The sequence below is a fragment of the Canis aureus genome, chromosome 24, assembly GCF_053574225.1.
Source record: "Canis aureus isolate CA01 chromosome 24, VMU_Caureus_v.1.0, whole genome shotgun sequence".
In the NCBI taxonomy this organism is placed as follows: domain Eukaryota; kingdom Metazoa; phylum Chordata; class Mammalia; order Carnivora; family Canidae; genus Canis; species Canis aureus.
The window spans coordinates 21272032-21848747 of NC_135634.1; the positions used below are offsets into that span (position 1 = coordinate 21272032).

At 36.7% G+C, this 576716-nt stretch overlaps 3 protein-coding genes, 4 long non-coding RNA genes and 1 other non-coding gene across 36 annotated transcripts; 3 read left to right on the forward strand and 5 right to left on the reverse strand.

Moving 5' to 3' along the window:
• Positions 1-41530: 41530 nt before the first annotated feature.
• NEK1 (NIMA related kinase 1) lies at positions 41531-272355 on the reverse strand. Of its 17 annotated transcripts, none has more exons than XM_077868525.1 (35): positions 271812-272355; positions 261562-261685; positions 252730-252878; positions 252223-252319; positions 243441-243538; positions 233083-233166; positions 230785-230852; positions 230582-230668; positions 222381-222435; positions 218837-219037; positions 210590-210650; positions 207994-208145; positions 189451-189510; positions 189153-189212; positions 189011-189058; positions 188769-188843; positions 182740-182903; positions 173357-173459; positions 148481-148564; positions 147973-148056; positions 147066-147143; positions 146404-146499; positions 129551-129682; positions 127142-127207; positions 126826-127054; positions 113394-113546; positions 92260-92436; positions 88583-88703; positions 74160-74248; positions 73279-73526; positions 65601-65752; positions 62975-63183; positions 61942-62072; positions 61537-61669; positions 41531-42803 (listed from the first exon to the last, which is right to left on the reverse strand). In XM_077868525.1, the coding sequence occupies exons 3-35, from the start codon at positions 252844-252846 to the stop codon at positions 42790-42792; spliced, it is 3726 nt and encodes a 1241-aa protein (XP_077724651.1). In that variant the 5' UTR covers positions 252847-252878; positions 261562-261685; positions 271812-272355; the 3' UTR covers positions 41531-42789. The 17 variants fall into 17 exon arrangements, 16 of the variants coding, with proteins under 16 accessions (XP_077724651.1, XP_077724652.1, XP_077724650.1 ...); XM_077868526.1 differs by lacking the exon at positions 271812-272355 and adding an exon at positions 262811-262829; XM_077868524.1 differs by lacking the exon at positions 271812-272355 and adding an exon at positions 261994-262149.
• Positions 272356-272517: 162 nt separating this feature from the next.
• Positions 272518-360403, forward strand: CLCN3 (chloride voltage-gated channel 3). Of its 6 annotated transcripts, none has more exons than XM_077868540.1 (14): positions 272518-273038; positions 284873-285048; positions 324412-324569; positions 331146-331245; positions 332103-332290; positions 333257-333379; positions 334480-334686; positions 338071-338151; positions 339050-339595; positions 342348-342534; positions 345113-345511; positions 350996-351212; positions 355676-355751; positions 357476-360403. In XM_077868540.1, the coding sequence occupies exons 2-14, from the start codon at positions 284889-284891 to the stop codon at positions 357629-357631; spliced, it is 2598 nt and encodes an 865-aa protein (XP_077724666.1). In that variant the 5' UTR covers positions 272518-273038; positions 284873-284888; the 3' UTR covers positions 357632-360403. The 6 variants fall into 6 exon arrangements, with proteins under 6 accessions (XP_077724666.1, XP_077724668.1, XP_077724671.1 ...); XM_077868544.1 differs by lacking the exon at positions 272518-273038 and adding an exon at positions 323517-323571 and having other exon boundaries at positions 284936-285048; XM_077868542.1 differs by lacking the exon at positions 355676-355751.
• Positions 299432-307695, reverse strand: LOC144295897 (uncharacterized). Its single transcript, XR_013363015.1, has 2 exons — positions 307550-307695; positions 299432-299742 (listed from the first exon to the last, which is right to left on the reverse strand). It is a non-coding gene; the product is annotated as an uncharacterized LOC144295897 (long non-coding RNA).
• Positions 360404-366514: 6111 nt separating the features above from the next.
• Positions 366515-388404, reverse strand: HPF1 (histone PARylation factor 1). Of its 4 annotated transcripts, none has more exons than XM_077868547.1 (10): positions 388273-388339; positions 387341-387433; positions 384563-384722; positions 382409-382595; positions 382042-382140; positions 374471-374621; positions 370736-370823; positions 369427-369599; positions 366645-366803; positions 366515-366613 (listed from the first exon to the last, which is right to left on the reverse strand). In XM_077868547.1, the coding sequence occupies exons 2-9, from the start codon at positions 387404-387406 to the stop codon at positions 366672-366674; spliced, it is 1056 nt and encodes a 351-aa protein (XP_077724673.1). In that variant the 5' UTR covers positions 387407-387433; positions 388273-388339; the 3' UTR covers positions 366515-366613; positions 366645-366671. The 4 variants fall into 4 exon arrangements, with proteins under 4 accessions (XP_077724673.1, XP_077724674.1, XP_077724675.1 ...); XM_077868548.1 differs by having other exon boundaries at positions 366515-366609; positions 366640-366803; XM_077868549.1 differs by lacking the exon at positions 387341-387433 and having other exon boundaries at positions 388273-388404.
• A 33002-nt stretch (positions 388405-421406) lies between these two features.
• On the reverse strand, positions 421407-429004 carry LOC144295900 (uncharacterized). Of its 3 annotated transcripts, none has more exons than XR_013363020.1 (3): positions 428609-429004; positions 427987-428183; positions 421407-424776 (listed from the first exon to the last, which is right to left on the reverse strand). It is a non-coding gene; the product is annotated as an uncharacterized LOC144295900 (long non-coding RNA). The 3 variants fall into 3 exon arrangements; XR_013363019.1 differs by having other exon boundaries at positions 428593-429004; XR_013363021.1 differs by lacking the exon at positions 428609-429004 and adding an exon at positions 428287-428586.
• Positions 429005-429039: 35 nt separating this feature from the next.
• On the forward strand, positions 429040-478336 carry LOC144295899 (uncharacterized). Of its 3 annotated transcripts, none has more exons than XR_013363017.1 (7): positions 429040-429270; positions 430722-430894; positions 433689-433784; positions 451465-451526; positions 453915-453994; positions 454447-454479; positions 478301-478336. It is a non-coding gene; the product is annotated as an uncharacterized LOC144295899 (long non-coding RNA). The 3 variants fall into 3 exon arrangements; XR_013363016.1 differs by having other exon boundaries at positions 429042-429227; XR_013363018.1 differs by lacking the exons at positions 453915-453994; positions 454447-454479; positions 478301-478336 and adding an exon at positions 451618-451844 and having other exon boundaries at positions 429044-429227.
• A 24795-nt stretch (positions 478337-503131) lies between these two features.
• On the forward strand, positions 503132-566320 carry LOC144295902 (uncharacterized). Its single transcript, XR_013363022.1, has 3 exons — positions 503132-503409; positions 525843-525940; positions 562800-566320. It is a non-coding gene; the product is annotated as an uncharacterized LOC144295902 (long non-coding RNA).
• A 5526-nt stretch (positions 566321-571846) lies between these two features.
• Positions 571847-571954, reverse strand: LOC144296652 (U6 spliceosomal RNA). Its single transcript, XR_013363667.1, has one exon. It is a non-coding gene; the product is annotated as a U6 spliceosomal RNA (small nuclear RNA).
• Between the last annotated feature and the right edge of the window lie 4762 nt (positions 571955-576716).

Consider the following 576716-nt stretch of genomic DNA (forward strand, 5'->3'; position numbering starts at 1 on the left):
ACCAATGTCCACAATAGCCAAACTGTGGAAGGAGCCACAATGTCCTTTGACAGATGAATGGATAAAGAAGATGTGACATACACCATGGAATATTACTCATCCATCAGAAAGGATCCACCATTTACATTGACATGGTTGGAATTGGAGGGTATTATGCTAAGTGAAATAAGTCAGTCAGGGAAAGATAATTATATGGTCTCACTCATACAGGGAATATAAGAAATAGTGAAAAGGACCATAAGGGAAGTGGGGGAACTGAGTAGGGAAAAATCAGAGAGGAAGACAAACCATGAGAGACTCCTAACTCTGGGGAATAAACAAAAGGTTGCAGAAGGGGATGGGGTAACTGGCTGACAGATTAAAGGGGGGCACATGATGAGATGAGCACTGAGTGTTATAGTATATGTTGGCAAATTGAATTTAAATAAAAAAAAAAGAGTTGGTAAAACAAGAAATTAGTTGAAAAGGAAAATAAAGAAATTAAAATCGAAAGACTAAAGAATGCTGAGAAAAAAAACCCATGAATTCTATATGCCATATTCCCCTAGCACTGGAGATTAGTGGTTCTTAAGCATCGGTAAAGTTGGTCTTGACTGAACATTCTTGCTGATATTCTGGGGCTGTGGCCCATTGCAGTGATCCTCAGGTGTCTTTGCCTGGGGTGGAATTGCACTGCCCTGGCCAGGGGGTCAGCTAAGTAATCTGCCCTGGATTGCTCCATGTGGCTTTTGTTCCTGAAGGCTTTCTATGCAGCCTTAGAGGATGGGAATAAAAATGGCAGCATAGGGCAGCCCCGGTGGCGCAGCGGTTTGGCGCTGCCTGCAGCCCAGGGTGTGATCCTGGAGACCCAGGATCGAGTCCCATATCAGGCTCCCTACATGGAGCCTGCTTCTCCCTCTGCCTGTGTCTCTGCACCGCCCCCTCCCCCCCACAGCCTCTCTCTCTATCGCTCATAAATAAATAAAATCTTAAAAAAAAAAAATGGCAGCATGTCGATTTCTAGCCCCAGAGAGATCCAAAAGCTCAGGCCCCACAGTGCACCCTCAGGAAAAATCAATCCCTCATTCTATCTCTGGTCTCCATCTGCACTCTGGGCTCACCCAGCCTGTGACTGAGCATTTCTATCTCAGGCATGAGACCCCAATTCTAATCTCCAAACCCTGCAGACTCCCGCAGTGTGCTCCTAAATTGTTCTCCCATGTTCTCCCAGGGCGGGTGGGGCGGGGGGGGGGCGGTGAGGGAGGGGAATGGGAGGTCTCAGGGGTTCTGCCATTTGTTGGGCTCCTGCTTAGACTGGTCACCCAGCTGTGTCGCGGTTCAAGGTTTATGGCAATCCCGAGCTGAGAGTCCACTCCTCACCTTGCTGATTGCAGCTGGTTTCCCTCTCTGATGCCTGGGAACTCTGCACACTCAGGTACCCCCACTTCCTGTGCCCCCAGGATCCTGAGACCACACTGTCCCACCTAGGATCCCACCCCCACTTTGCCACTTGAGTGAGCACTTTCAGGCATGGATGTCCCTCACAGGAGGAGACTTCTACAAGTTCTGATTTTGTGCTCTGCTGCTATATCACTTTCCGGTAGGTAGCTGATGGACTGCCTCGCCTGAGGTTCATCTTCCCATATATTGCCTTGGATTCACTTCTCCATACCAACTACCTTGCAGAAAGTGGAAGCTTTTCTATTTGTTGAGGTGCAACAATTCTTTTCATAGATCTCTGGTTGAGTTTGCAGGTGTTCAGAATGATTTAATAGCTATCTAGCTGAATTTTGAGACCAGAGGAAACTCTTGTCCCTTACTCCTCCACCATCTTCCCTCTCTTCTATTTCAATACATTTCTGCAAACATTTTTCTAATGCCTGATCCATGTTAGGCTCTGTTGAACGAACTAAAAATTACCCCTTCCCCCACTATTTCTGTTGGACTTTATGGTAGAGTTAAAGGGAATAGAGTTCAAATGCTGGTCAGAGTTGTCTGGCATGGGATAGACCCAGCAGCCAGTTAAAAGGCAGGCACTTGGTGTGTTAGCACAGTTTCTTTTGTGGGGACGCTTCTGGGTTATTTTGAAAGATAAAGATAATTATTGTCCTTCCTTCTGTCATATTTTTACTTGCCAAGGTCTGGAGTATTTCCTTTCCAGACTCTACCACCACAAAAAAATAAGTGTGTCCATTCCAGTAGTTATACCTTTTTTCCTAATCCTCTCCTACATGCACCAGACCTTTTGCCTAGAAAGACTAGATACAAGTGCATTTGTATAAAACATACAGAGACCCACTATATCCTCCACTATCCCATGTGAGCTGCTATAGGGAGATTCAGTGAGTAGTGTACTCAATCAACTGGTCATTATCCTAATGTACTAGGACATGCTCATCCAAAAAGAGAATGCAGGTACCTGAACAAGAATTGGGTTTGAATTCCTGAGGCCCCATATTGGACAGGGTGTCACCCAGTAGCATACAGGCCATGCCAACATAGGGTTTCTCTTAGGGCAAAGAAAGATGTGGCATTTCCAAGAATTGTCAGGGTAGAATCCTAAATTTCCAAAAAAGATCTCCCTGCCACTTTTAGCGTGATATTACCTACCAAGCAACCAATGGGAGAGGATCACTTTCTGAGGACAGCTGATTCAGTTAGCAAACTGCCTTAGACAAGTTTAGGAACCTGGATGATGTGAGATAAGTTGAGGCAGAAATCTTTTTTTGAGTTGAGTGTTGAAGAAGCCATTCCACTGGTTAACAACATCAGATGCCTGTAGGTTGTAGGGAGCATGGAAGGTCCACTGAATATCTTAACTACCGGCACTCTGTTGAACAGTTTTTATGATAGGAGATGCACTGTCATCAAGACTTTAAACATCCAGAAATCCAAAAAGTTGCCACAGATAAATTCCAAGAGCCACAGTAGTGTGGGCAGACTCAACTATTCAGACTACAAGAGCAATACTATTACCTGAACAAGTGTCAATAATGCTGAGGCATCACCAATTGCCCTTAGATCAAAGTTTCAGCTTATTCAATCTGCCAGGAGTTTACAGAAGTAATGTAATGTGACCTTCCTCCCGACAAGGTAAATGGATCAACTTATGCCAGAAATCCCAGGCCTAGCATGTATTAGATTCTGTATTAGAAACAGAATCCTCTGCTTTGTACCACATGGTGGATGTGCTGCCATGTCTAATATGACGATAGATCCAGACAGCAATGGTGGTGATCTGAGAGCTGCAGTGTCAACTAGCAGCTTGACCTCAGCTAATTTCTTCAGAGAACGGCCCTTAGTGTTGGCATCTGTATGAATCACCCAGACGGTTCAATCAATAGCTATAATTTGTTTCCACAGGTCACAGCCCCAAAGACAGGTGTCTTTAATCCAATACTCTGTAGTATTTAAAGTGGCATCTAGTTATTGACAACAGAGTCAGTAAAAATATAACTAGTTTCCTTAAGAAGCTTACCAGCCCAAGTTATGAAAATGCCCTTGATTTCTGCCCACAGAGTAGAAAAACCACATCTGCTTCTGTTCCTGTATAGCTGGTGTTAAAGTCGAACAAACACAGCAACCCAGTGGACACCATCAGATATTGGCTCAGCTAAACCATCAGTGAGCCAAGCCTAGGCACCTAAGGGAAGCACTGTGAGTTGAGGACCTCACTGAGCCAGTAACTTGCTTCAGGTGGTAGCATTAGGATGAAGTTGCCCCCAAAGAAATAGCTGCCACTTTTTCATGTAAAGCCAACATGCCATGTGAGCTAAGCCAACTGTGTCCTTGTATGTATCATTTCCACGTGACAAGTGAGGCTCATTGGGCCCTTCCCAGCTTGTTAGACATTGAGTCAAAGTTGATCCAACCTGAAATAGGAACATAGGATGGACAGTCACGAGGCCTCCATGGGCTACTCATTCAGTTTCGTCAAGAGCCCAGTAGCAAGCTAAGAGCTATTTTTCAAAATGGGTATACATGGTCGCCAAGTCATGCAGATGACAAGTCCAAAAGCCTAACAACTGACTGGATAGAGGCTGCCTCCTATTGCTAGAGGCTGTGACCAGCAAAATAACCAGTCATAGGGATATAAAACTCAAAAGATTTATACCCCCAAAGGTGGAGAGTGTGTCACAGCTTGCTGGACAGCTTTTTTGTTTGTTTGTTTGTTTGTTTGTTTTTTAGATTTTATTTATTTATTCATGAGAGTCAGAGAGAGAGAGGCAGAGACATAGGCAGAGGGAGAAGCAGGCTCCCCAGGGGAGTCTGATGCGGGCCTTGGTCCCAGGACCCGGGGATAACGACCTGATCTAAAGGCACACACTCAACCACTGAGCCACCAGGTGGCCCATTGGACACTTCTAATGCAGTCTGTTTGTTGGAGCCTCAAAATATCCTGATATAAAGGAAAAGTTGAATACCCAGTGAGGCACACACTTTCTTCAATACTCACAGAGTCCATGAAGGATCTGGGCATCTTTTGATGGTAGTTGTGGTAGGGCTGTAGACACAGCAGTTTTTCCCTAACTATTGCGGTGGCTGAGCATTGTAAATCTGCCCACATAGTCTTAAGACACTTTACCTGGTGAGCTAGTTCCTGAACTTTTTCAGGGTTTATCAGCTTCATCTGTTGCCAGAAATATAATAATATCATAGTCAAAGCCATTGAGGCTGATGCTTCTTACTTGCCAACCAAAAAGACATCATCCCTGTAATGAAAGCTTTGGACACACAGGTGGAGCCATTTGCACTAAATTCTGAAACACCCATTATTGGCAAGTGGCAGAAATTTAGGTACTCCTGCAGGAATACTGCAAATGCATATTGGAAGCCTTGCAATATGAATGGGAACTATTCTTGATTCTTAGGTACCAGTGGAATGGCAATGAGGGCATTAGTATGCCAAGTGCCACTGGTCTGTGCCATGGATCCAGTTACAGTCACAATGTCTGGAACAGCTGGGGCTATGGGATCAACAACTGAATTCAGTTGGCAATAATCTACTATAGGTCTCCAGCTCCTGTTAGCTTTTTTTACTGGCAGGACTATTATATTGAGATATTGCATCTCTTATAATCACTGCTGCCTTTAAATTCTTTAATCAAGACTGTTCTCTCCTAGAGTTTTATACTGTTTCTGTCAGACCACCCAGGTGGGTCAGAGAGGTGGATTAAGAAGCAATGTAGATGTTCCACTATCACTTCTCTAAATGTGACTCTTTTCTATTAGGAGAATCCCCTCTGGACTTTATGGACATTTAAAATACAAGTATGTTAATAACAGTGATACATTGGTCAGTGCATCCACAATAACAGTACACCGAATTGGCCTAAAGGACCCTGGCTCAAGGTCCTATAGTTTCTCTTCCCCACTGCCCAAATTCCATAAGTTGACTTGTGAGGTTCCTCCTTCCTCAGGACCAGATAGAAGATTAACTTAGACACTTATATCTAACAAAGCCATAGCATTTCAAGTTATTCTGTTTCCCTAAATCCCTAGTATACTTGGGCTGGGGTGTATGGCCTCTTCTCTTTATTTTATTAAAATATAGTTGACACATATGTTACATTAGTTTCAGGTAAAAGTCATGGTGATTCCACAATTCTATACATTACTCAACGCTCATCGCTATAAGTGTAACTACCATCTGTCACCATACAATGGTATTATAATACTATTGACTATATTCTCTATGCTGTACTTATCATGTCTGTGACTTTTTTCTTTTACAACTGGAAGTTTGTACCTCTTAATCCCCTTCCTCTATTTTCCCTATCTCCCATAAGCCCTTCTGACAACCACAAGTTTGTTCTCTGTATTTATGAATTTGTTTCTGTATTTTTGTTTGCTCATTTGTTTTGTTTTTCAGATTCCACATATAAGTACAGTCATATGGTATCTGTCTTTCTCTGTCTGACTTATTTTAACCTAATACCTTGTAGGTCCATCCATGTTATTGTGAATGGCAAGATCTCATTCTTTTTTTGTGGCTGAGTAATATTCCATTATATGTATGTAGAGGCACCACCTCTAGTTGTTTCTCTTCTTAAAGTGATTGAAGAGGAGGTAGAGGAAGAGGAAGAGATCAGGGGACATGAAGGTAGAGCGTGGCCAGTATAAACTTAATGTTTGTGTCTCCCCCAAATTCACATGTTAAAGCCCTAATTCCCAGTGTGAAGATATTTGGAGATGGGGCCTTTGGGAAGTATTTAGATTTAGATAAGATCATGAGGGAGGAGACCCCATGATGGGATTAGTGTCCTGATAAAATGAAGAAGAGAGACTTAGAGCTGTCTTTCTTTCTCAGCCAGCCATGTAAAGACAATGAAAAAGTAGTCATCTGCAAGCAAAGAAAAAAGTTTTTAATCAGTCTTCACCTTGATCTTGGACTTCCCAGCCTCCAGGATTGTGAGAAATAAACTGCTGTTGTTGAATCTACCCAGCCTATGGCATTTTGTTATGCCAGCTTGAACAGACTAATACAGTGGCTCTGTCCACTAAACAAGGCTTTTCCTTTCCTTGCAGTTTCAAACAATGCAGCAGTGTTTCATTGCTCAACCCAATGAACTTCATTGCTTTTGGCCCTCACAGTGCTCTATATCAGGTAGTGATACCTTTGTGGCTAGTACCATGTGTCACAGCCTTGGGAACCCTTGACTTTGCAGCCACAACCGCAGCCACATTGTTTTCTGGGATCATGGGGTTTGTATCCTCTTTTGACTTAAGCATGGCTCACATAGTTATGACCTTCTTTGAAGCTATCAATTTAATATGAGACAACCATTGCCCCATTACTAAGACCACATCTCACATTCTCCTCTTGTACAATGAGGTAGACTTGAGGCTCACTGCCAGATGGGCAAGGAAATCTTACATTGGGAGGATGGTTAGCAATAAACAGGCAGCTATCTCTTGTCTGTACCCCCTCCCAATTTTCCCTCATTATCAGGAAATAAAACAGAAGACCATTTATTACCTTGTTGCTTAAAATTGCATCAGCATGCTTCCTGCCAATTCCCATAGGTTTTCTTCAGATCTCATTAACTAGCTTTCAAGGCCTGCATCCAGAAAGCTACTTCTCTCAGTATCCCATCCTCATCACCAAAACTGTTAAGAACTCTTAAGGGTCTGAGATTTTACCCTACTTGCAATCTAACACGTTAAACTGGTACAATTTCATGGATTCTGGATGAAGACACAAAACTCTTGAGTCAGAGGCAAAAGACAACTTATAACTCAGAACAACGGAAGCAGCCGGAGTTATCAGCATTTTTTGCAGTAGTTCCCTGAGCCCCAAGTCCAACAGAGTGACACCAAGGGGTCCAGATGACATCTGCTCACACAGTGGGTTGTATACTGGAAGGAACTCTGAGCTTAAGGAACCTACATATTTTTAAACAGGCAATAAATAGTCTTGTCCTTTGCTCTGAAAGGAGACACTCTATCTTCCAAGGTTATTTACTAAACAAACTTCCTTGAAGAGATCCTCCAGAATAAGAGCAGTCAGTGTCTTGTTAACAAGACATGCAGAAATGCAAAACACCCATGGAGAACTAGCTCTCAACAACACATTTTCTCATTTGACAGAATACTTTTCTAGTCATTCACTGGAAATTATTTTGAAAATGTATTTCTGTGTCCTAAAGTATTAAAAGACAAACAAAAAATTTTATCATGAAAATCATGAGGAGAGAATATTAAATATTTACTCCAGAATGACTCTGAGATGGGTAAAATGATGAAGGCCTCTCTGCTTTTAATGCATCTAAGAAATAGCAGAGCAATGCCTTTCAGTGACTTTTAAAAATTAAACTTTTTGTTTTGAGATAACTGTAGATTCACATGCAGTTGTAGAATGTTAATATGTATAGATGCTATATATCCTTTACTCAATTTTTCCCAATGATACAATCTAGCAAAACTATAGTTCAATATCTCAACTGGGAAATTGACATTGATACAGTCAAGACAGAACATTTCCATCATCACCAGGATCCCTGTCTGGTTGTTGTCTCTTTATAACCAGAAATATTTTACTACCCTTTTCAGTTTTCTCAAAATATGCTTTCTTTGCTAACTCATTTCTTCATTTTATCTGTAAAGAAATAGGGTTTTAAGTAACCCATTTTCTTGGTTTTAAGGTAAATTAGTGCTTGAGCTAACTAGATTTTTTGCCACAGACCAAAGGGAGAAGATGGTTTATACGTAACAGGAAAATATTTTATATTTTATTTTTGTAAATATAAATAAAATGGCTTGTCACAGGACATTTAGAAAGCAGAGTAACAAAGAAGTGGGAAAAAATCATTTGCCGCCCAAAGACAAAAAAGTGCTTACCAATTTAGCATATTTACTTTCAATCTTTTTTCTTTGCTGAGAGAGAGAGGGATATACACACAGATTGAGAGAGAGAGAATTTACTATTGTATAGCTATCTACAGATCTATATATCTACGTATAAATACATTTTGTTATATTCTGGAAGCCAATCATATCAGTGAAAGAGACAATTCTTATGCCCCTTTACTCTCACCTTTATTATAGAAGGACAATGGATGAGGGTAGCAGGTTTTATGGATAGTTTGCCAAATCTCCAAGACTGTGACCCACTGCACTCACCCAACACAGCGGGCACAAGGACTGTCCACCAGCCAGGGGCTTCTGAAGAGGCTAAAAGAGGAACAAGCCTACTAGCTTTGGGATTTGACCAGCAGTTGGAAGGAGATTGGAAAGCTGAGAAAGTGGTTGCCTGCCCCAAGTGGCACATTTTCAATAATCATTAGGCTTATGATTTTAAAAGATGTTCAAAGCAACAGTGTGAAATATGTGACTGTCCTCCAAGGTCAGAATGTGAGTCACTATGAGTTACACAGTCAAGGGTGGTGCTTTTTTATGTACTCACTGCCTCCAATCAACCAAAGGCATTGTTCCTTTCTACCCTTCCCTGCTTCAGGGAGGGGCCCTGGCCACAGATCTAGTGGTGAGAGAGGCATTCTGCCAACAGGATTCCAAATGCCAATGGGCTGATAGGTCAATGCTGACTCAGACAAGCCTTCTCAGTGAAACCATAATTACCTCCCACTCTCAAAACAGGATTTACAAATGCAGTTATTTGGGTATGATCCTTTTACACATGATCTTGTGCATTTTACTCATGCTAATCCAATATTTCCCACTAGATTTTATATTTCCTATAAGATTTTACTTTAAGAAAAATTCTCTTATATGGATGTCATACAAATAAACTATTGACTTTAAAAAAACACAACCTTGTTAACCATCCACGATCATGAGGGTAAAAAGTGTTTATCCCTTCATATGATAGTACATTTATCTTTTTATTTTAAGAATCTTTTTCATTTAATTCATGAGTGAGGCTGGGAATCAATAAATTTTAAGTACTGAGACAAGGATATGATATCCAATAATAAAACAAAATAATATGAATGTACTTTAGAGGTAATTATAATATAATTTTATTCAAAAGCTCTCACAGAACCTAATATAACTATGTGAGTTTATGAATATTTATCTGAGCACCAATCGCATCTTCTATAAAATGAAGGTAATTCATGCCAAACTCATAGAGATGTTTTGATCCAATAATGGAGGCTTGTCTTGTGTGTCATTTCAGGAGCCCCAAAGACAAGTTGTTTCCCAGTGTCCTGGCAGCCTTGAGAAGTGCTGTTGGTGGAAATCTCACCTTCTCTCATGTATGTGCTTCTTAGGAACACAGGGCTAAACTGAAGCTGTAAACTAACCATCATAACCAGCTGGTGAGGGATCCCTGGGTGGCGCAGCGGTTTGGCGCCTGCCTTTGGCCCAGGGCGCGATCCTGGAGACCCAGGATGGAATCCCATGTCAGGCTCCCGGTGCATGGAGCCTGCTTCTCCCTCTGCCTGTGTCTCTGCCTCTCTCTCTCTTTCTCTCTCTCTCTCTCTCTGTGTGACTATCATAAATAAATAAAAATTAAAAAAAAAATAATAACCAGCTGGTGATGAGCAAGTCTCCGACTCTTTGTACAAAATGAGCTCGGAGGAGAACTGGAGAGTAGTCAGACTACATCAGAAGTTTTTGCCCTCCTGGTACATTGGGATCCTCTGGGATATTTTTTAAAATCCTAATGCTCAGACCACACATGGGACCTATCAGACCAGAATCTATAAGGACAGAGGCAGCATCAGTGATTTCTAGGTTCCTCAGGTGATTCCACTATGTAGCCAAGATTGAGAACCAGTAGACTAGCTGTCTAAGTCACCATTCAACTCAAAAACTTCAGTGATTCGGGCAGCCCCGGTGGCTCAGCGGTTTAGCGCCACCTTCAGCCCGGGGTGGGATCTTGGAGACCCGGGATCGAGTCCCATGTCGGGCATCCTGTGTGGAGCCTGCTTCTCTCTCTGCTTGTGTCTCTTCCTCCCTCTCTCTAGTCTCTCATGCATGAATAAATAAAATTTCTTAAAAAAAAAAAAACTTCAGTGATTCTAAATGAAATATTTGATAGCATTCTGAAAAATAAGATACTATTGTTATTCTTGTTGTAGGTCCATAACATTTCAATCCGAGGTCCACCGTATTCTCCATGGAGTGAAGATGTCAGAAACGGGGGCTAGAGGGCCTATAATAGGATAACATTTTTCATAGAGATTATGCCTCACACAGTCCTCAAACCATTATCATCTCTGACCAAGATTTCAACAGGAATCTCTCTCATAAAATCTGTGAGTAATGATACTGATGCTACAGTGTGGCCTTGGGAAATTAATCTCATCTTATTGGCCCTCATTCTCCTCTGTTTTAGGAGGGTATTCAGATTGTGTATCTCATGGTTCACTCCACATTTCTTTAAGGGTTCCAGTGCACTGTTTTATTCACAGAAGTGAATTTAATGTGTGATAATACTTCTCTAGAAGAAGACATAGAAATGTGTCTGGCAATCCAGTATTTTAAAACAAAGGCAGAACCCTGTGCTATTCAATTCTGGAGAAAATTTTTAAGAAGAAATTTTACTTTGCACATTTAGAAAGGAATGTTGACTATTTTATTCCAAGTAGGCAGACACTCTGGAGATAGGTATCATATATGTGGCTTTTGTACTTCAAGAAGTTATTATTTATGTAATTTAACCACAGCTTTTAAGTTTCACTTTGAACCCATGTGATGCTGGAAGTCTTGCTTATTGAAATCTTGTATGTGAAACAGGCAATACTATATAATTAAATCATCTGCAAGAATAATGAATTCATAAATCTTAATAAAACATAACATTCTATCAAGAGCAAACTGCAGCTCAGAATTCTGTTTCTGTTGATAAGTTATAACCATGTTTGAGTTATTACTCAAATATTAATGAGGAAATGAACACTTTTTTTTTGGAAATGAACACTAATGAAGTCTATTTTTACGTGTGTAAATTTTCACAAAATACAAAGATTCTATATTGATTAAAATTTAGCTTCCTTGATAGCTTTTCTGTACAATACGTACAGTGAATACTACCTATATTCTTTTTTTAACTAAATGAATATATGTTTATATTTTTCAGTTGTTGAAAGTTTCTTTCTCCCTTTCCTACATTATTTTATGTAATGTGTGCTATTAATAGTGCAACTTAAATAGGTTGTAGACTATTGGGACAAGGATGTGCCCAAACTAGAGGAGAATGAAGCTATTTGTAGCAACTGATAACGTTTTGGAGATATATCTATAAATATATATGTATATAAATATATATATGTATATATATATATTTTTTGTGTCTCCTATTCTCTTTCCAGGATTTAAGACAGCTTATGAAGAAATATATAATATACCAAGGTCACACTAATTAAATGTAGGTAAAAATATGTTGCAAGAGAAAAAAACTGATAGAGATATGATAGGAATGATGTTAATGCAAGAATATATACCATTAATTTCTACATACTAATACTATATGCTAAACTTAAAGCAACAAATTTGATTCTAAGCTTTCTACTAGCCCACAGAGAGAAATATGACCAATTTCACAATTCATAGGTCATGAAAAACACAAACTAGTTGCTTGTGAGAAATGTATCTATTTCAAATACTAAGATGGGACCATAAATTTTTCCAAAGGTCTTTCACTAATAAGGTATAGTTAATGAAATGAGCATAAATCTCAACAAAAAGGGGTTGTAGGGTACTTTTAGTACAGTAAGTAGCTTTATTTAGAGTGCCTGAATTAGGTAATATCTTTCACTTATCCTGTTTTGTTGATGTGTCTGCAACCATGTCACATGTGCATTGGGACTATTCAAGATACAATATGAAAGAAGAAAAAAAAAAACAAAAAAAACAAAAAAAAAAACAATATGAAAGAAGATAAAAGGAAATATATATATTGGGTGCTCATTCTGGGCTGGACACATTTTATATGTTATCTCATTTAACCTCAACAAAGCATTTTACATGTTTATTTCATTTAACTTCAACAACACTTCAAGGCAGTCCTATTTTACAGATGTGAAAACTGAGAGGTAACTTGAACCATGTCACCAAGCTAGTTGGTAGAAATCACTTCTTTGAGGAGCAAATTTCATCAAGTCTGAGTTACTTCCCCAGAGTATATTACTATTTTGTGCAAAAGTCTTTGAGCTGAAGAGGCCTCTTAATTATATTAACTGCCTCAAGAATATTAATAAAATCCATTTCAACAAATTTCTGAAGGACCAGGCTGGATACCCAAGGGAAACCAGAGGGAACTTAATATAGTCCCTTTTATTTTAAAGATTTTATTTATTTATTCATGATAGTCACAGAGAGAGAGAGAGAGAGAGACAGAGAGAGAGAAAGAGACAGAGATACAGGCAGAAGGAGAAGCAGGCTCCATGATGCAGGGAACCCGATGTGGGATTCGATCCGGGGTCTCCAGGATCGCACCCTGGGCCAAGGGCAGGCGCTAAACTGCTGCGCCACCCAGGGATCCCAATATAGTCCCTTTTTCAAATATGGAGCTCAACTATAGTGAGTTATTCCTTGTGACATTTTGATTAGGTGAGTACATATTTCAAATAAATATGAGAATTCTGTTATGAAGTTTGTGTCCATTATTCAAGTCTTTATTCTGTGTTTTATTCCTTACTTTAAAGACTATATTGTATTTTGTAACAGCCTTTGTCTAAAATCATGGATTAGTTGACCTTTTTAAAATTTTAAATCTTCAGGGTACCTAAGTGGCTCAATTGGTTAAGCATCTGCCTTTGGCTCAGGTCATGATCTCAGGATCCTGGGATACAGTCTTCTGTGGGGCTCTCTGCTCAGCGGGGAGTCTGCTTTTACCTCTCCCTGTGCCCCTCACCCCGCTCATGCACTCACTCTCTTTTTCAAATAGATAAATCCTTTAAAAAAATGTTTTTTAATTTTTAAAATTAAAAGCTCTATATTACAAATTCAGTGCAAGGAAATAGGATCTAAAATACTTATGCTCTTGTCTCATATTTTAAATAATTTATCAACACAGTATAAATTAAAAAATAAATAAATAAAATAAAATACTTATGCTCTTATTCAGGGACCCCTTCAGAACTAATCTCCCCTCTTCTATGATGCTTCCCTGTCTAGTCTGTAATAGAGCATAAAATCCATACAGAACTGTTTTTTTATTCTTTAAGAGACAGAGGGTGGGGAGGGGCTGAAGGAGAGGACAGAGAATCTCAAGCAGTCTCTCCACTGGGCCCCCCATGAGGTGCTCGATCTCACAAGCCTGAGATCATGATCTGAACTGAAATCAAGAGTCAGAGGTTTAACCGACTGAGCCACCCAGGTGCCTCCAGAATTGCTTCTTTGAGCAATTTCAATCTGAGAAGATTAAAAGTTTGATGATTCAGAGATTTACATAAATATGAATGACAGATTTCAAACTAAGTATTTCCTTGGAAAACAAAGGCATGGTCTCCACAAGTAGTAAACAGGAAATGCAAATCTCCTAAAGGTGGAGGTAGGGGCTCGAGCAAGCAAGGAGCAGAGTGAACATGCTGACTCTTCAGAGAAAAATGGTAAAGAGATGGGAGTACAGAAGCCCAGAAGACATATGAAGTCTGTGAGAAAAAGCAGTGGGTAGTATATGGAAGAAGAGCAGATACACAGTTGGCCCTTAACACAGGCTTGAACTGTTTGAGTCCACTTAAATATGGGTTTTTAAAAATAAATACAATAGAGTACCTACCATAAGTGTATTTGCTACACGTGATTTTTGTAATAATGTTCTTTTTTCTCTAGCTTACTTTATTATACGAATATAGTATATAATACATATAACATACAAAATATGTGTTAATCGACTGCTTATGTTATTGGTAAGGCTCCCAGTCAACAGTAGGCTATTAGTAGTTAAGTTTTTGGGTAGTGAAAAGTTATACACAGATCTTTGACCATGCAGGGATTGGTGTCCTTAACCCTTACGTTGTTTAAGGGTCAACTATGTTGTTAGGGGATGGGAATTAAAGAGGGAGAGGCTAAAATCTGAAAAACAGATATTTTTTCCATGTCTGATTTGGAGAAAAAGCTGAGTATTCATCCTATCTAAGCAAATTTTTCTGCTCTCCTGAGTATCTATAGGTCACCTTTAATCAGATACATTCCATTATAATTGTCCTAAGTTTCAATATTCTAAGAAGCATTTTTGTGCTATCAAGAAAAAAAATCAACTCTTTTTTTAAAAGTCATTGTGATTCCATCAGACTACACCATTTGGAGTTTGGAAGCAATCATGGTGACCAGCTTATGCAGCTAATTAGCTGATGACCTCTTCCAGAGTGACGTCAAGGAAGGGCACAACCAGCCACAAATACTGCATTTGGCAATGCAAGAAGCCATGACTGCCAAAAGGTGCTATTTGTTGAAGCGTGAAACCAAATCAGGGTAAGATAAAAGGAGCTTAGTCATTATAAAAATAGTATTGTTTTTCGTTAATGAGCTCTTTTTACTCAAGTGCTCTTAATCAAGAATGCTTTTCTCAACTAAAGTTTTAAGTTTCCATTTTCAGGTAAGAACTTTTCTGTGCCAAATGTAAAAGTTATCTGATGAAGCTCAATAACCTATTGGCGCACTAGAGGTGGTTTATAATTTTAATTGCTTTTGTCTAATTAATACTAGATACAAACTTTATACTGAAGATAAAATTTATTTTCTAGAGTTTCCACAGGCTATAAAAGATTTATTAATCCATTCAGCAAACATGTACTGAATACCTACTGTAAGCTAAGCATGGAGCCAGACATTAGAAATGCAAAGATGAGTACGACACAGTCACTCCCCTAAGAACCTCACAAAGTCTTTAGGGAAGGAATATCAAATCGATAATTTTTATGCAATATAGGAAGTGCAAAGTTTTGCAATATGCATAGTGTTGAGGCATTTACAGAGGTGAGGGAATTAGCCCTGTTTTGGAATCGTAGGGGGGCATGGAAAAAGAAGATTGAAGTGGCCACCACTAAATGGAAACTCAACACCTGAATGTACCCCAAAATGAAAACAGATAACCAAGCAGGATATGCCAAACTGCAGTCATCTTTATGCCAATCTAATAATTGTTAACTTATATCATTTATACCTCTATTTACTTGACATTATTCTTTCAAATGGCTTACTTTAAAAAATTAAATTCAGAGATACCTGGGTGGCTCACTCACTTAGGCATCCGACTCTTGATCTCAGCTCAAGTCTTTGTGTGTGTGTGTGTGTGTGTGTGTGTGTGTGTGTGTGTGTCCCAGGCTTCTTTATTTAAGAAAGTGATGAGTGATGTTGGAATTAAAAACAAGATCATCCTTGAACTTCACCTTTCCTGTAACCAGTCCCCCTCACCCCAAACTCCCTGCCTCCACACCCTTTGTGTCCCCAGATCCTTTCTTAGTGAATGAAGAACTTAATCCAAAAGCCCTGGTAGGAATCCCAGGTTCTTCTTCCCTAGCACTCCCTCTTCCTCTGGCCCCCATTCCTGGGAAGGGCCAGCACCTCAATTTGAATGCATGGGAGCACCCAGAGTGGTGACAGACACTGAGGGAAAGCCTCAGAGAGAGGGACTGGGGAGTAGAGCGTAGTGAAGTGAGGGCCCCCATGGCCTGGGGTACCAAAATGGGGCCCCGGCGCCAGAGGAAAGGATACTGGTGCCTCTGAGAAAGGGGACCCAGCAGCCTCAAAATCCTCTCATTGCGATAGTCACTGCTTGATCGTTTGCCCTTCTGCCTACGAGTGCAGAACCACACTCGGACCACATCCTTCTCAAGGCCCAGCTGTTGGGCAATGTGGCTGATCTGCTGCAGGGTGGGCTTCGGGCACTGCAGTCACATGTTCTCCAGGCTGCCTCTCACTCGGTTTTCTCTTTCCGGCCTGCACAAGGGTCTCTGCTTTGCATATCTCCTGTAGATAGTCACTATACTTGGTTTCTATTAAAATGGCTAAGAGACAATGCTCTTAATCTTCCTAGAGGTGCTCTGGTTCACTGAGAAAACCTGTGAAGTACATCTTTAATCTCTTGTGTTCTGATCCTTAATAATTCTAGGGTCTCAGCAAAGGATTGTAAAGCCAAACTTCCAAAATTTTGTTTTCTATGCCATGCTTTCAGCAGCCATCTCTGGATTTTACCATCCTTTGCCATCTAGATAGGACAAGAACTTCCTAAACCAAGTCCTATTTCCTTTTTGCTTTATGATTCTTACCTAATTCTGTCTCATTCTTCTGACATTTTACTATAAACAGAAAGAAGAAACCAGAAAACACCATCAACACTTGGCTTGGAAATCTCCTCAGCTAAATATCCAAGTCCATTACTTATGGGTTCTGCTTTTCACATCACTGTAAGGCACAATTGTACTCAATTCCACCACTACATTATAAGGACCTCTCTTCATCCAGTTTCCAATAATGTTTTTCATCGTTGTTCTGAACTTACACCAGCAACATTCTTAATGTCCACATTTCTTTTGTTCATGGTGATTTAGACTTCTAAGGCAATTTAGAATTTCTCTGTAATGCTCCTCATTTCCTTCTGAATTCTCAACAGTAGTATCTTTAACATTAATATTTCTTTTTTTTTCTGCCTAGGTAGAGGTTTCTCAATTGCATTGATCTTCTCAAAACAACAAAACAACGCTTTCGATTTCATTGATTTTATTTGTTATTTTCTGTTTTAACCTATTTTTAAGATTACTTTTTAAAAGTTTTGTATTTAATTTCAATTAATTAACATATAGTGTATTATTAGTTTCAGAGGTAGAAGTCAGTGATTCACCAGTCTTATATAACACCCAGTGCTCATTAAATCTTATGCCCTCCTTAATGCCCACCACCCAGTTACCCCATTTCCCTACCTCCTCCCCTCCAGCAACCCTGTTTGTTTCCTATGATTAAGAGCCTCTTATGGTTTGTCTCCCTCTCTGATTTCATCTGGTTTTATTTTTTCCTCTCTTCCCTTATGATCCTCTGTTTTGTTTCTTAAATTCCACATATGAGTGAGATCATATGATAATTGTCTTTCTCTGACTTATTTCCTTAGCATAATACCCTCTAATTCCATCCATCTCATTGTAAATGGCAAACTTTCATTCTTTTGACAGTATATATATATATATATATATATATAACCTGTTGAGGAACCTCCGTACTGTATTCCAGAGCGGCTGCACCAGCTTGCATTCCTACCAACAGTGTGAGGGCTCCCCTTTCTCCACATCCTCACCAACACCTGTTGTTTCCTGACCTGTCACTTTTAGCCATTCTGACTGGTGTGAGGTGGTATTTCATTGTGGTTTTGATTTGTATTTCTCTGATGCCAAGTGATGTGAAGCACTTTTTCATGTGTCTGTTGGCCATTTGTATGTCTTCTTTGGAGAAATGTCTGTTCGTGCCTTCTGACCATTTCTTGACTGGATTGTTTGTTGTTTGAATGTTGAGTTTGATAAGTTCTTTATAGATTTTGGATACTAGCTCTTAATCACATATGTCATTTGCAAATATCTTCTCCCATTCTGTCAGTTGTCTTTTGGTTTTGTTGACTGTTTTCTTTGCTGTAAAAAAGCTTTTTATCCTGATGAAGTCCCAATAGTTCAATTTTGGTTTTGTTTCTCTTGCCTTTGGAGATGTGTCTTGCAAGAAGTTGCTGTGGCCAAGTCAAAGAGGTTGCTGCCTGTGTTCTCCTTTAGGATTTTGATGGATTCTTGTCTTACATTTAGGTCTTTCGTCCGTTTTGAGTCTTTTTGTGTGTGTGGTGTAAGAAAGTGCACCAGTTTCATTCTTCTGCATGTGGCTGTCCAATTTCCCCAACACCTTTTGTTGAAGAGACTGTTTTCCATTGGATATTCTTTTCAGCTTTGTTGAAGATTAGTTGACCATAGAGTTGAGGGTCCATTTCTGGGTTCTCTATTCTGTTCCATCAATCCCTATTAATCTATTTCTGATTTCACTTTAAAGACATGGTAACAATGAAAAGAGTAGAAACTTATCCTCTTGGAATACGTTGCCACTTCACAAATAGATAAAACTACCATTCTATGTAAAACCATTGTGGATAGTACAGATTGCTAAAGCAGCAAATAAGAGAATTAACATCTTTGAAGTCTATATGTAACCTTAGGGAACAGGCTATCTGTCTCAGTGCTCTTGTGCTGGACATAACAGGTGGTTTTATATTTACAGGTCACATTTCTTAATTTCTTGCAGTTCTGCAAGTCTAAATCATTTGAAATTGGTTATAACCATATTATCTGGAGCCGCAGATATCAGATAATCCACATTAGTAAGAAAGTTAAATTATTTACCTTAAAGTAAGATTGGTAATGGCTGTGAAATTTGAATGTTTAAAGCCTTTTGGGAAATGTAAGATGATCTGCCTCCTAAGTGAAATAAACTATACACATGAGAGTACTGCTTTCCTTTCAAATGAGAAAAAAAAGTTCCAGTGCTAATGGTGAAGCTTTGATAAATGAAAGACTGTGTTGCTTACTCTATCCCTGGACATATTCAAGGTTTAGAATTTCGACAACAAAGGAACTAAGTGCAAAAGCAAATTTACATTGAAAGCTAAGATATTCTGTAATCTTGCCTAGAATCATGATTCAACACACAGAATCAACATTTTATTGTTAATTCTCTAAAATTATTTCTTTTGAATAATTTATAAAATTACTTTAATTATCATAAATAACAACTCCATTATGCCTGATTTCCTTTCTAATTATTGGGGACCATGATTTAAGTATAGTTAAATAATTATAACTGTTTTATTTATTTTTTTATTTTTTAAATTATAACTGTTTTAAAGCCATTAAACATACATTTCAAAATCTTGATATAGAGTACCAGATAAATTTTAAGAAACTGTATTTTGTATTAAACTTATTTTTACCAGGTAAATATAATCTACAATTTTTCCCTCTGGAGATAGAATTATATATTTTTAAAAGCTCACCACTCAGAAGAGCAGTTAATGTGTCTGCCTTAATATGTGATGCCAATTTTTAAGAGAATATTTTAATTTTATTTTTCAAAGATTTACTTATTTATTGGGGGGGAGAGGCAGAAGGGAAGGGAGAGAATCCTTAAGCAGACTCCCCTCCTGAGCACAGAGACCCATGTAGGGCTTGACCCCAGGACCCAAAGATCATGACCTGAGCCAAAATCAAGAGTCAAGACACTTAAGTGATTGAACCACCTAGGTGCCCCAGGATAATGTTTTTAAGAAAGATAGCATTCCTCATTGCTCCTGGCTAAAGGTAATGTTTCTCTAATTCCTCAGAATCTCAGTCTTTTATCTAGAAACAAACGTTCAAATGAGGAAAAAAAGCAAAGGTCTTTAGTGCATTTAAATCAATTTTTAAAAGAGAGATAAATTTGCTAACATTTTCACTGAGCTACAGTTTACCAAACATTCCCACAGATATTTTCTCTTTTGATAAAATTATCCTGGAACTAACTTGGCAGTTGAGACGTCTGAATCCTAACTACTAGACCACCAGGGAGCATCTCAATTGGCAGATGGTTAACAGGTCAACTGAGTTCATCAAGTGGCTGAAACAAGCCTGGGATTCAGAGTTTCTCACTATTTGTCCAGCAAGAAAATTTAATTAGCATATACAACCACTTATTTTGCATTTTGGTACATTATAATCACAAGCATAAGTATGTATACCCAAATCTTGTTGCCTGAACATGATTAATATTGTTGATTAGAGTAAGATGTTCTTAATTCTGTAATTTGTTTCTCTAGAGTCAGTATATGTGATCATACACTCACATGTGACTGTCCTTGTGATCCTTTGAACAAATCCAAGACCTTGGCTCACATTCAAAGCAGACTCCTATACATCTAACTACCAACAGGACAATTTCACCTGGCTCCTCTCAAATTCAATAAGCCAAAAAATTAACTTACTGTCTTTCTTGAAAACCTGCTTATACTCAAAATATATTTTATCTGTTCCTTGCTTACCCCCATCCCCCCACCCTGTACTCCAACTGCCTCTGCCCATTGCTTCTACACATTATGAATGGCCATGTTATATTGATATAGCATTTCCTCATCATAGTCGATTGGACAGGGATGGATGTTTTACCTGAGGCCACAGGAAATACTCGATGTTTTATTTATATTTCTAGATTCAAAGCCAATCAGATTCTCCCTCCCTCTTTGAGACACAGACTAAAGTAGCAGTTGTTTGTAGGAAATGAAGCTAAAGATCATGTAGAATTAAAGTCTAAGGCAGCCTTTTAAGGGCCTATGAATTACATTTGAAGCCAGGGTTTCAGAAGTACCCAGATCCATCTAGGAAAGTTCTTTTTTTTTTTTTTTTTTTTAATTTTTATTTATTTATGATAGTCACAGAGAGAGAGAGAGAGAGGCAGAGACACAGGCAGAGGGAGAAGCAGGCTCCATGCACCGGGAGCCTGACGTGGGATTCGATCCCGGGTCTCCAGGATCGCGCCCTGGGCCAAAGGCAGGCGCTAAACCACTGCGCCACCCAGGGATCCCCATCTAGGAAAGTTCTTAATGACCTTGGAGGTGAGGTGCTGCATGTCAGAAGATGCCAAGAGACCACAAGAGAATAGCGAGATAAGACTCCTGATGCCAGATAGTTCTCAATTGGTGGTTTACTCCTCTTGTCTTTCTGACACAAGAGTATGGCTTTATTGTTTTTCAAGGGAAATGGGTTGGTTCAACAATAGTTAGATCTATAGGCAGGGAGTATGTGGGATTTGAATGAAATGGGATTATAAAAATTCTGTGAAGTAAGGTATTTTTAAACCAGTATAAAAAGGAGTCAAAAGTACTTTTCAGAGTAGGGCTTAGGACGTTGCATTGCTTGCAGGAAGCCCATCAAGTATCCTTACCATTCTGCAAACCAAACTTCTCTACAGGACTCTAGCAGCCCCATAGAGATGTGTCTGTCAAGGACTATATCCTGGAAGGGATAAGCATTTAAGTGTATAAAACTACACTAATGTGGATAGGTACTGACTTTTGTTAACACTCATTTAAACAATAGAATATTTATTTCAAGTACTCTTGAATTCTTTAGAAATCTATGTATTTATGTATACTAACTATCTAGGATAATCTTTACTGGTTTACCCTATCAGGTTTATGGTAAATAGTTGAATGCAAAACATTTTCTAAAGGTCTTATTATGACCCCCTACTGTGAATTAGTAATGCTATAATATAAAATTGAGTAGAATTCTTTTTATAAAAGCAGTTCTTGCAAAAAGTGTACAAAACTTACCTGTATAGTTTATCTAATGGTTGCAAAGGAAATATCTGTCATCACCTCCTAGGCCACTTGCCTAGAACTCCTTGCCCAGAACATTTGAGGCAACCAGGAGCTACCACTCCACCACTGGCCCTTGTATCTCCTAATTACAACATTTCCTCCCTTTTAAGATAATTTATGGGTTTATTTCCTTATTTTTCTCAATGATTTTACCCTTTATGATTGCATCCCTAAATCTGTTTAAAACTTTAAATATGTGGAATTCTATCGGATACATTCTTTTTAACCTTGCCTAATTCATTCAGAACTCCTGACATAAGATTCATTCACATTTTTTAATGTTGTGTAATATTGCTTCATATGAACATAGTATAATTAAACCATTTTAATGTTGATGGACATTTGGTTTGCTTTCAGTTTGGGGCTCCTAAGAACAATCCTGCAATGAACATTCTTGTGCATGAATCCTAGTGAACATGTGCACACATTTCTGTGGTTATATACCTAGGACTGGAATACTTGTCATAAGATATTCAACATTCTACAAGATAATGTCAAATTGTTTTCCAAAATGATTGTACCAGTTTATACTTCTGTCACAAGTAAGAGAACTGATTTTCCCCTGCAAGATTGCCAAGAATTGGATTTACCTAATTTTTGCTAATCTTATGGGTAAATGGCTTTGCATTGTGGTTAATTTACATTTCCTTGTTTACCAATGAGATTGACCATCTTTTCTTATCTTCATTGGCCATAAAGGAGCTCTTTATGTATTCTAAATGCTAGTCAAAAAAAATCTTTATGGCTTGTCTTTCCACTTCCATTATGGTATCTTCTGAAAAATAAAAACTCTTAACTTTGATATACCTGAACTTATCTATCTTTTTTTTATAGTTAAGGTTTTTTTTTTTTAAGATTTTATTTATTTGTAAGAGACACAGAGAGAGAGAGAGAGAGGCAGAGAGAGGAGCAGGCTCCATGCAGGGAGCCTGACGTGGGACTTGATCCCAGGTCCCCAGGATCATGCCCTGGGCTGAAGGCGGCACTAAACCACTGAGCCACCCGGGCTGCCCCTATAGTTAATGGTTTTAAGAAATTCTTCCATACCCTGAAGTCCACAAGATAGTCACTTATAAGAGCTTTAGTTTTGTGGGTTTTTTTGGTTTTGTTTTGTTTTGTTTTTTAGATTTGATTTGACAGAGAAAGCTCACAACCAGGGAGAACAGCAGGCAGAGGGAGAGGGAGAAGCAGTCCCCCTCTGAGCAGGGAGCCAGATGCAGGGCTCAATCCCAGGACCCTGGGATCATGACCTAAGCCAAAGCCAGATACTCAAATGACTGAGCCACCCAGGCACCTCTAAAAGCTTTAGTATTAGTCACTAAATTCTACACCTGAAAGTTAAAATTTAAAAAAATTAAGAAGAAAAGCTTTAGTTTTACTTTTCAAATGAATATTTTACCTGGAACTGATCTTTACAAGGAGTGAGCATCTAGTGTTGTTTCCTTTAAAGCTTCTCTCTCACTTTTGCTCTTTTTTTTTCTTTCTTTTGTCTTTATAGATACTCCATTGTCCCAGCACCATTTAAAAGATTGTACTTCTCCACAGTCCACAAGTACTACTTCTAAGACATTTTGAGTATCCATATATGGATGAATCCGTTTCTGGGCTCTCTGTTCTGTTCTATTGGTCTACTCACTTTCCTCTGCACTATTAATTCATATCTTTATCACTATGGTTTTATAATAATTCTTGATATCTGATTCAGCAAGCCCATCTATCCTTTTACTTCCAAAAGTGTATTTGCTATATCTGGCCTTTTCTATTTTCTTATAAATTGAAGGATGAACTTAAGATTTAGATTGTGATCACATTGAATCAATCTATCAATTGGTAGGAACTGACATTTTTATAATTTGAATCTTCTAATTCATGAATATGGTACTCCATTAATTTATGCTTTCTTTAATGATTCAATAATGTTTTAGAGTTTTCCCTTTGGAGGTTTGAGCATATTTTGTTGCTTGATATTTTTGATGCTATTATAAATGGGAGCATTCATTTTCTAAATGTTTCTTGCTGATTTATAAAAATATAATTTATGCACTTGTGATGAGCACCAGGTATTGTATGGAAGTGTTGAATGACTATATTGTATACCTGAAACTAATATTACACTGTATGCTAAGTAACTATAATTTGAATGAAAGTTTCTTTATTTAAAAAAAAGAAAAAGTTTATTTATTGACTTTGTATTTAGGAAACTGACTACTTTATTAATTCTAAATATACTGAGATGTTTTGGGTTTTCTATGCATCTAATGATTTTATCTGTGAATAATGATTTTCTTTTCAAAACTTTTAATTTTCTTACATTATTGCACTGACACCTCCAGTACAATGTTGAATAGGAATGAGAATAGTTTGATTCACAATTTATCTACTTATTTAGGTCTTTTAAAATTTCTCTGAGCAACATTTTGTACTTTTCAGTGTATATAGTTGTTTCACATATCTTGTCAGATGTATCCTTAAGTATTTCAACTAAGGTATGCAATTTAAATGGAAGTTTTAAAAAGTTAACTTCTGATTGTTGCTATAATAAAGGAATGGAGTTGATTTTTCTATATTACCTTCAATCCTGCAAACTTTCTAAATTCATTTATTAATTCTAGGAACTATTATGTAGATGCTATCATATTTTTACATGGATAATCACACTGTCTGAAATAAAAACAGTTTTACTTCTTCCTTCCAATTGGGATGACTTCTATTTTCTTTTCTTACTAATTGTACTAAGTACAATCTCCAGTACAATGTCAAATGGAAAGATACATTAAAATTTTCATTAAGTATGATGTTAGCTATAGGGTTTTTCATAGATGTCCTCTATCAAGTTGAGAAAATTCCCTTGTATTTCTAGTTGCTTAGTTTTTATTAGGAATTGATGATACATTTTCTCAAATACTTTTTCAGATAATCATTTGATACTTCTTTTTAGTTTTCTGTCTTTATATATGAAGAGCTTTCTTCTGGGAAGCATATAGTTGTTATTACCTTTCTATCCAACCTGATAATCTCTGTTTTTAAATGGGATATTTATGTAACTTACATTTAGTTTATTATTAGTGTGCTTAGATTTTAAAATATCTTGTGGGGTACCTGGATGTCTCAGTTTATTGTGTCTGACTCTTGGTTTTAGCTCCGGTCATGATCTCAGGGTCCTGGGATTGAGCCCTGTGTCAGGCTCTGTGCTCAGCACAAAGTCTTCTTCAAATTCTCTCTCTCTCTCTCACCTGCTACCCCTGCCTGACCTCGCTCTAAAATAAATAAATCAATCTTTAAAAATATATAATCTCATTATTGATTTCTATTTGCTTTATGTGTTCTTTGGTCCATTTATTCCTTTTTAAAAATTTTTTCTAACTTCTTGTGGATTGAGTGATTTCACAATTCCATTTGCTGGCTGATCAGCTAGAAATTACTTTTGTTATTTTAGTGGCTTCTTTAGAATTTATATTATACACCTTTAATTTATCATGGTCTACTTCAAGTCATATTCTCTCCACTTCACATAGAAGACTCTTATAATAGTTTACTTTCATTTCTCCCTCCCAAACCTTTGTGTTATTGTTTGTTGTTATTTGTTTCAGGTTTTATTTAAATTCCAGTTAGTTAACATACAGTATAATATTAGTTTCAGGTTCATCATTTACATACAATACCCAGTGCTCATCACAATTGTGTTCCTAGTACCCATCACACATTTAACTCATCCCCCCATCCACCTACCTTTCAGTAACCTTCAGTTTGTTCTCTATAGTTAATATAGTCTGTTTATGGTTTGCCTCTCTCTTTTTCCCCCTATGTTCATCAGTTACATTTCTTAAATTCCACATATGAGTGAAATCATATAGTATTTGTCTCTGACTGACTTATTTCACTTAGCACAATATTCTCTAGCTCCAACCATCTCATTGCAAATGGCAGGATTTCATTCTTTCTGATGGCTGAGTAATATTCCATTGTGTGTGTGTGTGTGTATATATATATATATATACCACTTCTTTATCCATTCATCTGTTGATGGACACTTGAGCTGTTCCCATAATTTGGCTATTGTTGATAATGTTGCTACAAACATTGGGGTGCATGTGCCCCATTGAATTAGTATTTTTGTATCCTTTTGGTAAATATCCAGTAGTCCAATTGCTGGATCAAAGGTAGTTCTATATTTAACTTTCTGAGGAACCTCCATATTATTTTCCAGAGTGGCTACCTCAGTTTGCATTCCCATCAGCAATGTGAGAGGTTTAACCTTTTTCTGCATCCTGGCCAATATCTGTTGTTTCCTGACTTGTGAATTTTAGACATTTTGACAGGTATAAGGTGATATCTCATTATAATTTTGATTTGTATTTCCCTAATGATCAGTGATGTTGAGCATTTTTTCATGTGTCTGTTGGCCATCTATATGTCTTCTTTGGAGAAATGTCTGTTCATGTCTTCTGCCCATTTTTTAAACTGGATTGATTACTTTTTGGGTGTTGAGTTGTATGAGTTTTTAAATAGATTTTGCATATTAACCCTTTATCAGATATGTCATTTGCAAGTATCTTCTCCCATTCTGTAGCCTTTTAGTTTTGTTGATTGTTTCCTTTGCTGTGCAGAAGCTTTTTATCCTGATGAAGTCCCAATAGTTCATTTTTGCTTTTGTTTCCCTTGCCTTCATAGATGTGTCTAATAGGAAGTTGCTATGGTTGATGTCAAAAAGGTTACTTTGGAGCAGCCCTGGTGGCCCAGCAGTTTAGTGCCGCCTTCAACCCGAGGGGTCATCCTGGAGACCCAGGATCGAGTCCCATGTCAGGCTCCCTGCATGGAGCCTGCTTCTCCCTCTGCCTGTGTCTCTGCCTCTCTCTGTGTGTCTGTCATGAATATATAAATAAAATCTTTAATAAAAAAAAAGGTTACTTTGTTCTTCTCTAGGATTTTGATGGTTTCCTGTCTCATCTTAAGGTCTTTAATTTTGAATTTATTTTTCTGTACAGTCTAAGAGAATGGTCCATTCATTCTTCTGCATATAGCTGTCCCATTTTCCGAACACCATTTGTTGAAGAGACTATTTTTTTTCTCCAGTGGATATTCTTTCCTGCTTTGTCAAATATTAGTTGATCATAGAATTGAGGGCCCATTTCTGGATTCTTTATTCTGTTCCATTGATCTATATGTCTGTTTTTGTGCCAGTACCATACTGTTCTGATGATCACAGCTTTATAATACAGCTTGAAATCCGGCATTGTGATGCCCCTGGCATTGGTTTTCTTTTTCAATATTCCTCTGGCTATTCGGGGTCTTTTTCTTGTCCCATACAAATTTTAGGATTATTTGTTCCAGCTCTGTGAAAAATGCCAGTGGTATTTTGATAGGGATTGAATATGTACATTGCCCGGGTAGCATAGACATTTTAACAATATTTGTTCTTCTAATCCATGAGCATGGAACATTTTTCCATTTTTTTGTGTGTCATTTTTTTTGTGTACTTTTCAATTTCTTTCCTAAAGGTTCTATAGTTTTCAGAGTACAGATCCTTTACCTCTTTGGTTAGGTTTATTCCTAGGTATCTTATGGTTTTGGGTGCAATTGTAAATGGGATTGATTTCTTGATTTCTCTTTCTGCTGCTTAATTATTGGTGTGTAGAAATGCAACAGATTTCTGTACCTTGATTTTGGACCCTGTGACTTTACTGAATTTCTGTATCAGTTCTAGCAATTTTTTGGTGGAGTCTTTTGGGTTTTCTACATAGAGTATCATTTCATCTGCAAATAGTGAAAATTTGACTTCTTCCTTGCAGATTTAGATGCCACTTATTTCTTTTTGTTGTCTGAGGCTAGGACATCCAGTACTTTGTTAGGTAACCGTGGTGAGAGTGGATATTTCTGTCTTATCCTGACCATAGAGAAAAACCTCTCAGTTTTCCCCTTTTGTATCTAGCATTTATGATGTTGAGGTATATTCCCTGTATCCCTACTTTGTTGAGGGTTTTTATCAAGAATGGATGCTGTGCATTGTCAAATGCTTTTTCTGCATCTATTGAACAGATCAGATGGTTTTTATCCTTTCTGTTATTATTGTGGCTTATCAAGCTGATTGATTTGCAAGTATTGAACCACCCTGACAACCCAGGAATAAATTCCGCTTGATCATGATGAATGATTCTTTTAATATACTATTAGATTTGATTTGCTAGTATTTCATTGAGAATTTTTACATCCATGTTCATCCAGGATATTGTCCTGTAGTTCTCTTTTTTAGTGAAGTCTTCTGGTTTTGGAATCAAGGTAATGCTGGTCTTGTAGAATGAGTTTGGAAGTTTTCCTTCTATTTTTATTTTTTGGAACATTTTATTTTTTGGAAGAATAGGTATTAACTCTTCTTTAGATGTTTGTTAGAATTCCCCTGTGAAGCCATCTGGCCCAGGAGTTGTTTGTTGGGAGATTTTGGACTAACAATTCAGTTTTCTTGCTGGTTATCAATCTGTTCAGGTTTTCTATTTCTTCCTGTTTCAGTTTTGGTAGTTTATATGTTTTTAGGAATTTATCTATTTCTTCTGGATTGCCCAATTTCTCAGTATATAGTTTTTCATAATAGTCTCTTACAACTGTATTTCTGTGGTGTTGGTTCTGATTTCTTCTCTGTCATTCATGATTTTATTTATTTGGGTCCTTTCTCTTTTCTATTTGATATGTCTGATGAGGGGTTTATCAATTTCATTAATTTTTTCAAAGCACAAACTCCTGGTTTCATTGATCTGTTCTATTGTTTGCTTTGTTTTTATATCATTTATTTCTGCTCTATTCTTTAGTATTTCCCTTCTGCTGGCATTAGGTTTCATTTGTTGGGTTTGTTTGTTTGGGTTTTTTTTTTGGGGGGGGGGGCTCCTTTAGGTGTAAGGTTAGGTTGAGTATTTGAGATTTTTCTTGTTTCTTGAGGTAGGCTTGTACTGCTATATACTTCCCTCTTATGTGACTGCTTTCACTGCATCCCAAAGGTTTTGGACCATCAAATTTCCAGTTTCATTTGTTTCCATGTACTTTTTAATGTCTTCTCTAATTTCTTGGTTGACCCATTCATTCTTTAGTAGGATATTCTTTAACCTCCCTGTATTTGTGGTTTTACCAAATTTTTTCTTGTGGTTGACTTCAAGTTTCATAATGTTATGGGTGAAAATATGCATGGTATGATCTCAATCTTTTTGTACTTGTTGAGGCCTGATTTGTGACCTAGTGTGCTATCTACCCTGAAGAATGTCCCATGTGCAATCAAAAAGAATGTGTATTCTGTTGCTTTAGGACTAAAGTTCTGAATATATCTGTTAAGTCCATCTGGTACAGTGTGTCACTGAAAACCAATTTCCTTATTGATTTTCTGGTTGAATAATCTGACCATTAATGTAAGTGGGGTGTTTAGGCCCCCTACTATTATTGTATTATTATCATTGAGTTCCTTTATGATTGTTATTAATTGATTTAAATATTTGGGTGCTCCCCAGTTGGGGGAATAAATATTTACAATTATTAGATATTCTTGTTGGATAGACCCCTTTATTATGATATAGTGCCTTTCTTCATTTCTTGTTAGTCTTTGGTTTAAAATCTAGTTTGCCTGGTATAAGTATTACAACTCCAGCTTTCTTTTGACATCCGGTGGCATGATAAATGGTTCTCCATCCCCTCCCTTTCAATCTGTAGGTGTCTTTAGGTATAAAATGAGTCTCTTGTAGGCAGCATATAGATGGGTCTTGTGTTTTTATAAATCCATTAAGACACTCTGTGTCTTTTGATTAGACTAAATGCTCCAATCAATCAATGTCTTTTGATTGGAACATTTAGTCCATTTACATTCAAACTAATTATTGACAAATATGAATTTAGTGCTATTGTATTACTTGTTTTATCATTTCTGAGATTTTCTCTATTCCTTTCTAGTCTTTGTCACTTTTGGTCTTTCTTTCCCACTCAGTTTCCTTTAATTCCTACAGGGCTGGTTTAGTGGTCACCAACTCCTTTAGTTTTTGTTTGTCTGGGAAACCCTTGATTTGTCCTTGATTCTGGATGATAGCCTTGCTGGATAGAGTATTCTTAGATGCAGATTTTCCCTATTCAGCATGTTGAATATAACATGCTACTCTCTTCTGGTCTGTCAAGTTTCTGTGGAGAGACCTGCTGCCAGCCTTATTGGTCTTCCCTTGAAATTTATGGGCTTCTTTTGCCTTGCTGCTTTTAGGATTTTTCTTTATCTTCATATTTTACAAATTTAACTACCATGTGTCTTAGCATTGTCTTACTTTTGTTGGTTTTGATGGGATTTCTCTGTTCCTCCTGGATTTGGATATCTGTTTCCTCCCCCAAAAAGAAGCTTTCAGCTATAGTGTGGTCAAATAAACCTTCTGTCCCCTTTTCCCTCTTCTCTTCTGGATCTCCTATGATACTAATATTATTATGCTTTGCGGAATCATTGAGTTCCGAAGTCTACTTTCATAATAAGATTTTTCTTTCTCTTTTTTTGTTCAGTTTCATTATTTTCCATAACTTTATCACTTATTCATTTCTCTGATTCTTCCTCCTTATTGTCATGATATCCAGTTGGCTTCAAATCTCGGTTATTGCATTTTTCATTTCAGCCTAATTAGTTTTTTAGCTTTTAAAAAAATCTCTGTGATAAGGGATTCCCTGGTATCTTCTCTGGTTTTCTCAAGGCCAGCTAGTATTCTTATATTGTTGCTTTAAATTCTGGATAAGGCCTACCTATTACATATATCAATTATAATTAGATCCCTGGCCAGGACCTTTTCTTGTTGTTTCTTTTGGGATGAATTTCTCTGTCTTGACATTTTGTCTAGGTCTTGGTCTTCTTCTCTGTGTTAGGAAAGCTTGTTACGTTTTCTGCTTCTGAGAGTAAGGGCTTTATGAAGAGGTCATATAATGTCCAGAGCCTGGTGCTTCAAGAAGTGTCTCTAGTGTATGCTGCATGCACTCTGCTATGGTATTATGACTGCTCTATCTCTCAGGTCAGCCCTCTACAGAGTTTCTCCTTGCTTGCAGTGGGGAGTGGTCTGGATTTTGGCCAGAGTGTGGTGAGTTAACTAGGTATGTTCTGGTCTGCTTGTTAAAAAAGACTTGATGCTATTTCTACTAAAGCTGAAGCTTTGTATGCTCAGCAGGTATGGTGTGTGTATGTGTATATGTGTGTGTGTGTGTGTGTGGGGGGGTGCTTGTCTTCTGGGAGAGGGGCCTGATGCAGTGGTTCTCAGGCACACTTACTGGAAAAAAGCAGTACCAGCAGCACAGGGAGGCAGGGTTTGTTATAGCATCTTAAGCAGCCAGTGTTGGTGCTGTGCTGTTTACTAAAATTAGATTATGCTGAAGGGCAGGGGAGGGAAATGGTGCCAACCAGTTCCTTTGTCCCTGGAAAGGAGAGTTTCTATTTGCTGCTGTCAGGTAAGCCCTCCCAGAAAAATGAATAACTTCCCCTTGTGGGAGGCCTACATGTGTTTCAGATTGCTTCTTTGCCTGGAGCTGTGCAGTGCACGTTGGGCTCTATCCTAGCCAGGTCAGCTGGGTTCTAAAACTCCAAACTTTAGAGAACTGGTCCCAGGACCAGGGGAGGGTCTTGTGCTGGTTTTGATGCAGGCTTGACACAGAAAGGCAGTTGAACCAGAGTGCAGGAGTATGGGATTTGGAGCAAAGCACACCAAACAGCCAATGTCCAGGTTAGCAACCATCAAAGATGTCTCTGCCTATGCTGAGGGGCAAGGTAGGGAAATGGCACTCACTGGGTCCTTTGTCCCTACAGAGGCAATGCCATCTTTCTCAGATGGGCAATGCCACCTTTCTCAGATGGGCTCCAAGAAGGGCAATTGTGTCTCCCAGTGTGTCTCAGGAAATCCACAGATCGCACTGTCTTGTCTTGGGGTTACCTGCCTGCCTTTTCTACTGCAGTCCCCTCAGGGCTCCACACCAGCCATGTTGCAGACCTCAATCTTCAATCTTCAAGTCCCACTGGTTGCAAAAATCCATGAAAATTAGCCCCTCATGTTTTCTTAAGTCAAAGGCTTTGGGAAAGTGTTTTCATTATGTGATCCCTGTGTGCTCCTCTCTCTCACCTCTCTCTATGAACAGGGCTCCCTCCTCTTCATAGCACTGATGATCCAGTTCTCCCATACCATGTCTGTACCTCCTACCTTCCATGGGCCTCTTCTCTCCATAGATCTAGTTGTGCAATTTGTTCTGTCAGTCCTCAGATTGATTTCTTGGGTATTCAGAATGATTTGATATTTATCTGTGTTTGCAGGAGAGGCAAGCCTCGGGTCCTCCTACTACTCTGCCATCTTAGCTCCTCCTCCTTGTGTTATTTTTTTGTTTTGTTTTGTTTTAAATATTTTATTTATTTATTCATGAGAGACACACAGAGAGAGGCAGAGACATAGACAGAGGGAGATGCAGGCTCCATGCAGGGAGCCCAATGTGGGACCCAATCCTGGGACCGGGATCACATCCTGAGCCAAAGGCAGACGCTCAACCACTGAGCCACCCAGGTGTCTCTTGTGTTATTGTTTTAATGCATTTTCCTTTTACATGTGTTACAAACAAAACACAACAGTACATTGCTAGTCTTTTAAAGAGATTTAAACAAGAAACGAATGTATATGTATATATATATTTATGTGTTTACTATATATGGTGCTTTTTATTATTTTGTGCTAATATTTCAATCTAGTATTATTTTCCTTCTTCCTAATGGAATTCATTTAACATTTCTTGTATATGGGTCTTCTGGTGATGAATTCACTTAGCTTTTGTGTATCTCAACTGTTTTCATTTTATTTTTGCTTTGAAATTAGGTATTTTGGTTGACTGTTTTTTCAGTACTTCAAAAATGTTATTTATTATACTATCTTCTTGCTGAATTATTTCCAACAAAACTTCTCAGTTACCCTTATCTTTGTTCCTTTTAATGTAACATGTCTTTTTGTCCCTTTGCTTTTAAGATTCTCTCTTTGTCACTGGATTTAAGAAATTTGATCGGGTTATTCCTTTGTGTTCCTTCATGTTTCTTGTGCATGAGTTTTATTGAGTTTCTTGAATCTTTGCATTTACAGTTTCTATCAAATTTGGAAATTTTCAGCCATTAGGTTTTTTCTTTTTTTTTAAATTTTTATTTATTTATGATAGGCACACAGTGAGAGAGAGAGAGGCAGAGACATAGGCAGAGGGAGAAGCAGGCTCCATGAACCGGGAGCCCGACCTGGGATTCGATCCCGGGTCTCCAGGATCGCGCCCTGGGCCAAAGGCAGGCGCAAAACCGCTGCGCCACCCAGGGATCCCCCCCTTTTTAAAATATTTTATTTATTTATTTATGAGGGACACAGAGAGCAGGAGACATGGGAGACATGGGAGGAGGGAGAAGCAGGCTCCATGCAGGGAGCCTGATATGGGACTCAATCCTGGCACTCCAGGATCACTCCTTGAGCTGAAGGCAGATGCTCAACCATTAAGCCACCCAGGTGTCCCTCAGCCATTCGTTTTTCAAATATTTTTTATGCCTCTTCCTTTTCCCCTTCCTCTTCTTCAGAGATTCTAATTATACACATATTAAATGGCCATGTGAATTTGTTCCAAAGCTTACTGATCCTCTGTTCTATTATTCTATTAATATTCTTTTTTTTTTTTTTTTTTTTTTTTACTACTAGAAAGTTTCTATTGTTATGCTTTCAGTTCCATAATCCTTTCTTTTGTAATGTCTCAACTGCCATTAATCCTATCTGGTGTATTTTTCATTTCACTTATTGTGGGTTGCATCTCTGTAAGTTTCATCTGGTGCTTCACTATTTCTTCCATGTCTATACTCATCTTTCAAAATATATCTAATATAGTTACAATAACTAATTTCTACTTTAAATATTGAGAAAACTATAGATTCATAAAAGGTTGAAAGAAATAGTAGAGATTCTACATACACTTTATCCAGTTTCAACAAAGGTTAGCTTTTTGCAAAACTATGATATAGTATCACAACCAGGATTTTGGCAGTGATACAATCCATCTATCAAATTCAGAGTTCTCCAGTTTTTCTTGTACTCATCTGTATGTGTAATTAGTTTTATACAATTTCATCACATGTGTATTTTGTTCTATATTTTATTTCATGCAAGTTTGTGTATCCATCACCAGAGTATAAAGAATTGGTTCTGTCACCATAATGATGTCTCACATGCTCATTCCCTCTTCCTGGCCCATCTCTAACTCCTGACAACCATTGATGATCTATTCTCTCATTCTAAAATTTCGTTGTTTTGAAATATTATGTAAATGGAGTCATAACAGTATCTAACTTTTTGGGATTCGTGTTTTAAATAATTTATCATAATTCTCTAGAGATTCATATGTTATTTCTAACAGTAGTATGCTCCTTTTTATTATGAGTAGTATTTTATGGTGTAAATATACCACATTTGTTTAACCACTTGTCTGCTATAGAATCTTTAGGCTATTTATAGCTTTTCGCTATTACAAATAAAACTACTATGAACATTTCTGTACAGGTTTTTGCAAAAATGTAAGTTTAAGCTACTAAGGCCTCTTTGATAAATATCTGAGATATTTGGGTCATGTGGTAGCTGCATGCTTAGTTTTATAAGAAACTGCTAAACTGTTTTCCAAAGTGTAACCATTCTACACTTGCATCAATGGTTTACGAGCAAAAGTTTCTCTGCACCCTCATTAGTATTTGGTGTTATTTTTTGTTTTAGCTATTTTTTTAGGTGTGTAGTGATATCTCATTATGGGTTTAATTTGCATTTCCTTGATGGATAAAGATTTTAAACACCTTTTCATGTGCCTATTTGCTATCTGTACATTCTTTCTGGTGAAGTATCTGTTCCTGTCTTTAAACTATTTCTAGTTAGATTGACTTTTATGTTGAGTTCTGAGAGTTCTTCATATAGTATAGATATTCTTTGTTGGATATAATGATTTGTAAATATTTTCCTCAGTCTGTATCTTTTCATCCACTTCATATACTTGCAGAGCAAGATCAGTTTCAAGTAATTAAAATTTTCTCTTATGGATTATTCTTTTGGAGTCAAGGCAAAGGACTATTTGCTTACACCTAAATTCTGAAGATTTTCTTCTGTTTTGTTCTAATTGTTCTATAGTTTTGTGTTTTACATTTAAGTCCATCGTCCATCTTAAGTTAATTTCTTTTTAAGTTGTCAAGTTTAGGTTGTTTCGTTTTTTCTCCTATGGGTTTCCATTTTCTCCAGCATTTGTTGAAAGGCTATCTTTCCCCCACTGAATTGCTGTTGCATTTTTAAAAAGCTTTAATTTGAGAGAGGAGAGAGAGAGAGAGAGAGAGAGAGAGCAGGAGGAGGGGCAGAGGGAGAGGGAGAGGATTCCAAGTAGATTCCGTGCTCAGGTCTGAGCCTGATGCAGGACTCTATCTCATAACCCTGAGATCATGATCTGAGCTCGAAATCAAGAGTTGGATGTTTAATCAACTGAGCCACCCAAGTGCCCCTGCCATTGCATATTTGTCAAAAATCAGTTGGACATTTACATGCATGTGTATTTCTGGCTTCTCTATTCTGCTTCATTGATCTATGTGTCTATCTCTGCCAATACTACATTATTTTAATTACTGTAGCTACATAGTAATCCTTAGCTTAAGCAGGGTTAGTCATCTCACCTTATTCTTTGTCAAGATTATATTAACTATTCTAGGGCTGTGCCTTTCCATTTAAACTTTATAATAAGCTTGTCTGTCTCCAAAAATAACCTTAAGGAGATTTTTTAAAAAAGATTTTATTTATTTATTCATGAGAGAGACACACACACACAGAGAAGCAGAGATACAGGTAGAGGGAGAAGCAGGCTCCATGCAGGGAGCCTGATGCGGGACTCGATCCCGGGACTCGATCCTGGGACTCCAGGATCACGCCCTGGGCCAAAGGCAGGTGCTAAATCGCTGAGCCACCCAGGGATCCCCCTTAAGGAGATTTTTATAAAAATCTCATTAAACCTATATAGATCAATTTAAGGAAAATTGATATAATTACTATTAAATCTTTATATCCACAAGCTCAGTATGAATCTCCTTATTCAAGTTTTGACTTCTATCATCTACATTTTATAATTTGCATCATAGGGATGTCAATTCTATATATGGTTTGGGAAGTATTTCATTCACTTTGGAGTGATTATGAATGGTATTGCTTTTACTTCAGTTTCTGCATATTCATTAATACAGAGATAAGATTAATTTTTGTGTATGGATGTATACTGCATGTTTGCTGAACTCATTTATTACAGGAGTTACAGGAGTTTTGTGTATTTCTTCCTTTCCAGTATACATGCCTTTTATTCTTTTTTATTGTCTTTATTCTAGTGGCTAGAATTTTAAGTACTATGTTAAATAAGTTTAGTGAGAGCCTCATTCTTGATCTTAAAATAGAACCTGTAGTGGCTCACCATTAAGCATGTTAGTTGTAGGATTTTTGTAGATGCTGTTTATCCAAGATGAGTTAGTTCCTTTCTACCTTGCTAAGTTTTACCATGAATTGGTAGTTTTCTTAGCCAACTGACATAGATTATATTGTTTGACTTTTGAATTGTTGGAACCAGCTTTGCATACCTGGAATTAAGTCTCATTGGTAGTGGTGTATAATTTCTTATATATTGTTGGATCTGATTTGCTAAAATTTTAAGGATTTTTGCGTCTAAGTTCATGAGGGACATTGGTCTATAGTTTGTCCCCCCCACCCCTTCTGTCTCCCTTCCTTTCAGTCTTTTTCTCTTTTTATTCCTTTCCTCCCTCTCTTTCTTACTCCACTGTTTGTCTGGTTTTGGTGTCAGGGTAATACAGAGTCATAAAATAAGTTGGAAACATTAATATGTAAAAATTCTATGACTGTTCATTAATCCCAATGGTATTTTCCTTCAAACACTTGAATGTACTTAGAGTAACTACTTTAGAGTCCTTGTTTCCTAATTGTATTATCTAAAAAACTTGGTTGTTTACTCTGGCCTTTTAAGCATGAGTTGCATTTTATTTATTTATTTTTTTAATAATTTTTTAAAAATTTATTTATGATAGTCACAGAGAGAGAGAGAGAGAGAGAGGCAGAGACATAGGCAGAGGGAGAAGCAGGCTCCATGCACCGGGAGCCCGATGTGGGATTCAATCCTGGGTCTCCAGGATCGCGCCCTGAGCCAAAGGCAGGCGCCAAACCGCTGCGCCACCCAGGGATCCCATGAGTTGCATTTTAATGTTTCTTAGTATGTCTATTTTCCAAAATCAACTTGAGCTTTATTTACATAGAAGGGAATGAACCCATTTGAGTGTATAGTATAATAAATTTTGACAAATGTAAATTTTTGGTAACCAAATTCACAAAGATATAGAACACTCCCACTACTCAAAAAAGTTCTTTTTTGTCACTTCTCAGTTATTCCTTCCCCTATTTAGTACCAGGCAACATTGGTCTGCTTTCTATCATTGTAAATCAGTCTTTTCTAGTTTTAGGTGAATGGAATCATACAGTATGTTGTTTTTATTCTTTCAACAGCCCATTGTTGTGATTCGAATATGCTGTATTCATAGCTCATTCACATTTATTGCTTAGAATTCCATTTCGTACATATGCCACAGTTTATCCATTTATCTGTGGTTGACGGCTATCTAGCTTTTATTATTTTTTTTAGTTAGTGGCTATTATGAATACATTTCATATGAACATTCATATGCTTTGTTTTTCCAGTGATATTTTATATATCCACCAGTAGTGTATGAGTTCTGCTGCACTATATTGTTAACACTCTTTGTCATTTTAGAATACAGCGCTATCTCATTGTGGTTTTCATTTGTACTTCCCTAATGAATAATGGTAACACCTCTTCATGAACTTTCATCTATTTATTTAATGGTGTATGCAATCATTTTGCCCATTGTTAAATTGGATTGTCTTAACTGTTGAGTTACATGTGTGCTTTATATACTATAGATAACATTTTCAACAGACGTGTTTGGCAACATCTCTAAGACTAGTCTTCATTTTAACATTGTCCTTTGAAAAGTAAATTTTATAATTTTAATGAAATATATATATATATATTTTAAAGACTTTATTCATGAGAGACACAGAGAGAGAGAGGCAGAGACACAGGCAGAGGGAGAAGCTGGCTCCATGCGGGTCTCCAGGATCATGTCCTGGGGCTGAAGGCAGTGCTAAACTGCTGAGCTACCCGTGCTTCAAATTTATTTTTTATTTTATAGTTAATACTTTAAGGAATTTTGCCAAACCCAAGGTAACTAAGATTTGTCCTATGTTTTCTTCTACTTAACAATGTTGCATCTTTTGATCCATGAACATGTATATTTGCCTATTTAGGGTTTTTCTCAGCAATGTTTTGTAGTTTTAGTGCACAGATCTTCCACATCTTTTTAGTCAAATTTATCTGTATTTCATAATTTTTAATATTATAAATGGTATCTTAAAATTTTGTTTCTCATTGTTCCTTGTTAGTATATAGAATTGATTTTTAATGTTGACCTTTGTATCTTGCAATCTTGCTTGAATTTTAATTCGTATAGCATTTGTGTAGCTTTCTTAGGATTTGAGATAATTACATAATTTGTGAATAAAGGCAATTTTTCCTTCTTTCTTTTCAATCTGTAGACATTTGTTTTTACTGCATTACTGCAATGGCTAGAACCTCCAGCATAAAATAGAAGGTAAGTGATGTGAGCAGAAATACTTGCTCTTTTTCCATTTAGGAAAAAAAATTGGTTTTCACAAGTATGTTAGTTGTTTTTGTTTAAGATGACCTTTATCAGATTAAGGCATTTCCGTTTTATTTCTAGTTTGCTGAAAACTTTTATGAGAAATGGATGTTGGATTTTCTAAAATATTTTTTCTGGATCTAATGAAATGATTGTATGATTTTTCTTTTTCAGTCTGAAAATAAGATGAATAACATTGAATTTTAAATGTTAAAGCAGTTTTGCATTTCTGGCACTACACTCGGTTATGATGCATTGTCCTTTTTGGACATTGTTTGGTTTGACTTGAGAAAATTTTTGTAATTTTTTCATCAGCATTCACAAGGTTTATGAGCATATAGTTTTCTATAATTCCTTTCTTGTTTTGAGAACAAGGTAATTCTGTGCTTTTAGAAAAAGTAGGAAGTTGTTCCCGCCACTCCCATAATTTGGAACAGCTTGTGTAGAACTAGTATGATTTCTTTCAGAAATGTTAGAATCATCAGTGAAGCCACCTAGGCCCAAAGCTTTCTTTGTGGGAAAATTTCAAACTAAAATTAAATTTCATCATTAGATATAGGCTATTTGGATGTTTACCTTTGCTTTCACCTCTCTGAATTTATTTCCTCAACTTAGAGAGAATCCTGGCTTTTGTATGGGTTCCCTGGCTCCCATGTTATTTCTATGGAATAGATTTGGGCAATTACATGGCTTACCTCATTCATTTCCCTTCTTTCATGGAACACTGACCTTTGTTGTCTGTTGCTCACACTCCAAAAAACACCAGTTCATGTATGTTGTCCAGTGTTTGAGTTGTTAATGGTTGGAAAGCAAATCTCCCTTTACTTCATCATGGCCAGTTGTGGGAGTCAGAATTCATTTTTATTTATCCATGAAACATATTTTTTGCTACAAATATAATTTAAATGATGATTGTTTTCTTTGGCCCACGGAAGAAGACATCCCACTGTTCCATTACTACTGCTGAAAAGCCACTGTTACCTTTTAACATTCCTTTGAAAGTAGTATGCTTTTTAACTTCAACTTCTTTTAAGATTTTTCTCTTTGATTTCCACTTTGATTCTGAAGACACTAAAAGAATTTCTTTTACTTTTTTCCTATTTGAAATTCACTGGGATTCTTCAATCTATGCATAAGAAAAATTCTTAGCCTTTATCCCTTCAGTTAACTTTACCTCTTTCTTCCTTTTTCTCTAGAACGCCAAACATATATTAGACATTCTTACTGAATCTATCTCTTACTTCTGTATTTTCCATATTTTTCTCTCTGTGCTGTACATGGATAATTTCTTTCATTTCTTTCTCTTTTCTGCCATGCATAGTTTATTGCCAAGCATGTCCACTGAGTATTAGAACTTTGGCTATTGCTATTTTCCACGTAAATGAATTCTATTTGGCTCTTCAAATATGTATAAAAAACTCTTTAGTTTTTTTCCCTGTAATTATTTTCAAGTTTGTTGATCATTTTTTAAACCCAGTAAGTATAGTTATTTTAAAACACATCTCTGATAACTTCAAATCTAAAGTCTGAGAAGATCCTGTCCCAATCTTCGAGTCATTGCTTTGATTTATTGTGTACTTTTTCTCTTTGACTCCATGCCCATTGTTGTCTTCAAAATTTACTTTTGGTGCTTTTCAAGATTAAAATAAATGTCTTCTTCAGAAGGTATTGGAATGGCTTCTGCCTGGTTCATGGCGGGGGCACTACCAGTTGGGAACAATTTTAAATTATGTTTGAGTATAAAGTTAAGTGGCCCACTCAGAATTTGGTGCTCAAAATACAAAACCACTTAAAGACTGGTTTGTGCCATGACTTCTTAGACATTTTTTTTGTCCTTTTATTTTCCTGCAGTCCCTGAATTTGGGGTTGGGTTTAGTGCTAGTTCTCCCATATTGTGAAGATGTAAACTTCTAGAGTCCTACCTTAATGTAGGGTTTCCTACAGGATTCTCCCTTAGATGGGCAGTTGGCCTCATCTTTTACCTCCTTTGTTCCATGAGCCACTATATCAAAGTGTAAAGTGTTGGATACTTTCCGGTCAAAACTCTCCTTTTCTAACTCGGTAATCCCTGGGTTGAGCCTTGGGCCTTGCAATTCATCTTCTGACACTTTTTGTATTTTTGGATGTATATTAAAGGCACACACATACACATAATCTTTCAAGATGCATCATTAAGAAGTGATAAGAGGTAGGGTACTTTTTAATTTATGAGGGAAAAGCCCTTTATTTAGCATTTAAAAATTTTCAACAAGGAGTTTAATTACAATAGTGTGTTATTCCTAGGAACAGAAAATCTTTGCTGAATTCTTAATACATTAATGTTAATTATACTTTTTCCTATTGAATCTATTCTTTTTCACTCTCCAGAGGAAATAAATTTAAAAAAACCAATGTGCTGTTAAAAGCACAGTGTTAGACCTGGAACTAGTCTGACTCTGATCTTTTATAAGTGACTTCATTCATGTTACAATTCAAATGTCTTTGTCTATTAAATGGAAGTAATACTAAATTATTCTCATAGCCCTTACTAGCTCTAACATTTTCATCAATCTATAGGTGCTTCCCCATTTCACCTCCAACACCTATAACAAACCTTATTAAAGAATAATAGTCCTCTTTCCACTGGCACAATCTTTCCATAATAACAATCCAGAGTCACTACCAATTGACTGGAGATGGCACAAATCCTATTTGTCATCCCTATTCTTGTATATATAAATGACATCTTTTGAAATATGGTTAAACAATTTTTCTACTGTATTATATCCTTTGTTGCTTTTCTAATACTTGTAATAGGCTAAAATAATAATTCCCTAAAAAAATCATTCCTATTTTTCAGGATTGTAGAGGATTTAAGTATGGAATTCAAATTCTTCCTTGGAAAAAAAAGTAACGGAAATCATCAGATCAAACAAGCAAAAGTATTCTCAGCTCATTGTAAAAGCATTCTATTAAGAAAAGTGCAAATAAATAAAAGACAACTAATAGTGTACTTCAGGTAGAGAATAAAAATTTAATAGTAATATCATAAAATAAACATATAAAAATCAAGTATTTACTTTTGGATGTTAGAAGTAATATACATAATAAATTCAGCATAGTACTGATAGTGCTGCAAGATAAGATTTTGCTGTTCAAATTATAGATTATGTCAATCAGCCTGCTATGTACCTCTGGGCTTCAAAAATTATGCTGTTATTACTAGAAGCACCTGGACTTTAGATATCTGCAGTGAAACCAGGTAATACCTGGCCTATTCCAACTGAAGCTGTGTGACCATCATTTTACTGATCATAATGGAAATAAAAGAGGCAAACATTTTCCCCCTTGGAATACTAGTTATCCAAACTGTCACAATGTCAAAATTAAAAAAAATTCCTTTTTCCATATTGCCCTGGAAGAATATACATGAGAGGCAGTTAAAAACAAAAAGGGGCAACTCTGTGATATATGCTATGTCAATGTTATAATTTATAGACTGATTTTTCCATATAATATTCCTGATTCTGGTCCTTAAAAAGAAACAAGAAAAAAAAATAAAAAAATAAAAAGAAACAAGTAATTAATGAACTTTTTAAATACCAGGAAATACAATTTTGCTATTTTTCTATAATCACATTTTTTAATGATTTCTAAGACTGATTTCTACAGCCTGTTCCACTGAGCTAGTTCAGGAGACACACTCGTTGAGAAAGGACAGAGAATATAAACCTTAAGCTAAAAATTCCATCTTCAAAATGTTAGGATTTAAATAGAGCCCTTGACAAGATTATTTAATACCAAATTGCTGGCTACGAAAACATGTACACAGGAAGAAAAGGTCATGCTTAAATACTTAAATGAAAAATTTAATACTTAGTTGAAAATAGGCAAGTGTTTCGTAACTTAAGTAATTTTCTTAACCTAAAGACATTTGCTCAAAGTAAAAGTTACCTTCTTGCATTGGTAAATCTTTTTTAGAACCATTAAGTCCAGTTCTGGATCAATGTCTCTTATGCTTTGGTTGGATAATTTAATAAAGTATATATTCTGTGGGAGTTTACTATAGAAAATGAACAAAATAAAATAGATAAAATACTAGAATCTTAATTGAAAAATGGCATGTTTCTCCATCTTTTTCATGCAATCAGCATGCCCATCTTAAATCTGATAATTTGTAGAAAATTGCTATATTTCCCACTGCAGCTTGTTTTTCTGATGAGCCAAACATAAATGCTTTCATATAGTTGAGAATTAAAGAATATTCTGACGATTATTCATCATTATCTGTGGAAAAGAAAAGGAAATTAGTTCACTTCATCGCAAATCAAACTGTATGTATCTACTTAGTAAAAAATTCATTCTTTTACACACTATAGGAAAACAGCTTTAACGTAGCTTTAAGTATAGTTATTTAATATTATTTAATATCACACACTCAGTATAAAATATTTAAACAGTACAATGAAGAATAAAGTGCAAAACAAAAATCACCTATAAGCCAAAGATGACCAATGTTAATAATTCTATGCAAATCTTCTTAAATTGCGTATTTCCTCATTCAAGCACATAATGTATGGAAGAATAAACAAGTGATAAAGCAAGATTATAAAATGTTAATGGCAGAATCTAGCTGCTGGGTATGTGGGTGATAATTGTAAAGTTCTTTCAACTTTTATGATGAAAATTTCACAATATGTTGAAAAAGAAGAAATCATGGATATACTCCATGTCAGTTTCAGTGGCTGCACAGGATAAGGTATAAATAAATTAACCATCCAAATGTCAAGTCATGTCCCTGCACTGCTTACAACTCTCCACTACACGTCCCCACTACCTGAGAATAGAATCTATGTTCCTTATGTGGATTGCAAGTCCTTTCATGATCTTACCTTTAAAATATTTCTAGTCTTAGCTACTTTCATTACTTATCTTTTCCAACTGTCCCTAGGATATATGCTTTAGTAACACTGACTTGGTTATAGTTCCCCTAATACATTTTGCATGCTTCTATGTTAAAGTATACATACTGATTTTGTGATAAATTCCTATTGATTTTTCAAAATCTAACTCTGATGTCCTCTCCTCTAGGAAGAATTACCCTGTCACCCCTTTTATTTCTTCCAATATTGGGGATCAGTACATTATGCAACACTTATTTTTTTAATATTTTATTTATTTATTCATGCTAGACATAGGGGGAGAGAGAGGCAGAGACACAGGCAGAGGGAGAAGCAGGCTCCATGCAGGGAGCCCGAAGTGGGACTCGATCCCGGGACTCCAGGATTGCGCCCTGGGCCAAAGGCAGGCGCCAAACCGCCAAGCCACCCAGGGATCCCCATGCAACACTTATTTTATTGCTTCCAATGTTATACTTATCACTCTGTACTATAATTATTTTTAACAATTTCAAAATGTTGCAAATAGAAAAGTACAGAGAGAAAATTAATGAAGACACATGTACCAATACCTAGAATTAATAAAAGTTGATTCTTGGCTATACCGATTTGGGTTATTTATTAAGAAAAACACATTACAGAGAGAAAGTACACTTTCCCAATTTTATTGTCCTTTCTTTTTGCCCAAGGACATTATCAGTATCCTAAACTGATGTGTATCTTTTCCTCTCATGGTTTTTAACTTTTATTGCATATATGCACACCTAAATAAAATTGCTTTTAAACATTATATTAATGGTAATCTGTTCTACTTATTCCAGTCATCACATTTGTGGGGCTTATCCATATTGATAGATGAAAATTTAGTTCACTTAACCGCTATAGGGAACTTCATTACATAAGCAGAGCACAACATTCTATCTAAAATAAATGTGGAAGGAAGGTCTGCAAGTGTGGACTGCCAAGATTAATATTCTTCTATATGAGGACTTGGTGGCCTTTGCCATTCTACTATTGACCACAGTTATAATCCTTTTCTTGTGGAGGAATTTTTTTAGGAATAATATAAACTAATTTACAGATTTTATTAGTTCTATTTGACTTCTGACTCTGGATAGTACTTAGCTATGGACTAAATGGCATTAATTTACCAATAGCTGCCATTGTAGATGCTTACCAAACCTATACTCTAACAGTATTGGGCAGCTGAAGAAAGGAAGCCATCTTTTGAGGACTCAGATCATTTTCCATAAAATAAAACAGAAATGTATTTAGGACAATCTTCTTTTTAACTGATTTCTTAATGAACCGATATCACTTTTGGGTGAACTAGATATAATTTATCTGTCCTCTCCCTTCATTAATCTTCCCCTCCCCTAAAACAGAAAATAAAAGTCTGTAAGTAACATATGCAGATGACATGGTTTAATTATTATCTCCTAATGTGGCCTAAGAGAACAATCTATAAGACAACTAGATCTAAGGTCTAAGTATTTCCAATAAGAATGATTTTGGAACAGTTATTCTAAATCCAATCACTGTCTAATATTTAACTGTTTTAGGATTAACAATACAAAACATATTTATTCATATAGTTCCATATACATTTTACAACCAGTTTAGTGAGTTTATATATTAATATATGTAATATTTACATATTAATAAGTTGTAATGTTTTAGGGGTTTCAGTAAGATATTTTTTAAAAGGTTTCCAGGGTAAGCATTTGACTTTAACTGCTTTACACTCTTTCTAGGCTAAAGGAATTACTGATAGGCTTTATGATACATAACATTAGGGTCCTCATTCTCTTTTTTATTTGTGTGATACAAAATTTGTATGAAATTCTGATACTGCTTTTTCTTTTTTTAGATTGAATACTAACAGATACATAATCCTGTATTAGTATCAAGTGTACAACATACTGATTTTATATTTATACACACTACAAAATGGTCACCACCATGTCTAGTTACCTTCTGTCACTGTATAAAGCTGTTACAATACACTATATTCCCTATGCTGTACATTATATCCCTTGTCACCTTTGTAACTGGAAGATTGTACCTCTTAATCCCTTCCCTTATTCCATCCATCCCCCCACCTTCCCTGCCCTCTGGCAACCCACCAGTTTGTTCTCTGTATCTGTGTGTCTGTTTTTTTTTTTGTTGTTGTTAATGTTCTGTTTCTTTTATTTTTCTTTTATTTCTTCAGGTTCCACGTATAAGTAAAGACATATAGCATTCATCTTTCTCTGATTTATTTCATAATACCCTCTAGGTCCATGCATGTTGTTGCAAATAGCAAGAATTCACTCTTTCTGATGGCTGAGTAGTATTCCACTGTGTATACTTGCCACATCATCTTTATCCATTTATCTATTTATGGACATTTAGGTTGCTTCCATATTTTGGCTACTATATATATTACTGCAATGAACATATGAGTGTGGATGTCTTTTTGAATTAGTATTTTATTTTTTATTTTTAAGTAGTCTCTACACCCATAATGGGGCTTGAATCTATAACCCTGAGATCAAGAGTAGCATACTTTACTGACTGAGCCAGTCATATGTCTTACTGAAAATTAGTATTTTCGTTTTCTTTGGATAAATACCTAGAGATGGAATTGCTGGATTATATGGCAGTTCAATTTTTAATATTTTGAGGAACCTCCATACTGTTTTCCATTATGGATGCATCAATTTACATTCCCACCAACAGTGCACAAGAGTTCCCTTTTCTCTACCTCCTTGCCAACAATTGCTATTTCCTGGTGTTTTTGAGAACAGCCTTTATGACAAGTGTAGGATATCTCATCGTGGTTTTGACTTGTATTTTCCTGATGATTAGTGATGTGGAGCATCTTTACATATTCCTTTGGGTATCTTTATGTCTTTGGAAAAGTGGCTATTCAGGTCCTCAGACTTTTTTAAATCGATTTTTTAAATTGAGTTTTATGAGTTCTTTATGTATTTCAAATGTTAATCCCTTAATGAATATGTCTTTTTTAAATATCTTCTCTCATTCAGTAGTTGCATTTTATTTGGTTGATGATTTCCTTTGCTGTGAAAAGCTTTTTAGTTTGATGTGGTACCCTTTGTATATTTTTTGCTTTTGTTGTCCTAGCCAAAGGAGACAGATCCAAAAAAGTATTGCTAAGACCAATATCAAAGAGCTTATTGTCTATGTTTTATTCTCAGAGTTTTATGGCTTCAGGTCTTATTTAAGTCTTTAATCCATCTTAAGTATATTTTTATATATGGTGTAAGAAAGTGGTCCAGTCTCATTCTTTTACATGTAACTGTCCAGTTTTCCCAACATTATTTAGAGAAGAGACTGTTTTTTCCTTGTAATTTCTTGCCTCCTTTGTTGTAGATTAATTGAACATATAAGCATGGGTTTATTTCTGGACTCTCTGTTCTGTTCCATTGGTAATATGTGCCTGTTTTTATGCTAGTTTTGATTACTGTAGCTCTGTAGGATAGTTTAACATCAAGGAGTGTGATACCTCTTTGTTCTTCATTCTTTAGACTTCTTTGGGTATTCAAGGTCTTTTGTGATTCCATATAAATTTTAGGATTATTTTGATAGGGATTGCACTGAATCTGTAGATTGCTTTGGATAATACAGATTTTTTCTTAACATACTAATTCTTCCAACTGATTTTGAACAGTGTATCTTTCCATTTATGTCAATTTTTTTCCATCAATTTTTTTCATAAATGTCTTATTTTTTTTCCCAAAGTATGATCTTTCACCTCATTGGTTAAATTTATTCCTAGGTATTTTACTCTTTTTTGATGCAATTATAAATGGGATTGTTTTCTTAATTTCTCTGCTAGTTTGGGTATTAGTACATAGAAACACAACATCTTCAATTTCTTTCATAAGTGTTTTATAGTTTTCAGTGTACAGATCTTTTACCATTTGATTAGCTTTATTTTTAGGTATCTCATGTTTTTTGGTGCAATTGTAAATGGGATTGATTCCTTGATTTCTCTTTCTGCTGCTTCACGATTGGTGTAGAGATATGCAACAGATTTCTGTATGTTGACTTTGTATTCCGTGATTTTACTGAATTCATGTATCAGTTCTAGCAATTTTTTGGTGGAATCTTTCAGATTTTCTATATAGAGTATCATGTCATCTGCAAACAGTGAAAGTCTGACCTCATTCCCAGCTTGGATGCCTTTTATTCCTTTTTGTTGTCTGACTGCTGAAGCTAGGACTTCCAGTAATATTACTCAGCCATAAAAAAATAAAAAAAATAAAAGATAGGGATGCCTGGATGGCTCAGTGGTTGAGTGTCTGCCTTTAGCTCGGGTAGTGATCCCTGGAGTCCCAGGATCAAGTCCTCTGTTGCGCTCCCTGCATGGAGCCTGCTTCTCCTCCCTCTGCCTATGTCTCTGCCTGCTCCCCCCCCCACCCCCATGTCTCTTGTGAATAAATAAAATCTTTAAAAAAAAAAAAAAGATGAAATCTTGCCATTTGCAATGATGTAGAGGAGTTAGGTGTATTATGCTAAATGAAATAAGTCACCAAAATACAAATTCCATATGATTTTACTCATATGTGGAATTTAAGAAATGATACAGATGAACAAAGGGGGAAAAGAAAGAGAGGCAAACCATAAAACTCTTAACTATAGAGAACTGATGGTTGCTGGAGGGGATGTGGGGGGGGGATGGGTTAAATGGGTGATGATATTAAGGAGAGAACTTGTGATGAGCAATGGGTGTTATAAGTAAGTGTTCAATCACTAAATTCTACTCTTGAAACATTACACTATATGTTAACTAACGAGAATTTAAATAAAAACTTGAAACTAAGGGGGAGAGAGAGAGAGAAACACATTAGATTTCTGTATATTGATTTTTGTATTGTGCAACTTTCCTGAATTCATTTATTAGTTCTAATAGTTTTTGGGTGGAGGCTTGAAAGTTCTCCCTAAATAGGATCCTTTCGTCTGGGAAAAATTAGTTTTACTTCTTTCTTTCTAGTTTGGATGCCTTTTATTTTCTTTCCTTGTCCAACTGCTGTGGTTAGGACTTCCAATACTAACTATATTGAATAAAAATGGTGAGAGTGGCCATCCTTGTTTTGTTCCTCATCTTACAGGAAAAAGCTTTCGACTTTTCACCACTAAATATGATGTTTACTGTGGGTTTATTATACATGGCCTTTATTATATTGGAGTATCTACCCTCTATACCCATTTTGTTGAGTTTATATTATAAATGGATATTGAATTTTATCAAGTGCTTTCAATGCATCTGAGATAAGCATGATTTTTATACTTTATACTCTGTTTTGTTAATGTGGTATATAATGTTGACTGATTTGTGAATACTATACCATTCTTGCATCCTCAGAAAAAAGCCCACTTAATCATGGTCTATGATCCTTTTAATGTATTGTTGAATTAATTTCCTAATGTTTTGTTAAGGATTTGCATCTATGTTCACCAGGGATACTGGCCTATAATTTTCTTTCATTTTTTTGTAGTGTCTTTCTCTGATTTAGGTCTCAGGGTAATGCTGGCCTCATAGAAAGAGCTTGGACTCATTCTTCCCTCTTCAATAATCTGGAATAGTTTAAGAATGATAGATACTAACTTCTAAAAAAAAAACGTTTGGTAGAATTACCTGTGAATTTGCCTGGTTTACCTGTGAATCTGCCTAGCTGTTTGTAATAGTCTTTTATGATCCTTTGTATTTCTGTGGTATTGATTGTAACTTCTCTTTCATTTCTGATTTTGAGTCCTCTTTTTTTCTTGATGAGTCTTGCTAAAAGATTTATCAACTTTATCTCTTCAAATAACCAACTCTTAGTTTCATTAATCTTTTCTATTGTTTAGTCTCTATTTTATTTCCTCTGTGTGATGTTTATTATTTCTTTCCTCTACTAACACTGGGCTTTATTTGTTCTTCTTTTTCTAGTTCCTTTAGGTATAAGGTTAGATTGTTTATTTAAACTTTTTCTTGTTTCTTGAAATGGGCATGTATTGCTATAACCCTCCTTTTTTAATTGCTTTTGCTACCTCCTATAGATTTTAGAGCATTATGGTTTTTTTTTTTTTCATTTGTCTCAAGGTATTTTCTGATTTCCTCTATCACTTCTTCATTGATCCATTGGTTTAGTAACATGTTGGCGTCTCCACAAGTATGTTTTTTTCCAGTTTCCTTCTTGTAATTGGTTTCCAGTTTCATACCACTATGATTAGAAAAAGTTGTTTGATATGATTTCAATATTCTTAAATTTACTGAGACTTTCTGTGTTCTAACATATGATCTATTCTGGAGAATGTTCATGTGGACTTGAGAAAAATGTTCTGTTTTTGGATAGAATGTTCTGTACGTATCTATGAAATCCATCTGGTCTAGTATGTTGTTCAAGAGTCAGTATTTCATTATTAATTTTCTGTCTGGATTATCTAACCATTGACATAAGTGGGATCTTAAAAGTACCTACTATTATTGTACTAGTGCCAATTTTTCCTTTTGCATGCTAATATTTGCTTTATGTATTTCAGTGCTCTTATGCTAGGTGCATACATATTTACAAGTGTTGTTACCTTCTTGTTTGATGGATCCCTTTATCATTATGTAGGGCCCTTCTTTGTCTCTTCTTATAGTCTTTGTTTTAAAATCTATTTAATTTGAAAAGTACTACTACCTCAACTTTCTTTTCATTTCTATTTATAGTATCTTTTTCTATCCCTTCACCTTCAGTCTGTGTGTGTCTTAAGATCTGAAGTGAGTCTCTGGTAGACAGCATACAGATGGGATTTTTTTTTTTTTTTTAATATACATTTAGCCACGCTATGTCTTTTGAGTGGAGAATTTAGTCTACTTACATTTAAAGCAATTATATATAGGTAAATGTTTATTATCATTTTGTTCTTTTCTTGTTTCTGTAGTTCTTTGTTCCTTTCTTCTCCTGCTCTCTTCTCTTTGATTTGATAATTTTCCTTAGAGTTAAGTTTGGTGACTTCTCTATTTTTTGGTGTATGTATTACAGGTTTTTGGTTTGTGGTTACTGTGAGGTTCATATATAATAACTTATGTATATGTCAGTCTATTTTAAATTGGTGGGTATTTAATTTTGAATGTATTATAAAAGCACTACATTTTTATTTCCCCTACATCATGTTTAAGCTTTTTATGTCATATTTTATTTTACACCTTTTTCTTTAGTGTATCCCATAAGTAATTACAAATTTAGCTGATTTTATTAATTTTGTCTTAATTCTCAAACTAGCTAAGTCACTGATTAGCTACCTTTTCTATATGTTTGCCTCTATCCATGTGATATTTTTCTTTTATATAATTTCTTATTTTTTTTTAATTTTTTATTTATTTATGATAGTCACACACAGAGAGAGAGAGAGAGAGAGAGAGAGAGGCAGAGACACAGGCAGAGGGAGAAGCAGGCTCCATGCACTGGGAGCCCGATGTGGGATTCGATCCCGAGTCTCCAGGATCACGCCCTGGGCCAAAGGCAGGCGCTAAACCGCTGCACCACCCAGGGATCCCTATATAATTTCTTATTCCTAGTTATGGCCTACCTTTTCTTTTCTGCTTAAAAAAGACCCTTTAATATTTCTTTGGGGGGCACCTGGGTGGCTCATGGTTAAGCATCTGCATTTGGCTCAGGTTGTGATCCCAGGGTCCTGGGATGGAGTCCCGCATCAGGCTTCTATAGGGAGCCTGTTTCTCCCTCTGCCTATGTCTCTCATGAATAAATAAAATCTTTAAAAAATATATTTCTTTGTAAAGCTGATTTAGTAGTGTCTGATTTAGTTTGTCTGGGAAACTTTATATCTCCCCTTCAATTCTGAATACTAATTTCTCTGTTACAGTATTTCTGGTTGTTAATTTTTTTCCTTTTAGCACTTTGAATATGTCCTGCAACTCTCTACTGGCCTATAGAGTTTCTGCTGAAAAATCACCTGATAGTCTATGAGGTTCCCCTAATGGTAACTTCTTTCTCTTGCTTCTTTAAATATTTTCTCCTTATTTTTCATTTTTGACATTTTAATTATTATGTATCTTGGTGTGGATCTCTTTGTGATCTTGTTTGGGACTCTCTGTGTTTCCTGGATCTAGATGTGTTTCCCCAGGCTAGGGCTGTTTTTGGCTATTATTCCTTCCAATAAATTTTCTGACCCTCTCTCTCTCCTTCTGAGTCCCCTGTAATGCAATATTACAGTGCTTGATGTTGTTGTAGAGGTTCCTTAAACTATTTTCCTTTTCTTCTTGCTGTTCAGTTTGGGTGATTTCTAATACCCTGTCTTATAGTTCATTGATCTGTTCTGAGTATCATCTACTCTGCTATTTATTCTCTCTAGCATGTTTTTCATTTTTGTTAATGTATTCTTTCTCTCTGATTGGTACTTTTAGTTTCTGTCTCTTTCTTGAAATTCTCATTGTGTTCATCCATTCTTCCCTCAAGTTCAGTCAGCATTTTTATGACTATTATGCTGTACTCTTTATCAGATAGATTGTTTATGTTCATTTTTTTCAGTTCTTTTTCTGAGGTTTTTGTCTTATTCTTTTGTTGGGACATAGTCCCCCAACTCCTCATTTTGCCTATCTGATTCTATGTATTAGGTGTTTAGGTATACTTCTTAGTCTGAAGGAAAGCTTTATGTAGGAGATATTCTGTGCAGCCCAGAAGCACAATCCCCCATCCCCACCCAAGCCTCCACCCACCCCTGCTTCCAAGGAGGCCCTGTGTGGGCTGCATGTATCCTCCTGTTGTGGTGAGACCTTACTGCTGTGGATACACTGGTGGGAGGGGTTTGTCTCTGGCCCACATAGCAGTGAGGCCCAGCTGAGATGCACGGCTGCACAGAGCTCTGAATGGTGCATGAAACCCTGGCGTTAGCTGTCTATAGGAAGGGTTCCATAATGGCTCCTGCCAGTCCTAGGATCAGCATGGCAGAACAAGGTAGTAAAAATGGATGCTGTCAGTGTCTCTGTCCCTGGGAAGATCCAGCAGTTGCTTCAAGATCAGTAAGCGTTCTTCATTTATGGTTTATGTGCTTTTTATCTCATGTTTTGTGCTAATTTCTGGGTTGAATCAGTCTGCATTCAAGGTCTTTCAAGCATAGGTTTTCCTTTTCTATAGCTCTATGCTGACTTCCAAAGGCAGGTGTTTGGGGAACTTGTATCTCCTATGCAGGATCTAAGGGCTGGGGTGCCTGATGTGGAGCTCAAATCAATCATTACTCGGGGAAAAGTTCTGTACCTTTGAGATCCCTCCTGACCATGAAGTGCTGTGCCTGGGGTGTGGGTTTTTTTCTGTAGTGAGATCATATTTCTTCCTCTTCTATCTATCTCAGTGCTGTCCTTTGTTATGGCAGCTTCATTCATCCACTTTCTAGGTACCCTTCAGAAGGAATTATTCTATATGCAGTTGTGCATTTGTTGTGACTGCAGGAGGAGGTAAGCTTAGGATCTTCCTATGCTGCAATGTTAAAGCCTCTCCTCATTATCACTTCTTGAGGACTATATAAGCCTAGCCTGATTTTTGTAGGAGAGGTAGCCTTCTTGTAGGCATGTATTCTTTTGAAGCCAAAAACATGTGGCTTTTTCCTCGTGGCTCAGTTAACTCTTACAGTTCCCTACTTAAAGAGCAATACCAACTAAAGGTTTTCCAAGTATTTGTCAAGCAAATATTGTTAATTCCAAGCACATTGTTAATTACTTACAAAAAGCAGGATTGAAATAATACTTATGGAGAACTGCCCAAAGGATAAACAGTCTGAATATGAATATAACTAGTTTGGTATTCTTCATAGGTTTACTTAAGTGGAGTCATTCTCTGGCTTCATGCCATTAAATTACACCACATCATATTATAAGAAAGACGCCTGTGAAATCCAAATATTGTAAAATTTACTGAAGATAATTTTTAGTCCATAATAGCACTGTTTTATAAAACAGTTTAAGATCTCAATAAAGTAAAAAATACTCAAGTACCAATGTTTATATTTTATATATTAATTTTGAAAACAAATATAGTATTTCAAAATTTAGAGGAAAAACATCTGTTTTATAGTCATAATTTACAACTGACATATTTTGAAAGACTAAGACTTGAGTTTTTTACTGAAGCCTATGGACTTAGATTCTTCAAGTCTAAAAACAATTTTCCCCTTTAAAGGGATCCATATGTTATTAAAATTTGAGGGACACTATATGATTGTGTCCTCCTTTTAAGAATCATGGGAAAATTGTTCCTCTGTTTTAATACCAAAAATAGCTGTCTTCTGAGTGACATGTTTTGTCTCAAGAGCAGTGACTCATGTAATTAATTAGGTTTCCTGTTTTGCTAGAAAGATAAGCACCAAATTTATGACCTATTCTCCCAAAATGTAGAGACCTTTTGAATATTAACTTTGTATTCTCACCTCATTCTTGGCTTATAATCATTACTTATGCTCATTTGCCTGATATGCTGACTTTCCCAAGCATTTTTTTAAACTTAATTTTACCTTGTACTGTATATATTTTTAAGTGAAATGTTAAACTTTTGACAAGATAGAATATAAATAAAACTTACGGAAATTTATATTGCTAAAATTAAGCAACATTTTAAATATTTCAAATCCTCAAATCACTTTAGCATACAAATCATACCTTTAAAGTAATCAGATTAATTTCGGCAGATATTCTAGAACAGAATTCTTGATTCAGTTTACAAATTCACTTTAAAAATTAGGCTCATTAATTCATTGTAAGATACCTTAAAACTAAAAGACCACAAATTATTTATCTTGATTCCCATTCATTCACTAAACTTGACTTCAAGAAACTTTAAACTTGTCCAAAAAAATGAAATGTACCCAGAATAAAGACTCATACAAAGACAGACCATCAAAAGAACCTGTATATAAGCTGTGAGAGAAATTCCAAAAGTTCCAAGATATTTTGTGTAGTGGAGCATCTTCATTAGAATAAATTCATAACCTTACTTTGAAGAAACTATTATTTATTTTGATATATAGGTTCTGACATTTTCCCCTCAAAGTGATGTTATAGTCCTTTAATACTTCTTTAAAGGAAAACAGATCGCTTAAGAATCAACAGATTAGTTGATGCAGAAGAACATACCAGTAATCAGTAAGACAGGGTAATGGCAAGCACCCAAGCTGAACAGCAAAGAGAGAAAAAAAAATTTTTTTAAAAATGAGGATAGATTTAGGCATCTCTTAGATAACATCAAGCAAACAGTCATTTGATAGGGGTCCCAGAAGAAAGAAGAAAGAAGAAAAAAGAAAGAAGAGGAGAAGGAGAAGAAGAAAAAGAAAAAGAAAGATAGAGAGGTAGAAAACTTATGTGAAGAAATAATAGCTAAAAACTTCCCTAACCTGGGAAACGAAATAGACATTCAGGTCCAAGAAGCACAGGGAGTTCAAGGAGGTCCACACCAGAACACATAATACTTGAATTGTCAAAGGTCAAGGATGAAAAAAAGAATTTTAATGGCAGCAAGAGAGAAACAAAAAAGTTACCTACACGGGAAAACCAGTAAGGTTCCCAGTTGATTTATCAGCAGAAACTTTGCAAGCCAGAGAGAATGTAGCATAATATATTCAAAGTGCTGAAAGGAAACAACCTACAACAAAGAAAACTCTACCTGGCAAGATTATGCTTCATATTTGAGGGAAAGAGAGAGTTTCCTAGACAAAAAAAAAAAAAAAAAAAAAAAAAAAAAAAGATAAAGGAATTTATTACTACTAAACCAGCTTTATAAGAAATGTTAAAGGCAATTCTTCAAGTTAAAAAGAAATAGCTATAATTAGACATAAGAAAATAATGAAAAAGACATACAATATGACAGCATGTACATAAAATGTGGAGAAGTGGGGAAAAAGTTTTTTAAGAATGTGTTTGAAATTAAATTACCATCAAATTAATATAGACTGCTATATACTGAGGATGTTATATATGATCCTTATGGTAACCACAAACCCAAAACCTGTAATGGATACACAAAAAATAAAGAGAAAAAAAGGCGAAACATAGAAATTCATCAATCACAAAAAAAGAGAGCCAGAGAAGGGAACAGAGAACTACAAAAATAATCAGAAAACAACAGAATGGCAATAAGTACATCAATATCAATTAATTACTTTAAATGCAAGTAACTTAAATGGTCTAATCAAAAGATACAGGATGATGGAATGGACCAAAAAACCCCACAACTCATCTATATGCTGCCTACATGAGATTTACCTCAGATCTAAAGACACATATAGACTGAAAGTAAAAGGATGGAAAAACATTTATCAAGCAAATGGAAGCAGGGGGGAAAAAGGCTTTGGTAGCAATACTTCATATTAGACAAAATGGACTTCAAAACAAAGACTGCAAAAAATAAAAATAAAAAAAAAATAAAGACTGCAACAAGAGACAAAAAGGGCATTTACATAATGGGGATCAATTACATAAGGGATCAATCCAACAAGAGGATATAACAATAGTAAACATCTAGGTACCCAATACTGGAGCACCTTAAATACATAATGCAAATATCAGTGAACACAGAGAAGCTGTTGGTAATATAGTAGTAGGGGACGTTAACTCTCCACTTACATCAATGGCTAGATCATCCAGGCAGGAAATCCAAAGTAAAGAGTATCTTTGAATGACACATTAAATCAGGTGGCCATAACAGATATACAGAACATTCCATCTCAAAACAACAGAATACACATTCTTTTCAAGTGCACAAGGAACATTCCCCAGAATAGATCATATCTGACCACAAAACAACCCTTAGTAAATTTATAAAAACTGAAATCATAGCAAGCATTTTTTCTGACCCACAAGAGTATGAAACTAGAAATAAATCACAAGATAAAAACTGGAAAAAAACCAAACACATGGAGACTAAACACCATGATACTAAACAAACAATGGGTTAATGAAACAAAGAAGAAACCAAAAAATACAAAGAGACAAATGAAAATGAAAACACAATGGTCCAAAATCTCTGGGACACAGCAAAAGCAGTTCTAAAGAGGAAAATAAAGCGACAGAAGCCTATGTCAAGAAACAAGAAAAAGCTTAAGTTAAACAATTTAACCTTACACCTAAAAGTACCAGAAAAAGAACAAAGCCCAAGGTGAGTAGAAGGAAGATAATAAATTCTTTTTTTTTTATTTTTTTATTTTTTTATTTTTTTTTTTAATAAATTCTTTTTTAAGAGACTTAAAATACAACAGGGAAAAAAATCCATGAAACCAAGAGCTGGTTCTTTGTAAAGATCAACAAAATTGATAAACTCTTAGTGAGACTCCCTAAGAAAAACGAGAAAGGACCCAAATTAATAAAACCAGAAAAGAATGAGAAGCAACAACTGACAACACAGAAATACAAAGGATTATAGGAGAATGGTTTGAAAAATTATATGCCAACAAATTAGACAACTAGACGAAATGGATAATCCCTAGAAACATATAATTTTCTGAAACTGAATAAGGAATAAATAGAAAGTCTGAACAGATTACTAATAAATAAATTGAATTGATAAAAAAAAAAAAAAGTCCAGAACCAGATGGATTCACAGGTGAATTCTACCAAACATTTAACGAATACCTATTCTCTTCAAACTATTTCAAAAATAGAAGAAAAAGGAAAGCTTCCAAATACATTCTACAAGGCTAGCATTACCCTTACACCAAAACTAGACAAAGATATCACAAAAAGAAAAAAAACCACAGGCCAATATCCCTGATGAACACAGATGTAAAAATTCTCAACAAAATATTAGCTAACTGCATTCAACAGTACATTCAAAGGATCATTTACCATGATCAAGTGTGATTTATTCCAGAGATGCAAGGATAGCTCAATATTCACAAATCAATCAATGTGATATGCTACATTACCAAAACAAAGGATAAAAATCATATGATCATCAATAGATGCAGAAAAACTATTTTATAAAATTCAACATTCATTCATGATAAAAAATTCTCAAAATAGGTTTAGAGGGAACATACCTCAACATAATACAGACCATATATGAAAAACCCATAGCTAACATCATATTCAATTGTGAAAAACTGGGAGCTTTTCTTCCAAAATCAGAAAAGTTATGTTCACTCTTGCCATTATTATTCAAAATAATACTCAAAGTTCTAGCCACAATAATCAGATAAGAAAAATAAATAAGAGGTATAACAGGCATTCAAATTGGTAAAGAAGTTAAACTGTCACTATTTGCAAATGACATGAGAGTATACAAAGAAAACCCTGAAGGCTCCACCAAAAACCTACTATACAAAATAAATAATTCAATAAAGTCTTGATACAAAATTAATACCCTGAAATCAGTAGCATTTGTATACATGAATAATGATGTAGCAGAAAGAGAATTTAAGAAAACAACTCCATTTACAATTGTACCAAAAAGAATAAAATACATAGGAATAAACCTAGAGGTGTCAGACTTGTATTCTGAAAACTGTAAAACACCGATGAAAGAAATTGAAGCTGACACAAACAAATGGAAAGCTACTCCATGCTCATGGATTAGAAGAATTAATATTGTCAAAATGTCTGTATTACTCAAAGCAATCTACAAATTCAATGCAATCCCTATCAAAATACCAAGAGCATTTTTCATAAAACTAGAATACTCAAATTTGTATGCAACCACAAAAGAACCCAAATAACCATAGGAATCTTAAGAAAAACAAAGCTGGGTATCATAATCCCAGATTTCAAGATATACTACAAAGTTGTAGTAATCAAAACCATATGATACTGGCACAAAAATAGACATATAAATCAATGGAAGAAAACTGAGAGCCCAGAAATAAACTTTTAATTATATGGTAAATTAATCTTTGAAAATGGAGGCAAGAATATACAATGGGGAAAAAGTCTCTTCAATAAATGCTGGTGGGAAAATTGGCCGGCTACACTTTATAAAAGAATGAAACTGGACCATGTCCTAACACCTAACAGCAAAAATTAAAGACCCTAATTTGAGACTGGAAACCATAAAAATCTAGAAGAAAACCGACTGGGCAGCCCCAGTGGCACAGCGGTTTAGTGCCGCCTGCAGCCCAGGGCGTGATCCTGGAGACCCTGGATCGAGTCCCGTATTGGGCTCTCTGCATGGGGCCTGCTTCTCCCTCTGCCTGTGTCTCTGCCTTTCTGTCTCTATAAATAAATAAACTCTTAAAAAAAAAAAAAAAAGAAAACCTACTAATTTCTCTGGTATCAGCCATAGTACCATCTTGCCAGAATTGTCTCTTCAGACAAGGGAAACAAAAGCAAAAATGAACCGTTGGGACTCCATTAAAATAAAAAGCTTTTGCACAATAAAGGGCACCATCAACAAAATAAAAAGGCAACCTACTGAATGGGAGAAGATATTTTCAAGTTATATACCTGGTAAAGGGTTAATACCCAAAATATATAAACAACTTACACAATCCCACACCAAAAAAACCCAAACAATCTAATTTAAAAAATGGGCAGAGAACCCAAATAGACCTTTTTACACAAAGACATATAGATGGCTGACAGGCATATGAAAAGATGCTCAATGTCACTAATCCTCAGAGAAATGCAAATAAAAACCATAATGGGATATAACCTTACATAAGTCAGAATGGTTAGTATCAAAAAGATAAGAATTAACAAGTGTTGGTGAGGATGTGGAGTAAAAGGACCTCATACACTCTTCTTAGAAAATAAACTGTGGAAAACAGTAATGGAAGCTCCTTAAAAACTTACAAATAGAAATACCATAATGATCTAACAATTCCACTATCGGGTGTTTACCCAAAGAAAATGAAAGCACTAATTCTAAAAGATATATGCCCCTCTATGTTTATTGCAGCATTATTAATAATAGCCAAGAAGCAACTTAAGTGTTCATCCATATATGAATGGATATGATGTGGTTGGTATGTGTGCGTGCGCGCGCACACACACACACACACGCTGGAATATCACACAGCCATAAAAAAGGATGAGAGTGTGTCCTTTGTGACAGCATAGATGGATGTAGAGGTATTTTGCTAGGTAAAATAAGTCAGACTGAGAAAAACAATTTCACTCATATGTAGAAACAAAAAGCAGAATCAGACTTATAAATACAGAGAACAAACTGATGGTTGTCAGAGGAGAAGGAGTTGAGAGGACAGGCAAAATGGGTGAATAGGAGTGGGGGATACAGGCTTCTAGTTCAATGAACAAATCATGGAAAGAAAAGGCATAGTGTAAGGAATATAATTAACAATATTGTAAAGCACTGTATGGTAACAGTAGCTATATTTGTGGTGAGCATAGCATAAAGTATAAATTTGTCAAGTCCCTATTTTGTACAACTGAAACTAATGTAACATTGTGTGTCAACTATGGTTAAACAAAAAATTAGAAAGGAGCTCCTTTAAGTTTTTTTTAATAGGTTTCACAGCACCACCATAAATATGAAACATTATTCTGTTTTTGCCTGTTTGTGATAATCTTAATTATTAGGTGAACCAAAGAAAACCATAATTAAGAACATATTAATATAATTACTAGCTTATATTCAATCCATTATTTGTTGCTAATGACCCTAATATTTTGACAGTTATATTGTTAAGAAGACTAATGAAGATACAGTAGTTTTTGAATCTATAAGGTAAGAGCACTCACTGTACATGAAGATTTTCTAGTTTTGATTTAATGATAACTACTAGAGTTGTTAGAAGATTTTTACTTACATTTAACCAATTCAAAAACACTATTTTTTTTTTTTTTTTGGCTGAGCTTTATGGTCAACATAAATGAGTCTGTAACTTAAAAAATAAGTTGCTCCCAAAATAAAAGACATTCTTGAATTTGAGTTTAGGAAATTTGATTTTTCATGAGTCAAAATATCAAATATTTTTATTAAAAGCCTGGCTCTGAATTATCTGAACTGAATATTTTTTTTAAAGATTTATTTATTTATTTATGAGAGACACAGATTGAGAGAGGCAGAGACGTAGGCAGAGGGAGAAGCAGGCTCCTCGCAGGGAGCCTGACGTGGGACTCGATCCTGGATCCGGGGATCATGACCTGAGCCAAAGGCAGGCGCCCACCCACTGAGCCACCCAGGCATCCCGGAATATATTTTTTGAACTGAATATTAACACTACATTCCTATGAACACTAAATTCAGGTATACACCATCTTGTGCCCAAATGCACCTACAGTTTCAAAACAGATCTTATTTGCAATCTTAGTACTCTCTCAGTTACCCAGAATACTATAACCAGACTGAACTTTATACAAAATCTTCAATCTGTCAGTTCTTTCACAGTTTGCAAACCTTCAATGATTTCCTCTATGTATTTTAAACACTTCACAGTATCTAATCACAAGGACTAATTTTTTTTTTTAATTTATTTATTTATTTTTATTTTTATTTTTTTATTTTTTATTTTTTTTAATTTAAATTCCAGTTAGTTAACACAGTGTAATGTTAGTTTCAGGTACACAATAGAGTAATTCAACACTTCTATACAATAAAGACTATTTTCAATAAGAAGCTTCTAATATTGGGATGCCTGGATGGCTCAGTGGTTGAGCATCTGCCTTTGGCTCAGGGCGTGATCCTGGAGTCCTGGGATTGAGTCCCACATTGGGGCTTCCTGCATGGATCCTGCTTCTCCTCTGCCTATGTCTCTGCTTCTCTCTCTCTCTCTCTCTCTCTGTCTCTATTCTATAGATAAATATTTTCCAAATATAAAAATGGTTTACATTCAGATCACTATAAATGAACTCCATTTACTATGAATGAAAGAGATTACATTTGATATTACTTAGGAGGAACTGTACATATTGCTAGAGCATGTACGTCTAAAAGTTTACTTCTACATCCTTGATATGAAAGTATTCTAATTTCTAGGGCTATCTGATAAGTCTTTTTAAAAAATCTCATTCAAATGTTACTTATGAATTAAGTAGAGACGTGGACGACATGGTTAATTTTATAATTGCTCATAAGTACTGGGATGATTTCAATATAGATTTCACCATGTGACCAAAAGCTCAGCAATTTACATTTGTCATTCTGTTTTTTGCACATTTACTTTAAATATAAAGACTGAGGAAATCTTACCTTCTTGATAGGCTCCATCTGCCATGACTAAATGAAGAATCTTGGCATAAAGATGTTCATGTTCATTTCCTAAAATATCCTGAACTATTGTTGAACAAATTTCAATATTTTCATCTTCATCTTCATGAATAGCCTATATCAAATTTCCAAATATAAATTAATTTGAATATTAGCTTTATCTAGAGACTTTATTTTTCATAATAAATCTACTGACCTCTAAAAATCACTGATATTTTACTAGTAATTCAAAAAGAGCATATTTCAAAGTTAATTTTTTTTTTAAGGTAAGCTCCACATCCAAGGTGGGGCTTGAACTCATGACCCTGGTATTAAGAATCGGAGGCTCTACCTACTTGGCCAGGGAGATGCCCCTGAGTTAAATGTTTTCATTGACACTTTACTTACTTTTATTTTCTCGTAAACCTCAAAGAATTTTTCAAAGCCTATTTCCTGTTCCAGGTGAAGTCTCAGTTCCTCTAAATGGTTAAAGACACTATCATATTCACATTCACTAGTAATATCACCATCACTGTTATCTAAGAAACAGAAACAAGAAGATACTTTATGACTAAAAAGAATGAATAAAATAATTCTTACTTTAATGGACTAATATTCATTTTGATGAGTGATATCACTGAAACAGAGCACTTATACTTCTAATGTAAAGTTTTGTCATTATAATTATTGCCATTTATGTAGGAAATGAATATATATATAATATATATATATTATAATATATATAAATGTCTTAACAAGAATGTTACTTTGGGAGTCTTTTATAGACATAAACATTAAACCAGATTAGAATAAAAAATTCGAATTGAGTAAAACATGAAAAAAGCATGCAGGAGATATATGACTTATACTACATATCATAAAACTTTAGTAAAGCATTTAGAAAGTATTATAAATGCTATATATGTTTCATGTCATGTACATGTCCAAGACACTTGGAAACATTCTAGTAAAAGACGAAGTTACTGAAGAATTGTTCCTTTTCACATTAGCTCTTCTTACAAAATAAACATAATATAGTTCTCAAAATACACAAATTTTATATGCATCTTAGGGGTAATGCTATGAACAAGGAACAGTTCTCAAAAAACAAAAAAAGTCAAGGTTTAATCCTACTGTTTACCACTGTATGTGGAAGCTCTCTGTAAAATATAAAGTGCTAAGAAAACTAGGCTATTATCCTTAGTAAAACTATAAAAGTGCTTCAAAAGCATTTCCAAAATTAAATGGGAAAGAAATGGAACAAATGTATGTGGGTATCAGTGGAAAAAGAAAAAGAATGAATGAAAGTCAGAGATACAGAAGCATACTTCAGTTTTATTTAAATTTGGAAATAGTTCATATCAGGTATCAGAAAATATACTCTACTTGAAATATTTGTATAAACTGAAAAAAAAGAAGTCCCATGATCATGACCATGTACCTGAGTGCCATTCTTCATTTAGGGCACTTTCACTGCTGGGATTGTCATCCTCATCTGCCAGATCTGTCCCATTTGCAGTCTGCTCTATGTCACTGTTCTTTAAGACTGATTCTTCCTCCTCACTGTATTCTTCTCCAGGTTGTTCCCTAAGTAACTGTTCCATAGAGGCCTGAAGCTCTTGTAAATCTGTGTCAGTTTCTTCAAAAACACTGAAATTAAAAAAAAAAATTACCAAAGTGTCGTCTCATTTTGAAATTTTACTTTAATTTAATATACATGCACTCCTTTATGCTTAAAAGTACTAATAGAGGATAAAAAGATATCTGAAAGATCTTTTTTTTATAAATTTATTTTTTATTGGTGTTCAATTTGGATATCTGAAAGATCTTAACTAAAATTTCCATTAATGAAAAAATAATCTTTTAAAGTAGAAATATCTTTATTTTGCATTTATGTGTACAAATCTCTACACTTTGTAGCAGGTATAGATAAGCAAAGCATCTAATTAGAATGAGAAAGAGTATGTTTAATCTTTTGGACCATCCTATTAGTAACATTTAGCTTTATATTTAATTATAAGACTAACATAACATGCACATCTGCTATGTACCATTACAGCAATGATAAAACATTGGCTTATTGACAAAATCTTCTTATGGCCAACCCTGAGGAATTAGTGACCACCATTGTTGATATTAAAGTAAATGGGCTGCTGAGCCTGCATTATAAGAAAAAGTAAAAGATTAACATCTTTTTTGGAAGATAGAGAGGTACTCCAAGAACAGTCTGGCCCTGCATTCACTTTGTAGTAGATTTTCTTATTATATGACCTTGAGTGAAGTTTGGAACCCCCTACCTTTCCCTCCCCCTCAAAAAAAAAAAAAATCCCAGGGAAAACATCAAGTGAAATTTCCTGGTATGGACTATCACTTAAACAAACAAACAAACAAACAAACAAAAACAACAAAAAAAACATTTTCAAAATTTTAAATTAATATTAAAAGCTTCTAACTTAAATTTTAAAATAAAATTCTCTCATCTACTAGTAACTAAAAGAACACAAGCCACAAACAAGCTACTGTGCAGTCAGATAAAACTGATGACTTTATAAAAACTTTGAGGAAAAACTGTTACCTAGCACTGTCAACCATAAAGGTACTCTTATGTTGTCATGTTCTCCAGGAGACTCAATAAAAACACAAAGCTAAAGCACTTATGACTACAGCCAAACAGAAGAAAACAAGGATAAAAGGGTAACTTCCTGTAAAATCTGAGAGCACTAGCAAAAATATACAGAACTCTATGAAAGATAAAAAAAAAAGGGGGGTGGTGGTGGTGGTGCTGGCAATCTTTAAAAGATAGTTTGGTGGGCAGCCCTGGTGGCCCAGCGGTTTAGCACCGCCTTCAGCCCAGGGTGTGATCCTGCAGACCCAGAATTGAGTCCTGTGTCGGGCTCCCTGCGTGGAGCCTGCTTCTCCTTCTGCCTGTGTCTCTGTCTCTCTCTGTGTCTGTCATAAATAAATAAATAAAATCTTAAAAAAAAAAAAAGATAGTTTGGTTAAAAATTTAAGAAACAAGAGGCAAGGCTTAAGAAAAAGAAAGAAATAAAAAAACAAAATGTGCCAGATATAGAGGCTCTGGCTCAAATATTATAGGGGAAAAAAACTACCAGATAGATTATTATTTTAATTGGATATCAATCATATCCAAACACAGTTCCTTCTATTAGAAGAGGTAAAATGTAGAAACTTTAAGTTTAAAAATATCAGAAAATAAATAATAAAAATCCCAGTATTTTAAACCATGTTTTCCTGGTGATTTGAATACACTCTACCTTTTCAAACACTTTATCCTCCCCTCACATATTGGTAACATTTGTCTGAGGAGGTGAGAGGGCTTACTTGTATCAAAGAAGGTAAAGAAAGGTTCCTAGCTAAGGGGCTATCACTTCCTACAGTTCCCAGAAATGTTGGTTAAATTTGCCTCTTGGATTCTAGATTCCCCATGAATCACAAAGAAAGGAATTTTGTGAAAGCAATTAATTTACACCCAGAACACACAGGTACTCATACATATGCAAACAAGACAACTAGCCTACGTAACTTCTCACTGCCATGGTTTTGTTTTTGTTGTTTTTGTTTTTTGTTTTTTATTTTATTTTATTTTTTTACTGCCATGGTTTTGAAATCCTACATGGCAGGAGATATAGAGGCTTTCTGCTCTTTTCCCTGAGGAACGTGGAATAGTTTATATTTCATAATTTTCCACTGCAATCCCTGTATCATGTGGTGTTAGTCATTATCCTGCTAATATTCCTTCATTTAAGCAAAATTTATTAAGCATATACCATGGACAAGTCAATGTGCTCAGTGGTGAGTATGACAGCACACAGAAAAACCATTTTCTTACATTTCTCAAGTGAGAGTAAGTCATTAGGTTACTTAGAAGCAAATATACCTATCAAAACTTGCATGACTATATTTTAAATATGTTGTAAAAAGGTAAAGGAGTGGTGAAAATCAGTTACAGATAATTTTTTAAAACTGTTTAGGTGAGTTACAGCTCTAGAGTTCATATAAACTCAAATTCTGTTAGTGCTTATATTTATTAATGACATCATGCTCACATGTCTTCAGAATCAGAAGGTCCTTCTTTAATATGCTCATCTTCAATATCATCTATTTCAAGATTGTCTTGACATACATCTCCTACAGTAGGAACATCCATCAGTGTTCTGAACAATTTTGAGAGATCTGGAAGTGAACATGTCCTTAGCATCTAAAAAAGTAAGATTTTTTTTAGTAGGAGTAAGATCACTAGAAAATAAAAATGAGATAAAAAATTAGAAAGTTAGAGCTAATACTAATTTTTAAGAGCTAGTAGCTAGCTCCAGAGATGACTTGTCTAAAATTAGAACCAAATTTTCTTGAATTTCAGTTCTGTATTTTTTCGGGGAGGAAACTAAACTTGTGAGTTATGTGTGGGTTTCAAAATACAGGGATTCACTTAAGTCACCATTAAAAGGCAGGGAGAAATGTTTAATTGGGGTATGCACCTAGGGAATGGAATTAGAAATCTGTCAGAAATTAGGCAGTGCCAGAAACTGCTAATTTGCTCCTTCTCAGTCAGGGCCCATACTGTCTCTCCCTTATTTTATCTCCTCTTACACTTTACTATGGCCAATCTTCCTATATGTTTCCCAAAGTCTGGACTGAGTTAGTCTGAAGGTTGGCAAAGAACTATCACACATAATTGGTGGTTCTTTGTATCATTTATCCTAGGAGCTGCTGGGTAGCCAATATTGATTAAATAAGGAACTTCACATTAGTGCAAAAAAAAAAAAATAAAAGCCTAACATTACTTCCGTGAACAATGGACTGTAAGTGGAGCCTTTCTCACAAGAAGGGAAGGCTGGAAAGACAGGTACTTTGATGTTTATACTGAGAATCATTTATAGCAACAAGTGAGAAGGAACTGACTGAGGAAAAAAACTATGGTTGAGGTGTTTAAAATCTTAATTTGTTTGGATAAGACCAGGAATAACAGAAATAGCCCCTGTCTACCAACCTATCAGCAATTAGAATGTGATCGATACACAGGACAATGAAACAAATGTCTGTATACATAAGTCTCAGAATTGGGTTAATAATCCTAAAGGAATCTGTGAGATTTGAAAACTAATTCCTAAGGCCTTGGTAAGAATCCTACACCAGATAGGAGAGGAGACTGAAGAAAACACAATGTTTAGCATATTAATGAAACTTTATATACTTTGCCAATTTTATCAGTACGATCTGTTTTTGAGAACAAAAGAGGATAGATTTTCCACTATTTGAACATAATTTACATATTACAGCACAAGAAAAAGTGCTTATGAACTACAAGATGGTGAAGACACATTGCTTGTTAAAACAGTTAATGATGGTACTGAAAGTATTTCTTTTGCTGAATCTCCCACTGTCAGCAGAATTTATGCTTGATTTGCTTATTATTTTAATGGTATGAACCAATATATTATAAACCAGCAGTATGCAAAATATGCATATGGTAACAGTTTCTCCAGATAGATGCTAATCAATAAAAATATACAACATATATGCATTATATACTTAAATTCAAGAGGACTCTACATAAAGATGCAATACTTTTTAGGCCAAGATAAATTTTAACCCTAGTAAAAAAATCTCAATTTTACTTTATTCCTTTCACTATTAAAAATAGCTTTCTTGGGGCAGCCCCAGTGCCCAGCGGTTTAGCACAGCCTACAGCCCTGGGGTGTGATCCTGGAGACCCGAGATCGAGTCCCGTCGGGCTCCCTGCATGGAGCCTGCTTCTCCCTCTGCCTGTGTCTCTGCCTCTCTCTGTGTCTGTCATGAATAAATAAATAAAAAATCTTAAAAAAAAAAAAAAAAAAAGCTTTCCTGGGACAGTCCGGGTGGCTCAGCAGTTTAACGCTGCCTTCAGCCCAGGGCCTGATCCTGGAGACCCAGGATCCAGTCCCATGTCGGGCTCCCTGCATGGAGTCTGCTTCTCCCTCTGCCTGTGTCTCTGCCTCTCTCTCCAGGTCTCTCAGGAATAAATAAATAAAATCTTAAATAAAATCTAAAATAAAATAAAATAAAATAAAATAAAATAAAATAAAATAAAATAAAATAAAATAACTTTCCTAACCTAACAAAATAATACAGTAGAAAGAAACCTCAAGAAGTATTTGGCAATTTTCCTCTTGGAATGAGCCTATGCACCCATCAATCCTATATTAAAAATGCTTTATGTTCTAGTCTTCTCTGACAGATTTTTTTTTAGATGTTTTTGTTGTTGGTTAAATTATTTTTCTCGAAAATGAAGAGAACCACAGATAGTGAAAAATTAAGTACTAATGGTACTAATAGAATGCCACACAAAATTCTACTGAAAAGAATTCTGTCAACTCACTGTTTCATCCATCGGTAGTACTTTTCAAATAAAATAATGAATTAGCAATATTCTGGTTATACTACAAAATGGGTTACAATGAACATTTTTATTTAGCTTCTGCTTAGTGCAATTAAACTATAACAATGCTTTCTCAAAATAGCTTCTACAAATATGCCTTTACTTCAAAATCGGTGAAAAGTATATCTAAAATATTAATTGAATTATGAATATTTAAAAGGCAAAAGTTATAGATATTAAATAAGAATTGGTATTAAAAGAAGACATTTAAAACACATATGCTACTGATGAATTGTATATTCATATTCCCCCCACACACACACATACTCTACATTTGCTATAACAAGAAAATAAATTCTCAAGTTTCCATAGAGATCAGTTTTCCCCTCCACTAGCCAGATGAGGAAACTATCAGTAGAACACATCTGGTCTCTCTCCACTCTTTATTCACTATCCTGTGAAGTGAGGGAGGTCTAAAGGGAAGGAGAAATAGCTATTTCATTTGGTAATCTAGATTCTATTCTCACATAAGTCAGATCATGAGAAGATCACATCTTGAGACTATTTCATTTTGACCTATTACAAATTTACCTTCTGTGATCTTCGTTTAAGTGTTATACTCTCAATTTTATTAAGTCACTCTATTACAACACTGTTATGAAAGCTGCTACTGTATTTATAGTGTTTGCTGTCAGAAACAATACAACCCAAAAGACGTTATAATTCTGGACCTAGAAGAAATACCCTTTCAAAATGAAAGTGAAATAAAAATGTTTTTAAATAAACAAAAGCTGAAAAAGAAATTCATCACCAACACAGCTGCACAAGAATGTCAAGAAAGTTTTTAGAAGTGGAAGAAATGATACCAGATAGAAACTTAAATTCTACACAAAGTAATGCAGAATGTCCAAAGAATATACATAGACTCTGTTTTTACTTTGTGTAAAAGATAACTGAATGTTTTAAGCAAAAACAATAAAAATTTATTGTGGTGTTTGTATCATGTAGATGTCAGGTGTATGATAACAATGCCAAAAGAACAGATACGTAGGTAGAAATGGAAATACACTGAAAAGGTTCTTTTTTTTTTTTTTCCAATGAAAAGGTTCTTATGTCATATGTAAAGTGCTATAATATTATTTGAAGGAAGACTGTAAAAACTAAAACTGTATCTTGAAAGCTGAAAATTACAACTAAAGCTTATGAAAAAGTCTATATTAGCAAATAGTACAGATAATATCAAATGCTAAAAATATTCAATCCAAAGAAGAATAAAAGTAAAACAGAAAAAGTGATGAGACAAATAGAAAACAGATAGCAAAATGGTAGGTTTAAACTCAATCATATCGGGATCCCTGGGTGGCGCAGCGGTTTAGTGCCTGCCTTTGGCCCAGGGCACGATCCTGGAGACCCGGGATCGAATCCCATGTCAGGCTCCCTGCATGGAGCTGCTTCTCCCTCTGCCTATGTCTCTGCCTCTCTCTCTCTGTCTCTCTCTGTGACTATCATAAATAAATAAAATTAAAAAAAAAAAAACCACAATCTTTTAAAAAAATAAATAAAATAAACTCAATCATATCAATAATATATTAAAAAAATTACATGAAATGTAAATGGTCCAATCACTTTAAATAAAAGAGATTGCCACATTGGTTAAAAAGCAAGACTTGACAAAGTGATAGCTACAAAAAATCTACATATAAAATCAATGTGATTACAAGTTAAAGATGTAAGAAATATATATATATTTAATGTATAAACACTAATCATCAGAAAGCTGGAATGGCTATATTAGAACCAGACAGGGACACCTGGGTGGCTCAGCGGTGAAGCATCTGACTTCAGCTCAGGGCGTGATCCTGGAGGGCTCCCTGCACAGAGCCTGCTTCTCCCTCTGCCTATGTCTCTGTCTTTCTTTCCCTCTCTGTGTCTCTCATGAATAAATAAAAAAAAACTTAAAAAAAAAAAAAGAACCAGACAAAACAGACTTCAGAACAAGGTGATATGACCAAGAATACAGTCATTTCATAATGATAAAGAGTGTAATTTATCAAGAAGATATAAAGATTATTAATTTGCATTCAACTGACTGGAACTTTTTTCTTTCTCAGTAACTGATAAACAAGTAGAAAGAAAATCAGTAAGGACACACGATGAACAACACTCTCAAGCAAAAAGGGATGCTTTAAAATAATAAACCTATCAATTCATCCAGAAGGTATAGCAATACTAAATTTTTATTCACTCAATAACAGTTTCAAAATACATGGAACAAAAATTGACACAAATGAAAAAAGACAGTTTTTGCATTTTTTTCTCAACAAATGATATGTAACTGACACAAGACAAAAAAATTGGTAAAGATAAAGAAGACTTGAACAACACAATTAACCAATTTGACATATTCTTGACATTTGCAGAATATTTTACATGATGATAGAAGAAAACACATTCTTTTACGGTGATCTATTAAGAGTAGTAGCCACCAGTAACAGACACTAAAGGGTGACTTATGAGTGCAGAGGAAAATATGATATAAAAGAAGCCAAGAGATAAAATGATTTTAAAAATAAAATGTATATGACTCTTTTGGAAGAAGAAAATCAAGAAAGGTGAGAGAGAAAAAAGGCACAGAGAATTTGGCAATACACTAGTAATTGATTTGACAAGAGCAGTTTTAATGGAGGAGTAGGCTAAAAGTCATATTGGAATATATTTAAAAGTGAACGGAAGTGGAGACTGTAAAGATACAACATACTCAAGATGTTTGGTTGTAAAAGGGAGCAGAGAAAGGGGTGGTAGCTAGAGAAGGACATGTTCTTAAGAGAAGTTTGCTAATTATGATGGGACTCATTAGAATACGTATGTTGAGGAAATGATCCATTAAGAAGAAAAAGTTGATGATATAAGCTAGTGTGACCCCAAAGTAATGGAATAAATCCTTGAGAAGGTGAGAGAGGTTAGGACTCAAAGTATAAGGAGGATTTCTGGGCAGCACTGGTGGCTTAGCAGTTTAGTGTCGCCTTTGGCCCGGGGCATGATCCTGGGGACCTGGGATCGAGTCCCACATCAGGCTCCCTTCATGGAGCCTGCTTCTCTCTCTGCCTGTGTCTCTGCCTCTCTCTGTGTTTCTCATGAATAAATAAAATCTTTTTTTTTTTAAAAGGAGGATTTTTTTAAATAAAAAAAGACTAGCATAACAACATTTTTAAGAAGAATTTTAAGCTTAACAAAAATCTTTGTAAGACTTCAAATTATTCCATTTAGTAAACAGATTATATAAATGCTTATACATAATGTTTAGGTTTTTTTCATATTTCAAGGTCACCATTTTGGCCTGGTGATGAACTCTCATGACCTCAAAGATTTAAGGAATAGGCACATATGGCCTTCTACCCTTGCCTTGAATGGCTACAAACTGCTTTGATTTTCTAGGTTTTTTTCCTTGCCCCTCCCTTCAAAGTCAGTCACCTACGTGAAATCTGCTTTGCTGTGCTTACTTCCCAAGTACATACTTGTATAGAACTACTAAGTTTGAAGTAAAGTCATGAAAGAAAATCAAATAATAAAATATATTATGCAAGGAATGTTAACTTTATACATGGAAACGTTATTAAAAAGCTCTGGGCTATGGGGTGTCTGGGTGGCTTAGAGGTTGGGTGCCTACCTTCGGCCCAGGGTGTGATCCTGGAGTCCCAGGATCGAGTCCTACATCGGGCTCCCTGCATGAAGCCTGCCTGCGTATCTGCCTCTCTCTCTCTGTGTCTCTCATGAATAAATACATAAAATTAAGAAAAAAAAAAAGCTTTGGGCTAAAGACAGCTAGTTTTACACCTTTACTATAAAAGAAGATACATGAGTTATATGATAAGCCTTGTTTGTCCCATATACAGGACTTATTGTCTAACTCTGAAGATCATAAATTTGTTTTCAGTTTATTATCTTTTTAAAGTTTGACTGCTATTAAACAAGTGAGAGAATTTAGCAATCTCTACCTTTAAAATAAACTTAAGAAAACACTCTAAAATAAAAACATACCCAATTTGAAAATTAAATTGAAAACCAAAATGACATATTTAAAAAACAGCCAGGGATAAAAGAATTCAGGTAATTCATTTCCATGTAGACTTAATATATATGAAAAATGTCCAACCCCACTGGTAAACACAGAAAACACAAATATTTAAAAATATCATTACTCCCTAAGTACACAATTTTTAGGTGAATGATAACAGTTGGTGCTTTTTAATTTAATTTTATTTTTTTAAAAAGATTTTATTTATTCACAAGAGACACAGGCAGAGGGAGGAGAAGTAGGCTCCATTTAGGGAGCCTGATGTGGGACTCGATTCTCCAGGATCATGCCCTGAGTGGAAGGCAGATGCCTAACCGCTGATCCACCCAGGCATCCCTGGTTGGTGCTTTAGAGTACAGACTCTCACATACTATTGAAGTATTATTAGCTATTTCTTAAAGGGAAATCAGGTGATTTACAATATAACTTTGGAACTCCACTTACCGAAATTTATTTTATGAAATAATTGTGGCTATTGTCAAAGATATAGGTGTAGGTGGTTACTATAATTAAAATTGAAACCTGATGGCCCAACAATAAAAATAGATTAAATAAATTATATATAGCATAGCACAATGGGATTTGTGGTCATTACAGATGATATGAGAGATTGACAACATGACAAAATGCTATTTTTATAATAATATAATTTGTAACAGTAACATTTATAATAATTTTATAATACATATCAGAAAAGTAGATTATAAAAATATATGCATAATATTCTATTTTGGCAAAAAGTATTACATATGTAAAAGTTACATACATAAAAGTAACATAACAACATGTGATTTCTTTGTATCTTTAAATTTTCTATAGTGATAATATTGTAATTTTCTAAAGAGAAAAAATTGGTTACGTATTTTAAAAAATACCAAGTGAGAAAAGATAAGAAGTTTGAAAATTTTTGCCAGGAAGTGGCATATGAATATCTTCTACTCTTTCTATATACAAATTAGGCAAATAGCACTTCTGTCCACTTAAAACATATTAAGTTTAGTCTCATGAAAAATGGAAGTTGCATTGAGTTGTGAGAAAGGGAGATGGTATAGAGGGACTGATTCCTTAAATAAAAGAGATCCTATAAAAAGGTACTCTCAATGGCAATTTCTTTTCAGAATCCCAGAAAAGATGATGAAGGTTTTTTTGTTTTTGTTTATTTGGAGGTGTGTGTGTGTGTGTGTGTGTACGTGTGTTTAAGAGATTAAAATTCAATATTATGATTTATCAAAGAAAAACAATAAATAAGAAATGTTATTAAAATAGATATTTTCCATTTGAGGTGCATACTTGCCTTTGGGTTGTTTGCATCAAATAGACCAGTTGAAAGTCCAATCAGCAAGGAATTCTTGTTTTTATTTTTCGGTGGTGAATCAGAGCGAGATCGAAGTGGAAAGGATTCTTCTGGTGAACATAGAATTGACTGAATTTGAGAAACTGCATTCAAGTGTTTTGAAAGAACCACTCTATGGAAAAATGGCTCTGGTTGCACAGATTTATCTATACCACATTTAGAATGCTGAGAATCATCTATTTCAGGTCCTGTGGTATAAAGGAAAGATTTTGTAATGTCTATACAGTACTTAAGCTCAATGTGATATTGAAAAAGCACACTATTTAGCATGAATTCTAGCCAAAAACTCTATCAGAATAACAAAATTAAAAAATATATATATTATTATATTAGCATATAATTTTTGATAGGATATAAGGTTTTATTTTCAGAAAGCAGATTAATTTGCTATATACCTCCATTAAATGCAAGTTCTAAAATATAGGCACAAATGTAAAGAATTGTGAAAATATATTTTTTAGACACTCATATTTAGCTCCAGTTTATCTTTGTTCCTAAAGGTTAGATAGGAAAAATTAGAGTTCTCATATTTTAATTAATATTATTAAAAACAAGAAGACAACTTAATGTCCTTAGTACACTGGCTTAGTTTTGGTAAGCAATTCTGTTTTGAATGTTCGATAAAACAACTGACAAAAGTTTTATTGCCCATATTGCCAAACAATCTAGGCTTATTAATGAGAATCTAGTGCTCTATGCTTATTTATTCTTTAAACAATTGAGGTGACTGATAAGAAATGCTATTAATATGTTGTCCAAATAAAACAGATTCATGTTAATAACCTTCCAGAAAGTAACTAGTCTACTCCAACGAGGCTTACTTTTATCGACTTCACTAAGGTGGTCCACATTCATTGGGATTTCATCTTCAGAAACTTCATTTTGCTGAACAGTGATCCTATCTTCAAACCTGTCCAGATGGATAAATCAGTAAAAATACAATTTACTAGAAATAGAAGCACTCTTCAATTAAAAAAAAAAAAAAAAAAAAAAAAAAGGAACACAAGTTCACTAGCATCCTGTGATCCCTCTTCCAAATATTTTCCTTAGTTATGGGTGTGGATATATATATATATTTTTTTTTCTCTCATAAGGACATTGTATTTTTTACCCTTTTAAACCTTCACCAATCATAATCAGTCACAAAAACCTGCCTAACCACTTCCTGTAACTATGGTTCCCAAAATATGGCCCTTAGACATTAGGAACACATAGAAACTTGTTCAGAACTTGTTCAGAATTCAAATGATCAGGGCATACCCAAGGCCCAGCAATTTATTTAATTTTTTAAAAAAGATTTTATTTATTTATTCATGAGAGAGACAGAGAGAGAGAGGCAGAGACATAGGCAGAGGGAGAGGCAGGCTTCATGCAGGGAGCCTGATGTGGGACTCGATCCCAGGTCTCCAGGATCACACCCTGGGCTGAAGGCAGTGCTAAACTGCTGTACCACCTGGGATGCCCAATTTGTTTCATTTTATTTATTTTTTAAAGATTTTATTTATTTATTCATGAGAGATACAGAGAGAGAGGGTCAGAGACACAGGCAGAGGGAGAAACAGACTCCCTGTGGGGAGCCTGATATAGGACTTGAACCCAGAACCCCAGGATCACACCCTGAGCCAAAAGCAGATGCTCAAACACTGAGCCAGATGCCCCCCATCAATTTATTTTAATAAATACCAAATTAATCCTAATACTTGCTAATATCTGGGAAATATTACTTTAAGCAATCAAAATGCCCCTTAAAAGCACAGAATATAAAACAACCATAATATACTAATACTATAAAATACCATGCAGGTATTAAAAAAGATGAAACAGATATCTATGTGAAATCCTGTGGAATGACAGTCTATATAGACTATAATATAAAATAAATAACATATTTTGTTAAGTAAGCAAAGTAATCTACAATTTGTATTAAATGCTGTTAGGTTTCAAAAAAATGGCATATAGCACAGTACAAAAAAAATAGAATGATATGCACAAAAAAGTCTTAATCCGCAAAGGGAGTGAATTAATTGAACAAAGGTAAAGAACTGACAGTTTTTATTTCAATACAACTGAGAATTAAACTCATGTTATCATATGTTTTTTAAGAAAAATTGAAGACTGGAAGAATACAAGTCAAAGGTCTCAAATAAACACAGAAAAAGATGCTTTACATCACTAATCATCAGGGAAATGCAAACCAAAACTAAGTAAGACATCATCTCATATCTGATAGAAAGCCTATTATCAAAAAGACAAGAGTTATGTGTTGGTGAGAATGCAGAAAAAAGGAATCCTTGTGCACTTCTAGTGAGGATGTAAAAGGTGCAGACACTATGAAAAACAGTACAGAGTTTCCTTGAGAAATTAAAAATAGAAATAACATACAATTCAGTAATTCTACCACTGGGTATTTATCCAAAGAAAACAAAAACACTAATTTGAAAAGATTTTTGGACTGCTATGTTTATTACAATATTATTAACAATATCCAAGATTTGGACACAACCCAAGTGTTCAGTGACAGATGAATACAGACACACACACTGGAATATTACTCAGCCATAACAAGGAATGAGATGGGGCCATCTGCAACAACACAGATGGAGACAGAGGGTATTATGTTCAGTGAAATAAAACAGAGAAAAACAAGTATGATTTGACTTATATGTGGAATCTAAGCAAGAAATGAACAAACAAACAGCAGAAACAGACCCATAAGTAACAGAGAACTGGCAGTTACCAGAGGGAATGGGAGTGAGATGATGGGTAATAGGGTGGTGGAGTAGTGAGAGGTCCAGGTTCCAGTTATAGAATGAGTAAGTCATGGGGCTAAAGGGAACACACAGGAAACACAGTCAATGGTATTATAACAGTGTTGTATGGTGACAGATGGTAGCTACACTTGTGATAACATAATTTAAAATACAGAGTTGTCAGAAACTTATGTAACATTGTGTCAACTATATTTCAATAAAAACAACAAAAAACAAAGGCACCAGCAGCTTATTTCTAGAAGTTTGGCTTACAGGCAGTTTTTTTTTTTCTTAATTCTTTTTAATTGATCTCAAATTAAAATAATCTTTTACTTTTTCAGCTTTAAATTTTGAAAAATTTTCTATGTTTGGTTTTCTGAGTTTTTATTTATTTCCAATCATACAAATAACATTTTTCTTCATTCAAAATGTAATGTTCTAAAAGAAAGGAGAGTCAAAGTTAGTGGAGAAGTAGGAGACCTTAGTTTCATCTGGTCCCAGGAATTCATCAATTATAACACCTGTAAACTCAACCCAAGGTCTAAGAAAAGAATTGTTGCAACTCTGCAAATAAAAAAATGACCACTTTCTGCAAGGTAAGAGGTGCAGAGAAGTGAATCCCAGGCCATAGGTGGGAAGATAACTCGCAGGAGGGTGGGAAAGAGTGTCAGCTGGCTACCAGAAAGTGATATAGCAGCAGGGTTCAAAAGCAGAACTTTTAGTGGACTGCTCTGTTGAGGGATGTCCCTGCCAGAAAGGTGCTCAAGTGGCAAAGTGGGGGTGGGATCCTAGGTGGGACAGTGTGGTCTCAGGATCCTCGGGGGCACAAGGAAGAGGGGATGCCTGAGTGTGCAGAGTTCCCAGACATCAGAGAGTGAAACCAGCTGCAATCAGCAAGGCCAGTAGTGGGCTCTCTGCTTGGGGTTGCCATAAACCACAAACTGCACCATGATGGGACAACTGCTCTCTTGCTCTCCAAGCATGGGCACAGCAAATGGCAGAATCTGGAAGGAGCAGCACAGGAACATGCTGCAGGAGTCTGCAGTGTTTGGAGACTCAAAACACGGTTGTGCACCTGAGACAGAAACCCTGAGTCACACGCGGGGGTGAGCACAGAGTGTAGACGGAGAGCAAGGAGACAGAGGGACTGGCTGCTTTTCCCTGAGGGTGCACTGAGGAGTGGGGCTGCAAATTTTTGGTGCTGGAGATTGGGGTGCCGCTACTTTCATTCCTATCCTCTAAACCAGTGCAGAAAGACTTTAGGAACAAAAGGCACATGGAGCAATCCAGGGCAGATTACTAAACCTGGCCCCCTGGCAAGGGCAGTGCAATTCTGCCCTGGGGCAAAGACACCTGAGGATCAGCACAACAGGCCCCTCCCCCAGAAGATCAGCGAGAACACCCAGCCAAGACCAACTTTACCCATCACGGACAACTGTGGAACTCTGACGATAGGGTCATATAGCATATATAATAATCCAGGGTTTTCTCCCCCTATGATTCTTTAGTCTTTCAATGTTAATGTTCTTCTCTTTCGTTTTTCAACTAATTTCTTATTTTATCAACTTTTAAAAAAATCTTTTTTAAATTTCATTTTTACAGTTACACTCTATCCTTTCATTGTATTTAATTTTGTTTTCATATATATGAATCTCATATATATATGATTGAGATATATATATATATATTTTTTTTCTTTCTTTACATTTTTGGGATGCAATTTCTTCTAAAAAACTGACCAGGGAATCCCTGGATGGCTCAGCAGTCTAGCACCACCTGCCTTCAGACTAGGGTGTGATCCTGGTCTCCAGGGATCAAGTCCTGCATCAGGCTCCCTGCATGGAGCCTGCTTCTTTCTCTCTCTGCCTGTGTCCCTGCCTCTCTCTCTCTCTCTGTGTCTCTCATGAATAAATAAAATCTTAAAAAAAAAACAAACAAATAAATAAATGACCAAAATACACCCAAAGAATCTAGTGTATTGTTTTGTTCACCTGTTTATATCCCTTTTTTTGTCTTTTAATTTCCATTTTTACAGTTACTTTATTATCCTTTCATTATATTCTTTATATTTAATTTTGTTTGTACATATCTAAGTTTTTCTTTCATTACAATTTGGGATCTACCTTTCTAACAAAAGATCAAAATACACACAGGATCCAGTGTATTGCTCTGTTCAACTGTCTGATTATATTCTTTTTTCTTTTAACTTTCTTTTTTGGTTTCAGGTCTCTTCTGATTTGTTTGGTATAATTTCTGTGGGGTCGTTGTTGCGTTTTAGTATTTTGTTCTCTCATTCATCTATTCTTCTCTGGACAGTGACAAGACTGGAAAATTCACCTTAAAAAAGAGAACAAGATGAAATACTGAATGCCAGGAACTAGTCAGTATAGAAGTAAGTAAGATATTAGAACTAGAGTTCAGAATAACGATTATAAAGACACTAGCTGGGCTTGAAAAAAAGCATAGAAGACACTAGAGAATCCTTTTCTAAAGAAATAAAGGAACAAAATTGGAAGAGGTAAAATGGTGGAAGAGTAGGGGTCCTTGTTTCATCTGGTCCCTAAGTTTAGTTAGGTAACTATCAAATCATCCTGAACACCTATAAATTCAACCTGAGATAGAAGAAAAGAATCCTACAAATAGAAAAGTGACCACTTTTTGCAAGGTAGGAGTGCAGAGAAGAAAAACAGGGGATATAACAGAAGATAAACAGCGGGGGGAGGGAGCCCGCATAAGCCAGCTACCAGAAAGTGATATAGCCGTGGAGCACAAAATGGGAACCTTTAGAAATCTACTCCAGTGAAAAATTTCTCTTAGTGGTGAAGTGGGACAGAATCGCAGGTGGGGCAGTGGGGTCTCAAGATTCCCAGACTCACAGCAAGAACACAGGTGCCTGAGCCAGCAGAGTTCCCAAGCACTGGAGTAGGAAACTGGTTTCAGTCAGAGAACCTGGGAAGGGGTTCTCAGCTCAGTTGGCCATGAACTGTGAACTCCTGCCCAATTGGGTAACTGATCTCTGTGTAGGGTCCCTGCAAAGGACTGAAATGCAGCAATACTCTGCCTTCCCCCAGGAGAGGTGGAGTGGGTGTGTGCAAAATTGGGTGAACACTCTCCCTGCCAGGGCCCTACAAAGTGCACAAATCAATGTTGTACCACCTTCTCCTTGGAGGATTGGAGTGGCATGCACCACAGGAGTCTGCAAAATTTGGCACACACTATGATCTATTTTCCCCCTCTACAGAGGTGCAGAAAGCCTTTAGGGAACAAAAAACACACAGAGCAAACAGCCTACACTGACCTCAGCCCCCTGGCAAAAAGTGGTGCAACTTCACTCAGGCACAGACACCAGAGAATCAGTGCAGCAGGTACCCTCCGCCCCTGGTGGGAAGACCAGCTGGAAGAACAGGGGACTAAACAAGACTGCAAATCTCCAGTGCTAGGGGAAAACAGTATATAGAACTCAATGATTTTTTTCTTATGATTTATTTTTCAATATAAAATTTTCCAATTTCCCCCCATTTCAACTAGTTTCTTACTTTATCAACTTTGTTTTTAAGTCTTTTTTTAACTTTCATTTTTTTTACATTTACATTTTCTAGATTTATTCTTCATTTTTGGCTTCCATTCACTAAATCCAATTTTATTTTTGTATACATATAAATTTGGCTTTCATTATAATTTTGGAGTTTAGTGTTTTCTAACACACAGATTAAAATACACTAAGGACTAAATGGATCACCCTGTTTTATCCACTCTGTGAAATTATATTCTCCCCATCCTTGTTTTTTCTATTTTTCTTTGTCTTTGACTTTTTCTTTTTCTTTTTTGGTTTCTGAGCTCTTCAGATTTGTCTAGTGTGTATTTTGCTTAAGTCATTGTTGATATTTTTGATAATGCTCACTTGTTCATCCATTCTTCCCTGGGCAAAATGATGAGAAGGAGGAATTCACAACAAAAGAAAGAACTAGAAGTAATACTCTCTGCTATAGATCTAAGCAGTATGGATACAAGTAAAATGTCTGAGATGGAATTCAGAGTAAGAATTATAAAGTTACTAGCTGGGCTTGAAAAAAGCATAAATGACACTAGAGAATCTCTTACTGCAAAAATGAGATCTAATCAGGACGAAACAAAAAATGCTCTGAGAAGCAGTCTAAATCGGATGCTCTAACAGCTAGGGTAAATGAGGCAGAAGAGAGAGTAAGTGACATAAAAGACAAGTTTTTGGAAAGAATGGAAACTGAGGAAATGAGAGAAAAACAACTAATGGACTATGAGGGGAGGCTTCAAGAAATCAGCGATGCATTAAATGAAGCAATTATCTGAATTATTGGGGTGCCTGAAGGCGAAGAAAGAGAAAGAGGGCCAGATGGTATATTGGAGCAAGTCACGCTGAGAACTTCCCTAGTCTGGGGAACAGCATTCACATGTTGAAGAGGTAGAGAGAACCCCTACCAAAATCAGGAAAAATAGATCAACATCCCAACAAATTATAGTGAAGTGTGCAAATTTTAGAGACAGAAAATCCTGAAAGCAGCTTGAGACAAGAGGTTCCTTACCTAGAGAGGTAGGAACATAAAACTGACAGCAGGCCTATCCACAGAGACCTGGCAACCAGAAACGACTAGCATGAATGTTCAGGGTACTAAATGAGAAAAACATGCAGCCAAGAATACTTTACAGCAAGGCTGTCATACAGAATAGAAGGAGAGATAAAGAGGTTCCAGGACAGACAGAAACTTAAAGAATATATGACCACCAAACCAACCCTGCAAGAACTATTAAGGGGGATCTTAGAAGCAAACAGAGTGCCCAAGAGTAACATAAACCAGAAAAAGGAGAAAATTGTACAGAAGCAGGGACTTTACTGTTAATAAAATGACAATAAATTCATACCTTTCAGTTGTTACATTGAATATAAATAGGCTATATGCCCCGATCAAAAGACACAGTATCAGATTGGATAAAAAAGGAAGACCCATCCATATGGTGTCTACAAGAGACTCGGTTTTAGACCAAAAGACACCCTCCAGACTGAAAATGAGGGGGCAGAAAACCATTTATCATGCCCATAGACCTCAAAGAAGGCTGGAATAGCAATCTTCAGATTAAACAAATTATATTTTAAACTAAAGACTGCAGTAAGGGATGAAGAGGGACATTATATCATACTTAAAGGATGTACCCAAAAAGAAGATCTAATAATTATAAAAAGTTATGCTCTTAATTTGGGAGCAGCCAATTATATAAGGCGGTTAACAACAAAATTAAAGAAATAGAGCAATAATACAATAATAGTAGGGGACTTAAACACCCCACTCACAGCAATGGACAGATATCTAAGCAGGAGATCAACAAGGAAAAAGGGTTTTCAGCGATACACTGAACCAGGTGGACTTCACAGATATCTTCAAAACATTTCATCCTAAAGCAACAGAATAGACATTCTTCTCCAGTGCACATGGACATAAAGCAGAACAGATCACATCTCAATCCATACCAAAAGAATAGGATTATTCTGCATATTTTCAGACCACAATGCTTTGAAACTTGCATTCAATCGCAGGAGGAAATTTGGAAAGAACTCAAATACATGGAGGTTAAAGAGCATCTTATCAAAGAATGAAGGGGTCAACCGGGAAATTAAAGAGGAATTTTTAAAATTCATGGAAATTAATGAAAATGAACAACTGTTCAAAACCTTTGGAATGCAGCAAGGGCAGTCCAAAGAGGGAAATATATAGCAATATTAGCTTTTCTCAAGAAACAAGAAAGGTCTCAAATACACAACCTAGCCTTATTCCTAAAGGAGCTGGATAAAGAACAGCAAATAAAGCCTAAACACAGCAGAAGGGAATTAATAAAGATTAGAGAAGAAATCAATGAGGTAGAAACCAAAAGATCAAAAAAAAAAAAAAAAAAAAGGAAACCAAAAGATCAGTAGAACAGACCAACAAAACTAGGGAGTTGGTTCTTTGAAAGAATTAAAAACATCAATAAACCCCTGGCCAGACTTATCAAAAAGAAAAGAGAAAGGACTCAAGTAAATAAAACGATGAATAAAAGAGGAGAGATCAAACCAACACCAAAGAAATAGAAACAATTATAAGAACATATTATGATCAAGTATATGCCAACAACTTATGTAAGCTGGAAGAAATGGATGCATTCCTAGAAATGTATGAACTACCAAAAATGAAATAGGAAGAAATAGAAAACCTGAACACACCCATAAGCAGCAAGGAAATTGAAGTGGTAATCAAAAACCTCCCAATAAACAAGAGTCCAGGGCTGGATAGCTTTCCAGGGGAATTCTACCAAACATTTTAAGAGGAATTTATACCTATTCTTCTGAAGTTGTTTAAAAAAAATAGAAATGGAAGGAAAACTTCCAAACTCTTTGTATGAAACCAGTATTACCTTGATCCCAAAACCAAAGACCCCACCAAAAAAAAATTAAAGTCCAATATCCCTGATGAACATGGATGCCAAAATTCTCATCAAGATACTAGGCAATAGGATCCAACAGTACATTAAGAGGATTATTTACCACGACCATGTAGGATTTATTACTGGGCTGCAAGGGTTGTTCAACATCTGCAAATCAACCTATGTGATACACTACACATTAGTCAAAGAAAGGACAAGAGCCATATGATCCTCTCAAAAGATGCAGAAAAAGCATTTGACAAACTACACCATCTTTCTTGATTAAAATTCTTCATAGCATAGGGATAGAGAGAACATACCTCCATATCAGAAAAGCCATATACAAAAAATCCCATAGCGAATATCATTCTCAATGGGGGAAATGGAGAGCTCTTCTCCAAAGGTCAGAAACATGGCAGGGATGTGCACTCTCACCACTGTTGTTCAACACAGTACTAGAAGTCCTAGCTTCATCAATCAGACAATGAAAAAAAGAAATAAAAGGCATCCAAATTGGTAAAGAAGAAGTCAAACTCTTACTCTTTGCAGGTGACATGATGCTCAATTGGGAAACTGAAAAGACCTGACCCCAAAATTGCTAGACCCCATGCAGGAATTCAGCAAAGTGGCAGGATATAAAATCAATGCATAGAAATCAGTTGCATTTCTACACTCTAACAATGAGACAGAAGAAAGAGAAATTAAGGAGTCAATCCCATTTACAATTACACCTCGAACCATGATTCCTAGAAATAGACATAGCCAAAGAGGTAAAGGAGCTGTACTATGAAAAGTATAGAACACTCATGAAAGAAACTGAGGAAGACATAAAAGAAATGGAAAAACATTCCATGCTCACAGATTGGAAGAACAAAAATTGTTAACATGTCTATGGTACCTAGAGCAATCTATACATTCAATGCGAACCCTATCAAAATACCAACATTTTTCACAGAGCTGGAACCAACAATTCTAAAATTTGTATGGAACCAGAAAAGACCTCAAATAGCCAAAAGAATGTTGAAAAAGAAAAGCAAAGCTGGTACATCATAATTCCAGACTTCAAGCTACTTTACAAAGCTGTGATCATTAAGACAGTATGGTACTGGCACAAAAACAGACACAAAGATCAAGGGAACAGAATAGAGAACCCAGGAATGGAGCCTCAACTCTATGGTCAACTAACCTTCGACAAAGCAGGAGAGAATATCCAATGGAAAAAGGACAGTCTCTTTAATAAATGATGTTGGGAAAATTGTATAGCAACATACAGAAAAATGAAACTGGACCATTCTCTTACAGCATACACAAAAATAGACAAAATGGATGAAAGACCTAAATGTGAGACAAGAATCCAGCAAAATCTAGAGAAGAACACAGGCAGAAACCTTTTTGACCTCAGCTACATCAAATTCTTACTAGATGCATCTCTAGAGGGAAGAAAAAGGCAAAAATGAACTATTAGGATTTCATCAGGATAAAAAGCTGTTGCACAGCAAAGGAAACAGTCAACAAAACCAAAAGACAACCTACAGAATGGCAGAAGATATTTGCAGATGACATATTGCTAAAGGGCTAGTATAAGGTCTATAAAGAACTTAATCAAACTTAACACTCAAACAACAAAGAATCCAGTCAAGAAATGGGCACAAGACATGAACAGACATTTCTCCAAAGAACACATACAAATGGCCAACAGACACATGAAAAAATGGTCAACATCACTGGGCATCAGGGAAACACAAATAAAGACCACAATGAGATAAATAATGTCTTCACACAAATCAGGATGGTTAAAATTCACAACACAAGCAACAAGCATTGGTGAGAATGCAGAGGAAGGGGAGCCCTCCTACACTGTTGTTGGGAATGCAAGCTAGAATAGCCACTCTGGCTAAGAGTATAAAGGTTCCTCAAAGAGTTGAAAGTAGAGCTACCCTACGACGCGGCAATTTCACTACTGGGTTGTTTACCCCAACGATACAAATGTAGTGATCAAAAGGAGCACCTGCACCAATGGATGAATGGATAAAGAAGATGTGGTGTGTATGTACGTGTGTGTGTGTATGTATGTGTGTGTGTGTGTGTATAATGGAATATTACTCAGCCATTCAAAAAATGAAAACTTGCCATTTGTAATGACATGGAAAGAACTAGAGGATATTACGCTAAGTGAAATAAGTAAATCAGAGAAAGAAAAATTATATGATCTCTCTCATGTGGAATTTAAGAAATACAACAGAGGATCATAAGAGAAGAGAGGAAAAAATAAAACAAGATGAAATCAGAAAGGAAGACAAATCATAAGAGACTCTTAATCATAGCAAACAAACTGAAGGTTGCTGGAGGGGAGTGAGGTGGAGGGTAGGGGGTAACTGGGTGATAGACTTTAAGAAGGGTTCACAATGTAATGAGTACTGGGTGTTATATAAGACTGATGAATCACTGAGCTCTACCTTTGAAACCAATAATACATTACAGGTTAATTATTTGCATTTAAATAAAAAAATAAAGTAAAAAAAATAAAATTAAAAGAATAAAACAAAACATAATGTAACATTTTTTGGTTCCTCAGAAAGTTAAGCATAGAATTACTATATGCTGCAGCAATTCTACTCCTAGTTATACACTCAAATGAATATGGGTGTGCAAACAAAAGCTGGTACACAATAATTCACAGAAGCACTATTTACAACAGCTATAAGGTATAAGCCATCCTAGAAATGACCCATCATCATCTGCTGAATGCCCATCAATTGTTAACAGTTTGGTGTACATCTTACCATATTTCTCCTTGAATTTTACATAAAAATAAATAGTGTTATTTTAATATTGGAAATGCTTTTTTATTCAATATCATTTTATTTATCATTTGATATTTAGGTTATATTTCCATATTAATACATGAAACTACCTTTCATTCTTTTTTTTTACAAAGATTTTATTTATTCATGAGAAACACAGAGAGAGAGATTGAGAGAGAGAGAGAGAGAGAGGAAGAGAGAGAGAGAGAGGGGCAGAGACACAGGAGGAGGGAGAAGCAGGGTCCATGCAAGGAGCCTGAAGTGGGACTCAATCCCGGGACCCCAGGATTATGTCCTGGGCTGAAGGCAGGCACTAAACCACTGAGCCACCCAGGAATCCCCTACCTTTTATTCTTTAAAGTACTATATACTATCCACAATGTAGTATACAGAAACTTCATTTTTAATAATGTTCTAATAATGTCCTGATTTACTCTTTCAAATTATTTTTTATGATGCTCCTACAATAAACATTCTTACATATGCATTCTCTTTGTGCCCATGTGTGAGTATTCTTCGAGTACATACCAAAATATAAAAGATGCATTATTATAGGATTTGCACATTTTAATCTAACAAAGTTGGCAAACAGATCTCCAAATTGATCTCCCAATTCCTATGTGTGCTGGCAATGTATCAACACATCTAATTCCTAATCTCTCACCAAGAAGTGCAGATGACTCTTGCAAGTATTAATACAAAAATCCTAAAATACATAAGTACCTTAAAATAATACGTCATGACCAAGAAGAGTTTACTTAAGGTTTGCAGGATGGTCTATTAATATAATTAATTATACAGTTGACCCTTGAACAATGTGGGGGGATAGGGTGCTGGCTGAGTTCTCCATGCAGTCACAAATGTGCCTGTAAATTTTGACTACCCCAAAACTTAACTAATAATAGATTACTGTTGACTAGAGCTTTACTGGTAACAGTTGATATACACATAATTTGCATATTATATGTATTATATGCTCTATTCTTAAAATACCTAAATTTGTTTTTTCAGTATTCCAAGCTACACAGTTTACTTGCAAGTTTGTTCAGGTTGCCATAATCTCCAAAAAAATTTTCCAATATATTCATTTAAAAAAAAAATCCATGTATAAGAAGACCCATGTAGCTCAAAACTGTGTTGTTCAAAGGTTAACTGTACCAGGTAAATAAAGGAAAACATTCATATGAACAACAGTTCCATAGAGGCTGAAAGTCACTTGACAAAATTCATTCCTGACTTTTTAAAAAATTGGTAAAATATTAATACCTATATCGGTTAAAAAGTACAGATAGTCATGCCTAATGAGGGTTAACAACAATCATTTTCACTAAAGTCAAGAACAACACAAAGATACACCCTATTTCCAATATTTGACATTATATAAAAGATACTAACCAAGGCAATTATAGACAAAAAAACTGTTAAAAAAACTGGAAAGACATAAAATCATCACTGTTTTCATAAGATATGACTGTTTATCTGAAAAAAGCAAAAGATTCAACTGAAAATTTATCATGAACAATAGCATATATCCATAAGATAGTGGGGGTACAAATTCAATATAAAGAAATCTACAGCTTTCATATATATAACCTACTAGTTACAGGATCTCACAGAAGAGCAGGGACCAAACACCAAACCACCAAACTGTATCTAGGAATAAGCTTACCAATAAAAGTGTAAAACCTAAATGACGGAAACTATAAAAATACTCAAAATTTATTCGAATGAAAGGCCCACCATATTCCTCCTTGGATAGAAAAAACACAACATATTGATTTTCTGTATGTTAATTTATGAATTTACCACCCCCAAAAAATACCAATTGATATTTTTCCTGGGGGGAAGGTAAATTTAGTAAATTCTAAATTCAAAGGAAATATTACACAAGCAGAATAGCCAAGATAACTAAAAAAGAACAATGAAATAAAGAAAATTTAGTACATATTAAAAGTGGCATTTTTAATCTGTGCAGGAAAGATAAACCTTTTAATAAATGCAACTGGACAACTGGGTAGCCATCTGAAGAAAAACAAAATCTATACCCCAGGATAAATTCCAAATAGATCAAAGTTTTAAATGTAAAAAGTGCCCATGTTGAAAGTACTAGAAAAAAAGATTGAAAAATTCTTTGAGAATCTTGGAAAAAACAAAGTATCTCTGAATGATGATTAAAATCCAGGTAAACATGACAATTAAAAAAAAAAAAAAAAAAAAAACAACCAAAAACGTCTGCATGGCAAAAAAGTAAAACATAAATGGCCTTGCAACCCACATAATAACCATAGCAAATGTCTCTAATATTTAAAAAGTTGTTACTAATTTATAAAGGCCAACAACTAAATTTTTAAAATGAGTCAAAGATATATACTGAGAACTCACTGAAAAGGAAATACAATGAAACAAACATTTGAAAGATATGCTCACTTTACCAATAACGAAATGGATAATCTAAGAATTCAAACCAAGATACTATTTTTTAACCTATGAGATTGGCAAAAATAAAAAAAACTTTAGTATTATAATAAGTTTGGCAAGGCTGGGGGAAATGGGAAGTTTCCTATATTCTTCCTGAGAATGTAAATTAATATAAACCCTGGGAAGAAAAATAACTGAATTATAAACGCAATTGACCCAGGAATTGTACTTCAATGTATCTATCCTACAGATATACATATATACATGCAAAATGACCTTATATAAAAGATTAATAATTGCCACTTCATTTGAAATATTGATTGATGTACAATATAAGTTACTGTAAGAGACTTACTGACTTGTATTATCCATACAATGGAATACTAAGTAGCTTAGTGCTCGCTTAGGCAGCACATATACTAAAATTGGAATACTAAGAGCCATAAAATAAGAAAAAAAGATGAAGTTCTCTATGGATTAATATGAAAAAATTCCTAGGTTACTGACTAAAAATAAAAAAGGTAAAAATACTGTATATGTTATACTAATAACTTTATTTAAAGGGGAGGGAGACTATACATTGTTGCTTTGTATAAATTAAAAATATCTGGAAGGGGGAGACCATGGGAATCTGCTGGATGGGGACAGAATTGGGAAAGAGACTTTCTACTCTATATCTTTATATACTTGATTTCTGAACCACATGAAAGTTATATCTCTCCAAAAATTAAATTGTTTTATAAGTTGTTATAATGCAGTATTAGGTTATTAAAGTATTTTTTTAAAAAAGTATTACAAAAAGGGATCCAGGTTTTGAAATTTAAGAAAAACAAAGTAACATACTCAGTTTCCTTTGTTTCTTTTGTCTCACTAATCCACACATCAATTATCGTGCATGGCAAGCTACCATCTTTGTTTGCTCCACCTGGCTCTTGCAGAACTTCTGTTTCTAAGTCATCAGCTTCTGAAAAGCAAAAACAATAAACATGTCTCAAAGCAAAATCCACGTATAGATATTTGAATAAATGTTCTATAAATTATCATTATCTAGTTTTAGGCTAACATAACAAAAAATTAAATATTTTATCTGTAGATCTTTAATCTTGTTAACAATCTGGTTGATATTTTCTGAAAAATACTAACGAGAAGAGTTTGTTTTCATATGCTGATTTCTCTTTTTTCTCTCCAATTTAGATTGGAGAGTTCTTTATTTTTTTATTTATTTGAGAGAGAGAGTGCCTTTAAGTATGGGGGGGGGGGTCTTAAGACTCCCCACTGAGCAGGGACTTGATCTCAAGTTTGCCAGATTATGACCTGAGCCACAACCGAAAGTCAGTTGCTTAACCAATTGTATCACCCAGGCGACCCTTAATGCTCTTGTTTAAGCCACCACCACCACCACTTTTTTTTTTTTTTTTTTGGTATCCATATAATCTTTCATTCTCTGTTCTTAAAGTTTCCAATTAGCCCGTCCTATTTAGATAGATAGTTGATATTTACCAGTCCTTAAAGTTTTTATCCTTTATTCAAATGATTTTTTTTTGTTTACTTGTATGATGTAAGCATTTGGGGAAAAAAAAACTTTTAGTTATTTTTTAGTAACTGTTCATTAGCACCTTAAGCTATACCAATATGACTTATTTTACAAACTAGATTTGTGAGTAAATTACCCTCAAAGTCTAAAATATCCATTGTCTGGCTCTTTGTAAGAAATGTTTGCTGACTTGTACTAGGCTGTATAGCCTCTACTATATGTCTAACAGAGTTCTTTTTTTTTTTTTTTAAGATTTTATTTATTTATTCTTGATAGACACAGGGAGAGAGAGAGAGATTGGCAGAGACAGAGGCAGAGCAAGAAGCAGGCTCCATGTAGGAAGCCTGATGTGGGTCTCAATCCTCGGATCACACCCTGAGCCAAAGGCAGATGCTCAACCGCTGAGCCTCCCAGGTGTCCCAGAGTTCTTTTTCTTTCTTCTTTTTTTTTTTTTTTTTTTTAAGGCATAAGGTACCTAATAACTATAATTCTAATACATAAGACTAAGTTACCATGGTGACTTAAAGATGGTCATACATATAGCAAGGTCTCTGACATTCCTCTCATCTAGAGATGGCCTCTACTTCTCCCTTCCCCTGAATTCGGGCTGGCATTGTGATTGTCCTAATTAACTGAGCACAATACTTATGCCAAGTCCAGCCCTCATCCTCATGAAATTTGGCAGCTTCTACACTGGACTCTGGAAGCCTAAGCCACTTTGAAAGTTTATTCTGGAAATATCACATACCAAGTTCCTAAGACTAAAACAAGGAAAGGGAATCAGCTCAACAGGCCCTGCTGAAACTCCAGCATGGGAATGACATCATCTCACCCCTTCCAGCATAACCCAGCTGACAGGTGAATACCAGAGTGGTACTGATGACACATGGAAGAGACTTTCCCAATTCCTAACCCACTAAAACGTGACATAACATAAGTTATTTTAAGTCACTGGGTTTTGGGAATATTTGTTTTGAAGCAACAGAAAGCTTAAACAGAATTTCCTATCTGAAAATAGGGTGCTAACATAACCAAAGTTTAAAACATGTGTACTGGTTTTGGGACTTGGCAGCAGGCAGAAGTTACAAGTGCTTCAAGGAGACTGTTGATGAGAGACTGGTCAGTGAAAAAAAGTTTCTGGAGGCTAGAGAAAAGGAGATTCTTGTTTATGTAGTGGCAGAAAATACAGTGCCTGGAATAACAAGAATGACAGAAAACATACCTAAGAGAGTCAATGATCTAGCTACGGTGCTATCTAAGCAGAATGTTAAAAGTTCCAGCTAACTTCTAAAGAAGCCTCTGAAAAAGTTCAAGAAGAGACAGATTAGTTGAAGAAAGAACTGTTTAGTTTATGAGGACAATTTATAAGAGAAAGTCCAAGTTAATTCCTTCCAGGCAACAAGAACTTCTTAAGGGAAAACATGGCCTTAGGGCAGACTTTACTGGTCAAAAATGAAGTCAAGTGTATGGACATAAGACTTTCTGTTATGGCACAGAAAGATTTAAACACGTGCCTCCCAGACTCTCTTTGTCTCCCAGATTCTCCTCTTGTCTAAAAGGATTTCTAAGAATCTCAAGAGGACTGGCAACTGAAGGAAGAGATGGACCAAAGGAGAAGGAAGGAGAATGGTTAAATGTAGTGAATGTTAATAACATTCATACAAAAACACAACTAAGAAACTTGCAGAAACACCACCAGCTTGGATTGAAAAGGAAAGAAAGATACAGTTTAGAGAAGCCCTTGAGGGTACCAACTTTTGGTGCAAAGGAAGCAAGCTGACATTGCTATGCCTGGCTGGCTTTCAGAATTTCTATGGACCTATGATCATATGTATCCCCCATTTTCCTTGTCTTTGAAAAGGAGTCTTCATTTCTCTTTCACTGTTGTTTGTTAGATATATAGAAGGCAAGTAACTTATCTTTTTCATTTTCAGGTCTTGAGATTGAGAGTAACTGTACTCAAAGAACTGTACCCAAGAAAATTCATCTCTACATAGGCCTGACTTGGATAACAACTTTAGGCTCTCAGCCCTTATATTAAATAATAAGATGAGACTTTGGGGTGCCTGGGTGGCTCAGCCAGTTAAGCATCTGATTCTTTACTTTGACTCAGATCATGGTCTCAAGGTTGCAAGATCAATCCCTAGGTCTGGCTCTATGCTGAGTGTGGAGCCTGCTTAGGATTCTCTTTCCCTCTTCCTCTGCCCTACCCTTGCCCATGTGAGGCACTCTCTCTCTCTAAAACAAAATGAGGTTTTAAGATGGGGTGAGCGTATTTACATGTGGGAGAAAAATGTAAATAATTTTTGGTCAATGCCAAACCATGGCAGATTACCAACGGCTGCAAATCCTTTAACACTCTTAACTTGGGAGAGGTAGGCTCTGTTTTATCTCCTTTGAACCTGTAACTGCTTTGACCAATGAAGTATGGCAGAAGTGATACAATGTCAGTTGAGACTAGTTTTTAAAAGTATAAGTAGCTTTTGCCTAGGATCTGTGAGCCCTGGGCCACCATATAAGACATCAAATTACCTTGCTAGAAAGAGTGTATGGAAAGGTGTGGAGACTACATGAAGAGGAAGAGGGGCCCAGGTGAACACAGCCTATCTGCAAAGACACCACTGAAGCCATTTTGAATCCATCAGACAAGGCTTCCAGCTGAATACCACCAAGTGATTCCAGAGACAAAAAGGACATGAATTATAAAAATACATTAGTCAAGCCTTGACTTAATTCCTGACACATAGAATCATGAGATAGAATAAAAATAGTGTTGTTTTAACACTAAGTTTTAGGGCGATTTATTATGGGGCATTAAAAAAATCCAGACCAGTTATTGAACAGAGAAAAACAATGAACCTAATTTGAGATGAATTACACAAACATATACACATATTTTGGTAATCTGTTTATAAAGGCCTGTTTATACAGAAGAAATTAAAGTATTATCAAATTAAATAGAGCTCATTTTGAGCTATTAAAATACCATCCACATTTCCTTCTGGTTTCAATGATATCTGAGGAGATGACTCTCTAAACTCTGGACTGTTCGTTTCAACAGAAGAATCAACAGCAGCTGATGAATCCATTTCAGGTGAGATATATTTTACTTTTTCTTCTCCAGTAATTAAAGATTTATACTTCTCCTTTTCAGGAGAAATCTCTGAAATAACAAAAAAGGGAAAGATCATGCTACATTCTCAAAATAACTTCAATTTTACCTGTAACAGCATTTATAGCAAAATTCAAAAATTGCATTTTTACAACAGGTAATTACTGAATAAGTTCTGTTATGTATTAAAAATTGATTAATGATTAAGGTATATGATACCTAAATTTCAATTTAATCATACATAATGATTTTTAGGATGATTAGCATATGGTTTACTTTCTTTTCCCTTTTGTTAAAACTAACACTTATGTGTCACAATGTTGTATTTTAAGTCATTAATTATTTTTATTCATTTCTCGTAATTGCTCATTAACTTCTAATTGCTCAGAAACCCCCATACTTTTTTGGGTAAGATTGTATTATTTATTCATGAGAGACACACAGAGAGAGGCAGAGACATGTAGAAGGAGAAGCAGGCTCCTCAGGGAGCCTGATGTGGGTCTTGATCCCTGAACCCAGGGATTACACCCTGAGCTGCAGGAGACGCTCAACTGCTGAGCCACCAAGGCATCCCTTCATACTTTATTTAAAAAAAGATTTATGTATTTATTGTAGAGTCAGGGGAGGGGCAGAGGGAGAGGGAGGAAGAGAATTTCAAGCAGACTCCCCACCGAGGAGCCTGATCCCACAGCCCTGAGATCATGACCTGAGCTGGAATCAAGAGGTGGACACTCAACTACCTGAGCCACCCAGGCACCCCTTAATTTCCCATGCTTTTAACTGATGCCAGGAGAGAATGCATTTACCTCAGAATAACTTATTGCAGTTATCTGTAAAATATCCAGATTATTCATTCCCTAAATATGTTACTTTCTAACTCACAGTCGGAATATCTCCCCAACATTAATTCTATCTTAACTAATTTAATCACCAGATCTCCATTAATAATTCTTCCAAATCTCTGGGCTTCTCATTTCCTCTCCAATGATTTTTATCTTCACCCTACCTCATTACTCCACTGATCATATCTTAGAGAGCTTGTCATTAACTACAGCTCCTTAAAATTTCTTTATTTTTTTTTAAGATTTTGTTTATTTATTTGAGAGAAAGCATGAGCAGGGGGAGGGGCAGAGGGAAGGGATGAAGGGAGGGAGAAGCAGGCTCCTCACAGAGCAGGGAGCCCCACATGGGGCTCAATCCCAGGATTCTTGGATCATGACCTGAGCAGAAGACAGATGTTTACCTGACTGAGCTACCTAGGCACCCCATCCTCAACATTTTCAATGTTCAATATTCTACCTTTTAATGTCTAACATCTTATTTTCTACTTATCTCCCTCTACTATCCTAACTTTAAAAAATGTTACCCAACCATTACCTATAATGCCCTGATCCTATCATGTTTTCTCTCTACCATCATCCTCATTAAAATCCATCTAAAGTCCATCATTAAAAGTCACTTTCTCACATACATTTTTAACTTATCTACCCACATGAAGAAATCTCAACTGCTTATGAATCCAATTTTCTGTGTATTATGTCTGCACACACATGGCTGAAATGGTTGGGGAAAAACAGGTTGCTTATTGGTCTCAATTTCCAATTGTTATTACTAAAGCTAAGTGAGTGCTTTGTATTGCTTGCAGTCCTATCATAACATTCAGGAACTGCATCTAGTTAACTTCCTTAGGGAAGCAAGTTATGTACAGGTATTTTTTAGCTATATTACCTCTTCTTAGTCAAATCAAGAACAAAACTACAGTGTTGCTCATGTGTTGCATATCTTCCCTACACCAACCCTCATCAACAAATTATGGCAGAGGTCACATCTGTGTTTTCGCTCATTCAGCCTACCATTCTGCTCTAAAGTCATGTCTATTAAAAATCAGGAACAAGGATGGCACTTAATACCATATTAAAGATTGCTTTAAATTGTCTAATGAATGCAGTAAGAAGAAAAAGAAAAAATCAGAATAATATTGGACAAAAAACACCAGTTCTTACCTCTGATGATATAACCTGCACATTTGGAAGATCTAAGATCTTAAGGGAAGAAACTTTTTCTTTTTTAAGATTTTATTTATTTATTCATGAGAGACAGAGAGAGAGAGAGAGAGAGAGAGAGAGCGAGAGAGAGGCAGAGAACAGGCAGAGGGAGAAGTAGGCTCCATGCAGTGAGTCCAATGCAGGACTTGATCCTAGGACCCCAGGATCACAACCTGAGCCAAAGGCAGATGCTCAACCACTGAGCCATCCAGGCATCCCAGAATAAACTTAATACATTAAAAAAAAAAAAAACTTTGGTGAGGTGTCTGCATATAAAATTTTACACAGATACACAGAAATAAAGAATAGCTTATTTTAACTAGAAATAACAGCTGAAAGGGAAATAGGAAAAATGTCATCAAATAAAGCCAAAAATACACACATTGTGTAAGAATCAATTTACCAGTTTTCCAAGATGATCCAAGTTTTGTCTGGTCCCAGGAATTCAGCTAGTTATAAATCATTATGAACACCTGTGAACTCAACCAGAGATCCAACAAGAGAATTACTACAACTCAACAAATAGAAGTGACCACTTACTGCAAGGTAGGAGGTATGGAGAAGTGAATCTGAGGGGATGTATCGGAAGATAAACCATAGGGGGAAGGAGCCTCTGTCAGTCGGCTACAGAAGAGGGATATAGCAGCTGAGCAGAAAATCAGAACTTGTAGACTGTTCCTATGAGGGATGTCCCTGCCTGAAAGGTGCTTGCTCAGGTGGAGAGGATGGGCAGACTCCTAGAAGGGACACTGTGGTCTCAGGGTCACAGAAAGAAAAGGGGTGCCTGAACATGGCAGAGTTCTCAGGCATCAGGGAAATTGGCTGCAATCAGCAAGTCTAGGAGTGAGTTTTCAGATGGGGGTTGCCATAAACCACGAACTGTGGCACCACTGGATCACCGCTCTCCAAATAGGAGCCCAGCAAGCTGCAGAAGTACAGCAAGAGCCTCCTCCCTCCCCTGGGAGGAGCAGTGTGGCTGTGTGCTGCAGGAGTCTGCAAGGTTTGGAGACTCAAAGCAGGGTTGTGTGCCTGAGACAGAAATGCTCAGTCACAGGCTAGGTGAGCAGACTGGAACCAGGGAGACAGGAGTGAGTGTTTTTCTGAGGGCGCACTGAGTAGTTGGGTGGGGCAGCTTTTGGCCCTAGGGCTGGAGATTGGGAGGCCATCATTTTCATTCTCACTGTTTTAAGAGGCCTGGAAAGCCTTCAGGAACAAAAACCACATAGAGTAATCCAGAGTGGATTACTTAGCCTGGCTCCCTGGCAAGGGCAGTACAATTTCACCCAGGGCAAAAACACCTGAGAATCAGCGCATCAGGCTCCTCCCCCAGAAGATCAGCAAGAATATCCAGCTACGACCAAGTTTATCAATCACACAGACTGCAAAACTCTAGCGGTAGGGGAAAATAATATACAGAATTCATAGTTTTCTCATGATTCCTTAGTTTTTCAATTTTAATTTTTTCCCCTTTCAACCAATTTCTTATTTTATCAACTCTTTTTTGTAAAGTCTTTTATAGGGCAGCCCAGGTGGCTCAGAGGGTTAGCGCCGCCTTCAGCCCAGGGCTTGATCCTGGAGACCTGGGATGGAGTCCCACATCAGGCTCCCTGCAGGGAGCCTACTTCTCCCTCTGCCTCTGCCTCTGTCTCTGCCTCTCTCTCTCATGAATAAATGAATAAAATCTTTAAAAAAAAAGTATTTTTAAAATTTTTTTTAAGGATTTTAGTTATTTATGGCAGACACAGAGAGAGGCAGAGACAGAGGCAGAGGGAGAAGCAGGCTCCATGCAGGAAGCCCGATGTAGAACTCAATCCTGGGACCACAGGATTGTACCCAGAGCCAAAGGCAGATGCCCAACCACTGAGATACCCAGGTGTCCCAAGTCTTTTTTAATTTTCATTTTTACAGATACAGTCTATCTTTTCAATGTATTTAATTTCATTTTTGTACATATATGTTTTTCTTTCTTTACAGTTTTGGGATTCAGTTTCAGAATTCTAACAAACAGACCAAAATACACAGGATCCAGTGTACTGCTGTGTTTTATTCACCTGATTGTATTCTCTCTCTCTCTCTTTTTTTTTTTTTTCGTTTTTGAAACTCTGATTCGTTTGGTGTATATTTCTTTTTATCTTTTTATTTTATTTTTATTTATTTTTATTATTTTTATTTTTATTTTTTAATAATAAATTTATTTTTTATTGGTGTTCAATTTGCCAACATACAGAATAACACCCAGTGCTCATCCCGTCAAGTGCCCCCCCCAGTGCCTGCCACCCAGTCACCCCCACCCTCCACCCTGTTTGGTGTATATTTCTCTGGAGTTGTTGCCATTTTAGTATTTTGTTCCCTCATTCATCTATTTTTCTTTGCACAAAATGACAAGATGGAAAAAACTCACCTCAAAAAAGAGAACGAGAGGCAATACTGACTGCGAGGGACCTAATCGTTATGGCTATACAATACTGGAACTAGAGTTCAGAATAATGATTATAAAGATATTAGCTGGGCTTGAAAAAAGCACAGAAGACACTAGAGAATTCCTTTTTGGAGAAATAAAAGAACTAAAATCTAATCAGATTGAAATAAAAAAGGCTGTTAATGAAAGGCAGGAAAAAATGGAGGCTCAAAATGCTAGGATAAATGATGTGAAGAGAGAATTAGTGATAGAGAAAACAAAATGATGGAGAATAAAGAAGCTGAGAAAAACAGATAAACAACTACTGGATCATGAGGGGAGAATTACAGAGATAAGTGATACCATAAAGTGAAGCAACGTTAGAAAAATTTGGAGCCCAGAAAAAGAGGAAAAAGAGAGAGAAGCAGAAGGCATATTGGAGCAAATTATAGTATACAATTTACCTAATCTCGGGAAGGAAACAGGCATTTAAGTCCAGGAGGCACAGAGAACCTCCCTCAATAATCAATAAAAATAGGTCAACATTTTAACATATAACAGTGAAATCTGCAAATCTCAGAGACAAAGAGAAAAATCCTAAAAGCATCTGGGGACAAGAGGTCTGTAACCCACAAGAGTAGAAACCTTAGATTGGCATCAGACCTATCCAAAGAGACCTGAAAGGCCAGAAGGGGCTAGCATGATATACATAGGGTGCTAAATGATAAAAATATACAGCCAAGAATACTTCATCCATTAAGGCTGTCATTCAAAGTAGAAGGAGAGATAAAAAGCTTCTAGGACAAACAAATGAAAAGAATTTGAAATCATTAAACTAGCCATGCAAGAAATACTAAATGGGATCCTTTAAGTGAAGAGACACCCCAAAAGTAACATAGACCAAAAAAGAACATAGACAATATACAGAAATGGTGACTGTACAGGTAATATAAAGACATTATATTCTTTCAATACTTACTCTGAATGTAAATGGTCTAAATGTCCCAATCAAAAGACACAGTATCAGATTAGATTAAAAAAAAAAAAAAAAAAAAGCAAGACCCATCCATATGGTGTCTACAAGAGACTCAGTTTTAGACCCAAAGACACCCTCCAGAATGAAAATGAGGGGGTAGAGAACCATTTATCATGCCTATGGACCTCAAAAGAAAAAAAAAGAAAGCTGGAATAGTAATTATCAGATCAGACAAATTATATTTTAAACTATAAAGAAAAGGACTAGGATCCCTGGGTGGCGCAGCGGTTTAGCGCCTGCCTTTGGCCCAGGGCGCGATCCTGGAGACCCAGGATCGAATCTCACGTCGGGCCCCTGGTGCATGGAGCCTGCTTCTCCCTCTGCCTATGTCTCTGCCTCTCTCTCTCTCTCTCTTTGTGACTATCATAAATAAATAAAAATTAAAAAAAAAAGAAAAGAAAAGGACTAAATAAATTGGACTATAATAAAACTAACAACTTCTGTTCTTCAAAAAAACACGTGTATGTGTGTGTGCATGCGCCATTCAGTGAAAGGACAAGCCACTAAAAGACAAGATAAATTTACAACACACAGAATTAACAAAGGGCTTGCAGCTAGAATATACAAAGAACTTCTAGAAACTAAAGGAAAACAGTAACAATGAAAGAATGGGCAAGACACTTGAATGTGCACCTCTAAAAAGAGCATATACATCATGGCAAGGAATTTTTGAATAAGACACCAAAAGCACAAGAAACAAAAATCAAAACTAAAAATGTGGAACTGTAACAAACCAAACTGTTTCTGCACAGCAAAGGAAACAATCAGCAACATGAAAAGGCAATTTATGTAATGAGAGAAAACATTTGCAAACCATATACCTGGTAAGGGGCTAGTATTCAAAATATATAAAGAACTTTCTATTCCTAAAACTTGATAGCAAAAAAGGGAAACTAATTTTCTACAATTAAGGATACCAATTAAAAATGGACAAAGAGACTGAAAAGACATTTCTCAAAATAAGACATACAAATGGTCAACAGGTATTTGAAAAGGTGCTCAATATCACTAATCATCAGTGAAATGCAAATCAAAACCACAATGAGATATAATTTACTCCTGTTAATACAAGTGTTCTAAAAAAGTTAAGAGATAACAAATTCTGATAAAAACATGTGGAAAAAAGGAACCCTTGTATATCGTTAAGTGGAACTGGAAATTGGTCCTGCCATTATGGAAAACAGTATAGAGGTTCCTCAAAAAATTAAAAATAGAACTACCATAGAAGCAACTCTTCTTCTGGGTTTATATCCAAAGGAAACAAAATTAGTATCTTAAAGAGATACCTGCACTCTCATGTTCATTACAGCATTATTCATAGTAGCCAAGACATGAAAACAACCTGTCAGTATATGAATAAGTAAAGACAATGTGGCACATACACTGGAATACTATCCAGCCTTAAGATATATGGAAATCCTACCATTTGCGATGGTGTCGATGAACCTGGAGGACATTATCCCCTGGCTAAGTAAAATAAGCCAGACACAAAAAGACAAACATTGTATCATGTTTATGTGGAATCTAAAAAAGTTGAACTCACAGAAACAGAGTAGAATGGTGGTTGCCAGGGACTGGGTGTAGGAGAAATAAGATATTGGTAAAGAGCATAAACAAACCTTCAGTTATAACACAAGTAAGTTCTCAGATCTACAGAATGGTTAACTACACTTAATAATGTATGGTTTGTATAAATTTGCTAAAAGAGCGTATCTTAAGTGTTCTCACCACACATACACACAAACACACAATGTTAACTATCTGAGCTGATGGGATAGGTTAACTGGCTTGATTGTGGTAATCATCACACAAGGTATACTTACATAAAACCACCATGTTGTATACCTTAAATATATATAATTTTTTATTTGTCAATCATACTGTAATTTAGCTGGAAAAAAAGTAAAAGCTATCTGAATATTTACTTTTGAATACAACCTCTTCAGTTCACATGGCTACATCCAGCTGCAAAAGGAAGCTGGGAAATGTAGTTTCTGCATAAACAGTCATGTGCCCACCCAAACCCATGGTGGGCATGGGGAGAGTCTACTACTAAAAAGGAGGAAGAGAAAATTAGATACTGCAGAAGAGTAGCAATTTTCACCACATATGGTTTCTATCTCTTTCTCTTAAACATGTACGCCACACACACACACAAAATGTGGAATTACATCAAGAAAAACAAAGCAGTAAGAAATCTAACAATGGACAAGTTAAGGGAACGGCCAGGATGACTTCTTTATAGCAGTCCAAAGGAAAAACTTGTCTGATTTGGAGTCAGAGGGATTCCAAAGAAATGCTTCCAAGATTATACCGATACAATACCTAATGTATTTGGATGCCCTGAGAAGAACTAAACGTATCTAGGGGAAAGTATGGCAACAAACTAGAAATAAGTATGTGAAAAACAAAGCAAAAAATAATTGTTCACTAAAGGGATAATGAAATACTGTGCAAAAAAAAGTAGTCATGGTACAACATATCTGACTTTGATAAGAACATTCATGGTAAAAACAATATCAATACTGTATGTTGATTTAACCAAAATTCTAACCATATTTCGAGGGTGTAAGAATGGTATGTGTACCCCCAAAAAAAAAAAAAAAAAAGATTGGTATGTGTAGATGCATATGTTGAGATCAAGAGGGAAAAAATGGGTAAGAGACAGCTAAATCCTTATCTTCTAAAATAAGAAGTCCAATGTAATTGCCTAAAACTGGGGGGGGGGGGTTAATAAATCAAGAAGTAATAGTAAAAGTATCTGCTTATAATTATGTGGAGAAATAAAAAAAAGAGTTAAAAGAGCTGAAAGTGAGTGACTCTGGGAAGCAGAATATAAGACAAGGAGTAAGTTCTAGGGACTGCTTTTTTTGGTAGAAACAAAAACAAAAAAACTTCTGAGCTACTTGGCCTTTTAAATTATGTACACAGATAACTTTTATAATAACTAAAATTTAAAATTAAAAAACAAATTTATGTTATTAATTAAAACATAACTTCTGGGTAGTAGTGTTATGGGTAATTTCAATTTCCTAAAGTATGGTTTTTGGTATTTTGACAATACACAACAGTGAAAATATAATATTATAGTCAAGAAAAAAAAAAAACAGTTAAAGAAAATGTAGCAGAGCAACTTTTGTTCCTGGCCATGATAATGTAACTCATATTGGATTAATCTCCCACTAAAAATAAGTAGAAATTATGGACAAAAAGTACAACAAAAAAACCTATATGAAAATCATTGGTAGGTTAACTGATGCAGGCAAAGACTAATGGACCACAACTGAGAGAAGGTAAATAAGTGAGATGAACTCAACTTCATCCCAGCTTTTCGCTGAAGGCATTTTCTAAATATCAGCACAGGCTACAAGCAGAAAGTAACAGTTTTACCAGGCTCAGAAGTCAGAGGCTACTAAAGTGACTCAGACTTGAATGACAAAATCATGGAAATGAGCCACCAATAAGCAACTTTTAAATCCATGCAAAAGTCCTCTAACAAAGATAAAACAACAATTAAAAAAATCCCCTCTATTTTTGGCTAACTCCCAAACTATGCATGCATACAGCAACACTCCAAGAAAAATCAGCAGGTAATAGCAGCTAGGAGAACAATGCTGAGGAAAGATTTGAGTAGTTGGGTGGTATCTGTGAGACAGATTAGAGATCAAGCCCCACAGATGTAAAGGAAACTTGGTAAACATCATAACTTTTAGTTGAGATCTCAGAAAGATCAAGGTGTAGAAATAAGGATTACCTGTTGAAATAAGTTAAAAAATACCACAACAATCAAACAGACCATTTACAAAAATCTAATATAAACCTCAACAGTGTCAAGGTAATCTGCTGGCATTATTTATTTTTAAGAAGAAAATCTAATCTTTGAAGAAAGGTAACATTATCTAGAGGCTATTAAGTTTTTCAACCACAATGTCTGGCATCCAATCAAATACTGTTAAATACAAGTACAAAAATTATAACCTATATATATCCTGGTTTTGCACAGCCTACAAGCTAAAAATGGATTTAACATTTTTAAAGTGCTATAGAAAAAACATTTTTTAAAGATTTTATTCATTGATTTTAGAGAGAGCGAGCACACATGTGCATGAGTGAGCAGGGGAAGGAGCAGAGGCGGAGGGAATGAGAAGCTAAAGCAGACTCCACACTGAGTATGGAATGCAAAGCAGGGCTTGATCCCATGACCACAAAATCATGACCAGAGCTGAAACCAGGAGTCAGACACTTAACTGACTGAGCTACCCAGGCACCCCTGCAGAAAAATTTTAAAAGAAGAATAAGGTTCATATGGGCTCATCAAGCCTAGAATAGCTATAATCTCACAATTTATAGAAATTTATTAACTTCTGTCATAAAGCATATTTTATAAAAAAACAAAAAAATGACTGAAAACCAAGAAAAATAGAGACAACAGCAACAGAACGAAGAATAAAAGAAACATATATAGATAACTCAGATATTAAATTTATCAAGTTTAAAATAACTTTTAAAATAACTTTGCAATATATTCAAGAAAAAAAAAAAAAGAGATGGGCCAAAGGGATAAGCCTATGGGCATTTTCAAGAGAGAAATGAAATCTATAAAATAATATTAAATGGACATTCTAGCACTGAAAAAAATGTGTTATCAAGGCACTGGCTAAGCGTCTGCCTTCAGCTCAGGTCATAATCTCCGGGTTCTGGGATCAAGCCCTGCACTAGGCTCCCTGCTCCACGGGGTCTGCTTCTCTTTCCCTCTGTCTGCCTGCTACTCCAACTGCTTGTGCTCTATCAAATAATTTGAAAAGAAAAATCTTAAAAAAAAGAAAAAGGCAGTATCTGATATTATGAACTCACTGGATTCATTTAGAGACAGCAGAAGGTTAGAGACTATAGAAGACAGAGTGAAATGACAGATCATCAGAAATGTTAGCATACCTTGTTTTACTACATTTTGCAAATAATTGCATGTTTTACAAATGGAAGGTCGATGGCAACCCTGCATCAAGCAGATCTACTGTTGCCACTTTTCCAATAGCATTTGCTCACTTTGTGTCTCTGTTGCATTTGGTAATAGCAATATTTCAAACTTTTTCATTATTATTGTATTTGCTATGGTGCATTGTGATCAGTGATGATGACTCGTGAAAGCTCAGATGATAGTATTTTTTAGCAATAAAGTATTTTTAAATTAGGTACATACATTGCTTTTTTTTAGACAGATGCTATTACATACTTAACAGACTACAGTATAGTGAAAACATAACTTCTATATGCACCAGGAAACCGAAACATTCATTTGGCTTGCTTTACTGTGACATTTGCTTTACTATACTGGTCTGGAACTGAACCCACAATATCTCAGAGGTATGCCTGTATTCATACTGAAGAAAATATGAATAAAACAGAATAGAGCATAACAAAAATGACAAATTCAAAAGGTCTAAGTGTAACCAGAGTCCAAAAAGAAAAACAGAAATAACTGGGCAGAAATAATATAGAAAGATCTAATGGATGTAATCTTCCCCAAATTGAAAAAAACCATTATCAACATCTAGGTTTAAGAAGCTGAAAAAAAAACCCAAAGCAGGTTAAAGACAAAGAAAACTATAGCTATGAATATCATGGTAAAAATGTTGAAAATCAAAGAAATACTACTAAAAAAGCTTGAAGAAAAACATATTGCTTTCAAAGGAACAAAATTAAGATACATAAATGACATATAATTATGGATGTCAGGAGAAAAATGTAAGGACACCTTTAAGTACAAAGAACAAAAATAAATAAAGTAAAAACAACACCACCCTTTAAAAAACTTTATCTACTTAGTGTTTGGTATACACTAAAAATATTCCTTAAAGCTAGAGGTGAAATAAAGATTTTTTCAGACAAACAAAAGCTGAGAGAATTAATACAGGGCAGATCTGCAATACAGGAAATACTAAAGGCAATTTAAAGGAAAAAGATATCAAATGGAAGTATGTAATCTCAGGAAGGAATAAACAATATTATAAAGAGTAAAATGTGGATAAGTGTAAAGTGAATATTGATTGTTTAGCATAATAATGCCTTATGAATTAAATAAAATATATGATAGTTAAGTATTTAATGACAGTAAGCAAAAGGGTTAAAAGATATAGCATAATATTGTTAAAAGGCTCATACATGCTTCGAGAAGCATTATAAATATTAAATTAAGGTAGATCTAAATGAGCATTATGGTAGAATTAAGGATACAATTTGTAATCTCTAGAATCACAACAAAAGAGTTAATAAAAAAATGTTTAATTAAAACCAAATGGAAGAACAAAATGAAACACCTGATTAGTCCAAAGAGAGGAATAAAAAAATGAAATACGAGAATAGAGAAACAAAGTACAGATGGGACAGATAAAAAAAAACATAGCAACGCTGTACACAGATGAAAGAGCAAACCATTCATGATAATGAAATCATTCATTATGCATGAATAAATTAAACACTTAGATGAAAAGACAAAGATGGTCAGGTTGGATTTGAGATAAGAGTCACATTTAAATATATATAAAGAGTCAGAGAAATTAAAAGAAGATAAAGGATATAACAAGCAAATATTAACCAAAACTTGCTGTAGTTATATAACATGGGATAAAGTAGACTTTGAAAGAAGTAATGTTGCTAAAAATAAAATTATTTATTATGTCATAATAATAAAAATGGTCAATAGGGAGATGTATAAAAAGGTCAATGTAACCACCTAAGCAATATAACGCAACAATCTAAACAATCACCACAACAATTTAAATTGTTATGCACTAAACAACTTAGCTCAAGTAGCAAAATTCTACAGACTTAAATGGGGAAAATGACACATATACACTTGGAGATTTTAACACTCTTCTCTCAGTAACTAATACAACAACCAGATGGAAAACAATCAGTAAAATTATAATATATTGATTAAACAATTTGACAAGAACATACATACATACATACAACTACACCCAACAACTTTTCAAGTACATATGAAACATTGAATAAAACAGACCATAAGTTGGGCAATAAAACAAGTCTCAAAACTTTCAAGATGAAAATCACGCACAGTATGACGTTCTGTGACCACAATTAAATGAAACTAGAAAGCAATAACAAAAAGACAACTAGAAAGACTCCAAAATATTAACAAATTAAATGCAAAGTATTTGCAAATAATCTAAACATCCAAAAGATATTACAACATAAATGGAATCCATAACTGAAATCTTCTTACAGAGATAACTCCAGGTCCCTAAAACTTCATAGCTGAATTCTTCCAAATACTTAAGGAAAAAACTGATACTAACTTTTTTACAAAGTTTTCCAGAAAATAGAAAAAAGGGAATATTCCCCAAATTGTTTTATAAGGTCAGCAAAACCTTGATACCCAAATACCACAAGCACCTTACAAAAAAGGAAAAATCATAAGTGAGCATCTCTCATCAATTATTTTCTCTGGCAGTGGTTTGTAGGTGTTACATATTTAGAAGGAAAGAAGAGTCAAATGTGAGAAAAAGTTTTAAAGCAACATACATGGATCAAATATTTATAGACAAATGGAGAAATTCTGGGAAGAATGCTGTTTTGTTCTTTTTTTTAATTTTTTTTATTTTTTCTGAATCCTTGCACAAAACAGAAAAAAGTCAGGAAAGCAGAACTCTATACCCATGAATAGCTTATAAACCAAATTTAGGTGATGAGGTATCCTCACAAACCCCCAATTACACGTGAAAGGGACCAAAGCCCTAACAGCCTTCAAAAACTCATGTAGTAAAACCATCTGTACAAAAGAGGGAAACAGAAGGGTACCTGATAGACCCTAGATCAAAAGAATCCTCAAAATAGCCAGTGATTATTCATAAACAAGCATGATGGGTCAATTTAATAAAAGCAGCTGAAATGCGAATAGTTTTTATACATTTAATTTGCAAGTAAATTGAAGGAGTCAATGGAGAAGGAAAGGGTTGAGGAAGTCTGGGTCCTGAAAATTCTCAAAACCAACCAATTGAAGCTCCCTTTTAGAACAAAGTCTCACACTCAGGAGAAATTGCTGGTAGGAGGATCCAAATTGATCTGTGCAGGGATAATAGAAACAAAAGAAAGAGAAAAGTATAGGACAGAAGCAGAGACAGAAGAGCTCAGAAACTACAAGGCTATAATTTTTAAAAACTTCATGAAAATAACAGAAAAGGAAGCTCTAAGCTATGAACTTTAGAAAAGCTATTTTGACACGCTCTACCCTCCTTAAATCTTAGGAAAACTAATTTCATGTAAAAATAAGTAACAGAGGGTCACTGTTGAATTCTGTCCAAGTTTTAAGAACAAAACAGAGTAAAGAAGTAGAGTAATGTCCCCAAAGGCTGCTGTTTCCTAACTTTGGCACTACTGGGTCAGATAAGTGTTTGGAGAGCACTTATTATAGTATGCATGGTGGAGGATTTACCAGCTTCTTTGGCCTCTACCTACTAGATACCTATAATACCCTGTGCCCAGTAGATAACCAAAAATGTTTCCCAAAAATACCAACTGTCCTGTGTGAGCAGAATCAGCCTCAGTTATGAATCACTGCCATAGATAATTAAAACCTACAAAAAACCTAAAATTATAAACTATTTAAACATTTATTAGTAAAATTAAGAACATGGTAGAGGACATTAGAGAATATAAAATACAATGAGAAAATAATCATAAATGATGCAGTTGAGTAAAGACTAGAAAAGAAAAAATCTTATAAATATTCTAGAATAAACACAAGAGCATCTACACAAAACACACAATGTCTTTTTTTTTTTTTTTAATTTATTTATTCATGAGAGACACAGAGAGAGAGAGGCAGAGGGAGAAGCAGGCTCCATGCAGGGAGCCCGACGTGGGACTTGACCCTGGGTTTCCAGGATCACGCCCTGGGCCAAAGGCGGCGCTAAAACGCTGAGCCACCCAGGGATCCCCACACAATGTCTTAAGATCTATAAAAGGTAAACAGAGAAAAGAATTTTAATTTTAAAAAGTGAAAAAAAGGATTTAAAATAAAGTGACAGATACTAAAGAAAGATGAAAAATATCAAAAATACAAATAGAAGTTCCTAAAATAGACTTAAGTAACAGAAAACCAGAAAAACTGTAATTCAACAATACTTTCCTAAAATTGGGGGGGGGGGGGGAAGACTTTACCGCAATCCATGCTGTCACACAAAATGATATTAAAAAAACTGTAGCCTTCTCTACTTCAAGTCATTGGAAACCACATATTAAAAAGACACACCATGATAAAAAGTATAAAACTCCAATGAAAAAAAATCAAAGAAAAATTAAGTAGAGAGATATTTCATGTTCATGGATAGGAATCAATATTGTCAAGATATCTCAGTCCTTTCCAATTTGATCTATGGATTCAATGCAATCCCAGTCAAAATCCCAGAAAATTATTTTGCAGATAACAACAAACTCATTCTAAAAGTTTATGTGGAGAGACAAAAGACCCAGAGAAGCCAACACAATACTGAAGGAGAATATAGTTCAGGGAATGATACTACCCAAATCTAAGACTTAGTATAAAGCTACAGTAATCAAAACAGTATGGTAATGGTTAAAGAACAAATAGATCAATTAAAAAAACATAGCTCAGAAATAGACCAATACAAATATAGTCAACTGATCTTTAATAAAAAAGCAAAGGCAATTCAATGGAGAAAAGACAATCTCTACAATAAATGGTACTGAACACGCCAGGCCCCCTTCCCCAAAAAAGTGTCTAGAAACAGACCTTACACCATTCACATAAGTGAACTCAAAATCGAACACAAATGTAAATGTAAACGTAAATGTAAAATGCAAAATTATAACACAAAAGAAAGTCTAGATGACCTTGAGTTTGGTAATGACTTTTTAGATACACTACCAAAGGCACAATCCAAAGAAAGAATAAGCCACACTTCACTAAAATTTAAAACTTCTGCTCTATGAAACACTGTCAAGAAAATGAAAAGACAAACCACAGACTGAAAGAAAATAGCTACAAAAGACATAAAGACTTAAAGCATTGTTAACCAAAATATACAAAGAACTCTTAAAATTCAACAATTATAAAACCCGAAAAACTCAATTTTAAAAATGGACTAAAGATCTGAACACATGCCTCATCAAAGACAAATACAGATGGCAAATGGGCATATGAAAAGATGCTTCACATCATACGCCATTTGGGAATTGCAAATTAAAAAAAAAACATTTTTTTTAAGGGGAATTGCAAATTCAAACAACAATGTGATACCGATGCACAACTAATACAATGGCTAAAATAAAACCACTGACAACACCAAATGCTGCTGAGGATGTGAAGCAACGGAAACTCTCATCCATTTCTGATGGGAATGCAAAATGGCACAGCTGTCTTTGGAAGACAGCTTGGCAGTTTATTATAAACTAAACATATGGGTTGCCTAGGTGGCTCAGCAGTTTTGTGCCTGCCTTTGGCCTAGGGTGTGATCCTGGAGACCTGGGATCGAGTCCCACATCAGGCTCCCTGCATGGAGCCTGCTTCTCCCTCTGCCTGTGTCTCTGCCTCTCTGTCTCTGTGTCTCTCATGAATAAATAAATAAAATCTTAAAAAAAAACAAAAACTAAACATACTACCACATGATCCAGCATCCACATTACTTGGTATCTACTCAAATGAAGTGAAATATTATGTCTAAACAAAAGCCTACACACAGATGCTTACAGCAGCTTTATTCATAATTGCCAAAACGTGGAATCAATCAAGATGTCTTTCAGTAGGTGAATAACCTATTGAATAACCCATATAAACAAACTGTGGTATATCCCCCTACTGTGTATTATTCATCACTAAAATGAAATGAGGTATTATACGATGAAAACACATAGAGGAAACTTAAATGTATATTGCTGACTAAAGAAACCAGTCTGAAGAGTCTACATATTGTATGATTTCAACCATGACATTCTAGAAGAGGCAAAACTAATGAGAGAATATAAAGATCAGTGGTTGCTACGAGTTTGAGAGGAGGGAGGAATAAATAGGTTGAACACAGGAATTTTTTTAGGGCAGTAAACTGTTTTGTATGATATCATAATGGTGGCATTTGTCAAAATCTATGAAAAGTATAATATCAAGAGTGTACTTCAATGTATGCTATGGATTTGGGATGATCATAATGTGTCAGTTTTGGTTCATCAATTTAACAAATGCACCTCTCTGGAAAGGGGATTATTGATGGCTGGGAAGGCTGTGCATATGTTGGAGGAGGGGGATATACTGAAACTGTACTTTGTGTTCAATATTGCTATGAGCCCCAAATTACTCTAAAACAAAAGTAACTATTAGAAGAAAAAAAAAAAAAAAAAACAGGCACCTACTAGAAAAAAACATTTTAAAAAACTTTAAGGAAGGGACACCTGGGTAGCTCAGTGGGAGCCTGCTTCTCCCTCTGCCTATTTCTCTGACTCTCTCTGTGTCTCTCATGAATACATAAATAAAATCTTAAAAAAAAAAAAAAAAGGCCTTTAAGGAAAAAGAAAGATACCCTTTGAATACCCAAGCAAAAAGACCAAATCATTTATAGGAAAAAGAAAGTAAGACTGTCATCAGATTTCTGATAGCTATACTTTATGCCAGAATATAACGGGGTTTTTACATAGTAAGACATTCAAGTAATGGAAATGCAAGCCAAAGATTTATAGGTCAGCCAAACTGACCTTCAAGAATAAAGTCTTAATGGGTACCTGTGTGGCTCAGTTAGTTAAGCGTCCAACTCTTGATTTTGGCTCAGGTCATGATCTCAGGGTGGTGAGAATGAGCCCTGTGTGTGTGTTGGGGTGTGTGTGTGTGTGTGTGGTATCTAGGCTCAGTGGGGAGGCTGCTTGAGATTCTCTCTCTCTCCCCCTGCCCCTCTCCACCATGTACTCCCTCTTGAATAATAAATAAATCATTAAAAAAAAAGAAGAAAGTCTTAAGACAAATTGCTATGAACATGCAAAATCTTTGGTTGTATTGTTCACGTGAGCCCTTCTATTAACAAAAAGAACTTAAGACAATCAAATTGATGAGAAAGTGACATAAAGATTGGAAGACTAAAGAACATTGCAGGTCCTTTATGTTCCTCATTAAATCCACAAAACAATCCTTAATAAGTGTTTCCATTCTACACATGGAGAACACTGAATGTGAAAGTCAGAGGAAGGGATCCCTGGGAGGCTCAGTGGTTTAGCGCCTGCCTTTGGCCCTGGGCGTGATCCTGGAGTTCCAGGATCGAGTCCCATGTCAGGCTCCCTGCATGGAGCCTGCTTCTCCTTCTGCCTGTGTCTCTGCGCCTCTCTCTCTCTGAGTCTCTCATAAATAAATAAATTAAATCTTAAAAAAAAAAGAAAAAAAAGAGGAACTTGCCCATGGTTGCTGGGGATCTGGGATCTGGGATCAAACCAGAACTGAACCAAAGCCCATTCTCTTCCACAGTATGAAGCTGCTCCTACACACATATTAATTAAACCCTTTTGTCTTTGCATATACTGGAATTGTGTATTGTCTTATTTTTCATTCTGTCCCTTATTTATCCACTGAGCTCTTTTTTAATTTTTGGTCTTGCTCAACATCACTTGCTCTCTCTGTGGCTTTCTCTGGCCCAAAGGGCCTTATCAACCTTAGTGAAACTGTACAGTATTGACAACATAAAGCTTCCTAATCTGTGGCTCTATATCATTACACACACAATACTTCCAACACAGATTTTACCACATGTAATTTCCTAATGGTAAGAAACTGTGACTTCTTTGTGTTAAAATTCCAGCATGGTGCATATTCTAAGTAAATGTAGTTAGGGAAAAATTAAAGAGGGAAGATGACAAACTCTGAGAAGTCTTTGTTAACTATCCAAGATAAAGTTACTTAAACATCTCTCTATTACCTCTTAACTTTGTGCATATTTTTATTCTTGCCCTTTTCATGCAATATTATCATTTATCTGTTTTCATTTATGTTTGTCCTCTGAGAGCAAGGATGATCTTTCTGCTTTTTGTAGCTTTATTGCTTAATACATAGTAGTAGGAATAGCTAATTAGTATTCCACAGTTAGCAATTAAAGTTAAAAAAATTAAGAATAATCAAAAATTGCTTTTTTTAAATAATAAATTTATTTTTTATTGGTGTTCAATTTGCCAACATACAGAATAACACCCAGTGCTCATCCCCCCTCAGGGCCCGTCACCCATTCACCCCCACCCCCCGCCCTCCTCCCCTTCCACCACCCCTAGTTCATTTCCCAGAGTTAGGAGTCTCCATGTTCTGTCTCCCTTTCTGATATTTCCTACCCATTTCTTCTCCCTTCCCTTCTATTCCCTTTCACTATTATTTATATTCCCCAAATGAATGAGAACATACACTGTTTGTCCTTCTCCGATTGACTCATTTCACTCAGCATAATACCCTCCAGTTCCATCCACGTCGAAGCAAATGGTGGGTATTTGTCATTTCTAATGGCTAATATTCCATTGTATACATAAACCACATCTTCTTTATCCATTCATTTTTCGATGGACACCGAGACTCCTTCCACAGTTTGGCTATTGTGGACATTGCTGCTAGAAACGCAGGTGTCCCGGCGTTTCATTGCATCTGTATCTTTGGGGTAAATCCCCAGCAGTGCAATTGCTGGGTCGTAGGGCAGGTCTATTTTTAACTCTTTGAGGAACCTCCACACAGTTTTCCAGAGTGGCTGAACCAGTTCACATTCCCACCAACAGTGCAAGAGGGTTCCCTTTTCTCTGCATCCTCTCCATCATTTGTGGTTTCCTGCCTTGTTAATTTTCCCCATTCTCACTGGTGTGAGGTGGTATCTCATTGTGGTTTTGATTTGTATTTCCCTGATGGCAAGTGATGCAGAGCATGTTCTTATGTGCGTGTTATAAATTGCTTCTCAGTTCCAGTTCTCTGAAGATGGATTATGTGAATATGGAGAAAACGACTTGCTTTCACATTGCCTAAGTATTATTATACAGCAAATTACATACATTTAAGCAATAATGATTTTACATAAAAGGAATCCAGAATCTGATGCTTATAAAGTAATAGTTCTTTTGAGGATAAACACATAAAGGACTTTTAGATTACAAAATATTCTTAATTTTTAACCATTATTTTTGAAAATGTTTTAGCCCCGAGGCATTTTTTTCTGACTAAAGCCTGATGCATTTTGATAACCAGATCAGACTAAGATATAAGAATTAATAAGTTACGAGTATTTTTGTTTTTGAATATTTGTCTGGCATATAACTGCACAATTTCCAGACACAAGAGTGTGAATGAGTTAATTACAAATACACACATTTTGTGTACTTCCTTTTTTTTCAAACAAGTATATCTCTCTTCAAATTGCTTTCTCCTCTAATATTAAAGAAAATCCTAGAATGATTAACAGCTAGTATACTAACCCTTAGTAAAAAAAAATAGCAAGCTGCTTTTGACACTTTAATAACATGTGTATAGGTTCATCTCACTGGCATATTATCATCTGGTTAATTTCTTTATATATACTGTGAATGAATAACCTTACCTCCTATGTTATTTTCTGTCAGTTTCAAATGTGAGCATCACTCTAATTCTATAGTCAATATCAGTATTCTCCATATTCAAATAATCCATCTTCAGAGAACTAGAACTGAGAAATAATTTATGACTTGTCTTACTTTTATTAAACTTCAATTTGCCAACTATTTATGGAGCGCTTATTAGCTGTCTGTCCTTTCTAATGCGTTAGGCAGTAAAGCTATAAAAAGTAAAAAGATCATCCTTGCTCTCAAAGGACAGACAAAAGTGAAAACAAGTAAGTGATAATACTGCATGAAAAAGGCAAAAATAAAAGTATGCACAAAGTTCACAAAGACAGTTAAGGAGGGAGAGGGGAAAAAGATAGACTGAGAGAAAGAACACAGGAGTGACATATATTCACGTCTAGACACAAAATCTGAAGAGAAAAACCATATTCAACCTCTGATTTGAATAAACTTTAAAATATGAAAACACCTGTTTTAAATATGGACATTCTTCATATGCGTAGCTGTAATACTAAGATCCACAAATACTCATGGAAAATAAATGTTTTCTTCCTGCCTCACAATTCATCCTCCCCAGTCCTTGGATAATGTCTGTCATACTTATTATAGATATCTTTATTCAACCTAATTCCAGAAACCACATGCATTGCTCCTATACCTTTCTTCATGTAAAATGTTTTGACTGTTCTACTTTTCTAGCTCACCCTATACACATTTCCTTTTCCTTTTCTTTTAAGATCTCATCCAGGTTACACCAAGTCAAAATTCAAGACCGTAATTTTGAGACAACTCCTCAGAAAATACAACTATTCTCCATCCAACTAGGAAATTATTATGATTAAAAGATAGTCTATTATAAATGATTCACTTAAAGTAGAGAGATCTTGAAAAATACAATTCGATTTTTAATAACATTACTTCTAGTATAAAAAAACAACTTGTTTCTGCTTACCACTTCTAATGGCTGTGTTTTCCAATAGTTCTGTCTGAAGTTGCAGTTCAGCTTCCCCAAGTATCTTTAGAACTGAATCTGTAGGACTTCTCCCCCAGACTTTTCTTGGAGATCCACCAGGATCTAATTTAATAACCTCTCCCATTGTATGTTCTATAAGAAAAAGACACGAAAAACAAAGTTCATGGATAGAACATAATACTATTACTGTATTATAAAGCAGATTTAAGATCTATCCAATTGAACACATCACACGAAAGAAAGGTCCTATATACTGATGATGCTTTAAAAACTTTCAAGGTGGCTGAGTCAGTTAAGTGTCCAACTCTTGATTCTGGCTCAGGTCATGATCTCAGAGTCAAGAGATTGAGCCTGTGTCAGGCTCCACACTCAGTGGGGAATCTCTTCTCTCTCTCTCTGCCCCTCTCCGTACTCTCTCTCTCAAATAAATAAATCTTTTAAAAACTATTTTAAAAAATAAAAGACTTTCAGAGAATGATGAACAGAATGAATGATGAATGGCATTAGTAATATTAGCAATAAAAATATAGAGTTATAAATCCCTTTTAAAATACTTAGGGGGACACCTGGGTGGCTCAGTGATTGAGCATCTGTCTTTGGTTCAGGTCATGATCCTGGGATGGAATCCCACATCAGGTTCCCTGTAAGGAGCCTGCTTCTCCTTCTGCCTATGTCTCTGCCTCTTTTCTCTGTGTCTCTCATGAATAAATAAATACAATCTTTAAAAAGAATAAATAAAATAAAACAGAATACTTATGGAGGGGCACCTGGGTGGCTCAGTTGGTTACACATCTGTCTCTGGATTTTGGCCCCATGTTGGCTCTGCACTTAGTGCCAAGTCTGCTTGGGTTTCTCTCTTTCTCCCTCTGCCCCTCTCCCACTAAAATAAATAAATAAAATCTTAAAAATATATTATAGGGGGCAGGATCAAGATGGCAGAATAGGAAGATCAAGAACCTGGGCAGCCCCAGTGGCACAGCAGTTTAGCACCGCCTGAAGCCCGGGGTGTGATCCTGGAGTCCTGGGATCAAGTCCCATGTCAGGCTTCCTGCATGGAGCCTGCTTCTCCCTCTGCCTGTGTGTCTGCCTCTCTCTCACTCTCTCTGAATAAATAAGTAAATAAATCTTTAAAAAAAAAAAAAAAAAAAAGGAAGATCAAGAACCCAAGTCTTCTTATGGACACACCAAAACCTACAACTGTATGTAGAACAATTATCTCTGAGAACAAATGGAAGACTAGCAAAAGATCAGGTAGAACTAAAAATATAAAGAAAAAACCACATTGAGATGGGTAGAGGGGTGGAGATGCAATTTAGTCAGGGCTCACATTCCTGGCATGGTGACTCACAAGTGAGTGATATCACAACTGTAGAGACCCTCCTTGAGGACTGAGGGGTCTGGGACTCCATGAGGTTCCACAGCCCAGGAGACCTGCACCAGAAAGACAAGAATCCATAACGTATAGCTTCAATGACCAAGGGGCCTTGCTTATGTTTGGGAGAGCAAGAGACTAGTCGGAAACTGCAACTCCACTCTTAGAGAGCATTTGCACAATATCATTGACTCTAAGTTCCAACACAACGTAGCAGTTTGAAAACTGCCTGGATTACAAGTGAAGGAAATCTACTAACTTTAGTATGTGTCAGAAGGGCAGGGATCTGTTGGAAAGTTCTCCAGAGATGGAAGTGGTGTGTACAATTTTTCTTATCCTCCTTCTACCTAGCTGACCCAGCACTATTGGGTGCACGCTCACCCTCCCTCCTTTTTTATTTTTTTTAAAAGCTAGATATATATATATATATATATATTTAATTTACTCATTTATCCATTTTCATTCATTCACTCTTTTATTTAGAGTGCAGCAAGGAGAAGGGCAGAGCCTGATGTGGGACTTGATTCTACAACCCTAAGATCATGACCAGAGCTGAACTCAAGAGTCGGATGCTCAACCGAGCCACCCAGGTGCCCCTGGTGGGTGCCTTTTCTGACACTGTCCACCTATTGTGCTAGCACCACTAGCTCTACTGTGGCATTCCCTTGTGGATTTGCCCTACCCAACCTGTCTACCCTAGCTCAGAGTCCCTTCTCTAGCATACTCTGTAAGCAGCCTAGGCTGGTAAGGAGCCCTTCCCAAGCAATTCCCTGTTCTACCACTTGTGGAGAGTACCCTCAGTTGGCCCCAAGAGACCCTCCTAAGTGAACTCAATTTGCGGGATCAGTCCTGTATTAGAACACCTGCAACAGTTACAACCAGACCTCACAAAAAGCCACACAGAGGGCCAGCCCCACTCACTAGTATGCATGCAGTAGTCAAAGTCTGACCTCACAGAAAGCTGTGTACACCAGTGGGTCTGCAATAATCTTGACCTAGCCACAACAGAAGGGTGCAGGTAGCTCACATAAGAAACACTCACAGGGAACCTGGCTCAGGTGACCATGGAGGTTTGTGCTACAAGGCCCCTTCTGCATAAAGCCACTCCTTTAAAACCTACAGACATAACTGATCAACCTAATACACAGGAACAAAGTGAGGCAAAATGTGGAGACAGAGAAATATGTTCCAAATAAAAGCAAGACAAAATCTTAGAAAAAGAACTAAACAAAATGGAGATAAACAATCTACCAGATAAAGAGTTTAAAGTAATGGTCATAAAGACACTGAACTCTGAAGAAGAGAAAAGAGTGAGAACTTCAACAAAGAGATAGAAACTATAAAAAAGAACCAATCAGAGCTAAAGAATACAATAACTGAAATAACAAATACACTAGAGGGAATTAACAGATTAGATGATGCAGAAGAAAGGATCAATAATCTGGAAAGCAGTGATGCCTGGGTGGCTTAGTGGTTGAGCATCTGCTTTCAGCTCAGGGTGTGGTCCCATGGTCCCATGACTGAGTCCCACATCAGGCTCCCTGCATGAAGCCTGCTTCTCCCTCTGCCTCTCATGAATAAATAAATAAAATCTTAAAAAAAAAAAATCTAGAGAGCAGGGTAGAGGAAATTACCCAATCAGAACAGCAATAAGAATTTTTATTTTTATTTTATTATTTCTTAAAGATTTTGTTTATTCATGAGAGACACAGAGAAAGAGGCAGACACATAGGCAGACATCCACAGGGAGCCTGTTGTGGAATTTGATCCGAGGATCACGACCTGAGTCAAAAGCAGATGCTCAGCCACTGAGCCACGTAGGTGTCCCAAAAAAAATAATTTTTAAAAGTGAGAATAGTTAAAGGCCCTTTGGGACAGCATCAAGGGTATTAACATTAGCATTATAGGGTCCCAGAAGGAAACGAGAGAAAGGGACAAAAAATCTATATGAAGAAATAATGGCTGAAAATTTCCCTAACCTGGCCAAGGTAATATACATCTAATTCTAGTAAGCACAGAGTCCCAAATAAGATGAACCCAAAAAGACCCACACCAAAACATATTACAATTAAAGTATCAGCAATTAAAGATAAAGAGAGAATCTTAAAAGCAGCAAGAGAAAAACAACTAGTTAATTACAAGGGAACCCCATAAAACTATCAGCTATTTTTTCAGCAGAAACTTAACAGACCGGAAGGGAGTGGCATGATATACTCAAAGTACTGAAAGGAAAAGACTTATAAACAAGAATACTCTACCTGGCAAAGTTATATCACTCAGAGCTGAAGGGAGATCAGTTTCCCAGACAAAGAAAAGCTGAAGGAGTTCATCAATACCAAACTGGTTTTCCATGAAATGTTGAAAGAATTTCATTAAACAAAAAGAAAAGACTATAACTAGAAATGAGAAAATTTAAGAAAAAATCTTACTGGTAAAGGTAAACAATACAAAGGTCATGGATCAACCACCCTCATATCTAATATGAAGTTTAAAAGACAAGAATATTAAAATCATCTAGACCTACAATCATTAATCAAGAGCTACACAAAATAATAAGATGTAAAACATGACATCAAAAACAAAATGCTGCGGAGGTAAAAGTAATGCTTTTAGAATGTGTTTGAACCTTCAACTTAAAACAGACTGTTAGATATACAGGATGTTATATATGAATCTCATTGTAATATAAACCAAATACCTATTGATAGGTAAAGAAAAAATAAACAGAAAGAAATACAAATATAACACCAATCACAAGGGAAGAGCGCAAGAGAAGAGAATAGTAACACAGAAGAACTGCCAATTACAGAAAACAATCAAGTAAATGGCAATAAGTACATATCGATCAATAACTATTTTTAATGTAAATCAACTACATGCTTTAAACAAAAGACAAAGGGTGGTTGAATGGATAAAAAAAAAAAATCAATGCCCATATACACACTACCTACAAGAGACTCACTTCAGATCTACGACACATACAGATAAGTGAACTGAAGGGATGGAGAAAGGTATTCCAAGCAAATGAAAAACAAAGAAAGCTGAAGTAGCAATATTTAATGCAGAAAAAAATAGATTTTAAAAGAAAGACTGTAACAAGTGACTATGAAGGGCATTACATAATGATTGCATACATCAAACAAGAGGATAGAAATATCAATGCATCCAACATAGGGGCACCTAAATCCATAAAGCAAGTATTAACAAACATAAAGAGAGAGACTGATGATTAATACAATAACAGTAGGGGACTTTAATATTCCACTTTCATCAATGAATAGATCATCTAGATAGAAAAATCAATAAGGAAACATTGGTCCTAAATAACACATCAGACCAGATGGACTTAACACATATATACAAAACACTCTACCCCAAAACAGCAGAGTACACACACTTTTCAAATGCACATTCTCCAGGATGGAGCATATGAAAGCCACAAAACAAATCTCAATTAAGAAAACTGAAATCATACCAAGCACCTTTTCCAAACACAACAGTATAAAACTAAAAATGAAAAATTGTTTTGTTTTAAGAAGAAAACTGTAAAACACAAATATGTGAAGTCTAAACAAATCAATGAGTCAATGAAGAAATCAAAAAATACCTTGAGACAAATGAAAATGAAAATACAATGTTCCAAAATCTATGGGAGCAAAAGCAATTCTAAGAGATAAGTTTATAGTGGTATGCAGGCCCATCTCAAGAAACAAGAAAAATCTCAAATTAACCATACATAATTCTACATATAAAGGAACTACAAAGAACAAACAACGCCCAAAGTCAGTAATACACATCCTTATGTTCACTGCAGCATTATTTACAATAGCCAATATATTGAGGCAATCTAAGTGTTCATCGATAGATGACTAGGGAAAGATGATGTGGTATATAACTGTACCCTGAACAACACAGGTTTGAACAGCCTTGGGTCCACTTGTATGTGGACTTTCTTCAATAAATGCAATATAGCACTTTAAGAATATTTTCTATTCTTATGATTTTCTTAGTAACATTTTCTTTTCTCTAGCTTATTTTACTGTAAGAATACATTATAATACATATAAATACAAAATATGTGTTAATCAACTATTTATGCTATTAGTAAGGTTTCAAATCAATAGTAGGCTAATAGTAGTAATTAAATGTTTGGGGAGTCAAAAGTAATATGCAGATTTCTGACTGCACAGATTTGGATTCCTAACCCCTGTATTGTTCAGGGTCAATTACGTGTGTGTATGTGTGTGTGTGTGTGTGTGTGTACATACATACACACACAGGAAATTACGTAGCCATAAAAAAAAGGAAATTTTTCCATTTGCAACATGGATGGACACTGAGGGTCCATATGCTAAATGAAATAAGTCAGAGAGAGAAAAACAAATAATGTATGGTTTTACTTATATGTGGAATCCAAAAAACTAAATAAATGACTAAATACAGAAACATATATACAGAGAATAATCTGGTGGTCACCAGAGGGGAAGGCATAGGGAGGATAGAGGAAGTAGGGATGGGGGTTAAAAGGTACAAACTTTTGGTTAAAAAATAAATAGAACAAGGGGATACAATGTACTGCATAGAAAATATGGTCAATTATATAAATCAACCTTGTACAGTGGTAGATGATAGCTAGATGTATCTTGATTACTTTGTAATTTATATAAATGTTGAATCACTATGTTGTACATATGAAAGTAACAAAATATCGCATGTTAACTAGGCTTCAATAAAAAAGTAAACTATGAATTAAATTCTAGTTTCAAGGAATATAAAAATAGAAAAAATAAATTGTGCTTCTTCAAAATTTTGATTTGAGAATATTTTTGAAAATTAAGACTATTAAACAATAATTTGGGGTGTACAAAAGAGAAGAAATAGAAATTAATATTTTGTTTCTACAAATTTAATGAAAGAAAATAGAAAATGAATCCTAAATGTCCATATGGTTTAAACGTAGATAAGAGTATTTCTAAGAAAATTTATTTTAGTTTAGCTTACATATCTTTTTTAAAAAGATTTTATTTATATATTTATTGACAGAGAGAGAGAGAGAGAGAGTGTGTGCGCCACAAGCAGGCATATGGGGAGAGGGAGAGGGAGAGGGAGAAGCAGGATCCTCACTGAGCAGAGTCTGATGTGGGGCTTGATCCCAGGACCCCAGGATCACAACCTGAGCAGAAAGCAGATGCTTAACTGACTAAGCCACCTAGGTGCCCTGAGTTTAGCTTACATATCTTCAGTAGGCAACTGACATTGTCTTTTTGGCAATAATTCTGGAGTAACATTAAAAATAAAATTTAGCAGAGCAAAAAATGGGAAATTATCTATTGAGATTTGATTCTTCAGCGCCTTCTGTAATAATACACAAAGCATCTAAGTACCTAGCAATAGCAGTCATAGACAAGGTGCAATCTCACATATTACAGCATATAAAAGTCATATAAAATTTTAATGGTATTCAAATACAAAATGTTGATACAAATCTGTATGTACTAGTTCCTTGAAAGTAAGAATCTGCAAATTAGCAGGTGAAATTCAGTTTTATAAAGCAAAAATAATTCCCAGTAGGGAATCAATTTTTTTAACTTCCTGTATTTGACAGAGAGAGAAAGTACAAGCAGGGGGAACAGGAGTGGGAACAGTAGAGGGAGAAACAGACTCCCCACTGAGAAGGGAGCCCGATCTGGGACTCAATCCTAGGACCCTGGGATCATGGCCCAAGCTGAAGGCAGACACTTCACCAATCAAGCCACCCAGGTCCCTAGGAATCAATTTTTAAAAGGATAGTTAAAAAGTAGAAAACTCAGAAATAGACCTATAACTTAGAGGCATGTGGTATTTAACACAGACGTCAAAGCAATATAGTAGGGAATGGAAAGTCTCTTTAACAAAACTGGAAAAACTAAAGTCCATATGAAACGATATGAACTTAGTTCCCTTTGACGTAGGGAGGGAAAACCAGGTAGAGTTGACGGTCTCTTTGAGCTGAGGTAATGAATCGGAAGTCCAGAAGGCAAAAGTGGCTAATGTTGGCAGGACAGAGTACTGAAGAGTAGAAAGCTACACAAAGAGAACTTGGAAGAACCATAGAGCTTCTTGGATTCTTAAGCTGCATACCGATCAGCACACACATGGGAAATTACTATATCTAGGGAAAAGATGTCCCAAAAGGAGTTAAACTTGGAGTTAAAAAAGGTCAGAAATAGTCCCTCTTCCCACCAGCCAGAAAAAAAAGTCTTATAATTCACAAGTCATTAGGCAGGTTACTCAGAGAGGTTTTAGACTTCGTCAAAGAGGAGAGATTAGCCATAGACATTGCTCCACCTAGCAAAGCTTAAAAGCAAGACCTAAAAGGGTCAAGTTATTTACAAGTAACTGAACTGTGTCTCGGAACAAAAATCAAGGATATTTATAGGAATACAAAAATATACAATCACTCATCTAGGTAAAATTCATGGTTTGGCTTCCAAACAAAAAATTGACCATGCACGCAAAAAAGCAAAAGAATCCAACCTTTAATAAAGAGAAAAAAATCAATCGAGTAATACCAACCTAAAAATGACAGATGACCTTGTCAGTATAATTGAATTCTGTATGTTCAATAAGCTAGAGAAAGAAGTAATGATAATTACAGAAAAGGAAAACACTGAGAAGATCTAAATTTCTAGAAAAAAACAAAATAAGCTGGAAAAACATGGCAAAAATTATCCAAATTTAATGAAAGCTACTCACAATTGCAAGCAGCTGAACAAAACCCAAGCAAAAGAAACAAGAAAATGACACCAAAGCACATGATAATGAAATTTACTAAAACCAAGTCTTAGGGGAAAGATTTAAAAACATCTAAGGAGACGGGACACCTGGGTGGCTCAGCAGTTTAGCGCCTGCCTTTGGCCCAGGGCATGATCCTGGAGTCCCAGGATCGAGTCCTGCATCAGGATCCCGGCATGGAGCCTGCTTCTCCCTTTGCCTGTGTCTCTGCCTCTCTCTCTCCTTCTCTCTCTCTCTCTCTCTCTCTGTCTCTCATGAATAAATAAATAAAATCTTAAAAAAAATCTAGAAGAAATAAGACATATTACATACAGATGAATAACTGTAAGAATGATAGAAGGTTCTTACCACAATAAATAAGAAACTAGAAGACATTGGTACAGTATCATTAAAGTACTAAAAGAAAAAAAATATCAAAGTTAGAATTCCATACCCAAAAAAAGTATCTTTGCTAAAGGAAGGCAAAATAAACACTTTTATAGATCTACAAAAGCTGAAATGAGTCCTCACCAGCAGGTCTACATTATAAGAAATGTTCAAGAAAGTCCTTCAAGGCAGAAAAAAATGATAACCACATGGAAATCTGATTTACACAAATATTCAAATATTATGAAGACCACTGGAAACAATAACTATATGAGTAGATACAGAAGCTTTTCCTATTATTATTTAAAACTCCTTAAAGAATAAATGATCATAATGTATTATGGGGTTTATAGCATAAGTTAAAAACAAAAACAATAGCACAATGACTGGGAGGAAATAAATCGATACTGTTGTAAGGCTCTTAAACTATATGTGAAATATAATCAATTGCTAGAAGATAAACTGTGATAAGTTAAAGATGTATGCTACAAACTCTAGAGTAAACACTAAAATAAAAGAATAAACTGCAGTTACTAAGCCAATAACGGAGATAAAATGTAATCATAAAAATACTCAATCCAAAAGAAAGAAAAACGGGACGCCTGGGTGGCTCAGCTGTTGAGCATTTGCCTTTGGCTCAGGGCGTGATCCCAAAGTCCCGGGATCGAGTCCTACATTGGGCTCCCAGCATGGAGCCTGCTTTTCTCTCTGCCTGTGTCTCTGCCTCTCTCTGTGTCTCTGATGAATAAATAAATGAAATCTTAAAAAAAGAAAAACAAAAGGGCAAAGGAAACAAAGAATGGATAAGGTAAACAAAAAACAAATAGCAAAATGGCATTTTTAGATGGAACCATATTAAGAATCACATTAAGTATAAATGGTCTCAATAACCAAGTTAAAGTTGATAAGAGTGGATTAAAAAAGCACACCCAAAAATATACTTCTTATAGGCAGAAACCTATTTTAAATACATAGACACCAAAAGACTAAAAAGAGAGGGGGGAATGGAGAAAGATATACCAGCTAACATTAAGCAAAAAAAGTAGAAGTGACTTTATCAATAACAAAAATTTTAAATAGAGATTTTTTTTAATGAAGCAAGCTATTGATAATCACAATGCAGATAAATCACAAAAAGCATTATGTGGGATGCTTGGGTACCTCAGTGGTTGAGTGTCTGCCTTTGGCTCAGGTCTTGATCCTGGGGTCCTGGGATCAAGTCCCACATCAGGCTCCCCTGCAGGGAGCCTACTTCTTCCTCTGCCTATCTCTCTGTGTCTCTTATGAATAAATAAATAAAGTCTTAAAAAAAATGCATTATGCTGAGTTAGACAAGCTAAACAAAAAAGAATACAAACTGTTAGTCTGTTTAAATGAAATTCTAGAACAAAGAAAGTTAATCTAAGATAGAAAAATTCAGAAAAAAGTCCCCTCTGGGAGGCTAGATGCAGAAACTGGGAAGAGGCATGAAATTTTTTGTTTGGGAAGAGAGGGTTTTCTGTATATTGATAGGGGTTTGGGTTACATAGGGTTATATGTGCTAAAACTCAGCAGATGGTTGTCGACTCTTGATTTTGGCTTAGGTCATGATCTCAGGGTCATGAGATCAAGCTCTCTGTCAGGCTCTGTGCTGGGCATGCAGCCTGCATAAGATTCTCTCTCTCTCTCCCTCTATAACCTCCCCATTGCTCATACATGTGCTATCTCTAAAAAAATTTTTAAACCCCCAGCAAATGTACTTTTGAAATATCTGCATTTCATTGTATGTAAATTTAACATTAAAGAAAAACTCTAAAATATATTGAACTCCATTTAATGATATGTATACTATGAAGTACTTAGGACAAAGTGTACCAATATCTGCAATGACTTTTAAACTGCATCAAAAAATAAGATACACTAATTGTTAGATAGAAGGATGGACAGATATGTGATCAAGCAAACACAGTAAAATATTAATGGTATACTCTCAATGGAGAGTGTATGGTGTTCACTGTGAAATTATTTCAATTTTGCTATGTTTGAAATTGTTCATAATAAAATCTTAAGAAAAGTAAATCATGTACGATCATACAATGGACTATTATTACACAGCTATAAAAAAGATGAAGGGAATTTTTAATGTAGTGAAATGATTTAAAATACACTTATTTAGAAAATAAATATAATAAATGATATATAACATATAACATAAAGGTATAAAATATGTGTCTATAGAGAGATGGAAATGGAGTATATGCTGAGGTAGGGAGAAATTTTATACACTGTTTATATTATGTAAAAACTTATCACATAAATATATTGCCTGCTTATGTTAAACATGATTTTTGAACTTATGAGACAAAGTGTTATTCATAACATTATTCTCAGTCTCATGCTAGCTTTTCATATAAAAGTGCTTTTAATAAGGTATCTCATATATCCTGATATATTTGTCTTTGAAAAGTCTACATAAATCATTCAAAATTACCCTATTTTTAATTTTTTTAATGTTTTAAGCTTTTATTTATTTATTCATGAGAGAGAGAGAGAGAGAGAGAGACTGAAAGAGAAGAGAGAGAGAGAGAGACTGAAAGAGAAAGGGGGGGGGGGGCAGAGACACAGGCAGAGGGAGAAGCAGGCTCCATGCAGGGAGCCCGATGTGGGACTTGATCCCTCGACTCCGGAATCACGCCTTGAGCGAAAGGCAGCCGCTCAACCACTGAGCCACCTAGGAATTCCAAAATTACCCAATTCTTCTGTTTTTATTCTGCATATGTTCTTTCTTCCTACTTTTAAAGAAAATGTGGCAGGATTTTTTCATCTTATATAAAACTTACTTGAACCTCTCTACTTTTGCTTTCATTTCACCATCAGACTGGTGATAAGTTTTTTGCCTCAGAGGTGTTCTAAATCATTACAGCTCCATCACTCAAGAGATCTCACAACATAAGTTGTGTTCATCATATTTATGTAATTAATGACCAATTTTCATGTATAAGATCTATGCTACATGATAGGGAACATAAAACATACAGTACAACTCTCATGAGAGAAGATAGATGATTATCTCATGGGAGATGTCTATTGATTAATAACCAACACAAATATCACACAGATACTTGAATTATCTAACAAGGGTTTTAAAAGTTATTATAAAATATTTCTAGGAAACAATCATGAACATTCTTTACAACAATGAAAAACAGAAGGTCTGAGAAAAGAAATTGATGATGTTAAAGAAAATGTTAAGAAATTTAAATTTCAATACCCGTAAATAAAATTTTACTGGAAACACAGCCATGTTAAAACATTTGCATATTGTCTAATTGCTGCTTTTACACTCTAGTGACAGAGTACAGAAGATGCAACAGAGTCCTTATGGCCTGCAAAGCCTAAAATAATTACTATCTGGCCATTCACAGAAAACATTTGCTAACTCTTGTTTCAAAGACTGCTCTCTGCACTCAGAGTAAGTTTATACTGTTTGAAAGAGCCAATGTACAGTACCCTTCATGATCATCCCTCCTTACCTCTTCCAAGGCTTCTTACTTGCCATTCTTTGACTTGACTTCTGAACTTTGCCAGCCATGCTGAATTATACCAAGTTCCCTGAATTTTACACGCTCTTTCATCTGGGTACTAGTTCATCTATGCCTAAAACACGGCTTAGCTTTTGGTTAACTACTTATCCCTCGACTCATCCTTTTTTCCAGAAATCATTTCCTTGGGTTCCTCAACTCCAATTTATGTCTTGATACATATTCTTACAGTAGCCTAAAATTATTTCTAGTATATTCCTTATCAATTACAATTGCCTTGTCTCCCTCTCCCCTAGGCCCTAAGCTCATTAAGGAGGACTATGTCTTAACCATTATTATATCTTCATTGCTGAGGAATATGTGGCATTTAATGAGATTCAATAAAGAACTGCTGAGTAACCAAAATAAAAGACACCATAGTTTGGAGTCTTTGAGCTTTTCTCCAATGCAAGAAAGAATTCTACAAAAATAGTCCATTAAAAAAATTACTTAAAACTAAATTTAGTTGGTTGACAATCAGACCTGCCCTTTCAGAATGTAAGCACCACAAGAGCACATGTTTTCATTTATTGTTGTATCTTCCTCAGTAACTTAGACAATGCAAGAAAATAGTTGCTCAGGGACGCCTGGGTGGCTCAGTTGTTGAGTGTCTGCCTTTGGCTCAGGGCATGATCTTAGGTTGGGGGATCAAGTCCTACATCGGGCTCCCTGAGCAGAGCCTGCTTCTGTCTGTGTCTCTGTGTCTCTCATGAATAAATAAATAAAATCTTAAAAAAATAAAAGAAAATAGTTGCTCAATAATTATTGCTGAACAAAGAAATCTTTAAGTGAGATCATTTCGATACCTCTGACTACATACCTAAGGGATCTTTCTGAAATACTGTCAAAGTTTGCTACTTTGGTTCTCATCAAGAATTGTTCCTAGTAACAGATTAAAGTAATACAACTGGTAGAAAGAGTTAACAATCTAAATATGTATCATTAGTCCTCTCTCTCATACCACATAATTTTGTAATAAAAATCCTTGTGTTTTTTTTTTTAAGGTTTAATTTATTTTTTCATGAGAGACATATAAGGAGAGGTAGAGACATAGGCAGAGGAAGAAGCAGGCTCCCTGTGGGGAGCCCGATGCAGGACTCAATCCCTGGACCCCGGGATCATGACCTGAGCCGAAGGCAGACACTCAACCACTGAGCCACCCGTGTTCCTCGAAATCCTTGTGTTTCTTAAGGATGAATAGTTTTCTCTATTTTTCACATACAAATAAATCTTTGCAGCCTTTCCTCAATCCCTCTACCTGTTCTTTCTTTCCAAGTATCCAGTCTACAAGTTTACAAGTGTGCTAGGCCAACACAGAATATTAACATTTTATACATACTTTCAGTTGCAGAAAAGGATGTGTCCAATGTCAACTCATCCAGAGGAATCACAAGTTGACCTCCTGCCTCCCATTTCTTGCGATCAGATGAAACTGATTTTTCTTTTTCATGCTCTTTGGCACCTTCATTAACAACTATCTCACATGTATCAGAGTGACATTGCTTTTCTTCCTCATCTTCTTGAGCTTTAAGATTTTGATTTAACCTACGTAGTATTTCCCGCTTACTCTGAAACAGTTAATATGTTACATAAACTTTAATAAGTATACAATTAAGTAAAATGACTGACAGAAAGAGTTTGAAAATTGTACTTACTGAAATAGCACTGTTAGCCTTCTGCATGTCTTCTGAGGTTTCCTGGGTATCACTTAAACTTCTATCCTATAAATACAGATAGTCACAGAGTAAGAAAAATGCTATTTTAAATGTCTACCTTAAAAATTTTGGTTTTGTTACTTTTTGTTTTCCATTAAATTGCTCCTTGTGAATATTTTTATCCCTGTAAAATGTTAATATAACTTCCTTCATTATCAGAAATGAGAAATAGTTAAAAATAATCAAGTAATAGACTTAAAAACAGAACGGCCAATTCTCAATTATTTGTCTTATTTTTAGATTACTGATCACATATTTAACTACATTATACTCTTCCTTTTTGGCATCTGATTTTTGGTAATTTTAGGTCAGTGGTACAAATAAAAAGAAAATTAACTCATATACTCCTCCTGCCCTTTTTTAAGAGAGAGAGAGTATGTACACTCATGCAAGGAAAGGAGAGAGGGAGAGAGAGAATCCACACCCAGCACAGAGCCCAAACATAGGGCTGAATCTTATCACCCTGGATCATGACCTCAGTCAAAATCAAAAGTCAGATGCTTAACCAACTGAGCTATCCAGGCGTCTCAACTTATATACACTCTTAATTAAACCTAGGGAGTTTTGGTGGATAAAATAATTCTAGCTAGGCTGTGTTATTTTGATGCTGTCTTTATGTTTCATGTATATATATTCCTATTAAGCCATACTACTAAACATAATTGAGAATTGGTTTCTCTCCATAAGCAAAGAAATAATAAGTTCTGAGCCCTTTAGACCAACAATAATAAAAATTCTGTCTTTTGATTAGTACAATCATAGTGATGTAGGCCAACAAGAATTTTTAAACACACAAAAAGAAGAAATTAGTAGTTATGAAAGCTATGAAAGCAAAAAAAAAAAAAAAAAGTACCTGAAAGATGCAGAGTAAGAAAGAGTAATTTTCAAGGTTTTAAGTAAACAATATTTACCAAGACAATACATAAAGAAAAGCACTTCATGACACAGATTACCTCAAATTTTGTAATATTTGATTAAAATACAAAGACGTATACTGGTCAGTTTTAAAGTAAATACATGTAAATGAGACAAAGAGGATTTTACCCAATAAAGTAGTCAGGAATTAGCAGTCGCTACAACCAGAGAGATGAACAGCTAGTTGAGATGTGAGACTGGGTACAGGAAGGAAACCACACAGTGGTATCTAAAGTTGAAGTGAACAACGCAGCACACACAAAATCATTATCAGAAAGAAAAAGAGACTAAACCTTCTTGAAAAAAAAATAGCTTCTTACATGAAATTCTTGAGAGTGACCAAGAAACTTGTATTTTCCTACTCAGTCTTATTTTCAAAATAAACACAAAGGCTATAAAAAATTGGTGTATTAATATCAGTGTCGACTGTAAAAACTTAATGAAACTCAGCAATTAAAAGGCAGAGACATTAATTAAAAAGATAAGAGAAAATCAGATTAATATGTTAAATGATTCAATAGACTTTTTCCCTCCTGTGTGTTGAATTCTAGGCTGAAATTCCACATCATGAGCCCATTTCCTTTAATCCTAGAATAGTGTTTTCATGTCTTAGAGGAACACCTGACATATACTTCTAAGTTTAAACTTTTTACTTGCCCACAGTTCTTTGTTTCATTATCCATATAGCATGACAGAGATTCATAAGCAGGAGGTAAAAGAAGTAATTGGTGGGTTAAGTATAATTATATTAAATCCTCTAACATTTGTTACATCAAAGATTTATTTATTTATTTTATGTTTTCTTTGAGTAACTCATTTTTTAATAATAAATTTATTTTTTATTGGTGTTCAATTTACATCAAAGATTTAAAAATAAATGTAAACATGTCTTGGACTTTATTCCTAGAGTTAATTAATTAAAGTACCAAAGAGACATTATTTTAGAGAAAAATGAACCTTTTTTTAAAAAAATCTCTGTTAATTGTGAGAGCTGGGGTACAAAAATGTTGCATTATTTTCTGTACATTTCTGTATATGTTTTATTTATTCAATATTCTTTTATTTTTATTTTTTGTGTTCACATTTTTGAAATTTTTTAAATTATTTTTTTATTGGAGTTTAATTTGCCAATGTATACCATATCACCCACTGCTCATCCCGTCAAGTGTTCAATATTCTTTTAGAGTAAAAATGAAAGACAATCAGTTAAATCTATTTTTATGTATTTTATGTATAAACCTCTGTATTGATGTATAAACCCATGAGTAATGAGGCTCCAATACTCACAGTAAACCATACACAAAAATCTTAAGAAGTTTTTTTTTCCCTAGAAAAACTTAATGAAACATTAGGAATTAATGTAATCTCATTAAATTTAATCCTTCTGATAATCTTTAGCTTTGAGGAGTTCTAAATTTTAGAAAACTTACTTACCATACCCACTTCTTTCAAAGCTGAAGTCACAGAAATAACAGATCTCATCTGTTGCTTTGATGGAGAGCCACCTGCTTCATGTTGTCCCAAAGGTGGAGACATATCAGAATTCTTTACTCCTTTAGCCACCAACTATAATGAAGAATTTAAATACATTTGCAAATTGATATTTGTATGAAGAGATAAAACGGTATATATAGGATCACTATTTATCCACTCTATCTAAAGGTACAGTGTTTTCATTTCTCAATTTTTATTGTGCAAGACAATGTGCTAGGTCTGAGGAAAGATCAGAAAAGAGAGAAACATCTCTGGCCTCAGATGTAAACATAATTATGTCTCCTGTAGTACTAACTCTTTTCCATTTCATTAACAATGTTTCATTAAGTAATCTTTTAAAAAAATCCTGACTTGTAAAAAATTAAGACATCAGTCCCTTCACTTTAATTACAACATTTGATGGGAAGAAAAAAATATTTTACTTCTTAATCTTACAATTCAAAAAGAGATGCTTGTGCAAATTCTGAAAGTTTGGCACAATCTTCTTAAAGTTTGAACATCAATCACCTACCATGAACCCTCATTACAAAAATGTCAACATAATGGAAGAATGGAAGAAATGGAAGCATGGAAGAAATGATAAGTGCAGGTAACAAGAATTTAACTTCACTAAAAAATATCATGTTATATTCATATATGTGTTCATCTTTATCTTATCATTTATACTCTGTGAAATAAGATATGGAATCATTACTAAATATAAGGAAATGGCATTTACAGGTATATTCATAGCAAGTCTGCTCCCTACTTATTTCTCTCCTTCAAACAATTAAACAAAAATTTCTGGGGGGGTATACATTTCGACTGCAACATTTATTGAGGTAGCAATACAATTATAACATCTTGTTGTCTGGACTCTCATTTTATACTAATATCTATGTTGTTCAAAAGAAGGTGGCAATAATGAACACAGTATTGAAGAACAAAAGTTCAAGGAATGATTCTACCCAGCTTCTTCAAGTCTTACTACAAAGACAGTGTGGCACTGGTAAAAGAATAGACAAACAGAACAATGGAACAGAATATAGCTCAGTAATGGACTCACATAAACACAGTCAAATGATCTTTAACAAAGGAGCAAAGACAAGTTAATGGAAAAAGGAGTCTTTACAACAAATAGTGCTGCGATATCTAGACATCGTAGGCCAAAATAAAAGGGATCTAAACAAAGACTTTAAACCAAAAATTAACTCAAAATTCATTATAGATTTAAATGCAAAATGCAAAACTATAAAAACTCCCAGAAGGTAACATAGGAGAAAACCCAGATGATTTTGGGGTTGGCAATACTTTTTAGATATAACACTAGAGGTACAATCATGAACGATGAATAAATAAGCTGGACTTCACTAAAATTCAAAACTTTCGCTTTTTGAAAGATAACTATCAAGAGAAGAAGACAAGCCACAGACTTGGAGAAAATATTTGCCAAAGACAGAAAGACTTAAAGTGAAGTTAACCAAAATATAAAAAGAGCTCTTAAAACTCAATAAAAAAGCAAACCACCTAATTAAAAAAATGAACTAAAAATCTGAATAGATACCTCACCAAAGACAAATACAAACAGCAAGTAGGCATATGAAAAGTTGCTACACATATGTCATTTGGGAACTGCAAATTAAAACAATAATGTGATACTACAACTTATCTACTACAATGACTAAAATTCAAACCACTGAAGCACCAGCTGAGGATGTGGAGCAACCAGAACTCTCATTGATTTCTGATGGTAATTCAAATGGTTTGGAAGACAATTTGGCAGTTTCTTACAAAACTAAACAGACTTTCACCATGTGACCCAACAATCACACTCCTTGGTATTTACCCAAAGGATTTAAGAACTTATACTCACACAAAAATCTGTACATAGATGTTTATGGCAGTTTTATTCATAATTGCCAAAACTTGGAAGTAACCAAGATGTCCTTCAGTAACTAGATTAACAAAAACAACAACAACAACAAAAAAAACTGGTACAAACAGGAATATTATTCAGTGCTAAAAAGAAATGAATTATCAAGCCATGCAAAGTTATAGAAGAACTTTAAATGCATATTACTAAACGAAACAAGTCAATCTGAAAAGGCTACTGGTATGATTCCAATCATATGACATTCTGGAATAGGTAAAACTATAGAAACAATAAAAAGATCAGTGGTTGCCAGAGGTTGGGAGAGGAGTGGTAGGAGGAATGAATAAACAGAACACAGAATTTTTAGGTCAGTGAAAATACTCTGTATGATATTATAATGCTGAATACCTGTCATTATACATTAGTCGAAACCTACAAAATGGACAGTACCAAGAATGAACTATAATATAAACTATAGACTTTGAGTCATGATATGTAAATATAGGTTCATCAACTGCAACAATGTACAATTCTGGTGGAAGATGCTGATTAATGGGAGAGGCTATGGGGCAAGGATATATGGGAAATCTCTGTATCTTCCTCAGTTTTGCTGTGAACCTAAAACTACTCTAAAAAATTAAATCTTTATATATAAAAAAAGACAGAAACACTGTTCTAATCCAGAGTTGAGCACCACTGAAAAAGTATACTGATATTTGAGAATATTGTTATAAATAACTCAAAAAACCTAAAGCTAACACAACTGAGTATTATCTCCTTGAAAGACTACATAGAAATATTTTGAAGCTTTATGATGGTCTTATTTCATACAGGATATTCAAAAAAGGTACCATAAATTCTGAGAAAATAAAAACAAGTTCCAATTGGTTCTGAAAAAATAGCAGCATTTTTAGAAAAGTATGGTATTTCTTTAGATAATTATTTTGAAGGAAACAATTTGGATGTACAAATTCTATCATTTTATTTAAATCAGTAAATATTTGTCTAACCATGTATTGTTTTTATCCACTGTATAATCAATGTTTAAATTCACTTGAATGATTTCTGCTTTTTCTTTTAAAGAGAAAGACAGCTTGCATGTGCACGAGTGGGAAGGGAGGAGGAGAAAGAGAAAGGATCTCAAGCAGGCTCCATGTCTAGCACAGAGCCTGACACAGGGCTCCATCTCACAACCCTGAGATCATGACCTGACCTGAAAATAAGAGTCAGACGCTTAACTGACTGAGCCACCCAGGTGCCCTGTTTTCTTTTTTTTTTTTTTAAAGATTTTTTTTATTTATTCATGAGAGACACACAGAGAGAGGCAGAGACATTGTCAGAGGGAGAAGCAGGCTCCCTGCAAGGAGCCTGATGTGGGACTCGATCACCAATCCTGAGATCACGCCAAGAGCCAAGGGCAAACGCTCAACCGCTGAGCCACCCAGGCATCCCAGGTGCCCTGTTTTCTATTTTAATAAGTAAATCTGATGTGATTTTTGTGAGAAAACAAATATGCAATATTTGATACAAATTAATCAATACAAAGATGTATTAAGTGCCAAGCACAGTGCTAAATAACGGATATTCAAATTGAATGATACACGTTAACTATGTGAAGTGATAGATGTATTAACTAGACTTAATGTGGTAATCATTTCACAATATATACATATATCAAATTATCATGTTGTACATCTTATACCTACACAATGTTATTTGCAAATATATCTCAGTAAAGTTGCAAAAAAAAAAAAAAACCTAATATATTGTAGACCAGAACTAATTGCAATAATTTTCAAACAAACACAAGACAAAAACAAAACAAAATGGCTCATACAATGCTTTCTCTCACAGGATTATAAACCGTATGAGAAAGGGAAACATAAATCAATCAGTATGTTACAGAGAAATAAAAGTAGATAGATGTGTGCTAAATGGTCTGGGGAAAAACAAACAAAATAAAACCAGAGAAAGCACTAACTGTGTAAAGCCAGGAGGGAAGATGGTGAGAGTGGCCTTTGTAGGGTAGCCAGTTTGAACAGCCATTCATTGTTTAAGGAGGTCATAAAATATAGTTCAAACAGGACAGTTCTACACTTAAATCCCCAAACTCTCACTTACTAGTCCTGTGATTTTTCATTGCTTCTTATCCTCTCTGAACTTCAAACTTTTTCTTTCTAAAATGGGAATGCTGTACTCATTGTCCCCTTACTGTAGGGATTAAATGTGATAATTTATGTAAAGTGCACAGTTGTGTTCCTAATAAATGGTAGTAATTTCAGTTCAGAAAACATTTATTTAGTTTCTATTAAATAAGGTTATTTGGCTTTAACACTAAAAGTATGATTTTAGACCCTGACAAAATGAAGAAACTGGCTTTGCCCCAAAACAAGTTTCTAATCTCTTGAATGCCAAATAAAAACAAAAACCTCCTATCTGTGCATAATCAGAACAAAGTTTTTGCATTGCATAAGGTTTTATAATACAAAAGTTGAGAAGAAGCAGACATCTGAAAGACAAATACTTGGCATTATAAATTCAAAAAAACGTAAGATTTTAAAAGAATGATCAAGAGTGATTTAATTGTATAAACAAGAGAGATAACATGAATTTAACCAATTTTGCTAAAGAATAACACCAACTGCCTTTCTCAGCCTAGGATGTAATTTTCATTTATGCTTATGAAGATGATCTTAAACTCATTTCCAAAATTACTGCACAGATGCTTATAATAGGAATCTTAAAAAAGTCACCTATACCCTAATGTGCCAACTTATTATATCTCATTTTCTATATTTCTTTTTAATGTTTATACACATGCACACATAATTCATACACAATTTAAATAAACACTGGCATTAACACTCTGAAACTGAAGACATATTGGCCTAAGAAAAACTTAAAAACTTCTAGGGAATATTTAACCAATTTATCTTTAGTTGGAGAATAGCAAAAGTCACATAAAGGAATTGAAAATCCTTTATCTTGACCTTATGTTATTAAATTGTTAAGTATATGAAAGAAATATTTCTGTATTAATTTCAACCTTAAGATAAACCTAAAGTAACAGAGACAAAAATCTGTTTACTGATAAAGTGCCATAAAAAAAAAAAATAGTGCCATGAGTCAAACTGGGTATGAGACCAAAGATAATCAAATTCAGTACAGTAGGGATTATGCTAAAACATAGAAAATCTCTACTAAAATCTCTTCATACTATTCATCTTTGAATCTATAGAAATCTATAGAAAAATTTCTTTTAATCAAGAGAAGTTTTTAATGTAGAAAATATCACTTATTACTATTAAAAATTTGCTTTGTATTGTTTCAAAATCTATCTGGCTGCCATGTATATAGCTAATGACTGGCACACAGTCTAAGATAATCTGATTCAATGTGTAAGACAAAGTTATTGGCACCTTCATAGTAATAATCTTCAGCAGCCTTCAGTAAATACTCATATTCCATAATCAAACATATACTAGTCTCTCCCCTGGGTCAACTAAACTAAACAGATCATCATAATAATAAAATATAATAATAATAAAACATACAGAGAAAGTCAGACATAACAAAATCTAAACCAAAGAACAAAGACAAGCAGACTGCCCTATTAAGTCTTCCAATTACTTAATAACAAAAATGTAAAGGTAATTCAGAGTAACTACTGAGATGTTGGAACATCATTATAAATTCAGGTAACACACACCACTGATTACTCAATAGGAGCTGGACCTTCTACATAAACATCATGGATATACTATTCATAACCTGAATATTAAGGCTAGTCAATGTTAACTAGATCTTGAGATAGAAAATAACAACTTAGAGAAAACACTAGACTAAGTTCTTAATTCAGAAAGTTCATCCAATATGACAAAAAACACAAAAATGAAAAAAACACAGTTTCACAGAAGATAAAAACATTAAAGCCTCAAAAAAAGGATACATAAACAATTTTGTTAAAATTGACCACCTAGTTACATCTTTTTGAGTACTTCTTTTAAAATACAAAGTTTAAAAAAAAAATTGTAGCAGAAATAAAGCACTGACCTAAGTTTCATTAGTTAAGTTTAAAAAATAAACTGCTTCAGGAGTTATTTGTCCCGGCCATCTTCTAAGTTCATAAATCCAAGCCTTTCCTATATTGCTTATATCACATAAAAGGTTTTTAATTATCACTGTAAAATTGCTTCTATTTTATCTGTCAAATGTATGTTTAATTTTTCTGAAAAATTAAACAGCAGTGCCACCAAATGACAAATGACAAAATTTCACAAAATAGTGAGGCCAGGTTTATAAACACATGAAACTGTTTACCTATTCTTGAAGCACAGATAAACAGTATTTCATTTCTATATCCTGAATGATTTAAAGATTTTATGTATGTCAGGAAAATATTAAATGGCCTGATTTCATATTTTGAATATAGAGCAATTTCACACATGATTTTATATAGCTTAAAGATACAACATGGTTAAATTTTATCAAATTCACATCTCACCTTTCAAAACCTTGTCTTTGAAGAACCAAAAATATAAAAGTATTTTTTCTGAATCATTTTTATGAACTAGTATTGCTAGTTCATAATATATTTATAAGGATGTCTAACATTAAGAACACTGCAAGGTGGCCAGAAGGGGGAAGTATTTCTCCACTCCAAAGGAAGATTTCTAGAACTTTATGGCAGATCCAAAATATAGGACAAAGATAGAAACAAAAATGAAATAGACATTGAAGAGATAAACACAATGAAAAAGGAAGACCTCATACTCAAAAATAGTTTCTCAGCAAATCAAGACGTAATTTCCCTAACTCTGTTTTTTATTTTTTAATTGTTAAATACATTGCTACTCCTAAAAAACTCAATCTATCTTCCTTATGTTTCACTACAATATGAGTATATATGCCAACCAACCAAGAAAGGCAATACTGTATTAATTGGAGTAAACTCTATCACCACACATGAAAATTATTCTTCGTATTAAAGTTCTATGTTGTATTATAATTTTTACACTGAAATATGTCAAAGAGAAAATTTTATAAAATGGGTCTTACATGCCAAAGAATCAGAATAATTAAGGCAGTGATTTTTACCATTTGTTAGATCAAAGATACATTTGACAATCCAATGAAAGATGTGTGGTCTTACTGAATGAAAATGCATCAATATACATAACAACCAAACTAAATTAACATTTCAGGAAGTTCATAATGCTAACCTCTAACTCTGAATAATATGTTAACCACTCTTGAGTTATGGTAATGGTCAGTAAGTAAATATAGACATATGGAGTCCCCATACTACTATACATATATTATGTTAAATTAGACCTTCTTTTGAAAAAATTACTTGATAAAATAACTTTAAACCATTCTCTATAGATTAAACTAGATTTAAGTACTTAAATCATGAAGACTATTTTTCTTTTTTTTTCCCTGCCCCCCCCCAAAGACTATTTTTCTAAGCAACTTATACAGAACAGTATTAGAGACCAAGCCTTCCATTTAGGAGATGAGCAAATGTAGGACGACATTCAGTCAGTTTTCCAAACAAGCAAATTAACTGGCAGAGCTGAGACTAAAAGTCAAGTATTCTGATTCTTAGACTCATTTTTTTTTCTCACTACATAAGAATGCATTTGGTAAACCAAACCATTTCTTAACTTTGAAATGCCATGAGCCACAGAATTCCCAATGACTGTATTTGTGTTACTATTCACCAGATACCATGCTAAGCATTTTACAAGGTAAATCAGGGTTCTTCAGTTGAAAGCAATACAAACCAATTCTGGAGGAATAGAGGAGGGAAGGAAGGGAAAAGAAGAGAGAAAAGAACTGTAAGGAAAGGGAAGCCCTCCAAAAAGGACAGGAACCAGAGTAGCTGCATGGACGAATCTAGGTAACATAAATTAATTCACTGTTTGATCATGTTCTCTTACTGGATTAAATAAACTTCAAATCCTATGGTAGTCTTATTATTTTTGAAGCTCAAGCTTCAAGCCCTGGGAGACAATTCAACTGATCTACTTTAGAGGACCTGCCTATTCTTCAGCTAGAAGGATAGGCAGGTTCTTGTTTCACAGTCTTACCAAAAGAACACAATTAATTCCCCCAAATGGAACTGGGTTACTTGCCTGTTGCGCCTGAAAAGTCAGGCCCACTAGCACAGTTTGACGCTGTCACCACAAAAATATTTCTGAAAAGGAGGGGAAATGAGTGGGGAGGATGGGGTAACTGGGTGATAGACATTAAGGAGGGCTCATGAGATGAGCACTGAGTGTTATTCTATATGTTGGCAAGTTGAATTTAAATATTTGAGAAATAATTAAATATAAAGTTTTTTTTTTTTTTTATTGGTGTTCAATTTACTAACATACAGAATAACACCCAGTGCCCGTCACCCATTCACTCCCACCCCCCGCCCTCCTCCCCTTCTACCACCCCTAGTTCGTTTCCCAGAGTTAGCAGTCTTTACGTTCTGTCTCCCTTTCTGATATTTCCCACACATTTCTTCTCCCTTCCCTTATTTTCCCTTTCACTATTATTTATATTCCCCAAATGAATGAGAACATATAATGTTTGTCCTTCTCCGACTGACTTACTTCACTCAGCATAATACCCTCGAGTTCCATCCACGTTGAAGCAAATGGTGGGTATTTGTCATTTCTAATAGCTGAGTAATATTCCATTGTATACATAAACCACATCTTCTTTATCCATTCATCTTTCGTTGGACACCGAGGCTCCTTCCACAGTTTGGCTATCGTGGCCATTGCTGCTAGAAACATCGGGGTGCAGGTGTCCCGGCGTTTCATTGCATTTGTATCTTTGGGGTAAATCCCCAACAGTGCAATTGCTGGGTCGTAGGGCAGGTATATTTTTAACTGTTTGAGGAACCTCCACACAGTTTTCCAGAGTGGCTGCACCAGGTTGTACTACAAAGCTGTGGTCATCAAGACAGTGTGGTACTGGCACAAAAACAGACACATAGATCAGTGGCACAGAATAGAGAATCCAGAAGTGGACCCTGAACTTTATGGGCAACTAATATTCGATAAAGGAGGAAAGACTATCCATTGGAAGAAAGACAGTCTCTTCAATAAATGGTGCTGGGAAAATTGGACATCCACATGCAGAAGAATGAAACTAGACCACTCTCTTTCACCATACACAAAGATAAACTCAAAATGGATGAAAGATCTAAATGTGAGACAAGATTCCATCAAAATCCTAGAGAAGAACACAGGCAACACCCTTTTTGAACTCGGCCATAGTAACTTCTTGCAAGATACATCCACGAAGGCAAAAGAAACAAAAGCAAAAATGAACTATTGGGACTTCATCAAGATAAGAAGCTTTTGCACAGCAAAGGATACAGTCAACAAAACTCAAAGACAACCTACAGAATGGGAGAAGATATTTGCAAATGACATATCAGATAAAGGGCTAGTTTCCAAGATCTATAAAGAACTTATTAAACTCAACACCAAAGAAACAAACAATCCAATCATGAAATGGGCAAAAGACATGAACAGAAATCTCACAGAGGAAGACATAGACATGGCCAACATGCATATGAGAAAATGCTCTGCATCACTTGCCATCAGGGAAATACAAATCAAAACTACAATGAGATACCACCTCACACCAGTGAGAATGGGGAAAATTAACAAGGCAGGAAACAACAAATGTTGGAGAGGATGCGGAGAAAAGGGAACCCTCTTACACTGTTGGTGGGAATGTGAACTGGTGCAGCCACTCTGGAAATATAAAGTTTTTAAGTGTAAAAAAAATTTCTGAAAGAACTTGATGAAATACAAAGTTGTACTATACTAGAAACGAGTATTCTCTATAATACAGTCATAAAAGCTATCATTTGTGCACTTTAGAACTATATAAAACAGATCCACCATTAACAGAGAAAATACATATAGAGGAAAAAAAGCCTTTGTACTGGTTTAAATGGCTTAGAAAGCAAAGACTTTTAAGGAGGGGCGGGGGTTCTTGGACTGCATTTTAATAATATGGATGTTTCTGAAAGTGTACTGGATGGGTGTACAAGCTTCCAGAGGTGATCCCCTGCTCCTCTACCATTACCACCACCACCTGTGAAACTTCTGCTTCTATTGCTTAGGGGAAGTTAGCTTAACTCTAGGAAGATCTCAGAGTAGTAGCCTTGAAATTAGGGTCCCTCAGCATAAGTGGAATCCTGATTCTCCTTGATATTCTTAAAATTTTCATGTTAAATAAACATATCTTACAGACCCCTCTGAAACACTGTTTATGTCTAGTGACACTTGGAATGGGGAGCCTGATTCCAAATTGATCTCATGCTATGTCTATTTAAATGGATGAGATTATATGGCAAGACTAAGGATAGGAACATTCTGAGGTAGTCAGAGATGGGGAGTGTGTCCACCAGAAGCCTTACAGGCCCATATGACAGGCCCAAAGAATGACACAATGATAGAAATGAAATACACAGGATGGGTAACTGGGTGATGGACATTAAGGAGAGCATGTGATATAATGAGCACTGGGTGTTATATAAGACCAATGAATCACTGAACTCTACCTCTGAAATCAGTAATATATTTATACATCAATTAACTGAATTTAAATAAAACAAAACAAAAAAACAAAACCAACCAGGAACAAAATACTATCCCAATTATTGTTTAATGTTGTTCTAGAAGTTCTGGCCAGTGTAAAAAAAATTAAAATAACAATAAAAGGTATAGCTTAAAGAAAGCTTAAAGAAATTAAGGTGAGTGCATAAAAATAAAGACACAAAGCAGCCCCAGGTTCAAATCCCTGTTTGACACTTACTAGAATTGTAACTTCATCTAATTGTTTTACCCTATCTGCTTTGTAAAGTTATAAAGATGAAACAAAGCAAAATATGTGCAGTAGTTATGTGTGTAGCATACAATAAACTATAGGCATTATTGTTATGATATACATCTTGATTATAAGCAAAAATCAATGATTTCCTGAAATATCAGCAATATTCTTTTTTTTTTAAAAAAAAAAACCCTTTTAAAACAGAAATAGAGATAGGAGGCAAGATGGCAGAAGTGTAGAGGTCCTTGTTTCATCTGGTCCCCCAAATTTAGCTAGATAACTTTCAATCTATCCTGAACACCTATGAATTTGACCCAAGATGAGAAAGAGACCAGAAAGTAAGTATGAACAAATCATAGTGGAGAACTTCCCTAATCTGGGGAAGGAAACAGGCATTCATATCCAAGAGATAGAGAAGACCCTCCCAAAATAATAAAAGACCAATCAACACCCCAACATATAACAGTGAAGCTTGCAAATTTCAGAGATAAAGAGAAAATCATAAAAGCAACTCAAGACAAGAGATTCCTAACTTATATGGGGAGAAATATCAGATTAACAGCATACCTATCCACAGAGACCCGGCAGGCCAGAAAGGGCTGGCATGTTATACTCAGGATAGTAATCAAGAAAAATATGCACCCAAAAATAATACCTTATCCACCAAGGCTGTCATTTAGAATAGAAAGAGAGATAAAGATCTTCCAGGATAGACAGAAACTGAAAAAATATGTGACCACCAAATTGGCTCTGCAAGAAATATTAATGGGGACCCTGTAAGCGAAAGGGGAACCCAAAGAAATAATCTGCAGAACAGGCACTATATAGGTAATACTATCACACTAAATTCATATCTTTTAATAGTTACTCTGAACACGAATGGACTAAATGATCCAGTCAAAAGACACAGGGTATCACACTGGATAAAAAAGCAAGACCCATCTATATGCTGTCTACAAGAGACTCATTTTAGACCTAAGGACACCAGACTAAAAATGAGGGGGTAGAGAACCATGCAAATGGACCTCAAAAGAAAGCTGGGGTAACAATCCTCATATTGGATAAATTAGCTTTTTAAACCAAAGATTGTAATAAGAGATAAAGAAAGATACTATATCAAACGTAAAGGGTCTATCAAGCAAGAAGACCTAGCAATTATGAATATTTATGCCCCTAATGTGGGAGCAGCCAATTATATCAATAAATAAGCAAAGTAGAGATATATAGATAATAATACATTAATAATAAGAGACTTCAACATGGCAGTCTCAGCAAAAGACAGATATTCTAAGCAGAACATCACCAAAGAAACAAGAGCCTTGAAAGATACACTGCACCAAATCAATTTCACAGATATATACAAACATTGTATATATCAACTAAGTATACATTCTTAGTATATAATGCAACAAAGGATACATTCTTCTCAAGTATACATGGAATTTTCTCCAGAACAGACCACACTGGGTCACAAATCAGGTCTCAACTGATGCCAAAAGACTGGGATTGTCCCCTGCATATTTTCAGATCACGATGCTTTGAAACTAGAACTCAGTCTCAAGAAGAAATTTGGAAGGAACTCAAACACTTGGAGGTTTTCAAGAACAACCTATTAAAGATGAATGGGTCAACCAGAAAATTAGAGAAGAATTAAAAAGATTCAAGGAAACTAAGGAAAATGAAAGCACAACTGTTTAAAATCTTTGGGATATGGCAAAGGTGGTGTTAAGAGGGAAATATATCTTAGTACAGCCCTCCCCCCGCCAAAATTGGGAAAATCTCAGATACATAAGCCAATCTTAAACCTAAAGGAACTGGAGAAAGAACAGTAAATAAAGCCTAAACCAGGCAGAAGAGAAATAATAAAGATTAGAGCACAACTCAAAGAAATAGAGACCAGAAGAACCATAGAACAAATCAATGAAACGAGGAGATGTTCTTTGAAAGAATTAATAAGATAAACCCCTAGAGCCAGACTTATTAAAAAGAAAAAAGACTCAAATTAATAAAATCACGAATGAAAGAAGAGAGATCACAACCAATACCAAAGAAATACGAAAGATTTTAAAAACATACTATGAGAAACTATATGCCAACAATCAGGTAATCTGGAAGAAATGGATGCATTCCTGGAACCTGCAAATTACCAAAACTGAAACATGAAGAAATAAAAAACCTGAACAGGCCAATTAACCAGGAAGGATATTGAAGCAGTCATCAAAAACCTCCCAAACACAGAAGTCCAGGGTTAGATGGCTTCCCAGGGGAATTCTACCCAATATTTAAAGAAGAAATAATATCTATTTTACTAAAGCTGTTTCAAAGGATAGAAATGGAAAAATGCTTCCAAACTCATTCTATTAGGCCACATTACTTTGATCCCAAAACCAGACAAAAATTTCATCAAAAAAGAGAATTACAGACCAATATCCCTGATGAACACAGATGCAAAACTTCTCACCAAGATACCAGCCAATAGGATCCAACAATACATTAAGAGGATTATTCACCAGACCAAGTGTGATTTATCCCTGGGATACAAGGGTGGTTCAACATTCATAAAATAACCAATGTGATAGATCACATCAATTAAAAAAAGACAAGAACCATACTGATCCTCTCAATAGATGCAGAAAAAGATTTGACAAAATACAGCATCCACTCCTGATTAAAACTCTTCAAAGTATAGGGATAGAGGGGATATATCCAAATATAAAAGCCATCTATGAAAAACCCACAGTGAATATCATTCTCAAAGGGGGAAAACTGAGAGCCTTTCCCCTAAGGTCAGGAACTTGGCAGGGATGTCCTCTCAGCACTATTATTCAATGTAGTATTAAGAGTCCGAGCCTCAGCAATCAGACAACATAAAGAAATAAAAGGCATCCAAAATGGAAGAAGTCAAACTCTCCCTGTTCACAGATGACATGATACTGTATATAGAAAACCCAAAAGATTACATCCCAAAATTGTTAGAACTCATACAGCAATTCAACAATGGAGAAGATACAAAATCAATGCACAGAAATCAGTGGCATTTCTATATATTAACAATGAGACAGAAGAAAGAGAAATTAAAGAGTTGATCCCATTTACAATTGCACCCAAAACCATTAGATACCTAGGAATAAACCTAACCAAAGAGGTAAAGGATCCATACTCTTAAAAACTACAGAATACTGGGCACCTGGGTGGCTCAATGCTTGAGCGTCTCATTAGCTCAGGGCATGATCCCGGGATCCAGGGATCAAGTCCCACATCAGGCACATTGAAGGGGGCCTGCTTTTCCCTCTACCTATGTTTTTGCCTCTCTCTCTGTCTCTCTAAAAGCAAGTAAATAATAATTTAAAATTAAAACAAAACACTACAGAATACTCATGAAAGAAATCGAGGAAGATGCAGAGATGGAAAAACACCCCATGGTTATGGATTGGAAGAAAGAATAAACACTGTTAAAATGTCTATGCTAAACATGTAAAATTTACATGTTCAATGCAATCCCTATCAAAACACCATGGATTTTCTTCAGAGAGTTGGAACAAATAATCCTAAGATTTGTATGGAACCAGAGAAGACCCCAAATAGCTAGGGGAATGTTGAAAAAGAAAACCAAAGCTGGGGCATCACAATGCTTGACTTAAAGCTGTATTACAAAGCTGTGATCATCAAGACAGTATGGTACTGGCACAAAAACAGACACATGGATCAATGTAACAGAATAGAAAACTCAGAAATGGACCTTCAACTCTATGGACAACTAATCTTTGACAAAGCAGGAAAGATTATCCACTGGGAAAAGAGACAGTCTCCTCAATAAATGGTGATGGGAAAACTTGACAGCCACACGCAGAATAAACTGACCATTCTCTTAACACCATACACAAAGATAAACTCAAAATGGTTGCAAGATCTAAATGTGAGATAAGAATTCATCAAATTCCTAGAGGAGAACACAGGCAACAACCCTCTTGAAGTTGGCCACAGCAACTTCTTGCAAGACACATCTATGAAGGCAAGGGAAACAAAAGCAAAAATGAACTACTGGGACTTCATCAAGGTAAAAAGCTTTTGCACAGCAATGGAAACAGTAGAACCAAAAAACAACCTACAAAATGGGAGAAGATATTTGCAAATGACTTATCAGATAAAGGGCTAGTATCCAAGATCTTAAAAGAACTTATCAAACTAAACACCAAAGAAACAAACAATCCAGTCACAAAATAGTCAGAAGACATGGAAAGACATTACACCGAAGAAGACCTACACATGGCCAATAAACACATGATAAAATGCTTCACATTACTTGTCATCACGGAAATACAAATCAAAACCACAATGAGAAACCACCTCACACTGGTGAGAATGGTTAAAATTAACAAGACAAGACATAACAAATGTTGGCGAGGATGTGAGAATGGTGAACCCTCCAGGACTGTTGGTAGGAATGTAAACTAGTGCAACCACTCTGGAAAAGTGTGGAGGTTCCTCAAGAAGTTAAAAATAGAGCTACCCTATGACCCAGCAATTGCACTATTAGGTATTTACCCCAAAGATACAGACGTAGTGAAATGACAAGACACCTGCACCCCAATGTTCACAGCAGCAATGTCCACAATAGCCAAACTGTGGAAGAAGCCATGATGTCCTTCAACAGATGAATGGATAAAGGAGATGTGGTATATATACACAATGGAATATTACTCAGCCATAGAAAGGATGAATATCTACCATTTATTTCGATGTGGATGGAACTGGAGGGTATTATGCTGAGTGAAATAAATCAATTGGAGAAGAACAATTATCATATGGTTTTACTCATATGTATAGTATAAGAAATAGTGAAAGGGGCCATAAGGGAAAGGAGGGAAACTGAGTGGGGAAAAATTAGAGAGGAAAAAAAACCATGAGAAACTCTTAACTCTGGGAAACAAACAAAGGGCTGCAGAAGGGGAAGTGGGTGGGGTAACTGGGTGACAGGCATTAAGGAGGGCATGTGATAGGATGAGCACTGGGTGTTATATGTTAGCAAACTGAATTTAAATAAAATATTAATAAAAACAAACAAATAGAATTAGGTAGCATCAAGAAGTAACCTTTACAAGAGATATAACAAGTATGAGCTTAAAATATCAAAACAATATCAAATATCTCTTGTGTAAGAGATATAAAAGACCCAATAAGTAAATGTAAATACTTAATATGCTCCTGGATAAATTAATTTGTTTATTAATTTGGTTTAAGGTAATACCAAAAAAATTCCAACAGAATTTTTTTTTAAAGATTTACTTATTTATTTGAGAAAGAGAGAAAGAACAAAGGGAAAGAGAGAGAGAAGCAGACTCTGTGCTAAGTGAGGAGCCCAATACAGGGCTTCATCTCCAAACCCTGAGACCATGATCTGAGCTGAAATCCAGACTGAAATGCTTAGCTGACTGAGCCACCCAGGCACACCTCAACAGAATTTAAAAAGGAAAAGGAAAAAAAAAAAAAAAAAAAAGACAAAAATTACCCAGGAATGTATCTGGTAAAGAAAAAGGATTTTAACTAAGGAAAACACTGTAAAAAGAAGAGTAAAAAGGAAATGAGTAAAGAACTCTATCAGAATTTAAATATATTTTAAAATTCATAAGTACTAATACAATGAGGCAATGGTTGAACAGACGGAATAATGGAGTATAAGAGAGCTTGATGCATGTATATTATAGACTCATTCTCTAGTTTGTAAAATAATTTAATATGTGTAGGTATTTATATTAATATATAAAGGTAGCTTTATAAATCAGTGGCAGAAGGAAAGCACAGGCATTGAGTGATGCTGGGACTTTGATTAGGTACTTGGCAATAGAAAAACTAAAATAAATAATTAGGTTCTCACTCCCAATCAAACTGGAGAATAACTTCCATATTGATCATTTTTAAATACGAAAGACAGGGTGATAGAGAGGGAGAGGAGGGGCAGGGGATAGGAGAGGGAGAAAGAATGAGGATAAAAAATGGGAAAGAAAAGAATTACATAATTATAATGGTGACATACTAGCCAGTAGGAGACATAGGGATATTATTAACATGACCAGGATCAAGAGCTAAATCTTACATGCTCTTCCCATACTTTCTTTTCTCTCTCATATGCTTCCTTTCGCTTTCGTTCTAATTGTTCTTTTAGTACAGAAGCTCGTGCACTTGCTTGGGCCTGAAAATAAAAACAATCAACAAAATTAGTTACCAGAAAGAAGGGTATACATTTTTTTTTAATGTCTATAAAGAGATTTACTTAGTAGCCCAAAAAGAGGACTTGGGGGCATGGGGGGAAAATTTCTAGAGTAAAAATAGAAGCTCACTCTATATTCATAGCACCAAAACCAAGGCTCAACAGCAGCTGCTCAATAAGTATTTGTTGAATAAAAAGAAATACAGGCACATTTTAATGGAAATACAAATGTAAACATTTTAAAACTATGGTTATTATATACAGACTTAATTTGTCTTCACTGAAATGGACAATTATATTTTTCATTTTTAAGGTTACCATTTTTTTCTTTTTAGGTTACTTGTGTAATAGTTTTACAAACTGTCATGATTTCAACAAATTGCTCTCCATAAATACAAGATACGAAAAGAGGAAGACACTATTTTTCAGAAACCAGTGAGGAAGAAAGGGGAATGAAAAATTAGGCAAGAGAATAATTATGCAAGACACAATTTTCTACCCTAGGTTGTCATTTTCTCAAAGAAAACCTGTATCTTTCTAGTCTATACCTTAAATGTTTCAACTTTTTTACGCCGCACGTCAGCCTCCTCACTTCCTTCTTGTCCCTCAGAATAATCAGCTTCTTTCTACAAAGTAAGGAGACAAACCACTTAGGACAGAGCTGTGAATCAGGGCAGAGCTCTGTGGAAGATAATATGAATAAACTTTACACTTAAAAATATAAAATGGTAAATTGTTCAACACTGCTAATTTTCTCTCACAGTGAGAAGTGAACTATCCACAACTACCAATTCTTATGGACAATAAATGGGAAAAAAAAACCAAAAATAAAAGGATACAAAATGGCTATGTGTACTACTTATAGTTTTCTCTCAGAATTCCTCTGGAAAAATGCTCTTATCAATTTAAAATCCCATGTATAAAATTTATTTTATTTCTAAGTATAGTTTTCTGATTTTTGACTTTGACTCCATCAGATTCTGTTAGTGGCATAGTATTATTTTATTTTTTTAAAAAAAGGTTTTATTTATTTGAGGGAGAGAGAGTGTGTGAGTGTACAAGTGAGGGGAGGGGCAGAAGGAGAGGGAGAAACAAACTCCTTACTGAGCGGGGAGTCTGATGTGGGGCTCTATCCCAGGACCACCAGATCATGACCTGTGCTAAAGGCAGATGCTTTTGAAGCCACTCAGGTGCCCCAGTAGCACAGCAATTTTAATCTTAATCTATTATAATGTCATTCAATTACTTTTTTAAAAATTATTTTCCGGGATGCCTGGGTGGCTCAGCAATTGAGTGTCTGCCCTCAGCTCAGGATGTGATCCAAGGATCTGGAATCGAGTCCCACATTGGGCTCCCCATGGGGAGCCTGCTTCTCCCTCTGCCTATGTCTCTGCCTCTCTCTGTCTCTCATCAATCAATAAATAAATATTTTTAAAAAATTACTTTTCAACCTGCCTTTTCACCACGAAGTTTGGCTTTAATCTGTTGGCGTTCATTGAAATTCTGCAGTCTTATTTGCCTCAGTCTTGCCAGATAAACCTACAAGGAGAGAAAAAAACACACATTTTAATTTAAAGAAAAAAATTATCAGCATTTTTACTGCTTAATTTTTAAATTAAAGAAAAGTGTTAATCTGAATACAAGAAATAAAAGTTTCAAAATCTGGTTAATGGAAAGTGTGATATTAGCTTTCAAGTGTTTAATTTAGAACAACTTATTTCTGAAAAGAAATACATTATAAATTTTTAATTTTATCAAAAGAAAAGAAATTGAACTCAGAATACTGAATATCAGTTATGGGGCAAAATTATGACACAGCATGTCAGTCAAATTATATTAACAGGTCCCTCTAGACCTACAAAATCCTTAAATAATTGTTAAGAATTTAAACCATGCAAGAAAGGAAGGCAATAAACTCAAAAATGGCTATGTGACGGAGGTAGCGAACATGCGGGAAGCATACCTCTTCCTCTTTGTTTCTTGGCTTCCCTCCTCTTGAAGAGCTGGACCTGCCTCCATACATAGCTGCCAGGTTTTGCAGGATTCCCTGTTCATCATTTAATGTACTAAGTTTAAAGAATGACTAAGGCTACATTAGCATCTTACCTAGGAATATCCAGGTGCCACTTTATTTTGTTTGGCAAATACTGATCATTTCTAGCTGATAAACTTAGATAGACCCTAGAATTTTCCTATATCGATATAACCAATACATTGAGAACAGAAGGAAGCAATTAAACCCCATACATAATTATTCAAAACAGAGACCAGCTATGTTTTTATTAGTCATCTAAAACTGCTTTGAGGTTAGCTAAATTCCAAATCAAAAGCTTTGTTCTGTAAAGGGCCAATCATTTCTACACATTCGTTTACATATGCAATACACAGACAACAATATTAAATATTTGAGCTCAAACTCTACATTCAAGCATGTCCTATTACTATACTGCAAGTGATAATTTCAATACAAGTGTATCATTTTTAACCATAGTTGATTATAAACATGGAATTCTGTCATTAGAAATTATTTTTTTGATTTTTTTTTTTTTTTTTTCTGTGAGAGACACAGAGAGAGAGAAAGAGAAACACAGGCAGAGGGAGAAGCAAGCTCCATGCAGGAAGCCTGATGTGGGACTTGATCCCGGGTCTCCAGGATCACATCCTGGGCTGCAGGCAGCGCTAAACCGCTGCGCACCGGGGCTACCCTGTCATTAGAAATTATTAATATGCTTTAAAAAAGTATCATATTGTCAAACTACCCATCTCCTCTTCCTTCAGCACACAACTATGCTGTAAGATTCTTTTCTTTAAAAAATCCTGTGTCTAATTCTCTAGCTAATGCTTTTTAAGATTTTTTAAAAAAATTATTTGAGAGAGGAAGAGAGAACATGAGAAAGAGATCACAAGCAGGTGGGAAGGGCAGAGGGAAAAGCAGATTCCCTGCTGAGCAGGGAGCCCAATGAAGGACTCCACCCCAGGCCTGGGACTCTGACCTGAGCCACCCAGGCACCTTAATGTCTTTTTATCAGTGTGTTGAAAGCATACTTTTTATATTCATGACCTCTTCCTATTTGTTTTTTTTTTTCCTATTTACTTTCTAACCACAATCTGGTTTCTGATCCCACTAAGACTGAAAATGTTTAAGGTTACCACTGACTTCTTAGTTCACAATTCAAATGGACCCTTTTGAATAAACCTTGCAATTAACATTTCCACTGGAAATTATCTTGACTGAATCCATGTAAATATTTTTTCTTTCATAAAAACATATGTTCACTGTAGAAAACTTTTAAATGATTTACAACTGAACCACCTGACACCCCAAAAAGTCGAAGGTTATTCTCTTCCACCTATATGTATAAATACATACAGATTTTATCTTTATAAAACTGGAATTTTACTATAGTTATTCTGGTTTTACTTTAACCAGCATATTAATTAATTTTAATATTCTGAGTTTCTTCTCACATTTAATATCCTTAAAAACGTTTTTTTCTTAAAAACATTATTCTTAATTGACCATATAGTATTCATAATATTCCACCAAATATGTTCTATAATTCACACATTAAAAAAACCTCTCTTCTCTTTCATATTTATAACAGCACTCTCTCCTGGGTTCTTCCAATCAAGCTTCACTATTTTTCACATGCTTTTCTTTTCCTTGGCTCATCACTAATGTCAATATTTTGTAAAGATTCATTCTTTGGTCCTCCTTCTCTTCTCATTCCAGGCTTTAACATATGCTGCCAATTCCCAAATCTCAATCAACCTTGTAGCCCTTTCTTTTTGAACATCTACGTGTATTCAACTGACATCTGGACAACTCCATTTTTTATGTAGCAAAGCTACTTCAATTTATAAACCTGACTTCATCATTCTTTTTACTACATGATCTTATTCCTACGTCAGTTACTGATCACAATCAGCCACCCAAGTCAGCAAGCTGGGAGTTATCTTTGCCTCTTTCTCTATTCTGCCAAATGACTGTCATTTACCAATCCACCTCCCGCTAACTCTCTAACTATCCCTTTAGTTTCTGCCTTAGCTCACATTCTCTTGACTTCTGGATTTCCAAGAGTTTCCTAATTTATCATTATATCTTTCAGTCTATTCTATACTCCAGTCTATTCTCTGTAATACAGAGTAAAATTTTTAACAGCCTCTTTCACATCAAAGACCACATAAATCTTTCAATGTTCCCATTAGCTTCATAATATAATCCACATTCTAGTCTGTTGCATAGCCATACCTATTCTCATCTCTGCCAGTGGCTATCATTTTAGCCATGATAACTACTTGTGGTTTATAAACTATCCAATGATTCACTCATTTTCTTAACTCTACTCATCTTCCAAAATGCAACAAACATTTCACCAATGGAGGATCATACCTCCTCGTCAATGACATGTGACATGCCATACCATTTCTAATACATATCATCTATAGCAGTGCTCATCGGTATATAATGGTGGGCATTCAGTATATTATGATGGTTAAAAACATGAACTATGATAGACTCAAATTCGGTCAGTTCAAACATTTGTCAATGTCATCTAACCACTGCTGACCTACAGCAAAATTACTTAAAATTGCTGTAAGCTTGGGCATAATAATACAACCTACTTCATGCATATGTCAGAGCAAAAAGTATTATTATATAAATGTGCTCTGTCTTTTCTTTGAGCCTGACAAAAGGCTACTGCCCACTCAGTTTCTTCCCTTCTTCAAAAGATCTTGGCATAAGCTTATCAGTTACCTGAGCTTTTGAGATAGGAGTCAGAGAGTGGGAAGGTGAAGGAAAACAAGAAATAGGCAGGGTTGGACAAAGATATGAGTGAACTCTGAGAAGATGAATGGAAATATCTGCAATTGCAGAAGAGTGGGTGGGTGGAAGATCACTACAGATTGTATCTTTCATGATATTTGAGAACTTTAAGTAAAAAAATCTGAGCTACTTTGAAGCAATTTTTTTTAACATTTTACTTTGAAATATTATAGATTCCCAGATAGGTAAAATATGTAGGGAGTTTTCATGGCCCCTTCATCCAGCCTCTCCCAATTTTTATCATCTTGCATAATTACAGTACACTATCAAAGCCGGAAACTGATTCCGGCACTTATACATGCACATACTGTGTATTCATGCAATGTTGTCACACATATAACTTTATGTAACCAAAACCATAATCAAGATACTCAATTGTACCATTACTATATACTTCACAGCCATATTCACTATTCCCATACCTAACACACACCTATCAACTACTAATATGTTCTCCATCAATATATTCACAAAATTTACATATTGGAATCATACAGTACCATTTGAGATGGACTGTTTTTACTTGGTATTATTCCTTGCAGTCCATTCAAGGTATTGGATGCATAAATTAATGGTTTGTTCCATTTTACTGCTAATTAGTATTCCATGTTATGGATATAACATAATTTGTTCATTCATTCACTCACTGAAGGACATTTGGATAGTTCCAACTTTTTGGCTATTAAGAATTAAAGTTGCTAAGAACATTCATGTACAAACTTCTGAATGAAAATATATTTTCTTTACTCTTGGACATATGTCCAAAAGTAGAATTACCTGTTCTTAGTATAGTAAGTCTATTTTTAGTTTTAAAGGGGATTTTCAAACTATTTTGCAGAATAGCTGTATCACTTTACATTCTTACCAGGATTGGATGACCCAGTTTCTCCATATCATATAACCAGCATTTGGTTTTTATCACTTATTAATTTTAGTCACTCTGATAGGTGTGTAGTGATACACTGTGGTTTTAATCTGGAATTCTTCCCACATAGCTAATGATGTTGAAAAATCTTTCCATGAGTTTATCTGCCATCTGCGTATCTTTTCAATGAAATGTTTAGCATGGCTTTTGCCCATTATCTAACTAGATTCTCAGTGTTTTTAATATTGAGTTTTGATGATTCTTTATATGTTCTAGATACAAGTCCTTTGCGGAATAAGGGGTTTACAAATATTTTCTTCCTCTTAACAGGGTCTTTTGTAGAACAAAAGTTTAAATTCTGATGAAGTCAGAATTATAATGTTTTCCTTTTACAAACTGCTTTTGATGCCAAGTCTAAGAACTCTTTGTCTAGTCTGAAGTCTGAAATTTTCCCTTCTAATAGTTTTAGTTTTATGTTTTCCCCTAGAGTGCATGATCTTTTAATTATTTTGTAAGGTGTGAGGTTTAGGTCAAGGTTCCTATTTTTCGCCTGTGGCTTGAAATCTAATTTCTCCAGCACTGAAAAGGCAATCCCTGTTCCATGAATTGCTTCTTTTTCAAGAATCAGTGGGGTATATATGTACAGATCTATTTGTAGTTTTTCCATACTGTTCTATTAATGTATCTGTCTATCCCTCTGCTAGTACTATACTGTTTTGATTACTATAGCTGTAAGTAAGTCTTAATATAATGAAGAGTCATTCTTCCCACCTAATTCTTTAAAACTGTTTTGGCTATTTTAAGACACTTCTCTTTCATATGTATTTTAGGATAAGTTTGTTTATATCTATAAAAAATGTTCCTAAGACTTTATTCAGAATTGCATTACACATAGATCAGTTTAGGATAACTTGCTATTTTTACTACATTGAGTCTTCCAATTCATGAACATGGTATATTCTTCAAGTATTTAGGTCTTCTTTGATTTCATCAACATTTTGTCATTTTAATTGCATAAATGCTTCATGTATTCTTTAAAGATTTTACTTATTTATTTGACAGAGAGAAAGAGTGCACAAGCAGGGGGAATGGCAGGCAGAGGGAGAGGGAGAAGCAGACTCCCCACTGAGCAAAGAGCCCAATGACGTGGTACTTGATCACAGGACCCTGGGATCATGACCTGAGCTGAAGACAGATTCTTAATCAACTGAGGCACTCAGGAGTCCCCATCATGCATGTTTTATTAAATTTTTTCATTTTTGGGAAGCAATTGTAAATGGTATATTTTTATACACTTGTTCATTGTCAATATATAAAAATTCAGTTGATTTTTATGTATTGAATCTTGTATCCTGTTAACTAAAGAACTCATCTTAGTTCTAGGAGAGTTTTTGTAGAGTCCTTGGGATTTTCTAAGCAAATAATCATATCAACTGGAAATAGAAATCATTTTCTTCCTTCCTTCTTTTCAACTCTGTATGCCTTTTATTTCTCTTTCTTGCCTTATTGCAGTAACTAAAACTTCCAGCAAACAATGTTGTATGTAATTCAAGTGGGGAGAGCAAATGTCCTTTTGTTTTTCCCAGTTGTAGAGGAAGACCATTTAGTCTTCTATCTATATGAAGTTAGATTTAAGGTTTTTATGCCTATTATGAAGTTGAGGATGTTCCCCTCTATTTCTAGTTTACTGACAGTTTTTGTCACGCACTTTGTCAAAAGATTTCTCAATTGATATATGATTTTCTTCTTTTAACATACTGATATAGATTACAATGATTTTCTAATATTGAAACAGGATTTACATTTCCAGACTATATCCCACTTGGTCATGTTTGGATTAGATTATTTCTCAATAGTCCCCATTTTCAATTTCATTGATTTCTGCTTTTATTGATTTCCTTCATTCTGTTTGCTTTCAGTCCATTTTGTTTTGTTTCTTTCCAGTATTTTGATGTAGGAACTTAGAGTGCCAATTTGTTGTGTGTCTATTTTCATTGGGTTCTATGAATTTTTAAGTTTCCTTTTAGATTTCCTATTTGACCTCATATTAGTTTTAATGTTTTAAATTTCAATTATACATTTTGTCATCTTACTATTATAGATTTCTAGTTTGGTTCTATGATGTTCAAAGATTACACTGTAGAACTCTAATTTTTTAAATTCCTTAAGGTTTATGATCCAACATATAGTCTATCTTAGTGAATGCCTCATTGCATGTAGATTCATTTCCATTGGGAAAAAAAAGTATATTGTGCTATTGTTTGGTAGAATGCTCTACAAGTGTAAATTAAAACTTGATAGCTTGTGATGATGCTTAGCCATTCTATATCATAGCTAATTTCTGTCTAGCAGTTCTATCAATCACTGAGAAGTGGGGTGTTGAAGTCCCCAACTATACTTGTGGTTTTTATTTATGCTTTCAGCTGTTAGTTTCTGCTTTATATATTTTGAAACTTCATTATTCGGTTTATACCCATTTAGGATTGCAATAACTTCTTATTGGACTGATCCTTTTGTTATCATATAATGTCTCTGCCTCTAGCAATTTTATTTGCTCTGTTAGGAACAGATTTTTAAAAATTCACTTTGTTTGAGAAATGTCTTTATTTCCTCTTTATTCTTGTAGGACAATTTTATCAAATAAAGGACTCAGAATGGACAGTTCTTTTCCTTTAGCACTTGAAAAACACTATAATTTCCTTCTGTACTTCATGGTTTCATATGAGGGATCTGATATCATTCAAATTGGTGCTGCTTTATAGGTAATATGTCATTTCTCTCTCAATATTTAAAATTTGACTTTTACTTTCAGAAATTTAATAATATTGTTTGTTGAAGATATTTTTTATCTGAGTAGGGGGTTTGCTCAGCTTCTTACATTTGTAGGTTTAGGTCCCTTGCCAAATGTAGAACATTTTCAGCAATAATTTCTTCAAATAGTTTTCTCAGTCCCTCACTCTTTCTTGGTCCTTTGGGCTCCAATGATAGAAATGTTAAATTTCTTCTTGTTGTTCCACAGATTAAGACTGAAAAATCTTTTTTCAGTCTTTTTTCTCTCTGTTGCTCAGACGGAGTAAATTAAGCTGATTTTCTTCAAATTCAATAATTCTTTCTTCTGTCGTCTCCACTCTACCTATCCAGTGAATTTTAAATTTTGGTTATTATAGGGGCACCTGGATGGCTCAGTGGTTGAGCATCTGCCTGTGGCTCAGGTCATGATCCTGGGGTCCTGGGATTGAGTCCTGCATCAGGCTCCTTGTAGGGAGCCTGCTTTTCCCTCTGCCTATGTCCCTGTCTTTGTCTCTCATGAATAATAAAAGTCTTTAAAAAGTTTTTTAGTTATATTTTCCAATTATATAATTTCCATTTGGTTAATTTTTATAACTTCTATTTCTTGATATTTTTCTTTTATTCACTCAAAAGAGTTTTAATTGCTTGCTGAAGTATTTGTTTGAAGCAACTCTAAAATCTTCAGACAATTCCAGTATGTAATTCACCTTGATAACAGTGGCAGCTCAGCGGCCTTACTCAATCAGGTTGTGGTTTTCCTGGTTCTTGGTATGACAAGAGATATTTTATTATATACTGAATATTTTAGTTATTATATTAGAAAACTCTTAATACCTTCAATTTTATTTTTTAAAAGATTTTATTCATTCATTCATTCATTCATTCATTCATTCAAGACACAGAGAAAGAGACAAAGGGGAAAAGCAAGCTCCCTATGGGGAGACTCATGTGAGACTTGATCCCAAGACCCCAGGATCACGCCCTGAGCCAGAAGCAGATACTCAACCACTGAGCCCCCCAGGCACCCTTACTTTCAATTTTAGCAGGCAGTAGCTCCATTTAGGATTAGCAGTTAGGTTCTGGCCTACTTTTGTGGGCTTCAGTTCTGATAACAGTTTGCTTTCTGAACCCTTGTAATACTCTATTCTAATCTGCTTCACTGTTCTGCTGATGGTTCTCTTGCTCAGCCCCTCCGGGTCTATCTTATGAGGATGAATGTGCCTCCTGAGCCACTTGCTGTTACTAGAAGATCTCCAGAGAGAGGGAGGCATATGACACTTGGCCTGGGTCTTCTTATTTTGCTTGGTGGAGGGATACAAGGGCCTTGTGACTGGCACTACTGCTATGGATAGATGGCATCACCTGCCCTAGTTGTTAAATGGAACTGAGATTGTTCAAGGCTTTGCTGTCACTGATGGGTCAAACTGCCCTCCAAGTTATCTGCCCATGTTTTAGTTGTGGAATGAGGTGGGGAGCCTGAGGCTTCTGCTCTAGCAGATCCTGAGATTCCACTTTCCTAGTAATTTGACAAGTGAGAGCAGGTGTTTGGTTTTTGTTTTTGCTTTTTGTCTATGGTGTATCTACGCTGTAGGCATGGTCAACACCCAGCCCACGTATATGAGAGATAAAAAGAAACTCCACATTGTTATTCCTTAAGTCCTAAGGTCTCTTGTTAGTTCATCTTCCTTCCAGCTTATAGAATCCTACTATAGTTGTATGTTAACTAGCTTCCAAAGTATTTAATCATATTCAAAAGGGAGGAGCACAGAAGAGGGTTTATGCCATCTTGTTCTGGAACTGTGCTTAAGTCACTTTTTAGTAGCTATGGTTTTTGTAATGCAGTATTACTCTATGAGAGAGAGCACCAGTATCATTAAGGTTCGACAGAGTTACATGGGACTACTGTAAAGTCTATAAGAGATTGTTGATGGGTTAAACTGTATTCTTTCAACACCCATATGTTGAAGTCCTAATCCCTAATACCCACGAATTTGAACTTATTTGGAAATAGAATCTTTATCAAGTTAAAACGATATTATTAGAGTGGATTCTAATAGAGTACAACTGATATCCTTATAAAAAAGGGAAATTTGGAGCAGACTCACATACAGGGAGAACACCATGTGAAATGAAGGCAGACATCAGAGTGATGATTCTAATGTTAAGGATTGCTGGTGATTGCAAGCCAACCACCAGGAGATAGGGAAGAGGCATGGATGATTCTACCTCACAGCCCTCAGAAGGAACCCACCCGTGCTGATCTGGGACTTTCACTCTCTAGAAGTGTGAGATAATAAATTTTTTATTGTTTAAACTACTGGTTTGTGGTATTTTGTTACAGCATCCCTAGAAGACTAATACAGAAATAACATATATAAAATACCTAACATAATGCCTGGCATAGTAAGTTTTCAGTAAACAGCTGCTGTTATTATTTGTTGGTTTAACTATTTACTTCATTGCTCATCTTACATTCTCTTGCTGGCACAAAACCTAAAATACCATAGTCAATAAACGTTTGTGTAATATTAAGTAAATGAATGAAAGAATGAATGAAATGTTTAACATTTAAATGCACAATTTAAGGCATTTTTCCATTAGTATAAGTAAATATATAATGGTATAAGATGAGTTAATAAAAAGTAACATTTCTCAAGGGAAATAATTCACAAGTTACTCAACAGAAAAAAATTGATAACCAAGAAAAATTCTTGCACATGTGTACCCAGAAACATGTACAAGACTGTTCAAAGCAGAACTCAAACCAAACCAAAAAAATACCTAATGTCAGGAGAATTAATAATTGTGGTATATGCATACAATAGAATATTATACAACTATACTCAACTACATGAATTAATTTTAGAAAAATGTGGAATGAAAAAAAACGACTCCCAGTCTATATAGAGTGTAACTTTTAAAATTAAAACAGAATACTACATTGTGTAGGTACATATATATAAGGGGAAAAAAGTATTTTAAAAAACCCACAGTAATGATAAATCCAAAATTTGGGGTAAGGATCACCTCTGGGAGAAGGCAGAAAAAAAGGTTAGGACAGGGGTTTGCAAACTATGGTTCACAGGCTAAATCCAGCTCACCACCTATTTTTGTATGGCCCATAAGCTAAGAATGGTTTTTCACATTTTAAGAAAATATTTTATTTATTCATTTGACAGAGAGAGACAGAGCAAGCACAAGCAGGGGGAGCAGCAGGCAAAGAGAGAGGGAGAAGCAAGCTCCCCGCTGAGCAGGGAGCCCGATGTGGGGCCTGATCCAAGGACCCTAAGATCATGACCTGAGCCAAACACACTTAACTGGCTGAGCCACCTAGGTGCCCCAACTTTTCAAATTTTTAAATGGTAGAGAAAAAAAATGAAGAGAATATTTCATGACCACAAGAAATTCAAATTTCAGTGTTCATAAATAAAGTTTTATTGGAACTTAGCAATATTCATTCATTTACAAAGTGTCTATGGCTACGTTTGTGCTATAATGCAGTCTGTAGTTATGACAGAGAACTTATAGCTAATAAAGATTAAAATATTTATTATCTGGCCCTTTATAGAAAAACATTTACAATATACAGTTTGAACTTATTAGTGCTCTACCTCCTGAGTATATTATTTTGCTTCATAATTCACACATATATTCTTCTCTTTGTATCAAACCTTAAATTTGAGAAAGATTATTTTTTTTTTAAAAGAAATGAGAAAATTTGGGATGCCTGGGTGGCTCAGCGTCTGCCTTCAGCCCGGGGCATGATCCTGGAGTCCCGGGATCGAGTCCCGCATTGGGCTTCCTGCATGGAGCCTGCTTCTCCCTCTGCCTGTGTCTCTACTCCTCTCTCTCTCTCTCTCTCATGAATAAATAAATTAAAAAAAAAAAAAAGAAATGAGGACATTTAAAAAATATACTTAGTACTGAAAAACTAACTTGCTATTATGATACTTTTTAACAAGAATCAGCAAACTATAATACTGAGGTCACATCTAACTTGCTCCCAGTTTTTGTAAATACAGTTTTTCTAGAACACAGCCACACCCATTTGTTTTGTAGGACACAATATGGACTGCAAAGCCTGAAATATTTACTACTTGCCCTTTTACAGAAGTGTGCCTACCCCTGCTCTACAGAATTATCATGCTACAAGTTTTACCTAAATTAAATACTAATATGAGATTTAAAAAGGAACAAAGAGCATAGTAAAATAGCTAAAAGCACAGTCTCCAAAGTGAAACACACTGGGCTTACATCCTGACTCTGCATACAGACTACTAAAGACTCTGAGCTGGTTTCAAAATCTGTAACTTTGGAATAATAATTCCCATCCCAAAGAATTATTGTAAGGATGAGACTCTCAGTTACCTTACTTTTTACTCACATGGTTTAGAGGAAAGTAAACCATCTGGCTGAAGTCTTCCTTGTTAGTTTCCCTAACCCTTGAAAATTTCAATGACCCAAACAAGAAATATTTTGAATTCATATACACGAATGTAAAATTATTTTGAAATCCAGTTTCCTTAAATTTCAATTCAACCTTAAAATTATTTATGTTCCAAGTGCTTACTCGTAAATAGGGACTTCAATTTCATTTTGCCACAGAAATGATGTTATAATTCAATATGATTTTCCAAAGCACTTAATAAAACATACTGAGCAAATAACTTCTAGCAGTTTCCCAATTCCAAAGGATTAATTTTTAAGACTCAGAACTTAATCTTAACTGTTCAGATTTGTTTATTTATAATGTGATTTCTAAAACTACTGGAAAACACATATTAGGTTTGAGACCTGCATCTGTTACAATCTCTTTAAAACTGCTTCTCTTCATAAGCAAAATGGAGATTTTATGAATGATAAGGATAAACCACAAGGTAAATGTATATGTTTTCAAACTATACAAATGATGACTATTAATATTTATCAGTAAAGCTGCCTTACATCACTGATGTTAATGTTTTTCTTGAAGATTCAGAGTTATAAATATTCATTATTGTACTATGCTTTAGGTACAGTTATACAAAAATTTCAGTAGTTATAACATTGAATTGAGAAGCAAAAAGAGTCACAGCCCCAATATATGCATAAATGACCACTATAAAATTGGATCCCATATATTACTCCATCCCCACTTAACACCAGGTTCTGTTTGCATTCATCACATAAAGGTCTCTTGACCAAGCTTTCCCTGATTGCTGGATGTTACACAAGATGAATGACAAAGGAAATTACAAATCTTGCCAAAGATGAAGGATTTCATAAAGATGATGACAGTGATATTATAAAATTGTTCAAATCAGATGAAAATCATCTATAAATATGACAGGATTAGATTTAATTTTTAAGTGAATAAAAGAAAACTGCAAAGAATTATAATATTGATTCCTCAAAATATTTGGTTACTAAAGACTTAAGAAATGATATTTAGAAAACTGCCATTTATGAATAAATGGTTCTCTTTTATGTTATAATTATAAAAGTTAAAACATGAAAAATCATGAAGTGAAGTGTGTATCATCTTTCATCAATTCTAATATGAATATTTTTTAACATTTTAACATCTCTGAAATGGGGTACATTTTATAGTCAAAGGCATCTTATACTCTGTAATAATCTCATCAAGTGTTGGCTAGAAATCAGTTATAACATAAATGTTACAGCTGACTGTGATGTCTAAATTTTGTTAGTTTTTCTTTCTTGTGATAACTGGACAACTGTATCCCCTTAAAGTTTTGATGTAAAAGATCACTTACAGGCTTGCTCAAAAGGAAACATGACCCTCACTAGTTTGTTGAAAACCTTCCATTGAAAACTTTCAGCTAGGAAAACCTCCATTTAATAAGAGCAAGAAAATGCTAGCAATAAAACTTGCAGACTGGTGTTGACTCCTTGAGAGAAAATCTAAGAGGCAAAACTGGATTACCCTTTAAGAAATGTTGAAATCTCAACATACTTGGTGTCACATAAGATAGTATTATTTGAGAGAACATGAACATCAATGACCCTAATTTAAAAAAGAAATGTCAAAAAAGGAAAAGTTAAAAAAAGGAAGTCAGATTATAAATATAAAATAGATTTAAGAATGAATACCTTTTCAATTTATTTCATTCATATTTTCCTTTTTATGGATTTACAAGAATGATAGAATTAAATATAAAAGTTATTTCAAAAAATATAAAAGTTATTTCAGCAAGTATAAAATTTAAAAGTTAAGTAATAAGTGTTATATCAGTTAAATTGGCAACACTTTTCTCTTTCAGTTATATGTAAATAATAATATGTCTTACAATTTTATCTTGGATTTGATAAAGTACATACTATATTCATTATATAATTCTATCAGAAAAATTACAATCCTCCCTAAATTAATTACTTTCAAATTAATATAGACTTGTAAATAAACCAAAATTTTGATAAAAATATAAGACAAAATTTTTATTTTTTACAGAAAAATACATTATTATATGTCAAGATGGAATAAATAAAACAGCAAAAGCCATGTGATTAAACATCACACAGATGTGGGAGTAGATGCCCACATGCCTCTTGGATTTATTTCCAGGCACATATGTGTGCATGTTATTTTATTGCTTTGTTTTGTTTCAAGTTTTTATTTAAATTCCAGTTACTTAACATAGTGTAATATTGGTTTCAGGAGAATTTAGCGATTCATACGTTATATTACATATAACACCCAGTGCTCATATGACAAAAATTTTAAAGAAACTCTAAGAGTGCTTGAAAAGTATCATGAACAGTGGTGAAAAAAGGTTAAATAGGAAGTACTAGCAAATGGAAAAAAAGATATAAAGAAAACCACATGGAAACATAGGAAATGAAACATACAACTGCCAAAATAAAAGATACTTACTTGATGGGTCAAACAAGCAGAATGACAATGAAAGGGGCAAGAGTAAGAAAACCTGAAATCAGAATAGAAATCATCCAATCTGAGCAACAGAAAAGAAACTAAAAAAATTGAACAGAGCTCCACAAACCCATGGAACGAAAACAAAGATCTAACATTCATGTCATCAGATGCCTGGAGAAGAAGAGAAAGGATGCAGTGCTAAAAAATATCTGAAGACATAATGGTTCAAAATGGCATTAGGCATAAGTCTACAAGTTCAAGACATTGAGCAAACTACCCACAGAATAAACCTAAAGAAATCCATGCCAGAGACAACTCACACTGCTTAAACTAAAGACAAGCAAAAAGAAAATCTTAAAGCTTCCAGAGAAAAGTAAGACATTACTTATAGGAGAATAATTTGAGTCGGTGAGGATTTCCCATTAAAAACTATGGAGGACAGAAAGAAGTGAACATGTTTTCACTGTTAAAAGAAAGGAACTGTCCACACAAAATGCTACATCAGAAATAAGAGGATTTATAGCTAGCAGGAATGATCTAAATAGAACTGCTAAACGAATTTCTACAGATAAAAATGATTTAAGAAAACCTGAAACATTAGGAATGAAAGAACAGCAAGAGAAACAGTAAATGTTTGTGTAAATGTAACAAAGTATTCCTGTCCTCCTGAGTTCTGAAAGACATTTAAAGTTGCAAGTAATTATTACAACATTGGTTGGTAGGGATTTAAATAAATGTACATAAATGTAATATATAAGACAATTGTAGCATAATAAGAGGGGAGAAGATAAAGGGACCTACATGGTAAAAAGATTTCTACATTCCAATTGAAGTAGTAAAATGATGTTTATTGTTAAAAGTAAAGTATATTTTTAAACCCCTAAAAAAAAAAAAAAACCCTAGCAACCACTAAAAAGATATATGAAAGATATAGTCAGAGCAGAAGAGATTAGTTGAAACTGAGTAATTAATAAAAAGTGTTCAAAATAACCGAAAGCAAGAAATTCAAAAAAACCAAAAATAGAGGGTACAAACATAAAAATAATAAAATGCTATGCAAAAATCTAAACATATCAATAATTACATTAAATCCACTAGAGGTAATAATATAGTTCAATTACATTAAACACACAATTAAGAACAGGAATTGTCAGAATGGATTCTGAAAACTCCCACAAACCAACTATAGTCAGTACAAAAAATTCACCACCTCTATCATTACAGGCAAATTAAAAGAATGGAACTAGACACACCATGCAAACATACAAAAGGATCTCAACCTCAGGAGGCAAGGCTTATGGAAGCTACTTAGAATGTGTGTGCGACATTCTTGTTAATTATTTTTGCTATAACATCTATTTTCTTTGATATTAATATCATTCTAGTTTCTTTTGACATCCTTATGTAATCCCCTCCCTCTGAGGGAGGAAATCTGTGATTTGCTTCCAATCAATAAAATATGGCAAAGGTCGGGATCCCTGGGTGGCGCAGCGGTTTGGCGCCTGCCTTTGGCCCGGGGCGTGATCCTGGAGACCGGAGATCAAATCACACGTCGGGCTCCCGGTGCATGGAGCCTGCTTCTCCCTCTGCCTATGTCTCTGCTTCTCTCTCTCTCTCTGTGTGACTATCATAAATAAATAAAAAATATTAAAAAAAAATATGGCAAAGGTAATAGGATGTCACTCCTGTAACTGTTACATTATAGATCATTCCATAGACTGTACTTGCTCAATGAAGTAAGTAGATATGCTAGAGAAGTCCATATGGCAAAGAATTTTGGAAGGTCTCTAAGAACTGAGGGAGAACTCCAGCCAACAGCCAGCAAATAGCTGGGGCCCTCATTCACTGAGCCAGAAGGAAATGAACTGTCTTACCAACATGAATGATCTTGGAAGCGAATCCTTCCTCAACTGAGCCTCCAAATAAGAATGTAGCCCAGTCGACTTTGATTGCAATCAAATGAGACCCTTAAGTGGAAGACCTAGCTAAGCTGTGCCCAGACTTTTAACCCACAGAAACTCTGAGATAATAAATGCTAAAGCTACTAAGTAATGGTAATTTGCTATTCTACAATAGAAAATACAAGGAATAAAAACAGGTAACATTTTGACAAAAATCGTTTAGACAGTAAATTTTACATTATGTGTATCTTACCCTAATAAAAACATTTTTTTCATAGATCACAGACTTAAAGGTAAAAAGTAAAACTATAAAACTTTAAAAAAAAAAATAAAAGAACATTTTTGTTACTGTCAGATAGGCAAAGAGTTCTCAGACAGGACACCAAAATATCCATAAACAAACAAAAAAATGACAACTTAAGACTTCATCAAAGCTAGTACCTCTGCTCTGCAAAAGTATTCAGAGAATGATAAACTAACCTACAAACTAGGAGAAAATAATGGCAAATCACTTTTCCAATAAAAGGCTTGTACCCAGAAAATAAAGAACTCTCAAAGCTACATAAGAAAACAACACAAAATGGACTTCTTCCCTAAAGAGGTTTTAAAGATGACAAATAAGCTCATGAAAAGTTATTCAATGTCACACTCATTTAAAGAAATTAAACCACAATAAGATACCCCTATACATGAACTAGATGTCTCAAATAAAAAATACTGACATGGGATCCCTGGGTGGCGCAGCGGTTTGGTGCCTGCCTTTGGCCCAGGGCGCAATCCTGGAGACCCGGGATTGAATCCCACATCAGGCTCCCGGTGCATGGAGCCTGCTTCTCCCTCTGCCTATGTTTCTGCCTCTCTCTCTCTCTCTGTGACTATCATAAATAAATAAAAATTAAAAAAAAAATACTGACAATACCAAATGCTGATGAGGATGCAGAACAAGTGGAACTTTTATATACTGCTGATAAGAATGCAGGATTGTACAAGTATTTTATTTTTATTTACTTATTTTTAAAGATTTTATTTATTTATTCATGAGAAACACAGAGACGTGTGAGAGAGAGGCAGAGACACAGGCAGAGGGAGAAGCAGGCTCCATGCAGGGAGCCCAACATGGGACTTGATCCTGGGACTCCAGGATCACGCCCTGGGCCAAAGGCAGGGGCTAAACCGCTAAGCCACCCAGGGATCCCCTTTACAAGTATTTTAGAAAATGGTTTGACGTATTTTAAAATCAAGTCAAATATACATTTACCATATGATTCAGCAAACCCACTCCTGGATATTTACTCTAGAGAAATAAAAACTTATACAAAAACTTGTAAATGACTGATCAAAGCAGCACTACTCATAATTACAAAAGCCTGGAAAAAACCCAAATGACCCTCAATAGGCGAATGGACAAACTGTAGCACATCCATATAATAGAATACTACTCACCAATTAAAAAAAAAGGTAAAGCTACTAATTAATATATGCAACAACTTGGTTGAACATAATTAAAATAAATGAAGGAAGCCAACTGCAAAAGTTAGATACTATTATATGTACGTATACACATACATTAAAGATAAGACATTCTTAAAAAGACAAACTGAAGTAACAGAGAATAGTCAGTGGTTGCCAGGGTAGTAGGGAAAGTGTGACTATATTAAGAGATAACACAAGAAAATTTGGGGGGGAGGCGGTGACAAAATTATTCTGTAACCTGATGGTGGTGGTGATTACATGAATTTATACATGTGTTAAAATTCAAAGAACTGGAAAAGAAAAATATAGTTAATCTAACTGTATGATAATTTTAAAAACAAAAGAAATTTTTAAAAATGAGGTGCCAATGCAACACCTAGGAAATGATGACCAGAGGGCAGCTAGACAGAAGTTAGGAGAAAAGTCTGAATAACTGATACAGATAATTGAAGTCATTGGTCCCTGACTGAAAAACATGTGCACACTCCCAGGATATTATTTATAGTGAGAAAATAACCAAGGAGAGAACCCCAGAGAATAAAGACTCACTTAAAGACTGAGAAGAAAAAAAAAAAAAAGACTGAGAAGAAGAATCCTGTAGAAGATATTTAGAAATAGTAATCAGAAGTAAAGGATAAACAAAAAGAATATGGTGCCATAGAAGGCAAGGACGAAATGCTAAAGTACTCAAGAAACCAAACATCAAAGAATGGTCAAGTTTCAATATGATTATGTCATAATAAGCTGTGCACGTGAATGGAAAATTGAATAGTAGCAATAAGAGACAGCAGGTCTCTTCATTTATTTGAAGTGCCTGGCTATGAAGAGGAGGAAGACAAGATGATGCCTACATAGGAATGTCAGGAACACAAATATATCTGAAGGCTAGGGAGGGTACCAGTAAAGAAGTTCAGAAAAAGACAGTCTGAAATAACTAATGGAATAAGGAAGGCCCTTAAGTAAACAGATGAAAGTGTGGGCTCTAAAGTCAGACTATCGAAATTCATTGTTTTTAAAGATTTTATTCATTTATTTGAGAGAGAGAGAGAAAGAGAGCGAGCGAGCATGCACACAAGTAGGGGTGGGGCAGAGGGAGAAGCAGACTCCCAACGGAGCAGGGAGCCCAATGCAGAGCTCAATCCCAGGACCCCAAGTTCACAACCTGAGACAAAGGCAGACACCCGTCTGACTGAGCTACCCAGGCACCCCCAGATTAGAAACTTAAATACTTGTTCTATCATTTAGTAGCTGTAAAGCATGAGCTAATTTCTTTACACCTCAGTAGGCTATAAAATGGGAATGTAACAGAATCTACCAAACTGTTATGAGATTAGAAATAAGAACTTAAATGACACCTAACATATAGTAAGTACCCAATATATGAGATGTTAACAATTAGTAATATTTTAATTATCAAATATGATGGAATGGGAGAGATTACTTGAACAGAGGAAGTTCTATCCTTCTCTAAGACTCTAGAGAAAACAAATATTTGGTACAATTATAAATATATAATTTTAGGGGCAGAAAATGCGAGGCAATGTGGAGTCATAAGCCCAATTTTCTCTGCGAAATAATGAGAGATAATGGACAAAATTATGGAAGAAAATTTCCACTGTGGACAATGGGAGCGGCTACTGAAGACAGGACTGACAGCTTGGCTGAAACCAGAGACCAAAAATTGAGCTGACATTAATCATCAAAACTTTAATTTCCTTCAGCAATATTCAGAAGCTCAAATGTAAAAATAGTCACTAGCTAAGTTAACACATAGTAAGGAGGAATATGCCAATTCAGAAAGAAGGGCTCCCTAGGAAGGACAGGCTAACCAATTATACATGTATATAAACAATATACAGGTATGCATATAAGTTTATGAACTTAAAAGTTTGGAAACTCCATATATGTAAACAAATTATGGTGCATCTACACAATGGAATATGATTCAATATGGCATAAAAAAGAACTACTAATATACATCAATCTCAAAAAACCATTACTAAGTATTTAATAAAGTTATATAAAATCCTTACTTTTAAAAAATTTTTATTTATGTAAGTAATCTCTACATACAACATGGGACTCAAATTCACGATCCTGAGATTAAGAGTCACATGCTCTTCCCACTGAGCCACCTAGGTTTCCCCTACATAGGATTTTTTAAAAGACAAAACCATACTGAAACCATACTGACAGGGAGCACACATCAGTGGTTGCCTATAGTTGGTGGCAGTGTGGTTACAAAAAGACACAAAAACCCCTCCCACCAATTTTATTGAGATATAATTATTACATAACATTGTACTAATTTAAGGTGTACAACATAATGACTTGATATATGTATATATGGAAAAATAATTCTTGCAATAAATTTAGTTAACACGAACCATCTCATACAGTAACAAATTTTGTTTTTCTTATTGTGAGATGAAAAAACTTAAATGATGATGGGATAATGCTATATCATGATTGTGGCAGTGGTTGTTACATGACTACTTTGTCCATATTCATCACGATACACACTTATCAGTCATGAATTTCATTGTATTTAAACTTCATCTTAATAAAAACCAGTTTTTTAAAAAGTTCTTCTTTGAAGACCTGAGTAGAATGTTGTACCATCAAGCATGTTGATAAAGACAGTACTTAAAAGGAGCTCATTCACAACTGGCCTAGTCTACTGTCTCCAGACATAGTTTCTAAAATTACAGACAAAGGGAGTGTGGTAGACAGAAATTTTAAAAGTTCTAAGGTTTCTTGTTACCCTTACTGCTCCAACAGGCTGACAAATGCTACATAATCCTTAGCATTTTTATATGATGATTTTTATCCCCACAGTTAGGTGATGTTAAATGGGAAGACTGACATTATAGAGACATTATCCATTGGGTCTGACCAAATCACATGAGCCATTTATTTATTTGTTTACATATTTATTTACTGAGAGGAGATATTTGTGAGCTACTTCTGTTTTTTTAAAGTACAGTTGACATACAATATTATATTAGTTTCAGATGTACAACAGAGTGATTCAGTATCTATTTACATTACAAAATGATCCTATAGTAAGTCTAGTTACTGTCACTATATATTCTACAACATAACTGACTATATTCCCTATGCTATACTCCACATCCCCATCACTTATTTATAACTAGAAGTTTGTACCACTTTATCCCCTTCACCTATTTTTTCCATCTTCTCACACTATGCCCCTCTGGTAATCACCAATTTGTTCTCTTTATTTATGAGTCTATTTCTATCTTGTTTTTTAGACTTCACATATAAGTAAAGTCACATAGTTTACTGTCTTTCCCTACTTATTTAACTCAGCATAACATCTTCTAGGTCTATCCATGTTGTTGCATATGTTAAGATTTCATTCTTTTTCATGGCTGAGCAGTATTACTGTGTGTGTGTGTGTCTGTCTGTCTCTGTGTACATACTTTATCTTCTGTATCCATTCATCTATCTTGGGTTGATTCCATATCTTAGCTATTGTAAACATAGGGGAGCATGCATCTTTTCCAATTAGTATTTTTGTTTATTTTGGACAAATAACCAGATACGGAATTGCTGAGTCAAGTGGTATTTCTATTTTTAATTTTATGCAGAACTTCCATGCTATTTTTGATAGCCACACTAATTTCCATTTCCACTCAGCACAAGATGTCTCTTTCCCTCCACAGCCTTACCAACACTTGCTATTTCTTATTTTGATACCAGCCATTTTGACAGGTATAAAGTGTTATCACATGAGCTCTTTAAAATCAGAGTTTTCTCCAGCTGGGTGTCGAAGTGGCAGTCAGAAATTTAAAGCATGGGAGGAGTCTGATGAATAAGAAGTTATCTGTTGCTGAGATGAAGAGGGCCACATGGCAAAGACCTGACAGTGGTCTCTTAGAATTGAGATTGATTCCTGGTCAAAAGCTAGTCAGACAGTGAGGACCTCAATCCTATAACAGCAAGAAAAAGAATCCTACCAACACAGTAAAGAGTGAAGAAGATCTTGCCCTAACTGAGCCTCAGATAAGGACACAGTTGGCTGACACCATGGTTTTAGCCTTATGAGACCATGAGCAGAAGATCCATTTAAAACATGTCAGATTTTGATGCACAGAAACTGTAATAAATTTGTGTTGCTTTAAGCCTCTAAGTTTATGGTACTTTGTTATACAATAGAAAACTAATACAGAAAGGCAAATTTTATATAGTATCTCTATTTATTCACAAAAAATTTCTAATTTCAAACTTAAAATCTGTGAGGCCTTCTCACAGTTAACTTTAGCTCACATTCCTATTCACTGCCTCACATTACTAGTGTATATATTACTATTCAATATTAAGATTATAAATTACTGTAGAGACAAACTATATCTGATTAAGCTTTAATTAAATCACGTTAAATTAAGCTACTATGCCCAAAATGTTTAACTGCCTTGTTTTTAAATTAGTAGATAGAAAAAACTTAATATATGATGCACATACCCAAATATAAAATAGAAAAATAGAAATTATTCACTCTTGCCCATATCTTTTTAAAGAAAAGTGTTATATAAACATTAGTCATCTAGGGAATGAAGAAATTCTATATTGTTTTACAAAATACATCTTGGAAGATCATATAAAAATCATTGTTAAGATGCACTCCTGATCTCTAAGCGTTTTTTAAAGTTTTTTGAAAATGACAACAAAATAAAAATACTAAAACCTGTTTGCAACATGTCAACATGACACTATAGCTTCCCTTCTTGCAAAATCCTAGAATAAAGTTGTTTTAAGTGAATATATATCAGCACTCAAAAACCAGCAAAACTCTTGCTAGTCTCAAGTACAGAAGGAATCAGGAGATAAGGAAAAGTACACAAAGTCAGTTTTTTTTTTTAAGATTTTATTTATTTATTCATGAGAGACAGAGAGAGAGAGAGAGGCAGGCAGAGACATAGGCAGAGGGAGAAGCAGGTTCCATGCAGGGAGCCTGATGTGGGACTCGATCCGGAGACCATGGGATCACGCCCTGAGCCGAAGGCAGATGCCCAACCGCTGAGCCACCCAGGTGTCCCACAAAGTCAGTTTTAAGTGAGAAGCTTCACTAGCAGCAAAAGCATGTCAGAAAGAATACTATCACAGAAGGTGTGAGCAATAGGAGGCATGCTCTCAGACTTATGGAAGCTGAGAACATGAGAAGGTCTAGAAGCAGACAACAGTAGTTACAAGAAGAGGGTTACCTCTATTGCATTACTCATCTCCACAAGCCAAAAAGCAGAGTCAGTTACCTTCATATATGGGTGATCAGAGAGGGCTTAGAGGTAAAAGGCCAATCCTCTGAGTGACTGGTTATAATGAAAATGAATGAGAGTCTCCTAAGCCCAGGAAATAAACTGCTGAGGTGTTTGCCTGACAGAATATCAATACATGTGCCATCTATTTTCTACTTTCACTGAAAACTGCAGAGGACAGGTCAGTAGCACTCTCCCATCTCACCAGGAAACCACTCAAACAAAGGTAATAAGCAATAAAATAGCCACTCTCAAATATGAACTCTGTCAAGAACACCAAACATTTGACAAATGCCAACCATATGAAATAGAGAACTCAAAAATGGAAGAAACCAAAGTATGGCCAATAGCACACTAAAAACAAGATTTTGCAAAAACTAGTATTATCAGAGAATATGATTAAGGAAATCTAAGGGAAAACTAATTAGAATTCATGGACACAAAAAATACAAGTTCCTAAGTGAAAAAAGAAATTCATTAGATGAGCTGAACCATAGAGTAGACAAAACTAAATAAGATATTAGAGATGAAATCCAGGCCTAAAAATATTCCTAAAACATAGCAGTAAGAGAGAAAGGGATAAAAAGGATGAAACTGAAGTACAAAAAGGACATCTATCCATCTAATAGGAGTTATCTTAAGGAGAAAAAGGAGAAGAAGCAGTATTTGAAGATATGGGGCCAAATTAGTTCTAGCCTTAAGGCTGTTCTGGATCTGCCTAGCAGATCTTAAAAGCAAGCCGTGAAAGATTCAAACTATTTCCTAGTAACTTAACGGAATCCCAGAATAAAGCCCCAACATATTTAAATAGAAAAAAATCCAAAATAAAATACACAATGCCTGGCATCCAATCACAAATTACCAGGCATGTGAAGCAGGAAAAGATAAACCCAACGAGAAGAAAAGTCATTAAGAAATGACAAAGATAATTGAATTAGAGAAGGTAATTAATACAGCTATTATATTCAAATTCAAGAATGTAGAGAAAAGCACAAACGTTATAAAGAGAGATAGGGAAGTATAAAAATGACCCAAATAAACTTTTAGAAATAAAAAATACAAGATGAAAAATTTCCTGAGATGAATATAATACAATGTCTGCATGGGATTAACAGATCAGACAAGGCAGAAGACAAGATTAACGAACCTGAAGATGCAGAAATAAAAGCTATCCAAAATAGAAAATAGAAGAAAGAGTGAAAAAAATGAACAGACCCTAAGCAAGCTGTTTATAGAGAGCATCACATGGTCTAGTACATGGGCACTGAGAGTCTCAGAATCAAAAAGAACAGAAAACATTTTTTGAATAAATAACAGATGAAATTTTTCCAAATTTGATGAAAATTATAAATCCACAGATCCAAGAAGCTCATTGAATTCCAACAAAATAAAAATGAAGAAAACTACACCAAGCTACACTGTAATCAAATTGCTTCCAGTGATAAGTTAAAAGTTAGTAGAGAAAAAAGACATATTACATGTAGAGGTAAAAGATATGAATGACAGCTAACCTCTAATCAGAAATAGATATGCCAAAAGATAATTGGAGAAACATCTTTAAAGTACTGAAAGAAAAAAATCTCAACCTGTAATAATATACTCACTAGAAATATTTTTCAAAAAAGAAGGCAAAATATTTTTTCAGGCCTACAAATGCTAAGCATATTCACCAACTGACCATCATACAAATTATCATTAAACATGAGGACCAAATAAATACATTTCCAATTTATCTTGGTAAGTTTCTGTCCAAAAGAATTGCCAGAGTATTCTCCATCATAAAGAAAAACAAAGTGAGGACAGAATAGCAGTATGTAATGATGAGGAAAGAAATATGTAAATCTTGACAAGCCTAATAATTTTTCTAAAATATTTTAAATTAAAATCTGTAACTAAAAAAAAAAAATCTGTAACTAAAATTCTGGATGCTATTATCTTTGGAGATATGGGGTCAGAGAAAAATCAGAAGGTTCTCTTCTACTATCTACAGGAAGGATACAGATACAGATTAATTCCAAAGTTCAAAAACAAACCTGTGTTAAAAATATGAAAGGTAACCATTAAAAAATCTAAATATCTTTCACTGATATTATTGCAAAGAAAAAATATCTTAAATTGAAATAATTACACAAATAAACTCACAAAGATACCACTTATATAGTTATAAACCTAATCAAAATACATGATCATATAATTGACCTATTTTCTATTTAGCAGGGCGCTTCATGGTGTGGTAAGCTGATAGAATCATCAGCTGTCCTGTGGACAAAAGGTCAAAGGCATTTGTGCATCTCTACAAGTCAAAACCATTAAGTAGACTACCTAAAAACTGTTACTATTTTCTTGGATACATGACTTAATTTAGTTAGCTGGCATAACTGGAGATTTTAATACACTTTTGCTTCTAATGTGCTTTTGAGAAGATACATAAACTTATATTTATTGAAATGTTTCCCATTTTTCCTTTAAAAATCTTTGCTACTTAAAAGTATTTAAAACCAAAAGCATGTATGAAAAAAAACAATCCTAGCAATGTAACAATTCATTTGTTTTAATATAAATATCTAGGTTGCTTTTAATATAAATATCTACTTCTCTTTTTAAAAGGAAGAATACAACTATGAACTTACTCCTAATTAACCATCAAGAGAATTTCACCTTGGTATAAAAGATATAGCAGAAGTTAAGGTGTATCATAACTTTATACTCTATAAATCTTTAGAGTAAATGTTTGTAAAGATTTAGAATTCATTTATACCTACCTTGTTCCAGACCTTCACTTTGAATATTAATATGCTCAAAAATCTCAAAAAAAAAAAAAAATCATACCATATGTCCTTCGGCTCGAGCTTTATTTTGCCGTGCTTCCCGTTTTCGCTGTAGGAACTCTTCCACTTGTTTAGCTCTTTCCACAGCTAGTTGCCCCTTTTGCCTGAATATTTTGGACAAATAGCAGAGTCAGAAACTTTGAACATTAAATATCTCAAAAAATTAAAAATTAGCCTTATTCCAAATGTTGTCTTTGTTGCAGAAAATGAAATAAAACCTTCCCCTGTAATGAAATCGCTATATTTCTATCTACTACCTAAATCATTTTTCTTTACTATTATAAATAGAAGTAAAATTACTAATACTACTCCAAATCTTATCAAGGTTTCTTTTACATTTATTTAATCTGTTCTACTTACAGACACATAAAATTATTTTAGACTATAATTATAGAATATTCTCAATAGTTTCCGATAGTGCAGCTTATTTCAGAACTCTGTACCTATCTAAGAACCTTCTTTAAACAGCATTGAAGGGATCCCAGAGTGGCGCAGCGGTTTAGCGCCTGTCTTTGGCCCAGGGCGTGATCCTGGAGACCCGGGATCGAATCCCACGTCGGGCTCCTTGCATGGAGCCTGCTTCTCCCTCTGCCTGTGTCTCTCTGCCTCTCTCTCTCTGTGTGACTATCATGAATAAATAAATAAAATCTTAAAAAAAACAGCATTGAAGTAAAATTAAAGCAGCATAATAGCAATTTCAAAAATGAAATATAAATTCAACAATGAATAAAAAGTTTGAGTTTTCAAAAATACACTAAAAAGCAATGTCTAAATTCCTTGAATATCACAACTATTAAAAGTAAAATGGACAGGTTGTATTTCTGTATCTTTCTCTGACAATTATAAAAGAAAGTAAACATGTTGAGCTTAGACAACAAATAAAAAATACAAGGGTGCCTGGGTGGTTCAATTGGTTAAGTGTCCACCTCTTGATTTTGGCTCAGGTCATGATCTCAATCAGGGTCATGAGATTAATCTCTGCCGAAGTCAGGCTCTGTGCTAAATTTAAGAACCTGTTTAAGATTTTCTCTCCCTCTCCAACTCTGCCCCTCTCACCTGCTTGTGTGCACTTCCTATTTAAACAAAAATTTTATTTTAAAAACTCAAATTAAAAAAATATATAAAAATAATATTTATTGAACATTTAAATATACTGTGCCTGTTCTATTGTATCTAACATACATTATGCCTTTTACATATTATGCCTGTTACATATTTTGAAAGATACAAAAATAAATTTAAAAAATCCAGTCCCAATAATCAGATAACTCATTGCATAGTATCAACTGCAGTTAATTTTGGAGGTGAGTTAGAAAGACAAGCAAGTGATTAGTTGTGCTTCCACTCAGATTTTGGCTACAAAGGCACACAAAATTCCTACAGCCTTTCTTTAAGACCATAAGTAAGTTATGCCCTGAATGATACATGAAATACTGTCTATTCTGTCCTCCAATAGGTTTAAACACTTCCTGATTTCCATCATTGGAATTTTCTAGGATTAGATCATTTCTATAGGTGGTTAAGAATCTTTTATTATGACTGTCAGGTATATGTAGGTAGCTAACCCTTAATCTAGTTCCATATCACCAAATTCAGAAACGTACTTCACATTACCCATGGTAGTTTGAGTAGATTAAGAATAATGAATGAGAAATTTGTTTATGCCTCTGTAGTGCACATGCACTATCCTCTAGCAGTCATATTATGTGATGTATAATTATAAGATCAATATTTAGTCTGGATGCAAGATATTTCCCTGCATATATCCAAGCAAGGCTGTGACCTAGTCAGCTGTAGTCCCTTTCTATAAGGCTGGGCCTGAAGAAGGCCCATAAACTTTAAGAGGATATGACACTCAGACTGAAACTGTATGTCTACTGGTAAGGCACTTTTGGAGGGTCCTAGAAACTTACATCACCACTTGCAATTACATATAGTTGCTGTTCCCTGTGCTGTGTATCCTGACTGCACCTCTAACTTTTCTAGAAGTAAAACATGTTTGATTTCCCCATCTTAAGGTACTATGTCCAATGTCTGCCAGTCGAAACCCCCAACTGGTGTATATTAATACAACACGTGCACAGAATTATTTTACTAAAACCTGGTTGTATATATAATGGTTTTGGTTTATAGATTTTCAACCATTTAAATATATAAAGTACTCCTGTTCTATTTATTTAGATAATTTATAGATTTAGCTTCACTGAGTAGTCTTTTCCTAAGCCTGTTTAAATAAGCAAATTTATATAACTCACTGCTTTCAATCACAAACTTAAAATCTGTAATGATTTTTGCTTAACATTATTATTTCTCTTTCCTCTCCCATCCAAGTACTAACCAGGACCAACCCTGCTTAGCTTCCCAGGACAGACAAGATCAGGCTTCATACCAGGAAGTATGGTCGTAGACTCTTTTTCCCTCTCATTTGTTTAAAAAATACTTTAGAGTGTCAACTATTTGCCAATATTATATCTGTCTTTGAAGACATAAATATGTATAAAAAAGAGTTCCAAAATGCAAGAGTGATTCAATATACAAAAATGAGAGCAATAAACCTTATTAAAAGAATAATGGATAAAATCAGTTTGATTCTATGACCTCTCATAACATCTAAAAACTTATAAACTGTCTTTATTTTTCACATGCATTTGTTTACTACTTCATGTACACCAAAAAGAAAAACCCATACTCATATTCTTATTCCTATCTAAGATAGTAAAACTGCTAAACTATTGACACAAACTATTTGTGCCAGATTCATGGAAATAAACCGTATATAGTCGATTTATTTAATAGTCATTTCCTTTATTAAACATTATTAAGAATTCACAGGCACATACTATTTTAGATAAATTAAACACACTATCTTCTCCATCTCCTGAGTTCTAAAATTATTTCACTTAAAATCAGTAAAGCAGTAATCTAGATTAATAATAAAGTAATGATAACATAAACACTATATAAACCACAATTATATAGTAAGAAATTAGGAATTTGCAAAGTAAAATACAGAGGCATTAAAACGTGTTAAAAAGTAATTATTCTAACACAAATTCCTTTTTTCATCTGGAAAACAGAGGGAAAAAGGAGTATCTTTTCTCTCTCCTTTTCTTATTATAAAGGCATCTGGGCAGATTACTTAACATCCACAGCTCAAATGCTTTATAGGTAAAGGATATTTTTAAAGTTTGAAACATGATTGTAAGTGATTTAGAGTTAAAAACATCACAAAAATTATCTAGCAATCTAGGTAGAAGAAATAATCTGAGAAATAAAAAGTGAATCAATATGGTTTAAGGTAGAAGTGCTGGGGTAGTACAGAGTTAATGAGAAAAGAATGTAGGGCGTTTATTCTTTAAGCTTCCTCCTCTGTTTAAGTGGCATAATGTCTATCTGATGGAATGGAACTGCTGTCAGCTTTACCCAAATTAAATGATGCAATAGAGAGAAAAAGACGTGAAAAGTAAAAGCACCTATAAAGCACAAAGGTTAAGAGGCACTCAGTAGTTTTATAAGATAGTCTTATATGGCTAGAGATTCTAATATTAAAAAGCTAACTGAATGTAAGCTCATCAGCTTCAACAGCGTACCACTCTGGTGGGAGATGTTCATGAGGGGGAAGACTTCGTAAATGGGAAGACAAGGATAATATATGGAAAATCTCTGTACCTTCTCCTTTAGTTTTGCTGTGGACCTAAAACTGCTCTAAAAAAAAGCCTTTAAAAAAAGCTAATTGAAGAAATGTGTTAAGACATATATAAGCACAGTCAGACTAGCCAGAATTACTGATAAGAGAAGAGGAGAAGTAAAGCCATAAGAAGGGGAGCAGGCAAATAGTGAGGATCCAATATATAGGGAAAAGAGAATTAGAAAAAGTTGACCAAAAAGAAAAAGTTGACCATAAGTTTCAATTTGCCAATTCAGTTTGAATCAGGGAAAAGAAGTCACCAGGACAGACAATAACATACAAATTACAATAAAACTAGATGTTATGACAGTATGGAGAAAATGTTCCTTAAAGCCAATACCCACTAAAAAGTACAAGACAAAAAAATCATATTTAAATTGGAGATCTTAAGTATTGATTAGTCTAACTTCTTGCTGAATAAAGTATTCCTCTATTGCTATCTGGATATACCTGACACATGGTCATTTAAACCTCTAGTTTAATAGTTTCAGTTTGAGCACAGGCATTAAATCCCACAATGGCCCACCCATTGGACAACCCTCGTATTGAGCTAAAATCTGTTCCTCTACTTCTCCTAGTCATGGTAATTCTACATGGTGGAAATATAAGTAAGTCTAATTTCTCAATATTTCTGAAACTAACCTGTATCACTTTGGCAAGTAGGAAAACAAGACAAAAAACCTACTTGTGATTTTCCTTTGGGTTTCCTTTTTCCATGAACAATGGGAGAGAAGAGAGGTATGAATGTTTGGGTAAGAATTCTACGCATGGGGCACTTGGGTGGCTCCACTGGTCAAGCATCTGCCTTCTGCTCAGTCATGATCCCAGAGTCCTGGGATGGAGCCCCATGTTATCCTCCCTGCTCAAAAAGGCTCAAAAGGGAGCCTGCTTCTTCCCTGTCCCTCTGTCGCCCCCCCACCCCCGCCACTAGTGTTCTCTTTCTCTTAAATAAAATCTTAAAAAAAAAAAAAAAAAAAAAGAATCCTATGTGAAAGGGAGATGACAAGGTAGTTAGCATCCAGCATTTTTAAAATAGGAAATATGTGAACAGTCTTGAACTTAGCAAAGGAAGCAATATTAAAAGGGAACTTAAGGATGAGAAGGGGGAAAAGAATAAATCCTTCTGAGGAAAGCAAAACACTGAGGGGCAAAGAGAATAGCTTAAGTTTGAGGGAATTGTAAACGTTGAACCCTGACAGTGGAAAAGGATTATAGCATATACATAAATATGAGACCATCAGTATCATGAAGCATGGAATTAGGAGAATATCATACACACAGCAGTTAGTCTTTTCCTTACACCAATGATTACTAGTTATAAAAGATAAGGGCACTTATATTCTTATAGCAGAATATAATTATACTAGCTTCAAGGCTTTTCTATTATTTTTCTCATTTACAAGGAGTTTGCAGGAGAGAAGCAAATCTTGATACACATTTAAACTTGTTTCTTGGGATCCCTGGGTGGCGCAGCGGTTTGGCGCCTGCCTTTGGCCCAGGGCGCGATCCTGGAGACCCGGGATCGAATCCCACGTCGGGCTCCCGGTGCATGGAGCCTGCTTCTCCCTCTGCCTGTGTCTCTGCCTCTCTCTCTCTCTCTCTCTCTGTGACTATCATGAATAAATAAATAAAATCTTTAAAAAAAAAAATAAACGTTTCTTTTTCCCTAATTTAACCTATTGTGAATATATACTCTACCAGGAACTGAAATTAAGAGAAATAAATTTTACTCAGTATTAAACTGTAAAATCAACATATTAAAAAAGAAAGAAAAAAAAAAGCAGTTGTAAAGGTACCCTAATGAGACAGAATGGCTTGCTCATAAAGTCAAGGTTTTGTTGAGACCTGATCACATTAACATGTACAAATTTAAAAAATAAACTTACGATGATAGTAGTGGATCAAAGGTAATGGTAAGAGAGATGAAGGGTGCCCAAAAAGCTCCCTCTGCAGCTATCCAAGCAATGACCAAGGGAGGGAAGGCTCAAATCAGCCTTGAGGCCTCTTCACATAGGCTCATTTCTACTACAGAGACATGTGTCCAGGTGTGAGAGCATCTCCAAGGCCTAACTGAGGGTTAGAACAACATAGTGACTAGCCAGATTCATTCTCTGACCAGTGGTATTCTCTCAAAAAGTTTTCAATAGGTGTCAGTAATATAAAGAAATGAGTACCTAATTTCTACAAATCCAAATTTATTAAATCCACAGGATAATCTGTATTCTAAGACTATGTCATCCTACTTTTTTCACATTAAAATGTCCATTCTTTTGGGGCACATACATAGCTCACTCAGTTAAGTGTCTTTTTCTTTTAAGATTTATTTGAGACAAAGTGCATGTAGTGGGAAGTGGGAGAGGGAGAATCTAGAGAGGACTTTGGAGTGCTGATCCCAATGCAGGGCTTGATCTCACAACCCTGAGATCATGACCTGAGTCAAAATCAAGAGTTGGACTTAACCAACTGAGCCACCCAGGTGCCCCCCACACCCCTGGATTCCTGATCTCAGCTCAGGTCTTGATCTCAGGGGTCATGAGTTCAAGTCCCATGTTAGGCTCCACGCTGCGGAAAAAGGGGGGGGGGGGCACCTGGGTGGGTGGCTCAGTGGTTGAGCATCTGCCTTTGGCTCAGGGGGTGATTGATCCTGGGGTCCTGGGATCAAGTCCCATATTAGGCTCCCTGTGGGGGAGCTTCTCTCTCTGCCTGTAGCTCTTGCCAGAGGGCGAGGAAGGGTTGTTAGTTCAATTTTTTAAAAAATTTATCCTATTAATAAACCTTTTTCAAGTATTTATTTATTTGGTCAGATAATTCTTTAGATTCAAAATACATTAAATTTATTCCTGTTAAATTTTATTCAATTCAAGTTTGTTGTAGCTATGGTCTACTTAAGATTATCTTGTTTCCTGATCAATCATACCACATATTTACAATTTCCACTTTATATCTTCTGGAAATATGATGACTGTATCCTTTAAATGTTTTTTCTAGTGCCCCCCTTAAAAATAAAGGTTTGAGGACAAGCCTCTAAAATTTTATTTGGGTGACATAAGAACAATAATCAGCACCCTGTAAATATAAACAATATATTGCTGAAGTCTATCTACTCTACCAAGTATCTAATTAATTTTTTTTACAATGCCTCTACGCCAAGAGAAATACCTAGAAGTTCCATTTATTAGTTAGGTCCAAACTGTTTAAGAGTAGTGGTCTGCAGTTTGCCAAAAGATATAGCTGTTTCCTTCAAAATTATAAAATATTCAAGGCACCATGATGCTCCAGGTTGCCTCACCACACAGTTTGAGAACTAAAGTTCTACCCTATAACCCTAACAACAAAAAAAAAATATAAAGGTATATTTGACATAATCTATTCCGTATGAATTTATACTTTGTCAGAGTGATGAGTGCTTCCTCCTAAGATGTTTGCAGACATTTTTTCAATCTTGCCAAGGCCTGACATGAAGAAAACTGGTGTAATTTACAGAATATGCTTTTTGAAATTATATGATACTTGATAATCTTTAATTTTCTGCCAACTTTTCTATTTTCCATGTCCTCAAATAAAAATAAATTCACTCAGTACATATCAAAGTTCATGCAGCTACTGATACCATATTGTTTAAAGTACCCAATATTTCCAAATTTTATAACCAACTAAAGCAGTAATTTTTTAGCTTGTTCACTAGAAGTATCTCAAGAAGCTGATAAATCTTCTAAGAGAGGGTTTAAAGAGAAGTCTACATTCAGATATACTTAGTTTAAATCTGAGCTCTACCATTTACTAGATGCCTAACCATGCACAAGTTTTAATTCTCTGTAAATCCTAATTTCTTCATCTTTATTAAAAGAATAATATCTAATTCAAAGGATTACTGTGACAAATAAATACATCTTGGTATATAATAAGCATTCAATAATACCTACCATCATTAATAAGAACAACAATAATTTCATACAACATAAGAAAATGTATATGTCTGAGTACTGCTAAGCTCACTGAGTTGATATAAATGAAATAAAAATGATCTTACAACCACAAATAATTTAAAAACTGAAAATTAAAACAGTGAAACTATAACTAATGCAAAACAAAGATTGGAAGATGTGGTATAGAGGAAGAAGTAGCCATTTAAGACAATTTGAAACTCAAATATATGCAAATATTTCAAGGTTATAATAAGAGTTTGATTCAAATGGCCCAATGTAGTCCATTATTTGTCATTCCAATTGCAAAGAACCAAGAAACATTCTGGAAGTTGAACAGTGTGAAGAAGCATAACATAGTTTTCCCTATTTTCTTTATACTATATTTATTTACTTTAGATTTAATATAAAATAAAACAAAATTAAATATTAGATCCATAACACCACAGGATAAAAGCCACATAGAAAATCTACTTTCCCATTTCATCAAAAAAAAAAAAAAATGCATATCAAGAGTTGGTAGCCTTCCTTTCTCAAGAACAGACTCTAATGTGTTGGCCTACTGTGTATAATTCATAATGTTAATTTATATTCACCTCATTCATTTACCTCTGCTTACTTACATTTTATTTCTTAAAGATTTTATTTATTTATTCGAGAGAGAGAGAGAGAGAGGCAGAGACAGACAGAGGGAGAAGCAGGCTCCGTGCAGGGAGCCTGATGTGGGACTCATGTGGGAATGAATCCCAGGACTCCGGGATCACACCCTGAGCCAAAGGCAGACACTCAACCGCCGAGCCATCCAGGTGTCTCTGTTTACTTACATTTTAAACATCTTTTATAATTGAGGGGGATCATAAAGATTTTTATTATAATCAAAAGTATTCCCCTTAAAATGACAAGAAAAAGGAAATGTGATTAAATTTTCATAAAATGATCTCTGCTTTTTTAACCACATGTTTTATAGAAGGAATGGGAATACTAAGAAAACATGTATGCATACTTAAGAAAAAAGGAACCATGCAAATTAAAACCGCTGACTGCTATATATTAAATTAATTCAATGGAAGAAAAGGAAAATCTGATGAATAAGATGTAGCGAGCCATCAATCAGAGACAAATATAAGAAACAAGTTAAAACAACAAAGAGAAAAGTGGGATTCTAAGTGATGAAGAAAAAAAAAAGACAAAAAAGCATGCTTTGGAATTCTGCATAAAGTATGATTCCATTTAAATATATGCTGATTCATTTGAGGCAAGTGGGTGAGATTATTACAACCATCTGTTGGCTCAAACTGATACTATCACATGTTATTTTAAATAAGTATATTCAGCCTATAACATATAAGTTACAAAAAGTAGGCTGAATTCAAGAGCTACATGTTTGTCAAATGTAATCAAAGACCAAATTTTCCACCTGATAAAATTATGCATCCAGAAGGCAAAAAAATATTCTGTGTAATCAATACAGAAGACACCCACAAAGTAAAGCAACTAAGTTATACAAGACATAAGACAAAATTACGCAAAAGAATGAATTTATGGATCACCACAGTTTAACCTGCTTATACTGGCTTGTTTAGACATAATCTTCAGTCTATTCAAAGATTTTCTAAAAGCATCAGCATTTGGGAAATAGTGATGACCTCTAGCCCCATTACGAAATCCTGAATGTATTTCAGATGAAATTCCTCTGTAGTTAAACATGCAAAATGACTTTCATTATTTTCTCTGAAGCAAAACATAAGCAACTTTTGCAGAACAAAGCCATACCTTTCTGGATGTCTTCGGCCATATATTTCTCCTTTCCATTTCGCTTCATTATTTTCTACTCTTTGTTGCTGCATTTGATCAAAAATAGCATGGTAATGTTCATATTGTCCTCGAGAAGAAAAAGATGATGGAGCCACTGCCCCTCCACTGCCAAAAAAGGGAGCCTAGGAATTAAACAAAGAGCTCTCACATGTTTATCTCATAAGGCCCAAAAGGCCTGTACTACCCTCAGAAAAAGTTTTTTTTCAACACTTGACTTTTAAAAAGCAATTAGCTAATTTGAACATATTAATAAACAACCTATAGCAAAATGTTTTCCTACTACAACATAGCATTCAAAAAGTAGTATACTTTGTTACCAATAATAAAGCATAATTTAACGAAAACATAAAAAGACATTAAAGTCTTAAATATTGTAAAGTCCAGTCTTAAGTTTTGAAACAAGTTTCTAGGACACATTTTATGATGCCATTCTATTACATTTAAATATATATATAGCTTACAAGTAAAGCTGAGCCTACTTTAGTAACACTCAAAATTATATTTAACAAAAACATTTACAGCTGGCATTTAATATACCTCAAATCCTTCAATTCAACAAATGGTAAAGACTTAAATACCACTGAAACATGCTAGATTTAAGTTTAAAAAAAGCAAAACATCATATCTATCCTTAATCAGTTTATAAACAAGTTAAGAAACAAAACACAAAACTAGAAATGCCTATGGTAAATGAATGGCAACAGTCACACTCTAAAGTAGTAAGTACTGAGACTGAGCAACTCTCACAAAATAGAAAAAAAAAACTTATCAGAAGTAAAAATTCTTTTTAAAGGAAAAAAAAGGCACTGGAAAAAGATACTGTTCAACCCAACCTTGAAAGCAATGTAACAAAGAGAGATTGAATGATTAAATATGAGCCAGGGTATTAAAGTAAAAATAAGCAATGTACGTATAATATTTGGGTGTTGACAGCAGGAGGAGGAAGTGAGTATGCAAACAAACACAAATAGAAGGCAGGTATTGGTCATAAAAGGCTGGTATATCTAACTACTATATCAACCCTTTGAGTTCATATAATGAAAGACAACAGAAAGTATATATAAACTTTCTGACAGGAGTAGCGTAACAAAACAGTTTTTAGAAGGTGAGTCAAATTACGCACGATGAGCAGGAAAAGGGAGAGAATAAGGTAGAGGAACCAATTGAAAGGCTTACTGCACTGACACTAAGCCACAAACCTAGACATAATGAAAGGCAATCAATGAAAAAGGGAAGGGAGTCGTGGATTCTCTCCAAAAATGACACTGGATAAAGGCAGACATAAGGTCACAATTACTGAGACATAAGAACTCATGTGTGTGGAAAACTCATGGTTAGAAAACAGAGATGTCAGACAAGGAAAAGACTAAAAGTAACTGTGTAATGCTGCACAAGTCATGGTGAAAGAATTTCACTATCAAGAAGAAATCAGAAACCTCAAATGCAGAGGTCAACAACACTGAAAATAAAACAAACTGTTATGACTCAAGTTGAGTGGTAGCATTTCAAAACCGATTTTGGGGGAGAAGTTGATGAAAACAGAAACTAGAATACTGACAAGTAAAAGAACAAGAGCTTCCAAGTGATAGGAAGAAATCTAAGAAAAGATGCAAAGAACAATACCAGAATCAAACAAATGTCAGTGTACCTACCTATGAGATAAAATCTTGACTCAGTAAGTTGCAGATAATGAGAAGCATGAGTTAAAAAAAAAAAAAAAAAAAAAAACTTGAGGCGAATACAGATAACTGATTAAAGATGTTTGAGTAGCAAGAGATCAAAGTTGTCAAAAATAGGGAAGATAACTAATTAGGCAGGAAACCCCATTAAAGGAATCCTCACACATCTTCAAAACGTGTCTCTCAAGGCAAGAATCACAATTCTAATAAAAGGCAGTTGCATCTCCTATGAGATTGGTTATTCTCCGAGTTTAATCTGGTGTTAATACCACCTTGATTTGAATTTGAGTTTTCTAATGTTTCTCTTTAGCAAAAACGAAAGTATGCTAACATCTCTGAAGATGGCTATGCTGAAAATATTGTACTAGAACACTGAAGCAATATGATCTTTCAAAAATCACCTTAACTAATTGTAAGCACAGGTGGATGAGTTTTGACAAATACATATACTTGCATAACCATTACCACAATCAAAAGCATATCCATTACCCCCCAAAAGTTCCTTCAGGTTATTTCGTAGCCTATGTCCATCAACCATTGATCTGCTCTGTCATAGATTGGACTGCCTCTTAGGTCTGGCTTCTTTAACCCAGTATGTTTTCGATCGATCCATGTTGCTGAATGTATTAACAGGCTATTCCTTTTTATTGCTGAGTAGTATTCCAATATATTTTCAACAGATACACTTCTTACATATTATGTTCACCATATGATCAAACTATGTATGTGGAACATTTCATAATCTTTTTAAACACACGTTTATAAGAGATACATCAGAAACAGATAAACCAGTCCCAAATTTTGTAGACAGTAAATAATCAGATAGTTGGTTATTCGTACTGTGAATAATGCCTTATTAGAAGCATACAATAGTAGTATTAATTTTGAAATCTTTCCCTTGGGCACCTGGGTGGCTCAGTGGTTGAGCATCTGCCTTTAGCTCAGGTTGTAATCCCAGAGTCCTGGGATAGAGTCCTGCTTTGAGTTCCCCACAGGTAGCCTACTTCTCCCTCTGCCTATGTGTCTGCTTCTCCCCCCCTTGTCTCTCATGAAAAAATAAAATCTAAAAAAAAAAACACATTTCCCTTAATGTTTATTTTATCTTTATTTAGGGGATCTCTTTAATTTGATTGACGCTATACTGAACCTCCAGGTCCCTATCAACTATACAGAAAACAACCTAAGAAGTTAAATACTTCAAACCCCATGGGAAATAAGTACAGAAACAAAGAATCTGCATTAAGTCACAGGAAATAGTTTTATTAATCCTCAATGCAAGCATTATAGAAATTTATAAAATGATGCAGAAATCTATTAAGCACATACTATGTAATTCTGTTGAAGAACTGTCATAATCAGTTATCAAACAACATTGATTAAATTGGATTTCAGGATTAAATATAGCTTTAGATATCACAGGAAAAAAAGACATTTTATTGCATAGAAGATACATGCAAAAGGAGAAGAAAAAATAATTGACTTCTGAACACTAACCCTGTACTTGATATAAAATGCTTAACAAGGGGCACCTGGGTGGTTAAGCTCCCCCTGCTTGTGCGCTTGCTCACACGCTCGCTCACTCTCTCTCTCTGTCAAATAAATAAAATATTAAAAAAAAAGTGCTTGACAAGATGTGAAGACCTACACTTTAATTGGTTTCCAATCAGGTAAGATATGGAGTTAGTTATTTTAGAATGGGTCAAATTCTGAGTCATTTCTTGTCATTCAGGAGGTAGTAAATGATGTAGGAAAGATGTTAGGGTTGGAAGCCAACAGCCAAGAAAGATTTTTTGAAATACCTTTGGTGCAAAAAGGTGGTTTTATTAAAGCACAGGGACAAGACCCATGGGCAGAAAGAGCTGCAGTGGAGTCATGAGGCGTGGCCCATGATATACTTGCAAGTCAGGAGGGAGTTAGGGATACTATAAGTCTCCAGGGTATTATGGAAACAAGGTTTCCAGGATCCTGAGGGGGCTAGCTATTGTTGGGAAAGGTCATTTATTATTGTTTAGTAAAAACTCAGTCATGAGACCTTTCTGATGTATATCAGTGGGTCATATGCTTGGGGGTGACTGCCAACAAAAATCGAAATGGTTAGGGTATAGATAAAGGAAGTTTCCAAAGGAATTTTTATATGTTGAAGTAGACTTACAGGGTCCTGGGGATTGGGCTAAGATTATCGGTTGCCCTTAGCAAAGTATTAACATCGAGGCAGTTGAATCCCTAGCGGAATGTCACTCTGCCTGTTTCAATTTGATGGGCCTGGACAAAAAGTAAAACTACAAATTAGATAAGGATTTTGAGGTACTTATTTGAGAAATTCAAATTTATGGAAATTTAAAATAAGAAAAAGGTAAAACCAAATACTGCCATGACTCTGTTTCAAAATATCCCTACATTATTAATACAATAGTAGTAGGGAACTTTTAACATCTATTTAACATCAATGAATAGATCATCCAGACAGAAAATCAACAAGGAAACAGTAGCTTTGGAAATCACATTAGACCAGATGTACCTAACAGATACATACAGAACACTCCATCTTTGGAGTGTAGGTAGTAAGGAAATTTAATAATTTTTCTTCTGCCTTTATCTCCCACATCAGTAAATTCTACTTCTGAGGAAAGAAGATAATACAGTACAAAATGGTAAAGTATAATATTAAAGATTAAATTATATTACTAAAAATAGTGTAATATATTAATACAAATTTAGAAAAATTGACTTTTACTAAATTAATAATACGTAATATGAAAAATCAAGAAAGCCAGGACAGAACACACATATCTAAATAAAACAAACTTTTATTCAAATCATAACTTTTGGGGAAAAGAAATAAAAATGGTAATCAAGTCAATTTGACAATATTGCATCCCTAAATACCAAGTATAATGAGCTTGATCGGAGCAGTTTAAAGAGATGTTGACTAAAAGTTGACTGGATGACATACATTAAAATTATAATACAGAGGAATAAAAGTATATTCATTTTTTATTGCTGTGTAACAAATCACCACAAATTTAGCAGCTTAAGACAATATCCATTTATTATCTCACTGTTTCCCCGGCTCAGGAATCTGGATATGGTTAGCTGGGTCTCTTGCTCAGGATCTCACCAGGGAGCAATCAAGGTGTCAGCCAGAACTGCAATTATCATTTGAGGCTCAGGATCCTCTTCTATGTCCACTGGATCCTTCATTTCCTTGTGGCCATAATGCTAAGGTCACTACTTTCTTGCTAGTTGTTGGCACTATCAATTCATAAAAGCCACCTATACTTCCCTGCAAATTGAATGCTTCTCTCCAGGCCAGCAGTAGCATGTCTCTCAGACTTTCTACTCCCCTTCCAATCTGCTATGAGGAAATCTCATCAAACGTCAACTGTAATCCTAGGAGTGACTATCCCATCACTATTAACCATGTAACATAACCTAATCAAGGGAGCTACACTACTACCCTCTTCATAGAGTTCCACCCACACTCAAGGGAATTACAAGTTATCCCTTATATTTGGGGGACCATCTTAGAATTCAGCCTAACAGATACATAATGGACACTATAAGAGCAAAAAGGGAATATAAGATTCAGATAAGCAAAACAAAGAAAGAAATTGTTCTTGAAATTTTTTTTTTAAAGAAAGAAGCTGAGGCTCAGAAAAGTTAAGTAACTTGCCCAAGGTTATAGAGTCTGGATCTACTCAAAAGCAATGTTTGAATTAACATATCTAGGTAAGGGGTTAGCTAGGTAATCTGTTATCTAGGTAAATGGTTGGATGTGGGATTGAGAGTAGAGGGAGGAAGTGGTGCTATCAAGAGAAACACAGAGCAGAGATTTGCCAGGCTACACACAATAAGAAAACTACAATACAAGTATGGTCTTTAGTTCCGCCTCGCTTGAGCACACAGCCTGTGGTAGGGAATGGATGGAAATGAGCTTAGAGAGATTGGCAGGGACAATAAGGATCTTATGAAAACTTAATCTTTAAGGCTAGATGAAGCAACAGAAGGATTTCAGGCAGAAGTGTGATAAATTTTGTTTAATTTAAAAAAAGATTCTTCTGGAAGGAATGGTATATCATAGCCTTTACAAACTTTTTAAACAATTTAACAGTGTCAGATATTAGTCATCAATACAAATTATATATCAAATACATGCAGGAAAACTAAGAAGTCATGATAGATGAAGAATTCTAGGTAAAAAGTTAATCCCTCCCCCATCAAAAAAGCCAGTTATACACATTTCAAAGAGCAAGATGAAACTGGAGGAAAAACTACAGTAGTGTAACCATACTGGTATCAAATGCCTACCTTTACTTCACCACATCCACCAGCACTTAGCACGTTTCTCCATCCTTGTTCCCTGGCCCTATTTATTCTCTCCAACTTTTAGGGAAAAGAAACAAACAAAACACAATTTCAAGTATTTAACATAAAATACATGAAATACATTTACTAACATAATGGAAATCAGTGTATTCCTTTAGGGAAAAAAAAGTATGTGTGTGGGGAGGGGGTGGAATGTACCATGAAAAAATGGATTATCCTCTTACCCTTTCCTTTTCCTGTCTTTTCATCTGCTCCGCCTTCATTAAACTAATCTGTAACAATTTTAAAGACAAACTTCTTAGAACTCTTGAAACTATTATTGTCTACAGCTTGGCAAGGGAAGAAAAATAAAAGCAAAAAAACTACCTGATCCTTTTGTTTCTTTTCTTTTTCAATAAATTCCAACCTTCTCTTTCTTGCTGCTTCCTTAAATGAAAAAAAGAACATTTTTATCAATAATAATTCCTACTTTTTCTAGTTTCATAAGGAAAATTAGTATACCAATAATACAGGTATGCCCAGAGAGATTAGGAGAAAAAAAATTAAGTTAAAGGTTTATTTGTTTGAAAGAAATAAGGAGGAAAGGTTTGAAGGTTTTATAAGATTTTGTTCCTTAGAATTGTTTTGGCAAAGCTTTAAAATAAGCAGACAGATGTCTTTATACCTCAAACATTTTCCTCCTTTCTTCTCCAGGATTCACTTTCTTCACTGGAATTTGATGGGCCTGGATAAAAAGTAAAACTATAAATTAGACAAAGATTTTGAGGTACCTATCTGAGAAATTCAAATTTATGGAAATTTAAAATAAAAAGGTAAAGCCAAATACTGCCATGACTATTTCAAAATATATTATCCCTACATTAATACAATAGTAGTAGGGAACTTTTAATACCTACTTACATCAATGGATAGATCATCCAGACAGAAAATCAACAAGGAAACAGTAGCTTTAGAAATCACATTAGACCAGATGTACCTAACAGATACATACAAAACACTCTGTCCAAAAACCTCAGAATACACATTCTTTTCAGTGCACATGCAACATTCTCCAGAATGTTAGAGTACAAGTTTCAATAAATTTAAAAAGATTAAAACCATATCATGCATCCTTTCCAACTGCAATAGTATGAAATTAGAAATCAATCACAAGAAAAACTCTGGAAAAAACATAAATACATGGAAGCTAAATAAGAAGCTATTAAACAATGAATGAGTCAACCAAGAATTCAAAGAGAAATAAAAAAAAATATATGGAAACAAATGAAAATGAAAACAGTCCAAAATCTTTCGGATAAAGCAAAAGCTATTCTAAAAGGGATGTTTATAGCAATATAGGTCTACCCCAAGAAATAAGAAAAATCTCAAAAACAGAACCTAACCTTATATCTAAATGAGCTAGAAAAAGAACATGGTCCAAAGCCAGGAGATAATAAAGATTAGGGCAGGAAAAAACAAAACAAAATCTCTCTCTCTCTCTCTCTCTCTCTACATATATATATATATATATAAACTCTAAAAATTATATATATATATATATAAACTCTAAAAATTATATATATATATATATATATATATATATATATATATATATATATATATATGTAATCCCTAAAAATAAAAGAATGACTGTTGTGTTTGACATGGTGTTTGTTAAACAAAAAGAAACCTTAAGTTCAAAGAAACTAGGAAAAGGGCTCACCCCCAATCATGAAATAAAGTTCTGTCCTCAGATACAGATGTTAATTTTCAGTTTCAGTTTTTCTAATATGAAAGTAGAATGTCATTTAGAAAGTCGAATATTGGGCAGCCCCAGTGGCTCAGCAGTTTAGCGCCACCTTCAGCCCAGGGTGTGATCCTGGAGACCCGGGATCGAGTCCCCGTCAGGCTCCCTGCATGGAGCCTGCTTCTCTTTCTGCCTGTGTCTCTGCCTTTCTCTCTTTCTCTCTCTCTCTCTCTGTCTCTCATGAATAAATAAATAAAAATCTTAAAAAAAAAAAAAGATTTAAAAAAAGAGTCCAATATTGAAGAGATAAATTTTTTAAAAAGTAGTTATATATGTTCACTTTATAAAATTCAAACAAGAGTAAAAAGTTAATCTACTTCACTCTCTACTTCTAGAGGTAACCACTATCAATATTTTCATGAATATCCTTCCAAGACACACTTTAATATATACACTTACATATATACATAATTATGTCCATACACAGAATTTTAGCTTTTTATGCTTACATAAATGTAATAACAATGTGTTATTAGATAGAAAAATGCTTTTTACTATGAACAGTGCTCCTTGACATTTCCACATTGTAGTAATCAAGTTAACAATGGCAATATTCCATACAATGGATATAATTAATTTTAGCATTCCTCTAGGGATAGATAACTGGGTTGGTTCCACTTTTAGACCTCGATATTACATTTTGTTTCTGCTGCTTAGTTTTCTTTTTATATTTAGATCTTTAACTTAGATTTTTAAATGTTTGTAGTTAGATTTTTGTTTTTAGATCCATCTAAAATAAATTTTTATTCATAGAATGAGCTGGGAATCTAAGTTTTTCTCTAGGAAATTCAATTACCTCCTAACAATTTATTGGCTGATACATTCTTTTTCCCCACTGCTTTAAAATGCCTCATATATCATATAACAAATTCACACACACATAAGGGTCAGTTTCTGGAATTCTCTATTCTAGTCCACATAACCATCCCTCTTTTCTTTTCTTTCTTTTTTTTTTTTTTTAACTGGGATATAAAGTCACCAATAGGAAAGTAGAAAAAAGATTCACAAAGATGTTAGCAAAAACAAATACCCCAGTGGCTAAAATCCAAGTCAAACCAACACCCAGAAGCTCTCCATGTGTCTCCACAAGTCCTACCTCTATCACAGAGGTAACCACCACCCTGACTTTTTTAACTACCATCTTGCTTTTCTTTATTGTTTTGTTCCTTACATGTATCTTCCTAAACAATAGTTTAGTACTTTTTCTGATTCTGAGTTTTATATGAATAGAATTCATATGAACAATACATATTCTTTTGTATCTTGCTTCTGTTGATTAATATTGTTTTGGGGATTTATCTATATTATTGTTTCCATCTACATTAGTTTTTTTACTCATATACAGTATTCCATTGACCTTGATTCCTTTTGTTCACAGTTATGTTGTATCTTTCTCATTAGGTCTATTTTAAAGAATTTCAGGGAATTTGTCTACTTCTTTCCATTTCATTTTGTAACTGATTATACATTTTTGCACGTGACATTTGTGTCAGACTACTTACTGAATTCATTAAATGTTTTCTGCTGCTTCACAACAACTTTCTAAATAAGTAATTATATCATCAGTAAATAACACCTATGTTTTCTCTCTTCTACCAATATTTATGTTTCATATTTCTGTTTTTTAATTGCACTGGCTAGGGCTTCTGGCATTTAAAAAAAAAAAAACAATCAGGCAATCATAGCAAATATCTTTCTCTTGTTCCTGACTTCAATAGTAATGTTTCCAATTGTTCATTATTAAATACAATTCTTGACATAGTTTCATATATGTACACGTGCGCGTGCACATACACACATATACACACATATAGATAACTGTATCAGGTCAAGAACTTTCCCTTTTATTTCTTGAATCAGTTCTTAGGTTTTTCTTTTTAAAACTACTTTGAGGTATGATCGACATATATAAAGTTATACTATTTAATGTATACAACCCAAGAACTTTTTAAAACAAGAATCAGTGATGGCGCCTGGCTGGCTCAGTCGACAAAGCATGCAACTCTTGATCTTGAAGTTATAAGTAAATTCCAGCCCCACACTAGATGTAGAAATTACTTTAAAAATTATTTAAAAATCTCGTTAAACAAATGAAATAAAAATTAGTGTTGAATTTTACTGAATTTTTCGTATCTACTGAGATAACTTGTACATGGTTTCTTCTTCTAACCTAATAGAGCGAAATTATAGTAATAATTTTCCTACTGTTGAACCATCCCCCATATTCCTGAAATGAATCCTATTTGATAATTATTATTCTTTTGAGAAATTGCTTGTCTTTTTAAAAATACTTTTTAAGGATTTCTACATGTGTGTTCATAAGAATAACTGACACATGGTCTTTTCATTTTTATCTTGTGCTAAATACTCAAATTTTGTAAACAAGGTAAAGCCAGACGTATGATCAAATTTTCAAACAATTCGATATATAATTCTAGATACCAAAAAAGGTAAGAAGTATTTACAGGAAATTCTAAGTTATGGATCATGACCAGTTTTTACATTTTTCAACTACTGTAGGAAAAAATGAATATAAAGAATATGACACTGTACAAAATTATTTACCTTTGTTGAATTTCAATACAAAGGAAAACAGATGTTACTTTAAAAAATTACTTCAGTGATTGTTTACAATTATCAAAGTAATTCAGCATTTTAAAAAGGTCTTTGGCAACAATTCCATTTCAACAGCAGCTATTTTTTTTAGCAAAAGCCAATGCTTCAGTTTTCTAAATTTTATAAAATGATACGAAGAAATATTTGCTAAAATTCTAAATGGCAAATCAGAATAAATAAAATGACCCTCAAATAGTATGAAGTTACTAAAATAAAAAAGAATTAGAAAGACACATACAAGTTTATTTATACTAAAAGAATTCCAAAGATATTTGAAGTTTCTTTTTCAGAAAGCAACATGATATATAATTTAAATATAACTTCCTCCTTGTGAAATGCAACTTATTTCAATGAATACATTACTTAATATGAACACAATAAAATAATGCCTAGATTATGTAACACTATCCAGTGTGTTGATAAACTGATAAAATGAAAATGATTCTTTTTATAATGTACTTTGCCAATTTAATTCATGACTTTCATAAACTAAATCCATTTTAATTTTTTTTTAAGTAAGCTCTATGCACAATGTGGGATGTGAACTTACAACCCTGAGATCAAGAGTCACATGTTCGCATACCAACCGAGCCAGTCAGGTGTCCCTAAACCAAATTCATTTTATTTATACAGTAAAAGTTAGCCTAAAGCTGCATAACCAATGTGGTAAATGGTACTAAATCTCACACCATAATAACTAGTGAGTTTACTACCCAAGAAGATCCAAGTAATAGGTTCCCAGAACCATCCCACCCCTTCACTACATTATTAGTTCCTAACTCCTAATCTCTAAAATAAAATCTCTGTTCTTGACCGACTAAAAAGATTTTCCATCACTAATAGACAGTGATTCCAATTTTTAAAATAGTCAAGGGAGAGCACTGGGGTCACTGTTACTGACATGTAAGAAAAAAAAATACAATTAGACATTATGCTCCTCACAGTATTACAAACGCAAAGTTAATATTTCAAAATATGTTATATACATAAAATTCAAATGCCTGGGTAGCTCAGTGGCTGAGTGTCTGCCTTCAGCTCAGGTCATGATCCTGGGGTCCTGGGATCGAGTCCCGCATCAGGCTCCCCACAGGGAGCCTGCTTCTCCCTCTGCCTGTGTCTCTGCCTCTCTGTCTCTCATGAATAAATAAATAAAATCTTTTTAAAAAATAATTTAAATCAGTGGGTAGTGTTACACAGAAGCTTTGTAAAAATACACATTCCTTCTATAAAAAGGAGTATTATTTGGCAATAAGGAGGAATTAAGTATTGATACATTCTACAACATGGTACATGTTATAACCTTGAAAACACTGTGCTAAGTAAAAAAAGCCAGTCACAAAAGACCATATGTTATATGATTCTATTTACATGAAATGTCCAGAATAAGCAAATCTACATGGAGACAAGTAGATTAGTTGTTGCCTAGGGCAGTAGGGGCAGGGGAAAGATGGGGAGTGAAAGCTAATGGGCAAAGAATTTTTTTGGAGGGGATGAAAATATTCTTAAAATAATTGTGGTGATAGCTACACAACTCTGTGAACTCACTAAAAGCCATTTAATTCCAAAATTTAAATGGATGCATGATATAGTATATGAAATAAATCTCAGGAAAGCTATTTTTAAAATATACATATCCCCAAGAGTTGCAGAATCATAATTTCTGGACATAGAGCCCTTCATTCTATATTTTGAAAGGTTCCATAGCTTAACTCTTATCAAGTCTAGCATTGGTCTCAATATCTGTGAACTGCAACATCAAACAATTTAAAAATATTAACACAAGTGACACAGATCTCACTATAAACAAACAGCTTTTAAACAGGGGATCCCTGGGTGGCGCAGCGGTTTGGCGCTTGCCTTTGGCCCAGGGCGTGATCCTGGAGACCCGGGATCGAATCCCACGTCGGGCTCCCGGTGCATGGAGCCTGCTTCTCCCTCTGCCTGTGTCTCTGCCTCTCTCTCTCTCTCTGTAACTATCATAAATAAATAAAAATTAAAAAAAAAAAAAAAACAGATTACACAGGAGCACCTGGGTGGCTCAGTAGCTGAGCATCTGCCTTCAGCTCAGGTCGTGATCCAGGAGTTCTGGGATCCTGTCCCACATCGGGCTCTCTGCTCAGCAAAGAGCCTTCTCCCTCTGCCTAGGTCTCTGTCCTCTCTCTGTGTCTCTCATGAATGAATGAATGAATGAATGAATGAATGAATCTTAAAAAAAAAAACAAAAACAGATTATCCTATAGTGAGCAGTAAGAAGAGTATGTTTAACTAAGGCACCTACATACTCTAAGTTAAATGAAGACATCAGGGCAGTCCAGGTAGCTCAGCGGTTTAGTGCCGCCTTTAGCCCAGGGTATGGTCCTGGAGACCCGGGGTCGAGTCCCATATCAGGCTCCCTGCATGGAATGGAGCCTGCTTCTCCCTCTGCCTGTGTCTCTGCCTTTCTCCCTCTCTGTGTCTCTCATGAATAAATAAAATCTTTAAAAAGAAAAACAAATGAAGACATCAATTATATTCATCTCCACTGCCATATAAAAAAGATACTCAAATGTTTGTGAAATAAAAATATCAAGTTGTTTCTTTGAAATCACACAGGTATTTTCATATTTACACAGAAGAGAAAAAACAGTAACACAAAACATCTGTATTAAGAAAAATGTTTTGTTTGCATTTCTTTTTAAAAATCAGAAGCAAAGGAAAAAAAAAATCAGAACCAAAATACTAAAACATATTCATAGAGCTCCCTCTGGTGGCGTAAGAACAGAATCCTTTAAAAAAATAACATTACAGGAACCCGAACAGTTTCTATGACATGCAAATATTTTTATGATATGCCAAGCAGTAATAATATTAGGTTAAATTTTTGCAATTAAACAGTGCCAAGATAATAGCATTAAGTGGTTATGCTCTGTTTTATAAACTTCGCATTTTCAAGCTTTTACCTCCTCAATGAACACACCAAATTTACACCTATTTATGGGAGCAATTTCTCCTGAAGAACTAAGGGCTGACTGGACAGCTTCTACACAACAAAAGATAGAAAGAACAGTGAGAGAGACAAAGAATGGTAGAAAAAGGGAACCTTCAGCCCCAATGCTGAGAACTGTAGTGGGGAGGGATAGTACTGAGGGATTGGGAGCAAACTTGTCTGCCCCAGGCACAGAAAAAAAAAAAAGATAAGCTCTATAACTCTGTCAGGCAGCAGAGGAGCAACTAGAAATCTGTCTAGGTCCAAGTGGCTGGGGAGTGCCATGGTTTACACTCCCCCTCCACTATGAAAGCACAGACCAGATTAAGGTATAGACACCAAAGATGGCCTACCCACCTCATTATGCCCTGCGTCACTACCCCACAGCAGCCCCAGAGGCTCTGGAGCTTTAAAAGAGCAACCAGCATATAAAAGAGCCAGCCCTAAAACCCTACTAAGCCAGCAAGGAGAGCTGCTAATACTCTTTCTGGGCCAAATCAGAGGGGCTAGTGACCAACACAGTTTACGGTCCCCCTCCACCTTAGCAGCAGGAGCAGGGTACTGGTGCCCTAACTGGCCTCCCTTCAGTGGGCCCTGGGCCTCTAACCGACACCATATCTAGACATCAAGGTAGCCACAGGGCAGTACACACAACACTAGTGGTCAGCACTCACTACAGCTCTAGCTTTTGCACCAAAGTGACACAGGTGTACGAAGCACCCCAGAACACACAGGCCTAGACCACTTTGGGCTCAGATAACTTACTAAGGCACCAGTGTTGCACGGTGCTACAGGACCTCCAAGCTGATGCCTGCTTCAGCTCCAGCTGCCACACCAGGGTGCTCCCTGAACAAAATGCCCCAAAACACCCTGCCTGTACTGCCCTCAGTTTCAGTCACCTTGTCTGGACATCCTCTATGCAGAGAGTACTAGAACACCCCAACCTATATCTAGTTCAAGGTACTCTCTGCATGTAGAAACATGGGACCCCCCCAAGTTACACCCTGTGCTGTTTGCTTCAGCGTCCTGACAAAGTATCCTCTGCATTTAGAGTCCCCAGAAATTCCCTCCCAAGCCTACACCCAGTTCAGTTTTACCTGTCCTGCCAGGGTTCTCACTGCATTGAGAGTTGCAGGATCCCTTGCTTGGACCTGTTTCAGCTTCAGCTGTCCTGCCAGGGCACCCTCTGCACACATAGCAACAGGTCCACTCTTGCCCACACCATCCCAACAAGGCAGCCCTAGTACAGAATGCCCTTTAACCTTCAGGCCACATCAGCCAGAGCTCCAGACAGTCACCACAAGTAATCAAACACACATAGTCTATATCAGGGACAATCATATACAAGATCATTCTTTCAAGTTTAGGAAAATTAGCTGCTCCATATACTCCACAGACACAAATACAGAAAGGTAAGCAACATAGGGAGACAGAAGAATACACTCCAAAACAAGGCCACTCCTTCAAGACTGGGAGAGGTACTCTTTCACTCAATACATAGAAACAAAAAAGAGAAAGCAAAATGAGGAAATAAATATGAAAGAAAAGCACAAGACAAAAATCTCAGAAAAAAAATCTAAATAGGGCAGCCCGGGTGGCTCAGTGGTTTAGCGCCGCCTTCAGCCTAGGGCCTGATCCTGGAGACCTGGGATCGAGTCCATGCAGGGAGCCTACTTCTCCCTCTGCCTGCGTCTCTGCCTCTCTCTATGTCTCTCATGAATAAATAAATAAAATCTGTTAAAAAATTAAAAAAAGAAAAGAAAAAGACCTAAATAATATGGAGATAAATAATCAACCTAATAAAGAATTCAAAGATGCCACTGAACTCAGGAGAAGAATAGGTGAACACAGTGAGAACCTTGACAAAGAAAACATAAGAAAGGGACGCCTGGGTGGCTCAGCGGTTGAGCGTCTGCCTTTGGCTCAGGACATGATCCTGGGGTTCAGGGATCAAGTCCTGCATCGGGCTGCCTGCATGGAGCCTGCTTCTCTTCCCTCTGCCTATGTCTCTGCCTCTCTCTGTGTCTCTCGTGAATAAGTAAATAAGATCTTAAAAAAAAAAAAAAAAGAAAAGAAAACATAAGAAAGTACCAAACAAAACTCAGAGCTGAAGAATACAAAAACTGAACTGAAAAACACAATAGAGAGGTTCAACAGCAGACAAGTTGAAGTACAAGTACAGATGAGTGAGTTGGAAGATAAAAAGTCATGAAACCTACCCAGACAGAGAATCAAAAAAGAAAAAAGAATTAAAAATATGAAAATAACTTAAGGGACCTCTGAAACAACATTAAGTGGAATAATGTTTGCATTATATGGGTACCAGAAGGAAAAGAAAGAGAAAGGGGCATAAAACTTAACTGAGGAAATAATGGCTGAAAACTTCCCAATTCTAGGGAAGAAAGTGAACATCTGGGTTCAGGGAGCCCAGAGAGTTCCAAATAAAATGGACCCAAAGAAAGTCACACCAACACACATTATAATTAAAATGTCAAAAGTAAAGAGAGAATCTTAAAAACAGCAAGAGAAAAGCAAATTGTTACATACAAGAGACACCCCAGAAGACTTTCGTTCAATTTTTCAGTAGGAAGTCTGCAAGCCAGAATGGAGTGGCACAACACATTCAAAGTGCTAAAAGGAAAAAGCTTACAACCTACGATTACCTGGCAAGATTATCACTCAGATTTGAAGGAAAGATAAAGAGTTTTCTGGACAAACAAAATAAGGGAGTTTACCACCATGAAATCAGCCTTAGAAAAAATATTAAAGGGTCTTCTTTAACTTGAAATAGCAATAATTAATAACAAGAAAACATACAAAAGTCTCACTGGAAATGGTAAAAATTAGATTAATCACTTATAAAGATACTAACAAGTTTAAAAAAAGAAAAAAGTAGTAAAACTAACTAAAACCATAATAATTAGTTAAGGGATACATAAAGCAAAACAATATATACAGTGACATCAAAAATATAACATGTGGAAGGGGGAAAACATAGAGTTTTAGAATGTGTTCAAATTTAAGTTGCTGTCAACTTAAGCTCTCATACACATAGGATGATGTATATGTGAACCTCACAATATCACAATGCAAAAGCTTACAGTAAATGCAAAAATAAAATGAGAAAAAAATCTAAAGATGACATTAAAGAAAGTCATCAAAACATAGAGGAAGAGAGAAAGAAGTTGAAAGAAGAGAGAAGAACTATACAACCAGCCAGAAAACAATGAACAAAATGGCAATAACTACATATGTATCAATAATTAAGTGTAAACAGACTACATTCTCCAGTCAAAAGACACAGAGTGGCTGAATGGATGTTTTAGAAAGACACACCTACATACTGCCTATAAGAGATTCACTTCTGAAGAGAAGACACACACAGACTGAAAGTGAATGAATGAAAAAGATACTCTATGCAAAAGAAAAGAAAGCTGGTGTAGCTATACTCAGACAAAACAGACCCCCGCCAAAAAAATTTTTTTAAAAACTATAATGAAGGACAAAGAGGGGCACTACATAATAAGTTAGTCCACCATGAAGATATAACATTTATAAATATATATGCAGGGCAGCCCAGGTGGCTCAGAGGTTTAGTGCTGCCTTCAGCCCAGGGCATGGTCCTGGATTCCCGGGATCAAGTCTGACGTTGGGCTCCCACATGGAGCCTGCTTCTCCCTCTGCCTATATCTCTGCCTCTCTCTCTTTTTGTGTCTCTCATGAATAATAGATAAAAAAATCTTTAAAAAAGAAAAAATATATGCACCCAGTATAAAGCACCAAAATATATAAAGCAAGTATTAACAGACATAAAGAGAAAGATTGACAGCAACATGATAACGGGATGTTAACACCTCACTACATCACTGGATAGATCATACAGATAGAAAATCAATAAGAAAACACTGGACTTAAAACACTAGACCAGATGGACTTAATAGATACACACAGGACATTCATCCAAAAGCAGTGAAATACACACTGTCAACTGCAAATGGAACATTCTCCAGGACACATAATGTGTTAGGCCACAAAGTAAGACTCAAAAATTCAAGAAGAGTGGAATCATATCGAGCATTTTTTCTGACCAGAATGTTACAAAACTAGAAATCAGTGCTATAAGAACACTGGAAAAAACACACAAATATGTGAAGATTAAACAACACATTTCTGAACACTACTGAGTCACAGAAGAAATCAAAGGAGAAATCATAAAATACTTAAAGACAAATGAAAACAGAAATATGGCACACCAAAATCTATGGGATGCAGCAAAAGCAGTTCTAAGAGGAAAATTCATAGCAATACAGGCCTACTTCAAGAAATAAGAAAATATCAAACAACTAGCAACAATTTAACAATAGTTTCTCACTTTTAAACTTAACAATTTAAAGAAACTAGACAAAGAAGAGTAAGTGAAGCCCAAAGGTTAGAAGGAAGAAAATAATAAAGATCAGTGAAATATAAATGAAATAAACCTTCAGGTAGACTCACCAAGAAAAAAAGGAGACAGAAAGAGCTCAGATCAGAAATAAAAGAGGAAAACTTACAACTGATACCACAGAAATACAAAGAATCCTGAGACTACTATAAACAATCATATGCCAGATATAAGTGGATAAATTCCTAAATTTATAATCTTCCAAGACAGAATCATAAAGAAACAGAAATCTGAAAAAGAACAATTATTAGTAGAGGGGTTGAATCAATATTCAAAAATCTCCCAACAACAAAAAAAGTCCAGGACCAGATGACTTCACTGGTGAATTCTACTAAACATCCAAAGAAGATTTCATACCTATCTTCCTCAAACTCTTACAAAAAGTTAAACAAGGAGAACCTCCAAACACATTTTACCAGACTAGCATTACCCTGATATCAAAACCAGACAAGGACACTACCAAAAATATATATATTACAGCTAGTAACCCTGAAGAACACAGATGTAAATATACTCAACAAAATATTACCAAACCAAAATAACAATACATACAAAGGACTATACACCATGATCAAGAAGTATTTATTCCAGGGATGCAAAGATGGTTCAACATCCATAATCTATCAATATAATAAATCACATTAACAAAATAAATGATAAAAACCACATATGATCATCTCAACAGATGCCAAAAAATAATTTGACAAAATTTAACATCATTTATAGTAAAAACTCTCACAAAGTAGATATAGATGGAATTTACCTCAACATAATAAAGCCATCTATGGTGGACCCACAGCTCACATTATACTCAATGGTAAAAAGACAAGTTTTTCCTCTATGATCAGAAACCAAACAAGGACGCTCATTATTTTTATTCAACATAGTACTGGAAGTCCCAGGCAAGTAAAAGAAATAAAAGGTATCTAAATTGGAAAGGAAAAATAAAACTGTCAGTATTTGCAGGTGACACGATACTATATATAAAAAAAACCCTAAAGATTACACCAAAAAACTAGTATAAGTAATAAAAGAATTTAGTGAAGTTGCAGGATAAAAAATTAATATACAAAAACCTGTTGTGAAAAAAAAATCTGTTGTGTTTCTATACACTAATAACAAATTCTCAGAAAAAGAAATTAAGAAATCTATTCAATTTGTTCAAAATGATATAACACACAGGAATAAATTTAACCAATAAGATAAAAAACTATACCTCTATAAAAACTATAGAATAAAAGATAAAAGAAACTGAAGACCACACAAACAAATGGAAAAATATTCCATGCTCATGGGTTGGAACAATTAATATTATTAAAATGCCCATAATACCCAAAGCAATCGCGGATCCATTGCTATCCCTATCAAAATTCCAATGAAATGTTTCACAGAAATAGAAATAATTCTAATAATTTTAGGATAATTCTATTCTAATTTTGTGTAGAACCACAAAAGACCCCAATAGTCAAAACAATCTTGAGAAAGAAGAACCAACAAAACTAGAGGTATCACACTCCCTGACTTCAAACTACACTTGACCTATGAACAACATGAATATAAACCACATGGATCCACTTATACATAGATTTTTTACAGTACTGAAAACGTATGTTTCTTAAAATGTTTTTCTTTAAAACATTTTTTCTCTAGCTTACTTTATTGTAAAAATATGATATATAGTACTTATAGCATAGAAAATACATGTTAACTGAATGTTTATGTTATCAGTAAGGCCTCCAGTCAACAACAGGCTATTAGTTAAGTTTTGGGAAAGTAAAAGTTATACACATATTTTCCACTGCATGGGAAATTCGTGCCCTTAAACCCCTGCCTTGTTCAAACATCAACTACATACTCCAAGCTACAATAATCAAAACATATGGTATTGGCATAAAAATAGACACAAAGATAAACAGAACAGGGTCGAGGAATAAACTCATATGTACATACACACACACACACATATATATGTACATGGACAATTAATTGACAACAAAGGAGGCAAAACTATACAACTCTTTAAAAGAGTACAGTCTCTAAAAAATGGTGTTGGGAAAACTGTACAGTTAAACACAAAAGAATAAAACTGGACAATTTCCTTACACCATATTTAAAAAATCAACTCGAAATGGATTAAAGATTTGAATGAAAACCTTAAACTATAAAATTCCTAGAAGCAGGCAGTAGGTTCCTTGACATCTGTCTTAGCAATGTTTTTTGGAACTGACTCCAGAGGTAAAGAAACAAAAGCTTCTGCACAATGAAGGAGCCATCACCAAAATGGAAAATAGCCTAATGAATGGGAGAAAAAATATTTGCAAATCAAAAAAAAAAAAAAATTTGCAAAAAATATTTGCAAATCATATATCTGATGAGAGGTTAATATACAAAATATATAAAGAGTACATACAACTCAATAACAACAAAGAAGTAATCTGATTAAAAAACAGGCAGCGTAATGCATAGACATTTTTCAAAAGAGACACACAGATGGCATAACAGGCCTAGTCAGAATGGACAGTATCAAAAAAGCCAAGAAAAACAAACAAACAAACAAACAAGCCAAGAAATAACAAGCATTGACAAGGATGTAGAGAAAAGGGAACCAACCCTTAGAGCACTACTGGTTGTTATGTAAATTTGTGCAGCCACTACAGAAAACACTATGGAGGTTCCTCAAAAACTACAAATAAAGCTACCAAAGGATCCAGCAATTCTACTAGTAGGTATCCATACAAAGGGAAGAAAATGCTAGTTTGAAACGATGTATATACCCCTATGTTCATTGTCTTTAACACTACTAAATACTATTAAACTATTAAAGAATATTGCTTTCCTGATTCAAATTTTTCCCCCTTTTCAGTTCAAACTCATTTCCCTTTTAGTAAAGTCCAAGTTACCATTATATGGTTTGGTACTCGATAACGGAAAACTTGTTTGAATAAGGTAATTTGATATCATCAGCATTTCCAGGTGACTGTCTAAAATTAAGTAGCATTATGAGGGATTGAATCCCACATCGCGCTCCCGGTGCATGGAGCCTGCTTCTCCCTCTGCCTGTGTCTCTGCCTCTGTGTGTGTGTGTGTGTGTGTGTGACTATCATAAATAAATAAAAATTAAAAAAAAAAAAGTAGCATTATGAATAAACCTTGAGAAGCCCATCCGTGGGGTTTATACTCTGTCAAGGCCCAGTTCCTCTGGAGTGGAGATTTCCAGTTCAGCTAAAATGAGTCTAAGTTCCTAGATGACACAGGGGTAGAGCTCCTCATGAGGTCTTACTTTGTCTTTAACAACCTTGACAATGTGAACTACATTAGCAAAATCATTAGGTGTCTACATGCCTGCAAAGTAGCATCCATGATATTGGGTTCCAGAACCAGATCACAGCCAACAAGCGTCTTCATCCCTTTATTCAATTTGTAGGCATCAATATCTGGCTTGTTGAAATATGTCACCCAGTGGACAGCAAACTCCTCAGTAGCAACAAAATGACTAGACAGTGGGTAGTGGAAGTACAGTGGTGCCTGGGTGGGGTACAAGAAGCCTCAAGGGCTGGCACAAGAGACTGTCTGCTGCTACAAAGTAGCACTGAACACGATGACCATGGCAGTATGCAGTCTAAGCAGAAATTTAATCATTTATTCACTAATTTAAAAAAAATCTTATTAAACACCCACTTTGTGCAAAACGTGGTCCCTAACTTCAGAGAAGAGTCTAATAAAACAGCATTAGAAGATACATATGAGGTGCTAAAGGAGTTATAAAAGTCTTCAGAAAACAATTTATCTGAGTGTTTCCTACCTCCCTTAGATCAGTGGAGAACTATAAACATCAATACCACACTACCTATGCAGCAGCGCTCCTGGACATAATGCCAATATTATACTCTTTACCCTACAAGCTAACAATATGAACAGTCCTCACACAAATTGCTCCTTTTGCTTTTTATCAAGCCTATCTCCCTTTAGTTAAACTGTAATGCTTGAGGGCAGAAGAAACAGTGTCTTTACTTTGTATTAAGGGCTCACAAAATACAGTATCAATATCACAAGCACCTACATAGGAAAGAGTCAAAGAAAAGAACATTTTAAAAAGGAGGAAGGGGTATGTAATGAACAAAGGAACAAAAAAGTACATACAAGGTCTAGTTATTAAGTTACTAAGTTCAGTTTAGTTCAGATTCACAATTCTGTAGCATTATAGAGACTGGTGGATGCAGGTTCTAAAAAGTGCTCAATATACAAACATAAATACAGTATTTATTTGGTAGGGTATTACCTTTGTCACTGAATATTTTCTATATGAGCATATTTTATGTTTTTTTATGTCAATAAGCTGGTGTTAGATATGAATTCTTAGGAACAACAGGTAAAGGAATTATATTAATTTGTAATATCTTTAGTGCTACTACTGATAATCTTAGCGGATTACTTCTCTAAAGAAAATAGTTATTAAAACTCTTTTTTTTCCTACTGTTTACCCTCATGGAATAAAGACACATCCCAGTGGCGGTTTTTGGTTTGTCTGTTTTTTAAGATTTTATTTATTTATTCATGAGAGTCACACAGAGAGGCAGAGACACAAGTAGAGGAGAAGCAGGCTCCTCACAGGGATCTCGATGTGGGACTCAATCCCAGAACCCCGGGATCACACCCCAAGTCGAAGGCAGGTCCTCAACTGCTGAGCTACCCAGGTACCCCCATCCCAGTGTTCTCAAGAGTTAACCATTATTGTTTCTCTGCAGTTTTTGGTTTTTTAATATTTATTAATTTGCTAAACACAGTAACAAAATGGGTCTTCTGGATAGTTCTTTAAAAGAATAAATAACAACCAAAAATTTTAGCTCAGGGCGTGATCCTGGGGCTCCTGGGATCAAGTCCCGCATCAGGCTCCCTGCAGGGAATCTGCTTCTCCCTCTGCCTGTGACTGCCTCTCTCTGTGTCTCTCATGAATAAATACAATCTTTAAAAAGGAAAAAGGAAAAAAAAAAAAAAAAGAGAGACAGAGAGGAGAGGGACATTGAAAATAACTAGTAAAAATCTTGGGATCCACATAGGACAAAGATGTTGTGGAGGCAGAGTCCTCCAGGAATAACCTGGAAACACAGAAAGTAGTGGTAAGTCATAGGATGCTTATAACTGAAACTATGGAAGAGTTGCTATAACTGATAACGATAAATGTCATGGTATGATTACAGGTGAGGGTGGTAGACAAAATCATTGAAAGAGAACAATCAAGAAAATAAAAGACTGTGTAATATTGGAAGGATCTTTTTTTTTGGATACTGAATTCACCAAGATACTGAATCCCAAGTGTGGAAGGGTGACCAGGAGTCAAGTGTTAAAATCTAAAAATGACAGTCTGTAGATGACCCTAACACAGAGGGTTAACAGGTGATAGAGTCTGGTAGCAAAAGCCTCAAAAGTTTGGGGGAGGGGATGGTTAGGGTGCAGGGAAGAATGCTGCAATGAGAAGCAAGGAAAACACCTTCCTCATCCTACTTTAGACGCAGTGGTATTAAGGGATTAGAGAAAGCAGTCACCGTGTAAGAGAGCTGTACAACAGTATGTTCAGGGACAAGAAAGGTTTTAGAGCAAAAAGATGAAGAAAATGTCTACAAGTTTAGAATACAGGGGATTTTGCTGGTAATGTGCTATAGAGGGCTTTCTGGAAGAGTTCAGGGAGATATGCAAGAGGGTGGGGGTCAGATTAGGGTACAACCAGAACCATATGGAGGGACCAGCTAATGAAGGAAAAGTCAGGAGGTCCAGGGCTTCTGGTGATTAAAGAAGAGGGATAAAACATATGCTGGAATTGGTCTATTACATCTAGACAAGTGTTATATGGAAGGATGGAAGGAAAGGAGGGAGGGAGGGAAAACTTGTGTGCCAGTTATATTGCCTCTCAAATGCAAATTCACCCTTCATAGTCCTCCTTGTGAGAAGCTAGATAATATAAACACTTCCTTGCTTGCTAACATGATGTTAAGCTTTGTCAGCAGCTGATTTTGAGAGGTGCAGAGGACATGGCTTCTGTTTCTGATTAGCAGGCTTTCTTTCTTCTTGTTCCCGTGGCATGTGGGGCACACTGACATTCACCCCTGTGTGGGCAGCTTTCAGGAGAGTTATGCTGCTGCCCTGCTAGCTTCCCTGTGATTTTTAGCAAGCCTCAAAGCCAACTTCCCACCACCAAATTCTGCTGGTGACCCAACTGGCATCCCAGCCTACTACCAAAGAGTTCAGCAACACTGGCAACTTCCACCTGCAGCACTCCAGCAGGCTTCCTACCTAGTAGATTCAGTGATTCCCAAGCAGCTTCCCAGTACATTTCACTGGCACTCTAGGCAGGTTCCCAGGAGCTTCAGCAGCTCTACAGTGGAAAGTTTTATGAATGCCAGCCTCAGCCTATGACACCTCAGTGAACGCCACCATCCAGTGGGTTATAGCCATACCATACCCAATCAGGTTTGAATCTCAGCCGTTAAGGGTGGGGTTGGGGAGATCTTCCAAAATCTATTCCTTCTTTGGGTATTGTGTCTCACTGCTAGGAGTAGTGGCTGCTTCCCATATCTGCTGTTCCTATATTCTCTAGAGTTCTTTATCCCTTAAAGTTAATTCTCTAAACATAGTTACTAATTATTTATGTTAAACTCTCCTCAAATTATTATGTGTTTTTTTTTCTCCTGACTGGATGCTGACTTATACAACTTATTTGAAGACTAATTTACACTAATCATTTGAACTGCCTTATGATAGATTTTAATTCAGATTTCTCTTACAGCAGTGTTCACTATTCATATATATCTAAACACATGTGTTGGTACATATGCATGCATGGACTACATGCATATGCATATGTAGTCCAAAACAAAACAGGTTTCATATGCCAAAGTATGCAGCTACTGACATGAAAAAAACGTCAAATTCCTGCAACCAAACTGTGTTCTTGGGAATTTCACCTAAATGCTACAGGCCTTACTTTTTTCATCTGAAATATTATAGACTGTATAATAACATTCCTTCCAGCTCTATGATTCTGATTTATTTGGTTGTGAATTCTCAAATACAAAATTTTCCCACATTTTATAAAGTATATTATATTTACTTGATTTATGCACAAAAATAAATGGCTCTGCTTAGGTTGTTCAAAAGTGATTTCACTGATGATGTCACTTTCTTTTTATTGCACCAACTACTTAATATATCTACTAATAATTCTTTGTGACTTCTGTTAGTCTTCTTAGTTTTAGAAGACTGGTGAAGCAGAGAATAGCAATGTTCTTTAGTAACTTAATAAAAACAATCTTATAGGAGTATCAAGATAACTGAATTGATGAGCTGCAATAAAAAAAGATCAAGTTAATTTGTTACTAATATACAGTTTGTAATATGATCATACCTGTTTATGTTTTTGAAGTGGTTTCTTTTCATGCAATTTTTTATCTCCAAATTTCTTATATGTTAAAGGTACTCCATATTTAGCAGCAGGCTTTGTAATTTTCTGAGCAGACACAACAGAAGCCAAGCTTTGTCCTGAAGCTGGTCTTTTAGCTACATGAAAAGATACAGAGTTTTTCCTAGAGTTGTTGATATTAAGTCTTTAATTTCAAAATTCTTCAAGATAACTTTTTCATTTTTATAATCATTGACAGCATTTGAGACTTTAAAAATCCTGTTCACTCCTTAACACATGCCTTCATTATAACTATTTGATATTAAAGCCATTTTGGATTTTAAAAAAGCAAAAAGCCATGCATCTTTAAGATGTTGAAATTTCTCGTATTAAAAAAAAGCACATCCCTAAAACTGACTATGGGTGATGACTGTATGTATCTGTGAATATACTAAAAAACAATGAATTGTAGACTTTAAGTGGGTGAACTGAATGGTATAGAATTATAATTCAATAAAGCTGTTAAAAATATTTTTAAAAACATTTACTGTTTTAGAAATTACTCTCAAAACTAGCACATAAATTTCAAGAGCAACTGTTAAACACTAATACAATTAATCTGAACAACTTTAATACTTTCTTCATCTACAGTCTGAATGATGTCTATACCTACAGACCTACAGAAAAACAAACACTTTAAAACAATCATTATAGCACAGGGTCCCCTAAAATGGGTACCTTTATACACTATCAGTGGGAATATAAAATGGTCAAACTTTCTAGAGAGCAATCTATATCCAGAACAATGTTTATGGATTGCTTTCAAAGAAATAATCAGAGATACATAAAAATTTATATACAAGGATAGGCCCTAGAGCAATTATTTATCCAATTCTTTTTTTAAATATATTTTATTTATTTGAGAGAGAGTGAGCAGGAAAAGGGTACGGAGTGGGGGGGGGGGGCGGGACAGAGGGAGTGGGAGAAGCAGACTCCCTGCTAAGCAGGAAGCCTGACATGGGGCTTGATCCTTGGACTCCAGGATCAAAATCCGAGCCAAAGACAGACACCCAACTGACTGAGCCACCAAGGTGCCCCTTATGTATCCAATTCTTAATGAAGCCTAGATAAAGTTCAGTCCAAGAACAATAATAAATTCAAGAAAAACACTTAAACTGAAGAAATTTAAAGGAAAGTCTACTATTTATATCTCTCAAAGATATTAACTAGGAACTAGGAAAAGTGGAAGAAAAAAATTTCCCTCTGAGAGTTCAACTGTGAGATGAAATCAGAATACATATATACAACATCATAACACTGTAACTTGGCTAAATGTATTAAAACAATCAAAGAAATACATATACTGGTACACATACTGAAGAAGGAACTAAAGTCACAAAAGTATAAAAATGATTCCCAAGAGAAAAATATTGAATAGCTCCCAATTACTTCCAGAAAAGATGGGAATCTGATTTGGGGGTATTTCTCAGTGAAAAGGCTACCAGTAGGATAAAGCTTAATATGGGGAGATGGAGCCCATAAAGTATCTATTAGCCCATCAGCAATAAAATTTCTATTTTAGCCTCATGCTATTCCACATTTCATTCATCCAACTCCTGTTACAATAAAATAACTTTCTAATTCCTATGTAGGCTTATCTAACTGGAAAGAATCTGCTGACAAGGAGTAATTCTGGTCTCTCTGACAATGAGGCTTTGATTAAGATTTGACTTCTCATGAGGGCTGGCTGCCAGGAGAGACATTGCTGATTCTGCTGTGTGTCTCTCTTGTGAATTTTGTTTAGAGTAAATTGATTTCCCAGGGACTGACAATCTCCACACACTGAGAGGATGGGTCTAAGGGTCTTTAGGAAGAGCTAAATATGGCTGGCCTTACCACTGCCATATCACTTCCAGCTACATGGACTCACTGTCATAATATGGTATTTATTTTTATTAATTTACTCAAACTCAAAATGGAGAATATGCAAAGCATTATGTTTGAAAAACAATATACTCTTCAAATCTTACATAACTTCTGATTTTAAAAATCCATCGTGAAATCAGCCTATGAAGAAAAAATATAATTTCCTTCACACACACACACACACACACACACAGAGTATATAACCATACTGACAATCCTACAAATGGTCTCCTGCTACAGGCCACAGTAAAAGAAAATTAACCTTGGTAAGGTACCTGACTTCATAATAATTCGCTTTTTAAAAATTTTAGAATATGAAGTATTTTTCAAAGATAGATATATAAAGATTTACACTTGACTAAGACATTTTATGAAAATCTGCTCAGAATATCAGCTAAGCAACTGATAAAGACGAAAGACTTCAAGATAGATTTCATTTAAATAAGGCAGACAAGAAATGGAAATTTTATTATTAATTCATCAGAAAGTGTTGTATACTGTCATATATCAAAAATAATTTAAAGATTCATTTCCCTCTGGGCTAAATTTATCTACAATTAACCCCAACTTATTATATCTACATATATCTCTAGTATAATTAGAAAGTATTACTAATTAGTATTAGTATATTGTTTATTGCATACAGGTTAAAGGACTCATATTAAATTTCATTTACCTGGTATAGGCTGCGCTCCACACTTGGAAAATGTTTTTAGACAAAATTCTTCTGCAATAAGCTTAGATTGAAAGAGGACAAAGTTAGAAAAGATGTTAAATTTCCAAAATAAAAAACCTACCCATTAATCAGATTACATTTTTCCCCCCTTTTCAGTCATACATATGGTATCAGATAAACTGTATTTATTCAACCTTAGTAATCCATTCACCAAAGCCCTCTCATCCTAATTCCCTTCGACTCATAAATTTTATTACTTTTCCAGACATGTTCTCTTCTCAAATTAACCTAATGAACAACAAAGGCCCACACGAACTCAGCAATTTAACACAATTATGTCTTATCTGGAAAAGCCTCTATGTTCTATATACAGCCAAATCCCTCGTTTACCTCAAAACTAATAATCTCTTAATTACCCCCTTCTCAGATTAACCTATCAGTTATTTCAACTTTACTCTGAATCTTCTCCGTATCTCCAATGAGTTTTCACTCCTATTAATATGTAATTGTAAAGATACTCATGGAAAAATATTCAATTATTCTTACATAATTCAACAAGTATCTTTTTACTATTACTAAAATACTCCAGGTCCTATTCCCTAGCATTCATGAACATCTTTGAGAACCAAAAATCATTAGTATTTCCCGCAAGTCATTTTTCCTCCCTACTGTTTTTTTTTTCTTTTTAAGTGCGAAACTATGACACCAACAAAGATTTAACTCAGTTTAAACCTGCTTTTTCTTATGAGGTGGGGAAAGGAAAGCAAATTAATTTTTCTTTTTTCAAGAGAAATGAGGCCTGCTGGAGAGAATATTCACACAGTAGCAGTGGAACAGAAGCTCCAACAGGCAAAAAACCATGACTGAGATGGTCATCTGTCCCTTTAAGGGTCCCCCAAAAAGCAGTTTTCAAGTCTCCTAGTGGCAGAATCAGCATCACCAGGGACATATTAAATGTGGAAATTGTCGGGCTCCCACCTCAGAATCACTAAAATAGAAATTGTAGTGATAGGACCCAGCAATGCCTTCCAAGTGATTTTTTTTTTTTTAATGTATGCTAAAGCTTGAAAACTACTGCACCAAAAAATAAATTAAGTGAAGGTGTGGTTCACAGGCAATTCTGAGCAGAGTATATTTTCTCTTCTAAACACTTGCATGTTTCCCCTTTCTTTGGCATGGAAGAAAATGGGTGCTTTATGAACTCCAACGTGCCCCAAACTGGATAGTTTCTGTCATTGTTTGAATGTGAGTCTTTCTTTTTTGTGTGAATGCAAATATGAACTAAGAGATGGGGCATAAAGAATCCAAAAAGATTCTGAAATCTCTATGCTGTGTTGTCCAATATAGTTGCCATCCATATGTAGTTATTTTGATGAAAATTTTAAGTAAATTTAACTTAGAATTCAGCCCTTTGGTCACACTAGGCACATTTTAAGTATTCAATAACCACAAGTGGCTAGTGGCTACAATGCTGGGCAATGCAGATATAAAACACTTCACATCATAGAAAGCACTACTATTGGACAGCACCTATATTCCTAAGAAATCAGAGCTTATCCATGATTTGTCAAGCTTCCTTCAAGGTGTGTAAGATTGCAAATTAAGCTCTATTAAGCCCTGGCTGACAGAATTTAGGAAGAAGAGATTTTTCAAAAACCTACAGAACATTATAGTAGTTCATATGTTATACAGTAAAGCTCACAAATTGTTTCAAAGTTAAAGCCTTTAAAAATGTATTACAAACTTTCTCACTAGAATACTGAATAAGTGATATATAGCAGAAAATAAAACTTAGGAACCAAAGAAGAGATTTTCATAAAAAATGAAATCTAGGTGATGTCTAAATAGCAACAAAGAGCTATTCATATACTAAAACATACTATCAAATATTCCACTTGTTAATAATTTGTCCTTTTTTCTTTGCATATAATAAATTTTGATACATGAGGCTTGAACATTTTCTTTCATTGCTGGCTAGCTGAATTTCAGTGCTTCAACCTTGAAACTGTATGTCCTAACTACGGTTTTTTGGGGGAGGGGGCCTCAGCAAGATTCAGTGAAGTTATTCTTTCTTCGCCAGTGGTTGCCAAAAAACAATAGTATATTGCATCATAAATCTGTCCTTGAAAATGTTACTTCTAACAAAGGAGTCTTATAAGACACCTATGTTTCAGAGATTCTTGCTATGTCCTATATAATTAACCTTCAATCTATACATTTTACTTGGCTTTTTGCGAACTAATTTTGTGTTCTCCTGGTAGTAACAGTTAAATTCACATCTCTGTTTTCTGAAAATTGTTTGCAGATATTAAGTCAGAGAATACATGACATGTCCCTCTTAGCCCATGAGCATATAAAAGTAATAAAACTATGACTTTGTTAGATGCATGATTTACAGAGGAGTTTAACAGTGATCATTTAAATTAACAAAGGCCATACAGAATATGTAATAAATAATTCCAGTTTCAAGTGAGCATACTTGTATCAAAAACTTGTAGAAATGATTCGATATAATTTTTTAGTAAATCTGGTCAAAGTAAAATTCAGTTCAACTCAACAAATACTTATTATACATGTGAGTACCAGAGGAAAAATTTTAAATCAACAATCTGTTATACATATAAATGCCCACAAAACTTCCAATAATTGCCAAATAGAATATAATTATAATACCTTAAGATACTAACATATACATATTAGTATAATAAAATGACACATTGATAATATCTAATATATACTGAATATATTGAGCACTCATTACATGCTAGACATTAAGCACTTTATGTACATTATCACTTTCTATTTAATTCTTATAATCACCTGATGATATATTTATAATGCCATTGTTTACCTGTCAGTGAGGCACAGAAATGTTTAATAATTTTTCAACTCGAGATGGTTACCAGAGGGGAGGTGAATAGGGGGATGGGTGGAATAGGTAAAGGGAATTAAAAGTACACTTACCTTGATAAGCACGACTGTACAGAATCATTGAATCACTATATTGTACACATGAAACTAACATAACCCTGTGTGTGTTAACTATATTGAATTTAATTATATTTTAAATAATAATTTTACAGTTAGAAACCCAAGACAGAAAGTAGAGAGGTGAATGCCAGGAGTTGTGACAGAAGGAATGGGCAGTAACTGGTTAAGGGGACTGAGTTTCAACTGAATTCACATTCTTCTCAAGTTCACATGGAACTTTCTCCAGAATAGACCACATACTGGGTCACAAATTGGGTCTGAACCGATACCAAAAGATTGGGATCGTCCCCTGCAGATTCTCAGACCATAATGCCTTGAAATTAGAACTAAATCACAACAAGAAATTTGAAAGGACCTCAAACACGTGGAGGTTAAGGACCATCCTGCTAAAAGATGAAAGGGTCAACCAGGAAATTAAGGAAGAATTAAAAAGATTCATGGAAACTAATGAGAATGAAGATACAACCGTTCAAAATATTTGGGATACAGCAAAAGCAGTCCTAAGGGGGAAATACATCGCAACAAGCATCCATTCAAAAACTGGAAAGAACTCAAATACAAAAGCTAACCTTACACATAAAGGAGCTAGAGAGGGATCCCTGGGTGGCGCAGCGGTTTAGCGCCTGCCTTTGGCCCAGGGCACGATCCTGGAGACCCGAGATCGAATCCCACGTCGGGCTCCCGGTGCATGGAGCCTGCTTCAACCTCTGCCTATGTCTCTGCCTCTCTCTCTCTCTCTGTGTGACTATCATAAATAAATAAAAATTTTTAAAAAAAGTTTAAAAAAAAAAAAAGGAGCTAGAGAAAAAACAGCAGATAGATCCTACACCCCGGAGAAGACGAGAGTTAATAAAGATTCGAGCAGAACTCAACGAAATCGAGACCAGAAAAACTGTGAAACAGATCAACAGAACCAGGAGTTGGTTCTTTGAAAGAATTAATAAGATAGATAAACCATTAGCCAGCCTTACTAAAAAGAAGAGACAGAAGACTCAAATTAATAAAATCATGAATGAGAAAGGAGAGATCACTACCAACACCAAGGAAATACAAATGATTTTAAAAACATATTATGAACAGCTATACGCCAATAAATTAGGCAATCTAGAAGAAATGGACATATTCCTGGAAAGCCACAAACTACCAAAACTGGAACAGGAAGAAATAGAAAACCTGAACAGGCCAATAACCCGGGAGGAAATTGAAGCAGTCATCAAAAACCTCCCAAGACACAAGAGTCCAGGGCCAGATGGCTTCCCAGGGAAATTCTATCAAACATTTAAAGAAGAAACCAGGGATCCCTGGGTGGCGCAGCGGTTTGGTGCCTGCCTTTGGCCCAGGGCGTGATCCGGGAGACCCTGGATCGAGTCCCACGTCGGGCTCCCGGTGCATGGAGCCTGCTTCTCCCTCTGCCTGTGTCTCTGCCTCTCTCTCTCTCTCTCTCTCTGTGACTATCATAAATAAATAAATAAATAAGTAAATAAGTAAGTAAATAAATAAATAAATAAAATTAAAATTAAAATTAAAATTAAAATTAAAAAAAAAAAAAAGAAGAAAACATACCTATTCTCCTAAAGCTGTTTGGAAAGATAGAAAGAGATGGAGTACTTCCAAATTCGTTCTATGAGGTCAGCATCACCTTAATTCCAAAACCAGACAAAGACCCAACCAAAAAGGAGAATTACAGACCAATATCCCTGATGAACATGGATGCAAAAATTCTCAACAAGATACTGGCCAATAGGATCCAACAGTACATTAAGAAAATTATTCACCATTACCAAGTAGGATTTATCCCTGGGACACAAGGCTGGTTCAACACCGGTAAAACAATCAATGTGATTAATCATATCAGCAAGAGAAAAACCAAGAACCATATGATCCTCTCATTAGATGCAGAGAACGCATTTGACAAAATACAGCATCCATTTCTGATCAAAACTCTTCAGAGTGTAGGGATAGAGGGAACATTCCTCAACATCTTAAAAGCCATCTATGAAAAGCCCACAGCAAATATCATTCTCAATGGGGAAGCACTGGGAGCCTTTCCCCTAAGATCAGGAACAAGACAGGGATGTCCACTCTCACCACTGCTATTCAACATAGTACTGGAAGTCCTAGTCTCAACAATCAGACAACAAAAAGACATTAAAGGCATTCAAATTGGCAAAGAAGAAGTCAAACTCTCCCTCTTCGCTGATGACATGATACTCTACATAGAAAACCCAAAAGTCTCCACCCCAAGATTGCTAGAACTCATACAGCAATTTGGTAGCGTGGCAGGATACAAAATCAATGCCCAGAAGTCAGTGGCATTTCTATACACTAACAATGAGACTGAAGAAAGAGAAATTAAGGAGTCAATCCCATTTACAATTGCACCCAAAAGCATAAGATACCTAGGAATAAACTTAACCAAAGATGTAAAGGATCTATACCCTAAAAACTATAGAATACTTCTGAAAGAAATTGAGGAAGACACAAAGAGATGGAAAAATATTCCATGCTCATGGATTGGCAGAATTAATATTGTGAAAATGTCAATGTTACCCAGGGCAATATACACGTTTAATGCAATCCCTATCAAAATACCATGGACTTTCTTCAGAGAGTTAGAACAAATTATTTTAAGATTTGTGTGGAATCAGAAAAGACCCCAAATAGCCAGGGGAATTTTAAAAAAGAAAACCAGAGCCAGGGGCATCACAATGCCAGATTTCAGGTTGTACTACAAAGCTGTGGTCAAGACAATGTGGTACTGGCACAAAAACAGACACATAGATCAATGGAACAGAATAGAGAACCCAGAAGTGGACCCTGAACTTTATGGGCAACTAATATTCGATAAAGGAGGAAAGACTATCCATTGGAAGAAAGACAGTCTCTTCAATAAATGGTGCTGGGAAAATTGGACATCCACATGCAGAAGAATGAAACTAGACCACTCTCTTGCACCATACACAAAGATAAACTCAAAATGGATGAAAGATCTAAATGTGAGACAAGATTCCATCAAAATCCTAGAGGAGAATACAGGCAACAACCTTTTTGAACTCGGCCACAGTAACTTCTTGCAAGATACATCCACGAAGGCAAAAGAAACAAAAGCAAAAATGAACTATTGGGACTTCATCAAGATAAGAAGCTTTTGCACAGCAAAGGATACAGTCAACAAAACTCAAAGACAACCTACAGAATGGGAGAAGATATTTGCAAATGACATATCAGATAAAGGGCTAGTTTCCAAGATCTATAAAGAACTTATTAAACTCAACACCAAAGAAACAAACAATCCAATCATGAAATGGGCAAAAGACATGAACAGAAATCTCACAGAGGAAGACATAGACATGGCCAACATGCACATGAGAAAATGCTCTGCATCACTTGCCATCAGGGAAATACAAATCAAAACCACAATGAGATACCACCTCACACCAGTGAGAATGGGGAAAATTAACAAGGCAGGAAACAACAAATGTTGGAGAGGATGCGGAGAAAAGGGAACCCTCTTACACTGTTGGTGGGAATGTGAACTGGTGCAGCCACTCTGGAAAGCTGTGTGGAGGTTCCTCAAAGAGTTAAAAATAGACCTGCCCTACGACCCAGCAATTGCACTGTTGGGGATTTACCCCAAAGATACAGATGCAATGAAACGCCGGGACACCTGCACCCCGATGTTTATAGCAGCAATGGCCACAATAGCCAAGCTGTGGAAGGAGCCTTGGTGTCCATCGAAAGATGAGTGGATAAAGAAGATGTGGTCTATGTATACAATGGAATATTACTCAGCTATTAGAAATGACAAATACCCACCATTTGCTTCAACGCGGATGGAACTGGAGGGTATTATGCTGAGTGAAATAAGTCAATCGGAGAAGGACAAACATTATATGTTCTCATTCATTTGGGGAATATAAATAATAGTGAAAGGGAATATAAGGGAAGGGAGAAGAAATGTGTGGGAAATATCAGAAAGGGAGACAGAACGTAAAGACTGCTAACTCTGGGAAACGAACTAGGGGTGGAGAAGGGGAGGAGGGCGGGGGGTGGGAGTGAATGGGTGACGGGCACTGGGGGTTATTCTGTATGTTGGTAAATTGAACACCAATAAAAAATTAAAAAAAATAAAATAAAATAAAAAAAAGAAATCTAAAAAAAAAGATATTTTCTTACAAAATAAAGCATTAAGTCACTTTCAAAAAAAAAAAGGGGGGGACTGAGTTTGTTTTACAAGATGAAGAGTTGTAAAGATGAATGCTGGTATTAACTGCACAGCAGTGAAAATCTATTTAATATCACTGAATTGCACACTCAAAAATGGCTAAGACGAATATTTTATGTTGTGTATATTTTACCATGATAAAAAAAATTGGAAAGCAAAACAAAAAAAACCAAAGACAAAGGAATGATTTTCTGATATTGTGATTTAGAATAAGAAATACACATTTGATGCCAGTTCCTGGCAAACACAGCTCCTAAAACCCTTAAAGTAACTAAATGGTAAGAGAATAAAGGTGTCTTTCTTATTCCTGAATCTCTTTCAACTACCCCTGAATTTATGTTAATAAAGTGATATCTAGAAAGCCCCTATGGATGGAAGCTGATTGCCAAGGAAATCTACCACACGATTAGAGGGCTGGAACTTTCAGCTTCACTACTCCCCTTGAGAGGAAAGGGACTAGTGATTGAGTCAAACACTAAGAGCCAATAATTTAATCAATCGTGTCTATGTAAGAAAGCTTCCATAAAATATTGAAGAACAGGACTGGACTGTGTTGGTAAACATGCCAGCAGGCTAACACATCCCAGTTTCACTGGAACAGAAGCTCCTGTACCCAAGACCCTTTCAGACCTTGCCGTATGCACTCCTTCATCTGATTTTGGGATCTGATGATCTATATTTCCAGGTAGTGCCAGAACTGAACTAAACTGTAGGACACCCAGCTGTGTTGCAGAAGTCCTTGGTGTGGGAAAAACTACCACACATTTAGTGATCAGAAGGATAAGAAGTTCAGTAAGTGTTAAGAGAAAACACAGGAGGAATGTTTTCCCTCCTACAGATTCACAACCAGAACACAAATCCAAAGAGGAAAAATATGAGAATGGAAAGAAAGGTGACTCCAGTGTCATCTGAAAAAAAGCATCTAATTCTCCCAGAATTGTGATGTGCTCTCCTCAAAACATAGGTTATGTCCTAGTTAAGCATCATAACCGTACTGTTCTAAAGTTAAACAAACAAACAAACAAACATACCTGAGGTGAGAGAAACTTTTCAATGCGTTTGGCTATAAAACCTTTCTCCAATATGGAGTTGACTGATGGTCTATCCCTAGGATTTCTTTTAAATAACTGAGAGAGTAAATTGCGGAGATCATAAGAATAATGTAAAGATACAGGTGGAAAAGATCCAGATATTATCTTCAGTACCAGGTTTTTCATATTGCCAGCTTCGAACTAAAATCCAGAAAATAAATTAACATATATGAAACACACATAAATTGAAAATAGGAATAAACAATGAGAAATAGTCCTTTTCCTATAGAACAGAAATACAATCCTCTTACAAATATTTTAATCAGCATATGTTCCTTTTTTAGCATATTTCTTCAGAACAAAGTTCACTTGGTTATTAATAAACATATTTAAGAGAATATCAGTCCTCATAAAACATTATAGCTTACTCTAAGATTTTTATTTATTCAAAACACTGCAAGATAGAATAAAGATATTAAGGATTTTATAAGAACATAATAATAATAAAGATGAAAACAAACCTTGTAGTCTTCACTTAAGACCTGCCTACCTATGCCCCTGTTGCAGTAAATGGAACAAGACTACAAAACAAAAAGTACCTGGGAAAAATATAATGAATCAAAGTATTAGAGCACTTGGGTGGCTCAGAAGGTTACGTGTCTGACTCTTGATTTTGGCTCAGGTCATGATCTCATGGGTTGTGAGATAAAGTCCTGCATCAGGCTCCAAGCTCAGTAGGGAGTCTGCCTGAGATTCTCTCCCTCTGTCCCCTCACCCAACTTGTGCACATGGGCCCTATCCCTCTCAAATAAATAAATCTTAGGGGGAAAAAAAGAAGGTATTAATTTCTTTTCTTCACTGCTCATTATTATTTTTAAGTGTGTGATGTTCCCAAAAGCCACACATGAAGCAATGTGGCAAATATTCCAAAGGGGAATGTAAGTCATATCAATGGAAATAGTATATTTTAGGAGTAACACAATATAAACTCTAACTGAAGTTAAAAAAGAGAAGACCGGAGATCCCTGGGTGTCTCAGCGGTTTAGTGCCTGCCTTCGGGCTGGGGGGCGTGATTCTGGAGTCCCGGGATCGAGGCCCATGTTGGGCTCCAGCATGGAGCCTGCTTCTCCCTCTGCCTGTGTCTCTGCCTCTCTCTCTGTCCTTCTCATGAATAAATAAATAAATAAAATATTAGAAAGAAAGAAAGAAAGAAAGAAAGAAAGAAAGAAAGAAAGAAAGAAAGAAAGAAAGAAAGAAGAAAGAAAGAAAGAAGAAAGAAAGAAAGAAAAGGAAGACCAACGGCCATAGGGCAGTTTAAAATCTAAAGATTTCATTTTGAAAGTAAATAAAATTAAGCTTTTGACATCTCTGCTAAAATTGTATAGAACGGGTTCTACATTGTCAACATGTTCTTAATATACACATTAACAAAACATGCTGTAAATTAGGTATTGGCGATTGTACCAAGCATAAAAAAGTTCTGCTAAGCCTTGAACTTCCCTAGACATTTAAAATATGATTATTCAGCATATTAAAGTCTGACTACAATTCAGTAGTCTAAAAATATCCAAGTACCCAGATGGAATTCTAAATGCATAATTATAGATTACCTTCACTACAACGATTTTTCACGGTCTCTCAGCTGACAAACTTTTCATAAAGGTTAGTGAATTACTTATTTTCATGTGTCTACTTATGAGTAAATAATTCCAAAATCCAGAAGCAATGATAACAGAACATAGATGAAAAAAATGAAAGAAAATACACTGACTTAGTCCTAAAATAACTATGTCAAAAAACTGACCAATTTCTTCAAATAATCTGAAAATCTAATAATCCATTGCACATAACTTTGGCAATCTACACTCTTGTAAGGCAATACAGAAAACGAGTACGCAGCCAAGAAAAAAACACAACAAAGAAAAAATATCCCCCAAATAATATGAAGCAATAAAAAAAGTCTGCAGAACTTATACAATATAAACTGCAGAGAGGAAAAAACACTCATTTCTTTTTTTTTTTTTTTTTAAGATTTTATTTATTTATTCATGAGAGACAGAGAGAGAGAGAGAGAGAGGCAGAGACACAGGCAGAGGGAGAAGCAGACTCCATGCAGGGAGCCTGATGTGGGACTCGATCCTGGGTCTCCAGGATCACGCCCGGGCTGAAGGTGGCACTAAACCACTAAGCCACCAGGGCTGCCCCCAAAACCCTCATTTCACAAATCAATCTAGAAGAAAGCCTGGAAGGACACAAAATATTACAGGTACTCATCAGCAATTGGAAGAAACGCTTTTGGTACTCATTCACTTCTTTATATTTTTATCTATTTTCTTAAGTTTTCTGTAATGAAAATACATTATTGTTTAATAGGGCATTTTTTGTTGTTGTTAAAGAGAGCAATCCAACATATGGGCACATGGCAGGAGTCTGTGCAAAGGGAGATGGAGAGAGAATCTCAAGCAGGCTCATGCCATGCCCATCAAGGAGCCCTTCATTGAAGGGCTCTATCTTACCATCCCGAGATCATGACCTGAGCTGAAATCAAGAGTCAGATGCTTAACTGACTGGGCCACTCAGGCACCCTCAAGGGAGGATTTTTAAAAAGTAAAATTTTGAAATGGAAAGGGATTAAAATCCAACTTTAAGACAAAACTTTTGGATGTATTATGTGCCAGCTCAACAAAGTCTCAAATAAAAAAAATAATTTCTTTAAAGATTTATTTGAGAGAGAGAGAGTGCACACATACTTAAAGCATGCTCATGTGGGGGAAGAAGACTCCCTGCTGAGCATGGAGCCCAACACGGGGCTGGATCATACCTCAATCACCATGCTAAGATCATGACCTGAGTTGAAATCAAGAGTTGGACATCTAACCAATTCAGCTATCCATTTGCCCCAAAATTAAAGTTTTAATTAAAGAGTATTTGAACTGATAAAATCCCTAGATAAATATGTTGAAAAATATTCTTTAATTTCAATTCCAAACTCAAATAGAATTCAATCCAAATACTCTGGGTGTTTTGAGAAAAATTGCTAAGATGAAACAAAAATTGTTAAGTTAAAATATCAAATTCACATGTAAATGTAACATTAAAAAGATAGCAAGTTTATTTTTGTCACTAGAAAATTTTCTGGGGGGATGCCTTGCTGGCTCAGTTGGTTAACTGTCCAATTCTTGATTTCGGCTTAGGTCATGACTCAGATCATGGTACCAAGTCCCCATTCCAGCTCTTCAATGAGCAGGGAGTCTGCTGGAGATTCTGTCTCCTCAAAATAAATAAATCTTAAAAAATTCCTGGAAAAAAATATGACATATGTATTATAATAACAAGTATATAATGTATGTATGTAATATATGCATATATGTTATGGGAAAATCAATTTAAATTTATACTTGAGAAAAGATGAGAACTTTAAAAACTGACAATTTCTAATACAAGAGAATACAATCTGAAAGATACCATGTGATTTTTAAATAACAGAAATATTACACGTACTTCAGGACATAATTTTTAAAATATTTCTGAAACTTCTACTTACTGCATGTTTAAGTGTGCACATCTCATATAGGACACACCCCAGAGCCCAAATATCACTAGAAAGGGAAAAAAGAGAAATTTTCTCTAAGTATCAGAGTTTACTTAAAAATTTTTTTCAGTTAAAGGAAACAAAAGGAGCATGAAAATGCTTTTCAAAAATATATGTTCCATAAAATATATCCTTTAAAACTCAAAATTTCAACTATAATCAAATTATAACCCGACAAAAAATAATAATAATAAAAGTAGCTATCCCAGATTAGAAAAACAGCAGTTGCCCAAGCAATTAAAGTTTTATTAAAGAAATGTAATCTTTAAAACAACAAAATCAGCAAATTCCATGAATACTCATTGTTATTTTATTCAATTACAAAATACTATGACTTTAAAGAGTATTATAGAGGGGACAGGGCAAGATAGCGGAGGAGTAGGATCCCCAAGTCACCTGGCCCCACCAACTTATCTAGGTAACTTTCAAATCATCCTGAAAAACCTGTGAATTCGACCTGAGATTTAAAGAGAGAACAGCTGGAACACTAGCTACAAAGAGAAGAGTTTGCGCTTCTAACAAGTACAACTTGTTTTTAGACACTCTACACTGAGCAAAATGACTAGAAAGAAGAGCTCACCACAAAAGAATCCGAAACAGTACTCTCTGCCACAGAGTTACAGAATTTGGATTACAATTCGCTGTCAGAAAGCCAATTCAGGAGCACAATTATAAAGCTACTGGTGGCTCTGGAAAAAAGCATAAAGGATTCAAGAGGCTTCATGACTGTAGAATTTAGACCGAATCAGGCCGAAATTAAAAAATCAATTAATGAGATGCAATCCAAACTAGAGGTCCTAATGACGAGGGTTAATGAGGTAGAAGAACAAGTGAGTGACATAGAAGACAAGTTGATGGCAAGGAAGGAAGCTGAGGAAGAAGAAAAAAACAATTAAAAGATCATGAGGAAAGGTTAAGGGAAATAAATGACAGCCTCAGAAGGAAAAATCTACGTTTAATTGGAGTTCTGGAGGGTGCCAAAAGGGACAGAGGACCAGAAAGCATATTTGAACAAATCATAGCTAAGAACTTCCCTAATTTGGGGAGAGAAACAGGCATTCAGATCCAGGAGACAGAGAGATCCTCTCCTAAAATCAATAAAAACCGTTCAACACCCTGACATTTAATAGTGAAACTTGCGAATTCCAAAGATAGAAAATCTTTAAAGCAGCAAGAGACAAGATATCCCTAACTTATATGAGGAGAAATATTAGATTAACAGCAGACCTCTCCACAGAGACCTGGCAGGCCAGAACGGGCTGGCAGGATATATTCAGGTCCTAAATGAGAAGAACATGCAGTCAAGAATACTTTATCTAGCAAGGCTCTCATTCAGAATAGGAGGAGAGATAGAGAGCTTCCAAGATAGGCAGAAACTGAAAGACTACGTGACCACCAAATCAGCTCTGCAAGAAATATTAAGGGGGGCTCTGTAAACAAAGAGGATGCCCAAAGAAATAATCCACAAAAACAGGGACTGAATAGGTATTATGATGACACTAAATTCATATCTTTCAAGAGTAAATCTGAACGTGAGTGGGCTAAACGAGCCCATCAAAAGACGCAAGGTTTCAGACTGGATAAAAAAGCAAGACCCATCTATTTGCTGTCTACAAGAGCCTCATTTTAGACCTAAGGATACCTCCAGCCTGAAAATGAAAGGTTGGAGAGCCGTTTACCATTCAAATGGTCCTCAAAAGAAAGCAGGGGTAGCCATCCTCATATCAGATAAAGTTTATCCCAAAGACTGTAAGTAAGAGATGAAGAGGGACACTATATCATACTTCAAGGATCTATCCAATAAGAGGACCTAACAATCATGAATATTTATGCCCCTAATGTGGGAGCTGCCAAGTATATCAATTAATAACCAAAGTTAAGACATACTTAGTTAATAATACACTAATACTGGGAGATTTCAACATGGAGCTTTCTGCAAATGACAGATGTTCTAAGCACAACACCTCCAAAGAATCAAGAGCTTTAAATGAAACGCTGGACCATATGGATTTCACAGATATTTATAGAACTTTACATCCAAACACTACTGAATACACATTCTTCTCAAGTGCACATGGAACTTTCTCCAGAATAGACCACATACTGGGTCACAAATCAGGTCTCCACCAATACCAAAAGACTGGAATTGTCCCCTGCATATTTTCAGACCATAATGCTTTGAAACTTGAACTCAATCACAAGAAGAAATTTGGAAGAAACTCAGGAGGTTAAAGAGCATCCTGGTAAAAGATGAAAAGGTCAACCAAGAAATTAGAGAAGAATTAAAAAGATCCATGGAGGGATCCCTGGGTGGCGCAGCGGTTTGGCGCCTGCCTTTGGCCCAGGGCGCGATCCTGGAGACCCGGGATCGAATCCCACATCGGGCTCCCGGTGCATGGAGCCTGCTTCTCCCTCTGCCTGTGTCTCTGCCTCTCTCTCTCTCTCTGTGACTATCATGAATAAATAAATAAAATCTTAAAAAAAAAAAAAAAAAAGAATAACCTTTAAAAAAAAAAAAATTAAAAAAAAAAAAAAAAAAAAGATCCATGGAAACTAATGAGAATGAAGATACAACCGTTCAAAATCTTTGGGATACAGCAAAAGCAGTCCTGAGAGGCAAACACATCGCAATACAAGCATCCCTCAAAAAATTGGAAAAAACTCAAATACACAAGCTAACCTTGTACCTAAAGGAACTGGAGAAAGAACAGCAAATAAAACCTACACCAAACAGAAGAGAGTTAATAAAGATTTGAGCAGAACCCAATGAAATAGAAACCAGGAGTCGGTTCTTTGAAAGAATTCATAAGATAGATAAACCATTAGCCAGCTTTATTAAAAACAAAAGAGAAAAGACTCTAATTAATTAAATCATGAATGAAAAAGGAGAGATCACAATCAATACCAAGGAAATACAAACAATTTTAAAAACATATTCTGAACAGCTATACGCCAATAAATTAGGCAATCTAGAAGAAATGGACACATTTCTGGAAAACCACAAACTACCAAAACTGGAACAGGAAGAAACAGAAAACCTGAACAGGCCAATAACCAAGGAGGAAATTGAAGCAGTCATCAAAAAACTCCCAAGACACAAAAATCCAGGGCCAGATGGCTTCCCAGGGGAATTCTCTCAAACTTTTAAAGAAGAAACAATATCTATTCTACTAAACCAGTTCTGAAAGATAGAAAGGGATGGAGTACTTCCAAACTCATTCTATGAGGCCAGCATCACCTTAATTCCAAAACCAGACAAAGACCCCACCAAAAAGGAGAATTACAGACCAATATCCCTGATGAACATGGATGCAAAAATTCTCAACAAGATACTAGCCAATAGGGATCCCTGGGTGGCGCAGCGGTTTGGCGCCTGCCTTTGGCCCAGGGCGCGATCCTGGAGACCCGGGATCGAATCCCACATCAGGCTCCCGGTGCATGGAGCCTGCTTCTCCCTCTGCCTGTGTCTCTGCCTCTCTCTCTCTCTCTCTCTGTGACTATCATAAATAAATTAAAAAAAAAAAAAAAAAAAAAAAAGATACTAGCCAATAGGATCCAACAGTACATTAAGAAGATTATTCACCATGACCAAGTGTGATTTATCCCAGGGATACAAGGCTGGTTCAACAGCAGCAGTCAATGTGATAGATATCAACAACGAAAAAAACAAGAACCATATGATCCTCTCAATAGATGCAGAGAAAGCATTTGACAAAATACAGCATACATTCCTGATCAAAACTCTTCTGTGTAGGGACAGAAGGAACATTCCTCAGCATCTTAAAAGCCATCTACAAAAAGCCCACAGCAAATATCATTCTCAATGGGGTAACATTGAGAGCATTTCCCCTAAAATCAGGAACATGACAGGGATGTCCACTCTCACCACTGCTATTCAATACAATACTAGAAGTCCTAGCCTCAGCAATCAGACAACAAAAAGAAATAAAAGGCATTCAAAAAAAATGGCAAAAAAGAAGTCAAACTCTCGCTCTTGCAGATGACATGATACTGTATATAGAAAACCCAAAAGACTACACCCCAAGATTGCTAGAACTCATACAGCAATTCGGCAGTGTGGCAGGATACTAAGCCCAGAAGTCAGTGGCATTTCTATACACTAACAATGAGACTGAAGAAAGAGAAACTAAGGAGTCAATCCCATTTATAATTGCACCAAAAGTAAGATACCTAAGAATAAACCTAACCAAAGAGGTAAAGGATCTATACCCTAAAAACTACAGAACACTTCTGAAAGAAACTGAGGAAGACACAAAGAGATGCAAAAATATTCCATGCTCATGGATTGGAGAAATAATATTGTGAAAATGTCAATGCTACCCAGGGCAATTTACACATTTAATGCAATCCCTATCAAAATACCATGGACTTTCTTTACAGAGTTGAAACAAATCATCTTAAGATTTGTGTGGCATCAGAAAAGACCCCAAATAGCCAGGGGAATATTGAAAAAGAAAACCAGAGCCGGGAGCATCACAATGCCAGATTTCAAGTTGTACTACAAAACTGTGATCAAGAGAGTACGGTACTGGCACAAAAACAGACACATAGATCAATGGAACAGAATAGAGAATCCAGAAGTGGACCTTCAACTCTATGGCCAACTAATATTCGACAAAGCAGGAAAGACTATCCACTGGAAGAAAGACAGTCTCTTCAATAAATTGTGCTGGGAAAATTGGACAGCCACATGCAGAAGAATGAAACTAGACCATTCTCTTATACCATACACAAAGTTAAACTCAAAATGGATGAAAGATCTAAATGTGGGACAAGAATCCATCAAAATCCTAGAGGGGAACACAGACAACACCCTTTTTGAACTTGGCCACAGTAACTTCTTGCAAGATACATGTATGAAGGGAAGGGAAACAAAAGCAAAAATGAATTATTGGGACTTAGTTAAGATAAAAAGCTTCTGCACAGCAAAAGAAACAGTCAACAAAACTAAAAGACAATCTAAAGAATGAGAGAAGATATTTGCAAATGAAATACAAGAAAAAGGGCTAGTATCCAAGATGTATAAAGAACTTATCAGACTCAACACCCAAGAAACAAACAATCCAATCATGAAATGGACAAAAGAACAGACATTTCACCAAAGAAGACATACACATGGCCAACAAGCACATGAGAAAATGCTCTGCATCACTTGCCATCAGGGAAATGCAAATCAAAACCACAATGAGATACCACCTCACCCCATTGAGAATGGGGAAAATTTACAAGACAAGAAACAACAAATGTTGGAGAGGATGTGGAGAAAGGGGAACCCTCTTGCAATGTTGGTGGGAATGTGAACTGGTACAGCCACTCTGGAAAGCTGTGTGGAGGTTCCTCAAAGAGTTAAAAATAGATCTGCCCTACGACCCAGCAATTGCACTGCTGGGGATTTACCCCAAAGATACAGATGCAGTGAAACAGCAGGGCACCTTCCCCCCAAATTTTATAGCAGCAATGTCCACAATAGCCAAACTGTGGAAGGAGCCTTGGTGTCCATCGAAAGATGAATGGATAAAAAGATGTGTATATGTATACAATGGAATATTACTCAGCCATTAGAAACGACAAATACCCACCATTTGTTTTAACGTGGATGTAACTGGAGAGTATTATGCTGAGTGAAATAAGTCAATCAGAGAAGGACAAACATTATATGGTCTCATTCATTTGGGGAATATAAAAAATAGTGAAAGGGAACAAAGAGGAAAGGAGAGAACGAGTGGGAAATATGAGTGAGGGTGACAGAACATGAGAGATACCTAACTCTGGGAAACAAACAAGGGGTAGGGGAAAGGGAGGTGGGCAGGGGATTGGGGTGACTCGGTGACAGGCACTGACGGGGGCACTTGACAGGACGAGCACTGGGTGTTATGCTATATGTTGGCAAATCGAACTCCAATAAAAAAATATACAAAAAAAATAAAGAGTATTATAAAAACTAAACACTGGTTTAATGACAAACAAGAAAACATTAATTTAGTAAAATTAAATCTGAAATAAGCTGATGACAGCCTACTAAAATATTACGTAAGGTAAATATATTAATTATTCGATCTTACTTTAAGGACTTATACTATCTTCTTTACAGTTCCTCTCTTTTATCTTAAACATATTTATATAATTAAAAAATACTATTTCCATTTTTAAAAGAAAAAAATAAAAGACATAGTTCAGAGATACAGTGGTAGTAATCAACAAAAACCACCGATCGCCAAAGTTGAACTTCTTGGAAAAGAATAAAATCCAATATTGAAATCTCAAGGTTATCTTCAACCAAACTCATGAAAAACTACAAATATAAACCCTTTAACCCCCAAAATCTAGTTTCAAGATTCAACTTGTAAGAAAAGTAAATGCAATTAAGTTTAATACTTATTTAGTATTGACAATGACCTTTTTAAACCATGTTCCCCACAAAATTAATTTTATATAAAATTCTCCAAAGAGTGATTAAATCCATTCCTAAAGACTGATTTTTTTCATAGTTGACTTATCCATTAGAAACAAAAATAGCATTAAAATGTAAAATTAGTTTAGCTCAAAAAAATGCTACTCCTCCTAAGAATATCTACTAAGAATACATTCCATGAACTAGACTGATCACTGTAATTTATTTATTTATTTTAAGATTTTATTTATTCATGAGCGACAGAGAGCGAGAGAGGCAGAAACACAGGCAAAGGGAAAAACAGGCTCTAGGCGGGGAGCTTGATGCAGAACTCAATCCCAGGACCCCGGGATCAAGACCAGAGTCAAAGGCAGATACTCAACCACTGAACCATTCAGGTGTCCATGATCATTGTAATTTAAAATCATTTAAAAAGTACATTGGAGGGGGCAGGGGTGTGCCTCCGTGACTCAGCAGGTTGAGCATCCAACTCTTGGTTTTAGCTCAGGTCATGACCTCTGCTTCCTGGGATGGAGGCCTGAGTTGGGCCCATGCTCAGCAGGCAGCCTGCTTGGGATTCTCATTATCCCTCTCCCGCTGCCCCTCCCCCTGCTTACAGGCGCAGACACGTGCTTGCGCGCGCGCGTGCTCTCTCTCTCTCTCTCTCTCAAATAAATAAACCTAAAAAAATAACACTGCTAGGATGATATTCTCTGCCTCAACTGCTCAGGTTTTAAATACAACTTCCTTCCCACTCTCAAAAAAAGCTATGACTTTCTTCCTTTTAGCTCCAGTGGGTGCTTTCAAATTTAAGATCAACATTTCGGGATCCCTGGATGGTGCAGCGGTTTGGCACCTGCCTTTAGCCCAGGGCGCGATCCTGGAGACCCGGGATCGAATCCCACGTCAGTCTCCCGGTGCATGGAGCCTGCTTCTCCCTCTGCCTGTGTCTCTGCCTCGCTCTCTCTCTCTCTGTGTGACTATCATAAATAAATAAAAATAAAAAAAAAATAAAAATAAAAAAAAAGATCAACATTTCTCGGCTAGGATATTTTAATTAGAAAGAGAGAAAATAAAGGGTAAATGGAATTCAGTGGCAGAATTCCTCATCCCACTCACCTGACACAATCTGTTAGCTACAGTACAATTATTAGGGATTTGGGCTTGGGATCCAGACACCTGGGACTTACTTTCAAGTTGCTTTACCCCTCTCTATTTGGCTTTCTTACAAGGGAAAGAAACAATAATGAATACCTACAATTCACAGGTTATTATAAAGATTAAAGGAGTCAACACATAGGAAGCATTCAAACAGTGCCTGGCATATAGTAAGTGTTCAATAAATATTAACTATTATAATACGATAGGAAGTGATTATTACAAAGACCAAAAGTACTCTAATAATTTAAATAATAAAGTCAAACTTTTCTAGTGCCTGGCTGGCTCAGTCAGAAAAGTATGCAACTTTTGATCTTGAGGTCATGAGTTCAAGTCCCACATGGGGAAGAGAGATTACTTAAATAAATCAATAAACAAATAAATAAATAATAAAGTGAAATTTTCTAAAGTTCCTTTAGTAAGATAGTAAAATAACTTTTTTGTAATCCTCATTATATGGGTGTATGGTATATATTTACATATACGTATGTGTATTAATGACTTTAGATTAATATTCTGAAGGTTAGTAAATTTAACAGGAAGATTTAAAGGAAATATATGTAATGAATATCATTTTAAATACCTTTTATTGTTGTAAGGTTTGTTTTCACAAATTTCAGGTGACAAGTAGTATGGGGTCCCTATGCAAGTTCTAGCCAGCTCCACAGTACTAGAACAAAAAGGGAATTATTAGACAAGCTTAATATACTAAAAGATATTCAAAATTATCACACATGTACCATCATGGACATTATGTCAAAACAAAGTTTAAAACTGATATGTTACCTATTAAGTACTCTAGCGATTCCAAAATCTCCCAGTTGTATTGTCCCATCTTTCGTTAAAAATATATTCTGTTAAAGAGATGAAAAAAATAGAAGTACTGTTACAGTCCAGTTCTGAGTTGACAACTCTTTCCATTAAAGTGAATCTAGTTTACAAAAGCGCTGCAATAACTGGATATACACATACAAAAGAATGTAGATCCCTATCACATACCATACACAAAAATTAATTCAAAATGGGTTAAGTATAGAAACTAGAACTATAGGACTCCTGAAGGAATATATAGGAATATATCTTCATGTCATTGGACTGGGCAGTGGTTTCTTAAATGTGACACCAAAAGCACAAGCAAAAAAAAAAAAAAAAAAAAGAAAAAGAAAACAGATAAAGTGGACTTCACCAAAAATAAAAACTTTTATTCAAAGAAGACCATCAAAATTAACAGAGAACCCACAAGACTGGAGAAAATACCTGCAAATTATTTATCTGACAAAGAATTTGTATCAGAATAACGAACTATTACAATTCATCAGCAACAGAAGACAATCTATTTAAAATACACAAAGTCACATGTGATTATATTTACATAAATGTCCAGAATAGCCAAATCCATTGAGAAAGAAAGTAGATTAGTGGTTTCCAGAGTGTAGGTACAGAGGGAATAGAAAGTGATTGCTAATAGTACAGAGTTTCTTTTTGGAGTGATAAAATGTTCTAGAATTAGAGAATGGTGATGGTTTCACAACTCTGTGAAATACTAAAGATCACTGACTGTACATTTTCAGTGGGTGAATGTTACCATATTTGAAATATATCTCAACAGTACGTTAAAAAAATGAACCCAGACCTTCCTCTCCATTACAAAAACAAAACAAAAAAACTCTGCCAAAAATTCTAATTAGCCCAAATTAAATTAAAATCGTTACAGTTTTGTAACAAAATGACCTTAAAATTTTCCTGTAATTTGGCCAAATAATTTGCATTCATAAATACATAACTCCAGTCCTCTACCAAACAGTAAAAGCAAGAGTTTGTGGAACATGAATTAAACTCTGTATCATTCAGGATACTTGAACCAGACACATTTTACAGCCTTTCTAGTAAATAAAATCTTAAAAAAAAAAAAAAAAAAAAAAAAACAATCAGAGTAAGAACAGTTGTATACGGAAAACCATTTAGAAATTTTAAGAAAAAACAGTCACTATTTTAATAAAAGTAAATAGGTAAGTATCAGTTTATACAAAATTAGAAGGGGATTTAGTTAACTGGAAAGTTGGCTGAGAAATTCACCTAGAGTGCAACTAAGAGACAAATAAAACGTCAAAGAACAAGTAAGGTACTTAGGGGGTTAGATTAAGAAGCTCCAATATATGTCTAGAAACAAAATTCAGAAGACCATGAAGGTAGTGATAGAGAAATAATTTTTGAAAAAAATATCGCTCGGGGATCCCTGGGTGGCTTAGTGGTTTAGTGCCTGCCTTCGGCCCAGGGCGTGATCCTGGAGTCTTGAGATGGAGTCCCAGGCTGGGCTCCTTGCATGGAGCATGCTTCTCCCTCTGCCTGTGTCTCTGCCTCTTTCTCTCTCTCTCTCTCTCTCCTTGCATGGAGCGTGTTCTCCCTCTGCCTGTGTCTCTGTCTCTCTCTCTCTCTCTGTCTCTCATGAATAAATAAAATCTTTAAAAAAATAAAGCTGAATCATATTCTATATTAAAAAAAAAGAGGAAAAGAAACAAATATTGCTCAACATTTCCAGAACATTTCTAGGGGATATATACATTCTCAGATAAAAACTGGACCTCACCAAAGCACAACCCTGAGAAATCTCAGAACAATGAGGAAAGAAAGTCATCCAAAGAAAAAAACAAGGATAAGAAATCAATGGCTTTAAATTCCTAAATAGTAACACCAGAAGACAAAAGACAAATATGACCAATATCTTCAAAATTCTGTAGGAAAACAAACTTTCAACCTAGAAGTTTACATTCAAATTATCATCAAAGTAAGAGAGAGGAATAAGGTCATCTTCAGACATACAATATCCCCCCAAAATAGACTTTTCATGTATCTATTTTTCGAGTTTTTCCCATCATTTTGAGAGAAAGGAGAATATTGGAAATAGGCAGGAGATCTAACACATGATGCATATAAAAAAAGATTTCTAGCATTACAGTGAAGGGTGAACAGTGAAGAAAGCAGATAATCTATGCAGACTGGTTTGGGTTCAAAAATTTTAGCAAAGACAATGCTGGCTCAATATTCATATTCATTTAGAAGTTACTAGTGACAGAATAAACATACCTGTGACTTTATGTCTCGATGAAGAATTTTTCGATCATGTACATGTTTCAAGGCCAAACATATCTGTACAAACCAGTCCAAAATCTAGGGGGAAATAAAATTTATCATTTATTTTAAAATTTACATTTCATAGTAGTCTTTTCTTAACCAATAAAAGCATTCAGGAACATCTGGGGTTGAGGGGAACCAAGTTCTTAAACAAATTTAGGCTATAATTTTTAAATTTCACTATAATTAACGACTGTAACTTTAAGGAAACAGTCAAGCCAACTGACACATTATGTGCAGGGTACACACTAACATTAAAATGTAAGAGACTGGGGACGCCTGGGTGGCTCAGTGGTTGAGCATCTGCCTTTGGCTCAGGGTGTGATCCCAGGTCTGGGGATAGAATCCCGGAAAGGGCTTCCCTGCAGGGAGCCTGCTTCTCCCTCTGTCTGACTCTATGTCTCTCATGATTAAATAAATAAATCTTTAAAAAAATAATAAATAAAATGTAAGAGACTGATACTGAAGCATCTCCTATAAATCAGAATTAATAACAGAAATTTCCAAAGAAGAGTGAAAAATGGAAATACTTTATATTTTATGATACTGTGATGGTGAATCACTTTATTTTTAAATACATCTTTTTTTCCTACAAAAATAAAAATCACAAAAGGAAAAAAATCAGGCTGAAAATTTGGAAGTCATCACGGACTTTCATCTCTTTCCACATTCACCATATACAAACACATTCTCTGAAGCTGGCTACTTGAAAGTAAAAGAATTTAATTTCTACCCCTTTCCTAACATCAAAAGAATTCCAAGTCAATGGTATTTTTAAACAGGAAAAAGTTAAATTATAAAATGATCAAAGAAAGCAGAGGTTAATTTTCTATAATCTTTGATTGAAGGACTTTCAAAACATGACACAAAACCCCTAAGTGACAAAGGAAAAAACACTGACAATGTTGACTATATAAAATTTAAAACATTTGGCAAAATACGTAATCAAGGGTAATAATTATTTAAGAAAATAGCTGCAACATAATTGACAGATTGCTAATTCTGAAATATGCAAAAGCTCTTCCAAATCATTAAGAAAAATACTGGCAGCCAAAATAAGAAGTGGAGAAAAGACTGAAAAAGCAAATGACGGAGAAAAGATAAGCCAATAAACATATATACAAAATATTAATAAAAAACTTTAAAAATAATAACAGTAATTAAAACTCTTTGTAACTTGAGAAAATCAAAAAAATACAAAAGATGGCCAGAATCTAAGGAAATAAGTCTTTGCATACCTTGTTTTATAGTCTTTTGACAAAGTATGTAAAAATTTTAAATTCATATACCACTTAAAAGAGCAACTGGAATTTCAAATTTATCCTACAGATACAGTATCAGATACAAAAAGGAGGTAAAAGATGTTCATCCCAGCATGTTCATCACAGCAAAAAAAATATAAACACCTAAATACATCAAGAGGCCTAGTTAAATATACTGTCATATTGCTATACTAGAAATACTATGCAGCCACTGAAAAGAATTAAGTACTTCCATGTATACTGTTAAGTTTTAAAAAAAAGAGTTACAGAATGGTATGCATAGCATAAGGTATGCATTAGGTATGTATATCTAAATTCTATATAATTGTATATGAGTGTATGGAGTGCGTAGGAATGAAAGAAATAAAGGAAGCATAAGAGGATACCAGTTAACAGTGTTTACACCTCAGAGAAGAGGATTTTCATTAGATAAAATGAAGTAAGCAAATACTTTTTACTCTTTGCAGTACTTTTTAAAAAGAACATTACATTAAAATAACCAAAAAATAATTTTTAATCAATTTTCTTTAAAAACAAACCTCTTAGTTCAGTTGCAATATATATTTACTGAGGGCTATACAATTAAGTTCCTTTCCATATTTACAGTAGGAATTATAAGCAGAAAACTGAAAAACTGTTCTCTGACTTTGAGTTCACATGGTGGTTGAAATGTATTTATAAATAAATATGCCTATAATAAAATGCACAAGTTTTATAATCGTGATATATACATTAAGAGAGCAATTAATTCAATTAGGGAGGGGTTAGGAAAAAGTACCAAAAGATGAAAAATAAGTTGTTTGGTCTTATTTTTATGCATTCTATCTGTAAGCTAGAACACATCTTAGAAACCATGCATGCCTCGTTTTACAGATAGGGTTTTTCATTACCATATTTACCATATCTATATTACTTTATAATTTGACAAAAATATATCCAACACCAATAATATACCTGATAGGTGCAGGAATTGGCAAAAGGTAATAACAGAGCTCACAGACCAAGAGTCAGCAAGTTTATTCTGTAAAGGGCCAGAAAGTAAATCTGTTAGGCTTTGCAGGCCATATTGTCTCTCTCTCAACTCAACTATGCCACTGAGGATAAAAGCAGCCACAGATTACTATATACAAATAAACATAACTGTGTTTCAATGAAACTTTACTTACAAATACAGACAGTGGTATGAGATTGTCCCACAGGCCATTGTTTCCTGACTCCTAGCAAAGACTATTGATTCCTACCCAAGTAGGAATGAAGAAGCACAAGAGAAGGATAGCCAACTAAGCCTAGAGTTGATAAAACTAGACAGAAGAGGTGATTCCATGGCAAAATTCTGATGGAAAGTACAAAGTTGAGGAGAATACATATAGGCATATTGGCTCTGTCTATCCAGTGAAGAGTCTTAGAGTTTGCTTAAGGTGAGGTTGGGTGAGAGGAAAGGCCCTTAAATTATAACCCTGCTTCTAATCTCCCCTTTTCACTTCTTTGTACATATTAATTCATATTAATAAAATATTATAAAATACTGCAGGGATAATGGCATTTTTTTTGTTCAAAGGCTTTCAAATACATTTTACAAAATGTGAGCCTGCTCACTTTATAATAACTATAAGCTTGTCTGAATTAGTTTTATGTATACAACGTTATTTTGATTACTACAGATTGCTTTTAGATCACTAAAACAATACCATAGTCCACCTTCTCTAATCCAAAACTCAAGTCTCTTTGTGCAATGAGACATTTAAAATTTTACTAAAGTATGCTAAGTTTGAGAAACTTTTATTGCTAAATATATTAAAAGAAAAATAAAACTTGGCTTTCTCTTTTTTAGAATGGTAGACTGATTTTAGAAATAATAAGAGGTAATAAGAACTATTTACCTTCTATGTAATGTGTCCAGCAAGCAGATAGTCTATGCCACCAGAATAATTTTCTCTGATTTGTGCTTACTTTATCATTCGATTATTTTTTTTTGAACAAAGGTTTCTCACCTAGGAGAGAGCTAGGGATCCTTATAATTGTACTGCCTTTATGTATTTTGTTTTCAATTTTTAGAATTATAGTAAAACAGGGATCCCTGGGTGGCACAGTGGTTTGGCGCCTGCCTTTGGCCCAGGGCGCGATCCTGGAGACCCGGGATCGAATCCCACGTCGGGCTCCCTGCATGGAGCCTGCTTCTCCCTCTACCTGTGTCTCTGCCTCTCTCTCCCTCTCTCTGTGTGACTATCATAAATAAATAAAAATTAAAAAAAAAGAATTATAGTAAAACACACAATACAAAATCCATCATTTTAACCATTTTTGCATGTATACTTCAGTGATATTAGGTACATTCATGTTGTTCTGCAACCATCACCACCCATTCAACTCCAGAGCTCTTTTTCATCTTGCACAACTTAAACTTTATACCCATTAAATAACTACCTATTGCATCTACCCCTAGTCCCTGGAAATCACTATTCTACTTTCTGGGTCTACAATTTTAAGTACCTCATATAAGTGGAATCATTTGATATTCATCTTTTTGTAGGTAGTTTATTTGACCTAGCATAATGTTCTCAGGTTGATCCATATTGTATTTGTATTGTACATTGTAGTATATTTCTGAATTTCCTTCTTTTCTAAGGCCAACTGATATGGAGGGATTTCTGTCATTTTGTTACTGGTTTTCAATATGCCTCATAGCTCTTTTACCCCTCATTTTCTACATTATTATTTTCTTTTGTGTTTAGTTTTTTATAGTGAAACATTTAAGTTCATCTCATTTCCTTTTGTATATATTCTGTATCTATTTTCTTTGCAGCCACCATTGGGGATTACATTTAACATCCTAAAATGTTAAGAAAGTGTCAGCCCAGTGTTTTCTGGCCTCCAAAGTGAGAAATCTCCTGAAAATCTTGGTGAGGCTCCTCTCTTACATGTGATGACTCACTTTAATATGTTGCTTTCCAGATTGTTTGTCTTTGACTTTCAACAGTTTGATTCTAATCTGTCTAGGTATGGATCTTGTTCAGTTCATCCTACTTGGGAGTTTGTGGAGTTTCTTGAATGTTTACATTCAAGTCTTTTACCAAATTCAGGGAGTTCTCAGCTATTAATTCTTCAAATATTTGCTCTGCCCCTTTCTATCTATTCCTTCTGGGACTTCCACAAAGCAAAAATTAGCTTGATAATGCCCCAAAGGTCCTTTATGCTCTGTTCTTATTTCTTCAGTCTTTCTTTTCTGTTCTTCATACTCAATAATTTCCATTGTCTAAAATTCAAGTTCACCGACTCTTTCTCCTTCCTGTTCAAATCTGATTCTAAATCGCTCTAATAAATTTTTCATTTCAGTTACTGTATTTTTCAGCTCTAGAATATTTTTTTTGGTTTAAGTTTTTTTATCTTTATTGATATTTTCATTTTTTCCATACTTTTTTTTTTTTTAACTTATTCTATGTGTTACTTTAGCTCTTTGAGCAGCTGAAAGACAACATTTTAAAGTCTTTGTCTAGTAGATCCACCATCAGGTCTTTTTCAGTTTCTGTTAGCTGATTTTTTTCCCTTTGAATGGGCCATACTGTCCTACTTTATATGCCTTGTGACTTTGAAAAATAGTCAGTTGACTAGACTCTAATAACATGGTGATTCTGAAAATCAGACTCTTCTTGAACTTGTCTATTTTTGCTAATTGTTGTATGGTGTCTCTGAGCCAAGAATCAGCCTGAGGTGCAAACTTAAAATCTTCTCAGGTCTTTTCTGAGCCTTCATCTTTCTCTGGGTATACACTGTGACTTTCTAATTTCCCTTTCTAATATATGTGGCTGCTTTCGAATACCTTAGTTTTTAAAGTCTGTCTCCAAAAATGGAAAAAGGAGAAATGGAGAAGGGAAAAAAAAGGCAGTGGCCCTTTAAATCTCCAGGAAGTCACCTCAGCAAGAAGGGGTGGGGCTTGCAACAATGGGGGAGGTACAACAACACTGGCTGCCCACCTCCTTGTCTGCACCTCCACAATCAGAAATTGCAATTAACATTCAGAGCACAGATCCCTGACATTTGGAGGACATGGATCTCCTTGCCAACCTTGGTTTCCAAAGGTCCATTCAGACTGTTTCTGGAAAGCATGCAAGTTGACTGCCTGGATGCTGGAAGGTGGGAATTGGGTAGCAACCATTGCTGCCTAGCTAAGAGCTAAAATTGAAAATAACTACAATTTATTATTCAAACTTTCACCTAGAAATTATATGCCTACAAAATATACTCCAGAGATCCAAAATAGTTTGATCTGATAGATTCTGCCACTGTAATTGTGTAGGTGCAAAGACAGATTTCTCCTGCTTCCTACTCTACCGTCTTCCCAGAATCCTTTTGATCCATATTTATTTTTAGATATTTTGTCACTTTGATTAAACAGATAACCTAGTATTATTTTTCAAGGACGTAATAGTATTAGAAAATATACTATTAATAGATTAACTAGCTCAATATTGTTGTAAGAGCCACACGGTAAGACGTGCCAAATCAACAAAGAAGCTCAGCCTTTTCCGGGTTAAGTTTACATAAGAATTATTAATATAAATATTTCAGAAAATGTATGCTTTATGAGAAGGTTCTAGATACATGCCAGTGACTTTGCTACCTATATTTATCCTTAAGGAAAATATTCATCAAGCTCTTATCAAATATCCCTATAGAAAATTTTACATTTCTATAGAAGAGAATATAGAAATTCTATTATTGGTTACTATAATAAATTAACCACAGACTTTCAGTCTCATTTTTTCCTTACCAGAGACTCCTGGAAAGGATAGTACTAGGAACAATGAACTACTGACAATTCAAAAAATAGACTCTTGGCTACAAGCTTCAGAGCTGACACTGCTTAAATTGGACAATGGACTAAGTCAAGATTTCTAAGATTTTTTTTGGTCCAAAAGCTGACATATATGATGAAAGCATAGTGCCCCAAGACCCGGCCAGATAAGAATTACTAGGACTGAATGAACTGAATAAAATGAAATTAAATTGTGGGTACTTGTTTGGAATGTGACTGGTATTATTCTTTTTTTGTTCTTTCAAGATTTTATTTATGGGGGCATTTATTTACTGCGGGGACTCTGCTTCTCCCTCTGCCTATGTCTTTGCTTCTCTATGTTTCTCATGAATAAATATTTTTTTAAAAAAGTAAAAAAAAAAGTATACTCCTTTTTACCAATATAAATGATCAGCTGTGCAATCAAGGCCATACCTGGAATGTCTGAACTGAAAACGACTTTCATTCAGTTATGACAAGCCCACACTAAGAAATATATGTGAGCCAATTCCTATATCGTACTGCCAGGAAACTGCCCTAGTACCTAATTTAGAAGGTCTCAGCATCACAGGTGGCAAGGTCATTTGCCAGTAGCCAAAAACGACAGCAGATTTGGAAACCTTCAGGAATAAAGAAAATCACCCAAATTTATAGGTACTACAGGTGAAATCTACCGGAGAATGTACTAGGTTTGGTTTACTGGCCTCAGGATAAAAGAGAAAATAAATTAAAAAAAAAATCTAATCCAAGATCTTTATGAAAACTTCTGGACAGAAATCAATTTTGCAGCCTTAGTAGTTGCCCAATATTGTAGGGCTCTAGATTTTCAGAGCAAACTCAAGGTACCTACATGCTTAATTAACACTTTCACTGAACATAATATTAAAGCAAACCCTTGTGAGATGACTCTTGCCTTTGAAAAAAATATATATATGAAAACTATGATCAAAAGAGAGTAGACTATCAGGAAATGTATCTAAACTTGGAAATAAGGCAAATGTAGTGGGAAATCTTTTACATATTTATGTGGGCAAAGGCCATCCATAGATTGTTTAGTTCACTTCATTGCTTACTACTGATTAAAAGTCATAGACTTTCAGATTGCTTCCTAACTCTGAATTTTTGTCCAGTAAAGATGCAAACAAGGAAGTATCACACCGAAGAGAATGGCTTGAGTAATTGGAGAATTACCTTGTTTCAGAGGTCTTTCTCTCCTCATTTCTATTCTAGAAATGCACAAAATCATCTCAGATTCATGCTAGCCTGCATTCTAAAACAAAAAAATAGCCTCTGGCCTCTACGTTTTTCTGCTTCAATGTCCAGATAGTAGAATATAGTAGTAATAGGATGTTTCTCTTTAAATAATTCCCATTTCGAATAAGCTAAAATAAATAATGTTCTTCTTTATGTTAACAAAACACCATTCTGAAGAGCAGAAAAAATGCTATTAACTTAAAAGAAAGACTTGCCAAATTCTTATTGTTTATAATGGAATAATCTGAGATGGATAAAAAAACATATAGAGTAGATCTCCATAATAATTTCTGGGATAACACAATACATAATATAGACACATACATATATATCATTATGTGCCAAGAACATTTATCCAACTACAGAACCAGACCCACAAAAAAAAAAAGGACCAGACCCACAGAGTATCAATGTACTTTATAGGAGAACGTTATGAAATCTAATAGTAAGCATTTTAAAGTTCAATAAAGAAATGAATAAACAGAAGCTCAAGCAACGGAAGGTAGTAGATAAATTCTAATAAAATATAGCACTCTGTACACTAACATACATTACTATTTGACTTCACCACAACAGTGAAGTTGGCTATGTGGTATGAACATCCCTATTAGCAAATGAATTAATAGTCTCAAAACAGTTCAGTCATTTGTGAACATAACAATTACCAAGCTGATAAGTAGGAACAATGATTCAAACCCAAGTTTTACCAGAAGTTCTGTACTCTATCTAGTAGGCTTGATTGTGGAAACAAGAAATACATAAAGTGAGAAATATGACATTACCCAATTCAATACTACTAAACTAAAATATAACTCAAGATCCAGAACTTTACCATATTATCAAATTATTGCCAACAAGCTAAAAGTCCCCATCTACACAGTGTTATCAATCGATTAGTTATGCCTATTTATAGACATAGTTTTCCTAAGTATCCTGAGAGGACATTAGTGAAAACTGTGATCTCTGTTGTAAATTATAACCTTGTTGGGGAAAAAATTCTGATGTGAAATTATTCAGCACACATTACTGCACAATGCAGTGAAAGTGTAGACTTGAGTGAATACCAATGGAGCATTATATAGCAGAAGCAACAAATGCACAGAAAGTAAAACAGATGGATCACAAACAGTACCAGGAGAAAAGCAGAACTAAATGAGATATAACACAACAGGTATGCGTTCAAAAATACAAGACAACGATAGCCATTTTGTAAAAATACAGAGATATTATTAAAGACATTAGAATAGCTGCCTATGGAGGAAAATGAAAAGGAAATGGAATATGAAGGTAAAAGCGAAAACAAAAAAGCATAGGCTTTGCTAGAGTAAGATATAATGAAGCTATTAAAACTAATATAACTGATCTATGCGGACAGACGTGACAATAATCAAGATAATTTTTTAAGTGAAAGCTGCATTTTTCTCTTATAAATAACATTTTTCTTACTTTCTAAATTTTTTGAGTATAGTTGACATAGAGTGTTACAACATTAGTTTCAGATGTACAACAGTGATTTGGATTGTACATTATTCTATGTTCACAAGTATAGCTATCATTTGTCCCCATACACTGCTATTACAGTATCACGGACTATTCTGTGCCTTTTATTCCAATGACTTACTCATTCCACAAATGGAAGCCTGTATCTCTCTCTTACTGCTTGCTCTTCACTCATTTTGGCCTACTCTCTCTCCACCCTTCCCCATATAACCATCAGTTTGTTCTATTTATAGGTTTGATTATTCAAACCTATAAAGTAGACTATATATACTACTCTACCTATAGAGTAGGCTATATATATTATATCCCATTTCGGAATATGTGTGTCTTGATGTATATAAATAAGTACATGTACAAGTATTAAAAAGGAAGTCTAGAAGAATGCACCGAACTGAAAAACAATAATAATCTTCAGGGATAGAAGAGTGGGCAGAGAATTATTTCCATTTCTGAACCTTTCAAAAATTTTACAATTTAAGTTTGTAAACAAATATTTAAATTTTAGAGTTAGACAGAAGTAGGTTCAAATGCAGACTATGTGATTTGGGGCAAGCTACTTAACCTCTATTAATTTCTTATCTATTAAATAAAGAAAATTATACTAATTCATGGAGATTATAAACTTTAAGAGAGACAACAAACACAACACTCCTAACACAGTGCTTCCCCATTCCCTTATGTAAAATTAGGAATGGGTGATAATGAGAAATCCAATAGAAATTTAGAGAAGGAAAAGATCCTGGAAGATTAGAGTGGTTATGGAAAATCAAAGGGAAGGCTGGGACTTTAGCTGAGCTGTAAAAAAAACAAAGTTGGTGGAAAATTAGTAAGAGAGTTGGCAGGAAAATGTTACCAAATAAGAGAAATAATAGAATAAATACATAGGAAGAAGAATGAGATGTATAAATATGTATCCCTAACACAAACAGCACCTAACACAAAATGAATGCTCAATGACTATCTGTTAAATAAACGGAAACAGGTGCACATGAGGTAATACTAGAAAAAAATGAGACTGCTTAGGTAGGATATGGTCATATATTAGAGATCCTTGAGGTCAAAACAGAGATTTGATTTAATGCAGTTACCAGTGCAAAGCTTCCAGAGCTGGAATTACCTAGGAAAGCCATATTTTAGGAAAATATGGTCTGACAGCAGAAAGCCAGATAGAATATAGGATAGTTAACTAGTTATAATGGATAATTAAGTTATATACATATATGTGTATTTATACACACAAAGGATATAACATATATTACAAATAAAATAATATCATTACAGACAAGAAATGAGATGGGGAAATCACTAAGGTAGAAGCTAATTAGAACAGAAATGTGAAAAAAAATAAAAAACAAAACAAAACAGAAATGTGACTGATAGGATACCAAAGGGTCCTAGTAATTACAATTAAGAATTTGTAGTTACAAATAAATACATATATAAACCTTGAATTGCTTCTGAATAACACAGAATAAGACTCAATCTCCTACATGCTAACTCACCTGATCCTCTTGAAACAAAATGCCTTTCTGAGCATTAATTCGTTTAAACAGATCACCTCCTTCACAGTAATCCATCACGATGTAGAGAGAGCCATTTTCTACAAAATATAAATATTACATTTTTTAAAACATATGTCAAAAGCATAAAGTAAAAGTACTTAAGGAATCAGAGTGCAAAATCAAGGTATGCTGTTCATATAGATTATACAATAACCTGCATTAACAGGTAGCTCTATTGTTGATTTTCTACTAAGAATACAGCAGCTTATAGAATAGCAGTATCCACATTGATCTAGGTATCTCTGAATATAGACAAAATGGAGACAAACTTGGTTTCATTTAAAGATATATTTCCTTAAACATCATCTATAAAAACGTTTTCCAATTTGTCAAAGATGGGTTATAACTTAGTTTTCAATTAACCATTACTTTTCAGCTTTGTTTCATTCTCTTAATTACTTATTAAACGAATAATAGATGTTGCAGTGACCTCTGAGGATTCAACAGTGACTAAGATTGTACACTCCTGGAGCTTTCTTTTACTTCTATTTTTAAAAATTGTAATAATCTGTGAATAACATAAATAGGGCAACACTTTATTCCCCTTTTTGTCTCAGTCCACAGAGGGAGTCTTCTGTGACTCTTCCCATGGGTAGACAGGACTAGAAAAGAACTTTTCATATTTCCCTCCACCTTTATTCTTATATAAGACTAATACTACGCTTATTCTGCATAAATTAGGAAGAGGTATCACTTCTAACATTTACTAAACCACTACTTACTACTTACCACTTAATTACTAGTGAGACAACTGCAATTCAAAGAACAGTCTTCACTTCCCTTACTACTCTGAGCTACTTGTTTCTTGCACCTTGTGGTAGTGTTTTTGTTACCTATAGGCTTATATCTGCTTTTTGATAAACAGCTTCTAATGTGTCATGGATTGGAAATCCATATGACTGAGCTAACAGATTCTGTATAACTCGTGGGCATGTCTAAAGAAGATGGTAGAGTAGGAGGATCCTCGCCTCATCTCCTCCCACGGATACAATTAGATAACAGTGTAAATGACCCGGAAAACGACTGGAAGACTCCACAGCTAAATGTAGGGAACAGGGCACATGGAAGAGGGTAGGAAGGGTGGAGATGCGTCAGGAGCTAAATGGACCCATGGGATTATCTGCAGGAGGGACACCCATGCTGTGGAGGGGAAAGAAACAGACCCTAACCCCAAGCCCTGGGAACCTACACAGGGAAGATGAATGCCTATAACATTTGGCTTTAAAAACAAGAGGGACATAATTTCATGAGTTCTTATAATCAGCAGGGCTTAACATTAAAAATCAGCATCCTGGGTTTTGGGGGAAACTGGGAGAGCAATAGCAAACTGTCCCCACCCTTAAAGAGACAACAAAACAAAAAGCTCAGCAGAAATGCAGCACAGAAGCAGCACTTTGAAAAATCCTGAGGCATAAGGGAGGGGGAGTAGTTTACCAATCTCAGAGTGTGCTTGCAGGGGGGGCAGGGAGGTTGGGAGACCTCTCAGAGCAGAACTGGTAGGCTGCATCTTCAAGAACCAGTGCAGTCAACATTCTCCACCTAGCTTGCTAACAACACATCCTGCCCACGTTGTGGTGGCACATCCCCTCAAGCCAGGCCTTCTTCCAGGTCTCCTCCAACAGCAGAGCCACACAAATCTTGCTAACACCCTGCACCCTGTACCCACATTCTCCTGCAGACCTACCCCTTCCTATATGTCCCTGGCTAGAGCCCATTCAAAGCAAAGCTGTAAGCCTGGCAGGTTGAAAGCAGTCCCAAGAGGGGCTAGCAACCCTTCAAAGAGATTCACGCCCAAGAGACAGGGAAGGATAACTACACACATCAGATTGATTGTGCCCCAAGAGTCGGCTGGAGAGACACCTGATCTGACTACAAGCTGCGCTCACCAAGGAAAGCTTCTCAGGAGAAAACAAGGGACAGCTCACTGCATTCTGATGTTCCTGCATCGCTAGTAAATGCAAGGTCTGACTCAACTCAAACCCAAGGTGGCCCCAGACCGGCCTACCAACAACACAGGGACCAAACCCTGCCAACAGTAGGCAAAGAGAAGCATTGCAGAAATTGAATTAAAGACAAACGCAGCTCAGCCACAACAGTATGGTATATATATCACTTATGAGACACCCTGAAATGTCAGGTTCTGGTGAACAGGGGACATTGCACTGCATGGCACTACAAGAACTATTCTTCATAAGTATATTCTTCATACTTTCAAGAGCCAAAAAAGTAGCTGACTTCCCTAACATAACAGAAACAGACATAGAGAGAAAATATGAGGAGTCACAGGAATACGTCCTCAGTGAACACACAGAACAAAAATCACTGCAAGAGACCTAACCAAACACAGATAAGTAATTTGCCTGACAGAGAATTTAAAATAATAATCATAGAGATGTTCACTGGACTTGAGAAGAGTGGAGGATCTCAGTGAGACTCAATATATAAATAGAAAACAAAAAAGAATCAATCAGAGATGAAAAACTCAGTAACTTAAATTAAAAAATACCCTAGGGCAGCCTGGGTGGCCCAGCGGTTTGGCGCCGCCTTCAGCCCAGGGCGTGATCCTCGAGACAGAGGATCGAGTCCCACGTCGGGCTCCCTGCATGGGGCCTGCTTCTCCCTCTGCCTGTGTCTCTGCCTCTCTCTCTCTCTGTGTGTCTCTCGTGTATAAATAAATAAAATCTTAAAAAAAAAAAATACCCTAGATGTTGTGGGTCTGGGTGGCTCAGTTGGTTGATTGTCTAATGCTTGGTTTCAGCTCAGGTCATGATCTCATGGGTCATGAGACTGAGCCCCGCATCAGCTCTCCACTCAGCAGGTAGTCTGCTTTAAGATTCTCTCCCTCTGCCCCTCCCCACACTAGTGCACACAAATGCTCTAAAATAAAGAAATCTTTGAAAAAAAATACACTAGATGTAATAAATAGTAGACTAGAGGAAGCTGAAGAATGGATCAGTGACTAGGAGTAATGGAAAGCAATCAAACAGGAGAGAGGAAAAATAATAAAAGATGGACACATCTTTTGTGTCAGTGACACAATCAAGGATAATTAATAATTCACATTATAAGGATCCTAGATGGAGAAGAGAGAGACACAGTAGCAGAAAATGTATGTGAAGGGATCCCTGGGTGGCGCAGCGGTTGGGTGCCTGCCTTTGGCCCAGGGCGCGATCCTGGAGACCCGGGGTCGAATCCCACGTCAGGCTCGCTGCATGGAGCCTGCTTCTCCCTCTGCCTATGTCTCTGCCTCTCTCTCTCTCTCTCTGGGTGACTATCATAAATAAATAAAAATTAAAAAAAAAAAGAAAGAAAATGTATGTGAAGATAAAATATCTGCAAATTTCCCTCAACTGGCAAAGGAAACAGAAATCCAGATCCAGGGAGTACAAAGAGCCCCCAACAAAAATCAACATAAGAAGGTCTACCCCACAACACATAATTAAAATGGCAAAAAGTAGTGATAAGGAGAAACGTTACAAAACAGCAAGATAAGGGGCGCCTGATGGTTGAGTGTCTGACTCTTGGTTTCAGCTCAGGTTGTGATGTCATAGATGGTGGGAGATCCAACGCAATATCAAGCAGCAAGGAGTCTGCTTGAGGATTCTCTCCCCTGCCCCTACCCTACTACCATGCATGTATGCTCACTCCAAAATAAATAGACCTTTAAACAAACAAACAAACAAACATGGGGCACTGGGTGGTGCAGTGGTTGAGCATCTGCTTTTGGTTCAAGTCATGGTCCTGGGATTGAGTCCTACATCAGGCTCCCTGCAGGGAGCCTGCTTCTCCACTGCCGATGTCCCTAACTCACTCTGTGTCTCTCATGAATAAATAAGTTAAATTAAAACTAAACAAAACAAAAACAGCAAGAGAAGACAATTACATAAAAAGGGAAACCCCGTAAGACTATCAAGGCATTTTTCAGCAGGAACTTTGCAGGCTGGAGGGTATGACATAATATATTCAAACTGCTGAAAGAAATCTGCAGCCAAGAATACTCCACCTAGGAAGCTATCATCAGAATAGAAGGACAGGGGCAGCCCGGGTGGCTCTGGTTTAGTGCTGCCTTCAGCCCAGGGCCTAATCCTGGAGAACTGGGATCGAGTCACACGTCAGTCTCCCTGCATGAAGCCTGCTTCTCCCTCTGCCTGTGTCTCTGCGTGCCTCTCTCTCTCTCTCTCTCTCTCTCTCTGTCTCACATGAATAAATGAATAAAGTCTTTAAAAAAAAAAAAAAAGAAAGAAAGAAAGAAGGACAGATGGAGAGTTTCCCAAACAAAAGTTAAAGGAATTCTTGACCACTAAACCAGCCCTACAAAACACATTAAAGGGTACTGAATGGAAAGACCTTAAGTAGGAGTAAGAAAAATAGGGAAGCACAAAAATAAGTATATGTGTAAAAATCAGTCAAGGGATTCAGAAAATTTTTTTAAAAATGTAAAATGTGACACCATATATCTAAAATATGGGAGGGGGGGAGAAGAGTAAAGAATGGGTTCAAAACTAAGTAACCATCAAGTTAATACAGACTGCTAAATTGCATAGGATTTTATATATAAACCTAACTGTAACCACAAATCAAAAAACAGCAATGGATATGCAAATAAATAAAATGAAAGGAATCCAAGTTTATCACTAAAGAAAGTCAAGAAATTATGAAAGAAGAGAACAAACAAGAAAGGAAGACAGAAGAACCACAAAAACGACCACAAAATAAGCAACAAAACGGCCGTAAGTACATACCTACAAATACTCTGACTGTAAATAGACTAAACAATCGAAAGACACAGGGTCATGGAATGGATAAAAATGGAACCATCTATATGCTGCCTACAAGAGACTCACTTAAGATAAGACTCACTTAGGACTCACTAAAGGCACATGCTGATTGAAAGCAAAAGGAGAGAAAAGCATTTATCATAGAGAGGGAAGTGAAAAGAAAGCTGGGGTAGCAATATTTACATCAGACAAACTAGATTTTTAAAACAAAGACTGTAACGAGATAAGATCACTATAAAATCATATAAGGAACAATCCAACAAGAAAATATAACAATTGTAAATATTTATGCACCCAACATGGAAGCTATCAAAGACAAAAGGAAAAGAAGCTAAAAACATGAAGTAGTCAAGAGTAATACAATAACAGTAGGGGACTATAACACTGCACTTACATCAATGGATAGATCATCCAAACAGAAAATAAACATGGAAACAGTGGCTTTGAATGGTACATTGGACCAAATGGATCTAACAGAACAATTCATTCTAAAACAACAGAATACACATTCTTTTCAAGTGCACATGGAACACTCTCCAGAAAAGATCATATATTAAGGCACAAAGCAAGTTTCAACAAATTCATCTTTTCTGACTATAATGATATGAAACTAGAAATCAATCACAAGAAAAAATCTGGAAAGAACAGATTTAACAGATACATGCAGGTTAAATACTAAGCAATGGATGAGTCAACCAAGAAATCAAAGAGAAAATCAAAACATACATGAAGACAAATGAAATTTAAAACACAATGGTCTAAAATCTTTGGGATGCAGCAAAAACTCCTCTAAAAGGGATTTATAGAAATAGAGGCCCACCTCCAGAAGTAAAAACAATCGCAAATAATCAACCTAATCTTTCATCTCAAGGAGCTAGGAAAAAAAGAACAAAACCCCAAACCAGAAGGATAGAAGTAATAAAGATTAGAGCAGAAATAAAAAAATATAGAAACTAAAAAAAGAAAAAAAAAACACAACGGATCAGTGAAACCAGGTGTTGGTGCTCTGAAAAGATCAACAAAATTGATAAAACTTTAGCCAGACTCATCAAGAAAAGAGACAAATAAAAAAAATCAGAAATGAAAGAAGAGAAATAACAAAAAAAATTATCTGCCAACAAATTGGACAATCTAGAAAAAATGGACAAATTCCCAGAAACACATAAACTCCCAAAACTGAATAAGGAAGAAAAAGAAAATCCGAACAGACCAAGTGCCAGCAATGAAACTGAATCAGTGATCAGAAAACTCCCAGCAAACAAAAGTCCAGGATGAGACAGCTTCACAGATGAATTCTACCAAACATTTAAAGAGTTAAAAATCTATTTTTCTCAAGCTATTCCAAAAAACAGGAAAGGAAGGAAAGCTTCCAAATTCATTCTATGAGGTCAGCATTACCATGATACTAAAACCAGATAAAGATACGACAAAAAACGAAAACTACAAGCTAATATCTCTGATGAACATAGATATAAAAATCCTCAAGTATTAGCAAACAGAAACCAACACTACATTAAGAAAACCATTCACTACAACCAAGTGGGATTTATTTCTGGGACACAAGGATGGCTCAATATTTGCAAATCAATTAACATGATACATCATGTCAACAAGAGGACGTATAAAAATTATATGATCATTTCAATAGGTGCAGAAAAAGCATTTCACAAAGTACAACATCCATTCATGATAAAAGCCCTCAACAAAGCAGGTCTAGGGAGAACATAACACACATAATAAAGGCCATATATGAAAAAACCATAGCTATCATCATATTCAATGGTGAAAAACAGAGAGCTTTTCTCCTTAAGGTCAAGAGCAAAACAAGGATGTCCACTCTCACCACTTTTATTCAACATAGTACTGGAAGTCCTAGCCACAGCAATCACACAAGATAAAGGAATATAAGGCATCCAAACTGGAAAAGAAAAACATTCACTATCTGCAGATGACATGATCCTATAAAAAGAAAACCCAAAAGACTCCACCAAAAAACTAGAACTGATAAATGAATTCAGTAAGGACTCACAGGATACAAAATCAAAATACATAAATCCATTGCATTTCTATACACTAATAATGAAGTAGCAGAAAGAGAAATTAAGAAAACAATCCCATTTACAATTGTACCACAAACAATAAAGTATCTAGGAATAAACTTAACCAAGAAGGTAAAAGATCTGTACTCTGAAAACTATAAAACACTAATTGGGCACCTGAGTGGCACAGCTGGTTGAGTGCTGGACTATTGGTTTCAGCTCAGATTGTGATCTCAGGACTGTAAGATTGAGTCCCATGTCACACTTCATGATCAGCGGGAAGTCTACTTGAGATTCTCTCTCTCCCTCTTCCCCTGCTCACTCTCTCTCTCAAAATAAAGAAATCTTTTTTTTTTAGAAAAAGACAGTTATAAAACACTGATGAAAAAAAATTGAAGATAGCACCAAAAAAATGGATATTCCATTAGAAGAACAAATTAGATTAGAAGAATATTAAGACATCCATAACACCCAAATTAGAAGAACAAATATTGCTAAAATGTCCATACCACCAAAGCAATCTACAGATTTAATGCAATCTCTATCAAAATACTAACAGTATTTTTCATAAAACTAGAACAAGCAATCCTAAAATTTGTATGAAACCACAAAAGACTTCAAATAGCCAAAGCAATCTTAAAAAAGAACAGGGCTGCCTGGATGGCTCAGGAGGTTAAGATCTGACTCTTGTTTCAGCTCAGGTCATGATTTCAAAGTTGTTGGATCAAGCCCCACATCTGGCTCCATGCTCAACAGGGATTCTGCTTGTCCCTCTCTCTCTGCTCCTTCCCTGCACTCGCAGCCTCTCTTTTAAAAAAGGAAAAGAACAAAACTGGAGGTATCACAATCCCAGATTTCAAGATATACTACAAAGCTATAGTAATCAAAACAGTATGGTACTGGCACAAAAACAGACATACATTATGGAACATAATTAAACATAATACATTAATGGAACAGAATAGAGAGGCTTATTAATGCTTCAAATATTTCTGAAATACAAATACTGGTAACATGGTTAACTCTGGAGACACAAAACAGGTGGCTCAAAGATAGAAATAGAGAACAAACTTTTTCTTGATATATAACATTTGAATTTCGTACCAGATGCACATATCAAAACTAAATAAAACTATCAAAAGAAAAAAAAAAAGGTTGAGTGTGTGTGTATGTGTGTGAGAGACATGGATGGTTAAATAGGATCTGAGAAAGGGATGAAGAAACAATTCGAAGATAAAATGTTTAAGCTTTAGTACATAAACTGTAATGTTTTTTGCTCCTTATATATCTACTATTAATTTTGAGATAAATACTACTTAAAATCTAAGGTTAACAAAAAAGTTTTTCGCCACAAAGCAAGTACTAATCTGTTTTGTATTCCTTCAAACATTCAAACATCCAAGTGCCCACTATGTGCCAGGCACTTTGCACAAGATACCAAGGATACAGAAATATAAGACTCTACCATTATCACCAACGGGCTTACACAATAATGGAAAAACAGCTTCGAAACCCACAAATAAAACCCACCACATAAAAAAATCCTTGAAATTGGGGCAAAAAGACTCTAAGTGGGAAAGCCTCCTTGCATGTTAAAAAATGACTATGAAAAAAAAAAAAGAAAATGACTATGAGTTTAACAAAAACACAATAATGAAGATGTGAACCACTAAGCAAAGCATGCATTTAGCTGGAATCCAAGAACTGACACTTCATTTACACAATGCAGACTCTCCCATCAGTAACATTAGTATTACCCTAGAATCATGCTGATATACATTTGAATATGTATTGAGTGGAAAATGATATACTTTCCTTCCTGAAAATACATTATAAATAAGTAAAATACCCAAATGTTGTCACATGGCTTAGTTCTTTTGAACTCTATTGCAAAATTTATCTGACCTTCAAATGATTCTCTATACTGAACAATATTTGGATGCTTCATGTTTGCCAACACTGCAACTTCTCTTCTTGATTCCTCCCTTTCTTTATTGGACATCTTAAACGAGACAGAAAAAAATATTAAATTAAACCATCAATAAACAATCTAAAAGACCATCAATGAGAGTGGTTAAAAACAGTACCAATAAAGCACAGCTCAAATAACAAAATAAAGACTGAGTTGAATCCACAAGTAAAAACATTTTAAAATGTTCAAACTAGATTAAGTTACAGAACAGTAGGTGTGTTGTATTTTTTTAAAACAAACACATAAACACAAGCAGATATCATAGGGAAAAATCTGAAAAGATATACAGACTATTCTAAAATTAGTGGTCTCTTGGGGATTATGGCAGTCTTTCACTTTAGGTTACGTGTTGCTGGGTTGTTGTTGTTTTTATTCTCTAATGATGAGCACTATTGAAAGCAGGCTATGTGTTGAATAACCAAATGAAAAAATATACTTACTCTTGAGATGTTAATTTCTTTGATAACATATTGTCTGTCATCTTCTGTAGATTTAACAAGAATGGCTTTTCCAAATGAACCTTCTCCAATCTTCTGTAGTCTAACATACTTCTCCATGATTCTTTTTCTAAGGCATCTTAACAGATATACTAGAAATTAAAAAAAAATAAGTTAGCAGAGATGAAACATGTCTTCCTTAACAATTACATGTTTAATTCAATTCTAATTCTTTAGTAATTTGCTTACTTAAAAAAAAAAGATATTTAAAATCTTTACTGGGGGCAGCCCCGGTGGCTCAGCGGTTAAGTGCCGCCTACAGCCTAGGGTGTGATCCTGGAGACCCTGGATCGAGTCCCACCTCAGGCTCTCTGTATGATGCCTGCTTCTCCCTCTGCCTGTGTCTCTGCCTCATTCTCTCTCTCCTCTCTGTGTATTCTCATGAATAAATAAATAAAATCTTTAAAAAAAAAAAAGAAATCTCATTTAAAAAAAATAAAAAATAAAAATAAATAAAATCTTTACTCAAAGTTAAATGAACTTTATCTTATTTTTACTCATGTGACATATAACCATGAGCTAAAAAGAGAAAAATAGTGACATTTCAATTTTATAAGAACGTTTCAGAAAGTCAAATACTGTCTATACTTAATGTATATGGAACAAGAGATTAACGTTTTCCTATGTGAATTAATTAGCAGCATTACTCTATTATCCTCAATAAGAATCCATTTCCCAAAATTATCCAACTAATTGTCTTATTAGACATTTAAATTGTTTACATTGTTTGCTATTACAGAAGAACTTTAGATAAAATTTTTATGTACTTATTATCAGGATTAACTTTAGATAAAATTTTTATGTAGTTATTATCAGGATTTCCTTAGGATAAATTATTTGTTCAAAGAATATGCACACGTTAAAATTCTGGAACACAGAGCTTAACTGTCTTACAGAAATGTCTACTTATATTCTAACCAGCAGTGTATAAAAGTGCCTATTCTAGATATCCTTTTAACACTGGTTATTGTTATTTGTTAAAGATTTTATTTATTTATTCATGAGAGACACAGAGAGAGAGGGAGAGAGAGAGGCAGAGACATAGGCAGAGGGAGAAGCAGGCTCCATGCAGGGGGCCCCTTGCAGAACTCGGTCCCAAGACTCCAGGATCACAACCTGAGCTGAAAACGCAGACGCTCAACCACTGAGCTACCTAAGAATCCCTAGTTATTATTTATTAAAATTTCAGAGAAGCCATATAGGATAGTAGCTAACAAGCACTAAAACTTTTCAGTCAGGAAGCCTGGATTTAAATCTTGACTTTAGGGATCCCTGGGTGGCGCAGCGGTTTGGCGCCTGCCTTTGGCCCAGGGCGCGATCCTGGAGACCCGGGATCGAATCCCACATCGGGCTCCCGGTGCATGGAGCCTGCTTCTCCCTCTGCCTGTGTCTCTGCCTCTCTCTCTCTCTGTAACTATCATAAATAAATAAAAATTTAAAAAAAAAAAATCTTGACTTTATCACTTTTTTGTTATGTGACATTGGACAAGTTACTCAGCTTTATGTACCTCAGTTTGTTCATCTGTAAAATGTGGATAACAGTACACACTCATAGCACTGTTGGGAGGATTAATTTTAGTATTATACTGTAGAACAGCGCACAGCACAGAGTAAGCACTGTGTCACTATTTGTTGCTGTTGTTACTACATTTGACAGAGAAATGGTGTCTTGTTTTTATTTTCTTTTGCTTATCAGTTAATTAGAAAAATTCTTCCAGACTTATTGAACACTTGTATTTTTTTCTTTTTTGAACTACTCATTCATGTTCTTTGTTCATTTTCTCATGGAATAGTCTTTTTATTAATTTGTAAAAGCCCTCTCTTTATGAGATGTTAGCCCTCCTCTGTCATAATACTTTTTCCTTATATGCTATCTGCCTTTCCTTATATGCTTTCCTTATATGCTATCTGCCTTCCATTTTAAATATACAAATTTATTGATATTATTTTGATATTAATTACTAAACACGTTATTAGTCTTCATATTTCTGCTTTTTGTATCATAATTAGATCCTTACCATACCAAGGTATTTGATTAGGGTCATTAGTAACTTCAGCAATAGTTAATTTCAGGAGAGTGATAGGTGGGAACAGAAGCCAGAGTCCAAAAGCTAGTTAGTGAAAGCTTAAAAAAGTCAAAGGAGGAGGGAAAGAGAGAGTGATATGGTCACAAAACAATCTTTAGCACTACTTATTGGCAAGATTACCCCTTATCATGGAGATACATGAATTCACTATATTAATTTAAAACCAATAAATATTTAATTTACCTAACTTTCTCTTTTCTAGTTCCATTCATATCAAGCAGGCTTTCTACATATGATTCTCTTCTAGGAGAAAATGGGCTTGTCATGAAGGCCATATAAAATTTCTGTGACAGTTTACCATATCTTATTGTAATTTAACAAATCCATGTTCTCATTTCATCCATCAGTACTAGATTTAATTTTATTTTGCCTCTACAATGATCCGATCTCCTTAAATGACAAAATTTATTTTCAGGGCCTGTAAGACCAAGTCCAGAACCCAATCTCTGGTAAAATCAATGGGATAATTATTATAATTATGCCTTAGGAAATTTTATGGGAAACAGCCTTCTTCTACCTTAAAAAACAATATAACCATATTACATTTCAAAATTTTTGTAAGATAGGACAAGGCTTTTAGCAACTTAAAGAGAAATAAGAAATTAATGATTACAATAGCAATACAGCATCATCAGTAAGTTAAAGAAGTCATCCCAAACATACTCTCCTCTGAAATCCAAGTTTGGTCAACTGGCATAATGGCTATCTGGGCACCAGCCAGAATTTAATGATTTCTTCGGGACAGGAGTATATTACATTACCATGCTATTCAGAAAAAAAATATTGAGATGAACTCATCTTAGAAAACTAAGTTTCGTGAATCAAATTACATTAAATAATAACCATATAATGAGATTATTTCACAACCATCATTATTCTGTGACTGCTGCCAAGAAAAATAAACAAAATTAGTCAATCTGGCTCTGCCTCAAAATTTAGTTGCCAATTCCTTTCCAGGGACCACACTAACAAAACGGAAGCTCCAAGAGTCCCTAGTATTGCACTCTAGTGCCTACTACATTACAGATCACTGTGGCTCTGACAACATAGTATAGGAGATGTACTACTCCTGGCAGTGAAGAACGATGACTCTAATTGCCATCAAATGATGTCAAGGGCAGAAAGCTTTCTGAACAAAAAGACTTGTGGTAGGGATGCCTGGGTGGCTCAGTAGTTGAGTGTAGTTGAGTGTGTCTGCCTTTGGCTCGGGGCATGATCTCGGGCCTGGGGTTCAAGTCCCACATGGGGCTCCCTGCCTGTCTCTCTGTGTGTCTCTCATGAATAAATAAAATCTTAAAAAAAAAAAAAAAAGACTTGTGGTAAATGAATTTCAGAGCAACTCACAACTCTCCCTTTCTGCAAAGTCTACACTAGACCACTGCAGTACACTGGAAGAAGCAAAGGGGAAAATATAGTGTCTTACACATATCAGTCTTACACATTTCAGTGTCTTACACATATTTGACCAAGCTAGTTACTTCCTAGTCATGAGACTTCTCAGCTGAATTGCAATCCTTTTTTAAAAAAAAATTTTAAAGATGTTATTTATTTATTCATGAGAGACAGAGAGAGAGAGAGGCAGAGACACAGGCAGAGGGAGAAGCAGGCTCCACGCAGAGAACTGGACGTGGGAATTGATACCAGAACTCTGGGATCACGCCCCAAGCCAAAGGCAAACACTCAACTAACTGCTGAGCCATCCAGGCGTCCCTGAATTACAATCCTAAAAGATTTTTCAAACCAATTAAAAATAGTGACAAAATGGACTATAGGTTTACACATACAAAATCATCCTAACATATAACTGAAGAAACATAATAATCTTTTTCTAATTTTGCATTTCTAATAAACTGAAAATACAAATGTTTGTCCTTTCTATACTTTGGTTTCCAATATCAAATGAAAATCACATACCAACTTGACAGTATTAAGCTCTCTAGGAATTATATCAATTTAATATCTATAATGTTAAAGACACTCAAAGCATAAAATCAAAGACATTTTTGGTATTTGACCTTTCAAAAGAGTTACATCATGTAAGATATAAAGAAATGGATTTGAAGAGAAAAGCTACACTACCAAAAAGCAAACCACCTCACTTCTCTGCACCTTGGTTCCCTCTTCTGAAAACACTAACAATTTAAACAGAATGCTACTTAAGGGTTCTACCAACTCTAATAGTCTATGATGCAAGAAAAAAAATAAGAGTAGATAAAAAAAATAGAAAACTTCAACATTGTATAGAATTGTACCATTACCCAGAAAGAGTAGGAATGATAAAGAGATAATGGCCAAAGCCTTTCCTTCAGGGAAATCAAAAGAAGATACAAAAGTAATTTCCTCAGCCTGTATCTTTAAAAAGTTAAAAAATAAACTGCAATTTAGAGTTAAATATATATCAAGCTGGACATACATATTTACCTCAACTTCTTCCCTAAACCTAACACAACTTTAAAGGGATCAAACAGGTAGAACAGGAGAGTAAGCAACAGCAATAAATTTCTGGAAGCTGACAAAAGAACAAGCAGTAACTGACGTAGGAGACTAGGGAAAGCTGTACCGTAATTCAGCAGTGGCAAATAAGTCCCACTAAAGAAGAACTCAATAATTAGAAGAATCAGGTGCCTCTGAGAGTGAGGGTAATATCAGAACAAAAACAGACTTGGTTGAAAGACTGTAATAAGCAGTTAGACACAGTTGCCTCCTCCACCTCTCTCATTTAGGGGACCACCCTTCTCTCATGTTGGCAAAAAACTGAAGATGTCTCTAGGTTGGTGATACCAATACATATACATGACCTGGGAGAATACCATATATATGACCTGGGAGATTAAGTGAAGGTCAACATAAAAAAATGCTCCAGTCATGATGCTGTAGCTCATTACCATACCACCCCACCTCCCAAAACAATCAAAAATACCGAGTAAATATTTTTAACTTGGTGATAACCACGGTGATATTTCAAATTGGTTGGGGGAAGTTAAATTTTAAAATAGTACTTACACAACTAGGTAGTAATGTGGAAAAGAAAAACTTAAACCCATTTTCTTCTCTTTACATCAATACAAATTCTAGATAAACTACTTAAATGTAAAAAACAAAAACAGGGCAGCCCCGGTGGTGCAGCGGTTTAGTGCTGCCTGCAACCCAGGGTGTGATCCTGGAGACCCGGGATCAAGTCCCATGTCGGGGTCTCTGCATGGAGCCTGCTTCTCCCTCTGCCTGTGTCTCTGCCCCTCTCTTTCTCTCTCTGTGTCTCTATGAATGAATGAATGAATGAATAAATAAATAAACAAACAAACAAAACCCCCAAAACCATTATAGCAATAGACCATTAGAATGACTTTTATAATCTTAGAGTACAGTAGCTTAGTATGACACAAACCCCAAAAGCTTTAAGGTATTAATACAACTACATAGAAATCATGTAAAAACGAGATGCCTGGGTGGCTTAGTCAGTTGTGTCCAACTCTTGATCTCGGCTCAGGTCTCAATATGTTAAGCCCTGCACTGGGCTTAACTCACAACCCTTAGTTTAAACCCCACATTGGGCCCAGTGTTGAGCCTATTTAAAAAAAAAAAAAGTGTAGCAAAAGCTAGTATAAGTCAAAATTCAAACGACAAAAAGAATATACATATATTTGTATATATATTAGTTCATATCACCAAGGGCTTGTTTTTCTAATAAAACATTCCCACATATTCACAAGACAAAGAAACCAATCTAACGGGAAAAGAGACAAAGGATATGAAGTTACAAGTTAACAAAAAGGAATATAATTAACGTTAAAATGAGCAAAAGTACCAAATGTCTTGTAAAGAGAAATACAATTTAAAGGTACGGGATAAATTTTATGTATATTTTACCTCAATAAAAAAAAAAAGTACGAGATAGCATTTTCCACCCAACAGAATAGCAAAATTCATAAAGTTTGTTACTGTATTATGTTGGAAGGGAAGATAAGGAAACATAATATGAGAATACAAATTGATACAAATACTATGGAAAATAAAAGTTCATAGTATTGGGCAGCCCCGGTGGTGCAGTGGTTTAGTGCCGCCTGCAGCCTGGGGTGTGATCCTGGAGACCGGGGATCGAGTCCCACATCGGGCTTCCTGCATGGAGCCTGCTTCTCCCTCTGCCTGTGTCTCTGCCTCTCTCTTCGCTCTCTCTGAATGAATGAATAAATAAATCTTTAAAAAAAAAAAAAAAAAAGACTTGCTTAAAAAAAAAAAAGTTCATAGTATCTACCAAAATTATTAGTGCTCATTTTGATCTAGCAATTCTATTTTTAGGAATCTACCCTATAAATACTTCCAAATATATGAAAATGAAACATATACAAAGTTTTCCTCTGCAGCACTGTTTGAAATGGTAAAATGTAAATATCCATAAAAATAAAAAAGCAACATTTCTATTGATATGGATTAATTTCTAAGTATCAGAATTATAAATATGGCATACTATCATTTTTGTGTTAAAAGGAAATATACAGGGATCCCTGGGTGGCGCAGCGGTTTGGCGCCTGCCTTTGGCCCAGGGCGCGATCCTGGAGACCCGGGATCGAATCCCACATCGGGCTTCCGGTGCATGGAGCCTGCTTCTCCCTCTGCCTATGTCCCTGCCTCTCTCTCTTTCTCTCTCTGTGACTATCATAAATAAATAAAAATTTAAAAAAAAAAAGGAAATATACATGTATATGCTTATATTTATTTACTTATATATGACTGTGCATACAAATATATAAAACCCCTACATGTGTACACACACATATAATTGCTTGTATATGTAATACCTCTGAAGGGATACACTATAAACTGGTACACTATTGGCTGCCTTCAGGGAAGAGAACCGAATGATTAAGAGGAAGATTTTTTTTTAATCTTTTGTTCCTTCTGAATTTTAAGCTATATAAATATATTATTCATTCAAAACAAAACTTAAAAGCAATAAATGCTGACAGAAGAATGCTAGCTAAACCAATTTCTCCAGTTAAAACCCTTCAATAGCTTCCCATTTCCAAAGTTCTAACCCTGACCAAAGTTTTCCTATACAGTGCACTTTTCAACTATGTCAACTATGCTCCACAAAAATATCTTAGCCTCTAGTGTAAACAGACATCTTTCCCCACAGTTAACTAAAAAATGTTTAAGCTACAATAAGCAATGCTTAACACAATAAAATTTGTGTACCAACTATAGAAAGTGCCAGGGTATATGAATGAAAACTGTATCCCCTCCAATCTGAAACCTTAAATCTCCAGTTGTTTCAGCCATTTGATGGACAAATTCTCCTGAAGGGAAACACTGGTAGAGGAATGTCAACAGATTTCAGAAGTGCTTATGGTACTGTCTGCAGCTACAATCCATATACATAGTTTTCCAAATATTAAGTAACATTTTAGATAGTGGGAGATGGACAATTTACCATCTTGGTGAGTCAAGACCCTGACTTCTTTCTTCTTATTCAAAGAAGCAGAAAGCAAAAATGGAATTCCTATTAGACTTTATTCAAAACATTTGTCTTTCTTCTACGTCTGTACAATTAACGGCTTCTGGAAACTACCAACGTGTAAATAACTTATAATCATGAAATGATGTCATATCCACAATTTAGATTAGAAGGGAGAGATTAGGGACGCCTGGGTGGCTCAGTGGTTGAGCGTCTGCCTTCAGCACAGGATGGAATCCCACACCGGGCTCCCTGCATGGAGCCTGCTTCTCCCTCTGCCTGTGTCTGCCTCTCTCTCTCTCTCTCTCTCTCTGTCTCCCATGAATAAATTAATAAAAATCTTACAAAAAAAGAAATAGAGGTAGAAAACCATTTTTTTTAAAAAAGGAGAGATTAGAGTAAAATGTACTTGGAATACAATGTCATTGTATTAAAATGACCTCAAAAAGAACTGTGGCCAAGTTCCATAACCCTTACTAAACTCCTAATGCTGACTTTTACTGTATAAAAACCTGTTTTCCCACAAGAGACTCCTTACCTTTCACCTAGAACAAAGAGCAATCTTACATGAAATAGATCTGTGGATTCTCTAATACCAAACAAATCTGAAGTAGAAACAAAGGACTGCTTCTCTGTGTATTTGGCTCCCCTCCATCATCTCTACAATACTGCTGCATCATAAGAAAAAGCTATTAGCATACATTGGATATTACTTTTAATCCTTCAGAAATACTTCTGATGTTACCATGGCAATAAAAAAATGTCTGCTTCTTGGAGCTGGCGCTTAGAGAATAAAAATTAGACCTGCATAAAAAAGTTATGAACTCTGAAAGTAGTAAAACTTTGTACGCCTCCCATACAAATTATGTAAAACTGAAATACATGATTATAAGGTAACCAGTTAATTGCTACCCATTTTTTATTAAACTGTATATGTAATTTAAAATCTAGGACAACATATATGCAAAGTAAGTGACTGCTTATCCATATCAAGATTTTTGTTATTATTTTAATTCCTTTATCACTGTAGCGCATTAACTAATGTCTAAGGACTGCTTCGTAATACATATTGTTCTTCACAGGATTAACATTTTAATGAGACGGAAGCTATTATTTTCTGTGCATTTAAAGCGAGTAACCTGCAGGCTTTACATAAGCAGATCTCAGTCAGGTCTCCTCATTTCCAGTATGATTTCACTATTTTGCATATCACTGCTCCCCACAAGTTTAACTCACCTCAACGACACCGGGCGTTAGTGGGAGTAACGGTAAGGACCAGTAAGCATCAGTCTAGGTGAAGCAGTCTTCCTGAAGCGGTTAGCGAGGCAGAGGCGGCACCCCGGATTCCGAGAATGACATCCTGGAAGAGAAATAGTCTATCTAACCCGCCACAGGCCAGCCGAAGGAGGGCAACGAGACTCCAGACTTTGGCTGACCCCTCAGACTTGACTCCTTCCCGCCTCCGGCAACGCCCCGTGACACAGGTCCACACGCTCGGAGCCAAGAAACTGGTTTCCGAGCCGCTTGGAAACGGCGGGCGGCGGCAGGGGCGGTAGAGGGGGCGGGGGGAGCGCCCGGGTTACCGCCCCTGCAACTTCACAGAGATGGTTGCCAGTGGCCTCAGGGGTGGGGGTGGGGAGATGGCACTGGGACTGGGAGGCTACCTGCCTGCCACGTCCTTTGGCCCCGCCACGCCGGCTCTGGACTCGGGGCTACGCGGGGAACCTCTCAGGACTCCCAGCTGAGGACCCGCACCCTCACGCCCTAAAACCCTAGAGTGAATGCAGTGGAAGGGGGAGCGGCCGGCGCGTCACTGGCGCGGGCGTGTGACGTAAGCGCGCGGAAGCCGGCGCGCATTGGGCGTGGCGTGAAGGCGTGGCACGGAGGGGCAGGACCGAGGGGCGGAGGGGCGGAGCCAATGGGCGGAGGGGCGGAGCCAATGGGCGGAGGGGCGGGGCCAAGGCGCAACAGGTGGAACAGGATGCGGGAGACTTAGGAGTTGAAAAGAAGGGAGTAAAGCCGAGAGGAGGGCTGGAGGTCACTAACGGGCTGATTTTGAATAAAGTATTTTATAAATTGGTCCCACATGTACTACAGAGAGAACAGGATTTTTTTTTTTAACGTGATGTCTGTTACTTAGGGATACCGCATTTTTAAAAGTAATTTAGTCTTTTTCCAGTACATTTTTGGATGATTAGCAAGAAGGTATTTTTAAGTCTTGAAATTTTTTTAAGACTGTAATGTGGTTTTCTACACATTTACATCCAATGTGTATGTAAATTACTTACCGGTATATTGAAAGATGGCAGGACTTTCAAAGATAGGGACAGGTTTTCTAGTAACAAGGGATTAAGTCTATTGTCCTGAATAGGCCTATGGCTAAGTTGCCTTACCTGGAGTACACCTGAAATACTGGAGAAGCCAAATTTGAAGCTGAAGGAGAATGGTAGCTTGTCTACTGCATAAGTTACACTCTAGGTTGTACCTGTTGTACATGTGATGTATGTAGCCCGGTGGAGAGTCCACAGATTTTGCCAGAGACCTCAAAGGTCAGATTCCGATCATTGCTTCAAAGAAATCTGCTTCCTTCTCTCTCATCCTGTCTCCAAAACGCCAACACCCAAGATCTCTCTGATTTTTCCCAGTTTTTGGGTTAGCCATGCTTTTAATAAATTAAACAAAGAAAGGAAAGGAAAGGAAAAGAAAAGAAAAGAAAAGGAAAGAAAAGAAAGAAAAGAAAAGAAAAGAAAAGAAAAGAAAAGAAAAGAAAAGAAAAGAAAAGAAAAGAAAAAACTTTATTACCAGCATAGAAATTGAAAGTTTTTGGCTTCTTTGCCAGAAGATGGCGCTGCAAGTCATCTAACCTGGCAAACTGGAGAAAATCTGCTTTGGTTTATTTCCACTTCAGTCCCCACCCATGCAAAAGACTTGTTTCCCTCATTTTCCCAATTTCTCATCTAGCCTCTTGTGACCCCGCCCACCCCCAGTTAGTAGGAATTTTGGTGTCTGAATGCACAATAACTCTATTTCTACCCACATCCCTTTGTACAGCAAGCAACACAAGAACGTTGCCAACTGTCAATCTAAGTAAATTCTCTTTTGCTGCTTTCATGAAGTATGGCTAGTCAGAGACCTCCTTAGATAATTTTTTAAGCTCCTATCATAAACTGTTGGTGGGGATATGAACTGCTACAGTATTTGTAGAAGGTATGCTAGGAATATGCATATCCTTCTGACTTCTTTTGCCAATTCTGTAAAATAGCACCATCCAACATGGCACTCCTGGGGTGGTAGAATTGCTGGGAGAAGGGAATGGCTTATACAACCTCCACTCACGGGTAATCTCTACCATTTGTTTCTGTGTATCTGCCAGGGTAGGAGCAAGACTAGTGAACGAGCACTTCTAGACCTGGTTGGATGGATAAGCTCTTACTACTGCTAGTTATTCTTTTTTTCCTTTCCCTGAGGGCTTAAAGATTTTGTTGGCTGGTTAGTGGGGAAAGAATAAAGCTAATTTGAGAATTGGTAGAGCTTTTGTTATTAATGTTTCAGCTCAATTCTAATCAAAAGAAAATGATTTCCAGTACAAGAACCTGATTTTATTCACATAACTTTTTTTGCAATCCCTCCATATATTTCCTATATACTGAGGGCTTACTAATTTTTGTGCTGCAAAAGGCACAGAAATGTATTCTGCTCTAAAGCCTCTAGAAGGAGGCTGACCCCTTGATTTGGCCAATGAGATTTGAGTTGGACTTCTAACCTACAAAGTTCTAAGTTAATAAACTGGTGTTGTTTCAAGGCACTAAGCTTGTGGGAATTTGTTGCAATTGTATATTAATACAAACTCCTATTCGCTTAAGGTTCCAGGAGCAGAGTAGATCAGGCTGACTGGTAAATTCTTTTTATTGTGTAGGAAAAGCCCACACCTGAATCTGTAAAAACACCTTATTGGGAATTACCTCAGCTCAAGGAAGCTCCTTCTTAATCATCTTCCCTAAAGTACAGGATCTAGTAAGAACCCTAATCAAACAGGATCCCTTCTGTAACACTTGCTGAGAAGAAATGAGATCAAGCTAGAAATATTCACATTAGAACAAATAAAGAAAATGTTCAAGGAAACTGGTTGTAGTCCTTACCATGTAAAATACCCAAGTCTGTTGAAGAGGAGATTTAACACCACTAGATTCTTCTAACAAAAATAGCAGAAAAATTACAGAGAAGGTTCTTCCCCAGATGGAATCTATTGTTATATCACCAAAATATATAGCACATTGTCTAGATAGATTGCCCATGTCTAATGTACTGGTTCTGACTGAATGCTGCTTATTAACTGGGTATGATTTAAGATATGGATGTTTAGGCCCAAACTTGGGAAAATTATAATAATTTCTGAGAGTGGAGTCCAAGCAAGAATATTTTTTTGAGGCTCCCTAGATGGTTCTGATGCAAAGTGAAGGTTGAGAACTGCTGGCAAGATGTCAGAAATCATGCATTTTAAACACATTCTTCTAAAGAAATAAGGTAGTGCACAGTATAAACAATATTACAAAAAAAAAACTAATGTGCAAGTGGACTCATTCTTGTCTATTTACAAAGGATCTTTGGGATAATCCCCCATGTAAGAACTATTACACTACCATAAAAGGATTTAGGATTTATTTTAAAAGGATCATAGAAAGCATATATTATTAATAGCCTGTGACTATTAGTCTACTAATCTCAGAATCTACCAGGCTCAGAATTTCTGTGCTGCTTCCAAAAATTAGGCTACCTATCTGCAGTGAGAAGAAAACATCTAATGTCTGTAAATGTCTTGTAAAACAGTGTCCCAAATAAAATAATATTGTGCTTAGATATTACCATGGTTCTGTGAATTCTACCTTGATAAAAGTAAGGAGTTATAAGAAGTTTGTCTGCATTGCGAGCACCCCCATCACCATGGTACAATAGCAACCCCATGGCCCAGAACTGTATTGTTTGAGAATATTCAGTTCTGCCCTGGAAAAAAAGAAATAGGATGGACAAAACTCATGTGTTAACAGATAGGGCAGCCTCAGTGGCTTAGCTGTTTAGCGCCACCTTCAGCCAATACTGAGTCCCATGTCAGGCTCCCTGCATGGAGCCTGCTTCTCCCTCTCCCTGTGTCTCTGCCTCTCTCTTTCTCTCTCTCTGTCTCTAATAAATAAATCTTTTAAAAAATAATAAAGTTACTACCCTGTGATATATGGTGGATAGATAAAGTCAGCAGGGCATATACTTGTGAACATAGGTAGAAAAGGCTGGAAAAACCAAGAGATACCCAATATTAATGAAGTACTAAACATACAAGAGGTATCTAACATTCATTAAGCAATATATATTCAGCAATATAAGCAATAACACTCAATATACATGAGACACTCAACATTCGTAGGTCTTTTTTTTTCATTCATAGGTCTTTTTTAAAAATTTAAATTTAAATTTAATTTGCCAACATATAGTACAACACCCAGTGCTTAGCCCATCAATGCCCTCCTCAGTGCCCATCACCCAGTCACTCCATTCCCTACTCTCCTCTCCTTCTGCAACTCTTTGTTTGTTTCCCAGAGTTAGGAGTCTCTCATGGTTTGTTTCCCTCTCTAATTTTTCCCAGTTTATCTTCTTTCCCTTATAATCCCTTTCACTATTTCTTATATTCCACGTATGAGTGAAACCATATGATGATTGTCCTTCTCCAATTGACTTATTTCACTCAGTATAATACCCTCCAGTTGTATCTACATCAAAGCAAATGGTGGGTATTTGTCTCTTCTGATGGCTGAGTAATATTCCATTGTGTGTGTGTGTACATATGTATGTGTGTAAATATATATATATATATATATACACACACATATATCTCACATCTTCTTTATCCATTTATCTGTTGAAGGATATCGTGGCTCCTTCCATAGTTTGGCTATTGTGAACATTGCTTCTATGAACATTGGGGTGCAGGTGTCCCAGCAGTTCACTACATCAGTATCTTGGTGGTAAATACACAGTAGTGCAATTGCTGGGTCACAGAGTAGCTCTATTTTTAACTTCTTGAGGAACCTCCACACTGTTTTCCAGAGTGGCTGCACCAGTTTGCTTTCCCACCAACAGTGGAAGAGTGTTCCCCTTTCTCCACATCATCGCCAATATTTGTTGTTTCCTGTCTTGTTAATTTTAGCCATTCTCACTGGTGTGAAGTGGTATCTCACTGTGGTTTTGATTTGTATTTCCCTGATGGCAAGTGATGCGGAGCACTTTTTCATGTGCTTGTTGGCCATATGTAGGTCTTCTTTGGAGAAATATCTGTTCATGTCTTCTGACCATTTCTTGACTGGATTACTTGCTGTTTCAGTGTTGAGTTTGATAAGTTCTTTTAGATCTTGGATACTAGCCTTTTAGCTGATAAGTCATTAACATTCACGGGTCTTGGGATGCCTGGGTGGCTCAGTGGTTGAAGTATCCAACCTTCGGCTCAGGGCGTGAGTGATCCTGGAGTCCTAGGATTGAGTCCCACATAGGGCTCCCTGTATGGAGCCTCCTTCTCCCTCTGCCTGTGTCTCTGCCTCTCTCTCTTTCTCTGTGTCTCTCATGAATAAATAAATAAAATCTTAAAAAAGAAAAAGAAGGGGATCCCTGGGTGGTGCAGCGGTTTGGTGCCCGCCTTTGGCCCAGGGCGCGATTCTGGAGACCCGGGATCGAATCCCACGTCGGGCTCCCAGTGCATGGAGCCTGCTTCTCCCTCTGCCTATGTCTCTGCCTCTCTCTCTCTCTCTGTGACTATCATAAATAAATAATAAAAAAAAAATTAAAAAAAGAAAAAGAAAAAGAAAAAGAAACAGAATATTTACTGGTCTTAATTCTGCCACCCAGTGGTGACATTCATACTGCATCCCACATGATCTGTTCCAAGAGTGTAAAAGCTGTACCTGCCCACTAGGTTAATTAGCAAACTAAAGATGTGCCCAGGCACTCTTGTTCCTACTTCTCTTTGATAGTCAGTGTTATTAGCTTACGCATCTTCCGTCTCTGAACCTTTGTTCAAACATCAACTCTAGTCCTAATTACCTCACCATCAACAGGAAGGCTAATATGCCAAAAAGAGAGGACACACGAGCATTGCACAATCAGGTTTCATTTTTTTAAAAAAAGACTTTATTTATTCATGAGAGACACACACAGAGAGAGGCAGAGACACAAGCAGAGGGAGAAGCAGGCTCCAAGAAGGGAGCCCAAAGTGGGACTCGATCCCAGGTCTCCAGGATCAAGCCCTGGGTTGAAGGTGGCACTAAACCGCTGAGCCACCCAGGCTGCCCCACAACCATGTTTCAAATCATTGGTCTTTCTTCTCCATTTGTACCCTATCTTAAGGATGTTAATTTTCTTTTTCCCCCTGCTTTTCATGGTATGTTAGCCTTTCTGTGATCTCTGGGATAGCTTGTCTGGAGTATATTTGGGGGTTATCATTGTATAAAGGTAATTTCCCACAGAACACCAAGCAGGTAATATCTGGATATTAGTGGGAATGTATGTTATAAAGAACTTTAAAACAGTGAATGTATTTTGCCTGATGTCCTATAGTTTTTAACTCTGCACTAAAGAAATACCAGTGTAGACTTTCCTGGCAACAATCCCTAATTTCGGCAGGTCTTAAAATATGTCCTTAGAAGAATTTTTAATTTTTAAGTTTTCCAAATAAACTCAATTAACAATTTGTGGAGTATTCATTATAATAGAGTGCAGTTCATTTTAATTGTAACAAGCTAAATTTCTTGATCCTACGAAGGTCACCTGAGTGACCCACTGATTACTGTGTATGCTGGGTGACTAGACTCATTGTTCCAGGATTAGATAACAAGAACTTTCGGAGTATTTTGCCTGTTTAAGTGGCATAGCCTGAGATTCAGACTTATGGAAATATGTGTGAAATCCTAGCTACAATTTTATACAAGACCTAGTGATAGGGAAGAGCAAAGGGTGTTTTGATATAAAGTTACACTGAGAGAAACGTGATTTGTGGGTTGGTGCCAGCACTGAATCAGGAAGTGAATATAGTGATTTGAATCTGTGAGATTGTCAGCAGTGGGAACAGATAACTGAGCCAAAAAAGCTGGTGATTATGCCTATTAAAGCATAAAACCCTTTCAGGTGAGGGTAATACAAAGAGGCTTTCCTCTTCTCAAAACAACAAAAAACAAACACAAAACAAATAAAAAAAAAAAACCCAAACCAACTACTGTATCAGGGAAGAGAGGAGCACTCTTTCATCACTTTTGGCAAGTGGCTGTGCATTTGAGGACAATGACTATCTTCCTTTATTCTTTTTTGAACTGGAATGCCTGCAACTCTAATATCTGTCTCACCATTCTATTTTGGGAGTGTTGGAACCAGATAACTTGGCCCTTTAGTTTCACAGATCCACTGATGAAGAATTAATAGATTAAGAAGCCTCATCTTCATCTGATTTGGAAGAGATTTTGGACTTTGAGTTGATGATATTTAGATTAGGATGAGGCCAATCAGAACTTTGGAAAAGGGTGAATATTTTACTTGTAAATCACCAGGGGCTAGAGGGTAGATTGTGGCAGGCAGAAATCTGGGATGGTGTCAAGCTTCCCATGTGCTGATGTATAATTACCTCTCCTTCAGTGTGGGCCGGACTATGAATATAGGGATTTCACTTCCATTAAAAGGTTATTAATCAATTGGCTTTCAACTAATAAAAAACTAGATGATGGGCAGGCTTGACCTAATTAGGTGACTCCTAAAAAGAAGTCAGAGAGACTCAAGAGAAATTCTGCTGGCTTTGAAGGCAGGTAAGCTGCTATTTTGTGAGAGGGCCATGAAGTTAGGAATTGAGGATAGTCTGTAGGAACTAAGAGCAATCTTGGTTGATAGCTAGTAAGAAAGCAGGGATCTCAGTCCTGTAGCCACAAATATATTCTCCCAGGACCCTGATTATGCAGCTATCAAAAAAGAGTTGAATCTAGAATGTTGATGATATTAATGCTTATAGAATGCTATGTGCTTTGAAGATACAAGATAAATATGTAAGTCAGATATTCATTACTCTCTTGTACTAGAGGGCCCAAGAAGTGTACATAGTCAAAAGCACTGGTGTGTAATACACAGTTTAATAAAAACTTAGTAGGGAGTCAAAGAAGACAGTTTTGTTGCACATCCCATTGTAAAACACTTGATGGCAAATTATTTTCTAACACTTTATTTACTCCATTCCTTCTCTGGGGCAACCTGGCTCATTTCCTTCCCTTTCCCTTCTCAAAAGGAAAACAAAGTCTTCTTACTTCATACCAAGCAGCTTCACGCTCTTCCCTGAATTCTAGGAACCAGGTGATTCAGATCTAGGGTCTTCTACCCTAAATAGTTATCAAAATGTTTGGCCAAGGGGCACCTGGGTGGCTTAGCTGGGTAATGTCTGCCTTCAGCTTAGGTCATGATCTCAGGGTCCTGGGATGGAGCCCCCTGTCAGGTCTCTGCTCAGCGGGGAGCCACTGCTTCCCCCTGCTTGTGCTGTCAAGTAAATAAATAAAATCTTAAAAAAGTGTATTTGGTCAAGCCAAGGCAGATATCTCTCAACAGGGCTTCTGGTGAATAAATCTTCCTGTATTTTAATATGTATATCTTTGTATGTGCCTAGAAAGTTCCCCAAGATATACTTTAGTATTCTTTTGTGGGCAGTGACACTAAGGTTGGTCAGGTTGTGGAGGACATCAACTTTCAGTTTGTATTTCCTATGTTGTTTCAAAATGTTTAAAGTCATTACTTTAGCTTCTTAACCTTACTGTAACAAAGTAACACAAACTGAGGAGATCAAAACAGCAGAAGCTTATTTTCTCAGTGCTGGAGTCTGGAAGTCTGAAGATTAAGGTGTCCATAAGGTTACACTCTCTCTTCAAGGGCTCCAGGGAAGAATTCTGAATTCTGAAGCTGTTTCTTCCAGCTTTGGTAGCCCCAACTGTTCTTTAGCTTTTGACAGCCTAACTCCAATCTCTGTCTCCATCTTCACATAGCCATACTCCTGTCTGTGTCTCTTCTTATAAAGGCACTAATTACATTGAATTAGCCCATCCTAATTACCTTACCAGATCACATGTAAAGAATATATTTCCAAATGAAGTCATATTTATGGGGTGGGGGAGAATCTTTTGAGGGAACATAGCCTATAATAGCCATTGCTTACTCTTAATTTGAAAAACTAAAAAAAATACTAATGTGCAACATTCTACAAGACAACATTCTTGCTCTCTTTAAAACATCAGTATCATGAAAAATTGGGGTAGGAGCTGAAGATTAAAAGATTTAAGAAACATAAATGCAATGCTTGAAACCTGATTGGATTCTGGTTTGAAAAAAAAGCTGCAAATATGTTTTTAACAACTGGCAAAATTTAAATATGATTAGTTATTAGATATCAGGGACTTACTGCTAATTGTCCTAGTGGTGTTGGGGAAGATGTTACTTTTAGGAGATGCATGTTTAAGTATCTAAGGATAATGTGTAATGTCTGCATCCTACTCTACATGCTTCAGGGGGGAAAATCCTAATGTAGATGAAGCAAAATATTGCAGAATTTTTTAATGTCGGTGACTGATCCTGTCATGTCCATATCAATGTCATTTTCAGCTATTTTAAGTGGAATTTAGACATCACAAACATAAGTTTTTAGTATTTATCATATACTTTAAAGAAATGAAAACCCGCTGAATATGGGCATGCAATGTCCATGATTCAGGTTTTCTGGCTGTTTGGATATTTTTTATTTTTAAATTTTATTTTATTTTTTAAAGATTTATTTATTTAGTTATTCATGATAGAGAGAGAGAGGCAGAGACACAGGCGAGGGAGAAGCAGGCTCCATGCCAGGAGCCCGACGCGGTACTCGATCCCGGGACTCCAGGATCACGCCCTGGGCCAAAGGCAGGCGCTAAACCGCTGAGCCACCCAGGGATCCCCTTATTATTATTATTTTTTAAAGATTTTATTTGACACAGAGAGAGAGAGCCAACGCACAAGCAGGGAGAGCAGCAGGCAGAGGGAGGAGAGAGGCAGGCTCCCTGCTAAGCAGAGAGCCCCAACACCTGGGGCGCAAGGTGGGACTATCCCAGGACCCTGAGATCATGACCTCAGTCCAATGCAGAGGCTTAATCCACTGAGCCACCCAGGTGCCCCACGGATATTTTCAAAACAACCTTGGGGGAAAAACTACTTACAAAGCTCTCCAACCATCCAGTTACCTACGGTAAAACACAAACTCTTCGGCATAACCGCTGACTTCTGCATCAGCATCTCGACTCACTATCCCCAGGCTACATCGTGCATATTATATCCAAGTAACGCCAGGATAACATAGAACTAACTTTCCATTTCCTCCTCCCTTGCCTGCCGTTCCTACCAGGTTGTTTGCTCCTCCCTCTGCCCCAACTTTTCCCAAATTGCAGATCAGACGTCACCTCCTCCGGGAAGGCTTCTTCTCACACTGCTGTCCCAGGGGAGGGCTCAGGACTGCACCGCAACGTAAACCCCTATGAGCTCGGGGGTCGGGTTCACGAATGCTGGCCGGCACACATTAATTTAATGAAGGTGAATACATTCAAGTCCACCGTGTAAAATCCTCGAATGGCACATTTTCCCCAATAGCTGATTTCCAAGCATCATTTTTGAGCTGGGTTAAACTACAGGTGTGTCGGGCTCAGGACCCTCAACCACACGGAGAGCGCGTTGAGCCCGCTGCACCCCCGCCGGCCGCCCGCACGCAGGCGAAACCCGGCGCCCGAGGCCACTTCTCTCCGTCTGTTTCGGGACCACAGCTGGCGGTGATTTTCCGCGCGGCTCCGGTCTCTCCCGCCGGCGTGGAGCGGGGAGCTCCGGGAGATGCCGGGAACTGCCTTCCGAGAACGTTCCCCGAGGCGGCCGCCTCCCGCCCCTCCGAGAGGTCACCGGCGGGGCCACCCGCGAAGCGTGAGCGACGAGAGCGGGCTGCGGGAGAAGGTCTCGCGCCCCGGGCCGCCCCGCAGGGCGCACACCCCGCCCGGCCCCTCCCCTCCCCCCGCCGCCGCAGCCCCGCCCACCGCCTCACTCCACCCAATCGGCGCGGCCGGCGGAGGACGGCCTCGGCGGCCCGACGCCGAGCGGCCGTTCACGTCGGCGCGCTGACGTTACGCGCAGACGCACCTGTCGGGCTCCCCTTACGCGGCTCGGCGCCGGGCTGGTCCGGAGCCCACAGCCCCTTTTCCCAGTCCCAGTCCGTCCGCGGCCGGGAATTGGGTTGCGTAATGAGGCCGGAGGGTGTGCTGGGCTGAAAGGCATAGTCTTTTTCGTTTCCGAGTCGGAGCACGGGTTCAGTTTGAGTCTCTTAAGAGGGAAGTGAGGTTGGAGATTTTTATTTTTTAATGTGGGGTGGAAGCAGTTGACTCTAGGGCCCTCCGAAGGAAGCGGATTGAACTTAATGCTGCTCCCGTGTTGGGAGGAGGACAAAAAAGGTCCCGCCTGGCAAAATTTCCGTAACTTCATCAGTAGAAAATCCAAGGTACCGTTTAAACTGCAGTAGTGTCCGTGGAGTCCAGCCGTCTCCAGGTGGAGCTCCCAGGGTAGCTAGGTTTTTAGGTTTGGAACAGATGCAGAATCCAAAGGCAGCGCAAAAAACAGCCACGGATTTTGCTATGCCTCTGAGCTGCAAGGTGAGTGACCTGGCACGTTCACGGGTTTGGGTCAGCTGTGATGCCAGGGCTCTCGTCTTGGTTCATCTTAGAACAGGCAGCCTAAATGATCAGGCGTATACGTATCCTCGACATCCTGGAGATTTCTCCTGTTTCCTTTAGGAACTGCAGAAGGGCCTTTGAATACCGTGGAAGTAGGTTCCAGGAAAGATTAATATTGAACTCAAGATAGTGGGTTTTAACTTGCGGTAAAATTGCCCAAAATTTAAAGTTATTATTCAGTTTTTCTATCTTTAGCCTGAATTTATGTGTATATCAAGACCTAGTTCGTGTAGATATAAAACATTTGTTTTGATCATAAACCTGGATCAGAAACTACCTTAGAATCTCAAGTTTTAGTTTTGCATATAATAGGCTTTATTTGTATATTATTTAAAACTGGAGCACAGGAAGATTATACCTTATATGTGTATAAGATTTCTGAGATTTCTTCTTTCTTTTGGAGGAAAAAAAAAAAAAACCTTGTTTTTAAGAATTGAATCTTTTTTTTCTTGTAATTTGAAAGTTCAGTTCTGCAAACCGTAAACTTTTTTGAGCCATACAATTTACTTCAGCATCATTGTGGCTTTGTCATTGATTATTGAATCTTTCCAGAAATGCTTTACCTTTAATTTCTGAACAGTTTAATTTATAAGATTCTTTTTTTTTTAAATAAGATTCTTTTCTTGATGAGGTTAGTATGGAAATAATTTAACTGATGTTAAAATTAGTGAATTTTATGTGCCTTTGTGAATCACTAGAGAATATGATCTGTGTAGCTCAAGAGTACATATAAGAATGTGAATGTATAGTTGATTTTCATCATAAAAGTTAATTTTCATCTTTCACCAATCCTGCTGATTGTCGTTACATAGTGTGGCTTAAAAATCGGAAGTGTGACCTACAGATGTTTTCTCAAATTGAGTGTTTTTATGACCTCTGGTTGATAGGAACAGCCACTATTGGCACAATCCAAGGCATCTCCCTCCCACACCCTGACTCCCACACTTTTCAAAGACTGATTCTTTGCTTGGAAAATGGGTGACATTATTTTAAGTCAATTTAAATGTATAGTACTTATAGCTTGGAAATTGTGTTTTAAGCATGTGTTTTCAGTCATACATAGCTCATTAAGAATGTAAAATCCAACTTGGGAAGGGGTATATACAGTTCAGGGGAACAGATTTGCTGAGGTTGTAGTTTTATATTAATAAATTGGTTATTTTCCAGGTTGTGTCGATGATAGGCTTTCCATTTCCTGTCCTGTGACATGTTGGTAATAATTTTCAGACCACTCAGGAAGTCAGATTTGATCTCTGTGGTGGGTCACATACCAAAGCAGTATCCTGTGGCATTTGGCCACTCTCACTGCTTTGTAGAACTTTCATCTGAGTTTCTAGTCAAACTTGTCAGCAGTGATCTAAACCATATGATAAGTGTTAATATTTATTGAGCAATTTTTTTAATTGAGCGAATTCTGTGTTTTAGGATCATTCCTAAGTGTGTTTTGTGGATTGTCTCAACTACCACACCAACCCCAGGAAATATTTTGTTTTCCTGTCATACAGTGGAAATGTGGAAACTGAGGCATAGAGGATTTAGTTAACTTGCCCAAGGTCTCAGTAAGTGTCACAACTGGTAGTGTGATTTTAGAGCTCTTGCTCTCAATGGCTGCATTGTATTTCACATAAGGCTAGGCAAAATGCTAGAAGAAAACTTAGGATGAGAGATACGGCACCATCAGTTCGTTTATTTTTCAGTTATGAAAGTTATATAAAGTTACAGAAACTCTGGAAAATAATTTTTGAAACCTTCGTTCTAAAATAATACTCTTTTTGTGTGTGTTTTCTGATGCGCACATTCACATGTATATATAACGTGGCTATGGCTCATTTTGATTTTTAAAGATGACTGTTTTTCAGTTAGGTATAAAATGTAGGATCAAACCTGTGCAGGGAAACTGCCCATTTTGCACAGCTGGAAATACAGAGAGATTTTATCTGCAACTTTGGAACCAGTTAACTAAATATATTTCTTGCTCTTTTGAGAAGTAGTTAAACCGCTGAGCCACCCAGGGATCTTTTGAGAAGTAAACAGTCTTGTAAAGTCAAGAAGATTATTTTGTTTTCAAAGTGTAAGTCTTCCACATCATCTTTTTTTGTGGGATTATTGTTTACCTTTCTTTTGTCTTATAGTCTAAGCCTTATATTTATGTTTTTACTTTTAAAATTATCTACTATTTAACTTATGGGTGGCTCTAAAATTTTTTTTGAATCTAAGAAACTTTCTTCAGAGAAGATATTTCCTTCTTTTAGAGGGTTATTCATTTAATACTTTAAAAAAAAAGATTTTATTTATTCATGACAGACACAGAGAGAGGCAGAGACACAGGCAGAGGGAGAAGAAGCCCCCCTGCGGGGAGCCCGACACAAGACTCATCCCGGTCCCCAGGATCACACTCCTGGCCGAGGGCGGCGCTAAACCACTGGGCCACCAGGGCTGCCCATTTAATACTTTTTTTTTTTTTTTTTTTTTTTTATTCATGATAGACACAGAGAGAGAGAGGCAGAGACACAGGCAGAGGGAGAAGCAGGCTCCATGCACCAGGAGCCTGACGTGGGATTCGATCCTGAGTCTCCAGGATCGTGCCCTGGGCCAAAGGCAGGCGCCAAACCGCTGCGCCACCCAGGGATCCCTAATACTTTTTTTTGAAGAAAAATGTCAGCACAGCAATTTGTACATGCAGCTAACTTAATAATAGAGATAAAATATCAAGTAATACTGCTTTTGGGAGAAATCAGTTTCATTATGGTCATATCTTGTATGTGGTGACAATTTGTACAGAATAAATTCTTTCTTGCTACTGTGATATTCTGACCTCAGTCTCATGATGTTGTAGGGGGCAGAGGGCTCATTCTTTGGTAAAATACATTTGAAAAGCTTTTCATAACTTTAATTCATGAAATTAGTGTTTACTACAGGTTTTCTCGAGAGCTTTTCCAATGCTGTAGCCTTTACAATTCTAGAATGGGGTATGCTCTATTACCCAAGCATATTTGACCATGAAACTTTTTACTGGACTTGTATTTTGTGCACATACTCATCTTCAAATATTTTTGTTGCCTTCTTGGCTCCAAAACTTGTTTCATGTCGGTAGTCTTGCTTCAGTTAACTTCTCTGATCTCTGCCCCATAAAATCCCACTTACCTTTTAAGGTCAAACTCTGGTGTGTCTCTCTTCCAGAGAAGGCTTCTCACCATCAGTCACCCTGGGATGAGAACTCTTTTTTTCTGAGCTCTTAGAGAACACTACTGGTGTGTTCTGTGACATTTCTGACGTATTGCTTTTTAGTGTGGCTGTACATTACCCTATAGGAAAGTATTACATCTCTTTTGAGGACAGTAATGAAGTTTATGCTGAACTTTACTGAAAGCTATAAGGCCTATGCAAATATGATGCCATTAATTGGTAAAACTTGTGTGTAGGGGCATCTGGCTGGCTCAGTCAGTAGAGCATGCAATGACTCCTGCACTCAGGGTTGTGAGTTTGAGCCCTGCATTGGGTGTAAAGATTACTTGAAAAAATAAAGCTTTAAAAAATAAAAATTGTGTTTATATTTTTTACAGTTTCTAATACATTAGTAGCTATTCTGTAAACATAAGTTAATGAATGAGTGGTTATATTGAAATTCAGTGTCATGTTTTGATTGTTAATCAGTACTTAGCAATACTGTTAGAATATTTATGTGAGATGCTAAAAGTATTAATATGAAAAATGCTCCTTACAAAAGGCTAGCTTGGTCATCATTTTACTTTTCTGCCATCACTGCTCATGAAACTTTTGTCCATCTTTCTAGTTGCTAATATTTGGGATTTTTCTGTTTTCACTGAGATTATGCCTTTTTTTCTATTTAGCTTACTAGCCAGCCAGATAGCTGACTGATACACCTTTGAAACTTAGCCATGGTCCTTAGCCTTACCTCTTTTTTTAAAAAAATTATTCATTCATGAGAGACACAGAGAGAGGCAGAGACATAGAAAGAGGGAGAAGCAGGCTCCATGAAGAGAGCCCGATGCAGGACTCGATCCCGGGACTCCAGGATCACGCCCTGAGTCGAAGGCAGATGCTCAATTGCTGAGCCACCCAGGTGTCCTCCTACCTACTCTTCTTTATGAAAGAGGCAAAACTTTGTTGGGAGCTATGGAAAATTGGTGTACCTACAGGCTATGTGAGTCGCTTAGCCACAGATTCACAAGGTGTTCCTCTTTCTGCTTCCTACCTCCCAGTTCTGGTGTTTGGGTGCTGGATTGGTGTACTGAATGAAGGTAACCATTCCTTTCATCGTAGTCTGGCCCAATAGGAAAAAATCCTGGATGTGTAATTCTGTAGTTGGAAAGAACACTCTGATCTTAAGTCCCATAAGATGTAGGAGACTGAAATTTGTTTCTTCCAACTGTTTTGAATCAATTTAGTCAAGTCAGAAACCTAGCAGATATTTTAGATTTCTTCTTCATTGTTCCTCACAGTTTATTAGTTACCATGTCTTCTTAAATACTTCTCAAAATTCATTTTACTCCATATTTTGATCTCTTAGGTTAATTATGCCTTCGGTATCTCATATTTAGGATTGTTCAAGGTTCTGCTGGAATTACGATCACCTAACTCCCCTTTCAGTCTCTTGCTCTTCTATGTTCCATACTGCTGCTACTGTTGGCCTGTTAAAATTCATATTTGGCCATGTGGTTGGTCTTAAAAACTCTTAATGATTTCTTCAATGTATAAATGAGTGAATAAGTTCCTTAGCATAATGGATCAGCTCCTAACTTTCTGATCTGGCCTGTGCCCACCTCTCCAGATACTCTCCAGTTCCTTATCTCTTAATTAAGCTGCCCAAGCAGGTTTTGTTATTATGTTGCTATGTTTTTGCATGTACTTTTTTTGGTCTATATTGACTTTTCACCTCAGAGTTAGCCCAGTTCACTCATCCTAATCCTTCAATACTCAGCTTAAACATTCCCTTTATTAAATGTTCACAGACTTTTCTAGCTGGCATGCTTATTCCTTTTCATTGTTATCAAATACCTGTGTATACCTCTCCTGTGATAAACTTCTATCATACTGTGGTTATTTGTATGTCTTTTACCTTCACTGCTTTGATAATAGGGACCGTATTTTACTTATTATCACAGTACCTGGCTTTATGCCTGGTACATGATGGGGACTGAGGAAATGGTTGTCAAATAAATTAATAAGGGATTCCAAAAACTCATTTTGGCTATGAGATTATGATACTGTAAGCTGAGATAGGGAGTGTAGGAGGACAAGCAAATTTGGGGCAAATATTGATTCAGCTTCTGTCTTGTTGAATTCGAGCTTGCATATAGCATGTGAGTAGTGATGGGCCATTCGTTTGTAATGCATTTGTTATTTATTCATAGTAGAAATAAAAATTGACCCTGCAAGATTTTGTAGATGTAGATAAGATTATAAAATTTATATGGCAAGGCAAAGACACTAGAATAGGTAAAGCAATTTTGAAAAATGAGAGTAAAGTGTGACAATTTTTTTTTTAAAGATTTTATATATTTGTTCATGAGAGACACAGAGAGAGGCAGAGATATAGGTAGAGGGAGAAGCAGGTTTCATGCAGGGAGCCCGATGTGGGACTTGATCCCGGGAGTCCGGGATCACGCCCTGAGCCAAAGGCAGGTGTTCAACCACTGAGCCACCCAGGCATCCCTAAAGTGTGACAAATTTATCCAATTTCAAGGCTTATTTCATAGCTAGAGTAATCAAGACTGCATGGTATTACTGTAGGTATAGACAAATAGATCAGTGGAACAGAATATAGAACTCTCAACTATACACACACAAATATGCCCAATTAATTTTTGACAAAGGCCAAAAAAAAAAAAAAGTACAAAAACAAGCAAATCAGTGAGAGAAAGATACCCTTTTTCTGCTATGGTGCTAGAACAATTGGGCATCCACACATTAAAAAAAAAAAAAAAAAAAGACTTCAACCTGTATCTTTTTTTTAAGATTTTATTTATTTATTTATTTATTTATTTATTTATTTATTTATTTATTTATTTATTTATTCAAGAGAGACACAGAGAGAGGCAGAGACCTAGGCAGAGGGAGAAACAGGCTCCATGCAAGAAGCTTGATTTGGGATTCGATCCCGGGACTCAGGATCATGCCCTGAGCCAAAGGCAGACACTCAACTGCTGAGCCAACCAGGCGTCCCTGGGAAGTAGATTTTTTAGATGACAAAGCATAATCCATAAAGGAAAAGTTGATAAATTGAACTTCATCAAAATTAAATATTTTTGTTCCATGATGGACCCTATCAAAAAGAGGAAAGTCAGGGGTATCTGGCTGGTTCAGTTGGGGGAGCATGAAACTCTTGATCACGAGATTGTGAGTTTGAGCCCCATGTTGGGTATAAAGATTACTTTAAAAAAAAAAAACTACAGAGTGGGAAAAAATATTTGCAAACAACATATCTGACAAAGGACTAGCATCTAGAATATGTATTCTAAAGTATAAAACTTAGCAGTAAAAAAGCTATCCAGTTAGAAAATGGGCAAAATATATGAATAGTCATTTCACTGAAGAGGATAGGCAGATAGCAATAAGCACATAAAAAGATGTTCAACATGATTAGCCATTAGGGAAATGCAAATGAAAACTACAATGAGCTATCACTACACACCTATCAGAATGACTAAAATAAAAAATGTTGATGAGGTGACTGGATGGGTCAGTCAGATAAGCGTCTTTCTTGGGGTCAGGTCATGATCCCAGGATACTAGGATCAAGCCCTGAGTTGAACTCCCTGTTCAGTGGGGAGTCTTTCTCTTTCTCCCTTTGCTCTCTCCACCCCACCTCATGCTGCCTCTTGCACATTCTCTCTCTCTCTTTCTCAAATATTTTTTAAATATTTAAATATTAACAGGAAGTACTGGTATGTGAAGAGACTGGATCACTAATATATTTATTGTTAGTAGGAATGTAAAACTGGCAGTTCCTTAAAAAACTAAACATACCATATGACCCAGTTATTGCACTCTTCGACCTTTTTTTTTTTTTTTTTTTAAGATTTTATTTATTAGAGATAGAGAGAGAGAGAGGCAGAGACACAGGCAGAGGGAGAAGCAGGCTCCATGCAGGGAGCCCGACGTGGGACTCGATCCTGGGTCTCCAGGATCCCGCCCTGGACCAAAGGCGGTGCCAAACCGCTAAGCCACCTGGGCTGCCCAGCACTCTTCGACTTCTGTCTCAGAGAAATGAAGACTTAAGTTCACACAAAAGCCTGTGGGCATGCAGCGTGATTCATAATACCCAAAACCTAGAAAAGAGCCATATATTCTTCATTGGGTGAATGGTTAAACCATGGTACATCCAGACCGTGAACTATTACTCGACAATATAAAGGGAAGAACTATTGATACATACAATAACATGAGCAAACATCCAGAGAATTATGCAGAGTGCAAAGAGCTCATCCCAAAAAGTAACATACTGTATGATTCCATTTATATAACATACTCGAAATGGCAAAATTCTAAGAATAGAAAATAGATTATGAGTTGCCAGGGGTTAAAGAGAGGGTGGTGGTGGGGCTGGAAGAAATAGGTGTGGCTATAAAAGGGTAACATGAGGGATTATTGTGGTGATAGACATGTTCTGTATATTGACTGTACTATCTGTGTCAGTATTTGGATTATGATATTGTTCTGTAGTTTTGCAGAATATCACCATTGGTGGAAACTGAGTAAAGGGTACACAGGATATCTGTATGATGTACTACAACTGCGTGTGAAATCCTAATTACTTCTAAAAGTTGAATAAAAATATTGAACACCTAATATGTGCCAGGTAATGTGCTAATGACCATCAAATATGCAATATTGAACAAAAATTGACACTGTGCCAGATCTTGTGATACACATCATAGTTGGGAAGACGTTAAGTAAATGCATAAATAAGTGTAGTGTTACAACTGTAGTGAGTGATACAAGGAAAGATCTAAGAACTAACAATGAAAATTTGACCTAGTCAGGAGAGATTTGCCCAGGTAATGAGTAGGTCAGAGAGGCTTTCTTTACTAGTTCCATGACTTTGGGCAAGTTATTTAAACTCTGCGCCTCAGTTTCCTCATCTGTTAAATGCATATGGTAGTAGTATGTAAGCTTTAGGATTGTGATTGTATTTAATCCATCTATAAACGAGTTAATTTGTGTCAAAGTTGATGATATCAAACATATAGTAAACTCTGTTAAAGCATTTGTTAAATAAATAGACAATTCATGTGAGAGCTGAAGAATATGAAGGAAGTTAGTTGGATGGAGAGGAGAGGGTATGTTCCACGCTGAGAAACTATGAGACAGGAAACAGCCTTATAGGACTGAGAGGAAGACCAGTGAGTCTAGAGTACTGCAAGTACACACTTCAAAGCTAAGCAGAGGGCTAGGCTGCAGAGGGTCTTGCCTGTTAAGGTAAGTGAGACGTGATTAGGACCTTAATCCATGGAGTGGGGAGAGATTGCTGATGAGGCTTTCTTTTAAAAGACGGTGCTGGCTGCAGTATGAAGATCAGATTAGATAGAGGGTGTCAAGTTGATTGTATATAGATCATTTAGGAATTTATTGCAGTAGCCTAGGCTTTATCCCTGGAGATTTTCATAGGTTATTTCTAATAAATAACCTTTGCAGGCTACTGTGTGTTTAATGTTTTGAAATGATTTCAAATATATTTTTGACAATTGAAAAGATGACTAGTATTTTCATTTTTTTAATATGCAAAATATCAGCTGCCATATTATGGTTTAAATAGCCTTTTGTGAACAAGCCTGGGAATAGAATTTAGAATTTAAAAAGATTTATCACTGGCATCTAGAGTTCTTCTGTGCATTTCCTTTATGCTCCCATAGAATTTTGAATATTGTGTAGCAGTGCTGTTCAGTGCAATGTTTTTGCTGCACCTGTGAGCCACATGTAATTTAAAATTTTGTAGCCATATTAAAAAGATAAAAAGAAAACATTAATTTACTTAATATATCTAAAATATTATTTCAACATAGAATCAACATAAAATTATTAGAATATTTGACTTTTTTTTTTTTTTTTTTTTTTTTTGTATTGAGCCTTAGGAAATCTGATAGGTATTTTACCTTTGAGCACATCTAAATTTGGACTGGCCATGTTCCAAGGCTAGTGAGAGTGATCGGTGTACAGCCCTATAGGTTCCTAGGTTAATAAGAAAAATATAGTTTTTAAATTATCAAATTTATAGAAATAATAACCCATGCAGGCCTGAGTTTAATAAACTTTTGAAACAGAATTGGTTGCTCTTGTTATAAAGATGTCAAGTCTAGATGTCTCAGAGGTATTGGTGAAATTAATTTTTTTTTAAGAGAGGAGAGGGAGGGAGGCGGGCAGATGTGGGGGAGGAACAGAGAGACTCTTAAGCAGGCTCCACACCCATCTCTATCCCTGAGATCATGACCTGAGCCAAAAATCAGGAGTTGGATGCTTAATTGGCTGAGCTATCCGAGTGCCCCCAAAATAAGTTTTCAAAACATTTTGAAAGAGTTAAGTTGTCAGTTATCATTGTTTTTGAGAAACTTTGAGGGATACATGGAGAAGATATCTGGAACTTGCTGATTGAGGTCCCAGTAGACGGACATTTGTAATTATTTTAATTTCTTAGTGATACATAGCTTCCAACTAATGTTCATTGATGTATATTATCACGTGTCTTAAGCCCTTCTAGTCTGATCATGAGGTAAAGAAGTGAAGAATAGAATGTTTGTGTTCTCTCCAAGATCTTAGCATACATGCTTTGATACAGCAAAATTAAAATGATTCTTGGAATTTTTCACGCTTATTTTTTTAAAAGGATTTTGGCTATTTACTCAATGGCCACAGTATTTTATTTGATTGCCTCTATAGACACTGCAAAGTTCTTAGCATGAATGGTTATTTTCGTACTATTCTAACATTTACCTTAAATATAAAACACTTGCTTTATTAGTATATTCTAACAAATCTCTAGTAAGTTATACTAGGCTGTCTTTGGTAGAGGTAACCATAAAACTAATGAAGTTGTAAAGCAGTGAATATATGTTTTTCTTTGTAATCCATGACTGAATAACAATTTGATGTTTTGACATTTACTATTATGTTATGTACTAGTCACTATACCAGATGCTGAGAATAGACATGTTTTCAAGGAGTACACAAACCTTCACCTTCTGTAAAGAAGTCTGTAAGTTAGGAAATTTGTATAATCTGGTAAAAAGAGTTTTTGGCAATATTTTATTTTTTCTAAAAGTGTAAAATCTTTACAAATAATTTTGATTGTTATAGCTCTTTGAGGTTATTTTTCCCTGTGCAAAAGGACAGTTTACTGAGGACAGGAGATTGTCTTAAAACACTTAAAGTCTTCAGTGTAAGAATTCACCACTAGAATTGGAGTATGCTTATTGCTATTATCTTTTATTTTTATATGTACTTATTACATATTATTCTCGTCTTACAAGGCTTACTCGTTTGACTGCTTTTATGACTGTATCTTTCAAGTCCCACACGTGAACCTTTCAAGTCTATTGCTAATATCTTGAACTCTCATTTATTTAATTTATTATTTTTTTAAGATTTTATTTATTTATTCATGAGAGGCACAGAGAGAGAGAGAGGCAGAGACACAGGCAGAGTGAGAAGCAGGCTCCATGCAGGGAGCCCGACATGGGACTTGATCCCGGGACCCCAGGATCAGGCCCTGGGCCAAACCAAGGCAGGCACTAAACCATTGAGCCACCCAGGGATCCCCTCTCATTTAGTTTAGATATTGAGCAAGTAGGTAGATGTATTTAAAAAAAAAAAAAAAAACTAGGAGTATTATTGTTTTTAAAGCATAGAGAGTAAGAACAATGAAAACAAGCATTTTTGGTATTATCTGCTTTGAAAAAATGAAAATTGTTACTTATATTTTCAGTGTCTGATATTTGACTATGAACTCTGAAAATTTTAATTTTAAAATAAAAAGAATGAAATTAATATTAAAAAAATTTTTAATTATAGCATTTTAAAAATTAGTACTTGCATCTGATAAAATACACAAAAGAGACAAAAAGTCTCCCTTTTGGACTTGGTACTTCAGCCATTTTGTTCCTTTCTCCTGTAGGCAACTTGAGAATCCCTCCAGATACAGTCTGTATGTACACAAGCAATTAATTATACATTGTATTTTTTCCTCTCCCCACAACTCCTCTGTTTTTTTCCTGGTAAAAACCCCCCACATATATTGTAGAATATCTTAAACACATCTTTGTACTTCTTTTTAAGATTGATTGATCGATTTGAGAGAGTACAAATGTGTGCAAGTTGGGGGAAGGGCATAGGGAGGAGGAGAGGGAGGGAGAATCCCAAGCCGACTGCTGCTGTGCATGGAGCCCAATGCCCACTTGATCTCACAATTCATGAGATCATGGCCTGAGCCAAAATCATTAACTGACTGAGCCACCCAGGCGCCCTACTTCTTTGTACTTTAACTTAACCATTGATCTTGCAGATTGTTTTATACTACTACCTGAAGAAATTCTTCATTCTTATTTGTAGCTGCATAGTAAGAATAGAATGATTAAGTCATCCTCAAAGACATAGAGTTAGCTTTTGTTACAGTGTATGACCTTAGTATTTTTGTATATTGAAATCAGAAGTTTCTTTTTGTCATGTTAAACGAGGTGATTTTTATTAGATGTTGGGAAAATGTTAAAACCATTTTTCCTTTTTTTTTTTTTTTTCCAGATAATCAGACAGCTAAATGGAGTCTGAGCAGCTGTTCCATAGAGGGTACTATAGAAACAGCTACAATAGTATAACAAGTGCAAGTAGTGATGAGGAGCTTTTAGATGGAGCAGGTGTTATTATGGACTTTCAAACTTCTGAAGATGACAATTTGTTAGATGGTGACACAGCAGTTGGTAAGTTTGGCATTACAGCTTTTAATATTTGTAGTAATTAATGACTACTAATTATATATTATTGAGGTTTTTGGGTAACTACTTATTTTTGAATTGAGTTGATTCATATAACATAAATAGCCATTTTAAGATACTCAGTTCAGTGGCATTTAGCACATTCACAATGCAGCTACCACTTTTCTCTAGTTCCAAAACATTTTCATTACCCCAAAAGAAAATCTTAAATATGGATTTAAGATGGGATATGGGATCTTATTTCAATATGGGAAATCTTAAAATTTTAAATATAACATAATATGGAGATGTATGACGGTAATTGGGATCCTCAGAGAAATAGAACCTAATATCCATACATAAATATCCAGAAAGAGATTTATTATGAAACATTGCCTCACATGTTTGTGGAGGCTGAGTCCCCCAATCTGTCATCTGCAAATTAGAAGCTCAGGAAAGCTGGTGTTGTAGTTCTAGTCCAAACACAGAGGCTGAGAACCAGGATAGCCAGTGGTGTGAGTCTCAAGGCCCTGGATCCAGAAGTGCTGATGTCTGAAGGCAGAAGAGGATAGATGTCCCATGTCCAACAAAAAGCGATTTCACTCTTCCTCTCTGCCTTTGGGACTGTTCAGATCCTGAACTAACTGGATGATACCCACTTGCCATTGTTTAGGGTACCGTTTTTAAGTCTACTGAATCAAATGCTAATCTCTTCTGGAATCTGGAATCTTCTGGAATCTCACAGACACACATAAATAATATTTGACCAGCTATCTGGGCATTCCTTAGGTCCAGTGAAAATAACATATAAAATTAACCATCCTAACAATCATCAGATTATATGTGCGGAAATTCTACAAAGTGAAGACATCTGTATAATTATCCTTAATTGAAAAATGAAACATTACATGATCCTTCAGAATTCTTTTTTGTTCCCTCTTCCAGTTTCAAAGGTAACTATTATTATTTCGACTTCTATTGATTAGTTTACAGGTATTTATATAATGGAATTACACTATGTATACTCTTTTGTGTCTGGTGCCATTTACATTTTAAGATTCATCTGTGTTGCTTTCTATTTAATTTATTTTCATTGCTAAATAGTATCTCATTGCGTCAATATGTTGCAGTTTCTCTGTTCTATTCATCATATATTGTTGGTTGACATTTAGGTTTCTATTCTTTCAAATTTTGGCTACCAGTAATAATGCTGTTATGAATTTTCATGCACCTGTATTTTAGTGCATATTATATATACAATTCTGTGAGGTTTATACCTTGGAATGGAATTCTTAGGTGATAGGGTATGTGGATCTCAGTAGTACTAGCTCTTATTAAAGATAGTTCCAAAATAGTTATAGCATGTTCATTCTACTAGCAGCGTGTGAAATTTCTAGTTCTGTCACATCTTCACCAATATTGGTTTTTCAGTTTTAAAAATTTTGGCTATTCTAGTATGGGTGCAGTCTTCTTACATTTTTTTTTTTTTGTCTTCTTACATTTTGATTTTATTTTACATTTGTCTGAAGGCTTATGAATTTAAATGCTTTCTTGCCTGTTTATTAACTTTTTAGATTGATTTTTTAGAATTGCCTTTTCAGTCTTTTTACCTATTTTATGAGTTATTTATGCATTCTGATTAAGAGTCCTTTGTCAGGGATCCCTGGGTGGCGCAGCGGTTTGGTGCCTGCCTTTGGCCCAGGGCGCGATCCTGGAGACCCGGGATCAAATCCCACATCGGGCTCCAGGTGCATGGAGCCTGCTTCTCCCTCTGCCTGTGTCTCTGCCTCTCTCTCTCTCTCTCTCTCTGTGACTATCATAAATAAATAAAAATTAAAAAAAAAAAAGTCCTTTGTCAGATACCTGTATTACAGATGTCTTCTCTCACTCTGGTATGCCTTTTCACATTCTTAATGGAATCTTTTGATGAAGATGCCATCAATTCTAATGAAATCCAGTTAATTTTTTCCTTTATTTTTGTCTTTTTTGTGTTCTGTTTAAGATCTCCTGCCATACCTCAGGACCATGAAGAAATTTGCTGATTTTTTTTCTAGAAGTTTTGTGTGTGTGTGTGTCTTTCACATTTAGATTTATAATCTACCTTGCAAATAATTTTTATATGTGATGTAAGTTAAAGATTTAGACTCCGTTTCTTTCCCCATATGGATAACTAGTTGATTCAGCACCATTTATTAAAAAACCTTCCATTCTCCGGTGTACTGCAGTGGTACCTTTATCATCTATCAAATGGATATATTTCTTTAGGCCTGTTTTTGGACTTTCTGCTCTGTTGTACTGAAATATTTCTTTCTCCATTTGCCAAAACCTAGCATATATATGAGTTTTGTTTTTCACATTGGTCTTTTATTGACTTGTAAACCATGTAGTCCATTTATATTTAATGTAATCACTGATATATTTGAGTTCGGATCTGTTTTTGTATTTGCTTTCCGTTTATCATAGCTGTTCTTTTTCTCTATTTCTTTTTCTTTCTTTTTTTTTTTTTTTAAGATTTATTCATGAGTGACAGAGAGAGAGAGAAAGAGAGGGAGAGATAAAGAGAGGCAGAGACACAGGCAGAGGGAGAAGCAGGCTCCATGCAGGGAGCCTGACGTGGGACTTGATCCCGGGGCTCCAGGATCACACCCTGGGCTGCAGGCAGTGCTAAACCACTGCACCACCAGGGCTGCCCTTTTTCTCTATTTCTATTCTTTGCAGTACTTTGTTAGACACGGTCTTATATTTTGTTTGCTGCATTACTCTAGAGATTGTAGCATACACTGTTGACTTTTAGTTCTATAAATTAGTACTTTAACCACTTCATGGAAAATGTAAGGACCTCAGGATATTTTCCCTCATTTGATCCCCCTCCAACTTTTGGTGCTGCTGTTGTCTGTTTTAATTCTGTGTATATTTTAAATTTCACAAGATATTATTGTTTTATGTCAGTGTCTATTTAGATTTTATTTTAGAGAGAGAGTATATGCACAAAAGCAGCAGGAGGGACTGAGAGAGAGGGAGAAGCAGATTCCCCACTGAGCAGGGAGGCCAACATGTCCCCATCCTAGGATCCTGGGATCAAGACTTGAGCCAAAGGCAGACACCCTACTGACTGACCCAGCCAGGCGCCCCTGTCAGTATCTATTTTGATTTAGTTGTATCTTTACATTTTGTATTGCTCTTCATCCTTTACTGCATTTTCATGTTTTTGCCTGGGTTAATTATCTTTCTGCCTGAACAACTCTCATTAATTTTCATTTTGTTACTGACTGCTAGCAATAAGTTCATTCAGTGTTTGTAAAAACTTTTGTTTCCTCCTTACTTTTATAGGGATATATTTGCAGATATATGTGTCCAGATCTATGGTCATTTCCTTTGAACACTTTAAAGATATAATTCTGGTGTCATTTGCTTTCTGTTATTTCTTTTGAGAAGTCAGCTATCAGTTGTATCTTTTTCCCTTTTGGCTGCTTTTAAGAATTTTTTCTTTGTTTTTGATTTTCAGAAAATCAGGGTTGCTAAGTGTAGTTTTCTTTGTATTTATCCTGGTTAGGGTTATTAGAGCCTCTGAATTGTGACTTGATTTTTCTTTTTCTTTTTTTTTTTTTTTTTAAATCTTTGGATAATTTTGACCAGTGTATCCTCACATATTGTTTCTGCCATTCCCTCTCCCCTCTCCTTTTAGGACTCCAATTACATGCATAAAATCTTTTCCCTGAGATTCTTGTGTTTCTTATGCTTTTCTCTGTATTATCTTTTTTCTTCTCATTTGGATGTTTCAGTTCATTTGGGTAAATATCAAGGAATGTAATAGCTGGATCATATATGGTAAGAGTATGTTTAGTTTTGTAAAAAAACTGCCAAATTATTTCTTAAAGTGGTTGTACCATTTCCCTTCCCACCAACAGTGAATGAGAGAGATCCTGTTGCTCCACGTACATGTCACACTTGGTGTTGTCAATAGTTTGGATTTTAGCTGTTGCAACAGGTGTGTAATGGTATCTCATTGTTTTCATCAAGTTTTGAATTTCAGATATTTCTCAGCCATTGAATTTCCATTTGATTAATTTCCTATAAATTTCTGTACTCTGGGAGAAATTCTGTTTTTTTTTTTTTTAACATATTAATCACTTGTTTAAAGTCCATACCTGAATATTATTCTACACAAATATTGGGTCTGTATCTGTTGCATATTTTTTCTCTTGTTTTCCAGCCTTTCGGCTCTGACATCAGGTATGCTTTGTAATTTTTGATTAATACTGGGCATTGTATACAAAAAATTATAGATGCTATGGATGATGGTATCTTCATTCACCATGGTGTATTTAATTTTTTTCTTGGTGGACGGGTAGTGGATGAGCAAATTGCATTAAATATCCTATTAACAACGATCAAGAGAATCTGAAGCATAGTTTCAGACTTTCTAAGCATTAGTCTATATTTTGACTTACTTTATTCTTAGGGCATAGCCCTTCAGGATTTTAGTAGAAAGCTGTGTGTTTACTAAGACTCCTCTTTGGGACGCCTGGGTGGCTCTGTGGTTTGGCGCCTGCCTTCGGCCCAGGGTGTAATCCTGAAGACCCGGGATCGAGTCCCACATCTGGCTCCCTGCATGGAGCCTGCTTCTCCCTCTACCTGTGTCTCTGCCTCTCTCTCTCTCTCTCTCTCTCTCTCTGTCTCTCATGAATAAATAAAATCTAAAAAAAAATAAAAAAGAAAATCAGGTGAAATTTGATAGTACACCCATTTTTCTGTGTTTTAAGTAGCTTCTTGGCCCTTTATGTGGGATATAGGATTAACTCAAGGAAGTAAAAACACCTTATTTGCATCTTTGCACACTGACATCAAGGTTTGATGATGTCTTTATTTGTGGTTTTCAATAGGAAAGAGTACCAATTAGGAAGGAAGGGGCAAGGGTACAAAAAAGGATATTTTTGTTGATCTTTTTCTTATCAAAGAAGATACTTTTCCTCGTACCCTATCAGTAAACTTCTTATATCATTGGCTAGAATTGGGTCACATGCCCATACCTAGACCGATCACCGATGTAGAGGAATGGGATTACTTACTGGTTAGAACAATCATAATTTGTTCCTTGGAATTGGGCACATTACCAACCAAACAAAATTAAAATTCTGTTAGCAAGGAAGAAATTGGAATACTGTAAAGTAAGCAACTATTGGTGTTTTCCATATAGATTCTGTCCTCAAAGTTAGTCTAGTTGAAGGTGTAAGATGTGGATCCACAGTTGACAGTAACTATATAAGTGTGAAATTGGGTGGTACAGATTTTAGATGTTACACTTCGATGAAAAAGGATATTATTTTAATATCTCTTCAGAACTGCAAAGAGTGGTCTGGAAGGGAAGATAATATATGAAGTCCCAGCCATAGGAAAACGTAATTATGTTGTGAGACAGTGAATGTTTTTTTGTAAGGTATTGGTACCCTTTTTTTTTTTTTTTTTTTGGCATAGCTCATGTAGTCCTGTTAACAGTGATTGGAAGCAGAACATCCTAGAAGAAATGGGCGCCTTAGATTAGATCTACTCTCATGGATAGGACAGATGTCAGAGGGGAAGAGCTTGTTTCTGTCTCTGCTCAATATCTGGGGAGCATGGAAGTAGACAGTAGGATAAGCAGTTGGGTATTAGATATTCTTTCATGAATCAGTATCTTTTTAGTATACAAAAAAATGAGTTAATCACTGGGAAGTACTGAGAGTGTTTTGGCACATGTGTTGGTTGAAAATCTGTTAGGTTTAGTGGCTTTTAAGGTGTAGACTTGAATTTACATCTTGGCCCTGCCAATTACTCCCTCTGCAAGTCATTTAGCCCCTCTATGCCTTTGTTTTTTCCTCATTAAAGGGAAGTAGTAGTCTCTAAATGATTGCTCTGAGAATTAAGGATGTGTAGAGACCTTAATACGTAAATAATGTATGTGGAATCTTTAGCATAGTGATTAACTCCTGGTAAGGACTCAGTGTATCATAGCTGTTTCTTTTTCTTCTGTGTTCCTTTCCTTTTGGATATGTTGTACTCTATCTTCTGGCTGTGATACAAAATATTTTCCCTAGACACCTAACCTCCACTTTTCATTAAGAGGCCTTCTGGTGGCTTCTATTCAGTCTTAGGCTTTGTTAGGTTCTTCAATTTCCTAAAGAAAACTGGCTGAATATAAATAAATAGTTCTATTATAATTCCAAAAGATAATTCTAAAACCACCGCTGATGAGAGTCTAATATATAACAGACCTTGGCAAAAATAAAAAATAAAAATAACTTAAAAATAAATACACATACTAATGACTTCTGAATCCTTCTATATAATCTGTCTATCCAAGATACTCTAATGGAGTATCTTGCCAGAATATCATAAATAATTGGCTCTAGTATATACTAATGATGCCCCCAGAAGCAATGGGGCCCAGCACATACCTTGATTTTTAGACTTCTGACTTCTAGAACTGTAAGAGAATAAATTTGTATTGTTACCACAAAGTTTGTGGTAATTTGTTACATTACTGTTAGGAAACTGATACAAATACACCATTCAAATAATAATAGTGTCTTATGAAAAGTTTCAACCTTATAAATCCCCTGAAAAAGACCTTGGGGATTTCCAGGGGTCTATAGAACACACTTGACTAATAAGCCAGTTACAAAATGCATATTTGGTAACTGAATAAGGAGACTTGTATTATAAGCTACAAGAGTAGAAGGGCTTATATTAAAAGGGCAAAATCTTTATATGTAATGTGATATAATTTTCTTAAAATATATATGTGTCCACATAACTTTAGATAAATAATGATTTTTCTCTTGGTGATGGAATTTGAGTGCTTTTAATTTTCTTCACGCTTTGTAGTGTTTTCCAAATTGTCACCAGTTTGGCTGCAGATCTATAAAACTGAGCTGAAAGTTACAAGTCATTATAACGTATATTTGTCAATGTAGAAGGATATAATATATTTCTTTAATAGCTTTCTGGCTTGCTTTATAACTTTTAAATATTTAATCACATGGCAAATGGGTCTTCCTTTTTATTCTTACTCTGGGCAAGAATGTAAATGTTAGGGTTGGGCTTGTGCCCAGCTGCCATATCTCCAGGTCTTTGTACATGTTTCCTTTGCCCATATGCCAATTATTACCTGTACTTTACTTCTCAAGTTAGACCTCACTCCCTCTAGAAGGCCTTACCAGGCTTTTTGGAGTAGGGTCCCCTCCTATGTAGTAAATTGTATTGCTTTTACTGTGTTTGTTTTCTGACTTTATTTGTCTTTTTCTTTATAGCTTGCCCTCCTAGATTAAATTGCACTTTCTTTCCGTATAATTATACCAGTAAATCTTCTTGGCTTGTATGTCATTTATTTTTGATGTCTTCTTAGTTTTGTTTAGAGCTGATCCATTATGATTATGATTATGTATCTTAACCTTTGATGAGCAATCTTATTTCCCTTATTTGTGCCCTTTGGGGAGGACAGAATATTAGTATATCATGGACAGCCATATATGTTTATTTTATTTATTTATTTATTTTTAAGATTTTATTTATGCATGATAGACAGAGAGAGAGAGAGGCAGAGACACAGGCAGAGGGAGAAGCAGGCTCCATGCCGGGATCCCGACGTGGGACTCGATCCCAGGACTCCAGGATTGCACCCTGGGCCGAAGGCAGGCACTAAACCGCCAAGCCACCCAGGGATCCCCCCCTATGCTGTTTATTTTATCCCTCTTCTCACAATGCCTAATATATTGGCATGCATATAACAGAAGCTCGTTAAAAGGTTGCTGTTTTGTAAAAAAAAAAACTAACATTTGCCAATCATCTGGAATTATTCTTAGGAGTATTTTTTCCTTTTTATTTATTGAACCAATAATGGCTATTTAGAGAAAAATTGTGGTTTAACTGGATACCCAGGAAGCCTGCAGTGGGACGTTCAGTGAAGTAGCAGGAACTATGCATATACTCATATTGTTATAGCTGTATTGCACAGGGACCCAGCACACTGGTGGTGTTGTCTGAGAAAAAGAAAGCACAGGATGGCTGTAACAGTATCTGGCTCCTTGATGTTACTGATTGTCATCAGTTCTTTTTTTTTTTTTTTTTTAATTTATTTGTTTATTTGAGAGAAAGAGAGGGAGAGCAAGCAGGGGGCAGTAGCGGAGGGAGAAAGAGAAGGAGAAGCCACCTCCATGCTGAGCAGTGAGCCTGATGTGGGACTCAGTCCCAGGACGTTGGGATCATGACCTGAGCTGAAGGCAGACACTGAACCAACTGAGCCACCCAAGTGCCCCTGCCATCACTTCTGTTTCTGTTTTCTCATCTGAAAAATGGATGCAAAATATCTATTCTATGCACCCTACTCAGTTCAGTTTTGGAAATTAAAAAGTATAGTAAAAGGAATGGTGGAAGTGTTGCTGTTATGTATCAGAGTCCTTTGTGGCAAGTTTGGCTTGGGTACTTAAAGTTTAAACTTAATTACACTTTGTACACCTTTCAGATTACATCATGACATTCAGATAGATTACCCTGGATTCATAAAAATCTTAAACGGTTAACTCCAGGACTTAATAATGGATTGACTTGGAGAGATGCTGATTCTAAAATTGGACAGGGAATATATAAGAAGAGCCCAGATTATGTGTAGTACCAGAAGTAAGGAGGTGTCAAAAAACAGAAGGATGAGGGATTGTGCAAGGAACACAGGAACTAACCTGAAAGTGCTCCAAACGGCTCAAACTGGAATGATTTGAGCAACAAAATAAATAGTGCACAATTATTGTATTGTGACCAAAGTGTAAAATAAATATAAATGAGCATGTATATGTGATGTAAATGATATAAATTGATATAAATGGAGGAAAAGAGACAAGTTTCCCTTTTAGAAGAATTCTAAATGATTTATGTAAATATTCTCCCCTCATGGAGGAGGAGCTTATTTCCTACTTCCTTCTCCCTTAAGGGTGGGCTAGACAATAGTGACTTACCTCCAAAGAATAGAGTAAGAAAAGAAGGGGAAAATAGTTACTTTGCATGGTGAAACCTGGCAAACACTGTTAGAACCAAGTAATGAAGGTTAATGTCATCAGTGATGTCATATGGATATTACATACACCTAAAATGTGACAGGAAGGGCCCTTTACCTTTGTGTTCTTTTCGAAGACCCATAATTCCACTCTAACCACGAGAGAAACAATAGACAAACCTGGACTAGGACCAGGGGCAGGCGGGGGGGCTTGTTTTGCAGGATACTTAACCAGTCAAGATCATGAAAAATAAGGAAAGACTGAGAAATTGTCGTAGGCCAGAGGAGTTTAGGGAGACATGTTAAGTAAGTACATTGTGGTATCCTGGATTGAAACCTGGAATAGGGGATCCCTGGGTGGCGCAGCGGTTTAGCGCCTGCCTTTGGTCCAGGGCGCGATCCTGGAGACCCGGGATCGAGTCCCACGTCGGGCTCCCGGTGCATGGAGCCTGCTTCTCCCTCTGCCTGTGTCTCTGCCTCTCTTCCCCCTCACTGTGTGCCAATCATAAATAAATAAAAATTAAAAAAAATAAAAAAGAAACCTGGAATAGAAAGAGAAAACTGGTAAAATTTAGATGAGGTCTGGAGTTTACTTAATAGTAATGTACCACTGTCAGTTTCTTAGTTTAGACAAATGTACCATGGAAATACAAGATGTTAATAGTTGAGGAAATGGAGTGGGAGATATATAGGACCTCTTTCTACTGTCTCTGCAACTTTTTGTAAATCTAAAATTAGTCCAAAATAAAGTTTAAAAAAAAAATGAGATGGGAAGAGTTAACTTTTAAATAATAAAAGCAAAGTCTGTTTATTGTAGGAAATGTGAATGATAAAAATATAAGGTAGTAAATGAAAATCTTTCTTAATCCTACTACCTATAGATTACTGGTAATTTTGGTATTTTTTTTCAAGACTCAATTCTATGCATATTCCATTCAGCAAATAACTATTAGGCTCCTTTTGGGCTAGACACCATGTTCAGTGGTTGGTGATTGAATTGTTGGTAAGGTAAAAAGTCTGAATGCTGCTGAGATAGTTGGAGTTGGTTGCTTTCTGTGAATAAGAATAACAGAGTTTTTTGATAACAACTGCAGGTAGAGAACATTAATAAAGTAAACCAGGAGTAGGTTTTAAGTAAATATAGTATCCTTGTATGTAGATTTATAGGCAAAAAGAAATTACTTAGTGTAAAGTTGTGGTAGGATTTAGAAATCCAAGAAATGTATTCTGAGTTAGGATGATCTGACTTTGCTACAGTGTTTTAAAGGTTATATTTGTGTATGTTGTCTTACTGTTTTATCTGGCATGTAGAGATAACATTGATGGCGTTGTTCTAGTAATGAGGCACTTGCTCTAAATTTGAATTTGGGGCAGCCCCGGTGGCCCTGCGGTTTAGCGCCGTCTTCGGCCCAGGGTGTGATCCTGGAGACCCAGGATCGAGTCCCATGTCGGGCTCCCTGCATGAAGCCTGCTTCTCCCTCTGCCTGTGTCTCTGCCTCTTTCTCTGTGTGTCTGTCATAAACAAACAAACAAACAAACAAACAAATAAATAAATCTATCTTTAAAAAAATAAATTTGAATTTGACAGGGCACATGGGTGGCTCAGTAGCTTGCCTTTCTCTTGATTTTGGCTCAGGTCATGTTCTCAGGATCATGGGTGGCTCAGTCAGTTAAGTGTCCAACTGTTGGTTTTGGGTCAGGTCATTATCCCAGGGTTTTTGGGCTGTGCGCTCAGTGGGGATTCTATCTCTTTCTCTGCCCCCCAGCACATACACACGTTTATGCTCTCTTTCTCTCTAAAATAATAAATAATCTTTTTAAAAAGTCATTAGAAAGAAATGAGCTTAGTTTTGATTGTAATATATAGAACCTTGATTGTAATATATAGAACCTGATTATTTATACCTCAAATATCACCTATAGTTATTGTCATTAATTTATAAAAAAATTATTTTTTTAAAAGTCCACAGAAAGTGAACTGAAATTAAGTTAAGGAGTAATTGCTATATGTATGTATTCTACATCTCTCACCATAATGTCTTGAAGTAATAAATTAACATTTCTCCTATGCATGCAGAACATAACCTATGAACTGTTCTTGGGAGAATTGAGAAAATATGGTTAAATCATCTTTTGTGTTGTGGTTCCCATTAAGAATTCTACTTGAGGGCAGCCCCGGTGGCACAGTGGTTTTGCGCCACCTGCAGCCCAGGGTGTGATCCTGGAGACCCGGGATCGAGTCCCACATCAGGCTCCTTGCATGGAGCCTGCTTCTCCCTCTGCCTGTGTCTCTGCCCCCCTCTCTCTCTCTGTGTTTCTCATGAATAAATAAATAAATAAATAAATAAATAAATAAATAAATCTTAAAAAAAAAGAATTCTACTTGAAAAAACTTTCAGGAGTTATGTGCTAAGCCTATAAAATCCTACACTGATGTAAATACATAAAATCATGGGGAGTCTATGGATCTGTTTAAACATTTCCAAAATACTGTCATTTAGAGGAAATTCCTTGGAAGAAACTGTGCTTAGGACAAAGAAGAGTTAACGTAGAAATTTACAAACTCGTTTTCTGTTAACTGATTGATACTGTAAATAAGATTAAACTAGAGTGGTTTAGGGTAGGGAAGCAAAAAATAATAAATCCACATTAGATGTTAATAGAATTAAAGATAGAATAAATTTCTAACTCAAAGACTTGAATTGCGAAATTCAATTTCACATATCAGAAAAATGCATAAAGCATAATTATACCGCTTAATGAGTTATCACAGAGCAGGCACTTTTGCAGCACAACCAGGTTAAGAAAATAAAGCATTGGGACGCCTGGGTGGCTCAGTCAGTTGAGCATCTGACTCTTGGTTTCAGCTCAGGTTATGATCTCTTGGATCATGAGATTGAGGCTGCCTGGACCTCAGGGAGGGGGAGGCTGCTTGAAAGATTCTTTCCCTCTGCCCCTCATCACCTTCATGTACATGCACATGCTCTCTCTCTCTTTAAAATAAGTAAGTCTATTAAAAAAAAAAAAAAAAGAAATCATTACCATACTTCAGAAGCCTCCTCCATGTACCTTAACAATCACAATTCTTTTCCTTTCCCTAGAGGTAAATACAATTTTCTCTTTGTCTAGTTTTTTGTTGTTGTTTTTGCTTTACTTTATGACTCAATGAGCTAAGTATATATCCTTAAAATTATAATTTAGCACTTTTGGAATGTTTTGGCAGTTTTGGAAAATTACAGATTATTACATAAATGGAATTATATGGTATGTATTTCTTGCTTGCATTTATGCAATGTAGTTTTCAAGAATCTTTTGTATTGCAGGCAGTAGGTATTTGTTGCCATGTTGCTCTAGATTGTATTATTCTTTTTTATGAATATACCACAGTTTACCTGTTTATTTTAATACTGATGGATCTTTGAATTATCAGCAGTTTTTGGCAATTATGGGCAGAATTTAATATTTTGCATTTGCTCTGGTGGATACATGCATAAATTTCATCTGGCGTGAACTGTTGGAGCATAAGTTATGTTTTCTGTAGTGGTGTTCCAGTTCACACTTGGGTGAGCTATGTACAAGAACTTCCTTTGCCCCACATTCACCAACCTCTTGATATTGTTACACTTTTATTTTTTATTTATTTATTATTTTTTTAAAGATTTTATTTGTTTATTCATGAGAGACACAGGGACGAGGGGGAGCAGAGACATATGCAGAGGGAGAAGCAGGCTCCATGCAGGGAGCCTGATGTGGGATTCGATCCGGGGAAGGCAGGCACTAAATCGTCCACCTGGGCGTCCCTGTTGTCACACTTTTAATTTTGTCCATCTGTTGTCTATGTAATGGATTCAGATTGTGGTTTTAATTTGCATTTCCTTGGTCGCCAAGGAGGTTGAACATTTTTTCATGCTAATTGGCCATTTAAAAACTTTTTTGAAGTAGCTATTTAAGTCATTTTCTTGTTTTTCTATTGATGCACCTGAGAAATTTGTAAAGATTCTTTATTTTCCTTTTTTTTTTTAAAGATTTTATTTATTTATTCATGATAGTCACAGAGAGAGAGAGAGGCAGAGACACAAGCAGAGGGAGAAGCAGGCTCCATGCACCGGGAGCTCGATGTGGGATTCGATCCTGGGTCTCCAGGATCGCGCCCTGGGCCAAAGGCAGGCGCCAAACCGCTGCGCCACCCAGGGATCCCAAGATTCTTTATTTTCTATATACAAGCTTTTTGTTGGTCATGTTATAAATATTTTCTGTTCTGTCGGTGCTGTTTCATTTTCTGCTATAGTCTATTTGAGCTGCTATAACAAAAATACTATAGACTGGATGGTGGCTTAAACAACAAACACAGTTTTCAGTTTTATATATTGCTCATAGATTATTTCTTACAGTTTTGGAGGCTGGGAAGTCTAATAACAAGACACTTTCAGACTCAGTGTCTGGTGAGGAGGAGTTGCTTCCAATTTGCAGTCTGCCATCTTTTTGGTGTGTCCTTGAGGGAACTTTATAAGGGCACCAATTCCATTCCTGACCATGACCTAATCATCTCCCAAAGGTCCCACATCAAAATACCATCACATCGGGGATTAACTTTCAACATAAAAATTTGGTGGGATACAAGCAAACATTCAGTCTGTAGCATTCTCCTAATGGACAAATTATGAACAAATATTCTTACTTGTAATGTGGTCCTCTGTGTTAATCTTGCTTTATGGCTAATGCTTTTTGCGTCTTAAGAAAAGTTTCCCTACCCTGAGATCATGGGTGTATTTTCCTGTATTATTTTGTATGAGTTTTATTTGCATTTCACATTTAGGTCTATAATTACCTAAGTGGTGTATGTGTATGTGAATGGATTAGGGTGTATTTAATTTTTTTTTTTTTTTTTCATTTACACAGCCGGTTCTAATGCCAGTTACTAACAAAATCTTTTTTTTTTTTTTTGGAGCAAAATCATTTTTTACTCATTCTTCTCCAGTGCAACATCTGCTATATATCAAGGCTCATATATAGGAGGGTCTATTTCTTGACTATTCTGTGTGATTGGTTTGTTTGTTTACGTAGCTGTATGCCAAAAGCATTCATTCTGTTTATAATGTTACTGTGATTAAAACAGTCTTAGTATCTGGTAAAGTAAGTTCTTTCACTTTATCTTTAAGATTATCTTGATTTAAAAAAAAAGATTATCTTGATTATTCATGGGCCCTTTTATTTCTTTGTAAATGTTAGTGTAATTTGTCATAAAAATGCCTGTTGGGTTTGTAACTAGGGCCCAAGCTATACAGGAGCACCTGGCTTCAGGGGTTCCAGACCAGATTTGGCCACCCACTCATCACTGACAAAATTCAAAGACAGTGAGACAAATGATGGTAAAACAAGAAGGGATTTTATTTCAATTAAGCCAACACCAGGAAGATAATGGACTGCTGTTTCAAAGAGTATCTCCAAAGTGCAGAAAATTCTTATAGGTTTATATAAGAAAAATATGAGACAGAGGTTGATGGGTACATACATGCATGTGGGCCTTAAAGGTCGGTCAGGTCCATCATTTTCTTGGTGTAAAAAATGTGGGGTCTTGCTGGTGTCAGGGCAGTTGTTATTGCCTGAGGGGTACTTTCAGTTCCCATTATAAGATGCTTTCCCCATTGGGTCTTTTGCCTGAGTTGAATGGTAAGCTGGAAAGAAGAAATTAATCACTTAGAAAGTACAGACTAATGTCAAAACAGAGGTAAAGTCTACTTTCAGGGTTTTTTTACTTTCAGGTTTTTGATTGGCATTTAATTGAGTCTGTAGATCAGTCTAATTCATGAACATGGTATACTTCTGTATATACTTGAATCTTTTTAAATGTCTTCCAATTAAGTTTTAGTCATTCCTAGTGACTTTGTCTTCATTATCTGTTACACTCATTCCAGGGTGATTTTTATAATGCTACTAGTATTTAGTGCTAGTTTTATTTTTAAATTTAATATTGTGTCTGCTGGCATATTTTGAAATACAGCTTTTGAATATTGATTTTTAAAAATTCATAAACCTTGCATAACTCTAATTATACTGACCTGTTGTGATGTCTTTTAAGAATAGTCATATCATTGGCAAATAGTGACCATTTTGTTTCTTCCTGTTCTTTATAGTTTTCCTTACCCCTTCTCCTCTTGCTTGACTGTACTGCTTAGGACTCTGGTAAACAGTTGAATGGAAATGGCAATTGCCCAGTGTCTTTTATCTTGTTCTGATCCTGAAATTTTACCTCCAAATTTAAGTATGATGTTAATCTGGATGTTTTTGTTATCTTTTATCAGAGTAAACAGGTTTATATCCATTCCTAGTTGACTTAATATACAATTTAAAATTGTGAATTGTTGTTGAATTTATCATTTTCCTTCCATTTTTTGAGATGATCATTTGATTTGTGTCTCCTTTTTTTTATATTAATAAATAGTTGATTTTCAGATGCTTAAACCCAATTGTATTCCTTGTATAAACTTAATTTGATCATTGATGTATTAACGTTTTGGGTTTTTCTTTTATATATAAATTGCTGGATTTGGTTCAGTTTTGTTTAGGATTATTGCATCTGTTCATAACAGATCACAGGTAGCTTTCCTTTGTCATACTGTTCTCATTTTGGTATCAAGGTTATATTCCCCTCATAAAGTGAGTTGTAGATGATGCCTTCATTTTCTAGTCTCTGGCATGGTTTATGAAAGACTGGCATTATTATTTCTTCCTAAATTTTGATAGAATATGCCAATGAAACTCTAGGCTTAGAATTTTCTTTGTAGGAAGGTTTTAAAGTATGTTTCAAATTCTTTAATAGTTATAGCACTATTCTGATTTTCTACTTCCTTCTAGGTCAGTTTGATAAATTGTAGTTTTTCAAAATTTGCCTTTTTATTTTTCAATTTTATTGCTATAAAGTCATTTGAGGGATCCCTGGGTGGCGCAGCAGTTTGGCGCCTGCCTTTGGCCCAGGGCGCGATCCTGGAGACCCGGGATCGAATCCCATGTCGGGCTCCTGGTGCATGGAGCCTGCTTCTCCCTCTGCCTGTGTCTCTGCCTCTCTCTCTCTCTCTCTCTGTGTGTGACTATCATAAATAAATAAAAATCAAAAAAAAAAAAAGTCATTTGAATGCCTATAGGTTCCATAGTCTTTTTCTTCCTGATAATGGTTATTTGTATTCTGTCTTCTTCTCCCCTCCTTTTCCCCTTCCTTATCTTATTATCAGTGTCACTCTAGATTTATCACTCAGTCTTTCCAATAGACTAGCATTGCCTTTGTTTGGGGAGTTGTTTTTTTTTTTTTTTTTGTATTTGTTTTCTGCCTCATTAATTTCTGATCATATTTTGTTCTTTCTTTGGGTTTATTTTGCTGTTTTTTTTTTTTTTCTAACAAATGAAACGTTAGCTTCTTAATTTTAAGCTTCTTTTTAGGTGAATACATTTAAAACTATCAGTGTTCCTCCCAATATTTTTATTTCCATGTCATATGCCTTTATTATCATTATTACAAATTAAAAACAATTTGTAACTTCCATAATGATATCTATTTTGACTTAGAATTTATTTAAAAATAATTTCCAAACATGATGAATTCCTTGTTATTTCAAGTTGATCTTGAACATTATTGCATTATTGTCAAAGAATATATATAGTGTAATATTGATGTTTTGAAATTTTTTGAGACTTGCATTGTGGCCTGGGAGAAAGTCTTTTTATGTCAGTGTTTCACCTATGCTATGGAGAGTATGTAATGTGAAGCTTTTGGTTAATGTTTTTCATTATGTGTCCATCATGTAAAGTTTGTTACTTTACTGTTGAAATCTCTAGTTTCCCTACTGATTTTTCTTTGTTTCTTTATTTTTTTTTTTTAAAGATTTAAAAAAAAAAATATTCATGAGAGACACAGAGAGAGAGGCAGAGACATAGGCAGAGGGAGAAGCAGACTCCTTGCAGGGAGCCTGATGTGGGACTCGATCCCAGGACCCTGGGATCACAACCCAAGCCAAAGGTAGATGCTCAACCACTGAGCCACCCAGGTGCCCCTCTCCTTGTTTGTTTCCATCAGGTATTCAATAGCAATGCATTAAAATTTTTCTCTGTATTTGTAGACTTATCTACTACAGCTTCTTGTCATTCTGTAAAATTTTGCTTTTACTTAGAGTTCAAGTTATTAGGTCATATCTTCTGGTGAATTGAACCCCCCTACTTTTCCTTTGAAGTCATTTTCTTTCCAATTATACTATTTTCTATAAAATGCCCTTTGATATCATAGCTACCCAGTTTTCTTTGGATTAGGGATTGCATACTCTTATTTTTTTTAATCCTTTTACTCTCAGCCTTTCTACATTGGTATGTTTTAGCTGATACTCTTATAATTACATAGTTGGCTTTTAAAAATCCAATGCAGTAGTATTTATCCTTTAGTTACAATATTTTAGTGTATTTACACTTAATGTACATATTGTTATGTTTGCATTTCAGTATTTCTAAAACTTAGAAATCTTAATATAGTCTTTTATTCAGTCTTTATACCAGTTTGTATACATGCATAAGGATATCTGACAAAATTTTAAGATTTATTTATTTATTTTAGAGAAAGAGTTGGGGGAGGGGCAGAGGGAGACAGAGAGAGACTCTCAAGCAGACCGTGCTGACCTTGGAGCCCAACATAGGACTAGATCTAACAACCCTGAGGTCATGACCTGAGCCTATATCATGAGTCAGGCACTTAATCAACTGTGCTACTCAAATAGCCCTTGACAAATTTCTAGAAAAGGATTTTGCTTAGACATTAAAAATATTGGCCATTTTGGTTCTTTTTTTTTTTTTTTTTTAATTTTTTTGGATCTGACTTTGAGAAAGTGATTCATTGTATGATGTTTATGACAGATACTTTTCTTCATGTTTTTCATCTTAAGATACATTATTTGGGTAACCAGATAGCCATGTTGAGAACGAAATGCTTTATGTTTGTGAGGTATGAATATTGCAAAAACATTCTGTGTTTTTTCAGTTTATTTTTTGGCTTGTCATGTCTGAAGAATTTGCACGTTCTCTTTTTTTTGTGCTGCAGTAGCTTTGCAGCTGTGTAGCTTGACTTTATTATCTTTCGTGAAAGCTTTACTACCTCTTTTTTTTTCCTCTGATGCTTTTGCTCTGGGAGGAGAATTGACAACACAAGTTAAAGTTTAATGCCATTTGGTGTGTCAAATGTAAATGTAAAGCAACTATACTTAATGGAATGTAAACTAAAGTTCATTTGACATTTCTAGTAGCAATATATTAAGTTTGAGAGGAAAGGATGTAATTATTTGTTAATGTTTATATCATACAAGTGATTTTACTTATAAAAAAAGTATTTTATTATAGAAAATTTAGAACATAGACAAAGGTATAGGGAAGAGATGTTTTTGTTCTCAACACTTAATAATTATCAATTCATGGATAATTTTGCTTCATCTCTACTACTTTCTATTAATTTGAGATACATCTGAAACATCATATCATTTTAGATAGATATACTGAGGAGCAGCCCCAGTGGCCCAGTGGTTTAGCGCTGCCTTCAGCCCAGGGCGTGATCCTGGAGACCAGGGCATGGAGCCTGTGTCTCTGCCTCTCTCTGTGTCTCTCATGAATAAATACATAAAATCTTTTTTAAAAAAACATACACACTGATACTCACCTTGATCAAACTTTAGTCATGCTCATCTGGATTCTCTTCCGAATGGGTTCTCAACTTTGGTCTTATGTGTCTGTTTTTTTGTATTGCTCAGTTTTGGTGATAAGCTTGGTTTAGCTAAAATTCTGTACCTTCAACACCCCTGGGTTCCTTAGCCCCCACCATCTTCCAGGTGATATCCTATCACCCTGGGCTGCCTTCAGCAAGAATCTTGTTAGATCTGTTTAGCCAGAATCCTTCTTACCCCAGATGTTTCCTCTTAGTAATTTTTCATCTACTGAACACCCCCCCATCCCTTCTCCTTGGCTGTTAATTCCCACTGTTTTCTTGTATTGTGAATTAAGCCACTTTCTATATGGAGATCTCTTTTTCCCCTTTTGCAGTAGTCCTGAATAAAATGTTTTTTTCCTTTTTAACTATTGTACAGTTGTATATTTCATTACATACCTCTAAAAGATAAGAATTCTTTTGTAGGCTATTATCACATCTAAAATATCACATCTAAAATATAACTGTATAAAATCACATATCCTGTAATTTTACATTTCTTCAATTATTTCATAAAAAATATACTTTGAAATTGGCATATCTTTTAAGTCTTTTGTTTTAATTCTATAGGTTCCCCCCCCCCCTTCCTTTTTTACCCTTACTATATATTTGTTGAAGAAATCAGGTCATTTGTTTCCCAGTTTGGGTGTTCCTGATTATGTTCTGAGCTGTCATTTAACATGTTACTGTTTCCTGTTACTTTCTGTAAATTTGGTAGTTAGATCTAAAGGCAAAAAAAAAATGTCTTTTCTTTCTTTAAATATTTTATTTATATTTGAGAGAGCACAAGAGAAGGAGACCGAGCACACAGGGAGAGGCGAGGGAAAGGGAGAAGCAGACTCCCCACTGAGCAGGGATCACAATGTGGGACTTGATCCCAGGACTCTTGAGACCCTGACCTAAGCCAGAGGCAGACACTTAACAGACTGAGCCACCCAGACACCCCCATTTTTTAAGTACTTCTAATGTTGTAGATTTCTTGGATCATGTGTGTTAGAAGGGACTTGAAGATTGAACATTGTAATACTGTGGTTATATATGCATAGTTAGAATACCGTAGTCATCTATTCTACATCCCTGATTTAGGGATGGTTTAGGAGAAGTTGTGGTTTATCTGAAATTCCACATCAGTTGAGGATGCATTTGGAAGTAGAAATATCTTCCCCTTCTGAATCTTCTTTAAAGATTTATTTATTCATTTGAGAGAGACATAGAGCATGAGCAGAAAAGAGGGACGACACAGTTTCTCCACTGAGTAGGAAGCCTGATTCTGGGCTTAATCCCAGGACCCAGGGACCATAACCTGAGCCTTAGGCAGACCCCAACGACTGAGCTACTACCCTGATGCCCTCCCCTCTTCTGAATGTTCAAGTCCTTTGTTGTGTTGCCACTTAGTGTTTTTGTTTTTCAGACCTTGCATTCAGAGTATCATCCCCTGTGGAACCTCCCAGCTGTGACTGTGAATTCTTAAATTTGTCTTTTGTTCTCTTTCCACTTGAGCCCCATGCTGACTGTAATTCAGTTTATTAATCTGATAATACCTAAACTGTGTCAAAGTCCTCTTTTGCCACACCTTCCAATCTATGTGCCCTTCCCTAAAGTTTAATTGGAGAGCACTTTAGCCTGAGTAATAATTCCTTTACCATAAGCAGAAGCATAGCCATGGCCCCCTTAAGCATGAGAGATGTGTTTACTTTTGAAATTTTTTTTGACTTTTAGATTTTTTTATTACAAAAGTAGAATAATTATTAAAAATTCCAATAGGAAGTAATACATTTGTTTAAAATTTAAAACATAAATACCAAATGTACAATGATCCTCTCTTCTATCTCTTTCCTTCCTCAGTGATAACAATCATTAGGAGTTTGGTGTGTCTCATTCTAGACTTAACTATACAAATACAGTTTATATATTATATATTCTCTTACATGAAGTTTTGTTTATTTTTTTAAAGATGTTATTTACTTATTCATGAGAGACACAGAGAGAGGCAGAGACACAGGCAAAGGGAGAAGCAGGCTCCATGCAGGGAGCCTGATGTGTGACTCGATCCCAGGACCCCGGGATCACACCCTGGGCCAAAGGCGGATGCTCAACCACTGAGCCACCCAGGCGTCCCCAAAGTTTTGTTCTTTAAAGACAATTCAAAATTTTGGACTTACATCACACAACTTACTTATGCAACATGGTCAGTATATTTTATAGGGAAGGTATTCTTCTTCTAGTTAGTGCTAGGTAGCTATAATTTTCATTTTTCCTTTAAGACTTAGTTGTAAATCAGGAAAAACAAGTTAAGAGAGTGCCTATAAATACCAGGAAAATTTACAGATAAATTTTTTTGTATAAAGGTATGGAACAATAGTATCATAAAAACTAAGTTATTCATGAATGCTATATAGCATGTATTTTTTAAAAGTCTTAAAACAGTAGAATTTATATACCAAAGGACCTCAAAGGAAGAAATTTACATTTAGTTAATTTGGTAAAATTAGCTCACTGTCAAAACTTGTTTAAAAAAAAAAAAAACCTAAGAAAATTTGAAAAATACAGAAAACGGAAAAAAAAACCACGCACAGTCTTTTTTTTTTCATACATAGTCTTATAGTAAATGTTAATAGCCAAAATCAGAATTAAATAAAATATTCCTATTGTAGTCTTTTATCTAGCCTGTATTTCTTTCTTAAAATCCTTTTTTCCCAAATCAGGTCAGATTTTATAAGAAGGGCTAGTTTTCTCTGAGGTTCAAACTTTTTGAAATATAAAACTTTATTTAAACTAATTTAAAAAAGGATCCCAAATAACTATAATGTACCAGACAAATAGAATTACTCTCTTCTTTTTACTGCCACTTGAGTCCTTTCCTTCTCTTACTCTAGTTCTTATACAAATGCCTTGACTTGGAGTGGACCTTAAAGATTGGCTCATTCAATACTTAGGAAAACAGATTTTACAGAAACCCTTAGTCCTATGGTATTGCTACTAGCCAATAGAACATTTTTAGTTAGTGGCACTGCAGCAACATAACTTATTTCAGAAGAATCTCCTAGTCCAGAGGAATCACCTCAGAGAAGCTGTAAAAATGTGAACTCAAATGAGCGTCAGCTTTTTTTTTTTTAATTTAGGAATAATAGATTGAAACAAAAAGAGTTACTTTATTTCTGAATTTCATAAAAATTTTTAGTGAAGAGACTGTTGGAGAACACTTTGAGACACATTTTACTAAAAGCCTTTTTTTTTTCCTGAGAGCACAAAATCTTCGTGAGGTAGGAAAAGTAGGATAGGAGAGAGAGAGAGAGAGAGAAATCTCCTATGTAGTAAACCTTTTGGCATAATTTCACAAGTAATAGCTAAGTTATTTGGTATGTTAAGTTTTCTTCTCAAAAGCTAGAATGTCTTACTAGCTAGCTCCTTGAAGGAAGGAAACAAGAGGCTGTTGGAGGGGATTAGGGCGATAAAACACTAATCAGCTGTTCAGTTACTAAATTTTTTAATCTACAGAAGTCTGTAGTACATTTCTGATAATTAAGAATAGACTTTTAAACCCAATTTTAAATTAAAATTTTAATGAGAATTTTTATAATAAAACCATACACTCTTACTAGTATGTTCCTCCCATTTTTCTACATCAGAAATAAAAAGGGGCATTGTCCACATCCAGTATTTCCTTTTCACATTGCCGTATTACATACTTTGTTTCCCTTACATTTATCTTAAAATGGAAAAGAATGTTTCTTTTGTTTTACTGTACTTGCCACTGATGTTATAGAAGCTGTATTGTGAGTGCTTTAAAATTCTCAAACCAGTTTTGTCTGTTGTACTTGGAGCTTAGTCATCATCATACGTAGCAGGACCTGATTAAGAAGGCTGTTCCGCCTCTAAGCCTTGCTAGATTGTAGCCACTAGCAACCGGGCTGCAATAATTTCCCTTTGATGACATCATTCACTGTGGAAGAACCCAGTTGCTTCAGTGAGTCGAACTACATACAGTTCTAACCCTCATCAAATATGGCATCTCCCTCGCTTGCTGCAGCAGGGGTGGAAGAAATGCCAGTTTTTTTTTAAGCTAGTGAGCTTTTCTTTTTCTTTTTCTTCGTCTTTTTAAAAATTCTAATCATGGATGCTGCTTCTGATCCCTATTTGCCTTATGACGGGGGAGGAGACTGTATTCCCTTGAGAGAATTACATAAAAGAGGTAATACCATCCCCTTGCTATGAATCCTCTGTTGGTATGTTTTGCATGTGGCTGGGCGGTTCTGTAGTTTAAAACAGGTTCTGGATTGTCCTTTAAATATTGCAGTATGTTGTTTAGTTGCCCTATAATGTTTTAAGGGGCAAATGCCGCCTTCTGAATGGCTCTGTAGTCGTCCCTGATTGTTTTCTCTGTGCAGATTAGTACTGCTTCAGATCACATCGGACTTGGACTCGTACTCTGACTCCATCTTCTATGTGAAAATCCTCTTGCTATTTAACTGCGAAAATGAATTAATCCGCTTTTACAGCTAACTAGTGTCATGTTAGCACCTAAAAAGTAATGTTTTTTAAAAACTTACGTGTTTCCTTTCATTTACACAGAGAAATCAAGTATGTGTCTGTGCACCTGTGTGTTTCAACTGCTGCCAGTTCCTATGTAGCTTTTGCCACCACGAAGTAAATTTATAGTAAAAGCTCTCTGTCTACATTTTAGAACACTTGAAGATGGCAATAAAGATGAACAAATTCTTAAATTATTTTTTTCACTTAATATCTATTTCAGCTGATTAACATTAACTACATTGTCTCCTACAGGTATTTTATGAAAACTGATGCGAGTAAAACATTTAGGGTAATTTTTACATGCCAGAAAAAATAATACCCTGTAGTTTGTAAAAACTGGAAAAGCACCCGGCATTCATGTAAATCTTTTGGAAGGCACTGCCTGGGTCTTCATAAAACTGATTACTTGTTAATAGAACTGTCCTTTTAAAATTTTTCTTAAAATAATCTAAAAATAGACTAGTTGGTAGTTCTAGAAAAACAATTGAACGTTAAGAAAAATCTCAACTAGATGATTTCATTTATGAGCCACATTAATTTGAATTACAGCATGATATTATAAACTCATTTTATGGTTCAACCCAAACTTTGGTTTATGAAACAAATAAGGAAGTCATGAGCATATTTAGCTGATTTATTTAAAATATAGTTTGTATTCTGATAACTTTTTTTTAGTACTAAGTTCTGTTAGGATTAGAAAATGTTAAGGTATTCAGCAGATATTTACTGGTTGCATTATGTCTGTTGGACACAATTTAGGCTCTGAGCAGTTGTAACATTGGTTATCCTGTAGTATTCTGTTGTTTGTAAAAGCTTTTCAGATCTTGAGAAAAACTATACGAAGATCATGTTAAAATATAGTGTACTTTTCCTTACAGAGTTTTTCTCAATAAAAATTTTCTATATAAGTATGTATACATATTGTTTTAAACATTTGGGGAAATATTTAAAAGCATAAAGAAGAAAATAAAAATTTCTCATTATCTTACCACTCGGGTTTTTTTGGTTTGTCTTTTAATTTTCCAATTTTTAATGTGTTCATAAACTCTCCTTTTTCCTATGTTTTCATCACTTCTTTTCTGGTAAGGATTTCTTTAAATAGGAAGCAGTGTGAATGCATGGTGACTGTTCAAATGTCACAGTATTTGCTAATCAGTAATTAAACTGTAAAACAAGACAAACTGTGTTTTCTCTGAGCTATTACAACATCTGTTTCTTGATGGTGATAAACCAGAAAACCTGGGCTTGGGAAATTTAAATTCTCAGTGTTGGGCTTGACAGTCTTTGAACTTAATATGGACTCGATCTCTGTGAGATATGCTAATAATAAGAAGCCAAAGCTTATGTGAGAGTAAGGCATGGTTATTACTAAAACGTAAGCTTTTTGTTTCCCTTATATTTTCATGAATAGTCTTTTAGGAATCTTGCTTAAGGTCTAAATCAGGCACATTCTTAGCAGCCCAGATAGGTTCCTTATCCCTTGATGAGACTTACTGTAATATAAGCCAACTATTTGAAAGTAACATTGTGTCTTTGTAGTACAGATCAGTCAGTTATTAGGCCCACTTGAGTGTACTGTGGTATCCTGATATCTATGGATAAGAGGTTATTTGTTTTCCGTAATTTATGACCTATTGTAGCCATGGGTCCACACAAAGGAACTGGAGATGTAGAAACAAGCAGCTAGCATAAATCAAGAAAACTGAATCAGCTTTCTTATGAGGATGAAATTACCATGACTAGAAAGATTTCTTTAGGCTGATGAAGAATGAAGAGGCAGGTATTCAAAATGTAAAATTGTAAAGGGTATCAACAAAATAGACATGAATCTGTTACTGAGTCTCTGAATGCTAGAGTTAGGGATTACCTTTGTGGAGTAAATAAAATTCAGTTCTATTTTTCAAAGTGAGATGGTAAATGATGAAGCTTTCTACTTAAGTTGATAATATAGAGAAGACTGGAAATGTAAGTAGAGGGATCCCTGGGTGGCGCAGCGGTTTGGCGCCTGCCTTTGGCCCAGGGCGCGATCCTGGAGACCCGGGATCGAATCCCACGTCGGGCTCCCGGTGCATGGAGCCTGCTTCTTCCTCTGCCTGTGTCTCTGCCTCATTCTCTCTCTCTCTCTCTCTCTCTGTGACTATCACAAATAAAAAAAAAACAAAAACAAAAAGAAATGTAAGTAGATTAAACATCGAATTAGTTAATATGTCGATAGATTAGAAATTAAGAAATGCCTTAAAATGCCTTTTAGAAATAGCTATGTCTGATGTAAATTTCCTATACAGAAACTATCAAGCTTTTTCATAAAATGTGTGTTCCATTTTTATAAGGAAAAGAATAAAAAACTTGGTTAATTTGGATGTTAGCTTTAATACTTTGACTTTTTCTTAATTTGTTCATGAAGTTCAAGCAGTTTGGGGAGTTGAATTCTTTTCTTCTTTCAGGCCTTTCTTTTACTCCATGAGGGCCCTTTAAAAATTATTGAAGATTAAATATTTCATTCAAGTATTTACTGAGTTCTTGTATGGAAAAGGTCCTATTAGGTGCTGTTGTGGAGAATGATGGTGGTAGTAATAGTAATATTAATAATAGCTAATATTTAGTATAGAATTTACTGTTTGCCAGATACTTTTGTAAGTGCTTTGGTATATTCATTCATGTGTAACAAATCATTTAATCCTCCTCACAGACTTGTGACTTAGGTCCTGTTAGAATCCCCATTTTCCTATTGACAGAACTGAGGTAAAGAAATCATGAAGGGAAGTTAGGATTCAATCCAAATGATTTGGCTCATGCTCCAGTTATGGTGAAATAGTCCCTCTCACTCTGTATATCCATGCTAATTCGTGGCATTTGGAGCCTGGCAGGGGCATTAGAAAGCTTCCCAAGTTTAGAAACAAAGAAACAAAGCCCAAGGAAGTTAATAAGTTTCTATTGAGTGGTATAGAGTCCCTGGTCTGTGGGATTTTAGGGGAGGAAGAGATCAGTCTCCTTTTGATGAGTGCTGTCGAAGTAGGCCAAGGTTTCAAGTACACAAGGGAATTTGATAGGACATTCCTAGTAGAGAGAGGATAGAATGAGTAAATGCTCTGATGGGAGTAAATGCCTAATATGTGGTTTCCTGATTAGTTTTGCTTATCCATGGGGCTATTCAGGGGCAGAATAGCCAGGCAGAAGAGTGCCAGATCCTAGAGGAGTTTGAATGCCAGACCAATTATGGTCTTAAAGAACAAAAAGTGGGGGCTTCCTAATGAGATAAACTTTTGGGGTCTTAAGGTTCTCCCTGAAGTCGTTCTTGATATACATTAGCTCAGAAATGTATTTGGATAAAGTATATATTTTTAAATTTTATTTATTTATTCATGAAAGACAGAGAGAGAGAGAGAGAGGCAGAGGAAGAAGCAGGCTCCATGCAGGGAGCCCGACACCGGACTTGATCCCAGGTTTCCAGGATCAGGCCCTGGGCTGAAGGCAGTGATAAACTGCTGAGCCACCCAGGCTGCCGCTTTTGTTACTAGTATAATAGATGAACTTGTTCATTTTTTATCTCCTCAAAAAAAGTATCATTAGCATTTTTTGCACATTATTTGGAAATCCAGGTGTTAGATGATATTTTTACTGCCAAAGAGATGTTCTGTAGGCTCTTTGTAAAATGATGTTAGGATGCAGGTCCTTACTGTACTTCCATTACCTCTTTTTGCCAATTAGAAAAATTTTATGTCTCTTCTTACAAATTTATTCATATAAGTGTAAACTAAAAAAACAAATATTCTTTATTCGATGTCAGGAACTCTTTGTATTCTAAAACAATAGTATAAAAACAAAGCCTGTGTTTAAATTTATTTTGCTCACAGTATCGGAACTTAAAACCTTCACAAAAATCTGGTTCATATTACTATCTCTAGCTCTATTTTCTAAAAATAACGGGCATTTTATTATTTTTGATTTTTTTTTATCTTATGGCTTGTCGTTAAGTCAGAAATGCTTTGTGTATCAAGATTTCAAAATGTGAGCAAATTTCCTGCCATATAGAGTAGGTTTGTAATTTTGGCCATTTGCCTGCCATTGAGATCTCTGCTTTGTGACTACACAAAGCCACAGGAGACTGGTGGCTTAAATTATATTTGAAAGTTTTGTTTTTTTTTTTAAATAAGCATATGTTTAATTTGTACTGTTGGGAGTCCATTAAAACCTTAATTAAATCAAAAAGATTTCTTTCAGTTTATTCCTCTTGCCACTCAAGAAAGCAAATTTCATAAGTCTTTTATTCATATAATACACACATTATCTTACATTTCAGAGATAACAAATGAACATGGAATTTGTTTCCAGTTATACAGGTGTCTTTATATCCACTTTATTATCTCTACCTAAGGATGTGGCTTTTTATTTTGGGATGGCAATGGAACAGAGAAGAAAACAGTGAATTGGGTAATGGACTCAGCATTGCTATTGACTGCCTGTATATCTCTGGTCAACTTCTTTGGAATTTGGTTTTAATTTCCCAGTCTTTATAGTTTAAATCTTAAATATGACTGTGGATGGCAGAACAAATTTCAAGAGCATATAGTTTCTTCATTTATCCAGTGGACATTTAATTGACCACCTACTAAGAACTTTGCACTGTGCTTGCCATTAACCTTTTTAATCTTTCATTTGGGAGCCTGTTAACATTCTGGAACTTCCACTATCAACTTACATTTACTTTCCCCTCCCTCACCAGGATGATCATTTCTTATCAGTAAGGTCACAGAGGGAAGGAAAAAAAAAAGCACAATGGAGACTAGACTTCCTGTAATATACAGAAGAAACTGAGTAGTCAGAATATGTAGAATTTTGGGTTAGTGGCTGCCTTTTTTTTTTCATAATTAAAAAAAATGTGTGGTGTGTCTGTGATAGGATAGTAGTCTGCATTATGATTTTAAGTGCCAAGGATCACAGCTCTTGTATCTTTTGAAATGGACTCTAGAAGTAGTTAAGAACTAATCTTAATAAATAAATGCATACCTACTTAACATCCCAGCCTAGTATTTGGCTATTCCCCTTGGAGAAAAGACTTAGGCTGCTGAACATGTGTGACTGTGAAATTTACTAATAAGTTCAGTTCAAGGTGTAACAGTAGTTTTTTTTCCCCCAGTGTTTTTTTGTTTTTGTTTTTGTTTTTTAGTTCAGTTTGGCAAGTATATATTGTGGGCCAAGTGGGTGGGAATATAAAGGTTTTTTTGTGGAAAAGCAGATAATTTTATTAATGTCTGTATTTTAGTTCAGTGTTTGTCAAATTGCATATTTTAATGTGTTGGTCATGAAATCAACTGGGTTGTGACTAGTATCAAAAAAAAAAAAAAAGAGAGAGAAAGAAAATAGTAAAGTATGACTGTATTTGCCAGAAAGTAAGTATACTAAACTTTGGTTTTATTTAGGTATATGTCTGTATACCTTTCTCACTATGTTAGTGAGAAATGTTTCTTGCTATGGGCCACAGTCACATAAGTTTGAAAACCAGTTTCTAAGTATACACATGGAGGGGCAGTTAGCTCTCCCTGGGGTAAAGTAGGATTCTTATGGCCCAAAATGAATCTGTAACAACCTGATGCTGAAAATGGAATAGATTTATTGTCACAGGCCCCTGCTACAGCATAGGAACATGAGTGCTGGTAGCAAAGCAGTGCCCATGAGTAGTATTGCCATAATTTTTCGTTACAGCATTTTAAATAATATAGGACAAGTTTGGAACCGAAGGCAAAGAGGGATGGTAACGGTGAAGGGTAGGATTGTATTAATTGTCTGAAAAATGCCTGTGCACAGGTGTTTTGGGAGAAGGCACTACCTAAGAGTTCTTAGACCCACTAGGAGAGAGGAGTGTCCACATATCTTACAGTATACGTATGCAGGCAGACTAACCATGAAATTATTTTTTAGTCAGTATTCCATAGTGGTAAGATATGCCTTTAGAATCATACTGCTTGAATTTGAATCTCTGTTAACTCCTTAGTAGATGTGTGACCTTAACTCTTTGGGTTTTGTTTTTCTAATTTATGAAATGGAGTAATACCTATTTCATGGGGTTGTTGTGAGGATTAAATGAGCTAATATATATAAAGTGCCAAAAACAATGTAGATAATGTTTTATTGTTGTTAGATACCAGATAGATAGCAGTATCTGGCTTCTATAGAGGTAGGAAAGAATTTTTAAAATTCTGATCTAGTCTAGTTTATTCGTTATTTCTTTTGTCACTTGTGCTTTGGTGTTTTATTTGCAAAACCATTGCCTAACCCAAGGTCATAAACATTTAGTCTTCTGTTTCCTTTTAAGAGTTTTCTAGTTTTAGTTAGCCCTTGCATTTAGATCTGTGATCCATTTTGAGTTATTTTTTATGTATAGTGTGAGGTACAAGTCCAGCTTTATTTTGCATGTGGATAGCCAGTTGTCCCAGCATCATTTGTTGAAAAGACAAACTCTTTTATTGTTTAGATTATAGATATTGGTAAATGAGTTTCTGTTTACATAGGTATGTATGAATTCGTACATACTTTTGTACTTAACTGCTTATAGAAGCATTTTTCATAATAGCTAAAAGGAGAAAACAATCTAAATGTCCATCAGTGGTTTAATGGAATATTATGGAATATCCATTATTGCGATATTCACTCAAGAAATGAAGTACTCATACATGTTGTGACATGGATGAACTTTGAATACATACTAAATAAAAGAATCCAAATACAAAAAATTATGTATTTCTGATTCCGTTTATATAAAATGGCAAATAGGCAAATCCATGTAGGCAGAAAGTAGATTAGTAGTTGCTGAGGACTGGGAAGTTGAAGAGATACAAAATTCTACATCTGGAGAAAAAAATAAAGTTCTTTATCAATAAAATTGTTTTTGCAAGAAAACTACAACCCAGTTAACAGCTCGTTGATTAGATAATTTTTCCTGCTTACTGAGGTGTTTTAGTGTTGATGATACTTGAACTATGAAATAATGTTAGTGTTTTCTTTTTTTTAATGTTAGTGTTTTCTAATTACAAAATGTCCGCTTCATGGAAAGATTGGTTATTGACCATAGATTTTAGAAATCTGTTTGTGTCCATGCCAGTTGGGCATAATGAATTAAATGATATTTTTTTAAAACTACAGGATTTTTAATATACAATTGTAGAAGAGCTCATCATTCAAATTTGTAAGGTATTTTTCCCCTTTCTGTGTCTTTTTGTGAATCTTTGGGTTAAGAGTAATGCCATATGAATAATGCAGCCTGGTGCAGTTTTAAATACCAGATTATTTGAGCAGAAACACTAGGTCATGCTTATTGAATTCCTGTTTGTCAGATTATCATCAGTTTACACATCGTACTCTAAAAGTGGGTGAAAAAAACCCAGGTACCTCTAAGAGGTTTGTAAGTAAGTTGTGAAGGATATAGTTAAATAGCTAATAAATGGCAGAGCTGGAGAATGACTTTAGGCCTGATCTCCAAGCTCATTAAGGTCATGGAATTTCTCTACTAGGTTACTCTGAAAAGAAGGCAGCCTTTTTTTATTCTCCCAGCCATTGTGTAGTAGAAGGGTAATCTCTGGCATCTGATAGGACTCCAGAAAAGTTTTTCATTTTTTTCTTAAATTTGGGAACTACTTTCAGATTATACTTTCTTACAGTCCAAGTAGTAGGAACTATCCTATATCCTTTTGAAGTTAAGTCATTGACATTAACAGACTCCAGTGTCTTTGTATCACAGTGTTCAAGATTTACATTTCTAGGAGAGGATTTGATCAGTCTAGCTTGGATCATGTGCCTTTGTCTTAGCTGGGGAGGGGAGGATACCTTGATCAGTGTTCTCCACAAGATTACATGCAATGAAGGAAAGAAGCTTCCTAAAAATAATTGGGTTCTATCACAGAAAGAAAGGGAAGGGGTTTCTAGGTGGGTAGAAACAATAAGGGAGTATTATACAAAGAAAAATCCTAATCTGAGGACAGCTGCTGGTTAATGTGGTCATTTTAAATTTGGAGATACACCTGGTTATTGATATTTACTATCTGGGTACCTGTTTGAGGAAAAATGTTAAGAACAAGAAAAAAGTTAAAAATTTAAAAACTAATTGGGAAAGAGGATGACTAATTAGGCTCACATATGTTTATTGCATGTACTGTTTGTAATGCAAACTAACCTGGAAGTTTAAATTACAGTAGGTCACAGCAGTTAAAGTAATCTGAAGTATATTGAAAATGATGTGCATATGCACTCAATGATATAAGATAGTTTTTAGAAAGTATGCTTAGTAATAAAGGGCTTGTAAATAAGTGTGGCTAGAATGATCTCATCTGTATTTTTTTCATTATAGGAGAATGTTAAAGGCTGAAGCCACTTGCCAGTTTAATTATCATAACTCTTGTTTACTCAGTTCCCCTCCTTGCTTCCCAGCAAACTTTGTGTAGTTATGAAGGATTGGTTCTTCATCTAGTCTTTTTTCAGTCCATGTCTTATTGCAGAAAGTCGAAGCCATTGTATTTAAAGCCTTTTGAAACCTAGAAACCTATCTCTTATAACTCCAAGGTACTGGCTTTTAAAATTTTGCCTTTTCTAATGGATTTTAAAAACCTAACTATGAAACTCGGAAGCCATATTAATGGCTCTTGTTTTCTATGTTCTGTTGCGTATTTCTTTTCCTGTGGCAATTGATGCCTCACCGAATTAATAGGAGAAAAATGTGGAGAGGACAAGGAAATAATATTGGGTAAGGAACCTTGATTAGTATTTTCAGAAGGTATTCTGGTGCACCTCTACTACTGTCTTCACAGATAAGTAAATGCAAGCTGTATGTGCCTTGAGAAATGGGAAGGCCAGGGTAGGTAAATCATGTCATTTTGTGTTAACGAAGTGCAACTATAAGAAGAGCATTTTCTAAGGACAAAGGCATGATCAGGGAAGGATTGCCTGACCACCTTTATTTCATTGTCATTTTCATTCTTTGTCTTATAGATTCCCTTCCAGATATCAGTTTTAGAAAAGCTAAATTATAATTTTCAAATTAACCAACCATTGAAGTATTATTTTAGGCAAGAGAGAGATCTACTTTATATACATATTCATGAATGTATATACTTTAATCTGTGCTTGTGGTATTAAAAGATACATGCTTCATTCATACATAAGATGAAGTTGAGAGGTGAAGCTAGATAACTTGTACGATTCATAAAAATTTTATTAACACAATTATTTGTACTTATCTCATTTTAATATATGTAAGTTAAACTTTATAAAAGCTAGGTTGCAGTGAACTATACACAGAGATGATACATAAGGTGTTCCTGAGGATGTGGAACCCTCTTGCACTGTTGGTGGTAATGTAAGATGGTGCACCCACTCTGGAAAACAGTATGGAGATTCCTCAGAAGGTTGAAAATAGAGCTACCCTGTGCTCCAGCAATTGCACTACTGGGTATTTACCCCAAAGATGCAAGTGTAGTGATCCAAAGGGGCACCTGCACCACAATGTGTATAGCAGCAGTGTCCACAATAGCCAAACTGTGGAGAGAGCCCGGATGTCCATTGACAGATGAATGGATGAAGATGTGGTTCATATATATATATATATATATATATATATATATATATATATATATGAACTGGAATATTACTCTGCCATCAAAAAATGAAATCTTGCCAATTGCAATGATGTGGATGGAACTAGAGGATATTATGCAAAGCGAAATAAGTAAATCAGAGAAAGACAATGATCATATGCTCTTACTCGTGAAATTTAAGAAACAAAACAGAGGATCATAGGGAAGAGAAGAAAAAATAAAACAAGATGAAATCAGAGAGGGAGACAAACCATGAGACTCTTAATCATAAGAAACAAACTGCTGGAGGGGAGGTGGGGTGGGATGTGGTAACTGGGTGATGGACATTAAGGAGGGCACGTGATGTAGTGAGCACTGAGTGTTATATAAGACTGATGAGTCACTGACCTCTACCTCTGAAACTAATAATAAAAAATGATACATTAGGAATATTTAAAAACCATCGTTATTATTAGGATGCATTATATCTTTAAAATTATTCCTAATGTGGGATATATAGGCACTTCTATTATACTGTTAGAAATGAATGTTCCCTACCCAGTTTAGAGTAGGATAGGAAGTCTGTCTCCTTCTTCATACTACTCAGATTTCCATGTTTAGCAGAACAAACTATAAAAGAAATATATGAAATGTCACACATATTCAAGTAAAAGTTGGAATCTTTTTTTTAAATAGCCAGCTGAATCAGAAATCTGTTGCATTCTATAGACTAATAAAAAAATCAGAAAAAAATTAAGAAAAAGCAGATTTCTGTGTATTGATTTTTTTATCCTGCAGATTTGCTGAATTCATTTATTACTTCTGATAGTTTCTTGGTAGAGTCTTTAGGGTTTTCTGTATATAGTATTATGTCACCTGTAAATAATGACAGTTTTATATCTTCCTTGTCTGATTGCTGTTGTTAGATCTTCCAGTAATGTGTTGAATAAAAATGATAAGCACAGTCTTGTTCCTGATCTTAGTGGGAAAGCTTTTAGCTTTTCACCATGAAGTATGATGTGGTTTTGTCCCATATTGAGTATATTCCCCCTGTCCCCACTTTGTTGAGTTTTTATTATAAACAAATGTTGAATATTGTCAAATGCTTTTTCTGCATCTATTGAGATGATCATATGATTTTTCTCCATTTTGTTAATGTGGTGCATCACATTGGTTTGTGGATATTGATCCATCTTTGCATCCCTGGAATAAAGTCTACTTGATCATGGTGAATCATGCTTATAATGCATTTTTGAATTTGGTGTCCTAATATTTTGTTGGGTTTTTTTTTGCATCTATGGTTACCAGAGATATTAGTCTGCAATTTTCTTGTTTTGTAGTGTTTTTGTCTGGCTTTGATATCAGGATAATTTAGGCCTCCTAGAATGGAAGCACTGAAAGCTTTCCTTTCTTTTCTATTTTTCAGGATAGATTGAGAAACTCTTTCTCATTATCTTTAAATAAAAATGATTTACATTTCTAAATATGAAATTGCTCTGGCATTAGAACTTAACTGCCTTCTGAACTATAGGGTTTAGGTGTCTCTGCACTATTGACTCCCCAGTACTCTTGATGCATGTGTTAGGCATGTCCTCCTCTGTTGGAAGTCCTTGTGACAACTTCAGGGGCTTGATTCTTATCAAATGTTTAACCACTTTCAGAAAGTTTTTTCATTCACTGAAAGGATATTTTTGTGAATTTGAGGAGTATGTTCTTTTTTTAACTCAAGCATCTTTATTATATCTTTTTCCCAATATGGACATCTTTTTTTAATTTTAATTTTTTAAGATTTTATTTATTCATGAGAGACACACAGAAAGAGGCAGAGACACATACAGAGGGAGAAGCAAGCTCCCTTGCAGGGAGCCCGATGTGGGGCTCCCTGGGACCTCGGAATCACGACCTGAGCCAAAGGCAGACTCAACCACTGAGCCACCCAGGCGCCCCATCTTTTTTTTTTTTTTTTTTTTTTTAAGATTTTTATTCATTCTGTTGAGAGAATGGGAGCATGTACAAGCAAGGGGAGAGAGATTTGGAGATTCCCTGCTGAGCAGAGAGCCTGATGCCAGGCCTGATCCTAGGACTCTGATCTATGATCTGAGCTCAAGTGAGCTACCCAGGTGCCCCAGCAATTTGGACATCTCTTTGTACTTTTTTATTCTGGTAACAACCTGCAACCTATGGGGAGGGTACTGTGGATCCCCCACCATATTTTTCATGATCCAGATGAAGGCTGAAACACTTTATCTGGAATTCTGGGAAAATTTGTGATGAATCCAGTCTGTACAACTCACACCTTTTGTCACAATTTGTAATCTGTCTGGGGGCCTCTGAACTATTGAGTGCAAAATCCCTGCCAAGAGTGTGGTGACTTCAGAGGCTATGAGAAATAGAAAATAGATCCGTGAGTCAAATGTCTCTTGTAAATGGACGGGTTCCCACTTCTGTATTATTAAAAAATGAGAGAAAGCAGAGCAGAGGACAGACCACTAAATGTGACACTCTGCAAGCACAAATTTTAAATTAAAAAAAATGTTAATTGATTTCACATTCAGTATGATATCTTTCAGTTTTTGGTAATAGCCCTGTACAATGAGTAAGGAACATGGTAAAAGGAGAGAAATTAAAGCCAAATTGAAATGTCTCCCTTTCTCTTCCTGGGGATTCCATTTAATTATATATATCAGAGCCAAAGAAATACTCTAATCATTTGTCTCAGCAAAAAGTTTTTACTTTCATACCAAAATCTTCCCTGGTTACTGTCCAAGCCAGTTGGGTAACAGGAGTTGCAAGAATGCCCCAGATTTCCTTTAGAAATAATTTGGAGGGGAAACTGTGACTGTTTCCGTGGGCTCCCCTAAAACCAAAAACACCAGTTAGTATTTCTCCCTATAATACTGGGGAGAATACTTTTCAAACACTATTGCTCTGTGTGTAGAAGCAAATAGGGATAAAGGGATACACTGACCTACAAACAGTCTGTTGAAGACACAAACTGCTCTGGCTAATTCTCATGCTAACATGTTCTGTAGCAGCCACAGAAGTTTAAGGGACACAACCTGAAAGCCCCAAAGCACAAAACATTGGTTCACAGGGTCCTCTGGTTTAAAAAATTTGAATCCTTTATTTCTGGTTTTCAGGTATTTTGAATTGCTGCATAGTTTTGTAAATTAGATGTGAAAGTAGTTTCTGCAGAGTATTTGAAAATCATTAAAGACAAGACCCATAGTTAATGTAAATATTGTTTATTTTGTTGCTATACTTTTTGCTACCTCATAAAAATAAGTGTCTACTTTTCTATTTCCTGGCTTATGTCTGTTAGAGTAATACATGCTCCATTTGCTTATCATCTTTGTGGTGCAAACAACTTGACAATTCTTATCATGAGGCTGGTGACATATTGTGTGGATATATGTTAAGTAGTATAGAAATTTTGCTTTTTATTTATGTTTGAAAAGATTTTATTTATTCATGAGAAGCAGAGAGAGAAAAGCACAGACATAGGCAGAGGGAGAAGCAGGCTCACTGCAGGGAGCTGATGCGGGACTTGATCCCAGGGAGCCCCTGGGACCATGACCCGAGCCAAAGGCAGACGCTCAACCACTGACCCACTCAGGCACCCTGCTTTTTATTTTTTGAATAGAAGAGTAATAATTAAGATCAACAGCCCATGTTTCTTTAACTCTACCCAAGTAAAACCAACAAGAGGTGGAGGGAGTTGGAGGTTCTCAAAATATATCATAGTAGACTTTTAAAAACATTTTCTTTTAATTTCAGGCTTAGAGATGTTGAAAATAGTGAAAAGAGTCCTATATACACTTCACTCAGGTTTCTGAAATGTTAACATTTTACCACATTTGTTTTTTCTTATTCTTTCTTTCACTGTTATATGTGCTATTCTCTGACATAAATTATTTTGTATATGTATATATAATACACAAAATAAATGTGCATGTATATATAAATACTTTAGTGTGTATTCCCTTGTAAATGGACATTCCCTTATATGAAATCAAAAAACTGATATTGATTGACATTCCCAAATCAGAAAACTGTTGATATGTATTATTATCTGATCTACAGACTGCTTACAAATTTTTCAGTTATTTTACTCTGTCTTTTAAGGTAAACCCCCAAAAAACCACAACCCATTTTTTTTCCTGTTCCACATTCTAATAATCCAGGAGCATGATTATATTTATTTGTCGTATCTTTTGAGTCTCCTATAGCTTTAGAACAGTTCCTCAGTTATTTGTCTTTCATGACTTTGACATTTTTTGAAGAATGTAAGCCATTTATTTTGTAGAATTTCCCTCAATTTGTGTTTATCTTGTTTTTCCTTTTAAGATTCAGTTTATGCATTTTTGGCCAGAAGTGATGTTATCATATCAGAAGGCTATAGAGGCTTTTGATATGTCCTGCAAAAAGATTTTTTTAAATTGCCAATTTTAATATTATCACGTGGAAAGCAGAGTCAGAGATTCTCAAATTTATCAAGACATAAGTACTCACTGTGTTTATTCTCTGTAGTTTTTTTCTTAAGAAAATTTCTGGCCTTTCAGGCAGCTTTTACCAAGTGGAAATTGATGAGTAAAATCAGGGCAGAGAGAGGAAGAAAGAGCTAGTGTAAAAAGTATAAAGTTGTTTTATGTAAATCAACATGGGCTATTGCAGGGATTGGCCTTTTAAACCCTCGGCCAAGAATGATAAATTATTCATTCCTGGAGTACATCTGCCAAAACGCTGAGATCAATATACTCTTCTTTTAGAAGTTTTATACTTTCCAAGGCAAATATTCAACTGTATTAAATAGGAAAGGAAGAGAGAACCCTGTTTGATCTGGTGGAAGTAAATAGACATTGTTTATTAATACAATATTCAATATTACATTGAGTCAGGGATGTTTTTGTTACCTTTGCACATCTCTCTCTTTTTTTTTAAAGACTATTTATTCATGAGAGACACAGATAAGCAGAGGGAGAAGCAGGCTCCCTGCAGGGAGCCCAATATGGTACTTGATCCCAGGAACCTGTAATCATGACCTGAGCCAAAGGCAGACGCTCAACCACTGAGCCACCCAGGTACTCTACCTTTGTATCTCTTATACATCTAGCAGAGTGCCATTAAGTAGAAAATTCCTAGTAAATATATTCAGTTGAGTTTGGTTCGTGCTCTAGAGACTTTAGATCAGGGTTTGAGGGACGCCTGGTGGCGCAGTGGTTGAGTGTCTGCCTTCAGCTCAGGACGTGATCCTGGAGTCCCAGAATCAAGTCCCACATCGGGCTTCCTGTATGGAGCCTGCTTCTTCCTCTGCCTAAGTCTCTGCCTCTCTCTCTCTCTATGTCTCTCATGAATAAATGAATAAAATTTTTAAAAAGGAAAAGATCAGGGGTTGAGCTAAATGCTGCTATTCACCTGTTTTGTAAATAAAGTATTATTAAAACATAGCCATACCTATTCATTATATATTATCTGTGATTTTCTTTGTGTTACTATGGCAGAGTTGTGTTATTGTGACTGTGTGGCCTCCAGAGCCTAATGTATTTGCTCTCTGGCTCTTTTGCTGACTCTTCTTTTGGATTATGATCACTTTGACATTAATTTGTTTTTGTTTTCCTTCTAGAGCACACAGTAAGATGTTTCACCACACTGTGTATAACTTACGGATTTATGCAGTTGTAAGTGCGAGAAAAATGGAAGTGGACTTTGCTAGGTTAGGGAGTGTCTGTGTATTTAAATTTTGGTAGCTTTGACTTCCCAAAGGAGTTATACCAGTTTATACTTAAAACTAATTTTGTGGTAAGCTTTCCTTCCCCATAACTTTGCCAAGTCAGCGCATTAACTGTTTAATCTTTATCCATCTGATAGAGGGAAATGATACGTAGGTTTGATAGGCATTTCTCTTTTTTGTATTGTATTGAACTTTTTAAGAGCCATTTATGTTAGATTGAACTTTTAAAATTTAATTCTTTTTTGTGAATTGTCTTTCAACATCCTTTCTGATACCTTAAATTCTCTTAAAAGTATATAGTGGGCACATGTCAAGAGGATGTGTGATATGAAATATCAGTGAAAAAAATTTTCCTACAGGGCAAAAATAAAAAACCCCAATACTACAACTCTCAGTATATCCTTTCTATAGATGAAATTGAATTGTTTTTTGCCAGATGAAAGCATTCATTTTCAACTTATCAATCTTCTATAAGTCATTACCTAACTTTATAGAGTTTATGTCCTAATCAATAGAAAATAATAAATCAAAGCCCTCTTCCTCAGAGCAAAAGATGACTACGAGGCAGGCTTATTTTTGATACTCTAGTCTGAGTTTGAAAGGACATGCCACGGTCTTTTGCCTTATTTCCAAGTTTTAGATAATTTTTCTTGATAATTTTTCTTCCCCTATTTTATTACATTTCAAGTGATACTGTTTCTTTATGAATTACCAGTGAACTTCTAAGGTTACCTAGTTCACCATTGTCTCTCATAAAATGTACTTACTGTTCTTTTTTGCTTTATAGGAACTCACTATACAATGACAAATGGAGGCAGCATTAACAGTTCTACCCACTTACTGGATCTTTTGGATGAACCAATTCCGGGTGTTGGTACATATGATGATTTCCATACTATTGATTGGGTGCGAGAGAAATGTAAAGACCGAGAGAGGCATAGACGGGTAAGTATTTTCAGTAATTTTTTAGTGTAGTGTATAACTAGATCAGCTAGATCACTTAATAACATATCTTTGCCATTGACCTCTGGCAGCCAAAATACTTACTATACATTAAAGTACATTGAGGTAAATTTCTACATTTTACAAGTAATACATGTTTTTTCTCTGTATATGTAATTTTTTAAAAGATTTTATTTATTTATTCATGAGAGACACGGGGGGGCGGGGTGTGTGTGGCAGAGACACAGGTATAGGGAGAAGCAGGCTCCCTGCAGGGAGCCTGACGCAGGACTCAATCAATCCCGGGACTCCGACGCAGGACTCAATCCTGGACTCCAGAATCATACCCTGGGCCAAAGGCAGGCGCTAAACCGCTGAGCCAGTCAGGATCCCCTTTATGTGTAATTTTTTTAAAAGTTTACTTATACCCCTGGAAAGGACTTTGAGGTAGCTTAAAATCAAGGAAGAATATAATAAGACAAGAAGGAAAGACTGAGAAAACACAGCATAAAATCAAGGTGTAGAAGTCAGCATGATTTTTGGCTTTGAACAGCATAGGAGCTCCAGCAAAAGAAGAAACTTGTTATATGATTCTTATGGCGAAAGAAGAAACACGGAAGGATAGTTTCGTGGGGTCTTATTGTTTTCTTTTAGCTCCTTTCTCAATTTTAAATGCTGATATTTCTCAAATTGAGTTCTGTAAAGGGCATGTTAAGTGTTGTAATGAATTACTAATAAAAAAAGTATTACTTATATTGCAATAATATTTCTAGTGGCTTTTATAGCAAATGTATATTTCAGCTATGTCTTGGGCTAAGGAGTTGGGCTAAAATTTCTTTCGAAATAAATTGTTCTGGGATGCCTGGGTGGCTCAGCAGTTGAACATCTGCCTTTGGCTCAGGGCGTGATCCCAGAGTCCCGGGATTGAGTCCCACATTGGGCTCCCTGCATGGAGCCTGCTTCTCCCTCTGCCTAGCTCTCTGCCTCTCTCTGTGTGTCTCTCATGAATAAATAAATAAAATCTTCAAAAAGAAAAAAAAAAAAAAAACTTGTTCCATTTGTAACAAAAAATAAATTCCTGCTAAATTAAAATAAATAAAAATTTTAAAATTAAATCAATATTTTATCCATTAAATAAAAAACATTTAAAATAAGAATGGCTTCTAAACAGTACAACTTGTGGGTTGTGACTTAGTGATACAATGTAGTCCAAAAATAAATTTTAAAAAATAGAAAAAGAATCTCTTTGAAAAATAAAATTCCAAATTCTAAAAGGCTTGTTATAACTTTGAGGTCTGAAATTTACTTATAAATGAAAATAACTGCATACAGATTAGTTACAACCTTTCATATTAACATATACATGTATAATTGAAAATAGAATTAGATTATTTTTTGACAAGTATAACCCCTGAGATTCATCATTTGGTATTTACCTTTTTGGGAAGACACTATACAACCAGTGGGGATTTTCAAAGTTTTTGAAAAAATACATATTTATTTTATTTTGTTTTATCATCTGAGAACACTTTTGAACTCTAAACTCTGAATAGTTGCTGAGAATGCCTAGGGAACTTAGTTTACCATATTAGATACAAAAACTGAGAAATTTTTAATGCGTTGACTTATTTAAAAGTAATAAAATCCCATTACACATTAACATCAAGATACAGTTTTATGAAAACAAAACCTTTTTATGAAAAATAAACATTTTCTAAAATAAAAAATATTTAGTGAGAGAGTGACATGTTACATTTTTATAAATCTCATTGTTGGTTTTATAAAAGATTGCTGGATTCTTTTTTTTTTTTTTTTAAGATTTTATTTATTTATTCATAGAGACAGAGAGAGAGAGAAAGGGGCAGAGGCACAGGCAGAGGGAGAAGCAGGCTCCATGCAGGGAGCCCGACATGGGACTCGATCCAGGGTCTCCAGGATCACACCCCAGGCTGCAGGCGGTGCTAAACTGCTGCACCACCAGGGCTGCCCAAGACTGCTGGATTCTAATATCTGCTTCTGCATTCAGTCTGTTGTGATATGTTATTTGGGTTGAAACATATGAAGAAAATCTAGCCTTATACAGATAGGTAATTGGATAAGCTAGGAATATTTTGATAACCTTTTTATATCATTGTGGATATTCTTTGATACCAAAGTGACAGGTGGTAGTTTCTTAAAGATTAGTTGCCAATGTGTAATCCGAAACTATATCAATGAACTTTTTGCCTTTTGTTACATTAAAATCTGTTAGTTCACTTTGAACTCTAATGAATAATTTTATAACATCATGTAATGATCATTTGGAAAATACTCACTGATTTATTATGCAGTTCTTTCAAGTGTTGACACTTTTCATTAAAAAAAAAAAATCACAATTGTTAATATTAGCCCTGATCTCTAGAAAAGTCTTTAAGTATTGGGAATCTGTCATCTTTAACAGTGATAGATACAAGTTTTCCAAAATTCTTGTTTTTACTTGAAAGCTCAAATTCTGTCATTAAAAACAAATATACATTTATTTCACTTGAAATGACAGACTTGGTTTGTCTTTGGGAAGATGCCTGTCAGATTCCTAAGTCTGAAAAACCATAGTTTGATGTCTTTGTTTCAAGTAAAAATGGTCTTCCGGGTGTAGGTGTAAAGTTTATTTTGCAACTCAAGTAAATCACATGCTTCTCCTCAAGACATACCTCATACTTCAGTATGTATCAGAAGGCTTTATGTATACCTAAATCATCACACGTAATATAAAGAAGACTCTGATTGAGGCATAGTAATTTTTACTACTTCATTAAAGACATTCTTAATTGAAACTGGTATTTACTTACTTTTTTTTTTTTACTGGGATATGTGACAGTGAAGAATGTAATAATGACTGCCAGTACATTTGGATGCTACTGCCATATGTGCTGAGGAGCAGCCGTTTTGCATTTCCTTTTGTGTTATCAGTGAAAATGTCAACACAGTGTAAAAGGCACATCACATTTTAATATTCTGATAAAAATAGTTTTGACCTTGAAGGTCCCCTTAAGAAGGTCTCCGAGATCCTCAAGGTGTATGTGGCCACACTATAAGAACCAGTGTTTTAATCCCATTATGCCTAGTGTAGGCACACTCTTGCATCTTGTATGATTATTAAGTAAATCAGTTGTAGTTAGAAGTATATACATTTACAAAGTCATTAATTACTCAGATTGGAGTTTAAATGTGTTTCAAAGTGAAGGTAGTATGAAGTATCCATACGATATCATGTTCATAAAATTTTAAAGAGAATCAAAACTAAGAGAAACCACAGTATATTTTTTGCCTTTTGGTTTTAAAGATAGTCCCTAGTCCTTGAAAATATGTAAAATAATATAACATTTAAAATAATATGAAAAAATAATAATAATATGAAGTGGTCACTGTCCTAGCTATTCTTGTCAATCATCTCTTTCTAGATAGGCCAAATACCATTTTTCCATACTTTGATCTATGCTTACATAAACATAAAAATTTTTTAAACCTGGGAAACTGTACATGGATGTTATTTTTATTTATTTTTTGTGCTTTTTTAAAAATTTTTACCAACATATAACACCCAGTGCTCATTTCATCATGAGTGCGCTCCTTAATGCTTGTCACCCAGTTACCCCATCCTCCTACCCACCTCCCCTTCTGCAGCCCTTTGTTGTTTCCCAGATTTAGGGGTCTCTCATGGTTTGTCTTCCTCTCATAAGTTTTCTCCACTCAGTTTCCCTCCTTCCCTTATGGCCCCATTCACTATTTCTTATATTCCACGTATGAATAAAACCATATGACAATTGTCTTTCTCCGATTGACTTATCTCACTCAGCATAATACCCTCCAATTCATCCACGTCAATATAAATTTGGTAAGTATTCATCCTTTCTGATGGCTGAGTAATAGTCCATTGTGTGTGTGTGTGAGTACACACACCACATATTCTTTATCCATTCATCTACTGCTAATGTGAAGGACATTGTAGCTCCTTCCACAGTTTGGCTAATGTGGATATTGCTGCTATGAACATTGGGGTGCAAGTGTCTTACTATTGTTTTTAAAAGAAAAACTTTTATATATCAGTGCATATACCTACTCTTTTCCCCCCAAACTTTTTCTTATACTTGTTAGCCCTTCTACCTCTTAATTTAAAGTAAATCTACATTATATCATTTCAAAAATTACTATTTCAGTATTTTGCAAAATGTCAGTAATCTAATTGTCATTCCTCTTTTATTTATTAGCATGAAAATTTCTACAAAGAGAACCTTCTTTGTACCAAGTATCTGGATTCCCTGAAGTTTAGATTGTACAGAAAAAGGATAATTTAAAATTAAATTGTTCCCTAGTATCCTCAGAAGTTGGCCAGTGAGAGTTTGGTTTGCTTGTTTGGCTTCTGTTTCTTTATCTTCATGCACTCATAGATTTCAATATATTTGATGTGTTTTAATCATCCCTATTATTATCCTTGTTGATGCCTATGTTATTCCATTTTTGACTAGCAGGGACTTATTTGGGTTGGTGCTTGTGTCCTTTGACACATCTGTAGTAAGTAGATTGGTGTATTCTAGGAAAACAAGATGATACTAGCTCATCTTACACATTTCCTGCACCATACCTGGAGTCAGCCACTGAGGAACCCTGGTTCCTTTGAAGGGAGAAGGTTTATAGGTGATGTGGGCGCTAGAGGTACTTGTGACTGGGTTAGCCATTGTTTTTTAGCCTCTTAAGTCTATAGGAACCTTCTAACTTAAATTCAGTAATGAAAGACTTTTATTTATCTTTTGGGTCTTAAATCTGTACCATCCTTCAGCCATACCAAAAATCTCAACATCACATATATGACTTACTTTACAACACACAGCAGTTTCAAAATATTACCAATACTATCATTAGTGATGTGCTTGTTGAAAAGTTGTAGTGTTTTCTTTTTTCTATAATCGTTTTTATTCTTAGTGTTTATCCCACTAAGGTCACACATACAAATTACTTTGTTTTAAAGTCCCCATCTCTTCTAACCTTTTTTGCCTCCCTCCTCTTAAAATAATGATTTACTTTTAAAACTGTATGGTTTAATTTCTTTATGTTTAAAAAATACAAGTATGTATATTTATATACTTATTTTTTCTTAGATAAATTGCAGCATACTGTACACACTTCTGTCCACTTTGCTTCTTTTCCCTGTATAACACATATCTATCTCATTCTTTTAGTGAGTGCAGAATTTTTCATTACAAATGATACACTTCAAAAAAAAAAAAAAAACAAATGATACACTTCAGTTTACTTAACCAGTACTGTATTGATGAATATTTAGATGATTTCCAAATTTTTACCTCATATTATGTGAAACATTATAGTTATTCTCATTAAGAAGCAGCATGGGGTTTAATGATTATTTTTTAAAGAAATGAACCTACCTTCAGTCTTTAAAGAATACTTAGTATCTGAGATTGGTTGTTTATAGTATAGAAGATATAAAATTGCGTTATTCAACTCAGAACTTAACGGAGTCTTTTTAGTGAGATCTTGTGGCTTAAAATAGACCAGATGTTTGAATTCCAGCTGTAACCATACTGTGGGACGGTTTGAGCATTGAAGTCTTAGACTGAGAATATGGCTTTTTAAAGCAACAATCCTTAATAGAATGGAAGAGGTTTGGGCTAGTTAGGGATAAGTTTAAAACTGCATTCTTACTAACAGAGGGAAGAGTTGCTTTCTTGTGTCTTAGTCGAGTGAGATCTGGAAATCAAATGTATTCCTATCCTGCTAATTTCACTTCCTCCACTGTATTCAGTAGAGGACACTTCTGCCCTACACAGTGATAGAAGAGAGCCTCTAGATGTTCCAAGTGCAATTAGAACTCTCCATACCTGCATATTTATAGACCTACAAGTTTTGGCAGGCCCTTTATTCACATGACTTTTCTATATTGTATTTATGGGCATAGTACTATTATTAACTGGCCTTACCTTTTAAAGAATATCATTCGGGATGCCTGAGTGGCTCAGTGGTTAAGCGCCTGCCTTTCAGTTCAGGGCGTGATCCTGGAGTCCCGGTATTGAGACCCACATCAGGCTTCCTGCATGGAGCCTGTTTCTCCCTCTGCCTCTGTCTCTCTGTGTGTCTCTCATGAATAAATAAATCTTTAAAAAATGTTTAAAAAATGAAGAATATCATAATCCACGTAATTGCTAGGACCAGAAAATGGCCAGGGAATGACAGACATTTCAAGCAATAATATCTTATTTTTGTTAATATAAAAGATGTGTATCAGCTACATTTGATTCAATTTAAAACAACATAGGCCAGACTCTAGGTGGTTTGTGAACCCCTTGCTCTCAAATCCTGAGGTTTTTGTTAAAAATGCAGATCTCTGGGTAAATGTTTATCATCTGTTTTACATGTATAACAATTGTCTAACATAGTGGTTCTGCCCCAAACTCACCTTTCCCATTATTTAGCTTATACATTACTGTCTTGTGTATAGTAACTGAAAAAAAAAAATTGTTAGATTCTAAGTTGTGGCTTCTGTTCATAGTTTGAAAAATGAGGTATAAACATTTCTAATTTCAGATCAACAGCAAAAAGAAAGAATCAGCATGGGAAATGACAAAAAGTTTATATGACGCATGGTCAGGATGGCTAGTAGTAACACTAACAGGATTGGCATCAGGTAAAGAAAAATCTTAATGTAATCCTTTTTTGGTTAACAGAAAAATAAATAGTTCTCTCCTTCACCCTACAATTTATTTTCAGGTCCTGTTGGGTTTTTAAAAGCATTTGTTTTATTTCTTTCAAGAAATCTTAAATATAAGACTAGGAGGCAGGTAGCTTCAATGTCTAGTCTTGGTTCTGTTACTTTAAGTGTCAATCTGGTTTGGTTGATCTTTCTCAGTTCATTATCTTATCTGTAAAATACATGATTTGGGCCAGATAAACAATAAAGTATCTTTTAATATTATCATAATAAGTAGCTAATATTTATTGTTTCCTATATATCATGCACTGCCTTAAAATTTTGATGAGTATAAACTGCATGGCAGTCCTATGGTATAAGTGCTACCACCATTTTACATACACCATAAGTGCTATCACCATTTTACAGATGAGGTGCCTGAAGCACAGAGAGGTGTTAAGTAATTTGACTGACATCGTTTGCAAATGTATTAAAGTTTTAACTCTAATAACCTGATTCCTGAACCTCCTGCCAGATATCTGCTTTTAAAGATATTTTAGTATCTTTTAACCACCTTTATTACAAATCACAATTAATTTAAATGATGTAACTAGTTGTAATTTCAAACAAAGAATAGCCATTTTAAAGAGTTGCTATTTATACTTTTAAAAGAGTAATATAAACTTCTTTATACCTAAGACTTAAAAATCTTAAATTTATGTGATATTCCCTATGTGCCCCTTTATGTATAGGGAGTCCCCCCGCTTTCTTTGACCCTTTTAACTTGATAGTCTCAACACTCCAAAAGTGGACTTAATTTTTTTTTTAACACTACCTTCAACATGTTTTTACAGGGGCATTGGCTGGATTAATAGACATTGCTGCTGATTGGATGACTGACCTAAAGGAGGGCATTTGCCTCAGTGCATTGTGGTACAACCATGAACAGTGTTGTTGGGGATCTAATGAAACAACATTTGAAGAGAGGGATAAATGTCCACAGTGGAAAACATGGGCAGAATTAATCATAGGTCAAGCAGAAGTAAGTCTTGCTGGGTCTGAAGATGAATTAATAATCAATACAGTGAGATGAGTCTCCGTTTAATTACAGAATCATGTACTACTAGATGATTGCAACTGCATTAAAAGAAAAAAAATGTAAAAAAAATGTAATCGGTTAGAGTGGAAAAGAAGAATACATTGCAGCAAGTAAAATGTAAAGTTACAAGAATCTCTTATGTTAGTTAACAATATAGTCACGTTCAGGTCTATTCAATTATGACATTAAATATATTTCTTATTGTAGAAGTGCAATAGGATCTGTATAATCATGGAAAATTAATATGAAGTCAAATTATTAAAGCTGCTTAACATATCACAATTGTCAGGAAGTATAAATTATCAGTAAATTTAGTAAATCAGTAAATTTAAAATAAGCCTCGTACCTGGAGCTATCTTGAAGAAATCCACAGATTTTCTTTGTGGCATTATAGTATCTAAGTGATTATGTTATTGCTCTTGATGTTCAGTAATGAACATTGTAGAAATTAGAATGTTATATAATATATATAGTTACATGGTCATATAAGGATGTGTTTTTAAAATTTTGTTATAGCTGAAATTTTGAGCTAAAAAGAATATTTGCACGGGCAGTATGCTGTTTCTCCCTTGATCTTCAGGAGAATTGCAGCAGAATGAGATCTAAGTGCAAATGCAATCTTGCCTTCAGCTGTTTTCAAACTGTGGTTTGTGGGTAGGCAGAGGTTAAAGTATAGCAGATTTTTGGCAACAAGGCTTTAGGTATCAGGAAACAGATTAAGCCTCTGTGTATATATGAATATGTTTCTTGATTCTACTCAAGTATTTTGTTCATATAAAGCTTTTACTATTGTGGAAGTAAGCCAAGAAACTCTTATGAGTTTCACCCAAGCTTCTTACGTGGCAAGCACTTACATTCGGGTTGCATTGTACATTAAATTCCTACACTCTTAAACAATTTGCCTTTTAGGGTCCTGGCTCGTACATCATGAATTACATAATGTACATCTTCTGGGCCTTGGGTTTTGCCTTTCTTGCTGTTTCCCTGGTAAAAGTATTTGCTCCATATGCCTGTGGCTCTGGAATTCCAGAGGTAAGCTGTGCAATATTTAGTATCATTGAACATTTAGTAATTGTTATGATGTTTATCTTTTTGCCTTTAGGGGGAGAAGTAGTTGTTTCTCTGGGGAAATTGTAATCTGAAAAAGAAAATTTAAAAAATGTAAGCTGATTGTAGACATCACAACAAATTCTTCCCCGTGGTCATTTCATCATTAACGGTGGAGGTTGATTTTTTTTTTTTCCACCACTAATTTAGCACACGGCTAAACAAATATCAGAAGACTCGGTTATAAAGCTGGAAAAGTGCTATGTGGCCTAAAATTCTTCAATGGATTAGTTGATGTTTTGCTGCTATGAACCTGATTTGAATATATTTACTCTTTTTTATGACTATCTTTTAATTATAAGTTAATTCTTGAATTTGGCAGATAATAATTATAACCACTTTATGCTTGAAATAGACATATGACCATAGTGAGTCAATAGTACAAACTTTTGGGTTTAATTTTTTATCAACAGTAATTTAAAGAATATACTTAGGATTGAATGGTGTGATGGAAATTCATTTCTTTCCCCTTTTAATTTTTCTGTTTTAGGTAGGTTATCAGCTTTTTGTAATGCATTTCCTTTTGAAAGTTAATTTTAGTGATTTTAAAAGTTCTGTTAATTAAGAATGTTTTTAATAAGGGGTAATATGCAGCATTTTAGCTGTTGTCACTTATACTTAATATATAGGAAAATATTACACATAATAATAGCTGTCTGAGAAGACAAAGTATCCTAATTTCTGACACAGAATGTCTGGAATATATCTAACTGTATTTCTACCACAGAAATATTCAAATATACCTTTTCCTGGTTATGTAATTACAACCCTTGTATTAAGGCCTGTATTCCTTTTAGCATGGCCTTATAGTCTAGTTTTATTTATAAGATAGGGTTGCCTTCAATCCTTGCTTGAGAAGAGAATTAGAATAATAGTTAAAGCTTTTGAAAAATTGTAAGTTGTTCCATGGTCCACCAAAAAAATTTGCAAGGTGGTTTTGTGAGTAAAACAAGAGAGTAACTTAAATTAGTTAAGTGTTCCTGTTTCCTGAATGAAATTAAGCTGTCTTAATCTTTCCTTTGTAGATTAAAACTATTTTAAGTGGATTCATCATCAGAGGTTACTTGGGAAAATGGACTTTAATGATTAAAACCATCACATTAGTACTGGCTGTAGCATCAGGTTTGAGTTTAGGAAAAGAAGGTCCTCTGGTACATGTTGCCTGTTGCTGTGGAAATATTTTTTCCTACCTCTTTCCAAAGTATAGCACAAATGAAGCTAAAAAAAGGGAGGTAAGTGTCTTTTGTAGTTTATTTGGCAGATAAATATCTATTACATAGACTTATGTCTGTGAGAACTTTCTAGTGTAAAGATCATGTTTTAACTCTTCACTTTTTGGATAAATTTTGTATTCAGATTCAAATGTAAGAAGGAATCCTTTTCGAGTATCTTTAATGTCTTTCTAGACTACATCCCCAGTACTGCTCAGTCACCCCTATATTTTAGAGAAGTTTTGATAGACTACTTGGTGTACATTGGTTTCAGTTGAATTTCACAAAGTTCTTTTCATTTGTTTTTGCTTTGCCTTACACGTTTATTCATCTGAAGTTTTTCCCAAATGCAACGTTATTTTTCCTCTGATTTCTCAGCATCAGTATTTTTCCAGGGTTGGGAAGTCTTAACAGCTATGTTTTTCCTCTGGAGGAAGTGTCTAATGCCCCTGAAAGAGGTGTGCCATCTACAGAGAGCTACTTGGCACCATGAAGATGTTCTGAGGGCCTTAGGACCTCCTGAGGTTTAAATCAGAGATAAACATTAAAGGGAATATAGGAATTCCTCTTCATTCAGCTGTTTGGGAGCATTTATTTCCTTTATTTTTATTATTATTTTTTTTAAGCCAGCTGAGATCTTTTTTAATTTTTTTTTTTAATTTTTTTTATTTATGATAGTCACAGAGAGAGAGAGAGAGAGAGAGAGAGAGAGAGAGAGGCAGAGACACAGGCAGAGGGAGAAGCAGGCTCCATGCACCGGGAGCCCAACGTGGGACTCGATCCCGGGTCTCCAGGATCGCGCCCTGGGCCAAAGGCAGGCGCCAAACCGCTGCGCCACCCAGGGATCCCCGCCAGCTGAGATCTTATAGGCAGCCTTTAAATTTAAGAGAATTCCCTAATGTTTCTAGATCGCTGTAGATATTTTGTAGAAGAAAAATAGGCTCCTGAGACCTTTTGTATTTACTTTGTGGCCCAGTCCCTTCCTGTTATTCCAATCTAGTCTTAGGTCAAAACCACTTTGCGTTTTTAAGGTATTATATTTTTATATCATTAAATATGGAGAACTCAGAGGTCTTTGGCCCTACCACGGGAACTTCCATCCTGTTGTTTTTAATAATATAACAAAAAAGTAGAATACTTTTATCAAACTATTTAATTCTTCAAATGAAATGATTCCTCGTTCATTTTAGTGTTACTACTAAAGCATCATTCATGCATTGGCAGTAGTCTAAAAGTGGAACACCTCAGAGCATCATAGTTCCATCTCCAAATGATAATTGTGATTCTAGCACTATGGTCCAACAAAAATAGCTAATATTATTGATTACTTACTGTCTTATCTGGTTCTGTGACAAGGTTTTTACTTGCATTTTAAAATTTAGATGCACAATAATCCTATTAACATGGCACTATTATCCCCATTTATAGATAGGAAATAGAGCATAGAGCTGCTAACCTGTCCAAGATTACATAGCAGAGTGTCAGAATATGGATTGAAATTTATTTTTCTCTGACTCCAAAGTCTGTACTCCTTACTGCTACTACTATTTCTACTGGGACTGTGGATATGTGTATGTTAAAAACAAAACAAAACCTAACCTAAAACTGTACTGTTGTAGCATTGCAGATTAGTGGGTAAAATGAAACTATAGCATTTGTCTCTTCAGTGCAGTTCTTTTACTTGCTACTTTGGCATTTTAGGGGTTAGATTTTTATTTTTTTATTCATTTTAACTGCAAGATGGAATTTATTAGAAACTGTCATAGAATCCACTTAAATTTTGAGTATATACTATGATGATTAGTGACATCTTTGACATTAACTTTGTTCACCTTAGTATATAAATGGCTAGAGTTTAATTGTTAGTTAAAAACAGTAAGGCCTTGTGTTTCAGGTTTCTTCCTATGTTCACTTCATTGACATTTTTAAATTAAATGATTCTTTTATATTTATAAAACATTAAAATGTGTATGAGTTTTGGGTACTAGGGTGTTAGCTTGATTGTAAAATTCTTTTAAATGTAGAATCAGAGAACTCAGTTAATTGTGTTGTCTACAGTCCTGTTAGTGGTAAAAAACAAAATTGTTAAATTTGCTGTCATCTCCCAAATAAGCAGAGTATGCATTCTTAAAACCGGGTACAATTTATTCATTCTTTAAAAAATGTTTTATTTATTTGAGAGAGAGAGAAAGAGAGAGAGCAGGGGGAGAGGTAGAGAGAGAGAAACCCAGGCCGACTCCAAGCTGAGAGTGGAGAGCCCAACTCAGGGCTCCATCTCACAACTCTGATATCAGACTTGAGGTGAAACCAAGAGTCATATATTTAACCAACTGTGCCACCCAGGTGCCCCTAGCCAAGTACAATTTAATTAAAATAAATATTTGCTTATCTTTAATTTGTCAAGCAGCAGCCTGACAGTGGAGATCATGTTCTTAACTATATATAATTTAATTTTGATTATTTCCAGTTTGTTTTCCTTAAGTGTAAAACTTGGCCATTTGAGAAAATGTATTTGGTACCCTCAGATATGTACTGGAATGAAATAGTGAAAGGAATAAAGACTTTTAGAAAAGTTATTACAGAATTAAGGTCCAATAAATTTATATGTATAGTTGGCTTTATGCTGGTGAGAAGTGGGCAATGTCCCAGTGACAGATTGGGGAGTTGGAGAGAGGATATATAAGAGCTGTTTGTGGATATTTTTGTCTTCTTTAACTTTATCGTAGGGTTCCAGTTTGGAAAGAGGTAGCCATCGTTTGTGCTTTAGATTAAGGCTTTCCATATTGGCAGTAGCTATATTTTAGAGGACTTAGAGTAGTGAAAATAAGAAAATTCAAAAGGTTTTTAGTCCTGTAGATATTTTACTAGGATTTAGAAAATAGTCATTATTAGGGGTGCCTGGCTGGCTCAGTCAGTATAGAACTCTTGATCCTCGGGGTCATGAGTTCAAATCCCACGTTGGGGATAGAGCTTACCTAGAAAACATTAATTGTTTATGATGAAACAATTAGCTCTAAAATCTGAAGAAATTATATCCTGTTTAAGAATAAACTACTTCCCCCCCCTCCCCAAACTCCAGTAACTACTCTCTCTACTGGTCTTCTCAAACATCTTGAGAATTGTCTGTATTCATTGCCTTTTCTTCTTTGCATCCTATTTGCATTAGTGTATCTTGCACAAATATTTTTTGACTGAATATTGAATATGTGAATGACCTTTCAATTAAAGCAGAAGAGAAAAATATCTTTATAGAGGAAGTAAATATTTGCCTCTGCTTGGGGAGGAGGGGTAGACGGGAGTTAAATTCAGAAGAGACATTTCAAAAATTCAAGGAACATGAAGAATTTTTATTTGGTATATTTGAATTTTTAAGAATATATGAAATAAAACAAATCCTCTTTTTAGGTGCTATCAGCTGCCTCAGCTGCAGGGGTTTCTGTAGCTTTTGGTGCACCAATTGGAGGAGTTCTTTTTAGCCTGGAAGAGGTAGGTTTAAAAAAGAAAAAAGCACTTACAACATTATGTATAATTATTATTACAAATATATTTTAGCATGCTTTTCAGTTTTATAGCTAGTGTAATAGACTTTGTTTTTAAGTTTTCTGGATTTTATTTTTTGGTGATTCTTACAGAGTAATACATTACATATGTTCTTTACCTTGAGAAAAGCCTTAAAAATATTATTCTTGTATAAATATTAGTGATTGTAAAAGTAAGCAGAAGTGGATTTGGCTTAGTAGAAAATATTTAACCACTGTCTGTTAAATTATCACCCATTTTTTTATTTAAAAATTTTTAATCAATTCCTAAATTATGAGTTTGTCTTGTATGCATATTTCTGGGACAGTTATTGATGTTTAAAGAAAATGATTTTAATTGCATCAGTGGCATATTTTGTTTTTGTTTTCTCATTAGTGCTTAAGACTTTTTACATGTTTACATAAAAATGTGACTAGGAATGTTTTAAAATTTACTTTTCCAGTTTGTATTCTTCTTTTCTTTTTAACATAGAAGAGGCAAATTAAATACTTTTTAATGACCTCATAGGAGTTAGTGATGGTGCATTTATTCTTTACTACATGATTGAATTAGAGGTGAAACTCATTTTGAAAAAACAAAAAACGAAACTCATTTCGAAAATAAAGCAATGCTGGGTATCTCAAGTGATTATTAGACATTTTTGATCAATTGATATTGGAAATTTGTAATGATGTGATAGCCAAGGTTAATAAAACATCCATTTTTTTTCTTACTACAGTAAAATCTTTTATATGTAAACTCTAGCTGCAGCAAAAATTAGACCATGATGTTCACCATTCAAGTTATAACATACCAGAAACATCTTATAAAATTATAGCATTAATTTTTCTTTTCCCTTTTTTAGGTTAGCTATTATTTTCCTCTTAAAACTTTATGGAGATCATTTTTTGCTGCTTTAGTGGCTGCATTTGTTTTGAGATCCATCAATCCATTTGGTAACAGCCGTCTGGTTCTTTTTTATGTGGAGTATCACACACCATGGTACCTTTTTGAACTATTTCCTTTTATTCTCCTCGGGGTATTCGGAGGGCTTTGGGGAGCCTTTTTCATTAGAGCGAATATTGCCTGGTGTCGTCGACGCAAATCCACCAGATTCGGAAAGTATCCTGTTCTTGAAGTCATTGTTGTTGCTGCCATTACTGCGGTGATCGCCTTCCCTAATCCATATACCAGGCTCAACACCAGTGAGCTGATCAAAGAGCTTTTTACAGACTGTGGTCCTCTGGAATCCTCTTCTCTCTGTGACTACAGAAATGACATGAATGCTAGCAAAATTGTTGACGATATTCCTGATCGTCCAGCAGGCCTTGGAGTATATTCAGCTATATGGCAGTTATGCTTAGCACTCATATTTAAAATTATCATGACAGTATTCACTTTTGGTATCAAGGTAAGTGCTAATGTGAGGTGGTTTTAGTAATCTCAGCATGTTCAAAACTTGTATGTGAAATAAACAGTGAAATGTTTATCTAAAGGTGGTTATAAATGTAGGTTGAAAAAGTTCTTATCTTTTGGGTTCCATTTTAAGTATTGAAAAAATAATTCCTTTGGATATATTGTTAAGCATGGTTATCTGTTACTATGTAATAGATTATCCCAAAACCTAGCAATTTAAGAAAACTTTATTTTTCTCTTGATAATGAGTCAATAATTTGGGAAGGACTCAGCTGAGCACGTTTTGTTTGTGGTCTGTCATATGTGCCATCAGAAATGACTAAGGCTAGTCATCTACCACCTGGGCTGGGAAGATTCAGACAACTGTGTCAGAATGTCTGGCTTCTGGAACATATCTTTGTCTCTCTCTCTCTCCCCCCCACCCACCCCTGGTTTTCTGACACAGTGCCTTCAGAGCATTTAGAGTCCTTAATGGTATCTCGGGGTTCCAAAAGCAAATGTCCCAAGAGGATCATTTTTAACCAAGGAAGTTATGCACATGCTTTCTGTTGCGTTCTATTCGTCTGGGCACAAAGCCTGCCGCTTAATGGGAGCAGTGTCAGGGAATTCATGATCATGTTTTAAAAGCACTTACATTAGGGGTTTTTTTTTTTTTCTGCTATAATAAACTATTGCAAACTTCAAATCACACAAATTTATTATCGTTTTGGAGATTAGAAGTCCAAAATGGATCTCACTGGGCTGAAATCAAGGTGTTCATAGGGATTTGTGGAGGTTCTAGGGGAGAGTCCATTTTTTGCCTTTTCCAGCCTTCTGGAGGCCGCCCACATTCCTTGGCTCATGGCCGCCTCCTCCCAACTTCAAAGCCAGCAATGGGTAGTTAAGTCTTTTATCTCATTATTCTGACACTAACTCTTCTAAATCCTTTGCCCACATTTAAAAGAAATCTTTGTGATTATTTTGAGCCCACCCAGGTAATTCTGGATAATCTCCTGTTTTAAAGTCGGCTGATTCACAACCTTAATTTTACTTGCAACATTTTATTCCTCCTTACCTTATTGTGTAACATAAGGAATTAGGATATAGATACCTTTGGGGAGCCAATACTCCACCTATTATATAACCACAGGTATTAGCTTGAAAGGACACTGCAGACTCATTGTTAAATGCCTAGCCTGTGAATACCATGCCTTTTTCAATAAGGATTTAAGGGAGTTTGGCCTAATGCCCTGGGACACTTGAATTTACAACAGTGAAAATGACATTCATTAGTGATTTGCCAGTAAATGTAATTCTCTTATATGACTGTCAATGCTGTATATGAGGATCAAATGTCAGCTAATCCTTGTTCTTTAATATTCACTAGTGATAATATGCTTTTACAGGTGTGAATTATGTGGAATGATTCCTTAATTTCAACAAAATCTTAATGATAGTTTTTTGAAATATGGTCTTTTCTGTTCTCTGTTTAGTCCACTGGGTATATAAGAGTTAAATGATAGAAATACCTTGTAGTTCACTTTTTTTTTCATAGTGAATCAAGTTAGAGCAGCTGTTAAAACCCGTTTCTACAGTAAATTGATTTTTCTGTAAATCCCAACTTTCTCATCTTTAGTTGAGCTGTAGGATGCTAGAGAGAGCTGGCAGGGGTTTGTTAAGTTCCACGTTGCCCTGTGCTCTGGCTGAAGAATCCCAACTGGCAGTAGAGTAAAACATATTTTGAACTCATCTATTTGGATAACCTTTCAGTCATCCTGATGCAGTGTTCAACTGCCATCATTTTATGCTCAGCTTATTTCATATCCAGAACATTTTAGAGCTCTTAGTATATCAATCCTTAAATGATCTTGCTTAAGGTATTTACTATTCTTGTTTTCTTCATTAAATTTAATTGATGAATAAATATTTTTTTCCTTTGATGTATTGCTAAAAAATATTGAAAGTCCCGATATGGACCTTCAGTATTTTTGTCTGCTTCACACTGTACCACTTAAGAGGAATAGCATAAAAAAAAAGAGAGAGAGAGAGAGAGAGAGAGAGAGAGGAATAGCACCTAGGGACGCCTGGGTGGCTCAGTGGTTGAGCGTCTGCCTTTGGCTCAGGGCGTGATCCCGCAGTTCCGGGATCAAGTCCCACATCGGGGTTTCTGCATGGAGTCTCCTTCCCCCTCTGCCTGTGTCTCTTCCTCTCTCTCTTTCTGTGGGTCTCTCATGAATACATGAATAAAATCATTAAAAAAAAAAATAAGAGGAATAGCATCTAATATTTTTATCATTTGATAAAACAAATATATAGGAAGGATATAATTGTGAAGTAGAGGACAGTGCTTCACACCAAATTGATTTTGTTTTATGAAAAAATGCTTCATATTGTCCTTTTCTTCTTTCCCCATTGCAGCATAGACTAGTGAAAATTTTGTTAGGGACTGGCATTAAGGAACCCTTGAACTAAAGGATAAATAATCCTTGAGTTATTTTTTCTTTGGCCTAGAGAATGTCATTTGTTACTTTGTAACTGAATTTATGAAATTATTTTTTCTTTTATTTATTTATTTTTATGAATTTATGAAATTATTAAGGCACCACTAGAACAGTACTTTGCTGTAGTTTTATTTGTACTAGGATTTTGCTCTATAAATAAAAATGTTGAAAAGACTCAAAAGCATTAAAGAGAAGTTCATAGGATGTAGGTCCCAAACGTATAAGTAGAGGATCTCTGCCCAGTTTCTGCTTTTGTTTATGTTACAGGTTCCATCAGGCTTGTTCATTCCCAGCATGGCCATTGGAGCGATTGCTGGAAGGATTGTGGGGATTGCAGTGGAACAACTCGCCTATTATCACCATGACTGGTTTATCTTTAAGGAGTGGTGTGAAGTTGGAGCTGATTGCATTACACCTGGCCTTTATGCCATGGTTGGTGCTGCTGCATGCTTAGGTAATGTAACGGTTTGTGAATGGACATTGTGAATCTGAGAGAAGAAAGAGCAAGTGTGAGAGCATGTTTAGTTGGTGAGGTGGTGAGGGTGGGACAGGACAGAGGGAAGAGACTCTTCACAGAAATGAAACAGTACTGCTATTGCATGGTATTTATGTAGCACTAGTTTTCATTTTGCCTATCTAAACATTTGTTAATGCCAAAAATTTAATGGTAGTTAGCATCTTTTAAATAGAGTGTAATGCTTTGTGACAGAAAACATCTCAGTACAACATAGGCTTAATTTGAATCTTGTCCAGGAAGATTTTTGTTCTTTTCATCGTCAAGGATCTTGGCTTACCTATGATGACTGTAGCACAGTTCCCGAGATTAGGATTCTAGCAAAATATCAGAGTAGCTTTACTCTGCAGTGATTTATACTTGGCTGTAGTGAAAGATTTCTTTACCAGCCCTCCTCCACTTAAGGCTCATTTATAGCAAAATGATAAAAGATAACTACTGTTTTAATGAAAGAAAATCTGCATTAAATAATTAAGAGTCTATGTATTGTCCTCTTGGATATGAAAAATAATTATTTTTATATTTCAAATGTCAGCTGAATTTTGGTTATGATATTTAATAATTGGTATTTTGACTTATTTTTGTTCAAAAAATAAAAGTTATATAATTATTGAACTTTGAAAGTATAATATCAAGTGAAAGTGAAGGACAGAATCATTTTCACCAAAGTAGCAATTATTTGATAGTGATCCCCCTTTGTCTTTAGCACTGTGCTAGGAGGTGTGCAGTGAGTGATACAGAAAGAGGTATATGCAACATGAGCCCAACCTCAAGTACGATCAAGTTGGGGAGACAAGACCAAAACTGAGAAAACAATAGTGAGAAATATATAATGATTATATATAGTATGGAATCTCTGAAGATTGTAGGAATCTAGAGGGAAAAAAAGCTGAAGTAGTTCATGTAGAATAGAACATGAGCTTTACTTTGGAAAGTTAGAATTTAAAGAGCACTTTTTGAGGAATATAATCATGTGAAGGCATAGGAATCCAGATGAGAATAAATTGGGTATTTGTGGGGCTTTGAAGATACAATATTGAAGTAGTGAGTGCATTTTGGATACTTTTTTTTTTTTTTTCATTTTGGATACTTTTGAAAGAGGAAAGTTGGATTAGTGAGGAGGAGTCAGTTTATGAAAAGGCAGTGATTTGTGTCAGGATCAGTTTGTATTTGTAATTAGTCAGATCTGCGGCAGAGTTGTTGTGGCTTTGGCATTTGTAGCTTGATGACTTTGGGAATGTTCCTTTACTTTGATTTTTTATTTTATTATCTTTAAAATGGAAATAATTACTAATCTATTGTTGTTTTCAGGATTATATGAGATCAAATGCATGTAAAGCTGTAAGCACAGTGCCAGGTAAAATTAGTGGCTTAGTTAAAAAAAAAAAAAAAAAAAACCTTTTTGAACTGACACATGTCTGGCATAGTGTAGATATGTAATATGTAATACATAGTAGGTTCTTTCTTCCCTCTATTTTTAGGTTAAAAAACAAAAAGGAAGAGTTTAAGTTTAATACAGTATGAACTGGCGAGCCCTGGTAGGTTTTTGAGCAAAGGAGCAACATGGTGAAAGTAGTACTTAGGAAAGATTAACCTGGGAACATGACTTTATAAAGTGGATTGAAGGTAATGGGGCCTGGAGTCAAGGAGGTAAGATAAAATAGTATTAAAATTAAGGAGCAAAGTCTTAAGAGTCTGGACTAGTTCGGTAATCATGACAATATTGAGAAAAGGACCCATAGATAACTGTTTTGCAAAGCAAATCAAATGGGATTGAGTGAGGGTCAAGTGAGGTAAAGTAAAGGGATGATCCTGGAATGACTGTCTAGGTGGCCAGGGAGAGTCTAGTGCCAGTGCCAGAGTCTTGAGAAGTTGGAACTGGTAGCTCTTTGGGGGATGAAGAGGACTTTGGTTTTAAGTGTGTGGTGTTTTTTTGTGACAGTGGATCATCCAGTCTTTTTACAGTTGGGAAGTGAGACAAACAGTAAGAGAAGGTATGCATAGACATGGGACAAATGCAACAGTAGGTGGAGAGGTGTGGATTACAAGGCATCATACAGGTGCTAGTTCAGAATGATGATTTGGGTAAATTGAATAGAGTTTTCTGAGGGAGGAGATATGATTAGCTTCTTAACATAAATCACAAAGTATCAAAATATTTTACTTATTTTGAAAATAATACAGAGAAGAGAAGTGGATTAAGTTAATATTCTACCTACATATGAGCTTAATTTGTAAATTGGTAGCTGTGATGTAAAAGGTAGCAATGATGTGCTTCACCAAATTCTTTACTTAATAATCAGCTTTTATAAGACAGAAATTATATCTTTGCTATAGCAATAAAGAAAATCAGTATTTCTCTAAATCTTATTAAAATAGTGATAATTGTCCTGAGAGAAGTTTTTTATGATAATCCTTTTCAGTTCTTTTTACAACTCATGTTCAACTGCCTAGTACAAGAATTCTACTAACATGTCCTGTCCTCCTTGACCAATGGGGCTTATTTTTTTTTTTTCAGGTGGTGTGACAAGGATGACTGTCTCCCTGGTGGTTATTGTGTTTGAGCTTACTGGGGGCTTGGAATACATTGTTCCCCTTATGGCTGCAGTTATGACCAGTAAATGGGTTGGTGATGCCTTTGGTAGGGAAGGCATTTATGAAGCACACATCCGGTTAAATGGATACCCTTTCTTGGATGCAAAAGAAGAATTCACTCATACCACTCTGGCTGCTGATGTCATGAGACCTCGAAGGAACGATCCTCCCTTAGCCGTCCTAACACAGGACAATATGACAGTGGATGATATAGAAAACATGATTAATGAAACCAGCTACAATGGCTTTCCTGTCATAATGTCAAAGGAATCTCAAAGATTAGTGGGATTTGCCCTCAGAAGAGACCTGACGATTGCAATAGGTACCCTTTTTAAAAATACAGACACACACATAAATCTATTTATCTGTCAGAATCTATATCTAGATAACTATAGACATAATAGATTTCTCGAGGAAAAGAAAGCAAAAATATTTAATTAGTTGGGTTTCTGGGGGGTGAAAGGTGTATTTTATTTATGTCCCTCAAAGTCTTACTTTTTTTTTTTTTTTTTTTTAAGATTTTATTTAGGGATGCCTGGGTGGCTCAGCAGTTGAGCGTTTGCCTTTGGCTCAGGGCATGATCCCGGATTCCTGGGATCGAGTTGCACATCGGGCTCCTTGCATGGAGCCTGCTTCTCCTCCCTCTGCCTGAGTCTCTGCCTCTTTCTGTGTCTCTCACGAATGAATAAATAAAATCTTGGGGAAGAAAAAAAGATTTTATTTATTCACGAGAGACACAGAGAGAGGCAGAGACCTAGGAAGAGGGAGGAGAAGCAGGCTCCATGCTGGGAGCCTGTTTGTTGTGGGACTCAATCCTGGGACTCTGGGATCATGCCTTGAGCTAAAGGCAGATACTTAACTGCTGAGCCACCAAGGCATCCCCTTACATTCTTTAGGAAAGGAATTATGCATCTGTGAATTGTTTCTGCACTAAATGCAGTTTTATCTTTTTGATTTGGCATTGTTATCAGAGATTGAAGTCAGGTTCTTTCTTTTCCCACTCAGGCCTTGTTAAGTTGATATTGTTCCTAACAGCATGTGAGATGAGGCCTTATTAGCATGTGCCGGGTTATCCTACTAAATACATTATTATATTTAACATAGGCTTATTTGAATGCAAGTTATTAAAAATCTCATTTGTTTTTCTGTTTCATGTCACATTCACAAGGTTTTCCTTTTTTCAGTTTTTGGATATAGGTTTACAGTGTTAACATAATACTCTCTAAAGCGAAAAAAAAATTGCTGCTTTATTTTGGTCAAATGCTAAGTTGAAAAGTATATAGTATGTATAGTATATATATAGTATATATATATATATATAAAAAAGTTGAACTGATATTACTACAAATAGAATTTATGAAGCCATTAGCATATTATATTATTTCTTGGAGATAAACTCTTTATGAGGAGGAAACAATTGTGTTCTTCCAAAATTTATTTTTCTCCATATCTTATAGTCCTGCAGTATTGTTGAGGAGGCTGGTAAGACCTTTTCTATACAGTCTGATTCCTTTCCTGCTTCCCTGCAACTCCCAAAGGTGATAAAGGATATTTTAATCAGACTGTTGCTTTCATACTCCCGAGTATTTAGTGGAGGACCATGAGCTGAAAATGTTAAGCATTTGGTCCCATGAGCCCATCCTCTACAACTGGTCTCTCTGGCCATTGCAAAAGGATTGTAAAATATATTAATTCTTGTCCCATTTGAAGAGGGAAGACTTAGAGGAGTATTTCTCAAATCAGAGTGGAAATGCTCAGTTTATAAGAGCTATCAAAACAAAACAAAAGCGCCTACAGAGAATATCCTGTTTAGTTAAGTAAAAGGCTACAGCTTTGGAAGAGTCTTTTAAAGACTAGCCATTCTATCATTGTAAGTGTTGCTGTAGGTAATAGAACAGTTGCCAAGAATGGGCAAAGTATGTGGTCAGACTTAGCTCTTGTGTTTAAGTGTTTCAGTTTCTAAACTATTAACCATGGCCAAACCTACAGTCAGAGAATTTTCATTGTTTACATTCCTGTTCATTAGGTTTTAATGGTAGCCAGCCAAAGAAAAGGAAAGGTTGGAATTTTAGAATTTACATAAAAATTTAAGGGGAAAAAGCAGGGTGTTTAAAAGATGAAGAAAGTGGTAAAAGTTAATAATTATTCATAACCCAACTAATTCTGTGGATATGTTTTTCAAGGTTTTATTACTGTCTTGAAAGAGAATATTGTGATAGCAGATAATGTCAGTTTAAGGAATGGGTATAGGAATGCCTGGGTGGCTCAGCGGTTGAGCACCTGCCTTTGGCCCAGGGCGTGATCCTGGAGTCTCGGGATCAAGTCCCACATCGGGCTCCCTGCACGGAGCATGCTTCTCTCTCTGTCTGTCTCTCTCTCTCTCTCTGTCTCATGAATAAATAAACAAAATCTTAAAAAGAAAGGAATGGGTATACTTTGGATATATGAAATGTCAAGTCATGTCATCGTGAATATTTCACATGATTTTTAGAATACACCTTAAATATTTACCTACATATATTTTTATGAAGTTTACATTTTTGAATGAGAAAAATAGATCTGTACGTGAGATTTTGTTTATATGTATGATAATATAAAATAGGTAATTTATATGTATTTATATAAAATACTTTATGAAAGACAAAAAAAGAATGCTTGAGCAACTGGTAAACTGTATACCATATCCAGGAATGGGAAAACTCAAGATTTTAAAAGCACAGTTTTCTTAATTTATAAGGTCTACATTTTTATGTCATTACATGATTTAAAAATTTTAGTTTATTTATGGATGGTACATTCACATAGTTCAAATTCAAGAAGATTAAAAGTATACAGTGAAAAATGTCCCTCACCCATGACTTCATAGTTATCAGTTTAGCTGTCTGTAGGTAGATATCTCTGGTTTCTTATGTATTCTGTAGATATTATTCTATATAAGTAAGTACATATGTTTTTTTCTCTTTTTAAACATTGTATCAGGCTATCCAATACATGTTGTTTTATGGTTTTTTTTTCACTAAACAGTGTTTTGTTAGACATTTTCCCAATGAATTTCTTTATTCTATTCTTTTAAAGCTACATAGTATTCTATTAAGCAGATATACCATGGGATATGTCATGGTTTCTAAAATCAGTTCCTCATTGATGGACATTTAAGATGTTTCTATTTTTCCGCTGTTACAGAAATTGCTCCCTCATATATTTGATAGTCTCACATATTTAACATTCTGCCTACATGCAAATGTACAAAAATTACTGGAAGGGGAGTTATTGGATCATAGGGTAGCTGCATTTATAATGTTGTAAGATATTTTTCACATCACACCAGGTAGTGATTACACCATGTACTCCCACCAACAGTTAATGACAGTTTACTATATTAAAGTTTAGTCCAAATGGAGAGACATTTCTTCCTGCATTTGTTTTTCTTCCTGCATTTTTATGTCAAGATTAAAAGTGAGGCTGAATGTTTTATAGATTTGTTTAAAATGAAGCATTTTTAACATTTATAGTGTGAGTTGAATTGTCTTTCCTATTTTCCATTTTAAGGTATAAAAGTATACTTGTTCACTTCTATTTATATAATAGGAGCTGTAAGTTTTACAGGGAGACTCTTAGTGTATGAAAACCTAAATATCATTGACATATTGAACATAATAGTAAGGTACGTGACACAGTGACAGGCTACTCTAACTGTACTTAATCTCCTATTCCCTCAAGATCTTTTGTTCAGAATAAAGCTTTAGTTTGCATACCTAGGAGAGCTAATTTGTTATAGTTTTTTCTTTCCATATCAATATTTCAAAACCCTAAAATAGAATGTACTCAATATGCATTTCAAGTAAGTGCACTAGCCTTTTGTTTATCTTTGTAGTAAACTTTATAGCTGGTTTGTTAGATGAAATACCATTTTATGGATTTAGAGACTTTTTAGCTTTCTAAGATTAATACAAGTGATGAGAGTTCTGGAGCCCTGGAGAATATTTTTGCCATCTGTCACTACCAGGTTTCACATAGTCAAAAATGGAGGGGACAGCCTGTGCAACCTTTCTTTTTTGATAAGTTTTGAGAAGTCAAGCTCTTAAGAGTATATTAACATGAGCAGGAAAAGTAAAGCATAAACTTTAGGGGAAGAAAGGTCATTATTTACATTCGGATTTTATGTGAGAAAAGAACCATTTCCATTCTCCTGGAAGTGTAACTCTATTGCTACATGTATACTTTAAAAAAAAAGAAAAAGCCTGAATCCTATCAGAAAATGAAAACTATGATGATATATTCTGTTTTAAAAGCCTCTGAATGAATGGCATTCAAAGAAATTGTTTTTCAAATAAAACAAAACAAACCGAGAAGATGTCTCAGCACTTTATAAGTACTCAATAAATGATGCTTGTTAGAATAGTTACTGTATTCATATAAATGACAAATTTAAGTCCGGCTGGGTGTTCACTAGCCTTGTGCCTTGTATATCAAAGGAGCATTATAATAAATAGTAACTTTTTCTAAAATTTTCTGAAACTTAAAGCATTAAATGTTGACTTAAACAGTCTCAGCATATTTTCATCAAAAAATATTTGTTATCTTAAGGTATTTAAGTTTGATGTGTGGGGTTAGTTTTAACTCAGAATATCTGTCATGCTAACAGTATTTACACTCCACCATTCATAGATCATTAGCCAGATGCTTCTATGGGTTCAGAACACCTTAAGGAGCATCTTTCAAAACCATATATATCACTTGCTAATGGGCTTTCTTCTTTTCTATGCTTTTATCATGCTTTTAAAGTGGCCTAATTAATGCTAGTCATTAGAACTTCAGTTAGTGCTTTCTTACCTGAATGGTCCAGAACAGTTAAATAAGGCTTTAGAGATCAGAAGGAGCAAAAAGAATTGTGGTGTTTGTTTATAAGCTGTATATATTTATCTGCTGCTCACCTTAGGACTAATGCTTATTATTTTAGCTTAAATATTTTATAGCAAATTTTATATTTAAAATATGTTCAGTATAGAAAAATCATATTTGTGAGCACAGTTTTGAATACATATTAACTCAAAATACAAACATAAAGCTACTTATTTTTTTATTTTCTCCATTTCATGGGTTTCCTTTCTCCTGTGGTCTGTGTTCTGCAGTTTTTTTTGCATCTTTAACCACTTGTCTAGCACTTTGAAAGGTAGGTGAGGTAGTTGGCAGCAAACAGAAGCACTTGAAGCAGACTACACCAGAGAGGGGAAATTAACAGAGCCTTTATAAATAAAACCTGAAAAATAAGTCTGTGTCTGTTTTGGCATAATCATAGTTATGCCCACCTGTTAATGCTCATGACTCACCTAGCATTAAAAAGAGAACTAGCTAATTCACAGGGGGAGTGTATACAACAGAGTCAAAACAAGAATGAAGCTCTCTTTAACTCTGCCTCTGTAGGATAAGTGACGTTTAGCATGGGCAGGTGCCATTCAATGATGGATTCCTATAATAAACCATGCTCCAATTTGTGCAGGTTTTAAAAAGCCATATTTAAACATACTTCCTTGTCCCCCAAAGTTAGAAAACAGCTTCAGCCCCACTAAAGAAAATTTATAAACTAAAAATATTTTATTTACATGATGGTTTGTTGTTGGTGTATTCTGATTCTGTGAATTATAAGAAATGACTAAATCAGCTTTTAGTTGATTCCTTTCTTGGTTAAGAAGGTAGGAAAAAGTGAAGGGACCAAATTCATGGGATACATTTGTTTATTTTTTTTTTAAAGTCTCTGAATAAATGGATTGCCCTTAAATCAACTTTTGGTCTTCTCTCTTTTCAGAAAGTGCCAGAAAAAAACAAGAAGGTATTGTGGGCAGTTCTCGTGTGTGTTTTGCACAGCACACCCCGTCTCTTCCAGCAGAAAGTCCACGGCCACTGAAGCTTCGGAGCATTCTTGACATGAGCCCTTTTACAGTGACAGATCACACACCGATGGAGATCGTGGTGGATATTTTCCGAAAGCTGGGTCTGAGGCAGTGCCTTGTAACTCACAATGGGTAAGTTTGGTGAAAGAAATCAGTTTACTTAGCAGAATTTATGATACTTTTTTAGTGGAATTTATATTCAGTTATTAGGGGAAAGTGTAAGCTTTCAAGTGGGAAAGTGTCTTTTAGTATAAAATCAGGATCAGTATTGATCAGATTGACACTTAAGAATAAAAAAATATAAACTACCACATCTTTGCCAAAACATAAAGTAACACTGGTCAGGGACACTTCAGAGTTGGGAAAGAGGTGTAATGGACCTAACCTGTATGGAGTAGAGAGAAAAACCTGTTTTCTTTTTGTGAGTATTTCATATTTTGAATATAACATTCTAGTTCAGTAATAAGTCTCTGGAGTTTTTGCTGATTACTATTTCAGCGATTTTTAACTTATGTATCAAGGGAAATAATATAATTAAATGAAATTTGTAAATTAGCTAAAATCCTCCTTTAGCAAACGCTTTTTCTTTCCTCTTTTCAACCTTTTCCATCCATAAATCTTTCATATAAACTGCTAATGACAAACACTCATGTATTTAAAATGTGTAAATTGATTATTTTTCTGCCCTTTGCACATGAGTTACCAGTGTTTCTCCAGGATAGGAATATAGAAAAGTTTTGTTTGGCAGATGTCCAAGGGACAGAATGGGGTTGTGATGCACAGTATGCCTCTGCAAACATCCCCTGCTTCATTACCATTGCTCCCCTGTGTCCCTTCACTTGGGATCTGTTTCCCTGCCCGTTCTCTCTCTAGTCAGTCCCCTCTATTTCCATTTTATGACTGTTCCTCATTGAAATACTTAAGGACATTGTTTTCTCTGAAGGCTGAGGACAGAAAGGCTGGGAATAAGAAGCAAAGGGTATTCTGGATTGTGCATAAATGAGATGGTTTAACCCTGCCCAGTGCGAAGCTGGTTGAAATGCTAAACGCTTAGAGTGACTTTTGAGTGACAAAACACATGACCCCTGTCTAAGGAAAGGAGGAAAAAAGAAGAAAAGGGAAGGAGGTTTGTTTTCTTGAGCACCTTCTTCAGGTTTCTCACTTAACTTTGTAGTACCTCTGCAAAATAGGTGGTAGCATCTTTACTTCACAGATATAACAAGTGAAACTTGGAAGAGTTTAATACTATGCCCAGTCACTCAGTAACTCAGATCAGGGGATTAAATACCTTTCTAATTTTAGAACCCAATCTCTTGCTACTGTTTTTACACTGTGATTGACTAATAGAACATATCTTCTTTCTTTGTGATTTCTTATTTTCTTGAACAATATATTATGCCATGTTGGGTTAGGAATAGAAATACAGAGAATTGGATCCATGTTTAATGTTTTCACTGTGCTAACCTAACCAGTTAAAACAACTCTAAATAATGTGAAATAAATTATCAAAGACAAAAATTCTTGATGAAAGGCAGGTAGTTTGGAATTATTAAACATCATAAATACTGATTGGAGAAGGGATGTATCTAATAAAATAGATATTTTCTTTTAATATTGTTTAATTAAAAAATAATAGTTACCAAACGTTATTGTTTAAAATGTTGGTAAGTACATGTTAAATAGAGTAACTTTTTATGAAGTGATACAGGTTTTAGGGCCCTTTAAATTATAAGTGGCTCAATTAGAAGCTGAGTTGTTACAATTTTTATTTGTTTTGAGTTATTCTCTGTGCCTCTCATAGTTTGGTCATTCTCTAGTTATGATTACCTGTGATCACAAAGCTGTATGGGTCAATTACTGTATTTCACTTTGCTGATTAATTCCCAGTTTTTTGGCAGCACAGGTGTTAAAAAGGAAAATATTTAAAAGAGTGTAGAAATAACAAAATGTAGGGGAGGAGGAGGATAGATAACTAAAATCTTACCTCATACTGCCCATTTATAAGATAGCTTGTAGTGGGGGGTAGCTTTTTCTAAAGGAATATGTTTCATTTTCTTGGTTATATTTTCCTTATTTTTGTCCTTCAAGGAAAATAAACTGATATATATATATATATATAGAGAGAGAGAGAGAGAGAGAAAGAAAAGAGATCGTTTGGGACGGTAGCTCTTGGGTCTTTATTTTCTTTTTTTTTTTTATTTATTTATTTATTTTTTTTTTTTTATTTTCTTGGAAGTATATAAGGAAGTAGAGTGTTTTATTCTCACTTTAAGTTAAATGATTTAAACTTAGAAAAGAAGCCATATTTACTAGCTTTTAGTGGAGAGTGTGAAGTTTTGGATTACTGTGAGCATCTTCTGGTCATAGTGGGTCCTTAGACTTGGAAAAGAACTATTTGGGGGGAGAGATACAAGGCCAGACTGTTAGCTGCAAGGAGCAAATGAGAATAGGGACGTGAGGAGAAGTGTGTCTAAATTTTAAGTATGTCAGTTACAGATTTCCTATGTTTTATATTTTAATGAGCAGAATTTCTCAAAATCTTTATAATCTTGATGGAACTAACAGGATGTTAATAGGCATTTGCTCACAAAGAGTTTTATGACCACATACGTTTGGGAAGTATTGGATTGTGTATACAGTTGAGGTTTCTCTATTGTGAAATGTCTCAAAACTTATAAAATGTTGATACTGTTTGAGTCTCGAGGACAATAGGAAGCATTCCAAGTTTTGTTCGAACATGAAGCCTTTTTTTTTTTTTTTGGATGGAGGAAAGAGGGCAGAAGAACTCCTGGGATTGGTGTTTTTTGGAACATATTTTGGGAAAACGTTGGGCCATAGTCTGTTAACTTCTTATATCATTGCTTATTAGCCCCACAAAGAAACAGCAAATTACTCTTTACATAAGTTATATTTTGCATTGATTTCCTTTGTACTTCCTGAAATTAATAAAGTAGCACTGAATCTGGCTTTATTCTCAAATAACATTTCTCCATTAGAGAGGAAATTTATGTATTTCCTCCTTTTAGGGCCATTATTTTGTAATATAGAGATTACTTTATAAATCTCCAAATTTGCCATTTGGTGCTTAATCAATTTGTAACTTTCCTCATTTTGTACCTTGTGATTTGGCAGAGATTACTAATATACTAACTGAAATTAATCATTGTATATAACTAGAAAGAAAAGAATGAATAAGAATTAAAGTGGTATTATTTGTCAAGATTTTTCACATTTCCTGATTCCCAACTATAGAGTGAATTGATGGTCTTTTTGTTTGTTTTCCCTCACACACTTAGAGAAGAACATCCATTGAGTGATTCTGTGCTTATTTTAGGTACACATTTTTTTTTTTATTTCATGAGGGCATTTTCTGAGCCTTTTTGGAGGGAGAACTTGTTCACATCCTCTGACAACTTTTCAATTTATCTTCATTCTTAAGGATCGGTGTGTTATTTTAAATAATGAGAAAACATTAGCAGAGAACCTTTCTGCCTTTCCTGCTGCTTGCCCTCCTGCTGCTTGCCCTCTGTGCTCTCCCACCCCACACCCAGTTGTCAGCCTTAATTTTTTTATAGCCGATGTATCTGTAGGCCTGGACTACTTTAAGTGAAGCATCCTAGTGATGTTCATTAAGAAGTCAGGATGTTCAAAGGCAGTTGAGTAGTAAAGTTGACTTAACTAGGTCACCAGGGAGATGTCCAGTTACCCTGAAGGGCATTCAGGACAGGCTTCTAGAGTTTGAAGATTAAGGCTTTTTAAGGTTTTAATCATTCATTATACATATTGCCGTATATTGTAGTTGAATTCATTGACTTCCCTTATAAACCAGTACCCAGGATTTTGTTCTAATAAATCTAATTATTTTCAAGTATCCTTGTGAGAATTTATGCCCCTCATTTTGCCTATAATAGTGATAGGTTAACTGAGAAATAATCATTTAGGAAAAAGCATGCATAACGTAAAAGTCATTTTGATCCCCAGTCATAAATATCTTACTAGTTTATTTTAAGAAGTAGTGTTCAGAAGGTCTGGAAAATCCGGGGGGGGAGGGCGGGGGGCATGTGTATTGAGTTGGCATTATTTATTGAAGTGCATGTTGCCTTTCGTTTTAATCCCAAGTAATAGTAAAGTAAATGTCTTAAGTCTCCTCATTAATGCCATTAAGGCTATTCGACCTTTGCTCTTCCGAAGTAGATCCAAATAATAGCTTTTTAGAGATGAGAAAAATACTTTCTCCTAACAAAGGAACGCTGATATGAAACTAAATCTTAGAGGTTTATAGCTGTGTATTAATATTGTTCCTTTTGTACCTTTCTTTATAGTCACCTTCATTGCGATCTTTTATAATTTTGATGTTTAATTAAAAAACTTCACAGATATTTAAAGATAGTATCATGTCTCTTATGAAAGTCACTAGAATTGATGCAAATGGGACCTGGGATTTCGAACCATTTTTGTTTCTGTTTTTCTAAAGTTCATTAAAAGCATTCTTATGGTTCATGTTTTTATTTTTGTCTCTCATTCTTTATCATTATGATTGGAACCTCTTTTAATTTAATTTCTCACAGTTATTAGCATAACATGATCTGTTTCAGGATTGTCTTGGGGATCATCACAAAGAAGAACATATTAGAGCATCTCGAGCAAGTAAAGCAGCACGTCGAACCCTTGGTGATTAGATATATCAGATCTCCTCAGTAGACCCCGTACAAGTCAGGAAGCATGAAACTTGTGAACTGTTCAGTTCTGTCAGGCCCAGATGCCTGCTGAATAAAAAACCCACATGCTGCCAATTCCATTTTATCTCATAAACTCTGGAAGATAAATTTAGATATTTGTAAAATCGCATTCACAGGAAGTTAGCAAAAGTTAACGTCTCTCATCAGAATCACCGGTTGCTATTTAAGAACTGTAAACAGTTTGGTAGTTAAATGAGTAAATACTGTCGGACGTTCTTAAAGTAAACACAAGTCTGTCTACCTTAGTGGATACACCAGTCTCAGAAGATGCCTGACTGGTTAGAGATGTCTGCCCCCAACCCCCACCCCAAACCCTTTTTCTTTTTATGTTTTCTAATCTTGCGGTACTCTTGTAGTAAATCTAAGCTCATAAATGATTTTAACCGAGCTTAGCAATGTTATAATTGCCAAATGTTGAATATTTTTTATGGGCACACTTAACTAGAGTGTAATGTTGGATATATTTGTGATCATAGCATTAGTTCTTTTTCTGCTACACCTTGCATACCTTCATAGTCAAGAATGTGTGTCCTGCCATTTCATTAGTGAACTGTACCTAGACTAAGTGAACTGTACCTAGACTATGTGTGTGCCCCTTTTGTATGTCCAGAATGCTGTGAGCAGCTTTTTGGGGTCAAATGCATTTGTTTTAACTGGCTTTATGTCCTAGTGGTTTCATGACTAAAGATAGATTTTGAATTATCTCACTGTACCTTACAACCTAAAAATTGTCTGGCTTTAGCAATTCCTGAAATTATTTTGCCCTGCAATTATCATACTTCTTTAAAAAAACCTGTCCCAGTTTGCTTAAGCACACAACTGATTATGTATTCCTGTTGTAAGCTAATATTTCACAAGTGTTTCATGCATCCTTTTTTAAAAAACTACTAACCAGAATAATAAGTAGCTACTCATTCATTCTGCTTTCTGCTTCATCTATAATAATCTGTTAGGACTGCTTCTTGATTTTTCACTTCTCTTTTAATGTAAGCATTAACAACTAAGACTTTCATAAAAGCACTGTATCTTAACTTTTTTGGCCAAAATCAAAAGAGGAAAATATTGATGAGTGCACTAGAAACTTGGATTGTTTTATCAATTTATTCTTAGGGCTCTGAAGCTTGGGATTGGAGTTCTTTGTTGACTATTTTATCTCAATTGTATGTGCTTTCATGAAGATTCTGCATACAACTGGGCAATCCTTAAGTTATTTTTTAAAGTTGGTTAAGTTTGGTTTAAAAAAATGGAATATTGAGGAGATTTGGTCATCAGACATTTTACTGCTTTCTCGATATCATGGGAATGAATTTTCCTTCTACATTGGATCAGTATCATTTCTTGTTCACACATCCTCCCATTTTTTGTTACTTTTTTGTTGGCATACACGAATCAAAGTACCTCTACTTCAATGTGGCATGTGGTCCTCAGAGTCTTGGTGGAAAGGACATCGTACTATTAGTGACCATGATACTTTCATATCAAAGGATGGTTGCTGGATAATTTAATTATCTTTACCAATAAAATACTTTTTGAAAATACACAATCACGGTGCTTGCTTTGCTCTATTCCTGTCAACAAAAAGGATTCAGTTATAGATTGAGCTTTCCTTTTCTTTTCCTTTTATTTTAATAGCAATCTTATGTTTATTCCTTTCAGGCGCCTCCTTGGCATTATAACAAAAAAAGATATCCTCCGTCATATGGCCCAGACGGCAAACCAAGACCCCGCTTCAATAATGTTCAACTGAATCCTATAGATGAGAGAGAGGAAACAGAAGAGGAAGTTCATTTGTTGAATAGCACAACTCTTTAACTTGAGGGAGTCGTCTACTTTTTTTTCTCCTTAAAAAATCTAAAAGCCGGGCTTTTTGCAACATAGTTTGCAAATACTGCTGGTGGAATGAAGGAGTTGTTTGGGGAGGGAAAGGAGCGAGAAGGAAATGAGTGAGGTATTTCCCCATCTAACTGAGAGCAGCAAATCATCTCCTGTTCTGCACTGGATGCATTCAGCTGAGGATGTGCCACAGTTGCGCAGGCTGGAGCGTCAGCAGAAGGGGTGCCACAGCCCCAGCCCTGGAGCACCCAGAGCACCTGGCCTGTTACTCCGACATCACAAAGACACATTAGCAGTCCCTATTTCTGGAGGGATTACTTTGAATTGAGCCATCTATAAGACTGCAAGGTCTTGCCCTTTTGTATCAAAACTGTTCTGTTTAATTCATGAATTATTATAGTTAAGCATTGTCTTTCTACATTCCAGAAGAGCTTTTCTTTCTCTCTCTCCCTCCCTCTCTTTTTCTTTCTCTCTTGAGCTGTAACAAAGCCTCTGTAAATTGGTGTGCCCTTTTGAAACAGTCCTTTCTCATATTGAGATGTACTGTGATTTTACTGATGTTTCATCACAAGAAGGGAGTGTTTCTTGTGCCATTAACCTTGTAGTTGGCACCGCCACTAAATGCTTGGAGCAGTCACATGCACCGCAACAGGTAAAATCTCGAGTGAAGCGTGAACAAAATCTCTCCGCTTGTGCGCATTGTGGTTCAGAATCAGCAACAATGAAACTCGACTTGTAAGGATAAACAGTTTTCTTTTTGTTTTTTTTCCTCTCAGACTTTATGGATAATGTGACCTGGTCTTATGCAAATTTTCTATTCTAAAACTATAATCTACACGTACTGTTCAGCGTAAGGAAACAAAATGCTGCTGCTTTGACAGTAAAGAGAAGGAAGTATTCTGTTTAGCTGTATCTGGTATTAATTGCATGTTTAAACACTGGAATTTTTTTTCTTGAAATTAGATCATTTTTTGTTTCTTTCCTCAAGATATTTTATTGCTGACACTGAAGAAGAAATGTAATTCATAACTTGCACTAAATGTATATTTCTTTTCTTAAAAATTTACCATTCTTATTTATATTTTTATGGATTAAAATTTATAAAATACAGATCAGTTAATATCGCGCTTAAATAATTTTACCTTTTTAATGTGATTTTTATAGACTAATTCAGACTTAAAATTATGGAGATATGAACAAAGTTTACACTGGGAACAAGGGTTTAAAAAGAGGTTGTGGTTATTTGTCTATGATCCAATGTGTACATAAATCTTTTTCTGATCTTTCACTGCCATCCTCTGGATTATGTCTTCTGACCTGTACATTTTGACTCATTAATTAGAAAGTTAAAACACAACAAATCACTTTGCAGATTAAAACCAAAAGTTGAATATCGTTAACCTTTTAAAAAAAAAATCAAATGAAAACAATTGCAAAGGTAGCAGTTAAAATTTTAATTTGAACATAACCTTTGAATCTTTGGGTATGTCACATCCATAAGTGTTCAGTTAATGTTTTGAATATCCACAGTGCACATTTTTGCAGAATGAGTTGAAAATGTACTGGGGTGAGTTTGGGATTTTTGTTTTTGGAAATGTCTGTCTTAATCATGGTCTTAATTCACTATCAGCAAAGACAGTTTACTTGAAGGACTGGCCTAAATATTCTGTGCTTATGCATTTTTGGTAGGAAATGAATTTAGCAGACAGACATTTCCTGAAACATATCCAGCAATGAGCCATTTTTACATTTTGGAAGTGATTCTTCACTTTCTAGTTCTTAAAAATAATATACCTATAAGATCTTGAAGCTTTATTAGATCATGAAGCCATATTAGAATGACAGTTCAAAGTTGAGCAACATTTTAGGAATTTCATGAAACATTTCTTCATTTTGCTATCTGCCCTTTCTAAAATAAGTATTTTGTCCTATTTTATTTCCTCCCTCTGGCAGACTTTGGGCTTTCTTAATGACCCCTTTAAAGTTATCTGGCCATCCAGAGTGAAATCTTTTCTAATGATGCTTCTATATATCCTGTCTTCATCTAGTCCTAAGTGAATTTGCAGTGTGAACTCCACCATGAGTTCTTGAATAGCTTGTTTGTCTTGAGTTACAAGTCTTCAGAGAAGAAACCAGCTTCTTTGCAGATAGCTTCATAACATTAAACATCACCTGGATTTTAGTTCCCATGCTTCCTTTTTGATTTCACGTCCTCTCATTGCCCATCCTGTTTCACAGACTGATAATGCAGGGTGGATATTCACAGCGGATGTTAATTTTTTTCTTGGTATATTTCTATCCCTGGTTAGGTTTTACTGCTAAAATACAGGAAAAGTGTATTTCTAATTGCATTCAGTGGTTTTCTTCAGTAATACTACCTGTTCCACTTTTCTTTTTGATATGTTGAGGTGTGTCAGCTTTTCAACCAAATGATGAAATAGTGGAGACCATGAAATATATGTGCCTGGCTAATTGGCAAATTAATTGACCAATACAATAAGTGGAGCGCCTTATTGGAGTACCCTTTTTGAGAAGGTATGATGAGAATGGGCAAGGGTGTCAGCATCTCTTATTAATAATTGTTTTCAGTTTTGCTTCATGAAGAATGCTTAGTTTGTTAATCTGTGATGTTGCCTAGAGCTGTATTTATCTGTTTTTATTTATACTAGTGTAGTAAAGCTGCATATCATTACAGTAAAAATGATTACTGTGATGAGTTAATCAGAAAATCTATTAAAATCTATATGACAATGTGTGGTTTGGCCTTTAATTATATCTGTAATAGTCCTCCCACTTCTGCTGCTCTATGCAGTGTAGGCCAACATGCCTGGCACATGCAGCCTCAAAGGGGTGATAAATACAATGTTTCTCTAAGGTTACAAAGCCATTTCTATACTTTGCAGGCAAGGGGCAACAAAAGAATAGATACCGGGTTGAACAGCAGGATGTAAATACTACCAGCAATAGTAAAGTCTCTGTTTGTTGGTAAAAGCTGCAGGTTTACCGGAAGATTTCACTTTAGTTTACTTTCAAAAAATTTTAAAAAGATTTATCTATTTATTTTGGAAAGTGAGGGAGGGAGAGGGAGAGAGAATCGCAAGCAGACCCTGAGCTGAGTGTGGAGTCTAATGTGGGGCTCAATCTCAGGACCCTGCGATCACAACTTGAGCCGAAACCAAGAGTCAGACAATTGACTGGACCACCTAGATGCCCCTACATGTTTTTTTTTTTTTTTAATACTACTTTGTACATTTGATATCCACAGTGCACATTTTTGTAATGGCTAATAGGACTGCCTAAAAGGAGGTGGTAACATTTGAATTTTAAACAATTTCAATAGTCTAATATTAAACTTAGTATAAAAGTAAAGCACTTGACTTAAAAGTCCAGAATAGATTTTTTTTTTATCATCCATTTCATTTGACCATTCACTGAGTTTTTATTGAATATCTGTGTGAGAGACACTGTTGTGTTCCTGAAACTTACACTCCAGTAGGGACAGAGACATATATCATATGTCAGATGGTGGTACGCATCACAAACTAGTTCCTTTTTTTTTTTTTTTTTTTTTTTAATTCCCGTGTGCCTTGCGCTGTTCAAGGCATGCATAAATTAGGCAAAAATTCCCATTCTGATGGAGAAAAACCAGTAATGGGGAGGCTGCTATTTTTATAGAGGATGATGATAAAGGGCCTCAGGGATAAAGTCACATTTGAGCAGAATCCTGAAAAATGTCAGGGAATGATTCAGTTACCTGTGAGAAGAATGTTACAAGAAGAGGAAACAGTATATGCAAATATCCTGAGGTAGGATACACCTGACAGGTACAAGGAATATCAAATAGGTCACTGGCTAGAGTAGGGTGTAAGAGGAGGAAAGAGGTTGGGGATAGAGTTATTTGACTTATGGATAAAATGGGAAATCAGACAAAAGTGACATGATCTGACTTAATGTGATTTCTGGCTGCTTTTTTGGGGATAGACTATAATAGTGAAGGGGTGGGAGCTGGAAGACCAATTAGAAGGCTCTTGGAATAATCAAGGTGTAAGATAAGATGGGCCTGAACCTGACTGGAGCAGGTGGAGGTCATTCAAGTGTCTGGATTCCTAGACATTTTGGAGGTGGCATAGGCATGACTTGCTAATGGATCAGATATAGAGTGATAGGAGTAAAGGATGTTTCCAATGAATGACTCCAGGAAGACTAAATTTGAGGTTGTGTACAGAGAAATCTTGGTTTTAAACATGAAATTTTAAATTACTTTCTGACTCCCAAGTGGGGATGTCAATTGGGCAGTTGTATTTACAAGACTCAAGTTCAGGAGAAAGGTCCAGCCTAAGAGACCTAAGAAATATGGGAGGTCCCATCCTGAGTCAGGATGAGATCCCTATGGGATTGAGTGGACAGAGACCTGAGCATTGACATACGTCTATGTTTAGATTTGAGGAGATGAGGGGCCAGAAGAGGGAGCAGACCGTGAGGTAGGGTGAAGATTGGTGCCGTTAAGAGAAAGGTGGGTCCCCTGAGGCAAGTGAGTAGGTTTCAAAGAGGATCAACTTTTCAGGTATTGCTGATCAGTGAAGCCAATGTGGATTGAAAATTGTCCAGTGTAGAGATAATGGGTAACTTTGACTAAAGCAGGTTCAGTGAGATCAGGCAAAAATCTGATTGGAGTGGGTTTGACAGAGACTGATGAAAGGAATTGAAGGCAGGTTTTTTTTGTTTTTTGTTTTAAGATTTTATTTGAGAGACAGAACATGGGAAGGGGCAGAGAGAGAAGCAGACTTCCTGCCGAGCGGGGAGCTTGACCCCAGGACCCTGGGATCATGATCCAAGTCACCCAGGTGCCCCTGAAGGCAGTTATTTCAACTCTTGCTGTGTTTTTCAGAAATGGGATGTGTGATAAAGGGTGTTTTGTCTTTGGATGCAGGATATTATAGCTTTTGTTGTGGATAGGAATACTTTAGAGGGAAAATTGAAGAGAGGAGAGAGAGGTCTTTGAGCAGGCAGGAGGGAATGGCATCTCAGGCGCACACTGGGACATTAAGCAACATTCCTAGCAATGTGGGAAAGGCGGAGCATATTGAGTAGTAGGTAGTGTGAGGTGAGATTTTGTGGAAGTTACTTTGTTTTTCTTAGTGAAATGAACAGAGGGCTGGGAGGTATTGTTGCATGTTTGAGGAAAGATGTGAAAGTAGCAGGATTAATGGGCAGTAGTATGACCAACTTGAGGTTAAGAGGAGACCAGTTGTCATGGTTTTATTTTTTTCCCCAGCCACCTGATACTGAGAAGTAGGAGTAGGCAGCTTTTTATCAGGCTTCAGGTTCTAACATAAGTACAACTAATGGAAAGAGGGCTAGTGGAGTAGATGTGGGAGTGATTATAATGATGGAGAGTGGAATATAAGGGCTGGGTAAAGAAGCAAGAATATGAAGTGAGGGAAGAAGAGTGAAAAAGGCTGTTTAGGTCACTGAATTGGTGCAGGGTTTGGTGGGGTTGAGAACCAGTTGGAGCGGGGGCTAGAGGAAGAGAGGTGAAAAGATGGGTGGTATTTTGGATAGTAGTTTTTTTTTTTTTTTTTAAAGATTTTATTTATTTATTCATGAGAGACAGAGAGAGAGAGAGAGAGAGGCAGAGACACAGGCAGAGGGAGGAACAGGCTGAATGCAGGGAGCCTGATGTGGGACTTGAACCCCGGGACTCCAGGATCACGCCCTGGGCCGAAGGCAGGCACTAAACCGCTGAACCACCCAGGGATCCCCTGGATAGTAGTTTGTTCACAAAAATAGCCCTAGTTTGTTGACCCCTGGTCTGGATCACTGAATAAACTGTGAGGTTTAGGGTATCAGAAGGATCATCTGCATAGACAGTGGGTATCTGTCATTGTGGCGATGTGTTTGTAGCACTATCTTAGATTAAGTTTTAGAACTTTCATTTTTTCCCTTGGGTATATCTTTCTACATACATGTCTGAGAAGTCCTACAGAAACTCCGTTATTAAGCTCCAGGAATGAGCTTAGCTAAATTTGAGGAGGGTAGTGGTATTGTTCAATTCTTACCGGGTTAAGGTACACTTCACTTGTGAGTCTAGGCCCTTAGAATGTGTTCTCATAAGTATAGAAGTGGTGTTTGGAAGCTACTCTAGCCATCGGATGGCCACATCCTAGGTAGATAGAAGATATTCAGCAAACTAGGTTTCAGCAGCCTGTTTGTGGGTGAAGGAAAAAGAAAGGTTTGGTATTGTATGTATGGACCATGCTCTAATGAAAAACGTTCAGTAGTTGGAAGTTCAGTACCTTCTGACACCTGCTTCCAGCCCTCTGATGCATCTTGGAGTTTGAGACTGTAAATCCACAGTATCCAGATTATAATGGCCATATACTTGGCATTGGTCTCCAATTAGGTCTTGGCTACTATATGCCTAGCTTTCTGAAAATACACATTCGTGTTAGGTTTGTGTAAGGAATGGGTGAAAAGCTGATCTTTTTTTGTTCCTCCTTCATTTTAATTTGTTGCTTGATAAGAAATCCTGTTAGAATCCATTTTATTGATCACAAGGAGGTAGATTTTTAAAAAGTTACGAATTATATTTGAAACTGTTGGATCAAGAAATGGCAGTATTAAATGGCTAGTATTTCTAGCTAAGCAGATTGGTTTAATATAAGATAGGTGGATTTATTCAAATCATCAGTATTTAAAAGATGTTAACTATTTCTAAATACTGACCCCAATGTTAAGTACCTTAGAAACTAAGGAAATCTGAGGAAAAAAGCTCAGCTTCAAAAATTTAAGATCAAATGTGATTTGGTCACCATTTCTAATCAAAGAATTGTGTGATGCAGCCAATATCACTGTCACTGTAAGCTTACAGCTTAGTTCAGATGCGGCCAGAACCTGCTGATGCTTACAGCCTGAAATGGGGCAATTCCTGAAAATCTCCTGAGACCTCCCTATCACTATGCAAGTTCCAGTTCAGTAATGAAAGGGAAGGCAAAAGGATGGTTTGGTTTAGTTTGGCTAAGCTGTTACATAGTGTCTCTCTTGAAGAAAGCCATCTTTAGGGTGTATCTTTCTACATACGTGTCTGAGAAGTCCTACAGAAACTCCGTTATTAAGCTCCAGGAATGAGCTTAGCTAAATTTGAGGAGGGTAGTGGTATTGTTCAATTCTTACCGGGTTAAGGTACACTTCACTTGTGAGTCTAGGCCCTTAGAATGTGTTCTCATAAGTATAGAAGTGGTGTTTGGAAGCTACTCTAGCCATCGGATGGCCACATCCTGGGTAGATAGAAGATATTCAGCAGACTGTGTGTGGACTGAAGAAAGCCATCTTTAGGCTTTCTTCAAGAGAAAGGCCAGCATGGGCCGTGGGACGAACACATTCTAGGTATAGCCTGGGGGATATTAGACCCCAGAAGACATTCTATTGTTTGAGAATTCTTACCTTAAGGACATCTCAAAAGTTTCCCAAATCGCTGGTGTGATTTTCTATGGCAGTTAGTGAGCAGCATGTAATAGGGTCATTTTGTTCGACAAATAGTAAAAGGTGTTACTGGGGGGGATATGTATACTGAAAAAATTCATCATCTTAAAAAGCTTGCAGCTTAACTAGGGAGATGAGACAAGCTGCTCAAATTAAAGATCCTGGCTGGAAGTGTTTGCCGATAGTCTACTCATACTTTATATCAAAAAGAGTATCTCAGGACCCCTGGGTGGCTCAGCGATTTAGCACCTGCCTTCAGCCCAGGGAGTGATCCTGGAGTCCCGGGATTGAGTCCCACATGGGGCTCCCTGAATGGAGCCTGCTCCTCCCTCTGCCTGTGTCTCTGCCTTTCTCTCTCTGGTTCTCTCATGAATAAATAAAACTAAAAAAAAAAAAAAAAATCTCATACTATTTTAAGGAGACAGCTGACAGGATAAGTGACTCTGGAGACTGACAATTCAACAGAAGTTCTTTGGGTAACTCAGGTCAATCTGCAAAATGTGGGGTTTACGAGATGACCTAGGGCTTTTTTTTTTTTTTGTCTTGAACTTCATACAAAGGAAAATAACTTTATATGCTCTTCAGCCCAATCCACAGAGTTGGCTATTTTACATTTGGGTTTTTTTTTGTTTTGTTTTTGCTATTTTTAAGATGAAGGACGTTTTGTCAGGCTTGAGGAGGATGTGAATCTGGTAAAACACAGCTGTAATCATGGACTTGTGCTAGAAATCCAATGATATAATTTGCAGAAAACTTTAATATCTAAACTAATGGTATAGTAGTACACTATACTATCAATAGTCTCATCTATATTGATTAGTAAATGTAGTGAGTCAAGGAACTGTTTTAAAGAATATACCTAATGGATACCTGAACTACATATGTATCACCTGGAGATGCTGTTAAAATGCAGCTTTGGCACCTCTGGGGTCAGGCACCTCCCATTTACTTCCCGTATGCCTTCCCCACTGCCTATAAATCCAGTCTCTAAAGCTATAGCTTTTTTTTTTTTTTAAAGGTTTTTATTTATTCATGACACACACAGGCAGAGGGAGAAGCAGGCTCCTTGCGGTGGGGAGCCTGATGTGGGACTCAATGCCAAATGGAGGCAGACGTTCAAACTCTGAGCCACCCAGGTGTCCCAAGCTATAGCTATTATTAACTCAAGTCTGAGAAATAAATATTTAGTTGCCCATATGTTAAATACTGAAACAGGATTCCCTGATGAGAGAACAGTCTAGTTATCCACGGGCAGGAGACCATGACTTCCTGTGACATGTCGGAGGAGACTTTGGTTGTCTTTCAGATGGGATTAGAACATCTCCATTCAGAGGACTGACTGCCATTTATCTGCACATGAAAGAAATGGGCTAGAAGAGCTTTATAAAAGTTTTTGGTATAGGTTTCCATCAATTTATTTTCTGTATTCCTTAAAAACAAAACAAAAAAAAATCACAAGTTTAATACTAATGCTTTAAAGTACTGTACACAAAAAAAAAAAATAATAAAGTACTGTACACTGAAAGGAAGCCGACTCTCAGGCTGCGAGTTGGTCTATGTTCTCTTTACTTCTGTTTGCCAAATGTTCTTCAATAATTTCTGCAAAGAGATTCCTCTTCAAAAGATTATATGCAAGAGGTAAAAGCTGGCCAGCAACTTTATGAAAATACTGAAAAATAAAAGAATGTAACATTAAGCAGAGAACATAGCAGATGCCCTAGTAAGTAGCAAAAAATACACAGAAAAAGCTGTTAACAAAGCACTGTCCAAATCATTTTAGCTACTTTCTCAATTGGTTAGGAAGTGAATTGACACATTCTGTTCAAGAGGCCAAACTTGTAGTTTTAAAAGACTTAATGGTACATCTTGAAGAAAATTCTGAAGAAAACGAAGTTATAAGTTAAAATTTTAAGCTTCCTTAATTCTCTTGGATAAGGATCATCATTTTTACCTTAAGGGCATCTTAAGGTAAACTATATGCTCAAATGCTTTTTTTCTTCTCTAGTGTTATCCCCAGTTAAGATTTTAATCATCATTTTCCTTAGTTGATACTATATGAAGAGGTATGCGGAATTTGAGTTATCAAGTCACATTTATTCCCTTTTATCTTCAAATTTTCTGCTCCCCAACCCACCATGTAACCCAGCTCCATCCCTTGTCACTGCCTTGGTTTTATCAAGTGACTTAGACTACTGCTATTTTTATATATACTTAAAGAGAACCTGGGAACGCTTCTGTTGATGACATTTAGCACTTACTAGATGCTCAGTACTGTGCTAAGTCTTTTCATATGTTGTTTAGTACTCAGGCCAATTATTTTCAATTAAACTGATTCAGTTTTTGGCAGGCCCAGCATTATTCTGATTGGTCAATGACTTATTCTAGCTGTTAAACATTTTGACTATTTTTTCTAATAGCCATATATAAGGCAGGCAGAAAAATATTGTAATATGGTCTACAGCAGAGTTCTCAAAATAGCCTGCTCTAATTAGCCTGACCTGGTAACAGGTCAGAAATCCAAATTCCTAAGAGTCCCCCAAGAACTCAAACCTTGGTGGGGGGGCAGTAGGGGTAAGTACACCAATCTGTTTGAATAGCCATCCACATGATTGTGATACATGCTGAAGTTAGCACCTGCTTTAGTCTTGCTGCTCACACTAGTCTACAGGCAGTAGCATTACCAGTACCCAGGAGTACAACAAATGCAGTCTCAAGCCTCACCCCAGATGCACTGAAGCAGTCTGCATTTTAACATTATCTTCAGATCTTTATATAGTTTACAGTTTGGGAATTACTGATTTAGACACTAACTCTGGAACTGTCTGCCTGTGAACCTGAGCAAGATGGTTTACCTCTTGTGCCTCGTAGGTGACCCATAGGTTAAATGAGAAACTGTGTGTGTGCGTGCGTACGCATGTCCACACACACACGCAGACATCTCAGCTAAAGGACCCAGGTACAATGGTGTTGGAAAAACGGCCCAATCTTACACAGCTACTAAGTGGGAAAGATGTGATTTAAAACCAAACAATGTAGCCCTAGGAACATGTTATAGACTCTACACCTTGAGGCAACCACAGTGAATAAGCACTGATTCAACTGTTAGGTAGGTTTTTCCTATTTAATAAGCAAAGGTCATGATGATTAAAAACAAAAACTATATTTTATTTTATTTTTTAAAAAATTTTATTTATTCATGAGAGAGAGAGAGAGAGAGAGAGGCAGAGGCACAGGCAGAGGGAGAAGCAGGCTCCATGCAAGGAGCCCAATGTGGGACTTGATCCCAGGACTCCAGGATCATGCCCTGAATCGAAGGCAGACGCTCAACTGCTGAGCCACCCAGACATCCTGAAAAACTATATTTTAAATAATTTCAATTAAAGCCTATTTTAAGATATAGTAGCTCCCACCTATTCACAAGGGATAGGCTTCAAAACCCCGAGTGGATTCCTAAAACCATGGACAGTACCCTATTTATGCTGTTTTCCTATACATATGTATGATAAAGTTTAATTTATAAATTAAGCAAAATAAGAGATTAGTGAGAACATAAGATAACTTCTATTACAGTATATTGTTGTAAGTGTTCTACATGAATGTAGTGGCTTTCAAAATATTGTACTAACCCTTCATATAACAGTGTGACATGATAAAATGCCTACATAGTATGATGGAGGTGAATGACATAGGCATTGTGATACAACGTTAGGTCACTATACTGCTCTTCTGACAGTATCTCAGAAGGAGGATCATCTATTTCTGGTCCACAGTTGACCACAGTTAACTGAAACCACAGGAAGTGAAACCATGGATAAGGCGGGGTAGGGGGCTGAAGGAGGTGGGGACTACTAGGTAGTATTTATTTTTCATCTAGGAATTCAAACAATAGAACAAATACCCCCCACCACCACAGCGGAAAGCCAAATGGAGCCCTATGAAAGTTTTATGTGCATACCCATACACACATCCAACTAAAGGGGCATATATATTCCTATAATACATCTAATAAGAAATCCACTTTAATGTAAACCTGAAGGCAGGCAAATAATCTTGGTTATTTACCTTTGGCAGAATACAAAGTTAATTTCAAATATTTTCAGACATCTGCTTATCAAAAAGTTCATTTCGGGAAAAAAAATTCATTGAACACACAAGCTGAATTTATATCCTACCCCTGCTATTGAGGGCATAAATATTCATATTCTGGTATGCCTGTATGTGGGGTGAAGTAGGGAAGAGAAGGTCTGGTGATGGCTGGGAAGTTGTTTGTTTTTTGTTTTTTTCTTACTCACGTGTGAGCCGTAACAAAAGAGATCCATTCCTAGCTCAAGCCCCATACCATAGTCACATTCATCATTAGCGAACTGCACAAAAGTCATCATTTCCTGGATGGGAGCAAAAGCTTTTAGTCTGTCCTCATCACTAGGTGCCTCAACGATGGTCTTGCAAATTCTCTTGAGGTTGGCTGTAAGAAACCAAGGATATAAAAAGATGATCTACACCCATCATCAAAGATAAAAAGATTCTAAGTTGGGTTTTTCCTCATCAATTTCTGTAACTATTGCAACAAATGCCACCTTGGGTGGTACTAGAATTTAAAATGGCAATTTATAATTTAAGAAAAATGGCTTAACAAAAAAGATTTGTGTATTAGCAAACGGTGACTATTTTACTATAGATATAGTTGCAATCACGATTATACGTAAGCTTTTTAAAGGTTTTTAGTAGGCTAGTCCATAGATCAACAAACTGTGGCCAAATCTGACCCACCCTGTTTTTAACTGAACTCACAGAATGTTTTTCCATTTTAACTGGTTGGAAAAGAACAAAAAATACGGCAACAGAGATCATTTGTAGTCCATCTCTGGGCTAGTCCATATTAGGAGTTGGATTAAAACAAACAAACCCTCCAAAACAGGCCATAAAGTTTTCTCTTTATTGCCCTGTCCTACCTGTTGTACTAAAAACACAGAGAAAAAGACAATATAAGAAATAAGAGATCATTGCCAAATTAAATCTTAAATTTTTTTTTTAAATTTTTTATTTATTTATGATAGTCAGAGAGAGAGAGAGAGGCAGACACAGGCAGAGGGAGAGGCAGGCTCCATGCACCGGGAGCCCGATGTGGGATTCGATCCCGGGTCTCCAGGATCGCGCCCTGGGCCAAAGGCAGGCGCCAAACCCCTGCACCACCCAGGGATCCCGCCAAATTAAATCTTTACCAAAATGTGGTCACAGTAAAAGTACAATTGAGGTAAGAACAAATAGAAAACTTTCAGCATTTATCTAGATTTAAAAAGCCAGTGGCTTAATATTTTTGTTTTGGCTTTTGGTATTTTTTCCCCCACTACTTTCTGGATGCCAGTGTACATCAGATCTCAGGATGCATATAAAGATATTGAACAGTATCTCTAGACTTCTTTTTTGACAAGCTATTTCCATGAGAATAATCCAATAGTAAAAGTACGGCCTGACTGACCCTAAAACTTGAGCTTGCTCTTTATCCCTAAAGTCTAGTGACTATCCCACAAAAGGCATACTTATTTTCTCAATACATACAAAGAAGACCTTCCACACATGTTCACATAAGAAATACATTACCATCTGTTTCAGGGAGTTCTCTGTACCCAACATCATTTTTATCTACTGGAACAACCAAGCCTGCACCATGAAAGGTCTTTGTCACGACCTAAATTAAAAAAAAATAAATATATATATATAACTATTGGTAAACAAAATAGACATGGTAGATAAAAACAACAAACTCTCCAAAATATATGCACACAAACTTGCAATACTTCTGTCAAAATGTAACATTTAATGACTTTTCATTTAATCTGGAACCCACAAAGTTTAATACTATTTCTTCAAAGTTAGCTAAAAGCCCAAAATCAGCTCTTTGTTTTAAAGTCTTCTCACTTAAATCTCTAGATCTTAAAATCTATTTCACTCACATGACCCCACTCTCTGGCTTCTTTCACTCTTTCTTAAGTAATAAAGGACAAATTATTCAAAAGAAGTTCTCAGACAATAGCCCACCATTTGGAGGAAAAAAGTCAAATCTTACTCTTTATACAAAAATAATTTGCAGCTGGATACCAGGATTAAATGTAAAAATAAAACCAATGAAACTACTAGAAGACAAATATTTTTAATAATTTTAGATTGGACAAAGAAAAGACTTCTAGACTTGACTACAAAAAATTTTAAAAATCAAGTAAAAATCAAGAACAAAAGATACTGATAAAAAATACCTGCAATATATATCACAATAAAAACAGGATAAATGTCTTTAAACTAAAAGGAGTCTTATAAGGAAAAGGCTAACATCCAACTTAAAACCCAAGTAACAAAGGTGAGTTCTAACCCTGACAGAAAAATGTTCAAACTTCAGGCAGTTCACCGAAGAAATACAACTAAATGAAAAATACTTAATGTCCTTTATAATCAAAGAAATACTAATTAAAATAATGACACATCATTTTATATTTATGCAAATGGAAAAGACTAAATACCTAGTAGTGGCAAGGGTATGGGGAGAACCGGCACTCATACATGCTGGTAGGAATATAAACTAGCTTAACTCGTACATGGTAGTTCTGCAAACAAAGAAAACAAAAAACTCCACAAAACGAAATACCAGCAAAGAAAAACAACACACAAAATCACTCTAAATCACTCTGGACCTGGCAATACTACATCTAATAATTTCTTCTAAGGAAATAAGTGTGCAAAGAAAGGTACAGAAGGTTATATATGGCAGGATTTGTATTTGTGAAAAAAAAATTTTTTTAATTAAGATTTATTTATTTATTCATGAAACATGGGGGAGGGGGGCAGGCAGGCAGAGACACAGGCAGAGGGAGCAGCAGCAGGCTCCATGCAGGAAACCTGATGTGGGACTGGATCCTGGGTCTCCAGGATCACGCCCTGGGCTGAAGGCGGCGCTAAACTGCTGAGCCACCCGGGCTGCCCTATTTGTGACAAGTTTTAAGCAACCTAAGCTATGAACATAAGCACAGTGCCCTGTAGCCATTCTAAAATGAAATGATAATAATTGGAAGCCTAAAAAAGGCAGGTCACAGAACAGTACTGATCATGACAGAAGAAAAAACCAGTGATATAGTTACTGGCCTAGCTTCTCTTCCACTCAAGCTGACACAACAAAACCACGGGCTGTACATAGTTTCGTATTTTTCAGATGTTTAACTGTCCTAATTTTCCATAAAGAGATATTAGCAAAGTGCCAGAATCCTAATTTTATTATGAAAAATAGGATTACAAATTTAGAAAAACCTGTGCAAAGGTGGGGGATTTTGATGATGCCTTAGATTAAGGCATCAAAATTAGAGGACAGAATGATGGAATGATGTATCCTCATTTTATAGCAACATTAAATCAGTGTTCATTTTTAAAAATGAAATCTAGGTATAAAAAAAGGTAAAGTGCATATAGGCAATCAGTAAGATGGTGTGGAAAGAAAGCTAAATATCAAAGATGTGAATGTTGGTCTCAGGGAGGTCACTTACAAGTTTAAACAAGAAACAAAGCCTCTATAAACCTTGATTTACTGATCTATGACACAGGATGATAATTCTTCCTCTGCGATTTGTTGGAGAGGTCACATGAGATAACTCATGAGGGCTTTGCATTCCAAAGCATGATAAGGTATCATCAGAATACTACATAAGAACAAAGTCACTGGGCAGCCTCGGTGGCCCAGCAGTTTAGTGCTGCCTTCGGTCTGGGGTGTGATCCTGGAGTCCTGGGATTGAGTCCCACATAGGGCTCCCGGTGTGGAGCCTGCTTCTCCCTCCGCCTGTGTCTGTGCCTCTCTCTTTCTCTGTGTCTGCCATGAATAAATAAATAAAATCTTAAAAAAAATAAAGAATTGAAAAAAAAAAAGAACAAAGTCACTAATGCACATATACAAGTGGAATTGAATTTTTCAGAACTAGAAAGATATGAATTAAATGAATATCCAACAAAAAAGAACAAACTTTTTAATAGAAAAAGAACAAAAAGCAAAATTATCAACCTGTTGTCTCTGGGAGAATAAAATCATGGTTGTCTTCTTAAGTTCTTTTTTTTCCCTTTATGTTTTTACCAGTTAGTTTTGTGGACAAAAAAAAATATTCTTTTCTAAAAAGAAACCTCATGGGGAAGGGAGCCAGGCCAAACATACGTATGAAATTTAAACTCCAATGTCATCTTATAGTTACGGGGAAGAACTGAGGAAATCTCATCTGAAATAAATTATAATTGATGGTAGAAAAATAAGGCTCTGATGAAAGAATTTGCTATCAGTTATTTTGTCCACAGAAGTGTAGTACTTAGTTAAGATAAATTAGGAATAACATAAATATGAGGCAAGAAATGCTACCATTCTTTCTACTCATTAGGTGGGAGAGGCTCCTTTTGGAAACTAGGAAGGTAAATGGCAACATAACACCTTGAAGTAATTTTAAAATGCCCCCCGGCCCCCGCAGTGACTTTCAATAACCAAATACACTAACTACTTAGTTACCAGTGCTAGTTTATCTAGGAATAACTAGTACTTAATTTGGCCTAGAACTTTCAGATGAACCAGCCGCTGCCCTCATTCCACAGTGACAGATATCCTTCTTTACCAGATGTAAAATCCTATAGAATTCTTATTCACCCCAAAGCAGAATTCTTCTATATTGTCTGTTAACTTATTCTGAAATTTTTAGGTGAAAAACCAAAAGGAACCAAGATCCAGAAGTCTTTGCTGTTTACAAAACACTCCATTCATACTAGGTTTTAGAAGAGATGCAAAAGGAAATGCTAATAGGATCAACAAGGGAAGAGACAGGACTGCTTATACACACATTTGCTGCAGAAAATGAGCAAATCTTAATGCACACCGTCCTCCAAAAGAGTGAGGCACACCTTCATAAAACTACTCCCCCACAACACCTTGTGCTAAAACAACCATTCTTAGCCATAAAAAAAGAAATTTAAGTAAATACTATGCACAAAGCTTCTTTCACTCAATTTTATGAGATGAATAACTGTAAAACAAGATTAAAAGAGTAGGAAGTCCTGGCATAAGCTAGCAACCAGAGCAGCACTGTCTCTTCAAGTGACTCAGCCTGCTAACCACCTCTGAGAGCCACCCAAGCCCTGCTTCGGTGCATCCTTCTAGCAATCCCAGTACTGGGCAGTCCTGGAGGGAGCCCTTGAGGGGTCACATCTAGCTTTTCTTAGGATGGAGCAGAAGAGAGGGATAAAGTGTAGGAGGGAAGGACTCAAGAGAGGAAAAAACCCTATTAAATAGCAAAACAGTCTGAGACTAACAGATTTAAACCATACTTTCTTATCTCTCTGTTTCATCTTCATGGTTCTCTGTTCCAGTGAGTACCCCAGTTCTCTGGCTGCTTCTGTGAGTTTTTCATCTATGTTTTTCAAGAGACTAATTTTCTTTTTATCTGTTACTTCCTTAAGTTTTTTCATCAGAAATAATCTGAAAAAGAAGTAAAAGCCCTCATTATTATGCAGGCCACTATACTAAGTACACAGATCTCGGGAAGTTAAGGGAATGTGTTATAGACATCAAATTCCATGCAAGAAAAAGACTGCAGAATAATTATCAACAGTTCTCTCAAAATCCCGAATAGGTTTCTTCAAACAAGAGAAAAGCAATATAATAAAATATAAAAGATGTTTAAAAAGCTGACATTCAAATAAATTTTAAGCCGTATCACTTGACATTCACATTTCATACTGCTTTGGGGAAGTATAGCATAACAGAGGAAAATAGTATGTACATACCAAAAAGGATTTTTAAAAAAGAACCAGAGGATACTTACAATACTTAAGATCAGATTTTTTTCAAATGTTATCTAACAGGTTTGTTGTAAGACAAATTTAGAAACTAAAAAGAAATCAAAGCTAATTTATAAGCACAATCTAAATTTTTTTTTTTTTTTTTTTTTTGAGAGAGAGAACACACAGGGAGCAGAGGAAGCCAGAATCCCAAGCAGGCTCCATGCCCAGCACAGAGCCTAATGTGGGGCTCATCTCACAACCCTGAGATCATGACCCAAGCTGAAAACAAGAGTTGGATGCTTAACCACCTGAAGCCACCCAGGCACCCCCAAAATTAAACATGTGAAAAGTACAATACGTTAATGCCACTTATAGAAATAACTTCATGTTTTATCATAACCAAGTTAAGACTTTGCCAGCAGAGAAGGTCAAGTGTAAGACAGAGAGCTTGCAACAGCATTCAGTTGGGACACACAACTCAATCCCATTCCTCTCTAGCCACCTCCAGACTCTGAGGAAACTTGCTTCTCTTCACTATTAATATTTGACAGTTTGCTACAGGCTTGGCACTGTAAAAGAGCTTAGAATAGAGTGGGTGCTATTCTTATCCCTATTTTACAAATAAGGAAACTGAAGACACATAGGATAATCAAATTACCCAAAACTATAGAATTAGTATTAAGTAGATTAAAGTGCACAGAAGCCAAAGACCACCAAAATCGCTGTCTTCAGATCACAGTACATATATTACACTTAATATTACCTTCAATCTTAACCAGCTGGATTTCAAGAGAATGTATTTACATTAACCATAAAAAGCAGATTGATCGTATCAAGCCTACATAAATCAATCTTTATGTCTTCCTCACCCTGTCTGGCATATAGGGATACAGAGCTTCAAGTACTCTATGCCATTTGTTTTCATACTTCCATTCATATTCTATACCCTTGCCCTGAACACCCTTCTTCCCAGTCTTTGTAGTAAGTTCTTATACATTCATCTAGGTAAAATATCCTGTCTATGAAGGCTTCCACCACGAAAGGTACTTAGTAGCTGTCTGCCCATACTTTTTTTTTTTAAAGATTTATTCATGAGAGATACCCAAAATATATAAAGAACTGATACAACACCCCAAACACAAATAAATAATCCAATTAAAATATAGTATCTCTTTTCTCAAAAGACAGAGATGGCCGACAGACACATGAGAAGATGCTCAACATCACTCAAGGAAATGCAAATCCAAACTACAATGAGGGGCAGCTGGCTGGCTCAGTCAGAAGGGCATGTGACTCTTTTGTGGGGTTTTGAGTTTGAGTCCCACGCTGGGTGTAGAGATTTACTTACATACATACATATATACATACATAAATACTACAATGAGAGACTATCTCACAACACTCAAAATGGCTAAAATCAGTAACACAAGAAGCAACAAGTATTAGTGAGGACGTGGATAAACAGAAAACCTCATGCACTGTTGGTGGGAATGAAAACTGGTACAACCATGGTGGAAAAAAGTATGGAGGATCTTTAAAAAATTAAAAATAGACCCACTATCTAATCCAATAATCACACTATTGGGTATTTACCCAAAGAACACTAATTCAAAAGGATATATGCACCCCTATGTTGATTGCAGCATTAATTACAATAGTCAAATTATGGAAGTAGTTCAGGTGTTCATCAACAGAAGAATGGATAAAGAAGATGTGGTATAGGATACCATGGAATGTTATTTGGCTCTCAAAAACAAATGAAATCCCTGCAACAACATGGATGGATCTAGAGAGTATACTGCTTAGTGAAATAAGCCACTCAGAGAAAGACAAATACCATGATTTCATTCATATTCAGAATTTAAGAAGCAAATGAAAAGGGGGAAAAAAGGACAAACCAAAAAAATCCAGATCCTTAATTATAGAGAATAAATGGATGGTCACTAGAAGGGAGGTGGTGGGGATTAAGAGCACACTTATTTTTTTTTTTTTTTTTTAAGATTTTATTCAGTCGAGAGAGAGAGAGAGAGAGAGAGAGAGAAGGAGGGAGGGAGGGGCAGAGACACAGGCAGGAGAAGCAGGTTCCATGCAGGGCGCCCAATGTGGGACTCGATCCTGGGTCACCAGAATCAGGCCCTGGGTTGAAGGCGGCGCTAAACCGTTGAGCCACCTGGTCTGCCCCAAGAGCACACTTATCTTGATGAGCACTGAGTAATATATGGAACTGCTGAATGACCTGTACACTTGAAACTAATATAACACTATATGTTAACTATAAAGGAATAAAATAAAATAAAATAAAATAAAATAAAATAAAATAAAATAAAATAAAATAAAATAATAAAATAAATAAAATAAAATAAAATATTCTCTCCATTATATCACAATGTGAAAAAAATCATATTCATCAGTGTTACCATCAATCTCACTTAAAAAGTCTGTAGGTAGTGTAAAGTGATCAAGCTCACAATGGTGGTTACAAGTTTCCTTGACTCTAATGTTTGCTTTTGAAATCTTAAATTTTATTACTGACAACAAATAAAGTCACAATTGTTTTCTTTGGGTCATCTGAGAACATGTCTGCCTGATACTCATTTCAAAATATCCAGAGTTTGTATGTAAGTAAACTAGTGAAGTTAAGATACCAACTTAAACACACAAAACCATTTTCCTTGAGACAAACCTTAACATCTGAGTATGCAGACATCCTCTTCACATCCTTCCCATTTCACCACAGGGAATGTTAAAGAGATGTATGTACTTGATGGCAGAGATTTAATAATCTCTACTGCTTCATGACTGACATTCTTAAATGACATTTGCATTATATTACTTCTGTGAATAATACAATAACAACTGCAAGTCTGGTGCCACTGCCTTGATTTCTGTCAAGTGTCATCAAATTTACCCATCATTACCTTTGTGCCACTGGTGCAAAATGATAGATCACAAGTCGTTTGAACTCACAGGCTGCTAAAAGTGTTAGGCACGCCTGAGAATCCACACATCAGAGTTTGATAACTGCTAGTTAGGCTTCTGAATACATACAAGAACCTCCTGGGTTACTGGTTAAAAAAGTACTCTGAGCTTATGTTTGAAAAATCACTTCTCCAGTAATAATCCACATTACCCAGTATAGTGAGGTAGGGTTGCAAAGAATATGGACACAGCAGGGAAGGAGGGAAAAAGATTATCTGACAAGTTTTCTCATGATCTGATCTATTGGCCACATTCTTTTACTAAGTAACAACTGTTTTACATAGTATTTGCATACAAAGTAAGCATTTATTAAATTAATGTTCATTTCAAATGTTCATTTTTTTTTTTTTTAATTTTATTTATTTATGATAGGCACACAGTGAGAGAGAGAGAGGCAGAGACACAGGCAGAGGGAGAAACAGGCTCCATGCACCGGGAGCCCGACGTGGGATTCGATCCCGGGTCTCCAGGATCGCGCCCTGGGACAAAGGCAGGCGCTAAACCGCTGCACCACCCAGGGATCCCCTCAAATGTTCATTTAAATTTAACTAAAATTATAGAAGTACAATTTTGGACTACATTTAGATATAGTTGTAACATGTATTTTAAAAAGACATTCCCTGAGTCTTATTGTAGATGTACTGAAGAGGCATCTCTAGAGGTAAGACCTACATACAGAGCTCAAGGTACAGTACTTTTAACCAGTAACTCATGAGGTTCTGATACACAGGTTTGAAACCATTAACTAAATAGTAGTTATCAAAGAGTAGTCTGGGGACCCTGTGGGGTCAAAACTATTGCTACAATTGTTTTAAGAAAGGAATAAAAAGTGAAGAGAAAAAAAAATTCTTAGTTTTATGGTCCAAAGATAAATATTTTATATTTTATAGACAATAGGAAAATGGAATCATCCCACACTACTCTTATTTGATCTCTTCACATAATGTATTAAACATCTTTCCAAATAGATAAATCAATAACCTGGCATTAAAGTGTACTGACATTCTATATTAATTTACCTAATTTTCTCTATTGCTGGATGTTTTCTCCAATTTTTTGTTTTAAAATAATTTCTAATATATACACATATTTGTGTACCTGTCCAAAATTTCTTTAGAAAAATAGCTAGGAGTGCCTGGGTGTCTCAGTGGTTAAGCCACTAACTCCTGATTTTAGCTTAGGTCATGAACTCGAGGTCCTGGGATCAAGCCTCATGTTAGGCTACATTCTCAGCATGGAGTCTGCATGTCCCTTCTCCCTCTGTTCCTCCCCTTTGCGCTTTCTCAAATAAGTAAATAGAATCTTAAAAAAAATAAAATAAACAGCTAGAAATGAAATTGCTGATTTAAGAGTATAACGGTTCATGTAGTTCAATACCTGGCCATGTTAATTATTTGTCAAGAAATCTGTGAAAAATATTTATTTTTTTAAAATATTTTTATTTATTCATGAGAGACACTGAGAGAGAGAGACAGAGAGACAAAGAGACAGAGAAGCAGAGAGAAAAGCAGGCTCCATGCAGGGAGCCTGATGTGGGACTCGATCCTGGGACTCCAGGATCACGCTCTGGGCAGAAGGCAGGCGCTAAACCACTGAGCCACCCACAGATCCCTGTGAAAAATATTTAAATAACCTATTCCAACTGCTCTCTATAAAGGTTTTACCAATTAACAGTTCTATCAGTAAGATTTCTTACATCCTAACCATCACTGAGTATTACCATTATTTAATCTACTAATTTTTGCTGGCTGAATTTGCATTTCTTTGGCTATTATTTTTAAAGATTTTATTTACTTATTTGAGAGAGAACATGGGGGGGGGGGCGTTGGGGGAGACAGAGAAAAGCAGACTCCCCGCTGAGCAGGGAGCCTGATGCAAGGCTCAATCCCAGGACCCTGAGATCCTGACCTGAGCATAACTGATGCTTAACTGAGCCACCCTGGCATCCCTTTCTTTAGCTATCGTTAAATCCTGCGCAAACAAACTAGTTTCTCTGGGCATAAAAATAATTTGTTTATTACAAATGGTCCTCCTTATAAAGACCTTCTTCAGGTTGATATAGAAATAAACTGGGCAGCCCGGGTGGCTCAGCAGTTTAGCGCCGCCTTCAGCCCAGGGCCTGATCCTGAAGACCAGGGATCGAGTCCTGTGTCGGGATCCATGCATGGAGCCTGCTTCTCCCTCTGCCTGTGTCTCTGCCTCTCTCTTGCTCGCTCTCTCTCTCTCATGAATAAATAAATACAATCTTAATAAAAAAAAAAAAACTGAGTGTGCTGATTAAGTAAAAGAAGGAAATAAAATTAGGTACTCAAATACTTTCTGGTTTTCACCTAAATTATAAATTTATTACCAATGTTTTTGTGTGTGTGTTCTCCCAGAAGTTTAAATTTTTTTTTTTTAATTATCAGAACAGTCTTGGACTATCTCAGACAACCATTTTATCTTTCTTTTTTAAAGAGATTTTTAGTAAGACTAATAAGACTAATGAAAAATTAGGCATTTTTGCATGCCCAAAGTATTTGCGGAAAAAATAAACGATTTATGGAGTATCTATTACAGAGCAAGTATTGTGCACAAGGAAAAGCATCTCTGCTCTCATGGAACTTATGTTAATGCAAGAGAGAGACAATAAACAAGTAAACAACTACAGTTTCTAATAAAAATACCACCAATTAAATGGAATAAATCTCAACAGCTTAAAAGAATATATAGATTATAAATAACAAACATTTTATAAAAAACTCAGAGGTATCAGAAGACAAAGAGTTTTGGACATCTACCACATAGTTGCTCTTTTAGATACATCAGTACGTATGCAGCAGTCTAGAAGGGGCACTGGTTGATGTGGTTTAAATTATCTACTGTAAATTTACACTATTAAGCTGCACAGAATATCTGGGTATTTTTTTTTTCGATTTTATTTATTTATTCATGAGACACAGAGAGAGAGGCAGAGACATAGGCAGAGGAAGAAGGTGGCTCCCTGTGGGAAGCCTGATGCAGGACTTGATCCCAGGACCCTGGAATCACAACCTGAGCCAAAGGCAGATGCTCAACCACTAAGCCGCCCAGGCATCCCAAAATACATCTTTAAAAAATAAGGTTATTAAAAGAGGTCACAGAAAACATGATCTACTTATATATAAGGTGACAAAGAGTGCTTTCTTCATTTTATTAGAACGTGAACTGCATAGCTGCTGCCAGATGGCTTCAGGTCACAGTCTGTGGCTGGTATAGTGTGGACGGGCTCACTCAACTCCATTCCAAGCGCCTTTTACATAAGAGCTTGCTACATTTCCCACACTACTCCTCAGCTCAGGCTCTATGTGGGGCCTAGCTTCAGATACAATCCCTTGAAAACCAAAAGGCAGAAGAGATACTAGGTGGACACTGTGTATCTGTTTCTACTAGTGAGTACAGTTAGGGGTACCTGATGGTTCTATAGCACTGCAGTGCAGATTTCAGTGCCTGGTCCTTAAATTCCATCACAGTTGAGGCAGAGGCAGGGCATCCCTTTTACTACCACAGGTTAAATCAAAGACAATGAGATCCCAAAGCCACTCATGTCAGAAGATCTTGATTCCCCATAGTGGCAGAGTGAGCCAGTTCTGCCACACAACTGGCATTCCTGGAGGCTTGGTCTGCTCCATTGGTCCTTCCAAGAATTTTATGAGCACCTGACTTTTTTTTTTTTTTAATTCTAGTATAGTTAACCTATAGTGTTATATTAGTTTCAGATGTACAATATAGTGATTCAACAATTTATGAGCACCTGCTTTTACCGCATTAAATCTTTGTTAGAACTGTACCCAATGGGTTCTTATAATAAACTCTTAATGATGGTTTTTAAAATGTATAAAAATCTTTTGATTTTGCTATGGGACTAATGAAATCAAGTCAAGATTAATATTTTCCTTAAAGTAATTAGTTACATAAGAGTATTTTTGTTGTTGTTGTTGTTGTTTGTTTTGTTTTGGTAAAAAGTAGAACAGTAATATGGATAAGAGTATCTGCAAAAGTCCTGGAAATGATTTTTAGAAATCTAAAGTTTTGGAGTTACCTCAAAGGTGGACTGATATAATAGTACAAAAATTGTAACCAAATATTATAGATGAGAGATTAAAATATTTTCTTACTTGATTGCAGCAAACACATTATCTCCATTTTGAACAATTATGCAGTTTTTCTTTGCTTCATTTGTACCAACATATACAGGAAGTTCATCAGGAGAATCCCTGTTCAAGCAAAAGATATTAAAAATTTAGCTTAATTTAAAAGGAAAAAGCATAATTTAAAAGGAAAGGAAAAAAACCAGTGAGGTTCAACCTAAATAATCCACTCATCTTATGGTAGGTGAGAATGACAATATCAAGAACATCAGATACTATGTATCCATCAATCAAAGGAAAATATGTCCTTCATCTTGGGTGAGTCCAGTTAATGCCTATTTATACTCATTAGAAAGCTTGGTAGCTGCATTTTAGAGAAGAAAAGATCCTTTACCTGAAATATCCCATGTGGAATTGAGTTTTATTATCTCCAATAATAATGGTCTGGAACTCCGGAGGATCATAGTAAAATCTCCAGTGAAGGTTAAAATTCAGGCTTGCTGATTTTTTCATTTTATGTTTTCCGGCAAGGATATCATAAGGACCCACTAACTGAAGTCCAAGGCTTGTGGAAAGTGAATCTATAAGTTAAGTAAGTTTATTTAGATAATAACTTTCTGAAGGCAGATAGGAAATAAGGTCTTTTATTTGTAAACTATTTCTAAGCAACTTTCCTAAAAAAAAAAAAAAAAAGAGAGAGCTTCCAAAGTAAAAGAGCTTCAGTTATATTTGAAGACATCAGTCATACTCAATGAAAAATCAGAGCAATGAAAATGTGGCACTTACATTTAAGATTTTCTCCTAAATTTACCACTGATTACATTTCAAACATACTGCTGTTTCTTATTTTGTATTCTCATGGGCAGTATTAGAGCTTTGAACACTTACCTTGTCTCATTACTATGTTGTTGTTAGCCTCAAGTATTTGTAGCACACCCATATTAAGGGAGAGACAAGACAGTAAGTGAATATACATTAAGGAGGGTAAACAGTTTACTTAATATAAAATGTGCCTAATGAAAACATTTCCTTTCCCCTCCCCCTACCTCAGCTATCACTCTCAATCCCCTTGCCTCTGGACAACCCTAATCCTAGATGATTCTATCTTCTTTCTCCTTCCACAGATCACAAAGGGAGATTGGTTAAATGAAACCAGTCATGGAATGTAAACTTCAAACGTACGTGTTCAAAATACGCTTTTACAACATCAGATGGTTCTTGTTGCTTCTTTTAAGAGAGAATAAGCACTCCAGGCGGGACCTGGATATGTATGAAAGTGGGAATGGAGAGAGGAAGAAAATTCTTCCAAGAGGTAACAACATGAATAAAGGCCTAGAAACCGTTTATTTAGAAGGGGTAAGTGCTTAGGATAGCATACTCTAATTTTTAAAGCAACAACAACAAAAAACTAGAGTCACCCATCTCATTAGCCAGAGATACCAAGGTTAATAGTCTGGTACACAATAACAATGTTTTCTTCCCGTCTATGATATTTTAAAGGAAATCATGCTGTAATTTTTTTTTGTTTTCTGTTCTGTCTTCAAATTTACTGAGTATTTTTCCATGCTATTAAGTATTTTTTCATAATTTTTAATAGCTGTATGATATGATATTCTATTGATAGACATTTATTGCTTTAATTCTTTTACTCTTCTAAACAATGCTTCAGTGAATGTCTTTACTAATACATGGTTTTTCTGTTTGTTTTTAAGTAGTCTCCACACCCAGTGTGGGGGGCCAATGTGGAACTTGAGTTCACAACCCTGAGATCAAGACCTGAACTAAAATCAAGAGTTGGATGCTTAACCAACTGAGACACCCAGGGGCCCCTTTGCTAATATGTTTGTGCAGTCATAAATATTTTTAGACAAATTGCTGCATAGTTTAAGTGTTTTGCTATACGCCAAAATTCACTTATCTACTAATCCACATTTCCATCAATAGTGTATGGGAGTATTTCTCTCCCACTTGTGAAAACATGTGAAAAGCAACTCTGTCACAACTACTACCAGTTCTTTGTGTATCCTTCCAGAGATAGTACAAACACACAGAAAGGACATAGGAATATGCGTGTCCTTGACTTTTTTCAAAACTACAAATGGTAGCATACTCTATACACATTTTTCACTTGAAATATTATCTAAAATCTACCTTGTTCTTTTAAAACCATGAGTATCCATTGATAGATGTGTTACTGATGGGCTTTAAGCCATCTCCCATTTTTGTTTCAATAAATATCACTGAACATAATTTTTGGTTTACCTAATCCCTGAGTTCCTAGAAGTAGAACTGCTCATTTATACTAAAACTCCTGCAACCTATCAAAGTACTTGTTTTCTCTCAAACCCTCATCAAAGCATGTTGTGAAATTATTTACCTTTGCAAGTATAACAGGTGATAGTCACATATTATTATAGCATTATTTTATATTTCTCTTAGACAGATCTTTGAAAAAGTTCCTTTTCTGTGAACTGCTTAGATCCTCGGTCCGGTTTCCTACTGTCTTTTCCACTGGTAGAAGCAGGAGAATGATTCTGGAGCAACTCACCAGCTGGCTTTTCAGGATCAAGCTCTTCACAGAACTTCCAGAAGTGATAGAAATCTTCAGGCAGAGAAAGCTTATAATGATTTTCTACTTCTTTTCGAAGGTCACTGGAGACATCAGCTTCACAGGGTTTACTCTTCTTCACATCAACTGTTTTTTCACACTGAAAATCAACATACAAAACTTTGTTTTCCCAAAAGTAACAATATTGCTCATTTTTGTTCACTCAGCTCTGATACATGTTTTCTTTAAAACTACAAATGGTATTTCTGAATAAAATCCAGGGATTCTTTTGGGCAAAGAGAAAAGGAAAACAGTGTGTATAATACATAGCAGTCAAGAGGGATGCACACATCAAGTCCTTAAATATATTTCTCTAAGATTATGGAAACAAAATAAAAAACAAGTAGAAAAGGTAAAGATCAGGAAGAACAAGCAATAGGCAGGTTTTGCTTTGAGTAAACAGGTCATCATGCCTTTTGTTTAAATAGACTCAGTGATCACACCAGAAACCAATTATCAGAAATAACTAGATAAAAGGGGATTTGTCAGTTAAAACAGTTATTTCAGAAAAGGCATTTTAATGCCAGCATTAGGCTTAAAACTCAGTCTCTAGTATCTCTGCAGTATGTTCATTGTGTAAGTGTGCTAGGTTTTATGTGTATTTGATAAATTTCTATAAAGAAAATGCTCAGTTGGAGGTTAGGTATCTTTTGTAAATAGCAATCAGTTTTTCTCTTTCTAGGAGCCTAACTCCTTTCTTTTTAGATTAAGTTCCTTCCTTTTTATTTTCCTCTCCACCTGTATTAGTGCTTCTCAACCAGAAGGGATTTTGCCTCCCAGGGGACACACTTAATAATGTCAGAACTTTTTAGCTGTCATAAATTTAGAAGAGAATGCTGACATTTTGTGGAGGAGATGCCAGGGATGCTGTTAAGCACTATACAATGCACAGGGATAGCTCCCTTAGAACACTTATCAGGTACAAAATGTCCTTAGTGTGAGGTTGAGAAACCTAGATGTTTCTCATAGTCATATTCTTCCATTTTCCCAGCAGGCTCGGGTTTGATATTACTTTATGCATTAAGGTATACAAAATGTATTTATGAATTAGATTATATGTAAGAATGTTGATAGCTGTTTCTAAGAACAGAAAACAGAACAAATGAAAAGGCCTACTGGTAAGAGGATACAAAATTACAGGATTTCAAACAATGGAATATTCTGCCCAGGGAAAAGGAAAATAGAGCCACACACAACAATATAGACCAGTCTTAATAATATGTTGAATGAAGGAAAAAAAAAGTCCTCAAAGTTTACATGCAGCACGACAGCCTTAGGTTTAAAAACAACAAATAAGGCAGCCAGGGTGGCTCGGCGGTTTAGCGCCGCCTTCAGCCCAGGGTGTGATCCTGGAGACCCGGGATGGAGTCCCACGTCAGGCTCCCTGCATGGATCCTGCTTCTCCCTCTGCCTGTGTCTCTGCCTCTATGTGTCTCTCATGAATAAATAAATAAAATCTTTAAAAAAAATAAAAACGAACAAATAAATATTGTTTGTGATAAAGTTATAAAAAGGTGGCAGGAGAAAACAAAATTGAGGATGGTAGCTACATAAATAGAGTGTCAGAAAGGCTGAAAAGATAGGCGAGGAATGAATACACGCAGAGCTATCGTTAAGTGTTTCAGTTCTTGGGTAGGGCAATGGATAACAGGTGTTTTTTTATACTATTAAATAAGGTAAAAGAGGACCATGCATTGACCAATAACAGTTTATTTTACCAAGGATTATAATGTGTCTGAGATCATAAAAAATAATTGAACAAAAAGGCTGTTGAAATATGGACCCAAAAATGGATACTGATAATACTAAAAATACATAAATAATATTAAATACTTATTATGCACTTACCATGTGCCAGATCACTGTTCTAAGCACTTTCTATGAATTAACTCATTCGATTCTCACAACTACCTTCCAAGCTAGATACTATTCTTCACGTTTTACAGATGAGAAAACTGAAGTTAACCTCCCTTGGGTCCTTAATTAGAAAGTGGAGGCACAGTTATACCCAGGTGGGCTGGCTCCAGAGCACAGATTCATCCACATTATGCTGCTTCTCCATTTACATGCAGAACAGTGGGAACATATCAAGTGCTGACCTATCCTCCCTTTTGTTTTTATAATGGTCTTTGGTTAGGCTTTCAAAGACTGGTTCAAACTTAAATGTTAGAAAGAAAAACCTTAATCTACTTTGCCGAAAGGCAGTTTTGCCTAATGGTTAGGTTGCCTGGGTTGACTCTTGGAGCTTCTGCTTTCCAGCTGTCACCTTGGGGAAGTTCCTTAACCTGTGCCTTATTTTCTCATCTACAAATAGGGCATATGATAGGTGTATCACAGGGTTGTTAGAAGTAAACTGTTTCGGGATCCCTGGGTGGCGCAGCGGTTTGGCGCCTGCCTTTGGCCCAGGGCGCGATCCTGGAGACCCGGGATCGAATCCCACGTTAGGCTTCCGGTGCATGGAGCCTGCTTCTCCCTCTGCCTGTGTCTCTGCCTCTCTCTCTCTGTGTGTGACTATCATAAATAAATAAAAAAAAATTTAAAAAGAAGTAAACTGTTTCTAAAAATACACTGAAGAGTCGTACCACATAATAATATAAATGCCAGCTCTTACTGTTAGCTGCGGTCTCCACAGACTCCTTTTGATATTTTATTTCTATCACTCAAAGCAGTTTATAGCACTTTCTACAGGAAATAAGTATTTTTTTAGCTTTGTCTTGCCTCACACATTATTTCAGCATCCTCAAATCCCCAAAAACTAGAATTTAGGGCAGCTGTCCCCTTCATAAGCTACACTCATCCTTGACTCTTCACCTAGAAAGCATGAGCCAATATAAGTGATGCCCAGAACAGGGCCCTCCAACAGTTAACCTAACGCTGCCCTGCTCTATCCCGCTTATAATACAGTGAAGTGATTTTTCTGAAAACTGTCCTTATCACAGTGATACTTCTTTCCTGCCTGACTCGCCTAATTGCTACAGAACTTCTGAAATCGTCTGAGAACACGCACATACTCGATGCGCAACCCCTCGCTGGCGCCTTTATGACCAGGTACCATTTCCCATCTCCGAGTCCAGCCAGGCCGAGCTCCGCGGGACCCAAACATCCTCTACACTTATTTTTCATCCCCTGTTTCACTTTTCTGCCCCCAAGAGCAGCATCCACGTTGAACTGCCCTAAAAGATTTCCTGAGCCACCCCCTGGGCCTCAGACCCTCCTTCAGGGTTTCCGCAGCACCCGACACAACAGCATTACAATGCCAACAAAGTATTCACAGTAAGGTAGAGATGCGCGGTGCGCAGCCTCCGCAGGTGGGCCGACGCGGCCGTGACTGCACGACGCCTCTGGACACCGCGGCGCCCGCACTGCCGGCGTATCATAGGTTTCCAGTCACTCTGTTGCTGGTTGAACAAATGAACCACTGGTGGTCTTAATCAGCTTCCCAGGGAACCGCACCGGGAGGAGGGCGGAAAATGCAAGGGCGCTCCCTGCTCCAAACCCCAGCAGAGCGGGAAAGCGCGGCCCCGGAGCAGACCGCCGTTCCGGGAATACAGCAGCCGCTCAGTGATTGCCGGATAAATGCAAGGTGCTGCCCCTTGGTGCCCTCTCACCCAAAGCGCCCTGCGGATTCCACACACCCTCCATGGCAGTACCTGCTGCCCCTCCCCGCCGGGCTTGCGTTTCCCGCCGCCGCCAGCCATTCTGCAGCTGCGGCGCCCGCAGAATCCCGCGTCCCGCCGACCGCTTCCGGGCGCCGCCGACTACTGCCGGGTCAAGAGACACCAATCCGGATCCTCGCGCCGCCGGAGCCGCACCAATGAAAGGGAAAGGCTCCGCCTAGGCTCCGCCCCACAAGGCCCGAGGAGGCGGCCGAGGCTCCGCCCACCCGAGCGCGGCCGGAGGGCGCTGCAGCTGCGGGCGCATCTCCGCGCAGGCTCCTCCCCGCGCACGCCCCTCCCGCTCCCGCCGGGGACGCCCCGGAGAGCCGAGGCCGGACGTCGGGTCCGCGAAGGTGGCCCTGCCTTCCTCCTCAGGTGCTGACCCGCGGCAGGGCTGGATGTCCCGCCCTGCCCTCACCCAAACCGTCGTTCTACCTTCATTTTTATTTATTTAAGAGATTAAATCGCTGTCTTCCTCCCTTCATCTCTCCCTCCTCCACGATACTATTCTTACCTAACGCGAATTCATCGTTAATTACCTCTCGCAAGCAAATCGGTTTCCCTCACGGTTTCTCTGTCAGCCGTGTTACGGTCTGGATCGCGCTTACTAGCCCGTGCCATATGCAAAGTGTAGTCGCAGAACCATCAACGTCAGCATTCTGGGGAGAGTGTTAGATATTCGGAACCTCAGGCCCCCCGCGGGCTCACAGAATCAGAACCCGCGTCTTGGCGGGACCCCCCTAGATGCCTATGCCCAGCAGGGTTCCAGCAGCGGCCCCGCAGGGTCCCGGAGGTCGGGGGTCGGAGGTCGGGGGTCGGCCCCCTCCTGACCCCTCTGGAAGGTGCTCGGGGTCATCCCTCGCAACATCCTCTATTTCCTGGATCTGTATCTTCTTCCCTTTCCTTGATTTTTAAAAATAGATTTTATTTATTTATTCATGAGAGACACAGAGAGGCAGAGGGAGAAGCAGGTTCCCTGAGGGGAGCCCGATAGGGAACTAGTTCCGGGACCCAGGCGTCCCCCTTTTCTTGACCATCATTTTTGTGGGACATACGCTCCAAGAGTTTCTTGAGGAATGTTGCAGGCAGGTGCCTTTATTTTTTTCCCTTCTTCATTGGACCTTTCATGTCTGTAACTCTCTTTAAGTATAGAATTCTCCGTTGAAAATAATATTTAGAGTGTTAGAGGGCTTGCTTCTCTAAGTCTTAGCTTCCTGGGTTGCCACTGAGAAATTTTACTGCATAATTCCTGCTCTTCATTGGTGACTTCTTCCCTTCCTTCCTCCTTTCCTCCCTCCCTTCCTTCCTTTTGTCTTTTAAACCATACAGATATATTATCTTATGATTCTGGAGGTCAGGGCGGAATCAGCCCCATTGGGCTAATGTCAAGGAGTAGGGAGACATTTACCTACCTCATTCTCAGGTCACTAATTTATGTGTTACCTGTTTCTGTTCTGTTTCGTCTCAAGAAGTTATTTTATTTTATTTTATTTTTTAAAATATTTTATTTATTCATGAGAGACACAGAGAGAGCCAGAGGCACAGGCAGAGGGAGAAGCAGGCTCCCGGCCAGAGAGCCGGGTGTGGGACTGGATGCCAGGGGATCACCCCTGAGGCCGACTCAACCACAGAGCCACCCAGGTGCCCCTCAAAAAGGTTTAGGTTTTTCTTTGTTCCCAGTGTTCTCAGACACAATCATGTATCTTGGTTACAGGTCTTTTCTCATCTTTATTGAGCTGGTTGTATTTGGTTAGCTGTTTTTGACCTTGAAATACATGTCTCTCAGTTCTGGAAATTTTTCTGGAATTATTTATTTAATAATTTTCTTCTATTTTATGTTTTTCAGTTCTGGAGTTTTTTTCTGGTATTATTTATTTATTTATTTATTTTTTTTTTTTTTTTAAAGATTTTATTTATTTATTCATGATAGTCACACACAGAGAGAGAGAGGCAGAGACACAGGCAGAGGGAGAAGCAGGCTCCGTGCACCGGGAGCCCGATGTGGGATTCGATCCCGGGTCTCCAGGATCGCGCCCTGGGCCAAAGGCAGGCGCTAAACCACTGCGCCACCCAGGGATCCCTTTTTCTGGTATTATTTAGTTGATAATTTTCTCTATCTTTTCCCTCCCTCACTGTATCCTCTTCTTTTTTAGAAATTTGTTATTCAGATATCTGAACATAATAATATCTTGAATGATATTTCATCTTACTTGTCTGTTCTATTTTCTATCTCTTTTGTCTTCTTGTTCTGCTTTTCTGGATGATTTTCTCAATTTAATTAAACAAATATTATATCAAATTATTATTATTATTTATTATATAGGCTTGCTTTGAAGATACTTTGGGTTTGGTTCCAGACCATGGCAATAAAGCAAGTATCACAAAAAAGTCGGTCAAATGAGTTTTTCGATTTTCCAATACATATAAGGTTATGTTTACACTATACTAGTTTATTAAATATGCAATAATATTATGTCAAAAAATGTGCATCCCTTAATGTAAAGATACTTTATTACTAAAAAATTGCTAATTATCATCTGAACTTTGAGTGGAATCTTTTTGCTGGTAGAGGGTCTTGCCTTGATGTTGATGGCTGCTGACTGATCAGGGTGGTGGTTACTGAAGGTTGGGGTGGCTGTAGCAATTTCTTAAAATAAGACAGCAATGAAGTTTGCCACCTCAGTATGCTGCTAGGTGAACTGAGGAGACCTCTTGGCCCTGAAGCCTCTGCCCAGCCCGTGCCCAGGATATTGCTGGAGGCTCCTGGTCCCATTGTAAGAAAAGAATTCAAGGTTAGACCAGGCACACTGGTTGAGTGATGCCTATGAAGAGCTTATAAAAAAGAAAGAGTACACTTCCAAGATGTGAGGTCAGGCAAGCTCAAGTCTGCTCCCCCCACCCCTGGGGTTTGGTGCCCATCCTTCATTGATAGTTGTTAATTAAGGAGTGGAATATTTATTATTTGGGGAGGGGATTTTTGGGGGGAGCAGAGTTTCATATCTTTTCTCCCTTCCTTGGTCAGGGTCTCTGGCTTTCTTAACTTAGGCCTGTCTGGTTTGATCTGGCTCCTGTGGCTTTGTTTGTGGAATGCTGCCAGGACAGGTTGCTAACTTTTCTGTTAATGGACCTTGACTTCCCCTTCACTGGCATCCAGGCATCCTGGTAAAGCCTAACTGACTGCCTACTCTAACATTCCCTTCTCAAGAACTCTGGGCCCTTAAAATCTTTTTTTTTTTTTCACCCTTAAAATCTTTTAAGGGAAAATGGATGACAGTCCTTCTGTAACTACTTCATGCTGGTGTGGGACATTGACCCTGCCTTAGGGCTCCAGAAGTCCTTGCTATCTAAGTTTTAGAAAACCAGAATGGACAGGTGGGAGTAGAAGGAAGCTGTAGGTTGTTGTTCCAGGAAGTATTGGTGGGTTTCATCTTCATGGGAGATAGGTTTGGAATCCCTGGCACATTGTTGTCTGGAAATGAAGTTGTTGGAGCCTGGAAAAGACAAATATGACAAGAAAGTTAAACAAGGTCCAAAAAGTATAAGTAACAATATAGCCAGTAGTTGACATAAAAGGGTCAAGAACCAGGTTACAGATGGAAGCACCATGTCATGTACAGCATTCCAAATATCATTAGTGGTATCAGCCCCTTTGGTCATTTGATGGAGCCATTTGGCTTGATCAGATAATTTTTGGATGTTTTCTTCTACTGTCCAGGGATGTTGATCTAAGTGCCACATGTTCTCTTAATGACTGCGCATACTCTACCTTGTTCAGCCAATAAATAATCCAAAGCCAGTGTGTTGTCCCTAACCACATTGACCAAAGGTTGGTGTGGCTTGGAGAGATCTGAGAAAGTGGATGTGGTGGTAAAAGCTAGCTTATCTAACACTGGTGTCAGATTTCATGGGGTTTCATGATGTGCAAATCTCCCCCAAGGGGCTAGCACTAAGGGTACCTACTATGCCAGCACTGAATACAAGGACTATTGCCCTTCAGCCTCTAGTGTGGGGTTGGGTAGAATTATATATGCAGACTCCCAGGGGAACCACATACCAGGGTATAACTGTGCTAATGTTAGAGGTTATCAATGCAAAGAAATCCTGGAGCCAATATGGGTTAGGTAAAGGTTAGTTCCTATAGGGGGCACTTGGTGGCTCAGTAGGTTAAGCATGTGACTTTGGCTCTGTTATGATCTCAGGGTCCTGGAGTCAGGCTCCACGCTTGGTGGGGAGCCTGTTTCTCCCTCTTTGTTCTCTTTGTCTCTCAAATAAAAAAATAAAATCTTAAAAAAAAAATATTGGTTCCTGTAGGTTATGAAGAGATGATTGGGAAAGACACATAAAGTTATGGGATTACTCACTGTTTCCAGTTTCTGGAGTTGCTGGGCCCACCTGGAGGGAGTTATTGTGTGTGCAATTGGGGTATAGAGATGCTCCTTTTATTCTGAAGAACTTATGAACATAGTTGAGGAGGGTAAAATTAGAGTGATCATTGACGTGGAGTGGTATCCACCTGGGCCATGATCCAAAGTATAGGTATAATATTGGGGGATTTTGTGGATAGTTGGGTCTGGCAGAAGCCCAATGGGTCACATCACAATCTGCATGATTTTTATTTTCTAGGCAAGCATACCACATTTTGTACTTAATGCATGGAACTGAGACATTGGAAAATTGTTTGATGGTCCAAGAATTTTGAGTTACACTGTAAGGAGGTGCCATTTGGCAGCTGACCCATCTTTTGGGTTTGTTTTTGGTATTACTTGGCAACATGGACTCAGAACTTAAGTAAAATTGGGAACTAATTTCTGAGATGTCTCAGGTGATGGGAGTAGACAAGTCCACACATGTCTAATTTGGGTCACCAAGCATCTAGGGGAGGGGAATTAAGTCTAGAATAGTTTTTTTGGAGGAGAGTTATATTGAGTGAATGAGTGGGATAAATCATGGGGTAAGAAGGGTCTTTTTGAGGATGTAAATGACAGATCCAACAGCTGGATAGGTTATTCCCCTGGGAGATTACATTGGAAAGATTTATTTATTTATTTAAAATTTTATTTATTTATTCATGAGAGACACACAGAGAGAAAGAGGCAGAGGGGGGAGCAGGCTCCATGCAGGCAGCCCGATGTGGGCTCCATCCCGGGTCTCCAGGATCACACCCTGGGCTAAAGGCGGCGCTAAACCGCTGAGCCACCCGGGCTGCCTACATTGGAAAGATTTATGAGATAGTTTTCATTCTACCCCTTGGACCTGCACAAGTTAAAGCAGTGATGAAGAACAAGTTAAAATTTAATTTTTAGGACCATGTCTGAGAATTAACAAGAAAATCAATCTAAAGACCCAAGTAGGCAAAGGTTTGCAAGGAGAGAAATAGTATAAGAAAGATCCAAACAATAGCTAACAATACAAAATAAATATTCATAGTAAGATGTCAACTACTTATCTTTCTGAAGATATAACAGATCATCCACAGGTTTACAGGAATAAGATGAAATATCTTTAGTCTTTGGTTGTGGTATGTCTGGAGCCACTGGTTTTATTCTAGACAAATTAACCCAGCTAGTTTTGCCTTGGAGCTTAACTGCTATTGGGGTTCTAGAAGAACCTGATAGAGTCCCTTTCATTTGGTTCTAATTGATTTGAAAGTGAGCCCTCCTTCCAGGTTTTTAATAAAACTATGTCCCCTGGCCCAATCTGGGCAGGGACATGCTCTTTCTTAGGCACAGGCAAAATTTTGTTGCTGTAGTCTATGAGAGCTTGCTGTACCTGTCCTAGATTAAATGTTTTGTAAGTGCGCAGGTTTTTGAATCAAACAGCAGATCTACTATTAAGAAAGCTCTCCCATATAGCATTTCAAAAGGGCTGAGTTGGACATCTCTTTTTGGGGCCACTCTCATTCTCAAGAGGGCTGCAGGTATGAGTTTTGTACAGGATTCTGAGATTTCCTGGCAAAGTTTGGCCAAGATTTTTTTTTAAGTGTTTTGATTAGCCCAACCTTTCCTGAGGATTGGAGTCTCCAGGCAGCTGTGGAGTGGTAATGAATTCTCAAGGCAGAAAACAGATGTTGAGTAAGCTTGACAATAAAGTATGAACCATTATTACTCAGCTTTGGAAGCCCAAATCTCACGATAATTTCCTTTAGTAGGGCTTTTACTACCTCTTGGGCTTTTTCTGTTCTAGCAGGATAAGCCTCTATCCAGTGAAGGGTCCACAGAGAACAGGAGGCATTTTATATCCCTAAGGTGGAGGCATTTGTGTGAAGTCTGTCAGTCCTCTACAGGGTATGTGCCTCACCTTGGGATGGGCTAGAGGAGTGGAGGTAGTTTAAGCCTTCCCTCAGAGGTGTTTTTGTAACATAGATCACAGGCCTTGGTGACTTCCTTCATAACCCGTAACAGGCCAATTCCTGAAAAAGACTCTAAGAGCTAAGGAGGTTAATATGTCCCTTCTAAAATGAGAGGAGTTGTGTATTCGCTTGATTATTTTTCACTGGGATGCTTGGGGAAGCGTCACCTTTTGGTCTTGTGTCCACCATCCCTCAGAATCTAGTTGGTAGCCTTTCTGCTGAGCCCAGTTTATTTTTCTTTTTGTATATTGGGGCTGTTGTTGGAAGATTGGATCATGAGGGCATAAGGCTGCCTGTATTGGGAGAGCTTCCAGGGCTGCATTTTTAACCACATTGTCTGCTCAATTGTTTCCTGCAATAATATCAGTCTTTCCCTTTTGATGGCCTTTGCATTGGATTATGGCAGCCACTTCTGTAGGCTCCTGTGCTGCTTGTAAGAGATCAAGTATCTCTTGGTGATGTTGTATTGGGAACTATTTGGCAGTTTTTAAAAGCCCCTTTTCTTTACAAATGGTAGTATGAGCATGGAGAATAAAAAGGTATACTTAGAGTCAATGTAGATGTTAGCTCTTTTGTCCTTTCCTAGTTTTAAGGCTCTTGTCAAGGCAGTAAGCTCAGCCTTTTGCGCCATTGTATTGGGAACAGACCTCCTTCTTCTATGACCTAGTGAAGGTCTACCATGGCATGTCTGACCCCTTTAATCCTTCCTTTTATAAAACTGGTGCCATTGGTAAACCATATATTGTTTGGGTTATTTAAAGGTTGGTCTTTTAAATCTGGCTTACTGAAATAGACCTGTTCTGTGGTTTTCACACAGGAGTGAGAAGGTTTTCATCTCCTTCAGATGGCAGAGTAGCCAGGTTAAGAATTTGACATAGTTCAAGGATCACATCTGGAGAAGAGCCTGATATTTAGTAAGGGGCCCTCCTGTTAGCCAACGTGTCGTTTTGATGAAATTTTGGAATATAAGTGAGGTCCAGAGCCAATGGCCAAGAAAGAATTCTTGAGAGGTCTTTGGTGCAAAATGGTGGTTTTATTTTATTTTATTTTTTATTTATTTATTTATTTATTTATTTATTTATTTATTTATTTATTTATTTATTTATTTTTAATTTATTTATGATAGGCACACAGTGAGAGAGAGAGAGGCAGAGACACAGGCAGAGGGAGAAGCAGGCTCCATGCACCGGGAGCCCGATGTGGGATTCGATCCCGGGTCTCCAGGATCGCGCCCTGGGTCAAAGGCAGGCGCCAAACCGCTGCGCCACCCAGGGATCCCTTATTTTTTTTTTTTTTTTTTTTAAATGGTGGTTTTATTAAAGCACGGGGATGGGGCCCTTGGTCGGGCAGTGCTGCTGCCCCAGGCTTGGAAGAAGTGGCTGATTATATACCTGGGAGTTGGGAGGGGTTTGGGGGTAGCGTACTCTCTAAGGAATTTTGGAAGCAAGGTTTCCAGGACCTTGAGGGGGCTAGCTATTGTTGGGAAAAGGTCACTTATTACCGTCTAATAAAACCTTAGTCATGAGACCCTTCAGATGTATATGGGTGGGCCATGTACTTGGGGGATGATTACCAACATGTATGTTGGGGGTTTAAAGATAAAGGAAATTTCTAAAGGAGTTTTCAATATGTTGGGGTAGACTTACAGATTCCTGGGGGTTGCCTTTTACCCTTAGCAAAATATTAACATGGAGGCAGTTGAGTCCATAGAGGAATGTCCCTCCATCTGTTCCAAGGACTTGTTAGTGTGCTGCCCTGGACTTGTGCTTTGTCCTCAGCTAGCCCTCTGTTTCCTCATCACTTTTATCTCTAGGACTCCCTGTACCTGGTGTGGAGTTTGTTCTTCCAGGGACGACCTAAGGTTAACTTAGTGGCTTCCTTCACCAGAAGTGCAGTGGCAGCAACTGCCCTCAGGCTTTCTAGCCATCTGGCTACCACTGTGTCCAGTTGTTTAGAAAAATAGGCCACTGGCTGTGGGGCTGGTTCTAAATTTTGAGGAAGTACCCCCAGGGCCACCCCTTGCCTTTCAGCCACAAACAATAGGAAGGGCTTTTTAAGGTTAGGAATTCTCAGCATTGGGGCTGTTGTAAAAAGGCTCCCGGGATTCTCCTTCCCCTGCCCCCACCCACCCCCAGGCTCTTATTTTTTGAAAAGCCTCTTGTGTTTTTTTTGTTCTTTTAAGTAGGTCAGTGTCTGGCCCCTTTAAAACCTCCTATAGGGGCTTAGCTATCAGTCCAAACCCTGGAATCCAGATTTGGCAAAAGCCTGACAATCCTAGAAACATTCTAAGCTGCTTTTTTGTTTCTGTGGGCCTACATGCGTTATAACTTCTTTGTACTGTATTATAAATATTGTTGTCTTGGCATTCCTTTGTCCCACATTTTAGGATTAACTTGGTCCCAGATTTGTGGGGAAATATTATCAGGAGGGTCTTCCTTGAGTCGGGGCAAGGGAGGGTGCAAGTTAGCATGGAAGAGGCCCCTTGTTTCTGGGAAGTTGAAAGTAGCTCGAAGGTAGATATGAAATCGCTTCCTGGATAAATGCACCCCAATGTTTATAGCAGCATTATCAACAATACAGTAACCAAATTATGGAAAGAGCCCAAATGTCCATTGACTGGTGATGAATGGATAAAGAAGAGGTGGTATTTATATACAATGGAATATTATAAAAAGGAAAGAGATCTTGCCATTTGCAATGATGTGAATAGAGCTAGAGTGTATTATGCTAAGTGAAATAAGTCAGAGAAAGACAAATATCATAAGGTTTCACTCGTGGAATTTAAGAAACAAAACAAATGGATGGGGTAGGGGGAAGAAAAGAGGCAAACCAAGAGATAGACTCTTAACATAGAAAACAAACTGATGGTTACCAGAGGGTAGATAGGTGTGAGGGGAGTGGGGTGGGGCGGGGGGGGGGGGGGGCGGGGAGGAGGGTTGGATTGAATAGGTGATGGGGATTAAGGAGGGCAAACGTGATGAGCACTGGGTATTGAAGTATTAAATCACTCAATTCTACACCTGAAACTGATATTCTGCTGCATATTAATTAGCTAGAATTTAAATAAAAACTTGAAAAAAAAAAAAGAAAAATTCCTTCCCAATAGAAGGCTTGGGCATTCTGGCATGACCAGGAATTTATGAATTATGAGATAATTTCCTCATAAGCAAGATAGGGGTTCAGTGAAATATTTTGATTTTGGTTTTCCCTCTACTTCAACACTAGTGCATGCTTTGAAATAGGAAATAAGGACTGAATATGTACCTCCCAAGTCCATCAGAAATCTGACAGGCTTACCTGCCACAGGAGGAGTCACCATGGTTCCCCTCCAAAATGTTGATGGTCTTTGTGGGGGCCTCTAGGAACTTTGGGCTCCAGTAGTTACTCAGGGCCATACTGGTGAGGGATCAGATCTCAGCTCCCTGCGGACCCAAGGGCAGTGCCTCTTTTAGTGCCCTTTGTACCCACATAGGGAGCAGAGCGCCTTCCATGGTGGATAATTTTAGGAGCATTCTTGTTTCTACTGGTCCAGGCTTCCACAGCAGAACCAAGTTTATTTTTATTTTTTTTTTAATTTTTTTTTTAAAATTTATTTATGATAGGCAAACAGTGAGAGAGAGAGAGGCAGAGACACAGGCAGAGGGAGAAGCAGGCTCCATACACCGGGAGCCTGACGTGGGATTTGATCCTGGGTCTCCAGGATCGCGCCCTGGGCCAAAGGCAGGCGCTAAACCGCTGCGCCACACAGGGATCCCAGAACCAAGTTTATTTATCTTGTGGTCTTTTGGGGGGTTTGTTTGGGTGTCCCTGAGGTGGATCAGGTGCCTTAATAGCAGCAGCTAAAAGCCTGCCTGCCTTTGTCCTGTTGTTTCTTCCTTTTCTTCTTGGCCTGATCTCATTTGTTGAAGACAGAGAAGGCCATATCTGTAAGCTGGTTAAAGGAGGTTTGGGGCCCTAAAGTCATCTTTTGGAGCTTTCTGTGGATACCTGAGGCTGATTGGCTTACGAAGTGGGTCCCCAGGATTAACTGCCCTTCTGGAGTGTCTGGGTCTACATTAGTGAATTTTCACAGCCCTTCCACCAAGTGAGACTGGAAAAGAGAAGGATTTTCACCTAGCTCTTAGGTGATTTCCCTAATATTGTCATAATTCACTGGCTTGATGATACATCTCTTCATGCTCTCCAAAGGGCATAGTACCATGTGGTCCTAGGGCTAGTCCCTGCTACCCATGCTCATAATCCCATCTAGGGTCTATCCGAGGTGGTGCTGTCATTCCTACTAGGTACCTTTTAGGCTGGGCAGCAACCAAGGGCTTCTGCATGGGTTTGCATTTCTGCCCAGATGCAGAATCTCTCCTTCAGCTCCTTGTTGCAGCAACAAGAGATGGACCATAAGGTCCTTCCAGATTAGATCAAAAGACTGAGTCAGGCTCCTGAAGTCCTCAGTAAATTTGCTGGGATCCTCAGAAAACTGCCTAAGTGCTCATGGTACTACCTGAGATCTGACATTGAAAAGGAGATGGGTATTCTTGTGGTCCCCTGAGGCAACCCTCCACTTCCTGTAGGGGGCAGAGGAGCTCTTTCTCTTGGTCTGACTCTGGTAAAGGACGCTGGATTGGCTAGGGTGGGGTAGGGGGAAAGAGTTCCTTTGGCTGGAGCCAGCCCACAGCTTTAGGGTGTTGCTCTAGGTCTTGGGTTGTTCCCTGAAGGACCAAAGTCTAAATGGCCCTTCCCCACTGTGCGTGTTTTATATTTGTTAGGGTTATCTCTAAGGGCTATAAAGGCCTGAATGTAAAGGACCTCTGCCCATTTTTCTAGTGAAAGTTAAGACTACTATTTTCTGGCCTGACTTGCCCATCCTCTAGCTTCTATTGAGGCCAAACAATGCTATAAAAGAAGGTAAACCTTTTCCTTTTTAAACTTTTAATGAGAGTTGATCCCAGTATCTCAAAATACATCCCATAAGGGAGTCTTTGGGGATATGGAGGTAGAACTTATTGTCTTGAAGGAGAGTTGACGTCTGTACTGAAAAAAGGAGCAACCAAATAAGAGTTTCCATTATTAGAAATCTGGAGTCCTATTTTCCTGCAGAGAGTTAGCTCTCTCCTTCTAGGGAACCTGATAGAATCACAGGTGGGAGTTCTCCTGTAGAGTTCTGATGGTGAGTGGACCTTGGGCATCCCCAACCTGCTGTCCATTTGTCACCCTGTCATGCGTGGCCAGCATATGATGACCCTGCTAGCCCCTGGTGTCCTAGAGCACCATGTCTTCATCCTGGTGTCTACAGTCTTAAAAGTGGAAGCCTTCATGAAGACCTCAATTATAGATGATGCCTGATAATTAGCTCTGATGTCCTGGCATAGATCCCTCAGGAATGGGCATCGATCGTTGTGACTCCAAGATCTCTGAATATCCCATTGTCTTTGTTCTGATAGGTCTCTCAACAGTTGGTGACAAGCCAAGGCCACCAGGGCCAGAGGCCTCTTTGATTGTTTAAACATTTCTTGTCTGACCCATAGGTATCTGTTGATCTCTCCCATTTGCTGTCAGTTCTGGTGAAACTAACCTCTTTTTTCCAATTCTCTTTGTATCCTTGAATTGTTTGGGTTCAGTCATATTTAATTAAGTGGTGAATAAGGCAGACCCACAGGGAAAAATCTCAATAGCTGGTGTCCTTTGCCAGGGAGTAAAAAGGTTATAGTCTGTTTTATGGTATCCTGCACACATACAATAGTCTAGTTGGCAATCTTGCAGGACCTTTGCAATAGACAGCAAGACATCTCACAGGTCCTAGCGCCCCATCCCCAACAAAGCAGAGTGCCTGAAATGGGAATGAGAGGAAGTGGCCGAAGCTAGGCTGGGGCTGGGGTGGGGGAGGACATCACGTCCGTGTCCTGTGCCTAAGAAATAGATTTTGCAGAGATAGACACAGCTTGGGAATATCAGTCACCTAGGGACTGATGTAATGGATCTTGGTGTACTGTTTGTGAGCATGCGGCCATGAATGACTGTTTTACGTATTTCAGTTTCTCCCAGCAGCAATCTAAAACTGCCATGGAGGCTCGGAGCACTGGATGATCAGTTGTTATGTGTGCATCCCCACATGAGCCAGAAATTAATTTTAGTGAGAGGGACTTCCTATAAGACTGCTACACATCCCAAGGAATGACCTCAGACACTTTCCCTAGGAATTTAGTCATCTAAGAACACTTCTATAGGAAAGAACAAGTGTTCCTTTCTTCTTTGAAGCTTTTTTTTTTGTTTGTTTGTTTTTGTTTTTTTTTAGGAGGTATGGTTCTTAAGCAACTTTCCAGCACAAGGGAAGTAAGAGTTGCAAACTCACCGATAAAGAGTGTTCAACATAGTGTTACCTTGTCCTTTCATGGTCACCAAAAAGGTGTTGCTGGGTGAACTGAGGAGACCTCTGGGCCCTGAGGCTTCCACCCAGCCTGTCCCTCAGACATTGCAGAAGGATCTCAGTCTCATTGCAAAAAAAGACTTCAAGGATGAACCAGACACACTGGTTGTGTGGTGTGTGTGAAGAGCTTATAAAATAGAGTACACTATCAAGAGAGTAGGCAAACTCAAGGGAGAGCTGTCCCTCCCTCTCCCCCAGTTTGGTCTCTATCCTTCATTGGTAGTTGTTAACTAAGGGGTAGAATATTTATTATTTGGGGAGGGGACTTTTTGAAGAACAGGGTATTTTCTCTTTTCTCTCTTTCTTGGTCAGAGTCCCTGGCCTTCTTTCTTTCCTGTCTGGTTTGATCTGGCTCCTGCGGCTTTGTGGAATGCTGCCAGGCCAGGTTGCTAACTTTTCTGTTAATGGGCCTTTACTTCCCCTTCACTGGCATCCAGGCATCCTAGTAAAGCCTAACTGACTGCCTACTTTAACAGATACACTACTCCTTTTACTCGAACATTTAGAGGCCATTGTAGGGTTATTAATTGGCTTAACTTCAATATTGTGTCTCAAGAAATAGGCTTGAGGACAGGAGGAGAGATGAGGAACAACTGGTCAGTGGGGCAATCACAACACACACAACATTTATTGATTGATTAAGTTTGCTATCTTATATGGGTTTGGTTTGTGGCACCTCAAAACAATTATAGTAGTAACATCACGGATCACCATAACAAATATAATGACAATATTTGAACTGTTGTGAGAATCACCAAAATGTGACACAGAGACATGGAGTGGGTGAATGCTGTTGGAAAATGGCACTGATGGGCTTGCTTGATGCAGGGTTGCCACAGACTTTCAATTTGTTAAAAAAAAAAACACAAAAACTCTGCAATATCTGCAAAGTGCAATAAAATAAAGGGCAATAAAATGAGGTCTCCTTGTGTTTTTCTTGTTATTTTCTGTTCTTTTTATAGCATCATGTTCTTTTTTTTAATGGATTTAGTGTCTCTAATGTCTGAAGACATAAATTATAAGGTTTTAAAAATGTTTTCTATATACCTTTGCATTGATGTTGATTCTTTTCAGTCTTTTTTGGTTATTTGTTTAGATTTGGCCTCTGTCCTTTATACTAGTGGCGTTCCACCACTGTATGGCAATCCTTGCTATCAGTTCATATATAAAAGCCATGCTCTAAAAAGGTGCTTTCAGGACATGAGCAGGGCTTATCAACTGTTGAGCAAATTTTAAGATGATGGAGCTAGGGCCCAGCTATTTGTTTTCTTCCAGGAAGTAACCTTTTAATTACTTGCTTTGGGAATCTCCCAGTTTTCTTGGAGCTCCATGAGGAAGCTAGAAATCTTAATAATTTCAGTATATACACCTTCACCAAACCACTATTCCATTATGGTATCTTTGCCTTCAGCTGTGGCTGGTATCACTAAATTCATAGTCCTTCAGGTTTGATATCTCCAAAAAAAGAAGTGATCCTGCAGGTTCCAGGTTGAGAATGAGCTATTAAAGAATGTTCCCCTGACCTTGTCTGGAGCGGTGGGGAATCTAGGTATTTAACTGCCTCCAGGACTTTTAACCTTCTCTTTTCAGCTCACACCGTCTGGGATATTTAGTGCTTTCAATTCCTGAGGCTTTGTGAGGTTTTGCAATGTCAATTAGGTTGCTTCCAGGCCTTGCCTCTGAAAACACTTGGGTTTCAGTTTCCTCTGGGGTGTGTGAGTCTTCACCAGTCCATCTGTTTAGCATTGTATTAATTTCCTAGGGCTGTCATAATAAATTACCTCAAACTGGGTGGCTTAAAACAATGGAAATGTATTTTGTCACAGTTTTGGATGCTAGAAATCTGAAATCAAGGTATCAGAAGGTTGGTTCCTTCTGGGGGCTCAGAGGGCTACATGGCTCTCTCTTAGCTTCTAGTGGTTGCTGGCAGTACTTTGGCATTCCTTGGCTTGTACATGCATAATTCCAGTCTGTGCCACATGGTGTTCTCACTGTGTCCCGATTTCCTTCTTTTTATTAGGACACCTGTTATTACGTTAGGGTCCACTCTGATCCATTATGACCTCATTTTATCTTGATCATATCTGCACAGACCCTATTTCTAAATAAGGTCACCTTCATGTACATTTTGGGAGGACACAACTTAACACGTGTCAGTCAGTTTCTAAATTTCTATGGGCATTTCTCTGTTGTCTCCTTTCCAGTTCTTTTATGGATCTATGTTCCCTACTCTTTCTCTCTCTTTTAACTTCCTCTGATTTTGTTTTAATGAGGCTTCATAAAAAGAGGAGGAAAGTGGATATTTTCAATATGCTCTGTTAACTGGAGGGTTTATTATTGCTATTTTTAGTGAATTTGTACCAGATTGGCAACTGAAACCCATACAATTCCACTTACTATGCATACTTTCAAGTTCACAATTAAAACTTTGCTATGAATAATAGTTCAGATAATTTTGTGACCATTTTTGTTTGATAGAATGTAAATGAAATTTCTATTTTAATTCCACATTTGATGTTTAATGTCTTTCATTCAGTTTGCATATTTATTCCACAATAATGTTATGGAACAGATAGGTTTTACCAAATTTGGTGTACTTTTTCAGAGTATCAGTGTCCACCATCTTGAAACAAAGCAATTATGATAAATGTTTTCATTTATCATTGTTTTATTTATATAGGCACAGATGTAGCAATTTTTGACTTATGCTAGACTTATGCTAGAACTTAGCATATCAGTATTTTATATAATAATATAGTATTTGCCATGCAATCCTACTATTCTTTGTGCTTTATATATATTGACTTATTTAATCTTTCTACCAATCCTTGGGGAAAGTATTATTTTTATCCCCATTTTACTGATAAGGCAGCTAAGACTCAGAGGAGTCAAATAGGTTGTTCAGCATCACACAGCAAGCATGGGAGGTGACATTCAAACTCAAATAGTTTGGCAGTCCAGAATACTGTCAGCACTATGTAATATTGTCTCCCCAGCAATTAGTTGGATTTACAGAGCTATGTAATTGCACTGAATAAGGTCTATAGTTCAGAGAAGCACTTGCATTTTAAAATCCTATTTGAAAAAACATAGAAAATTAATATCTAAAGGATATGTTTTTTGGCTGTATTCTATGAACATGCCCTTAATCAAGAGGATAGACAGTGCTTTAGGTCCCTTGTTTTCCAAATGGTTAGTAAAAGAGGAAATGAGGAGATGCAATAATTAATTATTTTCAGCTGCTTTCTTTAAACTGGTTGGCAGATTTCCTTGTCACTGCTTTAGAGAAAATAACTTACTTTCTTATCTCCTAGAGTGTTGGAGGATGTCATTGAAAGGATATAAACTCTGATTTTTGAGCTGGACGTGGGCAATCAGAGGCTCCTCGTTCCTCCTCTGTTCCTGGCATGTGCATTATGCTTACTTTCCCACACTAGAAGCTGCAACAAGGACATAGCCTTAAGATAGTGATGTGGAGTTGAGATCATATTGATATACACGTGATTAAGCCCATTTAAGTTTTCTGTATAAACTTCAAGATTCTGGCAGGCAGCTGCAGGGATCTACTTGTCTTGCAGTAGACAAGCCAAGTAGAGCCTCATGTGTAAGTTTCCTTGATTACTAAACCCAAGCCAAGCCTCATGTGTAAGTTTCCTTACTAAACCTGCCCCACTGGGGCACCTGGGTGGCTCAGTGGTTGAATATATGCCTTGGACTCAGGTGGTGATCCCAGGGTCCTGGAATCGAGTCCCACATTGGGCTGCCTGCAGGGAGTCTGCTTCTCCCTCTGCCTATGTCTATGACCCTCTCTCTCTCTCTCTCTCTCTGTGTCTCTCATGAATAAGTAAATAAAATCTTAAAAAAAAAAAAGAAAAAGAAAAAAGAAACCTGCCGCCTACCAATTTGGAGAGTTTGTGGTGCATTCCAATTGAATGGGAGTCAGGGAGCATGGGTAGTGAAAGAATTCACCCAAGACAGAACAAAAGAGATAAAAGTTTTTGGATATACCACAAGGGAATGCTGGGCAGGACAGCCAAGGAGAGACTGCCATGAGGTGGTGGTGAGAGGCTATAGTTATAGAGTGGAGTGAGGAAGTATTGGAACCTATGGACTTTTTTTCCGTTTTTTGGGTAATTTTAGGAACTGTGCCTGGATGTAAGTAGCCCGTTGGTTAGTTAGAGCCTATGGCTATTTCCAAATGGTCACTTAATGAGCCTATTTGCATCCAGCTCAGTGGCCACTGTGGGCCCTTTTGCCTTACTTAAGTTTCCATTGGTCAAGCCTGCTGCTTCTACAGTGATCTGTCTCTTATTTCATTTTTTAAAATAAAAGCGTATTAGTGAGACAAAGCAATTTCCCCAAATTAAGCTACAATATGTCCATACATTTGTATAAGATTGCTGAGCTTGCTAGGGAAGAAAATTATATTTATTTGAATTCTTTTTCTTTCTTTCTTTTTCTTTTTTTTTTTTTTTTGCCAAGTTGGGGATAATGTAATTATCACCAACAGACTTTAAAATAGATGTTTTTGAGATGCCTGGTTAGCTCAGTTGTTGAGCACCTGCCTTCAGCTCAAAGCATGATCCCAGGGTCCTGGGATGGAGTCCCGCATCGGGCTCCCCGCAGGGAGCCTGCTTCTCCCTCTGCCTATGTCTCTGCTTCTCTCTCTGTGTGTCTCTCATGAATAAATAAATAAAATTAAAAATAAATAAATATAATAGATGTTTTTGTTGGTGTTAGTAATGGTGGACTTCTATGGAAAAATACTCTGGATATAAAACAGAACTGATTGGTGATTGACAGTACCTTTGATTTTCCCTCAAGTAATTATAATATATTTTAAGGTATACGTTTTTAACTGTAAATATGTGTAAAAGAAGGTACATGGATGTGGCTTTGTAGAAATCTAAAGAATGAGAATTTAGATATGGGTTACCAGAACTATAGAGTGTTAAGTAAAATAAACGAAATGTTAAAATGGCGTAGTTCAAGGTTCTAAAGCCAAATAAAATGCAAAGGAGGAAAAGGATTCTAAGTACAATACAGATTGAGAACACACACACATATACACACACACTACAGCAATAGTAGGGATGAAATATAGAACTCTTTGAGAGCCAACAGTTGTTGGATTTACTATTTAGGTTGTAGGCTGTTAGTGAAACATGCATTAATAAAAGACAGAAGATGGAATCATGAATTCCCAGATATTCTTTAAAAGAGTGACTGATGCTATTATTTAGCTAACTTTAAGCTCCTGATCAAAGAAATTTTTTAACAGGATTATTTATTTCCAGTTTTTTTGCATGCTTTCAAGACCACAGATACCATATCTAGCTTCTTAAATATACACTTCTTGCTGCATTTGTTATGACAGTTGCTGCAAATTAAAGACAAGACAGGATGCCACTTAGGATTCCAGGTCTTGGGATCCAACCATAGTCGGCATTGAAGCAGTATTCAAGGCATAATAGCCACATAAAGTGGCCCATATGTAAGAATGACATCCTCAGACAAGTCAGTTCATAACGGTTTGAGTGGTGGGAACCATTTATCCTGGCAATCAAGAATGAGATGAATTGGGATGCCTGGTTGGCTCAGCGGTTAAACGTCTGACTTTGGCTCAGGGCGTGATCCTGGAGTCCCGGGATGGAGTCCCACATCAGGCTCCCTGCATGCAGTCTGCTTCTCCCTCTGCCTGTGTCTCTGCCTCTCTCTGTGTGTGTGTCTCTCATTAATAAATAAAATAAAATCTTAAAAAAAAAAAAAAAGAATGAGATGAATCCTTGTGACTAAGGCCATTGCCTATCCCTGGAGGATAACATCAGCTTTGAGAGAGCCCAGTCACCACAGGGCATTCAGATACCCAGCCTATCCTATAAAAAGGTCTCCTTTTGGGAACTAATGATCATTGGGGACCAATTAGGGAGATCCAGGCGACTGTATTAAGTCCAGAGGAAATGGAGAGATGGGAAAGGGCAATTTTTGCCTAAATTGCCAGATTGAAAGGCAGCAGAAACTTCAGACAGAGCTGATCCCAGGTGGTTGCTACACTGATTGAGCTGCAGATGAGCTGTCAGCATTAACCTTTGACACCACATGCTTATCCTCTCTGTGACCTCTTGATTATGGCAAACTACCCCACTAATCGGTAACCAGGCTCTGGTCTGCCTGACCATGCTTAATCCAGATCAATAGCCCTGGGACTATGTAGTTTTTAGTTAGCACTAGGTGGATGATCCAAACACATCTTTTAAAAAAGGCTTCAAAGGGTCCCAAATCTTCACATTTACACTAGATGGAAAGTCCACCTGATTCTCCAATCCAATTTTTTCTACCACAATTTCTTGGAATCTAGTTCCTAGCGCAAAGTGGCACATAATATTTGCTCAATAAATATTAATTGAGTGGCTGATCTGCATTAGTGAATAGCAATCACTATCATTAAATAGCTACTCATCCCTCCTTCCGGCCTTTAGTCATTTATTCATTTGAAACATTTATTAAATATCAATTATGTATCAGAACTATGTTAGGCACTAGAGAAACCAAGATGATGCAATTGCTATACTCCAGGAGCTCACAGTCTACTGAAGGTCCTGTAGACATCATGTAGTCAGCATTCCTGTTATTCACATAAAAGAGGTATAAAAATTATGTAAGTTATTATCATACTTCAGTCTTCCAGACATACTGCTCCAGGTCAGTCTCCTTAAAAGAACTGCTATAATCATTTTATTCTTTGAATATCATAGAGTCGATCAGACCTAACATAGCCAATGATATAATAACAAAGGGCGGGACACACGGGTGGCTCAGCATTTGAGCACCTGCGTTCGGCCCAGGGCATGATCCTGGAGTCCCAAGGTCAAGTCCTGTGTCAGGCTTGCTGCATGGAGTCGGCTTCTCCCTCTGCCTGTGTCTCTGCCTCTCTCTCTCTCTATGTCTCTCATGAATAAATACATAAAATCTTAAAAAAAAAAAAAAGAAACAAAGGGCATTGTTGGGAAGAGAAAGCTCAGTGGATATAAGTTTACTAGTCAGTGTTATAGGGAGCATTTTCAAAAGCAGTGACCAACATGAAGAATAGGGAAAACAGCCAAGAAACAGAAGGTAGAGCAGCTACTAGAAGGATCCAACCAAATTCTGCCAATGATATCTGTCTTGTATAAGGCTATTCTCATCCTTTAATTTTCTTCTGAATATAAAGTTACAGCATATATTAATTTTAGAAACTTTGAATAGTATGAAAACATAAAAAGATAGGGTGCCTGGGTGGCTCAGTTGGTTAAGTGTCTGCCTTCGGCTTAGGTCATGATCCTAAGGTCCTGATCCCTGCTCAGCTGGGGAGTATGCTTCTCCCTTTTCCTCAGTGCCTTCCCCTGTTCTTTCTCTCTCACTTACTCTCTCTCTCAAACAAACAAACAAACAAACAAACAAACAAACAAACAAATAAATAAAATCTTAAAAAAAAAACATAAAAAGATAACTAATTACCACATCCTACCACCTAGGAGCAAATTCAGCAAATATTTAAGATATATTCAGGGATCCCTGGGTGGTGCAGCGGTTTAGCGCCTGCCTTTGGCCCAGGGCGCGATCCTGGAGACCCGGGATCGAATCTCACGTTGGGCTCCCGTTGCATGGAGCCTGCTTCTCCCTCTGCCTATGTCTCTGCCTCTCTCTCTGTGTAACTATTGTAAATAAATAAAAATTGAAAAAAATATATATATTCAGTGTTTTTCTGTTTCTTATATTTTTTACATAATCTAGATATACTGCACATACTATTTTGTAACTTGCTTTAAAAATCAAGCTTTCTGATGCCTGGGTGGCTCCATTGGTTAAGCATCTGTCTTCAGCTCAGATCATGATCCCAGGGTCCTGAGAGAGGCAGAGAAACAGGCAGAGGGAGAAGCAGGCTCCATGCAGGGAGCCGGACGCGGGACTTGATCCCGGGTATCCAGATCAGGCCCTGGGCTGAAGGCGGCGCTAAACTGCTGAACAACCCAGGCTGACCTCATCTAAATATCTTCTAAATCAGACAGGGGTGACACTCAAGATATGATTCATCCTGAGGCAAATTCCTCTCCAGTTGTGAACCTGTGAAATCAAACATATTGTATGCTTCCAAATTACAATTATAAACCAGGAATAGGATAAACATTAACATTCCAAAAGGGAGAAACAGGAAAGAAAAGGTTTGAGTAAGTCTGAACTCCAGCAGGGTAATTGTTACACTTTAAGGTTTGCAAATAATTTTTGACTCAATGTTCTGCCCTTTAGGCCCTTTGGGGTAGAGATCCTGCCTTCCAGACACATTGGAGTGAGGATTCCACCTTTGCCAGGTGGGGTTTGGGCCCCCAAAGGTCTGGATGACCCTGCCCCCATGGGTTTGCTGGACACAGCTTATGTTGTGGCTGTCATGAGCTGGCATCACATGCCAGTGGCTCTCCTGATAGGAATTGCACGGTGGTGACTCTACTGGTCTAGGGTAATGGAAGTAGTATTACCCTCATGGTTCTGCTGGGCACTGCCCTAGTTGGGATTCTCTGTGGTGGCCCCACCCCCATTGTGGCTCTCTGCCTGGACCTTGAGGCTCTTGGAGGCATCTTTAGAAATCTAAGAGGAGGAAGCTATGCCCCCACAGCTTTGCTTCACCAGGGCCCACGAGAGCCCAGCCTGGAGTGGCAGAGGAATGGGGGAAGCAGAGCCTATGACGTAAGACAGCACTGGGTAGTAGTGACCTCTCCTTTGAAATTGTTCTGCCCCCTTGCACCCTGGGCCTGTACAGGAGGGCAGCTCTGACTATCTCTATGCCTTTGGAATCATTCTAACATTGTCTTGGACAATTGGTCTTCTACTCACAGAATAACAGAAGATAATAGAAAGATACAGATACTGGGTGACAGGCACTGAGCAGGGCACTTGATGGGATGAGCACTGGGTGTTAAGTTATATGTTGGCAAACCGGACTCTAATAAAAAAAAAATACAAAAAAAAAAAAAAAAAAAAAAGAAAGAGAACAGATAACAGAGGTAACAGATAATATGAATATTAGGCTTTTGATCCTGATTCCTACACAGGGCCTTTGAAACCCTTGTAAATTACTAAGTGATAAAAACACCCGGAGCATCTTTTGTTCTAAATAAGTGACTCTGGGTGGGCTCCTGGATGCGAGTTGGTCACCAGAAGCACTAAGCCATGATGAGAAGCTTGGAACTTTTAGCCCTACTCCCGTCTTCCAGAAAGGAGAGCTGGGAATGGAGTTAATAATTGATGGTGCCTACCATTAAAGAACAGGGATTCAACTGAATAAATGTGAAGATCTAATTGGCTTTATTAAGTGATTCATGAACCAGGGTAGAATCCCTTCTAGCAAGTAGAGGGGAGCCCTAAGAAGTTTAACAAAACAAGAAGGTTTTTATAGGAAGAAGGGTGGGGCAAGAAAGTTAATAGAAGAAAAGAAAGGATTGTTCCAGGCAAGGTCATTTTTCCTTAGGGGTAAGGGCCGGAGATCTTATGCAGATTACCTTCTCTTTCTTTGGGGAAGGGGAGTTGGATAAAGAGGGCCTGTATAAAGAGGGCCCATGTGACAGATTACCTCATTGGTGCTTGTCAGAAAAATTCCTGACAAATCAGTTAAGATGTACATTTCTGGGAAAGATTGAAACTGCAGTTAGGTTAGGTATTAAGCTCTGGTTTGGTGACTTGGCCTAAGTCATGCCATTTGGGGCCTGTGATTTTTTTGACACAATATAAAGAGGCCTCCATAAAATTCTAATAGTAGGGGCTTCTGAGAGCTTCCAGTTGGGAAGTAAGTACATACTGGGAGGGTGACACACCCCAACACCACAGGGACAGAAGCTTTTACACTCAGGACTCCCATATTTCACCCAATGCATCTATCTCTTCATCTGGCTGTTCACCTGTATCATACCCTTTAGTAAACTGGTAAATGGTCAATAAGTGTTTCCACTAGATGTTCTGTCCAATTAATTGAACCTGAAAAGGGGATTGTGGGAACCTCAGATTGATAGCCAGTTGGTGACAATGGGGACTTGTGACTGGCATCTGAAGTGAGGTGGGAGGAGTCTTGTGGGGATGTGTCTTTAATCTGTGAGTCTTCAATTTCCAGGTAGATAATTTCAGAATTGAGTTAAATTGTAGGACATCCAGCTAGTGTCTGGAGAACTTCTTGGTGAGGGAAATCCCCCATACACTTGGTGTCAGAAGGGTTGTGATTGTGGTAGTAGTGTAAGAGTAAGGCAGACACACAGTAGGGAAGAGTGTTTTCCTATATGGCTTGTGTTTAGATGGCTGACTAATATCCCCATTGTGTTGAAGAAGCTAGCTAGCTCCTAGCTTCTGTTGAGATAGCTGATCCATATTAATCTCCTTATCAAATTTGGTCAGACTATGTGTTTTCTCCTGAACAGGCTTTTCCTCATTTTTTTCAAAATAAATGGGCTGATGATTTTCCAAATCTTTAAGTTCTGCTTTGCTTTTAATTCATAATTCCATCTTTAAGTCATTTCTCTTTTGCATTTTAATATGAAGCAGTCAAGAGGAATCAGGCCATTCCTTCTGTATTTTGTTTATATATTTCCTTAGCCAAATATCCAATTTTATAATTTGCAAGTTCTACTTTTCAGGAAACACATGAACATAATTCAGCCAAGTCCTTTGCCACTTAAAACAAGGATGGACTTTGCTGCACTATCTAGTATGCTCCTCATTTCCATCTGTGATCTCATCAGAATGGCTTTCCTTGTCCATATTTCTACTAACATTTTGTTATGTAGGTATTCTCTTAGAAGACTGTGGCTTTCTCTATAGTTCTCTTCCTTTCTTTCTTTTTCCTCCTTAAGATTTTATTTATTTATTCATGAGAGAGAGAGAGAGAGAGAGAGAGAGAGAGAGGAGAGAAGAGAGCTAGAGACACAGGCAGAGGGAGAAGCAGGCCCCATGCAGGAAGCTCGATGTGGTACTTGATCATGGGACTCTCGGGATCATGCCCTGAGCCAAAGTCAGACACTCAAATGCTGAGCCACCCAGGCGTCCCAGTTCTCTTTCCTTCTGGGCTCTTACCAGAATCACTTTTAATGGTCTGTTCATGACAATGTAGGCTTTTTTTTTTCTCATGTACCTCAAAATTCTTCCAACTTCTACCCATCACTCAGTTCCAAAGCTGCTTTCACATTTTTATGTTTTTTCAGCATTCCACTCTTGTTGCCAATTTCTGTCTTAGTCTGTTTGGGCTGCCGTAATAAAATATCACAGAGTGAATGGCTCATAAGCAACATAAATTGCTTTCTCATACTTCTGGAGGCTGGGAAGTCCAAAATCACAGTGCTGATAGATATAATGCTTGGTGAGAATCCACTTCTTCATTGATAGCTGTTTCTTGCTATAATCTCACATGGGAGATCAGGTATGGAAGCTTTCTTAGGCCTCTTTTATAAGGGCACTAATTCCTAATCATCTCCCAAGTCCACCTGCTAATACCATCACACTGCACATTAGGTTTTCAACATGTGAATTTTAGAGGGACATCAACATTCAGTCTATAGCATCGGCCAGATAAATTATTTCCAGATAAATAGAAAATTCTGCTCTTATTTAACATTTGGGAAATTTGAGTCATGGAAATAGGTGGTTTCAACCTTTTTTAATGTACCTATATTTTCTCAATGCTGCTGTAGCTTCTAAATTCCAGACCTTGCTTTTGGTAAACTATCACCATGAAATTGATAAAAATGACTTCAGATGTTGTCTGCAAAAATAAAGAAGTAAACTCTATTCCTTCTATCCTTAGGCTTTATTTTCTCTTTCTAAGGGAATATATATTTGTCATTGAGCTGTTTATTCCCAGGGCTTTTAGACTCAAAGTACATTGTCATGGCTATAGCTGCAGTAAAACTGCTTCTTTATATGCTTTTCTGCTTAGATCAGGGAAAATTTGTTGGATTAAATTAGCCACAGGAGGGCTCCACTGCAGTTTCTGGGGGAAAAAAAAATTTGCAGTTGTATCTTCCTGGCACATAATTGTGTCTTTGCAGTTTTGAATGGGTCAGACCTATTTATAAAGGTGAAAAAGCCAGAACATGTAGCCGAGAACCTTTAGGTGTTCATTTAAAAATCTCAGGGAAACTTCTGGAAAACGAGACTATATTTCTGTAGAAAATGGCATAAAAATGAGACTTTAAGTGATAAGCTCTAATTTATTTATTTTATTTTTATCTTGGGCATTTAAAATTCACAGCAACAATTCATATTCAGGATATGCAATTTATAGTTGTCTAATGCATGAAAAATACACTTGCAGTTATGTATTATCCACTATTTTTCTTCCTGTTAACCCAAAGACTTTTATTATAGTCCAGTCTGACAGGCCAGATGCTGCATGTCTTCATTTTCATCTATAGCAGTGCTTACTAGCCTGTGTCTACAGGATGTTGATAGCTCTTACAAGAAGAGTATGAGGACTTCCAGGTGAAACAAAATTGAATGCAATTCCTTACTGCAGAACTTCCCAGCACCTGTGAATCACCTAGAGAGGCATTTCTTCTTTAGGGACTAAAAGGAAAGGGAAAAAAAAAGCCTGAAAAGAGAACCCCAAATCCAAGACCATACCTAGAGAAGTGGTGAAAAACATGGGAATATAAATTATTGCAAAAGTATCAGGCATAGATGCTTCCTGTACCTCATTCACAGGAAAAGACATAGCAACCCCTCCACCAGTTACAATATAGGGCCAGACCCAGTAACAATTCCAAGGTTTGAAGGTTTTTTTTTTTTAAAGATTTTATTTATTTATTAGAGCAAGCAAGAGAGCACAAGCAGGGGGAGCAGCAGAGGATGAGGGAAAAACAGACTCCCCACTGAGCACAGAGCCTGACTTGGGGTGGATATCAGGACCCTGAGATCATGACTCAAGCAGAAGGCAGACACTTAACTGACTCAGCCACCCAGGTGCCCACCCACACTGAGTTCTGAAGTTCTAACTCATTCTCATGCAGCTGTTAAGGGCCACACTTACAATTTCATTTCTTTCTTTTTAGTTCGGAAAAAAAGTGTAGCTAGGGAGTCTCGTAAAAGCAAAATCTCAGTGATGTATCTGACTATGTTTGAGGATTAAAGTACATGAGTATAGACATTAGGTCTAGGGGGAGAAATGGTCATGTAGGAGAGATGAAGGAGCAGTGCAAAGAATGTATTTTGAAGAAAAATCGCTAGATATCCTCACAAGGATATCATTCTATAAATCACTGAATATAACAATAGATAATATACACTTAAAAAATAAAAAGATATATTTATGGCTAAGTGGCAGTTTATATCATACTTCTGAAGAATGCACTGAAAATTGTAATTGTCTTACTCTAAGCAGATAAGCAGATTTTTCTTAGTTTTGATGGATGTATCCTCTAGGTCACTCCATTCTTTTAGTCCCTAGTATGATTATATTCATCATTCTTTCCCTTTTCTCACATGTCTCCCTATTCACACTCTCACCCTTTAAACATACTAAGATTACACCAAAGTAGCTGGCCTACTGAAGACTTTTGATTGACATTTTTATTTATTGGGGTTATGGAAAAGGGAGATAATGAGGATGAGCTGCACTGATACCTGAACACAGAACTATGCAAATAGAAACCTTCTTCATATGCTTGAAGTGGCTCAAGCCACTTCAACTGAGTGGCTCAGTTGATTGAGCATCCAACTCATGGTTTCAGCTCAGGTCATGATCTCAGTGTTGTAGGATTGAGCCCAGAGTCAGGCTCTGTGCTCAGTGGGGAGTCTGCTTGGGTTTCTCTCCCTCCCTCTCTTCTTGCCCCCTCCCCCTCTCCCCACACATTCTCTCTCTCTCTCTTTCTCTCTCTCAAAAAAAAAAAAAAAAAAAAGAGAAAGAAAGAAACCTTCCTTACATAGGAGTTGTCAGATCAAATCCTGCTACCATAATAAAGGTAAAATAAACACAGGCTTGAGCTCAAGACAAACTTGTGTGGTTAGCACTAGGGAAGGGGGGAAGAGCAAAGAGGGGACAAGTAGCAGCCAGATATGCTCTTCTGTTAGAGTTTCTTCTTAAAGGCTACTCAGGTTTGGAGGTAATTGAGTCCACTGGTCCATCTGACACTTCTGTCATCTTCCAGTACCCCTCCTGAGATCGTCCTGTCACAATGGGATGCCATCTTAGCCCATACTTTGACCACCTTTTACCTTTCCTAACTTTGTTCCCTCATCTATGTTATTTCCCACATCCATCTCCCATTTTGGAAAGTTCTTCCCAATGTTCTTTTTTTTTTTTTTTTTAAATTTATTTATTTATTCATGAGAGAGAGAGAGAGAGAGAGAGAGAGAGAGGCAGAGACACAGGCAGAGGGAGAAGCAGGCTCCATGCAGGAAGCCTGATGTGGGACTCAATCCCGGGTCTCCAGGATTGGGCCTAAGGTGGCACCAAACCACTGAGCCACCAGGGTTGCCCCTTCCCAATGTTCTAAAGTAGACAATGTTGGTTTGAATCCCTGATCCTTTACTTCCCAGCTATGTGAACTTGGAAACATTTACTTGGTATCACTAGGCTTTGGTTTTCTCATATGTAATTGCAGACAATAATAGTACCTATTTTGTAAGGTTGTTGTAAGTTTTAAGTAATAATATGCATATAAAACACCATATTGAGCTATTATTATTATAATAGTACCTTCGAGTTTCAAATTCACGTTCCACTTCCTCATAAAGTCTTCTGAGAAATCCATGTTGGAATCCATGTTGGAAAAGATAGTTTCTGGGATGCCTGGGTGGCTCAGTGATTGAGCATCTGCCTTCAGCTCAGGGCTTGATCCTGGGGTCCTAGGATCAAGTCTCTCATTGTGCTCCCCATAGGGAGCCTGCTTCTCCCTCTGCCTATGTCTCTGCTTTTCTCTGTGTGTCTCTAATGAACAAATAAATAAAATCTTTAAAAAAAATAGAAGGAAAAGGTAGTTTCCTTTGCTAATTTCCAGTAGCATTTACTGTTCTCATGACCATAGGGTCATAGAATTTATGACCTTATGGTATAATTATTTGTGTACATATTCTCTCATCTGAACTAGACAGAAAATTTCTGAATGGCAGGGAATGTGTCTTATGCAGTGTCTTTAGCACAGTGCTCTATAAATAGCAGACATCCCATAATATAATTAAATCAAAAAGCCAAATGGATACTTTAATGAATTGGTTGAGTGAATCATGATTTAGGTTGTCTAAAACAAGTTTTGCAGCCTTTCATCCATCATTTGCATAGAAGGCATAAAAGTATTAGAGAGAAGGCCTGCTTTTCCATGGCAGGCCTTAGCCAAGATGCCAGACTTTAACTTTTAATGAAGACTGAAAATTTAACTTCCTGTACCAGTCTGGACATATTCATTACTGAATTTAAAATAATTTTTAGGGCAGCCTGGGTGGCTCAGTGGTTTAGTGCCGCCTTCAGCCCAGGGTGTGATCCTGGAGACCCGGAATCGAGTCCCATGTCAGGCTCCCTGCATGGATCCTGCTTCTCCCTCTGCTTGTGTCTCTGCTTCTCTCTCTGTCTCAGTGTCTCTCAAGAATAAATAAATAATATCTTTAAAATAATTTTTAATGACTTGACAGTACTGGAAGACTTTTTTTTAAAATTTTATTTTATTTATTTATGATAGTCACACAGAGAGAGAGAGAGGCAGAGACACAGGCAGAGGGAGAAGCAGGCTCCATGCACTGGGAGCCCGACGTGGGACTCGATCCCGGGTCTCCAGGATCGCACCCTGGGCCAAAGGCAGGTGCCAAACTGCTGCGCCACCCAGGGATCCCTTGAAGACTTTTTGTAATTTGAGAGTGACTATAAGGATTTTTATCCAAATGTAAGGGGAAGAGCTTTCCCCAAAGAGTGCATATGAATGGTCAAGTGGGAAAACAGAGTTGTTTTCTGGTTTCATTCCAGGAGTCCCAATGTTAATTTAATGATTTCAAGGGGTGGACTTCGTGTCAAACTTGCTTTGTAGAATAGCAACTAGAGGTAGAAGTGTTTGCAGAGAAGGGAATAAAAGCCATCGGAGGGAAGCAGAGGTCATGAAAAGATGACCTGCTCCCTGCAGAAAGAGAAAGAAATGCTGCTGCATGGCCATCAACTGAATTCTATTCAATAGCCTTGATTGCTGTAGAGGATGTGGGATGCTTACATAGATCTTCGTCTTTTACTTCTCTCTCTCCACCCCACACCAAGGGCTAGATCTTTCACATCTTCCCCTGCAGCCTCCACCCTGAGACACAGCTCAGCTTTTGCTTCTTGGGCCTGGCAGCACAAGCTAGGAGAAAGCACTCTATTATCATACTCTTAGGAAAGTTCTGATGCTCCCAAATCTTGACTAGGTTTTTTTTTTTAATGTTTCTATTGGGATGTCATTGTTAGTTGTCATCGTGTTCTTTGAAAACACAAACATCTATTTTGTGGGAAGTCATCACGTAGTGTCTGTCACAGAATGAATTGCTATTAAAATCAGCTTATTTACAGGTCTAGCTGGCAAGCCCTTGAGAGTTTATCATTTATATTAGCTGCACCTGGAATCCACTTGAGACCAGCGCTCACAAATCATCACATGTGAAATTGTAAACTCTCACTTAAGTGTTTATTGGGATGGGCTTGGGGAGGAAAAGATGCATTTTGGGGGCTGGCAAAGGTAGGAACTAGGTAAACTTATTTTCTTTTAATGCCTAGAGATTTGAGTTATAATGCAGAAACAAGGTTTGATTTTAGCATCATACTAACCAGTGGTTTAATGGCCAAAAGTAAAAACTAAGTTGAGGATATATGTTTGTCATCACTCCAACTTCCTTTTAATTTGTGCCTTATTATTGTCTCCCTAGTCTCTCTCTGCCTCCTATTGTTTCCCCCTTAATAGAGTTTGTAATTTCTGGGTAAGGGCCCATTCCAGATTTTTCTGTCCTTTGCTGGTAACTTACAGATGCCAAAAGAGCAGCTAGGAAATAGCAGCTCAGGCTGTTAATGTTAATGGCCAAATGCATGACATTTGGGGCTTGAGAGAACTGTTTTTCTTTTTTTAATTTTATTTATTTATTTATTTATGATAGTCACACAGTGAGAGAGAGAGAGGCCAGAGACATAGGCAGAGGGAGAAGCAGGCTCCATGCACTGGGAGCCTGACATGGGATTCGATCCCGGGTCTCCAGGATCGCGCCCTGAGCCAAAAGCAGGCGCTAAACCACTGTGCCACCCAGGGATCCCCAGAGAACTGTTTTTAAATTGCAATGGGAAAAAATAAATTTTAGATGATAATATTGTGGCATGGGTCTCAGCCTGAGCCAGCACCTAAGGAATTTCTTCTCACTGGGGATTTGACTGGGGAGAGTGGTATCTGTGGTGAGGGAAAGAAAGGAATGCCAAGAACAGCTTGATATTCACAAAGCAGTAGCATCTCAGAGCACACATTCTACAGACAGAAGGCCTAGGGTCAGGTCCCAGTTCCAGTACTTAGGGGCTGGCGACAATCTAGAACAAGGTGCTCCATCTCCTATACTTCATTTGCAAAATGGGGATGTTAGTAATAAGTGCCTCTCAGGGGTATTTTGAGTTAAGCTATGTAAACTACTTCAAGCAGTACACTACACATATGTGCTTTGTAAGTGCTGGCTAATAATATTATTATGTTTCTTCAGCCCTTTTTGGGAGACTCCTTTCTGAGTCAGGTGAGGAGAGGGGCTGCAGGAGGAACTCTATGAGACCCAGGGACATTGGCAGCGCTGTGTTTATTCCCAGTTCAAAAAGTGTACCCTAGAGAGGGAAAAGGGACTCTCTGCCTATTACCTTGAGGAACATAACATGATTTTTAGTGCAGGGACAGCCCTAGGCTTTAGAACCTCCAGGGTTTCCTTTCTTTGAGAACATCGGGAGACAGTACAGCTTTCATGGAGGCACCAGCACTGATGCTGTTGGTAAGGCAACCAGTGCTGGTGAGGGAAGCAAAAATGGAAGAACTTGGGAGACCTGTTTATGCACATAGAAACTATGCCCTAGTGCTTTCAGAGATCCTTAAGGGAACTTCCCGGTGGCTAAAGTCCTGGATTATAAAGATAGAGATACAAAGCAGTTTAATCTGAGTGATAACTTGGTATGATCCATCAGTATGCAAAAGCTGGCAAAGTCTTAGGAAACTCCCAATTACACAAATCAAAGAGATCTCACGAAATCTACCAACTCTCAGCAAGAGACTATGGAGACTTCTTTTCTTGCTATTGTACAAGGAAAAAGTGATTGAAAAGTGTCTCTATTTTTAAAGATTTATTTATTTGAGAGAGAGAAAGAGAGAGAGCAAGCACGAGCATGATCAGGGGGAAGGGGAAAAGGGAAAGGGAGAGAGAGAATCTCAAGCAGACTCCCTGCTGACTGGGGAGCCCTACATCGGGCTTGATCTCATGACCTATGAGATCATGACCTGAGCTGAAATCAAGAATCAGATGCTTGACTGAGCCTCTCAGGTGCCCCTCCTTTTCAGTGGTTCATTTGAAGTGTCATATGAAAATAGCATTTTTTTTTTCTATCAAATCTGGTCTCTTGCTATCTTATCTTTACCTGCTTCCCAGGCCACATGGTTGTTCCCTCACTGTCTAGGTTTTAGACATATCTATGGGAACCGGAAACCTGGTTAAGAAGGTATTTACTTAGTGCCTTTACTCAGGGTTTAGGGTTCTAGTGCCTTTACTCAGGGTTTAGGGTTCTTTCTTGTGGATGCTGCCTCAAATCTACCATCCTTGCCCTCCATTTTTAATATGACTCAATTAATAATAAAATCATTGAAAATGCTGACGCAAATATTGTTAGCAAAGCCAAGATAACATTGGAGTAATGATAGATGCCTTTGTGCTTGCTGATGATGTAATTTACTTCAACAGGTGTCATTGCAATTATGGTAAACATGAAGCTGGTGTAAGCATGAACCTGGGTGTGCTTCTGTCACATGATCCTGTTGAATGAATGACCTGGCTGTTGGTGCTTGAGGATTGATCTCATCTCTGTTGTCCTAGTCAGGGAAGCTCTGTGATCAGTATCTTTTAGAGTTTGGCACTTAATTATTCTCTCAACAATTGCTTCATATATTTTAGTGTTGTCTTTCCAGATAGATGATCATTTCTTGGAGGTGATGGCCCTTTTATTTTTATTTATTTATGATAATCACACACACACACAGAGAGAGAGAGAGGCAGAGACATAGGCAGAGGGAGAAGCAGGCTCCATGCACCGGGAGCCCGACGTGGGATTCGATCCTGGGTCTCCAGGATCGCGCCCTGGGCCAAAGGCAGGCGCCAAACTGCTGCGCCACCCAGGGATCCCTGATGGCCCTTTTACATTTCATAGTTATTTCTGCAGTATTTAGCAGAGTCTAGAACATAGTAAAGGCTTAATAAATATTGCTTCTGTAAAAAAAAAAAAATTCAGAGAAGAAAAAAGAGTGCAACAAAACAAACATTTTTTCCTTTCAGTTTATGTAGCATTTATATTCTTCTTACTCAGATGTTAGTTCCCTTACCTCTCTACACCTTCCATTGGTATGTGGCTGATATGGACTATTTACACACTAGGGAAGACAATGCAGCCTGGCAATAACACTCAAACAAGGAGTGAGGATTTATAGGAAAGTTGATTGTAAGAAACAAATCTCTTCATTGTTAAACTCGGATCTATTGTGAGTCAGCAGTGATGGTGAAGATACACAGAAAGCAATGGCAGTCCACTGGTCTGAATAACATCACACTAATGCATAAAATGAACATGTGGTAGAACAGAGTGCAGAAATGAGAAACAAGCCTTTACAGATGGATTCTTATTAATTTATACAATAAGTATATCTCATCTGGTCCCCATTTTGTAGGAGCAAACTTTTGCTAACCATGCAAATATTAGACATTTACTTGCATAATTTCCCTTGTGTATTTTTTACATACATTACATTTTGAAAATGCAATTGAGAATTGGATTTTTGCTCACAATTGCTCTTTTTACTGCTTTGACACAGAAATTATTGTTAATAGACTTCTCTATGAGGATTATGCCTTTCTTTCCAAATGTTGAACACAATGCTAAATTAAATGAGCAGGCAATGCAATTCCTTAAACACAAAAGCTATTCAGCCGTCCTCCTCCTCAACTTCTGTTCAAGAGCTCCTTCTCAGTCCTTTTCCTTCTTTTTCCTTTGCACTTTTACCACTTCTGGGCTGGAGGTCTAGGCCTTAAGGGCAGAAATATCTCTTATCTCAACTCCCATCTAGGGATGTGTATTGGTTTGTTGGGGCTGCCACAACAAAATACCACAGACCAAGTGGGTAAAACAACAGAAATTTATTTTCTCATAGTTCTGCAGGCTGGAAGTTCAAGATCAGGTGCCCACAGGGTTAATTTCTCCTGAGGCCTCCCTCCTTGGCTTGTACTTGGCTGCCTTCTCACTATATACTCACATGGTTGTCCTTCTGCCTGAGTTTTCTGTGTCCTGATCTTCTCTTAAGGACACTAGTTAATCGGATTAGGGCCCACCATAATGACCTCATGTTAACTTAATCACCTCTTCAAAGGCACTAGCTCCTAATACAGTCACGTTCTAAGGTACAGGGCTTCAACATTTGAATTTCTCTGGGATACATTCAGCCTATAACATGGTGTTATTTGAATATGTCTAGCCTTATTCTGTTTAGAACAAAGATGCATAAGTTCCATGCATTATTTTTGAAATATTAGAGTTAGATGCCATCTTTCAAATTCATAGAAATAATTTCTTTCTCTTCTCTTAAATGATTAAATTAGTAGTTTTCAATGAAAGCAGAACCACTCCTGGTAGCATTTTAGAAATTTTGGGGAAGTATTTGGTTGTCATAAAGATTGAAGGGTGCTGCTATGTAAGGCATAGCATCTGATTATTGTTATAGCAGCTACATATCAAGCCACATTTAAAAAAATTACTACTTGCTTTCTTTTTGTTTGTTTATATTTTACAATTGTAAAATAAATTACAATTATATTTTATAATTTAGATTATAATTAGGGCATTATACTGGTTTTTTGAATTTGTAGGTAAGTTACCTATGAATTTTATATCAGAATCATAACGATGGCATCGCAAAATATTTGTTTTAAAAAAAGAGGTGTTGGGTTTGTTAGGCAACTCTTTGTACTAGATGTTAAATTTCTTAAGGGAAGAGATATTTCTTTCTCATTTTTCTTTCCCAAACTCTAAACCACCTATGGTTCATAGGAGATGTTCAATGTATAGCTGTTAACTAAGGAATGGTTTACTCAGATATTCTTTTATTTTTACCATTGATGGAAATGTTGAGAAAGGAGACATTTTAATGGCTGTGTATCACAATGAATGCTTTCACTAATTTGTGCATACCTTTGGGTAACTTATTATTCATTAATAAAGAAGAATAAAAAGCACACAAGATTGGTCATGAAGGTAGGAGGGGAGACAGACAATTTCACATCCTCGTGGCCAGAGGAAGAGAGGATTTTAGGAGGGAGGGCAGTATCATGATTTAATTCCTTGTTTTTGTAGTGATTAATTTATAGACTGGCAATTGCCTTGGTTTGTAATCAAATGAAGTTGATTCTGAATGTTTCCCTAAGTGGAATGTCCTGCAATCCCCATCCTTCGAATTCTCCAAAGTGATGAAAGATGATTAATTAGGAGTCAGGCTTAAGAACCTCCTGTCCCTCACTCTTATATATAAGACAATAAACATAAAATGAAAACACTGGTAATGACAACATCCCAGTTATGTTCCCTGGGAAGCTGACTCTGAGTTCAGCAGATAGTTCATCAGGGAGTACTTTCAAGTTTTACACCTTTAGATGAGAAGGAAAAGCGGCAGGACTCTGCCAAGGAAGAAGTTGAACCATAATGGCATCTTGATGAAGGTGACTCCATGGGGAGCACTGACACTGAAGCCTTTTAGAATTTTTCTAAATTTCAGGGGTAGTGTTGGACTTTTATATACCATCCAGACCAGTCACTGGGTGTAGGCTGCCTGGGAAGAGAGCATGACCTTGAGTGAGCTGGCTTTTGTTCAGCTGAGAATGATCTGCAGACTCAAATGAGAGCCCTAAGCCACCAGCACTCCCAGCAGCTGCCGGCACAGGGGCTGCAATCCGGAGGGGCATTAGGCAAGCTCCTCTCAGTTGTCTACTTCCCCTCAGATCTGCTTTCCTGAGATTCTGCTTAAAATCAGCAAGTGCATAAGAGATTCAAGCTCACGACGTTCAATGTTACAAGTAAAATGGGGTCATGGTATGTTAGTCTCTCTCTAGCTTATGAAATCTTCCTATCTTCTCTTTGAGGATTTATAGTCTTGTTTTGTTCTTCTTTCTTTTTGTTTTCTTGAAGACCAATATGAAAAATGAAGCAAATGTACCAAATTCTAAAAATGATCAACTTCATACTTCACCTAAAGCGGATAGGAGAACATTTTTTTCCTGTCCTAATAAAGATAACTTTTCTCCTTTATAGAATTGAGGTGACAAAGATTTCTGATTCAGCGTGGGAACTGTCAGAACAATAAGACAATTTTGCTTAAGCAGTTTCCTCTCATCTGCCTTTGAAATGAATTACCAAACTAAGCTACCAAAGCACACACTCAACTCTTTGTTCTCGTCATACTTTGTTTCCCATTTCAACTGGAAATTTTGTTTTCTCCCTGCTTTTTGTCGGATATTTCCGTGGGAAATTCTCAATGTCCTGAGGTGATCTCCCACATTCAAATGTATTTTCCTCAGCTGAAAGACTTAGGCTCCTTATTCAAACTAATTCTAACTCTCAGATAATTTAAAAGACTGGCATTTGTTTTCCTGACTAGAAGCTTTCTGCTTGGGGCCAAAAAATCTATTTTGATCTTAATACCAGCAGCTAAAAAATTTTTGATACAGTGGGGATAAAATAAGCAGGAAATTCAAAGTAATATTTCTCAGAGTTTCCTTTGGCATAAGAGGGTCTTGCATCATATATTCACACTAAGCATTTCCGCCTTTACAGATAACTTATGAATTCTCTTTTTTTCACTTCCCTTGATCTGTAGACCAGAATGTTCAGATTATGTTACATTAAAAATAATGCTAGAGAAGGCATGTCCCATTTGTGTCCTGCTCTAAGCAGTTTCTTGAACATCCAAGGTGTTAAACATAAATGTCTTCATTGGTTGGTTTTTCTCTTACTTATTCAAACCTTACATTTTGATTTTTCCATGTTGGTTCTTTTGACTTTGGAAGGCAGACAGCCTTAGGGATAGTAAGGTGACACAAAATAGGTCCTGGCCTGTCACCCAGCAGTTCCAGAGAGAGGAGGTGATGGTAGCTGCAGGGAGGTATTCTTCTGTTTGTTTCTCTGGCTCTTTAATTTGACATCATTTGTGAGATTCATCAGATTTTTGCATATAGGTGTAGATCATCACTGTCTTTGCTGTGTTGAGGGTCAGCTTTAAATCTTCCTCTTACTCTTATTTCATCATCAAATCCTGTCAGTGTAATCTTGCAATATATTTCTAACATCCTGTTCCCTCCTGCCTTCTCCTCAGACCCCACCCAGGCTCCAGCCAGCAGTCAGTCAAGGCAAAACTTGCCTGACTGCTGCAGTTTTAATGTTAAGAAGTATCCTTACTTCCACTCTGACTTCCCTCCAATTCTGTCTGTACGTGCAGCCAGCGGGACCCTAAAAAAAAAGAAAAATTGTAGTGTTAGTCACGAACTTGAAACTTGAAACATTTCATAGGTTTCTGGTGCATATCTCAGTGAGGCTAATGCTCAAAACCTACACATAGTCTGCAGGGCCCTGCATGATTGGCTTCTGCCTGACGCTGCCCCTCTACCCTCTCCTGCCACATTCTCCAGCCCCATTATGTGCTTCCAGTTCCTCAAGAGTCAAGCACCTCCCTGTTCTCAAGTTTGACAGATGCTTTTTTTTTTTTTTTTATAGTGTATGTTATTTTTCCTACTTGAAATAGTTTCCCATCCTCCCTTAATCTGGCCAATATCTACTCAGTCATTTCTCAGAACTGTTTTTCCTGATATACCTGGTTCCATTAAGTCTCCCTGTCATTTTCACAGGCAGTAACTGCCACATCTGATGTATTACAGTGTGAGTACTTCATGCTTCTCTTCCCACCACGCTGTGGGCATTATAGGGGCATGTCTGTTCTATGCACAGTGCCTCATACCTCATGGCAGCCCTCAGCTATTTTTGGAATGAACAGATGGTTAAAATGAAGTTTCAGGGACCATGACAAAGTTTACTAGAAAATGTATTCAGGGGGACTTTGCATTTACACTTTTTGATCTGAAGCTTTTCAACAGAAAATAGGTAAATTTGGTATCAGGATTTCTGAGTACCTTGCAGCTCAACCAGTCAATGGAGGCAACCATTTGCTTAATGAACTGCATTGGCTAAAGCTCAACCTTTCATTTTAGAGAAATACAGCCCTTAAATTAGAAGCAGCATGCACACTAAGAGTTCCAGTTTGAAGCTTTGGAGCTGACTATATCCACATGAATCACATCCCCATGAATCACATCCATCCTAGCCCTCTATTTATGCTCTCCTTCTCCACTACTATAGCAGATACACAATATATAATTTATTAAGTGAATGTGCACAGAATAAAATGACAGGTAAGAAGTTTGCTAAACTCTGGATTGCTGATGACTTTTTAGGCCACAAGAGGGAGCTGTTTAAATTCTTGTTAAACCTAAACAATTGAAAGAAGAAATTTGGCAATCATGAAGATTGGCCAGATGGACACCTATTTATATGATATTGACTCTGGAATTCCACTTATTTTTAAGCTACAAAAATTTCAATTCTTTTTATCTGCAATGTAATTTGCATTTTAAATAGTGTTGTTAAAGGCAGAGAATTGTTTTTGCTTTAAAATCTAATTTTAAGTCTAATTTAACTAGTGTGAAAAAGAAGTATTCAACTAAGTGACAAAGGGACGAAAGTACTTTTTTTAAAGATTTATTTATTTATTTATGAGAGACACAGACAGAGAGAGAGGCAGAGACACAGGCAGAAGGAGAAGCAGGCTCCTTGCAGGAAGCCTGATGCAGGACTCTACCTGGATCCCAGGATCACGACCTGAGCCGAAGGCAGGTACCCAATCACTGAGCCATCCAGGCATCCTGGGATGAAAGTATCTTTCAAAATTAATATTATTTTCTAAATAATAAACGCCTTAGGAAGGAAATACGTTTTTCTTTAAAAAAAAAATCACTGTTTCTTTCAGTAATTAGTCTAGAGAGTTTAAATGTGTAAACAACTATTCAAATCATCAGATTTTAAAAAGAAATGTACAAATTGTGACTTGAGAACTTATTTCGTAAGAACACAAAGTCTAATTATAGACATATTTACATATGATGGATTCATTTATACAGTAGCTACACCTGCCAACACTCCTGGTCACCCTGAGAGTGCAATTGAACCATCAAAAGGGACATGACCATTGGGCAAAATTAGCTTTTTCTTTGAGAAGCTAGTGAGAGGGCCCATAGGTATGTTGTTTGGTGTCAAATGACAATAGTGTTAACAGTACTAAACATTCATCGGGTGTCTATATGGGCTGCCAGGCACTGTACTAAGTCCTTAGCTCATTGATTCCTCACAACCCTGTGAGGTAGCCACTATTACTGTTTATATTTTAAAGACAAGAAGACTTGAGGCTTAGAGGGAAAGTGATGTAGAAGATCATAAAGCTATTGAGCAGGAGAGCCATAATCTGAATCTCCTTCCAGGGTTAGTTTCCCTAAGTGAATTCTACTCAATTGGCAAATTTGACTGTGGGTCAAATCATTGGTCCTCTGGGTAAAATACTTCTCTCCCTAGCATAGGTGAAACCTGTACATTGTTACCCTTATTTTGAACACCAGGATCCTGCCAAGATTTTCTTCTTCCCCTAAAATGTTTTGTCCTAACAGAGGAGAGGAAAGCTTTTATGGTTGTATAAAAGGCAGCTATATTTAGGACGATTGTCAGTAAATAGGAAATGTGATAAAGATGCTGGTTTTCTGCTGATTCACCCATGTGATGTCAAGCCATATGGAAACTGAAACTTACCTAAATAATCATGAAGAATACAGACTGTGTAATGCCAAAAGAGAAGCCATCGAAAGTTCTAAGCAGATGACTTTAAAAAAAAAATCCTGTGTTTTACTGTAGTTGCTAGAGTGTGTGTTTTAAGTAAATGTTCAAACATATCCTATTAGTAAAAATCTAAATATCATCTTCCTGGCTAAAGGTAGGGCTGTGGCACGTAAATTACCAGGGCATAGGAAGATCTGAAGCCTCTTTCTAATGATTGTTTATTGTCTGCCTGTATTTTCTCCATATCACTACCCACGACGCTGTTCCTAACTGGGCTCTTTAAACACTTAGAAAACATTCCTAATTTTTCTTATGAGAGAATTTATGAAAAAATGGAATTTCTGCATAGAAAAATAAATGACCCATTCTCATCCTTTAATTTTTTTGTAATGTCTCCTTAGGTCTCTATTTAAGTTTTTCTTATGAACCAGGCACAGAATTTTTAAGGACTGAAATTCGTAGTGCCTTAAAATCTCTATTGTCAATGTAGGCTCAAGCCTGCTTGCTTTTTAAGTTCAGGGGTTGACCAAAGCCAGCACCAGGACCGAGTTTGGGACATAATTTAGACCTTAGAAACATGTATTAAATATGGTAGCAGATATGAAAAAGTTCTCTGGGATAGGCTGAGGCTCACATCTTAGGCATCTCTTCCCCACAGGGTTGTCAGTTTAATAAAGGGTGTTCAATTAAATTTGCAATTTGGATAAGCAATCAGTAATTTTTTAGTATAAATATGTCCCAAGTGCTGCATAGAAAAATCTTTTATTTAAAATTATTACTTACCTGAAAGCCATATTTAACTGGATGTCATATTTTTATTTACTAAATCTAGCAGTTGTACTTTTCCTTTTCCTGCTTCACTGGTCAGTGAAGCTTAATGGTTCAGAGTATAGGCCCTGGTACCAGACTGCTGGGATGACTTGCCAAGCTGTGTGATCTTCAACAAATTATTTAGCTTCTCTGTGCTTCATTTTTCTCATCTGTAAAATGGGGATAAGAATAGAATCCTCCCATCTCAGAGTTCTGTCATCAAGACTAAATGAAATAATGCATTAAAATTCTTAATAAACAAATTATTATTACTTTTAGAGATGTTCTTTATTTCTAAAACTGGGGAAAATAGTAACTCCTCAGTATTGTGGTAGTTATTATGAGAACTAAACTAGATAGATAGTATACTGAAAACACTTGGCACAGACCACGACTTCCTTTACCAAAATAAACCACTCTTATGAAGGTTTCTATATCATCAGAACTCTTTCATCTGTTTTAAAAGAATTGTAGATTATTGAATATATAGCATTTTGTCCTATAACTACTGAGGATGGGTCTTTGAAAAGTTCCCAGAAGGAAGGGGCAGGGATGTTTAGCAGATTGCTTTCTTCTTACCACCCTGATCACGTACACTTTTGGTTGAGTTTATAGATTTATTTAAAGCTTCTGAGGGATCCCTGGGTGGCGCAGTGGTTTGGCGCCTGCCTTTGGCCCAGGGCGCGATCCGGGAGACCTAGGATCGAATCCCACATCGGGCTCCCGGTGCATGGAGCCTGCTTCTCCCTCTGCCTGTGTCTCTGCCTCTCTCTCTCTCTCTCTCTCTCTCTGTGACTATCATAAATAAATAAATAAAATAAAATAAAAAAAGCTTCTGAGCCTGGGGAGAGTAAGTAACTTGGCTGTTTATCAAATTATAGGAACTACTCCTTGGGTATGTGGGGCTTGGGAGCTGATGAAATATGGAGGTAAGGAGCCTCTTGTCATCTGTAGCCATTTGAGTGCCCCCCACCGCTCTCTAGGAGGATGGAAGTTCTCTTATTCCCAGGTGATGTCACAGAAGGAATGAGGAGCTCCCTCACTGGGGCATGAGCCTGGCAGCAGGTTAAACAGCCCCCCAGAGGCACCTGCAGGAGTTAATGAATCTTCCCAAGAGCCTTGTTCATCCTGGAGAGAGATTTGAGTACCAGAGAGAATAGTTACTCATGTAGAGCCCCAGATATGTTACAGGGATTGTTGAATATAAATTCAAGGTCTAATAATTTTTATTGTCTATTAACAGCTGAGATATTGAAGGTTTGTGAACACAGATCTGGAGCTACTGAGAGCTATGTGTCTGCAATATTGATGAGGCTTTCATGCTGTCATCAGTTTTCTAACTTGGAAATCATTAAAAATAGGACAAAAAGAAATAGAACTTTTCTTTCCATCCTATTATTTACACTAAAGATTGCTCTGTGGGGCTATCAGAATAGAGTGCTACTATTCTATTTCGAGCAAAGGCTAGAGAAGAGAAAAGAAAGCTCAGAGCTTAGTCTTAGTGCTTAGCTTTCTCTAAAGAGGAACATAGGGATGAAGAGCAAGGCCAGATATGAAAGTCTTATCTGGTCCTTAGACATGTAAGAGTGCCCCAATGTTAGAACCAGAAGATATCAGAACTTGAGTGAGGCAGATCTCTACTAACTTAATACCATGTGTCAGTTTATAGGCAAGGAAACCCAAACCCGGGGAAGTCTGGAGACTTTCACAAGGTCCTGTAGCTGGTTAGCAGTAGAACTGGAGTTAGAGCATTGTTCCCTTCTCTCTCTGGCAGTTGTTGATGTTGTGACTGTTGTCATCTTCTGGAAATGCCAAGCTGATATTTGCTGAGCATTTTAAACCCTGCTTGAGAAGCGGAGTTGGAGGAAGGATGTAGCACTGTCTCAGGGCTGAATGTACCTTTAGGAAATAGGGAAATGGCTGGGGTTGTATTTCAAATGCCCAAATGTTTTAAGAGTCAGAATGGTTTTTATATACAGTTTGTCTCTTCTATGAAGTGTGCATGTGTGGTGGGCATGGTACGAAAGTTGGGACAGGGAGAGTTTCAATGGACACAATACAAGAAAACAAACTGATAGTTACCAGAGGGGAAGTGGTGGTGGTGTGGGGAGTGGAATCAAGAAGGCACTTGTGATGAGCACTGGGTATTGTATGGAAATGTTGAATCGCTATGTTGTACACCTGAAACTAATATTACACTGTATGTTAACTGGAATTTAAATAAAATCTTTTTAAAAAGGAGCCTAAGATGTGATTCCTGCCTATACAGTCTTTATAAACTGCTTGAGGGAGGCAGAACAATCACATGTGGAACCATGAGAGGGTGATGACTCACTGTGGTATGGGCAACCAACTCTTAAGTGATGTTTTAGAAGCTAAAGTGTAGCCGTTTTTCTGATCCTCAGGTGAACCAACTTCCATGAGTCACTCCAGCGAGGAGAGCTATTTTGTCTCAGTAAGATCCACATGTGACTTATAAGGAGGCTAGGAATCTTGAATATATAGGACTCCTATTTAACAGAAGATGAAATACCAGTAGACTACACATTTTTTAAGTTTAAAGTTTTGTTCATAAAATGCTTTCATATGCTTATACCAGGAATATGCTTTAAAATAATTTCCTAGTGGCATTATAGTCACAAGTACCATCTTTTTTCTTTTTCAGTCTGTTTTCAGAGGTCTACTCTTTTCTCTCTTGTGTCTTCTAGAGCCAGATATTTGTTTGTAATAGGATTTTTTTAGTGTCACTTTAATGAAAGTGAACTATGCTGGATGCCATATGTGTTACAAAGATTAGAAAATCACACCTTTCTCTGATGGCACACAGTGCAGTGGGGGATGAGGAAAGCATCAGAGAGGAAGGAAGGAGGGAATAAGACAGGTACGTAGATTCTTTTACCTCAGTTATAAACAATGCCATAAGAAAGTTCTCCAAACATGCTATGTGAACTCAAGTTTAAATCCACTTTGGGGGCAACCTTGAGGAAAGAAAGAAAGGAATTAGGAAAGACTGCATGTCAAAGATGGCGTTTGAATTGGTCCTTGAAGAATAAGTAGGCACAATGTTGCAAAGAAAGAAGTGGATCAGGGACAAATGAATAGCCCAGTCTCGTGAGAAAGTGGGTTATTTGAGGGAGTTGGTGGAGATAAGATTGAAAACACACTCTGAGAGTACTTTGAGGAGGAGTTTGGACTTAAATTGATAGGCAATAACGAAACCTTGAAAATCCCTGAGCGAGGGGTGATATGCCATGAAATAAGTACCATTGCTTTCCTATGTGATACTTTTATTAGAAGTAAAAAAATGGCAAACAAGCTAGCTGATATGGAGATTTTACTCACGTAAAGAAGAATTAAGTTGTGTTACAGAACTAAGTATACCATAGCTCCGATACTTTCTACATGTCTGTAACTTTATATGTAAATGTTTATATCAATGGGATGAGGGCTATAAAATAGTAATTAGAGAATCATTGAAAGAAGATACACCAAGGTGCATGAATCTCGAAGGAATTGTGCTAAGTGAAAAGAAGTCAGATTCAAAAGATTGTATTAATTACATTAATTAATACATTAATCCATTTATATGACATTCTGAAAAAGGCAAGATTGTAGAGGTGTAGAACAGACCAGTGGTCACCAGAAATTAGAGGTGGGGAGAGGGTCTGCATACAAAGGGTCAATGTGAAAGAATTCTTTGGGGTGTTGGAGTTGTTCTGTATCCTCTGTGTGATGGTGTTTATAAGAATTTCTGTATTCTGGCTCATAGAACTGAACATCAAAATTTTACTGTATTTAAATTTAAAGCATAAACCAGAAAAAGAAGGTTTAATTATGTTTAGATAGTTTTCCAGAAATATTTTTGTTGTCCAACTTTTCAAGAACTGGTAATCTGTAGTATACATAGGAAGTCTATACATATGAATTTAATTAGCATATAATTATATAGTAATATATAATTGATTATATATTAATACATATTTAATTAATGAGAATATTAATTATCTAACTATGGCTAAGAGAAAAAAAACTTGCTACATATTCTCAAATATTCAGAAACTTTTTTAGAGATCACATTGGCCCTCTTGTATTAAATAGATGACACTCATGAATAGCATATTGTTTTTACAGTGATTACTCTTAAACTCTTACATTTTAATATTTTTAATACATTCTTCTTCCAATTTTGTTTACGTTAGAAATTTGCTTAATAAACTTTTTGATTATAATCATATTAAACGTAAACCTCACAGAGTTTGATTTAGTAAGTGAAGTTTGTTTTTGGAATCTGGTTGTTATAAGTACTTTTTTTAAATATTTTTTTAAGATTTATTTATTTATTTATGATAGACAGAGAGGGAGAGAGAAAGTGAGAGAGAGAGGCAGAGACACAGGCAGAGGGAGAAGCAGGCTCCATGCAGGGAGCCCGACGTGGGACTCGATTCCGGGACTCCAGGATCGCACCCTAGGCCAAAGGCAGGCGGTAAACCGCTGAGCCACCCAGGGATCTCCTATAAGTACTTTTCTATCTGTAGAGAATCTCTGTGCTAGTTGACCATGTTTTCAAAGTATAATGACTATAGCATGTAATCCAAATCAAAGTTGCAAGCTACATTATCACTGTGCTGAGGATGGAAAGTAAAGGGCTTTGTTGTTTGTTATAGACCAGGATAAAAAGAACTGACCTAATATAGATTAGAAGTTCCAAACTGATTTCACTCTGTTTCCTTTGAAACTTCTTTCTACTCACTATGTGTTTTTGACTAAAATAGTAGTTGATGACTCTTCTAAAATAACACATTGCCTTTTGACTTAAGCCTGTATTTACTTTGTAGAATAATAGGTTTCAAAATCCAATTGTTGTGCTCCTCAACTGCACCATGATTACAGTTTACATGTTAATAAGGGTGGCACTCCCAGCCAGAGAGTTGCCCCCAACCAAATCTAACTTCTTTGAGAGGCAAAGGGTTGTAGCCACAAACCACAGAAAGTCTCATGGCATGAGATGGAATGAGCAGTTTGGATGTCCATTTACATTTTTAGTTTTGTTCTTGTGAGTGACTGCCACTGATTATAAAGGGCAAATATATGTTGTTAGAGCTATTTTAAAATTAGTAAAATTAGGTTGTTAAGATTTTTAAGGTCCTTACAATGTTCCAGGGCACTACCTTCATCAGACATAGTTTGAACATATTCACTTATAAGCTTGATTTCTACATCATAGGTTTTTTTGTTTTTAAGATTTTATTTATTTATTTGAGAGAGAGAGAGCAGGAGCAGGGGCAGAGGAAGAGGGAGAAGCAGGCTCTCTGCTGAGGAGGGAGCCCAACTTGGGGCTCCATCCCAGGACCTGGGGATCATGACCTGAGCCACGGGCAGACACTGAACTACCAAGGTGGCCCTGCATCATAGGTTTGCCCATTGTCATTGAGCAAAATCCTGCCTGAGCCTTCATTGTATTCTGACTGCCCCTGTTCATTCCTTCATTTACACAGCTTCAGAACTCACTGAAAAAGTGTGTGTGTTTAAAACTCTCCAATGCATTCTTACTATTTTCCAGATAAAATCTATAATCTTCAATGGGATTCAGAAGGCTGGAACCATCTGGCCCTTGGCTACTCTAGTAGTTGCCTTCTTACTGCTTTAATTCTTCACCATAGTTCTTCCTTCCTCAGATCCTTGGCACAGCTTGCTTCCACCTGGAATGCTCCTTCTGGACTGCTCTTTCCCATCTAGTCTTCATATCCTTGGTTGAGTGTCCCTTCCCAGAGGTAAGCTCTCTGAACTTCCAGGCTGAGTTGATTTACCTTGGTATTAGTACCTTTTGTTTCTCCTATTAGCACCTGTCAAAATTGTAATTGAGCAATTACTTATGAAATTATTTGTTGATTGTCTTCTCTGATAGACTTAGCCCCATACTTTTAAGGAACATTTCTGTCTTGTTACCTGGTATTTCTCCAGAGCCCAATCAAGTGCCTCACTCATAATGTTTGTGCAATGAGTATTTATTGAGCAAATAAATAAAAAACTAAGACAACTGTAACTTTAAGTATAATTAAAAAAACTTTTTTAGTTAGTGCTATTGAATGAGTCAAGTGGTGAAATGAGAAGTGGTAGAAGTTGATTCCAGCCTGTATGTCTGTGGGCCTCAAACATTACTGTGTATACATATCACCTGCTAACCTTTCTAAGCATGTAGCTTCTTAGACGCCAACCTCAGAAACACTGATTTCTACATTTGGTGCAGTGGCCAGGAGTCTGCATGTGTAATGAGCATCATGGGTGATTTTGATGCAGGTGTTAGAGAACCACTCTTTGAGAAGCACTGCTGTGTGGTAATGATTTTCATGTAAAACCAGCCCAAGGGTTTGAATACGGTGATCAAATTCAGCATAGCCACCTTGGAAACAGGTTTGCAACTTTACAGAAAATTTAAAAATAAACCTTTTATAACTGAGTAGTAACTAAGAAGTAGAGATAATTGAAAGTTATTCATTTTAAAATAGGATTAAAATGCTGTATCCAAGTAATACAGTAATCTGGCAGGATCTGGTGTTCAACTAGGAAAGATACCACGCTGGGAAGATAAATTTTGTACAACTAACCTCTTTAATCTCCACTCTGCTGGAGTCCTGAGTCCTTTCCATTTGATATAGATTAAAAAAAAAAAGTGGGGTAGTGATAGTGGTGGTGGGAATAAGCATACAAGAACAAATAGCTGGTATATGTGTGAGATTTTTATTTATTTTTTATTATTATTATTATTATTATTATTATTATTATTATTATTATCAGCAAACAGGCCTCTGAGAGGTTAGAGCCTATTTTATAAACTTGGATTTCCAAGATAAAGAGATCTCAGGCTTGTTTGTATCAGTTTTTAACCAATGAGGAGCTATCCAGGGTGCTGGACTCCTCATCATCACTTGCTCACCATTTAGATCTGATCCTCTGTAGCTGTTTTGCTGCTCTGCTTGCCCTGACACTTGTTTTTTTGTCAGAAAGGAGCCAATGCCTACTGCTAAACCAAGTTCTGTCCTGCTTGATCTGGTTTGACCTATTCCTGACCTGGCCTTGTCTAAGCTCTGCCTTACCTGTGCCTGTTATAGCTGTGACACTGTCTGCTGTGACAAATGTCCATGTTATACCCTAAGTCAATGGCTGCCAAACCCGGCTGTGCATCAGTGTCATGAGTAACATGAATAAGGATATTTGGAAATGGGCCTTTGGGAGGATCACTATGCGAGATTAATTTCTTGGTTCTCTTACGATGTTTCCTTTTAAAGATGGGTCTAATTCCTCTTTTCTCTTTTGCTGGATGGCAACTATATTGTAGTATCTAAGTTTTTTCAGAAGGGAGAAAAGTGTGTTAGAAAACCCATGCCCTATGGAAAACAGTATGGAAGACGCTCAAGAAATTAGAAATAGAACTACCAAATACTGCTTCTGGGTATTTATCCAAAAGAATTGAAGTCAGAATCTTAAAGATATTAGATATTAGCACTCCCATGTTCACTGCAGTGCTATTTGCAATAGCCAAGATATGGAAACAACATAAAAGTCCATCAAAGGATGAATGTATAAAGAGAATGTGGTATATATACATACAATTCAATATTATTTGGCCTCATAAAAAGGAAGTTCTGACATATGCTATATCATGAATGAAACTTAAGGACATAATGCTATGTGAAAAAAACCCAGTTAAAAAAAGACGAATTCTTTATAATTTCACTTATCTCAGCTATCTAATGTAGTCAAACTCAAAGAAATAGGAACTAGAATGATGGTTGTCAGGGCATAGTGGGAGGGAGAAATGGGGAATTGTTTAATGGCTATCGAATTTTAGCTTTGCAAGATGAAAATCTTCTAGAGATCTATTACACAACACTGTGAGTATAATTAACAATACTGAACCCTTAAATGTTAGGATGATAAACTGTGTATGGTTTTTTGTCATATCTATAAAATAAAAAAAAGTTTAAAAGAACTGCCCATACCCTGAGAAATATAATATTCTGGGGTAATCCAGTTCAAGATAGAAATGAATAAATTCATTGGTAAGTAGATCTACTTATTGGCTAGGTTCTAGTTACCTTAGATTTCATAGGATTGCCACCCTTTATTTTTGCCAGCAGAATATAATTTAACTCATCTACTAGTAGGATCTCTGAGTGTGGCCTTATAGGAAAGGATGTCCTAGAAATGGCTTTTTATAACTTGTGACAGACCTTTGGGAATACTAGAAGAATCCTTTCTCTGGGTCACATTTTGAATTAAGTTGGTTTAAATTTTGTTGATATTATTTGGTTTCTTTAAAACATATTTAATTCCCAGCCCAATAGCTGGAAACCTATAGAGTTGAAAGAGCTTTTAGCAGCCGAAACTAAAGTTCGCTGGGTCACTATTAACCATGAGCATTTAACATGTAAGTGAATATGATGGGAAAAACTATTTTGCAACAACTGCTCTAAATATGGATCTAACTTTCCCTTTGGGGTGTCTGGGGAAGTTCACATATTCTTGAGTAGATTTGACCATTTCCCCACTAAGTCTATCTTACAACTCATACAAACATTTGGTTTGGTTTTGCAGCTTCTCAGAATTATTGGATAAATAGCTCAGGGGATATGACCTTGAGTGAAACCATCTCTAAAATGAATTAAAAACCAAATTCTTTGGACATTTACCCAAAGAACTTGTGACAGTATAAGGCCTCTGTTCAAGTACAATCAGAGAACGCTAGTGGTAGAGGAAGTAGCTTGAAGGAATATACACATTCTTTTTTTTTTAAAATTATTTATTTATTTATGATAGTCACACACAGAGAGAGAGAGAGAGAGAAAGAGAGAGAGAGAGAGGCAGAGACACAGGCAGAGGGAGAAGCAGGCTCCATGCACCGGGAGCCCGATGTGGGATTCGATCCCGGGTCTCCAGGATCGCGCCCTGGGCCAAAGACAGGCGCTAAACTGCTGCGCCACCCAGGGATCCCGGAATATACACATTCTAAACTCAAGAGTGGAGTAGGACTAGTGACTACTAGCTGTCAAATCAAGAGAAGGCGCATCTGATTTTCTATTAACATAAGTTACTGCCCAAATTTCCCAGAGCCATGAACATCTTTGATAAAGATGGTCAACTCTTACTGTTCCTTATTTCACATTCAAACCCTGCATGTCTGATTCCAGAGTTGTGATTTCTACATTTCTTTCCTTGTTTCCAGGCTTGGTTGTGTCTTCAAACTGATATCTAAACGTTTGTTTCTGTCAGGGAAAGAGAGGATTACTTAACTATTACCATTCTCCATGGAAAGTTGTTCTGACTTGAGTTAAAATTTTCTCATTAATTATAGACATATCTTGGAAATACTGCATGATAGAAGCTGGGATAACTTGGAGAAGTTTTTTTTTTATTTCAACCTTAGATGTCAGCATCACCAAGTATTTTGTTAGCCAGCTGTGACTCTATCCTCCACTCCTCTTAGGATATATATTTAAGGGATGAAATTTATTATTTTCTATTCAAATCAAGTCCTTTATATTTGTGTCCTTGATTGACGGGATTTTAAAAGAATGAGAAATGGACTTTGAACAATTGTGTCTTTTTTGTTTACCAAGTATTCTTGTAAGTCTTTCTTGGACATTTTAATTATCTTATTATCGGTCATTAGTTATTTAAAATTTGCTCCATGTTGGGGCAAACTTAGGGGTATTTCCCTTATAGATCATGATTAATAAGATTAATGAACAGCTGAAATGCCTTCAACCAGAATGATAGACTATATGTAACATGAAATTTGCAAGAGGTTCCCAAAAATCGTAGCAAAATCTCTAAACCTCCAGAGACTTCAGAATAGCTTTAAAAATAAAATTATTTATTTGGGAGAGGTGGGGTGGGGGTGGGTAAAGGAAGAGGGAGAAACAGACTCCCTGCTGAGCAGGGAGCCAGACTCAGGGCTTGATCTCAGGATCCTGGGATCATGACCTGAGCAGAAGGCAGATGCTTGATTGACTGAGCCACCCAGGCACCCGGAGAATAACTTTAAAAATATTAAGTGTCTCCTGAACTAATTTTTCTCTCTTTATAAAAACATTTATGCTCTTATATTTAGAAAATTTGGGAAGTACTTAAAAGTACTTTTAAATGCAAAGAAGTAAAGAATATTAAGTCATATTTTCTCATAATAATAGGTATTATTTATTAAATGCATTGTGTTAAATACTTTACAATCATAATCTTTTTTTATATTTAGAATAATACTGAGAATTAATATTATGATCCCAGGCTTACAGATAAGGAAACAGATTTAGAAACTGAGTGATTTGCCTAAGGTCATGAAGCTTGTGAATGGTGGAATAAAGATTTTAAACTTATTTTGGCTTGGCTCCAAAATTTAGATTTTTAACCATAAGGCTACTTTTTCATTTAGTATTATATTATGAGCATTTCCCCATATTTTAAAAATATTTCTGTTAAACTGTAACTATGTAATGGCTGCATGCTATTCACCATGTGGACATGCCACAATTTGCTTAATCTGTATTGCTCTGCTGAATTTGTTTGTTTCCAATTCCATTTGCTTCTATTATTGTTTATATTACTAATATTGGCATAATACATAGCCATGGTCATAAATTTTTATCTCCATCTCTTATTATTTGCCTGGCATAAATTCCAAGACATGCATTAATTGGAACAAAGAATATTGATGTCAATATAGCTCTAAATAATACTTACTTGCTTTCAAAAATAGTATCAATTTATATGAAAAGGTCACTGTAACCTTGGCTGCATTGAAGATTGTTATTAAAGATTTCTAGCAATTTTTTCTTTTTTTTCAAGATTAAAATTTTTTTTTTATTTTAGAGAGAGAGCACAAGAAGGAGCATGACAGAGAGGGAGGGAGAGAGAGGAGAGAATCTCAAGCAGGCTCCGGCTGAGACTAAATCTCCATGTGGGTCACAATCCCACAACTCTGAGATCATGACCTTAGCTGAAACCAAGAGTCAGACACTTAACTAACAGCCACTCAGGTGCCCCTCTAGCAGTTTTTAAGTGGAAAATCATATTTTGTTTTTTCAGTTGTCTTTGATTGTTAGAAAGATTTGGTTGTTTTGATCCAAGCCTTCAGGTAAAGCTAAGCTCTGCCCCTTTGTGCATCTGACTTGGTCCCACTGCTCAGCTTTCTTTCTGTCCAGGACTCTGTAGAACTCTCCTTCTATCAATAGAGTAGTTCACCTGGCTTCCCTAATGGTCTTCCCCTCTTGGATGGTTCTCTTCCACTCTTCCCATAGCCCTACTTTTTGCTTTCCATTGACATCAGTCCTTGCAAGATTATATCATTTGTGTATTGAAATTCTTTCCTTCAGCCAATAGATTTTTATTGCATGCTTATTGTGTGCCATATACTATTCTAGGCTGGGGAAAAATGGCTAACAAAGCAACAAAAATCTCTGTTTCATGTTTTAGTGGAGAGAAAGGGAATGCAATAAAAAAATTAACATATAATACCTTAGATGGTGACAAATACTATCAGCAAAAGAAAGCAATGATGGGATAATAGAAAAGGTCTTTACTATCAAAAGGCTCACAGTGTTACATTCAGCAATCAGGGAAGTCTTTCCTTTAAGATAATGTTTGAATAAAGATTTCAAGCTTCTTTTATGTTTTGAGAGAGCAAATTTTATGGTAGTCCGGGGAAAGAATCTTCTAGGCTGAGGGAACACCAAGTACAAAGGCCCCTAGGCAAAAATGTGCTGGTGTGTTCAAGAAACAGGGAGTAAGAGTGCTTACACCTGAAAGTCAAGTTTTGGGAAGATTTGTCTGGCTGTGGTATACAGGACAGATGAAAAAGGAGAGAAGACAGATATTTCTAGTGGTTACCAATCTGTTCTCTTTTTATTCCTGAGCACACAGATACATTTCATTTCCTGACTCCTTTAAAGTTTGGTGCAGCCATGTGGCTGAGTTCAGGCCAATGAGTTGCAACTGCAAATGATACGAGTTAATTCCAGGCCTAGTCTACAGAGACAATCATATGCACTCTTCTCTCTCTCTTCATTCCTGTAGCAACCCTGGAGATGGTATGTTGTGATAGGCTACAAGAGAAGAGCTACAAGATGAAGGGATTGTGGTCCCTGATACTCCACATGGGAGGCCACTTGTAGAATACTTTTCTTAGACAGTTGGTATATAATTGAAAAATAAACTTTTTTCTTTTTATTAAAAGTTGTCATGCTGTACATTATATCCCTGGGACTTACTTATTTTATGACTAGAAGTTTATACTTTCTGACCCCCTTTACCCATTTTTTCCACTCCACACTCTCCACCTCAGGTAACCACCAATCTCTTCTCTGTAGCTATGAGTTTGTTTTTTGTTTTGTTTTGTTTTCTTTGTTTTGAGATCATGTAATATTTATCCTTCTCTATATGATTTATTTAACTTAGAATAATGCTCTCAAGGTCCATCCATATTGTCTCAAATGGCAAGATCTCCTTTTTTATGACCAAATAATATTCCACTATATATGGAATATACACCATATGGCATATACCATATTTTCTTTTTTTTTTTTTTTGCACCATATTTTGTTTATCCATTTGTTCTCCAATGGACACTTCCATTGCTTCTGTGTCTTGGCTATTATAAATAATGCTGCAATAAATATAGGGTACATATATATTTTTGAGTTATTGTTTTCCTTCATATAAATTCCCAGAAGTAGAATTTCTGAATCATATGGTACTTCCTATTTTTTGAGGAACCTCCATAGAGTTCTTCATAATGGCTGTGCTAGTGTACATTCCCATCAACAGTGCACAAAGGTTCCCTTTTCTCCACATCTTTGCCAACACTTATTACTTCTTGTCTTTTTGATAATGGCCATCCTGACAGGTATGAGGTGATATCTCATTGTTGTTTGGATTTGCATTTCCCTGGTGACTAATGATGTTGAGCACCTTTTTATGTATTTGTTAGTCATTTGTAAGTCTTAGGAAAAAGTCTATTCATATCCTCTGCCCATTTTTTTAAAAAGATTTTATTTATTATTCAGGAGAGACACACAGAGAGAGAGAGAGGCAAAGACACAGGCAGAGGGAGAAGCAGGCCCCATGCAGGGAGCCAGATGAGGGACTCCATCCTGGACCCCCAGGATCATGCCCCGGGCTGAAGGTGGCGCTAAACCGCTGAGCCACCAGGGCTGCCCCTCTGTCCATTTTTTAATTGGATTGGATTTTTTGCTGTTGAGTTCATGAGTTCTTTATATATTTTGGATATTAGCTCATTATCAGATACATGATTTGCAAATATTTTCTTCCTCAGTAGGTTGCCTTTTCATTTTGCTGATGGTTTCCTTTCCTGTAAATAAGCTTTTTGGTTTGATGTAGTCCAACTTGTTTGTTTTTGCTTATGTAGACTTTGCTTTTGGTCAAACCCAAGAAATCATTACCAAGATTGATGTCAAAGAGTTTACCCCTTATTTCTTGTAGTTTATGGTCAGGTGTTACATTGAAGTCTTTAGTCCTTTGGAGTTAATTTTTGTAGGTAGTATAAGATAGTGCATAGTTTCTTTCTTTTGCTTGTATAGTTCACTTTTTGCAGCAGTATTTATTGAAGAGACTGTTTTTTCCCCATCGAGTATCATTGGCTTCTTGGTCATAAATTAATTGACCATAATATGTGGCTTTATTTCTTGGTTCTCTATTCTGTTCCACGGATCTATGTGTCTGTTTTTATGCCACTACCATACTCTTTTGATTACTCTAGCTTTGTAATATAGTTTGAAATTGGGGGGCATGATGCCTCCATTTTGGTTTTTCAGGGTTTTTTTTTTTTGTGGTTTCTTACAAATGGTAGGATTATTTGTTCTACTTCTGTGAAAAATGGCATTGAAATTTTGATAGGGATTACATTGAATCTGTAGATTGCTTGGCAGTATGGATATTTTAACAGTACTAATTCTTCCCATCCATGAGCATTGGGAAATCTTTCTATTTATTTGTGTCTTCTTTGATTTTTTTTTTATTAACGTCTATCGTTTCCAGTGTACAGGCCCTACACTTCCTTGGTTAATTTTTTTCCTAGACATTTTTTTTGATGTAATTGTAAATTTTCTTAATTTCTCTTTCTGATAGCTTGTTATTAGTATAAAGAGATGCAACAGTTTTTGTATATTGATTTTGTATCCTGCAATTTTACTGGAATTATTAGTCTTAACAGTTTTTTGGTGGAATCTTTAGGATTTTATGGATATAATATCATGTCCTTCGCAAATAGTGATAGTTTTACTTCTTCTTTCCAATTTGGATGCCTTTTATTTCTTTTTTCTTGCCTAATTGCTCTGGCTAGGATTTTTGCTACTATGTTGAATAAAAGTGGCCAGAGTGGGCATCCTTGTCTTGTTTCTGATCTTAGAGAAAAAGCTTTCAGTTTTTCACCTTTAAGTATAATATTAGCTGTGGGCTTGTCATAGATGGCCTTTATTATGTTGAAGTACATTCCCTCTATACCACTTTGTTGAGAATTTTTATGACAAATGAATGTTGAGTTTTGTCAAATGCATTTTCTGCATCTATTAAGATGATCATTTGATTTTTATCCTTTATTTTGTTAATGTGTTGTATATCACGTTGATTTGTGCATGTTAAACCATTCCTGCATCTCTGGTATAAATTTTTTTTTAAAGTTCTTTTTTTTTCTGGTATAAATTTCACTTGTTCATGGTGTATTATCCTTTAATGTAGTGTTGGATTTGGTTCACTAATATTTTGTTGAACATCTTTGTATCTATGTTCATCAGGGATATTGGCCCGTAATTTTCTTTTCCTGTGATGTCCTCATCTGGTTTTGGTATCAGGGTAATGCTGATTGAAAAATAAACTTCTATTGTGTTAAATCTATGAAAATATGTTTGTATTTTTTAAAATTAATTTATTTTTTAAAGATTTATTTACTTATTTATGATAGACATAGAGAGAGAGAAAGAGAGAGAGAGAGAGAGAGAGAGAGAGAAAGAGAGGCAGAGACACAGGAGGAGGGAGAAGCAGGCTCCATGCTGGGAGCCTGGCGCAGGACTTGATCCCGGGACCCCAGGATCATGCCCTGCGCCAAAGGCAGGCGCTAAACCGCTGAGCCACCCAGGGATCCCGTTTGTATTTTTATTTTTTTTAAATTTATTTTATTTATTTTTTATTTATTTATGATAGTTACAGAGAGAGAGAGAGGCAGAGACACAGGCAGAGGGAGAAGCAGGCTCCATGCACCGGGAGCCCGATGTGGGATTCGATCCCGGGTCTCTAGGATCGCGCCCTGGGCCAAAGGCAGGCGCCAAACCGCTGCGCCACCCAGGGATCCCCCGTTTGTATTTTTAAACAATGTTCACAAATAGAATAGGAAATCACAGGCAAAATAATTAGGTAGAAATTTATTAAGGGAGAATTATCCCTCTTTCTTTGAAGGAACTCACAAAAATGTAAAGGCTAGAGTCAGGTAAAATCATTTAAAAATAGATAAGAAAAAGTAGAGAAAAAAACAAATAGGAAAGTAAGATGGAGTAAATGTAGTATCTGCCTCAACGAGGGGCAGATAGAGTGGTGATGATGGGAATGGAGAAAAAGGAAACGGAATAAATTCATGGTTGTTCCTAAGAAAGAATGGAAGAATGAGTGGCATCTTACATAAGTAAGTCAGAGATGATACCATAGGTCTAGGTTGGAATTTGAAAGAATGTTGGTGGCAGCAGTTTTAGTGGGATATATGTAGTAAAGTATATACTCCACTCCAAGTGCTTCAGTGGAGCTAATCAAGTTCTCTTTTTGGTTAAATCCTACTTAAGTTATCGGACACTATTTAAAATCTTTGGGCAAAATTTATATGCTGTCTCTATCTTAATTCTCTATTGATACTACTCTTTTCTGTTTTTTTTTTTTTTTTTTAATTTCTTCCTGCTCAACATCCTTCAGAGATTCTTCTTTCTCTGACTCCTGTTTAACTGTGGATGTTTTCCCAGATTTGGACTTCAGTCCTTTTTTTTTTTTTTTTTTTGTCAAGTGCTAAATGGTAAATATTTTAGGCTTTGTGGGCCATATGGTCTCTGCTGCAATAACTCAACTTTGCTGTTGTAGTGTGAAAGCAGCCATAGACACTATGTAAACAAATGGGCATGGCTGTATTCCTATAAAACTTTATTCACAAAACAGGCAGTGGGCCAGATTTGATCCAAGAATCCAAGTTTGATGTCCCCAAATTTACACTGTTCCCTTGGTCAGCTGTCAACTCCCATGACTTCAAATACCATCCATGTGATAATGGTTCCTATATTATATTTCCGTAGCACAAATTTATTTCCTAAACCCCAGAGTACTATGTACTACTTCTTACTAGACACCTGAATCTGGCAACTCTTATTTCCAGTTTGAGACACATACTTGTCTCCCTCACATGCCTCAATGAAACTTTTTTATTTATTTATTTTTAATTTTTCCTGAATTCAGAATCACAATGAATTACTCTCTCACCAGCTAGCCCAAACAGAGACTTGTGAGTTATCTGTCATTTCTTCTCAGTCTAATTCAACAACTTCCTCTTTAAACTCAACACTGCTCTGCATTCTTGCTCCTTGAAACCTATTATTCAATCTACTGCCAGAGTACTCTTTCTAGCACATAATATGATTAAGTTCCTCCCATATTTAAAATTTTCAAAAAAGCCTCAGAATAAACTCCAAATTCTTAGCATAGTATTCAAGGCCCTTCACCACCCAGCCTCTGCTTACTTTTGTAATCTCACTTCAAGATATCATCTTGCTTCTACACTATAGCCACAATGAAATATGAGCAGATTTCAGATCTCTTCACTGTACCTTCTGCTGTCACATCTAGGCCTTTGCACATGCTGCCTTCTGTGCCAGAAATACCTTCCTCTATCTGCTAGTGTCTCTCTCTAATTTGCCTCTATCCACTCACTTCCTTCTCTATTCTCATCAAGATCCAGCCTTGTGTTATCTTCTGGAAGATTTCTGTGGAGTCTTAGGGGGCAGACCCAGGTTTTGTGGGGCATGAAACTTCTACAATGTCAGGATTCTTCTTTATGATCTAGAACACAGAAATACGTTTTTTTTCTTTTCAAAATTTACAAGGATGTATGAGCATTTGAATATATTGCCTTTATGTCTCTTTCCAGGGATTTCACCTGTATGTTCTCATCAATACCCTGGGCATGTCACCATCACAACTCCTATCAACATTAAATACCAAAAAAAAAAAAAAAAAAAAAACATTAAATACCTAGTCTGTTCATTTCTGTGTGCTCCATGTTAGACTATAAATTCCTCAAGAACAAGTATGGTCTGCTCAGCACATAATAGATCTTTAATAATTGTTAGTACAGTAAGTGAAAGGGTCAATGACACATGCAAGGAAGGTATACAAAGATAGGTAGAATCCTGCCTTGACTTCAAGTTGTTTATAATGCAGTAGTGAAGTGAAGGATAGTATCAAGGATATGAATTCTAGTATATGTAGTTGTTCAGAGTTTGATATAATATCCTTTACCTATTAATACCATATTAAAAATTTTTTTTAAGTGTATTGAACACACATTCTAAATTCCCTTTTTATTACAATAGACCTTCAAGAAAATGCTGTAGTTGCTATACGTCTAATTTATTTTATTGCACCAATATACTCAAAATAACATTATGCTTTTTCATGATTGCATTTGAATATGGATAAAGAAGTAAGAGTGCTAGTTCTGGCCAGGAGACCTGGTCACAAAATGTAAATATAGCATATTTTAAAAGATGAAGACAATCATCAGAAAGATGATAAGCTGACTGACTTGAAAAGAGAAAGCTAAGAGAAATAAACTTGCAGCTATGATTCTTACTTTTTCTCAACTAATATGATATTATAAAATTATTTAAATGTGAATGCTAAAAATACGGAGGCATTTCAATTATAATTAAATTATATACTATATATTATTGGATCAAAAAATATCTCTAATGTCACATGACAAATGGCTCTGTGGCTTTTAGATATGAAATGCATTTTATAAATCATGAATTATTAGAAAATCTTTGGGGAAATTAGTAAACTTAAAACTGGGGGATCTTGGGACACCTACGTGGCTCAGCAGTTAAGCGCCTGCCTTCAGCTCAGAGCTTGATCCTGGAGTCCTGGGATTGAGTCCCACAGCAGGCTCCCTGTATGGAGCCTGCTTCTCCCTCTTCCTATGTCTCTGCCTCTCTCTCTCTGTGTCTCTCATGGTTAAATAAATAAAATCTTAAAAAAAATCCAAACATTAAAAAAAAAAACAAAAACAAAAAGCGGGGGATCTTGAGCTAATTCTCTCATTTCTTCTCTATATACATATTCTCAAGAAAGCTCATGGTTGGGCAGTGGTTTAGCGCTGCCTTTGGCCCAGGGCCTGATCCTGGAGACCCGGGATTGAGTCCGCCTGCGTGGGGCCTGCTTTTCCCTTTGCCTGTGTCTCTGCCTCTCTCTCGGTGTCTCTCATGAATAAATACATAAAATCTTTTTTTTTTTTTTTTTTTTTTTTTTTTTTTATTTATGATAGTCACAGAGAGAGAGAGAGAGGCAGAGACACAGGCAGAGGGAGAAGCAGGCTCCATGCACCGGGAGCCCGACGTGGGATTCGATCCTGGGTCTCCAGGATCGCGCCCTGGGCCAAAGACAGGCGCTAAACCGCTGCGCCACCCAGGGATCCCAATACATAAAATCTTAAAAAAAAAAAGAAAAGAAAGTTCATGGTTTAAAAACCCATTAATATGCTAATGACTCACATACTACTACTTCTTGTTTTGACTTCTTCACTGAGCTTTGGACATGGATACCCAACTGTCTCCTTAACATATCCACTTGGGTAATTAAGACATTTCAAACTTAATATGTCCTGTACAGAACCTTTGATTCCTCCCCACTCTACCCCTTTTCAGAAGGTGGCACCACTTTCATCCAATTACTCTGGTTCCAAATCAAGAAAGGGGTCCTTTGTTTCCTTCTTTCTTTCATGTCCCACAGTCAACCTATCATGAGGTGCTATTAGTTCTGTCTTCAAAATATATCTCGTATCTGTATACCAGCAACTCCTGTTTAGATATTTGCAACAACCTACTACCTGCTCTCATGTTTTCACTCTTGCCCCTATAATTCATTTCCTATATAGAAGAATAATCTTCTTTTTTAAAATTAAAGTATAGTTGCCACACATGTTATATTTGTTTCAGGTATACAACATAGTGATTCAATATGTCATATGTTATGCTATATTTGCCACAGGTGTAGTTATCATGTGTCACCATACAACACTCTTACAATACCATTGACTATATTCCTTATGTTATATCTTTAATCCCTGTGACTTATTCATTCCATAACTGGAAGCCTTACTTCCCATTCCCTTTCACTGATTTTGTCCATCTCCCTATCCCCTTTCCCTCTGGAAACCATCAATTCAGAGTAATCTTTTTTTAATATTTAGCTTTAAAAAATGTTTCAAGTTTTATTTAAATTCAAGGTAGTTAACATATAGTGTAATATCAGTTTCAGGAATGGAATTTAGTGATTTATCACTTCCATGTAACACCCAGTGTTCATCACAAGAAATGTCCTCCTTAATACCATCACCCTTTTAACCCAATCCCCCCTATCACCTTCCCCCCAGCAACCCTCAGTTTGCTCTCTATAGTTAAGAGTCTCTTTTATGGCTTGTCTTTCTCTCTCTCTTTTACCCTCTATGTTCATCTGTTTTATTTCTTAAATTCCAAAGATGAGTGAAATCATATGGCATTTCTCTTTCTCTGACTGACTTACTTTGCTTGGCACATCCATGTCTAGCTCTATCCATGTCATCGCAAATGACAAGATTTCATTCGTTTTTGATAACTGAGTAATATTCCATTTCATATATATATATATATATATATATATACACACACACACACACACACACTATATAAATATATACACACCACTACTTCTTTATCCATTCATTAGTTGATGGACATTTGGGCTTTTTCCATACTTTGGCTATTGTTGATAATGCTGCTATATACGTTGGAGTACATGTACCCTCTTTGAATCAGTATTTTGTATCCTTTGGGTAAATACCTAGTAGTGCAATTGCTGGGTCACAGGATAGTTCTATTTTCAATTTTTTGAGGAGGTTCCATACTGTTTTCCAGAGTGGCTGTACCAGTTTGCATTCCCACCAATAGTGTTAGAAGGTTCCCACTTCTCCACATCCTCACTAACACTTGTTGTTCCCTGTGTTGTTAATTTTAGCTATTCTGACAGGTGTGAGGTGGTTTCTTATAGTAGTTTTGATTTGTATTTCCCTGATGAGGAGTGATGTTGAACATCTTTTCATGTGTCTGTTGGCCATCTGTATGTCTTCTTTGGAAAGATGTCTTTTCATGTCTTCTGTCCATTTCTTAACTGGATTATTTGTTTTTTGGGTGTTGAATTTGAGAAGTTCTTTGTAGATTTTGGACACTAACCCTTTATTAGATATGTCATTTGCAAATATCTTCTCCCATTCCGTAGGTTCCCTTTTAGCTTTATGGATTATTTCTTTTGCTGTGCAGAAGATTTTTATCTTGATGAAGTCCCAATGGTTCATTTTTGCTTTTGTTTCCCTTGTCTTTGGAAACGTGTCTAGTAAGAAGTTGCTGTGGTTGAGGGCAAAGAGATTGTTGCCTGTGTTCTCTTTTGCTGGTTTCCTGTCTCACATTTAGGTCTTTCATCTATTTTGAATTTATTTTTGTATATGGTGTAAGAAAATGGTCCGGTTTCTTTCTTTTGCTTGTGGCTGTCCAGTTTTTCCTACACCATTTGTTGAAGGGACTGTCTTTCCCACTGGATATTCTTTCCTGCTTTGTTGAAGATTATTTGACCACAGAGTAGTTTTTTAAAAATATAAATCAGATCACGTCCCTCCCCTTCCTGCTTAAAACTCTCCAATGGCTTCCCATTACAAACTCCTTACCATGGCCTGTGAGACCTCACATTAGCTGGCCCTTGCCCACCTCTCTTACTACATTGTCTTCCTCTCTCCCCTGCCCTTTTTCACCACATTCCCTCCACATGAGTCACATCAAGCTATCTCCAGTCTTAGGGCTTTTATATTTGCAGTTTTCTCTCCTCCACATCTTCAAATGTTTGGCTACCTCTTATTCTTTAATAAATAATGAATGAAATGAATGCCACCTTCTCAGAAAGGTCTTTCCCGACCAACCTAAGGAATTTCAATCATATTATCTCTTTTTGTTTTCTTCAAGTACTTGCCACTAATTGAAATTATTAGGTTCATTTATTTGTTTCTTAGTTCAATGCCTAGTAGTCCCAACTGAATTTAAGCTCCAGAGGATAAGATCTTCACCTGTTATTCACCTTTTCATCCCAGTGCCTGGAATAGTGCCTGGCTCATGATAGCCTCTCATTAAAATTATTTGTTCAATGAATGAATGAATGAGTGAATAAGTAAATGAATGATATGCCTATCCTATCCAATCTTTTGCCCCAGGGCCTGGCTTTTTACAAAAATGGATAGAAGGATAATTTATGCCATCTGAACTTCTGTGGGAGGAGCAATTTGGTAAAGTGGGGAAAACAGGAGCTCTGAAGATAGACCTAAGTTCTGAGACTTGGTTCTATATTTATATATCTATCTCTCTGTGTATTTATATGCATATTATTACTCAAAATAATGATTAATTCCTTAAGGGATAACTTTCTAGCATAAACAGTGTCCTTAACAGCTTTATTTAATTGATATTAATTGGTATTAATAGGGTAAATTAACAGAACCCACATTAAAAAAGAATTAGCTCCTCTTAGAGTTTTAATCCTGGGGAATAAGAACCAACAAGCTTGTCATTCAAGAAGTCCCTGAAGTTTGTGATTAACAAATAGGTCAAGGAGAAAGCCATTGAGGGACCCTTTTAAAGTACTCTTAAATCCCTTAAATGTCAATCAATAAATGGAATCATCCAAATGAAGGCCATTTCCACTTAGAAGCCTGTTGTACATTTGCAATATCTTTTTCTCCCTTTTCTCCCAGAATAGCTAATGAGATGTATTTCTTTAGGAGCAGCTTTCAGGAAAGCCTGTTAGTTACTTTTCAGATCAGTTTATTCTGCTCCAGGTTTTGAGGTTTTTTGTTTTTCTTTTTTGGTGTTTTTGATAGTTGGGCTGAATCACAAAATTAGAATTGTAAGTTGTAAGGTATCTTGATATCATTTAGTTCAAACTCCCTTGTGCATCTTTCTCATAGATATGAATATTATATTGTTTTTAAGTTTTAAAAATTTTTAAATTTTTTATTTCTTACTTTTTTATATTGTCAATTTTTAATACCATTTTCAAGTCTTGGAAAGAAAGAATTATTTTACTTTGCATAGTATTATGCCATGCCCACCAACATTGTAGACTGTGAGCTTTTTGAGGGGAGGGACTGTCTCATTTATTTTATATGCTCAGTATCTGGCATGGCACTCACATAAATGCTTGAAGAATGAGTCGTTCCTAATATAGCTTTGGTAATTAGACAAGTTAGTCAAGCCTTAATTATTTACAATAAAATAAATGGATAAAGTCATAGATAATTAAAGTAACAGGCAATTAAAAATGGTTTTTATCAGTTTTGAGGAATTAGTAAGAGGCCAATAAGTATAAACTTTTTCACAGAACTTCACATTTCCTACTCTATGCTACTTAGTATTTCTGTTGCTGACTCCTGCTTAATTGTACAGTAAGACTATTCCTAAATTTTCTCAGATAATCCACAGAGCGGAAAATCAATTTTATGACAACATTTGACTGAAAAGAGAAATAAGACTGTAAATAATTGTTAACATATAATTCACTTTATCTTCTGAAGAATTCAGTTTAGAAGATACCGCTTTATCTCTTTACTCTATACCTGCATATATATCTCTATTATCTATAATGTGGTTGTATACGACTATATTATTTGTAATGAAACGAATCGCACAAAGAGATTTAATAACTTGCACAAAGTCATATAGCTAGTTAGTTGGCAAAGCCAGAACTCAAAACTAAATCTTACTCTCTCCACTATACTTCAACAGTCCTGCCAAGTCAGAGAGCTGAAAGGCACTTGAAGATGACTTAGTCATCTTCATGTTACTGATGAAGACACCAAGGGTAGAGAGACAGTGACACAACTCTTAGTCACACACAGCTGGCTGGTGGCAAAATTGGAGCCAGAGCTGGCAGTCTCCTGACCATGGAGTATTTATGCCTCATGAAATTGCAAAAGGCCAGAAATAAGGAAATGGGAACACAGGCCCAGAAATGATATGGGAAATGATGTGGGAAAATAGTCCATACTTTATTTATTAGCAGTATGAACAGAAAAAGAGTTGCAGTCAGATTTGTATTTTATTTTGTTTTGTTTTTTAGATTTGCATTTTAGAAGTACCTCTCTAGCGTAGCATAAAGGATGGATTGAAAGGAGCAAACAGGTGAGAAATGATTGGGCATGTCCTAAGATGGTGACATGGGGGCAAAGGTAAAAGGGATATGCTAACAAGATATTTTAATATATTCTTTCAGTGAATGGAGACCGGAATTAGTGGCCTAAGGCAGACCTGAGATTAAAACTTGGATTTTCCTAACCTGTGAATAGCAACATTTTCAGTGGCACTTTTTATACATTATTGTTGTGTTTAATTTTGTCTTCTCATATGGGCTGAAAGCTTCATCCATCTTGCTCACAATTATAGCTTTTGTGCTTAATAGAATGTTCAACACACAATAAGCACTTCAATACTGCTCAGTGAATTAAGTGAATATTTTAATCTTCTGGGATGTTTCAGGAATTAGCAGTGTCTTAATGGATATCTAACTGTTTAATGTCAAAGCTTTATCTTTCAACCTGATGGTACCTAAAAATATATTATTCAAATTCTGTGTCATACACAGTACACTGGCCATAAGGTTTTTTTTTTCCTTGATGATTCTTATATATCCAGTTGTTTGTTTACTCTAATTTTCTTGGGTTGTTAGATCCTTGAGAGTAGCAAATTGATATATTTATCAGATAATCAAGATAATGCCACTCTACCACAACTATTGCCAACCTCCCAGTTAAGAATGGGATGTCATATAATTCAACCAGTCATGAAAAATGTAAAGAAATATTTTTGCAGCCTACAGACTTAAGCCTTATTTTTAGAATATTTCTAAGGAATAGTGAGTTAAAACCTTTAGGTTTCATAGAAAGTATTCAGCAATTCTGGGCAATGCAAAAGAAGTATAGAGGAAGAAATGGTCCTTATTCCCAGATACAGTATTCATAGGTTTTTATCTGGAACATATTTTTGCTCTTATGAAATCTGTGCTCTGAAAACAGATCAAATGATGCTGGCAAGAATTTACCAGATGAAAATAAGGGAAAGAGCAAGAAGTATTTACCAAAGAGAAAGTGTTACAAATAAAAGATTTTCCTCTTAAATAATACTTTTAAAAAGTTGGCATTTGAACTAAGCAACTAGCTGATAATTTGGACTACTAGGAAACCTTGTATTTTCTAATGCATTAGATACTTAAATTGATCTTGGGAAAACATTGTTGTTATTTTCAAATTTATTATGATTTAATTGTTCCTTATTATATGCTTAAAAGTATTTTAGAAATTGCAGCTAATACAGAAAGCTTACTATATCACTTTGATTCAAGGCAAGAACAGGTATATTTTATTTTTGAAACATTACAAAGACCAGTAAAAGTAGTATAAATATACTATAATGAATCAGAAGAGAGGAAGTAAGTATAGGATTAGGAAATCTTCTTTATGTCCCTAACATTACATAAGTCTGCCTACATCTGTACCATCTCAGATTGAAGGGCACCAACACTATGTTTAAAGACTTAAAAGGGAAAAGACTGCCCTGTTTCCACAGTGTTTTCAGTTTAAATAAAACTGAGGGGATTATATGAGCCAGTTAAAGACTACACGGCTTAAGTATAGGGTAGCCTCCAGCTTTATCATGGTACCTCTCTGTCTCGATCCATTTGGGCTGCTATAACAATGTCATACATTGGGTGGGTTATAAACAACAGAAATTTATTTCTCACTATTCTGGAGGCTGGGAAGTTCAAGATCAAGGCACCAGTAGATTTGGTGTCTGGTGAGAGCTTACTGTGTTCTAACATGGTAGATGGGGGGTGGGGAGCTCTCTGAGGCCTCTTTTATAAGAGCCCTAATCTCATTCATGAGGGTTCCACCCACTTCATGACCCAGTCACTTTCTAAAGGTTTCACTTCCAAATACCATTACACTGGGAATTAGGTTTCAACATATGAATTTTGAGGAGATTCAAACATTCAGTTTGTGGCACTCCTGTAATGAAGAAGGACGTGTGTGAATCTCCAGGTGTGAGTGTATATGTGTCTGAGAATAAATGTGTGTGTTTAATTCAGACCAATGCTCCTGTCCAAGAACATGAATAATTGAGAGCTGACTATATTATGATTAGTAGCATTATATTACAGAGTTACCATTAACAAAGGCTGAATCATAAGGACTTGGAAATCTCTAAAGTGAATAAATTAAAACTGCCCATTTGGGTGAGGATGCATGAATGTCTCTTATAGGCAGAATAGCTGGCTATTACTATGTGCTTGATACCATTCTGTGCAATGAATATATAGTATCCCTCTCTGTGCTTACAAGAGCCCTAATGAAGTTGGTATCACCTGCCTATTGCAGATGGGGAAAAAAAAACTGAGGAAAAGGTAAGCTAAACTGCTTTCTTGAAACACACTGTTAGAGTCAAGCCAGGTTTGGACCAGTTTGGACTAGCATTGAGAGTTTTAAGGTTCTGAAACTCTTATTTTCTATCTCCCAGGAGCTCTATGATGAATTAAATTAAAGAGCATTTGTGAAACAGTGGTGTGTAGAGCACCCGAAAGGTGTCATGGTAATTTGGTAAGTGTCATAGGATCCAGCAATAATTCCTGAAGCTAGGTAGAGGGGTGCTTCACTGATTTTGAGCATTCATAGAACTGATGGCACATGAGGGAGACATTAGCCGTGAGGAAGCCAATAGCGTTTATTTGAGCAAAAGCATAGAGCCACATTCAGTGTCTTTATTGGTAAAGAGATATAATATGTTTTAACACTACATGAACATGGTGGGGGAATAAAACTTCACTAAAAAAAACTATATTTTTGTTTTTAGTTTAGAAAATGTATCTTATAACATGCAAGATTTAGTTGACTTTGCTAACTTAGCGGTGAAGTTTTAAATATGATCACTATATCGTTTATGTTGTATCTCACATAAGGAAGGTATTTTTCTCAGTTTTAGTTTTAATAAAACCATATTTTGCCTGTCATTTTGATATTCTGGCTTTTCTTTTCTCTTTTCTGTTCTTAAGCCTTAACCTTTCTGAGACTGCTCTTGAACAAAGGTAATTGATGATTTATAATTATCATTTTAATAATTAGTATCTTAGCTGTGAAGTAATAGCCAAGTTGGAGTTCCCCATTTACCTAGCCATCTGGGTTTCCATAGCTGTAGCTGAGCCCTACAATTCCATCCTCACTACCCACAACCACACCACCTGGATGGAGGATTGTGGTTGTGCCTTCGTGGTAGACCATGAGGGCATCTGTGACATCTGTTGTAGAAACCTTGATAGAACACCCAACCTACACTAACCTGAATAGGTCGATAGGTCAAATTGTGTCTTCCATCACTGCTTGCCTCAGATTTGATGGAGCCCTGAATGTCACTCTGACGGAATTCCAGACCAGCCTGGTACCTTATCCCCACATCCACTCCCTCTGGCCACATATACCCTTGTCATGTCTGCTGAGAAAGTCTACCATGAACAACTTTCTATAGTAGAGATCACCAATGCATGCTGTGAGCCAGCCAACCAGATGCTGAAATGTGACAGTTGCCATGGTAAAAACATGGCTTACTGCCTGTTGTGCCGTGGTTATGTCGTTCCTAAGTATGTCAGTGCTGCCATTCCTACCATCAAGACCAAGCATATCATCCAGTTTGTGGTCTGGAACCCCACTGGCTTCAAAGTCATCATTAATTACTAGTCTCCCACTGTGGTACCTGGTGGAGACCTGGCCACAGTACAGCAAGCTGTATGCATGCTGAGCACCACCACAGCCAATGCTGAGGCGTGTGCTCACCTGGGCCACTTGTTTGACCTGATTGATATATGTCAAGCATGCCTTTGTTCACTGGTATGTGGGTGAGGGCATGGAGGAAGGAGGGTTTTCTGAGGCCTGTGAGGACAGGGCTGCCTTTGAGAAGGATTATGAGGAGGTTGGTGTGGCTTCTGTTGAAGGAGAGTGTGAGGAAGAAGGAAAGGGGTACTAAAGTTAAAATGTCACAAAGGTGCTGTTTGTACAGGGAAGCTTATTCTGTGTTAAACATTGTAAAGTTGTGTTCTGACTGGTTAATTTGTATGTAGCAATGTATCCTCTCACATATATTTACTGACTTACACTTTAAACACAATTTTTTGTTATATACCCAAGCTGTCCATATCTCTGATAAGTTTGAGTAACATACTTCCTGTCACAAATGAGAAAAAAAAAAAACCCCGCAAAACCCTATTTGTAAGCTATATTGTTGTTCTGACATTTAAAGCCATTTGAAAAAAATTATAAACATTGTCTCTTATGGTCGGAGAAAAGGGTTTTTGATCAGTTAACAACACATTCTGATTAATATTTACTCCATGTTTTAAGTATGGCTTAATATTTCTAATTGTTAACCATACCAATAGTGTATTCGCTAATAATTTATTGATAGTTTACATTTCTGTTGAAGGATTCTTACTTTTCTGATGTTTCCTTCAACGTGGAGGAAGCTTCACTCATTAATAAAACTTCTAGCTCTTTTCATCCTCTCATTTGTGTCTCTCCAGGGAGGACAAATGATTTCATCTGTTTGGTGAGTTTGAAAGGAGAAATTGAGCACACTTAATCTAGCTCCTTCCCCTCCTGTTTTCTCTGGGGAGAATTACCTTCCGGAAAGCCAACATTCTCCTCAGCTCTTCCCTGCTGTCAGGACAGGCTTGAGGTGATGGGACTGGTGAGTGTCTCACTCTAGGGTTTGGCATCAGGCAGTCTGTTTGCCTGCAGATGTAATCTGTGTCTATGAACCTAGGCTTTATCAGTAGAACATAGTTTTGGTTCTCCATCAGCTGACTCTTGTGTTTCTCAGTTGGTTCAGAACTCAGGGTGGAAGAGAGGTCCCAGCTATCAGACCACCTCCCAGACCCAATGTCTCTGTGTCAGGAAGCTGGGTTTTAGGAAGAAGAACTGCATTCACAAGAAATGCAGTTTGTGAGTTCAAACTATTGCATGAGGATTGAGGTTTCTAGCTTAGTGTGTGCCCTTAGCATTGGTAATTCTGTAGTAACTGCTGAACATGTTTGATTTTCACCACGGCTGGTGGCTAAAAGTTGTGGCAGCTGTGGCCACCGTCAGGAGGCTGCCTATACAGGTGATCATGTTTCCCTAGATGCAGAGGTGCAGGCGCCAGGTTTATGCTGAGGCAGGCCTCTGGCAGATATGTGGGGATCTTAGAAGGCAGACTGCTGAGGGTGCAGGTTTTATTCTAAACCAGCATGGCTGAGGCAAGTGTTTGATTACAGAGAAGAGTCTTCCGCCTATGGCCTTGAGCTCTTGGGGAGCAGGACGATATTTACTATTTGAAAACTGCAGTGCAGCTGGTTTTTGCATGGGCGAAATCTCCATAGTGAGATTCTACCTCTGGCCAACCTACCAGATCTCGGTAGGCGGTGTGGATCAGCTGCCCTAATTTCTGTTCTTTTCCTGTGTTGTTTTGACTGACTTCACAGCCAGGAGAGGAAATGACCGATCCTGAATTCATGAGATTTGTTCACAGCAAAGGCCAGGCACAAAAGTGTATATATACTGTCTGATTCTATTGATATGATGTTCAAAAGCCAGGCATAACTGATTTATGATGACAGATACCAGAATACCTGTTTTTTTTAGGGGATTATCAATTGAATGGGAGCTCAGAGGAGTCTTCTCGGGTGTTGAAAATGTTCAATACCTTGATCTAAGTACTGGTTACTCAGTTATACACACAGATAAGAATTGATTGAAGTATGTACTTAAAAGCTGTGTACTTTATTATATCTCAATTTTAAAAGAACTTATCTGGACATAGATGTACATGGAGGACTTTTCAGTGAAAACTTAGTGCATGTTCCCTGTCTAAAGTATCTGCCTTTTTTGGTCCTGTAATTCCCATTGGATATACAGCCTACTAGGGTGAGAGATCTTGTCAGATTCTATAATATCTTACCATTTTCAAGTTTATTTTTAAATTTTAATTTATTTACATTTGGTGCATTGTTGGTCCCTTTTGGCTGCTCTGGAGACTCAGCTTGTATAAGTGCTATAAGAGAATCCTCATGTAGGGTGCTCACTCCATCCTATTCCTGAGTATTTACCACGCAGTAAGGTCAGTCAAGGCTGGGGCTTTATGTGCTTCAGGGTCTATTTCTGCACCAAATATAAAATATAAATGCTGTATTGCAAATTTCTGCACATACAGAAAAACCACCTAAACCAGAGGTTAGCAACCTTTTTCTGCACAGCGCCAGATAGTCAATATTTTATGCTTTGTGGGCCATGTGTACTTAACTTGTCATGGAAGCAGCCATAGACAATACATAAATAAATGAATGTGGCTGTGTTCCAATAAAACTTTATTTACAAAATCAGGTGGTGGGCTAGACCTGACCCATGGGCCAGATTAGGTGGATCAGCACCCAGTCCTCCTGAAAAATTGCAATCATCCTGAAAAATTGACAAGGAAGAGAGATTATCCTATCTTTTTGTTTGTTTTTGCAAACAAACTGAGGCTTGGTGAATTGCTTCCTGTGTTATTCATGGAGTTGTGGGTGATTTCCAACTAGAGCTCAGATGAAGAATTATATTCATGCCCATTGACATTTTGTAGTTGTGTTTTAAGGCCCATAGAGTGAGGACCATGTCAGGTAGTGCTTAGCATTCAATTATTTATATTCAATAAATATTTTCTTATTTGAGCAATTTTGTGTAACTTCAGGTTTTGAGATACCTTCTGAGTCAGGCTTCTTCATGAGATTATAATCAGACAATAGGAAATTTGTGGATAAATAGCAAATCAGAAATCAAAGCTTAGATTCTAGTGTTTTCCAAGCTAGCTGTGTAACTAAGCCACTTAACTACTCTGGATGAAGCTTCATGTAGGACTCATTCGTAGGTATCTAAAATTTAAAAGAGGCTGCCAAAAGAAAGCAACATTCTGACTTAAGTTTAATGGAGCCAAATGGCACACAAATGAAGGTGATAATAATTAAGGAGGGTTTGATAATTCTCAGATCAAACCCTGTCACTATCTTTTCCTTGTTAATTAAAATGTCCATGTGACTATAACCATACTAAGTCATGTGAAAGGCCCTGTCAATCATCTCTCATTCTTCTGAAGCCAGTAACAGGCTAAAGAGAGTGTTTTCATATCAAGAGATAAGCATAGTCACTGTTAAATACTCTCCTATGAAAGGATGCAAATACATATTTCTTTTTCCTCTGTGCTTTTGAGCTCTACCTAAGAATAAATAGACACTCATTTGTTCCATACATATATAAAAGAACTGACAGGCAGTGGTTTGAATTGTGGCTTTATTGCCTTTATTTAGATTTTATTAATTAAACCAGAATTCACACCAAAAAATGTATGCCACAGGTGCTGCCCCCAGGGGCTGCATGTGAATACTGTATTGTTCTTATTTTGTTCTGATGCCTCTCACCTTTCAGAGGATGTAGAGCAAGTACTCAGAGAAAGGAAGGAGGCAAAAATGATGTTTTATTGTGTAAATTATCTACTCTTGTTGCAAAAAAATATTTTAAGGGGAAAGTATTTATTATATTGTCCTTCATTTTAAAAGAATGTAACACTTGTTGTTTTTGTTTTTTTGTTTTTGAGAAGCTTGGCCAGTTTGAAAATCACAGCGTCACTGAGGACCCCCATGGGAAAGTGAGGAAAGTAGGGTGGCAAAGGAATGCTGAAAATCTTTGTCTTTCTTCATGAGTTCATTTAGGGCTTTGTAACTTTCATTTAGGGCCAGGACTGCAAGACACAAATATTACTCATTTGCATATTCTAAGGGCATCTTGCTGGAAACATATTCACAGTCTTTGTTCTCCAAATTATTCCCCTTCTGAGGAATCCTCCTCACGTATGAATTTGATCATGTCCCTCAGCTGCTTTAAAATCCTTTAAGGGGTGCCAGTTAAATATCTGACTCTTGATCTAAGCTCAGGCCTTTTTTTTTTTCTTTTTAAAAGATTTTATTTATTTACTTGAGAGTGAGCAAGAGAAAACGTGAGCACAAGTTGGGGGAGAGTCAGACTCCCCATGGAGCAGGGAGCCCAACATGGAGCTCCATCCCTAGGCGGGCCTAAGATCATGACCTGAGCTGAAGCAGATGCTTCACTGATTGAGCCACCCAGGTGCCCCTCAGGACAGGTCGTTGATATCAGGATCATGGGTTCAAGCTGGGCATGGAGTCTACTTAAAAAAAAGAAAAAAAAAATCCTTCAAGTGTTCCTCATTGCCTAGAGGAAAATGTATACACTCCTTAGCTTGAAACATAGTCCTTTCATGATCTTGTTCTCTTCAACTTTTATTATGTTCTATTTCCACATGCATCTTGAACTGCAGTCAAAGTAGACTCTAGCTCTACATGCCAAACTATTTCCATACTCTGTGCCTTTGCCCATGCTATGACTTCTCTGTAGAAAACCATTTCTCAGGACCCCTGGGTGGCTCAGTGGTTGAGCATCTGCCTTCAGCTCAGGGTGTGATCCTGGGTCCTGGGATGGAGTCCCACATGGGGTTCCCCACAGGGAGCCTACTTCTCCCTCTGCCTGTGTCTCTGCCACTCTCTGTCTCTCATGACCTCTGGCAACCCCCATTCTGTTCTCTGTATACAGATAGGGGTTTTTAGAGTGTAAACTATGTTTCATTCATCTTTGTATTTCTTTCTTTCTTTTTTTTTTAGGATTATTTATTTATTTATGAGAGACACACAGAGAGAGAGGCAGAGACACAGGCAGAGGGAGAAACAGGCTCCATTGCAGGGAGCCCCATGCCGGAGTTGATCCCGGGACTCCAGGATCACGCCCTGGGCCGAAGGCAGGCACTAAACCGCTGAGCCACCCAGGGATCCCTCATCTTTGTATTTCTTTTACTAATATAGTGGCTTGTGGTAACACTTCATAAATATCTGGTAGATGAGCAGAGGACTGATGGTTAAGTGGATGAAGTGGTATAACGATCCAGTGGAGGCCCAGGACTCAATTTCCATTTATCACTGTATAAGACAAAAGAAACCTTGAAGCTGTGAGCAATGCCAAAGACTTAGAGCTCCTCTCTGTTTAGATGAAGGTCTAGTGAGATGACAAAGGAAATCAGAGCTGTTGCTCAAAAGCTGACCTGGGATTAGCATAGTAAAACATGCACTCATGAAGTCCTTAGTTCATTTGTTTATTATTTAACAAATATTTATGGAGCCGTGAATTCTCATCTGAAGCTTGTGAGGCCAGATGCGTATCAGAATTCAGATGTTCTCAGATTTTAGAATAGTAATGTACCATGTAAAACGGGATCTAGGGCAGCTCTATGTAATAAAGCCCATTAATAGTTCTGCAGAAAAGTGTGTTTACATTTGCAATACATTGTAGGATAAATGAAAACTGTAAATAAGCTTATGCCAGTTCAGGTCAGTTTCTGACTTCAAATGAATTCAGGGCAGGTCAGTTTTTGCTGCCAACTGTGTTATAGAACACTTTCCATTTTCAGAGCTTTTTGGGTTTTGGAATTGTGGATAAGGGATTGTAGAACTATAACAATGTTCCTCTTAAAAAATTTCCTTCAGAAGAAGAAATTTAGAAAAATATCCAACAAATATATAGTCTATCAGTGATTCTCAATATGGTTTATTTAATGAAAGCCATCTCAAGGAATATTATTAAAATCTGAAGAAACAATGAATTTAAATGTACTTTTTATTAAAAGATAAACCTTGGTATCCCATGTGTTCTTCTTAGCCAGTAGCAAAGTAGATCTAATTAGTAGGATAGAGGGTTTCTAATTCTGGAGCAGCTGTTTTTTGCGATCTTTACTGTGGGAAAAAAATTGGTGAAGGTCAGGGCAAGGGGGCAGCAGTAAAGGAACAAAAGGAAGTAGCTACAATTAGAGGTGGTACTGTTCCAGGGTCTGGTAATTAAATTTGCACTGTACCTGTGAATGCACCAGAATTATTAATTTTTCCTGTCATTTAACACTGGACATTCCTTTATCTATGTAGGGTCCATTTCTTCACAGCAAAAATAAAAAAAGTAGATACAAGGAACAACTACACTGTGTATATGATAGAGAACAATATCTTCTCAAAAAATTTAAGCCTCATTGTCCCTGTCCAGGTGGTATTTAGCGTTGTACCACTAGGTAAAACACTTCTTAAAAGCTATTATGAAGAATACTAATATTTCCTTCAATTGTCTTGGTTCCTAATTTTTTTTTTTTTTTTTGAGAGAGTGCGTAGTGGGGACAGGCAGAGGGAGAAGGAGAGAGAGAATCTTAAGCAGGCTCCATGCCCAGCACAGAGCCTGATGTGGGGCTTAATCTCATGACCTGAGCTGAAATCAAGAGTTGGACACTTTAACCAACTGAGGCATTCAGGTACCCCTGCTTCCTAAAACTCTTTAAACTGTTCATCACTAGTCTCCAATTCTCTTGGTTTTTGTAGGGAAATGACTCTGTAGTGGAGCTATTTTTATGAGGAGCTTCTTCAGAACTTACCAAGGTGTCCTGTTAAATGTTTCACAGAGAGGAGCTTGAGATACATGTAAATCTTGCATCCTCACATGGATTGGTATTATATTGACAGTCTAATGGTGCAGAGTTCATTGGGTCTCAGCATTCTCTCTCTCCCGTTTCCTTTTGTCCTTGTTTTCTCTGTCCCTAGTCACCTCACCCTGCTTTGCCTGTCCTGGCCAGCTCACTCCATCCTGTCAGCCTCATATTCTTTCTGCATTTAGTCCCTGCTTTTATCAATAATGGTTTATCAGCTGAGACCTTCAGGGTTGGCCTGGAGAACATCCTGGGTCTTTTACCAAAAGAAGGTCTTTTCCTTGTACCATCTGCATGGAATTGTCAGTCTCTCTTCTGAGCTCTTGCATAAGACCAGACACAGCTGATTCTCCTTATGTTCATATGGGGTTAACCATGACAAAGGGAAGCTTAGGACCTTTTCCCACCATACTTACACTTAGAAGGAGCAATTGGGAAGAGAGATACTACCGTCTTGGTCTAAATATTCAGATTGATAAGAATGACAGCATACAATTTATACTCCCCCCTGCTGTGCCCCCTGCCCTTGGGCTTGGGCTTGGGCTTCTACCCTTCATTTGCTCTGATGGTACTGAGACTACTTTTAGAAAGAAAGAAAGGATCATCTATGTTCAGAGTGCTAGGTCATAAGGCCTATACAGAAAGGGAACTTTTAATTTAGGCATAATCTCCAAGTAAGGGATGAAGGGCTTTTCCTTATATATGGATTTCAGGGGTCAAAATAGGTGGAAGACTAACTTTCACAGGGTTGGGTGATCTCGATAGAACTAAAGACATTCATCTGTGCTCCCTTCGACAGCACATGTACTAAAGACATTCATCTACATGCGAGGCTGGCCCCTGAGGAGAGCATATCTCTGTAGGGTCCCAGCAAGAGCAAGGAGTAGAAAGTGTCATTGCATTGGAAACAAGCTCATACTCAAACTCTTTTCTAGAAGGTGTCAGTTATTATTGAGCACTTCTTAAAATCTGAGCACCATGACTCCAGGCCTCTTACAAGCAGAGAGTTTAGAAAAAGGCCCTGTGGGAGTAATGAGTGCAGAAGTCATTTATTGAGCACACACAACTCCAAGTACTGAGCTAAGCAGGTCACATGAATTCCTTAATCTCCACAATGCTTCTGAAAGAGGGGGACTGTTAATATCGCTCATTGGATGAATGGGACCACTGGGGCCTAGAGGGGTTCCATAGCTCCTAAAGGTCACATGGTTGTCCAGTGGGGGGCAGACAGGCTGTCAACAGAACCCCCTGCTCAGGCCTGTAGTGTATATGGTGGAGGAGAGCTCTGAATCATAGCCTTTTGCCTGATCCTTTGGCATCAGTAGCCTGAGGCTTGAATCCTGATTCTATAAGTTACTACTTCTTTGTCTTCGGTCACTTTCCAAATCTCTCAGAGGCTCACTTTCCTCATTTTTTAAATGGAAATAAAATCTACCTTGAGCAATTGGGATGGGGATGAAACGAGGTGAATAGAAGTGCCAGGGCATTCAAAAACTCGTAGTGTTGGTATCAGTGAGGAGATCTCTGACAGAAGCAATATTTAGATACAGATTGGAAGCTCTCAACTTAGAGCTAGCAAAAGCGAACAGCGCATGGATATTCTCAAAATCATTTATATTTGATGTAGAATGCATTGTACATCTTTCCTCAAGCTGATTTACCTCATTAATTACCCACCACCCTGGCACGTATGGAATTACCTCCTTTTCAGCCACTGCTGAGGGCTTGTTTGGTAGGGATGGTGGGCGGGAAGCATTCTGAGTAGTTGTGAATAAATGTGTTCAGGGAATTCAGCTACAGTGAGAGTGATCCCCAAATTGATTATCTATAAAGAAGAAATCCTTCGAAGTTTTATTTTTCCTTAGGTGTTCATTGCTTACCCTTAGACTTTTTATCACTTTCTGTGTGCTCTGTAATCTTGGCAGAACCAAAACAAGTTTGCTTCCCCTGACTGTTCACAAATTGCAATACGATTGTCTCTTTGATATTATATAGTATGTTGTATCCTCTCCCATAGGCACTGGGAGATTCTGTTTTCTCAGATTTCACTTTATCTCCTCTATAATGTCTAGGAGAAAAATGAAACCACAGCAGTGTTCTCATTGATCAATCCTTTTAAGTCTTTCCTTTTGCTTCTTGGTAGTGTGACCTCTTATCTTGGCTCTGTGACCTTTAATGTTTGGATATTGAAAGGCACCTCTTTTGTTTTTATTGAAATACTGACTACATAATGCCTTTTCATCTTAATAAGCAACAAACAAACCAATAGAGCCTGGAACATTGCCTTCGTCACCCATTGTTTGCTTCCTAGCCTGTAATACTGGGGTTGTAAATTCTGTACAATACACTTGAGACATCCTGTAAACCACAGTAATTACCATAGAACAAGCCTTCCTCTAACACTGGGTTGATAAACAGCTACACCCCAAATAAATTGGTTTTAAGTCTGTATTAGCCCTTCAAGCTCATGTTGAATAAGTAGGTCACACAAAAAATGACAAGCAGTAGCCATTACATCATCTCAGGATGCAAACAAGTGGTTTGTGTGGGTGTGAGTGGGAATAAATACCACCACCATGTGTAGTAACATACCTTAAGCTGAAGGGAGACAGGGGAGCTGGTACTGCCACTCCTGAGCACCTCCACCCCCATGACCAGATACTGGTATTCATTCTCAATCATCATCCTCAAAAGAGCTTTGTGGAGAAAAATATAAGGCTGTGCATTGATTGAGTCTTTGAACTCAATGGTCTGTGACGAGGCCATTTTAGCATAGGCACTTATAAAAGAAAAGTCTGATTTTTAAAGTGAGTCTAGAAAATTAGTATATCCTATGAAAATACAGATACTCTATTTGTAAACTATCTTGTTCTGATGTAGGAAGAACAGCTTCACCCCATGAGGCCTGCCAGGCAGAGCCTTGTTAATGACCCATAGTCAGGCCTGAAAGATCACACATAGGATTTTGACCTGGAGTCAGACTCATCAGTTATTATGTGCTTTACATTGAATAAGCCATGGGCTATCATGAATGTCTTTAACCCTTTACAAGAAGACTTAAATGCCTTAGTTCCTACAGAAGCTATATTATTTCCTTTACATGTTATTTGCATTGTCAGTATAAAGTAGGTATTATCCCCAGTTTCACAGATGAAGAAATGGAGGCTGAGAGTCCATAACCCATCCAGGGTCATACACCTAATCAATGACAGGACCAGAGTTTGAATTTGGATCGTTTTGACAGTGAAACCCATGCTCTTTCCTCTGGCAAATGTCATCTGTGTGAAGTCCAGGGAGAATAATAAATTAATAAATTTCTGTCTATCATCAAAAAAGCTTATACTCTTGTTGGTGAAATAAGACGTTTAAATAAGTTATAAAGAGAAAAGATTAAGTAAGTTTTATTGCATACAAAAATGCCAGTCAACTGGTCTACCCTATATAGTTCACTTGGCAAACTATCCTGTCCTGCCACACAATATGGTTTGTACTGGAGAGCAGAAAACCGGCAGGCTACAGCCCAGCCCGTGGCCAAAGCTAGTCATGCTCGTTTGTTTACATACCATCCATGACTGCTTTCTTGTTGCAGTGGCAGAGGTAAGTAATTGCAACCAAGATTATATGGCTCATAAAGCTGAAAATATTTACTATCTGGCCCTTTATAGAAAAGGTTTACCAATCTCTGGTGTAAAGTATAAAAATGAACAAATAGCAGTAATGAACATATAACAAATGAATATAGCAGAACAAGCCATCTGCTTCAAATGTGTCTTTAGTTTCTTTCCAGGAAGAATTGAATGCCTTAGTTCTTACAAAAGGTATATTATTTCCATTACCTGTTATCAAAAACATAATAAATATGTATTTTAAGACTGGCGAAAATATATGGGTTCTAGATTGTTTTATTGGTTGATTGATTCATTTCTTGTATTTCAGGCAGTAAGTTTTGTTGAAAAACTAAAACCAAAAGTGAACAGGAGAGACTTTGGCATGCCTCACTCTTCAAATTTCTAGTTTTGATGAACCTAATAGCCAAATGCAAAGTGAAGGAGGATATTAATCCTAATAGCTGGAGTTCACATTTTTTATTATACATATGGGAAAATATTTTACATATAGATTGCATTCTCTTGGCTCTTTATCAACAACATCCTTAATTACCTGAAGCCTTTACATTCTTTAGCCTGGTGACTGGTTTTCAAATATCATGTAGTGATTAGCCAGAGTGGAAAACAGGAAATATGGCAACAGTGTGACACAGAGGAAGCCTGGAGTTCTAATCTTGGCTATGAAGCTCACTGACTAAATCAGACATTTAATCTCTCTCTGCTCTCATTTCCTGTAACCTGCATTTGGAAACGTACAGCTTGTGTGTGTAGGAGGAGGGCCTCCAAACTTTATTCTTACCTACTTCCTGTCTGAAAACCTATTTACTTTCCCATATCCTTGGGATCCTTAATGGCAGAATGAACCCACTGAGTTATTAATTTCAGTATCTGTTTAGAGACTGTTCTAAAAGCATGTCGGCCTCTTTCTGGCTGTAAAGTGAAGTATTTTAGGAGGTTGGTTGGGCTGAACCAGGAAAGAGGGAGGCTATGGTGTGTTAAGAACTAAATTCTTCACCTTGTCAAAGTCTGCTGTTCCCGGTAAGCCTGGTTGGGGAAAAGAAATGGGATGGGAACATTCCCTCTGATTTATAGAACTTGTAAGCTCTCCGTTCCCAGAAGTGTCTGCTCCATTCAGATGACCAATCAGTGTTTAGCTTGAGTCTCCAAATCACCCACTATGGCCTAGTCAACTTCTACCACATATGACTGGTCAACCTGAGACCTATGGCTTTCACCTGTAAGCTGCTGCTCCAGTGAGTTTGGAAGCTTAGTTCCCTGGAGTCTGTGGATGCTAGACTGAGAACCTCCTTCTAAAGTCCTGGGGTCACTGTTCTTTCTCTTTAGTGTTGAGCTGGGCTCTCAGCATTCCGTTTAGGGTTGTTTCCTAAACCCCCAACAGCATTTCTAGTCCTGACTTTTTCTAAGGCACAAGGAGAAACTGGCCTCACTTGAATAGTCCTTGTGAAGTCTCTCAGGACAATTCTTTGTATGGCAAGGAGAGAGAGAACTTAGTATATTTTCCATAAGGGTTTTTTTAGGGGTTGCTAGTTTAATGTTTTTCAGTTCTTTTATATCATAGACTTCATTGACTTCTTATATTATGTGTTGCTAAGGGAGGTATATAAAATTTCTATGAGACTTTAGATTTGTCAATTTCTTTTTTGTAATTCTGTCAATTTTTGCTTTGAAAAAGTTGAAGCTACAACTTAGATGCACATAGGTTCAGGATTGTTATATCTCCTTGGTGAAATTTTCCTTTTTTTAGATCTTTCCTATCCTTTTTTTTTTTGTCCAACAGTCTATGTTGTTTAACATTTTCTTGGTATATCTAATCTTTTCATCCTTATATTTAATTCACTTTATTTTGCTGATATAAAAAACATGGGCTAGATCACAGCAGAATTCTGAGTTCTCTGCAATGACAATAAATATGGATCAGGAAACTGCTAATCAGAAGACTAATCTTCCAGAGGTCAGAGTGGCTTTAGCCAAGTTACCCAGGGTGGCAGCCATATACCATTGATCAAATGCAGCCTGTCGGGCGGAGGAACAGAGACATTGCCACAAAAGAAAGAAGGGATCAGATGCACAAGCACAGAGTCACAGTGCCCAGCCATCTTGCAAGGAGAGAATAGGGTTTGCTGAATTTTTCCCCAGTAGTCTTCCCTCAGATAATGGTTGCCTTGCCTAGATGATACCATGAATGGCAGTTACTACTTCCTTGGGGCATTTGCCATCTAAATCAGTAGGTCATGAGTCATTATGGTTCCTATTAACCACTTTTATGTGAAAGACTGAAAGACTGCCATTTTTAGTATCTAATTGTCAAGAAATGGCCCCATAAGGAAAGTCAACGAAGGAAAAGAGATCACGTACAGGAACTTCATCATGTCTTTGACCAGATGGCCCAGCTTGGTGTCCAAGACCAGTTCGCATCCCTATACTTGTCCTCTCTGCCTGTTCTAAGCACCAGTATCATCTACAATCTTTAGCCTTTGGTGATTTATTGGAGAAGCAGTAGTGTACCTTTTCTATTAATTTATTTTCGCTTTTCTGTATTCATATGTTTTCAATATATCTCTTTTAGCTTACTGTTGATTTGAAAAATTTAATATAAAAATTTCCTACTATGAACTATCAAGTTTATCTATTCATATTTATTACGATTATTAAAGTATATGATTTTATTCGTTATACATTCCATTTGTCTTTATTTTGCTATTCCCTTATTTTGGATGTTTTTATTTTTCCTTCCTTCCTTCTCTATTCCTTCTTCTCCCTATTACTGTTTTGATACTATATATTTTGTTTCTATTTTTGTGGTAACCTTTAAAATTTAACATACATGATTGACTTAACAAAGACTAAAGTGATATCTCTACCTTTCTCAAAAACTTATGTTTTAATTCTACTTTCCCCATTTTATTTATTTATTTATTTATTTATTTATTTATTTATTTATTTATTTATGACACAGAGAGAGGCAGAGACACAGGCAGAGGGAGAAGCAGGCTCCATGCAGGGAGCCCGACGTGGGACTGGATCCCAGGTCTCCAGGATCACTCCCCAGGCCAAAGGCGGCGCCAAACTGCTGAGCCACCTGGGCTGCCCCCCATTCCATTTTTAACATTGTTCCCCTGCTTCAGTATTTTAGAACTACCTCAATTGTAATCCTCCCTTAATGTTGTTTATTTTATTTTATTTTTAAAGAATATACTTAGTATATTTACCTAATGTTTACTGATGATATGGCTCACTTTTCCTTCGCTTATTCCTTCCTTCTTGGCCCAATTTTCTTCATCTTTCAATTCTTTCCATAAAGATCTGCAAATGATAATTTTTTTCAACTTTGTTTTTCTGAAAATGTTTATCATTGCACTGTCACTCTTCAATGAAAGCTGAGCTGGATTTAGAATCTTTCAATTCTTTCCATAAAGATCTGCAAATGATAATTTTTTTCAACTTTGTTTTTCTGAAAATGTTTATCATTGCACTGTCACTCTTCAATGAAAGCTGAGCTGGATTTAGAATTTTAGGACTTTGAAGACATTATGAATTTTGCTATTGGGAACTAAATGTTATAGCTGTGCAGGTAATCTGTCTTTCACTCTTTGTTTTTGTTACTTTTAAGATTTTCTCTATGATGTACTGCAGTTTCACTACCATTTTTCTAAGTGTAGGTTTACTTTTATTTATCCTGTTCTGTACTTGGAGAACCCTTTAAATCTGAGGACTTATGTTTTTCTTGAATCCTGAGTCCTTTACTTCTGAAACTGAGTTAAAAAGATCTCTGTCTTTGTCTCTCTTTATATATATATACATATATATGTATGTCTTTCAAGTCTATACAATTATTAAACTCTTTTCACACTTTTTATAATTTAATTTTTCTGTGCTGAATTTTAGTGTTTATTCAAATCTATCCAAGCTGCTTATAATTTTACAAATCAAGCACTAAATAAATATTAGCTATTATTATACTTTAATAACTTCTAACATGCTGATTGTATAGTCTGTCAGGTAGTTCTAATATCTTGGATTTTTGGAGGTTTTCATTTTCCTGTGGTCACATCTGCTGACTCCCCTTAGAGTAGATTGTTTCTTAGTAAAATTCGTAATTTTTAAATGTTTGGCTCATTTTCAGTTGTTTGTTTTTATTTTTTTTAAAGATTTATTTATTTATTCATGAGAGACACAGAGAGAGAGGCAGAGGGAGAAGCAGGTTCCCATCGGGAGCCTGTTGCAGATTCTATCATGGAATTCCAGGATAACGCCCTGAGCCAAAGGCAGATACTCAACTGCTGAGCCACCCAGGCATCCCAACCAGCTGTTTGTTTTCAATGTGGGAATCTCAAGTGCTTTTGAGGGCTTCATTTCTATCAGTTCTGGTTTGAGGTAAAATTTTACATTAATTTCTCAACTGCAGAATCTAGATGTGCTCATGGTATAAGCCTGCAGTTCTTTTTTTTAACAAAACACTTTTTGTATTTTTTTTTTTTTTTTTGCATTTGTCTCTGTGTGCGTGTGTATTGTTTCCCAGAATTAAAGATTCTGTGGAATTTGGAGCCCTTTACTCTCTATGCCTACTGGTAAATTTTTAGTTTGTAGCCAACTGTTCAATATTTGGCTTTTCCTCATGATACAAACAAACAAAACTCAACAAATTTTGAAAACGTATGGAAAAATTCCTTATTTTATTTATCCTGAGGATGGTAATGAATTGACTAGGGAGCTATCAGAAAAGGCAAAAAACAGGGATCCCTGGGTGGCGCAGCGGTTTGGCGCCTCCTTTGGCCCAGGGCGCGATCCTGGAGAACCGGGAGCGAATCCCACATCGGGCTCCCGGTGCATGGAGCCTGCTTCTCCCTCTGCCTGTGTCTCTGCCTCTCTCTCTCTGTGTGTGTGACTATCATAAATAAATAAAAATTAAAAAAAAAAAGAAAAAGCAAAAAACAAAAATAAAAACACAAACTGACCGGTATAGGATTGATGTAAATAATAGAGACATTCTTGTATGAGATATTTAGCTAAGCCTTCTATTCATTAATGGTGAAAATAGAGTCATTTTATTTTTTTTTTATTTTTTTTTTAATTTATTTTTTATTGGTGTTCAATTTACTAACATACAGAATAACACCCAGTGCCCGTCACCCATTCACTCCCACTAGAGTCATTTTATTTTATATATATTTGGAGCTTTGAAGCAGTGAAGATAATCTAAAATTATAGGTTTGCTGGAAGTACCTGGCATTGAGATTTCTTTATAAGTTTTTATTGCTCTCAATAATTAGGTAGATGTTTCTTAACCTTTCTTAGGGAGAGAAGAGTACAATTAACATGCAAAGATTTCTATAAATTTTCACAGAGTCCATGGACCTCTTGGGGCCTACCCAAAGACATTAGGTTAAGACTCTTTGAATCATATGGTATTTGGGCTACGGTTAAAATAAATTCATCATATTTGGGCACTCTTTTTAGAGTTTCTGAAGGGTTTCCAGTCAGGGCACCCATCTCATCCACCCAGCTTCCCAACAATTTGATAAATATTTTAAAAAATGTGTGAAGTCTAAAAAAATCCTCTCTATTTCAAATAAAGGTCAGGTTAGAGGATATGGATAATAGGGAGCCAAGTGTTTCTCCCAACTGAACATGAGGATTAGCCTGATTTACCCACCTGGACCCTGGAAGTCTGGACAGGGCTGATGTCTCTGTTGGAGAAATACTAAGTACCAAGTACTTAGGGTAAGTACTCAGTCAGGGAAGTACTAGTAAGTAGGAAGGCAGGGAAAATAAGAATAGGCTCCCTCTGAAAGAAGGAAAAGAGTGGAGCTCAGCTGTAGATCAGATATATTTTCCAAATTTACCAATGGCAGAGAAAATAAATGATAGAAGCTTGGGAAAAATTCTTCCGTGGGGAGATGAGGAGATGGCAAAATATTTCCCCTGAGCAGCTCTGGTGTAGATGACAGGTGGTAGAGTGTATATAAGAGGGACTAAATAGCTTAAACATTTCCTATGGAAAATGCTCCACGAGAGTGATATATACCCCCAGTTGCCTTCCTAAAATCGATGGTGTTGATTTGTAGCTCTTCATCCCAAGAAGCAAGCATGTATGGAGGCTGATTATGAAGGGCTTATCCTGATACCATTTTGTCTCCCTGGCACGCTCTACCTCCACAGCTTAGAACACAAGTTGCCCAGGCCCCTTGTCCTTATGAAGAGAAATTATGTGCAGTTTACTGAAAAACCTTGAAGTGATACTCTTCTTTAGTTCCATAAGGTTACATTTTAAAGGAGTTTACAGTAGGATTCCAGGGGCTGATAAAAATCACAAAAAGGTCAAACCTGTCTCTTTTAAACATATCACCCTTTTAGTTGAATGCTAAATAAGATGAATCCATTGCTTCCTAAAATTAGTAATTAAAACTTTATTCTTATTCATGTTCCTGAAATCTTAATTTTGTCCTTATAATTTTTGGCCGGTACTCCTTTAAACCACAAATCTGTGACCACTTGGAATTACCTCTTGCTATCCCTTGCCTTAGGTCTTTCATAACTTCAGTCCCTTTCTCCTCTTAGATTCTTTCTCATCTTTCTTGTGTAGTAACTCACCTCATTATGTTTGTAAAGGCCTGTGAAAGATGTTATGTGTATCTATTAAGAATTCTTCAACACATGGTGTAGCTGCTATGGATCTGAAATCTTTGGCTCTAAGTTCACTGGAACTGTGATTAGTATTTCTGGGGCCCAAACAGCTCAGCTACCCGTGTAAGGATTCAGTGGTGACAAACCAGGGCCACAGAGCACAGCTATGAGTTCCTCTGTCAGGATCTCTTCCACTCATGCTCAGTAGTAAACACTGAGTTGTCAGTATTAATACTTGTTTACAAGGAAACTGAAATGACTTTTCCTGGATTCCAAGCCTCCCTTTTGGTTTCATTTCTGGTGGAGCTCTAATTCTTCTCAGACTTCTAGCCTTTTCCCTAAAGCAGTATAGGAGGTTGTTGTAGCGGAACATGTTAAGTGTAAATTGAGATATATTACTCAAGAGTTTTCAGTTAAGTCTTTTTTTTTTTTTTTAAGTTTTATTTATTTATTCACGAGAGACACAGAAAGAGAGAGGCAGAGACAGAGGCAGAGGGAGAAGCAGACTCCTTACAGGGAGCCTGATGTGGGATTCAATCCCAGAACCCTGGGATCACATCCTGAGCCGAAGACAGACGCTCAACCGGTGAGCCACTCTGGTTAAGTCTTAAATAATGTGGGGCAGCCTGGGTGGCTCAGCGGTTTAGCACCGCCTTCAGCCCAGGGTGTGATCCTAGAGACAAGGGATCGAGTCCCATGTCGGGCTCCCTGCATGGAGCCTGCTTCTCCCTCTGCCTGTGTCTCTGCCTCTGTGTGTGTGTGTGTGTCTCTCATGAATAAATAAATAAAATCTTAAAAAAAAAGCCTTAAATAATGTTATTTTACAGATGAGGTGACTTGAGGCTTTAAAAAAGTGGAGAAGTCTGGATTTGAACCCAGAACTATCCAACACCAAAGTCAGTTCTTTGTGCTTCTCTATGATGCCCTCTTATTTTAATCTCTTAGATTTTTTTGAGGTTGGTTCTCTGTTTACCTTAACATCATGTCAGTCAAGACAGATTGTAGGAATTACACTACATAATACCCACACTTTTATCTGAATAAACCATATGGGAGACATTTCTTACCGAAGTTCAAGTCTGTTCAACTCATCTTACAAAGCCTTGTTTTACTGATTTTCAGAATCTGAAGAGATAGCACATTTTTTAATTTGATTTTTCTGAAAGGACAGGTTGATGTTTATTTGTTTCTGTAATTCTATCTGGGCAGTTACAATGTAAAAATGTAGTTGTATATGACCACTGACTAAAACATTAGCTCATTTCACCCTACAGTACTGTAATAATTTTAAAAAGTATCTATTAGAAATGATTTATCATACATTCTCAATGTAAAGAGTTGAGACAATATGAGATACATACAGTAAAATATAAAAGCCTCTATCATCATTGCATTAGGTTTTATACCTATTTCTATGTGTAACTATTGAAAGCAGTAAGGTATTTATTGTTCCAGTCCTTTCTATATATTGCTTACGTGTTCATGTACACATACACACGTAGGTAGTATATTTATTTATTCCTTGTTTAGGGTAGTATATTTATTTATTCATTGTTTAGGGTGAAGTTAGATTATACTAATTGTTTTAGATTTGTTTTTTTTTTCACTTAATATGTTTTGAAGATATTTGTATGTCGGTTCAAATAGATGTGCCTCATTCTACTTACTGGCAACATAGTATCCCATTCCTTATTAATACCAAAATTTCCTAAGGTGAGTTCCATGGTCAATAAAAAAATTGGGAAATACAAGATTAAATGCAGTTTACCAGAGTTCTTTACTATAGGCTATCAGAACTCCAGTATGAAAATGTGTGTTGTAAATCTTCAAGAGGGTTTATTCAGGATAGAGTATTTATCAAACTTAGTTTGCCACTTTAATTTATTTGATTTCAAAGCTTCTTCAGGGTAGATGCTGCCTGTCATGGATGATGCAAATCTAGGAGGTTAGGCTAATACTTAAGATGCCAGATCTTAGCTGACTGGACCCCACGGGTGCAGTCAACAGTATACAATTTAACAGGAGTAAAAATGTTGCACACTGGTTTCAAATACCAGCAACACAAGTATAGAATAAGGATTAATGATTTTTAGAAAAAGTAAAGTCTTTACAATTGTATATGAATGCAAGTTCAATATAAGCTATCAAGTTGATTTGGCTGCATAAAAAGCTAATGAAAATTTAGCTTAACTGGACTTATGGTATTCCCATTAGCCAAGGTAATTATTTTACTATACTCTTTGTTGATCCAGCTTTGGTCCTTCAGCTTCTTTTAGGGAAAGTTCCACCTCTAGGTTCCTTAGCACCTAGAGCCAATAAAATACCCTTGCCCTTAATCCTGACTCATCCTCCGGGAAGGGAAGAAGGGGGCAGAAAGAATAGATAGGAGCCTGCAGAAAACTTAGAAACTCAAAGCGATACTGTATATAGACAGTTTAGAAGGTTTTTTCTTACTTCTCTCAATTCAGTGCTGCAGATATTATTTCCTTCATTTTACAGATAAAGAAACGAGCTTTGGCCAGAGCTAGGTCTTGACCTTACTTCCTTTGATGCCAAGTATAGGTTTTTTCATTTAAACTCCTGTTATGTTTATATATATGTATTTTTAAGCATTCCTTCCTGATTACCAAATGCTTCCCAACTCCATTGTCTGAGTCTCGCCACTCTCCCAAATACTCTAGGTAACTATTATGTTCTTTCAAGTAGAGCTAATCTGATTTCTGACTACTCACTCCCTCTACACACTTTTTTTTTTTAATGTAAATGATGAACTGATTAATGGCAACTGGATTTGAAAATACTTTTCTAATTTATTCTTCCACTTCAACCTGGTCTCAGCTCTTTAGCCCTCTGCCAGAATTTGCTGTTGTCCATTGTCCCAGATCTTGCTTTCAGAAATTATCCCCATCACTTAATGTACAGAAAAAAAATCACTCAATCATTTATTTGAAGTGGCTGAATGCTTATATTTCTGTATTCTGCTACCTAAGAGTAGTCAATATTAAATTTTCTGGTGTGGTCTTTGGTGGTATCTACTCAATCATTCGTTAAAAATTAAATACCTAGATAATGAAGAGTAAATTTGAAAATTTTCTACTGCTAGTAAAAAAACCCGTTTTTCCATAAGATATTACTGTTATAAAATGGTTATTAAATGGTTATTAAAACATTGGTACAATCCCAAGATAGCTTTTTAAAATCAGGTTATCCTCGATCAACTATATATATAAATATATATATATATAGTTATATAGTTTAGTTATATAGTTATATATTTAAATATTTTATCCATTCATAAGAGACACACAGAGAGAGGCAGAGACATGGCAGAGGCAGAAGCAGGCTCCCCAAGGGGAGCCCAATCTGGGACTCGATCCCAGGACTCCAGGATCACACCCTGAACTGAAGGCAGATGCTCAACTTCTGAGCCACCCAGACATCCCAACTGTTTATATTTTTTAAGTTAACGTTTATAATATGTGTTCTGAACAGATACATTGGTTCTTCAGTCATACAAAATATTTTATCCAACATATCACCTGAAAGAAGTGTTAATATACTGAGCTTTTGTGTAAACTTCATGGAACTGAAGTTTAAACCTCAGAAACATAGGAGATGTTTTGAGAAACATTTAATCATATTGAAAAAAGAATGTTGGATGATAATGATGTGGATATCATTTCATGAGAACAGATTAAAAACTGTCTCCTTCCTTCTTTCACAGACTATCCATATAGCTATAGTGCTTGTGACTGGCATTGGCAATATTGATGTACCGAATCGCCTTTAAAATATTTACCTCCCCCCAAATAAATAAAATATTTACCCAAATATTTTGGGTACCTTACATAAAATCTCTCAAACAATATAAGCCTGTAATTCATTATTAAATGTAATTATGCTGGGTGCTGTGGGGGGAGCAAGAAGCTTAAGATGATGTTCCAGAGTATGGGCAACTTCTAATCTAGTTGAAGAGAGAAGGCCATGCCTGGCAACAAAATTGGAACTCATTATATAATTTGTTAATCAAACCAGAGAATTTTTCCACCTCCTTCAAGCAAGCAAGCAAGTAACTCATGTGGTACAGACATTAAATGAGAAGGAAAAGGGACACCTGGATGGCTCAGTGGTTGAGCACCTGCCTTCGACCCAGGTCATGATCCTAGGGTCCCGGGATCGAGTCCCACATCGGGCTCCTTGCAGGGAGCCTACTTCTCCCTCTGCCTGTGTCTCTGCCTCTCTCTCTGTGTTTCTCATGAATAAATAAAATCGTTAGGGAATCCCTGGGTGGCGCAGCGGTTTAGCGCCTGCCTTTGGCCCAGGGCGCGATCCTGGAGACCCGGGATCGAATCCCACGTCGGGCTCCCGGTGCATGGAGCCTGCTTCTCCCTCTGCCTGTGTCTCTGCCTCTCTCTCTCTCTCTCTCTCTCTCTCGCTCTCTGATGACTATCATAAATAAATAAATAAATTAAAAAAAAAATAATAAATAAAATCGTTAAAAAAATGAGAAGGAAAAGTAAGTTTGTGTAGGAGATGAATTGTGAGCAGGGCTTTGAAGGATGGGGGGATGGCAACAGGAAGAGAAGATTCTGCAAGTCCTAACAAGGAAATGAGAATGGCCAGAAGAAGGGAAGAAAAGAAAGAGTCACTAAATATTTGTAATATTCTGTAATCTATCTGTTTATTGACTCATTTAATCCTCACAGCAGCCTATGAGGGAAATGTTTAGCCTGTTTTTTAGAAGAGGATATTGGGATGCAGATTCTGATTCCGAATCTGTGCTTTTCCCACTGCACATTGCCTCTGTAAAACCTGTAAAAGTGAGCTAGCACTCTTGCATGAACCATATCCTTATCTGAAAAATATAAAAGTATAAGGAATTCAAATGCATTTTCAAAATAATATAGCTGCTTTGGGTCACTATCAGTTCATCCTGTTTGCTAAGTAGCACACCTTTCTCATCTATATAAATCTTTTTCATATTTAATAAATGTCATTGAGTTTGGCTCTTTGTTAACTTGACTTATGAGATTTTTGTTTCCTCATGACAATTATTTCCAAACTTATGAATGAATAATCTGGTCAGTGTGGACCTGTGCCTAAGTAATTACAAAAATGTGGTTTTTGGCCTCTGCTGGAAACCCTTACCTTCCTAGGACTTGGCACCTTTCCTCTTCCTGAAAAGAGAGATTTTACCATTGCTTAATCAGCGCTGGCATTAATAGAAGTGCAGAATAACTTTAAGTAATTAGTTCGGACCATAAATTTTTGGTTAGCTCACATATGTAACTCTTAATTAGCTATATTATTTAGAGAAGGATGCCACAGAAATTTACAGGATATAGGCAGACTTCATTAAGAGACTAGATCCCTCATGTCCCTTCTTTACTCTCTTAATCTTAATCACCTTCGTTTTGTTTTAAGCTTACTTAATGACTCCTGCTGTGGGAACCTAAGGCTTCTAAAGGGACTTCAGGTTATACTCTGCTCTAAATTTCTTTAAATGATCTCTCTTTGAGACCTTCAAAACTTCATCTTCATTGTTATCAGGAGCAGCATTATTTATCTATCTTCAAAGTTCATAAATTTTTAGCTACATTAAAAAAATCTCCATAATGTGGCATAAAAATCTTCATTGTCAAATAATTATTTGAAGTGATATTTTTAAAGAACAATAATTAATTTCATTGCAATTTTTTTTTCTGTTGACAATTTATTACTTTGAAAAATTTTGGACAAAATAGAGAAAGTAAAAAAGACCCTGTAATTTAGTGAATAGTCTTTCATAATTTTTCATGCAAATAAAAAATATACACATAAATAGGATCATATTTTCTTTAATTTGCATGTACCTCTCAAAAAGCCATTATGGACATGTCTCTGAAATAATACATAATGATTTATTTTATGCATTTGAATGCTGCATAATATTTCATTGTATGTGTCATGACTTAATCCTATTGACAGAAAAGTTGGTTGTTTCAAAGTTTTCACTTTTTAGAAAAAGGATGTCATAAATATTATTTTATATACATATATTTTATCTATTTCTTTATGCTTATTCTTCAGATAAATTACCAGGAATTGAATTTATGGATTACGAGGTATGCAAATTAACATTTTGATAGTACTAATATACTCACTAGGAATTTTATGTCAATTTATATTCTAACAAACATTATGTGATTGTATCTACTTTCAAACACTCTTTAGCATTTGACATTAAATTTTGACATTAGGGGGGAGGAGCAAGATGGCGGAGGAGTAGGGTCTCCAAATCACCTGTCTCCACCAAACTACCTAGAAAACCTTCAAATTATCCTGAAAATCTATGAATTCGGCCTGAGATTTAAAGAGAGACCAGCTGGAATGCTACAGTGAGGAGAGTTCGCGCTTCTATCAAGGTAGGAAGACGGGGAAAAAGAAATAGAGAAACAAAGGCCTCCAAGGGGGAGGGGCCCGCGAGGAGCCGGGCTGAGGCCGGGGCGAGTGTCCCCAGGACAGGAGAGCCCCGTCCCGGAGGAGCAGGAGCTGCACCGACCTTCCCGGGCGGAAAGGGGCTCCAGGGAGGTGGAGCAGGACCCAGGAGGGCGAGGATGCCCTCGGGCTCCCGGGGACACTAACAGCAACTGCGCGCCCAGGAGAGTGCGCCGAGCTCCCTAAGGGCTGCAGCGCGCACGGCGGGACCCGGCGGGACCCGGAGCAGCTGAAGGGGCTCGGGCGGCGGCTCCGCGGAGGGGGCTGCGCGGCCCCGGGAGCAGCTCGGAGGGGCTCGGGCAGAGGAAGAGGCTCCGTGCGGAGGGGGCTGCGCGGTTCCAGGAGCAGCTCGGGGGTGCTCGGGAGGCGGCTCCGCGGAGGGGGCTGCGCGGCCCGGGAGCGCGAATCCACCAGCGCAGGCTCCGGAGCACAGGGCGCCGGGACACAGCCCAGGATCCCGCCTCCCCCGGGACAGGCAGAGGCCGGGAGGGCCCAGGACAGCGAGGACGCTCCTGCCCCAGCTGAGCACATCAGCGGCCCCGCCCGGAGCCTCCAGGCCCTGCAGACGGAGTTCCTGCCGGAGCTGAATCCAGGTTTCCAGAGCTGCCCCGCCACTGGGGCTGTTCCTCCTGCGGCCTCACGGGGTAAACAACCCCCACCGAGCCCTGCACCAGGCAGGGGCACAGCAGCTCCCCCAACTGCTAACACCTGAAAATCAGCACAACAGGCCCCTCCCCCAGAACACCAGCTAGACGGACAACTTCCAGGAGAAGCCAAGGGACTTAAAGTACACAGAATCAGAAGATACTCCCCGGTGGTTCTTTTTTTGTTTGTTTATTTTTGTTTTTGTTTTTGTTTTTGTTTTTGTTTTGTTTTGCTTTTTGATTTGTTTCCTTCCCCCACCCCCTTTTTTTCTCCTTTCTTTTTCTTTCTCTTTTTCTTCTTTTTTTTTTTTCGTTTTTTTTTTTCTTTTTCTTCCCCTTTTTTTTCTCTTTCTCTTTTCTTTCCTTCTTTCTCTCCTCTCTTTTTCTCTTTTTCCCAATACAACTTGCTTTTGGCCACTCTGCACTGAGCAAAATGACTAGAAGGAAAAGCTCACCTCAAAAGAAAGAATCAGAAACAGTCCTCTCTCCCACAGAGTTACAAAATCTGGATTACAATTCAATGTCAGAAAGCCAATTCAGAAGCACTATTATACAGCTACTGGTGGCTCTAGAAAAAAGTATAAAGGACTCAAGAGACTTCATGACTGCAGAATTTAGAGCTAATCAGGCAGAAATTAAAAATCAATTGAATGAGATGCAATCCAAACTAGAAGTCCTAACGACGAGGGTTAACGAGGTGGAAGAACGAGTGAGTGACCTAGAAGACAAGTTGATAGCAAAGAGGGAAACTGAGGAAAAAAGAGACAAACAATTAAAAGACCATGAAGATAGATTAAGGGAAATAAACGACAGCCTGAGGAAGAAAAACCTACGTTTAATTGGGGTTCCCGAGGGCGCCGAAAGGGACAGAGGGCCAGAATATGTATTTGAACAAATTCTAGCTGAAAACTTTCCTAATCTGGGAAGGGAAACAGGCATTCAGATCCAGGAAATAGAGAGATCCCCCCCTAAAATCAATAAAAACCGTTCAACACCTCGACATTTAATTGTGAAGCTTGCAAATTCCAAAGATAAGGAGAAGATCCTTAAAGCAGCAAGAGACAAGAAATCCCTGACTTTTATGGGGAGGAGTATTAGGGTAACAGCAGACCTCTCCACAGAGACCTGGCAGGCCAGAAAGGGCTGGCAGGATATATTCAGGGTCCTAAATGAGAAGAACATGCAACCAAGAATCCTTTATCCAGCAAGGCTCTCATTCAAAATGGAAGGAGAGATAAAGAGCTTCCAAGACAGGCAGCAACTAAAAGAATATGTGACCTCCAAACCAGCTCTGCAAGAAATTTTAAGGGGGACTCTTAAAATTCCCCTTTAAGAAGAAGTTCAGTGGAACAGTCCACAAAAACAAAGACTGAATAGATATCATGATGACACTAAACTCATATCTCTCAATAGTAACTCTGAATGTGAACGGGCTTAATGACCCCATCAAAAGGCGCAGGGTTTCAGACTGGATAAAAAAGCAGGACCCATCTATTTGCTGTCTACAAGAGACTCATTTTAGACAGAAGGACACCTACAGCCTGAAAATAAAAGGTTGGAGAACCATTTACCATTCGAAAGGTCCTCAAAAGAAAGCAGGGGTAGCCATCCTTATATCAGATAAACTAAAATTTACCCCAAAGACTGTAGTGAGAGATGAAGAGGGACACTATATCATACTTAAAGGATCTATTCAACAAGAGGACTTAACAATCCTCAATATATATGCTCCGAATGTGGGAGCTGCCAAATATATAAATCAATTATTAACCAAAGTGAAGAAATACTTAGATAATAATACACTTATACTTGGTGACTTCAATCTAGCTCTTTCTATACTCGATAGGTCTTCTAAGCAAAACATCTCCAAAGAAACAAGAGCTTTAAATGATACACTGGACCAGATGGATTTCACAGATATCTACAGAACTTTACATCCAAACTCAACTGAATACACATTCTTCTCAAGCGCACATGGAACTTTCTCCAGAATAGACCACATATTGGGTCACAAATCGGGTCTGAACCGATACCAAAAGATTGGGATTGTCCCCTGCATATTCTCGGACCATAATGCTTTGAAATTAGAACTAAATCACAACAAGAAGTTTGGAAGGACCTCAAACACATGGAGGTTAAGGACCATCCTGCTAAAAGATAAAAGGGTCAACCAGGAAATTAAGGAAGAATTAAAAAGATTCATGGAAACTAATGAGAATGAAGATACAACCGTTCAAAATCTTTGGGATGCAGCAAAAGCAGTCCTAAGGGGGAAATACATCGCAATACAAGCATCCATTCAAAAACTGGAAAGAACTCAAATACAAAAGCTAACCTTACACATAAAGGAGCTAGAGAAAAAACAGCAAATAGATCCTACACCCAAGAGAAGAAGGGAGTTAATAAAGATTCGAGCAGAACTCAACGAAATCGAGACCAGAAGAACTGTGGAACAGATCAACAGAACCAGGAGTTGGTTCTTTGAAAGAATTAATAAGATAGATAAACCATTAGCCAGCCTTATTAAAAAGAAGAGAGAGAAGACTCAAATTAATAAAATCATGAATGAGAAAGGAGAGATCACTACCAACACCAAGGAAATACAAACAATTTTAAAAACATATTATGAACAGCTATACGCCAATAAATTAGGCAATCTAGAAGAAATGGACGCATTCCTGGAAAGCCACAAACTACCAAAACTGGAACAGGAAGAAATAGAAAACCTGAACAGGCCAATAACCAGGGAGGAAATTGAAGCAGTCATCAAAAACCTCCCAAGACACAAGAGTCCAGGGCCAGATGGCTTCCCAGGAGAATTTTATCAAACGTTTAAAGAAGAAATCATACCTATTCTCCTAAAGCTGTTTGGAAAGATAGAAAGAGATGGAGTACTTCCAAATTCGTTCTATGAAGCCAGCATCACCTTAATTCCAAAGCCAGACAAAGACCCCGCCAAAAAGGAGAATTACAGACCAATATCCCTGATGAACATGGATGCAAAAATTCTCAACAAGATATTGGCCAATAGGATCCAACAGTACATTAAGAAAATTATTCACCATGACCAAGTAGGATTTATCCCTGGGACACAAGGCTGGTTCAACACCCGTAAAACAATCAATGTGATTCATCATATCAGCAAGAGAAAAACCAAGAACCATATGATCCTCTCATTGGATGCAGAGAAAGCATTTGACAAAATACAGCATCCATTCCTGATTAAAACTCTTCAGAGTGTAGGGATAGAGGGAACATTCCTCGACATCTTAAAAGCCATCTATGAAAAGCCCACAGCAAATATCATTCTCAATGGGGAAGCACTGGGAGCCTTTCCCCTAAGATCAGGAACAAGACAGGGATGTCCACTCTCACCACTGCTATTCAACATAGTACTGGAAGTCCTAGCCTCAGCAATCAGACAACAAAAAGACATTAAAGGCATTCAAATTGGCAAAGAAGAAGTCAAACTCTCTCTCTTCGCCGATGACATGATACTCTACATAGAAAACCCAAAAGTCTCCACCCCAAGATTGCTAGAACTCATACAGCAATTCGGTAGCGTGGCAGGATACAAAATCAATGCCCAGAAGTCAGTGGCATTTCTATACACTAACAATGAGACTGAAGAAAGAGAAATTAAGGAGTCAATCCCATTTACAATTGCACCCAAAAGCATAAGATACCTAGGAATAAACCTCACCAAAGATGTAAAGGATCTATACCCTCAAAACTATAGAACACTTCTGAAAGAAATTGAGGAAGACACAAAGAGATGGAAAAATATTCCATGCTCATGGATTGGCAGAATTAATATTGTGAAAATGTCAATGTTACCCAGGGCAATATACACGTTTAATGCAATCCCTATCAAAATACCATGGACTTTCTTCAGAGAGTTAGAACAAATTATTTTAAGATTTGTGTGGAATCAGAAAAGACCCCGAATAGCCAGGGGAATTTTAAAAAAGAAAACCATATCTGGGGGCATCACAATGCCAGATTTCAGGTTGTACTACAAAGCTGTGGTCATCAAGACAGTGTGGTACTGGCACAAAAACAGACACATAGATCAGTGGAACAGAATAGAGAATCCAGAAGTGGACCCTGAATTTTATGGGCAACTAATATTCGATAAAGGAGGAAAGACTATCCATTGGAAGAAAGACAGTCTCTTCAATAAATGGTGCTGGGAAAATTGGACATCCACATGCAGAAGAATGAAACTAGACCACTCTCTTTCACCATACACAAAGATAAACTCAAAATGGATGAAAGATCTAAATGTGAGACAAGATTCCATCAAAATCCTAGAGAAGAACACAGGCAACACCCTTTTTGAACTCGGCCATAGTAACTTCTTGCAAGATACATCCACAAAGGCAAAAGAAACAAAAGCAAAAATGAACTATTGGGACTTCATCAAGATAAGAAGCTTTTGCACAGCAAAGGATACAGTCAACAAAACTCAAAGACAACCTACAGAATGGGAGAAGATATTTGCAAATGACATATCAGATAAAGGGCTAGTTTCCAAGATCTATAAAGAACTTATTAAACTCAACACCAAAGAAACAAACAATCCAATCATGAAATGGGCAAAAGACATGAACAGAAATCTCACAGAGGAAGACATAGACATGGCCAACATGCACATGAGAAAATGCTCTGCATCACTTGCCATCAGGGAAATACAAATCAAAACTACAATGAGATACCACCTCACACCAGTGAGAATGGGGAAAATTAACAAGGCAGGAAACAACAAATGTTGGAGAGGATGCGGAGAAAAGGGAACCCTCCTACACTGTTGGTGGGAATGTGAACTGGTGCAGCCACTCTGGAAAACTGTGTGGAGGTTCCTCAAACAGTTAAAAATATACCTGCCCTACGACCCAGCAATTGCACTGTTGGGGATTTACCCCAAAGATACAAATGCAATGAAACGCCGGGATACCTGCACCCCGATGTTTCTAGCAGCAATGGCCACTATAGCCAAACTGTGGAAGGAGCCTCGGTGTCCAACGAAAGATGAATGGATAAAGAAGATGTGGTTTATGTATACAATGGAATATTACTCAGCTATTAGAAATGACAAATACCCACCATTTGCTTCAACGTGGATGGAACTGGAGGGTATTATGCTGAGTGAAGTAAGTCAGTCGGAGAAGGACAAACATTATATGTTCTCATTCATTTGGGGAATATAAATAATAGTGAAAGGGAAAATAAGGGAAGGGAGAAGAAATGTGTGGGAAATATCAGAAAGGGAGACAGAACGTAAAGACTGCTAACTCTGGGAAACGAACTAGGGGTGGTAGAAGGGGAGGAGGGCGGGGGGTGGGAGTGAATGGGTGACGGGCACTGGGTGTTATTCTGTATGTTAGTAAATTGAACACCAATAAAAAAAAAAAAAAAAATTTTGACATTAAATTTTCTCAAAATCATTGGCAAAAATTGATACTTTGATTTTTGTTTTCATTTATATTTGATCATTACTGATATTAGGCATATTTTCTTTCAATTAATGTCCATTTATATTTCTCTAATGAATTGTATATCTAAAAATCCCCCTACTGCTTTAATAGAGGTGTTTATCTATTTCTTATTTATTTCTAAGATATCTTTGTATATTCTGGCTCTTAATTATTGCCATATGTGTTGCAAATATTTTCTCTATATTGTCATTCGCCAGCTTTGTTATTAAAATTTAGCAATTTTTACATTTAATTTTTAATGTACCTGGAATTTATTCTGATGCTATAAAAGAATCTAACCTATTTCTTTCTAAATGGTTCAATTTTCCAGCATCATTTATTGAATACTTCATTATAATGGATTGATTGAAGTAATGGCTCCAATTGGGTCATTCCTCCCTGTAGCTAAGCCTTTTGGTAATGCCCTCCCCTCCTGACTCTGAGCTTAGACACATGACTTACTTTGGCTAATGAGACAGTAGTAAACATAATATAAGCAGAGACTTGAAAAATGCCTGTGTATTGAGACCTACCTGTTTGCTATTCTTAGAACTCTGATGTTATATAAAGCAGCCTACTTTAGCTTGCTGGGTGATTAGAGACATGTGACTTTGTCTCCCCTGTTACCATCAGTGAATCATAAGACATATGAATGAGAACATTCAAAACCAGTCATCTCCAACGGGCCTGTAACTAACCACAGACCCAAGAGCAAGTTCAGCCAAGATCAACCAAGCTTGGCCTAGAGCTAAAGAACTACTCAGCTTACTCCAGGACAAACTGCCAAAGCACCAAACTGTGAATTAAGTAAATGGTTCTTATTTTAATCTATTGCATTTTTGGGTAGTGTGTTTCTCAGTAAAAGGTAACTGGTACAACCATCTTTCTCATACTGATTTGAATATCACATTTTTTGTGCACTAAATTCCTATTTACATATATGTTAACTTCTGACCTCCTATTCTGTTTCTTTGATCTATTTGCTTCTTTCTCTGGTAACTTCACACTTTAAAAATTATTGTAGCTTTATGGCATGTTTTACTATTTGGTAGGTTCATTTCTCACCACCACTGTGATTACTTTTTTATTTAGAGAAAACTTGTCAAATTCTTCAAAAAAAAAAGTCTTGTTAGGATTTTATTTTTAATTGCATTAATTGTTTGGAATAGTTTGATTTCATTGCAGAAATTTGTGAAGTCCCTTATCTACTTTTATGTTCTTTAGGAACATTTAACATTTTCCCTCGTAAAGGCCCCCCCCCCACAAATTCATGTTACATTTATTACCTATAGTATCAGTCAGGGATCAACCAGAGTAGTAGAACCAGTAGGGGATACATATTAAAAGATTTGTTGCAAAAAAATTGGTTTATACAATTGTGAAGCCTAGCTAGTCCAGTCCAAATTTGTCAAGCCATCAAGGAGGGCAGGCTGAAATGGCTGTCTACAGTTGGAGTGCCTTCTTCTGGGAAGACTCCGTTCTTTCTCCTTTTAAGACCTTAAATGGATCGAATGAGGCCCATACAGGTTATCTAAAATAATTCCTTTATTTAAAAGCCAATTGAATATAGACTTTTAGTCATGCTTACAAATGCCTCCAAAATAACACCTAGATTAGTGTTTAATTCAATATGAGAGATATTAATATAGTCAAGTTGACACATAAAAAATACCATAATATTTATATTTTGTTTTCTCATTTTAGGTTTTTCATTATATTTTCTGGTCATTTTCAACAGGTGATCTAAAACAAGTGATTTAGGGGATCCCTGGGTGGCTCAGTGGTTTGGAGCCTACCTTTGGCCCAGGGCCTGATCCTGGAGTCCCAGGATCGAGTCCCAGGATCGAGTCCCAGGATCCTGCATGGAGGCTGCTTCTCCCTCTGCCTCTCTGTCTGTGTCTCTCATGAATAAATGAATAAAATCTTAAAAAGAAAAAAGTGATTTAAAAAATATTTTTCTTGTACCTTGTACCTATATGATTTTGTGTTTAATAGTTTTTTGTTTTCAAACAAAAATAATAATATTTTCACTTGGCAAAATTTTTATTTTTACAATATTTTCTCGCTTTATTTTATTGGTCAGAACTTTGAGAAAAATCCCGGGTGGCTCAGTGGTTTAGCGCCGCCTTCAGCCCGGGGTGTGATCCTGGAGACCTGGGATGGAGTCTCACATGGGGCTCCCTGCATGGAGCCTGCTTCTCCCTCTGCCTGTGTCTCTGCCTCTCTCTCTCTCTCTTGCTCTGTATCTCTCATGAATAGATAAATAAAATATTTTTAAAAATCTTGAAGGATGAAATAATAAGACTTCTGTTTCTATGGACCTTGAAGGTATTATACTAAATAGAATAATCAGGCAGAGAAAGACAAATAACTGTATGATCTCACTTATATGTGGAATCTAAAAAACAAACAAAGCCAAACTCATAGAAAAAAGAGCAGATTTGTTGTTATCACAAGTGGGGACTGAGGGCTGGGGGAACTGGATGAAGGTAGTCAAAGGTACAAACTTCCGGTTATATGTTCTGGTGATACAATGTATAACATGATGATGATAGTTAGCAGTGCTATATCATATAATTGAAAACAGAAACAAAGGTTCTCAGAACAAAGAAAAAAACATTTTTTCTATATGAGATGATGTTAACGAAACTTCTTGCAAGAATCATTTCACAATATGTATAAATTATTATGCTGTTTACCTTACACTTATGCTGTGTTCAATTATAAACAGTTCCTGACTTACTAGGGTTTGTGAGGAATCCTGTAGTTTGCATTTGAATGACTTCAGTTCCTGTAGTTTGCATTTGAATGACGGCAGTATTTGTCCACTTTTCAGTTTGACCTAAGGAAGCACTACTAGGTTTTGAGTGTTGCCTAGGTGTTTGAGAAGCCTAAAGTCAGTAAGATAAAACCTAACATTAAAAAATTGGAAGCCAAGTAACTTGTGCAGAAGGAATACACAGAAAACTTGGGGGGGGGGGGTTGGTTAGAGTATAATTAGGGGAGGGTGTGCATAAGGTAGATTTTTCTGGTTTTCAGAAATTGAATTGTAATTTTTTTGATGTGCTATTTCAAATTTTAGTAGCAAATGTGTATGTAGAGGATCTTATTAAAATTGAGACTTACTTGGAAAAAAAAACCTGATTTTTTTACTTTACCATGGTGCAAAAGCATATGCAGTTAGTAGAAATTGTACTTCAAATTTAGAATTTTAATCTTTTCCCTGGGCTAACAGTACATAGTACAATATCATGATTCTGGATAGTGGCAATGAACTGCAGCTCTCAGTCAGCCAGGGGTCATGAGAGTAAACGCCTGATACACTTACAACCATTCTGTACCTATACAACCATTCAGTTTTTAACTTTTGGTGCAGAATTCAATATATTACACGAGATATTCAACACTTTATTATAAAATAGGCATTGTGTCAGATGATTTTGCCTGTTGGGTAATGTAAATGTTCTGAGGTAGGCTAGGTTAAGCTATGATGTTCAGTAGGTTAGGTGTACTAAATACATTTTGATTTAAAATTGTTTTTAATTTATGAGGGGTTTATTGGAATGTGACCCCATCATAAGTCATGAAAGGTCTGTATATATCAATAATACTGAGAGAAAAGAAGAAAAATGACTAGTGACTGCTGTTCCTAATAGAATGACCCAAGGGACAGTACTATTAAGTATATTTGAATCCTAGAGGTTAATAAAAAGCTCTGACTATAGAATAATGAAAAAAAAAAAAAAGACTTCTGCTTTTAGGAGTTTCAGACTAGGTCATTTAGATCAGTCCTATTTTTGGGAGTCAAGTAACAAAATTTGTGTAAAATGTAAAAAACATCTTAAGAGCTTCAACCAGCTAAGAAGATGGTAAGGAATTAGAAGAAAAAAATCCAGAATTTGAGCCAAGTGTTCCTGTCCACTTTTGCCCAGAGAGTTTCTTGATCAGGAAGAGACAGCTGTGTTTTCAGGAGCCCCACAAGGCTAAGGTTGTAATCTGAGGCCTGCCAAGGGTAGATGCCTGGTAATTTATTCTTCAGTTGGGGCCAGCTTCTTAAACATTGGTCACTTGGAGTAAAAAGAATCAGAATCTAGTCCTTCTATAGATTTCAACCCAGATTTCAGCATTCTTAGTGGCCAGCAAAATTCCAAGCCCTTGCTTGGGTTGAGGTGACCTAGATTGCCAGTGCCCCAGGTACTAGGTACAAGCAATTCTTTGAAAATTCTCTTTAGGGGAAGAGTACATCATTTTAGTCTCAAATTATTTGTACAGATACTTTTTCAAGTAAAATTTCAAGTTTTTCAAGTAAAACACCCACTAGTGTTAAGACTATGAGCAAGAGCCAATGGTAATAACCAACACAGAAACAAATTTATAAAGCCTCCATAATGAACTTATTAGGGACAGAGAGATAGAGAAACTTTGTGTTTTTTTCATGCTTTGGAAGAAAATTATTTTGGTGTATCCCTATTAATTATAACATATTTCCAGGTTTCCTATAAATGACACTCAAAGATAGACCACTTTCCTCCCCTTATTTTATTGAGATTTAAAAAAATCAGTAATGCATATTAAATCATAAAATAATTTATGATTTTCATTTATGATTAAATCATAAAATTTATCATTTTATGATTTAATAAAATCTTTTATAGTATATATGGTTTGATTGTGACTTTTGTCTTAAAATTTGTTGGATTTCCTAACAGTAAACCATTATTGCACTTCTTTTTTTTTTAATATTTTTATTTATTTATGATAGTCACAGAGAGAGAGAGAGAGAGGCAGAGACACAGGCAGAGGAAGAAACAGGCTCCATGCGCTGGGAGCCCAATGTGGGATTCGATCCCAGGTCTCCAGGATCACGTCCTGGGCCAAAGGCAGGTGCCAAACCGCTGCACCACCCAAGGATCCCCATTATTGCACTTCTAAAATAAATCCTAATTGGTGTTAATGTGCTCTAAAATATATACTTGTGATTTTATTTGTTAATATTCTTATATTTATAAGTCATACTGGTATGTGCCTTTAAAAATTTTTTTAGCTGTCAGATTTGGGTAGAGATCATAAAATACATTGAAAAGCTTTTCAAAATGTTTTTATGGTGTGTATTTGTGTTTTAGAAGGTCATAATTATTAAGGATTATCTATTTTATTGTCTATTTAATTTTAGATTCTGCTCTTTTTGATTTATAACTGTAAGTGATTTTGAATATCTTTGCAATAGTATTTATTTTGTTGTGAACTGATTACATCCTTAATATTTTTGGTTAGTCTACTGGTCATACTCATAGATTTTTAAGAATATTCCATATATTAAGGATATTAACTCCTTCCTATTATGTGTTATAAATATTTCCCCCAGTTTTAAAATTTTATTTTGATTCATTTATTAAATTCTTCTATAGAAATTTATAGTTTTGAATAAATTTTATCAATTTTATCTCTTCTGTATTTTATGTTTTGCTTAGGAAAATTTTTCTCATTCTAAGGTTAGTTTTCATGTTTCAAGTTTTTATATAAATTCTAGTTAGTTAACATACAGTGTCATGTTGGTTTCCGGAGTAGAATTTAGTGATTCATCACTTGCATATCACATCCAGCACTCATCACATCGAGTGACCTCCTCAGTACCCATAACCCATTTAACCCATTCCCCCCACTCACTTCCCCTCCAGCAACCCTCGGTTTGTTTTCTAATAGTTAAGACTCAGTTTTATGTTTTCCTCTCTCTTTTTCCTCCCTATATTGTTTCATTTTTTAAATTCCAAATGAGTGAATCCAAATGAGTGAAATCATATAGTATTTGTCTTTCTCTGACTGACTTCACTAAGCATAATATATGTACTCTATCTCCATCCATGTTGTTGCAAATGGCATTATATATATATATATATAATGGTCATTATATATTATGTAATATTACTCATCCATCAAAAAGAATGAAATCTTGCCATTTGCAATAACATGGATTATATATATATATATAAAATCTCCACACACCATAACTTTATCCATTCATAAGTTGATGGACATTTGGGCTTTTTTCCATAGTTTGGCTATTGTTGATAATGCTGCTATATACATTGGGGTACATGTGCCCTTTGAATCAATATTTTGTGTCCTTTGGGTAAATACCTAGTAGTGCAATTGCTGGGTCAGGATAGTTCTATTTTTAACATTTTAAGGAGCCTTGATACTATTTTTCACAGTGGCTGTACCAGTTTGCATTCCCACTAACAGTGTAAGAAGGTTCCCCTTTCTCCACATCCTCAACAACATCTGTTATTTCCTGAGTTGCTATTGTTAGCCATTCTGACAGATGTGAGGTGATAGTTCATTGTAGTTTTGATTTGTATTTCCCTGATGATAAGTGATGTTGAACATCTTTTTATGTGTCTGTTAGTTACCTGTATGTCTCCTTTGGAAAAATGTCTATTTATGTCTTCTGCCTATTTCTTGAACTGGATTATTTGTCTTTTGGGTGTTGAGTTTGATAAGTTCTTTATAGATTTTGGATACCAGTCCTTTATCAGATATGTCATTTGCGAATATCTTCTCACATTCATAGGTTCCCTTTTAGCTTTATTGATTGCTTCCTTTGCTATGCAGAAGATTTTTATCTTGATGAAGTCCTAATTCATTTTTGCTTTTGTTTCCCTTGTCTTGGTGACGTGTCTAGCAAGAAGTTGCTGTGGTTGAGGACAAAGGTTGTTGCCTGTGTTCTCCTCTAGGATTTTGCTGGTTTTCTGTCTCACATTTAGGTCTTTTATTCATTTTGAATTTATTTTTGTGTATGGTGTAAGAAAATGGTCCAGTTTCTTTCTTTTGCATGTGGCTGTCCAGTTTTTCCTATGCTATTTATTGAAGAGACTGTCTTTTTTCCCATTGGATAGTCTTTCCTGCTTTGTCGAGGATAGGTTGACCATAGAGTTGAGGGTCCGTTTCTGGGTTCTCTATTCTGTTTCATTGATCTCTGTGTCTATTGTTGTTTCAGTACCATACTGTCTTGATGATCACAGCTTGAAGTCCAGAATTGTGATGCCTCCAGCTTTGGTTTTCTTTTTCAACATTACTTTGGCTATTTGGTGCCTTTTCTGGTTCCATACAAATTTTAGGATTTTTTTGTTCCAGCTCTGTGAAAAATGCTGATGGTATTTTTGTGGGGATTGCATTGAATGTATAGATTGCTTTGGGTAGCATAGACATTTTAACAATATTTGTTCTTCCAATCCTTGAGCATGTAATGTTTTTCCATTTCTTTGTGTTATCTTCAATTTCTTTCCTAAGTGTTCTATAGTTTTCAGAGTACAGATTCCTTTTTTTAAAATAAATTTATTTTTTATTGGTGTCCAATTTGTCAACATACAGAATAACACCCAGTGCTCATCCCGTCAAGTGCCCACCTCAGTGCCCACCACCCAGTCACCCCCACTCCCCCACCCACCTCCCCTTCCACCACCCCTAGTTCATTTCCCAGAGTTAGGAGTCTTTCATGTTCTGTCTCCCTTTCTGATATTTCCCACTTATTTTTATTCCCTTTCACTATTTTTTATATTCCCCAAATGAATGAGACCATATAATGTTTGTCCTTCTCCGATGGACTTATTTCACTCAGCATAATACCCTCCGGTTCCATCCACGTCGAAGCAAATGGTGGGTATTTGTCGTTTCTAATGGCTGAGTAATATTCCATTGTATACATAAACCACATCTTCTTTATCCATTCATCTTTCGATGGACACCGAGGCTCCTTCCACAGTTTGGCTATTGTGGACATTGCTGCTAGAAACATCAGGGTGCAGGTGTCCCGGCGTTTCATTGCATCTGTATCTTTGGGGTAAATCCCCAGCAGTGCAATTGCTGGGTCATAGGGCAGATCTATTTTTAGATTTGTGTGGAATCAGAAAAGACCCCAAATAGCCAGGGGAATTTTAAAAAAGAAAACCATAGCTGGGGGGCATCACAATGCCAGATTTCAGGTTGTACTACAAAGCTGTGGTCATCAAGACAGTGTGGTACTGGCACAAAAACAGACACATAGATCAATGGAACAGAATAGAGAATCCAGAAGTGGACCCTCAACTTTATGGTCAACTAATATTCAACAAAGGAGGAAAGACTATCCACTGGAAAAAAGACAGTCTCTTCAATAAATGGTGCTGGGAAAATTGGACATCCACATGCAGAAGAATGAAACTAGACCACTCTCTTGCACCATACACAAAGATAAACTCAAAATGGATGAAAGATCTAAATGTGAGACAAGATTCCATCAAAATCCTAGAGGAGAACACAGGCAACACCCTTTTTGAACTTGGCCACAGTAACTTCTTGCAAGATACATCCACAAAGGCAAAAGAAACAAAAGCAAAAATGAACTATTGGGACTTCATCAAGATAAGAAGCTTTTGCACAGCAAAGGATACAGTCAACAGAACTAAAAGACAACCTACAGAATGGGAGAGGATATTTGCAAATGACGTATCAGATAAAGGGCTAGTTTCCAAGATCTATAAAGAACTTATTAAACTCAACACCAAAGAAACAAACAATCCAATCATGAAATGGGCAAAAGACATGAATAGAAATCTCACAGAGGAAGACATACACATGGCCAACAAGCACATGAGAAAATGCTCTGCATCACTTGCCATCAGGGAAATACAAATCAAAACCACAATGAGATACCACCTCACACCAGTGAGAATGGGGAAAATTAACAAGACAGGAAACCACAAATGTTGGAGAGGATGTGGAGAAAAGGGAACCCTCTTGCACTGTTGGTGGGAATGTGAACTGGTGCAGCCATTCTGGAAAACTGTGTGGAGGTTCCTCAAAGAGTACAGATTCCTTTACAGATCCTTTTGGTTAGGTTTATTCCTAGGTATCTTATGGTTTTTCATGCAATTGTAAATGGGATTGATTCCTTGATTTCTCTTTCTGCTGCTTCATTATTGGTGTGTAGAAATGCAACAGATTTCTGTACCTTGATTTTGTATCCTGTGACCTTACTAAATTCGTGTATCCATTCTAGTAATTTTTTGGTGGAGTCTTTCAGGTTTTCTACATAGAGTATCATGTGTTCTGTGAACAGGGAAACATTGACTTCTCCCTTGCCTTTCTGGATGCCTTTTATTTCTTTTTGTTGTCTGATTGCTGAGGCTAAGATACCCAATACTACATTGAACAACATTGGTGAGAATGGATGTCCCTATCATGTTCCTGACCTTAAGGGAAAAGCTCTGTTTTTCCCCACTGAGGATATTATTCACTGTGGGTCTTTGATGTTATAAAGGTATGTTCCCCGTATCCCTACTTTGTTGAAGGTTTTTATCAAGAATGGATGCTGTGCCTTGTCAGATGCTTTTTCTGTATCTATTAAGATTTCTGTAACCCAAGTCTTTTGATTGGAATATTTAGTCCATTTGCATTCAGAGTGATTACTGATAGATAAAGATTTAGTGCCATTGTATTACCTGTAAAGTCATTGTTTCTGGAGATATTCTCTGTTCCTTTCTAGTCTTTGTCACTTTTGGTCTTTCCCACTCAAAGTGTCCCCTTTAATATTTCTTACAGAGTTGGTTTAGTGTTCACAAACTCCTTTAGCTTTGCTTGTCTGGGAAACTCTTTATCTTTCCTCTTCTGATGACAGCCTTGCTGGATAAAGTATTATTGGCTGCATATTTTTCCCATTCAGCATGTTGAAAATATCATGACACTCTTCTGATCTGCTAAATTGCTGTGGAGAGGTCTGTTGTTAACCTTACTAGTCTTCTTTTGTAAGTTAGGGATTTCTTTTACTGCTTTCAGGATTTTTTCCTTACCTCTATATTTTGCAGATTTTATTATGATATGTTTTGGTGTTGGCCTACTTTTGTTTTTGATGGGAGTTCTCTGTGTCTCCTAGATTTGGATGTTTGTTTCCTTCCTCAGATTAGGGAAGTTTTCAGATATAATGTGCTCAAATAAACCTTCTGCCACATTTTTCCTTGCTGCTGCTTCTGGGATTCCTATGGTATGAATGTCATTATGCATTATGCAGTTGCTGAGTTCCCTAAGTCCACATTTGTTGTCCAGTAATTTTCTTTTCCTCTTCTTTTCAGATTCATTATTTTCCATAATTTTATCTTCTATATACCTTATTCATTTCTCTGTTTCTTCTATCCTTGTGGTCCTTATATTCAGTCAGTTTCACATCTTGGTTATAGCATTTTTAAAATTTTGGTCTGACTATTTTTAGGTCTTTTGTCTCTGTTGTAGGGACTCCCTTCTATGCTTTTCTCAAGCCCAGCTAGTTTCCTTATGATTGTTGTTTTAAATTCTGGATCAGGCATATTACTTATATCTGTTTTAATTAGATTCCTGGATGTGACCTTTTCTTGTTCTTTCTTTTGGGATGAATTCCTTTGTCTTAGCATTTGTCTAGGTCTCTGTCTTCTCTGTGTTAGGAAAGCCTGTTATGTTTCCTGCTCCTGAGAGTATTTTTTTGTTTTGTTTTTTGTTTGTTTTTTTTTTTTTTTTTAAGATTTTATTTATTTATTCATGAGAGACACACAGAGAGAGGCAGAGACATAGGCAGAGGGAGAAGCAGGCTACCTGCAGGGAGCCCAATGCAGGACTTGATCCCAGGATCGTGGGATCATGACCTGATCCAAAGGCAGATGCTCAACCACTGAGCCATCCAGGTGCCCCCAAGAGTAATGGTTTCATTAGGAAGAGGTCATATACTGTCCAGAGCCTACTGCTTCAGGAAGTGTTTCTGGTGTATGCTGTGTACACTCTACTGTTGTGTTTTGGCTGCTCGTTCTCCCAGGTTAGTCCTTTGCAGAGTTTCTTCTTGCCTGCAGTGGGGAGTGTTTGTACCTTTTCCAGTGTGTGGTGAATTTTAAATAGGTGTGCTCTGGTCAGCTTGTTAAAATAGATCTGATTCTATCTCCACTGGAGCTCAAGTTTTGCAGCACTCCATGCTCATTAGACTTGGTGTAAGTGAGGGAGTTTGTGCTGGTCTTCTGGGGGAGGAGCTGCTGCTGTCTGACTCTCAGACATACTTGCCCAGTACAGAAGCACCTGCATGCAGGGCACAGGGGGGCAGGGTTTCGTGTAAGTGGCTCTAGCCTCCTGTGTGGGGTGCCATACTGCTTTCTGAAGTCTGACCATGCTAATGGGCTAGGGTAAAAATAGCATCAGCCAGCTCTCTCCCCAAGGGGGGAGTTCACACTTGCTGGAAGTGTGAACCCAGGAAGCCCTCACAGAAGAGTGAACAATCTCTCCTCATGTGTCCCAAGGAGTTTCTCAGATCCTTGCCGTCACCTTATCTGTGCCTGGGCCATCTGCCCAACCAGTAGTAGCACAGTGCACCTGTGTTTTATCTCAGGCACGTAACTCGGTTTCAAAACTCCAAATTTTAGGGACATGGCATGGCTCAGACCAGGCTGACCCTCTGGAGGAGAGTCTCCCTGTGCTAGAGCTGGTTCTGGTTTGTCTCAGAAGGGTAGTTACACAACCATGTGCCGCTGCTAGAGTTTAGAGTAAAGTGCAGCAAAAAGCTAGTGTCCAGTTTAGCTGCCCTCATCAGGTATCTCTGCCCCTATGCTAAGGCACTGGGCAGTGCAATGGTGCCCACTGGCTCTCCAATTGTACTCCAAGAAGGGGAACTGTTTTTCCCAGTGTGACCCAGGGATCCTCAGAGCATACTACCCACTCCCAGGCCTCTGTCTTTTCCACAGGGGCACTGTTATGCCTGGCAGGCTCCACACCAGACTTCTAACACTTCAGTCTTTGAGCTCCGCTTATTGTAAAAACTCATGTTAATCAGCCCTTCTCATTTTCCCAGTCAATGGTTTTGGGTGGTGTTTTTCTTGTGCAATTCCTTGTGTGCTGCTCTCTCTCTCTCTCTCTCTCCTCTTTCCATGACAAGGGCTTTTTCTTCTCTGAGCGCCTGTGATTCCTTTCTCCCTCAAATCATGTCTCTGCACCTCATGTCTTCCACCATATGACCATTTTTCTACTTCTAGTTTCTAGTTGTGCAGTTTGTTCTCTCAGTCCTCAGATTGATGTTTTGGGTGTTCAGAATAATTTGACATTTATTCAGTTGTGTTCAAGGGACAAGGCAAGCATAGAATCCCCATACTACTCCGCCATCTTAAATCTCTCCTTACCCTAAGATTATTTTTAAAATTCCCATATTTTTCCTCCTTTGTCATTTCATTTTTTGATGTTTAAATCAATGATCTGTTTAGAATTTATTTTATTTTATTTTATTTTTTTAATTGTTTTTTTAATTTTTATTTATTTGTGATAGTCACAGAGAGAGAGAGAATGAGGCAGAGACACAGGCAGAGGGAGAAGCAGGCTCCATGCACCGGGAGCCCGACGTGGGATTCGATCCCGGGTCTCCAGGATCGTGCCCTGGGCCAAAGGCAGGCGCCAAACCGCTGTGCCACCCAGGGATCCCCTAGAATTTATTTTAAAGTAAAAGGTGAGGAAATAATCTGATTATTTCCCTGAGATTCCTGTAATAAATTATGAAACATGATTTAATGAATCTTTTATCTCAACTTATTTGAAATGCTGCTTTTTATTTCCATTTTTATTTTGGTCTACATCTTGACTTTCTGGTTTATTCTATTTGATCTATTTTGTCATTGCAAGTATCAAATACTTTTAATTTCTCTAGATTTATAATACATTTGAATATATTTTCTACTGGTTAATAATCTGGACTTTATTATGTTTACTTCTACCTCATTTCATTATGATTTCATACTATTTCTCTTTCATAATTACTGTGATTATTTTTGTGGCTTAATACCATGTGTGTGCATGTATGTGTGTGTATATATATATATATATATATATATATATAACATATATATATATATTAACATATATATATATATATGTTAAAAAAAGATTTTATTTATTTATTCATGAGAGACAGAGACTGAGAGAGGCAGAGACCCAGGCAGAGGGAGAAGCAGGCTTCATGCAGGGAGCCCGATGCGGTACTCAATCCCAGTACTCCAGGGTCATGCCCTGGGCTGAAGGCAGGAGCCAAACCACTGAGCTACCCAGGGATCCCCATATTTTTAAAATGTTTTATTTATTTATTCATGAGAGACACAGAAAAAGAGGCAGAGACATAGGCAGAGGGAGAAGCAGGCTCCCTGTAGGGAGCTGATGTGGGACTCAATACCAGTATTCTAGGATCATGACCTGAGCCAAAGGCAGATGTTTAGCTGAGCAACCCAGGTGCCCCCCTAGTACATTTTTATAAATGTTACATAAGTAGTTGAAAGAATTATGTTTGCTGATGAAAATTTTCATATATAGCTTTGAGGTCAAGAATGATAACTGGATTGTTTCTGTCTTCTGTATTCTCATTTATATGTTTGCTTTTTTTTTTTTTTTTTCCTGAAAGCTCATTCAAATTTTGAGAGAGGTATGTTAAAATCTCCAAATATGATGGTGGGTATATCAGACTTCAGCATTCTTCCAGCTTTTCAAATTAATGTGATGTCACTTGGTACAAAAATGTTTGTGATTGTTATGCTACTTTGGTGGGTTGTAACTCTTATCAGTAATTATTCTTTCAATCCAGTTTTTTTTTTTTTTTTTTCTTGAAGTCACTTCTGTTTTCTTTCTCTTTGCATTAGTTTGGTTAGATTGTAATCCATTCCCTTATGTTAATGTATTTATTTCTTTTCCCCCTCTCTAGATGTCTGGAAATTATATATCCTAAATCTGTTCTGCTACTGGATATGCTAACATTTTAGTAATCATTTTGTAAGTATGTTTCTCAAGCAAAATAAAAATTTAAACTCTATCTGAAATCTCCTCCATAATTGTAAAGCTGAAAAGGTAAACATTCCTTACTTATTTCTACTTTTTCTGTTTTTCCCAATGTCCAAGTTTAGTTGAAATAACCTGGATTTCTAATTTCAGTTTGAAATTAAAATGTTTCTGTTCTAGTTAAGAATCCTTCCTTAACAATTGCTTAAATATTACAAGTACTTTATCACTTATACTCAACAGTAAGTCTTACTGGGTTCACAGCTCACTGCTTTTTCTTTTACACCACATCTTTCTATTTCTTGAGGTTTTTATTCTGATTTATTATTATTTCACAAGACTACTTCTTTGAGTAATTTTTTTTAATAAAGGAGGTATAGAAGAGAAGTTTTCTGGGTCTTCCTGTGCTGAAACTGAGTTTCTTTTGTCTTCACAGAGGAGTGATCCTTTTACCTCAGGATGCTGTCAATGTCACCCCCTATCTCTTAGCATTTATGTAGGAAATTAGAACTTATGTGTCAGACACAGTATCTTTCCTATGAGATACCTGTTTAATCTGAAGCTTATAAGATTTTGTTTATCCTTGAATTCATATTTTTCATCAGAATATAACTTAGGTATGTGTTTTCCTCCATCAAAATTTCCTTTAATATGCCAAGCTCATCCCTGCTTTAGAGGCTTTACACCAGCTCTTTCTTCCTGTCCTGTCGGAGTGATCTTCAGACATTGCAAAGCTGCCTCCCTCCCTCCCATCATTATGCCTCATTTGAAACCCCTCAAATCCTTCACTGATAAACACATCTAAAACATCTCCTAATCATAGTCATTCTTGGTCATATTTATTGTTCTGTTTTATTTTCTTCATAGTGTTTGTCACTTACTGTATTTATTTGTATGTGCTGATTGCTGCCCCCCACCTCCACCCACCAGAATTTATATAAACTCCATGAGAAAAAAAAAAAAAACTCCATGAGAGCAGAGATCTTTCTTATTTTATTTGCTGTGTATATTTGGCTCCAATAATAGTGCCTCACACATAGGAGGTACTGGATGAATGGCAGAGAAAAATATGAAATATCAGAAACTGATTTTCCTCTTTCTAGGATTTTCCAAAAGATTTTCCATATAATCAGTCCTCTTTCTTCTGTTTAATTTTCCAACCTCCTAAAGCTGCCATCATTGTTCTGGTCTATTTCAGGGTTTTGGTGAGAAGTAAAGTGACTACACACACACTCACATACTTTCAAGAGGGCAAATACATGCACACAGATGAAATTAAAGAAACTCTAGTATAGAGGAGAACTGAATTATTCAGTTAATTTAATAAAGTTCACAAAATCTCTGGAGTATATCGTAGAACTTCTGTCCTCTGTTTCACATTATTTAAATTATCTGAAATATGATCCAGTTCTTATTTCTGTTTACTGCCTAGTAATAGCCAAAGAGTACTGAATGATGCTTTTGTTGTGTCTTGCAACTATGATCCAACAGATATCAGGATTATAAATATAAACTTATATGCTTTGTTAGAGATTTAGTTTAATATGATTTGGTTTGACGAACATAAGTAGCCCTTGAAAATGAAAGTTACTCTCGGAAATCTAATATTAATATTAAAGCCATTTTCTTCAGCTATTGTATCTGGAACAGGTGGTTATGACTAGAAATTTGGATTCCTCACACTAGTGTTTTTGGTTTACCACATCATTATCTTGTTTAAATTGAGATAGAGTTAAATTATAAGCTGTTTTGAGTAATGTTTTGCAATGATAAAATTCTATTGGTAAATAGTAAGTGTGCTCTAAATATGTTGAATGTATGAATATAAATAAATACTAAAAAGGATTCAAGCAAATGATTATTCTTTAATTTTTGTTATTAAATCTCTCTGGGATGGTTAGGGATTTCATTGAAGAAACAGAAGAAAGGCGAGCAGGATGAGAAGAAGGGAAAATGCTTATGCCTGGATAAATATGAATGATACCTTTATGTTGAATTTATATAAAATTCTCATGCTTTGTTGTTAGTCTATAAAACCAATTTGTTGTAGAGATTGCTGAGCAAGAACTATAATAACTGCATCAAAGCTAGTAGTCATTAGTGCTAGTCACCAAATATTATCAGTTCTCTGTCTGCTAGGCGTGTGGCAGAATCATATTTCTTGGTGCTGTTGTGATTGTGTGGGCTTTGAGACTACTTGAGGATAATAAGTTCAAAGTAGAAATGACAACAACAAATGTCATGGTTAAGTCAAGCGTTTCATTAGTGAAGTGAGGCCTTCTAGAATTCCCTTTTCTTCTGGCATGGTTACTAGCAGGGGTCCTGATAGTTGCTACCTCATTAGCCTGGGTCCTGGAAGGAGGTAATAAAGAGTTTTCAACTGATTACCAAGAATCATTGATCATGTATTGACCATGTATTGTGAATTAGAAATAAAACTTTCTTGTTTAAGACCCTGTGCATTGGGGGAGTTAGTGCAGCATAATCTGGCCCATCTGACCAAGACACAGAACTTAATAACCTGTTCCAAGGAGAAACTTTACTTAATCTCTTGCTTTAAATTCTATTTCTGAGCCCAACTCTCTCTGTTTCTTATGCTTCCAGTTCTCTGCTCTGTTTCTTATGACCCTCCAACAAACACCTTTTGGATTTTATGTCAGCATTCAATCTTAGTGATTGCCCAGCTGATGGGCACAAATAAAACACATATAACTTTCTTACAGTTTTAATGTACTCTCTCTTCATCTTCCGTTCTATTCCATTCATTTCTTCATTCATTGCTCATTCAAAATATTGAGCATTTGTTATGAGCCAGTTTTAAGTACCAGGATAAATGGCAAACAAAAAAGTTATAGAAATTACTTTCCATTTGGAATAATAAAAATTAATCAAACAATTATACAAATAAATGTAAAATTACAACAGTGATAAGTGCTATGAAGAAGCGATATATACATTATCATCTGTCAATAATGATTAAAGCAAATGAGATAACATGTTCATAATTAGATCATGTCAGTATATAGGAATGATGGTATACAGAAAATTTTGTACTATTTCTACAACTTTTCTGTAATATGAAATTCTGTCACAAGTAAAAAGGCTTTTTCTGGGCACTAATTGGTGTGGTAGTATGTTCCTTTACTGGCCGGAATCATCTGGGTTGGTAATCTCAAATTAGTATTTGATTCAAATGCTTGGCCATATTATACTGTTTAGAATTGCAATACCTCTTTCTGTATCTGTGCTAATCATCATCACTGCAAAACACTGTGGCACACACATGGTAATAAAATGAAAGAAAATTCATTTTAAATTACACTTTGTGTTAAAACAAAAAAATATTTCCCTTTTTGTTTTTTTAAGTGATATATAATAATACAGAAAATCAGAAAAGATACAGAAAACCTAATAAAAAAATTACTCATAACTAATCAGTCACTGATAATTACTATTAACATTTTGGCAAATTTCCTATAATATATTTTTGGTTTTCCTTTAGCAGTATTAACTATCTGTTGTGTGTATCAAATTACCCTGAAATTTAGCTGCATAAAATGATAAATACTATCTCACAAGAATCTCAGCTGAGTGGTTTTGGATCAGAATCTCTTATGAGATTGCATGGTCTGGTGTCAGCTGGGGGTGTAGTCATTACAGGGCTGGAGAACCCACTGGGTCCCAACCACATTCATATGGCTATTGACAAGGAGGCTTTAGTCTCTCGCCAGGTAGGCCTCTCCATTGAGCTACTGGCAAGGCATGGAAGCTAGCCTCTCATGGTGAGAAAGAGATAGAGAAACAGCAAGACAGAAGCTGCAGTCTTTTATAACCTAATCTGGAGAGTGACAAATCATTTCTGCTGTATTCTCCAGGTCATACAGGCTAACCCTAGTACACTGTGGGAGACAACTGAGCAAGGATTTGAATACCAGGAGGTGGAAAACAGAGATGGGCCATCTTGGAGACTTGCTACCATACAACATTCTATCACAAGCATTTCCCCATGTTGATATGTGATATCTTTTAGTGGAAAATAATATTTAATTTATTAATAATTTAGTAAATAAAATTGCTGTAAGAATAGCAACAAATTAATAATATTTAATTGTGGGCAGTCCCGGTGGCTCAGCCGTTTAGCGCCGCCTTCGGCCCAGGGCGTGATCCTGGCTCCCTGCATGGAGCCTGCGTCTCCCTCTGCTTCACTCTCTGTGTCTCTCATGAATAAATGAATATAGTCTTTAAAAAATAATTTTAATTGTGTTTTATATTGCTGTAGGCCTTCAAACTCAAGTATAAAGGAATATTACAAAGTTAAGAGGCTGTTATTTTTTTTAAATTACATCAGAATTTATTCATCTATCCAAATCAGTGCTTTCCTTTAAGTGCTCACCTTGGGAACCTTAGAACTTATTTCAATGGTGTAGGGCTGTTGTCACAAAGATGCCTGGGATTCTTTTGAAGTCACAATTGGAATCTTGTAGTATATTACTTTCAATAAACTCAAAGGTAGTATGAGGCAGTTATGTTAACAAGTAGAACATATGTTGAATTTATTCTTGTTCTTCTGCTGTTCAGTTGCAATGCTGAACCAGATGTATTAGTAAAAAAATGTGTTTTTGACACTTTATGGCAGCTTAACAAGATAATATTTCTTTGCAAAATAAGTCACTATATGAATGAATTACACATGGGAAGAACATTGTTGATTCAGAGATTTCAGCTCTGTGGGCTCTGAATGTGCCCTACTCCCTGACCTTAACCTTCATGTACAGCCTCTTGCCCAGTAGGTATCTTTGCACATTTTTCCCGTAAGTATAGTTCTTGGAATAAGTACTATATTTATAGTATTCTTCAAAAAGATTTTATTTATTTATTCATGAGAGACACAGAAGGAGAGAGAGGCAGAGACACAGGCAGAGGGAGAAGCAGGCTCCACGCAGGGAGCCGGACCTGGGACTCCATCCCAGGTCTCCAGGACCACATGCTAGGCTGAAGGTGGCGCTAAACCGCTGAGCTACCTGGGCTGCCCCTATTTATAGTATTTATATTTATATTAACTTAAATCTGCCAAAGTATAACATTGTATTTACATTAGCCATCAATTTTGTTGGCAAAAGGAGATCATGGATTTTGAAAGCAACATTAGGGCAGAATCAATCTTATCTGACTTTGCTTACCCATGGTGCCTGGCACACAGTAGGTGCTTAATACATGCTTGTTGACTTAATGACACATTGAAATTCTGGTACCATAAAAAATGACACTTAAGCTAATGATACTGACCTGGCAGTATAAATCTTAGAAGCAATCCTACAGATGCTTGGTCCCACTGTTTCCTTTTTATCAATCCTATGTTGTGACATCATAGAATTTCTTCTTCTTTTTTTTTTTTTTTTAGTCTTGTGGTAATGTTATTTAGGCTAAAATAGATAACATGCTGAAAAACATGGACATTTCCCCATTTTCAAACTTCCCAAATAAAAAACAATCACTACCCAAACAAACCAAACATCCTACTTAATATTAGAATTCTGTAAAAGCTGGAATCATATTTTAACTTTCCTTGAAGTTGTATAGGTTTAGTTGTGCCTTTCCCACCCTAAAAACTAGTGCAGTTATTGGTTTTCTCTAAGATATCCAGAAAGATGCATGTGTGTGCTGTATATGTAATCATAATCTTTTCAAACAACTACTCAGGGGATAGGATGAGGCTGTGGGGAAATAAGCAAATTGCTACCATTCTCCCAGAAAGCCAATGTTATATTAGCAGTTCTATTTTGGAGGAGGAAAATAATCCAATTTCAAGGCTGGCATAAGTATTAGGCTCATCACTCACTCACTTCCTTACATAGGTGGCAGAAAATTCTGCGATTTCATGCCAAGCCCTTCAACAAAGACACAGCATGGCTTTTTGCTTTACTTGGTTTCTTCCAATTTTAAAGTGAAAATGTATCCTTCCAAGAAGAATTACTGGCAGCTTCCAATATTGAAACATTGAGACCAGACCATTAAAAATAAAAACAGTACAAATCCTAATGAAAGGAATAGAAATTCCCTGTTGGAGTTCTATAATGAAAGAAGTCATTGGTGCCCAGAAACAGTCTTAGTATTATGCATTTAATGAGACTCTGGTGAAACTGTGGGGAACTAGCCATTCCCTCAATGTAAATGTCAGCATCATCCTCAATCATTGGTGCGTGCTCTCTCTCTCTTTCTTTTAAAATTTAACTTCGCACTTATAGAAAAGTTAACAGAGTAGAACAAGAATTCCTTTTACCAAAACCTATCAAATTGTTTACATGCTCTCCTACTTCCCTGCTTGATCATTCTCTCACCTTCTGTCTCTCTGTCTCTGTCTCTCTCTCTCTCTCTACACACACACACACACACACACACACACACACGCTTTTGGGAAACTTTAAGAGTAAGTTTGAGACATCATGTCCTTTGACATGAAATACTTTAGTGTTGCATTTCCCTCAAATAAGAAAAGGACATTTTTTATATAATCCGTATAATTATCAAAATAAAAAAAATTAACAATGATACTATACTTACCTAATCTATGGATCTTACTAAAATTTTGCTAGTTTTCTGACTAATGTCCTTTAGAGTTTTCTGATCTAGGATCCAATCCAGAAAAGCACATTGAATGTAGTTTTCATGTCTCTTTTGTCTCCTTGAATGCGGACCACTTTCTCTGTCATTCTTCATCTTTCACGACCTTAAAATTTTTGAAGAATATTTTATAGAATGCCCCTTAGGCTGAGTTTGTATGGTCATATTTACGTTTTGATTTTTGGTGGGATTATCAGAGATGTGATGCTGTGCGTGCCTGCCTTCCTTCCTTCTTTCCTTCCTTCCTTCCTTCTTCCCTCCCTCCTTCCCTTCCTCCCTCCCTCCCTCCTTCCTTTTGAGCATGTTAGGAGGCACATGATGTTGGATTGTTCCAATTTTGACTAGTCTTTTGAATTTCTACCTTTTATTCTGTGATGTGAGGCCAAATGCTAACTTCTGAGACTCTTGATTCCCAAATTGGAGGTGGCCCTGTACTAGTTATTCTCCATTTGTCTCAATCTGACATCCATTCTTTCCCCTTTATTGCTCTGCTCCATACCCTGGAGGCTGATTCCTGGGAACTGCATCACCTGGTCTCCTCTGCTTCTGGTTTCTGAACAGATTCAACCAATGGGGGAATGCCAATAGGAGATCAAAGTACGGGGTCAAGGAATTTATTACCCTGGAAGCTTCATTGCTTTGCTTTAGCTGCATATCTTTGGCAGTGGCTTATACTTTTCCACAACTTTTTTTTTTAAAGATTTATTTATTTATTTATTCGTAAAAGACACACTGAGAGAGGCAGAGACATAGAGGGAGAAGCAGACTCCTTGCAGGGAGCCTCATGTGGGACTCCATTCAGGATCCCAGGATCATGACCTGAGCCAAAGGGAGGCACCCAACTGCTGAGCCACCCTGGTGTCCCCCTCTCCATGACTATAGCTTCTGCTTGCCTCCAGCTCAGTTTGCCCTCTCAGCCAATATAATGGCTTCCTGCTGGTACTAGTCTCTAGGTGCCTCAACATATCTTGTTGGTTCTCTTAACTCTCTGTACCTCTAAAAGTAGTGCTTTATTGAAGATTCTTCATTTTTTAAGATCTCAGTTGAATTCTGTTTTCTGCTAGTTGATGAAAATATTCCAAATAAAACAGTCCACCATTTCCCCAGCCATTTAATGAGAAAAATAAAATTTTTAGATGAGAAGTAGTTAAATGTTTTATAATATATCCCAAGTTGATAACAGAGTAAAATTTGGCCTAAAGAATTATGTCCTATAATTATTCATTTGACTGTGTAAACTGTAAATACTTAGACTTACACAGCATCTTTCCTCCAGAGTTAAAGACTGGCAATCAAAGATAGGTAAGATAATTCTAAGTACAGAGCAAGGGCCAGTCTTAGAATTAAACACAAATAAACCAATATAGATATAGCATGTCACAATTCAAAGTGCTTAAAATGTGCATTATCCCATTCCTTCTTCACAAAGATTCTGTAAGATGGGTGCTGTTAACATTGTCACCATTTTATAGTTATCCAGCTGAGTTACTACTCCTCACCAAATGGGCAGAATCTGTCTCTCATGCCCTTTGTTAGAGCCTTTTGTCTCCTCTAGGCTCCTTCACTTTCCTCCAAGGTACTTTCACTTTGTCATAGTCTCTTACTTTAGGTTGTTTTTCCCTGCTGTTGATATTTAAGGTAATAGCTGATAATAATTTAAGATGTCACCTATCCTAGGGGGGCTCTAAATTTTAATGGAGAACTCAGAAAAGAGTTCTCTACTCAAAGGAAGCTTTAATGGTGTAATCACATTTGGTAATTTGGTATCATATTCTGGGATAAGGCAATCTTATATGCCACCTATTTATAAGTAAAGTCTGGGCATGGCCATCAGAAGTACAGAGTATGTGGTGTAGACTTTCCATGAGGTAGAGAGGATGGAGAGGAAATGCTTTCCTTTTTTCCTGCAGATCTACTTGCTTTTTTATGAGGATGTAAGGGATTTGGAGAGGTGGTCCCTTACAGCTGATTGTGTGATCGGCTTGGTCTTCGCATCCTGTACTCTTTTATCTTCTTCTTTTTTTTTTCATTAAATATTTTATTTATTTATTCATGAGAGACACAGAGAAAGAGAGAGGCAGGCAGGGGCAGAGGCAGAGGAAGAAGCAGGCTCCATGCAGGGAGCCCAATCCTGGGACTCCAGGGTCGCCCTGGGCTGAAGGCAGGTGCTAAACCGCTGAGCCACTCAGGTGTCCCACTCCTTTATCTTCTTAACAGAACAACAGGAAAGGTGACAAATGGATGGCTCCCATTATCAGATCATTAAAATGGAGAACTGCTACTTTACCTACTGTTAGCAAAGAGTGATGTATAAAAACCTGGAAAGCCACCTCCAAAATCCTGCTGGCCTCTGGCTCTCCCACAAAACTTCATAAGGAAGAAAAATTTGGGTTTTGTAAAGCTTGCCTTTTATAATTTGTAGCTATCCTCTTGAGTACAACAGGTAATTTCTCCAAGGTTAGGAGCATAATGTTGAGTCATTGGGTTTAGCATAAAATTCGTGGAATGGACAGAGAAAAAGTTTGAGATGTTAGGTTTTCTTTTCTTCCTTATTTGTTAGGAATAAGCACCCAAAGGTCTTAGGAATAATGATGGTAATTCTCCTCTCCTACCTTTGCAGATGCAAGCAAATGAAGGCAGTACAGAGCTGATCTCTGTCCTTAGCTTCCAAGAACCTAAATCTAGGAGTTGCTCCTGGACATTGCAAGAGGCAAAAAATCCATTTTTATGAAGGAAAGCAATTCATAACAAAAGGGAGATCTAGATTGTGCCTGGGGAGAGTGGGGAGACTGGTTATCAATGAGCATGCTTACTGGACAACCCCTTCTACTGCTAGCCTGGAACCAATTAAAATATTTGGAATTGATACCTTTCCAGAAGATCTAAGCAATATTGTCCCAGCACTTATATGGAGACAAACTTTTGAGAAGTATCTCTTCACACATTGGAAAATGAGGTACCTTTCTTCCACCCAACAGTAGTAAAGGTATAAGCAACTTCCCGTAGGGGTTTGCAGATAGGATCAATGGTTTGTTTCTTTTCCCCTTACTTGACAAGAAGATAAGTTTCTTTTTTTTTTTTTTATACAATGTTTATTTTTAAGATAGTCACACACAGAGAGAGAGAGAGAGAGGCAGAGACACAGGCAGAGGGAGAAGCAGGCTCCATGCACCGGGAGCCCGATGTGGGATTCGATCCCGGGTCTCCAGGATCGCGCCCTGGGCCAAAGGCAGGCGCTAAACCGCTGCGCCACCCAGGGATCCCAGAAGATAAGTTTCTAAAACAATTTTATTCCTTACTGCTGAAATCCTAGTATATGTTGCTTTCATCCTCATTCTTCAGCATCATGAGTGAACACTCATTCTTTTGACATTGGTCAATCCAGTCTCACTTCCAATCCTGGGCAGTCTACATTCCCAATCAATATGTCTACATCTTATATTCAGCAGTGACCCAAAAATTGCTGTGTTCCAAATTCAGCCTGTGCAAAGTTTTAGTCCTTCCTTTCCATGTTAAAGTTAAAATTTTAAAAACAGTAAATGGTAAGGAAAGATTAATTTAATATAAACCTAACACAGAAGCGATACTGCTCATAGCTTTGCCATCTGGGATTTTGGTAAATTAGATTTAGATTATCTTTTACAAACTGTAGTTCACCTTCAAAGAGGCCAAATGCTATTTCCTGTCAGTTTTCTTAATTACCTGTCAAGCATAATTCCTCCTCTCTCAGCATAGAACTGATTACAGTGAAGAAGGCATAAGCCACAGCTGATCCTGCCATCATTTACTAGCAAAACAAAGTGGCTAAAATCAATGTGTTGCTGCTGTCAGCCAAATTTTAGAATAAAATATTTAAGGGGCGACTGCTTTCTCCTTCATAAAACTGCATAGCTTATAGTTCCTTATTGTCTAGAGTTTCCAGATTCAACCCCTCACCACCTTAAAAAATCCCTTACAAATAAAAAAACTCCACCTATCTGTATGTAAGTACTGGTGAGTCATGGAGCCCAGAGAAGCCCATTAATCCATTATTAGGGTGAGAAGCTGTAGATATTAAACAGGATCACAAAAGAACCCCAGTCCTCACTTCTCACTTTCAGCCAGCCTACATATCCTAGCTGTAAATCTCCAAGACACATTCAGGGTTCTTAGAATGGTGCTCATTTTAGTCTTATGATTCAGAGTTTATGCATATTCATTGAAATGCTATAGGAATAGATGGTATACAAAAGCAGAAACCAAGAGCCGAAACAGCAAACATCTCCAGTGAAGGTAGGGGAAAGAGGAGACAAGAAGAAATAATAGCATCTTGAGATTTTCCTCTTGTTGCTTTGTAGGTAGAGTGACATCCACTTCTGGTTCCATTTATCTTTCACTTTGAGGAGTGTCTGTGGTTTTCTCTGGGGCAGTGAGAGTACTGGTTTGGGATATCTTCCTATATTGAATTATGCCAACTCCTCCTTGACAAGTTATGAATCATTCTGCATGTGTGCTTCCATTCACCTACCCTTGAGTGAGAAGAGTGAAGAAGAAGAATATGCAGGTATTACAAATTGGACACACACACACATGAATGTTGATGCCGAAACCTCCGCTGGAATCAGACAAGTCTATTCCCTGACCTTCCCACTCATCTTGCTCATGCCTTTGAGCCCTTCCTGTACACAAATACCATTGACCCTTTCAAGTTCAGCTTAGATCTCTATTGCCCATAATGCCTTCCAACCAACACTCCCAGACTCTTTTGAATCATTATTACGCAGATTCTGTACATGTTTCTTACTTCTTTTTGCTTTGCATCTAGAATGGAAGCGATTCTGGGACCATATCATTGGTAAAAGTCTTTCATAGTTATACAGCAGCAAGCACAGAGCACACTGTGGGTTTCTCAAAAAATCCTGATAGAAAGTGTGAATTGTAGAGAATAATTAGGGATAGGAATATACTGATAGAAAGAAGAGGAGGGACAAGAAGGGGTGGTGGGAAACTCGACCTAAAGCCACCCAGCTGACAATTTGCTTATGAAATGCATTCACCTGTTCTTAGAGAGAGTGGAATGTATATTTGTTTTCCATATCCAACAGCTGAAAGATAAAAATGTCCCTGTTTAAATCTCTTTTTCAGGCATCAATCTAGTCTTTAAATTTTGGATTGCTTTCCTCTTGGGCTTAGTTCTCCAGGGAGAAGGCTGGGGAACATTTGTGCTTCTATGGAGAGGGAACCTCAATAGGAGAAGCATTGAGAAGGAAGCATCAATTGTCAGCATAGAGAGGGTGGTTCTCCACAACTACCCATCCTAAGGTGGGTCAGAGCTCTTCCACCTCCACCTCAACTCCTCCCAGGAATTTTAGAGGTTGGGAAGTTTTCCTTCACAATGTTTTGTTTCTGAAAGGATGCAAAAAAGAAACATTGGGGAGGGGGTCAATGTCCAGAAACATCCTGTCACCCTAGAGAAACAATGGTCTGAGCATTGTCCTTTGTCTTGGAAGGTGTAGCTATGACTGTGGTCCTGAATTAATCTTGCTCTATGATGAAAAAAAATCAAGGTATGAAATCTGTTGGGATAACGGCCATGACCAATGTTAGAAGCTAAAGGAGAATTTTAGCTCTGATGAAAAAGAATCTTATGCTGATAAAAATAAGCAGTTACCAAATATATTTATATATATGTACATACATATAATATATACATATTTATATATGTGTGTATAATTGATATGTATGTTATATGATATATCACATACACAGGCCTACAGGCAGTTGACAAATAGGAGATGAGAAAATGAATTGATAAATAATTTTGAGGCTCTGGTATGTGACCTGCACTATGCTGTGTGCTCTGAAGGATAAGTATAAAAAAGTCAGGTGTCCTAGATTGCTCTATCCTTAAAATTAGTTTTTAATAAAGAGAAGAGGGAAAATATAACTTTATAAGGGTGTCTAATGGTCTTTGCTAGGGAAGTACCTCAAAGAAACATCAGTAAGGATGGAGGATGTAAACCACTGAGTCAGGGGTGCACAAAGTCCTATGTTTGAGTGTAGCTGGCCCTTGCTATATGAGGAGTAGTTAGTGGGTGATGTGAGGAGATTCTGCTTGATCTCACATCATCCCCCCTAGTGGTTTTTTTTTTTTAAGATTGTATTTATTTATTCATGAGAGACACAGAGTCAGAGAGAGATCGAGAGAGAGAGAGAGAGAGAAGCAGAGGCAGAGACATAGGCAGAGGGAGAAGCAGGCTCCGAACAGGGAGCCCGATGTGGGACTTGATCCCAGGTCTCCAGGATCACACCCTGAGCCAAAGGCAGACGCTTAACTGCTGAGCCTCCCAGGCGTCCCTCCCCTAGTGGGTTTTATGACAGTTCCCCTGTTTTGCCATTTGAAATTCCTGCTTTAGAGTTATGATTTCAGTTTACAAAACAACAAAAAAACTCCTACCAGTCCCCTGCTCTATGATTTTTAGCCTTTTAAAGCCTATTTTCTTCTGGTGTACACAAAGTATACCCTCCTTTAAAGTTATTTCATATTTTCAAATAAACAAAATAGTGTGACTAAAAATAAAACAAACATTTATTTATTTTAAAGATTTTATTTACTCATGAGAGAGAGAGGAAGAGAGAGAGAGAGAGAGAGAGAGAGAGAGAGAGAGAAATAACACACCATCTTTTCCTAGTGGAAGAGAAAAGTTTTGACCTTTTTCTTTATTGTTTCAGTTTATGGGAACATGTGAGTGAGTGTGCTTGTATATGTGTCTTGTAAGCTCATTTCTAATCAGCCCCTGGGAAATGCTGGATCTGTGAAACACTCTGTCCTTCTGAGAACAAAACTCTTCCTGGGTAAATGCCCTTGAAACATGTATTTATTTGTTTTATTTGATTGTTGGTTGTGTTGAAGGATGGTGACAGTTGGAAAATATAAAAAAAAAGAAATCTAAGAAGGGAACTAGATCAGTCTTTGTCAGTGCATTCTTTCTAAAGAGACAGATGAAAAAAAAAAGAGACAGATGATATTTGAAATTGTGGTTGTGGAGACCTGATTTATTTATTTAAACTACTATGTGTCTATTTTAAAAAAGAGACTCATGAAGAAAATCTAATGGATGAGTAAAGCAGAATTTATGGCCCCAAATATATTAGGATGTGCCAGATAAGATTAATATTTTGTTTCTGGAAAAGTGTTTTATATTGTGCAGTGTTGCAGAGTTTGTGTTTGTTTATTTGAGAGTTTATATCTTGGGACATCTGTCACAAGAGTTATTACTTTCTTTTAGCATGAAAGATAAAAAGAAAAACTTGGAGATATGATCTTGGAAAAAATAAGGTAAAGAGGGGCAGGCTTGCTGTAGAAGACATTGCTTTATAAATAATTGATATGCAAAATTTCTTGAAACTAGAAAAATATTGTATATGGACTTTTATGTTTTATGAAACATCAGGGAGAACATTATTTGCTTACAGTGAGCATAAAACTATAATGTTTTTCTGGCTTTGATGGTTAAAATTTTTGCTTATTTTCCTTATTTCTCACATCTCAGATTATTTAATTTTAACATTTATTTTCTTTTTTCTTTTACTTGCCTATCTTCCAAAAGGCAGCATTTGTTTATCTTTTGTTTATGAAGACAATATCTGGTGGAGTCCTGGATTGAAATTCAAGGTCTCACTGAACATCTACTAATTAGTTGTACTAGCTGTAATGTTGGGTATAAGGTCAACTGGGATACTGGTTAACTGAATGAGTTTGGGTAAGCTTCTGTTCTCCTCACTTCCTTTATTTATTCTATAGAAATAAGATTTTAGCTAATGAAATTATTCATTAAAAAGCATTTAAATAACCTCAAAAAGAAATAATGTTTATGTAGCATATTTCTGAAGAGATAATTCCTTGATTTTGTACTTGCTTTAGGGAAAGGAGGACAAAAGAAAGACTTGGCAATTGCATTGTGTTCTGTAATATAAGGGCAGCTGTCAGGCTAATCTCTGGTGACCTTAGAAGATAAAAATGGGGTGCCAGCAATAATGGTTCTTTCTGACAGGGGTCTTTGCCTCCCTAATCCCTCTCTCTGCTGGGCCTTTGGAGGTGTACCTGATTCCCAGAGCCTCAGGCCCAGGTCCTGGGAGTTTTGGAGTAAAGGAAGCTGCCATGATATAATAATTTTCAGTTTTCAATGCTGAATTGTATTCTAGGGTAATCATTATTATGGAAAGTCAAAGCAATTCATGATCATAAAACAAGGTAAATTAATAGATGATGTTTGCTTATATGTTTCTGTGTGACATGTGGAAACCAGGTGTTTATGCTCATGCAAGAAATACAACTTTTTGATACTATACAAGTCACACATTAATAGAATAAACTAAAAGGCAGGTAATTACTGAATGTAGTATTTTGGAGGTGTGATGACCACTGAAGATCATTCGGCACAGTTTGGTTTTGCCTTTGGTTTTGTCATTTTTATATTTTGCCTGGATAATTAAATTAGCCTTGCACTCAGACCTCTTTCTCAACAGCCACTCTCATCTGTCCTCCACACTGCTGCCAGAATGAACTTCTAAAAACACAAGCTCAATCACATCACATTCCATTTAAAATTCTGCACTGGCTGCTCATCGCTGTTAAACTGAAGTCCAAAATTCTTTAACAAGGTGTTCAGTGAGATCTGGTTTTTAAAAATGTGTTTGAATTTGGAAAATGTCATTGGAAGGGTTACCAGCAGTTTGAGAGAGTATGTTGTGCGTGTGTGTGTGTGTGTGTGTGTGTTTATTTTGCCTTCTGGGGATAGAGATTGGAATTTATTTTTGGGAGATCCCCCATTGTTCAAAGAGGCCATTCCAATAGTCACTTTTAGTTATGCAGAATAATAGAAGTAATAAGGACTTAATATTATTCTTCTGAATGGCTGAAATTGATGAGATAGATATTCCAAGTGAAAGTGTTACAGAACAAGATATTATATACTCTATGTGATTATATAATACTTATCATGAAAATTTATTGAGCCAGATCCTATGTGCCAGATACTCTTCTAAGCTTTTTCTGTATGTTAATTGACTTAACACTCATGATAACTCCTTTACAATCCCTTACTATTGACAAACTAGAGACACAGAAAGGTTTAATAACATGCCAAAGCTCACATTCTAAAGCATTATGCTCTATAGCTTCCATTATGTTAACAGGAATAGGCTCCTGTAGAGTTCAAGACATTCTTCCCACCTACCAATCTGGATATCTGGTGAATTATTTTTCTAAACATTTGTATATAAACAGAGGGTTGTAGAAGGGGAGGGTGGGGGGATAGAGTAACTGAGTGACAGGGTGTTGAGGACAGCACATGATGAGATGAGCACTGGGTGTTTTACTACATGAATTTAATATAAATTTTTTAAAAAATTTAAAAATAAACATTTGTATATAGGAAGTAAGATCTGCAGCTAGGTCATGGCTGCAGAAATAGGCTGCTTTAATCTCTTCAAGCCACTTTGGAGGAAAGACTGGAAAAGTACAGTGCAGGGAGATCCAAGTTGTCAGTGTCCCATGTTGGTCTTACTTAAGAATGAATCATTCACGGGGGCACCTGGGTGGCTCAGTGATTGAGCCTTTGCCTTTGGCTCAGATCAGGATCCCAGGATTGAGTCCCATGTCAGGGTCCCTGAGGGAAGCCTTTTTCTCCCTCTGCCTATGTCTTCGCCTATCATGAATAAATAAACAAAATCTTAAAAAAAATGAATCACTCAGGTATTCAGAAATATCCTGTGGACACTTGTTTTTATCTTATTTGATCCATCTTATTTTATACTTTTGAGGGTAAAATGTGGTATTTTATTTGGAAAGGTTGATTGCTCCTACTGTCAATCATTCTGGGGAAGATAAACCAAAAATAGGCAGTTGAGAACATTTTTATTTTTGAAGTTCTTACAGAATTGTACCTAGACTGATATGCAGGAATTTGGCCCAACTGCCTGTGGTACCCATGTACCCCCGATATGTGGGAATTTGGGTGGGTATCCCTTAGACAGAGATTGAACTAGCCTGAAAACTCTGTAGGGATTTAGAGGTTGGGTTGGGCCTCTAGGCTCTAAGATCAGTTCCTTCTATTAGCAGTTGTAAATAAATATGTTTGTTATAGTTTTTTTTTTTCTTAACATTCAAACTTTTATTTTTTTTTTAATTTTTTATTTATTTATGATAGTCACAGAGAGAGAGAGAGAGGCAGAGACACAGGCAGAGGGAGAAGCAGGCTCCATGCACCGGGAGCCTGACGTGGGATTCGATCCTGGGTCTCCAGGATCGCGCCCTGGGCCAAAGGCAGGCGCCAAACCGCTGCGCCACCCAGGGATCCCTCAAACTTTTATTACAGTTTTGTTAAGGGTCATATTTAGGTATGATGACTTTTTCAAGGCCAGAGAAGAGGTGGCAAAGGCCTCATCTGTCCATCCTACTCTTTTCCCATTCTCCATATGAAACAATTGAATTTCTATCCAATACCACAAATTCTTTGAGGCCTCCATGCTTGTTCTCATGCTGGATTTGAAGGCTGTAATGGTAAATTTTGTGGGTCAACTTGGCTAGGTCACAGTATCCCAATAGTTGGTCAAATCCCAGTCTAGATGTTGTTATGATGGTATTTTTTTAAAAAAAGATTTTGTTTATTTATTTGACATATATAGAAAGAGAAAGGGGAAGAGAACGAGCCATAAGCAGAGGGAGCATCAGGTAGAGGGTGAGGGAGAGGCAGGCTCCCTGCCCAGCAGGGAGCCTGATATGGGGCTCTATCCCAGGAACCTGGGATCATGACCACAGCCAAAGGCAGAAGCATAACCAACTGAGCCACCCAGGCACCCTGCTATGATGGTATTTTTAAAATGATATTAACATTTAAGTGAGTAGTGAGTATACTTTGAGTAAAGCAGATTACCTTGATACCTTGAGTAAAGTAGGTGGGCCTCATTTAATCAGTTGAAGCCCTTAAGAGAAAAGACTAAGGTTTCATGAGGATATGGGAATTCTGCCTCCAGACTGCTTTCAGACTGAAGCTGCAATGCCAACTCTTTCCTGGGTCTCTAGACTGCCAGCCCTCTCTGCAAATTTCTGACCTGCCAACTCCCACAATAACATGAGGCAATTTCTTAAAATAAATCTATCTACATGCATTCAGTTGGTTCAGTTTCTTTGGAGAACCCTGACTAAAACAGAGGCCCTTCTGTCCAGTTCCCAATTCAGTTCTCCTTCCATTATACCTTACTTTCAAGAGTTGGGGCTTACAAATTACTAAAAGTGTAAAGAATGATGCTGTGTTCATTACAATGGAACTAACAATTCAAAGAAATTCTACTTTCAAATAGCCTTTCCACATAAAGAGTATTTGAAGATATGCATCTTATCAAGTGATTTCAGAAGAATATTTAGGTTATCTTGCTGATAACTCATTCCCAGGCATTGTGGGGATGTGATTGTTTTGTTCTTTGGACATTTTAAAATCAACCTTCATTGATTACTTATTATGTACTAGGCATTGTTTAGGTGATGGGGATACAACAATGAACAAGACACAAAAATCCCTGTCCTTACAAATATTGAATTTTATTGGAGGAACATACAATGAACAAGACAAATAAATGAAAGTGTGATATGCCAAGAACCAAGGAATCTTATACAATTATGTAGGTTGAGTACAGCACAAGTGTACCACATCTAAGGGAGGGCCATAATATTGTACACATGATAGCTTTATATATTTATTTCTACAGTGTTCTGTCAAATGGAAATATGTGTCTTGGAGATGGACATTTTTTTCTAATCTACACAAAAGTACTGCATAGACTAATGGTAGCCCTATTAGTAAGAGTGAACATCATAGGAGGCTATTGCAGACATTCAGGTAAGATTTGATAGTGGCATGAATTAGGAAGGTGACAGTAGATGTGGTGAAAATTCTGTAGTCAAATTCTGTAAATATTTTTTACAGATTGAATGTAGGGTGTGAAGGAAGGAGTAGAGTTAAGAATGCCACCAGGCTTTTTGGCTTAAGCCACTAGAAGAATTGAGTTGTCCTCAAATAAGGTGGGAAAGACTTCAAGAGGAGCTGGTTTGGATGCAAAGACCAACAGCTGTGCTTTTGACACGTGAAGGTTGGGGTGTCTGTTACACATCATGTCAAATATCACATGGACAGTTGAATAGATGGGTACAAAATGGGACTGGAATACAAGAAAGAGGCTCGGACTAAAGATAGAAATTATGTTTTTGTGAGAGTTGCTGTGAATCATTATTTGCTTTTTAATGGTTTATGATGTTAGTAAGTATATTATTTCTACCCAACATTTGTACGTGTTCCTTCCTATTTCACACTTCTCTACCTTTTAATATGAACTGAACAAATACATTTGTTTTACTTTGCAATTATGCCCCTGAAAAGCTTGCAAAACATTTTGAACAAATTCTTTTTCTTTTAAAGATTTTATTTATTTATTAGAGACAGAGAGAGAGATAGAGAGAGAGAGAGGGGCAGAGACACAGACAGAGGGAGAAGCAGGCTCCATGCAGGCAGCCCGACATGGGACTCGATCTTGGGTCTCCAGGATCATGCCCTGGGCTGAAAGTGGCACTAAGCCACTGAGCCATCCAGGCTGCCCAAGAATTTAGTTTTAAAGAGTAGAGTAGCTAGCTGCTGAATTTTCTCATAGGGAATTTGAATTTGACCATATGTGATAACTCATTTGGAATTATTTTTTTGTGGCAAGAATGCAAGTCACTGTGGTCAGTATATGCTGTTATTACCAATTATCTTAATTTTAGGAGCTTATAAAATTGGCAAAACAAGATAATATAAAGTAAAAAAGCAGGAATATTTTACAACACAAAGGAAATTGGTCATCTGTGTCAGTAAAACAATTTGTGAGAAGTGGAGGGCAATTTATAGGAAATAAACTATAAATATGAATGCTGCCAAAACTCCCTACTATTCCCAAGTAGATAACTATTTGTAGATTTTCTGCAGTTCCATGACCTGTAACTTGTGTCTATGGGCAGAAGAGAATTGTAGTCATGGCACACACAGTTTGAGTATCTGTGTGTGTCAAAGTGCTTCCTAGAAGCCATTCTTATTGATTTCAAGACTATTTATAGTCTTGTAATGTTTTCACCTCTAGCCCACTACCTTGTGCAATCAAGGGCAGTTAGGGGAGAAGATCACTGCAGGCAACCTGATGTGTTCCAAAATAACTAACTCCATAGAGGTCATACTTTCAGCTTAATAAGTAAGAAATCCAAACTAAATTTTTTGTAACAAAAGATGTCCTGTTGGTTTCCATTTTTACAAATCCTGTCATACATTGACATTGTTAGTCTTTGATTTTAAGTGGCAGTTAATCTAACTTAAGTTACAATATGGTGTTTAAGTAGCCCCTTTTTAAGTCTGCAATTTAAAAAAATTCAATGATAAGGTGTAAAAGTCAGTGGTTTTTAGTATATTCAGAGGTTTGTGCAACTATCACTACAATTTAATTTTTATCCCATCCTAAAAGAAACTTAATACCCACTAGCTGTCATTCCCCATCTGCCTTCCTCCAATCAGCCCAAGGCCACCACTAGTCTCCTTCCTGTTTCTATGAATTTGAACATTTTATAGAAATGAAACCATTCAATATGTGGTCTGTTGTCACTAGATTTTTTCACTTAGCATTTCTCAGTACTTTATTTCATTGCATTGCCTAATAATAGTTCACTGCATGAATATGCTGCATTTTATTCATCTCTTCATCAGTTGAGGGATAATTGGGTTGCTTTCAGTTTTTGGCTACTATGAGTATGTTACTATAAACATTTGTGTACAAGTTTTATGTGGATGTATATTTTCATTTCTCTTGAGTATATACCTAGGAGTAGAATTCCTTGGTCATATGGTCACTCTAACTTTTTGAGGTACTGCCAAATTGTTTTCCAAAGTATAATATGACTTTTAAAAATGCTACCTGTACTTCCATTCTCTGTTAGAGTACATTTTTTCATTAATGTATACATTTTCTAGATTTCATATTGTTGTCACATGTAAACACACATTTTGCAAAGTTATCACCTCAATCATGTTTTGAAAATATCGGAATGGCAAATTGCCATGTTGGTCCAGTCAAATGAATTTTTAGAGAACTGTTTGAATTTTCTGCACACAATTAATGCAGTTAAAAAATCTAAATTTGAATTTAATTTTATTGACTTGCTTTTTGAATAGGTACTAGAGCCACGTGGTTCAAAAGTCTGGGCTACAGTGATATGGGTGGTGTATTGTCTCTCTCCTAACTCTGTGCTACTAGTTTCCCTCCCTGGAGATGACAGTGTTATTTATTTCTTATGTAGCCTTCCAAGGAAGGCATTTTGAAGCAATTTTAATTTGAAAAGAATAAACTTAAAAACAAGTACATGGGGATATAAGAATTTTGTTCTAAACCTGGTTTGGTTAATGAAACAACAGCATATGCCTCAGTGATGACTTTATTTCAAGGCTGAATAGCAATAAAGAATTTACAAGTTTAATAATTGTCTTAAATAGCTTGAGGACATAATCAAAGCAGTCTACTTCTCCTTAACTTTTCATTTTGCCTCAGGAGCCAATCCTTGACCCATGACTTTCTGGTTATTATTTCACTTTGTCTATATTCCCAAGACATATAATCTGCTGATTTTATCCTTTCTAACTTCATTTCTGCTTCAAATGCTTTACTTTATAGAAATCATTTTCAAAAGTCTCCAAAGCAGGCTCCTGCCAGACTCCCAAACCACAACTCAGACTTTGGTTTTTTCTTGCTCGCACATTCTAGGCACAGACTTCCTTTTAGTCCTTGAATAAGCAAGCCCTTTCCACCACAGTACCTTGTACTTACAGGCTCTTCCCATTGCAGAGAAGGTTTTCTTCTGCTCCTGTGTAGCTGACTCCTTCCTATTATTCAGATCTCCGCTTAAACATGGTATTCTCTGACCATCTTAGCCAAAGTTGACCTCTTATCCTTTACTATCCATTGCATTTGACTATTGATTTCATTCCTGTTAATTACCATGGTACTTGTTTAATTACTAGTTAATTGTCTGGAATGATCTATTCTAGAAGAGTCTGTGGTCTAAAACAGGATGGGCAAACTATAGTCCAAATCTTGCTTTTATATGGCGCTGTAGCTAAGGATTGTTTTACATTTTTTGAAGCATTGTCTAATTTTTTTTTAATGCAACAGAGATTTTGCATGGCCTGTAAAACCTTAAATATTTACTAACTGGCCCTTTACAGAAAAGTTTGCTGACTCTGGGTCTAAAATAATGGTTTCTAAAATGAACTGTGTATATGCCAAAGAGTGTATGAGATAATCTAGTGGGATTTTTTTAATGATTTATTTATTTGAGAAGGAGAGAGAGGGGGAGTGTGTGTGAGCTTGGGCGGGGAGGGAGAGTGGGAGAGGGAGAAAGAGAATCTCATGCAGACTCCTCACTGAGCACAGAGCCTAACATGGGGCTCAATCTCAGGACCCTGATATCATGACCCAAGCCAAAACCAAAGTTGGATGCTTAACCTACTGAGCCACTCAGGCACCCTAATCTAGTGGGACCTTAATTGTTTATTCTCTTGTTCTTTGGAAGTTATTTATTGTGTATATTTTATAAAGTGCATAATTTTTAGTATAGTATATGTATATAATTTACAAATTAATATATATCTTTATGTATTGTGGTTGCTGCTCAGAAATTTTTTCATAATGAGCTTGTGATAAAAGTGATAGAGGCAGCTAATACTAAAATATATTATTTATGAGGACATAATCACATTCTCTCCTTCCATATTCCCATCATGTAATACATGATATATTTTTTTGAAAGGATGATGGCAGCAGACTTACCATTTACTGGGTACATATTAAATTCTAGGCATTGGATGCCTGGGGGGCTCAGTGGTCAAGTGTCTGCCTTTGGGTCAGGTCATGATTCTGGGATCCTGGGATTGAGTCCCATATCGGGCTCCCTGCAGGGAGCCTGCTTCTCCCTCTGCCTATGTCTTTGCCTCTTTTTCTGGGTCTCTCATGAATAAATAAATAAAATCTTTTAAAAAAATTGTAGGCATTAACTAATTTCTTGGTATACAATATCTTCTTTAATAATCACAACTACCCTATGACCTAGGTCCTGTTACCCATATTTACAAAAGAGGAAATAAAAATCCAGAGAAGTTTAACAACTTCCTGAAGGTCTTAGTTGCTAACAAAAGGTGGAAGTCAAGTGTAGCTGCCTATCTGAATCTAAAGCCAGTAGTCTCCCCCAATTTCATTGTTTTGGACTCTTTGCATCAGAATGTAGTCACATTTTTGAACCCTTTATGCCTTGAATATTGGCTTAGAAGGATTAATCCAGTTTCTTACAGCAGGAAGCCAGATATGAAGAAAGGGCATGTATATTTCTAATAGGAGATATCACCCTTAATGGTTTCTTGCGAGCTCTTTAAGTTAGAATTGGGATACATGAATTTAAGTATGATTCTGCAATTTACTAGATAAATCATTTATGTTTAAAAAAAAATTATTCATTTATTCATGAGAGCCACAGAGAGAGGCAGAGACACAGGCAGAAGGAGAAACAGGCTCCATGCAAGGAGCCCGATGTGGGACTCGATTCTGGGTCTCCGAGATCATGACCTGAGCTGAAAGCAGATGCTCAACTGCTGAGCCACCCAGTGTCCCTAAATCATTTATCTTTTATCAGCTAATTTCTCATCTACAAATTAGGGCTAATGATATTTACCCCAGAGGTAGTTTTGAGGATTAAATGCATGTGAAAATGATTGTATACTAAGGTCTATAAAATAATTAGTCCTTCTTTAGCTATATGTAACTGTGTAGGGGCATACTTTTTCTGTTGTCATAGTTTTGGCTATAAAATCTTTTACTTAACAAACCATCAAGGTAGCTATTCGAAGGAAGAAGCACCATTCTGGCATAAGAAAGAGTCAGAGTGCAAGTACAAATTTGGCATTCTGTTTCTAGGCTTTTTATAAACCCAAATGTATTTGACCTTAGTTGAAAATGCACATGGCTACTATCTGTGGTGCAGATTTAAAAGAGAAAACTGTAGCTATTATTAATCAGCATCTCCTTTGCCCACATATTGAAACTTGGAAGAACATGATGCTTTAATTGTCTCACTGATAAACATTAGATTTACATTGGAAGTTATTATTTAATTTAGATTTTTCCCAGTGTAGCTCCTATTTATCAGTTTTAAACTTAAAATTCTTCAAGATTCCTTTTTAAAAACCACAGCTCTTTCAGGTAATTTTATATTATTATTATTTTTAAGTTTTTTTTATTTTTTATTTTTTTATAAATTTATTTTTTATTGGTGTTCAATTTGCCAACATATAGAATAACACCCAGTGCTCATCCCATCAAGTGCCCCCTCAGGTAATTTTATATTAAATTATAAAATAAAACCCCCAAAATATACCACATTTTCACTTTAAATAAAGTATCTCACACATTTTAAATACTGAGCTCCCAAGGCTATGAGCTAAATCTGAAATAAAAACTTTCAAAAGAAAAACGAATCATATCCAGTCATTCTCACAGAGTTCTGAAGTTTTTGTCATTGGCCCTTTATCTTCTTCCTTTTCCACAACTAACTGTCCTCTGGCTTTTCTTCCCCAATGTTCTTTTGCTATAGAAACAAGGACATATTTTTCTCTTAGATAACTGCCTTTGTCCTGCCTCTAGTTTTAGAGACTTGTTTAGAAACTCCCAATACATGGATTATGTTTACCAAAGCTTGTAAATATTTATAGATTCCACTTTCCTATAAATGATTGTACCAATTATTGTCTGTAGTCCATTTAGCAATTAATCATGTACTGCTTGTGACAAATTTTCTCTTTTGACGTAAACCATTATTTTATTGCTACTTAATTTTACATGAATCTGTCTTATTTTCTCTAATTGCATTTCAGAATCCTTAAAGACCAACTCCACTTGCTTATTTTTGAATCCCACAGTATAGAGCAGAGTACCTAACAATATCATGCCATTTGGTATCTGACCTGAACTGAGCTTTAAACCCAGTTCTTTCTTTGTTATTTGTGTGACTCTGGTCAATCCTACTAACTTGATGAACTAGTTTTGTCATCTGTAGATGGGAATGATAATAGTACCCTATGTGGTTATTAACTGGATTGAATTGTATGATTGTGTGATGTGATTGCATGCTCCAGGATTGCCATCCATGTGGACCTGATGTACATGGCACTGCCTGGTTAGTGGCATTTTAGCTATCCAACACATGCTAGTTACTATTGCTATCACTAAATCCCATTCACCATTCAAGATTTAATCCCATTCAATCCCATCCCATTCAAGATGTTATTTATTTATTTATTTGAGAGAGGGAGAAAACACATGTGCTGGGAGGAGGGGCAGAGGGAGAGGGAGGAAGCAGACTCCCTTTTGAACAGGGATCCCAGCGTGGGGCTCTATCCCAGGACCCTGGGATCATGACCTGAGCCAAAAGCAGACACTTAACTCCACTATTCACTTGATTTTTAAAATGTAAAGAAGGGGATCCCTGGGTGGTGCAGCGGTTTGGCGCCTGCCTTTGGCCCAGGGCGCGATCCTGGAGACCCGGGATCGAATCCCACGTCGGGCTCCCGGTGCATGGAGCCTGCTTCTCCCTCTGCCTATGTCTCTGCCTCTCTCTCTCTCTCTGTGACTATCATAAATAAATAAAAATTAAAAAAAAATAAAATGTAAAGAAGACAAGTCCAGCAGACACAAAGTTGAGCAGTGTGTAAGTTGGTAGTGAAAGAGCTAACTTTGGCTCAGGCTTCAAGGCTTCATACAGATTTTAATTCTGCTTAGGGATAAATTAGCTGTTTTGTGAAGCTGCACTACTTATTGTCTCAGTAAGTTCCTTGTAAATAATCAGTTCTATCTTTTTTTAAATATAATATGAGGTTGGGAGGTGGAAGAGAAAGGAGCTGAGTCACCCTGATCCTCTGACCATGATCTCTTCTCTAGTCTGTCCTTATAGGTTTGGTGACATCAGGCTGTACAACTGAGGAATGATGAACAAAGCCTTACAATGAGGTTTGGGCATTTTCAGACAGACATTTGGAATGTGATGACACTCAGATTCTTGATCCAGCAATTGGTTTAGTTTATCACAGTGAAGGGAATATAGTTTGGTTGGGATTTAAGACCTATTGAATGAAATATCTGAAATTTACTACAGGTAGTTTTTTTTTTTTTTTAAGATTTTATTTATTTATTCATGAGGGACACACACACAGAGACAAGCAGAGACAAGCAGAGGGAGAAGCAGGCTCCATCCAGGGAGTCCGATGTGGGACTCGATCCGGGGACTCCAGGATCATGCCCTGGGCAGAAAGTGGGCACTAAACCGCTGAACCACCCAGGCATCCCCAGTTGTTTTTTAGTAAGTATTGAGGAGTTGACACCTATTGGTTTAAAGTCCTTAAGGATGTTCTTTGTTTAGTTGAAGAAAAGGAAAGAAGGTGTCCTTGAATAATTCTTCAGAGTTGCTGACATTGGTGGAGCAAGCAGAGGTTATATGGTATTAGATTAATGTCACATCACTGCATCATATAAAAGAAACTGCAATGCTATTAAGCATTGTTAAAAGCAAATTACAGGAAAATATTAAGTGGTTAATAGAATGATAGGATAATATCATGAGCTAAAGGCACTTCCAGAGATGTTCTGGCCCAAGCTCTATCTTTAGGCAAAGGAATTTCTAAATCATCCAGGACAGAGGTTATTCACACCTCAAATTACTCACTAAGGATAGAGAAGCCTCCACTTACTTTGGTAACCCATATGATTATTTCATCACCCTGAGGGTAAAAAAAAAACCTCATCTTTATCCAACTTAAAAATTCAGATGCTTAATTTAGATTGGTCTTTTCCACAAACAACCACAGATTGATGCTTGCAGTAATGGTGTCATATAGGTGGATGACAAAAAGCAAGCGCAACTTTTCACCTCTTATAATGCATGTTCTGAGTCTAGGGGAAGCAGTGAGGTTCATTCACTCAACAGGTATTTATTGAGCATGAAGTCTGTGCCAGGAGCCAAGGATGCAACAATGAGAAAAATGGAATCCCTGCCCTTAATCCATGTGTAGTCTTCTGGGAGGGGAGCAGACAGGCAGAGAGGTAATATTTACTAGGTGGTGTGACAAGCACAGTCGTATTTACTATAAACGTGAGTATATCACATGCCAGGAATTGTGCTAAGTGCTACAGGCAATTCAACCCATTCATTCTCACAACTACTGCAACATAAACTTATAATTGTAAAACAATTATACGTGCAAGCTTTTCTCTCTGACTGAAATGTTCTTTATGGCACATCTTAAGTTCTTCCTGCTGATGGCTTAGTATAAATTTATGATCAGTCCTGCAGGTTTTATATCTTGTGAGATATTATGAAGGAGATATTTCAGGCTTTAGAAATTTATTTTCTCTCTTCTACTTTTAGACTTTTAAGACTATTGTTTCTGTGGGTTTCAAAATCCTGTTCTGAGAGTAAAAACTTTCTTTCTCTTTGTATTTTTATAGAAACAATTCTAATTCTCCCCAAGGCAGATGGAATCTTCTGGTTGAAGAGATGAAAAGTCATATGTAAGAAAGTGAGGAAGAAGAAGGAATAAGAACAGGTTACAACATATCATGTTTCTTTTACAATATAAATGTACATACATATCTACTTATATAGTTACTGACTCTAGGATTCAATGCATATCCTCATCTAAAGATATTTATATTTTAACTGGAGATAATTTTTAAACCTTTATAATATGGATTATGTATAAGAATAGGATTTCAAGCATTAATGTACTAGGTAGTTTTTACATTATTTAAGTCAATTTTTCTCCTTTCCAGAGTCCAATTTTTCTCCTTTTCAGAGTCCACTGATATTCTATATAGAATTGTTTCTTTATGTAAATTAGCTAAGTTTCAACATTTTAAAAATTATTTTTAAATTTATTATTCATTTATTTTTTTGGTATTTTTTTAATTGGAGTTCGATTTGCCAACATATAATATAACACCCAGTGCTCATCCTGTCAAGTGCCCCCCTCAGTGCCCATTACCCAGTGACCCCAACTGCCCACCCACGTCCCCTTCCACTACCCCTTGTTCGTTTCCCAGGGTTAGGTGTCTCTCATGGTCTGTCACCCTCTCTGATATTTCCCACTCGTTTTCTCTTCTTTCCCCTATAATCCCTTTCACTATTTCTTATATTCCTCGAATGAATGAAAATCATGTTTGTCCTGGTCTGATTGACTTACTTCACTCAGCATAATACCCTCCAGTCCCATCCACGTCAAAGCAAATGGTGGATATTCGTTGTTTCTAATGGCTGAATAATATTCCATTGTATACATAGACCACATCTTCTTTATCCATTAATCTTTTGATGGACACCAAGGCTCCTTCCACAGTTTGGCTATTGTGGACATTGCTGCTATAAATTTGGGGTGTAGGTGTCCCGGGATTTCACTGCATCTGTATCTTTGGAGTAAATCCCCAGCAGTACAATTGCTGGGTTGTAGAGTAGTTCTATTTTTAAATCTCTGAGGAACCTCCACACATTTTCCAGAGTGGCTCCACCAGTTCACATTCCTACCAACAGTGCCAGAGGGTTCCCCTTTCTCCACATCCTCTCCAACATTTGTTGTTTCCCGTCTTGTTAATTTTCCCCATTCTCACTGGTATGAGGTGGTATCTCATTGTAGTTTGATTTGTATTTCCCTGATGGTGAGTGATGCAGAGGATTTTCTCATGTGCTTGTTGGCCATGTCTGTTTCCTCTGTGAAATTTCTGTTGATGTCTTCTGCCCATTTCACGATTGGATTGTTTGTTTCTTTGCTGTTGAGTTTAAGAAGTTCTTTATAAATCTTGGATACTAGCCCTTTATCTGATAGGTCATTTGCAAATATCTTCTCCTATTCTGTAGGTTGTCTTTTAGTTTTGTTGACTGTTTCTTTTGCTGTGCAGAAGCTTTTTATCTTGATGAAGTCCCAATAGTTCATTTTTACTTTTGTTTCCCTTGCCTTCATAGATGTATCTTGCAAGAAATTGCTGTGGCCAAGTTCAAAAAGGGTGTTGCCTGTGTTCTCCTCTAGGATTTTGATGGAACCTTGTTTCACATTTAGATCTTTCATCCATTTTGAGTTTATCTTTGTGTATGGTGTAAGAGAATGGTCTAGCTTCATTCTTCTGCACGTGGCTGTCCAATTTCCCCAGCACCATTTATTGAAGAGACTGTCCTTTTTCCACTGGATAGTCTTTCCTGCTTTATCGAATATTAGTTCACCATAGAGTTGAGGGCCCATTTAGGGTTCTCTATTCTGTTCCATTGATCTATGTGTCTGTTTTTGTGCCAGTACCTTACTGTCTTGATGATCACAGCTCTGTAGTACAACCTAAAATCTGGCATTGTGATGCCCCTGGCTCTGGTTTTCTTTTTCAATATTCCCCTGGCTATTCAAGATCTTTTCTGATTCCACACAAATCTTAAGATGATTTGTTCCAACTCTCTGAAGAAAGTCCATGGTATTTTGATAGGGATTGCATTAAATGTATAAATTGCCCTGGGTAACATTGATATTTTCACAATATTAATTCTCCCAATTCATGAGCATGGAATATTTTTCCATCTCTTTGTGTCTTCCTCAATTTCTTTCAGAAGTGTTCTGTAGTTTTTAGGGTATAGATCCTTTACCTCTTTGGTTAGGTTTATTCCTAAGTTATTTTATGCTTTTGGGTGAAATTGTAAATGGGATTGACTCCTTAGTTTCTCATTCTTAAGTCTCATTGTTAGTGTATAGAAATGCCACTGATTTCTGGGCATTGATTTTGTATCCTGCCACACTGCTGAATTGCTGTATGAGTTCTAGCAATCTTGGGGTGGAGTCTTTTGGGGTTTCTATGTACAGTATCATGTCATCTGCTAAGAGGGAGAGTCTGACTTCTTGTTTGTCAATTTGAATGCCTTTTATTTCTTTTTGTTGTCTGATTGCTTCTAGCACTATGTTGAATAGCAGTGGTAAGAGTGGACATCCCTGTTGTGTTCCTGATCTTAGGGGGAAGGCTCCCAGTGTTTCCCCATTGAGAATGATATCTTCTGTGGACTTTTCATAGATGGCTTTTAAGATGCTGAGGAATGTTCCCTCTATTCCTACACTCTGAAGAGTTTTGCTCAGGAATGGATGCTGTATTTTGTCAAATGCTTTCTCTGCCTCTATTGAGAGGATCATAGAGTTCTTCTTTTTCCTCTTGTTGATATGATCTATCACATGATTGTTTTACAAGTGTTGAACTAGCCTTGCATCCCAGGGATAAATCCCACTTGGTCATGGTTAATAATCTTAATGTACTGTTGGATCTTATTGGCTAGTATGTTGTTGAGAATTTTTGCATCTGTGTTCATCATGGAGATTGGTCTATAATTCTCCTTTTCAGTGGGGTCTTTGTCTGGTTTTGGAATTAAGGTGATGCTGGCCTCATAAAAAGAGTTTGGAAGTATCTGTCTCTTTCTATCTTTTGGAACAGCTTTAGTAGAATAGGTATGGTTTCTTCTTCAAACGTTTGGTAGAATTCCCCTGGGAAGCCAACTGGCCCTGTACATTTGTGTCTTGGGAGGTTTTTGATGACTGCTTCAATTTCCTCCCTGGTTATTGGCCTGTTCAGGTTTTCTATTTCTTCCTGTTCCAGTTTTGGTAGTTTATGGTTCCAAAAATGCATCCATTTCTTCTAGATTGCCTAATTTATTGGCATACAGCCGTTCATAATGTTTTTAAAATCATTTGTATTTTCTTGGTATTGGTTGTGATCTCTCCTTTTTCATTCATGATTTTATTTTATTTTATTTTATTTATTTATTTTTTAAATTCCAAGTTTATTTTTTTTTAATTTTTTTAAAATTTATTTATGATAGTCACACAGAGAGAGAGAGAGGCAGAGACATAGGCAGAGGGAGAAGCAGGCTCCATGCACTGGGAGCCCGACGTGGGATTCGATCCCAGGTCTCCAGGATCGTGCCCTGGGCCAAAGGCAGGCGCTAAACCGCTGCGCCACCCAGGGATCCCCATGATTTTATTAATTTGAGTATTTTCTCTTTTGTTTTTAATAAGGCTGGCTAATGGTTTATCTATCTTATTAATTCTTTCTAAGAACCAACTCCTGGTTTTGTTGATCTGTTCTACAGTTCTTCTGGTCCTTATTTCATTGAGTTCTGCTCAAATCTTTATTAACTCTCTTTTTCTGCTTGGTGTAGGTTATTTGCTGTTTTTTCTCCAGGTCCTTTAGGTGTGAGGTTAGCTTGTGTATTTGAGTTTTTTTTCCAATTTTTTGAGGGATGCGTGGATTGCGATGTATTTCCCCTCTTAGGACTGCTTTTGTTTTATCCCAAAGATTTGAATGGTTGTATCTTCATTTTCATTAGTTTCCATGAATCTTTTTAATTCTTCTCTAATTTCCTGGTTGACCCATTCATCTTTTAGCAGGATACTCTTTAAACTCCACGTGTTTGGGTTTCTTTCAAATTTCTTCCTGTGATTCAGTTCAAGTTTCAAAGCATATGGTCTGAAAATATGCAGGGGACAATCTCTGTCTTTTGGTTTCAGTTGAGACCTGATTTGTGACCCATATGTGGTCTCTTCTGGAAAAAGCTCCATATGCACTTGAGAAGAATGAGTATTGGGCAGCCTGGGTAGCTCAGCAGTTTAGCACTCCCTGGCCCAGGGTGTGATCCTGGAGACCTGGTATCGAGTACCACATCAGGTTCCCTGCATGGAGCCTGCTTCTCTCTCTGCCTGTGTCTCTGCCTCTTTTTGTCTCTTTCTGTGTCTCTCATGGATAAAATAAAAAAAAAATTTTTTTTTAAAGAGAAGAATGTGCATTCCGTTGTTCAGATGCAAAGTTATGTATATGTCTGTGAAATCCATCTGATCCAGTGTATCATTTAAAGCTCTTGTTTCTTTGGTGATATTGTGCTTAGAATATCTGTCATTTGCAGAAAGTGCCGTGTTGAATTCTCCTACTATTAGTGTATTATTATCTAAGTATGTCTTTACTTTGGTTTTTAATTGATTGATATACTTAGAAGCTCCCACATTAGGGGCATAAATATTCATGATTGTTAGGTCCTCTTGTTGAATAGGCCCTTTAAGTATGATATATTATCCCTCTTCATCTCTTACTGCAGTCTTTGGGATAAACTTTAACTTATCTGATATCAGCATTGCTACCCCTGCTTTCTTTTGAGGACAATTTGAATGGTGAATGGTTCTCCAACCTTTCATTTTCAGGCTGGAGGTGTCCTTAGGTCTAAAATGAGTTTCCTGTAGACAGCAAATAGATGGGTCTTGCTTTTTTATCCAGTCTGAAACCCTGCAATTTTTGATGGGATCATTTAGCCCGTTTACGTTCAGAGTTACTATTGAAAGATATGAATTTAGTGTCATCATCATACCTATTCAATCCCTGTTTTTGTGGATTATTTCTTTGGGCTTCCTCTTTCTTTTCAGGGCCCCCTTAATATTTCTTGCATAGCTGGTTTGGTGGTCACATAGTCTTTCAGTTTCTGCCTATCTTGGAAGCTCTTTATTTCTCCTTCTATTCTGAATGAGAGCCTTGCTGGGTAAAGTATTCTTGGCTGCATATTCTTCTCATTTAGTACCCTGAATATATCCTGCCAGCCCTTTCTGGCCTGCCAGGTCTCTGTGGAGAGTTCTGCTGTTAATCTAATATTTCTCTCCATATAAGTTAAGAATCTCTTGTCTCTCACTGCTTTAAGGATTTTCTCTTTATCTTTGGAATTATCAAGTTTCACTATTAAATGTTGAGGTGTTGGTTTTTAATGATTTTAGGGGGAGACCTCTCTATTTCCTGGATCTGAATGCCTGTTTCCCTCCCCAAATTAGGGAAGTTCTCAGCTATGATTTGTTCAAATATGTTTTCTGTCCCTCTGTCCCTCTAACCACTCTCTGGAACCCCACTTATACATAGATTTTTCCTTCAGAGGCTGTCATTTATTTCCCTTAACCTCTCCCCATCATCTTTTAATTGTTTTTCTGTTTTTCTCTTTTTTCCTCAGCTTCCTTCCTTGCTATCAACTTGTCTTCTATGTCAGTCATTCTTTCTTTTACCTCAGTAACCCTTGTCATTAGGACCTCCAGTTTGGATTGCATCTTATTTAATTGATTTTTAATTTCGGCCTGATTAGATCTAAATTCTGCAATAATGAATTTTCTTGAATCCTTTATGCTTTTTCCCAGAGCCACCAGTAGCTTTATAACTGTGCTTTTGAATTGGCTTTCTGACATCAAATTGTAATCCAAATTCTGTAACTCTGTGGCAGAGAGTACTGTTTCTGATTCTTTCTTTTGTGGTGGGTTCTTCCTTCTAGTCATTTTGCTCAATGCAGAGTGGCTGTATGAGTGGGCTGAGTCAAGAGTTCAACCACGACCTAAGTAAATATCATCCTAGATGATTCTGCCCAGGTCAGAGACCAGAAATTGAAAAGAAAGATCAGAACAAAATAAAACAAAAGGACCAGTAAAGTGAAAAACAAATTTTAAAACAAAGTAGTAAAAAACAAAAGACCAAGAATCTTAATGAAGAATTGAAAAAAAAAAAAAAAAAAAGGAGAGGAAAAAAACATGGGGTCGGGACTGGGAGAAGTTGTAGTAGAGGGAGAATGTAGTCTACCTGATGGGTTCTAGAGGATGATCCTCTTGTTTCTGAGTATATTAAGTTCTGCATGTTAGAAGATGCTCAGTCCCAAATTTATATAAAGCAGAAGTACTTGTAGAGGGTCCCAACATTGGCCACCAAAACATAAACGAGGTAAAAGAGAGGGGCAGAATGGGAATGAGGAATCTCACAGAATGAACCAGCACAGTATACCACTTGGTTTTGGGTGCATGCTGGTCATATTTTAGAAGGTGTTAACTTCTGCCATTGTAGAACAAAGTGAGACAGAGAAAATGAAAAACACAAAACCAAAAAAACCTATCTTGTATATCTCCCCAAATAAAGTTGAGTATGTTTAAAGGAATCTAGAAGTGGAAAATCTATATAGGACCTGTGATTGTAGAAATATGAAAGTCAAAAAGGAAGAATCTTAAAAATGAAGAAGTGGTAAAATATTTTAGTTAAGGTGGGAAAAGAGAAAAAAATTGGAAATTTACAGTCTGATATAAAAACGAGTTGTACTGGAAAAAGGAAGATAAAAAATAGGAGGGGCACCCTCTAGTTCTATATACTGTTAATCCCTCGACTTCCCCTGGAGCTTTCCAGCACTGCTTGGTCAAGAACTTACTCTTCCCCTGTCCTTCCAGCTGGTCTTCTGGGGGAGGGGCCTGTTGTGCTGACTCTCAGGTGTGTGCACCTGGGGGAGCTGCCCCCAACCCTGCCGGGTGTTGGGCTCAGTGGGAGCTGTGGACCCTATGAGGCCCCTGTCCCCTAGGGCCCCACCCCTCCCAGACTCACGGTAACACCAGGAGGAATAATACCACTGGCAGCGGCCAGCTCTCCAGCCCTAGAGTCAGCTCCCACAGTAACTACCACAGTCTCCCAGTCCACACTGGCCTGATGCTCCTGGGCCGGCGTGGGGGCGCTGATCTGCACAGGTGCCCCACGGCAGAAGAGGCCTTGCTGTCCTGTGCCCTCCCCACATCCACCTGTCCCGGGGGGAGTGCAGGATCCGGGGCTGTGTCCCCGGCGCCCTGGGATCTGGGGCCTGTGCTTGGAATCGCACTCCTGGGGTGCGGTTCCTGAAGGCGGCAGGGCGCAGCCCCCTCTGTCCGGAGCCGCCGGTCTGACCCTTCCTCTCTATTAGTGACTCCGGGAGACTGGAGGCTCCACTGCCCCTCCTGCGATTCTGCTCAATTTCCCTGTTATGTGCCTTTCTGTCCCTCAACATTTATTACAGCTTCTGTAAAGTCTTCACCCTCTCTTCTTGCTCTACTACATTTCTGTATTTGAATCTCTGCGTATCTGTACTACACGTATGTATGATTATAGTTCTCTAAAATAATCATTATACTGATGATAATGATCCCGAATGGTCATAAAGATAGTCTCTGATTACATTTAACAGCAAATACAAGGACACACTTCTTCCTATTTGGGCATATTTAATGGTAAATGGTATGGTAATGAGGTAGACAGCGGTGATGACCAATTTGGTCAGTTTGTTACCTGAGTAGAATAGAAATCAACCAATGGGTACAGAAACGCTTCCCCATTGCCTTTGTTATATTGCTGGTCCATCACATACTGCTTAAGCTAATAAACAGAGGACTTATTAATCAAAAGAATGAGTTTGGATCCTAAAGCTCACATTTATTATAATGCAAATGCATCTCCAGGGTGTATGAGTTAGCTAGATATCTGTCTGGTGAGACCCTCTGTATCCTGTGCTCCCCCCTCTCCTCCCACCATGGCTTTGAATGGAACTTGTGTCAGCTTTTAAAGTCTCAGAATAAATTATGTTCCAGAGCTCAGACAGACAGTATTAAGAGGGCCTGGATGAAAGTATGTTTTTACATGTTCTTTGGAAGTACATTCATTGATCTCCTTTAGCCTTTAGTGGGGTTGTCTTCCTTCCTGGATGAACAGGTACAAATTTGGGAGCCAATTGAAGTGACACAATATGAAGACCATGGAAGCTGCTTGTGTGTCTGGGTACTTTAGAGACTGTGGTAGGGAGAGCATGGTTAGGCAGTGTCTGTCTTCTTCCTGAAGTCCAGGCTGTATCTGTAAACATACATTTCACTGCTTCTCTGCTCTTTTCTCTCTTTCTGCACATGTTTCTCCCCTTCTCTTCTCCCCTCTCCAAGCCCCCATAACCATGTTACAGGATGGAGTGAATTGGTGTTTGCTCTACATGCGGCATGGGAAACAGCACATATGTGTCAGATCAAGGAATAGAGTTATAGGGCACACTGCCCTGTACTAAGAATAAACAGGGGAATTTAACTACCATTATTATTATGAAAATGTTATTTTAATTCCAATTAGTTAACGTACAGTGTTATATTAGTTTCAGTTGTACAATATAGTAATTCAACAATTCCATATATCACCCTGTGCTCATCATGACAGTTTGTTCACTCCTCAATCCCCATCAGCTATATTACCTATCCCCCAGCCACCCCCCTGTGGGATCCATCAGTGTGTTTTCTAAGGTTCTGTCTCTTGGCTTCTCTCTCTCCCTCCTTTTTCCTTTGCTCATTTGTTTTTTTCCTAAATTCCACATATGAGTGAAATCGTGGTATTTATCTTTTTCTCTCTGACTTATTTTGCTTAGTGTAATACTCTCTAGTTCCATTCATGTCATTGCAAATGGCAAGATTTCATTCTTGTTTTGGCTGAATAATATTCATATATATATATGTGTGTGTGTATATATATATATATACACACACACACACACACATATACACATATAGACTTTGTTTTTAAAGATTTCCTTATTTATTTGAGAGAGATTGCATGCACGTGTGAGAGAGAGGCAGAGGGAGGAGGAGAGGGAGAGGGAGAAGGAGAGAAAGAATTCTCAAGCAGACTCCCCACTGAGCACAGAGCCTGATGTGGGGCTCCATCCCATGACTCCAAGTTCATGACCTGAGCCAAAACTGAGAGTCAGACACTTACCAAACTGAGCCACCCAAGTGCCCCTAGATTTCTTTTTTATACATTTGTCAATCGATGGATACTTGGGCTGCTTCCATATCTTTCCTATTTTAAATGATGCTTCTATAAACATAGGAGTGTATGTTTCCCTTTTGAATTTGTGTTTTTGTATTCTCTGGGTAAATTCCCAGTAGTTTGGGGCATCCTAGGGTACTTCTATTTTTAACTTTTTGAGGAACCTCCATATTGTTTTCCGGAGTGGTTACACCGGTTTGAATTCCCATCAACATTGCTTGAAGATTTCTTTTTCTTCACATCCTCTCCAATACCTGCTGTTTCTTGTGTTGCTGATTTTAGCCATTCTGACAAGTGTGAGGTGATATCTTGTAGCTTTTTTTTTCTTTAAATTTTTACTTATTTATGATAGTCACACAGAGAGAGAGAGGGAGAGAGAGGCAGAGACACAGGCAGAGGGAGAAGCAGGCTCCATGCATCGGGAGCCCGACGTGTGATTCGATCCTGGGTCTCCAGGATTGCGCCCTGGGCCAAAGGCAGGCACTAAACCCCTGCGCCACCCAGGGATCCCAGATATCTTGTAGTTTTGATTTACATTTCCCTGATGGTAAGTAATGATGAACATCTTTTCATGCATCTGTTGGCCATCTGTATGGCTTCTTTGGAGAAATGTCTGTTCATGTCTTCTGCCCATTTTTTAATTGGATTATTTGTTTTTTGGGTGTTCAGTTTTATAAGTGCTTTAAATGTTTTGGATACCAACACTTACCAGATATGTCATTTGCAATTATCTTCTCCCATTCCATAGGTTGCCTTTTAGTTTTGTTGGTTGTTTTCTTTGCTGTTCAGAAGCTTTTTATTTTGATTTAGCCTAAATAGTTTATTTCTGCTTTTGTTTCTCTTGCCTCTTGAGACATATCTAGAAAAAAGTTGCTATGGCCCATGTCAAAGAGGTTACTGCTTGTGTTCTCTTCTAGGAGTTTTATGGTTTCCTGTCTCACATTTAGCTCTTTCATCTATTTTGAATTTACTTTTATGTATGGTGTAAAAAAATGGTCCACTTTCATTCTTTTGCATATTGCTGGCCAGTTTTCCCAACACCATTTGTTGAAGAGACTGTTCTTATCCCATTGATATTCTTTCTTGCTTTGTCAAAAATTAATTGACCAGATAGTTGTGGGTTTATTTCTGATTTCTATTCTGTCCTATTGATCTGTGTGTTTATCTTTGTGCCAGTACCATACTGTTTTTACTACCACAGCTTTGTAATATAATTTAAAGCCTGGATTGTGATGCTTCCAGGTTTGTGTTTCTTTTTTAAGGTTGTTTTGCCTATTCAGGATCTTTTGTGATTTCATACGAGTTTTAGGATTATTTGTTCCAGTTCTGTGAAAGATGTTGTGGTATTTTCATAGAGATTGCATTAAATGTATAGAGTGCTTTGGGTAATAGACATTTTAACAGTATTTGTTCTTCCAATCCATGAGGATGGAATGTCTTTCCATTTTCTTGTGTCATCTTCAATTTCTTCTATTAGTGTTTTATGGTTTTCAGAGTACAGGTCTTTCACTTCTTTCGTTAGGTTTATTCCCACATATCTTATTTTGTGTGCAATTGTAAATGGGATTGTTCCTTAATTTCTCTTTCTAATGCTTCATTATTGCTGTTAGAAATACAATAGATTTCTGTATATTGATTTTGTATTCTGCATTTTACTGAATTTGTCAGTTCTCGCAGTTTTTTGGTGGAGCCTTTTGGGTTTTCTACATATCCTATCATGTCATCTGCACGTAGTGGATGTTTTACTTCTTCCTTACTATTTGGATATTTTCTATTTCTTTTTTTAAACAATTGTTATTTATTCGTGAGAGATACAGAGAGAGAGAGGCAGAGACACAGGCAGAGAGAGAAGCAGGCCCCTCACAGGGAGCCCAACGAGGGATCTGATCCCCGGATCGGGATCACACCCTGAGCCAAAGGCAGACACTCAACCACTGAGCCACCCAGGAATCCCTCTATTCTTTTTGTTTCTGATTTTTTCAGCTAGAACTTCTAATACTATGTTGAATAAAAGTGGTGAGAGTGGACATCCTTGTCTTGTTCCTGACCCTAAAGGAAAAACTCTGTTTTTTCTCATTGAAAATGTTAGCTGTGGGTTTTTCATCTATGGCCTATATTATATTGAGGTATGTTCCCTCTAAACCTACTTTGTTGAGGTTTTTTTTTTGTTTATCATGAATAGATGGTGTTCTTTGTCAAATGCTTTTTCTGTGTGTATTGCAATGATCATATGGTTCTTACCCTTTGTCTTTTTTTTTTTTTAAGATTTATTTTATTTATTCATGAGACACAGAGAGAGAGAGAGAGAGAGAGAGAAAGAGAGAGAGAGAGGCAGAGACATAGGCAGAGGAAGAAACAGGCTCCCTGTAGGGAACCTGATGGGGGACTCAATTTGGGATTCCAGGATCATGCCCTGAGCCAAAGGTAGATGTTCAACCACTGAGCCACCCAGATATCCCTATCTGTTGTCTTACTGATATAATATATGACATTTATTTGTGAATATTGATGCATACTTGGCATTCAGGAACAAATCCCACTTGATCATGGTGAATGATTTTTTTAAATATATTGTTGGATTTGATTTGCTAGTGTTTTATTGCACATTTTTGCATCCATGTCTTTCAGGGATATTGTTCTGTAGTTCTCTTTAGTGGTGTATTTATCTGGTTTTGGTATTAGGATAATGCTGGCCTCATAGAATGAATTTGGAAATTTTTCTTCCAGTCCTATTTTTTGGAATAGTTTGAGAAGAATAAGTGTTAATTCATCTTTAAGTGTTTGGTAAAATTCAAGTGTGACACAAACCATCTGGTCCTGGACTTCTGTTTTTTGGGAGTTTTTTTTTTTTTTAAGATTTTATTTATTCATGAGAGACACACACACACACACAGAGGCAGAGACATAGGCAGAGGGAGAAGCAGGCTCCATGCAGGGAGCCCGACATGGGACTCGATCCTGGGTCTCCAGGATCACACCCTGGGCTGAAGGCAGCACTAAACCGCTGAGCCACCCGGGCTGCCCCTTTTCGGGAGTTTTTTGATTACTGATTCAATTTCTTTGCAGGTTATCAGTTTATTCCTAGTTATCAAATTTTCTGTCTCTTCCTCTTTCACTTTTGATGGTATTGGCCTGCTTTTGTTGAGTTCTCTGTCCTCCTGGATCTGGATATATGTTTCCTTCCCAGATTAAGGAAGTCTTCAGCTATTATTCCTTCAACTATATTCTCTGCCAGCATTCTCTCTCTCTTCTTCTGGGATTTCTATAATATGAATGTTATTATGTTTGATGGAGTCATTGAGTTCTTAAAGCCTATTTTCATTTTGTGTAATTCTTTGTTCTCTCTTTTGTTCAGCTTGATCACTTCCCATTACTCTGTCTTCTTGGTCACTGATTTATTCCTCTGCTTCTTCCATCCTTTAATTTATTCCATCAAGTGTGTTTGTCACTTCATTAACTAAGCCTTTTATCTCTGCTATGTTATTCCTTATCTCTGTATTAAGGGTCACCCATGTCTTCCACTCTTTTCTCAAGTCCAGTGAGTATTCTTATGATCATTGCTTCAAATTCTCTATCATTCATGTTACTTATATCTGTGTCACTTAGATCTCTGGCTATTGCCTTGTTCCATTTTCATTTGGGACAAATTCCTCTGTCTCTTCATTTTGCCTACCTCTCTGTATCTGTTTCTGTGTATGAAGAAAGCCAGGCTGTCTTCTGCTCTTGAATATAGTGACTTCATGAAGAGGAGGTCCTGCAGTGCCCTAGAGTACAGTGTGCCCAGTTGACTAGAACCTGGCGCTTCTGGAGAGTAACCTCATGGTACTTACTCCCTGTTGTATCTGAGTCACTTTTCCTCTTAATGCAGTCATATGCACTGACTCTCACCTTGTTGTGGACTGTGCTTGCTCTCTGTGGTGTTAGTGGGACTCAGGCAGGCCAGCTCTGAGGGAGGATCCTTCCAGGAACTTGGGATTGGAGTGGTGGTGTTAGCAAAATTTGCTTTGGGTCACTAGCCTTTGCCAGACCCCATGAAGTACTGCTGGGCCTGGATGCAGTGCAGAGGCTGTGCACCTGGTGGCTGGGTGCTATGCATGATGACGGCGCCTGGGGGTACGTGGCTGGGCTCTGCACTGAGGCCGGGTAGGACTTGCCTGCAGCTTTCACAAAATTTGCCCTGAGCCCTGGGCAGAGGCTACAATTGTCTCTGCAGCCCCCTTCCCACAGGTGGCTCTGTGTTTATGCTGGAGACAGGAGAGGAAAATGGAGACTGCCAGCTCCTTCATTTTCAAAGACATCTCCCAACCCATCTCAAAATCAGTATGAACAGATTTGTGTCCTATTTTCTGCCCCCAGCCTACATTGTGCAAACTGCCATTTTTTTTTTTTTTTTTACCTTGCTCCTCTGCAGGCTATTCTCTCTTTAAGGGCAGAGACCCAGCTGTCACTCGCCCAGTGCTGAGTCAGCTGACTTAAAACTCCAGGTCCAAGTCCCACTGGTTTTGCAAACTCATGGAATTTAGCCCCTCTGGATTTTAAAGCCAAACCTTATGGGTACTTGTTTTCCCCATGTGAATTCCCTGGTATGAGGGCTTGTTCTCTGCCTCTCTGTTCTCTGCCTCATCTTCCTCCCTCCTGCAGGCAGCCTCCATCAGCTTTTCTGACCTTCCTAACCTTTCAGCTGCAGCTTCTTCTCTATATTTAGTTGTGGAATTTGTTCTGCCAGTCTTTGGATTGCTCTCTGGTTTACTGACTTGGGCATGGATGATATCTAGTTGAAAACGTAGAACAGGGTGAGCTCAGGGTCCTCCTACTCCGCCATCTTCTGAAGTTCAAAAAACCCTCTGATCTACCATCATTATTATTTATTATAATGTGTCCTAACTATATTTTCATTGATCTAGTGACTTAATATTTCAGTGGGACAGGCAAGACATCTTAGACCTAAAATATCAAGCACTTAAGAAGGTTGTGATTTAGATACTATTCAGAACCCTAGGATAAAAACAAAAACAAAAATCCTTTAATTTCCCCTCTGAAAGTTCCTGAATTTGTTCTTTTTCTTTGGTGGGAAATGATTGCTCTGCATACAAATAACTCTGATTGACTCTAAGTGGTGCTTCGAGACTCTTAGCTATTTACTTGGATTCTTGAGGTCCAGGAAGCCTGCAATCCTATTGCGAATTGCATTGGGAATAGAGAAGAGATAGAGATGGGGATAGAGAGAGATGGAGAGGGGGACAGAGGGAGGGAGAGAGAGAGAGAGGGAGGGGCTGCAGAGAGTGTAGGGTGATGGGAAGGAAAGTAGAGAATGAATTGAAATCATTGTCTGGAATCAGAATGTACAGTTTTACTGGTCTATAGCATGATTCCACTTTGGCCAGGTGATCACCATGCTGATATATACTATAATTTCTCTTTTAAAGCATAAACAGAAATGAAGGCTTTAACAGCACTATGAGGCTATGAATTAGGAAACAGGACACAAGATGCTCCTGTTGCTGTTGGGGTCTCAAGTTGTTCCTGAAATGTAATTGTGACATTTGCAAACTCATGGAATTTAGCCTGTCTGGATTTTAAAGCCAACCCTTATGGGGATTTGACTTGACACCTGAGGACATGGTGTGCTACAGAATAGTACAGGCTAGGTGCTTGTATTTCAGTGGGCAAAACTCGTGCCCCTGCCTCAGACTCTTTCTCCTGCTACCGAGGCTCCAGACAGTGACAACTAAATATTGCTCTGCACAGTCATTTGTCTGAAAAAAAAAAAAAAAAGCAAAAAAAAAAAAAGCTTTAGAACTGTACCTGCCTTATGGCTCAACAATTGTCTAGCCATCAAGAGATCTACTAAAAAAAAAAATTACTTAGCAAAATCAAATTTCAAGTCAGCATCACTTACCATAAAGAAAACCACAAATTCAGCCAAAGGGAAAGCAGAACTGAAATTCACCTTCAAAGCTAAATATTGTACCTTGGGCCAATTGTAACCTCTAATTCATTGGAAGTTTAATAATCTCCTCTATGTCTCATTAAATCTGAAATTAAGTGGTTAACAAAAATCCTGGCTTGTTAGATTTTTCTTTCCTTACAGATGAAATTCTTGTAAACAGAGATGAGTTACTGGTTTAAATGTTTCCCACAGCTGGATTTGGAAAACCACTGTTTTATTAGTTCTAGACTGGAAAAACTAAGTTCTTGTGTGAGGGAGGAGGAAGCCAGACTCACAGAGGGTGGGGTAGAGGAGGGGGGAAGGCATGAGTGGTGAGAAGGGTGTGGCTCAGAGCAGCAACCAGATTGCCTAAACCCCAAAGCAGAGGCGTGGGAAGGAAGAACCCAGCCAGACTTTGAATCTCCCCAATGATTCTGCCTAACAATTTCATTTTGCCTTGGGGAGGTACAAACTTTCAGAAAAAAATATTTATTGAGCACTTCCTGCGTGCAAAGTAGACAAAGAGAGGCAACAAACATAAGGGAGAAAATATGTACATGATGACAATGACTACTTAAAAGTTCATGTCTGTGACAGTAGTAATGGAACAGACTAAAGTGATTCCCAACTTTTTTGAGCTGAGCCACTCTTTTTTATTTCTAGTGAGTATAACTTTATTAATTACTTTTAATTAATAAAGTTAAATTCTATGTGTTAAAAAATATGTATATTTAACAAGCAGTTAATTTGAACCTAGCTTTTATGTGATGTAATTTTACTTATCACAAAGTGCAGTTGTTATAAAAAATGGTTCTGGAGTTTGCTTCAAATTAATCCTTACTAAAGCCATAGCCAGGTGCTGCTAAGAAAAATACATCTGTCATGGCCCTCTTTGGGTCCTCTATTATTTGTGTCTAGCTGGCAACATGTCATTTGCTGATCTTCTATATATTATTCCTTGTCACATGACATCTTGAGTGGCTCCTTTTTAACATTAAACTTTTGGGGCAGATCCCCACATGTAATACCTACTTGAATTATTTGTTGACTGAGGAAATATGTATTTATATTTATATAAAGCTATTGTGAAATCAAAATGTCTTTCTTGATTATAACAATGACACATATTTAAAAGTAGTAAAGAATATATGGGTGAGACATGTTATTGACTTGGCTTAGTGATCAGATTGGGGAGCATGTAGATTCACAGACCACATTACAGTACTGTCAGGCCCCAAGGGCAACCGCTGCAGGATTTTGAGGTAGATAGTACATTTAGCTGGATGCCTGGGGAAGACTTCATTGATGAGACTGCCTTTGAACACTGTGCTGCCAGTCCTCCTGTTTGTAAACTTTGTACCATGAGAATGTAGCTGAAGGTGTCATCTTGTCAGATTGCTGAGCAGGATCTAAAAGCTGTCACTACTCTCTATAGTGGCTTTTAGGAAAAGGATGACTGTTTTACTGGCCAAATGTGACTTTAGCTGGCATTGGAATTTGAGTGACTAGAGGAATTTCTCCCTCTGGAACTCTGGAATGCTTATACTAATCTTTTTCTACACAGAATTTGCACCCAATATTGGTTTCCTATTCTTTAAAGCAGGACCCCGTGCCCCAATCATTTTCATATTTAGCCTATGAGAAAGGTTTAGTAAAAAGAACTCAGTATAAAATGTGTTGCTTAGGAGATGATGGAGCTCTTTCCCTGAAGCGGATTCCGTGGGGTCATTGTCTAGATCACTCAGAGGACCTTCCAGCATCCCTGAAGTTCCATATGACACTGTCCCCTGCCACAAGCTTTTTGGTACAAGGTACCTGCATGCCCCCAAGTGCATCATTTTAATTTTTTATCCAGAGACTTAAAATTTGGACCTGGGAGAAATGAAGCTGAGTTACATTGATGATGGCTTTCTATAGAGGAGGCCATGGACTTTAATTCATCCTTCAGTTCCATGGGTTTCTCCAATATCTTCCCAATAACCGCCAACCTTTTTTTTTTTTTTTTTAATTTTCTTAAGCTAAGCAGAAGTGAGTTCTATTATTTGCAACCCAGAGAACTTTAGTTATATAATAGGTATTTTGGGTCAGGGAAGTGAATTATTCCGTGTTGGACTCTATGCTAAATCCATTGAAAAGTTTAAGGATTCTTAAAATTGAGAGTTGTACCCCACATATGCATTATAAAGTCATGGGATTTATACTACCAGTGGGAGTCTGAATAAATGATCATTTATGACCAATCTTGTGTTTTATTAGAGGTGGATGGAGAATAGCTATTCTTCCTCCCTTCCTCTTTCAGTTACATAAGACTTTCCCATGTGCAGAAAGGTCTTTTCACTGACCCCGTGGAAGGCTCATCTAATGGTTTGGCATCACTAGACTTGACCAAGCTTGTCTGGCTTAATACCATTTTTAAAGGGGCAGTGCTTCTATTTCCTTCCCTAACCATCAGAACTATTTCTAGAAGGAATGAGTAAAAACAGTACCTTATTTAAAGCACTAATTTTATATTGGTAAATGTAAAAAATAGAAATGTTATTTTTAAAAAAAGGAATATACATGCACATATTATACAAATAAAGTAAAAAATAAAACAAGTATTTTTGTTAGAAGATTTAAGAATAAATAGAGCAAAGTGCTAGTAGCTATTGGAAGCAACAGTGGAATCACAGATGCTCCCTTCCCCACCATTTTCTCCAGTTTCCCAGACTTTCCAGAATGTGGTATCATTGCATCTATAATAGTTTTTGAAAACATGGAACACAGGCAGAATAAACAAATACACCTAGTCCACTCTAGGGTTTAAAAATTAAGGGAGCGAGGGAGGCAAGAAGAAAGGGAGTGAGAGAGAAAGGGAGGAGTGGAGGAAGGAAGGAAGGAAGAAGGAAGAAAAGAGTGAAACCAAATATTTTCAAGTATTATCAGGTTGTCGGGATAAAAACCTGGTAAAACAGTCTTGAGAAACTTTAAACTTTGATTTTTGGTCTTGAAGCACTGGGAGATTTTTGTGTTTATTTTCAGTTTATGAAAGACTGAGTCATGTTTGTATCAACATTTAAAAAAAAATGGAATAGAAACTAATACACCTTTTTCTTCATTGTAACTATTTGCAATGCTTGATACCCCCAGGGATGAAGCAGTTGCTGCTCAGAGAACTGCTACAGGTTTTTAATTTCAGGGTTATTGGACGGAGTTGTCCACTTTATCTATTTGCCTAAAATAGGTTATATGAACAACAAAGATACATAAGAGAAACCTCTTCTAGGTAAAAAAAAAATGATGATAATAACCTTTTTTAAAGTGTAGGTGACAACATCACATTAGTTTAAGCACAGTTTGTAACATAGTAATTCAAGTTTATATGTTATGCTATCCTTACACAAGTGTGGCTACTATCTGTCACCATACAATGCTATTAACAATACCACTGACTATATTTGCTATACTGTACCTTTCATCCCTGTGACTTATTAATTTTGTGACTGGAAGTCTGTATTTCCCACTCCTCTTCACTCATTTTGCCCATCCCCCATCCCCTCCAGCAACCCTCAGTTTGTTGAAAACAGCAACTGAAAGGTTGCCATTCAAATCCATAGATTTCCTCCCTCATGATCAGTCCCAGTATGGAAAAAAAAAGTACCAAAATCGTGTAGCTCTTGCATATAAAATAGGGAAGAATTGAAGACCAACATTTAAAGTAAAAATGGAATGCACATGATAACCTGTTGCACTGTCTGGTGAGAAGAAATGCGTAACACTAGGAAACTACAAAAGCACCATCCTGGGAGGTAAACCTCTGGTCTGTATGTAATCTGGGTTAGCATAAATCGTTCCAATTCCATTAATTACCATCCTTTTAAGAGCACTCCAAATCAGCACATCCTCCCCTTTGGATGAATCAAATGGGCAGAATGGTTGTAAAATACTTCTTTGGCTAATATGGATAATGACAAGAGGAGGGTGTAGTACCATTAGGGCAGAACATAACAAATATTTAACAAATATTTAATAATTGCTATGATCAGTGGAGTGCCATGTGTCTCCATTCTGGTCAGAGTTCATATTTTTGTTTTTCAAAGTTTACATCATAGCAAGAGTGTAGATAGATACCTGTAAAGCTTTTTCAGCAATTGGAAAAAAATATTCTAGTTTAAGCATGGTGCTAGTGTAATCAAGATCACAATTTTGATCTCCAGATAGGCAAATTAAATAAAACAGTCTAGTTCACATTTATAAACTGAACCCCCAACTGGAACTGGCCTTTTAAGCAATGTGCAGCACTAGACATAAGATGACTGGGCTACAGAATATTTATGCCATATTTGCCTGTCACAATTATTAGAAAAAGCAATACAAAGACCTTGGCCTTATATTTGGGGGACAGCACATTATTAACAATACAGTGAGAAAGTGCTAGACCTAGGTTCAAGCCCAGGCCACTTACCAGCTGTATGACCTTGGGCTCTTGAGCCATTGTTACATCTGGAAAATAGAAAAAAAATAAGATTTCTTCCTTTATTACAAGAGTGTTGTGGAGAATAAATGAAACAATGAATAAGAAATCTCTTTGCAACCCTTAAGTGTTTATATAACTAGAAGATACTATTAATATTTATAGCATAAATGCTCAGAGGTTTTTTTTTTTAAGAGTTACTGTTACATGTTCATTTTGTTTTCCCCTGGGGTAGCTTGAAAAAATGTGGCCTGCATTTCTGTTATGATGGCATGTAGACCTCTGCTTCATCAAAGTCAGAGACAAACTTTCATAAATCCTTCTTCTTTATTGAAACAGAAACCCCATATGTCTCCTGTGGCACATTATCACCAACAAATATTCAGTTATGATAAATGATCGTGAGGCAAAGTTGATGGCCACTGCATAATTATCCTTCCCCGTAAATTACACTAAAAACAACATTGTGTAATACCTGCAAGACAAGGCTGGCTTTTAGGGAAGTTATTTTTAGTTAAGAGGGTGGAGAGTAAAAGAGATGGGCATGGCACACAGAACTGCCTCCTGATGATCTGTAAAATACCAAGGATAAGTAGCAGTGAACATTACTTTGCTTTCTGTTTTACATCCACCTCTTCATCCTGCACAGCTGAGTTGTAAATATTAAAACCACAGACACAGAGAAAGAAGCTCTTAATTGTCTTCCTTCCACTGAAGTGGCTTTGGTTTAAAAGTCACACAAGATCACAGAAATGATCTCTTTAAAAAATTAACTTGGTGCAGAGAGAAGCACTTCAGTGACCTGTGAGGGAAAGTGAGAGGGAGCAAGATGTTTCTTCTTGTATTCATATCTTAAACTTAAATCTTTGCAAAGCCCCTGGGTACCAGTCGGAGTATCAACATCTGGGTCACAGAAAAGTGCTGCCTCGTGTTCTCAGAAGTCCTGAGATATGTCAGGAGGAGGGGAATCAGATGAGGAGGGCTTATCAGAAAGATGACTTCTCACTCCTATCAGGATTCATGCTAAATATATTTTCCTCAGGCTTTTAAATAGAACACTCTTCTAGCTTCTTGAGATACAATGCAGAGCTTCTGTACAACTACCGACATGAGGAAAGGACAGAGATTCTTGTTGAGGAAGGCATTGCACCTCCTTTGGGGAAGGCTTCAGTTTTGATCCATTTCTCATGAAAGAGAGAAGAAGGCCTTTGCCAATCCCCCCCCCCACCACCACCCCGGATACTATGTTCACTAAATTATCTGGTAGAGGCTGGTGAAAGATAAAATGAATATTAAAAATATTGACATAGATGCTTATTTAAGGATATACATGATGGGATCCATGAGAATGTCTGCTAACACCTAATGTCCATCAATAACCAAGAAAATATTGCGTGTGCTTGCTTTGACATTTCTTTTCTCAGTTTTTTGTCCTAATGGTTGATATTTTTACAAAGGGTTATTAGGGTATCTGACAATGGCAATTATGCTGGTGGTAATTTCCCACAACCTAGACTAATTGCGGGGTCATTAAAATAATCATAAAGATCTTTTAAAATTATTTTGCAAATAGTCCACTATAAGCATGATTTAATATCTCATTTTCCGATGGCTTTTAGCTATGATGTATATTAATGAAAACAGTGCAATTTTATATGAAAGTAGCCCTGGCTTTTTTTCTAGGATGAGTTTAGGAACTGGATATTATTTGAGAGTATTTAGCTAGAGGATGCCACCTCCTGTGTAGTTCTGAAGGGAATCATTCATAAAAAGAATAACATCAAATAAGAAATAGCACATTTGCTTTTTAAAATACTTTTTGAGTCTGATCTAAGTATGATACTACCACCTACTCTCTTCAACATGAATCATTTCACCCCATGAAAAAGAGGTTTGGCAGTACACTACAAAGGATTTGGGTAACTTCAGAGAGTGAGACAATATTAAAACAAGCCTCAAGATCAAGTTGTGTGACCAACAGGTACTTTCTAGCTTTTTCCTGTGTGTGCTGCATATAGGTGGGGGTGCAAAAATACATACAATAAATTGTATAATAAATGGCTGTTATAGAGGGATAAAAACCTAGGCTCTAGGATCATATGGTTTTGGTCCTAATCAAAGTAACATTCCTTGGTATGAGATGTCCGTGCTCCTAAGATGGAGTATGTGGCTTACACTAGAGGCTGATGTGGCGCTTTCAATCTTTCAGAATCCTCAAAATTGAAGTTCTGCCCTCTTTACCTCTGGCTAGCTATGTGATACAGCCCCCCCCCCCCCCCCCCCCCCGCCCACTGCCTTACTGAAGCAATGATCGGCCAGCCCAAGTAGCATGCAGAAAGAAAGAAATGGCTGCTGGTTTCTAAGACATGGTGGCATCATTGATCCTTCTGCACGGCCTTAACTGAATGTCTCAAAGTAACCTTAAAATTAATGTGTCCAAGACAGGGGTCTCCATATCCAACCCTTATTTTATTTATTTTTTTAAAGATTTATTTATTTGAGAGAGAAAGAGAGAGAAAGAGAACAAAAGCTGAGGGAGAGGCAGAGAATCTCAAGGAGACTGCATTTAGCATGGAGCCTGATGTGGGGCTTGATCTCAAGACCCTTAGATCATGACCTGAGCTGAAACCAAGAGTCAGAGGCTTAACCCACTGAGCCACCTAGGTGTCCCTCCAAGCCCTATTTTAAATGTGCATATCCCCAAGTCTTTCCTGTATCAGTTAATAATACCCAATTGATTATGCTAAAAATCTGTTTTGCCCTAAATTCCTCATTTTTCCTTCTCCCATCTACAATATCTGGTCCATCAAGAAGGCCTCTTGATTTTACCACCAAAATGTCTTCTAAATTCATACCCTTCTCACTGTTCTTATGCTACTATACTAGTGCAGGCCTCCACAATTTCTGCCTGGATTATTGGGACAGTGTTGTAACTTTGGCCCTGCTTCCATTCTTGCTTTACTACAGTCATTCTCAGCACCAAGAGTCAGGGTATAAAATGCAAATCGATTCACATCCATTCCTCTGTGCAGTCTTCTTGGGGCTTCCCACTGCATTTCAAATAAAATCTCAACCTCCTGGCCAACCTGGCCATCATGGTCCTCATGGTTCTTCATAGTGGCTGTTCACTTCTTGCTCCTATTCTTGACTACCTCCACCCTACCCCTGACTCTGCTCCAGTCTCCTTGGCCTTGCTTTATCTGATCTTTGTTTGACTGATTCCTTTTTACTTAGCTAACTTGACACCTCCTTAAAGAGGCCTTTTCTGATCCCTTAAACTAAATAAGCCGCCTCCATCCCAGACCCATTACTCCACTCTATTTTATTCTTAGCATCTTGAATCTAAGATGATCCCATTTGTTGAGATGTACATATTATCACCACCTGTTGCAATAGAAGTTTCAAGTCTATTCATTGCCACATCCCCAAGGACAGAAACAGTGTTGGGCTTGCTCAATAAGCCAGCATTATTTATTGAGCTTTTCAGTAAGTAATAATTTAATAAATGAGTAATTTTAAAAAGTCATCCCTTCGGGATCCCTGGGTGGCGCAGCGGTTTGGCGCCTGCCTTTGGCCCAGGGCGCGATCCTGGAGACCCGGGATCGAATCCCACTTCGGGCTCCCAGTGCATGGAGCCTGCTTCTCCCTCTGCCTGTGTCTCTGCCTCTCTCTCTCTCTCACTGTGTGCCTATCATAAAAAAAAAAAAAAAATTTAAAAAGTCATCCCTTCAAAGTCAATGTTGTCCCATCAGTGTTCTGCAGTAGGACCAGTGAATTTGGCATTTTTGCCTTTTGGGAAGAATCAAGAAGGAAGGTAAGAGAGATGTGAGTACATGGGTGAATATTTTCCTCTCACTTTAGACAAAGCAATTAATAAGCAAGTATTGAGTTCCTGCTGTGTATTAAGTAGCATGTGTTAGGTACTGTTACAGACACGAGTTACTGAGCGTATTCTGTAGTGGGATGTGTGTGTGAGCAACACAAATCAACAAAAGGAGAATTATATATGCTAATAATTACAATAGAAATTTAGAGGGAAAGATCAGTGTGAAATACAATAGTTGGTCTAGGCTTGATGAAAAAAAGAGGATCATTCTCTGACACATGAAGACAGAGAATCTGAAAAAGCAGAGAAAAGGAGAAGGTCTTCCCAGGCAGAGGATGGGTCATAAATGAAGAAAAAGAAGAGGAAACAAATATTGATTTGGGTCTCACTTTGCTGTTAGAAAGCCAGGAAGAAACTGGATTTGATTCTGCTCAAACTATGCATATTTAGAATGCTCAGATATTTATAGAGTCCAAAGAATTCAGACTGGGCCTATAGAAACAAATAAGTGGGATGGAAGGTGATTTATTAGAGCATTCCTTTCCTCTCTAAGGCTCTGTGGTATTTTTCTTGGGAACTGGATTTCATTCATTAAGCAAGTATTTATTACCCACCTCTTCTGTACCAAGCACTGTGCTTGTCACTGGGGATCAAGAGTAAACAAGAGATCACAATCCTTGTTCCCAGAAGCTTATAGACTCTCCAAGGAGAGAAACAGTATGTGAATAAATTCTTAATGATTTGAGCATAATTTAGAAATTGTACATTTCAGGCTAATTCTTTTATACCAATAATGTGGGAAGAGATAGAGAAAGAGGGTGGTTTGGAGAGGAAAGGATACTATTCATAGGTCATTTGTACCTATTTGTCTGTTTGTACCAGTGTGTTAGAAAGGATAGCAATGAGGCTGCCCCCTTTTGTAGTTTGTGATAAAACAGAAAAGCACAGGGGTATCTGGGTGGCTCATTTGGTTAAGCACCTGATTCTGGGTTTTGATTATGATAGAAAGGGATTCCTTAGAGAATTGTGGACTATCTCAGCTTTAACTTAGTTCTTTATCTTGTACTTTGGACTAGAATTCCATTCTGCAAAGGGAGTGATTTAAATACCTGTTGGTTATGTTAGATTCATGTTTTATCCTGGAGTCTTACTCTAAAATCTTCATGATGAACCTTGAAGATCTGTTTTCATAAATATACATAGTATATTTAAAAAGATAAGTTCTCGGGACCCCTGGGTGGCTCAGTGGTTTGGTGCCTGCCTTCAGCCCAGGGCATGATCTTGGAGACCTGGGATTGAGTCCCTCATTGGGCTCCCTGCATGGAGCCTGCTTCTCCCTCTGCCTGTGTCTCTGCCTCTTTCTCCATCTCTCATGAATAAAGAACTAAAATCTTAAAAAAAACAAAAAATTAAAAAAAAAAAACCCATAAGTTCTCAAATGTAAAACCAACTCTAAACAAAGCCAAGTACACTTTGCCATGATTGAACAATTACCAATTATCAGGTGTTTATTGCAGCTTTATTCTTCCTGTGTTAGTCTGCTAGGGCCACCATAACAAAATACCACAGACTGGATGGTTTAAATAACAGAAAGGTCTGTTTTACAGTTCTAGAGGCTAGAAGTCCAAGATCAAGATGTTGGCAGATTTGCTTTCATCTGAGGCCTCTCTTCTTGCAGAGAGCTGTCTTCTCCCTGTGAGGCCATGGTCTCCTCTGTGCATGAATCCTGATGTCTCCTTCTTTGTGTGTCCATACTTCCTCTTCTTACAAGAGCAGCATGCAGATTGGATTAGAGCCAACCCTAATGGCCTCATTTTAATTAGTCATCACTTTAAAGACCTTGTTTTGAAATACAGCCGCATTCTGAGGTACTGGAGGTTAGGGCTTCAACATTTGAATTTGGGGGGAACACAATTCAGTCATAACACTTCTCAATCCTAATATACAGTTTTGGTCCTACAGGCAATGAGTGGGACTCAGAGAATTGGTAGAGTACTTTCTTTGGGGCAGTTGGTGGCTTCTCACCCGTCCTCCCAGAGCTCAGTGATAGAACGGAAGAGTGCTAATAGGAACTTTTAAAGTTCTGCATTTCCTTTCTGTTATGCCCTAAAATTCTACAGAAAGAAGAGGCCTGAGCTCTAATTTTGTCCTGACCTAGAGAGATAAAGATGGTATGCTGCAAGATTTCATTCAAGGAGGATGTTACTTGTAGTTGGTGAATGACAGCTTTGTGTAAGAGGTGACATTCCAGCAGGGCCTTGGAGAATGGGCAGCCGTCAGATGTGAAGAAATCAGAGTGTAAGAGGCAAGACAAAGGCCTTGTCTTGTGGGAAAGTGTATGTGTAAGGACATTATTTCTTGTAAATCTTGCAAATACATGAGGCATTTATGTAAGTTATTACATTGAATTCCCCCCAGGACCCCTGTAAGCTAAGCTAAACAAGAATTTACAGTCCTTTTCAATGATGAGGAAATAAAAACTCAGAGAGGTTGAACGGCTAAGTTAGAAAGATAGGTTTGAACACACCTGCCTGAGTTCAGAGTTCTCACTAAGAGGCACGTGTATTAATTTTCTATTGTTGCTGCAACAAATTAGTACAGATTTTATTTTAAACAACTACATTTTATTATCTCACAGTTTTTTAGGTCAAAAGTCTAGGTGTGCTCAATGGCTTTTCAGCTCTGGGTCTCACAGGGCTGAAATCAAGGTGCTGGCTGGCCTGGATCCTAACATGGAGGTTCTGGGGAAGAATTTGCTTCCAGCCTCATTCAGGTCATTGGTAGAATTTGGCTCCATGTATTTATATGACTGAGGTCCCTGTTTCCCGGGTGACTGTTGTCAGCTAAAGGTCAGTTCCAGCTTCCAGGGGCTGTTCACATTCCCTGTTTGTGGTCCTTTTAATTGGGCAAAGCCAGCAGTGGCAAGTTGAGTCCTTGTTAGACCTCCTGTCTTTCTTACCTCCCCTTCCGCTTCATCTCTCTTGCCTCTAGCTAGAGAAAGTTCTTTGCTTTTAAGGCTCATGTAATTAGTTTGGAGCTACCAGATAATCCGTGATGATCTCCTTACTTAGGGCTCATACCTCAAATCACATCTGTAAAGTCTCATTTGCCATGGAAGGTAATATATTCACAGGCTCCACAGATTGGGGTGTGAACATGGGGACTGTTCTGCCTACCACAGTAGTGGTGGGAAGGATGACATCACTAGAGACTGGAATTCTAGGGGCTGGGCTGGGCTGAGGCATTAACTTTCTTTTGGATGTAATGAAAACCTATTAGAACTGTTTGGCAGCTAGACAGCCAACGGAGAGGACAGGGTAGAGGATAGGGCTGTGTCTTGTTAAGAAATGATTCCATTTATATAACATTCTCGAAATGAAAAACAATTGTTGAAATGGGTAATAGATTGACAGCTGTCAGGAGTTAGGGATGGGAGTAAGAATAGTTAAAGGAAAGGTTGGGGGTATGAGGTAGGTGGTAATGGTTAAATATGGTGGCACAGGATCCTTGTGATGATGGAAATGTTCTTTAACTTTTCTACGGAGGTGGATATACAAATTTACATGTGAAATTACACAGAACTAAATAAACACACATACACACAAATGAGAACAAATAAGAGTGGGGAAATCTGAATAGGATCAGTGGATTGAATCCATGTCAGTAGGTCTTGATTGTGATATTGCACTGAAGTTTTTCAGGATGTTGCCATTGGGAAACCTGAGTGGAGGGCTCTAGCGATTTCTCTATATTGTTTCTAACAACTGCATGTGAATCTATAATGATCTCAAAATGAAAAATCTAATTAAAAATAATACAATGAAATGCATTTCATATCCATCACATTGACAAAAATGAAAATGTTGGACAATCAGTGTGGGCAAGGAAATGTGAACTTTCCTCCCCTCCTGATGGGAATGTAAATGTGCTTAACAATCTTTGGAAAACCATTTGCATATTTAACAACTGCCCAAAGTATACTAAACATGACTGAAAAAGTCTATTCTCGGATAGGACCAATTACATCTTTATGAGTCTTGGTGCAAAATAAAAATGCAAAACCCCTTATTCAGAAATTAAGAATTCGAGATGGAATGGTAGAGCTTTAAAGCAAGTGCAGTGTCCTCCCGAATGCAGGGCCCTATATGACTGCATATGTTTCATACTGTCCCTGCCTAGGGAATACACCTTAAAGAATCTCTTGGATCATGAATTCCAAAACATGTACAAGAATGTTCAGAGCAGTACTGTTGATAATATCAAATGACTGGGAACAGCCCAAATGTAGATGAATAAATTGTGGTACAGATGCACTAAAAGATTAATCAGCAAGGAAAGTGAATGACTTTCAGTTACTTATGAAAAGGTTTAGAGCATGCTACCTTCAAATATGGCATTTGACATATTGAATATTTTAGGCTGAAGGGTTTTGAGAAAACAGCAAAAACAGGAAGGCCACTCTGATCTCCTCCTGCCTCCCCTTTATTCCCTTAAACAGGTAGTAAAAGCCTTATTTGAGAGGTGCCCTGACTACCTGTCCCTGGAGCAAGGTTACATCTTATCTCTGAAGATACAGGTTTGCCAAGAAGAATCCCCAAATACAGGCCTTGCTGTTTCCCCCAGTTTACTACTCTGACCTCATATTCATCAACCTGTCATATTCCTCCATGACTGTCCACTTTTCATCAAACCAAGCATAAAATATGTGTCTGTTTCTTTGGGTCTTCTTTTTCTTATGAAGGCTCTTATGTCACATAAAACTTATATTAGCTAAATGTATGCATTTCCCCTGTCAATCTATCTTTGTCAGTATAATTTTTAGACCTAGGAAGGGACCTTAAGAGGGTAAGGAAAACTTTTTCCTCCTCTACACTTACAACCTCATGGAAGCATCTGAACAAAATGCTGACTAAAGAAAGTCCCCCAAAGAATGCATACAATCCTATATCCATATAAAGTTTTAAAAAACTGCAAAACTGAACTATATATTATTTAGGGAAACAAATATATGTAGTAAAACTATTAAGAAAAACAAAGAAATGATGAATTTAGAACCCAGAAGAGTGGTTCCTTGTAAGGGGAGCAAGGGATTGGGGCTGGGGAAGGATGGCTGGGAGGGCCATCAGAGTTATGGGGGTGTCCTTTTTTATAAACAGGAGGGGTGAGAATGGGGAGAGAGGGGAACCCTCTTACACTTTTGTGGGAATGCAAACTGGTGTAGTCACTCTGGAAAAGTGTGAAGGTTCCTCAAAAAGTTAAAAATAGTATTACCCTATGATCCAGCAATTGCACTACTAGGTATTTACCAAAGCATACAAACATAGTGATTTGAAGGGGCACCCGCACTCCAATGTTCATAGCAGCAGTGTCCACAATAGCCAAACCATGGAAATAGACATAAATACAAACTATGGAAATACACATAAATACATACACATACATACACACACACACACACACACACACACACGAATATCACTCAGCCATCAAAGAGAATGAAATCTTGACATTTGTGAGGACATGGATAGAACTAGATGGGATTAGCTAAGCAGAATAAGTCACTCAGAGAAAAATAATTATATAATTTCATTCATGTGAAATTTAAGAAACCGATGAACATATGGGAAGGGAAGGAAAAACAAAGTAAGAACAAAATTGAGAGGGAGGCAAACCATAGGAGATGCTGAACTCTAGGAAACAAACTGAGGGTTTCTGGGTAGGTGAGGTGGGGAGGGATAATTGGGTGATGAGCATTGAGGAGGGCACTTGATGTAATGAGCACTGGGTGTTATACGCAACTGATCAATCACTGTACTCTACCTCTGAAACTAATAATAAAAAGGCTCATGGGTATGTGGGTTTTTGTTGAATCACTATTTTCCATGTATTCCACATATTATATTAGTTTTTATTAACTATTTAATAATTTAAAAACCAATTTAAGCAAGTTGGCATTATTTTGTGGGGGGGAAAATGGACAGTTTATTTACAGTAGGAAGTTTCCAGACCTTTCTGCCTTTTTACAAGCTTTTAGATGCATTTTCTACTTTTATTATGTGGTGGGAGTTGATAATTTAAATATACCCACTACTCAGATGTCCAAAGAAAATACAATTCTTTGTTTTCTATAATCTAATTTTCCTCACCCACTCTCATGCTGCTGGATAGTGATAGTCAGGGGAAGCAGGGGCCACAGCCAGGCCCTCTGTGTCTGTGGGTTTCAGTGGCCTTTTTCAGGTGACTCACTCTCTTGGGAAATGATGAGTCATTCAGATGTCTTCTTTCTTTCTCTTATCCTCCTTGGATATATAGAGCCCAAGAGTGTGACATGCTGGCAAAGAGGAAGGGGTTTCTAGGCTAGACCTTCTTGTTGTCCTCTGGAGCCTTGCTGGTATTCATGGGGGATTTACCTGCTTCCTGGCCTTCTGCCAGAGCCCATGTGACAAAGGGAGGAACTTTTGGTTTCCTCTTGGCTCCATCAGGTCCTGGCAACCCTGCTCATCCTTCCCCTGCTGATTCTGAGAGCATAAGTGGTTACTCTGAGTCTCAGCAACAATCTCCAGCAAGCCCTCTGAAGTTCTTCACAGGCACCTTTCCCCTTGCTGTGACAGCTCCCAGCTCAGGCCCACTGTTCTCAATTCCATGGCCTTCCTCTTAGTCCTGGCATATGAAAGAACTTTTCCTCATGTTACACAGGAGTGGTAGGCGGTTCAAGAGTGGTAATCAGGCTCTCCTCATCAAACCAGATGACCCTGCATTTTTTTAAAAGATTTTATTTATTTATTGATGAAAGACACAGAGAGAGAGAGGCAGAGACACAGGCAGAGAGAGAAGCAGGCTCCATGCAGGGAGCCTGATGTGGGACTCGATCCTGGGACTCCAGGATCACACCCTGAGCCAAAGGCAGCCGCCCAACCGCTGAGCCACCCAGGCGTCCCTGACCCTGCATTTTTATCCAGCTGCAGGTATGCCTGTTGCCTGGACCACCCTGCACTGCTCTGGTTTTAGCTCTTCTCTCTTGTGCAATACTGCTCCCCTTCAGGAAATCGGCCTGGAAGGGAGTTTTCCCACTTTTGTCTGACCCTTGTCTCCCCAATCCCGGCTTTCTCTTTTATGCATTCTATGAAGGCAGAAGGGCTGGACCTGGCATTCCCTCTTACCTTGTGACTTCTATGCCACTCCCTCCTTCTTCCTACCTCCTTCCCTGGGCAGGGGAAGAAACTACCTCTGAGAAAGGGAAGATGGAGTCCTAACATTAATTTTTGGCATTTAAGGATTTTCAAGCTAATTTGTCCAAGGACGTTTTTGCCTTAGTTTCAGGTAAATAAACCCATTTTAAGCTACTAATAAGAAAGGAAGGTCCTGCAGGGAAAGTCAATCAAAGGTAGAAAGTGGAACAACTACTCACTTGTGAAACAGCAACCACGGCACTTTGCGCATCCTGGTTATCTTCTTTGATCTTTATGCTTGGCCTGGAGGGGAATAAAATATAAGTGGCTAAGAACTTAAACTTGTAAATGAGGAGCGTTTCCCCTTTTGCAGTAAGTGGGCATGTAATTTGACCTTCACTTTACACCAAAAACCAAAATAAACCACAGATAATTCGAGTTAAATGTGAGAAAATGAAAATGTAGAAAAACTGGAAAAATAGGATTAAGTATTTATCAGACATCAGGACGGGCAAGGACACAGTAAACTTAGAAATGGCAATGGAAGTCATGAGGAAAAGAATGGGCAAATTTGACCATATGAAATTAGTTTTTAAATTAAAATTAATTTTTACTTAATATTTCTACCTATGATTTAAAAATGTTAATATAGAAGTATCATTAATTATATTTTAGTTATATTTTCATTAATACTGAATTAAATATTAATTTAATCTTAATGTATTTTTTAAATTAAATTTGCTTTATCCTAACTGGCTATTTGTGGAATTGGTCATAGGCAAATTGGATTTTAAATGATCTGGTTTGGGGGGAAACTGGCCAATTCCACCTCAGTGGGGCATGGTGATAGGAACAGAGAGAAGAGATGTGAATAATGTTATTAGAGGCAAAGACAGGATTGGTGACCTACTAGATACAGAAGGCAAGTAGGATGAAGGAGTCAAGAACGATGGGATGCCTGGGTGGCTCAGCGGTTGAGCATCTGCCTTTGGCTCAGCATGGTGTGATCCTGGAGTCCCAGGATCAAGTCCCACATCGGACTTCCTGCATGGGGCCTGCTTCTCCCTCTGTCTGTGTCTCTGCCTCTCTCTCTCTCTCTCTCTCTCTCTCTGTCTCTCATGAATAAATAAATAGAATCTTAAAAAAAAAAAAAAAAAGAATGAATCTGAGGTTTTGGCCCAAGGCCACTGGGAGGGTGGCCAAATTGCAATCTGAGAGAGAGAGAAGCGGTTTTGGCTATTCTAAGTAGAAATCGCTACCAGTCCTTGGTTCTCAAACTTCAGTCTGTAGCAGAATCACTGTAGGATTTGTTAAAACACATGTTGCTGGTTCCATCCCCAGGGTTGCTGATTCAGTGGGTATGGGTTGAGTTAGAAATTTACATTTCTAATAGGTTCTCAAGTGATACTATGCTGCTGACCAAGGGACCTCACTTTAAGAATCACCATCTAGTTTTTGAGGTGGAGGTGGTGGGAGGTATCCAGTAGAGAGGGCCTGGAGAGAGATCATGCCCAGACAGAAGATAATAATTGCTCCTATTTACTGTAAAGCTTCCCATTGGTGTGCCAATATTGGGCCTAAGTATTGATCATCCCCTGGGGAAAGGCTACCGGGTGGGGAGGGGTTGGGAAGATGGAGAGGCCAGAGACCTTGAGCCAATTGTCTTTGACCTGAGCAGCTGTCTCCATTTACCCTAGAGTGCATACAAACATTATCATTTTGCTTATGTAAGCAGTGGTATGAAAAACTGTAAAATATTGGAAAGCACTGATTTGCTGAGTGTTTATTCTGTGGCAGGCTCAAGTGATATCTCCATGAGCAAGATGCTATTATTATCCAGATTTAAGACAGGAGAAAATGGAGGTTTAGAGAGGATAAACTACTTCAGTGGTTCACTTCAATGTCACATGGCTAGTAATTGGCAGATTCAGGATTAAAGCCCTGTCTGGCCCATTTCCAAACCTTGAGCTTCTAATTATTATTTCTCTTAAAGGATTTGAACATTATCTGCATAGAGGTGATATTTAAAACAATGGGATTTGATGAAACTACCAGGAAAGAGGGTTTAGAGAGAAATGTTCAAGTCTAGTACCTTGGGGAACATCTAGGTTTAGGGCATATGGAGAAGAAATTGAGTCCTAGGCTATATCATAGAAATGAAAAGAGAAGAAGGCATAAAGAAAGAATTTCACTAGTGTCACATACCTTGGAACTGTCAAGAAAGGAAAAGGCTGAGGAAAGGCCACTGAACTTTGAGACTAAGGTCACTGTTGATCTTTAAAGGAACTATTTCACTGGAGAAGTAAAGATGAGAAGCTCTGTGTTTACCTGTTGCTGATTAACAAACAACTCCAGATATAGTCTTAAAATAATAGCATCCTTTAATGTTTCTCACACTTCTGTGAATTGATTTGGTTCAGCTGGGTAATTCTTCAGCTCCATCTGGTGTTAACTGGGGCCTGAGAGGCTGGAGTTATGGGAGGTTTGATTGGCCAGAAATATCCAAAGTGGCTCACTCACATGACAGTGAGTGCTGGCTGTTGGCCAAAAGTACTGGTTATCCAATATAGGTAGAGAGTTTATCCATGAGAACTGAGTTTCTCACAGCATAGCAGTGGGATTGTAAGAAGGTATATTTCAAGTACATAAAAGTCAGAACCCTAGATCTCTGAAGCCACACTCTGAATTTAACCTTATTTCAACCATATTCTTATAGTAAAAAGCAAGCCACAAGGCCAGCTGGATTCAAGCCAGATTCACGAGTTTGAGAAATAGACTCTACTTCTCAATGGGAGAAGTAGCCAAGAATTTGAAACCATTTTTAATTTGCCACAGGGTGGGTGATGAGAAGGTAGATGTGGTTAATATATACTATTTATATTATTTATATTATAGTAAATATTATAATAAAGGGGAAAAGAGTATAATGGTCATTGTTTGAGAGCACAGACGTTTTAGGGAAGGGCTTTCCTAGGATATAGATGAGAATATAGATTATGTAGTACTGTGTACCAATATGACCTCAAACTTGTAGCCTAAAACCACAACCATTATGATTTTAGTTTCTGTGGATCAGGAGTCTAGGCATGGCCAAGTTGATCCTCTGCCATGAGGATCTTACAAAGCTGCAAAGTGTTGTTTGGGGCTGCAGTCTCATCTAATGCTTAACTGGGGGACAGCCCACTTCCAGGCTGTCATAGCTTTTAGCAGCACTCAGTTCCTTGTGGGGTATTGGACCAAGGCCCACAGTTTTGGTGGCTGTTGGCTGGAGGCCACTCTTAGTTCCTTGCCACATGAGACTTCCCAGCATGCACTTGCTTTCTGAAAGCCAGCAAGAGAAAATGAGTGTCTTTAGAAGACAGGCATTATGTATTTTAATCACATACATGTAATTATGTACATCCTGTCACATTTGCCATATTCTAATTGTTAGAGAACAAGTCACAGGTACCACCTGCACTCAAGGGCAGGGAACGCACAAGGTCATGAATACCAGGAGGTGGGCATTATAGGGACCATCTTAGACTTGGTTTGTCACAGAAGACTTGAATTTATTTATAGTGTGTAAGGCAAAGACCAGAGTAATGGAAAAATATCAATCATTAGAGATAGGTCAGGGATAACTGGTGGGCAGTGGTTAAGGTCACATGTAAGTTAGATTTGGAAAAGAGGACTTTTCATCTTAAATATATAGGAAGAGGGAAGTAATTGAAGAAAGTAAGAGAAGTTGGGATCCCTGGGTGGCGCAGCGGTTTGGCGCCTGCCTTTGGCCCAGGGCGCGATCCTGGAGACCCAGGATCGAGTCCCACATCGGGCTCCCGGTGCATGGAGCCTGCTTCTCCCTCTGCCTGTTTCTCTGCCTCTCTCTCTCTCTCTCTCTCTGTGTGTAACTATCATAAATAAATAAAAATTAAAAAAAATAAAAAAAGAAAGTAAGAGAAGTTTTAAAGTGTGAAGACGGAAAGTTTCTAAGAGAGTCCTCATCAGTGGATCTTCCTGACAAATAGGAAGTGATACTATTTCCTAAGCCTGAGTGTTGAGGAGGGATTCGTGCTTTGAGGAAAGTGGAAAATATTTGAAATAGGTACTATGGAGAATGTTATAGATGCTGAATAGAAGTGAAAATAGGGGGAGAAAAAGATAATAAATAGAAGATTGGGCTATATTGTTTATCATAGATCAATTTAAAACTACTGACAAACAGTAAGAATGAAGTTAAAATACCATTTTATCGCATTTTATCACACATATCATGTGCGATGATGAGATTCAAGCTATGTAAAGAGGCAAATAAAGTCAAGAAAAGTAAAAAAATGCTAAGAACAGAGAGTTTGAAGGGTGTGATTTTTCCAAGAAGGCAAATAGTAGGTTCAATAATACTAAGAAAGTGGTATAGCAAAGAGAATTTTTAAAATTCTTAATCTTATTTGAATTTCCAACAAAATCAGAAACACTCTGTTCTTGAAATATTCTCCTCCCTCAGCTTCCATAACACACACTCTCTGGGTTGTATCCTACTTTTTTGGAGTCTTGATTTTGTTCAGCAACTCTTGTTCCTCTCTTCATCCTGAGGGTTTTCCCGTAGGCCTGCTTCTCTTCTTAACCTCACAGGATGCTTTCATCCAATCCCATGGATTGAATTACTCTCCAAAGGCTGACAAGTTCCAAAAGTAATATTTCTGGTCCAGATTTTCTCATTAGTTTCAGCCTATGCCCAGCTGCCTTCATGTCCCAGGCAGTGAAGCTGGACATTGCAAAAATAGAAAGCATCATTTTCCCCTCTCTTCTTGCCCTCCTTTTCCTCTAGTGTTCCCTATTTTGGGGAATGGCACCAATACCCACTTATTTGCTCCACTAGGAAACTCAGTGTCATCTTTGACACTACTCTTTTTTTCACCTTATAGCCATCTGTAACACTTTATCACTCCCCCTTTCTATGTTGCCACTCTTCCACTCCACTGTCATATTTTTAAAGATTACTGCATTAGGTTTCTACACTACCTCACTACTTCTAATGTTAATACTCTACAATCTGTTTTCCTCCTTGTAGTCACAGGGAGCTTGCAAAATGCAAATCTTATTATGTCCATACACCCTTCCTGACACACATACACCACTTAAAATCCTTCTCTGGAAAAAAAAAAAATCCTTCATTGACTTTCTATTGACCCTAGAATAAATTATACAGGATAAAATTTACTGAGAACTTATTATGTAGTAGGCACTAGGATTCTCACTATACATGTTAAAGAACAAATCCTTAGCATGATCTTTCAGGACTTTCATTATCTGGTCCTTATGTAACTCTATAGTCACATCTCTGTCTATACTTCCTTCTTCACCTGGCTCATTCCAACTCATCCTTCAGATAACAGCTTGGAGATTTCTACCTCCAGGAAGCCTCCCTATTTTTGGGCTCAAATTGTCTTATGGAACATGAACCTAGTACATTCTTCAGAATTAACCTTCTCATTTGTCTATCTCCAAAACTATTCTGTCTTATTAGTTATTGTACATGCAGTGTCTTTCACAGTACCTTGGTCATAGTGGTTGTTCAATAAATATTTGTTAAAACAATTCCAAGCACTGATAGAATTCAAAGGAATTGCTCTGTGTGTGGCTTTACACCTTCCCTTATCTCTTTTCCCATATTGTTAGCCGTTTTTCACACTTAAAAAAATAGATATATAATATTCAGTTTTGAGTTTATGTTAGGAAATTATGAAATCTACCATTATCCACAAATCTTCAGTAGACTCCACAATACAAAAGAGCTTTGAATAAAAAAAAAATAGGAGGAAATAGGGGTTCAACAGCTGTATTTCCTATATAGGTGATTAAACTGTGTAGATAAAGGGTAGAATTCAAGAAGTAAGGAATGAGTGAGATCTAGAATTAAGTTGAAGAGAAAATGGTAGCCAGAGGTGACTAGGCAAAAACATAACCCCATGAAATCTATGGAGATGTTGGGAGGGTCAGAGGATTTCCAAGACTATATGAACTGTAGATGTGAGCCAATTTTATTTTAATCTCAAAACACGAAGTGACTCCAATTGACACTGAGTTGTGAAAATCAAATGTATGTCTGTGATTATCTTTATCTTTATGTTACGACCACAAACAATTGAGCATTGTCTTTAGCTATGTGGAACAATAGAAGGGATGGGAAGGAAGGATTATCAACACATTTGGGTAAAGACAGTGTATTTTTGAGAATATTTGAAAAAACTTTTGTAAATGCGATAGCTTTAAGTCCTTGTAGAGGAGCTCAAAAGAAGGCATGCCTTACCCTTGACAGAGTACAAATTTTGGTGTTGTAGAATGTATAGGATGTCTGTTTTTTTTTTCTTTCCAACTAAATGTATATCTTTCCTCACTTCCCTTTTTTCATAACTTCATCCCTTTGTTATTTTAGATACAGCATTCCTGGGCATTGTTGACACTCATCACCTGGCATCCCATCCCATTAGATCGGAGTGGTAGGAAGAGTTTATGAGAAGGCATGTAGACCTCCGTGATCCTGCCTGGAGACCAGCATGGGAGATGAGTGAGGGCAATGGTTCTAATGAGATCCCCAGTCAAGGAGCATTAGCATCACTTGGGATGATATTTGCTAAAAATGTGTTCTTGGGCCCTAATTAAGATCTAAGTCAGAATCTCTGGGGGTGGGACAATTAGTCTATGCTTTCATAAGCTCTTCAGGTGATCCTGTTACATGTGAAATTTTGAGAACTACCCTGGGCTGGGTTTTTGCCATGAGTCATTTAGTAAGCACAAGTGATAGGTACATAAGATTAATTTTCTGTTCTCCTCAAAAGGCTTACTACTGAGATGTCTTTGGGAGTTAGATTCTTTAAGTAATGATGATAAAAAAAAAACAAAAAACATATCTGTAGAATACTGAATAGTAGCCTGAGAAACACAATGGCTGCCAACTAGGCTTTTTATGTGGAACACAGTTCAGTTCATAAAATTCCAGAGAGTACTTGAAGTAAAGCCTACCTCTCTAATTCTCACTTTGACCATCCCATGTCTTGAGTTCTGTTGTATTTCTAGTACAAGCTATAAAAATCATCCCACTTCCTTTTTTACATTCATCACAATCACTCCCAATACAAATGAACCTCAGTTTACTGTGAAGTGTCTGGATTTCCTCTAAGCTGCAGAGCTGCTTTTCTCGGCATTCTTGCCTCCACATGACTAGAGATTAAGAAATGTCTGTGTGCATGCTCCTGGGCTTACATTTAGTTTCCCTGTTGATATTGGGTATGAGGGAGTAATGGATAAAAAATGGTGACAATTACTTTCATTCTGAAGGAAGCTGGAAGGCATGAATTCAACAAATATTAATCATTATCATTTTGTGTGCTATGTAATGAGAAAGGAATATAGATAAAAGACAATGATAGGTAGTATAATAAGGATGTATATAAAATACAGAAAACTAGATGAGGAACAATTAATGGGGTGCCTGGTCCTTGGCATGCATGATATAAGCTCTTCCAGTAACATCCTTTGATACACAGTTTCACATTATTTTGCATATATTTTTATTTATATCATATGAATGCTACATCAAAACATCCATACGTATTTTTACAGATTTTATTTATTTATTCATGAGAAACACACACAGAGAGAGACAGGGAGAGACACAGGCAGAGGGAGAAGCAGGCTTCATACAGGATGCCTGATGTGGGACTTGATTACGGGACTCCTGGATCACACCCTGAGCCAAAGGCAGACACTCGACCACTGAGCCACCCAGGCATCCCAAAACATCCATATTTTAAGTAGATAAAATACAAATTAATTCAATGTAGGGAATATATTGTAATAATGTAATAAAGCATAAGTATATATTCTCTTGCTTATCACCTAAAACTGGAGTTAATACTGAAGTCATAAACAACCAAGACATATATTAATAGTATTTTAGGAGAAAGAAAGAGATCTTAACCAATATCCAGAACATTATCTAATTCAGTATAGAAGCTTGGGCTCCCAATACCTAATCACACATATACATTGAGATTGTAACTATCCTCAGAGAGGCCTTCTCAGGCCTTCCTACATAAAGTGGTCCCCTGCATCCCTTTGTTTTTGCAGAGAACCTCAATACATCTTACTCTTATTTTGTTTATTACTTGTTCATGATCTCACCCTCCCACTGGAATATAACTTCCATGAGGACATGTGCTGTGTCCTTCCTGCTCACGACTATGTCCTAGCACTCAGAACAATATCTGACTCCTAGAAGGAGTATAATGGTTGAATGAATGAATATGCACATGACAAGACCAAAGTACAACATGAAAAAATAAAGGTAGTTGTGTGATTAGAAGAAGTACTTTTTAATGCAGGACTTCCTTCAATATTAGCTTAGTATTTCAATATTAAAAATATTTTAATGTGAATTTTAATTATGGAGGCATATTCCAAAGGAAAGACCTGACAAGCTGATTTCCATCTGTGTTATTTAGCTTGCAAACTATAGTTGTCACCCTAGGTTCTATCTCTTAATTAGAGAGGAAGTCTGAGAAATCAAAGACCTTCCTTCATGGAATTCTGTTTTCTTACACAGCCAGGCAAGTCTCAGCATCATGTCTTCTAGGAGTAATGAAGCTTGTCATGCTTTTCAGTTAATACCCAATCTCTCGCTTTTCATGTCCCCTCTTTTATCTTCTTGTGTTCTACCATCACATCATCCCTGATTCATGCTGGTAGATGAGCGCTATTTTCAGAGTCCCATCTTAACTTCAAAATTTAGTTCAAGTCCCTAAACAGACCTAGCAGAACTTAAACTGCATTTTAATAAATGACACTAGTTACCACCTATTTTATGTGCTAATAGATGACCAAACATTTCATAGAGCAATTCTGTGAAGTCAGTCTCTATGTTCATGATGAAATATTAAGCAATTGTCCCAAACAGCAGAGTGTGGATGGGAGATATAGTTCTATGCCAGAGGGTTCGGCTAGCCTCATGTGTGCTGCCTATGATATAAGGCACTCAGCATATGCTCCCATCCCTGCCTCTACCTTTCTAAAACACAAATAGCTGAAAAGCCAAAAGCAACATTTATCTTGACTCCCTTGCAGCTAGGGTTCTGGGGGTGAACATATTTCAGCAACAAGATACACTTGTGGAAGCTGGAAGGCAAGCAGAATTCATTTTGTACTGCTGAGGCCTGAAGTTTACAGTTGGACTCAGCCCAGTGAGTTTGGAAGGCATTTGTTTTAGCAGAAGAGGCAACAATAGTATCAACCTTCTGATTCTGTCTGATTTTCACCTATGGTGGTAGTATATCTTTGAAATCGGAAGTCTGGTGGTGGCTTCCCAACTACTTGTACTAGGCTGTGATTTCGTAGGTGCTTGATATCCTGTATGAAATCTCATTCTGCTTGGAAACATTGACAGCAACTATTCTCTTGGTAAAAAGCCTACTAGGAAGTCAATTAAATTTGCTCTGTATGACTGCTTTGGGCTTTTTGTTTTTGTTTTAGGAGTAAGAATAATGCATAATAAGTGCTCAATAAATACTTACTGAATGTAGTACTTACCCAATACAAAGAAGTTTTATTGAAAAATCAAATTATGTGTTCTACATTAAGCAAATTATAGTATTTTAAAGTCTCTAAATATTCCAGTATATTAATTTATAAGACAAATATGAGGCATACAGTAATGACCAAAACTTACTTCTTGACATACAAATGGCCAACAGACACATGAAAAAATGATGCACATCACTTGGTATCAGGGAAATACAAATCAAAACAACAATGAGATACCACCTTACACCAGTCAGAATGGCTAAAATTAACAAGACAGGAAACAATAAATGTTTGCTAGGATGCAGAGAAAGTAGGAATGCAAGCTGGTGCAGCCACTCTGGAAAATGGTGTGGAAGTTCCTTAAGAAGTTAAAAATAAAGATACTCTATGAACCAGCAATTGCACTACTAGTTATTTACCCCAAAGATACAAATATAGTGATCCAAAGGGGCCCCTGCACCCCAATGTTCATAGCAACACATTAGCCAAACTGTGGAAAGAGCTGAGATGTCCATTGACAGATGAATGGATAAGGAAGATGTTATATATATATATATAATGGAATATTACTTGGCCATCAGAAAGGACAAATACCATTTGCATTGACATGGATGGAACTGGAGGGTATTATGCTAAGTGAAAGGCAATTATATGGCTTCAGTCATATGTGGAATATAAGAATATAAGAAACAGTGCAGAGGATCATAGGGTAAGGGAGGAAAAACTGAATGGGAAGTCATTAGAGAGGGAGAAAAACCATGAGAAACTCTTAACTATAAGAGAGACTCTTAACCCTCTTAACTGAGGATTGCTGGAGGAGAGGTGGGTAGGGAGATGGGGTACTGGGTAATGAGCACTAAGGAGGGCATGTGATGTAATGAGCACTGGGTGTTATATGCAACTATTAGATCATTGCACACTAAATCTGAAACTAAGTATGTACTTTATGTTGGCTAATTGAATTTAAACTAAAAAAAGAAAAAAACCCTTACATCTTACCTTAAATAAAAGTGGTACAAGATGTACTGTGCTTCATGCTATCATAAAGATGCAAGTAAAATACCATGAGGTCAGATTTGCAATTATTTACTTCTTTCCCTGAAAGAGGATTATTCATCTTTACCCCCATAGACTATGGACTTGGTGCTTTGGCCAATGGAATGTGAGAGAACCAAACACGTGTCACTTCTAAGCAAGAGATGCAAGAGTTATTATGAGTTTCTACCAGCTCCGTTCTTTCTTTCAGCTAAAGAGTAACCAGATTGGGTGATCCTTTAGGCTGGATCTCAGAATGGAAGGATACACAATACATATGTAATGAGAGTAAGAAAACTTTATTTTAATTCACTGAAATTTGGGGTTTTTTTTGCTCTTGCATAGAAATAGGTTGGTACTCATGGAAGACAGAAATTTTATTTTGTGGCAATTTTGCATAAGCAGGAAGAGGTGCAATGTGAGATTTACACTGAGACATAAGCAAGATTTCAATGGACAGAGAAGAAAGAAGAAAGAATATATCCATATATGCAAAGATACAGATGTGGAAAAATTCAGTCTGGGGCAATAGTAATAAATAATCTGATAGATCTAGAAAATATGGTATGAATGGAGAGAAGTAGAAGAAGGGCTGGGAAAAGTTTTTCAACCATGTTTAAGGGATTTTTAAAAAAAATTATTTATTTATGATAGTCACAGAGAGAGAGAGAGACAGGCAGAGGGAGAAGCAGGCTCCATGCACTGGGATCCCGACGTGGGATTCAATCCCGGGTCTCCAGGATCGCGCCCTGGGCCAAAGGCAGGCGCTAAACCGCTGTGCCGCCCAGGGATCCCTGTTTAAGGGATTTGAACCTCAGGGGCTTGAGGTTGCAGCCTTTCTTGAAGTAGACATTGAAGAGAGTCTCTGGAAGAGATAGCCATCAAGAAGATGTCTCTGGATTGAAAACCATTTAGAGGCTGAGGGGAAAGGGCTGGCTCAGAGGTAATAGTTGAAGAAACAAGAGAGAGGAAAATTGGGATCAAAGATCAGAAGGAGGCTTGGAAAAGTTCTTCTGATGTTAGGAAAGAAAAACAGTAACAAACATAAACAAAGATAATGAGAAATTCGGAAGCACAGTGACTTTGCACCAGATGCCCTGATTTTAGTGAAGGGAGGAGGGGGAGTGTTGAAAGTGATGGTGGGTATGGGGTAAAACAGCCTTGGGAGTGAGAATCATTGCCTCAGATGAGGAAACAGACTCAGAGGGATCACATGAGTTGCCATGAGAGTGAGGCAATGCACACGGGCCAACAAGTAAAGTACCTAGAAAAATTCCTGGCACTCAGTAAATGTTTGACTCCTCTTTTATTTTTCTTCATGTAACTTACCAGATCCCTGAATATAGATTCTTTCCAGTCCAGGGACCATGGGTCAGTGACTGCTCTGCTAATGCATTCCTTCTTCCTGACCCATGCTTTTTACTGTATGGTCACGCAGGCACTGCCCCATCCCAGAAAATCCCACCTTTCACTTTCAGGGTTCACAGGCTGGCATCCTCCCATAAACCCCAATCTCAGAGTCTGTGATGTCACTTTTGAGTCAATTTCATGTTTGCTTCAGTCTCAGCCCTCTTACATGCTTGTTGACTCACATGGTTTCTTAAACTCTATTTTATAGAATCAGACATTTGAGAAGTGGCAAAATTGGTTTGCATGCAGACACTGAATCAAAGATTTACCTCAAACCCAACAAAGTAAATGAAGCCAGAATGCAGCTTCTGCTTGGCATTTAGCAGGGATGGCACAGATTTCCCCAGCATAGCACATGGAGGAACAAGTGAACAGCATTCCCTGAAGTATTACCAGGAGCTCTCAGCTACAGAGTCGAGCCAAATCAGGCTGCTAACCCGATGGAAAAAACTTGGTGTGAATATACATATATATGTTACATGTCTACGTGAGCATATAGTACCGTGTCTATATATAGTCAGCTAAGGCTGGCAATGAAAACAAAAACTCCGCACTTTCTTGGCTTACTTAAACTGAGTAAAAATAGAGAACAATATGCAAGCCACTGCTAGTTAAAGGGTGTGTGCATATCTCATGAAAGAATCTGTTAAGAATCTTACAGTCTGACTGCCTCTTGGTTTGGAAGTCAGAGGCCAGCTTCTCATCATATTCTGTATTAATTTAACAAGGTTGACTTCAAGGAGGGATTTATACTTAGGCATGATTTAGGGCCAGGAAGAAAGAAGAATTTTTCCTAAGCTAGTCCAAATTAAGTGATCCCTTTAAGTGAAGAGCCCAATAAATATGTAGGTGCTGGTGGGTGGGGCAGGGAGTTCTAGGGTGAACGAATGCACACAAAATGGGTCCATACATTTGCATGTGGTAAATGTACATACAGATATATAAGCACTGCCATCCATTATGTGCATTTTTGAGAATTCATAGATTGAGGCACTGAACAAAAACTTCTGGTGATTATAAACTAAAATTATATATTTATTTAATTTCTCATAATTTAGGTTAACATTATTTGACATCTGTATTCTCTAAGAAATAATTTGTTCAACAAACATATGTTGAACGTCTATTATGTACCAGGTACCATATTTGGTGCTAACATAAAAGATGAATAAAGCATAATTCCTGTCTTTGTGGAGCTCACAATCCAGAGAGTAGGACAAATAAAAATCATTATTCTGCAATGTTATTGAGTGCTATAATGCTGATATATACAGTCTTTTGCAATCATGGAAACTTGTAAATTAGCCCAGGACTTAGTGGCTTGAAGCCACCTTTTTTTCATTTCTCACAGATTTGATGGGTTAGGAATTTGGAAAGCGCTTGGAAGAGATGGGAAGGAGATGGCTTGTCTATGTTCCACAATGTCTGGGACCCCAAATGGGAAGGTGTGATGACTCCGACTGCTGACCAAAGTGCGTACACATGACCTCTCCATACAGCTGGGTTTCCTCATGCATGGCAGCATCAGGCTCCACGTACAGGTGCTCTAGCACACAAGGTGGAAGACGTATCACTTTTTATGACCCAGCTTCACAAGGCACTGGTTTCATGTCTGTCACATACCCTATCAGATGAAGCAGCTACAAGTCCACCCAGGAACAAGAAGAAGGAACACAGATCCTAACTCTCAATGAGAGGAATGTCCAGGAATTTGTGGCCATTTAAAAACTGCTGTGAAAAGACAGGGCCTTACCAGCTGGTGGAGTCAGGGAAGGCTTCACAGGAGAGGTGGTATTGAAAGAAGAAGGAAATTTGCTGGAAGTGGCACGGGTAAGAAGTGATTCTTTAGAGGGAATGTCTGTCAGGTGTACACATACACAAGGAACAAAGAAATGTAAGACGAAACAAGAAAGATGACTCTGAAGTGGATCAAGCATCAAGGAAAAATCAGTCTCATTGCATCCAGACACCTCAAACACATCAACATGTCTGAGCTGCTAATGCAACTCAACAATTGTCCGTTGATTCTGAAAGTGTATACATTCATTTGGGAAAGCATTGAGGAGCAGATGGGTTTAAAGTGTGATTGTGAAGAGACTCCTTTTGCTTTAATAGACACAGAGTAGTTACTCTCTATAGGTACTATACTAAGGACATGGCAATTTCAACTCAATCCTCACCACAGCCTGACAAGGCAGTTATGTTTATGATTTCTCACTTACAAATTAGGAAGTTGAGTCCCAGAGAGATGGAGTAATTTGCCCGAGGTCACACAGCTGGCCAGTGGCAGACTTAGGATTCACAGCAGAGTCTGGACACCTTACCACTGAACAAGATCACCCTGCAGACATTTGGAGCAGAACAGTGGCTGAAATTGAAGGCCACACTGGGAGCTTGAATTTGGTCTGTATGGTAACTGGGAGCCACTTAGAGCATCTAAAGTGGACATAAATATGGTTTAAATTGTGTTCACATAGCTAGTTATTGGCTGAGCCAGATAAGAAAACAAGTCTTTTGCTTCTCAGTTCAGTGTTCTTTGCTCTTCCCCAAATCTCTTGTAACTGGAAAGAGTATTTCATGGTTCAGTACAACTTCTCAATCTGTTCAATAATGATTTAGGAACCGGGACTCTTGAAGAAGAAGCAAGCAATGGGGGTAACTCATGCCTTGCCACTCAGGATTTATCTGCAAGGTACTCTCCAGGTTAAGTCAAATCAGTTGATTTCCCTACATAGGTCATTTTGAGGCTAATCTAGAATAATGCAAAGCATCGTTTGTAGTTTGACTCTCAAAACGCAATATATAATTAGAAGCAGTTAAATTTTTCCATCAATTCAGCACTGTTTTTTTACTACCATGAGCTATGGCTGATCTAATATTTTGCTGCATGGTGTGGTACAATTTAAATATACATGCTGACATCAGGACAGACAGCATTAATGCAGGCAATATGTCTGAATGAAAACACCATTATATTATTACTATGAAAAATGGCTATATCAGCAGAGTATTAGGGATGGAGGCTGAGTAGAAGGACATTAACCTTGCACTCAATTTTGGTCTCACATCTCTGACTCCCTCATGTAGTTATTATAGAACATAAAATGCATAATAGTTTAAAAAGTCAGGGGAGGCACAATATAATGGTTATCTTAGAAAAATGGTAGGAGCAGCTGGCAGCTTAATTTCAAGTTTTGTGGAAATGGTTTAAAATGGACACTGTGCTAATCATTTTCTACAAAAAAAAATTAAACATTTTACTTTTGGATGAATTTACACTTTCACTGAGATATGTTAAAAGGTGCTAGGAATAATAAAAACAATGAAAACTGGAGCAGCCTGGCTCAGTGGTTTAGCGCCGCCTTCAGCCCAGGGCCTGATCCTGGAGACCCGTTATCGAGTCCCATGTCGGGTTGCCTGCATGGAGCCTGCTTCTCCCTCTGCCTGTGTCTCTCATTAATGAATAAATAAAATCTTTACGAATTTGTATGTCATCCTTGCGCAGGGGCCATGCTAATCTTCTCTGTATCGTTCCAATGTTAGTATATGTGCTGCCGAAGCAAGCACTAAATAAAATCTTTAAAAAAAAAACACAATGAAAACTATAACATCAAACCCCCTGTCTTAAAGATGTCCGCCAAGGAAATTAATGAAAAAAGACTGGATGAGGTGAAGTTAATTTTGAAATTGAAGGTGGTTTCAAAGAGCAAAGCAGTACTAGAATTTGTATATGGAGTGTAGAAAGACATGACATGGAGAAAAGTCAGGCTCATTTTGGCAGGAGGTGTGCAGTTCCTGGGGAAGTTGGTGGACCAATGTTATGCACCCTAATCTTACAAATCGTCTCTGGTGAGCTTAAGTGGACACATACAATATATATTTTTGGTGAGTTTTTTCAGAGTAGTTAACTATCAAATAAACAACCCCCAAAACTATGGTTCCTTGAACGTGTATGTGTATGTATATATTTCTTTCACTAAGCATCTTTTTCTCCAATGAATGATCTATACAGTTTACCTCCCTGACTCTATGCCCACTTCCAGCTGGCAGCAGAAATAGGGAAATCGGAGTATCCGGTTCTGCTTTGTCAATTAGACCAGTAATCTGCATATGGGTTTCCTTTATTTTTTCTTGAGCCCATTATACATGTTGATGTTGTTGTTTTTAATGAAGAGTGAAAGAGAGCTGAGAATACACATTTGTATGTGACAGGTCTTTTCTATAGACTATTATTTTAAAAGGACATTTACACACACTGTACTCATCTTTTGAAAAAGCTAATGAGAATGTTTACTGATTGCCAAGCTGTAATTTCAAAGACGAAATGGTGGGAAAATTGATCTACAAGTATTAAAGTGTTCTTGGTTTTGTGGTATTATGGTGACGGGGAAAGATCACATATTTCCCAAGACTCAAATCTGTTAAGTACTCATTCTGGCCTATTACAGAGATTTGAATTTTTCTTTCAAAAATTTTTCTTGCTGACGAAGCTAGGTGCCACTAGCCATGGGATTTCAAAACTTCCCCTTAAATGGGCTTAGAATGTATATAAAAGAGAAGTTGAGCATTCCTTTTTATTTGTGGTTATCTTGGTAACCGAGAGTTGAAGAAGGGTCCATCACATTGCCAGGGCATCAACATCACTGCTGTTCTCTAGCACTTACTCCTCAGGTTTTCATACATATTAGAACTTGGCTACTAACATGGTTATGCCATGCTGAGGCCAAATGCAGAATTTTTGGAAAGATATTATTATTCAGTAGACTGAGTTTTGGGAAGGAGTTTGTTTCACCTTGCTGACTGAATTGCTTATAAGAAAATGAGGCTATTTTTGGATCTCTTTTCATTCTATTAATGTCAGCTCTGTTGAAGCTCTTTGATTCTTCTACTTTGTTGCTTAGAAACATTTTATTAAATATTGTCAGTGCTTCAATCTGATCTGATTTAAAATGTTGCTTTTATCTGTCAATGTAGAATGAACTTTTGCTTTGCCATTTTTTCCAGTAATTGTGTTCTAAGTTATTTATAGACAGAAAAATGGTAGGTCAGTGTAAGTTTTATTGACAGAAGAATGATAGGTCAGGGTAAGCCAATATATGCCATATCTATTTTAAGGGCATAGGATGGGGGTTGGTCTAGCAAAAGTTTGTGATAGGCAAAAACACTAATGATGGGTGTTCTTAACATTCTTCATCTCTGACCTTTAGAAATTAAGAGGAGGCAGACGAGGGATTCAACCCCATTTCAAAGTCCTTCCAACCACTGATCCTATTTCCATCCTGACCTGTCACCATCTACCAGAAATTCTACTGTTAGTGATATTTCTTTGATCTTGTTTAAAAAGTTATAGGGAAAAAAAATAAAATAAAAAAATAAAAATAAAAAAAATAAAAATAAAATAAAAAGTTATAGGGCTCAAAGTTACTTGGAAGTTTGTTGAATAGCTGGATGGGCATAAGATCTAGTAGAAGTGGGGTATAAGATAGGAAGCTGGTGAAAACTGAGGCATCAGGAATGAGGAGGAAAAGATGAAAGTTAGAAGGTGGAGGAACTGACAAAATCAAGATTACATATTTCACCTCCCCCAACCCCCACATTTAATTTGGCCTGATTTCCTCAAATTGCTGCTTTATAAAAGGGTTAACTGGGTCAGTAACTCATGTTAAACCTGACCTGCTAGTCTGGGAAAACTCTAAATGCTATCTTTAAAAGTAACACCCAACTCATACCGTCTCAATAATGAAACACCGTTTGTTATTAATAGCTACATTTCAAATTAACATACTTATATTATGTCTACCATTAGAAAGGTTTTTAGGTGGTTTAGAATTGTTACTGTAATGCTTGAAGTTATTTAAACCAAATGAAATAAAACTTCCCAAATGGCCACTCCAACTAATACACACACATTTCACATTTTTATGTGATGCCTGTACTTCATACTTCCTATTAGAGAAAGGGCATTGCCATATTATACTGTGGACTTGACTGTTTTGATTCTCATACTCTGTATAACATTTAATTCTCACTGTTTCAGAATCTCTTAGCTTGCTGGCTGATTGGCTTCAACTTTAGAGCCGTCGACCTTAAATAATAGTAGCTACATCTAAAACCAATGTTTTATACTTAAAGAAAATCTTGTTACTGAAACATACACAGGAGGTCAGACTTCCTTAAAGGATCAAGTTTTATGAGTAAACTGATGATGTTTAAGGAAGAATACTTTGTCATTTATGAAAAGATTTCTGAGAGATGCTAATGGGGGCACAAGCCTGGAAGAAAATATTCAAATTAATTGTAATCTGATTATGTCAATATTACTTCTAAAAACAAATAGATTTCAAGCCATGATTCAGGAAGCAAAAGCCAATAATAACTTGGTGTGGAATTACTATTTTTGCCCATATACATCTGGGTGGTTGAAGTATTCTGATTGTATGATTAGGCACAAGTCCAAGCTGTAGAAATACTATGCTCTAAAATAGTTATGTGGGAAACCATTGGAAATGTGTCTCAGCCTCTGAGATTTCAACCTGATGAATCAGTACATTCCCCACTCCAGATATTTGACATTTATACTTCATTAGCAAACAAACATACAAAGAAACAAACAACAACAACAACAACAAAAAAAAACGCATGTTTTCTAGCACTTTATACTAATGGCCATAATCGTGGTTGACAATATTATATAATTCTAGTATTCTGGGGATATCATGATGTTTGATGGTTATATTTGCCTCCCTGAGCTTTAAGACAGCTGGAAAACATAAAGGTAATGAATGACAAGATATTTCTAGATAAAATGTGGGCCTTCTAAGTGGAAAGCTATTCATAAATAATTAATCTGTATATATGTGGGATCTAAAAACCTAAGTGTCCCTGTGAAATGTTTCTCTTTGTATATGATAATTCTCAACTTAAATTTCATGAACAGTCAAAATGTATAGCATGTACTCTTAGTTTGTTTTCTTCTTCTTTCCCCCCTTCTCCTCCCCTTCTTCCTCCTCCTCTTCTTCTGTTGTTGTTATTGTTATTGTTTCAACTGATGGTCAGTTTCAATGCCCTAAGATCTAGGACTATGAAAAAGAATTATCCTTTCATAACTTTAGTGATATACTGCTTATTACTTATGACTGACATATTGAAGATAGATGGAGGTATCAGGTTTGTTTGAGGCTACTGGAAATTTCTTCCTCTCAAGTAGCAACTGAGGTAAAGTGCTAGATCTGAAAAAAAAGAAAAAATATGTATGAATGTAATTTTCATAGACCGAAGATTCTATGGTTACAAAAACCATGAACTGATTTCAGGGATGATAACAGTAATAGGAATTCTTTAGGTTTAGAGAATTCAAGTCTTTTCCATGCATATATCATCAACTAATTTATGACAAAAGGGTCAAGAATATAAAATGGTTAAAAGGATAGGTAGTGCTGGGAAAACTGGACAGTCATATACATAAGAATGAAAGTGGATCCCTATCCTACATCATATACAAAAATCAACTTGAAATAGATTAATGACTTGAACATAAGATCTAAAACCAGAAAACTCATAGAAGAAAACATAAGGAGTAAGCTCCTTGTTATCAATTTTAGCAATTATTTTTTGGATTTGACACCAAAAGTAAAGGAAACAAAATAAAAAGTAAACAATTGGGGCTACATCAAATTAAAAAGCTTCTGTGCTGCAAAGGAAACATCAATAAAATGAAAAGACAACCTGTGGAATGGAAGAAAATATTTATAAATCATATCTCTGATACAGGGTTAATATCCAAAATATAAAAAGAACTCAACTCAATAAAAAAAAAAAAAAACCCAAATAATACAGTTTAAAAATGGGCAGAGGACCTGATTAGACATTTTTCCACAGAAGACATACAAATGGCCAACATGTACATGAAAAGATGCTCAACAAAACTAATTACCAGGGAAATGCAAATAAAAAATACATTGAGATATCAGCTCATATCTGTTAGAGTGGCTATCATCCAAAAACAAGAGATAGCAAGTGTTGGCAAGGATGTGGAGAAAGGGAAACTCTTGTGCACTATTGGTGGGAATGTAAGTTGGTGTAGCCACTATGGAAAACAGCATGGAGGTTCCACAAAAATTAAAAAATTGAACTACCATATGATCCAGCAATTTCATTCCCGTGTACTTATCCACAGGAAACAGAATTACTATCTCAAAGAGATATCTACATCCTCAAGTTCATTGCAGCATTATTGTTAATAGCCAAGACATGGAAATAATCTGTTTATCAACATATAAATGGATGAAGGACTGTGAGAAGTAGGAGTGGAAAATGGTGGCAGAGTAGG

Excerpts from the sequence above, each read along its gene's own strand:
- HPF1 (XM_077868547.1), bottom strand. The coding sequence starts at position 387,406 with ATGAAGGGGACAGCTGCCCTAAATTCTAGTTTTTGGGGATTTGAGGAT. Across the intron at positions 369,600-370,735 it reads AGAACTCCCTGAAACAGATG|CCAACCTCAAGAGAATTTGC; the intron begins GTAATGTATTTC and ends GGTTTCTTACAG. Across the intron at positions 366,804-369,426 it reads TCTTTTGTTACGGCTCACAC|TATTTTCATAAAGTTGCTGG; the intron begins GTGAGTAAGAAA and ends TTTATTTTTCAG.
- NEK1 (XM_077868525.1), bottom strand. The coding sequence starts at position 252,846 with ATGGAGAAGTATGTTAGACTACAGAAGATTGGAGAAGGTTCATTTGGA. Across the intron at positions 243,539-252,222 it reads GTATAGAGAATCATTTGAAG|AAAATGGCTCTCTCTACATC; the intron begins GTCAGATAAATT and ends TATATTTTGTAG. Across the intron at positions 92,437-113,393 it reads AAACACAGCCATTAGAAGTG|AGATTTCTCCTGAAAAGGAG; the intron begins GTAAGCAGAAAC and ends TTGTTATTTCAG.
- CLCN3 (XM_077868540.1), top strand. The coding sequence starts at position 284,889 with ATGGAGTCTGAGCAGCTGTTCCATAGAGGGTACTATAGAAACAGCTAC. Across the intron at positions 331,246-332,102 it reads ACTAACAGGATTGGCATCAG|GGGCATTGGCTGGATTAATA; the intron begins GTAAAGAAAAAT and ends ATGTTTTTACAG. Across the intron at positions 334,687-338,070 it reads ATGAAGCTAAAAAAAGGGAG|GTGCTATCAGCTGCCTCAGC; the intron begins GTAAGTGTCTTT and ends TCCTCTTTTTAG.